This window comes from Leptinotarsa decemlineata, unplaced genomic scaffold (genome assembly GCF_025532065.1).
Source record: "Leptinotarsa decemlineata unplaced genomic scaffold, Ldec_3_MD MMD2_tig00026363_RagTag_RagTag, whole genome shotgun sequence".
NCBI lineage: Eukaryota > Metazoa > Arthropoda > Insecta > Coleoptera > Chrysomelidae > Leptinotarsa > Leptinotarsa decemlineata.
The window spans coordinates 773802-1350517 of record NW_027412706.1 but is presented as its reverse complement, the minus strand read 5'-3'; the positions used below and the strand labels follow the sequence as shown (position 1 = coordinate 1350517).

General features: G+C 34.3%; 15 protein-coding genes, 1 long non-coding RNA gene and 1 other non-coding gene across 34 annotated transcripts; 11 read left to right on the top strand and 6 right to left on the bottom strand.

Moving 5' to 3' along the window:
• Window positions 1–7920: 7920 nt before the first annotated feature.
• LOC111511348 (uncharacterized) lies at window positions 7921–15265 on the top strand. Its single transcript, XR_002722900.2, has 2 exons — window positions 7921–8212; window positions 14656–15265. It is a non-coding gene; the product is annotated as an uncharacterized lncRNA (long non-coding RNA).
• A 2690-nt stretch (window positions 15266–17955) lies between these two features.
• On the top strand, window positions 17956–30246 carry LOC111511347 (uncharacterized). The gene is made up of 2 exons (XM_023167363.2): window positions 17956–18132; window positions 29638–30246. Exons 1-2 carry the CDS (start codon window positions 18012–18014, stop codon window positions 30039–30041), a joined length of 525 nt encoding a protein of 174 aa, XP_023023131.1. The 5' UTR covers window positions 17956–18011; the 3' UTR covers window positions 30042–30246.
• A 10010-nt stretch (window positions 30247–40256) lies between these two features.
• On the top strand, window positions 40257–72873 carry LOC111507524 (antichymotrypsin-2). Of its 3 annotated transcripts, XM_074185187.1 has the most exons (5): window positions 40257–40408; window positions 40492–40609; window positions 49855–50634; window positions 52280–52421; window positions 72690–72873. In XM_074185187.1, exons 2-5 carry the CDS (start codon window positions 40499–40501, stop codon window positions 72818–72820), a joined length of 1164 nt encoding a protein of 387 aa, XP_074041288.1. In that variant the 5' UTR covers window positions 40257–40408; window positions 40492–40498; the 3' UTR covers window positions 72821–72873. The 3 variants fall into 3 exon arrangements, with proteins under 3 accessions (XP_074041288.1, XP_074041287.1, XP_074041289.1); XM_074185186.1 differs by lacking the exon at window positions 40257–40408 and having other exon boundaries at window positions 40415–40609; XM_074185188.1 differs by lacking the exons at window positions 40257–40408; window positions 72690–72873 and adding an exon at window positions 52702–52927 and having other exon boundaries at window positions 40415–40609.
• A 13656-nt stretch (window positions 72874–86529) lies between these two features.
• Window positions 86530–124436, top strand: LOC111507523 (uncharacterized). The gene is made up of 9 exons (XM_023162842.2): window positions 86530–86615; window positions 90470–90596; window positions 103153–103932; window positions 105999–106158; window positions 111657–111782; window positions 114693–114880; window positions 115682–116467; window positions 119858–119999; window positions 124114–124436. The coding sequence occupies exons 1-9, from the start codon at window positions 86599–86601 to the stop codon at window positions 124245–124247; spliced, it is 2460 nt and encodes an 819-aa protein (XP_023018610.2). The 5' UTR covers window positions 86530–86598; the 3' UTR covers window positions 124248–124436.
• Window positions 124437–134264: 9828 nt separating this feature from the next.
• Window positions 134265–141719, top strand: LOC111507521 (serine protease inhibitor 3/4). The gene is made up of 4 exons (XM_074185179.1): window positions 134265–134407; window positions 135130–135915; window positions 139168–139318; window positions 141515–141719. The coding sequence occupies exons 1-4, from the start codon at window positions 134321–134323 to the stop codon at window positions 141649–141651; spliced, it is 1161 nt and encodes a 386-aa protein (XP_074041280.1). The 5' UTR covers window positions 134265–134320; the 3' UTR covers window positions 141652–141719.
• Window positions 141720–180856: 39137 nt separating this feature from the next.
• On the top strand, window positions 180857–181365 carry LOC111507518 (transcription factor HES-2). The gene has a single exon (XM_023162833.2). The coding sequence runs from the start codon at window positions 180907–180909 to the stop codon at window positions 181363–181365; it is 459 nt and encodes a 152-aa protein (XP_023018601.1). The 5' UTR covers window positions 180857–180906.
• A 2981-nt stretch (window positions 181366–184346) lies between these two features.
• On the top strand, window positions 184347–232276 carry LOC111507520 (uncharacterized). 3 transcript variants are annotated; one of them, XM_023162837.2, is made up of 21 exons: window positions 184347–184505; window positions 184570–184637; window positions 186428–186527; window positions 186582–186648; window positions 190759–190951; window positions 194683–194764; window positions 198322–198471; window positions 198575–198699; window positions 198756–198857; window positions 201809–201929; window positions 201992–202121; window positions 202989–203220; window positions 211401–211610; window positions 212128–212434; window positions 218170–218205; window positions 218618–218895; window positions 222663–222925; window positions 224403–224589; window positions 225516–225713; window positions 229304–229611; window positions 231902–232276. In XM_023162837.2, the coding sequence occupies exons 1-21, from the start codon at window positions 184476–184478 to the stop codon at window positions 231991–231993; spliced, it is 3279 nt and encodes a 1092-aa protein (XP_023018605.2). In that variant the 5' UTR covers window positions 184347–184475; the 3' UTR covers window positions 231994–232276. The 3 variants fall into 3 exon arrangements, 2 of the variants coding, with proteins under 2 accessions (XP_023018605.2, XP_023018606.2); XR_012467987.1 differs by lacking the exon at window positions 231902–232276 and having other exon boundaries at window positions 225638–225713; window positions 229304–229444; XM_023162838.2 differs by lacking the exon at window positions 218170–218205.
• A 3923-nt stretch (window positions 232277–236199) lies between these two features.
• Window positions 236200–256791, top strand: LOC111514115 (armadillo segment polarity protein). 8 transcript variants are annotated; one of them, XM_074185173.1, is made up of 12 exons: window positions 236200–236325; window positions 236660–236705; window positions 238913–239197; window positions 240885–241603; window positions 245073–245258; window positions 245355–245609; window positions 245727–245903; window positions 246037–246349; window positions 249514–249665; window positions 250011–250104; window positions 250954–250996; window positions 256292–256429. In XM_074185173.1, exons 2-11 carry the CDS (start codon window positions 236678–236680, stop codon window positions 250962–250964), a joined length of 2220 nt encoding a protein of 739 aa, XP_074041274.1. In that variant the 5' UTR covers window positions 236200–236325; window positions 236660–236677; the 3' UTR covers window positions 250965–250996; window positions 256292–256429. The 8 variants fall into 8 exon arrangements, with proteins under 8 accessions (XP_074041274.1, XP_074041272.1, XP_074041268.1 ...); XM_074185171.1 differs by lacking the exon at window positions 250954–250996 and having other exon boundaries at window positions 238913–239188; window positions 256292–256791; XM_074185167.1 differs by lacking the exon at window positions 250954–250996 and having other exon boundaries at window positions 256292–256791.
• A 10494-nt stretch (window positions 256792–267285) lies between these two features.
• On the bottom strand, window positions 267286–319061 carry LOC111514116 (uncharacterized). The gene is made up of 3 exons (XM_074185159.1): window positions 318929–319061; window positions 269299–269557; window positions 267286–268299 (listed from the first exon to the last, which is right to left on the bottom strand). Exons 2-3 carry the CDS (start codon window positions 269517–269519, stop codon window positions 267732–267734), a joined length of 789 nt encoding a protein of 262 aa, XP_074041260.1. The 5' UTR covers window positions 269520–269557; window positions 318929–319061; the 3' UTR covers window positions 267286–267731.
• LOC111507750 (uncharacterized) lies at window positions 280328–321521 on the top strand. The gene is made up of 5 exons (XM_074185154.1): window positions 280328–280657; window positions 295894–296195; window positions 309714–310192; window positions 311133–312002; window positions 320500–321521. Exons 1-5 carry the CDS (start codon window positions 280437–280439, stop codon window positions 320986–320988), a joined length of 2361 nt encoding a protein of 786 aa, XP_074041255.1. The 5' UTR covers window positions 280328–280436; the 3' UTR covers window positions 320989–321521.
• Window positions 321522–323273: 1752 nt separating this feature from the next.
• Window positions 323274–464270, bottom strand: LOC111507749 (atrial natriuretic peptide-converting enzyme). 3 transcript variants are annotated; one of them, XM_074185155.1, is made up of 12 exons: window positions 464022–464270; window positions 400406–400720; window positions 370029–370215; window positions 365586–365799; window positions 364362–364740; window positions 362578–362803; window positions 341300–341506; window positions 334915–335128; window positions 332995–333140; window positions 332704–332926; window positions 327337–327652; window positions 323274–323815 (listed from the first exon to the last, which is right to left on the bottom strand). In XM_074185155.1, the coding sequence occupies exons 2-12, from the start codon at window positions 400457–400459 to the stop codon at window positions 323630–323632; spliced, it is 2352 nt and encodes a 783-aa protein (XP_074041256.1). In that variant the 5' UTR covers window positions 400460–400720; window positions 464022–464270; the 3' UTR covers window positions 323274–323629. The 3 variants fall into 3 exon arrangements, with proteins under 3 accessions (XP_074041256.1, XP_074041257.1, XP_074041258.1); XM_074185156.1 differs by lacking the exons at window positions 400406–400720; window positions 464022–464270 and adding an exon at window positions 378988–379136; XM_074185157.1 differs by lacking the exons at window positions 400406–400720; window positions 464022–464270 and adding an exon at window positions 376837–376992.
• Window positions 464271–465318: 1048 nt separating this feature from the next.
• LOC111516162 (pyridoxine/pyridoxamine 5'-phosphate oxidase) lies at window positions 465319–470049 on the top strand. 3 transcript variants are annotated; one of them, XM_074185162.1, is made up of 6 exons: window positions 465319–465463; window positions 467977–468132; window positions 468321–468420; window positions 468480–468551; window positions 469432–469634; window positions 469724–470049. In XM_074185162.1, the coding sequence occupies exons 2-6, from the start codon at window positions 467996–467998 to the stop codon at window positions 469845–469847; spliced, it is 636 nt and encodes a 211-aa protein (XP_074041263.1). In that variant the 5' UTR covers window positions 465319–465463; window positions 467977–467995; the 3' UTR covers window positions 469848–470049. The 3 variants fall into 3 exon arrangements, with proteins under 3 accessions (XP_074041263.1, XP_074041262.1, XP_074041261.1); XM_074185161.1 differs by lacking the exon at window positions 465319–465463 and adding an exon at window positions 467758–467916; XM_074185160.1 differs by lacking the exon at window positions 465319–465463 and having other exon boundaries at window positions 467792–468132.
• Window positions 468152–468223, bottom strand: TRNAE-UUC (transfer RNA glutamic acid (anticodon UUC)). The gene has a single exon. It is a non-coding gene; the product is annotated as a tRNA-Glu (tRNA).
• A 5169-nt stretch (window positions 470050–475218) lies between the features above and the next one.
• rudimentary (carbamoyl-phosphate synthetase 2, aspartate transcarbamylase, and dihydroorotase rudimentary) lies at window positions 475219–527030 on the top strand. 2 transcript variants are annotated; one of them, XM_074185152.1, is made up of 15 exons: window positions 475219–475635; window positions 491690–491828; window positions 492457–492730; window positions 495056–495369; window positions 495429–498576; window positions 498630–498734; window positions 503204–503446; window positions 510188–510479; window positions 513938–514308; window positions 515467–515823; window positions 516238–516778; window positions 521717–521928; window positions 523164–523372; window positions 524835–525009; window positions 526676–527030. In XM_074185152.1, exons 1-15 carry the CDS (start codon window positions 475530–475532, stop codon window positions 526871–526873), a joined length of 6684 nt encoding a protein of 2227 aa, XP_074041253.1. In that variant the 5' UTR covers window positions 475219–475529; the 3' UTR covers window positions 526874–527030. The 2 variants fall into 2 exon arrangements, with proteins under 2 accessions (XP_074041253.1, XP_074041254.1); XM_074185153.1 differs by lacking the exon at window positions 475219–475635 and adding an exon at window positions 483111–483314.
• A 7099-nt stretch (window positions 527031–534129) lies between these two features.
• LOC111505020 (uncharacterized) lies at window positions 534130–576195 on the bottom strand. 2 transcript variants are annotated; one of them, XM_074185164.1, is made up of 4 exons: window positions 575903–576195; window positions 559648–559723; window positions 536144–536291; window positions 534130–534599 (listed from the first exon to the last, which is right to left on the bottom strand). In XM_074185164.1, the coding sequence occupies exons 1-4, from the start codon at window positions 575918–575920 to the stop codon at window positions 534443–534445; spliced, it is 399 nt and encodes a 132-aa protein (XP_074041265.1). In that variant the 5' UTR covers window positions 575921–576195; the 3' UTR covers window positions 534130–534442. The 2 variants fall into 2 exon arrangements, with proteins under 2 accessions (XP_074041265.1, XP_074041266.1); XM_074185165.1 differs by lacking the exon at window positions 559648–559723 and having other exon boundaries at window positions 575903–576189.
• Window positions 537764–539412, bottom strand: PIG-F (Phosphatidylinositol glycan anchor biosynthesis class F). Its single transcript, XM_074185163.1, has one exon. The coding sequence runs from the start codon at window positions 539271–539273 to the stop codon at window positions 538617–538619; it is 657 nt and encodes a 218-aa protein (XP_074041264.1). The 5' UTR covers window positions 539274–539412; the 3' UTR covers window positions 537764–538616.
• LOC141486704 (uncharacterized) lies at window positions 544227–546990 on the bottom strand. Its single transcript, XM_074185177.1, has 3 exons — window positions 545685–546990; window positions 545404–545625; window positions 544227–545344 (listed from the first exon to the last, which is right to left on the bottom strand). Exons 1-3 carry the CDS (start codon window positions 545853–545855, stop codon window positions 544649–544651), a joined length of 1089 nt encoding a protein of 362 aa, XP_074041278.1. The 5' UTR covers window positions 545856–546990; the 3' UTR covers window positions 544227–544648.
• Window positions 576196–576716: the final 521 nt, after the last annotated feature.

Genomic DNA, 576716 nt, shown 5'->3' with positions numbered 1-576716 from the left:
CATTATCGAATAAAATACTTTTCGATACATTTTATATATATGAACTTATTTCTATTTTTTATTGACTATATATTTCTGTATTTTTATTGACACAGTTTTGTTACACAATGAATCAAACTGTCATTTTCATGTTCTTGTGACAGATTGGAAAATCAATGCTACTGCAGAAAAACTGTTCCATCAGTATTAACGAAGTTTGGGTACCTTCTGATGCATCACTGGTAAATAAAAAAAGCTTCTGGAAACTACTAAATCCAATATGGCAAAATTGATGTTAATGGCTCAAAATAAATATGAAAGAACCATCATATAGTGGAAAAGAAGTCGATGTGAATGTGCAATTTGTTTTAGAATATTTTCTCTAATGAAGCTGGGAAAAAAATGAAGTTATATCCAAAAATTCTGGATTTTCTCTTTTATCGGAATTTTTCAATCACCCCAATTCAATCAATACCCGATATACTGATCCAATAAAACAACTTCAACTTTGAGAATTTTCAGGAAAATTCATAAAAATTAAGAAATATGAAACATTTTCATTAAGTTTATTGAGCTACCTATCTGCACTTTTCACGTGATCAAGTCACGAATAATCACTTATTACAAAATATGAGACGTATTTCTGTCAAGAATGTTCCTGAGATTCGAAAATGCCTCATCAACTCTGATCTGAACTGATCTGCTTCCAGGTAGGTAGGTAGGTAGGTCTAAAGTGAGTGGGTATATTCGACCCTACACTGCAACCCATAAGAGTTTATTGTGGCTCACACCTATTCACACTTGGCCAAATAAACCCAGCTTCTTAACGAAGCCGATTAGTTTGTATGGTGAGTGGTCTTTCAGGTCAGATGGTGAGAGAACGGATCTGCCGAACTCAAAGAACCTGATTTGGTCCCCAGCGGGGCAGGCACAAAGTATATGCTCTGCAGTTTCATAATTTTCCAGACAGAGGCGACACACACTGTCTTCCGACAGTCCGAGTCTCTGCATGTGATGATTCAAATGACAGTGGCCTGTAAGAAGGCCTCTTAGACATCGTAGTTCATCCCTACTGTAGTCCAACAACTGATTGGAATCAAGCTTCGAAGGGTGAATGAACGCCTTGGAGTCAGCCAATTCTGGAAGATTCTGTGTTAGGTGTTTGTTTGGCAAAGCCCGAAGCGATGCCAATGACAGGTTCTGGTCCAATGAAGCCGCTTGCAGCACCCTCCTTTGCAAGAGAGTCAGCAGCTTCATTGCCTTCCAGGCCAGTATGGCCAGTATGCTTCCAGGTACTACTGTCGAAATGTCCAGTGAACGCAGAAGGATGATCTCCCATCTGTGATTCGACTAGAAGATGAAATCTTCTACTAGCCTCAAAGTCAGTCCAACAAATCTTATTGAAGACCAGTTCCTCATCAGTAGAACATTTCAGTTTTCAAATTTTTCAGTGGGCATTTGCTAGACAGCGTGCTTAGCTAGCTTCCTCACCGTGCTTAGAAGCTGATTAACCAAGTAATTATGGAGGAAACTGAAGATTCAAGGAGTTGTTGATAATGCTTCAGTGAAACCGTTTTGGCAGTTCGGGATAGCAGGATATCAGCTTCAAAATTGGATCATAAAACACCAACACAATCTCTCGTACCTTGCTTCTACAGGTAGGTCTAATTTCAACTCATTGAACATTTTCAGAGTCAACTTCAGAACTGCACGTGATCCATCATAAGACGGCTGTCACAGGCAAATGACTAGACTACTAAATTTTAAAATACAGTTACTGAATTCATTTGTGAGTTACTTTTTGATTATCTGAATTCCAGGAATATTATTTTATCAAAAATCACAATAACAGTTAAAGGATTAACTATCAAATGGCCCCAAGACTATCAATATTCGTTTTACAATAATACTGAGCATCTGCTGATGACATTGAAATATTGTACAATATATTGAGTCAATCAAAAGCAGTTTGATTTTTTACACGCTTTATATTAGCTTCACCTGTATGTATGTTTGTTTGCTTGTAACTCTTAAACTCGGGATCGGTATTGACAGAACTATCGGCATTATTGATTGATCCATTCACGGGCAGATGGTGCTGTACGTAACCTCCTTGATATTTCTTGATCTATTCGCGGGCAGATGGCGCTGTACGTAACTATCAACATTGTCTAAGGATTTATAATCGGTCAACCACAATGTAAAATGCATTGGATGGAGGTTGCCAGAGCCATCTAAACTGTTTTTACTAGAAATTCTGAAATTGTATCCCGTAATGTAGCGCCTTCATCGGAAGGAAAGGAAAACTTTCATTGATAAAAGTGCAACAAAAAATTATGAATTAAATAATGTTGACCTTGAATTAATGTCGAGATATAGTTTGCATTCGGATGTTTGAAATATCAGATTTACTGAAATAATAACCAAGTATAGATATTGAGGTATACCGTTTCGAGGTAATTCCACTTATCCAATTTTCTTGAAATTTGGCAGAGATACATAATTCGAGTGACAATGCTTCAACGACATTTACAATAGAAGAAACAGAGGTTGAGTTTGGTGAATTGAAAGATTTTTATCAACATTCATGATAGATGAAGAGTTTTGTAATTTAATTCCGATTCTATTAAATATTGGTATTTTGAAGTCGAAGATTAGATATTTCTACAAGATTCAAGATGGCGGATAAGCTAGGTGATTTATGGTCTGATTCCATTTGAAATTGGCATACAGGTGCTTTTTGGGCCATGATTTTTATTACGTTTTTATTGACTCGCTTTCTTGTTTGTTTGTTCTGTTCAAATCCTATGAGGTGAAATTTGTTCAACTACTCGTTGAAATTTGGCAGATGTTCATAATTTCCGTGACAATGCATTAAGAAATTTTTGTTACAGACAAATAAAACAAAATGGACGTGATATATGATTATGGTCTGATTTTGGTTTGTGGGGGTTTTTGGAGCCAGATATTATGAATTAATAGTCAAGATTACTAAAATCAAGATGGCGGCTCCAAGGTGGCTACAAGGTTACTGATTTTGATCCGATTCGATTGAAAACTGATATGTGGGGGTTCTCAATTCTCAAATTCAAGATGGCGGACGAGTTTTGTGATTATGGTTAGATTCGATTCAAAATTGGTATGTGGGGAATAGAGGTCGGAGATTATGAATCTTTTATAGAAATAGAATTAAATAGGAATTCAATGATATTCAATGACAGAATGGCATCTCACTATACACAGACCTCCATTATATTTTTGTCTATCAAAATGAAAATAAATCTTTACTTTTAGACTTTTCCAAATTTTTTATGATATCTATTCCTGAATGTTTATTATTCAATATAAATGCCCTCCAAAAGAAGTATTCACAATTAAATTTAAAAGATTATTGCGGAATTAGAAATTTTTCATCATAGAGTTTTTATAATTGAAAAAATACTGTATGGTCTGTGTGTGTGCCTGTGTCAAAACAAAAAAAAGATGACAGAATCATTGAAACCATATGAAAATTTTATTCTGTTTATTTGTATGAAAACGAAATAATAATAATATAATTCTTATAAGATATTTATTCACCTTCAAAAAAGTTTTACAGAAAACATATGTTATATTGTAACATATGTTTTCTGTAAAACACACAACAGTTTTTTTGTTAAGGTACGTCACAATATTGTAGAGAGTATTCTCAAACTAAAAAATATGTGAGAATGAAAAAAAAATTGTTAATGTATCAAAAATTAGATATTTACATATATAAAACCAGTTACGCATATACATATATAAACAGTTTTATCTTTAGAGGCACACAGATGGAAAACACAGAAACATTATTCACAAAATATGTAGTCCACACTCTTAACAAGCAAAAAATAAGTATTAAGACCCATGAATTGGGAAAAATTTCATTTATTCGTATAGTGGATTCAGTAGCAATGATTGTTTTAGTTGGTATTTGATTACTATAACTAATTATGTTTTTAAATACCAAGTTTGTCATTTTCTATCCCTGCCCTTGTTTTTATGCTACTTGAAATATCTTTACAGTATTTGAAAACTTGTGTGCGTACATTTTTCTTGTGCCACAAACCATTCAGGAAGATACTTAAAAAGTTGTTTATTTGCTTTGTCTCTAATATTGCTGATTAAGTTTTTGGCACAGTATTTTTTGATATACTATTTGTCTTATGTGAATTGCCTCATACAAATTGAAGGCGTTTTCAAACCACTTGAGTTTTTAATATTGTAATTTTTGTAATGAGTCAATAACTCATCATCGTCTGCCAAATCTTCCTCGTTTTGTAAAATAACTCTACATTCACGACATTTAAATCGGTCTAAACATTTTTTTACTAAGTAACCAGCAAGGTATACTACTGCGCAGGATTCCACTGTTGCGGAAAAATCATTTATTGGATCTGCAGGTGCATTTGATGTTTCTGATGCTTTACTTGAATTTGCAGACTCCTCCTCCTAGGTGGTCTCTAGGGAACTGTCCTCTACTGTATTAAAAATGTTTTTGTCCTCATCCAATGATCTTGGTAACCATTTGTGTTTAAGAAATCGTGGTTCGAAATATCTGCTGCACAAAAATTTTCCACTTAGTGATTTTGGACTTAGACCAGGCAAAGTGATGTTGCCTAAAAAAGAAAAAATACTAACTGGTAACTCAATAAAACAACTTGTTGAAGTTTTTATTTTTACAAGGTTTTTTTTAGTTTCACCTATATCGGTATCTGACTGTGTGTCTGTAATCAAATCTTGCAAGTTAAATTTGACACACTTTTAATCATCCGATTGATTTGAAATTTGGTAAATGTAGATAATTCCGATTGAAATGCATTATGAAATTTTTGTTAGAAAAAAACAAAACAAAATGGCGGCTCCATTATGGCGGACAAGTTTTGTGATTATGGTCTAATTCTATTCAAAATTGGTATCTGGGGGGTTTACAGGGTTGGAGATTTTTTATTTAGTTTTACCTGTTTCGCTGTCTGACTGTGTCCACATACTCCACCTTGTGTGACTTTCATAATAAATATCCATCATTTCGTGTTTTATTTTTAATAAATTTAAGAGTAGTAAAAAGTTATTTTCAAAATTCGATTGGAAATGATGTGCTATATCAGTTTTGTTGATAATTTCAATCAGGATGAAAAGATGGAATAATACAAAAGGTGTTCTATTGAAGAAAAAGAAACTTTATTTCTTCAAGACTTTTTGACTTATCCTGTTTACCTAATTTTTATTTAGTGTGGTAGATTTGGAAAAACCCTAAAACTTCTGTATTTTAATATTTTTGGCTAGCTATCTTACTTTAAGGGATAATCGACCATTTCCATACATATCAGCGACCCTTGCAACCATAGGCGTGATTGAAGAACTTGAGTAAGCCAATCAAATTACCCTAAAGCTTTGCGATCTAATCAAAACTGTGCCTTACATGAAATACTTTTGAAAAAATTAGGGATTACAGGTATTTCGATTGATTAAATAAGAACATATCTGACAAACTGCCAACAACTAGTAGGTAATGTTCATGGTACTCTGTCAAACTTCCAAACTGTCAAAAACAGCGTCCCAAAAGGGTCTGTTTTGGTGGTCCAATTAGATAACGGTGACAAGAAGAACCATATATCGTTATTCGTTTGTAAAACTTTCATTTATTGCCACACATCTGGAAATGAAGATAAAATTGTAAAAGAAACAAAAGGCTAATAACTCAATTAGGTAAATTTACTGATGAAAATAATCTTATTATTCATAAAATGTTCACTAGTTAGTGCACATTCATCACATATTTTGAAACATAAAAGTATTTGAATTTCACTAGTTCGGACTTCCATTGTCTATTATATAAAATGATTTGAAATCCCTGAAACAAGGGTACTAGCCAAGGCCAAAGACTGAAGGAATTGAAATGGCAAATTTTAATGCATAATTTTTCCCATTAGGTATGTGAAGAGGGTGCACCAGAAGGTGAAAGGTTAAATGTCCCAAGATTATTTGGCCAAACAATGGCCATTTAATTTCATTTTGGTGACTGCATAATTTATTCAGGTCGTGAATAAATACCTATTATCCAAAGTTGCTGCAACATAACCTAGTTATGTTGTTGAATAATTCATTTTGGAAATACATTTGAAGGGATCTAATAACATGAAATTTCAAATATAATTATTGAATATATTTTCACCTTTTTTTCGATGTTCTGTCACAACTCACTCACTCACTGTCTTATGAAAGTACAAATAACACAAACTAATAACTACCAAAAGCACAAATAACACAAACTGATTACGAAGAAAACAATGAAACCAGATCAAAATCACAAAATTTCACTACTAATAACAACCTCCTGTATGCCTATAAATTGCAACACAAATGGCTGGCTGAGCACACAAAGACAAAGCTCGTCACAAACATAAAAATAATCATTTTTAGGACTATGACACTTTCCATCTCAATCTTTCATCTCTTTTTTGGAGACCACGGTATTGGCGATCATTTACATCTTTTTACTACGACACTTTCCATCTCAATCTTTTATCTCTTTTTTGGAGACCACGGTATTGGCGCCATCTACTCTTCGTTTCCATCGTCCTCCAATGATAACTCCATAAGGTTGACTGACTATAAATCTATAGACAATGCTATCAATTATTGCTTGATCTATTCGCGGGCAGATGGCGCTGCACGTAACCTCCTTGATATTTCTTGATCTATTCGCGGGCAGTTGGCGCTGTACGTAACTTCCTTGATATTTCTTGATATATTCGCGTGCAGATGGCGCATCCTTGATAGGTTGTTCAAAAAAAAGCAAAATAAAAAACATATTTTAATAATTATTAGTGTTAGAGAAATTTTGTATTACAGATGAAATATTTGGATATTTAAATATTTTCAATTACCAGTGATTTAGTACAGAAAAAAATTTTGAACGAAACGGAAGATGAATTTCAAAATCTAATTCGATAATTTGAAAGCAAACCAGAATATGGATTTCAACAATGAAAACTTTATTGTAAATTGTACACCTAAAAAATTCAGTTAATTAAATATTTCAAAAAATCGAAAAATTTGAATCAAGGTGCTTGACATTCATATCAAATCGAAAGATTGATTTGAAAAATAAAATTATTTACTGAAAAAATATTTTTAGTCAATCAATATTTTGAGTTAAACTTCAAATCAAACCACCTAGACTGAATTGTTTTTTGAAATTATCACTGCAAATTTTCTCTTTACTTCAAAACAAATTTTACAACTATCCACCCTCTGTTGGAAACTAACTGCATCCCAGTATTACTATAGAATTTAAGACCTTAAACTTTATTATGTTGTTTGAGAGGAATTTTACCTTCGTGCAGCGTCTGTTAAAGATTTATAATACTAGTGATTAGAACTTGAAAAAAAATTGTATTTTTGACAATAAATCGGACTAAAAAGTGAAAAATAAATATAGTTAAAAAGAAAACACAGCATATGAAACTAAAAGGTTAAAGAGAAATATAGTTTTAAAAAACTAAAAAACACGCTTTTGAAAAACATCGAACTAAAAAGTTGAAAATACTTTTTTTTAAAATAAGTTCAAAACAATAACGAACGAAAAATACTAGTATTATTGTGAAAAAAGCGTAGGCGCTTTGTGCCATATTTTTTGTATACCAAGCGCCCGTCACTTCTTTCACAATAATACAAGTATTTTTTGTTCCTTATTGTTTAAGTTTATTTTGTAAAATTATTTTCAACTGTTTAGTTCGATGCTAACCTGCTCTAAGCGTTATCAAAAGTAACGATAACAACAACAGAATTCAAAAAAATGAACAGGACTAACGGTTGCTTCGTCAATATAGAGAATACTATCCGGATGCTGTTAGGTCGCAGATAGTTAAAAAATTTGTTTCGTCGAGCTGTAACTTGATCTTGTCACTGACGTGACAATTGCCTTATCGCCCGCACTCTTCTCAGAAAAGTCAATCGGTATTCAATAAAAATTCATCAACGCAGCAGCATCCAGTGAAACAAAACAATAGAAGGTCAAACATAACATGAAAATAACTAGTAATGGGTGTTAACTACTGTTGTATTCACAATTTAATTCAAAGAATATTATTAGATCATTTTTGAACTCCAAGCAGTTAGTGTGCATTAAAAATATCGATGATCATGGTGAAATTTACATTTGCTGTTTCCCTAGGTTTTTGTGCTATAGTTTGTGCACTCAGTCGAGGTTAGTAAAAATATATAGTAGAAAAAAATTAATCACTAGTATTACCACATGAAGTCCATTTTTTGGCTCTTGTACGAATACAGTGTTTTTTTGGAAATCTTTTTATCTAAAATTTCTAATTGAGAATTATAGAATATTCGAGATTAAAATAGCTGATTCGTTGAACAACCAATTATAGAAAACAACTTCCTTGACATGATTTTCGAAATATGACGCAAAATATGAAGTGTTGAATTTTTCAATTTTTTCTCAAAATATCTTGGTTGAAATCGTTTTATTTCATTTTGAAGTTATAACACGTACTCACAGCCAACAGCCCAGATTTTAAATTCTCTGATGTTCTCATATAATTAATGATTCATTATCTACTTGAATTCACTGCACCAAAAAGCAATGATAATTTTTGTTGTGTCATATAATCAACAGAACAATTTTCAATTCTCAGAAATCTTTATTATAAAACTTCTTGATGAATACAAAACATGAAATAGTAATGAAAACAATTCACATTATTTAAAAACCAGAAAGCGGAAAAAAACTCCAATTCTATGATAAAATCCGAGAGGGCGAAAGATTTCCAATGAAAATATATTATGTTTGAGAGTGATTAACATTGTTTCATGGTGAATTTCACTAGTCTGCACTCCCATCGTCTGATATGATTGTAATTTGATTCAAATCTATGAAATTAAAAAAAAAATCAAATCAAGTTACTTCATTTACTTTTTTTTGCTTATTTTCATTCTACTGTAATTCCATTTCACGTTTTATTGCTTGATATAGTTGATGTTTTTAGCTATTCATTTTAATTTTATTTGTTCTTTCAGAGATTTAAAATCAAATAATAATCATATTAGACAATGGAAGTACGAACTAGTAACATTCAAAATGAAACCTGGGCTGAAAAGTTCAGGGCCTAAGAAATAAAAACCTTTTTTTTTTTCAAAATTGGCTTTATCCCTCAACGTGATCTCCATCAAGAGCCACACAATCATATCAAAGCCGCTCTAACATTTCAATGCCACTTTTGTAGCCTGTGGCTTGGACTACCCATCGAGCGCGTCCCCAGGTGGCGGATAGAGGAACGGCCAGGGGACTGGAGGCCCTGTCCGGAAAGCCAATGTGGCCTTACGGACGGGGTCGCCGGACTCCTGGTCAGTGTCAGAAATAAGTAGGGTGAGGGGAACTAAAACCCCCCAAAAGCCTTTGCAAAACATGCCACCTTGGACCAGCCTACCCAAGCTAAGGTTTAAGGAATCATGCCGACAGCTGAATGTCCGCAGGGTGATATGCGATCACGAACGATCCCCTTGGGGAACTGGGCGAAACCTCATTGTAATCAGCCTACCTCTGGTATTGCGGGGCTCTGCCAGAGGTGACTAACTCTTCCCTTGCTACTCGTGGGAACACACATGAATGAAACAACAAAAACCAATCCCGAGGCTGGACAGAAGTGCTCACCTCAATCTAAGGTGGTGGCTGGGGATGAACAGAAATGTCCACCCCAATCTACCGCTTGGAATTAGGCTGGACATAGCAGATCACATCCAACAGCAAGGGCACTTTCTGCGGTGGGCGCCAAGGGCTCTGCCTTGAATGAAGGCAAGGAACCGGCTGCCCCTGCAGGAAAGCTCCCTCACTTATGCACCTCCACGGAGGGAACCCCAAGAAGGTTGAAAAAGCCGCGCATCGACGGTAATATTGCTGCACCTTCTGAAACCTTTGCGGAGGCCACCGTGAGACACCTCAAGGTTGCCAATATTGAGGAGATGTCTTCTAGTGACCTGTCCACCTTCCTGGAAAGGACAGGATGGACGATGATCCGGGAGGACAACTCCTCTGGAGGATGTATAATGGGTCACATGTGGCCTAAGTGCTGTGACTGTACACTCACCCTCCCTACTCTATAGATACAGAGATACAGATACCACTTTTGTAGAACGACTTATATTTTGCCTCAGAATAGGTCTCAGTTTCAGCAATAATCTCTTCATTCGAGCGAAATTTCTTACTGATGAAATTTTTTTTGAGGTCTGCGAACAGCCAGTTGTCGCATGCAATTTTGCAATCTTTTTCATTCATTTGTAACACTTTGCATTGTCTTGATGAAGCAGCACTTTCTTTTTTTCAAATGGATCATTTTTCCGGAATTTCGACCGTCAAACGCTACAATAACGTTATGTTATTGTTGATGGCATTTTCCTTCTCAAAATAGTCGATGAATATTGCACTTCGCACATCTCAAAATACCGAGGCCATAACCTTCCTAGCCGATTGTTGTGCTTTCCATCGCTTTGGACGAGATTCACCAATTGCTCTTCACTCAGATAACGATCTTATTGATTCTGCAGTGATGATGCATCCATTGTCACATATCGAAGCAGAATTTCTGGTTTGTTATGTTCAAACATGAATATTACCGGAGTTTTTTCCCAACACCAAACCGTTATTTTAACACCTCGACACGTGTTTCGATCACCCAGTGATCATCTTCAATAGAAAAATCAATAAGTTTGATCTTCCTCTAGTAATATTCATTACTACACCAAAGGTTCCAAACAGTGCATCACATGTTTAAACATGTCCAAAGATTGCTCGGAATCATCAAGACGTTCTTGTTTTTGATCCCGCGCGGCACCCACTTTGAACAGAGTTTTCTCATAGTCAAATGCTTATGCAATATAAAGCCAACACGTTTTTTTTAAATATCCTAACTATCTCAGCTAACTCACGCAATGCCACTTCTAGATAATTGAAAATGATTTTGTGGATTTTTTTGTGTTTTCTGGTGTTACTGCCTCATTTGGACGTCCACTGCGTTCTGCATCATTGGTGTCTCTACGACCACGTTGGAAGTCAGCAAATCAATGTTTATTTGTTGTTTCTGATGGAGCGGAGGCCTTATAACACTTTTCAAGCCATTGTTTCGCTTGAACGGTATTTTTTTCCCATCAAGAAGCACTGTAAAATCAAAACACGAAATTGTTTTTTATCCATTGTTTTGAAAATAACAAAAGCGGTGGCACTCTTAGCATAATAACTCACAAACTTATTAATATAATGTTATGAAATTTCAACAACTTTCTTTTGAAGGTTAGTACTAACTGAAAATGCGGTAAATGCAATAATACTATCGCCATATATGTGTCAGGCCCGAAACTTTTCAGCCCATGTAACAGTGTAACAGTTATCACAAACGAGTCCATAAAGGATCAGAGTGCTGTAAAAAATTGCTGAAGCATGCATAAAATGTGTAGGCAAAAGCTTCAATAATAAAATCAATCGATGAATACAAGGAATAAAATCCGACAGATTTTTACTGGAGACGAAACTCAATCAAACGTTTGATAAACATCAATATCAATAAAAATAACAAATCACAAAATGTGAGATGGGAATACCCTCTTTCACAATTACTCGGTTGATGAAATAATTTGTGTTTGTGGTTTATGGAAAAAGGTCTGAATGTGATATTTTTATGTACTGATCCCAACATTTTTGAATGAGAAAGGCAAACTGAAAAATCTCACTTCGACACTTTCTGTCGACGCGCGTTTTTCTAACCAAGTTTGCATTATTAGTAGATAATAAAGACTATGACTGTCGTTATGGAGACTGAATCAGTAAGAGATGTTTTATATTTTGCCATTTTTATAGACGACGAATCCAGATGGGTGAAAATACATATTTTTTATTCAAAAGATGAAGTCAAAGAAACATTTTTTAAAATTCATATCCAATGGAACTGAGTTGACAAAATTTTTGGAAAAAAACATATTCAACATGAATTAGATTTCACTCTCTCATTTGGTATTCTATTTTCTTTGCCACTTTTCTGAATGATTATATTTGTGAGATTGTACTTTCGATTTCCCAAGTGATGGTGTTTAACTCTAGGTCACCAAAATCTGTCACTTTATTATTTTAACCTCAATACTTTCTGCGGAATGACTTTTTGTTCCTTCCTTTCATGTTCGCTTCGAACAAGGTTTATATCAATAATTGGGAGACTACAGAATGCACTGGATTTACTCAATATTTATATAACATGTTAGAACATTCGATTTTGAAACCCATTTTCAGAACTTCCATTCAAACATTAAATGATCAGATCCATAACTTTAAACCACTAGGATCTTCCAAAATAGTGAGGTGTGACGCATAGACATCGGACCATTGAGAAAACACATTATTAAAATTAGGCATTGAACGTACCTGGATGAGTGCATATCCAGATAATAATATACAGGATGTTTCAAATTCGATCCTCAGCATTAGGATCTTGGAAACTATGAGAGATACGAAGATGGTTAAATCGGGGCAAAGTTGCGCATTTACCTGACTAATCCGAGTGTATACGGGGATATCCGAAAAAAATCAGACATTTCTAAAAATGGTTTTTACTTTATCTGGCTCAATTTTTCAAAGGATTCAGAAATAAATTGCACTTTCATGTTGCCACTTTTTCCCTGCTACATAATGATGTTTTCAAATTTGCTATCCGACGTTTCGTCTTCCGGCCACCATCACCAACTTTATTTTTCCTTATGGGCACTACATTGGATTCTTTCTGTTTTGAATAGAAACAGATTATACCTTTTTTTGATGTATCATAAGTTATCATTTTTTTTTCGAAAAATCGGAGATATTGAAAAAAATTAATTCTTATCATAATAGGCTTTGACTTTAATTTTTTCAAATTCCACTTTCAAATTGTTACATTCAATGACATTTTGTTATTGTACAAGTCATTGAATTTTCAGCGAAAAATGACTTTCACGAATGAAGAAAAAAGAGATATGATACAAATTTATTACAAATATGATAGAAACAGTGTTAGGACATCAGAAATATATCTAAACTTGTATTTCGAAAGGCGACAACCACATCGAACTATGTTCAAGTTATTGGATCAAAATCCCACCGAATTTGGTTCGTTTGGAAAGCCAAAAGCCAAAAAGCCAAAAGCCAAAAAATACGGAGACAGAATCAACAATCAAAATTTGTTAAATGATGTGTGTATGAGGTAAGACATTGCGTCCTTTAAACTTTGAACAAATAACAATAATAAACTAAAACGTAAAGGCAAAAGTAAATCATAGCAAATGCTCAAAATGCTGGCCTTGTTCATGATAACACAACTGTACCCTTCTTTGAATATTATTCACCGCACGATTAACTTCCTTTCTCCTCGATCTTCCGAACTCTTATAATGCTGTGTTGAAGGTCCCCAATATTTTGATATTCCCTTTGACCATACACTCTATATTTCATATGGATATATCCATAACACTTAAGCCTGGAGACCTTGCTGGCCACCTCACCGGCCCATTATTCCCTATTCATTTATTTATCACCATCATGTTGAAACCATGAAATCAAAGCTAGCCAAAGGTAGATCATCCAAATAGTCTTCGAAAATCGACATTAAAAACTGGTGATGGGTTTCTCCATTCAGAATTCCGTCAAATAAATGAGGACCCAAAATTCTATCTTTGTAAATTCCTGCTCACACGTTAATACTAATTCGCACTTGAGGTCGAATTTCTCGGAACTGCCTGGGGTTATTTATGCTCCAAATATGTTCGTTATTTCGGTTGAATATCCCACACTTCGTCCAAATTACATTTTCCAGGAAAACAGGAAAATCAGGTCTCCTTATTAGCCAATTACAAAATTCTTATCGCCTTTCGGGATCACCTGGATACAATTTTTGAGATATGTGTATTTTGTAATATTTTAAACCGCTTTTTTTGAAATGTCTCCAAGCACTTGTATGACAGATATTCATTTCGGAGGAAATTTGAGGTGTAGATTACCACGGGTTCATGTTTATCTGCAAATTATTAATTTTTATTGAAAAGGACAAAATGTCTAACTTACCTTATACATATCTCATTTATTGAATTTTCTTTAGTTTCCTGGTCCATTCTGTCTTCGTATTTCTGTCTCAGCTTTTCAAATGAACCAAACTCGGTGAGATTTTGATCGAATAACTTGAAAATAGTTCGATGTGGTTGTCGTCATTAGGGATGCATGTTTAAATACATTTCCGATGTCCTAACACTGTATATAACTACTAACGGCATATTGTTAGTCAGGTGAATGCGCAACTTTGCCCCAAATTAACCATCTTTGAATCTCTCATAGTTTCCGAGATCCCAATGATGATGATCGAATTTGAAACACCCTATATTAAATGAACTGAGTATCATCAGTTCCAATTTTCAAGTTTTATGTTCTCATATTCAATGATATATGCAAAATCTATAATATAATGAGGGGAACTATTATTTATTGTGTAATTTGATTCATTAAGATTCAAATACTCGGGTTGGATTAATTTTCTGATAATTTGAACAAACATTGGAAACATTTTTTTTTAAATTCCATCCGAATCGCAAATCAATATGAAGTACTTATCCACATTTTTTTGGTTTCAGAACTCCACCCTATTGAACCACTTTCAGGAAAATGTTTCGACAGCTACATAGATGAACAACCTATTGACCTAAGCAACCTAGCGAAAGCTTGTGTTGAGAGGCTACCAACAAAAAAATTATGCTATGGTCTGCAGTTAATCACGAATGAAATTATAATAGTGCATTGTGAAAACGATGGTCAACAATTAGAAAAAGGGTGCTACCGTTTCTTCAACAAGGATTTGAATCAAAGTATTGTTTGTCAGAAATACGTTCAGAGGAATATGTGTGAGATATTAAAAACTCCTGGGAATTTGGCTATTGAGGTATATTGCGACCGGAGTGAACCAGGAATTATTATGGTTAAAAAACTAATGATACGTGATTGAAGATTTTTATATATATTCAATCATTCAACTAAAATATTGCAAGACAAATATTTTTTGGAAGAAAGAACTTCAACGAACTATATGTTTTACAAAAAAGTATGAGAGATCATTCAAGAGTTATATTGAATTTGAAAGTGTAGGTCTATATCTGTATTTCAAATTTTATCGATTACTGAATTTTCTCACATTCATATTCAAATTTCATATAAATGCTTAATGAAAATATATTTATTATATCATGATTTGCACTTATTTCTGTTATATTCCTGTTATTTTCTGTCATACTCATTTATTTTTTTAATTTTTTGGATTAGTTTATTGTGTCAGATAATTCTATGTGTTTATAGACATTTCATCAAAAGATTTCTAGTGAATACTTCATTTTTTCCAAAAACCCGCCTAGAGGTTCTCTCCTCGTTTTCGTTATAGATATCATTTTTCTATATATGCTTTAATCGTAAACTTTCATACCCATGCTCAATGAAATAATTCGTTTTGCATTATTTTCATTTCCGCAGATCTCATAGTCTTCATCATCTACGATTTACGATGTTAGTTTGTCTATTCTTTCATTTTTCCATGATTTCATCTCTTCGTCTCATCCTTCTATTTATGAATTCCACAGAGTTCTCAGAAATAATGTCTCCATAATATTAACATTTCTTCTGTTCATATTTCTCCATTTTTACCTTTTATATATTCAATGTTATTAGTTTATTCATTTTGAAATGTTTTTGAAGTTCTATGAAATAATTTTTGGTTTTCTTTACTATCTTTACTCCAAATCCAATTGAGTTATGCTTTTCGGTTGTCGTTAGTAACTCTAATATTTTTGCCTTCCTTTCTATGCAGTTTGTAGGTTTCTGGTATTTTTTTATTTATCGTCCAATGCTTCTTGTTTTGAAGACAAAGGAAAGAGTTATTATCGTACAAATACATTTTTTCTATATTGTCACAATATTCTTCGAGGAAATGGGAAATTCACACTATTAAGAATTTTTTCTTCCAAGTAATGAACACTGAAGAAAACCTGACTGCCATTCTTCTTTTGACGATTGTCAAAATATTCGGGAAAGAAAAGTTTTGGCACTCTTCATACAAAAAGGTATCAAAATCTTCCAAAGGAAGAAACGAAGCAATCAATATCAAAGAAGTTAACTTTATAGAAAGATGTGTAGTTCATGCAAAAATTAACTTTCAGACAAAAACTGGAAAAAAACGTCTTTTCCAACAGCTACTTTCTTATAAACATACTTTCATATGAATAGTGAATTATACAAAAAATACTTTTCTCTATTCAGTTTGTATTCCAAAATGTATGTAATTGAATGTTTATATGAAAGTAACTGTTTTAGGAGGGCTTTTTCTTTCAGTTTGTGTTTGAAAGTTATTTCTTTGCATGGTCTAGGGGTTACAAACAGATTAACAAATCCAATATAGAGAACCCATTAACTGCAACATTTTATATACAGAAAATAAAGGGCATAAATTGAACATGCTGGAGTCTCTGAAAATCAATAAGGGTGAAAATTCGAATTCTCAATCGAACAATCAACAAGAGGTTGACCGCTCACCATTGTTGAACCTTTTTTCATAATGCCAAGAGTTATTCATATTCGAAATTTACCTGGTGTCCAAGACCTGAGATTGAAATTCTTTTTTAGATTTCGTCTGTTATCTTATTAATCATTAACCAATTAAATGGGGTAACTAGGGGAGATTGGGTATGATTGTCTCAAGGGTTGCTTGTCACAGCGGCCATATTGGAAAATTGAACGAACGAAAGAGTTTATCGAACAAAATAGAAGGATCGCGAGAGCAATATCTCCATCTTAACGTCACTTCAGTTCACTCTTATACTGTGTGAGGGACATATGTACATTTGTTTTTTTCGGACGGCAAAAAAATTTTTGCATTTGTGTCGCGTTTCATAAGTATACTAGAATTTTCCGTAGATATACATCATTTCATGTATTTTTGATGTTATATATGTGGTTCATGATATCACTATCCGTTTTTATGAATAAATATCGATTCAGAGTTATTTTAGGGGGTTATATTTGGAAATATTCCTCGCCCGATCACACTTCGTAAGCACTTTCGTCACCAGCCTATTCCCCAAGTCAAGCTCTCTCTCTCTCATTCAATTTTCACTAACTCATACCTCCCTCATAATTTCCATTTACCTCGCCCGATCACTCTTCGTAAGCACTCTCGTTACCATCTTACTCTCCAAGTCAAGCGCTCGCTCGGCCCGATCACACTTTTTGTAATGCTCTCGTTAAGCATTCAGCAGCCTACTACTCAAATCAAGCGCGTATAAGGAAGCTTCACTTCAAAAATGATTTTTTAAATTTGCTTGATTATCATCATAGATAGTGTTATTAACTTTCATCAATTAACGTGTCAGTGTATTCATAATTGTTATATAATTGCACACACAAACATTTTGACAAAAAACCAACAGATAACAAGTAATGCTACATATAGGGTACGATATTATTTTAAACACGTTAAACTGTACCTATCTCCGAGGCGCACTTGCCAAATGCGCCTGACTAAAGAAGCAAGGAGCACAAATAAGAGAAGAAGTTACTGTAACGTAACGTGCCTTCACACTGTGAATATTTTTGGGGTTCTGTGAACCCATAGCCTTTTCCTCAATTCGATATTGCTTCACTTTCACAGAGAAAGGATCAATATCGTTAGAATCCTGTACATTACATAATTATCAAATGAGACAATCATATCTTTGACAAAGAACTTGTAATCAGTCGGCAACACTATGTCTATAATGATGACAGTGACCCCATTACAAGCAACAATTTTTCTACCTCGTGTTCAAATTGATATTTAAATGGCAATCGGCAATTAAACTTTTTTTCAAACCATAAATCCTTATAAGTTGTTCTGCTTGCTGAAGGTCAGTCTCAAGTAGTGCAATGTAGGGAGAGAAACATAACTAATTCCGGATACTCACAATCAGTTATGAATGCATTTGTCAATAGATTTATAAGTTCACCTTTCAGTTTCAAGAAAAGCAATATGGACAATGTGATAGTGCTGGTTCTTTTGTGTTTTCTGATTTTTGGTTATACAAAATGTCAAGGTAGGATATCAATATGGATTTGAACATTCATTCAATGAATATTTTTCCGCAATTACGAAAAGAAGTTCAATTAGACTCGGATGACCCTCACTCCACCAAAACATCCTTAAAAATAATACAAAAATCATGATGAATATTTGTAACATTGTCCCAGTTGGGAAAAATCGATTGATTTTGTATAGATGTGTTGGGTACATAAGGAAACATGTGGAGACCTGATGAATATTTGTTCATAACTTGTGCATAACAAAACAAATGTTCATCCGTTTTTATAGTAACTGCTGTTGTTAACTCATCAATATGAATTTTCTGTAGTGTCATCTCATCCAGATCTATTTCATAAACATAAATAGATCGTCAATCAATATCTTCGTGAATGTGTCTCGTTCCATAAAAATGTTGAGAACAATCCTAAAAAATTATGCGTCCACTCCCTTTTCGATTATTTCTCCCACATCATGGATGAAAATACTTTATAGAGCTCTCTCATATGAATTTTCAACAAAAGAAAAATAAAAAAGTTCAGAGAAACGACTCAACGTAAATTATCTGTCTTATAGATAACTTCTAAACAAAACATATATCGCACCAGAAAATCACCATTATACATACTCCAGGACTATCAATGCAATACATATAAATAAGTGAAACTGAAATGTATCAGAGCGACAAGAATCAAGACTATAATGTCATCCCAAAAGTTATTAAAAAGGTACATGTTTACACCGGCGAAAAATAATCGAATATGTTGGTTTGTAAGGAAATATCGGCAAATAAATAGTTATTGAGATGTGGAGCTACAAAGACTCATGACATTGAAATGGACAACACTTTTGAAACAACCGTATTAGGAATCACACGTTGAAAGGTAAGACCTCGTTAGTATTTAGCTCGTACAAGTTTCGACTTCTGAGGGTTTTCGTTCGTAGGGGTGCGAGAGCTGGTTACCGGAAAAACAGATTTTTTTAAACCCAATATTTCTCTTTTGTTTGAAGGTGATTGACAATGTTTTATGATGAATTTCATTGGTTCGGACTTCCATTGTCTGATATTATATAAAATGATTTGAAATCTTTGAAAGAACCAATAAAGAAAGAAAAATTTAAAATGAATAGCTGAAAATAACAATTATATTGAGAAAAAAATCTGAAATGAAATAATAGTGAAGTGAAATACAAGTAAAAATAGAACAGTTGATGAAAAAATAAAAAAAAAGGATTCCAAGGCAAGATACTTCACGACGTTTCGATTGTTAGTATCCTCAATCGTCTTCGGGTGATGAGTGAGAGAGATGACTATTTATGGGCCATTCGAGTACTTTCACTTATCTTCGCTTTCTTTTTTCCACTTCACCGGTTTAGTGGGAGATGACTGTTTGGCGGGAGTTGGCCATTTTTCGCTTGATTATGGGTTTCCATCATATATGTGGCGTATCTCTACGCTAGCTTGGCTGAATACATTGTTGGACATCACCCGAAGATGATTGTGTATACTGATAATCGAAACGTCGTGAAGTAACTCAACTCTTATTTTTTTTATTTTTTTTTTATTTTTTACTTTTTGATCAATTGTGACTTGTATTTTATTTCACTATCATTTCATTTCAGGTTTTTTCACTTAATATAATTGTTATTTTCAGCTATCCATTTTATATAATATCAGACAATAGAAGTCCAAACTAATGAAATTCACCAATAGTTCTCATCACAACAATTTGTCTATAGTATTTTTAAATTCATTAGTGCAACCAATGGCAGTATAGTTTGGAAAAATGTTTATTGATTAGTCCTCAGTGAATCTTCGAAAAATACTATTTTTTTTCAGTTTTGATAGGAAATTGGAACATTTCACTGTTCTATCTTCTCGCTGATAGTTCATTTTTTGAATTTAATTTTTTGAGGGTTTCTTGACGTCATGATCAAAATGTGCGTCAGTTTTCTATGCATTTATATTTTACGCATTTGTATCGGATTTTTGTAATCAACATCACGCAAAACAATTTTCATTGGTTCGGACTTCCTCTGTCTAATATCATATAATATCATATTTCGAAATCTCTGAAAGGATCAATGAAACTAAAAAAAGAGAAGCTGAAAATAACAATGATATTATGCAAAAAAACCCTGAACTGAAATTACATTAAAATAAAATACAAGCAACAATTAAAAATTGAACACTCAAAAAGAAATGATAACTGAATCATTTCAAGCCAAATTACTTCACGACGTTTCGATTGTTGGTATCCACAATCGTCTTCGGGTGATGAAAGTCATCACTTTTTAATTGTTCAATTTTTAATTGTCGCTTGTATTTCAGTTCAGGGTTTTTTCTTTGCCTACTACAATTGTTATTTTCAGATCTTTTTCAAAATGTTATTGATTGTCTCAGGGATTTCCAATCATTTTATATCATATTAGACAATGGTCGGTCGGTAACCAAGCGGTTCGGCGTGGGTGCTTTGTTCACTAACTCGAATTGGCTGCCGTGTTGGTCGGTGGTTCAAGCCCTAGTTTGAACGATCGATCTTCACTTGCTACCGTCCAACCCGTATTAGAAATCATACGTTAAAAGGTAAGACCTCGTTAATCCTTGATTCGCACAAGTTTCGACTTCTGAGGGTTGTCGTTCATAGGGATGCGACAGCTGGTTAACGGAAAAACAGATTTTAAACAGATTTCAAACAGAATGGAAGTCCGAACTAATGAAATTAATTATGAATCATTGTCAACCACCTACAAACAAACGTTAAAACAAGTTTATTGGCGTCTGGCCCTGATGCGGTGCCCGTCATCGTACTTGAAAAGTGTGCAAATGAATTTGCACCAGTATTTTGCAGACTTTTCAACCTGTCTTACAAGAAAGGGGTTTTGCTTCTTGTTGGAAGATTGCTCGCGTTCAGCCTATTCCCAAAAAGAGCAAGAATAATCTTCCAAATAACTGTAGACCAGTTGCTTTTCTATCTGTGATATCAAAAATCATGGAGAAAATCGTAAACCACCACACCCTCAAATTTTTGAAAGGCATCAACATCTTGAGCTATGATCAATATAGGTTTCGGAAACAAAGATCAACAGGCGACCTGCTATCATATGTCACTCATATTTGGAATAACGCAATCGAGAAATATGAATAATCAAGAGCTGTTGCGCTTGATTTTCCAAGGCCTTCGACCGTGTGTGGCATGAAGGTTTGCTGCCAAATTTCGGTGATATGGCTTGTCGGATCATTTCTGTGTATGGCTCTTCAGCTTCCTGAAGGGACGTTTTCTGCAAGTGGCAGTCGATGAATAACTCTCGAATACTTTCATCATTCTGGTGTATTCCAGGTATATAGTCTCTAACCCTCTTCTTTTGTATATCAACGACTCATTGGAAAAAAACAAGAATCCCATATATTGCTCTGTTGACGACATCACACTTGTCTCATTCCATTTGGATTCCAGGACATCGGCTACAGAAGCACATCTTCACCGGCAATAGGAGGTTGCATATCTTAATGAGGATCTAGAAGTTATTTCGAATTGAACCAGGTTCAATTCAATGCCACACAAACCCAGGCATCGATTTTCTCCAAGAAGATAAATGTCTGCGAACCGGATATAATAATGTCAGGTCAGACAATTCCGCTTTCTGCTTCGATGAATTTATTGGGAGGGACACCAATATACACAATCATGTAGCAGGAAATGCGAAGGCTGCTTCTCAAAAGCTCGGAACACTGTTCCGAACCAGAAAACTATACACACTTCAGCAACTTCTGATGCTTTGTAAAGCTCAGATCAGACCTTCTTTGGAGTATTGCTATCATGTATGGAGCTCTGCCCCCAAACATACCCTGAAGTTGCTGGATTCTATCCAGAAAAAAGTCATTCGCCTGATTGGAGACGCAAACATCACGTGAAACCTTGATAGCTTGGAACATCGAAGAAAGTTTGGAGATTTGTCTCACTTCCATAGATTCTTAAACGGGATATATTCAAGTGACTTGGCACATTTGATTCCACCAAGAGCGGTACATATCAGAAATACGATACGGGCTGTGGCTGCTCATCGTTTTGAGGTTCAACTCAGTACACTACGAACTTCACTGTTCAAGAACTCTTCCATCTGGAGAACTGCGATTATGTGGAGTAAACTTCCTGGAAACGTTTTTACAAATGGATTTAATCTCCAGTGATTCAAATCCAATGTGAATCGCTACTTTCACACAGGCACCGCTCTGAAGGCGCCTTAAGGATTTTCTTGTAGTGCTTGTGTTTTGTCCTAGAAAAGTTGGGTTGGCAATACTGGTCGTCTTTCATCGGAGCCTACTGATTGACATGAGAGCCCTGATCAATAGTTGTTTTCACAAGTAATAAAATGTGGACATTTCATGTTTCGGAGTGAATAAATACATTCCTATTGGCCTACAGTAGCTATTGGGAGAAGTGTTCTCGATCTCCGCTTGAATAAGTTAAGTTTATAGTGGTAAAAAGTGATCAATAATTAGTGAAATTTGGTCAACAACAAGATAGATGGACCATAGTAAAAATGGCAGCAAATGATAGATCGTTTGCTTAGAAATACCAGTCATCTATAGTTTGACTTGAATTTAATTCTAATTATTTCTCATTGCCGGTTTTTTCTTTCTATTTTTCAACTTGTATCGCCTTCTCAGTTTAACTTTTTGGACCCAGTGACTTTTAACTGGATATTGAAATGAACAGGTCCGGTTTAACAATTTTAAAGAATTAATTACCATAAATGCAAAACAGTGGAGACCAAGGAAGACCCATTATGTATATGTGATAAATGCAAATGTAAACTGTGTCAAATATGTGCGAAATTGTTAACTACCGAATACAGAGCAGCTACCTTGAAGTCAACCAGAAGGCTGATATATTTGGTATAGACTGTCAATCAACATATTATATCCTAACTCAAAAAACTACATTCATTGAAATTCAAAAAAAGATAAAAAACTCTCAAATAAACTTGAGGAAGCATTGAATATTTTTCTTAAAATGGGTCACTGTTGAAGACATTAATGATAAATTTACTAAACCTCTTCTGAGTGACATAAAAGATGTTCATAATAAACTTCAATGCATAAAAGCAGCTATGAAACAGGACATACCAGATGAAGTTGTCAAACCATTACAAGCAGATATTCTAGGTTTGAAAATTACATTACAAGATGGCATCCAAAACACGAAACAAGAAGTCATAAACTTGAAAGAACAAAACTTGTGGGGTCTAATGTTGGAGGGAAAAATCCAGCTGAAACTGTATTTGATGGTCGAGACGTTACTAACTCAGGTAAAAACAGAAATAATAGAAAAATTTGGATATTTGTATCAAGGGCTCAAGAACATGTGACGGAAAAAATGGTAAAGAAATACATACATGGAATAACAAAATGTGATATGACTGAAATTGAAGTTGAATTATTAAAAACATTTTACACAAGAAAGGATAATAACTGTTCCCTAGTTGGTGTAGAACCCCGATTCAAGGATGTTATAAATGAACAATCATTTTGGCCAGATGGTGTAACATTTGAACGGTTTGATTTTAAAAACGGTCAACATTTCCTAGATAATGCTCGTCAAAAAAATGTTGGTGTAGTGAACAGCTCCTTCAGTAGTGTACAATCGGTTTTTTCCAATCCTTAGATGGATACCCAATTACAAACACTTGTTAACAACTCGACTTTACATATTGAATGCCAGTCAGCAAAAGTTGTATCTGATGGTCTGGGGTTATGTGAACCTACTATATTTTCAATCATACATGCAAACGTGCAAGATATTTCAAATAAAATTTTGGTATTGAAGCATCTCTTACTGTTATACCCCAAAATAAAAATACTCTCTTTTACTGAACATTGGTTACGGGAAGATGAATTGGAATCGGTGAGTTTTGAAAACTCTATTTGTATCAGCTATTATTCAAGAAATAATATCAGGAGACGTGGATCCATTGTATTTGTCCATAAGAGCCTACTTAAAAAATAATAAAAACCTTCAAAATGTTGTTAAGATGTCTGAAGAACAACTATGTGAAATATCTGCTTGTCATATAAAACAATTGAATTCAGTAGTTCTTTCTGTCTATAGATCCACCAAGCATAAAAATTCTGATAGTTTCATACATATAATATCTGTTTAAAATCTGTTTTTCCGTTAATCAGCTGTCGCCCCCATACGAACGACAACTCTCAGAAGTTGAGAAACTTGTGCGAGCTAAGGACTAACAATGTCTTACCTTTTAACGTGCGATTCCTAACACTAGGGTACTTCATTTTATTGATAACCCAAATCATTGCATCAGAGTGGTGATTGCAGTGGAGTTCAATGTTCATTTCAACAACACTGAAGATAAAAATTCACTGATCTATGTGAGTCTCTTGGTTAACGACCACATAAAAAATAGCAGAAGGCTGTACTCCCAATACAGGGTCTTTCACGACGAACGTTCGTTAGGACTATATAGAGAATAATTCAAAATAAAAACTTGAAATTTTGTGGTAGTAGGTTTTACAAAACGGCCTTCTCAACTAGAATTTTGTCAACTTCCGAACTCTTTCCATTATACCGGAAGTTGGGGGCAACTTCCTCATTTCGAATGGAACACCCTGTATTTTATTACATTTTTTATTTTCCCAGCATATTTTAGGTCCACTTTGTATAACAATGCCTATACCCAAATTTATTAGTTTTCGAGATATTAATGTTTTTCTGAAAAATTTGACAGTTACAGCACCACTCCGAAAAAATCATATCTCATAGACAGAAACAGTTAAAAATTTGAAATTTCACAGAATCACACTTTAAGTATCAAGTCATGAACAGGTCCATTGAATTTTCGAAAATAATTTACAGGGTGGTCGAAATTTCCACCCAAAACATAACTGATGAAACACGATTTTTTCAAGTGGAAACCATACACTATTCTATTATTTTTGGATACTACGAAAAAAAAGATATCAAATTCATGAAGATTGTCCTTTACATAAAATACACCCCTGGCAAGATATATCCGATTTTGGGAAATATCTGAAAAGTATATCATTGGAAGCAATACCAAACCAAGAACGCTTTGAAAACAAATGAAGTTACTACAAATATGTCAAAATTTGATGCGATATAATTGACGTGTATTTCGTAGTTTTCTATTTGTGTGCAAAATGTCTCGTTTGGTGTATTCTAATGAAGATTTCCTGAATTCAATAATGATTTATGGTGAATGCAATGAGATAATGAACAGAAAGATTTTCAAATCTACACAGACCCAATGAAAATATTCTGAGAAGACTTCTAAGAAACTGTCGTGATTTGGGATCTTTTTCGTCTGTCATCAACAAAAAAAAATCACTCGTAAACAATGAGGACATCGAAATTGTAGTTTTGGCCTACTTCACAGCCTATCCAGAAAATTCGTTGAAAGACGCAGAATAGTCACTTAGAATGTTCGTCAATAAACCGGATTTTAATCAAACATAAGTGACGTCTCTTTAAATATTACCAGGTTCAAAATCTGAAACTTCACGACTTACCTGCACGAGTGGAATTCTGCGAATGGTTTCATATCAAGATACAAGAGGACCCTGAGTTAATGAAGACATGACATGGCTAGATAAAGCCAAATTTGCCAAGAATGGTATGTACAAACGCCATAATATTCATTTTTGTGCAGCTGAAAATCAAAAGCTCGTTCGCCAGCGCAACTTCCAGGATTCATGAAGTTTCAATGTTTTTTGCGCTATAAAGGAATACCGAATTTTATGTTTATATCTTTATGAAGAGAATTTGAATAGCGATAGATATTTGCATATAATTAAGAATGTAGTTGGTGAATCCATAAGGCATTTTTCTGAACAATACCATTTCAAGTTATGGTATCAGATGGATGGAGCCCCTGCACATAGTACTGATACCGCTGCTGGGTTTTTGAATGGGATGTTCGAAAATCAGTGGCTTTGCTACAATGTTCCATTCAAATTTCCTCCTCGCTCTCCAGATCTGATGCCACTGGACTTCTTCATCTGGGGATATATCAAAGAAAATGTTTATGCGGATCCTGTGAGTGATAAATTAAATATGAAACGAAGGTTTCTGGGAGCTTTCAATAATTTGATTCCTGACTCCATACAGAAAGCTACAAATAGTGGTATGCAAAAAATAATATATTCTTGTTTAGAACAAAATGGCAATGTTTTTGAACATCTGTTGAAATGAACCGCAATATTATTTGAATTTAAAGAAATTAAGTTAAATTCTAAAATTAAAGTAAAATCTAACCTTGAAAAATATAAACAAAATAAAATTACTGTATTCGATATCAATAAAACAAACATATAATTCATCTCTCTGATAGTATTTTATTTCAATCCATCCATTTTCATGTTGAGTTACCTTTTACCAACGGCAGAGTTAAAATTAGTTCATTTGTTTTCAAAGCTTTCTTGGTTTGGTATTGCTTCGAATGATTTACATTTCAAATATTTTCCACAATCGGATATATCTTGCCAGGGGTGTATTTTATGTATAGGACAGTCTTCATGAATTTGATATATTATTTTCGTAGTATCCAAAAATAATAGAATAGTGTATAGTTTCCATTTGAAAAAATCGTGTTTCATCAATTTGCTCGATGTTATGTTTTAGGTGGAAATTTCGACCACTCTGTAAATTATTTTCGAAAATTCGATGGACTTGTTCATGACTTGATGCTTAAGGTGTGATTCTGTGAAATTTCACATTTTCAACTGTTACTGTCTATGAGTTATGATTTTTTTGGAGTGTTGCTGTAACTGTCAAATTTTTCAGAAAAAAATTAATATCTCGAAAACTAACAAATTTGGGTATAGGCATTGTTATATAAAGTGGGCCTAAAATGTGCTGAGAAATTGAAAAATGTAATAAAATATAGGATGTTTCATTTGAAATAAGGAAGTTGCCCTCAACTTCCGGTATAACGGAAAGAGACCGGAAGTTGGAAATATTTTAGTTGGGAAGGCCATTTTGTAAAACCCACTACCACAAAATTTCAAGTTTTTATTTTGTATTGTTCTCCATATATTCCTAGCGAACGCTCGTCGTGAAAGACCCTGTATAATATTGAACAATTAAATGGATTTTTGGAACTTGAGAAATGGCGTAGTGTGTTTATTGAAGAAACTGCTGATACAAAATATAATAATTTCCATGAGACTTTCTTTTACCATTTTAACAAATCCATTCCTTTAACTTTGATAGGGCAATACAAAACTAACAATACAAACTGGGTAACACTGGAAGTTTTTAGAGCTAGAGAGCAAGTACATACTGTTTATATATGACTTTTATAAAAACCACCCGACCGAAAATAACAAAGGTGTATATAGACTTGGTAAAAATCTATATACTAAAATGTTAACGTACTCAAGTAAAACTTTTAATGAAAGTAAGGTTAAACATTCTGGAAATGTCAGTAAAACTATTGGGAACATCATAAAAACTAAAACAGGGAAAAAATACACAAAGGGTGTATCCAAAAAACATAAGTTTAAATAATTTGAACTTGTCATTTATCGCTCATGCTGAAAATATAGTAAACAGTTTACCAAACAGTTCAAAAAATATAGAAGAATATTTAGGCAAAACCAATAATACTGGATATCCAATGTTTTTTAGAGCCATTGATAGATATGATATTCCAGCCGTGATACAGACGTTAAAAAATAAGAAGACTGAGGATATATATGGAATAAGTGTCTATGTTGTTAAAAAGTGTGGTCATTTATTGTTGGACGTTCTTGAAAATATCATTAATACCTCTCTGAATGAGGGATGTTTCCCCTCAATGCTTAATTTGGCAAGAATCCCCCTAATCTATAAAAAAGGATCCCCAGAACTTCAAAACTTCAGGCAAATATCAATCTTGGCTTGCTTTTCAAAAATATTTGAAACTATTCTTTATAATCAACTAGTCAATTACTTCGATAAGAACAAAATCCTGAGTCTCCAGCAGTATGATTTTAGGAAAAATATGTCCACTTTGGATGCTATCAAGTCATTAACTTGTGCCATAAAAACAGTTTTGAAAGAAACAAACAATTTTTGGGAATCGTCACAGACCTAACTGCAGCTTTTGATTGTGTTGATCATGACATACTACTAAGGAAAATGGAGTACTACGGAATAAGATGAGTGACACTCAAACTGATCAAATCCTACTTATCTGATCGATTTCAAGTAGTTTGTATTGAGAATCAGGAGAAGCACTCCTCAGACATTAAGTAGAGGAGTCCCTCAGGATTCAATATTGGGCCTCCTTCTCTTTAGTATTTATATTAACGATTTGCCAAATATATTCACCTCAAATATCTAGACAATTATGTATGCTGATGACACCACATTTGGCATCAGTATCAATAAAGGGGAGTGTCCGGCTACAATCCTTGGAGAAGTTATGGAACAAGCAAAAACCTGATTCTTGACAAACAAGCTCATACTGAATGAAAAAAATTCCAAAAGTCTCATTTTCGAATCCAGAATATCCTACAATGTAGAAAATGATCTAGACATGCTGCACATTGAATTTCTGGGTGTAGATGTCAGGCTACTAAGGAAAACATACATGTACATACAATTTGCAATAGACTAAATTTGCTATAAGAAAAGTTAAACAACTCATTAATCAATCCGCTGCAATAACCAATCATTGAAACTTTGTTAATAGTAACTGTAAAGTTACTATATGTCAAACAAAACATCAATAGTTACTCTGTTGTGTCCGATATACACGGTCACAATACTAGAAATAAAGATAATTTGATTATACCTCAATTCCGGTTACAAAGAATGGACGATACTATTGATATTAAAAAGTACAATACTCTACCTGTCACAGTACGTTCTCTGAACTTTACTAAACTCAAAAAATATTTAAAGACATTACTTACGGAAAATCCCCTATATGGTATTAATGACTTTTTCCATTCATTCCCTGGACCATAGTGCAAAGATGCCTTGCACGATTGTATGTATGTACTGTATTATTATTTTTATTGCACAGTTAAGTATATTCTGAAGATTTTACTTTTTGGGCATATGTTAATTTTATCGTATTTTGTGACATGTTCTGAAGCTGTAGCTTTGTTATGAGGGAAATAAAAATTTAAAATTTGAAATTCTAATCTCAAATTAGAAAAGGTTTTGTCTAATATTTCGCATACTGGAAAATGAAAATTGCTAGATATCGGATTGGAAAACTGGAATATATATATATATATATATATATATATATATATATATATATATATATATATATATATATAATATAATATTTTTACAGACTGATTGAGGAGGTAAAGAGTTGAATGGTATGAAATTGAGGAGGATTACTTTTAAGTTAATTTCGAAATTGAAAATAATTCGAATCAAAATGTTAGAATTTTCAGTGTTGTAGCCAAGTTGGCGTCTTCAGAAGATGAAGAAATTATCGAAATTATTGTCTATAACTAGTCATTTTTTTTTCGCAGATCTACACCTAATCGAAAATAAACCAGGCCTTTGCTTCAAAATTCACACCCCGAGTCAACCCCGTTTATTTCCCAATCCCCGCAGAGTGGAATATCCCGATCTGTTTCAATCATGTACGGAATGGCTGAAAGAAGACAGAAACTGTCTTGGTCTTCGAACTCAGAACAATGAAGTCTTGGTCCTTTATTGCAAAGGTGTCAGAAACAGAAGCAGACCCGGATGTTACAAGATAATTAACAAAGACAAAAGAGAAGAAATAGTGTGTCAGAAGATCAATAAGAAGGAGGGGTGTGAAACTATTACAACTCGAACCAACCTCACGATTGTTGTTTCGTGTTCTCTTAGGACTTATACAAGAGACGTCAAAATAAGAAAAAGTCTTCGTCAACAAAAAGGAGAATGAATTTGTAATTGCAGATGGAACAGAAGTTTTCAGAATTTTATTTGAAGTTATCACATTTATAAAATTTGAAAAGTTTTGATAGATGGAAATTTTCGTTTCATACATCTTGACAATAAAAATCGAAAAATATAAAATAAGCATCAAAAATGTATAACCAAAAACGAAACCATTGTACTTCGATGTAAATATAATACCTATATTCAGCTTTCTATTCACTTTTTGTATCGATAGTCAAAGTAGTAATGCAATCTGAATGAACATTGTTCTTTATATATTGAATTGAATAATTTGTTCAAAGTGCTTTTGAAAATCTGTCAAAGAGAGACTCAAAAAAGTTATCTTCAATTGACTGATATACTGACAATTAGAATTTCCCACCAGGATTGTCGAAGCTCCACATTTCTCTAACTGAAAAAACATTCTTCAATTCACCTACTATTGAAATTAGGTGATTCTTCAGAATATGCACAAGTCAATAATACGGTAAAGAACAGTCAAATATAATGAAATTCTTATTTCAATCATTATAAATATTTTTAAAGAAATTGCAAAACACTTGATTGTGAGTTTTTTAAAATTACATTTTGTTGCGTAAACATTATTTTCTGAATCTATGTTGTTTTGGTGTATTATTTTTACCATTGGTTCGGATAGACTACATATTTTGGACTGTACTCACTGTATTCCATTTTTAAAGTTCCTAAATATTCCAAGTGAATTGTTGACTGTGGCTTCGTATGGATACTGCATTTGCTTTTGTATGTGAGTCACTGCAGAAACATTGTCTTCAAAGAGTTACATTATTGTTATGGTCGCTAGTTGTCAGTAACCTGATAACAAAATACCATTAGCATGAATTTAAGTCACAAAGTTTTGCCGCTCACATAAGACCGAATGCATAAGATCGTAAGGAGTCAACACAACACAGTCATTGACCTCAAAAACGACCTTGAGTTAATCAAAATTCATCTAGATTAAACAGGGTTAAATATCAATTCTAGCAGATCAGTGTTGCTTTTGTTCACAAAAGTCGAAAATGTATACTCAAGGTTTGAACTTGAAATGGAACTGAGTTGGCAGTGATGAAGGTCCTAGAAAGGTCTTGGCACAAAAATTGAAGTAGCAGAGTTTTATCTACCAACGTGTGTTTGAAACGAACAATGACCTACTAATCACACTAAACGGCTATCGAACTCATTTGAAATCGCTTGAACTTTAGAACTACCAACAGAGTAAATGAGGTTTCGAAATTCCTGACAACCCACTGGAAATTTGAAAGGGTCACATTGCTACTGAAGAGGTTCCACTAAATCTTCTTCCGTTGAACATCTACTAAAATTTGATAGATTATTTCTTTCATTTTGATCATGTCTTATCAAAATTAATGGTTATTATATTTAGTAGGTCAATGCTCAACAATCTTTTGTTCAAATATATTTGGTCCCACAATATGACTTTCAATTCATGAATCTTTTTTTTCTCACTCAATATTATTCAATTCAACCAACATCGCCTGATCAGTTGGAAATTTTTGTTGATTTTATTGTATACATAGAATGATTTCATCAAATTTCCATACGATTCGTAGCCATCAGACTTCACCAGATTATTTACATTTTGATAAAGGTAGCCCTGATTTTTATACATGATGAATTATTCAAAGGACTTATTCTGGAGTATCATTAAATATGTATATTCATAATGAAATACGATGATACTGAATCTTTACACCGTTGGTTGGTTTCAAAGCATACGATGAAGAATAACCTATCAACTATTCATGAGCATATAGAATAACACTGGTAATCCCAGTGCAATTCATATTACCTGTGATGTAAAGAATTGTTTTTGTTCTTCACCTAACTTCGTGGGTGGATTGGAAATAAACTCGTACTCAAAATCAAACCATTTCGTATTTCATGTTCACTCTCAAAGTATGAAAAGCACGCCGTGATTGATATGACAAAGTATTTTTTACACCATACAGTGTTGATTGACAATGTTTCATGATGAATTTATTTAGTTCGGACTTCCATTGTATAAAATGATTTGAAATCCCTGAAAGAACTGAAAAATAAAAATTAAAAATTAAAGAAGAAGAATAAAAATGATTAGCTGAATAAACAATTATATTAATAAAAAATTCCTGAAATGAAATAATAGTGAAATAAAATATAAGTGAAAATGGAACAAATTGAGCAAAACATAAAATTAAAATTAAAAAAGTTAAGAGATTCCAAGCCATGTTACTTCATGACTTTTCGATTGTTAATATCCACAATCGTCTTCTAGTGCTGACTGGACTGATTCTTTTCTTCAAAACTTTGATATTGGAGTAATTTGGTTTATGTCCTGTTTCTATAGAGTGTTGTGTTTTACATACAGAAAAAAATATTTCCAAGCGCCTTTTTCTTGAAATGGTTGAAATTAATAAGTCTTCTGATTGCATGAATAAGAAAACTGACATTGGTAATCTCAGTAGTATATACCGTAACTTACTGGAACTACGTCAAAAACATAATAATATTGAAAATTGTATCAATGAATAACTCTTTCTTTAGAGTCAAAAATTATGAAATCATCATACCCATCAAAAAATGACATTTGTCAAACCCACAAAAATCCTATACATGTATAACTTTCTCGTCAATTTATATGTTCAATTTATTGTTTTTCGCTCATTTTTACTGTAAGTATGATTTGCTTGCTGGGGGAAGCGGGGGAAGGAAGAATGACTGAGGTGCATGTGGACGCGGCGATAAGGTTAGATGAAAGTAAAATAGGAATAGGATGGGCATGGGAGAGAGAGGAGGGTGAATGGGTCACAGGGAATGAAAGAGTCAACGAACAGAGCAGTGCGAATGAGGCGGAGATGATTGCGATCGAGAAGGTGATGGATATATGGAGTATGGAAGAGAACGTCATGATAGTCAGTGACTCCGCAGTGGCTGTGGAAGGGATGAAAAGGGGGAGAACGAAGAATAAGAGGGTAGTGATGATTCAGAGAAAGATTGAGGAGAGGAGTGAAAGGGGAGCACGGACAGGACTTATATGGAGAAAAGGACACTCAGCCAACAACATAGGCAATCGGAAAGCGCACGAGGAAGCCACAAAGGGGTTAGAAAGAGATAATGTGACATGGGAGGTGAGAAGGATAGGCAGTAAGAATGAAGAACGAAAGAGAATAAAGGAACGCATCAAGGGTGATTGGCAAAGGGAATGGGAGAGCGGAATGACTGGGAGACTGTTCTACAAGTTTTGTAAAACAGTTGGGCATGAACCGCTGGATCTGTCAAGGAAGGCCGTGCAGTTGTTGACAGGGCACGGAAACTTCCCAGGATACCTAGCTAGGTTCAACCTGGGACCGGAAGTGCCATGCTCTTGTGGATACGGAGAACCGGAAACGGCAGATCATGTGATTGAGAGATGTATGGATGGGGACAGGATTGGATGACGCGAATGGAAAGAAAGAATGGAAAGGGAAAAAGGTGAGATTACACTCAGGGAAGGGAATGGAAAGAGGGACGATTGGATAAGATTCGTGAATGAATGGGCGGAGAATATTGTCAGTAACGAATGAAAGAATAAAAGAAGATAGCTGCATCGTACAGCGGAGGCAGGAACTGGGGAAAGAAAAGGATGAGTGCCCTGTCAGGTCGACAAGGCAGGCTGGGCGATGGGACAACAAAAGTAGGGGTAGATAGGCTACTAGGATTACTAGTATTGTTTAGTTGAGTCTTGGGACCAGATAGCTAAATTAGTTATGTTATATGTTATATTGATAAATAAAGAAAAAAGGGTCTTCTACCCCGCTGGTTCGTCCTCCCGCATTGTCGTCGCTCTGTGACGGGGATGCGAGAGGGGGTGAGTCAGGAGGAGTAGGGGTTCCCTTGGTAGTGGTAGCGGTAGATAGAGGGAAGATGCTCAAATGAAAGGCTGTCGGCCAGGACAAGGAGCAAAGGCAAATTCATGTAAGTATGATTTGTAATGTTATTCAGTGGCGAAAATATTCACAACTCATTAAATTATAGGCCCTGAAGAAGCTTCCCATTAGAAGCGAAAGCTTGGCAAAGTAAAGCAGAGTATATATATATATATATATATATATATATATATATATATATATATATATATATATATATATATATATATATGTAATATATATGAAATACCAGAATTTCTAAATCTTATCTGATCTGAGATTTCATGGTGAACATTTTTACTGTTGACTGTATTGTGCAACTGCAGACACCTATTGAGTTTTCTTGTTCGAAGAATATAGTCATCTTGGATAAATAGGCTATTTACACTCAATGATCGACTGAGATGAAACAATGTTAGAAAGTGTGAAATTTTTCGACGATGATATTTTTTTTTAAATCAATTCGCTGAAAAACCAGTTCTTTGAAAAACTTGCCACGTGTAATTCGTAAACATTGTCACAATCGTAGTTGTTTTGAATTCGCAAAGTGAAGTGGAGCAAAAGAAAAAATACTTGTTTAATCAAAACATTTTCAACTTCGATAACGATACAAAAACGAATTATTCAAAAAAAATGACTTTGATATTCAAATCATATACATATTAAAATGTAGTATCATGAATGTGGGGATTCGAAAGACGTCGAAAACCTGTTTCAAAAAACTCTCAATATATACAATTGAGATAAAGTAGTAAATCCGAAGTCAAAATAATTCAGTCAGAAACCATTTTCGATATATTCTTGAAGTTCAAAAAATTACTTCCAAACATACACTCTAACTCACGATTGACAAATTATAGACGAGTAATGATGGAACAAGTACCTATTAGTGAAGTTTTCTCCCAACACCAAACCGTTATTTTAACACCTCGATACGTGTTTCGATCACCAAATGATCATCTTCAAGAGGAAGATTAAACAGTTTGATCTTTCTCTTGAAGATGATCACTTGGTAATTGAAACACTGAAACACGTGTCCCATATCTCACCGTCGAGGCCAAGAAGGATCACAGATTGATATAAAAACTACTTGGAGGAGAAGAAGAAGCTACTTCAAGAAGTTGGGGCGTTTCCCGTCGAAGCCGAACAAGCTCAAAAATCTGTTGAATAATACCTACCGCGATGTTGGTTTGGTTCTGATAAATAATTTTTCTAAAAAAAAAGAGTTTGATCTTTCTCTTGAAGATGATCACTTGGTGATCGAAACACGTGTTGAGATGTTAAAATAACGGTTTGGTGTTGGGAAAACCTCCAGTAATGTTCATTACTACACCAAAGGTTCCAAACAGTGCATCACAACACAAGTAACATAAGAAAGAAGGACTGGAACTTCTGACGCATAACGAGTCCATCACTTCCGCACACACCAGAACTGCACTTATCAAGTTAGCATAATTAAAAAATTGACTGTATATATCAAGTATAGTTCATCTCCTACGAAGTATATTTCAAACGGTGTTACATAGGTATCTCCGTTTCTGTACTGTTTTGAACGAGATCGTTGAAGGTGAGCCATTCAATAATTGTACTGAGAGTTTTTTTTTTCAAGGTCTTTAGAGTTCGAGCTCAAATTGTAGAAAATGTACGCAGTGCAATACACTGAGGTAGTCTATGATAAATCAAGTTATTGATAACAACTATGAGCGGTCTCAGTACTGATCCTTGCGCCACTCCTGCTTAAATTGGTTTTGAAATTCTTGATATTTCAGGAAACTTGCATTGTTTTTCTAGCCTATGCACAGAGTGGGCCAAATTGAACACTTTTGAAGGAAAACTAGTTAGATGAAAACTGAGGGTCCAATTTTATGGAAAACGCAATGGTGAAAAACCGCATATCAATATTATTCATCGTTTCTGAGTTACAGCATGTCGGTAGCCGGTCGGTCGGTATCCGGGCGTTTCGAAGTGGGTGCTTCATTCACTCAGTCAATCCGCCGATGTGTGAGTCAATGGTTCATGCCCCAGGCTGAACGCTGGATATTCATACTATCGTACAACCCGTGTTAGGAATCACACGTTAAAAAGTAAGACCTCGTCAGTCCCTAGCTCGCACAAGTTTCGACTTCTGCGGGTTGTCGTTCGTAGGGGTGCGATAGCTGGTTAACGGAAAAAACATATTTTAAACATAACATCATATTTTCGAAAATGTGCATTTTGAAAAAGTTGCTGTGAATTTTTTTTTTGTCAAACATTTTTCATTTCTATGGAAACATTTCCAAATCACGTTTTTACATAGAATTCAATCTTGTAAAAAACTTTTTTTTCAAATGAGATATCAATAGTTATTGATGGAAAACTGTTTTTAATGAGACAACCTATATATTTCTGAATATTTCAATAGAGTTTAAAATATCATTTCAAAAATGTAGCACCCTTGATGTTTTGCTAGACTCATCTTTGAAATACAGAGCTTTCAGGTTTTTTCATGTAGACTTTGAAACGCACACTTTGATCAAGTAGGATTTGGACGACGTGGCGATATAACAAAGAAATTGTACAATAGTTGCTATCAAATGATAAGAAAGCTTTTCACACCAATAATTAAAAGGTATAGTTTCAATAAAACTGAAAACATTTGATATTATATTTACTAATATATACTGATAAATGAAACCCCAACAATAATAAGAATAATGATAAAGAACAAACAATGAAATATGTTTCTTCAGAGAAGGTGTTCAAAATATCTACCAGCTTCTCCAACATACAGGCGACACATTTTCTGAATGCTTGGCCGACCAACGGTTGGGTCCTCGGTTACCAAAATTTGTAGCCAAAAAATTGATGAGTTTCTTCAGTGGCATTTCATCAGCAAAGGGTTCTATATTTTGTCTTGGAATTCACAAATACCTTTCAGATGTGAGAATGCCATTATAAATGGATGGGCCGATAATTTCACTCCTGAAAACATCCGTCCACACACTAAATCCAAGTCTTTCTTGACTTCTTTTCTCCACAATAGAATGAGGATTTTGTTGTGCCCAAGTATAAGAATTATAGCGGTTGAAAATGCCGGCAATGCTCACATAAGCTTCGTCTGTCCAAAAACAACTTATTCAACTTTCCAGGAACCACTGGCAAAAAGCCATGCGGCTCTCAAAATTTTCCGATCTGAGTTGATGAACTCTTCTGGTCCTATATGGCTTGAACTTGTGTTCTTTCCAAATCTTCCTAACATTAGTTCTTCGTAAGTCTGTTGATCTCAAACTTAGCATTGATGTTTTGGGATAATTTTCAACAGCTCCTAAAACAACTATTTCTTCCAAATCCTCATCCCCTTTTCTTTTGAAATTGAACACCATCAATTAGGTTGTCTCGCAATCTTGCAAAAATATCTTTAATAGGTTGTTTCTCTCTGGATACTTTTCGTGATACAAATTTTCCTCTGCTTGTATAAAATAGACTATTATATCCCATTTTTCATAATTCTCATCCTTAATTGTGAATGTGTTTGAAAATTGAACAAAAGTCACTAATTGAAGAGCGTCTTTAGTGCGTGAATAAAAATTTAACAGCTACCAGTAAAGATTTGCATTCTGTTTTATCGCCGCACCGTCCAAAGCCTAATTGATCAAAGTGTGCTACAATCTACATGAAAAAACCTAAAAGCTCTTTATTTCAATGATGACTCCAGCAAAACATCAAGTGTGCTATTGAAATATGCAGGAATATGGAGGTTGTTTTATTAAAAAAATAGCTTTCAATCAATAAATTTTGATATCTCATTAAAAAAAATAAGTTCTTGACACCATTTAATTCTACATAAAAAAGTGTCTTGGAAATGTGTTCATTGAAACAAGAAATTTTTGACAGGAAAGAAGTTACAGCCACTTTTTGAAAATGTACTTTGAAAATGAACGTTTTTGGAAAACATGCTGTAACTCACAAACCATGATAGATATCGATATGCGATTCCCACCATTAAATTTGTCATAAAATTCGACCTTCAAATACAGCCATCAGTTTTCATCTATCCAATTTGAAAACAGGAGTTTCCCTTTAAAAATTTCCCATTTTGCCCACCGTGTACAGTTTACTGCAAGCTTGCATGATTTATTTGTCGCCTTCTATAAGTTAAGATTACGAAGGATCACCCTTGGGAAGCTGGCGCCGAAGAAATATCTGGCGATGACCAGGAAAAATCTACGCTTAACAGTAGGATTTATGACTGGCCACTGTCAACTAAGGAAACACCTCCATAATATGCGGCTAGTGAACACACCTCTATGCAGGAACAGGAAGGTGAAACTGTCAAGCATGCCCTATGCGCGTGTCTGGAGTTATCGTCAATAAGGCATGACACTCACGTACAGGTTTAACTGTGCAGTTAAAACTGACAGTTGAAACTGTACGTGTGTGGCTATTTTGGTCACATTTCAACATCAATTTTTCAACTGTACAGTTTAACTGAAAGAAATAAAATTTTTCATATTTTTTACTGAAATGACAATCTGAACTGAGTGTGTGTGACGGTTTCAACTGACACTGTCCATACTTGATAGTCTAATGGCACTTCCCTCAATTCTTTCAATAAATTTATGTGGGAAGATGCATTTCGTTTTTGTAGCCACTTCTCACACCACTGTTTACGCTTTTTTTTATTAACATTGCAAAGATTAAACTGAGCGCGGTCATATCGTCGTCCCCGTTCGAATCTATGGAAAAACTGAAGGAATGAACAACTGAACTGCACTTTTGTGTACATTTCAGTTCACAGTTAAAACTGTAGGTTTCAACTGTACAGTTAAAACTGTACGTGAGTGGCAAGCCTGAGAGAGAGTGTGTTCGGCGAGTCTTGACCTACACCTGCCGATATAAAGGAGATGTCTCCCAGTGATCTGTCCACCTTCCTGGAAAGGACAGGATTGACGATGACCTAGGAGGACAATTTGGCCTAGGTGGGATACACTCACCCTCCCTACTCTACACATATAGAGATACGAAGAAGTAATCTGAAATGAAAATTAAAGTAATCTAGAATTCAGCAAAGCATTCAAAGATAGTCCATGTGGTCAAAAAGTCCAAAGAGTTAAACTAAGAGGTCACAATACCAAATTTTGCATTTTATGCAAAAAATGCAAAATTTGGTATTGTGACCTCTTGCAGATAAATCGAAAGAAGCCGCTTCTCCTCATTACCCTACCAGAACAGACTAACATTATAGTTTATAACCTCAAAATCAAAGATAACCTCTTTTATTACAATAATTTCAAAGGTGAGCATTTGAAGATAGCACTGCTTCTTCACACCGACACAAACTTCATGATCAAAGTCACAAATCGTGAAGATGGATGATGAACAGTTATCTTAAGAATATGCTCAGTATATTTAACTCGTAAATTAGAAATGGGACAAAAGCAGAAATATAATTGGCAACGAGACAGCCAGACCTTTCCAAGGTCGTCGCTGAAACCCAGAATGACATCAAAACTGGTCTGGGAATCCTGCGGAAGACTGAAAAACTGTAAGTAGGACAGGAACAGTCTAACAGTACATAGCTGTTAAGTGTGGGGTGGGGTTACTAAAATTCGATGATATGGAATCAGATTGGGAAAAAGATCAATGGGAAATGTAAAGGATGCTTGAAAAATATATACACGGGAAAATTTTCACAAAAGAATTCATCTTTTGTGAACCTGTAAGAAAAAAGAACAGAAAATATCTCCATCAGAATAGCAGGGTTAAGCTCAGAATAATAACAAGGTTGCACACTATTCATTTACAGATGACTTGAATAAAGAAAGAGTCACATAATGATGATATCAGATGCAACGTATCCGAATCATGTGATAATGCGAATTTGAGGCATTATATCTAGGAGGTTACCTATTTAAGGATAGCCACAACTAAATCCGAAAGAATGTGCCTTCCATCCAACAGAGGACTTTTATTAACTACTAACAAGATTGTTAGAATGGATGGCCTGTAAATATGAATGAAAAAAATAAACACGGCTTCAAAGTACAATTAAAAATTTATATAACAGATTATTTTTGGTGATCGACAGTTAGTTAGTGATATCTGTTATTACTGAAATACTTTTGGCTAGTTCACAGCGAGATTTGATCGAACTTGACTAAAGCAATACTGATTTTAAATAAAGGAAAATCTATTGATTATCTTTTTATGGTCAAATTTGAATAATGACGAACTTGGTTATGACTATATTTCGAATAAATATTCACAATGTGCCCAGCTCATGTCGAAATGAATTATTCATCATATGAATCATTACTTTTGACTACTTCTTTAACATATCAATTTTTAAATCGCTCACAAACGAGCTATTAGTTGGGAAAATCCACAATGGCCGCACAATAACACGTTAAATGTATAAAAGTATGCCTCATTAAAGCTTCAACACAAGTGGTTCGTTCAGAGGAAGGTGAGTAACACAAGTGACGATAAGCATGTGATTTTGCTCTACTTTTGAACGCGTCCGATAATTTGTTACTGATTTTGTTGTAGACTAAGAATGAGTCGAGTGGCACTGATTTTATTGGCGGTGATTGTGGTATCTGCAGCTGATGAAGCACTGCTGAATTTCGGCAAAGGAAACATCGATTTCACAGCCAAATCTTACCAGGTAAATATCTCACCATAATATATCAAAATAAAATAATGATGTCAATAATGAGTGAGGTCATTGTAGTTATAGAGTGATCGATTATTTTCAAGTTTCGATTGAGTTGTATCGGATATATTTTCATTTCATGCTTCATCTCTTTTTAGAGAGACCTAAAATTGCGGTTTTCTTCTATTCATCTCTCTGGAGGTGAAATAGCTCTTGTTAGTAGAATAACGGAAACAAATTGTATATCAAAGATTTAGAAAAAAATCAATGACATTTGTTTCGTCTCTTATTCACAGACATTTGGATTGTCTCCTCCTGATCATTATTTTAACGATCTGAAGATGAAGGTGAGGTGATCTTGAAAGTACCATCTATGATAGTGGAGGCACAGATAGTATTTTGAGTCAGATTACACACCATTCATTGTAGATTCAACTACCGAGGTTAAAAAAATATTGAAGCAGTACATCCACTCTAGCATATTACAGATATTTTTTGCGAGGCTAATTACACCGCTCCGATATGTTTTTACCATCTGATTAGCTTTATGTATGGGAATTAATTGAACAAATTTCCTCTTTACCTTTGAAATGCGAGTAGCAACGAAAATGAACTTTACTTTGGGTAGACCTTTCAATAAAGGCCAATTTTCTGGATAGTGTAGATTTAAAAACTCATTAAGGCATTTTTTTATCTGCCTGCCGATATATTTCCAATATGAAGTTATTGTTACATGTATAGTCATTCAAGAGATCATTTCAAAATTATTGCATGTTTTAACAGCTCATAAATATTCAACAAATAATTGTACACATGAAATAATAGCTCGTATCCACTTCATTGGCTGTAAAGTAATGATATCGCGATAAGTAAAAAAATAGGCCATAGTGTTCATAATAATATTATCTGGAAAATCTATTTTGCAAACCATTAGCACGTCTGAGTAAAAGTAATATACATGTTTGGAGCATGTTAAAAACTGTTCAGTAATCGTGAGTTGAAATATATGAATAATTTATTGACCACCACAAAACATGGATGCATTTGATAAATAACTCTAGAAAAAAAAACTCGAAAAAAAATTGAATGAACGAAGTTAGACAGTATTCAACGTTTTTCAGGTCATTTTAACTTTCAAAACTTTCGAGTAATCTCAAAACCATCCCTTCGTTATTCGTAGTTTACGAGTATTAGAGTTATTATCAAAAATTGAAAACATTTTTCCTACCATTATTTTAATGGTGAAAGAGAAGTATCTATGAATCTAGATTGTGCTATATCTTTCCATTTATAGCGGTTAGATCGCAGGCAGCATTTGAATACAGTTTTTTTTCCAATTATCCGTATTGTTGAATCGAAGTGTCATTCGAAATATTGTTTTGCTATCTATATTTATTTATCAAAGATTCCACATGATGCCGAGAAGTTAATATGAAATGCTTTCGAAAGCTCAGAAATCCTCAGCAAAGCAATTCAAGAAGCAATCATGAATCTTCTGAATGAGAATTGAGGCATGGAAATTTTATAATTAGAAATAAAATTTGATTTGATATCGAGAATGTTGAAATAATAAGTGCGAATAATGGACCTACTAGTACATATATAGTTCCATGATAATTAAAACTTTCCTCAAAACAATATTTGTATGAAACTGAGTAATGGAAATCTACCGAAAAAAAATCGAGCTATATCGACTGCTCGATTCGTAACATATTATGATGCAAATTATAGTTTCGGGCCACGGGAACCACTTTTTAAAAATACTTTATTTGGATTTACGGACTTTATTGTACAGAAATTACTCTAACAATCGTACTAACAGAACTGACTCTTCCTTCAAGATTGGTAGCTTTTAAAAGTTTATTATAACTTAGTCAGCATTTGATAAATAAGCATAAAGGAGAGTTTTATATACATAACTCCTCCATCCCTAAGATGAAAATATTACATTAATATTATTTTTATCAACCTTTTCTAATTTAATATTTTCTTGGTTATTTTTTCTTTTAAAACATTTAAGTTTGTTCTTATATTTGGAATATAAAATAAAATATGTAAGAAGTATAATAATTATAAATATACAAATATACATTGAAGTATAAGAAGTGCTGTCTTCTTCTAAGGCTTCTAGTCGGTGTAATTGGGTTTTTTCAACGAGGTCCTGAAGTCGGGTTAGTTCGTCGAGGTTCACTCTTTCAGGAACTTTCATGGGGTTATTTTCAGGATGTAGCTGAATAGTGTCTATTTCGGGTAACTGTAGAGGGTTTCCTTGAACGGAAGTGGCGTCGTTGGAATAAACTTCGCCTCTAACAGTGAGGTTACATTTACATGGGATATGGATCAACTGTGGCTGTCTGATCTCTTCGTATCCATGCTCCTTACAAGTTTTCTCAATCATGATATTATCAATGGGGATGATGATAATGTAGGCATAGTTGACAGATTCTATTATATCCTGATCTAACTGAATTTGAATCGTCTGGCATTAGTGGTCGGTTTTACCAATTAATAATTTTGGTGAACACTCTTCCTTTGAAATTTGGTTGTCAACATGGTATACGCAGGTATTTTCAATTCTCGTACAGTTGGATTTACGGACTTTGTCGTATAGAAGTTTCTCTAACAATCGTACTAACAGGACTGACTCTTCCTTCAAGATAGGTAGCTTTTATAAGTTCATTATAACTTAGTCAGCATTTGATAAATGAGCGTAAAGAAGGGTTTTATATACATAACTTGCAGGGCAATCAATTGATTAGAGTGTTTTTCGAAATGAAATATTATACATATTTAGTAAATACATCAATCAATCGGAAGGTTGCTAGCCGGGAGGTTCGACGTGGGTGCTTTGCTCACTCAGTCAATCGGCCGATGTGTGAGTCGACGGTTCAAGCCTTAGGCTGAACGCTCGATTTTCATTTGCTAAGATTAGGCTTGCTGATTAGGAATCACGATAAAAGGTAAGACCTCGTTAGTCCTTAACTCGCACAAGTTTCGACTTCTGAGTGTTGTCGTTCGTAGGGGTGCGATAGCTGGTTGACGGAAAAAACATATTTCAAACATATATTTTTTATCCAGAATAAAAATACTCTCTCTACGCGCATTTCGCTAATCAAGTTAAAAATCGTCAGGAGATATTTAACTTGATTGAATCAAGCCCATTGAAATGAATTACTTAATACGTCTTCATCTTTTGCAAGTCGAAACTAAATTAGCCAGTCCTAGCACACACACACACAGAATAATTGTCTTTCATGAATGAAATTTTGATACTTTTGGTTGCATTGTAGTGTTTTTCAAAAATATTTTTTTCAATAAAATATAATTACTTGCCGATATTGTAGTGAAAGTATTTTTGGAACTAGTTTTTTGAGTTTATTTGTGCATTTGTCTTACAGACGAATTCGTAGCTGTTAATGTTGTTGGAGAACAGTTATGTCTAAGAAAAACAATTTAGATATAAATTTTCATATTCCAGTCAATTGAGTGACGTCCAGATATTTTTATTAAAGTAATTATTTTCTAGAAAAATCGTCCTGGCAGAAAACAATCGAAAGAAAAACTTATATAATATTTCAGAAAAATGTGTAAATTTCTAGATTTTGTTTCAGATACAAAATTGCCCTTAAGGACTTCGTTTCTCAACACTAAATATCTAATATCAATCATCAATAATAACTATTCGAAACAACTGAAATTTTTGAACAAATAAAACAGTATTTGAGATTTGTTGAGCGGATTTTTTACTACTTCAGTTAGCATTTTCCCGTGACGGACTGTTGCTGCTCATCGTTTTGAGGTTCAACTCAGTACACCACGAAGTTTACTGTTTAAGAACTCTCTCATGTGTAGATCTGCGTTTATGTGTAACAAACTTCCTGGGAACGTTTTTCCAAATGGATTCAATCTTCAGCGATTCGAATCCAATGTGAATCGCTACTTTCGCACAGGCACCGCTCTAAGAGCGCCTTAAGAATTTTTCTGTATTGCGCTCCAATAATAATTTTCTTTCGTGAATAATATAATAAAAGCATTTTAGTTAACTAAAGGCAAAAAACGAGTTGATTCCGCAGAATTATGATTCTCCAAATGATTTTCAATAGAAAATGTTAATGACAAAAACGAGGAAGTTGAATAAAATGGCATTTGAAACTTTTCAAATTCCTTCATACCTGAACAGCAGTACTTCTAACAAACTATGAATGAAAGTGATTCAGGATTATTCCTAATTTAGGATCCAGGATTTCAGTTGATCAAGAGAAACTCAAATTCATCACTGAAACAACGGATGAGAGTATTTTTCAACTGATTAAGTGAATTATTTGAACGTCGGTATGAAATTACGAATAACAATAATATATTTATAATATATTTTGATCATCATTCTCGTATTCTTCATAACAAATTCGAACTGATAGTGCAAATATCAAATATGATTGATAGAAACCGAGTTTGATGTTTAACAATTTCTAAAAATAGTAATGAATTCATGAAAAAATTTGAGCTGAACAGTAAAGGAAATTTGTTCGATGAAACTGTCAGAAAACATGTATTATAAGCTTCGAATTATTTATTTTCTCCTAGCATATAAATGAAAAATAACTTCTCATTTCAACTTCATCCCAATTTCAATCCATAGAAAACATCTCAGTAACTTCTCTTGTTTAAAAGTAAATTTGAAAAGACATTGTTATGCCAAGATGTACTTCCACATGTGGGTCGAACGATTTTCATCAGCTTCAATCAAGTTTCACATAATGTACAAGAATAAACATAAAGAGCGAATTATCTTTACATTCACTAGGTATACGGTTAAGGTCAAGAAGCCAGTTCCGAACCTGACCTTCACAATTGTTTATTCCCAGCATGACTACATTTCTGCATTCAGTCAATAAACATTCGATGTTTATCTCCATGAGTACTTAGTGGCTTTGGAAAACATGAGCTGAATCATATGAGAAGATTATGAATGCAGGAACCGATTATGGTTATTTTTCATTATTGAGATGGAAGAATATGCAATTAGGTATTTACTGCAATGTATCCATGCACTCTCATCATGCACATATACACAAATCCTTCATTGCAATAACAATCTTGATGTATTAAAACAATTAAATGAAAACGTTACCTTTATGTTTGAAAAAACCAAAAGAGAATTCTCATATTAGTTCTGAAAGGGTGAACCTCGCACATAAAACAATATTTGATTTGGAAAAATTGTTGCAATAGATTCCGCTTAGTACTTTCTAAATTATTCGTGAAAACACTTACGAATTCAATTAAAAGAGGATATATTTTCAAGAGAGACTAATTTTTGGGAAAGAAAGATTTTGGCATTCGACTCTTCCTCAAGAAGATATGTCATTGTTGAAAAATTATTGAAATATACAATTACTCCATTCATATGCTGATATTTACATATGATTTTGAATTTCACTGATACGTGTAAAACATTTTTACTATATACCATGCCATCTGAGACGTTTTTGTCTACACAGGGGCATAGCACTTTATTTTTATATCACACTGCTCAACTTCTAGTATTGAAATTTTTCTGAAAGTTTCATCTAAGAAATCACTTCTACTGCATACCTACAAATTTAGACTTTCAAACGACATTACTTTTTCAAATGATTTTTATCCTAAAAGAATAATAAATATACCTCCTTGCCAAATAGGACGAATTTTCGTTCTAAGAATTCATACCTGAATGAAAAAAAAATTAAGTTTCCTTTTCAACTCATTCAAAAAGCCCCCTGGAAAACGCCTGGTTATTTTCTTGCAACGTTTGTGTAAATTCAATAATCAAATACCTCAAAACTTTTCTGCATACTATAACAAAAAAGTAAACGATGCAAATGGCTTTACACACCACTGCTGTTTTGATCGTCCTCCCTATCAAGTTTAAGAAGTGGAAAAATTGTCTAACTGTCAATTCAAAAGTTGACTACCCGGGAAACTGCAGCTATTTCCACAGTGGCGGCGCAGTACCAAATTTTACGGTGGGCACGGTAAATTACGCCAGGCCCTCTGATGGCGCCACAAGAAGGGTTTATAAAATTGAAAAACACTTTATTCACTGAGAAACACAAAAATGTTCAATTATTTACTCTTCAAGAACATTGAACAACAAAATAAAAACTAAAAAAACCCGGCGGCTATTTACCCTTTTTGAGGAAACCCCCCTTCCTTTCTATCTCTCTCAGTGCTTAAGCCTGACATGATTGATACTCGTAAATTATGAAAAGGCACCAATATTGTATACGTAACCTGTAAAAAAAATAATAATAACATTTGTAGGAACTCATTTCTTTCTTTAGGTATAATTAACTTGTAAGAAGTGGACTAATTCGTTTGAATGAAAATTGAATGAATACAATACATAATAATCTTACTTTGTATATTTCCTTCTTTAGTATTTCACTAGCGTAATATATGTTTAATATAATATGCATAATGAAAAAAAAAGGTGGATTCTGGCACAACAAATCGAAGGTATGAAACAATTGATAGACATAATTTTTGATCATTACTGTTTGGTGAAGAAAACTATAAAAATATGAAGTTTAATTATTACTTCTTACCTCACTAAAAAACACGCTTTTGAAGAACATCAAAATGAAAAGTTGAAAATATTTTTTTTAAATAACCCTTAAACAATAACGAACGAAAAAAAACTAGTATTATTGTGAAAAAAGCGACGGGCGCTTGATATACAAAAAATATGGCACAAAGCGCCTACGCTTTTTTTACAAGAATACTAGTATTTTTCGTTCGTTTTGGTTTTAAGCTTATTTAAAAAAAATATTCTTAACTTTTTAGTTCGATGAAAAGCGTGTTTTTTAAATTATATTTATTTTTCATTTTTTAGTTTCGTATGCTATAAAAGTGCGTTTTTTGGTCTTCTTAAACTATATTTATTTTATTTAAACTTTGGGCCATAAATGCCATATGTTGTTTAGAAAAATGACCATTTATATTTTCTGATTTCGGAGAGGGAGCCTGAAAATCAGCTACCAAGCCCAAGGCAGCAGGCGCGCAAAGGAGTGTTGCAAATTAGGCAGCAGGCGCGCGTGTTATTAAAAAATACCTTTTTCAAGTGAAGAAATACATGTAAAGCGAGTTCGAATTATATCAAGGAAGTTACGTACAGCGCCATCTGCCCGCGAATATATCAAGCAATAATGTCGGTAATTCTGTCAAATACAGATCCCGAACTTCATTGTATAAGTTTGAAAATGTCCGTATAGGACGAAACTGCAAAAACATTAGTTTCGAATAAAAGTGGTATAAAACATAGAAAGTTTCATTTCTCTTTTTTTCAAACTATATATCACTTATCAGTTATTCTCACATCGAATACTTTTAGAAATTATTGTATAGGAATATGAAGCGAAACTACGTCTACATGTGACACTTTGATGGGCTTTCTATTAGCTCCCTTTCACACGTGATGCTTCACGTCCCTGGCTCCCGAGAGAGAGGAAGGCTCTTAACGCCGAAATGCAACGAGTCCAATAGAGCTTTCAGAAGAAGAGCAGGAGCGTACATGTCTCGAAAGACGAGAGCTCTTACGTCTCCTGCACTTCGAGCTGGAGAGTCACGTCTTTTCCTCAAAATGCACAAGGATGGGTGGGGGCTTCCACACGAGGAGTGAAAACTGCTCTCCTATTTATTACGGCGAATTACGATGTGAAGCTGTTAATTAATGCTCTCTGCAACCGACCCGCTCTTTGGAATAAAAGTCTCGGCATTTATAAGAACCAAAATGAAGTCGTAAAAAGTTGGTTGGAACTCTGCAAGGTGCTCAACGTAGTTTTCGCAAATTTATCCATCCCATTTTTGATCGTTGACCTTTCTGTCGTCGAGGTTTGTGTCGACGGTAGAGAAGGTATATGGCCAAAATCCATGGCCATGTTTCTAATCAGTGGAGAAGTGAAAGAGTAACAGTTTAGAGTTATTATATAATTTGTTCATCATAATGATTCTTCAAATTTACATATTAACATGTACTTTTTGGACCTGTTTTCAATCATTTTTATCTATTAATATTTTTTATTTCATATATAACTTGTAATCGTTTCCTAGGAAAAATAAGTTATTCCTTTCGTTTCTGTACATGTACAATAAGGGAAAGCCATAAAGGTACTTGACTTCTATCTAGATTTTTGTTTCTCAAAAAAGTATTATATTCTCAGAGTACTTATTAAAAATTCATTTTTTTATTTTGAATCATCTACATCATCCATTGAAATGATTTTTAAGGACGATACTATTGAAAAAAACTGACCGATACAAGTGAAAAAACTGTATTACTACTAACTGATGAAATTAAGTCTAAAATTTTCACTACGAGGGTTTTACAATAACGTTTTGCGTTTCTCGTAAAACCTTCACAGCAAAATTGTATCACCGAAAATTGTATCACGAGTTCCAGTTTATCCAATGAATCATATATAGTTTCAACCCCCTAGTGCGTAGATGTATTTAGCCAGCAATGCTGGCTAAATACATCTACGCTGGTGTTGAATCACGAATGCTTTCTCTCCTAGAGAGAAAGCATTCGTGATTCAACACCAGACAGCACTGTATCGATCCATCAGTGTTGCCATAATTATATTGATAAACTGTTCCTGAAGGAAAAACATGAGTAAGAAAATGCGATGACATTTTTCCTTACCAATATGTCATCTGTAAGATCGACAGAAGACTCGATCCACGAATGTCAAAGACACACGGAACTCCCCAAGAAGGTTGAATGGAGTCTTCTAACGATCCCACAGATGACATTTAATTAAGGCAAGATGTAATTGCTTCTACTTACAACTCAGGCTTGTCCTTCAAGGACAATTGACTACAGTATTGCATTCGTGGTTCAGTATAGCACTACTGATCAGATCTATGGCGGGTCAAAACAGCGCTGCCTGATATTGAATCGTAAAAGCCATATGGGCTATGGTTTCATCTATATAGTTTCCTTGCACTGAAAGTCCAAGTGAAAGTGGAAGACAGAGTATGGATTTCGATCGGCTGTTGATGTCGAAGCTTATCTTTGCAACGGACCAGCTTGTGAACCCCCGTTATCTTTGTTATACGTGAATTGCATCTTCTGTCGATCTCGTAGGTTGATAACATTTTCTTAATGAAACGCGAACCTAAGCACAAATCAAGGTTTAAACTAACTAGGCGATGAAATAGTTAAGTAATAAGTAATTGCTAATATACCTGTGGTAAAAAATTGTTTTCCTTTACAGAAAGAAGCGCAAAAACAAAAGGGTAATCTATTAGTATGCGGAATATCGGCAGAAATCGTCCTTTCCCTCTTAGCCCAAGGAGCTAAGCACAGAACGAAAACAGAACTCCACCAAGCCCTCTCTGAAGATGACACCTCTCTAACCGCGTATAGACAGCTGACTCCAAGACTGAATCAAAACAAAGACGACTTCAAACTCTTATCCGCAAATAAACTGTACGCAGCCGAAGGCTTTGAAATCGAAGACGACTTCAAGCGAGTTGCCGAAGACCCCTACAAAGCTCAAATACAGACTGTCAACTTCGCAGAAAACCTCAAAACTACTGGTTTGATCAACAATTGGGTGGCTGATAACACAAATCAAAAAATAACGGATCTGATAAGTCCAGATCAGTTGTCAGCTAACACAAGACTGGTACTTGTCAATGCCCTGTATTTGAATGGTCTTTGGGAAATTCCTTTCGAAAAACTTCTCACTAAAAAACAGGCTTTCCACCCTTCTGAACAGGAGTCTAAAGAAATTGATATGATGACCGTTGAAGGAAATTTCAGATATAGACATTGTGGATTTTATAAAGCTCAGTTTTTGGAAATGGGTCTCAGACATGCTAATCTCAGCTTTGTAATCGTATTACCCGATGCTCACGATGGACTGGCTGATTTAGAATCGAAATTAGACGGACTACTGGAAGTGCGCAATTTAAATGTCTCGAGGTTGGCGGTTACCATTCCCAAATTCACCATCAGATCAAAGATCGATTACCGCGATATTTTGGAGAAGGTGAGTAGGTGTTGTTAAGAATATATGAATTGTAAATTGAGATTTGTAAACAGCTGATTCGAGAGGCTAGATTTGGGTTCGATTGGTAACCTATACATAAAGTAAACTAAGAAACTATAATAAATAATTTTCTCAGATACCAATAGTAGAGTATAGTGACCAAATGAATCAATAGTCAGTTTCTTTAAAAAATTATGAAAGTAAAATAGTGAATCCTTTTACAAAAAACCTATAGCAAGAAGATGAATATTGGAAACATTTCCATCATTTCGTAGTTTCCTTTTGAGAAAAGTCAAAGGTAGTTCAAAGCTGAATCGTTTGATATGTAATACAAAAACCTTAAAAACTTCGTTAACAAAACAACAACATGGATGAAAGATATAACTTCGAATAATGTGATTAAAATCAGGTTAATGAAAGTATATGCTGATATGTGCCTACAAGAAATGGATTTAACATGAAATCCAAAGTATATAAACGAAATTCAGCAACTAAATTTCGTCAATCCAACAAACAAAGTAACCCAAACAATAATAGTTACGTGATCAAAGCAGGTTCATCATGCACATTTGCATCTATTGGGTAGAATAAACAAGTCTCCCTACCAATCCTGGCCAATCAGATTCAACTGCAATCGGCTGGCGGAATTTATTTAGGTATATCGCTAGAAAGTCGGAGTGGTGAGTTACATTTCAACGCCTGTGGGGTGTACATATACGGTATTTTGAAGTTTATCAAGTTCTCATGCGACTGAAGAAACTGTTAATTTGAGTCCCTTCACACTACCTGAATTAAAATTCCTAAAACCGACCGCATATTATAAAAAAAATTTGGTCGTTCCTTAGTGCGACTTTGTACAAGCAGCCTTCCCTGGGAGATCAGGTGTACTATGCCGTCTTTTGCTTAGATAAACAGAGTATAGTATGCAATTTGTTACCAATACTTAGTAAAACCGACTGCCAAATTGGAAAAATTTCGAAAAGTGGGCATCAGAAAATAATAGAAAATATGAAATAGATTTTATTTCGAGCACAGGATACTTTACGATGCAGGACAATAATATGTTGAATTCAACATTACAAAATGTACTGCAAAATTTTCACTTCCAATCCTTTTGAATTCAATGTCAGATCAAAACGCTTTCTGATTGCTTAACATTATAGGTTTACTTATGGTGTACACTTTCCCGAACGCCCAGTAAAGTTTTATCCAGGGGATTGGGTAACAACAAATAATCACGTGAATATTACTGCAGTTTTATCCCAACACCAAACCGTTATTTTAACACATCGACACGTGTTTCGATCACCAAGTGATTCTCTTCAAGAGGAAGATTAAAGTTTAATCTTCCTCTTGAAGGTGATCACTTGATGATCGAAACACGTGTCAAGGTGTTAAAATAACGGCTTGATGTTGGGATGAAACACCAAAGCTTCCAAACAGGGCATCACAAGTAACTAATAACGTATTAAAAAAGAATTCCTTCTTTAGGCAGAACATATAATCAGTAAACAGTTCTGAAACGAATCTGATGACTTTATCTCATTTCAAACTTTGAGTTTCCATATTGGAAAAATGATAATGTTAACTTACGTGCTAAATTCATTTTAGTATTCATCAATTTCAATTTGGAATATTATTTCAGCTAGGAGTCTTTAGTGTTTTCCAAGATGATGCTAACTTGTCAGGTATTTCTCGTAAAGAGGGACTTCGAGTGGACTTCGTGGTTCAGCAAACATATATTAACGTGACTGAAGGTGGAATTGAAGCTGCAGCAGCAACAGCAGGTAATGTACTATAGAACGAATGTAGGGTTTCTAACGGTTCCACGTTTTTTTGTGCATGATAACTAATTGAAATACGGCAAATCTTAGTGTAACTCTGGTTTCCCCTTTCCCACTAAACAATTCTATACTTTATCATTTGAAACCTATTGGTACGTGGAACACGGTAAAGGGATCAACAAGAACGTTGAAAACTCTTGAAGTAGTTTGAATTTAACAGCATGTTCCCACATGAAATTTGCAAGAATGTTCATTGTTGACTCATGAAATGAATCTATTCCAGTTGGAGTATCTTTAACATCTCTACAGCCTTTCAAAGTTTTCTTAGCAGATCGGCCATTCTTATTCCACATCAGAGACGATGACTCCGGTTTAATCCTCTTCGCTGGAAAATTCCAAGGTTGAATATAACATGATATACATTTCCGATATTGCTATTTGACATTGCATTCTACATGTGTATTGAGTTCAACAAATATTTTGAAGCTGAAATTAAACATTCTCAACTACGAAGTTTATTATTGCATCACCAAATGCATCACCAAATAAGTACGTCAATAATTTTACGATATATGTGGTATAACTCGATCTCGTAAGTTTTTGTTCTACTTAGAACGTTTCTTCAAATTGTAATACGACTCTGAAAGTGCTATTATGAAAACTAACAATTCTCAAGAGCTGAAAGATTTTATGTTGAAGAAAATAGTTGGACGTGAATTGATGAATTATTTGAATAAAACAGATAGGTGGGTCAGGTGTTGACTGACAATTTTATTAAAATGTGTGTGTGGGTAGCAATGAATATACATTTTCCTTTCGAATGTATCGATCATTATAAATATTTTATTATCATTTACCTGTTCCACATTATGTATAAAAAATATCATGTGCACACCAAATGTTTGTCTTTAATTCAGTTTTTAATATATTATAACTGTCAGAATATGACTTCAACCTATTTGAAAGTAGGGTTTATTTCGCATGTGTTTGTGAACCAGAGCAGTATGGACTTTATAATATGTTAAAATATATTTTTCCGTTAACCAGCTGTAGCCCCCATACGAACAACAACTCTCAGAAGTCGAAACTTGTGCGAGCTCAGGATTAACGGGGTATCACCTGTTAGCATGTGAATCCAAACTTGTGATTCCCAATACTATAGGGTCTCCCAACAAATTGATGATTGAGGTTATTAGAAAACATTTGAATTGACTACAAGGATACGTTACACAACAAAATAGACATGATCTACTGTATTTTCTTGTTTTCAACTCTTCATATATACGATAGGTGGTACAGTGGTCTCCTCAAAATGCGTTCTGATTTAACCAAGTGTGCGAGACTATTTTGGACTGTTTGAGATTTTTTGCTTGTACGCATCATGTCTTGCGCAGTGTCCAAATTGTTTCGGATGTTAGAACCAGAACAAACCTACTGTTTTGGAAAATCATTACCAAATCATTGTTTTATCAAAATGGATGTTCAGTTCGGGCAGTGAGCGGCGCGATTTGCCATAATCGTCCTATACCGAAGACTATTCGCAATGTGGGGGATTTTGAGATCACTGGTTCAGTAAACGATCGACCAACACCCGTATTTCTTTGAGAACAATGTTGGCCAGGATAACAAAGTCAACGGCGAGCGCTATAGGTCGAAGATTACCAACTTTTTTAGCCTGAATTGAATGATCTGGATACCAACGACATATGGTTTCAACAGGACGGTGCTACATGCCACACAGCTAATGCTACATTGTATATTCAGCACGAGCGCATGGTAATCTCACGTGGAGGTGATGTGAACTGGTCACCGAGATCGTGCAATTTGACCCGGTAGACTTTTTCTTATGCAGTTTTCTTTAAATAAATATCACTGGAGTTTTTTCCCAACACCAAATCGTTATGTTTACACCTCGACACGTGTTTTGATCACCAAGTGATCATCTGCAAGAGGAAGATGATCACTTGGTGTTTTATCTTCCTCTTGAAGATGATCACTCGGTGATCGAAACACGTGTCGAGATGTAAAAATAACGATTTGGTGTTGGGAAAAAACTCCAGTAATATTCATTACTACACCAAAGGTTCCAAACAGTACTTCATAAGTACAGTTTTCTTTATTCGGAGGTGTATGCTAATACGCCACAAACCACAGTGGTCTTCAAAGCCAACCTAACCTATAGTCAAATTAAGCTTAATTTATGCGCCAGAGTCATGGAAAATTGGACGTTTCGGATGCGCTCCACCCAGAACATTTGAACGATGTTATATTCCACGCATAATGGGATCAATAGACGTTTCAAACGAATACAAAATTTTGATGATATCTCACACACACTTTGTTTTATTTAAATTCGAAGATAGGAAGATGGCAATGTATTTTTAATCACTTGCTCATACTCTGTTCAATCGTGGCGAGTGAGTTCATGGACGCCCCCAGAGTAGTCGATGACATTTTCACAGCTGCCGATAGAGGTTAATGTACAGTTCTGCTACTTCTTGACTACAGAACAGTTTTTGACACTATTTTCATGAGATACCAATAATAAATTCGTTTCTTTTCTGAAGGCACAGTACACTTCAGGAGGTCTGTGGGGTTTTTGAAAACTTTACTTTTTTCATACACGAGGGCTAATCGACGAATGATAAATCTTTGTATAACTGTATTTCAGTTTTTGAGTTCCAAATTGAATTATTTTGTTCAACTTTATTCAAAAACATTCATTACGAAAGAATTAAAACCTATCGATTCGACTCGGTCAAAGCTCAGTGTTGACAACAAGTTGCTTATTCACAAACTAGTAATAAGACCAGCTATGTTGTACGCCTGTTCTCCATTCTGCAGCCTCAAGAAAAGTTTTTTACGGAGACTTGAGAGATACAGAATGAGGGGTTCCGTATTTGCACGAATAGTGACAGATACATTTCACTGGTTGATCTGTTAGATCTGGCTGAAGTTGGGACGGTCACTCAACATATCAGGAGGCTGTCTCAGAAATTATTCATGTTCTTTTTGCCAAAAAGCCCGTTGACAAGGGACGTCATGGCGCTTAGGAGTTATCATGGTCAGCTCCTTTAAAACGGATTGATCTATGACTCATTGGATATCTTTCATGCAGCGCCGGATTTAGACTTCGGCGGCCCATAGGCAGAGCATGTGGTGGAGGCCCTCAAATCGTTTGTGGTTAACTGTTGAAAGTTTCTATTAAGGTCAAGTTAAATAAGGGAGCAACTGAATGAATTGGCTAACATAAAATTTGTTCGAAATTAAACTGCAGGTACCTACAAGCTGAATTATTTTTCGTCTGATTTTCACATTAATAAATGTATCGATAATATCGTCGAAGTCTGTTTCCCTCAAAACATTACTCTCTAACTGAGGAGAGCCAATGTATTTAATCTGTCCTCGGTCATGGAACTTCGGAGTTTTTATAACTTTCAGTTTCGAAAAGGATCTTTCAGTCGTACAATTTGTCACCATCAGTGACACCAACATTGTTTTTACACAACAATTCATACATCCATCTCTCATAGCTGAACTCTCCTCTTCTCTTTTGTTCAAATTCTTCATAGTGAGCTATAAATAGTTTGAAATATATGAATTCATTGCCAAGAGTATCATCTACGTCGTCGCGATAGGTTTTACCAAGTTTTGGCTGGCAGACAAAATTTTTTGATCACACATAGTTGTTAAATTTTTGAAAAATGTAAATCGTGTATTTATAAGTGGGTACGCGTCCATTCTCTTCTGAAGAGCGGTCATGAGCTGGTCGACAACTGGGAGGTAGCTTCGAGTTCTAAATTTGTCCGAAGGTGACAACTGAACTTCCGAAGCTTGCGGACAATCTAAAGTGGACAACCGGACGTTTCTTTTTGTTTTGCTCCTTTTTTCTTCTTCGTAGTTTCGGCAATCAACTAGCTCGAAAGCTTTTACTTCATATTCATTAAAACTGTCTCTTTTATTTTCAATGGTTGATTTGAATGAAGTAAGTAGTGCTGCAGCAGTGTTCAAATCCAACTTAGGATTTTGTAGGCTTTTGTTGACTTTGTTTATATGTCCCCAAATATTATCCCAAAAAACTGTATATATAGCTGTTTCTAACTTTGCCATACCATCATGCTGTTGCTTTTTATTTAGCTGTGCCATCTTCGTCCTCAATAATTTTTTTGAGGGCATTTATAAAACCTTTATAGCTTCGCAAGAGTACTTTAGTGGCTTCAACTTGACATGACCAGCGAGTTGTCGTTCTTTTCGGCACAATAATAAGTTGGTCGGTTTTGCTTCTCTTAAACAACGACTAACTGTATTGTACCTGTTAGTTGAAGCAGTAAAATATACATACATTTTTCTAAAAAATCAAAGAAACTCATTGCTCTGAGACAACAACTGTTGCCTTTTTTCAATAGATAGAGTTAGCGAGACGCCATTTTTCGCTGTTGCTATTGGTCTAGCGCGGCGTGGAAAAAAGCGCGAAAGGCGCCATTTGTGTTCATATTGGGTGCTGCTTGATCTCGAACTTTTTCATTATTAACTTTTCCCGCTCATAGAAAAAAATAAGTTTTTCATCTAACTATTTGTAACAAAACTCAGTATTTTTTGTTTCTACTGAGCTTTTATCGATTTAATTTTTTTGTGGTGTGGTGGCGGTCCCCTTGTGGTAGCGTCCCATAGGCAACTGTCTATGTTGCCTATGCTTAAATCCGGCAGTGCTTCCATGAGCGGCGCGAATGTGATCGCATTCAGTTCATGGAAAAATTGGATAAGATAATTCACGTCATGGCGTGATCACCGAATTACTCTCACCCGGTTCTTTCATGAACTTCTCACAGGAGGTTCCGGATAACTTAGACATTAGCTTACATAAATTCAAATGAGATAAGGCTATTGAATTCGCAACTCAAGGAGAACTCTCGCGTGAGCTTCGGCAGGAAACGAGACGTCATAGACGGAGGCTGAAGTGAAACTTGAACCTCTGCAGGGGCGCCACCCACTGTCGAATCGTGAGACTGTGTGGTGACCTTTCTTCTGTTGTCTCCTTGGGCTCAACAGTATAGTCCTCCTTCTGCCAATCCCCCCATATCATACCTTCCCTCCTTCTTTCCCCTCTCCTAAGGAGAGTAATATGTACATATGTAAATAGATTTTCACTAAATTCATACCCAGAATGGAAAATTAGAGGTTTTGATTTTGCTTCGACTCGGTCCTTATATTCTATCTTCATCTCCAAAGCTGATTTTAACAGTATAATAATTTTTAGTGGTATACTGCAAATCATCTTCTTTTCTAAGATTTCTCAAGGACATTATTCATTCACTCATTAAATCTGTTCTAGCTGGAGTAGCTTTTTCTGCATCGCCCAAAACAATTTTCTTAGCTAATCGGTCATTCTTATTCCACATCAGAGACGACAACTCCGGTTTGATTCTTTCCACTGGAAAATTCCAAGGTTGAATGTACCGACATTGTTTCATTTCTTGAGACTAAATGGAGTTTTAAATTAAAATTTTGAAGCCGAAATGAAATTTTCCAAAATTAAAGATTATTATTCTGTAACCAAAATTATTGTGAGATACAATATGATATTTGGTAGTGAACTAGATTTAGAATATGCCAATGTTTTCATTTTATATTCGGTACTTTCTGTTGCCTGTGTGAACTATAAATGTAAACAACCAAAATTTCAACCAAATCAACTCAACAGTATTTTTATAGTTATTGAGATAACTTTTTGATTTCGGAACTGATCAATATGAATCAAACAATGTTTGTTGTTGAACTACACTCCAATATGATAGTGAAAACCGTGACCGAATCGGTTGAGCCGCGTAGACAAACAGACAAAATTTCTGAAAATCATCATTTTGGGGTCTATTTCGTTGACAAAGACCCTCATCACCAATTTTTCCCAAATATATTTCATGCACAGCAGATATCACTGATATGTGTTGACTGTGACATCCTAAGTACTAATGCAGCAAATAAAATGAAATGAAGTCACAAATCATGGGTTCTGGTTATTAACTTGAACCAACTAGATAGTTTTGATGATTTTGAGCATCTTCTTGGTACTAACAAAATTACAGATCGAGTATACTGAAAATTAATTTTGTCTGTTAAAATCTATTTTTTCGTTAACCAGATTTTCTATACCACTTTTATATGCTTTCTACTGCAGAACATTAGACTAGCTAATCTGCGTTAAAATGATCGTCAGTAAGTTTATGAGTTGAGAGTTGAACTACTTTTATTATTTTCAAAACAATGGATCAAAAACAATTTCGTGTTTAAATTTTACACTGCTCCTTGATGTGAAAAATACCGTTCAAGCGAAGTAATGTCTTGAAAAGTGTTATAAGGACTCCGTTCCATCTGAAATGAATATTACTGGAGTTTTTTCCCAACACCAAATCGTTATTTTCAACACCTCGACACGTGTTTCGATCACCAAGTGATCATCTTCAAAGAGGGAGATCAAAACTAGAAACTAACGCAAAGCTAACCCTACTTATGCTATATAGATATCCCACACAGGTAAACCATCCAGGTGTACCACCCATTCAGGTATACCAACCTAAATTAATTTTACAATTTTTCCTCATCTATTATTTTACAACATATTGTGAAATTAATTTCACAATATTGCCTATCCGCATTTATTTTTGCAATATGTCCTTATGTAGTAACCAGTAAACCCAACAATATTATTTTAATAAGCTATATAGTATGCTCTTTGGTATAGGTCCGTCATCGTTATTCATAATATTATTGTGTTTACTTATTTCTACACTCTCATAGGCATATAGTTGCCTGTTGTTGTTAACTTGTCTAACTAATCCTAATGAACTGAAGTATATGGAATGGTTTTGTTGCAAAATATGATGGGCGACTGCTGATTTTTCAGGTCTTCCGTATTTTAAATGTGCTATGTGTTCCTTATATCTCACTTCAATAGATCTTTTTGTCTGTCCATAATATTTTGCATTGCAGTCCTTACATTCAATTTCGTAAATTCCAGACTTTTCCGAATTCTCGACTTCGTCTTTTGGACTTCCCAAAAGGCTCTGTAGTGTATGACTTGTTTCAAAAACCACCTTCATACCTAGTTCCTTGAGAATCTTTCCAAAGTTCCTCGTATATTGGTGATATGGAACTGAGATGTATTTATCTTGGTTTTTGTCCTTTCTGAAAGTCGAGATTTCGTTCATTCTTAACCTAAACTTCTCCTTCCTCATTATGTCATCTACAATACCCCTCGAGAAACCGTTAGTGGCTACTTTTTCCTGTATTGTACGCCTTTTTTTTTCAAACTTATCATGTGTTAGAGGGAAAGTCAAAAGATGATGCACTAAAAAATTCAACCCAGCACGTTTGTGCTGTCCACAGTGATGTGAACTGTCAAGAATATACCTCTACGTGCTTGTTTCTTTTCTAAATATATCGTATTCTTACCCTCCATATTAACTCCCCATTACCAAAACGTCAAGAAATGGTAGTTGTTCCTTATTTTCTAACTTATACGTGAATTTTATTATTTGAAATGGAAACAAAGTCCTCAATATTCGATTTTTTGGTATCGAATACCGCGAAAATATCATCCACATACCTTAGCCAAATCCTAGGAAAATACTTCGACTTTTCTTTGGTTTCCATTTCGAATCTGCTCATCAACAGGTCTGCCAGGTAGAGGGACAAGGAGTTTCCCATGGCCGTTCCTTCCTGTTGTTCATAAAAGCAACCTTCTACCTGGAACCGATTTTGTTTCATACACAAATTAATAAGAGACACGAATTCATCGATTTCGTTATTAGTGAAATTATTTTTCTCTAGTAATTCCCTGAGGTATTGCCAGGTCTGTGGAATTGGGACGATAGGAAATAAGGAGCTAACATCAAAAGAAACCAAAATCTCACCTTCTTGCAGGACAATGTTTTTTGTTCGTTGTATGAACTCTAGAGAATTTTTTATACTGAAACCTGGTTCCGCAATAAACAAGATTTCAAATTCCTTAGTGAGCCACTTTGCTATTTGGTAGGAAGGAGCTCCAATAGCTGACACGATGGGGCGTATGGATTTTCCCGGTTTGTGGATTTTTGGAAGGCAATATAGTTTCGACACCGTTGGGTTGGAAACTTGTAACCTCCGTTTCTGTTGAGGGGTAAGTATGTTGTCGCATGTCTTGAGGACGTCTTTCACTTCGGCAATCATCTTTGGTAACGGGTTCCTGGACAATTCCACATACGGTCCGTTAGTAATGAGAGTATTGACCCTTTCGTAGTAGTCCGAATTATCCGAATTGTTACCTTTGTCGGCTTTCAAATAAAAAACGTCCTCGTCTCTCAATCATTTGATAAGTTTCTTTTGGTTTTTATTGGTGTTTATTGAATGCTTCCGTTTATCTGTTTTCTTGTTCTTGGATATTTGATTCCTGAACTTTTCTCGAACTAGTCCCTTCGAGGAATCAGGCATATATTGAATCGAACGTTCAACACTAGCAACGATATCCTCAAGAACTTTCTCGGAAGGCAGGATGCCAAATTTCAAACCGTTGTTCAAAATCTGAAATAACAATTAAACGTTGGTTTGCTGACTTCAAACGTGGTCGTAGTCCAAATGAGGCAGTAACACCAGGAAATATGAAAAAATTTACAAAATCGTTTTGAATGTGAGAAGTGAAGTTGCGTGAATTAGCTAACATTGTAAAAATATTGAAAGAACGTGTTGGTTCCATATTTGATTTTTTGACTATGAGAAAACTTTGTTCAAAGTGGGTGCCGCGCGAGCGAAGTGTTGACCAAAAACAAGAGCAGTGTTTGGCAATGTTTTAACATAACAAACCAGAATTTATGCGTCGATATGTAACAATGGATGGAACATGGATCCATAACTTCACTCCCGAATCTAAACGATCGTTATCTGAGTGGAGAGCAACTGATGAACCTCGTCCAAAGCGCCCGAAAGCACAACAATCGGCTGGAAAGATTATGGCCTCGGTATTTTGAGATGTGCGTGGTGTAATATTCACCAACTATCTTGAAAACGAAAATACCCTCAACAGTGAATATTTTATAGCGTTATTGGATTGTTTGAAAGCCGACATTGCGGAAAAACGATTCTATTTGAAGAAAGAGAAAGTGCTGCTTCATCAAGACAATGCACAGTGTCACAAATCAATGAAAACTATGGCATGCATGATATCATTTTTGGCAGATTTGGCACCAGTAAGAAATTCGTTGATGAATAAAGCGAATTTCTAACAAAAAAAACGCTTTTTTTTTCTTTAGCTCGCGACCTTTCAGTCCAGGTGTTACAAACTCGTATTGAGAGAAAGCCTTTCACAGTTTAGGAGTCGAGGAAGTTGAAAACATTGGAACAATGGTTCATTTTTGAAATCTAACCTGTATCATCATCATTATCTCAATTACATCTTTCATAGCCTATTTTGAATGTGTGAATTGTTGCGAAATTTTTAAATAATATCCAAATGGGCGAAGTATTTCAATAAATTAAAATGAATAGTTTTATTCTGATACAACTTTCTGGAAAAATGAAAATGAAATCATGCACTTCCGAAATTCAAATGAGAAAATAAACTGTTCATAAATGATTTACCCAATAGTTAGAAATATTTTGTATAGCTGTTGACTGCGACTTCCATCGCGTGGATTTCAGTTTTTGGGCTTTTCCACATTTTCTAACAGCCAAAAGCATTTGCCTATTTTTGATTCATCAGAATATCGTCCCACAATTTATTAGTATAGTCAACTAAAGTTTCGGCATAAACATCTGAACAGTATTTTTAAAACAAAAGAAATTAACGTCTTTGACATATGAATGAAGAACTGTATTGAAAATTTGTGACCCGATCTAGATTCGAATTCAGCTCACCTTTTCTCTAGACAGGCATACAAACCAATTACGCTATCGGAGCCACCAAGCAAAATGACGTCCGATTCACATCTTCAACTTAGTCTCTCGAAGTGTCAGTGCGATTTAGTGTTAGTTTTGACAACTTATGTACAATGAGCTTTTCACATTACGTCTTCAGTGAATTTTATACCGTAAAAATTTTAATCTCAAGTTGGCAATGCCTCTGCCTGGAGTATGAGGTATGTTTAAAAAACAAGGTGAATGTTCAAATTTCGTGGGCTACGTATATTTGATTAGCGAGTTTCCAATTCTTGTATATTGGTACACAGTCTCAAAGATACAGTTTCAGCTGTTCAGCATGTTCAGTTTGTTGGTGAGAGGCATGAAAGTGTTTTGTCTGTTCGGCAATTTTCTGCTATCAAAAAAAATTGATTGAAGAATGATATGACTGACTGTAGTAAATCCAAAACGGTTTTACAATTATAATTATATATATATATATATATATATATATATATATATATATATATATATATATATATATATATATATATATATAACAGAATAATTAGTGACTGGATTAACTATAAATCGGTTTGATTCGTGAGGTTGCAGTCAATAGCTGGGCTGTTACAAAAAAAACTCTTTGTTATATGTCAAGCTTTCGGTATATTTCACACCTTCGTCAGGACAACTACAATAATAAGATTATATATCTTGTAAAAAATATATAAATATGGAGAACTTACTAACGTAAGAATAAAATATAAAATGGTTCAAAAACAGATAGAAAAACATTAAATAATGACAGTTGATAAAAATTTTGGCTGACAATGTCAAGTGGGAAAATTCTGAATGATACTCGAATTACTAGATCTTTTATATTCTTTATCATATTTCAGTAGGTACGTGTAAATTTTGCTAAGACTATCAACAGTAACAGTAACACCTGACTGTGCATCTTTTCAAAACACGCCGATGAATAGTGTTTATATAAACACTCTCCATCTGACCATGGTTTAACATTGTATGAGAGATATATCCGGCGTTTAAAAAATTCTAAATTGAAGCAATACGTCTCTTCCCGAAGTTAGAATGTATATTACCATACATAGCTTTCGCTAGGTATTACATGACAACGCTCACCCTGGACGTCCTAGCAACCGATGAAAATGTTGAAAAAGTGAAGAAAATTGTTATGGAGAATTGTGGAATCACTAGTATAAAAATTGTTGAGGATTTTGCATACCGGTTGGCTCATGCCTTGTAATTTTTTCGGATATTTTGGGCATGCAGCGTGTGGCAGCAAAGTTTATTCCGCAATTGCTGAATTCGTACCAAAACACCGTCGCATGAGCATGGCTCAGGAATTGTTGAATGCCGTCAAAGGCCATCCAGATTTGCTCGAAAGGGTCATAACTGGTGACGAATTATGGGTATATGGTTATGACATCGAAACCAAAGTCCAATCGTCCCAATGAAAGAGTCCAGGAAAGCCAAGACCAAGAGAAGCACGCCAAGCTTGTTCAAATGTCAAACTTTTGCTCACTGTTTCCTTAGATTATCGTGGCGTAATAGATCAGGAGTTCTTGCCACATGGTCGTATGGTCAATGATTTTTGGATCACGATAATGAAGCTGCTCACTCGTCATTGTTTGTTCTTATTTTTTCGGCCAGAAACAACAGCGTTATCATGCCTCAACCACCACTCACATAATTTGCCCCAAGGCGACTTTTTCCTGTTCCCAAGATTGAAGGAAGCATTTTGCGATGATTGGAGAGATAAAAACCAAATAGCTGTGCGAGCTCAAGGAAAATAAAAAATGCATATCAGAACTGCTCCAAGGATTGTAAAAAACACTGGCACGAGTGTATTATATCTGACGGGGGCTACTCTGGAGGGGACAAAATAGAGGTTGATGATATATATATATATATATATATATATATATATATATATATATATATATATATATATATATATATATATATATATATGAATCGGTTTAATTCGTGAGTTTGCAGTCAATAGCTGGGCTGTTACAAAGAAAACTCTTTGTTATATGTCAAGCTTTCGGCATACTTCACACCTTCGTCAGGACAACTACAATAATAAGATTATATACCCAAACTTGGCAAGTTGACTTGGGTGTCACACCAATAGGTGGTTCTACTTATGTTTCGCTTGCGTTTACGCAGCTATTTTCATCAAGTACTTTCTTGGTTTTTTCTCATTTTGTCTTCAATCGAGGACCGCCTGCCCGGTACTGACGATGCCCAATAGGCTGAAACAGCTGTATACCGGTGGCTCTTAAATTGGAATTAATATGGGAATGATCAAAGAGTACTTATCTATTTATTTTTTGATTTTCATGGAATTATTTTCCAGCAGCTTGACTGCATTAACCTTTCTAGATTTTATATATATATATATATATATATATATATATATATATATATATATATATATATATATATATATATACATACAACTACAATAATAAGATTATATATCTTGTAATAAATATATAAATATGGAGAACTTACTAACGTGAGAATAAAATATAAAAAGGTTCAAAAACAGATAGACAAATATTAAATAATGACAGTTGATAAAATTTTTTGGCTGACAATGTCAAGTGGGAAAATTCTGAATGATAGTCGAATTACTAGATCTTTTATTTTCTTTATCATATTTCAGTAGGTGTAAATTTTGCTGATACTGTCAATATCAGTTCGTTTATTCATTGAATGTTCTTCGTTATTAATATGTACCATTTCCAAAAATATTCTTTTAGTTGTATTGGTTTCTCTATCTAAAATATTTGGTTTTTCAAAATTAATTTCATGATCCTCCGAATTAACATGTTCTGTTAATGCACAATAATTAACATTTCGTCTACAGTCGCTCTTATGGGAAATGATGCGACTACTTAGAGGTCTAGATGTTTGTCCTATATATGTTTTAGAACAATCCATACAAGAAACTTTGTATACTAAATTGGATTTTTGTTTATTTGAAATTGGAACTTTTAGTTTACTGTATAATTCAGATATAGTAGTGACATTTGTTTTAGATATTTTGAGGTTATTATTTCGGAATATATTAATTAATTTTGGTGTCAATTCTTGAATATATGGGAGCGATTTATATATGAATGAAGGTATAACGTTGTTATGTTCAACTTCTTCAATATTATTTTGAAAGTTTGTTCTTTCACAAAATAAAATTCTGTTTACTAAAGATTTAGGATAAGAATTTTGGATCAGAATTTTACTGAAATTAGATAAAATTTGGTTTCGTGAATCGGGATGGGTAATTTTGATGATTCTGTTTTTTAATGATTTTATTAAATTGATTTTCATTTTATTTGAATGATAGGAATGGTAATTAATAAATCTATCACTTGATGTTGGTTTTCTTTTTCTGTACCATTCAGTGATGATAATATTTTGTTCTGATCTCAATAACTTCACAACGAGGAAAAGAATAGAGTTGTTTATTTCCTCTTCAATAGTGAATTGGATATTGAAATCATATGAATGAAATACGTTCAAAATTTCTTCTTTTCGATCTGCAGGTATGGTCAGGATCAAATCATCTACAAAACGTTTTATGAATGGAATACGGAAAAATATTTTTTGAATACATCCATCAATAAGCTGATCTAAAACAAAACTAGATAAAATTGATGAAATGGTGGAACCCATAGGTGTGCCCAATATTTGTTTATAAAATTTGTCTTCAAATATAAAATATGTTGAATCAAATAAATCATGAATCAGTAAATTTTCGGGGTGAACTTTCAGTTTGCTCTTTTATCGCAGTTGAGCAGATTTTCTGTTGAATCATATTCATTTATTATGTGGAAGGTAAGAAAACCAAAGAATAACGTTTAATTTCGTATTCCATATTCGTATTCCGTATTCCGTATATACATATATATATATATATATATATATATATATATATATATATATATATATATATATATATATATATATAAATATATATATATATATATATATATATATATATATATATATATATATATATATATATATATATACAGGCAGATTCACGGTGGATGGCACATTAGACGTTTCTGGTGAACCAGACAACGGATCACTTTGAAAATTTAATGGAGGGCATATTCGGACATTCTCTAGCCAACTAAAATATTTTCGACAATGCGGTGTTGCCGCTTCTATTAGAAAGCAGTAGCAACTTTGATTTTTCAAATGGAACACTCTGTATATAATATTATTTTTGGAATCTCCAACAATTGCCCGACAACTTTTCTTGATATTTTCCTATACCTATCTGTTACCGTTTTCGAAATAAAAATTAATTTCAATTTTTTTCTTAGAAAATCATGACTTCTAAAATTGCCGATATCTTTTAGTTAAGAAGTACTATGATATCGAAATTTGGTTTGGAGTTAGGTGATACTTGGACACTTCCCACACGTCAGCCTAATCTCCGTTACTTCAATACAGGGTGGTAAAAAATACAGTTTTTTCGTTTGCTTGAAAAAGTTGCTGAAATTTGATTATTTTAAATGGAACACCCTGTATATTATTGAAAATTCGAAAAGCTGCTGAAATTTGCTTTCTTTCTATGTATATCATACCTATACCTAACTAGTCAAGTTTCGGACTTATGAACATTTATTTGTGAAAATGTCCCTTCAGAATGGTATTTCCATTCGGTATTTGGTAAGCAGGCCATGATTACTATTTGACAGTAGCGTTGTGACATTCTCCTAATAATATCGACATTTTCGTCACTTCAGAAGTTGCAAATACCTTCAAAACGATGGAACAAAACTATTCAAACGAAGTTCTTATGAATTTGTTTATTATTTTTGGAATGTGTGACAAAATTATCAGCAGAACATGTAGAAAGTTCAATGAAATGTATCCGAATCTACCGCCAATGAACCTCAAGAAATTTATACGAATTCAGATAGTCAAATAGTAATCATGGCCTGCTTACCAAATACCGAATGGAAATACCATTCTGAAGGGACATTTTCACAAATAAATGTTCATAAGTCCGAAACTTGACTAGTTAGGTATAGGTATGATATACATAGAAAGAAAGCAAATTTTAGCAGCTTTCCGAATTTCCAATGATATACAGGGTGTTCCATTTAAAATAATCAAATTTCAGCAACTTTTTCAAGCAAACGAAAAAACTGTATTTTTTTACCACCCTGTATTGAAGTAACGGAGATTAGGCTGACGTGTGGGAAGTGTCCAAGTATCACCTAACTCCAAACCAAATTTCGTAGAAGTCATGATTTTCGAAGAAAAAAATTGAAATTAATTTTTATTTCGAAAACGGTAACAGATAGGTATAGGAAAATATCAAGAAAAGTTGTCGGGCAATTGTTGGAGATTCCAAAAATAATGTTATATACAGAGTGTTCCATTTGAAAAATCAAAGTTGCTACTGCTTTCTGATAGAAGCGGCAACACCGCATTGTCGAAAATATTTTAGTTGGCTAGAGAATGTCCGAATATGCCCTCCATTAAATTTTCAAAGTGATCCGTTGTCTGGTTCACCAGAAACGTCTAATGTGCCATCCACCGTGAATCTGCCTGTATATATATATATATATATATATATATATATATATATATATATATATATATATATATATATATATATATATATATATATATATATATGTATATACGGAATACGGAATACGAATATGGAATACGGAATTAAATGTTATTCTTTGGTTTTCTTACCTTCCACATAATAAATGAATATGATTCAACAGAAAATCTGCTCAACTGCGATAAAAGAGCAAACTGAAAGTTCACCCCGAAAATTTACTGCGCTGTATAAAAGTTTGAGAAGTTCAATCTGTTAGTAACTTGTGCTACCTGATTTGAAAATTTCGCTCAGAAATTTTTGATACTCACGTCCTTTGATACGGCTGACGTTTCGGATAAAAATTCCTTTTCCGTTTTCAAAACCTTCAAAATACAATTTTGTTTGTGTATTTTTTGTCCCGAAACATAAAAATGTAGAGATTCACTATTGCGGGAAGTGAATCGAGTACATTTTTGTGTCAAAATGTTTTTGTAGTTAGCAACAGGTATGTGTATTTTTCCTATGCTGATTTTTGTCAGACGTTCAATTTGTGAAGATTAACTTATGATAGAACTGATCGGTACTATCCGATGAAAATCCATTATAACGTATCCAAAAAACACACTTCATTGGGAAATTTTCAGTTGAAAGCAAAAACATATTGATCAAAAAAACAAATCTCTCCTTATAAACCCCTTCTCAAGTTATATGACATTCCTATGGTTGGGATTGAATTAACTAACAACTTGGATGTATATGAATTGATCCCGCGTTCAGAATATCGTTTGATTCGATGAGTGGAACTAAACGTTTGTTTGAAGGTGATTGACAATGTTTCATGATGAATTTCACTAGTTCGGACTTCTATTGTCTACTATATAAAATGATTTGAAATCCCTGAAACAACTGAAAAAAAAAGAATTGAAAATGAATAGCTGAAAATAACAATTATATTAACCAAAATAAACCTGAAATGAAATATTAGTGAAATAAAATACAAGTAAAAATAGAACAATCGAATAAGTAAAAAAAAAGAAATGAAAAAAGGAAAATAAAAATAAAAAATGGAGAGATTCCAAGTCACGTTAGTTCACGATGTTTCGATTGTATCTACAATCGTCTTCGGGTGATGATTTATTTTCCTTTTTTCATTTCTTCATTTTTATTTATTCAATTGTTCTATTTTTACTTGTATTTTATTTCACTATTATTTCATTTCAGGTTTATTTTGGTTAATATAATTGTTATTTTCAGCTATTCATTTTCAATTCTTCTTTTTTAGTTGTTTCAGGGATTTCAAATCATTTTATATAGTAGCCAATGGAAGTCCGAACTAGTGAAATTCAGTGGAACTAACGTTAACCAGCTGGTTAGCGTTCGCATTTTTACGTTCCCTACACCGTGAACACTACTTGTTGCGCTAACGAACTAGGAAATGTACTGAGTGCCAAACACTCTGTTCCGTAGACAGTGGGTGCAACGCCACGTGCCTTATTATTTCGCGCGTTTTTTTGCACGCTGCAATTCACATACCATATTCATTTATTTGCTAAGAAGTTTGCAAATAATGTACCAAATTAACTGCTACTAAAGTAAACGACTTTGAATATACTGTTAAGTCATCATTAGACGAACATATGTTTGAACACTGTACACATTCAAACAGAACAATCTGATTGTCCATATGGAGCAGGGGGCAAATTTTGTAAACATTTGTGCGCAGTTTACAACAATGGTGTGAATCTGTTACACACCCCTGATTTGAATTTTCAAGACAGAGTTGAGTTAGCAACAGTAGCTTTAGATACTGGAGTCGATATTTCTTTTTTTATAGGGATTTAGGAAAATGTTGCACAAGCATTTGTAATTTTAAAAGAACGAGAAAGATAAAAGTCCAACCTACTTCTATTGCACGCCGGCAAATAGAAGTTTACATGCTGGCACTAGAGCAATACGGCTAGGTAGACCTTCAAGGTTGGAAGTTTTAAGAAACAAAAAGAAAAGATCAAAGAAGATGAGATCATTAAGAAAAAATATTGAGCTCAATCAACCAAATGCTAGCGGTCATGGAAGTAAACTTAAAATGTGCTACCTGTATACATATTTCTGTATTTATTCATATTTACTAAATAGGTGTTTATTAAGTACCTATTACACAATGTTACCTACTATCAGATTGTATGTATATGACACATTAAATTGATATTATACATTACAAATTAGTACCTAGCTTGTTTTTATTACTGTTAGAAAAAACCTACTGCCTACTACTACCACTATGACCCACTGTGTCAGGCATTTTGAGTATCAATCACGCATTGTTGCGCCCACTGTCTAGGAAACGGAGAGCTTGGCGCGCAGTACATTTCCTAGCTCGTCAACGCAACCAGTAGCGTTCACGGTGTAGGAAACGTAAAAATGCTTACCGTTTGACATGAATTGATATTTATTGTGTGTTGTTAATGGAAACTGAAATACTAGCCGAAATTCCAAATTTGGTACCCAATTACCAGATATAAGTGGTCTGTTCAAAAAATAAGATGAATGTTAAAATTTCCCGAGCTACGTATATTCGGTTAGCGATTTTTGCGAGTTTGACGATTTTCTGCTATCGAAAAGAATGTATTGAAGACATTATGTAAAAAATGGAATAAGGCTCTTGGTGGAATCAAATGTGCCAAGTCACTTGAACACTTCCCGTGAAAGTATCTATAGAAGAGAGCAAATCTTTAACCCTTCTTCGATGTTCCAGGCTATCAAGGTGGCACGTGATGTTCGCGTCTCCAATCAGGCGGGTGGCACTTTTCTGGATGGAATTCAGCAACTTCAGGGTAGGTTTGGAGGCAGAGCTCCATACATGAGAACAATTCTCCAAAGTAGGTCTGATCTGAACTTCATAAAGCATCAAAATTTCCTGGTTCGGAACAGTGTTCTCTGCAATTCCATCGACATGATTGTGCCAAGACATATAGGTGTCCATTTTAACCCCCAACAAACTCATCGAAACAGAAAGCGAAATTGTCATTATTATATTCGGTTTGGAGACATTTTTCTTCTTGGAGAAAACCGATGCCTGGGTTTTTGTTGCATTGAATTGAACCTGTTTACTTCCACCCCAATTCGAAATCACTTCTAGATCCTCATTAGGATATCCAACCTACTGCCGGTGGAGATGTGCCTCCGTAGCCGATATCCTGGAATCCAAATGGAATGACGAGACAAGTGTGCTGTCATCAGCAAAGCAAAATAAGTCGTTTCCGAAAGCCATATTGATGGAAGATTTTTCTTGCGTTTTTTGGGAATAGGCTGAACGCGAGTAAACTTCCAACAAGCAGGAAAAACTCCTGTCTTATAAGACAGGTTGAAAAGTCTGCAAAATACTGGTACGAGTTCATTTGCGCATGACGTACGTACGTACGTACGATGACGAGCATTTCATCAGGACCAGACACCTTGCAGATATTGAGCTGTTTCAGAATTCGCCTGACTAAGACGTTGCTCAAAAACATTCAAAATGTTGACGGTGGCAAACGGTGATTATACTCTGAGTAATAAAAATGTTTACAAGTGCTACAATGAGTAATAAAAATGTTTACAAGTGCTACAAACTTTTTAAAGAAAATCGAGAAAATGTGAATGACGTCGCTCGCCCTGGACGTACAAGCACATCAACCACCGATGAAAATGTTGAGAAAGTGAAGAAAGTTGTTATGGGGAATGGTCGATCTCACTATTAGAGAAGTTGCTGAGGATGTCGGCATATAGATTGGCTCATGCCATTAATTTTTTTAGTAAATTTTTGACATCGTGTGACAGCAAAGTTTGTTCCAGAATTGCTGAATTTTGACATCTCTCAGGAATTGTTGAATGATTTCAACGGCGATACAGATTTGCTTAAAGGAGTCATAACTGGTGAACAATCATATGTATATAGTTATGACATCAAAACCAAAGTCTAATCGCTCCAATGGAAGAGCCCAGAAGAGCCAAGACAAAAAAAAGCATGCCGCAGCGTAGTGCATCAGGTGTTCTTGCCACATGTTCGTATGGTACATAAGGAGTAATAACTTTGAGTTATGCGCCGCTTGCGAGAAGCAATACGAAGAAGACTTCCGGTATTGGGGAAAAATGATGATGCACCTGCTCACTCGTCATTGTTTTTTTTTTATTTAAAAACAAAACTGTAATCATGACGCATCCACCGTATTCACCAGATTTGACCCCCTACGACTTTCTTCTGTTCCCAAATTTTGTTGCCCATGTGATTCCGTTGTTATTAAGAAATGTGAAATGAAAATGTAACTTTTGTTACATACCTACCTGTGATATAGCCATACGTTACCTGTTTCCAAGATTGAGGAGATAAAAATCAAATGGCTGATAGAGCTTAAGGACATACCAAAAAGTGCATAACAGAACGGCTTCGAGGATTGGAAAAAACGCCAGCACAAGTGTATTGCATCTGACGGGGAGTACTTTGAAAGGGACAAAATAGAAATTGATGGAAGAATAAAAATGTTTTGGGAAAAATGAAAAATCGCCTTTTTTTATTTAACAGAGTGGTATATTGTTTGAGAATTGCATGGTCTTTTTGATGTCTGATTTGAAAATATTCAAATCAGAGTTTCACATACAAGCAAACAAGGTATTGTCCGGTCGCCATCTTTGTCGCCATCTTGAAACTCTGTTTTTTTTTTAATTTCAACATGGCCAACTTGCATTATTATCATGCAGAGATTTTGTTAAGCTGTCCCAGTCTTAAATATGTTTTTAATGAAACCTTTATTTTTCAGTTGGCACGGTTCGCACGACTTCGTTATATCCGTCATCGGCGATGATTTTCAGAGCTGATCGTCCGTTTATATTTTTCATCAGAGAAAATCAATCTGGAACAATTCTCTTTGTAGGGAAGTTCACAGAGTAGACGAAATGTGGCATTGTTATAGTTTATTCATGAATTAGATTTTGTTTTCTTTGGATTTTGTTTCAATAAAATTAGAAAATATACCAGGTGAATGTGATAAGTTCTTTGTTCATTTTTCATGTGAAAATAATTTAAAGATTCATCTAGTTTGCAGTGAATGTTGAGATTACCAGTGTCAAAGTCGGTTTTTACAAGAAGGCTTGAACGAACTGCTTATGAGTTCATCCATTATGAACATTTGCATCACAAATTTTTCTATGTGCATGCGTTAGCACCAGCAATGTTTTTCGTACTTTTTTTGTGAACAAATGTGTTTTCATATGAATAATGAACAATAAAAAATATTAAATATATTACATTCTTATGATGCACTGTTTGGAACCTTTGGTGTAGTAATGAATATTACTGGAGTTTTTTTCCAACACCAAATCGTTATTTTTAACACCTCGACACGTGTTTCGATCACCAAGTGATCATCCTCAAGAGGAAGATTAAACTGGAAACTTCGCGAAGCTAACGCTATTTATGCTATACAGATATATCATACAGGTAAACCATACAGGTATACCACACATACAGGTATACCACACCTAAATTTATTTTACAATTTGCCTTATCTATTGTTTTACAATATGTCTTAATGTAATGTTTAAATGTCATAGCTATATATAAAACATTTTTCAGCCATATAAAAAATTAATTTCACAATATTGCCTAATTTTGTTTTTACAATGTTTCGTAATGTAGTAATCAGTAAATCCAATAATATTATTTCAACAAGCTATATAGTATGCTATTTGGTATTGGTCCGTCATCGTTATTCATAATATCATTATGTTTACTTATTTCTACACTCTCATAATCATCTATTTGCATGTTGTTGTTAACTTGTCTAACTAATCTCAATGAACTGAATTCTATGGAATGGTTTTGTTGCAAAATATGATGGGCGACTGCTGATTTTTCAGGTCTTCCATATTTTAAGTGTGCTATGTGTTCCTTATATCTTACTTTAATAGATCTTTTTGTTTGACCATAATATTTTGCATTGCAGTCCCATTCAATTTCGTAAATTCTAGACTTTTCCGAATTCTCGACTTTGTCTTTTGGACTTCCCAAAAGGCACTGTAGTGTATGACTTGTTTTAAAAACCACCTTCATACCTAGTTCCTTGAAAATCTTTTCAAAATTCTTCGTATATTGGTGGTATTGAAAGTCGAGATTTCGTTCATTCTCAACCTAAACTTCTTCTTCTACGTTTTTCTTTTGTGAACCTATCATGTGTTGGAGGGAACGAAACCTCTACAAATTTCATTGAGTATTTCCTATGGCTAGGTTCAATACCTTTTTTCGAAAAAGGTCGTTCTTCCTATTTCTACGCCATAAACTCGATGAATGACTTTATTCTAAGCGAAATCCATTTGACGACTGATAAGAATGTACGAAAGATATCTTGTTTCAATTTTGTACATTATAGCGTGTCCTATAGTTTTTCTTATTTTTTTTCTTTTTCCTAAAAATGACAACTCTCTATTGTATCGCCGTAATATCAATGATATTTTTACTGTGAAATCCATATGTGATGGCGTGATCGAGATATATGTAATGTTTATAACACATTTACTGTAAATAGAACACCGTGCAATTTCTTCATTTGATGCATAGTTTTTGTCCAAGCCTTTCCTTAAAATATCGCCCCATGCCTAAAATTACCTGTTGCTAGATAAACAAGTTTTGAATTACACCACAAAATGTACGTTCTTGAATAATTACAATAATCTCAAAAATCTCGAAATTTGTGACATATTTTTTCGGTCTAAAACAACCTTCAGCGAATAAAATAAAATTAAAAGATTTGTTGAAACTGGATATATCAATTATTCTAAACATGAGCGCATCAAGCCAGTTACTAATGAAGATAATGAATTGCAAGTTCTTCTTGCTGTTGAAGAAGATCCTAGTAGGAGTCAACGATAAATTGGTGAAATAGTGGATATTTGTGAGAGATCAGTGCAACGAGTTTTGAAGAAACATCGCTTTCATCTATCTCATACTACTGTATGCCGATTTTGAGAAAAGAGTGAGATTTTAGTGAGATTTTGCAATTGGGCCATGCAGGGAAAAATTCGTTGAAACGAATATTTTTTCAATAACATTTCATGGTCGGATGAATCGACATTCCATAAAAATGGATTTGTGAATCGACATAATTACCATTATTATTCGACAGAAAATCCCCACTTATTGAGACAGGTGGACTATCAATATAGGTGGTCGATAAATGTCTGGAGAATGTCTCATTGGAGAATATGTAATTGGTCCATACTTTTTTCAGAGATATATGAATGGAACAATGTATGTGCGCCTGCTCACTATTCGGCAGAAGTGAGAGATCATTTAAATGAAGTATTTCCCAATAAATATGAAGGACGTAATGGGCCTGTACGGTGGCCTGCTAGATCACCAGGATTAACTGGATTCTTTCTTATGGGGATACATAAAAAATATGGTTTACGTCCAGCCACCGAGTCACCAGCTTCTTCCGAAAATATGCGACTTAGAATAACGAATGCTTTTGGCAGCATTACACCAGCTGTATTGCGCAGGATAGAACAGTCTTTCAAACATAGACTTCAGCTCTGCATTCAAGAAAATGTAAGACATGTCGAACATATTTTATGAAAGTTTCATTATCAACCTTCATTAAACTCTTCCTTTTCTAGTTTTGTAGTTTGTCAGTTGACAAATTCAAATACCTAGAAATTGAGCCCTGAATTCATGAATATACACCATAACATGAAAAAAAAATCAGTAATATTCACAATGTTTTTTCATTTAATCTCGTTTGGTTTGATATTGCATGATTTATGTGTAAAATTCTGCATCTAATGAAAAAAATCATTTTCCATTTAGAAAAATGTGATAGGTACATACATTTATTTCGTAAAAAAACATTTGTTTGGACACGCTATAATGTACAAAATTGAAACAAGATATCTTTCGTAGATTCTTATCAGTCGTCAAATGAATTTCGCTTTGAAAAAAGTCTTTCATCGAGTTTATGGCGTAGAAATAGGAAAAACGACCATTTTACGAAAAAAATGCTTTTTAAAAAAAAACCATTGAACATAGGGAATACTCAATGACATTTGAAGAGGTTTCGTTGGCGCTCCTTATGAATCAATAATATACAGGGTGTTCCATTTGAAACAAGGAAGATTCTGCAAATTCTTATTTACAATATGCGGCAAACGATTTTTCATACCCTGTATATCACAGGTCGACTGAGAGAGTTACCAATGTAGAATATTTGACCAAAAAAAAAATACAATTGGACTTGGCTCAACTTTATAATTTCAAATATTCTGAGTGACGAATATTGGAAAAAAAACCTGTCATGCTAGATATCTCGAAAACCGTCAATATTTTCGAAGTAAAGATAAGCATAAAGTGCCTTTTATTTTCTATGTATAAACCGAAAAAGCAATAAAAAATATAGGTTGCTATTTAAAAAAACACAGTTGGGATCCGCCCAGAAAAAATTGAACACCCTGTGTGACCGCCAATATTTTTATTTTGTCGAACTCATGCAATGAGGTAATATTATAGAAATTAAGATTCCTATCTGTTTCCTAAATTGAGATATGGAACACCGCGCCACTGTTGCAGGACCCTGTATATTACATTTTGTTAAAAATCTGTTATCGGTATCAGTTTATTGAGATTGCAATCGAAGAACTGTATTGGCGATTGTTTCAATATTTGCTTTTCGAAAGAAAATGTTTCCAAACAAGATTTCATTAAGAATGATGAGGTTGGCCATAGAATTATCAGCAATTGCATCACATTATTTATTACAAAATGATTTCACCGAAAAATCAACTGTATATTAGGCGACTAGTTCAGCAATGCAAAGTTTGAAGGTGCAATTGTTAATTTGATGGATTTTTTTTAACGATACTAGCCATCAACCTGGTTAAGTTGCTGATGTTCTAGGTCACTTAGTCAAAGTTATGTCTGATTGGAAAGAAAAGTAGTGGTGATTATTTCGAAGGGTTACCATGCTAGCTAGTTATATTTCAGTGAGTAGGTAGTAAACGGAGGTTATTAGTTTTTTCAGATGTTTTACTTGATTATTGTTCGATTCGACTCCTCTGATGTTGCAGAAATCTATTTGAAATTTGCTTCTAAGTAAATCAGCAACTATTGTTATCCATCTTTATAAAAACTCTGATGTATTACTGGATAATGTTTTCTGATCTGAAATAAACTATATTGTTATGTGCTCGCTATTGGTTGACAATTTATTGCTAATTGTAAAGTATGAGGTTGTTCTATTCAATTAAGTAGTTTTTAGTTCAACGGATCAGAAAGTAACTGCGTGCCTCTTCAGCTAGTACTTTGTAGAGTTCGAATCTCCACCAAGAATGCTGAAAGTGTAATGATTTTTGAATTATTAATAAATCTTTACAGCCTACAAGGTGAAGAATCTAGAAGAATACCGAATAATTTTTTTCAATGAAACATGACAATCTCGAATTTTTTTCCTGGAGGCAGGTAATAATGGCATTACGTAGTGATTTGCAATAATGATTGGAAGTAGATTGGTCGATTAGTTATTCAGAGTTATTTTCAATATTTATTTTCTGAATATTCAATTTAGGAATTTCGAAATATTTATCTTCAAAAGTTGATATTTTCAACTTTTTATATTATTTTGGAGTGGGTTTCAGAATCCACTAGCTAATTTATAAGAGGCATGATGATGTCTTCTTCGATGAAACCTTCACATTCAATTTTTTTATTAAGAATGGTATTCGTGAAGGTTAAATTGTTGATTATTACGATGACCCCCTTAGTCGTTCTCAAAGTTTCGCTAAGTTCACATATTATTCAGTTATTTCTCCTTTTCTATTCTCCTTTCATTATAGACATCTTGAGCCATAAATTACCTGTTGAAATCCATATTATTGTGAATTTTTCTGCAAGAACAATTCGTTCAGGCCAGTCTTGATGATCTTTCTCTCTTACCAGATCGCCCCACAAAAATGATATACAAAATCAGACTTTCCACTTGTACACTATACATGTATTAACCTGTCGACTGACACTATTATTTCATCAGAAGATTTATGGAACCCCTTATCAGATTACGTTTATCCAAATCCTATAACTTCCAGAAGTTTAGCAGGAATTCGAACTTGTCTAGATGTGGAAGGACGGCGTTTTGCGGTTATTGAAGAAATAAAAATCAAATGGCTGATAGAGCTTGAGGACATACCAAAAAGTGCATATCAGAACGGCTTTGAGGATTGGAAAAAACGCTGGCACAAGTGTAGATAGATAGATAGACAGTTAATTTGACTATATCATACGCATACCTATTCATAGCAAGTCATTTAGTCTCAAAAAATATCAAGTAAATTATTCAGTAATACACTAATACACTTTCAAAAGTAATTACAAAATATCACATCACATCAACATACAAAAATATAAGAAAAATATAAAAAACAGTTAAACAAGCAGTACATAAACGGTAAGTATGTTCTGAGAGGCTAAAGGTCACACCTTGAATATCTTCCAAGTACTCATTGATTGAGTAAATACTGTTTTTTAGCAAATACGATTTGATGGTTCGTTTAAACTTATTCACACTCATCGTTTTGATTTGATGAGGCAGTTCATTGTAGAGACTAAAATCTGAAGAATTTTTTTGTGAAATAGAAAGCTTATATCTAGGAAGTCTGATAGGTATACAGAGACTAGCTTGAACGTTTAAAGTTCATTTCCTTAGATTTGTTTATTGCCAGTCTTCAAGCATAGCCCACTGACTAATAAGAAAGAGTTTCTACTGTTATGATGGTGAATGTCAGCATGTGTAGTGAGGTTGGACGATGTTTTGTGTATTTCAAGGAGTGAATTGTAAATGTATAGGGACGAAAGAGTCATGATTCTGAGTTTGATGAATAAAGGTCTACACGTTTTTCTATACCCTAGATTACCTAATATGCTCATTGTCTTTTTTTGTTGAATGAAAATAACATTAACCCATAACCCATATGAGACTGAAACAGTAATAAATAAACTGTTCTCAAAGTTTCGTAGTTTGAAATATGCCTGAGCTGTCGCAGAAGAAATAATATGCTCAACCGTTTATTTTATTTGATCTATATGAGCATTCCACTTCAGTTTAGAGTCTATAGTAATACCAAGTAGCTTCACATTCTGGTCTAGTTGTTCACACTGACGGGTCGTTACGAGTAGCCTCTGAGACTTATTTAGTTTCAGATTGTGGGCTCTAAACCACGTTCCAACTTTTTCTTCAATTTCTTTAGATCGATCTAATAAAACGTGGTTATCTGGACTTGAACATATAAATGACGTATCATCGGCAAAAAGTACACATTTGAAGGGAGTTATGACATTACTTATCTCATTAACATAAATAATAAATAAAAGTGGCCCCAGGACAGATCCTTGGGGTACGCCATGATTGATTTCCTTAAATTCCGATGTACTATTATTGAAACGAACTGCCTGAAATCGATTATTCAGGTAGGATTCGAAAAGTAATAATGCAACTCCTCTTATTCCATAAAAATATAATTTTTTCAGTAGGATGTTGTTGAATTAGATTTCATTAAGTGATTATGTTTTGTCCTTGTTTATTTATGTTCTATTGATTAAAAAAAAATGATGTATAGTTGCTATAAATAAAGTTAATGTTTTTGCTCTAGTTGAAGTTCGCCCACAACTTTATCTTTCATATAAAAAATACACTGTGTTGAATTAGTTTCTACAACAGATGTCATGATCGACACAGTCGAAGGCTTTCGAGAGGTCGCACAACGTGATAGCTGTATGATTCCGTTGTTCAATGCTCTCGACTATGCCACTGATTATATCCATTACCGCTGCTGTGGTTGAGCCACCAGCTCTAAAACCAAACTGCGAGTCACTGAAATATCTGTTAATTTCGAAATAATTTGCTAATCTTTGTTTCGGAAGTTTTTCAATGATCTTGGAAAAAATGCAAATGATGGAAATCGGACGATAGTTTTCAATCAGTGAAGCATCTCCTTTTTTGTATGAGGGAATAACCTTCGAAAGTTTGAAAATATCTGGAAAAATTCTTGTGATGAATATACGATTAATAAGGTCGGTTAACGGTATCGGAATTATATCTGATGTTTTTTTAATGATGCTACTATTCAAGTCGTGAACGTCAACGCATGAAGAATTTTTCAACGATTTTATGGTATCCTCAACTTCAGAGTGGGTAACTGGAAGTAGAAAGAAAGAAGATGAAGGTGCTGGAAGGTACTTTAAGAAATGTAGTAATTCCTTTTCAGGAATACCAGGTAGAGATTTTATGATAGATTCAGCTACTTGGGCAAAATAATCATTAAAATCGTTAGAGGTAATATTTATATTAATGATGGGAGTTGATTTAGCCTTGTTCCTTTCAAAATTGATAACTTGCCAGCTAGCTTTGGACTAGTTTTACGCGGAACGAATGTAATCATCATATGCATATTTTTTGCAGTTTTTATTTTTTTACATATGCCTTCTTCACCAGTTTATAAACTCTTATGTCACCGGGGTTTTTACTCACATCCGAAATTAGTTTAATATTTGACAAGAGTGATCTTTGGGCCTTCAGCTCATCATCAAACCAATTTATCAACTGCTTTTTGTGTAAAGATTTTTTCTTCAATGGAAATATTTTTTCAACTGAATCATGAAACGTATTCACTAAAAAATTTGCAAGATAATTTACGCTTAATTCATCATTTTTAAAAATCTCCCAGACCACATTATACAGGGCATTTTTCATTTTCTGTAAGCCTGAAATTGTGATAACTCTTTCATAGGATGATATATTTGCAGACTGTTCAAGTTTTTTGTTTATGATTGCATATTGCCCAAAATTATCGGATATGCATGGTTCTAGAATGCCAATTCTTAACAAACTTGCTTTCAAAGTTAGATAATATATTATCGATACAGCTAGATTTTCTTGTGTTATCATAAATATTTATGGAAAGGCCAAAAGAATTCAGCAAACATAATAGTCCATTCAGCATAGGATCATTTATGATTTCAAAATGAATGTTAAAATCACCCAAAATTATGACTCTTCCGTCCGTTATAGAAAAGTGTTCCAATAGGCGTTCTAGGTTTTCCATAAATATCCTGAAATCTCCAGAAGGGGATCTGTAAAAAGTAAACACATATGTTTTCAGGTCCTAAATCAGAATGCCACAGAATTCAGAATGAATTTTCATACTGAATGAATTCAAATTGAGTGATTTGAATGATATATTTTTTTGTCTTAAATAAATAGCTACTCCTCCCATTTCATGGCTTTTCTTACAAAAAAAATTCACAAGTCTATACCCGGGGATATTAATCGTAAGTAAGTTAGTTTCATTCTGCCAGTGCTCGGTTAAACAGAACACATCAAATTGAGAAAACACGCTATATGTTCTATTTTATTTGACACGCATTGTGTATTTATATGGAACATACTCACCGAACCGGTACAATTTATGTCAACTGTAAGGTTACTTTCTGATAAATATGCTGTGTTCCCATTTAAAATATCTAGGTGTGTACTGTGTGTATGTCTGATTGGAAATGAAAGAAGTGATGAGTATTCAGGAAGCTAACCATGTTAGCAACTTATACAGCGTGACTCACGGTCGATGGTAGGTTAGACGTTTCTGGAAAACGCAAAGCATGATTTTTCTGAAAATTTCACCTCTCACATTTCCTTACCTGTTCTATAGATCTAAAATATTTTCAGCATTGCGGTGTTGCCACTTCTATAAAAAAGTCCTAGCAATTTTTGTTAATAATATCCTATACCTATCTCTATCTGTTTTCGAGATAAAAAATAAATTGTGCTAGAAATCGACTCCATATTATACAGGGCGTGCTGAAATTACTATTATTTCCATTGTGCATAAAAGTAGTCGAAAGTTCATTTTTTCAAATGAAACCCCCTGTATATTACTCGATAAATTGAAAGATGTCCCTATAGCTGAATCGTCAAGTTTTCTTAATGAAGCCGTTTTTGTGGAAAAATAGTTATTCACGTTTTACCTACAAGTGTTGAAAGTGGCATTTTATTTTGTGAGTGGGGATTATTGCAAAACGAGCGTCAGCAAGTGGAGTAAACTCACGAGCAAAATAAAATTACTTTCAACAAATGTATCATACAATTTTTTTTGTATTTCGTTACTGCTGATAATGAAAAAAATTATAGGGTCCATGGGATTTGAACACACGATCTTTGGATTACAAGGCATATGTTACAACTACATACGCCAACTCACGTTATTTTAAGGAGGATTATTGGTTAGTCATGAAGAACTTTCTACAGTTGGACTGAATACTACTTCGTCATCGTCAGTAACTTCACAGGGATTTAATATTACCAATAGCACGAACTGCATGTGTGAACTTTTCTGAATGATTTTTTGGTAGGTGTTCTGATTGAAGTGTTTCTATCAAAGAGATTTTCAATAACAGTTGTACAAAAAATAATTTTTAAAGAATTTGATTTCTAGGTAGCCGTGGAAATATCAAGCTTATGACAGTTTGGTGACTTTTATAAGTAATTGATGAATGGTTATTGACGGTGTTTCAAAAAATCGCCAAAAATGAATGCAAATATTGATTATTCAAACGAAGTTCTTATGAAATTATTTATTATACACGGACAGTGTGATAAAATCATTGCCAGAACTTGTAGAAAATTCAACCAAATGTATCCTAAATTAACACCAATGAACGAGAGGAAGTTTATAAGGTTACAAAATAATTTCCTTAACTATGGCTCCATGTTAAAAGCGCCTTCAACATTACCAAAACCTGTTACTTCAAATGAGGACAATACTGTTAACGTTTTGGCATATTTTTATGCATATCCAAAAGCTTCCATTCGCAGTGCAGAAAAAGATTTAGGTGTATCACCTGCTTCAGTACAACGAATTTTGAAAAATCACGGAATGCATCCGTATAAATTTACCAAAGTTCAAGCTCTAAAAGCAGAATACTTCGAACGTAGAATGCATTTTTGTGAATCCCTTTCGATTCATACACAGGAAGATCGGGAATTTATGTCAAAAATAATTTTGAGCGACGAATCAAAATTTACGAGGGATGGTATTTTCAATAGAAGGAATAAACATTTTTGGGCTGATCATAATTCTCATGTTACAAAAGAAATGGGTTTTCAAGCAAAATTTGACCTGAATGTTTTCTGTATTCTGAAGAACAATAAAATTAGCTTTTCTATTTATAAAGACACACTGAACGCAGAGAGATATCTCCATATATTAAGGACGACTGTAACCGATTTTTTTGAGAATTTGTCTTTAGAGGAATATAGGAATTCGTGGTTTCAACTGGACGGAGCTCATTTCACCCAGGAAGTTTCCAGGAAACTTGACGAACTCTTCGACGATCGTTGGTTTAGGCGTTTAGAGCCGTGGGATTGGCCACCGAGATCACCCGATCTCACGCCACTTGACTTTTTTTATGGGGTGTTTTAAAAGGAAGGGTATACAGTACTCCAGTGCCTACGAAAGAAGAATTGCGACGGCGAATAGTGCGGAGTATTGAAGATCTGGATCCCCAGGAAATTGAAAAAGCAACCACAAGTCTCGTACAAAAAAACATTTTAAAGTGTTTAGAATGTAATGGATAACATTTTCAGCATTCATTGTGAAAATGTGATATTTTCTTTACAATTTTGTTATTTTGAATCATCCTATTCTGTTATTGTCTGTACTTTCACATGTTTTAGCCCACAAAATCTTACTTTTCACCTAGAAATGACTGATTTTTGGTACAGTTGTTCCCTGGAAACTTTGAGCCATAATTAAGGAAATTATTTTGTAACCTTACAAACTTCCTGTCGTTCATTGGTGTTAATTCAGGATACATTTGGGTGAATTTTTTTCACGTTCTGACAATGATTTGATCACTTTGTTCATGTGTATAATAAATAATTTCATAAGAACTTCGTTTGAATAATCGATATTTGCATTCATTTTGGAAGATGATTCGAAACACCGACGATAACTCTTTGTGAATTACTTATAAAAGTAACCGAACTGCTGTAAGCTTGATAATTCCACTGCTACCTAAATCCAAACTCTTAAAAAAAATGTTTCTAGAAGAAGCGACTTTGTTGAGAAAACTTGACGATTTAGGTATAGGGACATGATATATCATCTTGAAGCATTTTTCACCATCTTTCAATTTACCGAGTAATAAATAGGGGGTTTCATTTGAAAAAATGATCTTTTGACTACTTTTATGCACAATGGAAATAATAGTAATTTTAGCACGCCCTGTATGATATGGAGTCGATTTCTTGGTGTTATTCAAATATTTCGATTTTGTTCAAACTATCATCAAAGTATTAATTTTTCATGAATTGAGAGTACTGATGTACTTAATTTCAATTAAGGCTATGTTTTGGACCATATTTAGCACAATTTATATTTTATATCGAAAACAGATAGAGATAGGTATAGGACATTATTAACAAAAAAGTATTAAAATATCAGAGCAATTCGAAAAATGTATTAATATATGGAGTGTTCCATTTAAAAAAATAAAGTTGCTAGGACTTTTTGATGGAAGTGGCGACCCCGCAATGCTGAAAATATTTCAGATCGATAGAACGGGTAAGGAAATGTGAGAGGTGAAATTTTCAGAAAAATCATGCTTTGCGTTTTCCAGAAACGTCTACCATCGACCGTGAGTCACGCTTTATTTCAGTGAGGTACTGAGGTTTTTAGTTCTTACAGATGTTTCACTTGATTGTTATTTGATTCTACTCCTCTGATGTTGCAGAAATCGATTTAAAATTCGCTTCTAAGTAAATTAGCAACTATAGTTATTTCACTTTATGAAAAGTTACTGAAAAACTATAATGTAGTATCTTGCAAGTATTTGTTTCTACTCTAGAAACCGAGAATAATACCGTAGATTAGATTGATAATGCTTTTGCCTGAAGATCTGAAATAACTATATTTGTATGTGCTAGCTGTTGGTTGATAACAACCTCATAATTGGCTTATTGCCAATTATGAGGTTGTTCTATTTTATTAGTTTTTTGTTCAATGGATCAGAAAGTAACTGCTGCCTCTTCAGCTGTTACTTTAATATATTGTAGAGTTGAACTCTCCAGCCAGAATGCTGAAAGTGTAATGGATTTTGAAATGATAATAAATCTTAGCAGCCTACAAGGTGAAGGATTTAGAAAAATACCGTACTATTTTTTTCAATAAAACGTAATAATCTCGAACTTTCTTCCTGGTGGCAGGTGAGAATGGCATTTCGTAGTAATTTGCAATAATGATTGGAAGATGATTGGTCAATATATTGTTTATGTTTTCAAATCTATTTGTCTTTCAAGAAATGATAATTATATCGTATATTTTATTAGAATAATTACAAAATCTGGTTGCTTCAGGTTCAATTGGTTTTAATAGTTATTCTCAACAAATGCACGTTCTGAAGATCCAAGTTAGGAATTCGAACCATTTATCTTCGAAAGTTAATATTTTCAACTTTTCATATTACTTTGGAGTGGGATTCAGAATCCATTAGCTCATTTATAAGAGGCATGATGATGTATTCTTCGAAGAAACCTTCACATACAATTTTTTCATCAAAAATGGTATTCGTAAAGGTTTAACTGTTGATTACAACGTTAAGTGCCTTGGTGGTTCTAAGTTCACATGTTATTCAGTTATTTCTCCTTTTCCATTCTTATTTCATTAAAGACATTTTGAGCCATATATTACTTGTTGAAATCTATATTATTGTGAAATTATCTGAAAGAACAATTCGTTCCGGCCATTCTCAACTTGCCCCATAGACTGACAGACACCTATCAGAAAACAACTAGAGATGTCGGTGCAGGATTCTTCACTAAAGTTATTCTTGCATTTGCTGTTGGCGATACAACTTCTGGAATCGATTTTTAATTATTGGAAAATACTTGCAGACCGGTTTTGGGCTGTTTGACCTCCTTTTCCATACCAGAAAATTCTGATAATAAGTGAAACACACTTTGAAGTTTCTCGACTCCGTTTGAGTAATTTATTTCATATTAGATCTTTAATTAGATTAGGTTAGATTGAATTACATCCAAAGTGAGTGAATCAATTAGGCTCTTCACTGAAACCCTAAAGGGTTTATTGTAGCTCACATTTGGTTCAAATTCGACCAGAGATGCATGGAAGCCAACTGCAGAGTTGATGATCTTACTGTTCTACCAGATCGCCCCACAAAAAAGATATGCAAGAGGGTCAGACTTTATACACACTTTATATGCATAAACCTGTCGACTGACAGTATAGTTTCATCAGTTTCATCAGACGATTTATGGAACTCCTTGCCAGATGAAGTTTCTCCAAATCCTATAACTTCTAGAAGTTTAGCAGGAATTTGAATACTTATCTCTATTTCTATTTCGGTTCTTGTGGTATTCAGATGACGCTAGAGGATAATACTTTTCAGGAGAATCGATCAGAAAAACTGGAATATATAAAAATTGGTTGTCTTCAACACTTGGGGGAATTTTTTGTCAAAAATGATGAAGTTAAGTTTTTCATAGACGCCAATGCTTTCTAGAAACTGAAATATTCAAGTAGGAATAATGAATAAGGAAAACTGTTGATAGCACATTCCATTTCAAACTATGGATATAAAAGAAACGCTTTTCACAGAACAGTACATAGTTGAACATGAATATAGAGAAAGGGTAAGTCAATAATATATAACTGATAACGTTCAAACATTTTTGATAACGATTGAAATTGACATAAAACAAAGGAATCTGAATAATTCAACTGCATAGATAATTTTTTATCGAATGGTAGTCATTTCTTCGGTGTGACATATAGAAATACATATGAAAGTGGATAAATTGAACACTGATCTGAATAAAAATCGAATAATTCAAATCAAAATGTAATGAATAATATCAATCATTAAAACTTTAATTTTTTCGAAGATCGTTTAGACTTTGATAATTAGTAGTCTAGTAATTTGTTGGTTTTGAATATGCGATTTGTTGAAAATTGTAAGTTTTCAAATGAAATATTCGTTATTCAGTCAACTCATCAATCAACCCATTTTTATTCTCTGGGTCACAATACTGCACGTCCTTGTATAGAATTAATTTTTGAAATAAATTACTTCCTTCCTTTCTTTGGAAGATTCTCACATGTTTTGTATCAAGATGGAAAAATAGAAAGCCACTTTCTTTCCCAGTAATGTAAAATATTATTTTATTCATAAATTTATCGAAAATATGATTTTCCAAATAAATCAATTTATAATTTTTAAAAATCGAAAATAATTTTATATTGAAATGTGGGTCTGAATGAAAAAACATACATCATGTTCGAAAAACCAGAAAATATCTATTTGAAATGTAAAAATCCTGGATTAAGTTAGAATTATTGTATACCAATTCGGTTGCCTGTGCATAAAAAGTGAAAAATATACTTTCAAAATCAGTTATACAAATGAGCTACGTGCAACTGGACATTCCTGGACCAAGCTGAACTGAACGCAAGGCCATATAGGAGGAAGTGACCAAAATATAATTGTAATCTCAGAGAGCTAGTTACATGATGGAGTGAGCAACGGAGAATTATTAGTAGATGTGAACATTATATTATTCAAAGCAGAAATATATGAACTCACTTTGCCTATTGACACAATTGATTTTCTCTGTGTCAAAGTATCAACGGAAAATATGAAACCAATATATATTGCTGCAGTTTATATTCCTCCAAAAACAACAATTGAAGATTACAATGAATTCTTTGGACTCGTGGAAAACTGTTTCGAAGAGAACAAATTCTTTATTATTGGTGATTTTAATCTCTCTGAGCTACAAGAATTCTACGACAACGGTTACCAAACGAATCTAATTCGGCGATTTGTTGATTTTTTGGTAGGCTATTGAATTCAGTGATATGTTCAACCGAATCTGTATGTGTCGTGCAACATAATGAAGATCCATTAGTACCGATTGATCCCCATCACCCAGGACTTCCGGTAAAGCTGTCCAACGATGCTGTAAGCTATAAAAAATTTCAATCAACTGTTATACAGTATAACATGAAAAGAGTCGATGCACAAAAGTCTTCTCGGTTACTGTGTGAAATTAATTGGACTCAACTTTTATCCAATCATAACGATGTAGACTATGTGTGAAACTTTCCATGACATTGTTCAAAAGATAATTTCTGAATGTACTCCGCTTGCAAAATCTAGATCAAATTCGTACCCAATTTGGTATTGATTTAATTAGACAGATAAAATAAAAAAATCACTACCTTTTTGAAAATGCATTTATTTAGGGCGCATGAAAAATGTAAGAAAAATTATCAAATCCAGAATAACAACTGATTGAAAGTTGGAATTACATAAATTCAAAAAAAATAAGCCTCGCAATGACGTCAACTATGATACGTACCTGCCAAGTCTTTATCTGACTTGGCAGATAAAGGCCGTACTTAAATTTAACAACAATTAGAATTCAACAAATTATTGAAACTACTAAGAAACTAAGAAATAAGTTATCATGTGGTCCTGATGGAGTTCCAGCAAAGACAGTTTAATCATCAATAAGTAGCATTTCGTTGCCGCTAGACATTATATAACTCCATTATAAAAAATCGCCATTTCCCTAAAATATGGAAATTGTCAAAGGTTTGCCCTGTATTCAAATCTGGAAAGATAACAAATGTTGAAAATTACAAGCCAATTACATTACTATCAGTTTTTTTCCAAAATACTGAAAATTTTACTATCAGACATGATTTATAACCATGTCCGTTCCTCGCTATCAGTTTTTCAACATGGCTTTTTCAAGGCTCGTAGAACTGAAACTAATCTCTATATTTTCACTCGATTTGTCTCTGATGTACTTGATGATAAGCGTCAAGTTGACGTCATCTATACGGACTCCAGCAAGGCGTTTGATCGAGTGTCACATCAACAGCTGCTAAAGAAACTGTCAAATTTTGGCATATCATTCAATATTCAGTTGCTCCTGAAATCATATTTATCCGACCTACGTAGTTATGTTGAATGTGATGGTATAAAATCCTCCTGCTTTGTAGCGAGTTCGGGTGTCCCACAAGGGTCTAATCTTGGACCCTTGTGGGACACCCCTATGTAGTATTCATACTATTTATAAATGACATTGCCCATGATATCACTTCTCATAAATTGCTATTTGCAGATGACATGAAAATATATCGTGGAATCCTAGATGAAGCAGACTGTTTAACTTTGCAGGAGGACATAAATTCTTTGACTAATTGGTGTATTCGTAATAAATTGTACTTAAACACAAATAAATGTGAACTAATGGCATTCACATGTAAAATATTACCGGTAACATTCAACTATGTACTAGATGGTGAAAGTTTAACGCGAATCACGGAATCAAACGATCTGGGGGTTTTGTTTGATCAAAAACTCACGTTTTCCAATCATTTTCAGAATGTAATATCAACTTCAATGAGAAATCTGGGTTTCTTTGAAAACAGTTTACTTTACACTGATCAGGAGTAATTTAGAGTACTGCAGTGTCGTTTGGAATCCATCCCACATGAAACATATATCTAGTTTAGAAAATGTTCAAAAAATGTTTTTGAAGTATGCATATTTTAAACAATATGGTGCTTATCCCGAGAGGGTTTATAGTTATGACTCATTCTTGGATGAGTTCCAAATGATATCTCTAAAAAATGCAGGCACAGTCGAGATATGTGTTTTGCATATAAAATAATACATGGACAGATAGATTGCTCGCCTCTATTATCTCAAATGCTATTCAGTGTACCTAGTATTTCATCCAGATTCTGTAGCACATTTCATATTCCAGTTTTCAATACACTGCATCATTTTCATTCTCCCATAACTACTATATCTAGAAGTGTTAATAATGTTCCTAGTGTAGATATATTATTTCTATCGTTCAAACAATTCAAAAAAGAAATTCTTCGTTTATTCAAAATTAATCTTACTATATGTATACTTATTATATTTCTAATTGTATACACCTGTAAATGGGCTGTTTGGCCTGCTGGATGTTTTGAATAAATAAATAAATAAATGAAATGAATAAATTTGCGAAACATAAAGTAGACACCAACAATTAGGGAGCTCCATAATCCTGAACATATTCTTTTATGCATGCAGGTAATGAGGTAATATTGGTAATGCATGCAGGTAATGAGGGTGTTTTGCGCCCAGATTACCACCACTTGAAATCCTCTCACAGCAAACTACGCATCGAAATACAGCACTCTCCACATATGTTAGACTACCTGGTTTACTTACTCGAGTACGAGATATTTGTTAGAACAAAGCAAAAGCCCAGTATAACTATACCATTTTATATTAAAATTTTAGATAATGAACTCAAGTTTATTGTGAATTTCGGGACAAATGAAGCTTATAATTTTTGTATTTCAATAATCAATAATAATTATTAATTAATGATATTTTTTCAGGACAATCAATTTCAGTTTCAACTCAAATTTGTTATTTATCTAACAAAAACTAATTGAAATCTTTTATTCCATACAGAGTGAGCATGATTCGAATTCCGTTGACCCTTTTAACCATCACGTTCGTTGTTGTATCTGCAGCTGATAACGAGGCTCTCAAAAAGTTGGTCGCTGGTAATCTCGAATTCACTTCGAATGTGTATAAGGTAAATATTTTTTCAAATATTTTTCAGATATCTACTGGGCCTCTGTCCAATTGTGTTACCCATTTTGTTGCATTATTTGTCAAGTTTCTTGTTATTCTTTCACTCCAGGAATATTAGTCAAATGAGGCCAAGTATCTGGAAATCAGAAATAGTGGGCTATAAAGTTGTATAAACTTTCATTTTGGCACCCTGGAACGTGTCTCAAAACCTAGGATGTCCGTGACTACGTATATTCCAAGGGCAAATGTCAAAAAACCGATTTTTATATATTTATTGCAAATATCTCGTTTCCTATGGCTTTTACGCTATTTGTATTCATTATAAATATTGAAGAGGATTGAATTCTCTACAACTTTTATTCGACCTTTTTTTATACCTTAAAGTATTTTCGAGATAGAGTATCATTCGGGGTAAATCTGTTGTCCCGATTAAAAACACGCCATATAAAGTTTCAAAATTATTGATGAATATATAATTCTAAGTAATTTGCATTTTTATTACCTATTTTATTAACAGAGTTTATTATCAAGTTTAGACTTGCTTAAGGCATGATTTAGATAATGCCTGATGAATTCCTGGAACTTGTTGTGACAATGAATCCAATATTATTATACAATATTAATACAATATCAATACAATATTCTGCAACTGCACGAATGGTTGTGATTTGCAATATGGATGCAGGAAAGAAGAGTTGCAGTGCTATTCAGCCAGTGGCCAATGTAATGGGCAAGCTTGTTTGAATGTTTTAAGTCAGAGTGATACCTATGAAGACGGTACTTCCTCGTCTTCAACGATAGATGAATTTGAAATTTTACAGAGACTGGAAGACGATGACGAAGAAGAAAATATTGAAATTGGGACTTGTAGTTCTTATTATTATTCAATTTTTTTAATTTCAACGTTCATAAATGCATGAAATAGTATTTATCAATGAAAACGATAATTGAAAAATTGATTCTCTTCTTTTTATTCAGTTAAAAAATAATTAGTACAAATAAGATTAGAATTAAAAAATGGGATCCAATAATTTTATTGGACCTCACAGGACATATTTCGGTGTATCCTTTCCGAAGCTCTGGTCTATCAGATATATTCCTCTCAGTCGTAGGGAGCTGTGGAGAATCATTCTTTGGAGTCGTAGGGGTCTGTAGAGAATCATTCCTCAGAGCTGTAAGGGGCTGTGTGGCATGGTTAAGTTGATAGATACTCAAGTTTCTAAATGCACAAAATGGGTTCCTTCAATAACTTTATAATTACATGAGTAGGTAACTGTTATTAAATTAATACATACTGAATTATTGAGAAGAATTATTAATTATAATGTAATATTTGATGAAAAATGCAAATTATTCAAAATTAAATATTTATCAATAGTTTTATACGGCGTGTTTTTATTCGGAACTACAGGTTGACCTCGAATGATACTCTGAATCAGTGATTCCCAAAGTGGTCCAGATGGACCTCCAGAGAGTCTCGACGGGGATCTACGTTGTCGTGACCAAAAATAGGGATTCACAATTCGTGAGCGGGGGTCCATGAAAATTTATCTGATTTCTATAGTGAGGAAGTAAAATGTTAGCTTGACTTCACCTATGAATGTAGACAGATGATATTTTGAGAAGCTCAGCGACGTAGTGAAAACTTGCAAATTCCATGTTCAGACAAACGTGCCGAGAATATAATATTACAAGAGTAGCTACTCAAACTTAGAACTAATAAGGAGCTTGAAAGGTGAAATCTTGTCAAAAAACGTTTCAGTGTTACAAACCTTTTAATAAATACATATACTAAAAAACACGTTTTTGGCTTTCTACTACTCCATCTTGATACAAAAAAAAGGATGAGGGAATTTTCCAAAGGAAGGAAGAAAGTAATCAATTTGAAAATAAGTAACTCTATACATGGATGTGTAGATCATGCAAAGAAGTAACTTTCAGACACAAACTGAAAGAAAGTCCTCCTGAAACAGCTACTTTCATATACACATTGAATTACACGAAATAAAAAAATGCTTTCGAAACAAATACTTCTATATGAACACTGAATTATACAGAAGATACTTTTCTCTACTCAGTTTGTATTTCGAACATTCGTTCTGGAATAAAAATCAGATATTATTCACATGAGTTCTACTTCAAATGAATGGTAACAAATTGCACTTACATGGAACACTGTCATCCTCACTGGTATACATCGATGTTTCGCCTTAAGACACTTGCCCTAAGGCTCTTCAGTACCACATTGAATAACATTATGGAAAATACACACAATTCATTCATGAATTACGATTTTTAAAGTCACAGAATAAGCTTGATCTGCTTATGTCATCGATGACATCGTAATGACAATCATTCACCTATTCACCTTAAAATATAATCCCTTCAATTCAAATAAGATTCCTCTTGACTGGGATTAAATCAAATAGGTGAATGAATATTCACCTATATATATTCACCTATATATATATATATATATATATATATATATATATATATATATATATATATATATATATATATATATATATATAGATTTTTTATTTTCTTTATCATATTTCAGTAGGTACGTGTAAATTTTGCTGAGACTATCAATATCAGTTCGTTTATTCATTGAATGTTCTTCGTTATTAATATGTATCATTTCCAAAAATATTCTTTTCGTTGTATTGGTTTCTCTATCTAAAATATTTGGATTTTCAAAATTCATTTTATGATCCTCCGAATTAACATGTTCTGTGAATGCACAAGAATTAACATTTCGTTAATTAATTAATTAATGTATTCCGAAATAATAACCTCAAAATATCTAAAACAAATGTCACTTCTATATCTAAATTATACAGTAAAGTAAAAGCTCCAATTTCAAATAAACAAAAATCCAATTTAGTATACAAAATTTCTTGTATGGATTGTTCTAAAACATATATAGGACAAACCTCTAGACCTCTAAGTAGTCGCATCACTTCCCATAAGAGCGACTGTAGACGAAATGTTAATTCTTGTGCATTAACAGAACATGTTAATTCGGAGGATCATAAAATGAATTTTGAAAATCCAAATATTTTAGATAGAGAAACCAATACAACGAAAAGAATATTTTTGGAAATGATACATATTAATAACGAAGAACATTCAATGAATAAACGAACTGATATTGATAGTCTCAGCAAAATTTACACGTACCTACTGAAATATGATAGAGAAAATAAAAAATCTAGTAATTCGAGTATCATTCAGAATTTTCCCACTTGACATTGTCAGCCAAAATTTTTATTAACTGTCATTTATTAATGTTTTTCTATCTGATATTTTATTCTCACGTTAGTAAGTTCTTCATATTTATATATTTTTTACAAGATATATAATCTTATTATTGTAGTTGTCCTGACGAAGGTGTGAAATATACCGAAAGCTTGACATATAACAAAGAGTTTTCTTTGTAACAGCCCAGCTATTGACTGCAACTTCACGAATTAAATCGATTTATAGTTAATCCAGTCACTAATTATTCTGTTATATATATATATATATATATATATATATATATATATATATATATGGTTTTTAGTATTTTCAAACTATATTTGTTTTTCATTTCTCAGTTTCGTATGCTATAAAAGCGTGTTTTTTAGTCTTTTTAAATTATATTTATTTTATCTAAACTTTGGGATCAATTAGCCGTATATTGTTTAGAAAAATGACCATCGATATTTTTCGATCCCGGGGAGGGAGCCTGAAAATCAGCTACCAAGCCCAAGGAATGCAGCAGGCGCGCTAAGGAGGGTTAAAAATAAGGCAGCAGGCACACGTATTGATGAAAAAATACTTTTTTCAAATGAAGAAATACCTGTAAAGTGGGTTCGAATTATATCGAGAACGTTACGTACAGCGCCATCTGCCCGCGAATAGATCAATCAGTATTCAAACGGAATCAGTATTCAAACGGAAATAAATATGAAATGAAAAGGAGAGTTACAAACAAACAAACAAACATTCATACATACATACAGGTGAGCTAATAAAAGCGTGTTAAGAAAGAGGCAGAATAAGATGTCACGTACATCCTTCCCAATAAAATTATAACTATTTTGTGATTGTCAATGTAGTGTACAAGTTATTGATGTTTGATTTTGATTACATTACGACTGAGTAATAGTGTAATAATTATATATTTGAATGAACAACACAAGAAAATATACAATTTTTTTTTTTATTTAAATGAAATAAGTGAGAATTGATTGGTGTTATATGCTGTGAGTAGATGTCAAAAAAGTAAAGTTTGATTGACTAACTTCACTTTTTTGACATCCACTCACAGCACAATCAGTTAATTATTTAATCAATCAATTCTCACAAAAAATGTTAATTCGTGGTTGGAATTTCCATAGTTAGATCTAGTCTTCACATTTTTGCCGACTTTTGGGAATATGGTAGAAATGTAGCTGCAGGGGGTCCACCGGAACCAACAAAATTTTGAAATTGATCTATGACAAAAAAAGTTTGGGAACTTCTGTTCTAAATAGTTAAACTCTGATTCATGATATAGAAAATGTTGTTACAAAAGTTGTACAAAATTTAATATTCATAATGAATACACATAGCGTAAAATCCGTAGTAAACGAGATATTTGCAGTGGATGTGTTAAAACTAATTTTTTTTACTTTTGACCTTGGAATATTTGTAGTCGCGAACACCTAAAGGAAAGTAGGTTTTCAGTTAAGTTTAGGGTGTCAAAATGAAGTTCATAACTATCTCTCTTTCCGAGGTGAAACCCCTAGTACTCCTGGTGTGTTTTGTTTGATACCAAACCGAATCCCGGTGACATGGAACCAAATATTTATTCCTAGCCACAAAGCCACAAAGTAAGTGAAGAATGATTTATTCAGGCTGATATATGACAGCAGGCTTTTAGACGCCTTTGAAAGTGATGAAATAAAAAAATGTGAAATGAAATCTACGAATAATGATAAAGATTCCATTCCAAACAACCCGTTATTAACGTCGTTGAATTTGGCTATCATGATAGAATTAATAGGTGAAAAGAATATTTCTTATAACAGAATATGAAAGAACCCGTTGTCTAAGATGGTTTTAGAAATAAAAACTACACTCAAGAAATGTAAAAATTTGAGCACCATGACTTTGGTAAGGAGTTTGCAAGTATCTTACCTGACATTACTGCCAAAAACTCATAACTTACCTACACATTTAAAATGAATAGTTGAAAATAACAACTATATTGAGCAAAAAACCTGAAATGGAATGAAATAAAACACAAGGAAAAATAGAACAATTGGACAAAAAAATGAAAGTAAAGAGATTCCAAGCCAAATTACTTGACGACGTTTCGATTGTTAGTATCCACAATCATCTTCAAAGACTGTTGCTCACTCTCTTACGAAATTATTACCAGGTAAATATAACTAAAGTTAGTGTTCTAGCATTAGTCTTTATTATTAGAATGAAGAATTTTTGTTTTATTATTTGGCAACATTGCTTCTCAGTGAAGTTTAACTGCGAATGAAAATTCGACAAGAGAGAGTAGCAAGAAAAGAAAACTGTCGGAAGTCGGTCGGTCCGGTGTATATTGTTTATATTGTTTAAAGAATTTTCGGTAATTCGGTATAGTTTTATGGTCATAAGTAGAAGTCAGTATAGCGTGCTTTCGATCCGTTATTCATTGGGTTAAGAGTGGTGTTTTCCTAATTCCTCCTTTCCTTCCCAAAGCCATTTCCAGCACCATCAGAAATCGAGAAGACAAATTACGGACCAGTGAAGGTAAGAACTTTCTTTCTATTTCTCACAGAACATTATCGGGATGTTCTAGAAATAAACAGAACATTTTTTTTGGTCCTTCGAGCCGGATTGTGTGAAATTTCAAATAGTTCGTAGTTTGTTTCAATCGGTTTCACTGAATTTTGTAAGTTTCGGTTACCTACAATATTGTGATTCGTAAACCTACATTCAAACGGCGTTCTACGGACAAAATAAAATAAAATTATTGTTTATTCATTTTACCTCATTTTCAATAATCTTTCTAGGGAGTTTTTTTATTCCACAGGCAGTGTGTCGGTTTTTTTTACAGTAACAGTTTTTTTTGCTGCTAGTCCGCACCTTTACGGGTTTAGGGAGGCGGTGTTGCCAAAGTACTGAAAAGTAATAGAAGCTCTTCAAAACCTATTTCATAACTTGAACCTTGTGAAATTGTTTCTCAGATAAAAACAATAATTTAAAAGATTGTTTTAATATTCGGAATGGGAGTTACTGCAGCGGAAAGACAGTTGAAAATGCTCACGGCTAAAAAAGAGTCATTATTTTCAATATTGCAAAACCTTTTGGATTTATCCAAATCAATGAAAAATGAAGCGGAAAAATCTAGGTTTTCAACCCTATATAAGTCGATGGATTCGACAAAAGCGGATTTGATCAAGGTTATTGACCATATCATGGAGGTTAGTTTTGATGTTGATGATGCATTCACACCAAATTATGCAATTATTCAAACAATTGATGAAATGTGTTGTTATATTCATATTGCGGCTGCAAAATTAGAGAGAGAAGAACAGCAGACGAATGCTTCACAAAGCAGTGCGGCGGCGTCAACTTCACACCATTCTAGTGCTTCTCAGGGTGATTCGGGTCTTCTGGGAAACACCAGTTTTGCGAGAAATCTTCCTTCACTTCCAAAAATTGAACTTCCTGAATTTTCTGGTCATATTCGAGAGTGGGAAACGTTTTACTCAATTTTCAAAAGTTTAATACACGATAATGAATTGCTGACGAATGTTGATAAAGTCAATTATTTAGTGGGCCGTTTGAAGGGCTCTGCGTTGAGTGTTTGCACGGGATTGGCTCCTACTGGGGACAATTATGATATTATTTGGAAATCTCTTGTTGACAAATATCAAGATGAACGTTCATTAGCGACTAGTTACTTGGATCAGATTTTGGGATTCAAGCATATACAGGGGGAATCAGCAAAAAATCTTGAATCATTTTTGGAAAAATTCGATTGTGCGGTACAAGCCTTGAAAAACCTTAAGATGAAGGATTTGGCAGATTTTATTTTGGTGCATCAGGCACTTGCAAAACTGGATTCGGAAACGGTTAAATCTTTCGAAATGTCTGTTCGTGGTAAGGGTATACCAGCTTATGAAGATGTAATAAAATTTGTTAAACAGCAAGTTAAAATACTCAATTTGAACCGAAATGCTACAACTGGTAGGGGGAATTGTGTTGATACGAGATCGCGTTCAACAAATAAATCTTTCTGTGTCACTCAAGACAACAGATCGGATAATAAAGAAAAGACAAACACTTGTATGTTTTGTCATAAGGGTAGGCATTTTTTGAGTAGATGTGAAAAATTCAAGCGGTTGACTCCATGTAAACGTTATACATTGGTTCGAGATAATAATTGGTGTTACAATTGCTTGTCTCCAAATCATGGTGTAAGATCTTGTCCGACTGATCGGGTTTGTTCGGAATGTACCAAGAAACATCATTATTTATTGCATTTAGGGAGACCTTTGGCCGGTGTACAACATGACCAAGGGGTACACGGGGCTGTACCAAGTGAAGTTAATGCTAGTAGTGACGCCTCGAATACGAATACTACATCGGAAAATTTTTGTGGAACGGCGATAAAGAATCGTAATAATACAGTATTGTTATCAACGGTGGTAGTAAACGTTCTGAACGTTTCAGGTCAAGGTCAAACGGCTAGATTTTTATTGGATAGCGGCAGTCAGGTTCATCTCATCACTCAGAAATGTTCAAAAAAATTGGGATTGAAAATATCTCGTTGTTCTGTTTCGGTACAAGGAATTGGTTCTAATACATATTCGGTAAGAGGCATCACAGACCTCATCGTGGCGTCTCGTTATGATTCATCGAAGAAATATTTCATGCAGGCGCTTTTAGTTGATAAAATTTCTGATAGACTTCCAAGAGTAAAAATTGAACGGAGTTTTTTGGGTAGTTTTGGAGATATTCAACTAGCTGATAATAAATTTGATGAGCCGACAGAAATTGACGGTATCATAGGTGCGGAACTCTTTGCAACAGTGATAGGGAACAAGAGTTATGCTCCTTCAGCGGGGTCACCAGTGGCGGTACAGACTGTTTTTGGGTATGTTATAATGGGAAAAGTTCCGATATTAAACTTGGTCTCAGACTCGAGGGTATTTTTCAATTTGAAAGAAGAATCATCTCTGAATGAACTTATGACAAAATTTTGGGAAATTGAACAAGTTCCAAAAAACACTTTACCGGATGCTGAGGAATTAGAATGCGATAAAATGTACACTAGTACTTTCAACAGAGATTCAGAAGGGAGATTTACGGTAGCTCTTCCATTTAAGAATTCACCTAGTACACTGGGTGATTCTAAAACTGGCGCTATGACACGATTGTATTCCTTAGAAAGAAGATTGACAAAATTTCCGGAATTGCGTTCAGGTTACAATGATATTATGAGAGAATCCATTGAACAAGGTCATGTGCATTGGGTTAAGGATGAATATTTGAAAGCAGCCGATACAACGTACTACATTCCTCATCATGCTATTTTCAAACCTGATAGTTCCAGCACTCCAATTCGAATAGTGCTGGATGCTAGTGCATCCTCCGATAGTGATATTTCTTTGAATGATATTCTATATGGAGGCCCAAAATTGCAGACGGATATTTTTTCTTTGTTGTTGAATTTTAGACTTTTTAGGATTGCTGTCACTGCAGACATTCGTAGAATATACCACCAGATCAAACTAGTGAACTATCATTGGCGATTTCAGAGACTTCTTTGGCGTTTCAGTCCAGATGAACCAGTTCAAGTGTACGAGTTCAATAGGTTGGCATTTGGGGTCAAGACAAGTCCTTATTTGGCTCTGCGTACAGTCAAACAGTTGATAAAAGAGGAAGGTTATAAATATCCATTAGCAGCAGAAGTGGTATCGACGGATCTATACATGGACGATTTGGTGTGTAGTGTATCTTCGGAAGAGGAAGCTCAGCGGTTATATTCAGAATCGGTAGCAATGTTTGCAGAAGGAAAGTTCGATTTGACAAAGTGGTCTTCGAGTTCGTTGGAATTGTTGGAGAAAATTCCCTTTGAAAAGAGGTTATCGCAGCCTGTGCTTTTTAAGACAGAAACAAAAATATTAGGAATGTTCTGGAATCCTGAAATGGATAGTTTTAGGTTTAAGTTTCCAGTTCCAGGATCTAGCTGTACTAAACGTTTAATCTTGTCCACAGTGGCGCGATGTTATGATCCAGTAGGATTGGTGGCACCATTCGTTTTGTATTTGAAACTTCTGATAAAGGAGCTATGGAAACTCAAAATAGGTTGGGATGACATAGTCCCCTATGAAGTTTCCCAGAAGTGGTTGAATCTGAAAGATGAATGGTCGGTACTTGGGGAGATTCAGTTTTCGCGTTACATGGGAACCTTGAGAACATCTCCAGTAATGTTAGTAGCTTTTGCGGATGCCAGCATGGATGGATATGGAGCTGTGGTATATGTGCGAATAGTAACAGAAAACGGAGAAATTGTTGTTAATTTGTTATGTGCGAAATCCAAGGTTTCCCCCTTCAAGATTGTTACAATTCCTAGACTAGAGTTAGTGGCAGCTCTTCTTTTATCGCGGTTGGTCAAGCATGTTTTGAAAATTTTCAATAATAAAGTTTGTATTTCAAAAATATTTGCATTTTCAGATTCTACGACAGTTCTTCAATGGATAAATTCTACCCTGTTGAAAGATATATTTGTCGCCAACAGGGTTGCACAAATAAAAGAAAATATGTCAAATGCTGAATGGTGTCATATATCAGGGCTAACGAATCCTGCGGATATTTTATCTAGGGGTGCAACTCCTTCCCAATTGATGGAAAACTACTTGTGGATTTCGGGTCCAACTTGGATGAAGTTGCCGGTTAAAGATTGGCCTATTAGTGAGAAAAGTTGTTTTGAGAATTGTGGGCAGGACATCGATTCCATAAAATGTCTCGTTTCAATGGAGGACACGGAAACGCATCCATTGTACGAGATGATTATGACGTCATCATCATACATTACAATTTTGCGGATAACGGTGAGAGTGCTTCGTTTTGTGAAGCTCCTTCCGGTGAAAGAAATAATCACAGCAAGTGATATGAATAGAGCGGAACTGGTCTTGGTGAGAATCGTGCAAGGCAAATATTTTGCATCCGATATCCAACATTTGAATTTGGGAAAGAGAATTTCGAATAGATTGCGCAAATTGAACCCCTTTCTTCAAAACGGAGTTCTAATGGTGGGGGGTAGGTTAGAGAATGCTCCCATATCTTTCGCGGCTCGGCATCCTATCATACTGCCTGGTAAGGATCCTTTCACGGAAAAATTAATAGATTATTATCATAAAATACATCTTCATACCGGTCCATATTTGATGGAAGCCATTTTGAGGCAAAAATTTTGGATATTGGGAGGTAGAAACGTCATTCGACAACGAGTTCATGCATGTAATAAGTGTTTCAGATTAAAACCCAAGACGATACATCCTCTGATGGCGGATTTGCCGACATCCAGATTACATCAAGCTAAAGTTTTCTCCCATACGGGTATTGACTATTTCGGCCCATTCAGTATAACCCTTGGAAGACGGAGAGGGGCTCAAGTATACAAAGGCTATGTCTGTCTGTTCGTGTGTATGAGTGTAAAGGCAATTCATTTAGAACTTGTTAGCTCATTATCAACAGATAGTTTTTTGCAGGCTTTGAAACGATTTTTATCTCGGAGAGGACCTTGCAGTGTTATTTATTCTGATCAGGGTACAAATTTCGTGGGCGCGAAGACTGTTCTTCGAGAAATTAATGAGTTCGTCAATTCCGCGCGGTACAAAAAAGCGTTTCAAACAGAATTAGCTATAAACGGTATTGAGTGGAAGCTCAATACTCCGGCGGCTCCACACATGGGTGGATTGTGGGAAAGCCATGTTAAATGTGCGAAAACTCATATCTTCAGAGTGATAGGCACGCAACTTTTAACCTTTGAGGAATTCAACACTTTGTTGATACAAGTTGAAGCATTATTAAATTCTCGTCCTCTTTGTAGTTTATCAGCGGACCCATCAGCACCTGAGGCATTGACTCCTTCGCATTTTTTGACAATAATTCCATTGAAAGGTTTACCTGCAGATAATTTGATAGATATTAATATAAATAGAATTGATCGGTTCCAGCTAATAGATAGGATGGTTCAAGATTATTGGAAGCGTTGGCATTTGGAGTATCTCACTACTTTACAAGTGAGAGAAAAATGGAATACAAAATGTCCCAATATAAAGGTCGGGACAACCGTTATTTTGAAAAATGATAATTTGCCACCGCTTCATTGGCCATTAGCTATTATTACTGATGTTCATCCAGGAAAGGATGGAATTATTCGTAATGTAACAGTAAGGACTAATAAAGGCACCTACTCTAGACCGGTGGTTAAGGTGTGTCCTTTACCTACTCAATAAAAAAAATAGTTTTTCTTATATCTTTATTTCACATATTGTTTTATTTACTTTATTGAATTGAAATTCTTCATGCAATTGTTATTTTGGGAATTTACGTTTGGTATTACTATAATGGGTTAGATATTTATTGTTGTACCGGTTCAGTATCTCCCACCTGTTTGTTCATGGTGATAACAAGTTGGCTGAAAAACAATTTTTCAGGGTGGGGGGTATGTTCTAGCATTAGTCTTTATTATTAGAATGAAGAATTTTTGTTTTATTATTTGGCAACATTGCTTCTCAGTGAAGTTTAACTGCGAATGAAAATTCGACAAGAGAGAGTAGCAAGAAAAGAAAACTGTCGGAAGTCGGTCGGTCCGGTGTATATTGTTTATATTGTTTAAAGAATTTTCGGTAATTCGGTATAGTTTTATGGTCATAAGTAGAAGTCAGTATAGCGTGCTTTCGATCCGTTATTCATTGGGTTAAGAGTGGTGTTTTCCTAATTCCTCCTTTCCTTCCCAAAGCCATTTCCAGCACCATCAGAAATCGAGAAGACAAATTACGGACCAGTGAAGGTAAGAACTTTCTTTCTATTTCTCACAGAACATTATCGGGATGTTCTAGAAATAAACAAAACAGTTAGTAAAGAACATATAAATTGAAAATTATGATATTACTATAAATTATAAATGTATTCAGTGAAACTCATTTGAGGTGATGATATATAAATAGGTGTAAAATTTTGTTTTTATCATGTACTGATGATGCTAATTCAGTTAGCGACATTGTTTTTGTTCTGGCGTGGAAACAGTGTTCTCTTTAGATTCATTTTATGCCAGAGGTTTCAGTTCTGCCTATCAAACTTCTATTACCTATAATATGTTTTCTTGGTATGAGTAGAAAGTATGGTATGGTATGAGTAGAAAAGGTTGACTGAAAAAAATTCATATTCCACACCCCTACTCCAACAAACAAATCGACAGTAACTATGAGAAATTGAAGTTTTTCAATTTTCATAGTTCCTTCTTCTTTCTCTTCTCATCAATCTTTTATATTCTTTTTTTTTTTCAGAAACAAGCAGAAAGTGTGAAAGAAAATCTCCTCATCAGTGGTATATCGGCAAAGATCATATTGTCCCTTCTAGGTCATGGTGCAAAAGGAGAAACCAAAACCGAACTTCAGCACGGCATATCAGAAACAGATGATTCGATAAACGCATACAAGGATCTGATATCAAAACTTGATCAGAGCAACGAGCATCTAACTTTGAGAACTGCCAACAGAATCTACGCAGCGGAGGGATTCAAAATTCTCGATAGTTTCAGAAAGATTAGTGAAGATCCATACGAAGCAGGCACTGAAAATGTTGACTTCGGTGATAACACAGGAACTGCTCGTAATATCAATAATTGGGTTGCCAATCAGACTAACAATAAAATAACTAATTTAATAAGTCCCAATCAGCTCAACGATGGTACAAAACTTGTTCTAGTGAACACCTTGTATTTCAAAGATAAATGGCTACACCGTTTTGAAGAACATCGCACTAAGAAAGGTATATTTTATACATCATCAACAAAATCGAAGGAAATAGATTTGATGCACACCGATGGAACCTTCAATTACAGACGTTGCAACTACTACAAAGCCCAATTCTTAGAAATTCCTTTCAAGCAAAGCAATATCAGCATTCATTTAGTGTTATCAAATGATAAGGACGGTCTGACATCTCTTGAACCACATATCAAGGATATTCTTGTTCCACATAGTTATCATCCCAGAAAAGTTGCGGTTATTATACCAAAATTTACTACCAGATCACAAATTGATTTTATTCCTATCCTGAAAAACGTGAGTATTGATTCAGGCTATGAATACACTGACATGTTAGTTGATGAAAATTGATAAAACTATCCATTTTCTATGGTTTTAAAGAATCATCAAAGTGCTGGAATAATGAGATTAATAAATTTTTGTTGGAAATAGGTTTTAAACGTTCTGATCATGAATTCCAACAGAATATATTTTTTGCTTCATATAGATGATATAATACTAATGATCTATATGAAATTGTTCATAAATTGATGAATGAAATAAAAAACACGGGTGAACTGAGACATTTTCTAGATACAATGTTCATACTTTATCAATTCACAATTCGGTCGGTAGCCGGGCGGTTCGACGTGGGTGCTATGTTCACTCAGTCAATCGGCCGATGTGTGAGTCGATGGTTAAAGCCGCAGGCTGAACGTTAGATTTTCACTTGCTATCGTCCAACCCGTGTTAGGAATCACACGTTAAAAGGTAAGACCTCATTAGTCCTTAGCTAGCACAAGTTACGACTTCTGAGGGTTGTCGTTAGTAGGGTTGCGATAGCTCGATACCGGTACAAAAAATCCTTGAGGCGCTCTAAGAGCGGTGCCTGTGCGGAAGTAGCGATTCATATTGGATTTGAATCGCTGGAGATTAAATCCAATTGGAAAAATGTTCTCAGGAAGTTCATTTCATATGGAAGAGTTCTTAAACGTGAAGTTCAAGGTGTACTGAGTGAAATCTCAAAACGATGAACAGTCACAGTCCGTCGCGTATTTCTGATATGTATAGCTCTTGGTGGAATAAAACGTGCCAAGTCACTTGAACACTTCCCGTGAAAGTATCTATAAAAGACAGACAAATCTCCAACCTTTCTTCAATATTCTGGGTGGAACCCAGCAACTTCATGGTATACTTAGGAGCGGAGCTCCATACATGGGAAGCTCCATACAAAGAAGGTCCGATCTGAGCTTTATAAAGCATGAAGAGTTGCTGAGGTGTGTACAGTTTTCCGGTTCGGAACAGTGTTCCGAGCTTTTGAGAAGCAGCCTTCGTAATTCCAGTGACATGATTGTGTCAAGATGTATTGGTGTCCTATTTAACCTTCAACAAACTCATCGAAGCAGAAAACGTATTCGAATCACGACCTAGAGAACCTGAGTTATACTTCCAAATCAAAGTTATCCTCTCAAGAAACACTTATTTCCAAAAAACTTTTACTAGGTTTCATTGTCGGAGTTGTTGCTTCTCTTGTAGTGGCATAAGGTTCTAGTAAATAAATTCACTCAGACCTTGAGGCTAATGACGGCAATTATCAATATACTTGATAAAAATATAGTCACTCCTGATCCGCATTCAAAAACTACATTTTTTCTATATGGCCCATTTTTGTCTATCCCGTTATTGATTTTCTTTGAAAGTGCTTGGTGAATGTCATAAGTTCGGTCTTTCATTGTCGAAACATATGTTAACAGATTTGAAATCTATGGAAGAACGAATAAAACAAAAATGAAAAAACTAAAAATAATGGAACCGAAATATTCGGTTGTGTTTAATAAAACCTGGTAATTGCTGGCCAATTCTTGATAATTTGCCATATTCACTTTCACCTCTCCCTTTTCTTCTATCGCTTTCTAGTTCATTGCAACACATATTGGTTTCCCTCTTGACTAGAGATTTCCATATGTTGCGTGTCTCCAGACAAGCCAGGCTAGAAGCGTCTTTGATCAAGATGTAGCAGCAACATATCAGCTTCTTCAGATTCGAACCACTTGATGTAATGTTGAATCCAAACATGCACGCTATTCTCGGTTTGCTGGTTTCGAAGCTGAGATCATCCACAGGAAATCAGATAGTTTCTTTATTAAAAACTATTCAATCATCAGGAGTACCAAAAAAATGCTGGATCTTTAGATGAGATCTATCTTCACAATTCTGACACCATATGGTACACTTTCTGATGAAAGAAGTGACGAATTCATTGATATTATTTATTTTCTGATATTGATTTTAAAACATGTTTCCACTCTCTACATTCTTTACAGTTTTTCCCAAAAATGATGATAAAACTGTTTTGAACGTACAAGTTATTTTTCTTCTTTCAGTTGGGAGTTGAGAAAGTATTCGATGGTCAACAATCAGATTTGACAGGTATTTCAGATTCAAACAGTGTATCACAAGGAAGATTAGCTGTAGATTTCGTCACTCAGCAAACCTTCATAAACGTAACTGAAGCTGGAGTGGAAGCTGCAGCAGCGACAGCAGGTGAGGTTGTGTTATTTAATGAGTAATTTTAAACATTTTTCATCTCCACAGGACTTTTGAATTGATTTTGAAAACCAGGTACTCATTACATTGTCGTATTCATACTGGATTCAGCTTAGATTTTCAACATATCCACCAATTAATTTTTCGAATGTGAACCAACTGCGTTTCAATCCTACTAAATAGGCAATTTTTTTATTTCTTTCATCCTACTCTACTTTCATTTCACTCTTCTATCAATTGTCTTCATACTCAAATAAGCAGTAATATTAGAGAAGATTAGATTTAGCCATTTTATTCATTCTTACTTCATCCAATATCCAAAACAAGCACTATTTACAAACACTAAGACTGCAACATCCTTCTTCTTTCACCAACTAAGTTGGCGTCTTCAGGAGATGCACTTAAACTAATTCCCTCTAGCTGCGCTAATTTATATTTCATAGAGAACACTTCCACTACCACTTTCAGTGGTGGTTTACGCAGACAACAAAACTGATATTTTCAATCTAATTGATTGGTCCACATTTAGTTGGCATCACTTACATTCAAATCATATTACATAAATCTTCTATAAATTTTTCAAAGTTAGTTATGAAAGTGAGTGCCCAGATGCACTCCAGATGGGGTGACTACATATCACAAGCAGGACTTCCCTTCTCTTCCAGGTCCCAAATGATACCATATTAGCAACAGTATTATCGTCAAGTTGTCCGCTGTAAAATGAAACAGCTTAAAAGAGCTAAGTTGCTTTACTTATTTCAAAGATATTATAAATAGCATTAAGGGATTTCAGAGCAAGCTCTAGTATTAGATAGATGCTGTTTTAGAGGTATTACACGGCAGCTGAACCAATTTATGACAATTATGATTAACCTTAGAAACAAAAATTTCATGCTCGAAACAGAAATAGAGAAACAGAATGATTTCTTAGACCTGACCATCACACATAATCATAATGAATTTAAGTTCAATGTATTCAGAAAACCGAGCTCTAAAGACATTACAATCCCAATTGATTCTTTCCATTCCGACAGTCATAACTTAGCAGCCTACAATTCTATGTTACACAGAGCATTCTCCTTACCTTTTGTCTGCTAACAATCTAGATAGGAAAATATAAATAATTATTCAGATAAGACATAATGAAGGTTTCAACACAGACACCATCTATAAGTTAGTCAGAAAACGAAGTCTTAAATTTACGTACAGATTGATATACCCCCAGATCAAAAAATCAGAAATCAAGAAATTTGTAACTGTAAGAGTTCCAATAGTACTACAGGGCACCGTTTGGGAATAAGGTGTCAATGGTTTTTGAGTAAAATGACGAAGAAACAGGAAAGATCACTGTGAAAAGTTGCTCTACACAGAGTTCGGATGGTTGAAAAACATGAATTATTGCTGCTTCACAGAAAATGTTTTCAAAGAAAATATGTTTTCCATTTGTATCGCTTCAGGAGCCTTTTTATAGGTAGCTACTAGAAATTATTTCTCTGCAGTGTGAGTCTACGATATGGTATTTCTTGTCAATTCCGTGTCTGCTATCGTCATTGTAGTTGATACTGAAAATATGCATGATATTTATTCAGAATTTCATATGTATCAGTTGATTTGAAATATATAAATAAAGTAATGTTAATGCAGGCAAATGTATAACGATGCGTTTTGCATAGAGATATCATAATTTTCAACTCAAAAGTAAGTTTTCATTGGCTTTATTCAGTAATTGTGAACTGATTTGAACACTTTGGACTACAGAAAAGTAGAATTGGAACCTCTGGTGTGGAACAAATCCAAAACAAACACTGTTTTGAAACACCAGAACTATACTACACTCTTCTCTGAAGACGCCTACTTGTTTGACAAAACGCACGTCAAGAAGAGTGTTACAGTTTTGATGTTTCGGAGTAGTGTTTTTTTGAACATGGAACTACTTTGAAAGAATATTACTGTAGTAATATTACTCCAGTAATATTCATTACTACACCAAAGGTTCCGTGGAGTGGAGTGCATGCACTCCATGAAAGGAGTTTGATTCAATATAATTATGTAGTATTACCAAAACTATCTAAATAAAATTCAGTTATATTCATTTGACTTTTACAGAAAACAAAACAATATATCAATCATTTGTTACCACTAATCATCAAGAAATTTGAATGAAATTTTTCTTCTCATTTCCATTTTTCATCTACATTTTCGACATTGACTACATACTGATATTTTTTTTCAGCTGGTGTATCAGCCACCGCTATTCTAGTAACGGAACCTCCAGCAATTGTATTTAAAGCCGATCATCCATTCCTGTACTACATTAGGGACAATGAGTCCGGCTTGATTCTTTTCGTTGGAAAATTCACCAACTGAATGAATTGTTACCAATATTGACGAAATAAAAATCTACACCGAATATCAAAATCTTTGAAAGTAATTTCAATTTATTCTATGTTAATCCCTTTTAAAACTGTTCACGGTTATGAAAGAGAAACCATTTCATTTCCTTTTATTATATCAAACTGTTAATACTTACAAAAAGAGATGACTTCAGTCTTCCAAAGTGGCTGCTCGATTACGATTGTAACTGAATATTTTAATAAAAGCAAGGTTTACACTAGAAATTATAACTTTCAGTTCGTGAATTGCGGTCATAATAACACAAATATATTTCTCATTTCAAGCTTTTGAAAAACTATCCAGTCAACATGCATTTTATAATAAGGTGTGATCAGAAGGTGTGATGATACTTTGGAAATCTACTACCATATGAAAGGCTTTCTGATATGGGGAAAGAAAATGAAGTTTTTTTGGAATTGTTCATTTCTTGATTCTAAGCAGACACAGATTTTTCGAACAAATTGTTTATACAAAACTTTTTTGAAATCTGGAGAAATTTTTAATGCCTAAACAGCGCGGTTTCGTAGCAAATAAATCAATAAATAGTAATTTGTTTATTTTCAGTTCAGAATATAAAATACAACTTGATACGATTTTCACCGAATTTCGTAAAGCGTTGGACAAGGTAGATCATGATACTCTTTTACAAAAATTGAATGAATATGCATTAAAGAGACATTTATTGGATTTGATTAAGAGTTATTTGTAAAATAGATTTCGCACAGTGAGATATGATGGTGAAATTCTTGCTAGTTCAGGACTGCCACAAGGCTGTAATCTAGGAACTCTTTTATTTATATTCATTAATGATCTGTGTCTGTGTTGAAGTTTTCGAAATGTTCACTTTTTGCAGTGATAAGATATTCAAACTGGTACAAATTAGAGATTGTATGTTATTGCAGAAAGAAATGAACAAAATTCATGAATAAACACAAATAAACTCTACTTCAGTTCAGAGAAGTGCTGCATCATCATCATCTTTATTTTTTCTTAGAGGCGCTACATTGGATTTTTTCTGTTTTAAATAGAACCAAATTTTACCTTCTCAATGATGTATCATAAGTTATCATTCTTTTTCGAAAAATCGGATATATTTAAAAAAATTAATTCTTATCATAATATGCTTTGACTTTGATATTTCTAAATTTGACTTTCAATTTGTTAAACTTGTTATTGTATGAGTCATTGAATTTTTGGCGAAAAATGGCTTTCACGAATGAAGGAAAAAGAGATATACGAATTTATTACAAATATACAATTATAACAGAAACAGTGTTAGGACATCGAAAATGAATTTAAACTTGTTTCCCGAAAGACGACAACCACATCAAACTATGTTCAAATTATTGTATCTCACTGAGTTTGGTTCATTTGAAAAGCCGAGGAAAAAATACGGAGACAGAATGGGCCAGGAAACTAAAGAAAATTTGATAAATGAGGTATATATGAGGTGAGTTAGACATTGTGTGCTTTTCAATAAAAATTAATACGAAATGATGATAACTTGTGATACAAGCAAATCTGAAAACACCATTATGTAGCAGGGAAAAAGTGGCAATGTGGAAGTGGATTTTCGAATCCTTCGAAAAATAAAGCCAGAAAAAATTAAAGTCCATTTTCCGAAATATCTGTTTTTTCCGGATATCTCTGAATATACTCAGAATTTCAGAACTTTCTCAACGGCATATTGTTAGTAAGGTGAATGCACACCTTTGACCCAATTTAACCATCTTCGTATCTGTCATAGTTTCCGAGATCCCAATGGTGAGGATCGAATTTGAAACACCCTGTATATAAGCTGAAACTGTATTTAATGCATGTTATAATAATATTGATATCATTACGTTGTGTTACGTTGAATATTGTATATAGTTTATCCATGTAATTAGACCTGATTGACCTGTTTGGATACAACATATTGTATAAATAAATAAATAAGCATTGAAGTGTATATACAGACACTACGCAATATCAAACACAAATTTACGTGTGTACTTGTAATACAAGTATGTAGCGAACACTCCGAATGTCCAGTACTTCATACTTTTTCCACAAGGATGATTGTTCTTGGAAAATCATGTCGAGACATTTTTTGAAGAGTTTATCAAAATTGAGAATGATGTTAAATTACCAAATCTATTCATAATGAATTTACAGATAATGCTTTTGAAACTGGCTAAAATCGCTGGTTATAATAACTGGTTCTTCTATCTGTATGACTCCTAATAGTTTCACAGGGTACGGTCTGGGAATATGGTCTGATTGTTTGTCGGGTAAAATAAAGGACAAACTGGAAAGATCACTATGAACAGTTACTCCCCACAGAGTACGGATGCTTAGAGAAAAACATCATAACACATAGATGCTCCACGGAAAATATTTATTAAATAAAATAATATGATTATATTTATTTCTATTTGTGTCGATTCAGGAGCTTTTTTACAGTGAGCTACTTGCAAACTAAGAATTATTTCTCAGCAGTATGAGTCTACGCTATGGCATTTCTAATTAATTCTATGTCTGCTATCGTCAATGTAGTTGATATTGAAAATATCCATGATGTTTATCTAGAATTTCATGTGTCAGTTGCTTTGAAATGAATGAAAAGAGTAATGTTAATATAGGCGAACTTATAACGATGCGTTTTGAATAAAAATTTTATAATTTTTGAAACTATGTTTCTGACACCTATTTATCTAAAACTCAAAACTAAGTTTCCATTGGCTATGATCAATAAAGTAATGGTAAATTATATAAAATAAAATGTAAACTGGTTTGAACACATTAGACTACAGAATTGTAGAATTGGAACATCTGGCGCAGAATAAATTCAAAACAAACACTGTTCTCAAATAGCCGAACTACTACACTCTTCTCTGAAGATGCCAACAGTGGAAGATATTTATAGGTTGAAATAATGGCGTTTAATTTGAAATAATGATATAGTATTACCAATAATATCTGAATAAAAGTCTGTTATATTTATTTGCCTTTCACAGAAAACAAAACAATATATCAATCACTGCATAAAATTGTCCTTCTCATTTCCATTTTTCATCTACATTTTCGATAACTTTGACTATATATTGATCTCTTTTCAGTTGGTGGGTCAATCACTGCTATAACGGAACCTCCAGCAATTGTATTTAAAGCAGATCATCCATTCCTGTACTACATTAGGGACAATGAATCTGGCTTGATTCTTTTCGTCGGAAAATTCACCAACTGAATGAGTTATTATCAATATTGGGGAAATAAAAATGTGCAGCGAATATTAATATATTTGAAAGTAATTTCCATTCTTTTTATTTTAATCCCTTCTCAAACTGTTCACTGTTATAAAACAGAAATCATTTAGTTTTTTATATGATGAAATGTACTTAGAATAGGAGATGGCTTCAGTCTTCTGAAGTGGTTACTCAATGACGATTGTTACTAAATATTTCAATGAAAGCAAGGTATAAACTACGAATCCTTTGACAAACATATACACGTTTAATGAAACTCTAAAATAAATTAATGAAAACATAATTTTTTAAGTGAAGTTTTCAAATTTCCCAAATATGAAAATATGTTTGTATACATTTCCCAATATATAAAAAAAAATTGTACATGACTACTTTTATATGCTTCCGAATACATTTTTAATATGTTCAATATTATTTATAGATAACAGCATTTTCCATTCCTTATTATTATTTTTACCGATGCAAAAAATTCTAAAGAAATATAAATCACTGTTTTGGTACAAATTGGTTCATAATTTCATCATCAAGAATCAGAAGACGTACGCGGGTAGGTTATCATTTCGTGAAAGGCCAAGAGATCGTCTCAGAGAATCGATAACTTTGTTGAAGATATTTAATGTGTGACTGGAAGGAAAAATTCCAAAACAGATTGTTTAACCATCATACAAGTCCATAATTGAGCTTTATGAAATCCCCTCTTATCTTTGTTTGAAGGTGGTTGACAATGGTTCATGGTAAATTTCATTAGTTCTGACTTTCATTATCTATCTTATTAGTCAGTGGGATATGCTTGGATGCTGGCAGTAAACAACATTATCTAATATGATATAAAATGAATCCCTGAAAGAATCAAATTTATAGGTAATTCTAGTGCTTTCACCGATCCTCTTTTGCTTCTCTCCGCTTCACCGGTTTGATAGGAGCTGACCGTTTGGCCTTTTTTCGCTTGATTATGGGTTTCCATATGTTCCGTATATCTACGCTAGCTTGGCTGAATGCATTGTTGGAAACATATATGCGGTTTTTTTGAAATTCCTCCTAAACCAGTGCTCCTCCCTGCGGATGATCTCAGCTTGGGACCACTTAATTTTATGTTGATGAGTCTAAACATGCTCTGCTATTCCCAATTTGCTAGTGTTTAATCGCGCTATGTGTGTTTTTTTGTGTTCGGCAATGTAGACTCTCAATGACCTCTTAGTTTCACCGATATGGGGTATCCGCAGGGTATCCGGTAAATGCAATTCTTGAAATCGCAGTTCGCATTTGGTGTCCTGGTTTTCGTGAGACTGCTAGTGTTTCCAGATCTGAAGCAGGTTCCGATGTTGTACTTGAACCCAATTCTTCATATCCTTCCCGACAATCCTCTAATGTAGGGAAGTGCAAGTACTGGTTGTGACGACTTCTCCTCCTTGCGAGCCTCTTGATATCTTTCAGCCAAAGTCTGTTTCAACATCATTTTGGAGTAACCGTTCCGTTGAAGATAATTTTTGATGATGTCCAGTTTCTTCTAGAAACTTTCCTTTGCACGGTCTACTAGAGCCTTGATGATTCTTTTTTTAACTGATTGATGATGGTTAGATTCGTGGTTCAGATACTGTCCCGTGTGAATGCGTTTTCGGTATACAGATGTTTTCCACTCAGTGTCGGTCTTCTTCACCAATACGTCTAAAATTGGTAATTCATTGAGGACTCCCTTCTCCATTGTGAAAGTGATGGAAAATCTTGCGCTATTGATGTATTTCGGGAAGGTGTCTAGTTCTGTTTTTCCAGGGTTCCATATTATGGAGGTTTCTCAACCAGACTCGGGGCTTCTTCAATGGCCAGAATTGGAAACTACTCCATATATTTGTTGGCTATGACTGGTGGAATTGACGATCCCATTGACATTCCTCATTTTGCGTAAATAATTCTTCCTTCAGTTGGAAATAGCAGTTTCGTACACAGCATCCTTGTAATTGAAGTGCTTCTTCGACAGGAACGTTGGTGTAAAGCCTTTCCACGTCGAAACTGATTGGTTGGTTTCTTCTGTGACTTCGATTGCCCCTAGTGTTGAGATGCAACATTGATAATAATAATAATATTTATTCACCACACGTTGTACAAACTCATACATAACGATGTAGAATTTATATTCAGAAACTTAGAAGTCCGCATAAATTTCAATAGAATGGTTTATATATTGAGTATTTATGACTGGCATACGGAAATTTGTTCTGGAATGTTATATGTACATTATTATTATGCTTCATACATCTTATATGAGAGCATGTTCTGTGAGTAAAAACAATGGTCATTTCATTTTCATAATAGTAATATAAATTGAACAAATACTACTATAATTTAAGTCCATATTGGAAACCAACATTTGAAGAAATTAGAAAAATCAATTGTCAATAACTCGCCAAGTCACATTTCTTATTTAATTTTACTATATAATATTTCATGCTGTGGACAATCTTGTAGTTTGAGTATATGCCTTTCCCGGTGTCCATAAGGCCAGAGTTTTTTTGCATTTACCTGTTATCAGTGTTTTAGATCATTAAGCCTTTACTTTTCAATGTGTAGGTTGCAATGAAGTATATTTTTCAGATGATGTCCATTTCGAAGCTTATGTATAATATACGAGTAAATATAGTAAAAAGTGGTGACGTACGTAACATGGTGTAGACGTGAATTTTTTTCATTTTTTATTCCATATTTTTTATTCAAAATATTCGGATAGTACCTAATCAGTTCTGATTCAGTCAACTGTGTAATCTAGGTTGATTATATGGGTTTCACTAAGCTTACCAACAATACGTTTATGGTAATAAATATGTAAATTTTTCAAAATGAACTTTTTATCTATATGAAAGAAAATATTTAAAGTAAAGTAGCTGTTACTATGAAATAGATATATCATATATTCTCTGATGAGAATGACATTGACATTGTCGGTCTTACAAAAAAGTGATAAAATGATATGGTTTTATCTGTTTGTCTTTTTCTTCACATCCAAAGCGAGATCATTTACAATACATCAGGCTCTTCAAGAATTTTCTCTGGGAAATCACGAGTTCTCCGGTGACATTTACGAGGTATAGTATTTTCACCATTTGAGTAAGAAAAAATACAGCACAGTAGTTGGAAAAAGTATTGCACTAATCCACAAGAATTTTTTGTTTATATAGCTCAGTACTTTTTCCATTGAAAGTAAATGGGAAAGATTTTATTCATTTTATATCACTATTTCCAAATATTTCAATCGTTTATCTGAAAACAATGGGATTTATTAGAGAATATAATTAATGAATAATGGAGGAATAGCGGTAACTTAGGGAAATTCAGTTTTAAATTTCATATTTATCAATATGTATTTGTCTTCAGTAGTGATCAGACTTTATTTTTGTTGAGTCTCAGTGTGTTCAATCAAATAGTTTAGAGGTATTCTTTCAATCCAATTATTACACGATTTCACATCAACTCCCTGAGCAAAGGCGGGTACCCCAGTTGATAACTAATAATAATTATCTACAATAAAATCCACTCAAACGAAAGTGTGTTCACAACAATTTTTTTGGTGTCTGGTATCTGATCGAGGTTAGGATCGAACTCACGACCGGAAGGTCGTGAGTCGGGCCCACTACCATTCTCAACTAATAACTTTAACTTTCCAGGTCATTGTAGAACGTTCCAGAACAATAAATATAAAGATGGGGGAGTAGAAAGTTAAAACCTGCTTTCCAAAAAAATGAATATCACATTATTGAATTTTCTATACTATTCCATTTTACACCATTTCAAACATGTAGAGTTTTTGAAATAATGATATTGATTCGGTTATTCAACGAGAGCTTAATCCATTCCGATCTTTACTTATAGGACTTTACTGATTGCAGGTGTTGATAAAATCCATTGACAACCTAGTATTTAGCCCTCTCTCGGCCGAAATAATATTAGGGTTGACATCAGAAGGGGCAAAGGGAAACACTGAGAAGGAGCTGGTCAGAGCTTTATACCTTCCTGGAAAAAAAATAACAGAAGCCGCTGTTAGTCAATTGCGACTGAATGTTTCTTCAGAATCACTGACATTATTATCAGCAAACAGAATTTTCATTGGAGAACACTTCAAAATCGAAACATCTTTCAAAAATTTAGCAGAAGATGTCTACAAATCAGATGTTGTGAATGTTGATTTTTCTAATAGTCAATATGCTACAGACTTAATAAACAACTGGGTTGCAGAGTCTACCAATAATCGAATACAAAATTTGATCGATCCTAAATCCATTTCTTCGAGCACTAGAATAGTACTGGTGAATGCACTCTACCTCAGTGCCAAATGGACCCATCCGTTCAGTTCGAGGAACACACGTAAAGAAACATTCCATATTACATCAAATTCAAGTAAAATAGTTGATATGATGCACTCAAGCTCCTCTGGCACGCAATGCAAATTTTTGCACTCAGTGCTGCTCAGAGCAAAATTTTTGGAAATGAGTTATCGCGATAGCAACATCACAATGACATTCATTTTACCAGATGCAATAGATGGCTTAGCAGAAATTGAGAGGAATCCAAAAGATTATCTGAGGCAACAGGATTTGATTTCGGAAAAGGTGGATATTGCTTTACCCAAATTCACAATCACTACAAGTATTGATTTCAAAAAGTTGCTGATCGAGGTAATTATAGCGTTTGAATAATTTTATTCGTTCAAGTATGATTTTTTATTTTGATTAGAAATCCACATGAAACACGTTTGAAATATTTTCATTTTGGATATTCTTTTTTAGTATTCACTCACTAGTATTTGATAACTTGAACGTTATTTGATTTTATTGACTATTCATTAATGTTTGATTTTCTTACATTCTAGATGCAGTAATTTTATGACACTAAATGCAAACTGATTTTTCACCAGATCATTAATTTCCAGCAGGATCTGATCTAAAAACTCACTTAAATATATGTTTTACTAGCTTTTACCCGCGGCTTCGCTCACATTTATGTCATTAAAATAAGTGTCAGTACAATAGAAATGAATCAATATCAGAACTATATTTTAATGCTTGACTGGGATTATCAATTTGTAAAAATTATTACATACGATGGACTTTCGAAAATTTAAAATATGCTTTATTGAATTGCAACAACAAATGTTGAAATATATTTCACTGTAACAAAAATAAATAATTTTCAATTCTTACAATTTGAAAAGATAAAATGAAGATTATTGATTTAGGATATTTTTGTAGACTATGTTATGATTTTTTCTTACCTAACCTAACCTAACCTAACCTGAAGCGGCGTTTCAGCTGCTGTCACAACAGTTTGAAGGTGTGCTTACTGTTGTCTTCTCAGCTCAGCTTCTAAGCTAACCTAACCTAAGCTAACTTAACCTAACCTGAAAATGACAGAAAAAATAACAATAAATATAGAAAAATTCCAAACAGCTGAAACTATAGTCAATTGGATGGATTGGATTGAATTGGATATTGTCGTGACTGTGAATAATACAGTGCGACGGTATTACGGTACTAAAGGTTGAAACTTCATTACTGGAATGCTATATGACGTTAAAGTAGGTAGATTTTGAGATTTTTTTGACAAACAATTTTTTTATCTTACATAAAAAATATTTTTTTAATAACAAGTAACAAACTTACATTCGCATCTATAATATTAGTAGGGATATAATATTAGCAGGAATAGTACCTATCCATACCCAAAGTGACATAGATCAATGTCAATGCTATTCGAAATTGATCAGATGAACACTATGACTAGTCATTGGGTACTGTCTTTAAAAACTTCTTTTTCATTTTTTCTCTAAATTTATTGGAATATGTCTGATTAATTTTTTCAATCACAATTTTCCACTAATATTTTCTCCCACTTGAGTTCGATTTCCTATAACATTCCACATCAGATTCAATAAGGAATCTGGCTTCGCTACCATTCTGTCATAACTATTTGCTCTAAATTGAAAGGGGTATATTTTTAGTACAAGCAATTAATTTCAAAGTAAACTCTTTAAATAGATGTGTAGATAATGCAAAGAAATAACTTTCAGACAAAATTGGAAGAAAACAAAGTCCTCTCGAAACAACTACTTTCATATAATCATTGGATTACACGAAAGAAAAAATACTTTTGAAACAACTACCCTCATATGAACACTGAATTATACCAAAAAATGTTTTTCCTATCCAGTTTCTACTGCAGATATTCGTAATGGAAATGAATCAGGTATCATTCACAGAATTGCTATACAATAAAGTATATGAAAGAGGTTGAACTTCACTTCCATGGATGTCATCATCAGTGGCGGACATCGATGTCTCGGAATAAGACACTTGCCACATTGCCACTTCAGCAAGAATCTGAATAGCATTACAAGATCACGCACTCAATTCATTCATGAATTGAAGAACTGATGAAGCACACAATTCACGAAAGAATTGAATGCTTCCTTTTGTAATATTATTAAGATTGGTGTAGAAGAGGCAATAAGGTGATTGTCTTATTGCGAAACATCGAATATCCACCATTGGTGATGACAGTGTTTCATGTAAGTGGAATCATCAAGACTATTAGACCGTGCTTTCAAGCTCTGTAATACGAAGGAAGGTCTCTCGAAAGAACTAGACATCATCAAAATTGATCTTCAACAGAATGGCTACTCCAAAGCGATGATAGAACAGACTTTGGCTAAAAGGTAGCAAGGAAGAGGAGCCGTCACAACCAATGCTTGCACTTCCCTACATTGAAGGACTATCGAAAAGGATAAGAAGAATTGATTTCAAGTTCAACATCACAACCTGCTTTAGATCCGGAAACACTATCCGTAGCAGCCTCACAAAAAACAGGCCACCACCGGATACCCTGTGAGTGCGAAAAATCCTATATCGATAAAACTAAGAGGCCATTGAATGTTCGCATTGCCGAGTACAAGAAACACACACAGCGAGGAGAAACCCGCAAATCAGGAATAGCAGAGCATGTTTGGACCCATCAACATAACATCGAGTGGTGCCAAGCTGAGATCATTCACAGAGAGGAACATTGGTTTAGGAGAAAATTCAAAGGAGCCGAATACATGTTATCCAACAACGTATTCAGCTAAGCTAGCTTAGAGATACGCAACATATGGAAACCCATCATCAAGCGAAAAATGGCCAACTCCCGCCAAACAGTTATCTCCCACTAATCCAGTGAAGTGGAAAAAGGAAAGCTGAGAAAGTGAAAGAACTCGAATGACCTATAAGTAGTCATCTCTCGGACGAATCAGTCCAGTCATCACCCGAAGACGATTGTGGATACCAACAATCAAAACGTCGTGAAGTAACTTGGCTTGGAATCTCCTAATTTTTTTATTTTATTTTTTTTTTGTTTATTCAATTGTTCTATATTTACTTGTATTTTATTTCACTATTATTTCATTTCAGGTTTTTTTTCTTAATATAATTGTTATTTTCAGCTATTCATTTTGAATTCTTCTTTTGTAGTTCTTTCAGGGATTTCAAATCATTTTATATAATATCAGACAATGGAAGTCCGAACTAATAAAATGAATCATGAAACATTGTCAATCACCTTCAAACAAACATACAATATTGAGTAACAATCCTGTGAATGATATCTGATTCGATTCCAAAACAAATATTCATACATACTGAATAGTGGAAGTGTTTTTTGTATAATGTATAATTCAATATTCATCAAGGAGTAGTGGTTTCGGAGGTATTTTTTATTTCATGTTATTTAATGCTTATATGAACGTTGTTGTTTCTAGAAGGCTTTTTCTTCCATTTTGTGTCTTAAAGCGACTTTTTCGCTTTCGTAAAGAGCTTATTTTCAAAATAATTGCTTTCTTCCATTCTTTGAAAGATTTCCACTTTTTTTGTATAGAAATGGAGAAGTAGAAAACCAAAACTTTTTTTCACTTAAATAGTTACTCTAGTCTTCATCATACACTATTCAATTCAATATTTTTCAGAAATGAAGTGTTGCTTTATTTCGCCTACCGCCCTATTGCCTGATTATGTATGGCTAAAGTAATTAATTTTCAGTTGGGTGTTCATGACCTTTTCGAAAGTACAGCAAACCTGTCAGGCATCTCCAAAGGGGAAAGATTGCGTGTTGACACCATAGTTCAGAAAGCGTACATAAATGTTACTGAGAGTGGTACAGAAGCAGCAGCCGCCACTGCAGGTAAGTCATATTTTTTTATGAAGATGCACAAGCATCTCAAAATGACATGCAAGCGGAGCCTGTGCGCAATCATTGTGAGATTTGAATAGCTATAGCTAAGAATTTTTTTGGAAAAATGGTGTCTGGGCTCTTATTCCACAAGGACACCTTTCTCCAAATGAAAGAATCCTTGAAAAGTATAGTTCGAGGTATGTTAAGTTGGACATCGAAGTTCTGGCAGCTGTTTTATGCCAAGTACATCTGACGTATATCTCTCTGGGTGGAATCATGCGGGATGAGGCAATTGAACACTTCTTTTGGAAACTTTTTCTAAAGAGACAATTTTCAATTGACATCACAGGCAACCTTGACAATTTTGTCAAGGTTGCCTTTGATGTTTAAGAATTTCAGGAAGTTCCTAAAATGTGGTGAATCATTGGTAAACTAAGTGAACTGGGTTTCCATGGCAAATTTCTTTCGTGACTGGCTTCATATCTTGAGGTCAGAAAAATTATTGTACGAATTGACAATCAGAGATCTCTCCCACATGATGTGGTGGCTGGTGTACCTCAAGAATCGATTCTTGGTCCGTTAATGTCTCTACTATATTTAAATGATCTTCCCAGATACGTCAGCACTAAAAACCTGATTCTATATGCTGATGATACCACTTTAGCAATGGAAACAGAAACGTCTGAAGAGCTCATTGCAAAAATGAATATACTGGCAAAAGAATTCACCACGTGGTGTGGAAGAAATTCTCTGATAGTAAATTCTGCTAAAACAGTTTGTATGCACTTTTTCACCAGAAATGAAATACCTGAGAACAAGAGAATCTCAGTAAATGATAGTGAAGTCCCTTTTGCGAAATCCACCAAATTTCTTGGAGTATTTGTGGACAATAATATGAGATGGAATAGCAATGTCAATCACATTTGCAAGAAATTGAATAGTATTTACTTTGCTATATTGCAACCGAAAAATATTTTTGTGACGAGTCAGTTGATCAGCATTTACTATGCTGTTGTTTATTCCCACATTTCTTATAATATTATTCTATGAGGTGGTACAGTGGGAGCATCCAGAGTCTTCATCTCTCAAAAGAGGATTATACGATTAATGTTCGGCCTAGACTATTGAGAAACATGTCGCAATCATTTCAAAGAACATGGAATTCTTACATTTTACTCTATTTACATCTTCAAATGCATTCTATATGCAAAAAGTTATTATCATAACATTTCTCTCAACTCTGATTATCACGACTACCCAATTCGATCCTCGAAACTTATTATGCCTCCTAAACATGAAACTGTATGAGAGAAGGCCAATACACAGAGGAATTCAATTTCTAAATCATCTGCATGCCTGTATAAGATTGGAAGATAACGTCAATGTTTTCAAAAGAAAACTAAAACCTTTCTATGTAATGAATGTTACTATGACATATCAGAATTCATAAGCAAAAAGATAACGTGAGTTATGACACCCGGATGCCCTGGTTATTATTATAACCTTCAAAACTTCCAATATTGTCATTCCATCTGATTTTATGTATACATTAAGTCTGTGACTATTCCAATATCATGTAAATATGATCTGACTAGAATAATTTTTATTCCACCGTAGTGTGCGCTGGTCAGGCCCTATCCCCCGAAGCCCCGATACATTCGGGAGGGCGCGCCAGCATTATCAACCAATGAACACTCCCCCACACAGTGGGGTAAGTGATCATTGGGTCCAAGAATCATGTGCCCTGAGCAAGCGCAGTGAGCCAAGAATGAGAGCCTTCTACATCTGTGCGGCTAAGATTTCTGCCTTAGTGCGGCAAGCCGGTGTGATTTTAAGATTCGAGAGTAGAGTAGAGAGGACATCATTCCACCAAGGACTCAAATAATCGGAACAACCATCTTGACAGAGTGATTTGGATAGAGTCTGCGGAGTTCGAAGAGAAAATCTCGATATTTTATCCGTTTTTCCTCCTCTTTTCTGACGATATTCGTCTCGCCAGGAGCTGAAAACTCCACGACAAATATCGTTTTGCTCTGGTGGTCGAGAATGACTACACCAGGCTTATTAGCTTGTATGAGCCTGAGCGTGGGGAACGAATAGTTCCAATAAATTCGGCAATTCTCGTTCCCCAGAACGGATTCAATATCCCCCGGAGCGTAGGGCAACACCGGTGTCTCGTCAATACCATAAAAGTGCCGTAGACGGTAATATAGCACTCTTAGGGCCGCGTTGGACATAGGCCGAGACCGCATATGCTGGACATGCTGATAGCAAGTGCATTAGGATATCGAGCGCCTCGCTGCAGGCCCTGCACCTTGTGTCAGGAACCTCTATACCCATCACGGGACTGCGGTAGACTAAGGTGTTGAAGACACTATCCTGGCAAGCCATGATGAACCCGTCAGTTTCCGACTTCAGCCCACTCGACCTGAGAGAAGCGAACGTCAGGCGCTTTGATAAGCCAAGGTCTCCAATGTTATTGAAGAAGACCCCATGCATTGGCTTATTCTTGTGTTTACTCAGAAGTAAAGTGATCTCTGCGGCTTTCATCTGAGCTTTTGTAGGATGTAGGATTCTTCCATCTACGAGCTGCACATCCTCTCCGTAGTCCCCGCATCGTCCTCTTTTGAGATGGACCATTGCACATTTGTCTATCCCGAATTTCATACCGATAGCATGCGTGTACTCTTCCACCACCCTCAAGGACTGATGGAGATCCTTCTCTCCAGAGGCATAAAGTTTAAGATCATCCATATAGAACAAATGGGTGACCTTGTGCCTCCGGTTTCGGGGGTGCCAGAGTTATACCCTCGAGTGTTTCTGAGCGCAACGGATAATGGCAATAGTGAGATGCAGAAGAGAAGGGGACTGAAATACACCCCTTCTGAAAGTGACCCACCCTGTTTGGACTCTTGCTTGACCAGATGTGAAGCGAATTTGCAAAGTGGTATCAGTTGTTCAATGCATCTAACAATTTTGTCGGGTACCGCAAGGCATTTGAGCAAATACAAGATGAGCTCATGCGAAATTGAATTAAATGCCATACGGTAATCGATCCAGGCCATAGAGAGGTTACGCTTATATTGTATCAAGTCCTTCGTAACACATCTATCGATGAGCAGGTCCTTTTTACATCCAGAGACTCCTCTCTTCGACCCTCTCTGCTCATATATCAGTTCGAACACTCGGTCAACTGCGGTGAGTTTTCGTGAGTATGAGATCCTTGTAAACAATTTATAACACGAATTCAGGCACGTTATCGATCTGTAATTCTTAAGAATCGACAAATCTTCGCTTTTGGGGATAAGAACGGTCCGCCCCTCGACAAACCAATTCGGAATCGGCTGCTCTCCGTCCACCTATGAGTTGAAAACTCTGGCCAGATGGCGGTGGGTGCTTGGTAGTTTTTTCCACCAATAAGTGTTCAGCCCATCTGGGCCTGGAGCAGCAAAGTTCTTGGAACCCACAAGGGCTTTTCAAACGTCATTCGGGGTTATCGGGTTCATTGAGCTCAGGCTGTCGAAGATCTCTGTTGAAAGCTTCGAACTGCGCTAGGGCTGGAGTGGCTAAGTTGAATGGCTGCGGGTGTTCATAGATATCCTTCCAGAAGTATTCCCCCTGATCAGCGGTCGGCGGGTTATTCACAACACGTTAAGGCTGAACAAGAAGGTTTCTCGCGGAGCCTAATGGTTTCCGCGATACTTCTCGCTCGCATCACTAGTGACTTCTTAGCAGACACTAGCATTCGTATCCTATCCAGGCAGTATCGAGGCTGTATCCGGCACCATTCTGTCAATGTGTAACATTTTCTGCCATGTCATGCCATGTCATGAATATAATTCAGGTAAGCCTCTACTTACAACGTTACTGAAATTCTCATTACAAATTTTGAAACATCAATAGAATTCCTTGATAGTGAGTATCATGTTAACAATTATTAAATTTATGAGTACAAAATAAAAAATTAATTACCTCTTCATTCATCTTCATTTGAGGTTATCACTTATTTTGCCCCCTGTTTATAGTTCACAATATTCATTAATATTCAATTTGAAAATTTAATTATTTTTCAGCAATAATAAATTTGGGTATGTATAATATTTCTGATACTATTTTTTTTCAGTTATTGGAGGACTAACAGCAGTTTTCAATCCATCACGGCCGATATTTACTTTTAAAGCAGATCACCCATTTATGTACTACATCCGAGAAACTGATTCTGGAGTAATTTTATTCGCAGGAAGATTTACTAATTGATAAATGTAAAAATGAAATTATGTCACATCTTTCAAACTAATTAACCAAAATCTTTCTCTGATAAAAAAAATCACAGAATTATAGTTATTAATTTTGAAGGCGGAACAATATTTCCCACGAGTCATTATGAATCGCTAACTTTTACATTCACGTAAAAGAATGTACAATAAATAAAGGAAGCAACTGATATTTTAGTGTTGTAACTAAACACCATAATTTCACTCACTCCACGGTCCACTAAAAATCTTGATTTTTAAGATAAAAATCAAGATTTTCAGTGTAGGGTGATGACTATCATCACCCTACACGAAGACGATTGTAGATACCAACGAAACGTCGTGAAGTAACTTGGCATGAAATCTTTTAATTTTTATTTCTTTTTTTGATTGTTCAATTTTCAATTTTTGCTTGTATTTTATTTTATTGTGATTTCATTTTAGGTTTTTTTTGCTTGATATAATTGTTATTTTCAGCTATTCATTTTAATTTTATGGATTCTTTTATGGATTTCAAATCATTTAATATCATATTAGACAATAAAAGTCCGAACTAATGAAATTCACTATGAAACATTGTCAACCACCTTCAAAAGATAAAGAAAAATCTCATAATATACACAGTATTCCATGTTCATCTTGCAATTTTTTTTATATAGGTAATCTTCTATCACGAGTTATCCCACACAATAGAATTAGGGATGGGTGGGGTAATTGTGTACACCTTATCTTTAAGTTATCAACAGGGATATAATTTTAAATGAACATGTTATAATAAAAAAGAAAACGTCTGGTGTTCGAGATTACCCCACACTGTAGGGGGTAATGGCGGATACCGAGTGGGGTAACCACAGACACATTAATCACATAAGTATCCCTTGGAGATGCTTTCTCCACTGATGTACTTCTCATGGGCCCATAATTTACATTTGAAATACATTATCCAAGCTCAGGTCCTTGGTTCCTCATATTTTTCATCACAAATCAGATAGTAAAACTCTTCTTGAGTTTTCTTATTTTTTTCATTTACATAAAATTTCAGATTCTTGACGCCTTCTTTATTCGTATTAACATTTTCATCAAATTCAATCTGTTGTTTCTTCTTTCTTTTCTGTTCTTTTTCCTCTAAAGCATCTTTCATAGGAGTGCTCGTTATAATAATTGAATGCCTGTTCCTAGAAGTTTGCCTTGTTTTGGGTTGTGATATTTGAGGAACATTAACAATTTTCGTGAGTAGAATTGATTTTTTCAAATTAGCTATTTGAGCCTTAGGTGTTATGGTTTCTTTCTCCTGAGCTTCCTGAGCATCTATTGTTCGAACATTGGACGAGGGTACTGTTTAAGTATCAGACAATATCGGCATCGCAGCTCCTTTCCCCTTTGATGTTTGTGCTGCTCGAGCCGCTTGAGTGGGTTGATTATTGAAGGGTATTGATTGAATGTCAGACGATGTCGCTTCCAGGAACTGTTCATCAAATTTTGTTACATCTAATGGCCAATTACCAGCCGCTCGGAATCCATTTGCTGCTTTCCCAATATTGCTTATTCGATCGAACGCTTTAGTAAAAAGTAAGATAACTTCGGTGTGAGTGATTCTATGGCCGACGTGGGAAGCCATATATGAATCACATTCTCGATTATACAATGCATTTCTTTAATGCCCCCCCTTCAATTTTTTGAACGGGTCAACTCAAAAAATTGAAATTTGAGATAATAAGATTAATGCATGAATATTTTATTTTGAAGAGATATTACCAGATGAAACTTTCAAGATGCGGACTGGGCGCCATCTGGGAAAAAAATTAATTGGAAAGGGGGGTCATGTTTCACATTATTTTGCAGCTCCTGACGAATACTTCACAACTCTAGAATATCTTAATCTACTACAAAATGGCGGAACATTTAATAATTTCCTGAAGACAAACACATTATTATCGATATTTCTAGAAATATTCTTTTTTATCTGCCATATGGCAATTCCAACAACCCGATAAGGTTTGCTAAGTTATTTTTTGTTTATATAAACGACAAAAAATGTCAGTACGACAATGAACATCATTGTTCAGTTAGATTATTCTCATTTAGTTTTCGGTTTTACTAGTAGAAAGGTACCACGTCAACAATCTCTAAAATGGTCAATTCTCGTTCATTGGAAGAAAAAATTGAAGCGATTTTTATTTACGATGCCACGCGTAACTTTCACGAGACCGAAAGGATTTTCAATGAACGTTTTTTGAATCGTCCCATCTGTAGAAAATATTTGAGGGAACTTGTATCCAAATTCACAACTACCGGTAGTGTACATAACAAAAAGCCGCCAGGTCATCCCTCCATTCCGTAAAAACAGCAAGTGCAAATAATTGGTGAGATGGTAGTAAATCCTGAACAGTCTACTTATTCCGTCGCGAATGTTTGTGAGGTGTCTCCTTCTACTGTGTGGAGACTTTTGAAGAGGAATAGGTGTCATCCATACAAAATTAAAATGGTACACCAATCAACTGAAGATGAACCTGATCGAAGAACAGAATTCTGTGAAATCATGACAAAAACCATTGCAAGGCATCCTACCTATCTCCACAATATTTGTTTGAGTGACTAATGCACATTTTTTTGAACGGCAATATTCACAGACAAAATTGCCCCCCGTCACTGAACACAATTTTCGTGGATGTCGATCTTCCTCCAACTTTGCGGGACGTGGGAGGTCGTGTGGCTTCAATTCTTGCAACAGCTGTATGAGGTTTTACACCCATATCCTTTCGCAAAATTTCTTGTGGGGTAACAGAGGCCCAATTGCTGCGAACAGCGGCGAATCGACATTTCACGGTCATCACGAACACTGGTGGATACAGTCGCAATATTTTCTTCGGTCCTCACTCTACGTATGCATGTTGGTGGTTCAATGTCCAATAATATAAACTGGGTTCGAAATTTAGTCACAAGCTTCCGAGTAGCTCACTCAGTAAGCCGACGAAACTGCCAAAAAATTGGAAGAAGTGCACGATGCATTGTCAAAAATAGTGTTGCCACTCATTACAAGCGAATATTTCAAGGTAATAGCATTCTTAAAGCGGAAAAATGAAAGATATAGGCCCATAAAATCAAAAACTCTTACGTTCGAACAAGTCCAGAGGTTTATAAATGAGGCGTCAGATGAAAAATTTTTGATGATGAAAGTTGATACTATTTTCGAAATATATGGAACCTGTCGGCGTGAAGAACTGTGTTATTTATTAATAGAAGACATTAAATTAATGGATAAATTATTGATTGTTCAAATTCCAAATATAAAAATGGAAATGAATCGTTCTAAAATCATACAAACATAAAAGTGAATTGACAGTTAAGTATAAAATCACAATTGTAAAATACGCGTACTAGTAATAATATACATATAAAAACATGTTGATGAAAATGGATTTGATATATATTTACAAAACGATAGTGCCCATATATACATACATATCTGAGCACATATGAATTACAGTATTGTAAGTGGACAATATAGAATTCGGTTGTAGAGTTTAGACGGAAAGTAAGTAAATGATCTTTGTGTAACGACCCTGACAATTAGGGGTGTAGTATACTGATCTCTTTGGCGGGTGTGATACTGATGTGAAGGAAGCGATGCCGTATGTCTATTTGTATGATATTGATTGCTGGAGCATAAAAAATACAACTGTCGTATGTCTAACAGACGAGTTTCGATGTATAATTTATCAGAGGGATACCTACCATTTTTAGAAAATATTAATTTGAGAAAACTCCTTTGCATAATTTCAATGCATAGTAATGCATAGCGGATATGACTTTCCACAAGCGAGTAGTATAAAGTTTTGAGATATTTTAGAGTTAGGAGTCCTTTAAGTTTCCTAAATTTGAATAGAATGGTCCTCAATTTATTGACGGTAGGTATATTTAATATGGAGGTCCCATTTCAAATTGGTGTCTAGAATTATTCCTAGGTATTTTATTTTCTTTTCAGGAAAGATGTGGAAAGGAGTATCAGTTTTTATTGTTAATTGGTCGAACGACACAAGATCTGGTTGAATTTGTTCAAATTTTGCGTGCTATGTATCTTTGATTAGCGATTTTTTAATTTTTTTATGTTGGCACATTTGTCTCGAACATATGTTCACAGTTTCAGCTGTTTGGCATTTTCAGTTTGTTGGTGAGAGGTATAAAAGTTGGAAGTATTTTGCGTGTTCGGCGGTTTTCTGGTATCGACAAAAATGAATCAATGAATTTGCATACAATTTTGTGAAACACTTGAAATGTTGACAGTGGTTTACGGTGATTGTACTCTGAATAGAAAAAATGTTTACAAGCTTTTCACAGAAGGTCGAGTTGGATGCCCCAGCACATTAACAACCGATGAAAATGTTGAGAAATCTAAATAAATTGTTACAGAGAGTCATCGAATCACTATTACTGGAGTTGCTGAGGATGTCAACATATCGGTTGGCTCATGCCACGCAATTTTATCAGAAAGTTTGGGTATGAAGCGAAGTTCGTTCCAAAATAGCTAATTTTTGACCAAAAAACCGTCGCATGAGCATCGCTCAGGAATTGTTGATTGACGTCAACGGAGATTCCGATTTGCTTATCATAACTGGTGACGAATCATGGATACATGGTTATGACATCGAAACCAAAGTCCTATCGTCCAAATGGAAGAGCCCAGGAGAGCCAAGACCAAAAATAGTACGCCAAGGTTGATCAGATGTCGAGATTTGCTCACTGTTTTCTTCGATTATCGAGGCGTAGTGCATCAGGAGTTTTTGCCATATGGTCGTACGTTTAATGCACCTGCTCAGTTGTCATTGTTTGTTCGTAATTTTAAGGCTGAAAACAACACCGTAATCATGCATCAGCCACTGTATTCACCAGATTTGGCACCCTACGACTTTTTTCTTTCCCCAAGATTGAAGACACCAATGGAAAGACGGCGTTTTGCGACGATTGAGAAAGCTCAAGGACATCCCAAAACTGTTTCGAGGATTGGTGAAAACGCTAGTATAAGTGTATTATATCTGAGGGAGACTACTTTGAAGGTGACAAATCAGAGATTGATGAATAAATGAATATTTTTCGAGGAAAATTAAAATTCACCTAATTTTTTCTCCAGTTGAACTGCAAAATTTTATCTGAAGAGATTTTCATTGGTTCACGTTAGTCCTATCGTTCCGTAGAGTGTGTTTTCTTCACCACCATTACTTTCAGACTAAATTTTCAGCAAAGTAATTTCCTGGTTACCTTCCGATGTTTCCTACATGGCTGGAAAGATTGGGTCGAAACATTTTTCTCATTTCCGGTCTATGGAAAAAAAAATTCAAAACATACTAATGTTCAAGTATGCATCATTTTTATCAATGGATAATTTTGCTTTACTCACCCTGATTTGAAATTATTGGGTAAATACTAAATAGGAGGTACTTGCTACTTTTTATTGATTCGAAATGGTTAGGCCTGAAATTCAAAAAATTTCACCTTGATCTTGGCCGTACAAATTCAAACCATATCAGTACTAATTCCTGTGAGGTTTATTTCAGTTAAAAATTCAACATATCTACAACTAATGGATAAACCATACAGAAATGTTGATATTTTGTTGTTTTTTCTGGTTTTTACTCCGTTCTAAGTATTACATATTATCGAGTGCAGAGGTATTTGAATATCCAATATAACTAAACTTGTCGGAATAAAGCTATTTCATGATAGTAATGAAATGTTTTCAAATGTAGGCACGCCAAAAAGATAAAAATTGTAAATAAATAGCTATGGAAAACGCAATTATCACCATTCTTTTGAAGACATTATCAGGTAAGTACAGTAATATTTGGAAGTATGAACTTGTACATTTTCTGCTTTATATTCATCGTCAAATTTCATTCATTTTGGAAGTGATAATGATGATGAGAATATGAAAATTACCACAAAAAATCAATCAGACCATTTAAATAGTATTTGAATGAATCTTTGGGAAATTGAAACTATATAGTTGGATGTCTTCCACATCTTCACGAAAAAAAAATCTGGGAAATTCCAAGTGAGTGAAATTCAATATCGTTGTTATAAAAATTTGTAAAACAGCACATAACCGGTGAAGAATGCGTATCGAAAAGAATACAAAAGGAAATAAACTGTTTATAAATACTCTTAATAACTTTTCGGAAATGCAGAAAATCTCAAAAAGATTGAATCTGATAATTCTTATTTTAAAATCTGACAAATCATTTCATTTATTTTTCATCAATTAAAACACAAAACAGCCAACACTGGGTGCTCCAAACTCCGAAAGTTCATGAAGCCTCAACGATTTTCAATACACTCCCACCTTTTGAGTAAAAATGGATCAAGACTCGAAACTGGAATTTGAAAATATCAATAGGTCAGTCTGTTGGGAGGATGAACTATTTTATCAGAAGTTGTTTGGGTTTCTGTAGGTTCAACTTCCCTCTGAACTTTCTTTTCTCTATCCCCTTCTTTTCTGTCACTTCTGAATTTAAGCTCATCTTCTTGAATATCCAACTCCAAAGGATACAATCGTTGAATTGGTCGCATCAAGTGTCCATTCGAAATTCTCAATCTTACTAGTCTAATCTTGTCGATTCCCTACTAATAACTCTTCAATAATACCCAAAGGCCAATTGAGTCCCTTTAAATCATTGTTTTCAATGAGAACTAAATCCCCTACTTTCACTTCTTGAATTTGTTTCTTGATTTCCTGCACGAATATCGACAGTGTTAATGGCACCAGATCATCATTATTCTCTGAAAGGTAAGTCAAAAGTCTTGCGTTTATCACTGATTCACACTCGCATACAACTGAAAAAGTTTTTCATAAGTCAAATTTGCCTTTACCAATTGTCTTAATAACTCCTTCGCAATTCTAATGAGGGGCTCATACCAATCGCCCACTATGCTGCCGCTAGTGGATTGAATTTCCATTCAATTCTCTGTACGGCACTAATTTCTGATATCTCATTTCAATCCAATTTTTCCAAATAATTTTCAGTGCCTACAAAATTTCTGCCATTATCGGTATAAATGGTAGATGGTCGCCCCCTTCATACTTCGTACTGTTTTTTCTGAATCGCAGGTTTCTTCAGAAAAAACAATGTGGAAGTAGCATTCAGATCACATGCCAGGTTATCTCATTTCCTTTTCAATGCCAAAGATAAGGTCGACAAGTTGGAAAAATCTGGAGTTTATAAGCTTAAGTGTCCGGAGTGTAACAGTGTTTATGTGGGACAATCTGTTAAAAAAAAAATCTGTTTTTTCGTTAACCAGCTGTCGCACCCCTACGAACGACAACCCTCAGAAGTCGAAACTTGTACGAGCTAAGGATCAACGAGGTCTTACCTTTTAACGTGTGATTCCTAACACGGGAATGCGGACGAAATTTCCAAAAACGGTATGCTGAACATGAAAGGTCCTTCAGACTAGAAAAAATTTATTCGACCTTTTCAAATCATTCCTTGGCATGCAACCACAAGTTTCCGAATCTAAACAATACGGAAATTCTGCACTATGCAAGGAAGGGTTGCAAACTCAATTATTCAGAATCCTTGGAAATTCACAAGCATAAATATTGCGGGAGCAACCTGTTAAATGATCAAGTCGATTTAATTTACTCTCCGGTTTTTAAATTGGCACATCCGCATTGTAAACTGTAAATTCAGGTACTCAATCAAGCACCTGAATGGTATATATTGGCGAATGTAATGAATCATTGTTAGTTTATTGTATAAGTTTGAGAATGTCCATATAGGACGAAACTGCAGTAACGTTAGTTACAAATATAAGTGGTAAAAACATAGAAATTTTCATTTCTTTTTTCATTATGATCTCATACCACGCAATAACGGCTACATCCATCAAGTTATTATAATTTTTATTTAATTTAGCACTAATAGGTGCACAATATTTTTGGTTAACCTGTCTTTAGCTAACACAAATAGATTCGACGGTTTCCCAACACGTGAACATGCAACACATAGTTGCCCATGAGAAAAACCTGGATTTTCCAAATCTAAACCACAAATGGACATTGTTTGGCCTTGAGACTTATTTATAGACATGGCAACAGCTAAACGAGTTGGAAACTGTAGCCTTCTGAAGGGTATGGTAGGATCTGACGGTATCAGGACCACAACAGTATCGATTGATTTAAAAGACATCAAATCGTCTGGTAACAACTGTTGTATTTCGAAGTTAATTTCGTCAACATCAACATTTTTGGCTGCCAAAATCGCACGATGACTGAGTCAGTTATGATTCAAGTAATTACTGTGTATATCCGGAAAAATACTCTGAATCAATTCATTTTTTTCCTGAAGAACAGTGCAGAAATTGTCTGTCAGTTTGATGCATTGCGTATTTGGTTGCAGTTCTATTTTACCGTTCCCGATATCTAGTAATTGTTGAAAAGTAAAAACATTTGAATTTTACGCTATTTTGTTTACTACAAAACTAATATAACTCATACTTTAGCCTCAACAACACGTGGTGGTTATGCTATTGAATTGTAGCTTGTATGACACGTTTGTAGGTTCAACATAGCAGCGCCATCTATTGATTACTTACTCAACAGATAATTGTGAATGTCAAATAATTTGCAATAAAATAATATCGCGACTATAAATCGAAATGTTAGCTATATTATCTTTCAAGTTGAATCAAACTGCATACGGTGTGCAAATTTAATTGAAATTGGTCAAGTAGTTTAGGAGTTCATCGCGGACAAACAACGTGACACGTGATTTATATATATTAGAAATGTGTAGCGTTTCTATCAATGATATCTGATTCGATCCCATAACGAATGTTTGGTGTATGAAATGAATAGGAAAAAGTGATTTTCATAAAATGGAATGTTCATATGGGAGCAGTTGTTTCGATAGTACATGTAATTCGATGTTCATATGAAAGTTATTGTTTCGGGATGGCTTTTTCTTTCAGTTTGTATCTGAAAGTAACTTCTTCACATGATCTACACATTTTCGTGAAAAGTTCATATTGAACACAATTGCTTCCTTTCATACATTGAAAGTTCCCCATAGTTTTTCATATAAAGATGTGGAAGTAGAAATCCAAAAAGGTTTCTCCCAAAAAACTTATCTCTTTTTGAAATATATCCATTCAAATTTATATAAAGAGAGGACAATACACAATACTATCTCACAGGGTGGATTCCTATCCACAAAAAACTAAAATCTCCCTGCATTTACAGTTCAATGTGTTTCACGAAGCCGATTGTGAGAATTGTTCTGAATGAGATGTGGATCAGGAGGACAGAAAACCAAATGTTATCAGTTCAATAACCCTTATTAAAAATGCAAAAGAAAATCATTATGGAATTGATTTTTATAATCCTGAAATTTTAGATATTCAACATTTTTTGTTTGAAATGCTCCTGAGAAAATTATTCACACTTCCAAACAGAAAAGATATCAAAGAAAGAAAACAGCTTATTTCGAATTATGCCAAAGAAATGTATATAATATTAGGTTGCTGCCGGCAGTGATCAAGTGCCAGTTTAATCCCGTCTTGAAGATGATCACTTGGTGATTGAAACACGTGTCGAAGTGTTGAAAATAACGGTTTGAAGTTGAAATAAAACTCCAGTAATATCATTACTACGCCAAAGGTTCCAAACAGTGCATCAAAAGTATATACGAATATATTAGTTTGCTGTCTGCTTATTGTGAATACTTTTTCAACATATATAATCTGATGTTTTTGTAAGTGATTGAACTTATATGAATGGAAATATTTATATTATGAATGAAGTCAGAATGGGATGTATAACCTAAATTTCAGACATTTTTCCTCTCTGAGCCCCATCCTCTCATAAACTTGTTCCTTAATATATGAAGAAGTGTTTTTTTTTTCTGAAAAAAATTAAGTAGTTTCCTGATATGAAATATGAAGGAGTTGATATTATCTTCGAGTATCACTGAAAGTTGAGATTGAGATAAAATAATTGAGATCGATAGAGATAGGGCACGTTTGTCCTGAATTCTCAATTTCTATCTTGAAATTTTCATTCAGCAATAGTTATTCTATTTCAGAATGATACCTGCAGGTATTCTGCTGTTGTTGTCAGCATTGGCCCAGTTAGCGACTGGCAATCACATGTTTACTTCCCATATATACAAGGTGAGTGGAACTTAACTGAAAATTAATTTTGTGAACTTGTCTTCCATCTTCCTTAAATTTGTTTTGACAACATTCGACTTTGAATTTCATAACTTGATGACCTTGAGAAACATATCACATTTTGCCGAACAATTATGTTCACCAATAATTGTTCGGTAATTCACTTGACAATTTACAAAACCGGGACACAATACTATTGTGACGCTTGAAGATGCTTAGTATACACAACTTCGGCTAGTTCATTTTTATTTTCAATTTTTTTTATCCTTATTGTTTGCATATAATTGACATTTCACTTACTGTTCAACCCATTTTTTGATTCATTTTAATTTCAGTTCACAATGATTTGTTTAATTCACAAATTAGCTACACTCAAACAGCAAGAAGTCATTTTAAATCAGCATTAATGACTTTTGACTAGTTGTATATTTTTCTTCAAATTTTAGCTTTTTGAGATTTTCATGTTAATTTTTATTTGTGTGAATTAAAATTTCAAATTCGTAATGATTCACACAATGATACATCAAAAAATGTGCGAAAGTACTTTCAAAGTTTATAAAATCAAAAATTTCAAGAAAATTAATTCCAGCTCCATATGGTTATTGCGGTTTGTGCGAAAATCTCACTATGTAGTCTTTTATTAATGGACTTAACTGTCCAAGATAATAAAAATTCCTTCATGACGTTCTCATACATTTTTTAACCGTCAAATACCATTTCAGAATTTCAGAAAAGATGTTAAAGGAAGCTTGGTTTTCAGTCCCTTGGCAGCAGAAACCGTACTGGGAGCTGTCGCTTTGGAAGGAGCTTCAGGACAAACAAAAAAACAGATCATTGACATCTTAGAAAACCCAGATACGGAGGAAGCGTTCGAAGAAATAACTCAATTTCTGTATCAATCAACACCTGGCAGTTTTTTAACACCAGCTTACAAAGTTTACGTAGCAGATGATTATAAAATAAATAGAACATTCACCAAAAAATCAAAGGATATATTCAACGTTGAAACGCAGAATGTGAATTTTGAAGATAGACTCAATACAGCAAATTTGATAAACTCTTATGTGGATGAACGTTCTAACGATCGTCTGCAAAATCTCGTCGAACCCATTGAATTGGGACCTCGAAACAAGATTATTCTAGTAAACACATTGTATCAAAGTGCTATTTGGAAACACCCTCTGATATCTGTAGAAAAAGATAACTTTTTCACTTCACCCAATGATCCTGACAAAATCGAATATTTGTCAGCAATTGCAGATTTCAGGGTATTCCATTGTGGACATTTGAAAGCGAAATACGTAGAGCTACCTTTCGAACATTTCAATAAGTCCTTCGTAATCATTTTCCCAGATCCAGACAACAATTTGACTAACATTGAAGAGCATATTTTCGACTACTTGGCTCCTCACACACATGACTACTTAGAACATGTTGGGCCCGTCTCTGTTAAAATTCCTAAGTTCAGCACGACGATCAAGCTGGATTTCAAGAAATATTTACAAGCGGTAAGTGTTAATTGATGAATTTATTGAAATTCTATTTTAATGTTTTGGGTCAGTTGTTATTACACTACTCGTCACCTACTATTTCTTTATTCCTACATTCTTATATAAACATTTTCAAATGTCTAATCTGCCATTCTTTGAAAAAACATGTTCAATGTAAACGCATTATTTTATGCTCATAATTTTATTCATACTTACATTTGAGGTATGAAATTGTATTGCTTAACTAACCGAAATGAATAATGTGTTTTGATCCTGAAACTGTTTAACATCAACAAGAAATCTGCTTTCTGTGTTTTATAGACTCTTAACCTCTTATTTTACTAAAAATGGGTTTCTCTCTTCATTAGAGTATCGCATGAGCTCAATCTGCACCAAAAAAGCAAGAAAAATGTTCCGAGTAGCAAAAGATCAGTTCATTTGATATCAGTGATATTGAAAATAGTAAGAAAAGCTATACATCAACTCATCAAATTTTTGAAATGCTTCAAAATCTTCAACAACCATTAACATAGTTTCATCAAGTGAAGATAAACAAAACATTAATTTGTCTGGCTTGAAGGTTTTACTAACGGAACTATTTCAGCTTGATAGGTCATTTTAATTCACTTCTCATCTTTCTTAAAGATTTCTTTTCAGAGCTATATTTTCTTCTGTTTGGTTCTTGCATATTGAAACTCCAAAATATCACATTTCTGGCGACTTCGGTATTCAATTGAGATTAATACTTGGAAAATCCAGTTAGCAGATTGTATAGTAAAACCAATAATGATTGAGAGTAAAGCGCGTTGTCATATCTAAATTTTACGTTGCCAGTTTATAGCAGAATCAAAATATAGTAAGCAGTAGAGTTGTAGGTTGTGGCAAATTATAGATAATACACAATACTAGTACGATTAAAAGTTATTATTTATGACAAAAATCAGTAATGAGCTTGTAATGAGTAATACTTATACATTTCCTGATTACTGATCAGTTAAAATTCATTATTTTCTGTATAGTGTTAGATATTTAATACAACTAGTGGCAACGCTGGACGCAACGATATTTCTGTCACTTTTACCGTAACTTCCATCTCATCGTTGCAGTCCTCACTAATGTACTTGCAGCCATGAGCGTATCATTGGTTTGTGAATTATACAGCGTGAATTGTACGTTTTACAGTTAAGTTAGTCAGCAATCGACGTGTTGTGATAACAATTGGTGAAAATAATAGTGCTAATAAGTGTTTAAGCGTTACATAATTATATTTCTACACCGTTCTTAAACTACTCAAAAAATGGGAGACATGGTCGGGCCTTCCTCGTCGAAAAAGGTAAAACGGTCGGAGTCTCGGTCAGTAAGAGAAAAACAAATTGTACTCAAAAAAAATTGTATTTCATGGACGAGACATGGGTTAACCAAGGACATACGGTCAAAAAAGTATGGCAGGATGGTAATATAACAAGTGCACGACAAGCCTTTATTGAAGGTTTGTCAGTTGGGTTAAAACAGCCATCTGGAAAAGGTAGTCGTCTGATAGTTACGCATATAGGAAGCGACAGTGGATTTTTACCAAATGGTGAATTAATATTTAAATCTAAGAAAACAGGCAACTATCATGAAGAGATGAATGCGGAGGTGTTTGAAAAATGGTTTGAAGGCATCATTCAACTTGTGGAACCTGGGTCTGTCATCGTCATAGACAATGCCCCATACCATAGTCGACATTTAGAACCATTACCGAAACAATCATAGAAAAAAGCAGCAATTCAAGAATGGTTAATTAATAAGAACATCCAATATAACAAAGATAGTTTAAAGGCAGAACTACTTCAGCTAACAAAATTACACACAGACAAATATAAAAAATCGCAGTGGATGAAATGGCGTTAAGTCGTGGAATTACAGTTTTAAGGTTACCACCATACCACTGCGAATTAAACCCAATAGAATTAATCTGGGCGCAAGTAAAAGGATATGTGGCACGAGAAAACAGAACATTTAAATTAGTGGACGTGCAACATCACCTGCAAGAAGCTATTCGAACTGTTTCTGCAGAAGACTGGAAGAAATGCATGCAGCGTGTTTTAAAAGAAGAGCAAAAAATGTGGGACGTAGACAACCGTATTGAACACGATATTGAACCAATCATAATTCACTTTGATGATAGCGGTAGCAACAGTGACGAATCTGAGGCTGAAGATTAGACGAAAATTTGTACATTTACATTTATATTATATTCTATTATCAAAAATTTGTAATTTGTATTTTCTAGTACCCCTGACGATGAGTTTAAGTTACTCGAAAGCTTGAGAATAGTTATAAAGAGTTCACTTATCAATTGCGGCAACCCAATAGTGGTTGGTACCTACTATAATTACCACGATTATTACTCCGTTTTCATAAGGCCCACCTGATGACTACAACGATTAGGTAAATTACGATATTGCAAAGTTTTAATGAAATAAATAAAAAAAGTGTATGAATATTTTAACTAATTGTACTAAGAATTTTTCTTTCATTCTTAACCTTCTCAAAAATTAATAGGCACGCCCCCGATTTGTTGTCAACTGGGCTTACTTCTACTCTCAATCATTATTGGTTTTAGTATAGATGTGCTTAAAGTATTATATATTTTTGCTAGCTGTTTTAATACTATCACATTGCTACATGTTTGAGTACAATCAAGTTGTTGGAGTGAACATAAATAGCTCTTTAGAAACAGGGCATTTCAAAATTGGCGTTGCCTAAATCTCAGCACCTTATACTTTTTTCTTAAATTCAAATGCACATTTGATGAAAGGTAAGCAACTTAAATGTTTTCTATAGATATTTATAGATATCACTCAAACTCATCTTGAAGAAATATGAGGCTTCCTAAAGTATTATAGATGAATTTCTAGCAAAACTTCATTAATCAAGAAGCGGACTGACTAGAATTTCTGACCGTCTGCAATTTTCCTTCAACTCATGTGCCAATCGAGAGATTTTTCAGAATTTGAGCCTCACCATTGCCAAATTTGGCCGGTTTTCGACTGGTAGTCTACAGATTTTTTTTGTTAGTTTTGAGGTCCTAAGACCGAAACAGCCATCTTCCACTTGGAATATGAATGAAAAGAAAACTGCAGATTATAAGAAATTTAATATATCTGAAGCATGTGGGTTTATTGTACATCTAGACTTTTCCTTTCAGATATTCTGAGAGCTGAATCCATCAAAAGCATTATCACAATAACTGAACATATATGAAGTGAATTTTTGTTTTCACAGATAAATGTTAAGAAACTCTTCAATCCTGGAGAAGCCGAGTTGCCTGGAATTTCGGATAAGAAAGGACTATATGTCAACTCGATTCCTCAAAAAGCATTCATAAACATCACAGAAAGAGGAAATGACCCACCAGATAATGGTGGATGTTTACGTGAGTATTTAATATTATTGGAAAAACAGATTTTGAGCAGACAGATTGTTTTTATAAAATTAATATTTATTTAAACAAGTCTTATTTTGAAATACTGATTACTAACGAAATATTATCATGATACACCTTCTCCTGCCTATCACTGCAGTATGTCAGGCTTTTGTAAACTAGCAAACTAGTACGTAGAACTCAAGTTACCACTGATAATATGACTAACGTTTATCTTATTTAATACAGGGTGTAACTGAATAACAGTAAAACATTTGAGGAGGTGATTCCTCATCGAAAAAAAGATAGGATCTTTCATATAAAGAAACTTCATTGGAGCATCCCTTGTTAAGATACAGCCCCTTAAAGGGGGTACTTGAAATTTGTATAACAATTTTTTTCACAAGCACTGAAAAAGTTACAATTTTGAAATCAACCTGACGTTTCGTACTACCAAAAAGACACTTAGCCAGTAATTTATTTGGTTCACCCCATGATTGTAAGGGGTAGAAAACGCAACCCCTAAAATTTATTCCCAAAGTAAATTTTTGTCATATTATTTATTTACCATTTAAAAATTCATTTCCGATAGCCTGTTTCATTCTAAACAAATAATGTCTCATGGGTTTTTTGCCCAAAATTAAACAGTTCGCAGCAAAAAATTATTCAACGAACAACTACAGAGATACATCGTCATAAATGCGAACTGGATTTATTGTTATTTTGTAGTTAGTACCTGCATTGAACGATTAGAAGGTAATAAACAAAACTTATGTATCAATAACAAAACACACAACATGTAGAAATCATAGTAAATGTTCAATATGTCTACCTTCAGACCATTACGCATGCGTCTAGACGTCGGTGCATTGAGCCACGTATTCGCTCAAATATTCCTGGAGTCTCTGTGATTATCATGCACGCAAAAATGATGCGGTTTCTCAAGTCCTCTACATCGCGAACAGGAGTAAGATAAACCAAATACTGTAAATGGCCCCAAATAGAGAAATCATCCCCAATAACTCCGAGCCACACGTTAAGAGAAAACTGTTCTTGATGGTTAGTTTCGACAATGGCGTGAGGGTTTTCATCAGCACATATGTGGTAATTATGAAAATTAATAATCTTGTCCCGAGAAAAACTACATTCGTCTGTGAATTCTATCGTCTTCAGAAAGTCACAATTTCTTCTAATCATTTCCAGCATCGAATTGCAAAATTCAAGACGGTTCGAAAAGTCTCGCTGTAACAGTGCCTGTACTCGTTGCAGATGGTAAGGGTATAAGAGTTGTTCCTTTAAAATTCGAAATACCGTCATATGATCAACATTTAGCTGGAAAGCAATATTTCTAGCACAGACCGTATACGTAATGTATATTAGCCATTTCCTCATTTGTGTATGCCATTTTAATAACAAATGTATTATTGTAGTAACAAATTAGGAACAGAACAACAACACACACTTAGTATTATTTCAATTTCGAAAATTCACAAACTGACAGCCACATACCAATTTAATTGTCACTATCGCTAATAGCGACCTACTAGATAGATTAGTTTCGTATTTTCGCATTTATGACGATGTATCTCCGTAGTTGTTCGTAAAATAATTTTTTGCTGCGTTCTGGTTTATTTTGGGAAAAAACACAGGAGACATATTTTGTTTAAAATTAAGCAGGCTATCGGAAAAAAATTTTTAAATGGTAAACAAATGATAAGACAAAAAGTTACATTGGAAATAAATTTTAGTGGTTGCGTTTTCCACCCCTCACAACCATGGGGTAAACCAAATAAATTTCTGGCTGAATGTCTTTTTGGTAGTATAAAACGTCAGGTTGACTTCAATATTGTAACTTTTTTAGTGCTTGTGAAAAAAATTGTTAAACAAATTTTATGTACCCCCTTCAAGGGGCTGTATCTTAACGAGGAGATGTATCTTTTTTTCGATGAAGAATCACCTCCTTGAATGTTTTACACTTATTTAGCTACACCCTGTATTTATCCCAATAACATTTTGTATTTATCTCGACGCTTCTCTGAAATATTCTGCATTCCGAAGTAATATAATATGTCTCTGCAGGATCCTTCGCATATGCGATATTCAGGATTATTTCTCACCTTTACAAAAACTTTTGAATTGGATTTTTAAGCCTTTTTGAGAATTGAACTAAGATATAAATTACTAATTCAATTTTTTTTCCAAATATAGGTCCACATATTCCTCTTGGTCCGGGTCCAGTGATATTTCCAAAATTCACACTGAACGCCAACCGCCCATTCTTTTACTACATCAGAGACAACAAATCCACTCTTCTACTCTTCGTAGGAAGATTCAATAATAAATGATTCAGATCGTTATCTTTATCTCATACATATATATCTTAACATATATGCAATAAATTATATGTCTATCATTGCGATTCTTTTATTTTTGGAAACTAATTAATCTGAAGATTCAATAAAAAAATGAACCTTATGTTACTAGAGTTAGCTAAGATGATGTGATGTCTATCTTTGGCATTCAAGTAAAATATATGAATATCCAGTTTGGTGTTCAATAGAGTTTTATAATCGACACACACTTCGCTATATGGTGTGAGGTCTGGTATTTAAGTGGCCGAGTAAGTGAACCTCTATGAGCCACACACTCTCCGTGGAACTTCTCAAAACCGTTCCAATGAAATGGATGGGTGCTTCATTCAACTAAAATAATATCATATATCTGCCAAAAGTTCATGAAAACTCTCCTACGAGTAGAGATTTTGACTTCAATTCTCTGAAAAAGTATTTTATCAGGTTCCAAGTCTGAAAGAAGATGAATTGAAAAATCACCAGGGCTGAATTATTTGAAGAAAGGGAGAAATTTCAAAAAATTAACAATAATGAGAATGAAATATGAAAATAAACGGACGCTCATTTATAAAAATAACAAATTATTTTGGCCTGAAAAAGAAATGAATTGGTGAATTCAAATGAAAAAAAAACGCAAAAAAGTATATTGTTTTCATTGAAGCACTGAAGCACATATTTGAAGTATACTTCTATAGACGGCATTGTCTGATTCAATATTTCATGCCATTATAATATCACTCGGCTCTTCTTTTCAAACCGTTGGTAGGTAAATTTATTTTGTGATTATTTTTCAACACTTGGGCTGAAAAGTCCCGGGCCTAAGAAAATAACGCGTTTTTTATTGAAACTTGACATCATTCATCAACGTTATCTCCATCAAGAGCCACACAATCATTCCAGCGCCGCTCTATTTCAATACCACTTTTGTAGAACGATTTATCTTTTGCCTCAAAATAGGCCTCAGTTTCAGCAATAACCTCTTCATTCGAGCGAAATTTCCTACCGGTGAGCATTTTTGAGGTCTGCGAACAGCCAGTAGTCGCTTAGACCCGAATCTGGCGAATACGGTGGAAGTGGGAGCAATTCTAAGTTCAATTCATGTACTTTTGCCATTGTTTTGATTGACTTGTGACACAGTGCGTTGTCTTGATGAAATAATTTTTTTCTTCGCCATATGCGGTCATCTCTTAGCAATTTCGGCCTTCAAACGCCCCAATAACTCTTAATAATATAAACTGTTGATGGTATTTCCCTTCAAAAGATATTCGATGAATATTTCATCACGCACATCCCAAAATACCTAAGCCATACCCGACCAGCAAAATTGTTTTATAATTTCATGGTACTGCAACAGTTTTATTTTGTTGATATTTTATAATTACTTTCAAAATGCTAATTGATCATATTAGACTATAATAGAGTTCTAAACAATAAAAGTGTTTTATAAATTTGTCGTAGAAACGTTTATAAAATAAGATTATAAATCTAATATATGAAAATGGATGTTTGTTTGTTGGTTGGTTGGTTGGTAAGTGACTTCTACATCGCTCAACCGATCGTGATGAAACTTGACATGTATAAGTAATTTTTCATAGAGAAGGTTTTTAGGCTATCAATTTTCCTGTAACTCGTCACCAGATGGCGCTGTAGAACAATTTTTGAAAGCTCTGTTCTATAACGCTGCGCACGCCTATGTTCGTTGATTCTGATTCTGCCAAAACATTGGAACAGCAACGATCCAGCAACATAGTCTGAGTACGTTATAAAATAGTCACGAAATTATAACGGGAAAGTTTTTACAACTAACTTATAAAACATATTTTTCTATAAAAATTTGTTTGCTCTTCATAAAACTATTTCAAGATTATTTTATAACTGCTTCCTGTAGCTTTGATGAAATTATTTTATTGGAATGCTTTCAAACATAATTTTGTTTTAATCAATATATTGTCACTTAAATGATAATTTCCCAACTATTTCATAGTATGGCATATTTACTACAAATCCAAAACAATAGAATAACTGTTATAAAATCAAACTGTTTCCGCTGATATATATTTGCTGTCGCCAAGAATAAGATGTACCACTCAAGAAGAACCAGCGGACATTGATTTTAGAGATCGTGTAATGAAGTATAATTTGTTAAGTTTAATTTGACTAGCGTCCCACTAACTATATACCTAATAACGTTGTGTAATATTGGTCATTGGAAAAAAATAGGAAAAGTGGTTCGTTTTAGACGAAGACCCACGTAACCTAGTGCTTCAAATTTGTTCTTGGTAAAAACAGGATTATTATTGATTAAAATCCTTCGATTCAAGTGGAGCATCATGTTTATTTACACTCAAATCACCAGCTCAAAACTACTTCGAAATTCAGCCTTTATAATCGATGGAAGAAGTTTCTTAGCCAAAACATCCCGGCAGATAATATTTATCCAAACAATACATGAGAAATCGAGTCTTTATTTTTATAGAAATCTATAGCTTCCAAAGTAGTTCGACTTTGCCGCAATACCATCACTCCTAGAACTAAGTATTTCTTAACAGTTTTATAGGGGCAACAAAGAAGCTAAAATATATTCAAACTCACACTATTGATACCAAATTATTTTATAGATCGACGCCATTTTAAAATGATAGCAATTCAGAATACTGACATTAGATGAGTTGAAAATATGAAATACTGTACATATAGTATAATTTGCAGATGAAAAGTACATGAATATTATAAGATTATATTATTTAGGATAAAACACTCTCGATCAGATGTGAATTATCATCGGAGGCGAGTGCACGCGGTTTCAGAGCTCCTCGAATATGAGCTTCAAATGTTGCAAAACTAAACCCTTTCTACACTACGTGTGTACGAAATGTTTCAGTGTATTTCATAAAAGTTGTTTATTAACGAATTTTAAGAAAAAAGTGACTATGGTGGAAGATAACAAGATCATCTGTTGTAAAAACATTAATGAGGGTACCGCCGAATATGATGATAAAACTACCCTGCTCGAAAAAACCATCAATGAATTAGTTGATGAAAGTGACCTGAAAAGTAATCATATTGTGAAGTTGAAGAAAGAAAACGAAGCAATTGTTCAGCAGGCAATAGATATGGAATCTGAAATGAACACTTTAGTAGAAAACCACAAAAAAACAATAGAAGAATTGGAAATTAAAATCAGGATTCTGCAAAAAGAGAATACTAAAAAATTAAAACAAACAAAAACAGCAAGTTCACAAACAAACAATTCAATGAGTCATAAATCTACCACAACTGATATACAAGCAAGGGACCAGTCCAGTGGCGGAGTCAAACTAATTAAAATGGGTAAAACTGACAATGAAGTAGTAAAAACTTCTATAATATCGGAAACTAAAATGATCAGACCTGACAGAAATGAGACAATATTGAATCTTGCTAGTTCAAATAAAAAAATAATTTTTTGTTCAAACTATTATGGTAGAAATATGGCAGGCTATCTCCAAAATCTAACATCTCACTTCACAGTGGAATCTTACATAAAATCTAATGCTGATCAAGACACAATTTTGAAAACTTCGGTAGCATGTGCAGAAAAGCTGACCAAAGATGACGTGTTAATTATATGGTCGAAAGAAGAAATAAATACTGGAAAATTACTATCATTTATCGAAAGTACAAGTCACACAAATTCCGTCATAATTACAAAGCCGTACACCTACAACAGATGGAGCAAAAATGACGTTATTTATGAAAATAACCTTATGTTATCCAAGAAGCTACGTAATCTTACTAGTTCAGTAAAATTTTTTGAATGCAACAGCTATCTGAAATGGTTTCATTTTCATAGATATAGTGAGATGTTGAAAAACTCAGGAATAGTGTTGGTAAGCAAAGCTCTAATGACATTCATAAATGAGAAAATAATGCCAGCTGCAGAAGATAAGATTTCAGAGAATTTTGAAACCTTTGCACAAGAACCCAAATTAACAAATAACAACGGAACTCAAGATGATCACTTATCTCAGTCTGAGTTTATTCCTCATGAATCAAGAACAGAAAATATAGATAAGTCACTTTTTACAGAGATGAATGAAACAATAAATCATTCTGATTTTTTAGAACTGAAATGGACGTAGAATCTATAAAAGTATTGAAAATATTACATATTAATGTACAATCCATGGCATCAAAAATACATCAAATTGAAAGTTTATTAATTCAGACAAATATTGACTTCCTGTGCTTAAGTGAACACTGGATGAATGATTTGAACATTAACATGGCAGTTATTCCTAATTATACGTTGATGACATCTTTTTGTAGAAAGTCAAGAATTCATGGAGGAACGGCTATCTACATGAAAAATAATACAGGAATAAATTATAGGCCAATGACAAACAAATTTTCTGAGGAGATGGAACTTGAGTACTGTATGCTAGAAATAACTGCGAATGTAAAAATATGCTTGATTTGCATATACAGACCCCCAAATGGCTGTGTTAAGAACTTTATTGACAAATTGTCTCTCATTATCAATGAAGTATTATCTACTCATAAAATCATAATTTGTGGTGATTTAAACATTGATTTTGTAGACAAGAAAAACGACAACTTTAAATTATTAAAGGATCTGATGGATTCATATGAATGCCACAATTTAGTTTCGACACCTACAAGAATTTGCACTAATAAAAACAATCAAACTTCAATTAGTGGAATTGACTACATTATAACTAACTTGGATCTTAATAAATGTACTCAAACAACATTCAATCCCCACCTCTCAGATCATTTAGCAACTTCTATGCATTATAACTACAGCACTCCTGAACCTGAAATAGATATTATCCCTACTGGCTTCCACAGAAACATATCATTTAAGAATATCCGTCAGTTGAAAACAATGTTAGATACAAAGGAATGGGATATATCCTACGATAAATCATTATCAGTCAATTTCCAGAATTTCTGTGATCAATTCAAAATGCTTTACGATGAATCATGTCAACCGATACCCAATTCGAAGACCTCACGAAAAAAAAAATAAAACAAATTGGTTTAATCTGGAGTTAAAACTGGCAAGGGATGATCTAGACAATGCCTACGTTATGAGTAAACAATCAGAAAATGCATTGTTGGAAAGATTGTATAAAACAAAAAGGAAAAATTATAGAAAACTTATAAGCGATGCTAAACGGGCTAGCATTAACGAAAACATTGTTAAAGCCAGTAACAAATCAAAACAAATTTGGAAGGAAGTCAACACAAAATTAGGCAGAAGTCCAAAAAATAATAGCGGTATAACACTTACAATAAATGATACCACATTTACTGATCCCGTCTCAGTAGCTAATTGTTTTGGCGAACATTTCTCCACTAATATAAAAAACAAAATTGACGAATATTTTGGAGTTGACGTGTCTCAAAGCTGCACCACTGGTGAAATGCAACAAAATACCTTTTTCTTCGAACCCGCCACAACCGAAGAGGTCAAATCAACAATATTCAACCTCAAAAGTAAAACGGCATCAGGACCTGATAATGTATTTCCCAATGTTTTGAAACTAGTTTCCATTAGTGTGGTGCAACCCCTAACTGACCTGATCAATATGTCTATTGAAACAGGTGAATTTCCAGATGTGCTGAAATTGAGTAAAGTGATCGCCATACATAAAAGTGGTAATAGATCAGAAATTGATAATTATAGACCAATTAGTCTTCTCAGTATTTTTTCAAAAATTTTAGAAAGACTAATGTACAATAGACTAATGAATTTTTTAATAAGTCATAAAATTTTATCTGATTCTCAACATGGATTTCGCATGGGCAGGTCAACTGAATCTGCTACTACCCTTTTTGTTGATTTCATATCTAGGAATATGGACGATAGGAAGCACGTGGCAGGAATTCTCTTTGACTTGTCTAAAGCTTTCGACTGTATTGATAAAGTGTTTATGGCTTCCAAACTGTATAATATTGGCATTAGGGGAAATATTCTTGACTGGATCATTTCATTCCTATCAAATAGAAAATTCTTTGTAGAAATAGATAGTGTTGAGTCAGAAAGATATTCAGTTGATGTTGGAGTAGCGCAAGGTTCAATTCTGGGACCATTGCTTTTCTTACTATTTCTCAATGACCTCCAAATTAATGTCGATAGGCGCTTTTATCTAATCAATTTTGCTGATGACACAACATTTGCTGTAGCTGAGTCATCTATGGAGGATATGATTTTATCGGTCGAACTCTGTATTAGTGAAATGACAAAATATTGTCATTCCAATAAACTGATGCTAAATGCACAGAAAACGAAAATTATATATTTCAATAAGAACAATTTGATCGATAGTAAAGTCCTACAGACACATAACTCCACTAAGTTTCTGGGTGTAATGATTGATAAATCACTCTCATGGTCTGAGCATATTGAAGGTTTATCTAAAAAACTATCCAAGTCATACTTCGCAATTCTGCAATTGAGGTATGAACTTCATGAGAATATACTTATCCAAGTTTATTATGCATTAGTATATTCTGCACTATCTTTTCACATCACGTTATGGGGAAATGCTACAGAAATAAATAGGATATTTGTTACACAAAAAAGAATTGTTAGAATGATGTTCAACATGAAGCCACGTGATTCTTGCAGGGAAATTTTTAAGAGTAAAAAGATTATGACAGTTTGCTGCATTTATATTTATAAAAGTTGCTTACACATTAAAAAGCATGAAAATGAGCTAATAAAAAACAATTACCACCATCAATATTGCACTAGAAATGCTTCAAATTTATTAACAATGACTCACAGAACATCCGCATTTGAAAAATCGCCAACTTATGCTGGGGTAAAAATATATAATAAACTCCCTAATCTAATGAAGGCCTGTAATACTATGGAATTAAAAAAATCACTGAAAGATTTCTTATTGGCTAAATCTTATTATACATTACAAGAGTATTTCGCTGATTGAATTTTTGTGGATCTCTGTGTGTAAATAATCTTATTCTTTTATGTTTTAATCTTACATTTTTACACTTGTACATCTATACGTTTTTACATTTTTATTTATACATATATGTATATATATCTGTATTTTATGGTCCTGTGTTTATATGTATTGAATGTATATTTACATGTTTGTTTGTTTACATATTTATAAGTATAAGTTGACATGTTCGATACCATGTAGTTGGTCCATGAATGAATAAATTTCTTTCTTTCTTTCTTCTTCTTCTTTCTTCTTCAAAGATTCTCTGGATTCGCAACTACCTCACGATTTTTCAGAGTTTCCGGTGTTCCAATTTTCAGAACAAGTATCGGAGGCAATTAAATCTTTTCATTCTGGTTCTGCTGGTGGTTTGGATTCTTTCCGCCCTGGTCATATGCAAGACCTCATCAGTCACAGCTCTGGAAATTCAGGACAGAAACTTCTTTCTTCTGTTACAAAATTATGTAATTTCATTTTTACTGGTAGGGTTACTCCAGAAATGTGTCCTATACTTTTTGGCGCTTCACTGTGTGCTCTTCGGAAAAAGGATGGAGAAGTAAGACCGATTGCCGTCGGTACCTTTTATCGTCGATTGGTAGCTAAACTTGGTTGTATGAGGATTAAAGACGAACTAGGATCGATGTTACGTCCACTACAGTTTGGTTTCGATACTGCAGGTGGATGTGAAGCTGTTGCTCATGCTGCTCGTAGATATATCAATCTTTATCCAAATCCCGATTCAAAAATTTTCCTGAAAATAGACTTCAAAAATGCCTTCAACATGTCTGATAGAAACATCATGCTTCGTAAGGTTAAATATTTGTTTCCAGGATTATATCCCTTCTTAAGTCAGTGTTATAAATCAGCGTCCTATTTGAGTTTTGGTGAACATCTGATTCTGTGTGAGAGAGGTGTTCAACAAGGTGATCCCTTAGGACCTGCTATTTTTTGTCTGACCATCAACGAACTCACTAGAAGCTTATCATCCGAATTTAATTGTTGGTATTTCAAAGGATTTAGAAAAAATCATTGATTATTCGAAACATATTGGACTTGAACTAAATTTTGAAAAATTCGAGTTGATTACTCTTTCAACTCCGAATAATATTTCCGAATCCATTTTAAAATTGGCTCCTGGCATAAGAATTTTGGAAAAGTCTAAATGGAGTCTTCTGGGTGCTCCTCTCACTGAAGATTCACTTTCAGAACATCTTCGAGAAAAACGGGAATCACTCAAATTGCTGACCACCCGATTGAATGAACTTCCAAAACACGTTGCATTTTCTCTTTTGAAAAATTGTTGGCTATTCCAAAACTCATATACGCCCTCAGATGTTCTCCCACTTGGTCAAGTCAGTTAGAGCTTGACGAATTTGATAATTTACTCCGCAACACGACGGAATATGATACAAACAATCACTTCAATAATGATTCATGGCTCCAAGCAACGCTTTCTGTAAACCTTGGCGGACAAGGGCTACGTTCGGCTTCTTCCTTAGCTTTACCAGCTTTTCTGTCATCAGTCAATAGTGTTTCCGATCTTATCGATTCCATCCTTCCTTCCATATTTATCAATATCAAAGACGTTTCTCATTCTGAAGGTGAATCACTTTGGCATGCCGCAACTAATATTGCTCCTCCTACAGATAAAAAGAAAATACAAAGTTTATGGGACCGACCTCTTCTGAACATTATAACTGATAAACTTTTGAAATCTACAAGTGCATACGATAAGGCTCGTCTGAAAGCAGCAATGATCAAGGAATCGGGTGCTTGGCTGAATGCTTTACCTGTTGCATCTATTTGTGTGCCTCATACTTGTGTTTGCGGTAGTATAGTTGATGAGAAAGGTACACATGGTTTGAGTTGCAGGAGTTGTCAGCGGATGTTCCTGCAATTCTGTAACCCTTAGGTACCAGTCGAGATGATGATAAACGATCAAATGGTATGTCTCTTATACCATGGAAATACGGTAAACCTGTGGTATGGGACTTTACTTGCGTCGACACGGTCGCGGCTTCCCACCTAGCTGAAAGATCGAAGTCTGCTGGAACTGCAATTTTGTCTGGCGAGAAATTGAAAAGAAAAAAACACAAAAATATTGGTAACAACTATCTGTTCCATCCAGTAGCGGTTGAAACTTTTGGTGTATATGGCCCGAAGTCTCTGTTATTCGTTCATGAACTCGGAAGAATAATAGGCCAAGCAACAAAAGATCACCATTCTACCTCTTTTTTGATAGAAAGAATTAGTATTGCTACTCAACGTGGCAATGCTGCTTCAGTCCTTGGAACTATTCCTCCTTCACATAATTTTGATGAGATCATACATTGCCCTAATTTCCGTAGTACGGAACTGAAACCTATTCGAAACAAGTCGAGATATGTGGATATTCATCAGTATCCTATCAAGGTTAATTCACAAGTGATTGATCCACCTTCTTCTTTTTCAGTGCGGTCAGTGGACTCAGGTCATTCTTGCCCCCCAAATATGAGTTGCAGTCCTCGTAGTTCTAGTTTCCTTTCAGTGGAAAAGCTTCATGAAGCAAGAGCCGAATCGATCCCTCTATGAAACCCTTCTTCACTGGGAAGGATCGATCGCAGCTTGAGAAATGGTTCTTATGGAGATTCCGTGAAACGTGTTCTTCCTTACGGATCAGTAGACAGTTGTCCTGAAAATCTAGAGAAGAAAATCAAATTGGATAATTTAGGAAACACTTGCTACATGAATAGCATTTTACAAGTGTTGTTCATGACGAAGAATTTCAAGAACGAAGTTTTAATGATGAACGAGAACGGGAATATTTCCTACTTATTCATCAAACTCAAACACCTGTTCATGCAGTTGCAGTTTCGTAAGAAGGTATCATCTTTCCCTCCAACCGATTTCCTGGAGTCTTTGAAGTCCACTAGATACTCGTTAGGACAACAAGAGGATTGTTCCGAATTCTTGGGGTTCTTGTTGAATACTCTTCGTGAGCAAAACGATAGCAAAATCAATACTCCTGACCGCTCTGGATCGAATGATTCCGTACAGCCCATCTGGTCTTGTGTTTGTGAATCTCTTGCTGGGAAAATCCTCACTTGTTTACTTTGTAGTAATTGTTCAAGAAGTAGCGAAAACTTATGTGAATTTCTGGAACTTCATCTAGCTTTTCCTAATATGACTAATAACCAGTCCGTGCAAAGCTTATTGTTAAATCATCTGAAAATGGAATTTTCAACAGGTGATGATCGACTGTATTGCCAAACATGCGCCAATCTAACTGATTGTACCTGAGGTACCAGTCAATATAATAATAACACTGATGATCTTCAAACAAGACTCAACCTCTAACGGAAACAAGAAACTCTTTGGAAGTTTTGAAATAGATGAACATTTCAATCTAGCAAACCCCTATTATAATATTCATGCAGTCATTGTTCACTGCGGTTCTGGCGTTGAATTTGGTCATTATTACGCCACGGTCAAAGACGAAACGGACTGGTTTAAGTTTGACGATAGTCGTGTCACGAAGTGTTCTGACGATGCATCGAATTTATTGGAGCCTCTGGAGACACCCTACATTTTGTTTTATAAGAGAGAGGACATTGTTATATCAATATCTTCAGATGATGTGATGCTGCAGGTTTTTCCGGGTTTTCCTGCAGCTGAAAAAGCAAATGCGCTACTAGAATCAACGAAGTCGCCCCGGAACGCCAATTAATTTTTATCGTTGTTTCAATTTAGAACAAACTGAGTTGATTTGCTAGAAAATTAATACGTCGACAGAGTGAATTTTTGAATAATTAATAATTTTTTCCAAAAATTTCAATAAAAGAGTGGCGCGCTTAAATTTTACTAATAATAGGCTATATATTTGTCAATGAAATTTCATTCGCAGTTAAAATATCAATATTTGAAGCACAAACAATGTCTTTACCGGTTTTATACGTACAGAAGTGAAATTATTGAAATGGCCCCAACCTTTTTATTTGTTAGTTTTCAGTTGGTGACATATCTATTATATTTTCCTAGTATCCAATACAATACGCCTTTAAGAAAAAATTTTGAACACTTTTTTTATTTCATCATTATCGCTTTAGGCTGCATTATATTCTATAACGCTTACTTGATGTTACTAAAAAACTTTTCTATTTTCTTCCATTTTTTTTATAAAATTCTTTACGAAACTACTTTTCAAGAGTGTTAGAAAAATTTTTATTGTAACTGCCGAAATGTTTATAGTACTGTTTTGTAGTGTTTCCAAAAGGCGTTACAAAATATCATTAAAGACTATAATGTTTTATAAAACGGTGCCAATTTCCTATTTATAGCTGCTTTATAAACACATTGAAAACATTTCTGGGAGAAATACAGTAGATGTATACAAATAAGATAAGTCACATATACACACATACATTATTACCCAAGAATGAATATTATACTGTTTCGCCGTTTATTTGTGTTTCTGTGGATAAGACAGCTATATACTCGTCAGTAGAATAAACACAATTTGAAATCAATAGATATTTCAGATACTTTTTGAACAAGTATTGATTTAACTTTTTGGCATGGGGAGTTAGAATATTGTATAAGTTGACATCAATAGAGTTTCTGCTTGACTTTTTCAGTCTGAATCTACTGGCCCTCAACAAATCACAGCCTCTAGTCTCATAATCGTGGAAATCACAATTTCTGTTTAATGTTGATTAAATTTTATAAATATCTATCAAAAGTTGATCCAGATAAATACAAGGTACTATCATTATTTACATCGAAAGGAATTGAGGTCTACTCTAAGAAACCAGCCCCAGATAATATCCTTACGGCCTTTTTTTGCAACATAAATATCCTATTTGCGTTAGTACTATTTCCCCAGAGAATTGTTCCATATGAGATGTGAGAATGAAAAAAGCGTAGTAAGCGTAAATAGCTCCTGTTGAGAGATTATATCTCTCAATTTCCAAAGAAAAAATGTATATTTCGGTGTATCCAGGTTTCATCCATTGTCACATATCGACGAAAAAATTCCAGTTTGTTATGTTTGAACATGGCCAAACACTGCTCAGAATCATCAAGATGTTCTTGTTTTTGGTCAACAGTGGGCTCGCGCGGCACCAACTTTGAACAGAGTCGAATGCTCATGCACCATAAAGCCAACACGTTCTTTTGATATCTTTTATTAAGTCAGCTAATCCACGCAACTTTACTTTCCAAACGATTTTGTGTATTTGTTTTCTGACGTTACTGCCTCATTTGGACATCCACTGCGTTCTGCATCATCGGTGTCACTACGACCACGTTTGAAGCCAGCAAACCAACGTTTAATTGTTGTTTTTGATGGAGCGGATTCCTTATAACACTTTTCAAGGCACTGCTTCGCTTCAACGGTATTTTTTCCCATCAAGAAGTGAAGTGTTAAATTGAAACACGAAATTGTTTTTGATCCATTGTTTTGATAATAACGAAAGTAGTGATACTCTCAGCACAATAACTCACAAACTTATGAGTGAAATATCATGAAATTTCAACAGTTCTCTTTTGAAGGTTAGTAATAACTGCAAGTGCGTTGAATGCAATGAGACTAGCGCTATATATGTGTTAGGCCCATGTAGTATTAGTAAGTTACATTATGATTCACTTTTCATGTGTTGTTTTCACTTTAATATCTGCGTAAATAGTAAAAACAGGTAGGTTTACTTTCTGGATTAGATTTATTCGTTTTGTTATTTAGTATCAGCTTCTACATGTAAATTTGTCTGCATGGATCTCAGAAATGGATCCAGAAGATGGAATAAAATTAAGCAGTAGTTTTGCGATTGAGTGATTTGGTATGGTAGAATTGCTAAATTTATATGGTTTTTGTATACTTCTATGGTATAATTTCTCTCAAGACCAAATTCTGAAGTCCAAGCAGACGAAGTCGTGAAAGAAGCAGGTAGGTAAGTATAAATAGTAATAGCAAGTCTTAATAATAACACTTTACAGATCCTGCTTGGGAAATGCTGAAATTTTTTTGGTAAACCTGGAAAATTTATTAAATAAATACGTAAGAGGTAAAAATAAAATCATAATACTGGGTGATTTTAACATTAATTTCAAGTCGAATTCGAATGTCTTATCTGAATTGAAATGTTTACTAAATTCGTTTGGCCTCACTATAATAATATCTGAATTCACCAGGATAACAGCATATTCATCCAGCTGCATTGATAATGTATTGACAAATAAAGAGAAACAGAACATGACTTCAGGTGTATTGGATCCATGTCTGTCTGACTGTAATGTAAACACGACATAATTATGAAAAGATATTTATCTTACTCCTCAATGGAAAAATTCAGAGAATCCCTCAAGAGTATTGATTGGGGTATTTTTGAAAATACAAATTCAGGTATCAACTTTCTAGCAAATTTTCTGGTTGATACTTATGCTGATTATGTGGGAGTACACTTTCCATATAAAAAGTATAAAATTGGAGAAAAACCGCCAGTTATATGGTACAATAATTCTTTGAAGGAGAAGAGGGACACACTTCCAATAGTAAAATGTATCTATGATACAAAGAAAAATCCTACTAATAAGGTGGCATACAATTTACTTAAGAAAAGCTACAGGAATGAATTGAAAGAAGCAAAAAGAAATTCATATGGACATTATATCAGTACATCAGAAAACAAATCAAAAGCTAGTTGGCAAATTATAAACTATGAGTTAAATAGGAAAACTAAAAGTAACCCTGAAACTCCAATATGTGAAACCTCTTTCAACGCTCACTTCACAAGTGTTGCTGAAAATATAATATACCAGTTACCCAATATACCAGACGACTTGATCCAATACAAACATTTTCCTGTGCCATGCAATTCTTTTTTCCTAATGGGAGTCACAAGCTATAAGGTTCTTGATGCAATTAATGCATTAAAAAATTCGCCATTAACATCAATGATCAATTTGATTTTCAGGGAAGGCATTTTTCCAGATAGTTTCAACTTTACCAGAGTTATTCCTATTCATAAAAAGGGAAATATTACAGAAATTGACAATTATAGACCAATATCCATTATTTCCATATTTGCTAAAATCATCGAAATAATTCTGAAAAATAGACTAGTGAAATATTTTGAAAAAAAACAATTTTTGAATAATGCACAGTATGGGTTTCGACAAAATCGCTCTACAACTCTTGCAATTCTTAATATATTGGAAGGCATAGTTGAGGGTCTGGAACAAGGTGTACTCACACTCTGTGACTTGTCGAAGGCCTTTGACTGTGTCTCTCATGAGATACTCATTTTGCAACTCAAATATTACGGTATTAGAGGGGTGGCATTGAAGTTATTCAGTTCATATTTAGAAAATAGAAAACAATGTGTTACTGTTAACCAAAGAAACTCGGACTTTCTACCTATAAAACATGGTGTCCCACAGGGGTCAGTGCTTGGGCCATTCTTATTTGTAATTTATATAAATGACCTATGCAACTTCCTATTACCCAATAAAAGAGTTCTATTCGCCGAAGACACTACTTTGATGAGTACCGGTAAAAACCTTATGAAACTCACTTCTTCTTCTTATAACATTGAAAAACGTGCTGAAAATTGGTTTACTGCAAACAAACTCAAGTTGAACGCAAGCAAATCCCAAAAAATAACCTTCTCCTCCAATATGAACTTACAAATGGGAATACTGTCAAGCTACTCGGAATTGTTATTGATGACAAACTCACATGGTCGAATCACATAGAATAGCTCTGTAACAAATGAGCAAGTACTCTATTTCTCTTGAGGCAGTTAAAACAAGCAATTCAACCTGATACTCTGAGAATGACATATTTCTCTCTGTTTCATTCACAGATAAACTATGGAATAATTATATGGGGAAATGCCACTCGTGCAATAACCATACTTCGACAACAAAAAAAAGCAGTAAGAATTTTAGTTGGAGTTGAATATAGAGAACATTGTCACCCACACTTTATAAAGTTTGGCATCATGCCTTTACCTTCATTATATATCTACAATGCCTTATTAGAAATACACAGAAATATCAACCAGTTACAAACCCAGTCAGATATACATGATCATAATACTAGGTATGCTAAGTTATTAAAAACTCCAAGGTATAAATTATCCAAATCTCAACATAATTCTCTGAATATCAATCTATATAACTGCTTGCCGGAGAGAATCAAATCACTATGTTTTGATCAGTTCAACAAAAATATATTCTTGAACACTGCTTTTATTCCACAGACGAGTTTCTCGTCACAACAAAGCAACTGAGTCATGCACTTCTCTGATATATTCCATTCTGTTTACGCTATTTATTTATGCCTCACTTGATTATGTTTGTAACACTTTCAAAATATCATATGTTTTATTGTAAGTTAAGAGTTGGTTTTCGAAAAATAAGTTTTTAAAAAGTTTATTTTATTCAAAAACACGTGTTACAATAAGGATGTATCAAGTCAGACTGAATATAAAAATGAAAATTCTCATAGGAATAAAAATGCAAGTTCATCTTCGTCAGCGGTGTCGAGTATCGCTGACCCATCATGAACCTTGTCGATTCTCCGTGGATTCAGATTGTAACTTCTCCATCCCCTGAAGAAGTTTTATGAGGGTGGAATAAAACTTGAGTCCTGGTAGCTGGTACTGGTGGTGTTTCAGAGATCCTCTGGCATCGTAGGGTGTGACGGAATTTGAATACCAAAATTCCAATTACCGCTGTAGCAATTATGAATACAGGGGTAGTCCAAAAGTGTGTACTATCGACTGGAATATCCTCAAAACCTAGGGGTTGCAATAGGCTTTGTTCGTGAATTTTGTGAAGTTCATCTAAGGGGATTTTTTCTAGCTGGATAGGTAGCATCTTCTTCTCATGTGGTATTGAAATTGTTCGGACCTTTGGCAAGGCTAGGGGCTGCTCGTATGTGAAGCCCTTGGAATTGATGTAGTTGGCTTCAGGTGTCTCAAATCCGCATCCTGGAGGCACTTCTATAAGGTAGGTGCCGTGCAATTCCTGCATTCCGGGAGTGGAACATTCAGTAGATATTTTTGTTGGCTTTGGGAATATACCAACATAGTGAGCTGGTGTGATTTCCTCTATCAGGGTACCCTTTATTGAAACCGGAACTTGTTGGCATCTGGCTTCATCTTCAGAGATGTGTAAAATTTGGGAAATGCAATCTCGTGGCTGAATGTCGCCTCGAATGATTGGAATTTGGCAAAGGAATCCAGGGTTGATCTTCTTGCATGGTCTCTGCGAATAGTGGTGTAGTCCAGTATTCAATGTCAGATACGGAGCTGGAGGGATGATTGTGGTAAAGTTACTAGTAGGGATTGAATATAAATGGAAATGTGTAAATTTTTCCGGGTGGAGGAGAGGAAAGTGCAGAACAAACACGATTATTGCATTGGAATAATAAGCATCGACAGTGATCAAATCGTAATATTTCCTGAAGTCTTCTGTTTTAGTATAGAATAGTTGGCTAGTTGTATGGTGTCGAGCCATCGTCTGAATTATCGTGTTCATTTCGGTTGGCTGTATGATGTTATTATACAAGGTATTAGTTTTTGCAAACACAATTGCATTTTCCAGGTCCGTCAGCAGCTGTAAGGTTATTTGCAATGACAAATTTAGTTGGTCTAAAACATTCCTGATCTCCATAAAGTGATTGAAATCGAATGTTATTGTATCGATTTCTTTATTAATTCTATCAATTTTCTTGGAGATTATATCGTCGTTATGCCTGATAAGTGACACGGTTTTATTGAAATTCTCTATGAGTGAGGTGGTGAGAGATATGTGCTGGTTCAATCTTTGTAGAATGTTATATCTACCCTTCTGTAGTGATGCTATTGCTTGGTCATACCGCTGAGCATCTTCTTGATCTAAATTTCCGGATATTGATTTTATGATGCTGCCAAGTCCGTTGATTAGACCTCTTTTGGTTCTGTGGGATGGGTTGATGCTGTGAAATTTTTGATATACAATTTTCAGTTGATATTTCAGTGCTTGATTGAAATTGATGAGTCCTTCTAGGTAGGGGTAACTCGGGCCGTTTGTGAGGGTTTCAGTGATGTCATCGAATTGCTTTTGTATTAGATCGATTTCCTCGGCAATCGGCGTCAAGTTATAGTAGTGCAGGAAGTCGTGAATGCTAGTCTGGATCCTGGCTTCTCCCAGCTTTAGGGGAAGAATTCCCGGGTTGTCTTTGAGATCTTGAATTCGAATTTCTAGACCCAATGCGAGGGTGCACCTGTAAAACCATTTTCTTGTTATGTTTTGGGATGTGTTTTATATTCTTTTTATGAACAGTAGTATAGGGTGTAGCTACTGTTACTTTTTTGTTAGATTCAACTACACGTGTTACAAATCTAGGTAAAAGCTTATTTCGAACACCTGTTGTTTTGGTATAAATTTTTGTGCTAGGTGAGTAGGCTACAGGATGGTGTCTGCTCTCATTTCGTTTATTTATAGTCCTTTCTTTCAGTTTGACAGCTTTTTCATTGATTTTTTGGTAGACAGCTTTTGTTTTATCTCGATGTTGTTGCATGTAGTTGTTCAGTAGAATCCTTTCTATGTCTATATCAAAGGGGTCCTTACTGTCGAAGTGTCCATTGAGAACATCGATGGGCTTTTGTCCTGTTACTGAATGGATTGTGTTGTTATAGCCTAATAGTGCATAAAGCATTTGTTCCTTGATGTTCAGCTGTTTCTTATTTTGCAATAATAATCGTAAATGTTCTATAATGGTCGAGTGAAAACGTTCAATCATTCCATTTGATTGTGGACTCTCCGGGGTTGTGTGGTGGATCAAAATTTTATGTGTATCCACAAATTCTTGTACAAGGCCGTTTTTGAATTCGGTGCCACTGTCTGAGACAATGATCTGTGGTAAACCATGGTGAGTAACGAATATCAGCAATGCTTTCAATATGTTAATGGCATTGGCTCCTTCTAATGGATAGGCTTGTCCATATTTTGAAAAAGCGTCCACAATTGTTAAAAATTTCTGTCCATCTGCCTGAAAGGTGTCTAGGTGAATAATTTCGAGAGGTTTACTTGGTGTAGGAGTTATCATAAATTTGGGTTTTGGTGGGTTTCTGTCATACTTATTCATTTGACATGTTTCGCACATATTGATGTATCCTTCAATGTCTTTTTTCAAAGTTGGCCAGTAATATTTTCTTCGTACTCGCAATTCAGTTTCATTTATTCCACGATGGTTTGACTTCCCTTCGTGGTAGTTTCGAATTATTATTTGTTGTTGATCTTCGTTGTTAACATCTTCCAAGATTTCGTTGCATTTTACCAAATCGAAGGCAGTGTTTCTGAAAATTTTCTGAAGAATATTGCAGGTTGACTTATATTGGGTATCTGAGTCGAAATATACAGCATGTTTGACTTTTGGTGGAATATAGTCTTTGAAGAATTTCACAATATTTTCTTCTTTTGCATTCATACCAATTTGAACATGAATTCGTTTTTTATTTGCGAACGCTTGTTCTATACAGATTGGTCCTGGGTTATAATGGACAAATGTCATTTTTATCTGGTTATTGTAATAATTGAGAGGCTTTTCTGATATTGGAATTGTGAATGCCGGTTCTTCTTGAGTTGTGTGTATGGTTCTGTTACTTCCTTCGTTTTCAGGTTGGTTAAGGTCATTTATAACTTCGTCAGCTGTGTCAGTTGATGATGTCCTTTTTGGGTGGTCGAGGTCGGAGTTTTCGTCAGCTGTATCGGTTGATGATGTTCTTTTCTGTTGAAGACGGTCGGGATTTTCGTCTGCAGTGTCAGTAGCGGAGGTGTCTTCGCTGATTCTTCTTTGAGATTGGTCGGTAACGGTATTTTCAGATGGTGCATTGTTGTATAACGAAGCATTTTCTTCAAGTTCTTTGTTGAAATTTTCTATGTATTCTTTCAAACTGAAGGCTTCTTTGGTGTGTACTTCTATTCTTGAAAGGGCATCAGCGTTCGTATTGCTTTTTCCTTTCTTGTAAACGACTTCATAGTCGAATTCTTCTAACTTCAATCTCCATCTCACAAGTTTTGAATTTGGATCTTTCAAAGAGAAAAGCCATTGTAGAGGGCGGTGATCGGATAAGATTTTGAATTTTTGGCCAAATAGGTACGGTCTAAAGTACTTAGTCGCCCACACCATAGCAAGCATTTCCTTTTCTATGGTTGTGTAATTTTGTTCGCTTTCGTTCAACGTACGAGAGGCATATGCAATTGGTTTGTCCTTTCCAACAGGTCCTTGCGATAGGATAGCACCTATAGCAAAATTGCTGGCATCCGTCGTGAGATTGAATGGTTTTGTGAAGTCGGGATATTGTAGAAGCGGTTCGTTTACTAGAAGATTTTTGCATGTTTCGAAACATTCTATGAATTTCGGTGTATGCTCAATTTTCTGGTTTTTCTTAAGACAGGAGGTGAGTGGTTTGGTTATTTTTGCGAAGTCCTTGATGAATTTTCTATAGTATCCCAGGAGTCCTAGGAATCCTTTAATTTCTTTGGTTGTTCGGGGTATAGGATACTTTAAGATTGCCTCAATTTTTTGGGGATTTGGTCGAATTCCTTCTGAAGTGATGATGTGTCCCAAAAATGCTACTTCCCTTTGCAAAAACTCTGATTTGTCTAGTTGAACCTTGAGATTTGTTTCCCTGAACCTTTCGAAGACTTTGGAGAGGTTGATCATATGCTCCTGCAATGAAGTTGAGTACACAATTATGTCGTCCATATATGTAAGACATATTTTTCCTTGTAGACCCTTCAAAACGTTATCTATAACACGTTGAAAGGTAGCTGGAGCTGATTTCAATCCAAACGGCATCCTGGTGTATTCGTAGTGCCCATGCTCCACTGTGAAGGCTGTTTTTGGAATATCCTCTTCTGCCATCTCAATCTGGTGGAAGCCACTCGCTAGGTCCAAAGTAGTGAAGTATTGGCACCTTCCTAGCTTGTCCAATATGTCATTGATGTTGGGGACTGGATATTTATCGTCGATAGTTTTCTCGTTCACCTTCCTATAATCTACGACGATCCTCCATTTGATTTGTCCAGAAGCGTCTGCTTTCTTTGGGACGACCCATATAGGTGAAGACCAGGGTGATTGGCTTGGCCTTATGATTCCCTGATCCAACATTGAGTTTACCTGTTTTTCCACTTCAGGCTTATGCACATGTGGGTATCTGTATGATTTGGTAAAAACAGGAATTTCGTCTCTTGTCCTGATCCGGTGTTTCACTTGATTTGTGAACGTTAGTGGTGTGTCTGGCACATAAAAAATATCGGAATATTTTTTGCATAGCCGTAGTACATGTCTTCTCTCTTCCTCGTTCAAATGTTCTGTTCTGATTGATTTTTCTATATCCAAATGGTGCGACGATTTTGTTGAAATATCTGCCGTAAATAAATAAAATTCACCTATGTCAAATTTTCTTGATTTTATTGAGTCGGTCAGTGCTATATTGAGTTCAAAATCCGTATCATTGATAAGTTCTGCCCACGCAAGATTATTACATGCGATTGTTAATGTTTCTCGTAATTTTGCTCCTTGAATATTTTGTTGTGGTAATATGATAGTACCTTCGCACTGTGCTACTGGTAACCTGAGACGTGTAATTGTATGAGGCTCGAGTTGAGCGGAATAAGACTGATTATTGTTCGTTTCGTGGTAAAAAATGGGTAACGTTGCGAATGCAGAAATAAGATTCGAGTTAATGAAATCTAATTGGGCTTGCATTAATTTTAAATTATCTAAACCAATTAGTCCATCAAAAACTTTGTGAAATTTGAATAGATAAAATTTCAAATTGGAGCTACTATTAAATTCTGAAAAACTAGGAATTTCGGCACAATAATCTTGAGAATAATTTTGAAAAATTGAAGTTACTACAAATGGCTCGTGTTTAATGCAATTTTTGAAAAATTTAAAAGCCACTTCAGGGTTGAGAAATGATTTTGTGGAGCCTGTATCAATCAAAAGTTTCAAAGGTGGATTGCTTATAATTATGTAGGGCAGTTCTTTCTTATCGGTGAAGCTGTGTAATTCTACTACGTTTCTGGCATTTTGTTGTCGTCCTCGAGAAAATTTTCTTCTTCGTGCTTCAACATTTCTTCAGGCATGAAATCTTCAGCACATGCTTCTTGATATTCTTCGTTGTAGTATCCACCGTATTCTTCGGGTATTTCGCAATTATAAACTTGTTCTTGATGTTCAACATTGAAAAGTTCTTCGGACGTGAAAGTTGGGCGAGAAGTTTGAGGCCTAAAATGATTTTGTTGGTGAGTATTTCGTGTTGAAATACTCATTGGTACTGGATCTTGTCTGTACGATGGTTTTTGATTATTTTTCGGGTCCCAAACGTTTTGTGGTTTTCCAAAGACTTGCTGATTGGTCGGAAAACGTCGTGGTGGTAAATTGACTCGAGGTGGTAGGTTAATCGGTCCAGTTGGAAATTGGGGTCTGGTATAGGCTGACTGGGAAGGCCATACTGGGCGTTGAAATTGTTGAAATTGAGACGGGGGTTCCATTCGTTGCTGTGTGTATCTTTGGGGTGGTAATGGTCTTCTAACGGATGATGAAACTTCTGGAGCGTGACTTTTTTGTAGATAACGAATGTTATTTTCTTCCTGAATGTATTGCATCGCTGTGGCCAAAGAATTTGGACGCATTGCTCTTATCGTCGATCCTAAAGGTTCCTTCAATCCGGCCAAGAAGGTAGTTAAGGCTTGTTGTCTGAAGAATTCTTTTTTATTCGTTTTCACTACATCGTTGTCATTATGAATGTCGATATAATTGCAGATCACACTCAGTAAGCCCATGCACTTTTCGTAAAATCGTAAAGGTGTTTCATTTGATTGCCTTAAGTTCACTAGGTCCCGTGTTAATGCATTTTCGTCTCTTTGGTCTCCAAAATGTTGAATGAGGACATTTTTGATTTCATCCCAAGTGTTACATCCATATACAGAAACGACTTCTTTTGCTTTTCCTGTCAACTTTCCGAGAATACCATACATGAGCAGTTTATTCTGGATGCAGTTGATATTGGCAGGTGTTGGATCAAAATAGTGGTTGAGAAGGGTTGCTGATATGTTTAAAAATTCGTGAAGGCTGTTGGGGTTCCCATCGAACTCCGGAACTACGCACAAATTTTTGATGTCAAAGTTTGGTCGTGCCATTATTACTAAATTACTATTATTGATATTCAAAGGTATATTTGATTCACTGTGGTTCTGATTCGATGAATTTTCAATAGATAAATTCGCAATAAGATCACTTAAGTCTAGCTCTGCACTAGGGTCAATAAATGGACTAGGAACAGAGGAATCTGACATTAATACTCACAGAAGAATGGTGATGGCTTGATGCATTCCCAAAGATCTGCTTTCTCCTTTTGGTCCTTGGAGGGTAGTCGTGATGCTGCCGTCAAGGGATGGTTTGTTTCGGATCGCGAATAAACGTTTAAAAACGACGAGGAACTTTCACAGACTCTTTCGCGTATCCTACCGACTGCGCCAGTTAAGAGTTGGTTTTCGAAAAATAAGTTTTTAAAAAGTTTATTTTATTCAAAAACACGTGTTACAATAAGGATGTATCAAGTCAGACTGAATATAAAAATGAAAATTCTCATAGGAATAAAAATGCAAGTTCATCTTCGTCAGCGGTGTCGAGTATCGCTGACCCATCATGAACCTTGTCGATTCTCCGTGGATTCAGATTGTAACTTGTATAATTTTATTCATTGTGTACTTTATATTGTATCTATTAATATATTGACATGCCATAAATGTATTTATATATGTAATGTGGTGAAAATATATCTATCTATGGAAAATATTTACATACATGTATCAGAAAATGTCCTACCTATTTCTCTATTTTTTCCTAATTTAGAGTTCACCCCAGAGCCAGCTCGGGGCTATAGTCCCCTTGGATGAGTTCATTAAAATAATCAAGTTATCTCTTTATTTTCAAAGTAAATTTGGTAAAGATACACGAAACTGTTCAACTGAGAAAAAAATCATGTTATATTCATTAATTTGTCTTTGGAATGTTGTACCAAATTAGGAAATCTCAGTTATAATTTATCCTACAAAGTACCAAAGTGCCCCAGTCCCAACGAGCCGACAATGTGTCATACCACGCGTTCTCGTCTCAATATTATCCTTCATGGTTGCGTGAACAAATGACAAAAAGGGCAGCGGTAAAGCAACTCATTGAATACTACGAATGGTCCTCGAAGAAATCATGAATGAACTCAATAGACTCGGAACAATTAGTTAGAGATTTTTCATCATTTCAAGATAGAAGTGATATATGACAGCGGCCAGATGTTTTCTGGTGGCCACTTCGAAACTACAAAGTGACAGGTAAAGACCGAGCGCCGAAGAAAGATTGAACTCTATACTAGGCTCATGTAAGATAAACTTTCGCCAGTTCGAAAAACATAACAACGGTGCCGTTCTGTGTATTGGAAAAATATCGAATATGGTTCTCGAATCAATTGCCTTTAATATGGTCAAATTGCTTTAAAATATGGTCCTTTACAGAAATTAATAGTCTCTCAAGACGTGCCGTTTCAACTTTTGAAATATATCAGTTGGAATAAATGACATGAATAGGCCAAGTTATGGGTTTTCTATTGAGGTAAATATACCTTTTTGAGTTATATTAAGTGGGGTATAATGGAACGACATATTATTTTTGATGATATGGAATTTTCGGTAAAATGTTCGCATTGGAAGAATTCCTTTGAATTTGCACGGATGAATGACGGACTCCAGTATTTTGCAGAAAATAAAAAGAAATGATTCCAGATACAGTAATTGTTTACTCGTATTTGTTAAAAGCATTCTCCTCGTCACAGAAGATGCTTTAACATTTTATAAATACTTCCAATTAAGGTGTTTTCTGTTTACTGCAACGTTATATTTATTGTACCAAACTTTAATTTTCAATGATATAATGATTAAAACAATGTCTACGTTATGTTCAATTGATAAGCAAATAATTGAATCTAGATCAGCAGTATTTATTTATGTAATAATTTATTCAACGGCGAAGCCAATTTATAAAAACATATTTAAAAAAGTGTGAAGAACTACAAAGTATTTTTGAATGCTCTTGTCTGATGTCTACATTACAATTTACAATTTTACAAAACATTTAACTTCAAGTGACTATATTACTAAAAGATTAAACAATTCTGGTACTCACAAAGAAAATGGTAAGGTAAAGAAAAGTTTTAAAAACGCTATAGACTTTTCAATTGATTTTTAAAGACCTGCAGTGGTACATTAGACAGATCTAAGTTATTATGATATTGATTTCCCAGCTTCAGAATACGAGAAATCCGACTGTTCAAAGCATATTTGGTATGAAAAAAATTCATATGAAAAATGTCAGAATTTTTCGTATCTATTTGTTTGATATGAAAAGTTATTAGTTGATTATTAGATATTTATTAATTTGAAGAGGAAACTCGTTGAATACCAAAATAAAAAGCACAATGCCTTAAAAATTTCTTTTGAAAATTCTCAATCTAATCGATATTTACATTATAGTATGGGTCCCATATAACCGAACAATATTCAAGACAGGATCTTACGAAAGCACAATATAAAATATTTTTTGTTTTAATTGAAAAATCAGTAGAAATTCTCAACACAAAACCTGGCATTTTGAAACATTTTGTCACAAGTTCTGATACTTGAAGATTAAAAATAATTTCGCTCTCAAATTTAACTCCTAGATCGCGAATAAATGTTTCTATTTTAAGAGCTATATTATTCATTCTAAGGCAGAAATTTTAGCCGGACAGATGCAGAAAGCTGTCATTCTTGGCTCATTACGCTTGCTCAGGGCACATGATTCTCGGACTCAATGATCACTTACCACGAGGTGTGGAGAGTGGTCGTTGATTGATAATGCTGGCGTGTCCTCCCGAATGTATCGGGGCTTCGGGGGATACCGCCTGACTAGCGCATACTACGATAAGTAAGTTTATTGACACAAATGTCACTTGATGCAGTAATGAATAGGCACAAGTTTGTCAATAGAATACAAGATTGGTTATAACTCCTTCATTCTTCCGCACCTTAGTGAAGGTAGCTGTTTCGGATGATATTTCTTTTTGGTTTATATCTAGAAGAAACGTCTATGCATGATATATCCTTGCTTATTGATCTATTCGAATACTTTCTTCTTTTTTTTCGAAAATATGACGATGAAGAAGTATAAAGCCAAAACGTTTTTTCTAGGCAATTACTTTTGTGTTGTAACAAGAGAAAAATAAATATTCTCTCAGAAGGTGTATAGTGCTGCATTTTATGAGGTCCAGTGATGCTAACAACGATTATTAAATTTATAATTATACTACTTCTTCCATTATTGTCATGAAATATACCGACAACTGATGATAACCAATAACAATGTATCGGAATAGTTTCACTGAAATGTTCAAAAACCTTGTTTTTGCAGTAAAGAATATACAGTGTGGCCAACGAAGTCCAATTCATATGAAATTTCAATTATTAATGATTTTTTTCAAAATTTTACTATTTCGTCAATATCTTTTTCGAACGTAATGAGAAATAACCGGAAAATTGTAGTTCCGTGATGGACTAACTGTTGAATTTCCAAAAAATTCCAGAAATAGAGTTATTTCACAACTATAGGAAAAACATTTACCAGCTTATGTGTGCATGGACTATATCTCATGAGATATTTCTAATTTTGTTTATGAATCAGAAATAGAGTTTTTTCTTTATATATAATTTTCAGAAGTCTTCGGAAACATTGTTTTCGCTAATCATGAGTCATGCAATAGACTTCTAACTATTACCACGTGTGGAAAATGCAAAATAAATATGAACCTACTTTGTGAATATTTGATGATTCCAAAAAGAACGTTTCTCAAATGGTCAACAGTATATAATTCTTTATTTTTACTCCTAAAATATCTCCCCTTTCAATTTATAATAAAAATGATGTAAATGATCCAATAAATTGCATAATAATGAATTAGCTTATCCAATTCTATATGAAAGAGGAAATCAAAGCAGTACTGTGCTAGCTTTAAACCACATCAATTTTCTTTTAAATGATGGAATCACCTTATCTCTATTTCAAGAACCCTGTAAATAGGACTAATTACTTATAATGATTCTAACCTTAACCCTTTCAAAAAAATCATTTCATGAGATTTAATCCAATCTTGGAAACAACTATGTTTTCGTAAATAGAACGCCCATGTCTTTATGACAGGACAGGAAGGGGTTCAAATTTCAATCGCGCCGCCTCACTTTCCGTTTCGAATCCTTCTATTTTATGGTCGTCAATAAATGTATTGCTTTCCAATCCTTTCTGCAAAGAGTTAAAGTTTCGCAAAATGTCATAAAATGTTATTAGGGGTTGAAATCACTCCCTGAGGAAATAATTCGCAAGAGTTGTAATATGAGTACCCTTTTATGAAGGGTTGAAAACGACTGGACTAAGAATTTGGTAATTCAGAGAAACATAAAACTTAATAGAAATTGAATTTCATTTTCTAATATCAAACACAATTTGGGGTAATGAGATCAAAATGAGTCTCTTTTGGCAAAAAATCTTCTTGACTTTCACTTTCCAGTGTGTACGATTTCAAACCGCAACACCCTGTTATTTTGGAACCCATGAACCAATTTCGAAAAATAAAAATTTCATATTATAGTACTCGACGAGCTCTATTCAGAGATATTGACTGATATCGCGTAGGGCCATTATGCATTTTTTATCGAAAAATTGGATAGCCCATTCGATTAGGGCAAATTTTGAACCCCTATGTACCAAGTTGTAGCCCAATATCTCATACATTGCGTTAGTTATATGATGATAAATTCACAAATTCATGATTTTTTTGACTGTACACAAACTGTACACTTCAAAGGAACGGTGAAGTAGCTATTGAAATGAGACACATGAAATATCAAATACACATTTTATCATTGTAACAGGTACAGATGCCCCAAGTTCAACCAAAAATCAAAAGTTGAAAATGTTTTATCCATATCGATTGATTTTTTGGTATAATAAATAGTCAATCAACGATTGTAAAAATACCCCTTTATATGCTTTTTTTACCATTTGTCTCAACTCGATGACAGATTTTGGCAAAATTATCATTTCATTCCATAGCAGGCTTTGAAATTAAGTTGTCTTAGGTTAGGTTTTGCGAGTTTTCAAAATGGTAAATCTTAACTGAGTCGAGAGAATTGAGATTGTGCGTTCAGTTGGAAAAATTCAACAGAAAACATCCAGATCGTGAACCAAATCACCATACAACCGTCTCCAGGATCAATACGTTATTCAATAGAACCGGGAAAGAGAATGAAACACATGTAACTACTGCGACAAAGAGGTATTAAAGTTATTTGTTTCAAACCGAAAATCATGCACACGTTAAAAAGAGGCGATGGGGAACGAAGGTTGAAATTCTATTTATTCTGACTAGGTGAATATTTGAATAATAATAACTTTCTGGGTAATATTCACTTCACCGATTAGGCGACATTCACCACCAACGATACAGTTTTCACTCAGAATTCCAGGTACTGGGCAAGGACGAATCCACACTGGATGATAAAAGACAATATTCACAAAAAATCAATGTCTGGGTAGGAATATTCAAAAACCATATAATAGGTCCAGTGTTTTTAGAAAACATACTAAACGGTGGAGGATTTTATAATTTTTTGACAAATAAATTCAAGGATTTTATGGAAGAACTAAGCATTGAAGAACGCGAAAATGTTATTTTCAGCTAGACGATGCCTCCATACACAATGTGATTGCTGTTCGGCAATATCTTCATGAAAAATGTCCTTTTGTTTGTTGGACCCCTCGATCACCAGACCTGACTTCATTAGATTTTCTTCTGTGGGTATATTTGAAATAAAGTGTTTATAGAAAGATACCATGAAATTTCAACGAATTGAAGGAGAAGATGAAGCAAAAATGTGGTGAAATGACCCCAGGCCAATTGGGGAAGACCCGTCACAGTTTGAAACGACGTTATGAAAAATGTATAGAGCTTGAAGAAGGATATATTTAAACTCCAATATTTGAAAAAACTGTTCTCTTTATCATTTTATTTGTTTCTGATGTTGGTAATTTTTCTAAAATTAGAAGCACGTTTTCAACTCCTGATTTGTTGATTTTAATTAAACTAGCGACAAGTCCATGAAACGATTACAACATATGTAGCTTCGTAGCTCTGTATGCAAAGTATTATTTCGTTGAATGTTTACTTCATCTTTTCTATAAAGTTCATAAACTTTTACACAGGATCAGTCAAAAAATCATGGATTTGGAAATTTGTCATCATATAACTAACACCCTGTATGAGATATTGGCCTGAAACATTGAATCTAGGTGTTTGAAATATGCCCAAATCGAATGAGGTATCCACTTTTCCGATAAAAAATGCCTAATGGTCCTTCTCGAAATTTTGACCCATTTTGCAACTCATAGTAAGCTTTGAAAATGAGAAGAAGTTATATCTGTCAACATATTTAGATACAGTTCGTCGAATACCGTAATTTGAAATTGTCATTTCTCAAAATCGGTTCATGGGCTCCAAAATAACAGGGTGTTGCGGTTTGAAATGGCACACACTGTATATACAAAAGCTTTGGGAAAAATAGTTTTCGACAAAAACTAATATCTCCTAGAATATACCTCTTTGAATTTGTGTGTCTTTTGGTTGATCTAAGCCCCGCCATAGAAATCTGGTTCAAATTGGAAGGGATATATTTTTAGGAGAGAATACATTTTGGGAAAGGAAAGTTGGCTTTCTTCGGAAGATTCCCGGTTTTTTGCATAAAGATAGGGAAGCCAAAATCTTTCTTTCCTATAAATGTTACATATTAATGACACCAGAGTAAATTCGTGCACAACTGATTGATTTTGTGTTATGCTCTTCCTCGGTAACTGAAAACAAAAAAACCTCATTATTTTCATTCATTTGTTTTGTCACACTCCAGTGACTAGATACTGAGAACCACGCGCCTACTTCAGTCGTACAGGATCTGCCTTCCTAACCTGTGACAACTTTTGATCTTCATTCCTTTTTTCTACATCCGGTTCATTTAATCCCGTGTAACTGCCGTCTTTTTTTCTATAAAATACGACAAAAGTCCGTATCTCTCACGAGAAAGAACCGAGAAAGGACCTTACACAGACCCGCGTTCACTTGTCCGCGTCTCAACTTTCAAGGATTGCACCTCCTCCTTCCTGTGCTTTGTCGCGTTCTCAATGGATTCCTTTTGGCCCAAGAAGTACGTTAGTCTTTTCTTTGAATAATCGGGACGACGGTGTATGGTAATGTAGAGGTTTTAACGAATTTTGCGCCTTTTTATCCAAACGTCGAGATAGAAGAGTTGGATTGGGTATAGTTTGGCGCCAACGTTAGCAAAGATGATCGTTAACAAGATGCAACTCGATATAAACCGAAATAGAGCCCGAGGGAAAAATTGTCTGTTTACTTATGTATGGTGAATTAACGAGACAGTCGAAAACCAATTTTGAGGAGTCATCGTTGGTGGCTACGGTATAATTAGTTTTTGTGAAAACTATAATACTGGTATATATTAAGAAATCAATATTTCAAATATTACAACCAAATCTTGAATGAGAAGCTATGAATATTGGCAATCAGACAATTGGAAATTTACATACCCGAAAATAGAGCAATATGTTTCCGAACTGGAATACATTTGACATATTGAGTCGTTCTGTTCTATCAATGATAGAAAATGGAAATTTGAAATTCAAGACGTCTGAAAATGAAAAGTTTCCTCTGGTAATGACTATTGATTTGTGTGTCATTTATATTGAAAACAATATGGCATAATTTATTATGTTTATTCTTATTTTTAGGACATACTACGATACTTTCTCGTAGTCTAAAATAGAAAATTTTTATCTGTACCTACCTCAGATAGCTATGAATCATTTTTTATAAAAACTCACTCGTTAATAACAAATTATGACTTAAAATTTGAAGAAAACTCACTTATTTTCTGGTAATGACTTTTCCTCTAGTATTGAATGTTGATTTGTGTCTCATTTAGATTGGAAACAATAGGGATAATTTTCTATGTTTATTCTTATTTATAGGACATACTACGATATTTTTTCTTAGTCGAAAATAGAAAATTTTTATCTGTGCCCATCTCCAGATAGCTATGAATCATTTTTCATAAAAACTCATTTAATAATAACAAAGTACACAGAAGTCACAGAAGAACAACCAGTATCAACAGATAGTCATAGATATTTTTCATTTAATCGTAATAATGAACCACCATTATATGAACAAAGTGGTTGTAATGCATAAACATTCAGGGAAACTTACGAAATAACATTCAACTAACACTAACAGTCAACAAATGTCAATTTCATTCACCATGAAAATGATGTTACTGTTAACGCTCGTAATAGATTTCATTTTTTCGAGATTTTTACTTTCAAACACCGAAGAATTGTATATGCATGTACAGACATTTAGTCACCAGCAACTACTGAATCATTCGGTTTTATTTATAGCCAATTGTATCTTAAGTTGCATGTAAATCGATTTGATTCGTGTTAATTTAATTCAACCAGTAGTGGTTTGTTTTGAAGTGATTGACAATGTTTCATGGTGCATTTTACTAGTTCGGACTTAGTCATCACCTGAAGATAATTGTGGATACAATCGAAACGCCGTGAAAAAACTTTATTTGAAATATTTTTATAGTTTCTATTTATTTTTTTATCTTTCATTTTTTATTGTGTTTCTTCTTCATTTTATTAAAATTTTTTGCTCATTTTCATTTTTTATTTTTCTCATTTATTTTTACTCTATGGTGATTTTCATCTTGATTATTTTATTTCATTCGTTTTATTGTATTTTCATAACACGTTCTACTGCTTATATATAATTGATACTTCAGCTATTTTTTTTAATTTTATTTCTTCTTTCATAGATTTCGAATCGTATTAAAATCATATTGAACAATGGAAGTCCGAACTAGTGAAATTCAGTAGTGGTTTATTGTTCCAATTAATTAGAAACAAATAGTTTTCTTAGCTCTCTATTGATATTTTTGATTATTGACTATTTTCATTATTGATGAATATATTTTTATAAAATTTTAACACAACTTTTTTAGGTACTCTGAATCAAGTGATGAAATAGTGCTTCTAATAAAACTCATTGATACAGTTTCTGTTTAAAAAATCTGTTTCTGTTAAAAAAAAAATCAAAAACCGCGACACTTATTTCGCTATACAATAGCTTTCTCTAGCGTTAATAATAAGTTACTTCTCAATTACAACTATTTTATGCTCCAACATATTACCTACTTGTTTGCCTACTTTCTAATGAATGATTCTATCTGAAAGGGTCAGGTATAAATTCATTAACTATATGAATAAATTAAATTACCGAAAATATCGTGATTATACTTAACTTTTCTTACCTGGAAATAAGCAGATTCAATATTGGCGATTTATTCGCTACAGTTTGATCTTTCATAGGATATTGAGAGTTATTGAATTTGTTTATTTTCATACTCTCCAACAGGGTAAGTTTCAAACCTTTTTTCTGGAAATGGAGGGGCTTGAATTCATGATTGAACTCATATACCTTTGTGATTGAATGAGTGGCATATGGGAAGTTTATTTTTCCATTCTGGAAACTATTTCTGTGTTCGTTTATGCGGGCATTGAACGTTCTCCCAGTTTGACCTATATAAAACATCGGACATGACACACATGCTAATTTATGCACTCCCGAGTTTTCTGAAACTGAACTTTCATGCATGCATATTAAGAATAATAACGATGAAAGTTCAGTTTCAGTAAAATCGGAATCATGTCCGATGTTTTATATAGGTCAAAATGGAAGAACGTTCAAAGCCTGCATAAAGGAACACAGGAACACTCATTTAATCACATAGATGAGTTCATTCATGAATTCAAGCCTCTCCATTTTCAGAAGAAAGGTTCAAAACTTAACCTGTTGGAGAGTATGGAAATAAATTAATTCAAAAACTCCTATGATACCAATATCCTATGAACGATCGAACTGAACTGACTAATTCGCCATTATTAAATGTGTTCATTTCTAGGTGAGAAAAGCTAATTATAATAACGATATTTTTGAAAATTTAATTTATTCATATAGTTAATGAAATTATACCTAACCTTTTCAGGTAGATTCATTCATTAGAAAATAGGCAAACCAGTAGTTAGAGTATAAAATAGTTGTAATTTTGAATTAACTTATTATTAACATTTGAGAAAGCTATTGTATAGCGAAACACGTGTCATGGTTTTTGTAAAACCCTTTATAGTGAAAATCAAACATTAAACTCTATTGTTGGAGATTGGAGTTGGAGATTTCTAAAGAACTTTCCAACAATGATCATTGTTTGAATACTCAAGTAAACTTAAACAGAGATTTCCTTCCCCTTCATAAGAGGATTATGAATTATTAATTAATCACAGTTTATTAATATAATTTATTCAATATTTTCCTCTACATATTCAATCAAATCCATAATGGATCACTCCTCAAGTTGGTACCATTATTTTAACATGACACTTGACACATTCTGTCTCAAGTTGTCCTTCTTCATATGATACTTTGACCGAACCACATGGCCTCAATCCAAAAATGTATTTTCTTGGCTATAAGCCTATTTTGTTTTATATAATTCAAATATTACAAATGTACAATTCACTTATTTTGATACTTCCTGTTGCCTGACAAGTAAGTAATCTCAAACAATTTTTCCAAATTTCGTAACCTTAAAAAATTTTACAACTTCAATTATCACTAAATTCCCTTTTCAACTAGATAACTTACTTTCAGGTGAGCACTGATGATGACGAAAGTCGAAAGCGCTTTGCAAGAATTTTAAAATATTATACACTTCAATACAAAACCTCTTCGATTCATTTATTCAAATAAGTGTATTCAGCTTTTCCAAATCCTTCTATTGATGAGTTTAAATGTGGATTTTCATCAAATATCGGCCAGTTCTATTTTCCATATCCGACCAGGAAACATCATACTGTATGTTCTGGAATAATGTGCCCTGTGGATATAATATCATTCACAGACACTTTATTGTGAAATTTTCTCCGGACAGTTTACACAACACGTGTTTTGCTATGCAATATACAGGCTGATTCACGGTGGATGGCACATTAGACGTTTCTGGTGAACCAGACAACGGATCACTTTGAAAATTTAATGGAGGACATATTCGGACATTCTCTAGTCAACTAAAATATTTTCGACAATGCGGTGTTGCCGCTTCTATTAGAAAGCAGTAGCAACTTTGATTTTTCAAATAGAACACTCTATATATAATATTATTTTTGGAATCTCCAACAATTGGCCGACAACTTTTTTTGATATTTTCCTATACCTATCTGTTACCGTTTTCGAAATAAAAATTAATTTCAATTTTTTTCTTCGAAAATCATGACTTCTAAAAATGCCGATATCTTTTAGTTAAGAAGTACTATGATATCGAAATTTGGTTTGGAGTTAAGTGATACTTGGACACTTCCCACACGTCAGTCTAATCTCTGTTACTTCAATACAGGGTGGTAAAAAAATACAGTTTTTTCGTTTGCTTGAAAAAGTTGCTGAAATTTGATTATTTTAAATGGAACACCCTGTATATTATTGAAAATTCAGAAAGCTGCTGAAATTTGCTTTCTTTCTATGTATATCATACCTATACCTAACTAGTCAGGTTTCGGACTTATGAACATTTATTTGTGAGAATGTCCCTTCAGAATGGTATTTCCATTCGGTATTTGGTAAGCAGGCCATGATTACTATTTGACAGTAGCGTTGTGACATTCTCCTAATAATATCGACATTTTCGTCACTTCAGAAGTTGCAAATACCTTCAAAACGATGGAACAAAACTATTCAAACGAAGTTCTTATGAATTTGTTTATTATTTTTGGACAGTGTGACAAAATTATCAGCAGAACATGTAGAAAGTTCAATGAAATGTATCCGAATCTACAGCCAATGAACCTCAAGAAATTTATACGAATTGAGGACAATTTCAATATGTTTGGATAAACTTTAAAAAAGCACCAAGAAACTTGAAATTGGAAATATTGATATGAATAATTATAAAAAAGTAAAACAATCATGTGAAATATTTCAAAATATGTTCGAATCGCTGACCGTTCACTTCCAAGCACTTTAAAATGCGGGTGTTGACTGCTTTCGTGGTGGCAGATCTGATTTCATTGGGATCCAAATCTTCAAATGTTTGGGCAATCCTTTCTAACAATTCATCTCTCGAACGCACGGGTATTTTGTAAACTTTTTCTTTAAACATTCCCCACAAATAAAAATCTAATGGATTAAGATCGGGTGATCTCGCTGGCCAATTCCATGGTCCCAAGCGCTTCATCCACCGATCGTCAAATAGTCTATCCAGTTCTGCGCTCACTTCTCTTGTGTAATGTGCAGGAGCTCCGTCTAGTTGGTACCAACAGTTTTGATAATCTTCGAGTGGCAGATTATCCATGAAACTGTCTACAGTATTCTCCAAAATATTCAGGTAGCTTCTGGATGTTAATGACTCCTCGTATATCACGTACCTCAATTTGTTGTCGATCAACATGCAGAAGACATTAAAACTAAATTTTTCTTGAAATCCGGCTTCTTTTGTGACGTGAGGATTTTCACTGGACCAATAATGACGATTTTTTCTATTGAAAATCCCTTCTCTCGAAAATTTCGATTCATCAGTCCAAATAATTTTATTTAAAAAAAGTGGATCTTCTTGAATGCGTGTCAACAACATTTCACAAAATTCTACTCTCTGTTGAGGATCTTGAGGCTTCATTGCTTGAATTTTGGTGAATTTATAATCATGCATTTTATGTCTTCGCAAGATTCTTTGAACCGATGAATATTTTATACCCAAATCTTCTTCAGCACTTCTTATCGATGACTCGGGAAATGCGTGAAAATATGCTAAGACATTAATCTGGTTGTCTTCGAAAGTTACGGGTCGAGGCAAGTTTCTTGGTGTTTTTAAAGTTGATCCAAATGCATTGAAATTGTTCTGAATTCGTATAAATTTCTTGAGGTTCATTGGCGGTAGATTCGGATACATTTCATTGAACTTTCTACATGTTCTGCTGATAATTTTGTCACACTGTCCAAAAATAATAAACAAATTCATAAGAACTTCGTTTGAATAGTTTTGTTCCATCGTTTTGAACGTATTTGCAACTTCTGAAGTGACGAAAATGTCGATATTATTAGGAGAATGTCACAACGCTACTGTCAAATAGTAATCATGGCCTGCTTACCAAATACCGAATAGAAATACCATTCTGAAGGGACATTTTCACAAATAAATGTTCATAAGTCCGAAACTTGACTAGTTAGGTATAGGTATGATATACATAGAAAGAAAGCAAATTTCAGCAGCTTTCCGAATTTTCAATAATATATAGGGTGTTCCATTTAAAATAATCAAATTTCAGCAACTTTTTCAATCAAACGAAAAAACTGAATTTTTTACCACCCTGTATTGAAGTAACGGAGATTAGACTGACGTGTGGGAAGTGTCCAAGTATCACCTAACTCCAAACCAAATTTCGATATCATAGTACTTCTTAACTAAAAGATATCGGCATTTTTAGAAGTCATGATTTTCGAAGAAAAAAATTGAAATTAATTTTTATTTCGAAAACGGTAACAGATAGGTATAGGGAAATAGCAAGAAAAGTTGTCGGGCAATTGTTGGAGATTCCAAAAATAATATTATATATAGAGTGTTCTATTTGAAAAATCAAAGTTGCTACTGCTTTCTAATAGAAGCGGCAACACCGCATTGCCGAAAATATTTTAGTTGGCTAGAGAATATCCGAATAGGCCCTCCATTAAATTTTCAAAGTGATCCGTTGTCTGGTTCACCAGAAACGTCTAATGTGCCATCCACCGTGAATCAGCCTGTATGATAAAACACTTGATTTAGTCATCTTGTACAATACATTTTTATCAATATAGATGATTCACATATTTATGTATAATAGAATTCACATCGGACAATAGAATATAATTTTAATTATTCCTATAAAATTATCATTTGAGCTATAGAATTATGGTAGATACAATGTTGAGACTTGACGGAATTGAGGGTAGGGTGCTCTTGATGGTAGAAAATATTTAAATTTTCTGCAATAAGAGTCTCACACTGAAAGGTGGGATGAGGTAACTCTTTTGCTCGCACAAGTTTTGACTTCTGAGGTTAGTTTTTCTGAGTGAACTTCTGAAGATCTCTCCTCAATTGATAGAACCAATTCACACACCATATTACACACTGTAGTCCTGATTGAAATACACTGATGGATTTTTACGTTTGAGGGGAATTGAAGCAAACAATTTATGCAACCCCTGTTAGAACTAGAAAAGAATGCAAGAAGTTTTCCTCAATATGCAGCAAATTGGGAAAGCTCAAATCGAAAATTTTTGAAACAGTAATAAACAAAATAACGATCAATTCTTGAAATGAATTTGCAAAATATTCACGTGATATTCATTATAATTTCAGTATTTGGTTAAAATTTCTGCATTTCGAATGAATAGATATTTCTTTAAGAAGAAAGTTATACAAATCATGAAATTATGAAACAGCAAAAATTAATTGCGCTCGGGGCGATTTCATTGATTTCAGCTTTTTCAGCTGCAGGAAAACCCGGGATGAAAGAATTGTTATTCAGGTTCAATGATGAATTCTCGTATACAGTAATATCGAGAGAGAGAACACGTATATTATTTTTCATTTTAGTCATATTGAATAATGACCATTATTATTGAGAACAGAAAAAAAGTAACAAAATAATGATTTCCATCCTATTCAAGACGTAAAAACACGATATTGTAGTTCATTGAAATACATTGTTTTATTCATAACATGCCATGTTTTGTTCAACAAAGGCTATATTTCAATTAAATTTTTCACTTTTTTGGACTAACTAATATTTTGAAGAAAATTAACTGCATAACAAAATCTCAAATACCTTGATAACGGTTTAATATTAGCGATTTGGACAAGTTTTCATAGTTTACCCAAAATCAGCTTGAAATTCAAAAATATTAAAATTTCAGCGATCCCTCTGGAAAGGCGAAGACAATTGAAGTCTTCCTCAAAAAGAAGAAAATGGTACATGAAGGAATTTTTCTGGATTTTTTTAGAAACAATTCCTACTTTGAATAATTAATGCCAAAAAACTATTTTTGTTTTTCATATTCAACACCTCAATTATTGAGAGGAATTTTCAGTTCTAACTTAATGATTTTATTACAGTATATACAATAAAAATGACCTTCCCAACATTAAATACTGTTTTAAAAAATCTGTTCAAAATCTGTTTTTCCGTTAATCAGCTATCGCCCCCATACGAACGATGACTTTCAGAAGTTGAGAAACTTGTGCGAGCTAAGGACTAACGAGGTTTTACCTTTAAACGTGTGATTCCTAACACGATAGAAATATAATTTAAAAATAATCAAAATATGAAATCTACTCTGTTTTTTATCTATCCTCTTCTAGCAGTGAATTGTGAAATAAGGCATAACAATTTTGTAGTTTCTACCATTGAAAAAATGTCTCTGTATATTTCATTGAAAAGGGGTGGCAATGCGTAAAACGCCCTAACTAGCTACCTGCTTCAAATTTGGGGTTAACTGAGTAAATCCAATGAAATTATCGTCCAGCATGGGAAACAAACTCATTGTTAACCTCTTTTTGAGATATGTGAAATCCGATAGGTCTGAAATTCCGAACTACAATTTTTTTATTCATTAAAGGAAACCTGAGTCAAAATTGAAGAGATTATCGATGAATTTGAAAAGAACAGGTGTTGCTGCAAATACTACGGGATTGGTTCACTTTTTATAATTGAATTTGAGTTAGTTTCTCTGCAGTGAATTGAACAAAATTATTATGCATTTATGAACTTTAGAGAAACCTAGCTGGGTACTTATTCAATTTGACTTTCCTCAACTGAAAGGATTATGGGGAAGATAACTTCAATATATTTCTTCAGTGTTGAAATTCTCAAATTGAAAATACACTCCGTTTCTGATTTTATTGTAAGGTCATCGGAGTTCATTCAAAGGTTTCATATTACAAAAAGACAAATTACTACAAATTTTGCAGTCGGTATTTATAATTTTCGAATACTACTACTAGTTGTTTTTCATACGGGATATATGCCCACCCCTGTAACTCATATCAAAAATTACAAACAAAATGTCAATTTTGTTTCGATAGGGGTCCGATTTCGGTATAAAATTCATACCCGAAACATCACCTGCTTGATATTAGCAAAGAAGTTTGGATACATGTAACTGATGCACACCCTCATATTTCAATATTGTTCTTATTTTATGAGAAACAGGGAATTAATAGTGAACGCAGATTGCTGATATCGGACAACTTTATTATTGTAAAGGAAGGCTTAGAAAATCAGCTGAATTTTCGTATCACTACCATTGAGATTTACCCCACTTTTAAACCAAGTTCGGAAATGAATAAATGAATATATGACATAACTATTCAATGACCACTACTGAATCAAATATATCTTCCACAAAATTCCATATATAAAGTTTTTGTTTCGTAATACGAAATGCTTTTTATTTTCGAAACCAACCATCATATCGATATTAAAAACAAATTGGCAATGTTGCACGCACAGTCAGAACAACAAGAATACAGGAAGATGAATAAAATTGAATTTTGCAATATGAATAAGTTTCAATATCAAATGTTAGTGACGTCACGACCAACGGTTTTACTCGATTTTGGAAAATCTACTAACAGAAAAATTGTAAAAAATATAGAGCGAGGTACTTTTATACATATTATATATTATAGAATTATCCCAAAATAATATCAGTGTAAACGTCCTTTGTTTCTCATCAAACGACCGACCTATTCGGTTATAGTTTTTATAACTCACCCCACTCGAAAGGAATCATCCCTTTCGACATGCCACTGCCTCTGAATAACTATACGTTACGCCTGACATAAGATCACCATTCAACAGGTACAGAATAATAGCACCACGTGAAATGGAGGTGGGGGCAGGACTATCATTTTAAAGCACGTGGAACCTTCCAGGGTTCATCATTCTTGTCTAAGTACGCATTGACGCAACAGTTGATAGTATCGTGAAGTGCCGAAAATGAAAACCGAGGTGAGGAAAGTGCAAGTAGTGTCCGAGACCCGGAAAATCAGGAAACCCCTCATGGAAAAGAAAAGGCGAGCTAGAATCAACGACAGCCTTGAAACTCTGAAACAGATTTTGCTGAATTCCAAAACTACGTTGAAAGATTGTTCGAAAAGTGGACAGAGAACCGCAAAGTTGGAAAAAGCGGATATTCTAGAAATGACCGTGAGATACCTCCAACAGTTACACGGAAAAATTGGGGAAAATACTCCGAGTGCGAATAAAAAGGAAACTATTGCGATTAGGCCAGCTGACAGTTCCTGTGAAAATGTTCGTATGGGATTCACTTTATTACCAACGAAACTGCAGAGCGGGGAAGTTGTCTACTTCATTCCAAAAAATATCCCAGTAGTTAGTAGTAGTGTTGGTGATAATTGCGAAAAAAATAGGGAAAACGTTTGGAGGCCTTGGTGACAAAGACTGTTATTAAAAATTTGTAAATATGTATAAGATATAAGACTGTTTTTGCAAGAATGGCTGTGATAAGTTATGTTTTGAATGTTATATTATTAAAAGTACTTTATTGAAAGAAGCTTTTTTACCAGTAGATCTCTTACATCAAATGAAAGTTAGGTATTAATAGAAAATAAAATTGAAAAATTTTTAATATATCTTGAATGGGTAGAGAGTTATATAGTCAGGGTTCGGTCAGTTATTTCAGAATTTGAATATTTTTAGTAAAATTAATCGAAAAGTATAACATAAAGATTACGTGAGAAAAATAAATTACTGAAATGAAGTGAAAATCATTGAAGAATTTTCCTCAGAAATATTTTAAACAATATAACTAGAAGTAAAATTAGAAAATGAACACCTAATTTTCTGTATGGTCCACACCAAGAAAGAAAATAACATTCCTAGTCCTGATGGGTATTCAAATATACACCGTGTATGTTATTTGACTTTTTATAATTTTCGATTTATGATTTTTTTTGTTTTCGGAAGATTTTTCTTCTAGGTTCTTCAGGACTATGGCAGAGTTAAATTTTCACCTATATATCGAAAATGAATAAAATATCCTACAATTACTAGATTATTTAAAAATTTTGTAAAACCCTAAGCTTTGATTTTCAAACAGTTATTAGATGTTACAAATAAGTTTGATTTTTTTATATATAATTTACAATTTCTCTACAAATTTGATAAATTTTCATCCATAGTTGATTTAACTATAATATAATAATAATTCAATTTCGTGGGAGTAAATGAAACCTAACAATAAAAATCTCCCCATAATATAGACCATACTTACTATCACTTTGAAAAATCACAACCAATAGAAAATTATCAATGATAATTATTATAGAATTGTCACATACATTTTTTAAGACGCTTTTCGCTACAGGGTATTCTCATCAAGTAACGGGTCAGTATATTCATAATCGACAATTAATTTATTGTGGAAACATAAATTAAAAAAAAAAAAATTTCAAAGGATTTGCGAAAAAATAAAATGTTTCAATAAACAACTTGAGTATTTGCAAAAAGGACCAATAATTAAAAAAAAAAATATATGATAAACTTCAATAAATTCCAAATCTTTATTATCGAACCAGTTTTTTCTTAATAATTATTATCTTAATTGATATCTTATTATTATGACGGTGCCAAACCTTTTTTTCGAAGAAAAAACTGAAACACCACATTCACAAAATTGATTAAATTGAAAAAATGAATATGAATCAACTGATTGGTTAGTTTCATCTATATATTGCAGATATTTTTTATTGATTGAGAAGGCATTCAAGGTCGAGTATGGAAAATTTGTTGAAACTTCTGATAGCGATTCAAATTATATGTAGTCATTTCCGTTTCATCAACTTTCAGGTAGTTCTGAAAGTCATGTGATGAACTCTCACTACATACATTTATTTTCCTGTTGTAAATGTTGAAACCTTAATTAAACAATAAAAATGATTTTAACCAAAAACATTTTTGTTCCCTAGGGAATTATCAACAGTTGAGTGAAAAATACCATGTGAAACTGAAACTTTTTTATCAGTGATGAAATATTTTAAAGAAAAAAGTAATATGAATCATGAAATTATGAAACTTAAAAAAATATATGAGTTCGAATAGCTCGAGAGGCTCAAGAACTGACTCTTCATTTTATTCGATGAAAAAAGATAATGGTGATAACGATAATGAATTATTGTTTACCATAACATGAAATATTATTCAATACATCGCATAATAAGGTAACGAAATGAATTATGCTAGGTCTTAAAACCAATTCTTTCACATAAACCACAAAAAAAAATTAATAAACATGCTAGCTATAGTTACACCAGGATATAAATAGAATTCAAATACAATTTAGGAATATTCTAAGAAAAATCATCTTTCACTACTTTTCAAACAAATGTGTTTTGGCATTTTTTTTCAAAAGTGTCAAATGATGAAGAAAACTCGTGAACATCCAGCAGATTGCCTTGAAGAGAAATGTTCATATAAATATTTTCAGTGTCTTCCTAACTACTGAACAATTAACAATTAAAAAAATGGTAACAATAAACCCATTAACGTAATGGCAAATTTCAAAATTTGATTCTAAATCATTAAGTGAAACCCACAAAAAGTTTGACGACTGATGACTAAATTAATTTTGGAAATACTGCTTTTGAAGAGTTTGAGTTTCATAATCCTCAAGCCTTTTTGGGAATATTATCAGTGGTTGTTATTAAATCGGTACACTCTACAATGATTTCAGCTTTGTTTCTCAGGAAATCTAATACCAGTATTAACTCAACTCAGGTCGTAGATTGAATTCGTAAGAAAAATTAATTGAATAGAACTGCATCATCTCACAGTCTTTATCGTGAACAGTGGAACATTTAAATAAGGTTAGAATGCCATTAATGAATATATTCCTATTGTAATATCATATAAAAAGGTGCTGATGAGGTAATACGACAAGTGCCTAATTCCGAAACTCCGAAGTACTCATTGAGAATTATAGTGTTCGATGTGAGTGAAATTTTATTGATGATATCTGTTTTAATTCCAGACCGAATGTCGTAGTACAAACTAAAAAGAAAAAGGGATTTAAGTATTATTCAATATTCATATGAAAGTAGTTGTTCGGGAGGGCTTTCTCTCGCAGCTTGTTTATTCAAGTAACCTCTATGCATGATTCACACAACTCTTTGAAGAGTTAATTTCTAACTAATTTGCGTTCTTTCTTTCTTTGAAAGTATCCCACAATATTCGTGTTTATAGAAGAAGAAGTAGAAAGCCAAAAAAGTTTGTTTTCCAAATATTCTCTCCTGAAAAATAAACCTCTTTCAATTAAAATCTTCTTTCTTCAACCTATGAAATTGGTTTTGAATTATCACACCATCGTTGCATTTCAGCTGATTCACTCTGTAACGACGGTATATATTTGACTTTTCTCGCGAATATTTGACATGTTTATGACAACTTAATTCTGTTGTTTCGAGATTACATTTTTGGAAGATCCACAGCAAAATATTGTGTTTACAGGCTAGAAGTAATAAAAATTCACAGTGAATCGTCAACATATAATGGTAAGAAGTTTTCCCAAGGCGCATGAGGTGAGAATAGCCATTTGTGAATTCTTTTCCAACACGAAACAAACCGTTTAATTTTGACATTTAGAGCAATATTAAGGATACAGAAGACAGTGACAAATTTTGTTTGGGAAATCTTGATTCGTTAAATTTGAGGTAAGTGTATAAGTGAAAATTCAATTGTGATATTTTGATGAAATGTTCAATGCCATAAGTTGAATGCATTGTCAATTTTGTGATTTTTTTATAGAAATTACATTTTGAGTGTTAGAAAGTGTCTACGCGATACTAATAAAATCTTAGAAGGTGGAAAAATATTCAGACGACTAAAAGCAGCATATATAGTGGCTGTTAACGTTAATAAAAAATAGTAGAGTTGAAAATCGGCTGATTTTTAAATTTTTGTAGTTTATTGAATGGTAATGAAATTGAGGCTTGATTTGGCGACATTGAGCAACTTCTGTCAGAACTCTTTGATACTTGCATAATCGTTTTAATCTCTCATGTTTCATGAGAAATTCAGCAAATTTAAATGATTTCTAAGTACTAATTAATCATTATGTTGGTTTATCATCGTGTGTTGATTCATGATCGTCATGTTTCCTTATGTATTCAAAAAACACTTTATTGTGAGACTTTCACTAAACAATTTTACAAAAACACAACACGTGTTTCGCCATACAATTCCTTTCACGGGCGTGTCTTTACTAACTATATTCTACATATTCAATGCCTAATTTACCTGATTTTACAATTTGAGGCATCTAAATTTTAGGTACCTGAGTTTTACCTAAGTTTGTAATAAATTAAATTATCTGAGCTTATGTCCGAGTGTCCATATTTGAAAAAAATATTTAGTAAAGGGGAGTTAGTTAATTCTAATTGATCATTCTAGAAGATTCTCTTCTAATTGTAACACGTAGTATTCATGATTGAACTCATGTATTTCTGATAAAAGGTGGTTTGCGAATGTGGAATTGGTCTTTCAATTTACAAAACTACTTCTATATTCTTTAATTCTTTGGGAAAATATTCTCCCTGTTTGGCCAATATACAGTTATAGACAAGGGCCACAAGTCAGCTTATATACTTTCTCTTTATGACACAAGTCTACACAAGCACTGCAGAAAAATTCCTGAAGCGCTCTGGAAAGAACGTTTGGTACATATCGCTGTAGATTATATCAAATTGAAAAATCCTCTCACAAAGTTCATTTCATAAGGCCACTATTCTCCTAATGGAAATGTTCTTGAAAAGTGTAAATTGAGGTGAGTTAAGTTGAACTTCGATGGGAAGTGATGGGCCGAATACTATTGACATATACTGACTACTCTGAGTAGAATCAAGCAAGTTAGGTAACTTCCCGGGGAAGAGTATATTTTACCATGTATATTTTACATAGAATGGGAAATGTATGGAGTTTCAATTTCTTGTTCACTCAAATTGCAATTGTTCGCCTCCTAATCATGCTACAGCCTTGGGAGATGTGTTATTTTTATGTCTTCAATGCCCTTGCAGATTCTATAAAACGTAGATGGTTTAAATTGTTTTTTTGCAACTTTTACCATAACGACAAGCAGTATGCAAAGTTTTATGGGAAGCGATGGGTTCTCCTTTGAAACTATTCAAAAATCATTGACAAAATGACAAAAACATTTATATTTTGTTGTCTTCGTAGAGTAGCGTAAAGTTCAACAATTTTCATTGAATTGTTGATTTAGATTTAAAACGATATTTCCTGAATGTTGAAAGATGATGTATACATCAGTATCTCTCAACATTTTCTACCGCATGTAACTTGGTTGAATATTCTGTTGAAGCTCACTACAGTTATTTCATTGCATTTAAATCTATAAATTTAGTCTCAAAGATGAAATTTCCGAAAAAAGGTGTATCTCACTTTTCGAAACATTGAGAAGCGATTCAGATCATGCTTGTATTTTCAGACTTGAATATCCTCCTGTAGCTTTTAGAGGAAGTGCCATACAGAGCCCCAACACAAGAGAATTCGAAAAAGGGTCGGGAGATAGTTTACAAACATCTAGGGTGAGAACAGTCAGACGTGTAAATGAAATAATAATAATTAATCAAATTTTGCAGCATCGACATCCATTGGAAAGAACACAGACCAGATCACTAGTTCCTAATATTACCAAATTACCAAAAGGTTAGTAATGTATAAATTCAAAGAATGTAAACTTTCACGGCCAAAAAAGATAACTGTGTGAAAGCTATTTTCCGTTTTTTGCCGTGGTATGCAGGTTTTCAGGCATGACATTTCGTCAACTACTGTGGTAGACATGATCAAAGGCGATGTGGGAACGGTCGCAGAGACCAAGTTGTTGCTCCCATTTTATGAATGCATTTACCACGGCCAAAAAAACATAAAATAGCTTTCACACAATGTATAAATTATTGTGCATATGAATCATCAATACCAAAAAGTATCTTTGGGAAAAGGCTTATATAACACTTAAAAAAATGTATTGTATTTCTTAAAATGCAATACGACAATACATGGTGTATCTTTAACGATGTCATTGATTTCAGGAGGTGAAATCATATTAACGTGTGTCCCAACTTCCTTCGTAACGGAAACTCACAATTATTTTCACCGATTTTGATTAAATTGCGTGTGTTGCTGTCGCTGAGGGTTACTTTATTGATATTTAGGTTGAAAATCTTTGTACGCTACTGTTTTCGCTATTTGATTCCATTCGAAATAGCTGAACTTAATCGAATCGAAGTCAGTCAAAAATGTTTTTTATCCACCTTTTTTGGGTTCAACTGAAAATTTCAATAAAGAAATGTCAATAATAAAATTTGTTCTGAAAGATAACGCTCATCCAGATTTGTATATAAATTCAACGATAAAAGCAATAGAAAATAAAGAGTCGATTAAAAACCAAGCGACCCTACAAACAGCTTCACAAAATCAATAACATTCAATTCAACAACAACCGACTCAACATTCACCGAGACCTTTCACAATTAACATTATACCTTACATTCCAGGACTATCTGAAAAGAATTGGAGATAGGTATATTGTTAGAACTTCTTTCAAAACAAAAAATACACTGATATCTATACTCACAGATACAAAACCCAACAACACTACAGAAAAAACACAAAATTGCATTTATGAGATAACTTGTTCTTGTGGTAAAAGTTATATTGGTGAAACTTCGAGACCATTGAAAGTGCGTGAGAATGAACATCGAGATTACATAAAAAAAGACAATTGACTATCTAAATCTAAATTGTCAGAACACATTTCAAAATCAAACGGTAAACATCAAGTTGAATGGAACAAGACGAGAATGCACCTCACTCTAAGAGACGTGAACTAAAAGAATCAGCATTTATATTCTTATATCTGGACATAATTGTATTTCCAACAACTCCTTATAAATAAAAGAAAAATTTGGATAATGGCGAAATAGTAACATACTATTTCACATTACTTTGTATTACATCGAATGTTTCAGTAGTCAATCAACAACATTGACTCCTTTGACATCTTTCGAAGAAGTTGAGAAATAAATAACTAGGAAAGGAATAACTGCAAATATATTTGAATTTTTTGTCCATTTCTACTGAAGAAGCAATTTCCTTGATTGGCAAAACTGTTAAATACGACAATTTACTGATAGGTAGCACTTTTTTTTTGTGAAAAATACTTTAATTTTACGCAGTAACTTATCGGAGTAAAATACCCAAAGAAGGTCGATAAAAAACTGATTGTCCTCCACAAAAAATTACTTTCGTTTCAAAAATGTGTTTTGATATTCGTCTCCATAAAAAAAATGAAATTAGAATCTGTTTGCATAGTAGATGGAAGACGTATTCAAACTGCTGTTTAATTTGCCTTTCATTCGGAGGACTGGTATCGCATAAACACTGGTGAGCAAAAGTATCAGTAAGATATTCACGAGCATTTACACTTAAATGAGTAGATGCCCGGTCGTACATGAACCATATATTTCGTCTCACTAGCAAAGGTATATCCTCTAACAATTCTGGCAATGTGTCTCCTAGAAATTGTCTATAGGTCACACCATTGAGTCGAAGAGGAAGAAAATGCGACTTTATGAGATGATCACTAAAAACTCCAAATTGCAATTTATTTCCATTCATTTAATATAAAATTCCTTTGATTGATATCTGATTTTATTCCAAATGAATGGAATACAAACTGAGTAGAGAAAAGTGTCTTCTGTATAATTCAGTGTTCACATAAAAGTATTTGTTTCGAAAGAATTTTTTTTCGTGTAATTCAATCTTTATAGGAAAGTAGCTGTTTCGGGGGGCTTTTTCTTCCAATTTGTGTCTGAAAGTTACTTTTTGCATGACCTACATATCCATGTATAGAGTTACTTATTTTAAAATTGATTACTTCCTTCCTTTCTTTGGAAGATTTCCACATTTTTTGTATAAAGATGGAGTAGTAGAAAGCCAAAAACTTTCTTTCCCAATAATGTATCCTGTTGAATGTTCTGAATGATATTCATTTCTAACTTAACAGTTTTGAAGTCTTCTTTCAACAATCCCAAAAACTTTTGAATGTAGTCGTCTACAGGCAGCTGTTATTATTCTCTTCAAATCTTTCAAATCTCCAGGATGTGTTTCACAAACAGTCAATTTTTAATTTCCCATATAAAATAATCTAGAGGCGATAAGTCGGGTGATCGTGGTGGCCATTTTTGCACTTCTTCGACCAACCCATCTTTTACGAAATCTATCATTTAGCCACTGTCTCACTAGAGAAAAAAAATATGGTGGAGCTGTTATCATTGTTATTAAGGGGTATATTCTTTCATCAACCAGATAATAGTAGAGCTCATCTGTTCTCAATGAATAAATATCCAATAGTAGTATTTCCAATTCACTTTCTGTGGATACTTTGTATGACTTTTTCTTAAACGTCGCAGATTTTCATCCCTTTCGATTGTTGACAAACCCATTGTGAAAAAAAGTACACTCATCAGGAAAGCAAATATGTTCCAGATATTTTGGTTTTTATTTATAAAATCTGTCATTGTGTTACAAAATTCAATTATTTTGTCGAATGCGACGTCATAAAGCTATTGAAGAAGTTTCGCTCCATATAGGTGAAATTATTTAACCTTGATTATTTATTTTCTGTTTTGTGAGTCATTCATACTTGACCTGCCACAATGCGAAATGGTGTGATGGGTTCTGCAATAAAGATACCTGAACCTCCATGTACGCTGCTTCGTCCGAAAAATGATGATCATTTCTTTTTCGAGCAATATACCCGGTTTTACTAAAACTAATTTAATAAGCGCATAACCTCTAACTGATAAAACCAATTTTACAATAACTTGATTTGACAACCAGAAATAGTCTCGGGATTTTTTCTACGGTATGTGGGTTATTCAATTTGTGAATGTTACAAAATCAGCTGCCGCCCCCATACGAACGACAACTCTCAGAAGTTGAGGAACTTGTGCGAGCTAAGGACTAACGATATCTTACCTTTTAACGTGTGATTCCTAACACGGTTGCAGAATCATTCCAGCTTCAACCAGATGAATTCTCTCGAGAAAAATATCTGGTTGAGGCGGGAATCGAACACACGACCTTCCGATCGTGAGTCGGACGCACTACCACCGCGGCCAAATTCCATAACAACTAGATTAGGTGAAATACATTATATCTAATAATAATTTTCTTCTATATTATTTTGTTGTACATAGAAAGTAAACATATTTTGAATACTTATCGTTATGTAATAGGATCATTGGAATGATGTTACAAATTGTTTTTGATACCTAAACTTGTTTACATTATTCACCAAATTCCTCGCATACTGCGAAAGTCAAATATGTAGTATTTTTGAAAAGGTAGCTTAACGATCTTCAAAATGAGGGATCACTCAACTCCAATTACGTTTGAGATCATAGGGGTTGAATCCGCCCTGCTAGAGTTCGGTGGGAAACTAGCCTACAGAATGTGCCCCTTAAAAATAGGTTCGACCTGTTTTTGCATATTTTTAGATTTTATATAGAGGCAGAATAGTAAGTTTTCACACTGTACGTATTCATTTAGTCAATAATGCCTATAAAATCTATTCCATTCAAAAAATGTACACTAAAATCTCTCAGGATCGTAAGAAGTTGACTAATTGATTTACATTCCTGAGGCTCTACTGCATAATCCTGATTGATTTTCAAAAATATTTTCTTCGTGAGTTTTTTAAAGGATATTAACTTTGGTGGAAAGTATTCCAGGAATCTCGATATTTGTTTACAGGTTATGGTAACACCCACCCCAAACCATCTCCAATTTCTTCAGATAATCTCGTCCTGCTATATTCGAAGGACCGCAACCCCGAATACATTTCTACAGAACCAATAAGTCGCAAGGATTTTCTTTTTCCCTCAAAGAAGAAAACCCACGCGAAAATCATTGACGTTGTATCCGAGGATAGAATGTCAAAATACAAGTAAGTTGTAAAACCCAACCAATGGTGCAGACTATCTTCATCTCATCAGAAGAATATACAACATCAAGCATTGTAGCAGAATGGAGTATGAAACCGCTTGGGGAAGCTATTATATAACGAAACAGGTATTGCGGTTTTGTAAACTGAATAGTGAAAATCTCACAACATAGTGTTACTTCAAAAAGTTATTGATTTTCATCAAGTATCGGCCAATTCCATCACACATAATATTATACACACCATTTTTTTAGTTGATCCCACTGTAACTATCAGGAAAATGATGTGACTCACAAAGATTATTAAATGAAACAAAATTTATCTATTCAGGGGGTTAAGTTAGGTTACGTCCAAAGTGAGTGGGTCTATTCGACCCTCCACCGCAACCCGCAAGGGTTTATTATGGCTCACACCTATTCACACTTGGCCAAATAAACCCAGCTTTTTAACGAAGCCCATTAGTATGTATGGTGAGTGGTCTTTCAGGTCAGATGGTAAGAGTACGTCTCTGCCGAACTCTAAAGACCTGATTCGGTCCCCAGCGGCGCAAGCACAAAGTATATTCTCTATTGATGAGGTAGTCGGATAGATCAAGTTGCAAGATCCTCACCTTGATATACCCACAACCTTCCCATATGAGGGTTTTTGCACGTCAACTACACCTGACGATGCCTTACATTCAGCCGTGCAGGGCTTTTTCGCCTCTGGTTTTGGTGAATCATCACTTGAGCGCAAACGTTTGCTAACCTGCTCATAGGACGTTTGTTCTCCCACCTGAGACAGATTCTGCGTACACCACTCAAGAATTTGGTGCAAGGTACCAATAAGGTACCCCGCTCTTGAGGAGACGACTCAATCGTTTCCTGACTGCACCACCAAACCTTTTGTTTAAGATTCAGTTGTTGGATCAGGAGTTGGGAGGTCAGTTGGAGTCGTAAACTCGACATCCATCTCCTCTGTAGACTCGCTCCTGATCTAAATTTACAAGTTCAGTTGGAGTCGTAAACTCGGAATCCATCTCCTCTATAGACTCAGCGTGAAGCGTAAGAAAGATTTTTTAAGTTTACTCTGTCCATAAAATTCCTACGAGTAGCTAGGGAATGAAAGTCAATCACGGCAGAGCCCCGCATTACCGTGACAAGACGATGCTACGACGAGAGGACGCCCGGTATCTCGAAGGTTCCGTAGAGACAGCTGGTAGGCTCAGTGTCATTCATCCTCTCGGCACGGATACACACACCTTAGGATTAAACCATCGTTGGGATGCCATTCAGTTAGGGAATAACAGAACCACACGTGATTCTGTCATTCCCGTATCCAGCGGGGCTACGTGGAAGCAGGCATCCGATGGCCGGTTTGCTCAACCCGCACATCCCAAGCCAATGTACTCGCCGAAAACAGCATGCACAGTGGTTCAGGCAGTGAAAGATGAACAAGGACAGCCAACACGCCTCTATTCAGGGGGACAAGAATAATCTTTTTCAAATCGCGATTATAAATTATTATTTTAGAAATATCGTGAAGATTGTTATTGCCGGATTTCGATTGTGGGTTCCACCACCTGCATTTCAAATATGAAAAATGAGACAGCCCCTTTTTCGATTATTCTATGTTTTTGTTATCCAATATGAACCAATTTCTGCGAAGTTTTGTACATTGAATTCTTTCATCTCCATTTTTTGTTTGAACATCTACTTTTTCCACCAACTTCAGTAGCCAATATCAGTTTTTTTTTATTACCTTGGGAGCTGTCTGACTTGTTCATTTAATCCAAGTCTCCAGGAAACACTGCAGCCTCTTGGGCTTATTGCGTTTGTTCTTCCATCTTCTCATGACACCCATTCCATCAGTCTCGTTCCCTGTACTAGTTTGTATAGGTTCCGTGTTGGATGTTTGTCATATTCTTCTGGACGTAATTTCATACGTCCATATATTGCCTGCCGCCTGTGATTCAGTGCCTCACATTCGTATAAGATGTGTAGAGCTGTTTCTATCCTTTCGTTACATAATCTGCAGCTGAAGTCTCCATTGTACAGCCCCATTTTATTCTCTGAGCGGGCAATGACCGGTTAGTAACCCTGTAATTATTCTGAGCCGATCCCTACTATATTGAAGTAGTTCTTCGGTTCTTTTCTCGGACGGTTCCCCAATGAAGGTTCTACTGTGTTTGTTGCCAGGTACTTTTGTCCAGTACTCTGTGTGCTTCTTATTGGTCCATGTCCTAATCTGGTTTCGTACCAGTGATTTTGATACCCCCAGAGCTGGTTAAGGACCTATATATGAAGTTGATGATCCGCGTCTAGCGCATTCATCAGCTTTATCATTACCTGTGATTCCTGAATGCCCTGGCACCCAGTACAAAGTTAATTTGTAAGTTCATTCAGTTCTTCATGGCATTCCCAGATCAGTTTTTATGTCACCTTCGGATTTGTCAGAGCCCCTAGTGCGCTCTTGCTGTCTGTAAAAATATTGATTCGCTCATTTCTTTGAGGTCTCAATTCATTAAGCCTTGCACACTGCAAGATAGCATACACTTCCGCCTCAAATACGGATGTGTATAGTCCTAGCGAATAGCTGTAGTTTAGATTTCTATCCGCTCGGTATATTCCAGCTCCCGTTCCATGTTTGGTCTTCGATCCATCTGTATACCAGGTGTTTTTTCCAAACATGTTTTCGGGATGACTAATGGTCTTCCACTCTTCACGGCTTATGATTTTGGCCGTGAAGTTTGTGTTAAAGGTGTACTTCGGTGTCATGTGGTCCGTGCACATATTCAATATGTGCTCCTCCACTTGTTCCGAAATTTCTGTTCGGTCCGATCTTCTGTAATTCGGTGAGTTTTCCAGTCTGAATTGGCCCATCCTGGCCTCCCCCATTATCACAAAGTGTAAAGGAGGTAGATTCAGGAGTGTCTCTAATGCAGCTGTTGGGGTAGTTCTCATTGCTCCCGTCATTCCCAAACATGCAAGTCTTTGCACCTTGCCTAGTTTGTTGATGGCGGTCGCCTGCTTCACCTTTGGCCACCAGACCAGAGATGCGTATGTTATCATAGGTTTAACCACCATCGTGTATAGCCAATATACCATGTATCGTTTTAGTCTCCATGTTTTTCCATGGGTGCATCAGATAATGCAATTTCCCGTCAGGGATGACTGAAGAAAGTAGAAACCAATATTCTTCGTACACCTTCAGCTGATAGATGGTATTGATTTCCTCAAGATTTAATGAAAATGTACAAGTATTGTTTCTGTATCTGTAGAGTAGGGAGGGTGAGTGTAGGCCCTCAGCACTCATGCCACATGTGACCCTCCCGAGGAGTTGTCTTCCTAGGTCATCGTCCATCCTGTCCTTTCCAGGACGGTGGACAGGTCACTAGGAGACATCTCCTTCATATCGGCAGGTGTAGGCCAAGACTCGCCGAACACACACTCTCTTATTGACGATAACTCCGGACACTCGCATAGGACATGCCTGACAATTTCATCTTCCTGTTCACACATCCTGCATAGAGGTGTGTCCACTAGCCCCACTAGCCCCCAACATCACATGTTTCGTTATAAAATAGCTTCCTCAAGCGTTCACAAAATTCTAGTTGTTTGCTCAATAGAAATTTCAACAGCATAGAAAAAAACATTCATTATAAATATTCATCACGAGATGAAGAAAGTTTCAATTCATTCTTCAAAATTGTTTGAAAAGTCACAAAATTTTTTGAAACACAGAAATTAATCTAGCTCACGGATCAACAAAGTAAATAGTGGTAGCTTCCCCTTCAAATTTACTCCCAGTGGAAATCTCAAAGTCGAGACATCTCAGGTGAGTATTATACTTTTTTGGTTGTATTGTGTAACATTCATCAAATCAGTTCCGAAAATGTCATAATCTGTAAACAATATTTCGAATAAATTCTTTCAAATTATATTTACCAAAAATGTGAAAAGGGATAATTAGTTCTGAACATTTTTGAAAACTGTAAAATCATGTGATGCATCGCTATGATACATATTTATCATCTATCAAGTATATTTGGTGTGAATCAACTGAAAATAGCTATTTATGGTAAGAGTGTAAAAAGTAATGTTTTATTTTGTGAGTGTAAAAGTTTGCGAAACGAGCGTAGTGAGTTTAGGAATTTCACGAACAAAATAAAACTTACTTTCAACTTTTGTTCAACTATCCTGTTTTCATAATAAAATAAATGAATTCAATATTTCTATAAAAACATATTTTGACATCTCTTGATGTCACCAAAAAATCGGTTCAGCAGTACGACATCGGATATTCTAACTTTCTCAGCTGATGAAGACTTAAAAACGCCGAAGGAAATTTCAGCAAAACCGTCTTCTTAGTCTATCTAGAAGAGAAATCAAAAATATGGAACTCGTCAAGTTGTTGGAACCAGTTTTCAATGATAAAGTGGAGTGCGCTCGTTAAAAATGGCGCTAATACAAGCAAATATTTCAAGGTAATAGCATTCTTAAAGCGAAAAATGAAAGTTTTATGCTAAAAAATCAAAAACTCTTACGTTTGAACAAGTCCAGAGGTTTATAAATGAGGTGCCAAATGAAAAATATTTGATGATAAAAATTGCTACTATTTTCGGAGTATATGGAGCCTGCCGGCGTGAAGAGCTGTGCCATTTATCAACAGAAGACATTAAATTAACGGATGAATCATTGACTGTTCAAATTCCATTGTTGGAAAAAATATTGTTGGAAAAATCATTGACTATTTTAATAAATACGTTGAATTACGCCCTTCTGTTATCAATCAACAACGTTTTTTTCTGAAATACACAAATTAAAAATGCAGTGCCTACCCAGTTGATATAAACACGTTTGGAAAAATGCCCTCTACCATTGCTGAGTTTCTGAACCTCCCGGAACCAAAGGAATATACAGGTCACTGTTTCAGAAGGTCTTCTGCTTATTTACTAGCACAATCAGAAGCAAATGTAACGGATATTAAGAAGTAGGAAGGATGGAAGTCTACAACAGTAGATGAAGATCACATCGATCAATCTATTTCTTATAAAAAAGCTATTGCTAAAAGAATAATCCAAACTGCTAGCTCCAGCGTTACAGCATCGCCCTCTTCACTTCAAGAATTAAATGTTAATGCACATGAAATTGTCGACTCAGATAATTCAAATATATCAAAAGATTCTTCAACATCGCAAGTTTCTGATTTCTCTTCTAGATAGGCTAAGAAGATGGTTTCGCTGAAATCTCCTTCGACGAAGTCTACACCAGCTGAGAAAATTAAAATATGCGATGTCGTACTGCTGAGCCGATTTTTTTGGTAACAATTCAATTGAAGCTCTGTTTGCAGCCTCTTGCTACGTTGGCAATAGTGTACTGGTTTACGTGTATTTCAATCAATGGGAATATGTATTTACAGATATTACAGTTTGAATTTGACTCATAAAAACGAACGAAACTTTTGAAGTAACCGAATACTTTCTATATTTCATAAATATTGGCGGGGGGTAAATGTAATGCTACGGCTTTAAAATATATTTCAGAGATAATTTTCAATTCAATAATAGTGTGCAGGTAAATAACTTCAACCAGTCGAAGTCAAATAATTATCTCTTACGATAGAAAATATGTTATATTATAGTGTCCACATGTAATTTTAAGGTTTGTACTGAAATGCCATCTTATATTTTGGCGAAGGAATCGGTTATACAAAAATAAATTTATATTTTGCGTTTCAGTAATAATATCGATTATGTCCTGAGAGCAAATAGAGTAGAATATCAATGCAAGTATTCCCAAACAGGTTTGAGAACTTTTCGAATGATACAAATTTTTTATAGCAATGACCCTTAAGTTTCGAATTTTCATCAGTTCTCACTTAAAAATGATAATTACAAATGTCACTAAAATCTGTGCAAAATGAATAAGCTGTGTATACATACTATATTTGCCATATTGACGAAAACTGAGATTACAATAATAATAACCACATAAAACAATTATAATAATAACTGTCATATTTCGAAGGCATAGCATACTAAAAAAATACAACCTGTGTTCTCTTAATATTTTATTAGGGAAAAATATCCACTGCTACACATATACTCAACTACTCTTCAACAAACCTTACTGAATGAAGAATATCATGTGATTATAAAATATACTATAAATTACGTTTTTCATAGTATTTATCGTAAATAAAATTTATTCGGACCTACATCTATTGACATAGTTTAGGCCTGTAAAATAAGTTTTTCTACCAGTAAGTAGAAGTAAAATGTGGATATGATTTTCGAAACTCTGATTTATAATTATGAATTTATGTGTGAAAAATCATTCAAGAAAATTTTTTGTCTCACGCTTTTCCTAAATTCAATTTACTAATTCTCCATCAAAACTATCCGTTTTCCAATTTTTGTAAATAATCTCTTTTTTCTTTGTTCATTCACTTTCAGTCTAAAGACTTTCGACCTGTTTAACATGTCACCTGCTATTTTTGTCTATGGTTACATCTGGTTTCCGCCTCACTATCGATAAAGTGATGATGTCACGCATTTCACTATTATAATAATAGTGAAATGATATCAGGTCTTCATTCTCAAGTGAAGGGTAGCATGTTCGTTTAGACTACATACTTTGCTTTTTTCATAAACTACACCTCGAAATTTGATCTCCACAAACTTTATTTGAAAAATATATCATGGCATGTTCCGCTAACACGGTAGCTTTATCAACAGTGATTTGAGACTACCTCCAACAAATTACCTAATCCTCTAGCTGAAGTAGCTCTTCAATTATGATCACCTGAAGCATATTACCTCACTTCTACATCGATAATCATTTTTTCTCCGTTTTTCTAAGAAAAAAAGTTTCAATAATGGTGATGTATTAAAATCCAGTTAGTCATTTATTAGAATATTTGAGTTTTTAAGTTTATTAATTTCTATTGCTTCCAAATGATTCAGTTTCAGACCTTCATTTCCTATGTGTAAAATTTCAATCAGAAAAAAAAATACTTTGCATTGAAACAGTCTCAAAAAATGGAAAAGCAAGACATCATTTGATTATGATATGAAAGAACATCACTCTATTCTTTCGCCTACCAATGAAACGAAGTTTCTGATAATAGGAATGAAATCCTTGCACCCAATGAAAAGAAATATCTCTTTTTTGAGATCACATGAAGCATCTGAGACAAGAAATATTACTTAGGTATTTCACACATGATTTTCTCTTCAAAATAATCATTTGGAAAAAGGCTTCATGGAAAGGTTTTCTCGAAAAGGTACTTCCCTAAAAATTATCCTGACAATATTTATAAAATGATTTTGAATTCCTGCATGAACATTTTTTCATACATGATTTTTTTCAAGCCTTAATATATCATTTCAGGTTGTTTTTTCTTCGAATAAATTGAGCGTTCTTGTAGCTGATCCAGAAAATACAAAAGTTAGCATCCACCCTGAAACAAATCATAGTAAAATGGCACATGAAGCGACAGACGTCTCCAAGACTTCTGCAATGGACACGATCATGAGCCAGGTACCCCAAAATACTTTTCAGTGAAAAAAAACTAGTATACCAAATATGGAACTCATTCAAAACCAAGCTCTTATTCATTACATTAAAATTATTTTTTTCGCAGGCAGGCTTTTCGAGTTTGGGCACCCTTATAGGAAATACTCCCATACGTAGTGGTAACAAGGAGGCATCGGAGTACGAAAGTAAACAAACTTCGGAAATATTAGATCCAGAGTTGAATCTTGGAAGGTGAAAAATAATAGAAAGTTTAGGAAACTGATGAGTGCATTACAATAAATTTATAGGTTAGGTTATAACGGTGCCGATGACATTTCATGGCAGAAAGTTCTGTTACCCGAGAAGAAAAATTTATATCTAGAATTGTATTCACGAATCACAAATTATACGTAAGTATCAATATAATCAGGAAGTGAGAACGGAGTAATACAATAAGCGAGATTTCGGAGTGGTGATTACTCACGTTACCTCTAATAATTTGACTTCTAACTTCACAATAATTTTTCAACCAATTCAGAGACATGTTATGTCATCACATAACTTCGGTTTGCATATGGCATGACGCGACGTAACGTTTGCTTTTTTGGTACATTAGGGGAAAAAAGTCTTTGTTATTATTAATTATAAATACGGTAAATCATATCACACTACAGCAGAGAAACTGAATGTATAGATTTTCAATAGCTTAGTCGCATTTATACACACTGTAACAAAAAGTTAGGTCATAAATTGAACCACATATTTTCATTATAAAATGTTGAACAGTTCATAGAATATGTATCTGATATGTACTGACTTGTCCAATTGCTTCTTTTAGGATCATTCTGATGGATCAATAAAATATTATTCTTTTTTCACCGAAGTATGCGCTGGTCAGGCCTATCCCCCGAAGCACCGATATGTTATCCGTTTTTCCTCCTCTTTTCTGACGAAATTTGTCCCGCCAGGAGCTGAAAACTCCACGACAAATATCGTTTTGCTCTGGTGGTCGAGAAGGACTACATCAGGCTTATTAGCTTGTGCCTGAAGGTGGGGAACGAGTAGTTCCAATAAATTCCGCACTTATCGTTCCCTACAACGGATTCAATATCCCCCGGAGCGTAGGGCAACACAGGTGTCTTGTCAATACCGTAAGAGTGCCGTAGATGGTAATATAGCAGTCTTAGGGCCGCATTATGTCGATGCATATAGGCCAAGACCGCATATGCTAGACATGCTGATAGCAAGTGCATTAGGGTCTCGGGCGCCTCGCGGCAGGCCCTACACCTTATATCGGGAACCTCTATACCCATTACGCGACTGCAGTAGACTAAGGTGTTCAAGACACCATCCCGGCAAGCCATAATAAAGCCTTCAGTTTCCGATTTCAGCCCACTCGACCTGAGAAAAGCGAACGTCAGACGCTTTGATAAGCCAAGGTCTCCAATGTTATTGAAGAAGACCCCATGTATTGGCTTATTTTTGTGTTTTCGCAGAAGTAAGGTGATCTCTGCGTCTTTTATCTGAGCTTTTTGCTGAGCGAGTTCCAACTCGGTGACAGAGTTGAGGTCACCTCGTTCAGTGTCGAAAACTAAACCGAGTTCATCAGCTGCTCGGGCAGCTGCCCTAAGAAGAAATACTCCAATTCCTGCTCTCTCGTGGTCACGGACCATGCAGAGAAGGGGATCCGAATTCCTGACGACTTTACAGGCTGTATCCAGTACCATTCTGTCATGTAGACACTCCGAACTCAAAAGTCCACGGCCTCCCCTGGACTTATTATTATTATTAGTACTGGAAAAAAATCTATTTTAATTTTGTATATTCTAAGGACTGTAACTTTTTTCGTGTGCACATTTGCATGAAGGTAAGTTATATCCAACCGAGTTACTTTTGAACCCAGAATATGTGGTCCAATCAAGTTATTCTCGTAGTCATACAAAGGTGTGTGGAGTGAGCTAACAAAAAAACTGAATGGAACTCTTTAAGGACTAAAAAATCGTTTCTGAATATTAGAATGTCAAATTTAACAAGAAGAGGCTGGTTTTCATATTCCTCTCAAATGATACAGCAAACCAACCTACAATAGATGTACAAAAGGTGGTACTGTTTCACATTCACATCTATTCACACATTAATTATTTGAAAATTTTCTCAATGCTGATTCAAAATTGGACACGAACATACTTCGAAAAAAAAAAAGGATCGGCAATAGAAGTTTCATTAAATGGGAACATTTGATCAGTACCAGAAAATGTATTCATAAGAATTTATACTGAAAAGGATATATTTTTAAGAGGAACTAATTTTTGGGAATGAAATGTTTTGGATCTCCTTCATGTTCATACAAAATGTGGGAAACTTCCAAAGTGAGGAGGAAAGCAAAAAATTTCACTGAGAAGTGTAGATCATGCATAGAAGCTACTTTCAGACAGTAACTTTTTTGAGAAAAATCCCTCTCGAAACAACTACTTTTATGTAAACATTGAATTACACGACAGAAATAGTACTTCTTAAGCAACAACTTTCTTATTAACATTTGATTATACAAAAAACAGTTTTTTTATTCAGTTTGTACTCCAAACAAACATTTGTTATGGACTTGACTCAGATATTATTCACAGGATTGCTACACAATATCGTATATCGAAGAGGTAAAATTTCACTCACATGGAACACTATCATCCTCAATGGCGAACATCAATGTTTCGGAATAAGACACTTGTCTCATTGCCTCTTCAACATCAATCTAAACATTTTACCCAATTCATTCATAACATTACGGATGAGTTAAATCTTCTCATGTCACGATGACAATACTTTAATGACATTCATTCGCATAGTTACTCTAATCCCAGCCACAGAAATCTTGTATGAATTGAAAGGAATATATTTTTAGAAAAGATCCAAGTTTCTCCCATTTTTGTATTAAGACGGAGAAGTAGAAAGCCAAAACCTTTCTTTTCTATAAACTAATCTTTCCAAAAATGTTATTTCACAAACAGCATATGCACGAATAACTTCATTGAAGAATCCTGCACTGACACCTGTCAGATTTAATCCAACGCCCTTCGTGGTATTAGCCAGGGGAGAAGTTGTTTTGTGTCGGTCCATTTCGTAAATTAACTTCACAAAAACGAACAAGTGACTATTTCCATTTCTACTCTTTACTTCAATCTCTCTCTCTCTTTCTCTCTCTCTCTCTTTCTCTCTCGTATGACCACTAGAGTCAGTGAGAGAATTCAATTGTGATATTTTGTAATAGACATTGTTCAAGAATACCTTATTCCGAACTACTAGGATAGTGAAACATTAACAAACTTACAACGGGAACATCAATTGATTCGTTCAATATTTTCAGGAATGCTGACTGCAAAGTATATATCGATAACGAAGAATTTAACTGTCATCTTATTGTGCTGCAGTGCTATTCGGAATTGTTTGATGCCTATATAGCGGTCAAAAAAGTTGAATTGCCATCAGTGAGATTGAATCAGGATAATATGCTATTGGTATATTTGGTTTATTTATTGTTTTGTTATAGGACAAATGTAGTGCTAGCGCTTTCGCTTTCATTTACGAATGGATGATCACCGGTGAACCTTCATATAAGGAATTAAACAGAGAGAACGTATTGGATATTTTTAATTCTGCGAAATATCTAAAAATCAAAGGTAATGCTGGCTTTTTATTTCATAATCAGGTTTATACAAATTTTACTTTTCCAAATAGATATTCTATGTCTGTATCAGATTTCATATATTATTTGAATGAAATTTGCACTATTCTTTTTGAACTCAGAGGGTATATTTTATGAATGATAAGTGTAATATGTGGTGTTCCACAAGATTCGATTTTGGTACCCGTTTCAGTCCTCATTTACGAATATCATTGTCCAATTTCGACTTTTCACGTTTAATCTGGAATTAATAAAAAATCAGAATATTCTAGATTATTTGAATATCTTGATAAATCAAAATTATTATTCAGATTATTATTATATCATTCAGAATTATTATTATACAGATTCTTGTATATTTTCAACATTCATGTTTATCCATATTACAGATCATTCCGATTTCAGATTCCATAACATTTATTTTTTTCCATTTATTCCATGAACTTATCCGAATATTTCAGTAGTAGTTTAATTTTTCAATAATTCATTTCCGATTGGATTTCCAAAGTTAACACATTTTTTTGTTGGCACAAATTTGAACTTTTAACATTTAGGATTATAAAGTGAAGACGTTTATTTAAAGCTTGGGATAATTTCACTTTCAACTGTATGCTTCAAATCATTTTTTATCTGTATTCTCATGTTCACTATTAATTCACTTCTTGTTCACTATTATTCCACATTATTTTGTCAAATTTTCATTTCCAAAATGTAATCCCTGTTCATAAACACTTAATATTTGTTGGGCTAATAAATACTATACGATATCAATAAATAACTGAAATCAAATGTTTCCATTCAAATGAAAAAATACATGCACTCTCTTTCTTTTAGTCTTTCCTTCTTTTTTTACTTTCTCCAGATCTGGTCGAGCAATGTTGGGCATTCATTGACCACGCCGATGTTTTCACTGAAGACACAGCATTCCTTTTGTACATGGACGCCAAAGACAAGAACCTACCTGAAGTCAGGGAACTCATGCTTCCTCGAATACAAGGTTTCTTCCTGATGCTTGTCAGTTCTCAAAATTGGCTAGAATTGGAACTTGAAGACATCAAAAACTTCCTAAAATCTAATTACGTTTGTGTTAATTGGTAATGTATACGCAATCTTTTGTTGAATTAACGCTCTACTGCAAGTAGTGATAGTAGTTATCCTCTCATTCTTCCTCCTAAAAAGATTGGTTTTATTATTGTTTACCAAGCAGTGCGGATGTTGCTCATCGTATATTCCATTAGTAAATTGCAATCAAATAACTTTGAAACTCATGGGCTCTTTGATGAAAGAGCAATATCTGCCTTGATTTAATATGTGCAGATGTTGATTCTGCCATTTTTTAAGTTAGGTAAGTGTCTCGTGTACTGAGTAACCTTTTAATGGAAGTATTTATTATTGTTGATATTTCTTGAGACTGCTGATTTCTTTCCAAAAAAAACCTTCCGCCTGATGGGTGTCCCGAATATCACCTTGATAGTTTGAAACATCGTCGAAAGGTTGGAGATTAATCTCCAACCACACTTGATTTCACCTATAACGATAATACCACTCTCTATATAATGCTGCACTTCGCATTATTCTAGGAGCCTATCTCACGACCCCTATAGAAAGTATCCATTGTGAAGGCAATAAGCCGTCGCTGGAACGCAGAAGAATACTCCTCACACTAACTTACGCCGCAAAAGTACAGCCACTCTGACAACATCCTTTCTACGAAACCGCTTTTCCTACCTTTTCCTACCTAACCAAGCGCTAGATTAGCGACACCCCTACATGATTTGAATAAAAATGGTTCTAGGGATCTCTACGTAACTTTTCCTGACATATTTTCTATCCAACAGACTACTTTTCCTCCATAGACCATAAGCCAACCTGAATGACACACAGGTATTTCCATCTTCGACAAACACTGTACCTACTAATTCTTCAGTCAAAAAACCACCTTCAAATTCTATTATAACAATACCAAAACCATATTCAACTGTATACTGACGCTTCAAAAACGGATGAGCGAATGGAAGCAGCGATCATTGGTTCTAACATCTTCATTAAAATGAGACTTCCCTGTTTCTAAAGGGGAACTATATGCCATATTCCGCGCCACTCTATTCATCAACGCATCCACTCACAAAAACTATATTATTCTAACAACAAGCCAAGCTAGCGTAGAGATACGAAACATATGGAAACCCATAAACAAGCGATAAAAGGCCTGATTGTGGATACTAACAATCGAAACGTCGTGAAATAACTTGGCTTCGATTTTTCTTAATTTTTTTTCATTTTTGATTTTCATTTCTTGTTAATGATTTTTTATTTTCATTTCTTTTTATGGGTCAATTTTTAATTGTTGCTTGTATTTTTTTTTCATTGTAGTTTCAGTTTTCTTGCTCAATATAATTGTTATTTTCTAGCTAATCTTTTTAATTTTTTTATAGATTCTTTCAGGAATTTCAAATCAATTTATATGATATTAGACATTGTAAGTCCAAACTAATGAAATACACCACGAAACATTGTCAACCACCTTCAAACAACTTCTATGTTTGTTAGGAAATATGTTATTATTATTATTATTATGATTTGTTGTCGAGATCATCAACTGCAAATTATCTCGAGAATAATATCTGGTCGAGATGGGGATCGAACCCACGACCTATCGATCGTGAGTCGGGCGCATTACCGCCACGCCAATTCATCGCTTATTATTGTTGTTATCATTCCCATTTTTTGAATAATTTCAAAATCAATACACGTGGATCCTGAATTATTAAACGATTTCAAAGCAGTATTGCTTCAGAAAAATATAAATTCTGAATTCAAAATGGCATGTTGAATGGTCATAAATAGAAAATAAATCAGTAGTTTCGATTGAAAACACTCGAAGAAAAAATGTTCATAATGTTGCAGTTTTTATTAATTAACGAAAATGTAAACCTACGAACCATATATCAAAACAGCAGTCTTTCTCAAAGTGGACGAAAACGCCCGCTTGTGGACGCTGGAGGCCTTAAGGGGGGCAGTAAAGGGCACAGAGAAAATTGGGGCGTTGAAGCAGTTTAGGGGGGCGATGGCTAATTTAAAAATGTTTTTTTTGCTTTTAACACAAAGTTTACCGTTCCTTTACGCTTAACGCGCGTTTCCTCGTGTAACGCCATCTAGGGGACATGACAGTAACTATTTCCTGTCCGATAGTTGTATCATAGATGGCGATAAGCTTCAATGCGAAGCGAGTTTTTAGTCTCCGTTCTCGAAAATACTATGCCCACCCGCTGCCTAATATAAAAGCGCGCGCGCCATCCAGCCAGTAATGAACCAGTCCAAAGGGTAGGGGAGCAAGGCTCCAGCCTGAAAGAGATCAAGATGACGACCCAGTAATGGTCAATTCAGTCGAGGAATCGGCGAGTTTTTAAAAGCGCGGAAACTCACGAAAATCCGTTAGTTAAGGAAGCTATAGATTATGCTGTAGACGACCCCTCCCGATATAGAAGGCCCCGACACTCTGTCAAATGAGGCCCTCATGTCCCCCGTTAACGGATGAACAGATTTTTTATCCATCCCACCCTAGCCAGTAGGGGTACCCCGTGAAGGGCGGTACTGATGTCTGAGGACTTCATGCCGCCAACATCCATTCAGTCATGAACCCATTTGTCCTTCTTCGACAAAAATCAGCTAAAAAGGAAAGGGAGCTGAGCTCCAACCTGAACGAAATGAAGACGCTTGGTTGAACCAGTAATGTCATTCCACAATATTACGAAAACAAGTGCATTTAGTTAGCGACTAGCTAGGTAAAGTGTTGTACGTGCGGTGTGAATACTGTGAGTGGTGTCATTAGCAAGTTTTTAATACTCGATTCTTTACTTTGGCATTTTTGAAGACAAAATTATGTCGGAAGCAAAAAAGAAGAAACAGCAGTATAGCGCGGAATATATAAAATATGAATTTATAGAAAATCCCACTAATCCATCTTCGCCTATGTGCCTTCTTTGTCAAAACACATTTTCGAATGAAGCTATGAAACCCTCAAGGCTACAAGATCATTTGAATAAAATGCATTCAGATAAAAAAAGACGAAAATGTGAATAATTTTCAAGAACTGGGAAAGAAACACTCAGCTCAGCCAACTGTGACAAAACTATTTTCAGCGGCTTCTAAGCAAGACAACGACGGACTCCAAGCTTCCTACAATATCTCCTTGCAAATTGCTCAAACTGGTAAACCTCACACTATTGGAGAGGATTTAATTTTACTGGCAATAAAAGAAGTAATAACCATTGTGCTCCATAAACCAGCGGCAGATATCCGAAAAATTCCTTTGAGCAATAGTTCCGTGCAAAGACGAATTGATGAGATGGCTGAAAACATTGTGCAATCATCTGAAAACTGATAAACTCTCGAATCAGTCAGATGAGTCCACTTTACCAACCATTGAAGCATTGTTGTTGTCATACGTGAGGTTTATTAAAAATGAGAAAATATATCAAGAATTACTATTTGCCAGAAATTTAGAGACGTATACAAAAGGAGAAACCATATATAATACACTGGAAACATTTTGTGATGAGAAAGAAATTCCACTGAAGAATATAATATCAGCTGCTACGGATGGCGCTCCAGCTATGACAGGACGTCACAAAGGCTTCATGGCGTAGATACTTGAGAAATAAAATTCCAGATGTGCCCGTTATACTTTGCGTCATTCATAGGAAACATTTGGTTGCGAAAAATTTGAGTGAGCGCCTCTCTCAATCACTGCAATATATCATCAAAGCAGTCAATAAAATCCGAAACAGCTCGTTAAATGACAGATCATTAAATCAGATTTGTGTTGCTAATGATGAAGATTTCAACCGATTGCTATTTCACACAGAAGTGTTTGGTTATCAAGAGGTAACTGTCTGACTCGATTTTACAATCTATATGACTCTATAATAGAGTTCTTGGAAAACAAAGACAAATAATTGCAAAACAACCTTATCATTTCAAAGAATAATATTTCCTACTTGACAGACCTGTATAAATTATTTAATGATGTCAATCTCCACCTTCAAGGTGACGACTTGAATTTGATTAAAACTAAAAATGTCATTGCTGCTTCTTAGCCAAATTGCTCTTATACAAGAATAATATCGGCAGACGTGAGTTTCGCAATTGCCCTAATTTGTCAGTAGTATCCTTCGACTTGCTTGTTTACTGCCAACATTTGGAGAACCTCCACAGTGATCTCGCAGAACGATTCTAGGACATTTAAAAATTGGAAATACTGGACTGGATGTTGGATCCTTTTTCAAATGTCAACACAGCAGGATCACCCCAGCTGGAAGAAGAACTCATAGAACTGATAACGAACGAAGAAGCCAATCTCGCAATGGGGAATGTTTCTCAATTTGGGTTATTACAGCAAATGCAAGTTTTACCAAAATAAATTTTGTGTTTATTCATGAGTCTCTCAAATTCACTTCGAAAAGTATTCAAATTGATGTTTCAAATGTTGGGTTTTAATTTTTAAAGGGATTTGTTTCTAATTCACGTATTGGCAACAGTGCCTATATCAAGTTGAAATAATGTATACTTACCTAGATATTCTACTTTAAAAAAGGAAAATTATCTTTATAAATCAACAATTAAGGCAAACTATAAATTATAGTCCAATACCATCTCCAAAAGCCACATAAACAACAGTTGTTTTGTTATTTATTTATGTAGAGATATATAGATATGTCATCTTTGTAACAGATTCATTGTCCTTTATTAGCTATAACCGATGTTGCCAAATGGTGAAATAGAAACGAATCCCTTTAAATGTTGAATGCATTATTTCATTCCTCTTTTTCAAGCATTTAAATAATTTTTCAAAGAAAAAGGTTGAAATGATAAGTTTAAAATGCGTTGTTTTAGAGCTCTTTTATGAAAACTACTTGATTTTCGTCAGGAAGAACATTCCTCATTGTACTTTGGATTGTGGTCCATCGTTCAACGATTTTTGATAGCATTTCCATCATCGTATTTGTGTGAACGTAAATTTAGTGCTGTGGCAACGTTGCTAACTAAAAAGAGACATCGGTTGCAGATTACCGAACGCGATGACTTACGGCTGTTTTTGAGTAAATTCGGACTTGATATTAACAAACTTTTGAAAATCATCAAACTCATCCTTCACATTAGATAAGTTTTAAAATTCAAATTGAAATGTTTGTTTTGATAACATGAATAAAAGTTTTCCTAATATTACAAAATGGTGTTTTACATCACCTTCATCAGGAAGTCTTATTTTCACATGACATACATAATTTAATTATAAAAATGAAGACTGCGATTGTGATTCTTAAGACGTGTAGTAAAGTAAAAAAATTTGGGGGTTGCTAGAAAATAATTAATTCTCGAAGTGGGCGGTAGACAAAATACGTTTGAGAACCTCTGCTCTACAGCCTTTGATTGTGTATCAAACCTAATTCCAAGATACTAAAGTGTATCTGCTAGAATAGTAATTGACTCAAATAACGCTAAAATTAATGCACATATACGCTGTCTATTCAAAAAATGAGATGAATTTTCATTTTTCTCAAAAAATATTCATTTATTTATCAATTTCTATGGAACGCCGTTTTACTTTTTATTGTCACAAATATTCATTCCTCAATTTATTCAACTAACAATTTATTTGTTTGAATTTAATTGATTCATGCATTTGTTCGACACATTAAAAACGATTGTTCGCAAAATTTGTTCTATTTTAAATAATACTTGATTTGAAATGTTACATGAATTAATTTGTTTGATGAAAAGTTGCGAACAGTTATAATATAGATTCATTGTTTGAAATTTTTGGAAGTAAATGTTTGTCATATATACTTTTTTTGTAACTATCGAATAATTTACTACAATTTTTGTGAAACATGAATAAAATTGTTTGTTGATAATTATAGTTACATGATTTAAAACGATTGTTGATAATTTCAATTCGGCGCTAGCGTCGAACGGATTCTTGCAGAAGCTGAATTTTTAAATCTGGCAACATGATAGTCTAGTGATAGTAACACAATATTCCGTCCGACCGCAGCGCCGAATAAAAATTATCAACAATCAATTCAATTCATGCATCACTGAAGTGCAACAAACAAATCAATTAAATTCTTTCCAAAGGAATAATAATAAAAAGTAAAACTGCGTGGCACGCAGTTTTACTTTTTATTATTATCATGTTTTGTTGAATTTCAGTGATACATGAATTAAATTGATTGTTGATAATTTTTATTCGGCGCTGACGTCGGGCGTATTTTTATGGAACTACTCAACTGCATATATGTATGGCGTTGGTCATAGTACGGTAATAATCCGTTCGACCGCAGCGACGAATAAAAATGATCAATCAATTCAATTCATGTATCACCTAAATGCAACAGTCAAAACAATTCATTTTTACAAAATACCAATAGAAAGTAAAAGGGCGTGCCACGCCGTTTTACTTTTTATTCATATTCCTTTGAAATGATCTGAATTATTTTGTTTGTTGAATTTCAGAGATATATGAATTAAATTGATTGTTGACAATTTTTATTCGGCGCCACGGTTGAACGGCATTTTGTCGTACTATAAATGAACTAGCATGTTGCCATTTATAACACTTTAGGTTCTTGATAAATCCGCTCGATACCGGCGCCGAATTAAAAGTATCAACAATCTTTTAAATGTATCTTTCAAATACAACAAACATTTTAAATCATCAAAATATTTAATTCTTTGTCAGAAATTAGCTTTTTTAAAAAGATTGATGAAATAAAGTGATACTTGCTTGAGAATGTTTTGCACAAAAGTTGTAACCAAATTTTAAATTGAATGCATTAAAGTGAATGTTGGAAATATTCAACACTTTCAATAAAATTGAAATATAACAATCTTTATCATTCATAGAAAAATATTTAGTATGGAAAGTTAATTTTCTATATTTTCAGACAAACGAAAGTCTATTTTTATTACCAACAATATTTCATGGGAAATCTTTGACAGTCATTCAAATATATTCATTGAAATTTTATTCCCAAACTTACTTTTAGGAAGTGAATTTTTAGTTTCATTATAATTCAACAGTCATATAAATAACTAACATTTTATTCAAAGGTCAAAATTATATGCGGAATTGAAACGTTTGTTAAATTTACTCGAATAATACATTCCATTGATTGTTGAATAAAAATGTTTGTTCATTGCTGAATTGAACTATATGTATATAGATTATTTTTCAGCATAATATATAGTAAATTAGCGTTCCATTTTCCAATACTCTGAAACAATATTTTTCTTCGAAATCAATAAAAGCTTCAAGTAATTTCATTAGTCTTTTTTATTCAAATAACAATTTTATTCATGTAACATTTTAAATCAAGTGTCATTCAAAATAGAACACATTTTGCGAACAATCATTTTTAATGTGTCGAACAAATGCATGAATCAATTAAATTCAAACAAATAAATTGTTAGTTGAGTAAATTGAGGAATGAATATTTGTGACAATAAAAACTAAAACGGCGTTCCATAAATTTCTATTTTATTCCCTTCAAAGTGGTCTCCCTCAGATATAATGCACTTGTACCAGCGTTATTCTACCAATTCGAGAAAAAGTTTGATATACACTTTTTTGGTACGTTCTTAACCTCTCTCAGCGATTCGGTTTGTATCTCCTCAATCGTCTCAAAACGTCGTCCAACCATGGGTCTCTTCAATCTTGGGAATAGGAAAAAGTCGCAGGGGGCAAATCTGGTGAATACGGTGGCGCTCTATGCCACTGTCAACATTTCAAGTATTTTTGAGCACTTAATTTCATTTTTTACACAAAATTTCGTCGAACACGCAAAATACTTCTAACTGTTACACCTCTCACCAACAAACTAAACATGTTGAAATTAAAAAATCGATAATCGAATGTACGTATGTACAGTAAACGTATAAGTTCAGCTGATAAGTAAGCAATTATGTTTAATAATACATGCATTCAACATTGCCATTATACATTTGATAAAAATATGGAACTTGACTCTATTCTCTCAGTTGGTTTTCTTCCGACGTAAAAAAATTCGTCGCACAAAAATAGTACAACATCCACCAACCTCGTGGATATTTTACAGGTTTCAGAAAAATTGGATATTTCTTTGCTATCGTAGTTCACTCTCGAAACATTGTCTTCAACTGAAAGTCAATCCTCAAATCGCTTTTCATGGCTGATCTATTACTTGTTATAAAATACATGACGGTATTATCAGCATACAATTTCTGTTTTCAGTGAAATGGAAATATTCATGTCGGCTGTTAGATGGCTAAAACATGACTGGATTAATAGAGACGTATATAAATACGAAATCCTGGAATGTGTGAGATTTGGTAACATAGCTCCTTGGCAATTAGTCGATATCAAAAGGAATCCAGAAAACCCAGACTTCATGGAATTAGCTAAAGATCCGAGAATTTGCAAAATGATCGATGATGGATTAGCGTACGTTATTTCATGTTACTAAAATATCTATTTTATACTTGATCGTTAAAAAATTAAATTTTTTCACTCATTCAAACTTATTTGTCAAATGTTCAGTTCAGAAAAATCTTTCTCCAAAATGAAAAACATGCCTGTGACATCAACATTTGTATTTATTTCTTTAAAAAAACACCCTTCTTACGTAGTTGAACTTCTCCATTTTGAAAGCAGTTGTTACTGAACAGCACTATAAGTGAAACGGAATTACAAATTTTATACAAATCGTTCAATCGCCTTCCGGCGTTAAGAACTGAAATCCTCCATTCGAAAAAATCAACTGAAACCATACACCATTAAAGTATTGAACTGCGAGGATTGGAAATATTCTTTGAAATCGTTCTCTCGATGATTTTGATATGTCGTTTCTATGTTGAATATTATTTCCTTCGAGGAAACTATCATATGTGGAAAATTTTCAAACTGATACTTCATTTAACCTGGAGCTAAAATTTGACCTAACATTATTTCATTACTTTAGATACGTTATCATCAAATATTGGTATGGCCAAGAAAACGACGACTTTCAACATTGGAATGCTGTACTAGGCCTCCAAGAACCGCCTCCACGCAATTGGAGCGGATCCGATAAAACTTACTTCACATACAGGGAGTTTCTCATCTATCTAGACCAGTACAGAAGGAATCAGTTGATAGAGAAGAACAAGCCAAAAATAGTTACCAACGAAAAACCAGAATATAGGGAACCACCAAGAAGAAATCCTCTGCCTGTAGAGAAAAGCTCGCCAAGAGTGCCGACAATGGAAGAATTCTTATCTAAAAAAAAGGTAAGTATGCCTTACGGACATAAAAAGGACGATAAATCAAACCCATAGTGTTTGCTAAATTATAGTTACCTGTTCAAAATAGGATTTCAATTTGAAATGTATTTTTTGTATGACATAAAAATACTTTCAACTATCGAAAGTTTCAATGATCATCACAATCATATAAGGCAATGTCTTTCAAAATGATGGCACATAACTCATCTTCAGAATCTTCGAAGAATCACGAACGATGTTTTTTTAAACTGTGTAATTTTGATCTCTTTCTTTATTTTCGATCAATCAAGAATTCAATTTCCATTTTTATGATTGAATGTTCATACTAGAACATTTCTGTTCAGATATCAAAATCACAAGAAGCGATGTGTATCTAACTTATCTAACCCATCCAATCTAGTTTCATATAGAAAAAACTTAGTCTGAATTATCCTAGAGCACAAAATGGAAAGTGATAGAAATCAATTTTTCAACTGACATTGAAAAGAGGGAATAATTTCCTTTGCAATATGGAAACATTACTTCTTTTTTTTATTTTTTTACTCCACTTTTATTTTTTCATAAAACACTTTTCTTCAAATGGAGAAATTGGAAAGAGAAAGGCTAGTTGAAATGAAAACTAGTGGCCAGAAAATAACTGGGACCTGTAATAATTTTTCTTTGTTTTTACTGTCAAAAAATTGTAGCAGCTCAAAAACTAGATTCATTGAAACTGGATAAGGCAACAAAATACTTTAAAAAAAATAAATGAACGTCATAGATTTTGTAAAAGCAGAAGCTTCATAAACTCTCCACTAATTAGTAACCAAATCTGATTGATAGAGTTGGTGAGAAACTATTTAAATTTGTAGTCGGATATTTTGAAAGCTCCTTCATGTATGTTTTTCTCTTTTCATTGTTTTTCAATTTAAATACGTATTTACCTATTCACACTCAAATCACCGTATAGAAACAAACTTGACAGATTTTAAATTATATATTATTGATTTTGTCTATTTGCATGTATTGAATTTTTGTTCAATAAACAGGGTTCATTCAAAAAAAAAACAAAAAATGTATCAATTAAAAATATTAAATTGAAATAAAATGAGAAAATAAAAATGAATGCCTAAATTCCGGTAAAGAAATTTAGTAGAAGGAGAAAACATCTACTGACATAAAAATTTCAGTAGTATCTTGTAAATTAGTATTTCTCAGAATGAAAATAAAATTTAAAGCCTGGATGGATGGTATTATATTATTTATACATAATTCATCTCGAGTTTCAGTGTCATTTTCAGTCTGATATTCTGTTTGAATTCATCATACATATACATAAATAATACCAGGTGTTCGAAAAGTCCTAGTACGAGCTAATACCTCCGAAGTCGGTGAAGATAGAAAACAAAATTTTGTCAAGTACATGTGAAGAATAAATCTACTTTTCTACGCATTTGTAACTTTTTCGCTCTTGCAGGGGGGACATCAGGAACCAAAATCCTAAATGAATCCCTAAATCGATATGTAGCTCATTTTGAAGGCCTTTTGTCACCTTTTGCGAATTTTATTTCTAGCCGTACCTGTTGATTCAGTTTTATTTGACATTGACATTAGAAAGGCATTGGTAAATTTTCTGATTTTAATCATTTCGATATGGCTCGCTCAAACAATTTTATTTTATGGGCAAGCTAACCGAAGTTATCGCAAGATTGTTTGATGTTTAATGTTTAATGAAGTTATCCCAGATAGAAGTTTCTCCTAGTTACGAATGTTTGGCGTAACAGACGCTCCAAGATCTGTTCGCCAAGGAGCTGCAAATTCAAGTTTTGGGTTCCATTGCTGTTCAACCCAAGCGATCAGTTCGCACAATATCTGCCGCTCTAAGTACGGACTTGAAATTTCAAAGCAGCATAAATTTCATTTCTTCAAAATAAATCTTCCACAGAAACTAAATGAATATGATTCAGATCGGAGGTTTCACTATTGTAAAACAATGGAACGTTTGATTTCCACACAATCCAACTACCTCTATCGAATATGTTTCACTAATGGTTCTATTTTATTGAACACAACTGCCAAAACTGAAGGCATCGAATGGATTGAAAAACACCATAAATAATATCCTGAGAAAATAAACGTATGGAAAGGAATTATAGGTGATACGGTAATTGGTAATTTTTTATCGACATGTACTTTACCAGACGCTAAAACTTGCAATTTTTTATCAAGCTGAAATTCACTCACGACTTCCAGCATCAGCAGCTCAGAAATTGTTTGTACTGTAGAAAAAATGCATTAGAACATATTCAAATAAAAGTCGGAGAGAATCATGTAGATCATTATTTGCCAATCTGAAAATATTTTTTCTCTTGCCTGTATATTCTAGGAATATCTTGTTACATATTTAAAAATAAAAAAAGCATAAGCATTCATAGTAATGATCACACAGAATCAACGAGATTTACCCACCATATAAAAACACATCGAAAGAATTTTAATGTAATTCTAAGGGAGTGAGGACTTACAATAAGCTCCCGGAATCAAGTAAAAAGAAAACTACTGACTTCTAATTCAAAAAATATCTCAAAACTTTTCTGTTGTCGAATATATTTTTTAGTATCTAAAGATTTTATACCAGCTAATTAGATACTTTCATTCAATAATATATTTTAAATTTTCTTAAAATACACTATTTTCAAATTGTCAATTCCAAATGTGAATTGACTATATGTAGCCCATATATATATATATATATATATATATATATATATATATATATGGTATATATAACCAATAAATAAGAAAAAATGAAAAAAAAACTTTCAGAAAAAGCTATCACACCGGTATTGTAGCTGCTGTAACTGTAAATAGTGCTTTCGTCCAAGATTCAATTTTTTAGCAGGATGATTTCATGTTCCTGTATGGGAATTCGTAGATGAGAAATTTACTGGTCGTTGAGTTGGGTGTAGTAGGCATATTAAATGGCCACCAAGGTCTCCTGACCTCGCTTCCATTGGCTTCCTGTGGAGTTATTGGAAGGAGCGGGTATTTTCAAACAGACCAGTAAACTCGCAAGAACTACGATAACGAATCAGATATGTGCACTACTATAACATCTGAAATTCTGACGAATGAAGGGTGGAATTTGGAAGTAGAGTATTTTATTGTCAAGAAGTTAGTAGTAATCATTCTGCACTCTTATGAAATGAAATAAAACTCTTTTCCCCGCCTTATATTTATTATTAATCTTCCCTAATGATAAAAAACGGATTACTGTAGAAAACTCTAGTTTGGGCGTAAATGTCCGTTAAACCGAGCTACATAACAATAGGGTTTCACTCGAGACCCCCTGTGCCTCCCCTACAAGTTTGAATACGTAAAAAAGTAGATTTTTTTGTACATATCTGCCTGTCAAAATTTCGTTTTTGCACTGTCACTAACTTCGAAGATATTTGCCCCTACTCAAACTTTTCAGACACCCGGTACAAGAACATAAGCATATGTATTTTTGGGTCATAAATTAGTTATTATTTCGACAACAATCATCCAAAATTGGTCACGAACTAATAACTTCATAAATAGTATACCTAGTCATAAACTTGTAAATCGTGAAGCTGTCTAATTTTCTGCCTTTACTTATGCCTTTACTCACCCTCCCTACTCTACAGAGTAGGGAGGGTGAGTGTAGGCCCACAGCACTTAGGCCACATGTGACCCAATGTATATCCTTCCGAGGAGTTGTCCTCCTAGGTCATCGTCCATCCTATCCTTTCCAGGAAGGTGGACAGGTTACTAGGAGACATCTCCTTTATATCGGCAGGTGTAGGCCAAGACTCGCCGAACACATACTCTTATTGACGATAACTTCGGACAGGATCATCTTGGGCGCCAGCTTCCCATGGTCGCCCAAGATAATCCTGGCAAGACTGCATCATTTGCTTCCATCCCATCTCTTTGGAGATTGAGCATGGGTGTGGCGTTTGATTAGTTCCACAATTGTCGAAGTCATCAGGCCGTAGGTGTCGCTAGGTCCTAAAATTTTTAGACCAGCCGCTTCCTTAGCTGAAGAGTCGGCAATACGATTACCTTTACCCCTGTCGTTATCATTCAAGGCTTTGGCTAACTCTTGGTGGAATTATGTTACCAGCCCTGAGGTAACATCTTGTCTGTTCAAGGCTAATAGGGCTTGTCTATAATCAGTGCAGATTGTTATATTTTTGCCAGAAATTCCTTTCATGGTTATTTATTTTGTGGCGATTGAGATACCTGCCACTTCTGTTTGAACCACGCTAGTATTTTTTCCCATTCCCCACTTAATCCTTAGGCTTAATAATCCGGAGTAAACTCCTTATCCTGAGCCTCCTTTGGTTTTTGAGCCGTCTGTATATCTGCGTATTGCATTTGTAGCATCTGACTCTGTGTTCTGTTTTATTTGTATTTTGTAGGGTTTATTAAACACAAACATGGGTTCAATTACATCACTGGCTACCTGTAGCAGAACTTACGCAGTAAGCGCTTCTCGCCATAGGCTCAGCCTCAATTGACCCATTCCTACTTTGAGGTTTACACCAGCCGTGCGTAATCGTAGCATGACCAATAACGCAACCTCCTTAACGTACAGGTCCAGAGGGGTCAGACCAGTAATAATTCCATTGCCGCGGTTGGTGTTATTCTCATGCCTCCTGTGATATTTAAACAAGCCAATCGATGTATTTGATGTAATTTGTGGATGGCCGTTGCTTGTAGAACTTTTGGTCTCCATGCAATGGCTCCGTACGTTAACATAGGTCTTATTATTGCAGTGTAGATCCAGGTGACCACACAGCGACCTCCGACATTGCTCATAAGCCACATATGCTCTTTTTGCTCTACGCTGTAGGTGAGAGTTCCATGTTAGCTTCCTGTCGAGGGTAGTACCACGGCATTCCACCTCTTCAGAGAAGTTTGGTTTGCCAGATTTCGTAAGCCCGATAAACTCCTTTTCGTGGTGAAAAATACCATCTCCGTTTTCTTGTGATTGATAGACAGTGACTGTTCCTTAGACCATGGTTCTATTAATTTGAGCCCATCCTACGCTCTATAGCACAGTGTGTTCACTAATTTGCCGGTCTGTAAAATAACTGTCATCTGCATATGTAATTGTGTACAATCCATTATTGTTGAGGTGATTAGTCAGGATATCCAGAACTACCTTATAAAGAAGGGGTGTTAAGACCCCTTCCGGTGGGCATCGCTTCATGACCAATCCTTTCACTGTGATGTCTTCTACATTGACACTTATTGCTCTACTAGACAACATCTTGAGTATCCATTCTTCTGCTATCAAAGGTAGATTCCTTGGATTTATTTGCTGGGTAATTGTTGGAAAGATTGTTTTATCGAAAGCTCCCTTAATATCCATGAATATACCCAGGGTAGGTTCTTTGTTGTTCAATGATCTTTTGATTCTGCCAACCACATAGTGAAGGGCCGAATTGTATGTAACAATTTGTATAAATTATCCCGAGTGTTCCTCTGAACTCGGTTTACCTTTTCTTGAATGTCATACTAATATTGTCAAGAATCAAGTTGTAAGTGGCCATACATTCCAATTTGATTGTCTAATGATTGAATTCTCAAAATTATATACGAGTATTTGAAGAAGTATGTAGTTGTATGGCCACTCATCAGTTTCGAATAAATCCAAAGATGAACGACATAGAGGAAAAGGTGAGTCAAGATACCTCAGAAGTACACTAATATTAATTCAATTATTTTACTAGGTAGGTGAATTGCTTCAAAGACAGCTTCAACAATCGGTAAGGATCGCACGTAAGTGCATCAACAAATAAAGCAGCAAAAGGTAAAACAATGCATTGTTTACTGAAAACATTAATTCCGTCAATTTAAATATCAGGGAAGATTTTCCTCTTATCCCACTTCTGATGTTAAATTATTAGCATCATTTCCATCGACTGCTGTCATCAATAAATCTTTGATTACTAATATAAATTGAGATGCCCTTACAGTGCAGAAAACTTACCTTTTGTTGACTTTTTTGAACACATTTGTGGAAAGTGGTGCCTCAGAAAAACATTAATGAATAGTTGCATGATTGTTATGAACTCCAGATTCCTTTCTGAAAATATTTATACATCAATTTCTTCGGTCTCCTATTCTCTTCTACTTATATTCTGCTTGAAAGTTGTCTTTGAAACAATAATTTCATAGGAATCTGGAGACACTACTTCGACTTCGCAAGATCAGTGCTGCCAGAAAACACAATATTTTCCTACTTATCAGAGAAAACCAAAGAAGTGGATGACACGACCAGAGGCTGCGACAGTAATACAAAAAGCTTACAGAAGATTCAGGCAAAGACAGATTTCAAAACTACTAACTTCGGAAGCTCACAAGAAAATGAAGAAAAATGATTGTGACAAAAAATCCAAAAGAGAAAAAGTACTGGGTATGTTCTCCAAGAACAGAATAGTTCAACCACAAATAATGTGAGTTTATTTTTCAAGAAATTAGTTTGCACCATTTTCTTGAATGCCTTAACTGTTCAAATCATTTCCATATAGAAAATTTAATAGAATATACAGTGGGTCTATTAAATTCATTGTTTCCTGAATAAACAATATTAGTAAAAATTCTCAAAATAACGACTTTTTACTAACAGTTTTTTCAAATAATAATTCAATATACAGTGTGACCTACTTGCAAGTAAAGACTTCATCAGTGGGTTTTGTGAATGAAACATCCTATTTGTTTTTTAATTTCAAACAGCGACAACAGGACAAATAGTATTTTAAACACTTAAAGAGAAGGTTATCTATACTTTACTATAATTTTAAGGAAAGAATACATAGAGAATAGACCAAACAAAAATAATCAAATGGAATAACGTATTTATTCAGCTACTAGGTAGGTGTTGTTATTCAATATTGTTAGTAGACTGTGAATTATATACACACTTCAGAAATTGACGAAATCTACCAGACAATGCTTTATCAGTACTAGTTGACATAATAAATATCTCATATGAAGGAGTTTTTCCAAATTTTCTCAAAATGTCTATTGTTATTCCTCTCCATAAAGGTGGAGATATTGGCATCTCTTCTAACTTCCGACCTATCTCTTTCATAACAACACTTGCAAAGATTATAGAAAAATCAGTCAAGAGAAGACTACTTGATTTTCTCGAGAGAAACCAGATATTAAACAAATGTCAGTTTGGATTCCAGAGTAGAAAAACACTCATGATGCCATTTTTTCATTATTGTACAGTCTATATAACAAATTAAATGATGGAGAGATTGCAGCTGCTGTATTCTGCGACATATCGAAAGCGTTTGACTGTGTTAGTCATGGTACACTGCTTCGGAAATTACAACAGTATGGTGTAAGAGGTGTAAGTCTCAATTGGTTTGAATCTTATTTATCTGAGCGTAGTCAAATTGTTAAAACGACTAATTATTCTGAGGAAGGAAAAATAAACTGTGGAGTTCCACAAGGCTCAGTCCTAGGTCCACTATTATTTCTTTTGAATATAAATGATCTGACATCTATTGATATTAAAGGAGAGTTCACACTATTCGCTGACGACACTACAATTTTATGGCATGATCAAAATTCCGCTGAACTTCAAACAGTAATGTATTGTAATGAATCTGAAGCCGGCCCTGACCGACGCATGACGCATGACGGAATACCGCGAAAGAGCGGGAAGGATGCGGATGAGTCCCGAAAACCGCAGAGGGATCCGGAACGTTCGTTGACAATATAAAAACGTCGCTAATCGTCCCGAAGAGTAGTCTGTACCAAGAAAGCGAATCGAGCGGTTAACAAACGGTGAAGATAAATTAAGCGTTAGTTACTGAGTGGTGTAAATAAATTAGTTGTGATAGTGAAGTATTGTTAAAATAAATTTGTTTAAGACAGTTAATTCTTCAATTCGTTACAGTATCATGATATTAGCAATATAAAAAGATGGTGTGACGCAAATCTTCTCAGTTTTAATATCTCTAAAATTAACGTAATTCAAATGTTCAAATGTTCCATCAGCAATTTACAAATTGATAATATGTTTGTTGAGAATAAACCATCAACCAAATTTCTGGGACTATCTGTTCAAAAAAATCTGTTCAAAATCTGTTTTTCCGTTAATCAGCTGTCGCCCCCATACGAACGACAACTCTCAAAAGTTGAGAACTTGTGCGAGCTAAGGACTAACGAGGTCTTACCTTTTAACGTGTGATTCCTAACACGGTTGCAGAATCATTCCAGCTTCAACCAGATAAATTCTCTCGAGAAAAATATCTGGTCGAGGCGGGAATCGAACCCACGATCTTCCGATCGTGAGTCGGGCGCACTACCAACGCGGCCAATTCCACAACAATTCAACAATTCCACACATCTATTGACAGTGATTTGTAATTTGAAGACCATATCAAGAGTCACAAATCAAAGTTATCCTCAGGGTCTTATACTGTGAGGCTGACATCTTATGAATTGGGATTTGCTGCTGCCAAAGTATATAACATATCACTCTCTCATAGAATCTCATCTACGATATGGAATTCCTTTCTGGGGTGCAATTTTCCAAATAAACTCTTATTGGCTATATTCGTGCAAGTGATGTATTGTGCTATGTAAATACTATTTTTTTTTTGTTATTTTTTTGTTCTTTGTACATATGTTCAATAACTACCTGAAATTTCATTCAACAACTACCTGCCAATGTATATTATTTTATAGTGTATAGTTTTCGAGAACATTACTCGAATAATTATAACTTGACAAGTATAGCGATAGCTACAATGTGTGAATTTATTTCTCGAATTATTTTAACCAAGTTTTGTAAATAAGATGTTAATCTTCAGACAATAAAGCATATTTTGACTTTGACTTTGATATAACCTCATGAACATTCTTATGGTTTTAGATCAAGTAGCGACTCATTCCACTGTTTTTCTTCTTCTTATCCACAGATCTGAAAAAGTACTGTTTTCAAACTTCCTCACAATAATTCGGGCTGGTAAGCCGTGATCGAATGGAACTTGTAGTACCCAACGTTTGTTCTACTGCTGCGAGAGACATCATCAGTGGTATATGCGTTGATTGCAAGGGCGAAGGTTATATCCTCCCACTGAAGATGTCTGTCGCAGTAGCAGACACAACTTTTGGTACTACAAATTCTATTCGGCCTGGATTTTGTTCTCTCTAATAGTGACACCAGCTGTGAAAGCCTATGCTCACAGTTGTAACGAAATTGAGCGGTGCACACTTAATTTGATTTTTTTTCTTTTTCGAGATGGAACTCGGAAATTATAACTACTATCTCAAATTTCTTATTCTGCATTCTAAAATTCCGATTTAAAACTCAGACTTTCAACTCAAAAATTCTGAAATTAAACTTGAAATGAAGACGTTATCTCATATAACACAACCTAATCACCTAACCTTATCACCTACTCAATATGATGCAGTTCATATTGATCTCACATTTCCTATTCCAAGTCAAAAGTCGGAATTTCCGAGATGAATTTCGGAGAAATGTTATTCCGTCCTAATACTCGCAATTTTCGCTGTAAAAATCGGAATTCTCGAATATAATCAGGAACTGTAGGTCTACTTCTTCATGTGGTGCATTCCTCCGGAGTCCAAATTTTCTGATAACCAATAACAGACGACCACATAAATAGGACCTCGTTTGAGAAACTCATATTGGTATTGATGCCACGATACATAAAAATGCACTCACCCTTATAGGGGGAAGACCTCCCCATCGAAATATTTCGATGGAACTTCACACTTTCATCTTTCCCTTCAAGATATCATTCTTACCAATGAGAAAAGTTGAATCCACCTCTTTCTAAGAGTACTTTATTATTAGACTGGCTTTGGCTTTCTAGTCGAAATATTTTAATAGAACTCTTGATATGCTATCATTTTATCACCAATGAAAAAAGTGGAATCTACTTTTTTCGGGAATAAAGTTAGGTTATGTTAGGTTGGGAACAGTGCTTGTTTTGGGTTTTTTATTTGCCAAAGGTATCAGTTTCACCTTTCTTCAGATACAATGTTATCAAGCCTGTTTCTGGATTTCTTCAAACAATATTGATCGTTTATAATACCTCTTATTTTGGTGTGCAAATTTTCAAGCTACTACAATGGTAATGATTATACAAAAGTTGGATAAATAATTTCTTTCTGTCTTTTTTTGTATCAAATAGATCTTGCATCCACCCGTGTTTTCATTTGTTACTTACAGGACTGTACTCAATGAAAATACTCGTACATTGCGGACAGTACAGAGCATTCTGGTGAAGCATTCTCTTTTTCAAAAGAATCGTGAAACGGTCTTGGTAATCGGTGGAATCGATCCCCATAGCGATTATGGAGCTGGAAGGAATACGGGAAAAGATATTTTTCAATACGTTTACAGCGATAACACATGGGAATTTGTAGGAGAACTACCGGAACCTAGACATCATCATTGTGCTGCGTTCTACAAAGGAAGAGTATTCATTGTTGGTAAGATCGCTGAAATTTTCAAATTTGAAGTCGCCAACGCAATGATAAGTAATAATATCGCTACGCCAATACACAATTATTTTTTTGGTTCACTATGCTTACTATCGCTGCCCTTTCTTGTATCCAACTAAAAGTCTTCTCGAAGTTCTCCGTTTACATTTCTGTTTCTACAATCTTGTTTGGGATGATTTTCACTGAGATAGATTTTTCGAATAGTTCTATAGCAACAGTTCATTTTATTTCTTATTGTTATGTTAGTTATGTTATGCATACATAGTAAAAGAAGGTTTTTGTTTTGTAGCATTTGAGATTTATTTTGATTCACATTCATTTATTTTTTCTCTCAACAAAAACTTGAATGAGGTAATTTCTCATCAACCACAGGATATCTCTCAATATAATTGTTTTAGGTATAAAGAAATTGTAACTTGGGCGAACCCGAAAGATTAAGACGATCTGAGTAACATTAGAGACCCTGTAAAAGTAAATAATATTTGTGGAATCTGGCAATTATGAAGATGTATCTACTTACATATTTTTTCAGCTCCTCCAAGACCACTAATGCTTTGTTTATTGTTGGTTGAAAAATAGCGACTGTCAAATTCAACAAAGAGTTGTATTAGAAATGAGAGTCCCACTCTCGAGAGTACACTTTCGAAAAGAAAGCCTGCATTGTGATAACTTCGAAACTGAGTTTGTTGTTGGTGGTTAATAGTTTTTTCCTTCAATTCACAAACGCTCTCTGTGTAGAAAGTATAAGATTTCAACTCCGTTTTATATACATTGTGCGGAACCGAAATTAAATAGAAATAGAAAGACCCATCCATTAAAATAATTCAAAAACAAATCAATCTTTATTTCGAGAGGGACATATCATAACCTCAACTGTCATACCTCTTCTTTCGTCATTTGTTGACCATCAGTCCCAGAATTTGAATGAGGATAGTACTAAGAGTACTAATTTTCACTATCCTAGCTTCAGCATTATTTTCTAGATTCGACCTTGAGTTGTCTTTGGCTGTAATTGCAATGTCATCACCATATAATTTTGCTAACTTGGGTTCCATAGTTTCAAGTTCCAGAATAGTAGCGATATAGCGGATCCTTGTGGCACCCTTTTGTTGATGTTTTGTTAATGTTTGCATTCGTAAATAACATTTCTGTCTTGGAAATAATAAATAAATTGATTAGTTTCTTCGAGAATTATTGTTACATTGGTAATCTTCCAGTCCCAGCCAATACATCGAGTCAGTCAAATGATCCACTTATATCGACGAATATTACTAAACAATTCAACTTTCATACTTTCAATACGTTCTACGTGTTTCCTGAAACCAAAAAACTGTTCTCTTGATGATGTATTAGTGTCTATAATTTCAAACATTTTCTATATGACTAGTCTTTCAAACATTTTTTTTTCTACCCCCTTTTTTAGTTCACTTCTAGAAATCTGCTAAATATTTTCGTCATATTTCAGGAGGTGGGGATCCTCGCCAAAATGAAAGTTCAAAAAAATCGGAAGCAGTTGCCTCGGTATGGAGTTTTGACCCAGTAAGGAGAATTTGGTTCAAAGAAACATCTTTATGGGAGGCAAGGAAAAATTTTGGAATGTCATGCTGCAGTCTAGGCTTGTATGCCATTGGTGGACAAGGAAAACAGTGTCAGTAAGTGTGTAACATACTTTCATGATTTCTTCACACACAACGAGTATTTATATCTATTGGAACTCAGAATATTTCCAGATCAAAACTCAGATAATTGTCTACCTCGAAGTCTACTCAATTTCTTCTTAGCCGATTCGCGGTGCACGATAGCACAGTTCCATCTGGAGACAAACTCTGAATAAAATCACTACAAAACTTGATTTTCAGAGGCAGATAGATGTTAAGATGCGGAATTAAAGATCAGAGAAACTACATGATTGGGATCCAACTGGGATAGCCTCTGGCCTTTTTTGCAGAGTATCCTTGAGGAAATATACCTAAGTCTCCGTTTCAACACCAAATATTGAACATGAACCACGTGAATAAGAAAGGGAGATAACAACTACTCTTTTGAAGGATCCATATATGGGCTTGACAGAAAATTCAAATCACGACTATCCAAACTGAGCGAGGATGGTTTCACTATCAAGCAATAAGATGACACCAGACTCAAAGCATTGCACCCATGATTCGAAACTATAGGCGCAATCGCTCAGGCTTGTTCTTGTTGAGGACACAAGCGTTCAATTATTGCATCTATGACCCGACATAGTCAGAAAGTGACAGAATGTGATTTCTCATTGGGTAATCGATATCGTAGCTTGGTTTTGAAACGGCCGATCTTGAAAACACTTTCCTTGATGCGAGAAATCATTATCGCCATTTCTTAAATGATTCTGATTCGATAAAAGGCGGATAGAGCATCAACATCAGTGACAAAGTTTCTATACAAAAGAAGTAACCTTTACTACTTGTCGGTTCATCGTAACGAGAGGTGACTTTTTCTGTTACCAGAAAATAATTTGTATGATCTATCTGCTGATCGTCGATTTCTTTGCTTGACACATGAATTGATACTTCTAGTAATGTAATACACAATTTTTCAGAGCTCTCAGAACTGTGGAAAGGTATAGATTTGAAAGCAGAAACTGGGAAAATATGGCCCCCCTCATCAAAGCCAGAACTGGTTTTGCTTGTATCAAGTATAGAAATCATATATGGGTTGCAGGTGGACTGTCGTCGGGAAATAATGAAAGCATTGATATCCTTGATTCAGTCGAAACCTACGATATCAAAGCCAATCAGTAAGTCATTTTCTTTATTTCCAACACCTAATATTCAATCACCGTTACAATTCAATGCAATGAAATCGAGATATTTACCTAATATAAACAAGTTTAACATATCCAAGTTACACTCGATTGTGAAATTGTCGCTGGACAGTTTCCAAAACCGCAACACGTGTTTCGAGATACAAAAGCTTCCTCAAACTCCCCCATACATATATAAAAAGGCTTGAGGAAGCTACTGTATAGAGAAACACGTGTTGGGATTCTTAAACTGTACTACAGTTTGATACTACAGACATATACAGTTTGAAATCAACATTTGATGAATATTCATACAAAATCCTAGAGTTTTGTTTATTTTCAATACTTACTTAAATAACCTTAAATAACGTTAGAAAAAGAATTAGAAAGGAATTGGCTAATTGCTATTATTTTCGAATATATCTGGAACTAATCGGAAGTACCTACCTAAATACTTCAGACCGTTCTCAATGAGAGTTGACCTACCCCTTTTTGGCGACCACAAGATAGATTGAAAAAATGTAACTTTTGGAGACTCATAGAACTTTTATTTATAGTCCTGAAGCAAAGCTTTGTGCAATTTTTTTCGAATTTATTGAAAGATCGAACTCAATTTAATTCGAGGATATTATTTAGAGGTTTTCAGGTTTATTAGCCGTGATGTTCTGGTTTTTGGATCTGATGTTTCGTCTGCAACTGTAGTAAAACTGTAACCATTGGCGCACTAGGAAAATAATTATGGGGGGGGCTGACCGGGGGTCCCTGGGCCAACCAACGGAAAACTTTTTAAAAATTCCTCAGAATAACCGGTATTTGAGGCATTATTTTAAGTTTATTTCAGCTCTTTTAATGCAAGTTTCGAGGACTATAGGAATGAATGATAAAACCCAGCAGATAAAATAAGATTTTAGGTTTTATTTTGACAGAATATTTTTATATCAGCTGTCTTACAAAAAAAATTGAGTATTTTTGGTCTTTGTGTTAGCTGGAATTTCCCTGTGGATATTAAGATAGTTTAAGCCATTTAGCCTACTCTCAGACATCGTATTTCTTAGGTAAGTCTTGATTCCCCGAAGAGTGGAAGAAGAGCGCTCTGCTGTGCTGGTCAATACAGGTATAGTGAAGAAAATCTTAAGTAGGATATTGATGTTTGGTAAGATTGTATCATCACAAATATTCAGAAAATCAATTTCATTGACGTGATGTGCCTTGTTTGGTTGGAGAAAATCTTGCCAAACTTCCATTTCTGCCATCAATACGTTTAATTTTTTATTTTCCAAATCTTCTTCATAAACCTCAATCAACTTAAAAAACGCCTCTTTCATCTCTTTAATTTCTTCACTATTCTCTGGATAAGCAAGCAGTGAAATCCTTTCAAAATGTCCTTGTGCTTTAAGAGACGTTCTTCGATGCAGGAAATAAAACTTTCAATCCAGGGGATAAATACGTTAATTCTATAAAAGTGTTCTATGCTTTCGGCTGAGACATCACTTCTGTGTCTCTGCCCCCCAACAATCCTTGAAACACTAATTGTAGTTTCATTCAATTCGGCCATTTTTTGTGTCTCTTGAAACAAGACTGAAAACTCTTCATCAAATGTTTCCCTTATTGACTTCAGACTCAGTACGTAGTCAGCATAGTTCAGAGCAGCCCTGAGATCCGCATCACTTGACTGTAGCTTTTGACACAATATCAAAGTGTAGCTGAGTAGCTTTTCAGCTGATACTAAAGCTACAATATACTCTGACTGACATATAGCTGGCAAGAGGACATCGGCCCCTGTAGATGTGTCCTTATCATCCCAACACTTGATTTCTTCTAAGGATGAAATGATAGGGTTGTACAGCTCCTCCATGACGAGGACAGCATCATGCATTTGAACCCATCTGGTTGGGAATAGCTCTTTGAGTTTTTGTTTCTTAGTTTTTGGTGCTAGGGTTTCAATTTCTCCCTGGAGAACATTTTGCCTCTCTCATATCCATGTCCTCTCAGATCTTTTATTTCAAGATTGCACTCTTCAAGCCCTTTCAACGGTGTTTCTCCAAGTACCTCGCCAGTAGTTGACTCTAGAGGCACAAACTGCAAAAACTTTTCAGTAATCTCATAACCATCCTATGTGTTATAAGAGACATACCTCACAGGCAATGAAACATGTTCTTGAGTCGACACATCTGTAGTCTCATCAGCTAACACAATAAAAAAAGTAGCATCTTCAACATTTTTGTCTATGTGACTTTTCATTACTTTGTCACAAGCATCAATTATTGGTTCTGGATGTTCCAGCTTATATAAGTGGCATTTTTACCAAATGACTTGAAATGGTCTCTTAATTTTTCATCACCTGCTTCAATACGCATCCGCAATAAGGCTCTGAAATTCCCCTCATTACCATCTGGCATTGCATCTTAGTTGAAGTTTCTATAGTCTCTGTGGCCTCGAAGAGCTATTCCCTGTCGTCCACAAAAAAATACCGTTTCCATTATGGGTTTTAACCTCTCCACATTTTCTTTCGCCTGATTGGCTTTGCCTACATCTAAAGATCTGTCTATGGGATTCATCTTCCCTTCCATTGCTGTTTTCAAATTGTTGAGAACGATCATAGCATGTTTGTGGTATTGTAATTGAGAATGTGACACAAATTTTTCTGTAGCTTTTTCCAATTTTTGAATCCTTCTTGGACAAGCTGGCCTGTTTTCTGGGATGATCTCATACCCACTTCAGTTGGAGCAAAGAGTACGCAATAAGTGCAGTAAGCCCGGTTTTCTATCTGAGAGTATGACAACTACTTATACTTTTGCAACCAGGAATACAAAAACTTCCTCTCCTGCTTTCCATGACTCGTCGCTGGAAACTTGTAGTTGGAAGATGGAGCCCACAAGTTTTCCAAAACATGTAATTTCTCTGTTCCTGATAGCCGCTTATTTTTGTAAAAAGAAATGTTCATTTTACTGCTGCAGTCTATGTTGACATTGTCTAGTGTACGGCTATCGCTTGAGGCTGAGATACCAGGTTCATCAAGAGCAGGACTAGCCAATTTCTTCCGATCACTCTCCAATCTAAAAAAATTATTAATCGTCATTAATATGAGGGTTTGTGTCAAGTGAATATAAATATAACATATACACTTAACTTTGCGCCGCTGGTAACACTCTCATTTTTGCCAAAATAGTCCGTTAAAAGCCGTTTCATAGTAAAACATTAGAGTTGACACTAAACACTTGCCCTTGTAACCTCTGTCGCTAATAAAAACTCATACAAATTACTTTACGCTAACGCGAGCAAAGAACATGAGCCAAAGACTGGAAGGGAAAACCCGGTTTTCTCCCACTCGCCACCACAAACAAACAAAGCAAGCGCGCGCGAGAAATGTTCCTTTGCGGAGTTTGGAATATATGAAATACGTTTCATTTATTTTTTAGTGCATTGCTTAGGAATAGGAATGCAGTAATGCAGATATTATGTCTGGGGCAGCTTGCATACCAAACGCCAGGTTCAAAAATCAGAAAACCACTAGGCTAGTAATCCCGGAAACATCAAACAACAAACCATTTAATGACGTTTCACATAAATTATATATATTTCAGATGGACAGAGATGAATTTCCCTTTGCGTTTTCCGAGATGTTTTTCGTGTATGTTCGCCATGTACGACAAGTTATACATCATCGGCGGAGCGGGAAAAATAACGGAAAATAACACGTGCACGACGAGCATCGGCAATATAGATTATTGGAACGACAAGAAACTGGAATGGAAAACTGTCACTGAGCTTAGTATTCCTAGACACGGGCACGCCGTTTCGAGTCTCGGTACTCAGATTCTGATCGTCGGGGGAGTGACGACAATATATGGAAGAGCGCTTAGCAATACCGAGTGTTTCTGCAGTCAAAGAGGTGAGAAGTTTTATTTTTTAGAAACTATTTTGTGCATAAGATGTTTCAATCCCCTTGATAGGTCCTACCGGTCGGATCAACCTCTACAAGTGGTACAGTTATACTTGTATGGAAGCTATTTAAAATTTCGATTCAGCAATTCATTTTTTTTACATTTGTTTATGCTTCAAAATGTAAATTTCAATACAGATTTTTCTAGTTTGAAATATTTTTCAATACAGTTTTTGTGAAATTGGTTCAACTGAATCTAATGAGAACACTACTCCCTCGCCAGAACAAAAATACTGTCCCTCGACGCGCGTTTCGCTAACCAAGTTAGCAGCATCAGGAGATTGACACTAATTCTGACGATTACGTACTTGTGATGCACTGTTTGGAACCTTTGGTGTAGTAATGAATATTACTGGAGTTTTTCCCAACACCAAACCGTCATTTTAACACCTCGACAAGTGTTTCGATCACCAAGTGATCATCTTCAAGAGGAAGATCAAACATTTTCCTCTTGAAAATGATCACTTGGTTATCAAAACACGTGTCGAGGTGTTAAAATAACGTTTGGTGTTGGTAAAAAACTCCAGTAGTATAATTCTGACGACTTTATAAATGTTTTTATATGCATTTAGACGCATGATTACTCCACATAATGGGAGTCATCAAATAGTTTCCGGGTATGTTGTTGATGTTCCTAATCATATTTGCTACTAGACTGATATCTGATCTCCACCTATTTCCTTCCTGTAATTACATGAGAGTGCGAACAAATAGATTTTAGGAATGGGACCTTTATTACCGTTCATAGATATCATTCCAAATTTTTCAATTTCTAAACTTTTGAAACAAGTACCGGCTTCAATAATTTTAAACATTCCCCACTTAATCTGTGGCCGTTCTCTATGAAATGTTGAGCAATACAGGACTCCTCTAGTCTATGAAACCGAATATTTGAAGCATGTTCCTCGTAGCGAGCTGTTTAGTCCGTTTAGTTTTACCAATATACTTTTTATCGCAATCCTCACAGCTTATTTCGTAAATTCCCGACTTTTTCCCGTCATCTTGTCTTTTGGATTGCCCAACATGTGTTGAAGTGTTCGAGCAGTTTTGAAAGCCTTTCATATTCAATTTTTGTTGTTGTTTTGTTGAATTGTAATCCAGTAAGTTGGTGTATTTTGGTTCGTATTGAAGGACTATAAATTTTGAGTTTTCGTCTGTCTCAGAAATCTAGAATTCACGAAAACACATACGTGAACTTTTTATTTGAGGATTTGTTGTTGAGGCAAGACACAACATCGTTTTACATTACTGCTAATCGTGTCATAGATGGCATCCACGTACTGGGTCCATGTTCGTGGAAAGTAATCTAACTCTTGTTTTCCTTCCATTTCAATTGTCTCATGAACACATTCGTCATGAAAGCAGACAACGGGTTTTCAATTGCCGTAGGTACCACCCTTATAATGCTCGTGAAAACAGCGAACTGGAAGCAATCTTGTCTCATACAAATTTGTGTGAGCTGGATCTACTTTTCGACTACTTCACCTCATAGTTCATTCGTTTCTAAAAAATTCTTCAGATGTTCGATAGTTTATGATATGCGAACACAATAATGAAGATAATTCAAAATATACTCAAATCTCATTATATCTCAACTTCACAAATTTGATTTTCCAACCGTTAGAATTAGTTTTACATCTTCCTACTCAGCCAAACGAGAGTTGAGATACAGTATTTCGATTCTGGTAAGGGAAAGAAAAGTGTTTTCAGAAAAAGTGAATTCTCAAAAGTCTTAGACTATATTCCAGAACGTAATAGAAGTACAATCGCTATACCTTCCTAAACACTTGATGTTTTGATCATACATGTAGGTATTCTTTTAATCTACCTATATAGTATTCCTTATTATTTTTTATTGATTTCTTGAACGTCATCAATTGTTAATGATCCTTCAATCCTTACAATTAGTGTAATTGACATAACTTCATTTCAACTATCCCAAAAACATCAGCTCTGTATAACAGGAAAATTCAAACTCAAAATGTTTCTCTGAATTTATAAAGATGATTGATTAATGAGTGCTACACACTTGTTCAAATTTAACAACTTTAATAATTAAATATTACAACCTGACATTATCCTTCAATTGTATTATCGTTTGAACTACACGCTAATTCGCGTTCTGAATCTATGTCTGATCTCCTAATATCGTTACTTGATATGATAAGCCTACTTTAACAGACAAATGACTCACACATACTTCATTTACCACATAATACAAAAACTTTTCTAATTTCAGAAACATGGGTACGAGGACTTGCTTGTCTACCAACACCTTTGTCTGGCCATTCTGTAGTGACGCTTCCTCCAGCATCACTTTTATCGTTTTGAATTTGAAATTTTCAATTTCGAATCTGAAAAACACCGAGCACATCGAGTATTGAAAAACAGAGAAGATTCTAAGAAAACTACTATTAATGATGAAACTAGACTGGAACCATTATATTCATATATAATATACATATATGATTGAGTTGGACCTCTATCCAACAAATTAATGACACTAGGTTACAAAGTATTCAAGGTATCATTTTCACTCAAACCTTATTTTTTCATTTATCATTTATGTTATACATATTTTCTTTGGAGAAGAATAAATATATATCAAGATTCAGTTGCATTTGTCCCACCTTTTCTTGAAAATCAAATAGTAGATACTATTACTCAATATCAAGAAAAAACTCCAAGTGAACCATGGTTCTTATTGAAGGTGAAACATTGACGAGAACAATAATTAGTATAAGTTAACAACACAATCATTTACATCGAAAACAATAAACGAAAGATTTAGCAGATGCAGTATATTCTTTTGAGCTCGTGGAGACGTTGTTAGAATAGCCAAGGAATCCCATACCTGTTTCATGTGGACCAATAACTATGCTTGTTCACGAAGAATTTTTTATTTCTAAAACTGAAAATAAATAAATCTAGATCAGTAGAGATTCTACTGAGTGTGATAAATGGAAAACCGATACCTTGAAATGTTACTTCCTAACGTAAATCTTTAAAGATCTTCATCAGTAACTTTCCGTATTCATGAATTCTACCAATAACATCAGATTTCAAGTATACGTCAGAATATTCACCTATTTACGATATTTGAACACAGTCCATAGCTGTTTCACTTTACCGTGCTGCTTCTTATTTGGTTTAACATAAAATGTCACCAACGATGGTATAGGTACTTGAAAATTCAATTCATCTGAAGAATAAAAAAAGCTGTACGGAAAAACAAATACTTTTCATCCAAATTACTCACTATTCTTGAAGAAATGCAGCTATAAATTTGAAACTATCGATGGATCTCCTAATTCCAAAAACATTTTTTCATTCGTCCATTTTGATCCAATTTGTTTATATGTTTCATGAAAGAAAGATAAATCTCTTCATTTTGAGTGATGACATCGACTTAATCTATGTTAGTACATTAGTCCTTCACGAACAAGTTACAATCATATCCACTGATATTGTGTAGAATTATATTTGAATTGAAGGGGTTATATTTTTAGGAGTGATTAATTTTTGGGAAAGAAAATTTTTGGCTTTATACTACTCCATCTTGATACAAAAAAGATGTGGGAATATTCCAAAGAAAGGAAGTAATCAATTTTAAAATAAGTAACTCTATACATGGATGTGTAGATCATGCAAAGGAGTAACTTTCAGACACAAACTGGAAGAAAGTCCTGAAACAACTACTTTCATATAAACATTAAATTACACGAAAGAAAAAAAATCTTTCGAAACAAATATATGAAAGTAGCTGTTTCAGAAGGACTTTTTTCAGTTTGTGTCTGAAAGTTACTTCTTTGCATGATCTACACATCCATGTATAGAGTTGTGTGTGTGTGTAGGAGGATTGGTATTGGAGTTATCCTTTTGCCACAGAGTGCATGTATAGAGTTACTTATTTTCAAATTGATTACTTCCTTCCTTTCTTTGGAAGATTCCCACATCTCTTTTTGTATAAAGATGGAGTAGTAGAAAGCCAAAAACTTTCTTTCCTAAAAAAGTAGAATTATAGTAATGAAATTGGACAATTTGAAGTTCAGGTTACAAATACAATGTGTGTATGTGAGGTTGAGGGATTCAACCTCCGCCTCTTCGATGGTCCTTCATTATTCGATGGCATATAGGAATTCCGCTGATGAGAACGCAGGTTGTCACTCCGAGACATTTTTTTCCGCATTCACTGCTAGTGTACATCTTCTAATATATAAAAAAACTCGAGTCACGATGATTCACGAAATGCTTCAACCGAGTTTCATAGATTGTTTGTGCATATATTTGGTAGGTATGTAAAGTATATTTTTTACTTCTAGGTGATTGGGGTGTCCATATCCAGAACATATTTTTTAGTGATTCTTTTTCATTTGGCATCAAATTTGATCCGTTATAGAAATAATGCAAATGACAGAACAACGTTTGCCGGAGCAGCTAATATTGTATATAATTATTCACATCGCGATTATAAGGATAATTTCAAATGGTTGAAACGTTCGCAACACACTTTCTTTAAAAAAACACCCCACCATTCTAACCTCAGACAAACTTGCAAGGTTCCATTCAAGGTAAACATGCAAGTACATATGAAGGAGCATAAGCTCAACGTCATGTATAATAAAGGACAGAGTCAACCGCCAAGGTCGAACTCCAAATCCAAGGTCATATGACGTTATGCAAGGTCAACTGGGGGAGACTTTGAACCAGCATTGGCATCCTACTAGCACGTACTTCTGGAAGTGGAAATTAACAAAATCTGCGAAAGGACACTGAATAAAATCAAAGTGTACACTGTAACAACTTTCTCAATTTTTGGACAAAAAACCTTTTGAATTTCTACTTCTCCACCATTGAACCAAAAATGTGGGGAACCTCCGGGGAAAGGAAGAAATAAAATAATTAAAACAAAAACCCTTTATAAAAGTATGTAATTCAATGTTGTTGTAGTTGTTTTGAAAGGATTTTTGTTCCAGTTTGTATCTGAAAGAAACTTCTGTGCAAGATCTACATATTTCAATGTAGTTTTTTGTAGAGGTTATTGGTTTTATTACCATCTATGACCTTGAAAATAGCTGCACGTTGCTTCTACCGTAAGAAGCACAAAATTATTCAAGTGAAAACTGAAAACATTGACTCAACTATTCGTTTGATAGAACTGCAATAGTCCAGACAAAGTTCACAATGACCTAGTTGAAGGCTGGTTTAGGAGAAATTATTATTATTATTATCCACTCTAACTGGTATTTTCAACATTCAAAATAAATCTAAAACAAGCAATGTTCTCAATCAACAGAATTGCAGTTCACTCCGACGCGCGTTTCATCAATCAAGTTGGTGTCTTCAGGAGATGAAGACGCCAACTCAGTGGGTATACCTCCTGAAGATGCCAACTTGGTTGGTGAAACGCGCGTAATTGGGAAAACCGCATAAATCCATCTTCAATGATTGTCAATGAATTAGTTCCTAGTATAAGTTACTGTGTTCAAATTTATTATTGTATCCTAATTCATATGTTAATGACTACTTGTTATAATATATAATATATTCCTGGCTTGCATTTGTGATTATTACGTGAGAGGGTAAATAACTGGCTCTTTGGAATGGGACCTTTATCGTTATTCATTGATCTCATTCCACATTTTTCGATTTTCAATTATCAAAGTTATCTAAAAGCATTTGGTCAGGAACCGATCTCAATAATTTCTTTATTTATTTTGTGACCATGCTCTAAAGCATGTTGAGTGACACTAGACTACTCTAATCGTTGAAACTAGTTATCATCAATACTGTTTAATTCGTACATCTACATAATTTTATCGTTTATAATTTCTTTCCAAGATATGTCTCATTTATTACTACCATTATATGATACAAAATTTTAAAAAAACCGTTGATTTTATCGTTTTTCAATTATTAATGTTTCCTTTAATTTGTTTTTTTATTTACTCTCTTCAGGTGTTTCTAGTTGATGAATCAGTATTGTATTCATATATATGTATGTATGTGTATAGGCAGATATAAAACTGTAACATGCTTGTTAATGATATTAATATGTCTTATTTTATTCCTGTATCACCCTCGCGTAAAATTACTTTATCAAATGGGTCGGCAACACTGTTTCCGTGTTTTGGAGAGGGGTTTAATTAAAATTGTTTAATTATTTTCATGAATATTGTTATTAATTTTCATCAAGTAACGATTCAATCCGTTCATAATTTGGAGGGGGAAGTTTCGACAACTAATAACTGTGTCACAGTATTCCATCAACAATTTGGTTACCGAATACTGTGGCGATTGTGCCTGTGTTCTCATATAGAACCTTGGTGATATTATTCATGAATCTGCTTCATGCACCTCATTTTGTGTTTACAATAAGGCAAATAAGCTTATTAAGGTTAGGTTCAGTCAGGTAAATTGATGCCTCAATTTTGAATTCAAAATTATGATATCCAAATTACATTAAAAAAAATGAGATTAATATTTTCCCCTTTCAACTTCCAAAAGATGGGAGCCATGTTCCAACTGTCACGAGATGTCTGTCGAAAATAATGATCCTTATGGCAACATGGCAACGCTGTTTGTAATTTTTTCTTGTTTGCTGTGTTCAAGGGTGCGGTGATATAAAAAAATAATTGGTGGCTACTAATAAAAAAAACGAAGGTAATTTTGCATCCAATTATTTTCATTAAATTGTTTTATGCTGAGCAAGTATTCGTTTTTGTGGCGTTAATTCGTTGAACCTTCCCAAGTTGCAAATTTGAATTATATACAACATGGAGGATTTCTAATCTCTCTTTGTGTGGGTGCGGGTGCATTATTTCAAATGTAGGAAATGGTATCAATAAACACTTGTTCCTTATTTTATTCAATCATCTGCAAATTTTCGCTGATTGAGTACTCATAGAGCTTTTTGAAATAATGTGATTCTTGGTGAAATGTGTATGCTAATTTTAGTGAGTAATATTTCTAGGTAATATGTGCAATTTTCTTCTAGGTGTGACTTCCACCAAAAATGAGTTACATCCAGGGTAACAGGCCAAGTAAGTAATGATTATTTTCGTTTATTTGGGGGTTTTTCTATCAGAGAGTGATACTATTTTTAATCATTTTTCTATAATAGATAATATAACAACTATGATCAGTTTTAGGATGTTTATTATTCATTCCTAATGGTGAATCTGTTTGAGTTATGTGAAAGTAATGTACTGCCAAAAGTCATTTGGCTGTATGTATTACTCTTAAACTATTTATTGTTCTCTCTTATGGAGAACAAGTTGTGTTAATTTATTTCAAGTCAATACTATTTTGTTGAAATTTGATGTTGTGTTAAAATCGGTTTCTAAGCAAGTTTTTCAAATAACTTATTTCTGTATCATCAACCCGAAGCAACCTATTGAGAATTTACCCTTTTCACAGGAATGCAGTAGGCTGGGTTTAAGGCTACCGCTCGGGCTAAGTATTGCGAATAGTGTGTCCCAAGAAAGTCTATGCCTACTAAAAATCAAATATCTGCATTCAAAAATGACTAAAATACAGGAGTGTCTTCATCTTGAGTGTGTCACACTGTACATATAACACTGTGTTAGGTCCGCTGATCTTTCTATTGTTTGTAAATGATCTACCTACTTATTTCACCAGTAATGAACATGCTCTCACTCTTTTCGCAGATGACACGTCTTTAGCTGTATCAGCAGAGAGTCAGGAGGAATTAAAATCAAAAACAGAGGAATTAATATCACTGTTCTTAAATTGGTGTGAAAGGAACAATCTGATTGTAAACTTGACCAAAACAAAATATATCTATTTTAATTTAAAAAACGATCCGAAAAAGCAATCGCTTGCCTTACTAATCAATGGAATGACACTGGCATGCACAAGTTGTACAAAATTCCTTGGCGTTCATGTAGACAACTGTTTGAAGTGGTCTGACCATATCACAGTTGTTTGTAAAAAAATCAATCAAGGGTATTATGCAATCTCAAGAATTAAGAATTGTATGCCTTTACGCGCCATTTTAGATGTATATTACAGTCTGGTCTATAGCCATCTAAGTTATAATGTGATCCTATGGGGAAACAGTGTTGACAAAGATAGAGTTTTCATTGCTCAAAAAAAAGTCGTTAGGAAATTACTAGGCATCCCTTGGAGGGAATCATGCAAGACATTTTTCATTAGTCATCAAATTTTAACCTTTCCCTGCATCTACATCTTTAAAATACTTTTATATGTTCGCGAATGTATAACAGACTGTACTAAGAACTCATCCTATCATAGCTACCCAACTCGATATGCAGAGGAGTTGAGCATTCCTAAACATAAAACTATAAAATTCGAACATTCTCCCAAATATATGGGAATAAAATTATTCAATCGGTTACCAGACCATTTCAAACAGATGAACACTGTAGCATTTAAAAAAGCAGTTAAAACATTGCTTCTTTCTAAGGCCTACTATAGTATTGGCGAATTTCTCTCGGACCATCTCGACTGAATGGGTTCATGCGGCTTTGGCATGACGTATTCAATTTTTATAACTACAATTGTTTTAATTTTTGTTATTCTGACTTATTTGTATAAATTTTTATTGTATTATTTTTATCTACTGATCTACAATTTTATCGTTTGATGTGATTTTTATCTGCTTAATACTGACCTATCCTATACGTTTGTCAACGTCTTTGAGGATGAATAAATATTATTATTATTATTATTATTATCATATACATTTTTTTATGACAAAAGACTACACTTGAAGTTAAAATCCTAGTATCCCTTTAGAGAATAAAAGCCATATTTGTTAGACATGAAAATGTTTTTACATCTTTAAGGAGCTTATTAATTATGAGTCCGATCACAACCTCGATCAGATATTTTTCTCGAGAGAATTTATCTAGATGAAATTGGGATGATTTTGCAACGTTACATGGCTGACGTACTGCGAATAGCCATGATGCTCTCTAGGTGGCTCGGGGAGTTATTAACATTGCCTACCCAGAACATGAGACTAATGACCAATGTAGTCAATACCAATGACGTAAAAAAATATATGAGGATTTCTATGTATCGTGTTCTCTTTTTCATAAAATGCACGTAAGTTTGTTGGGAACATCAAACCATTAAAAATCGGAGTAAAATATTTGAGTGAAATTATTTGATGGAAAAGTGTTGAAGTTTGATTTTACATATACCAATAGATCTATAATATATGTCAAGGTCTCTATGGTTGTGTACATTTTATCTTTTTCAGTCTACCAGGGCTCTGGAGACTTACCAATGCCTTCGTCAAAGGAACAAACCCTGATGTGGCAACAAAATTCATATATGGATGACTCTGGAATCCATTCTGCAGGTGCTACTGCAGTTCCCTCACTGACAGGTAAGGAGGAAGAGGATATGGATCTCTTCATGGATCAAGGATACCAGGGTTTTACCCAAGACCAGGTTGACGAAATGAACAATCAGCTTAATCAAACAAGATCACAAAGGGTGAGAGCAGCCATGTTTCCAGAAACTCTGGAGGAAGGTCAGTTGAGTAAGAACATCATTTTTGTTTTTTTTTATTAGGTTGTTTATTAAGGAATGTATTTCTGGATGGGGCTTTCTCAATTTTTGTTCAGTTTTTTGTTGTGTTTCAAAAATTGAATTTCAACCCATTTTTTTTGCTAGAAATATGTTTCTCGAGTTTCATCTATTTGTGTATTTTTTGTCAACATTAAGTTGAATTGGTCTCTTTCAGTAATATTGTCTATTACATGAATTGATGAAATAACAAGTAGTGTTGGTTGAGGTATTTTTAGTTTTGACTTACTTTAAATTTCTTTCGATTTATTACTTTTACTTGTGTATGTGTGTGTGGATGTGTGAAAATATCTGACTGTGGGAGTTGGAAGGCAAGATTTAGTTCACTGACTTACTTGCCAATCTAATTTTTGTTTTTCCAAAATCAGTAAAAGTGATTTGTTTTGTGTAAATTGTTTAAAAACCTGACAACTTTCCAAATCCACTTTGAACTTCAAAATAACTCAATCGTTGATATTAAGAGAAAACTAAATCCGTCATGTTGTGTAAAGTCGAAATAACAAACACAGAAATAAGTTGAGTCTTATTCAAGAAAGTATCTTCGAACTAAATACAATAAATGAGAAAACCCTTTTTTGGAAAGAAAACAGAAAATCAAAATTATCGATGCAGACTTATTTAAGCCACAAAAAAAATTGCACCTGAACATTGTGTTGAACAAAGTTTTACTCTTTCCTTGGTCTAGTTCAAAGAAAAGTCATAGGTTTGAAGATAAAAATGTTTTTTTATGAAAAATTAAATCGGAACTTATATTAGTGTTTTGAAACTTTCAACAGTCTCCACAAATAAGAAATGCACCTTCTGGTTTTTGATAAAAAAAAAATAATTAAGTTAAGAAAATGGGATAGAACAAATGCTAAAAACTAGCTGAAGCCTTCAAACAAAATATAGATCTTCTACATATCTACTTTACTAGTAACTGATATAAAGAACTTGGTGCCATCTATATATATAACTGGAAACAGATGCATAAAAGTAAATACCTAACTTGATATTTTTTTCACTATTTCGTGATAACAACTATTTGATATTACATCTGCTGTTTAAAAAAAAACTGTTCAAACTCTGTTTTTTCGTTAACCAGCTGTCGCACCCCTACGAACGACAACCCTCAGAAGTCGAAACTTGTGCGAGCTAAGGATTAACGAGGTCTTACCTTTTAACGTGTGATTCCTAACATGGGTTGGACGATAGCAAGTGAAAATTGATCTTTCAGACTAGGGCTTGAACCACCGACCAACACGGCAGTCAATTCGAGTGAGTGAACAAAGCACCCACGTCAAACCGCCTGGCTACCGACCGACATCATCATTTATAAATTTCCTATTGCTCACATTTTGAAACGAGAAATTTGATTATGAACTGGAAGTTCGTTTATTGAATTTTTGGAGTAGACAATTCTGCCTGATTCACAGAATGCCTATTGTTTTCAACCATCATAAGTACTAGACTTTTTTTTCAAATGTTCAAAGAATAAAATGGCAAGTAAAGAATAGCAATAACATCTCAGATGTATAATAAATATTTACCGTACAATATATCTTCAATTTGAGCGATTGTAAATGAAATACTTTACAGTATTCGTAAAAGTCTTCAACATCATTATTGAAATTCGTAGTAGTAAATTAATATTTATTTAGGAATTGAGATACCATCAACTCAGTTCGACCCTGGTCATCAGACTGCTGTACAGCGACTTGCAGAGCCCAGCCAGATGCTCAAACATGCCGTGGTGAACTTGATAAATTATCAAGATGATGCAGATTTAGCCACAAGGGCCATTCCTGAATTGATCAAGCTTCTCAATGACGAGGATCAGGTCATTGTTTCACAGGCAGCTATGATGGTACATCAGCTGTCAAAGAAAGAAGCTTCTCGCCATGCCATTATGAATAGTCCCCAGATGGTTGCTGCTCTGGTTCGGGCTATTTCTAATTCAAATGATCTGGAAACAACCAAAGGAGCAGTTGGAACACTGCACAAATTATCACACCATCGCCAAGGTCTTTTGGCCATCTTCAAGAGTGGAGGCATTCCAGCTTTGGTTAAGTTGCTGAGTTCTCCAGTGGAAAGCGTGCTTTTTTATGCTATCACCACTCTGCATAACCTGTTGCTGCATCAAGATGGTTCCAAGATGGCAGTGAGACTGGCAGGAGGGTTACAAAAAATGGTGGCATTACTGCAAAGGAACAATGTAAAGTTCTTAACAATCGTTACAGACTGCTTACAAATTCTGGCCTACGGAAATCAAGAAAGTAAGCTTATTATTTTGGCTTCGCAAGGACCCATCGAATTGGTAAGGATTATGAGATCCTATGATTATGAGAAGCTTTTGTGGACCACTTCAAGAGTCTTAAAGGTATGTATTGTTCATTTGATTATATTTAACAAGTATAAATAACATTATTCCCAAAAACAGATAATGTTGAAATTAAGAATATGAATTTATAATGTGGTGTTAACACAATGAACGAAATTAATTATATTTTCATTATTAAGAAGAACATTAAATAGGTAACTGAAATTAAATTTATGAATTGACATGAAAATATTTGAAATTTATGTTGCAATCAAAAATTTTTCATTTCATTGATTGTATACATTGGGCAATATCCATGGCTGCACTAGAATTCAGATAAAAAAGTGCATTTTGTTATTTTTGACAAAAACTAGATTCTAAAGACGAAGCTTTTAAAACTTTCACTTTTTCTATGACATAGAAAAAGAAATGCCATAGTGTTTTTGACATTTTTCATAGTACTTTTATGTTAAGAGTTTTAAAAATCACTCCCTTTCAAACACACTGACTTTCTCCACTAATAAATACTCAGTTATCTATGTCAAGTGTCGCTGACATTAGAAATGCTGTAGTATCATTCAAACTTATAATGACAGTTATACTTATGCGGGAGCTTATATATCTGGACTATTGAAAAAATAAGGTAATTGTTCAAATTTCGTAGGCTACTCACATTCGATTAGATACTTTTTTTGTTGGTACACTCTCTCGAGTATATGTTCACAGTTTCAGCTGTTTAGCATGTTTACTTTTTTGGTGAGAGGAAAAGTTTTAGAATCAAATTTTGTTTGAAAAATGAAATAAAGTGCTCAAAAACACTTGAATATTGACAGTGGCATACGTTGGTTGTACTCTGAGTCAGAAAATGTTTACGACAAGTGTTGCAAGCTTTTCAAAGAAGGTTGAGAAGACATGAATGACGATGCTCGCCGTGGACGCCCCAGCACATCAATAACCGAATAAAATGCTAAGGAAGTAAAGAGAATTGTTATGGATAATTGTCTAATCACTATTGGAGAAGTTGCTGAGGATGTCGGCAAACTGGTTGGCGATCCAGATTTGCTTAAAATGTACATAACTGGTGACTCTTCATGGGTATATGGTTACGACATCGAAACCAAAGTCCAATCGTTCCAATGAAAGAGTCCAGATGAGCCAAGACCAAAAAAAGCATGCCTTGGTGTAGTGCACCAGGACTTCTTGCCACATAATCGTACGGTCAATAAGGAGTATTATCTTTGAGTTATGCGCCGCCTACGAGAAGCAATATGAAGAAGACGTTCAGTATTGTGTAAAACCAATTCATGGTTTTTGCATCACGATAATGCAACTGCTCACTCCTCATTGCTTGTTCGTAATTTTTTGGCTAAAAAAATCACCATTTTCATGCCTCAGCCACCGTATTTACCAGATTTGGCCACCTACGACTTTTTCCTGTTCCAAAGATTGAAGAGACCCATGAAAGGAAGGCGATTTGCGATGATTGAAGATATAAAAATCAAATTGAGATAAACCAAATCGCTGAGAGGGCTCAAGCACATACCAAAAAGCGCATATCAGAACTGCTTCGAGAATTGAAAAAAACGCTGGCACAGGTGTATTACACCTGACGGGGACTACTTTGAAGGGGAGGAAAATGAAAATTCACCATATTTTTTGAACAGACGGCATACTTACATCACTGGTTCAGAAATAGAAAATTATTAACAGACCAAAAATAATGTTGAATGGGCTTGTTTCATGATTTTTGGTTTATAGTTCACTTGATAGGAATTTTAAATTGAAAAACAGTGCACTTTGTTTCATCTCTCTAAATACCGTAGTTTTCCCATAATTGATTATTAAAAATCGAATGTGGTAGGCTGGTGGCGTCACGACCCTATTACCGCTTCTTGTTCGATTGACCAATAGAAACAATAGAAATAATCAACATTGCCAAATCGTAAAATTTACGGAGCCTATAATTATCAATTTAATTATGGAAGTGTATATGAACCCGTTAACGTTTCAATTAATGAAAAATTATCCACATGGAATAAAATGTACATGATAAATCATGTTTGGAAATGAGTTCTATATCTAAAATCAGTACACAAAGTCGATAGATCACAAAATATTTACCTAAACTAATGAGTTTATGCATTATTTAATAATATACAGTTATGAAAATGAAATAATATAGCAAACTGGATTGAAGAATCATTTCAAATATTCAATTTATTCTACAATACTCAATCTGTACAACTGCAATTTATTACAAAAAAAAAAAGATTCCTACATACATACCTCTTTCTGATATAGCTACTAAATTCAAGCGTTATAGGCTCAGTTGGATTATCTGTTGAATCTTCCAAAACTTGAGAGGAAGGTTGAATGAGGTCAAGTATAGACAGAATTGATTGTACTCGAACTGATCCAACAAAAGCGTCTGAGATAATACCATTAATCATATGAATGTTGAGCCTAGTTTTATTAAAGCTGACTCCCGACAACTTACCAAGAGTCGATTTTGAAATGATTGATGAATTTTTCTTGAAAAATTTGCATTTGGTACCAAAATGAAAAATGAAAAATTGAAACGGCAGGCAGGTATATTTAGTAGGTCCCTTTTATTTATATGACATTCATTTCAGACTTTGTCTTTTATCGAAGGATGGAAAGTTTTGATTTAATTTTCATTTTATCTCTGCCAAGGAGCAGTATGGTGACTGAAAAGAGAAGCAAAAACATGTACAGTGAAATGTAGAATTACTCCAGAACAAATCAATCCAAAAATAACCTGAAAAAATATTTTTCGGAATGTAAACTAATGACACGGAATATGCAGCAAAATAGGCACACGCCAAGACCTACCTTTTACAAAAAAACGTTATTTAATCAGATAATTGTTACAGTTGTATTCAACCGAGTTGACAACAATAACAACAAAAATGGCATCTGTCAAATTGGATCATCAGATCTGTGATTGGATATTAAAAACCAATACACTTTGCAACTCCGCTCTAGACATGATCAATTTTATTGGTCAACAGACACGCGGCCAATTTAAATTCTTGCTTTTCGAATTATTCTTTTTTCTGCAAATATAAAGAGATTTTGGGACTGATTAGGCTTGATAAGTATAATATACCCCTAACTCGATCAGTCTATAAGCAAACCAGTATCATTTTCCATAGCATGAAACAAGCCCATTGTATTTTTACATTGATGATATTGGTTTTAGATGTACCGAAAGATAAGAAGAAGCAATCTTTGAATTTTCACACTATGAATGTGTCACGGTTGTATCAGTTAGATAATTTATATAAAAGGAAAACACCAATGGGTAGAGAACAGACTCCTGTGAAACATAAAATTTTTGTCGTTTTATTATGGTAAAAACTATTGATATTTATCTTCTACACTTGACTTGAAGAGTAGGATTTGAATCATAACATGCTACTCTGAATTCTATAAACATCAGTCTTTTGCTACAGTACATTTTTTTTTTAAATTGAATGCTTTTGTTAACATTTTGATGTTTTCCCAGGTTTTGTCAGTTTGTTCCAGTAACAAACCTGCTGTGGTTGAGGCAGGTGGCATGCAGGCTTTGGCCATGCACTTAACTAATTCCAGCTCAAGGTTGGTGCAGAATTGTCTTTGGACACTCCGGAATTTGTCAGATGCAGCTACAAAAGTTGATGGTTTGGAGAGTTTACTCCAGTCTTTGGTCCAAGTGAGTTATTTGTCTACAAAAAACCTTTTTATTCTTCTTCGTCTATTGAAATTTATATAGGAATATTTCCCTCATTTTGATGTTTTCAATTTTTAGGTACTTGCTTCTTCAGATGTGAATGTTGTGACGTGTGCAGCTGGAATTCTTTCTAATCTCACATGCAACAATCAACGTAATAAAGTGACAGTCTGTCAGGTTGGTGGGGTAGATGCCCTGGTTCGCACCATAGTGAGTGCTGGGGATCGTGAAGAAATCACCGAACCAGCTGTCTGTGCTTTGCGCCACTTGACTTCAAGGCATGTTGAGTCAGAAATGGCCCAGAATGCTGTTAGACTAAACTATGGAGTTCAGGTACATGTTAAATATTAGAGATATATTGTGTTGAAATGCTCTTTCAGTTTTTCTACTGACAAAAAATTTTTTAAAACAATTCGATTTATTTAGATATTTCTTGTACATCGTCAATAGTTACAGGTCATTGTAAAACTATTGAACCCACCATCTCGTTGGCCATTGGTTAAGGCTGTAATTGGTTTGATAAGAAACCTCGCTCTATGTCCAGCAAATCATGCTCCTCTGAGAGAACATGGAGCTATACACCATCTGGTACAGTTATTGATGAGGGCATTCCAAGATACACAGAGGGTAAGATTTTTTATTATAATTATGGACATATTCTTAACATATCTCGAAATTCCTAAAAATAGTTTTTTTATATTCCCCTAAATAATAATTTAGTGAATGCTTTGGCAGTAAAAAAATTTTATCGTCTCTCTAGAGAGCAAGCGTAGCCAGCGGAGGCAGCCAGCAACCAGGAAATTATCCTGATGGAGTGCGTATGGAAGAAATTGTCGAGGGCACAGTTGGCGCACTCCACATTTTGGCGAGGGAATCGCATAATAGAGCGATAATAAGGGGTCAAATGGTCATCCCCATATTTGTTCAGCTACTCTTCAATGATATTGAAAATATTCAGCGTGTTGCTGCAGGAGTTTTGTGTGAATTGGCGGCTGACAAGGAAGGAGCTGAAATAATCGAACAAGAAGGGGCTACTGCCCCCTTAACTGAGCTCCTGCATTCGAGGAATGAAGGTGAGTTCAAAATTTCAATCTGAAATATATACTTCATATGCTTGAATATTCAAAATGTTTTCTTCAACCGGTACGGTATTATATTTATTTATAATACTAATAAACCAAAAGGAATGAGATTCGCAGTTCAGTCAAGTACAGCAAAATTATGCCGAAAAATAAAACACATCTAGTACATGTTTTTACCTAAACATCTACCGGTTTATTCCAGAATAATATTCTTAGTTGACATAGGTACTATTTATAATTTTCTGATATTTGATTTTTATCCAAAGAGAGAACAGAGTACTAAAACTTCTTGAAAACTTTTCAGACCAATTTTCCTTTATATGATGGCTATTTCGTTAAGATTATAATTAAACTCTATTTAATTCATTTTTCAACATAACTAAATGAATTTGATAGTAAATTTTACTACGTGAAATGGCAGTGTCTAAGTAGCATTCATCTTGCATCGTTACTTGGTGAAACACATATCATCACAATAAACGTTCACTATATTGTAACCTAATTTAAATGACAAGTACCAGACTTTTCATGCAAAATTCCCTTTAGCTCTATCTTAATACTGATAACTATTGATGACAATAATTTTCACTCACCCAATCAGTTTTTTATTGTCCTCAAAAATATTTGAGATATCCATGTGCACTCTTCTCAGCTTCTCCTACACACACACACACACGTTTCTGATCATTCCCATATTAATTTCAATTCAAGAGCCACTGGTAGACAGCTGTTTCAGCCTATTGAGCATCGTCAGTACTGGGCAGGCGGTCCTCGATTGAAGACAAAATGTGAAAAAACCAAGAAAAATACTTAATAAAAATAACTGCGTAAACGCAAGTGAGACATGAGTGGAACCAATTTGATTTTTCACATTTTGTCTTCAATCGAGGACCGCCTGCCCGGTACTGACGATGGCCAATAGGCTGAAACAGCTGTCTACCGGTGGCTCTTAAATTGAAATCAATATGGGAATGATCAGAATGGTACTTATTTATTCATCTTTTGATTTTCATGGAATTATTTTCCAGCAGCTTGACTGCTGTATGTATATATATATATATATATATATATATATATATATATATATATATATATATATATATATATATATATATATATATATATACAAATATGAAAGTTATTGAGTGTCTTGATATAGAAACAGAAGTTAATATCGGACATAGCACTCATGAAAGTGGCAAACCATAGACACGTGTTTCGGGCTTTTGGCCCATCATCAGTATGGTGCAGCCAAGTGTAAGGATGGGCAACACTTGGTTACCAAAAGATAGAAATACAAATGCACGGAGCCACCAACAGGAGCCAACCGCACATTTGTGGTTTCAGTTGATAGATCTCGTGTTCACAAGAAAACTATCAAAATCACCACGGAGGCAGCTATAGCTACCTGCGTGACATCCGGGTCCAGGAAATTATACAAATATGAAAGTTATTGAGTGTCTTGATATAGAAACAGAAGTTAATATCGGACATAGCACTCATGAAAGTGGCAAACCATAGACACGTGTTTCGGGCTTTTGGCCCATCATCAGTATGTGAACACGAGATCTATCAACTGAAACCACAAATGTGCGGTTGGCTCCTGTTGGTGGCTCCGTGCATTTATATTTCTATCTTTTGGTAACCAAGTGTTGCCCATCCTTACACTTGGCTGCACCATACTGATGATGGGCCAAAAGCCCGAAACACGTGTCTATGGTTTGCCACTTTCATGAGTGCTATGTCCGATATTAACTTCTGTTTCTATATCAAGACACTCAATAACTTCCATATTTGTATAATTTCCTGGACCCGGATGTCACGCAGGTAGCTATAGCTGCCTCCGTGGTGATTTTGATAGTTTTCTTGTGAACACGAGATCTATCAACTGAAACCACAAATGTGCGGTTGGCTCCTGTTGGTGGCTCCGTGCATTTGTATTTCTATCTTTTGGTAACCAAGTGTTGCCCATCCTTACACTTGGCTGCACCATACTGATGATGGGCCAAAAGCCCGAAACACGTGTCTATGGTTTGCCACTTTCATGAGTGCTATGTCCGATATTAACTTCTGTTTCTATATATATATATATATATATATATATATATATATATATATATATATATATATATATATATATATATATATATATATATTAATATTAAATTTCACAAAAAGGATTTGAAGCTTTATATCTTCAATTAATTATCTGCGAGCGCTTTCGGCAGCTGGTCGTACTGTCATCTTCTAGGCACTCCTCAAACTGAAGATATCATCCTGTCGTCTGCCTCTTTATACGGTCCGAACGTCTCAACTCACAAAGAATAGTACCTGATGCAGTACAAATACAGGCAAATTTACCTAGAGTACCTGAAATTTATAGTAGCTGAAAGGTAGTAGGCAGAAATTAGACAAAATATGTTTTCTCTATCCTACATTCTGATAGCCTGCTAGAAAAACTGCAAAGGTATGTCATAAGAGGGCAGCTCTTAATTCCATTCGGTCTTTTTCATCAAATCGCCAATGAAGAACGGGCATAAATAGAAATGGGAACAGTATTTCTGATTGTATTAATTTTTTTGAAGTAGTGATTTTTCATGAATTCATTATGGATGTTCCATTGCAAGGTATGATAACCTAAAAGATTCTCATTGGTAACAGGATTTTAATAAGATGCGCTTGGTGAATAAAAACCTCCTTAAACTCTTCTAGTGATTTTGGTAGTTTCATTTATTCAGATTATTAACATGGTAGACCCAGTGCCTACCGTTAATTCCTGTGATATTAACATGGTTATCCATGGTTATGGATAATTTACCATTTCTGTACTGTAGATATCCGTTCTGTTGAATGTCTGTTGAATATTGATGACATATTTGAGTGCCGGGATTAACTCATCATTCTGTAGAAAAAATGTAAGGGTATCAAAACTCTACAAGTAATTGTGAAAATCGAATTTGAAACTTATTGTTTTTGAAAATAATTATAGAAATAACATTGTTATACTGTACATTTTGGAATCTAGTTATTTAAAATAGTGAATCCAATGTAAAATATAATTTTACAAAATCAATCTGAACTGAAATTAAGTTTTTTTTATTTTTCATATTTCTGTATTCTGCAAATAATGCAAATCTAATCTTCATAATTTTCAGGGGTTGCTACCTATGCAGCAGCAGTTCTCTTCCGAATGAGTGAGGACAAACCTCAAGATTACAAGAAAAGACTTTCAATGGAATTAACTAATTCCCTGTTTCGCGAAGAAAACCTGTGGAACCCGGATCTCGGCATGGGGCCCGATCTACAGGTATGAAATGATTTTGGATAGATTTAAGATACGACTATTAACTGGTTACAAATTATTCAAATTGAAATATGATTGTAAAAGTAGTTGAGACTTTCTTTTTGTTATCCATTTCTTATGAGGGACCAAATGAGTCATTTTAAATTTCAAAACTATTTTTATGGTAAAGGTATGTATCAAATTAATTTCAGTTGTTTTTGGCTAGATATGTTTCATTATATGGCTGATTATTTTTTGAAAGTTAGTAGAAGTTTGATGTTAATTTTTAATTATTAATTTTGTGCACTTTTGAAGCCTTTTATGTTAATTTCCCTTTTTGTTTTTGCATCTTTTCGTTGATTATTCTAGGATATTTTGAGCCCAGATCAAGCTTACGATATGTATGGGCAAGGACCTCCTTCAGTGCACAGTAGTCATGGTGGTAGGCCATACCAACAACAAGGTAAGTTTTCAGATTTCATAAATAGTAATTATCTTTTTAACAACTAATTTCATGATGAAGACCAAGAACCAGAAAATTTTAATTTTTGAAACTTTATTAAGGCTAAATATATTATACTTTTCTTTCATAATTTTTCTGAAATAATATCTCCTAAAGATCAATCATTTAAAGCACTATTCGAAAGCTCTTGGTGCTTTGAATCTGAATCGGACCCTATATTTTTTTTTCATTTGTATAACTGATGATTTTTTTGAAAATGGGTAAAATATACTAACTCTCTGTACACAGCTGTAATTTTATATTAATTAATATTACTTTGTAGCGTAACACAAGTGTTAAGTCACTTAGATGCTATTTTATACACAATTTTTACTTTATGTACTGCAATTGCTATCTTTATATATTGTCTCTTTGTCAGTGTTTTATTCTTATTTTCTGTATTTTTTTAATCAATTAAATGAATAAAAAAATTAAATACCATTTTTAACATAATCAAAACTAACTATATTTCTTGTATGCTCCAATAAAAAACAAAACAGAAATCAATTTGGCCACCAATTTATTAACATGTCCTTGCTAAGTAAATTTTTATGGTCCATTGTATCTCCTAAAAATTTTATTGATTTAATTTGCTGAATTATTTGTTGATTCATTTTTATAGTTGAACTAGGAAAGTTAATGTGATGAAGTAATTTTAAAGTCGAATTCAAATTCAGTGTACGAAAAGCTTTCAGGAAGTTATTAGACTTTTCCAAATGTTGGCCTGTGCGATCTAGCAATGACAATCTATTTTATTTTTTTGTATCAGTTTTTACTATGAAATGTTTACAATATTTTTTTAATCCGTAGATGGATTTTGAGGAGTAAACCATTCTAATATCTAACATTTAAGGTGAATGTATATAGATGGCATGTGAGTGAATTTTGTAGAATGTAGGATGCTTTCTGTGTTTTTCAATTGCATGATTTGAGTAGTAACATTTGTTTTCAATTAATCCGATTCTGTCTCGACTACAGTTGATTTTAAACATTTTTGTCTGCGTAATGTCGCTTATTCATAATACCAATTAATTGAAACAGACTAAATTTAAGCAAATCACATCAGCATTTTCGAAGATATATTTTCAGAGTTCCGTTCTGCTTGTCAAAATCTCAACCTACTAAACAAAGTTCATCTAGTATATATTGAAAACACTTTTCCTATGACATAAGAAAAATACCGTCTCCAGGCACGTCAATAGGAAATGACAATCTTGGTCCAGAAATTCGAATTCCACCTATCAATTTCATCTAGGTGTTTATTCATTAGTATAGAAATTGTCAGGTACAAGTATAATGAATAATAGAAGTAGTACAAAAGTAAATATATAAATTCAAATATGTTCAAGATATTCTACTAATAATAATAATAATAACGCTTCTTTTCCATAAGTACAATATAAAGTTGTATGGGAAACTGACAATACTAGGGAGTTAAATATAAAAATTAAATGAGGTGATAGTAAAATAAGTACAGACCTAAGAATTATTAAAAAAATCTGCTAGTGTATTATAACAAATTTCTAACAGATATGCTTTCAGTGTTTTTTTTTTAAATTATACAGTTGCTTTGAAGCCTTCACATATTTAGGAAGATTACTGTAAATTTTTGAACCAATGTATTCTGACCCATAATAAGTCACTTTTAATTTTGCAATTGGCACACATTATTCAATGTAGAATTTGACTTACTTTTAAAAACATATACACACATTTCAATCGTATACACTGTTGCAAGAGTTAAAATATATGTTTTAAAATACTATCTGCAAGAATCTTTTTTGGGAAATATTTGCTACGCATCGTACAATGCGCTTCTGTGCATCGAATACATTTTGTACCGAACTGCCCCTCCCCAGAAACAAACATCTTACCTAATTCTAGAGTCTACTTGAGCATAGTAGATACTAAATAACTGAGCTCTAGTCAGTACCGAACTTATATATACCGATCCAGATAAATACCTAAAAGCTTGACACTACTACCATCACTTTTTAAAGATATGTTTTTTACATTAAACTGGCGGTTATCAATTTTTTTCTGATGAATGTGAATACACAAATATCTAAAATGGTAGTATCAGGTGCAGAGACAATTCATGAAATATCGTCAGCATAGGCTGTGTAACTACTGTTTTCAATTATAGAATCAATGCTATGCATAGTGCTTAATTTTCTCGCAAGAACATTGATGTGTTTCTCCAATGTCATCTTATGGTCCATAATAATTCCAAGAAATTTGGTAGAATTCACTTGTTCAATGCTTTTATTAGTGATTTTTATCAGATAACTAACATCATTGTTCATATTTTGCGTTATAAATGTCATAAAAAAAGTTTTAGATACATTTACTAGTAGCCCATTATAAAGACACCATTTATGAAATTCATTTACGGTGATATTTCCCCTCGCTACTGCATCCCGTGTGTTAGTTTCTGAGACCAGTATATTTTTATGATCATCATATATGAATATTTTTTTTGCATTAGGACAGGAGTGAGCCATGTCATTCATAAAGATGATAAATAAAACGGGACCTAAGATAGATCCTTGTGGTACACCGATATTGATTGCTCTCGGTTGTGACTTACTTTGATTCATGACTACTACTTGTTTCCTATCTTTCAAGTATGAAGCAATCTAATTATTTGCCACATCTCTAACTCCAATACGGTACAATTTATCAAGTAATGCCCTACTGAGATCAAAGTATATATAGGGCGTTCTTTCCCATTTAATGCAGCGTAGATATTTGTACACAAGTCTGCAATTGCTGTAGTTGTGGATTTATGACTTCTAAAACCATTTTGATAACTTGATAGGAGCTTCTGGCTTTCTAAAAATGAATTCAACTGAATATTAAATGAGGCATCAAAAATTTGTGCGAAATGTGTCTGAAGACATACATTTCGATAATTAGTTAAGTCCTTCCTGCATCCTTTATTTTTGTAAATCGGGATTGACTTTTGATGTTTTTAACATTTCTGGGTAGATTCCTGCCTTGAAAGATTAATTTATAATATGTGACAATGGTGTACTTATTATTTCTTTGACATATTTTATAGTTTTCCCGGAAATTCCATCTATGCCTTGAGCTTCTTTACGTGTGGTTTTCATAATATAGTCTTCAATGTCTTTGGATGTCGTTGGTCCGAGAAAGAATGTGAAATTATGGTTGGGAGATAATCTAACTTCAGAAAGATCAATACGGCTAGAATTTCTACCTGTGATACGTGTTGCTTGATTAACATGATTTTCCATTCCAAACACACTGAACAAGTTTATAAGTTCGTTCACTTGGCCATTTAATGAAATATATTGATATTGAAATCACCACATGGTCAAAATAGCTGATATGAAAGAAATCTATCCAGAAAGGCATAATCAAATAAATTAGAAATACCATATGGGACTGAAATAGGATGATAATTTTCTATCATAGTCGTGCCCAGTTTTTTAAATATCTATAGGAATTTCTTTTCCAGTTTTTAATTGCTTAGGAAAAACTCCTGATGAGAACATCGATCAAATGTGTTAATGGTTGTTTTAATAAAGGAAGAACTTTTTAGTATAAACATCGGAATGTCATCTGGACCTGACGATTTTTTTTTCAAGTTGAATCTAGATATATGTCATAAAAAAATACAAATTACTGTATACATGAAAAAACCAACTAAAACTAAACTAGTTACTAGTTGATGACCACAGCACTGTTTTGATTTGCTATTGATCTGAACTGTGGTTCGGGATCATCTAGTTGCCTGCTTAAAATTAAAGCTGCAGGGTTTTTTTGCAACTTTGCAATTGACTGCCATGGGAACTCTTGTTTACCTTTGAAATTATTGAGTTGAGTTGTCTGACAATTCCATAAATGGCGTTTTCGGAAGATGAGTCGTCATCGCCACTTATTAATAAATACTGTTGTGACAACTGCTCTGAACAACATAACCTGTTTGTGAAAAAATAATTCTATTTGTGAAATCCACAAAAAAATTAACACATTTAAATGATTTTGAGTCATTTGGACAGATCCATTTTCAACTGTGTGTGTAGGATGAAAGAGCAACGATAGAAAGTTGTCATCAGTTGATCCTAAAATCTCAGAAATTGCCGTCGGCTCATGTTTGTACATATTTCTTCGATATACTGAGTGAAAGCTATTATCTAACAAGATATCTTGATTGAAAGCAAACGTTACATGTTCTGACTTTTTTTCCAATTGTCAAAGAAAAGTATATGTTCAATTGCATATTTTACTGATAATGTATGAGTATTCTTTTGTTGTCCCAACGAGAAGTTTCAGTGTCATATAAGATTTCAGGTAAAAAAGTTATTTTATTTCAAATTCACAGCAGCTCTGGTCTCTTCAAAAAAAATATTGAACATTTTTAGGTTTTAAGATGAAGATTTTTGTTACTGTTTACATGAAGGAATGAATGTGGAAAATCTTCGTTTCGTATTATAAATGTTTTCCGTTATTCATTCATATAAACAATAAATAACACTGGTTCCAATACTTAGCTTTGGTGATGTCTAAGTTTCAGTGAGAAAAAATAGCAATTGTGATAGCTAAATTACATGAATTATGGGTGCAATCAAAAAAATATATTTTTTAGATACTCGTACAAATTCTAATTTATAATGCTCATATTCTCTCTTGAGTGAGATATCTCATTACAATTTGATCATCCTGCACCAGAAGGCAAAAAAATATGATTTATCATTCAATGAATAATGAATAGTGTGGACGAATTCTACCAAGGCTTCTATGGAGTAATTGGCACATAGCTTTGTGTAAACAGGTTATTGAAATCAACACGACATGGCTATCAATGTTCATTACATAGCATTATATATTTACATTTACTCAATATTCATATATTCAGGTACTTTTATTTGTATTTGTTTAGCTGGGCTCAATATTGTTCTGTCCATTTAAGCTGCTCTTGTCTCTAAGCATTATTTTTTACCTTGCATTTGTTAATTTAATGTCCCATATACACGTTTTACTTTACTTGATTTTGCCAATAAGATGTTAAAATCTTAGGTAATAAAGCATATTTTGATTTGATTGATGAGATACTCCATCTTTAGAAGTATACAAAATGACTTTGAATCATAAAATACTCTTTTTAAAAGCTAAATTCGTATGTAAATTGTGTTTAAACCCCCTGAAAGATAATATTTGATTATTAAAAACTTCTAAATTGCATGATCATAAAACAAAAAGTTCGAATGGTTTCCATCTTGATGTAATACATACTACCAAAGGAAAGAAAAATACCAAAGAAATTTCTTTGGTTTAATGATGATCATCAAATTTTAATGATTTGAATGTTATTATCAAAAGTTGTTAAGTAGTTTTGGTGTTTATCCATTACAACAAATAACAATCTTTTTCACTTATTAGTTCAGATTGGCATAATGAAAGTGTTGACGAATTTTATGAAATTTAATTATCGGATAATGGCGTTACACTTTACTGGTGAATATTATAAATAAAAACAATTCTTCTTTTCAAGGTGAATTAAAAAAAAAAAAATTTATTAGAGATTAGTTTTTTGGGAAAAAGTTTTTTGGCTTCCTACTTATCCATCATTAAACACAAGATGTGGGAATCTTCCAAAGACGGGAAGAGGAAAAATAATAACAATAAAATACGCCTTACAGAGATGTGTGTCTCAAGCACAGGAATGTGATACAAACTGGAAGGAAATACCCGTACTAAATAACTACTTTCACATGTACCTTGAGTTTCACGAGAATTATTCATTCCCATTCAGTTTGTATTCAAAACTTCTGTCTGCAGCATATTGAAAAGCTAAGTTTTAACATCGACGATCGAATGAGAAATTACTTTCTGTCTCTCTATAGATCCCTACTGCTGGAAGTTTTCAAGTAGATGATAATTGAACACTTTCAATTTGCTATAACCATCTGAATATTCATGCTTATGGTGCTTGTTTCTGCATCCCTGATAACTTGAAACTCATGTCTCCAGAATTTATATATACAGTATATTTTGCTGACAGTCTGTCACTTGAGGTTTTCTAATATGAAGTGACTCATCTTTATTTTTACACGTAAATAACTTATCTATTCAACTATATTATTGACATTGTGTTATTATTTCACTTCTGCTTTTTTAGGGTATGACCAGATACCCTTAGATATGCAAGGGCTCGAGATCGGGTCACACGCTGGAGGTTCCAACTACAGCACCCTTGACGCTATGGATGTCGCTGACGCAGATGCTGACCTCAATTTCGATCAACTCCCCACCCCCCCTCAAGATAACAACCAGGTTGCAGCATGGTACGACACCGATTTGTAAAAACTAATTTATTTAATTTATTTGCCATTTCAAATTAGTTATAATGTTATTGCCCTGAAAATATTTCTGATAGGTGAGGTCTGCGAACACAAAAATTTTCCATTCAACCTCAAGGGATTGTAAAATATATATAATTTAATATCATTTAATAAAAACTATATTTTACATGTTTCAATATCTGTTTGATGAAAATATTTTTCCTGACAATTGATGGTTCAAAAGTCAATTTTAGTGAATTGACAAATTTTTTTGCACAGTGATTGTGAGAGTAGAATATTTTTAATGGGAAATATGTCTATTTTTCCTTCTTTTGTTTATAAAAATGTTTATACAATCGAATTTTCAAATTATTCGATAGGAAAACTCGAGATATCCGAAATATTTCCAGATGGCTACTGGAAATTTACTGAAATGTGTGTCAGGCAGTTTTTGGCAGGTGGTAACATTTGTACCATCATCTAAATTGAGGTTAGATGTTTGAGTACAAATGATTATTCATCATATATGACTCGATTTACAGATTATTTCTCTTTATTATACTTATCAAAAAATTTGTTTTGAACTTTGGGTATTGGGAAGGAGCTTCAAAATTTTGCTTCATAGTTTTACAAACATTGTCTACTGCAATCTGTGCAATACAGCAGTCATAGTACCATCACCATTATAGAATATCTGTTACTTCCCAAACCTCTTTATACATGTGAATGTTTGATGCTTTATTTTGTTTTGACTTGATTATTTTATATGTTTATTGCATTTAATTTTCCATATATATAATTTTTTTATTGATTTTTAACTAGTTACTTAAAAAAGTAAATAAGAAAGCAGTATTCATAGTGTAATAGTTATATATATATATCATCTAGTGCTAGTAATTACTTTGTTATTTCTAATGAAAATTTGATATGTGTTAAAGACCTTTTTTATCTATATATTTCTAATTTCTGTTCTCGCACAATAAACTTTTATTGTGTATTTATTTTGAATGTTTTCCGTATACAGGGTAGACAATTATTGAAGCACTGCCTTCATTCAAACATACATGTAATTTATAGGAAACTATTACATCTCTGATTGTATCCTTTGTTTTATTCTAAGAATCTAAACCTTATCCAATCCACTTTCTATTTTTCTCCACTGTAAAAAAACCTTGAGGTTACATTTTTATAAATTCTATAGGGAATTGACTAAAAATACTTGAACTATGTTGACAGTGGCAGTCACTTCTTTCATTTTGTTAAATTTCTCCATCTGTTGGCCTTCTCTACTGTTGATCGATAATAAACTCCAGTGGACAGAGCATAACAACAAAGTGATAACAAAAATTGTTTCAATGACAGGAGCATTAAAACGCTGTTCAAAATATATAAACCACAATGTCAAAAAAACAATATATTACAGCTATATTGAATCACATTAAGGTATCTCATACCATGTTGGGGCAATGCATCACAAGACAAGAATTAATTAACCAACTAGGAAGAGCGCAAAACAAATCAATGAAAACTCTGTATAACTTGTGTCGACCAACTTCCACAAACATTGTTTATGAAATAACAGAATTCCTAAAAATAGAAAAAATCATTACACTCGAACAAGTTAACCCTTTGAAGCACGACTTAAGTAAATCGAGTTTTTATTAAAACTTTCAGTGACTTACTGTTTATTGGAGTCAACTGGACATGAAAATACAAGAGTCGAGTGAAGAAAAAATGGTTTTTGAAAAATAACACATGGTTTCGTAGTGAAACCACTTTGCATTTCGAGTTCGAAAACAATAAACAAAAATAATTTATTGAAAAAATTTAACAATACATAGTCGGTAATTATGACATTTCAAACTTTATGAAATTCGACAAAACAATTTTTATTGGCTGACTTGCACAAAGCCACTTTGCACACACTACAGCTCCATCTGGTGCGATGCGGTTCCTTAGCACTACTACAATGTGCACAACGCCTTGATGTTCCATACTCGGGCATGTGCTTGGATTGATCACTTCTAAGTTCCTTGGATACATGAACTTTGAATCTGCTCTGGGCAGGCGTATCTGATGGCCTTCCTAAGTTTTCTTTCAATGAATTGGCTCCAACCAAACCAGATACAACTTCGAGACGGAATTCCTTAAGTTTCATTTTATTTCCAGTTTTCTCTCTGAACAATATATAAGAGTTTACAATGGATGTGTCCAAGAAATGCCAGAATAATCGGTGCCACCACTTCCGACTTTTCCTATCTATAGCATAGTAGGATTTCAGCATATCAGCTTTGTCAACGCATCCCATACAACGCCTATAGTCTTTTATAGCAATATGGCAAGCTATTTCCGTGATTGTGCCATCTTTTTTTCTTTTTCCAACAGATGCATTGTTTGTAGGAGAATGTATAGTAGAGAGAAGCGTAACTACTCTCTTGTCCTTCCACTTTATGCATGAAATCATATCTCTCCAACTAAACCAGTCCGAATGGCCACGAGATAAACTTTTATAACTTTGGAAGTGAATGGGCAAATTTTTCCTATTCACTCTAACAGTACCACATCAGAATATATTTCTAACTGTAACTAGGGGAATGTTTTATTCCCATCAAAATGTTGATAGCGAGAAATATCTTCATCTCGGTAAGATTAGTATTCTCAAATCTCTTACACGACTGGGTATAGTAAAGGTTAGTTTGATACACTAGGTCATTCAAGAGATTATCGTCAAAAAAACATTGAAAAAATTCTATTGGATTATTTTTATCAGCAACCAATATTGTAGGTCCCACGTCTTCAGCGAATGGAAGTAATTTTGGAGTAAAATCCCTTTTATTCCATAGGATCGTTGCTAGAGGTAAATTATCTTCAGATGAGTCACTGCTATAGTCTCGAATATCTTCATTGTTGTTGAACTCTTTGTCTGAAAACTCTTCAATCATAGTTTCTTCGATAATTTCTTCAATATCTCCAGCAATTTGAGAGGTCATATCAAGTTCCTCTTATGGCATATCGCCAGCTTCGGATCCGTCATCCGACGGTATATTATCGAATAAGTCATATGTCTCATCTGAGGTAAGGTTTTCAAGATTGTAAAATTTATTCATTCTGAAAAAAATGAAACAGGTGTTGCAAAGTGGTTTCAGATTGTGACCGGTCGTTATTCGAATATTGAACGCACAAATTCAATAACAATCGATATATAATATATTTTTCATGATTAATACATCATAAAGAACAATTATAATGAAAATATACCTGACCAAAACACCTTATCACAACAAAAACTTCAAAGCACAATCAGAAGTACCTACTCACGTCGAAAATCCACGAAGAAACTTCTATTGTTTCGAATATTTCAAAATCACTCGGTCCTGAATAATAGTTTTGCTATTAGCGAATAGATGGCGCCTTCCACATGACATGAAACTATACGGTTCCATTATATTACCACTATGCAAGTAGAAAACGATTTTTGAATGTATGGTTCCATTACGAAACCACCTCCCTTCAAAGGGTTAAACTCGTACATGGATCCTTGAATAAACACATCTTATGTAATACCACCATGGAAACGGTAGGAGATACACACATTCACAATACAAGAAATGCTGTAAGACCGAAACAAATATATATGAGAACAAAGAAAAATCAGGATACACCCATCTATAGAGGAATCCAGCAATACAATAAACTTCCTGTAGACTTCACAAACATTGCTTCAGGACTAAATTCAAAAAAGCTTTTGAAAAATTGTATTCGAACATACAGATAACTGTTTAGAAAGTAGGCTGATTGAGTATAATTTTACCATGTTGAAGCTATCAAACAATAATTACACAACAACATGTAGTTATGGAACTTTTTTTTACCTTTAAAGTCGATCTTTATCATTTTAAATTTTTGTCTTTGTATACATACTTTTTGTTTTTATTATTTTGGTATTGTTGAAGATAACTTCAAGATTATATTAACCAAAGAATACTTTGTAGGCCATAACACCAGATCTATTCTGATTACTGGCCAATTATATGTTTATAAATAAATTATACAAATCAAGAATTTGCTGATTCAGTTATCAGGAAAAGAAGCTATCCAACCTGAAATTCTAATTATGGCTATGGTTTAGTAGATAATTTTCGATTTGAAATACATGTAACTTTTTGAAGCTATCAAACAATATTTACATGACAACATGTAGTTATGAAACTTTATTTTATTTTATTTTTCACCTTTAAAGTCCATCTTTATATTTTTAAATTTTTGTTTTTGTATACATACTTTTTGTTTTTATTGTTTTGTTATTTTGGTGGGAAAGAAAGTTTTTGGCTTTCTACTACTCGATACAAAAGAAGATGAGGGAATCTTCCAAAGAAAGGAAGGAAGTAATCAATTCGAAAATAAGTAACTCTATACACGGATGTGTAGATCATGCAAAGAAGTAACTGTCAGACACAAACTGAAAGAAAGTCCTCCTGAAACAGCTACTTTCATATATTAATAATAATAATAATAGCGACTTCATTTTCCATTTTACATAATAAATAATTATTTCCATCTTGAAATGCTAATTGTTGGCATAATAGGCGGAGTTCAGCTTAAAAAAAATTATATGAGAATATTATTTGACTATTTAATTTAATTATACTATGATATAAGCTTGCAGAGTGAAGCAACAACCGATTATCCATATTCAACCAGTTTGTATATTTCAAAGTATGGGTAATGCTTTCGTATTTACAAATACCGATAATCAATCTCAAGCAAGAATTTTGTATTTTCTTCTTATAAAAAACTGTGAGATTTGGACCATATAGACAATCTGCGAAATTAAAATTGGACAAAACCAAGTTTTGCAAAGTATTGATTTGATTTTTCTTGATAAATATTGTCTACTACTGTATATCAATTTCAAATGTCCATATGCTCTGCGAATTAGTTCATTCACATGTTTTTCAAAACGAAGATTCTCATCTATAATGACTCCTAGGTTTTTAGCACAATCAACCACTTCGAGTATATTTTGTCCAATTTTAATTTCCACAAGATTTTTTTACAATATTTCTATTTTTTTTTGGGCCAAAGACTAAAATATTTGACTTACTAGCATTAATTTGTAGACCGTGGTTTGGAGATGAAGCTACAAATGCATTGATATCAATATTGATGCGTTCACATGCATCAGCAATGTCATTAGGATCAAATGAATGTTAAATTTGAGTATCGTCTGCATAAAGGTGAATTCGACAATATTCCAAATGTTTGATAATTTGACTTGTATATAGCGAAAAGAGAACAGGCCCAAGGATAGATCCTTGGGATACACCTGATTTCAATAATAGGTTATCAGAATACTTTAAGTCAATACGTACCATTTGCCGTCTTTCTGTCAAATATGATCGAAGAAGTGATACTGTGCTTTCAGTCATACCGAGATGAATCAGAACTGATAATGAGATATCATTATTGATTGTATCAAATGCACGGCTAAAATCGAGCATAACTAAGATAGTGCATTTATCCGTGTCTGTAGCTTCCATAATATCATCCACTACATGGAGAAGTGCCAAAGCGCAACTGTGGCCTTTTCTGAAACCAGACTGAATAATAGGAAGAAGTCTGTGATTGTCAAGATATGCTTTAATTTGCTTTTCCATTACTTTTTCAATTATTTTGGACATCGTAGGTAGTATTTTGATTCCACGTAGATCTTTGAAATTTTCTGGATTTGATTTTTTTGGTAACACTGTGACTATGGCACATCTCCATGCAGATGGAAACACATTACTGGAAAAACAAAGATTGATTATATTTTCAACATTGAAATACACGAAACAAAAAAATTCTTTCGAAACAAATACTTCTATATGAATACTGAATTATACAGGAGATACTTTTCTTTACTCAGTTTGTATTTCAAACATTCGTTGTGGAATAAAATCAGATATCATTCACATGAGTTCTACTTTAAATGAATGGTAACAAATTGCACTTACATGGAATACTGTCATCCTCACTGGTATACATTGATGCCAAGAGGAATCTTATTTGAATTGAAGGGGTTATATTTTTAGGAGTGATACATACATGATAGATAACTACAAGATTATATTAACCAAAGAATATTTTGTAGGCCAAAACACCAGATCTATTCTGATTACTGGCCAATTATATGTTTATAAATAAATTATACAAATCAAGAATTTGCTGATCCAGTTATCAGGAAAAAAGCAATCCAACCTGAAATTCAAATTATGGCTATGGTATAGTAGATAATTTTCAATTTAATAAAATACATGTAACTTTTTGAAAAATATTTGCAGTCTTATTTCATAAACCTTTGATGAAATGAGAGGCATTTTTAGAGAGACTCAAACGATAATATTCGTTTCCTACTAAATTTACTCTACTCGCACTGTCTAGTAAGATGTGTGTGAGTCGATAATCATTTTAATGATCCAGAACAAACGCTTTTTGTACAGTAACCAGAAAAGCCAAATTTTTTCTTGCACTTGAGATTCAAAAGAACTGTTGACTGAGTTTACGCATTGCATTTTTCTGGATTGTGATTCATAGTATGGAGAGTATTATAAATATTACTATGTGTATTGCCAGATGTAGGAGAGAGAATCAGTTTTATTTTGATGTAATAAAGTGTGATGTAACTTGGAGCATTGCGCACAGCGAGGTCGTGATAATTATTCACTTGTATATTTCACACCAAAATGATTGATGCACCAAAATTATGACCTTGAAAAATTATCAGGTTGTATAAAAAGTTTTATCTGTTTTTATGAGTCTACTTTGAATTGTAATAAATAATTCAGTGAATACTTATTTAATTCAATCGAATGAAGTCGACGAGAACCATTTTTGCCTGGTCCTGATTGGCGACGGTTCTACCGGTGAGAAAGCTATCGAAGTGCTCGAAAAGATAGTAGTCGATTGACGAGAGGTCTGGTGGGTGAGGCAGAACTTCGACGCCCAATTCGTTTTCGGACGGTGATTTATGAAACGTGCGGGCGGGCGTTCTCGTGGAAGAGGGTCGGACTCTTTCTGTTAAGCAGTGCCGGCTGCTGCTGACCCAATTTTCGGTACATTTCGTCGTTTTCCTCACAATAACACTATGCTGTGATGGTTTGACCTCGGCAGCGCTTTGGTTCAGTTTGAATTTGTAGAAAAAAATTGGCAGAAAATCGTTTAACAACATCATATAGGTAGTAATGGGCTGAAAAGGGACAAAAAAATTGAAATTGGAAAAAAATTAACAGCATCAATGTGTAGAGTACAAAATTTTCTCTCGACATACCACGACACAGTATAATAAATATTCATTGAGATATAGAGCTACAACACATGACATTCAGACAGACAAAACTTTCGAAACAACTCCATATCTGTTTTCTATATTTTCTCTGAAAATTCAGGACAACTATAAACTTGAACATTTTTAGTACAAACTCCAAATCTCACAATGGCAATTCTTTGCCATTATTTTCCTTTTCAGAAACTTTGGAAAGAGTAGAATAAGAAACAGTATTGAGTGCTGCATTCTGTTTTTTTTTTCAATTTCGATATCTCGAAATGTTCATTTAAATTTCCACACTCTCTCAAAGAGTTTTTTATACAACTGTCATTAAAAGTGACATTTTCAATGGTTGTCAAGAGTATTAAAAAATGATGTTTACAAAGTAACGTGTTAAAAATATTTTCAACGTTGTTAAAAGTATTTTTAATACGATTTTTTTTTTTGACCAAATAGCAATGAACAAAACATAATTATTCAGTTTTCAAGGAAGTTTCATTATGAACAATAGATATAGATATAATTAAATTCTGTTACAAATGTTTATACCAACTGGGTAGGCACTGCATTTTTAATTTGTGTATTAAAAAAAACGTTGATGATTGATAACAGAAGGGCGTATTGCAACGTATTTATTAAAATAGTCAATGGTTTTTCCAACAATGCAAAAAAACGAGCTATTTTAGTTTTTGTTTTTGGAATTTGCACAATCAATGATTTATCCATTAATTTAATGTCTTGTGTTGATAAATGGCACAGCTCTTCACGCCGGCAGGCTCCATATATTCCGAAAAGAGTAGCAACTTCTATCATGAAATATTTTTCATTTGGCGCCTCATTTATAAACCTCTGGACTTGTTCAAACGTAAGAGTTTTTGATTTTTTGGGCCTATAACTTTCATTTTTCTGCTTTAAGAATGCTATTACCTTGAAATATTTGCTTGTATTAACAGCATTTTTAACGAACGCACTCGACTTTATCATTGAAAACTTGCTCCACAAAGTTGACGATTTCTCTTCTAGATAGGCTAAGAAGATGGTTTCGCTGAAATTTCCTTCGACGTTTTTAAATCTACACCAGCTAAGAAAATTAGAATATGCGATGTCGTACTGCTGAGCCGATTTTTTTGGTAACCATTCAATTGAAGCTCTTTTGGAGCATCCTCAATATCGTCAGAATACACAATTCCTCACTATTGTTCTTCATTATGCAAGACATTGAAAACCAGTAATGACATCAAATGTGACTTGAAATAAAACGAGTGAGCTATAAACAATACTGTTTGTTGGTAACCAGGTGATTCGGCGTCACCTGACACGGCCACCTCACAGCAAATGCGATAACATGAAAATAGTTAACTGACAAGAGATGTCAAAATGGGTTTTTATAGAAATGTTAAATTTGTCTATTTTATTATCAAAACATGACAGTTGTACAAAAAACTTTGTATGATATTTGTGTTGAAAGTAGGTTTCATTTTGTTCGTGAAATTGCTCAACTCGCTAGTTTTTCACTCACAAAATAAAACCTTACTTTTAACACTCATATCATAGATAGCTATTCCAGTTGCTGTTTTTTTATTCAAGTGGTCAAATAACATGTCCTTCACGATCCTAATTACTATAAAGTTCCCTAGTCTTGTCGTACGTAAATTGAACAAGAATGTATCTATCGATAATTTAATGCATTTTATGAAGTAAGATAAGATAAGATAATCTTGAAATGTGAACTTTCCACCATTCCTTAAATTTTTGTTATAAATAATTGAATTTGAGGAATTTTCACTATTTTTAGCAGTTTCACAATTTCCAATTCGAACCATACTTAATTAGGTTCTAATTTGGTGAAATATGAGTTTGAGTGGAATTCTTGATGTTTATATCGTATTTTGAAATGTTTGTAAAATTTGTTATCTGTCAAAGCTTGATGAATAATACCTCTTCCTTGAGTCACAAAACCTTTGAATTTTTTATCGACTGACATCAGATAAATTCAAATGGGAGTGGTAGTGAACCTATAATTGATATCTACAATACATTAATTATTTGTTTTTTATCCTTTGGGAACGATAGTTTGAATTCTTACTGGGAATTTTGAAAGAGTTGTCGATAAAGGATTAAAACAGTGAACAGATGGAAAATACTCTTTAAAATGAATAAAGAGAGGGGCATTTACAGATGTTTGATGAAGTTTTAGATGTAACTTTCGAGAGAAATATGTAGTTCAATGAATGTATATCCACCAGTTACGCTACTACTATAGGTAAAGTGAATCATTCATTCTCACACTTGCATAAACAATAACAAGCTATCTCTGTCCGTTGGTTGCATTTTCCTGCAGCTTAGGTGTCCGTTATTCAGTCCTATTTTGTTCAGGTGCCCTCTGAATGGATAATGCCTACTGAGTAGCCTAGTAAATATTCTGAGCTGATCTCTGCTCTACTAAAGCAGCTCTTTATTTTTCTTTTCAGAAGGACATTTTATAAAGATTTTTCATTTTCCCAGGTAAACTTTATTTGTACTCTTTGCTTTTTATTGATTCCTTTTTTGATCTGACCCATACTATGGATTTTAGTACCACAGGATGACCCGTATCCACCCTGCTTTTTTGTTGCCTGCGATTCTTGGGTGTCCAAGCACCCAGTATAGAGTCCGCTGGTAGGTTATTGTATTCATCAATACCCCGATTGCAACCTTACTGTCTGTGAGAGTATCGATTTTTCTCATTTTGTTGAAGCTACAAATTAACATTCCTTGCACACTGAAAATTGCATATACTTCTGCCTGAAAGACGAATGTTTTTAAATGAGCGGGTATCTGAAATGAAAAGGTTTTTCGTCACAGTATATTTCGGCTTTCGTCCAATTTTTGGTTCTTGACACGTTTGTAAACCAGGTGTTTTTGCCAAGCATGTTCTCGGGATGAAAATTCATCATCCACTGTTTACGGTTTGTGACATTGACCGTGGAGTTTGTGTCGAAAGTGTACTTCGGTGTCATGTGTTACGATGCAAAAGCTACTGTATATAAACAAACTCTGTAATTACTATAGTTGGATTTAAAAGCGGACCCAACCTCTAAAGGTACGCGTCCATAGGTACGCATCGAACGTATCGTACGGATCGTATGAAACGGATTTTAGAAATATTAGTATAGTAAGTTATACATATGCGTCCACTGACCGGCAGCGGACGGATCGCACGTATCGGTCCATCGGTAATGCCGATGAAATTGATCGAAGGGGCAACTTTTCCGAATGGTGCGGATGATGTCATGCGGATTGCCGATAAGTGGACGCATGTCACAACAGGTAGTCACTGGTCGCCTCACAGATCATTTGAATTTTGTTACATTTCGACACTAAGTACACACACGTGCTTTAATTATAATTGTTATTACGCATATCATGGACATTGCAAAACTAATCACAATTGTACAAGAGTACGAAGAGTTGTACAATTTAAAACACCCTCATTATTCGAATCAACAAAGGCGAGATAATATTTGGGAAGAAATTTGAAAAAGATTAAATCAAACTGGTAAGTTTATTCATATTTCAATATATGTAGTTAGTAAAATAGAGCCATTTAGGTACAAAATATTCAGTTAACTGTATCATAGAGTCACGTGAACCTCCTTCCAGCTCAAACTCTCCTTAATTGCCATTCTACTGACCCTTCTGCTGAATTGAAATTATTTTTGAAACCACCCCTAACTGCTGAAGCATCTGTTTTCGAATGTCTACCTATATTTCTTGAGTCTTGCAGTCCTCTCATGTTGGAAATAGAAATATTCAAATCATTTTCTGTCCAGTGACAAGTGTCATTCCTAAGAAAGTTGTGCAAACAGCATGTAGCCATTACAACACTCACGATGTGTTCTTGAGACAACCTACGTTCGAAAATTCTAAATTTCCTTGCCAATATTCCAAACTTATTTTCCACAGTATTTCTAGCACGACTCAACCGATAGTTAAACACTTTTTTTTTCTTCGTTTCTTTGTGCATCGTCGCGTGAGTATGGTCGCATCAAATTCGTGCATAATGGGAAAGCTTCATCACCAATTATGACGTGAGGTAATACGTCATTGCCCCCTGGTAGTATTTTTGGTGAAGGTATATTTAGTGTTCCATTCTGTAAGCCTTTACCCAAATTAGAATTTCGCAAAATGCTAGCATCAGAATTTTTGCCAAAAGCCCCAATATCTACGACTATGAATTTATAATTTGCATCCACTAAGACTAATAGCACCGTACTAAAGTGTTTTTTATAACAAAAATAATTTGATCCACTGTGCGGTGGTGCCTGAATCAACACGTGTTTTCCATCAATGGGAGCAATCGCGTTAGGAAAATTCCATTTTTCACGAAAACCTTCGTCAGATTCTCTCCATACTTCTTCAGGTGGTTTAGGCATTACTAGGGGCTGTAGAAACTGGGATATGGCTTCGCATGTTGAGTAAACGATTCTTCGTACTGTGCGTTCTCCTAGCCTAAAGGAAAATGAAATTGAACGAAAAGAGTTCCCAGTGGCCAAAAACCTGAAACAAAAGTAATACATTCATCACTCCGTTCAGAATATAAAACAAACACACGTCTTAAAATCAAGACATCGTTAATCGCTTCGATCATAATAAAAAAATATTGATTCATTGTAATGTATTACAGGTAATGCATGCAAGGAGCGATGGACTAGAATTAGAGACAACCATAGGAAGGCCTAAATAATTCAGATAGTGATACAGTAAATGAATCAAGTGATACACAAGAGTCACAACCAATATCGTCCATGTTATCATCACAAAATGTTGGTAGGAAATCGAAATTTGTAACACCACAACAACCAACTGCAGCTAACGTCCTTCAGGGATATTTATCAAGAAAAGAACAACTCAACAGCATTCAGAGTGATCCTATGGTTGAATTTTTCATAAATATGACAAAAACAGTCAAGACTTTTCCTATTCGGGATCAAATTCACATTAAGGCGCAATTGTTTCAAATGGTTAACAATGTAGAGATGAGACTCGCGTTAACTTCACCAACTTCTGTTTCCAACGTAACGATGCCTCCGCCACCATGAAATTATTGAATGTTTTCTGCACCGTCTACTTCAAAACAAACTTCGAATAAAACAATGTCTTTTTCACCTACCATGAACGAAACTCTGCATATTCATTGCCCTTCACCAGTAACAATGTCTCCTTCGCCTGCTTCGAATGCCATTATATGTCTCCTTTGCCTAATTCAAATGCCATTATGACCCTTCACCTTCCACAAACGAATTTTCTTATACGCAGGATCAAGATAATCAATATCTAAGTCAATTAATTTCCTTATAATAATATAAATAATGTATCGGAACTGTTTTGTACCACATTGTAAAAAATTGACTCAACTAAAATAAAAAACTAATTGGTTTAAAAATGTAATCCTGTTGTTTTTCGCATTGCGTTTGAAAGATGTACCTACTTGAAATTCAATACCTACTAAATAATTATAGTTTTTAATATTTGAAACTAATTGTTGTTAATACATACCTTAAACACACAGCAAGTTTTTGTTCTGGTTCTATGGCCTCTCTGTATGTTGTATTCTGTCTTGATATATGGGGACCTAAGATGTCAAGAAGATTTGTGAATTTGGCATGAGACATACGAAAATACTGGAAGAATTTTACGTCGTCGTTGAGCAAATCAGTGAACAGTGTATGATATTCTCCAAATTGTGATCTTTTTTTGAATATGTCATGTATCCACATTCTATGTCTTATCTTATTTCCTCTCCTTTCTTCTTCATCTAATAACAAAGCAATAATGACAAGTTTGAATTGAAGGGGTTATATTTTTAGGTGTAGAAAGCCAGAAACTTTCTTTCCCAAAAATGACAAGTTCTTCATCACTTTCCATGATCGGAAACATTACACACTGTTATGTTTCCGATCGTCCACTCACAACGAAAATGAGAATGTTACTTAAAAGCCGACCATCGCATCGGCAATCCGATCGCTACGGATACAGTGGACCACAAATCGATCCGGTTTATACGATCCGTACGATGCATACCTATGGATGCATACCTTAAATCACACCCGTGCCAATCCGCTTGCTAAAGTTATAGTCAATTCAAATGGCATAAAAACTGAATCGTTACCGAATGTCGGCAGTTTCGTTGTGTGGCATAGGCGGCGCGGTATAATTAAAGAAGTCTATTCATTATTTTTATGTAGGAGGTTTTATATAGTATTAACTAGTGAATTTATCAGACCCGGCACATTAGTCTTTTATTTAGCTGTTCGTATTGATTTTGATCTATTCAACGATAATTTTATCAATAATTCAAACTCATTTTATATAGTGGGATACTCTGTCAATGAGCGACTGCTTTATATAATCAATATCTGCAACTCCATCAGTGAACTTTTTTTTAGATGAGAGACAAATCCAGAACCTTTCTTCGATGTTCCAGACTATTGAGGTTGCAAGTGATGTCCTCGTCTCCAATCAGGCGAATGGCTCGTTTCTGCATGGAATCCTGTTGGTAATTGAAAATGCAACACACCCTGTATTGTACATCAATCATTTATTTTCAATTATTGTTTGACATTTTGTATATATATGAATGACTGTCAGATACAAGTTCATTATAATATATATAAATTATTGATATGTTCAATATAACGTTTAGAAGTAACTCAGGCTTATTGTAATTACACTTTTGCACTACCCTCATTGCATTTCCAACAAATCCAGCAGCTTCAGGGTATGCTTAAGGGCGAAACTCCATACATGAGAACAATACTCCAAAGAAGGTCTGATCCAAACTTTATAAAGCATAAAAAGTTGCTGAGGTATGTACAGTTTTCTGGTTCAGAATAGTGTTCCAAGCTTTCGAGAAGCAACCTTTGCAATTCCAGCGACATGATTGTGCCAAGACATATTGGTGTTCATTTTAACCCCCAACAAACATATCGAAGCAGAAATTGTCTATCCTGACATTATATCCGGTTCGGAGATATTAATATTTTTGGAAAAAAAACCGATGCCTAGGTTTTCATGGCATTGTTTTTATCAGATTGACCACCTCAAAGTATGGCGAGAATTGGTATCCAATGTTGAATAAGGTAATAATAGAAAAAATAAAGAAATGAGTGGTTCCCCAAATTTCATCACACCATAACTTTCAAACTAGTCAAAGGGGATCGATTTTCGTTGATTCTCAGCATGCAGATTAGAGAGGAAAACATTTTGTTTCCAAACAAATTGTTGTTCATCAACTGACTGACGTATGATGTATGTCAGTTTTCGTAAAAATCAAATATGAAGTTGAACAAGTTTTCTCTGAAAATAATCGTGTGTGTATTTGTTGTGACATTCATTGTGCTTTGTGCGCTGAGTCTAACGCTTACTATTAACATATTGGCGTCAACCAAAATCCCTCGACCATTGGAAGTTAACTTGGGTTTTCAACTGATATTTCTTATATCATGTCTTCCTATGTTTATGGGAATCATTTTCGAAGCTGAACAGATAATGGCACCTTTTATAATTGCATCCACATATTCCTTTCTACTGAATTTGATTTGGTTTATATTGATTCTAACAGAAATAGTGAATATTAACCCTTATAAAATGGGCACTTCGATATATTTGACATTCAGAATTATTATAGACGGTTGTTGCACATATTTTGGCATTCAACTGATGCGGATGATCATGAAAATTGAAAAGAAATACAAAAGCGATTTTTCGAACGACTACGCTTTTCGTAGATTCGGAAATTTATAAGAGTTTATTGGTTGTTGAGATAAACTAATTTTCAATTATCGAGGTTTTATTAGACAATAGAACAATATTGAAAACCGCTCTGACTTTCATTTCTTATAGAAGCACGAATCATTTGAAATTGGTTGAAACACTTAGCCGTAGTGGATTTATTCTGAGTGGAAAAGAGTCCATGTAGTCCGAGAGCCGGCGACACAAATTTCTGTAATATCTTATTCACCGGGAACGCCTATATAGTCGATAGAGTACATCTTTCTGATGAAGAAAAGTAATTTCTTACACCTGGAGGGTGGGACAACCCCCGCGGGGGAGTGAAATTAAAAAGCGGGTGGTGTGTCGAATGTTATTCACCTCGAAACTTATTTTGCAGGTAGTGTTTTATGAATAATTAATAATAACATGTTTCTTACCGCCTGGCAAGCGGGACAAAATTGTTCTTACAGGTAGTCAATCATGTAATATTTCACGAGGGTGGTGACAAATCTTATTCACTCTGAAATTTATATGAGACTCAAGTTTAGACTATAAATAAGAAGAAAAAAAATTCTTACGGCTTGAACGTGGACCAAACCAGTTCTTACATCGACCCGAAACTAAAAATTGAGAGCGCGCGCAATGCACTTTTGCCGCGGTGCGCACAAGGTGATTTTTCTTTGACGTTTTTATTTTTATGTTTAGCATATTTATGTTTAGCGCTACCTGATTTCCATGCTCAAACTGGCTGTGATTTTAACCCTTCTTTTTTCCGAAAAGGAAAAAACCGACCGTTCAAACAGCTAGAAAAAAATAAAAAATTCATTGACACATTTTGTAACATAGCTGACTTGAATATTGAAACGTCAATCGCAGTGTTTGAAGAATTTGTATGTAAAATGTATGGATTTTGTAAGATTCATTGCATAAATGAGGCGAGAGTTGCGGCTTTTTGCAAGACAAGTTTAATGAAGACAAGAATTTCAAAATCGCATCAAAGAATTTCGACGGATCAGTCCTACCTCCAAGCAAAGCGGCGTTAAAGCAACATATTTTTCGAACGATGTATATTGCGAACATTTGGCGGAATGCTCAAAAACAGGAAATAACCGATCTGATGATGGTTTGAAGGAGATCAAATGCCGATAAGTATCGATGACATCGTTGTGGAGAACGAAGAAAATGAAGGTCTGTATTGTTATTGAAAGTTATTCCTCTCCAACTCTTACTAAATATTGATCAATTGTGTGATTTCATATCAACCAGAGGAACTTGATGATGAAATCGGTCATCTTATGGATGACTTGGAGTTAGACACCGACTTCAACTCCTCATCAGAAGATTCTGATAGTGAAGGAGAAATTGAAACAATTTAATTCAATAATTACATATTCTTTCAATAAAAATTATCAGCTTTTTACAATATAAAATGATTATACTGCTTATTGTCTATTTTTTCTATATTCATCTGAGACATATTCATTTTGAAAACAATATCAAAGAAAATTCACCTTGTGCGCACCGCGGCCATTTTGAGTTTCAGACCAAAGCAGTTCTGCTTTGGTCTGCGTTCAAGCCATAAGATTTTTTTTCTTCTTATTTATAGTCTAAACTTGAGTCTCATATAAATTTCAGAGTGAATAAGATTTGTCACCACCCTCGTGAAATATTACATGATTGACTACCTGTAAGATCAATTTTGTCCCGCTTGCCAGGTGTAAGAAACAATTTATCATTAATTATTCATGAAAAACTACCTGCAGAATAAGTTTCCAGGTGAATAATATTTGACAAGTGCAGTAGATAAAGTTACATGTTTATTATCATCTTCTGAATCTATGTCCCGCTGACCGACCTTGCCACTATCATGTACCTTTCTTACTCGATGAAAACAGCCAAATCTATCAATACGGCGGTGAATAAGATTTGACAGTGATTTTGTCGCCGGCTCCCGGACTAATAGACATCAATATTATTCTAATGAATGCAAAAACCACTTTTCAGAATTCTGAACGCTGAGGGCTACAGTCTGGTAATTACCTATTTCTGGTATAATCTCGATGTTCATTCTCACGCACTTTTAATGGTTTTGAAGTTTCAGCAATATAACTTATACCTACCACAAGAACAACGTCTCTTACGAATGTATTTTTTTTCTTCTGTGTAGTTGGATTTTGACTGTCTATATTTGTTGTTTGGCTGTTCATTTTCTTTTGTATTCATTGTTGAATCTACGAACGAATCTAGGTGTAAGAATTCTCTTTGAAATTTTACCAATGTATTTCTTTTGATAGGGATAATTCTGAAAATGGAGGTAGATTTTAGCTTCCGAAACGTCAATATAATTTATCTTTTCTGATTGGCAACATTATTGAATACGACAAGTTACTGATAAATAAAATCTTTTGTTTCGTGAAAATACTTAGAATTTACCCTTATCAGGGCGAACTATTAAGTTTTCCCTTTCTACACTTGCATACATTTCTCCATCTCAATTTTAATATTTTTCAGATTGTGGTGAAAAAACCCCAAAAAGATCGAAACAACTCGTTCAATAAGTGTATAGTTTGGACTTTTTGTAAATATTTTTATTGATGATATTTTCTCTGCCTTATTTTCACAAAATTGTATGTATTATGTTTATTTTTAATACGCTATGCCTGATTATAGTTTTTTGGCCGATAGCTTTATGTAGAGTAGCAATTCTATTCATATATGGACATCATAGATGAATAAATACTACTTATAATTATTCCAAATAAAAAAGGCGGGCGATTTGAAAATCACGAGAAAAGCTACCTCTAGTTTGAAGGTGGTTGACAATGTTTCATGGTGTATTTCATCAGTTCGGACTTCCATTGTCTAATATAATATGAATTGATTTGATAACCCTGAAAAAATAAAAAAAGATTAACCGAAAATAACAATTTTATTAAACAAAAACCTGAAATTATAAAGGAATAACATACAACAACAACCAAACAAATAAAAATTGAAATATTAATAAAAGCTGAAAAAATTGAAAAATTAAAAATATTAACAAAAAATTAAAAAATAAAAATTAAAAGATTTCAAACCAAGTTATGTCACTTCTTGATTTTTTCAGGGTTATCAAATCAATTTATATTATATTAGACAATGGAAGTCCGAACTGATGAAATAAAGTTACCTCTAGTTCGAGTATACACAGGTATACTGAGACTCGTAATCACGTGTACGTGGACTATTCAAAAATGAGAAGAATGTTCAAATTTCGCGGCTACGTTCATCCGATTAGCGATTTTTTTAATTTTTCTATGTTGGCACTTTCGTTTCGAACACATGTTCACAGTTTCAGCTGTTCAGCATGTTTAGTTTATTGGTAGAGGCATAAAAGTTAGAAGTGTTTTGTGTGTTCTTGTCGATTTTGTGCTATCGAAAAAAACGCATCAACGAATTTGCATTAAATTTTGTGTGAAAAATGGAATTGACTACTCAAAAAAAAAACACTTGACATATTGACAGTGGCATACGGTGATTGTACTATTAGTCACAAAAATGTTTACAAGTGGTACAAGCTTTTCACAGAAAGTCAAGAAAATGTGGATGACGACGCTCGGCCTGGACGCACAACCGATGAAAATGTTGAGAAGGTGAAGAAAAGTGTTATGGAGAAACGTCGAATCACTATTAGAGAAGTTGTTAAGGGTGTCGGCATATCGGTTGGCTCATGCCATGAAATTTTGGGCATGAAGCATGTGTCAGCGAAGTTCGTTCTGAATTTTGAGCAAACACCCGTAGCATGTGCATCGCTCAGTCATTATTGAATGATGTCAATGGCGATCCAGTTTTGCTTAAGTGGGTCATAACTGGTGATGAATCATGGGTATATGCATGTTCATAATTTGTTGGCCAAAAATAACACCGTAATCGTGCCTAAGCCACCGTATTCACCAGGTTTGCCCCCCGCTGCGACTTTTTCCTGTTCCCAAGAATGAGGAGACCCATGAAAGGACGGCGTTTTGCGATGATTGAGAAAATAAAATCGAATCGCTGAGAATTACACCAACATGTAGTTGTGAAACTTCATTTTATTTTTTCATTTTTTTAAACCCTTTATAGTCCAGCTTATATTTTTAAATTTTTGTCTTTATAAACATACTTTTGGTTTTTATTATATTGTTATTTTGGAATCAATGAAGTCGCCCCGGAGCGCCAATTAATTTTTGTTGTTGTTTTATAATTTCATGATTTGTATTTTGGAGTTATTTTGGTATTGTTAAAAATAGTGGCGAAAATAGTGCCCTATAATGTGTGTCGCTTGAAAATCAATAGACGACAGTTATGAATCTGGTGATTTAATATGATGTTAAATCCCTGCCATATATTCAATGTCGATACACACAGTTTTATTAAGTGAGCCTGAACATTTCTGTATGAACTAAATATTGAAATACGACCATTTGTTATCGAATTCATCACAAGGTTTGTCAAAAATACGTATTTTGATGATATCGAAAATGGTATCGAATAAAGTTATCAGATTAAAAATTCGTTTTCAATTGTGCATTAATTTACAATAAAAATCTGTTATTTTCAAACGAAATTTCTTATTGAAAGCCCGTTGAATATTATATTGTTCGTCCATATTTGAATCATCAGCAGTTGTCAAAAGATTCAGAATACAGGAACGCATATGTTTATATCGTATTTTAAAATGTTTGTAAAATTTGTTATCTGTCAAAGCTTGATGAATAATACCTCCTCGTTGACTCATGAAACCTTTGAATTTCTTATCAATTGACATCAGATAAATTAAAATGGGAGTGGTAGTGAACCCATAATTGACTACTACAATAGAGTAATTATTTTTTTCTGATTGATTCGGCCGTTACTTGATGAAGATCCATAGTAATTTCATAAACTACACCTCACGATTTGATCTCCACAAACTTTATTTGACAAATATATCACGCTAACACAGTAGCTTTAATACTCAAGTTGCTTGTTACCCTAATTTTTATATACTTCAGGTAACCATAATTGAGACTACCTCCCACAAATTACATAAACCTCTACCTGAGTTACCTCTTCAATTATGATCACCTGAAGCATAATACCTCACTTCTACATCAATAATACTAATTCTTTCTCGGTTTTTCTAAGAAAACAAATTCAATAATGTGATCTATTTACATCCAGTTGGTCATTCATTAGAATGTATGAATTTTTAAGTTTATTAATTTCCATTGCTTCTAAATGATTCAGTTCCAAATCTTTATTTTTTATGTGTAAAATTTCGAACTCTTCGTTAAAGATATGATTTTCTTCTGGAAGAAGAAAAAAAAAAGAATTGAATCAATTTGCTGGGTAAACTATGTTTTTGACAAATTGTCTAGTTTGTTCAAGAATCTATTTTTTAATGCGTTTCTTCATCAGACCAATATTATCAAGTGTTTCAACTGAGACAGAAACATGATTTAGAAGTTTACCTCCAATATAGGTGAAGCATCTTTGATAAATTGTTTTATTTGCTCTTGGTATGTGCACTGCTGCAGAGTTTTGAGCTCGTGTTATTCGATTCCAAAATATATTTCTGTATTTTTTCTAGTAGGATCGAGTGCAGTTGCATTTATACCACCCCAACCAATTATACCGTATTGTAGAAGAGATTCTACAAATGCTTGGTATACTATTTTCAATTTGTTGAGGGTTTGTATATTTCGGAGCTAACGAAACCTGTATAGAAGAAGTTCACTCAATTTATTTTTCAAGTTATGTAGGACTTCAATATTCCATCTGAGAAAGCTATCTATGTGAATACCCAAGTACTTTGCTGATTTAATTAACTTGATATTTTTGGAGTTGATGTTTATATTTATATTCTGGTAAATATTACTCGTACGAAGTGAATGGATATACTGTAGTTTTTAATCATGTTGATTGTGAGTAAATTTGCTTTAAACCACTTAGTTAATGATTCCAGATCGCGTTCAGCAATATTTCTAACATCTTCCCATCCATTCGCGGTATATAGCATTGGTATTGTATATATATTATGAATATATGGTATAAAGTATTGCGTTGTGGAATTGACCGCGGTGGTAGTGCGCCCGACTCACGATCGGAAGACCGTGGGTTCGATTCCTGCCTCGACCAGATATTTTTCTCGAGACAATTTATCTGGTTGAAGCTGGGATGATTCTGCAACCGTGTTAGGAATCATACGTTAAAAGGTAAGACCTCATTAGTCCTTGGCTCGCAAAAGTTTCTCAACTTCTGGAAGGTGTCGTTCGTATGGGGGTGACAGCTGATTAATGTAAAAACAGATTTAAAACAGACAGATAGTGTCATCAGCAAATGATATTATCTTCTCACAAGATTGTTGAGAAAATAATGAATTCAGATATACAAGGAATGAGATAGGACCTAAGACGGTTCCCTGAGACACACCACAAGATACATTTCTTTTTTCACTCAGTTTGCCATTGATCTGGACTCTTTGGATACGATCTTCAACGAAACTACGGAAAAGGTTATTAACATTACCCCTCACACCCAAATTTTCCAGCTTCCTAAACAAAAGTGCATGGCTCACGGTGTCAAAAGCCTTTGCCAAATCAAGTAATACATCTAGTAGAGCTTTTTTTCATCTGTAGCCTTATATATTGTGGATATTACATCTGCTATATCATCCTCGGTTGATCGATGTTCTTGAAAAAATATTTTTTCTATTCAAATATGGAATCAATCGTTTATTTTATTATCTTTTCAAATATTTTCGAAATAAAGGATAGGATTGACAAGGGCCGATAATTTGAAACATTTGTTTTGTTCCCTGTTTTGTAAAATTAAACCAATGAACAGATGGAAACTACTCTTTAGAATTTATAACAATATACATGAATATGACGACTAATTGTACAAATGTTTGATAAAGTTTTTTGAGAGAAATTATTGAGAGAAATATGGAGTTCAACGATTGTGTATCCACCTGTTACGCTACTAATATATATCCAGAGATGACTCCGTGAGAATCATTTTTAAAAGTTATGTAAAAACAAGCTAGTCTTATCTATCTATAGTGATATAAATGTGAAAATTTGTGAGGCTGCAAGTATGTATGTATGTTTGTGGCTCTTTCACGCCTAAACGACTGAACGAATTTATATTAAACTTTACATAAATATAAAATAACATGTAGGCTACAATTTACAAAGGTTTTATGTAATTCTGGTCATCGAAGTAGGAATGGGTCAATTGAGGATGAGCCTATGGCGAGAAGCGCTTATTGTGCAAACTCTGCTGCAGGCAGCCAGTGATGCAAGTAAACCCAGGTTTGTGTTTAATTAACCCTACAAAATACAAATTAAACAGAACACAGAGTCAGATGCTACAAATGCAATACGCATATATATACAGACGTCTCAAAAACTAAAGAAGGCTCAGGATGTGGAGTTTACTCCAGATCACTAAGCCTAAGGATTAAGTGGGAATGGGAAAAAACCAGCGTGGTTCAAATATAACTGGCTGGTATATTAATTGCTACAAAAGAAATAACCAGGAAAGGAATTTCTGGCAAGAACATAACAATTTGCACTGATAGTAGACAAGCCCTATTAGCCTTGAACAGACAACGTGTTATCTCAGGGCTAGTACTAGAGTGCCACCAAGATTTAGTAGATAATAACATTATCCTGAGGTAGGTTTAATGACACAACAGGAGTGAAGGTATTCGCATTGCCGACTCTTTAGCCAAGGAAGCGGCTGGACCAAGAAATTTAGGATCCAGTGACATCTACGGCCTGATGTCTTCGACAATTGTGGAACTAGTCAAACGTCACACACATGCTCAATCTCTAAATGGGATGGAATCAAAGAATGCAGTCTTGCCAAGATCACCCTGGGTGACCCTGTGAAGCTGGTGCTGAAGAAATATCTGGCAATGACCAGGAAAAACCTACGCTTAACAGTACGATTTCTGACTGGACACTGTGAACTAAGAAGACACCTCATAATATGGGGCTAGTGGACACACCTCTATGTAGCATGTGAGAACAGGAAGATGAAACTGTCAGGCATGTACTATGCGAGTATCCGTAGTTATCGTCAATAAGAAAGTGTATGTTCGGCGAGACTTGGCCCACACCTGCCGATATGAAGGAGATATCTCCTAGTGACCTGTCCACCGTCCTGGAAAGGACAGGATGGGCAATGACCTAGGGGGACAACTCCTCGGGAGGATGTACAATGGGTTACATGTGGCCGAAGTGCTATGGGCCTACAGATACATAATATAACGATAAGAATTAAATAAGTCGGAAAAATTCTTGTTCCCTAAGAGCTATCTTGGCGTGCGCTATCTATACCGTTAGAGTTACAGCTACCGTGATCTTGTGATTTAATATGATGTTGAATCCCTGCCATAATTCAATTTCGATACATCCCGTTTATATTGCAGTGAGCCTGAACATTTCTGCATGACCAATGGTCATCGAATTCGTCATAAGGTTTTGTCAAAAATACGAAGTTATCCAAGAGTATTTTCTGTAGAATAAATCCGAAACAAATACTTTTCCAATCGCTAGAACTGCAATACCCTTATCGACGTTTTCTTTATCTCCTGAAGACGGCAATTCGATTGGTGAAATACGTGTCAAGAAGAGTATTTCAGTTCTTGCGATTGGTAAAAGTGCTCAGATCCGACCCTGGTCTATCTCTGAATTATTCGAAAGTATATGTTCACTTATTTCCAGATGATTTCAAGATAATGAAAATGGTTTCAAGGAACTTGAGATAACCCACACCTTAGATAAGTAACTATCCGTAATCAATAGCGATTGAATTGCTCCTCAAAATGTCGCTGAATTACCCATCACTGAGTCAGTTTCATACTTTTTCTCGGGCGACATCATGACGGTTGAGTTCTGAAGTTTTCAATAATGGGGTTGTCTTGCACGAAAATTGAAAACCCCGAAGTCGGTCGTGGAGTAACCATTGGTGGAACTAATGAAAATGAAGAAGTTGACATAATAGTGGACACAGAAGTGAAATATCATGCTGAAACCATTGAAGAAATCAAGAAGGATTTGAAATTTTCCCCGCAGATATTTCTCTTGAACAATATGCTAATGAGTGTGCAGTTCTTTGAAAATTATACAAAGTAAGTTCCAGAAATTGATGTTCCAACTGCCTTGATGATTATTAAAGGAAGATTAATTGAAGATAATTGTCATTTCAAAAAGACGATATTAATTCCAAGTATACCCAATAGGAATGTTTTGAGAACAATATATTTGTATGTTTGTTTATTCTCGTGGAATGTTTCTATCGTGGCTCTAAAAATAATGATAATAATATTCTTTCCTTATAACTCTGAGGGGATATCCCGTGGAAAATTTTGTGTTGAGTGTATATTGGGTTATTTGGTGTAGCGTCGTCCATGGTCTCCCAAATATAAGCAATGCAATCTGAAATATGTTACAATTTATAAGAAATGTCGTTGAAGAAGTTAGCAGGGAACCGTCATTTGCATTTTTTATCATTTGTTCATCATTTTGATTGGCCATTGCATACTTGAAGATGTACTTCAGAATGTTGTTTCCTTCAAAATCATTTTTACCGCTCAGCTGTCCCTATAAGAGCAATCTTCAAAACTTTTGCGAACTAAGGAAAGGCGAGAATTGTAGGTACATTTCACTATGGGATTTCGAACGCGGTGATTGGTTCATTCGTAGCCCACACAGATTTTCGTGAAATAAACCGGTGATTTTTGCTCATTCTTATGGTGCCTTAAACACTGGTTCGAATGAAAACATCTAAATCAGGTGTCTAGTTTATTCACATTGTCACGCCATTGTCACAAGATGGCGGTGCATTCCTCAACATAAACAAAGAATTATCAAAGTGACCTTTTCTATTGAAATTTCTACGGAATATTGAATTCAATTTGAATTGAAAAATTAATATTTTTAGGAGGGACTGATTTTATGGGAAAACACTTTTTGACTTTCTACTTCTCTATCATTGAACAGAAAAATGAGGAAAACTTCCGAAGAGTATTTTGCATTACTGTTGAGAAATATTACAATTAATATATCTGGCATTGAATACTTGAATGTTTCTGACACCGCTTCTTTTCTTCCTCTTAGAGAGTTTTGATTTGTACTTTTTCCATAGGCCTCCCATAGGCCGTTTTAGCATGTAAGCAGGTCGGAAATATGAAATTAAATCTATGCCATCTTAATATAAGATAATTGGTCGCTCATTATAATGATTTCGTAAATTTTATTTTGTCAAATGATTTTAATATCATCACTCTGAGTGAAACTTGGCTGAACAATAATTGTTGTACTATACATATTTGTTCACCTGGTTACAATGTCGTGCGGGATAGGGATAGGAGCGGAGGGACCAGGGGAGGAGGGTTGGCTATTCATTTGAAAAATACTCTCAAATTTTCTAAACTTCCCAACAATGATAACATTGAAGATTTGTGGGTGAGTGTGAGGTTGCAAAACATAAGTTTTGCGGTAGGTTATATTTATAAGCCGCCTAAATTGAACCTGACAAATTTTTTCAATGAATTTGAAAACAGTTGGATATCAGTTGTACCTCAATTTGATGAAATCATCTGTATGGGCGATTCCGATGTGGATTTAGCCAATAGTTTTTCTGTTCGGAAGTTGAATGAATTATTTATGAGTACTGGGTTGAAGCAGATAGTTAACTTTCCTACAAAAATATCTCAGAACACCTCTTCTATTTTAGACCTGATAATTGTTTCAGATCAATGCAAAGTTACAAAGTGTAGTTCTCTTCATGTTCCAAACATATCTGACCATGATTTGGTTTATTTTGCCCTCAACCTGATTGGCGAAAGTGAAAGCAACAAAATTATCAAGTACAGAAACTTTAAAAATATTGATGAAGATCAATTATATACTGATTTACATTCTATTCCGTAGCACCATATTTATGGCTTGGATACCATTGACAAAAAAGTAACTTTTTTCAATGAGAACATGAACACCTTACTGGAATTACATGCGCCCTTAAAAACAGCTTTCATTAAGAAAAAACATAAACCGTGGATTACCGGAAATATCAAAATTATGAGAACGCGATAAAAAAATTAAAAAATTCAAACGAACCAAGAACATTCGCTATTTTGAAGAATACAAACACCTTAGAAATTTTACTAACAAATCAGTAGAGAGGGAGAAAAAAGCCTGTTTGAATTTTCACATAAGCAGGCATACTAATAATGCATGGGACACTTTAAAAAAACTCAACATATATCTAAGAAAAAGACAAACGATATTCCAGATCATCTTTCAGATGTGAATGACATAAATGATTTTTTCCTGATCTCAGTTCCCACTGCCGGTGCAGGCTCGGACTTTGAACAGTACCACAGTGGTCGACTTGCTGGTCCCGATGTAAGTTGGAGTTTTAGCAGAATCGAGAATAACGACATTTTCAAGTATTTACTGGCAGTAAAAACAACGGCTGCAGGTGCTGACGGTCTCAACATAAGATTGATCATATTATGTTGTCCATTCATAATTGATTATATTTCTCACCTCTTGAACTTCTGCATTGAATATTCAGTATATCCAACTCAGTGGAAATTGGCTAATGTAATCCCATTACCGAAATGTGAGGTGGTCAGTGAGTTCAAAGACCTGAGACCAATCAGCATTTTACCCGTTGTCTCAAAATTATTAGAAAGAAGTATAGAAGATCAACTTGTGGAATTTTTGAAAACATATAATATTTTGCCGGATAGTCAATCTGGATTCAGAAAAGGACATAGCTGCGCGACAGCCCTTCTGAATGTGACAGATCGTATCCTCCAGGCAACCGACTCAGGAATGATTACTGTTCTAGTTCTTAGACTATTCGAAAGCTTTCGATACCCTAAATCATTCTGCGCTAAAACATATTCTACGATATATTTGACTCTCAGAAGAATCTGTTATGTTTTTGATAGCTATTTAAGTGGTCGAAAGCAACGAGTTGTACTCAATACTAGGGTTTCTCAAACAAGAGATCTGACATGTAGGGTTCCACAGGGATCCATTTTGGGACCAATTCCCTATGTGATTTGCGCAGCGTTTTTCAAAAATGTTGTCTCGCATTGTTATCTACAAATGTATGCGGATGCTACTCAGGTGATGTATTCCTTCCACCCTTCAGACATAGTGAATAGTTGTCAGAAAATTAACGAAGACTTTGATAGAATTTTCAAAATATCCAAAGATCATTCTCTCTCATTGAATCCAAACAAATCTAAGGCAATGCTGTTCGGGAGGCGAAATGACAGACTTCTTCACCAAAAAAATGTTTTTGTTACTATCAATAACATTCCTGTACAGTTTTGTGATGTGGTGAAGAATCTTGGGCTCTGGATAGATTAATCCTTATGATTTGAAAAGCATGTATCGGAATGCATTCGTAAAATTATGTGGAAACTGAAAATTTTGTTTGGATCTCGAGCAACTTTGAATTTGAATCTTAAAAAAATACTTTGCAAGTCTCTAGTTCTTTCTATTTTTACTTATTGCGATACGGTCTGTAGCTCTTGTCTTACGGCAACATCTACGCAAAAAATTCAGAAAATCCAAAACTATTGTCTCCGCTTCATCTATGGTATTCGTAGGCGTCAATCTATCAGTCATAAAAGCCGGGTGGCTAAATATGAAATCTCGCCGAAAACTTCACTGTTCCATTTTATATCATAAAATAATTACTATCCAAACTCCCTTCTACCTTTATAGAAAGATTGTGTTCCGCACTGACGTTCACAATCTTAATATAAGATCGAATAAGATCGACCAATTCACAAATCATCATTGTTTGAGAGGAGTTTTTCCTATAATATATCGACCACTTACAATGCTATTCCAAATGATTTTAAGAATATGAAACTCTCCTCTTTTCGAAAACATTTGTTTGAATTTATGAAATCCTGTAATATCTAGAAAGCGGTTATTTGAATCAGCACATATATCTATAGTTTTACTCAATTTTCATTAGTTGTCTGTGATCTTTTGTTCTGTTTGTCCAAAGGTTGAGTGGAAAACCATCTTTGTCTCAAGATGAACTCCGCCTTTTCAGTTTGCATAGGAAATGTTATAGCGTATTTGATAGGTTTAATTTTTTTTTTTTTGTAATCCTGTGTTCTACTGAATAAAGAATATTATTATTATTATTAGTATTATACGTTTTGCAAATTCTCTTTAGCATGGCTTGTACGATGATAATTTTTGACATCTGTCATTGTCACGCTCTTTTCTGGAAGTTTCTTACTCTTTTCGCGCAACAAAAGGACAACTTCTCATTCACAACAAATTTCGGTTTTCTTCAAAATCAATATTCACGAATTGTTCCACATTTTTCGATGAAGTGACTTTGTGACATGTAACAAATTTATATTTTCATATTTTATTGAACTTTTCTTTGGAAGATTTGTTTATAGTTTGTATATAGCTCGCATATTTCGATTTTTCCCATATCCAGTCACTGAAGTCCTTCAGATTATGAGGAATTTTACTCAATATTTTCTCCTCCAAAACATCTGCATATAATTTTTCCAGCAAATGATGACTGTCAAGATAATACTTCATATCAATATATTTAATGTAGCAAACAAGATTAGCTACTAGTCTGCATCATTCATCATATATTTCACTATAAGTCATCCCGGACCGAGTTTTTCAATATTTCCAATATTTTATCTGAAGGTGGTGCAGAAAAAATAAGTTTAATGCATCTTTGGCATCACCAGTGCGACATTTTCTCAATCACCACTGAGAACGACTAAATAACATCAAAGCTACATCAATAAACTGACAATAAACGAAGTCATAAATAAATAAATGTGATATATGGATTCTTATTGCTTCCATAAAATTTTCTTTTCATTGATTTGGAAAGGCAAACCGCCATCAAAAATTGTTCATGCTAGTAAAGATTTATTGACTGATAATTTCGATGTGATACAACTGACATCCACGAGGGATATTTTCCTTTAGGCTCTGCTAGCAGCAAAACCTGCAGACATAAACAGAAAGAGATTTCCCATTCGATGGTTGAAACCCAAAGACTGGCCGCCGTTCAGCCCCTATTTTTTGATATTTTCGGTTTGAGTTTTCTATCGATCGTTATTAACACTCCCCACTAAGGGTTATTTTATTAATGATAATAATAAATCGGCTTTATTGAAAAAAATTGAAAAACAATGTTCATCGTGGTATTAGCCCTGGAGGTAGTGTTATGTCAGGTATTTTGAAAGATCCCAAAGAATAAGAAAGTTGAAACAAATGAATGTTTCGAATTTCACGTCGAAGTTTTTATTTTTTTCCCTTAGATTTCCCTTAGATGTCCCTTAGATTTTCCTTAGAGAATTACAGAATATCCAGAGATGAGGGGAAGTAACTATCAACACAAATAATTTGAGACCTGCCCAGTGACTACGATCAAATGATAAATAAGGCAGCACTATCAAAACCAAAGTTTTCAAGTTTCATACAAATCAATATATTAATAATGTAATCGAATGTTTCCAAAAAATTAGATAAACTCACTACTTTATTTCGTTATCAAGCACTTCAACAATATCTTTCTTAACAGTGGCTGATGAATTGAAACGGTTCCGGTTAGGATAGTTCAATTGCATTGGAGACTCAATCTGGTACCACTGATGAAGTCTATGTCAAATCGAAATAGTGTTGTCTGATTGCTTCATGGGCTTTTGGGCGTTGATATTATCTGGTTGAAACACTATTATTTAAATTTGTAGAGCAGTAGCTCATCAGTATTCTCACATACTCGAGTTTATCAGAAAATTATAGTTATCTGTTGAAGATGGATCAACTTCGCTTATATATAATAAATCTGAAGTCAGACTCACTATAAATAAATAATCCATTAAATACATTTTGTAACAGAAATCTATTTACTTTTTGATGCCACTCCTTATCATAACAGTTAGCTTTGGAAATTAAGTCGATAATGACAATTACTTTTGACTGTTCAACATTATAAACCAATTAAGGAAATTTTAATAATCGTTTACCAGTCTTGTTTTTAAAGCAAATATTCCCTTCACTTGAAACTATGCACATTTGGTGAAGTCAATATTTGATTGTACTTTCAATTTCACTCGAAATAATAAAAATAACTTAATTTCCATGAAACAACTAAATCATGAAGACATATGTTACATTTCATACTGTTAGATGAGAATTCTAATTCCTGTAAACTACGAATACATACAGGCTGATTCACGGTAGATAGCGCGTTAGACATTTCTGGTCAGACGCCGGATCACTACTCAACTAAAATATTTTCGAAAATGCAATGGTGCCACTTCCATTAGAAAGAAGTAGCAACTTTGATTTTCCAAATAGAACACCTTATATAAAATATTATTTTTGGAATCTACAATTACCAGAAACTTTTCTTGATATTTTCCTATACCTATCTGTTACAGTTTCCGGAATATAAATTAATTTCAATGTTTTTCTTCAGAAATCATGATCTCTAAAAATGCTGGTATCTTTGAGTTAAGGAGTACTATGGTACAGAAATTTGGTTAGGAGTTTGGTGATACTTGGAGGCTTCCCACACTTCAACGTAATTTCATTTACTTCAATACAGGGTGATCAAAAATATAGTTTTTTAGTTTGCTTGAAATAGTGATTGAAAGTTGATTATTTCAAAAGGAACACCCCGTGTATTATTACAAATTCAGAAAGCTCTTGAAAAATTTGCTTTCTTTCTATGTATATCATATGTATACCCAACTAGCCAAGTTTTGGACTTAGGAGTATTTATTTGTGAAAATGTTCCTTCGGAAAGGTATTTCCATTCGGTATTTTGTAAGCACGCCATGATTACTATTTGACAGTACCGTTGTGACATTCTCCTAATAATATTGACATTTTCGTCACTTCAGAAGTTTCAAATACCTTCAAAATGACGGAACAAAACTATTCAAACGAAGGTCTTATGAATTTGTTCACTATTTTTGGACAGTGTGATGAAATTATCAGCGGAACATGTAGAAAGTTCAACGAAAGGTATCCGAATCTACCGCAAATGAACCTCAAGAAATTTACGCGAGTTTAAAACAATCTCAATTTGGGTAAATTAAAAAAAAAACACGGAAAAACTTGAAAGTGAACATAGTGATATGAGTATTTATGAAAAAGTAAAACAACGTTACTATTAAGTAGAAATCATGGCCTGCTTACAAAATACCGAATGGGAATACCATTCTGAAGGGACATTTTCACAAATAAATGCTCATAAGTCCAAAACTTGACTAGTTAGGTTAGATTAGTTAGGTATATATATTATATAAATAGAAGGAAAGTTAATTTTTACAGCTTTTTGAATTTGTGATAATACGCAGGGTGTTTTATTTGAAATAATCAAATTTCAAGTCACTTTTTCGAACAAACGAAAAAAGATGACGCTGAAGTGTGGGAAGCCTCCAAATATCACCTAACTCCAAACTAAATTTCTGTACCATAGTATTCTTCGACTCAATGATATCAGCATTTTTAGAGGTCATAATTCCCGAAGAAAAACACTGAAATTAATTCATATTTCGAAAACGAAAACAGATAGGTATATGAAAATATCAAGAAAAGTTGTCAATGAATTGTTGTAGATTCCAAAAGTAATGTAGATTCCAAAAATATTGTTTCGTTGGAATGCTTTCACACCACTTTATGCTAGTCGTTTACACCTTGGCTAATTTTTCCATACGTAATTTTGCCAGGTTGGGTTGGAAAATGACCTGAAGATTTATTCATTTCTCTTTGACATTGAAGGCTTTACCAAGCACGGTGTTTATTGGCCTGTGCTTTGTATTCGGACATACATGATCCCAAAGCACACGTTTTTCTACTAACCGATTATGTTGAAAATAGTAACATTTGATAGCAAATTTTGCAACTTTTTGATGAGTCGCACATAGTTCTAAGCATCTCTTAAAAAGTGATAGTTTACGTATTAGAGACGTGAAAAAATTGTCTTCAATCGTCGGTTTCGATACCTCAACTCTTAGTTATGATAAGTCAATTGTCAGGTTTGATGCGTTGTCAGTTCTTGTGCATGAACTTTCAGTTGAAACTTTTTCAAAATGTAAAAAAATGGGTAAAAGCGTAAGTAGGTAACATTTTGTTTGAAAGTAGTTGACAATGTTTCATGGTGAATTTTACTAGTTCGGACTTATATTGTCTAATGATTCTGATACGATTTGAAATATCTGAAAGAACCAAAAAAATTAATAGCTAAAAATATCAATTATATTGAATAATAAAACGCGAAGTAAAATTATAACAAAATTAAAATAAGCAGAAAATAAAAATTGAACAATTTTAAATCGAATTAAAAAATTAAATGAGATTTCAAATCAAATTACCTAATTCACGACGTTTGGTTTGTTGATATCCAGGATCGTATTCGGGTGATAATTATTTATAGGTCATTCGAACGCTTCCACCTTCCCCCTCTTTCCTCTCTCCGCTTCACCAGTTCAGCGGGAGCTGGCCGTTTTTGGGTATTAGTACAGGTTTCTACATTTTGCGTATCTCTACGCTAGCTTGGCTGAATGCGTCGTTGGACAAAATATATGCAGCTCCTTTGAACTTCCTCTTGAACCAGTGTTCCTTCCTGTGGATGATCTCAGCTTGGGACCACTTGATGTCATGTTGATGAGTCCAAATATGCTCTGCTATTCCCAATTTGCTGGTTTTTCCTCGCTGTATGTGTTTCTTGTGCTCAGCATGCGAACTTCCAAAGGCCTCTTAGTTTCACCGATGTATGATTCTCCGTATTCGGTAAATGCAATTCTTGGAATCGCAGTCCGCGTTTGGTGGCCTGGTTTTCGTGAGGCTGCTACGGATAGTATTCCCAGATTTGAAGCAGGTTCCGATCTTATACTTGGATCTAATTCTTCTTATCCTTTCCCACGATCCTCTGATGTAGGGAAGTACAAGTAGTGGTTGTGGCGGCTTCTCTTCCTTGTGAGGCTCTTGCTGTCTTCTAGCTAACGTCTGTTCCGCCATCACTTTGGAGTAACCATTCCGTTGTAGGTCATTTTTGAAGATTCCTAGTTCCTTTTCGAACACGAAAGCACGGTCCACTAGAGTCTTGATAATTCCTGGCTTAGTCGACTGATGGTGATGGGATTTCTGGTTCAGATACTGTTTCGTGTGAGTGGATTTTCGATATACAGATGTTTCCCATTTAGTGTCGGTCCTCGTCACCAAAACATCTAAGAATGGCAATTCGTTGTGGATTTCCTTCCCCGTTGTGAAAGTGATGGAAGGTGTCTAGTTACGCATTCCCATGGTTCCATATTATGAGGGTATCGTCTATGTATCTCAACTAGACTCGGGGCTTCTTGTGGGCTTCTTCAATGGCCAGAGTTTCAAACCGCTCCATATAGATGTTGGCTATAACCGGTGAAAGTAGCAATCCCATTGGCAGTGCCAATTTGGCAGTCCCTCATCAGGTATTTCAAATCAATTTATATCATTTTATACAATGGAAGTCCGAAATAATAAAATGCACCACGAAACATTGTCAATCACCTCAAACAAATACTATTGCAGTTTATCTCAACACCAAACCGTTATTTTTAATACCTCGACACGTGTTTCTATCACCAAGTGATCATCTGAAAGAGGAAGATTAGTCTTCCTCTTCAAGAGGTGTTGGAAATAACGGTTTGGTGTTGGGATAAAACTTCAGTAATATTCTTTGAGAATTGATATTTTGTCCTCATCTACATCGATGAATTCAGCTCAGAATATTTCAGGAAATGGTCTTTACGAATACCACTCGAACTAAAAACTTTCTCAGATTGAAGTCCAATTTTTTCTAACTCAAACTTCGTTATTTTTGAGCAATAACATTGTAACAACCAACAATAGATAAAACCACACGTTCTATGGACTCGTTATTTTATCATGTTGTTTGTTCTCAGGGAAATCTTGATCGAATGTAAAAATGCATAAATAAACATTTGTTCGAATGGACAAATTATCGAAAGAACATTTGTTGAAATAAATATTCGATCGATATTAATAGAGGATATTAGGTAGACTTTGTGTCGATGGTAGGTGAATTGTTGATAATACAAGATAAGAATAAATAGATAAACCAGAGAGACCAATTCACGAATTGATCTGATATAAAACAAATAAACATACAATGATACAGATACGATAATATAAAGTGGTATTTGCCACTAAATCACCTAATTGGCCTAAGACACCTTAATCAAAAAAATTACCAATGAAAATAGTACTTGAAAAAGAAATTGTCCTTTTCAAACGGTTTTATTTATGAACTTCATAAATTTCATAAAAATTCCAATCCCGATAATGATTTCGGAGAAGAATTTGACCCTGGAACCAAAGAAGTTCCATTTCATATCCATTTATCTAATTTGAGAAGAAATATACATATTATTAAACTTATTCCGAAGGCTGCAAGGTTATCTCTGCAATTACCCTCATAAAATTAATCAACGAATGTATATCCAGGAATTCCTTCACTGCTTGGAAAAATTTGCTCATGTTTGCTTATAAAAGTTTTAGTATTCAGAGAACTGTCAAAATTTCGAATAAACATACAAATTATAATGACATCCTCAAAAAACAAGTACTCTCGAAAGTCTCTGACGGTGATATAACAGTAGATGTTAGATTTCTCTGTTCTTCTGATAGTCCTGCTGAATTTGATGCTGCAACATTGGAAGAATTACGAAGTAAACATCCTGCTTCTAAAAGTTCATACAATTCTGGACAATATACAACTTCTCATAGTCCTCTGGAAGTTACAAGCGTAGATGTTCTCAGAGCAGTGAGATCTTTTCGCACCGGTTCTTGTGGAGGTCTTGATTCATTGCGACCGTCCCATATTCAAGATATGCTAAGCTATAGTACCGGTACTTGTGGCGAACATCTTTTGAATTCTTTAACGAACCTTTGCAATATGCTTCTTTCTGGAAAGGTCAATCAAGACATACGTCCTATTTTATGTGGTGCTTCTTTATGTGTGTTAAAGAAAAAGACTGGCGGTCTACGTCCTATAGCTGTTGGAACTTTTTATCGACGTTTAGTAGCGGAACTTGCTTGTTTCAATTTACGAGAAAGTCATGGAAATCTATTTCGTCCCCAACAATTTGGATTCGGAACAAATGGTGGTTGCGAGGCAGTAGCCCATGCTGCACGATGTTATATTAATCAAAACCCTAACCCAGTTGAAAAAGTTTTTCTGAAACTTGATTTTAAGAATGCATTCAATACTATAGACAGGAATTTCATGTTACATTCGGTGGGTAACGCCATACCAGACATATATCCTTTTATTGAACAATGTTACAGTCAACCTTCTTTCTTAATATTTCGTAACGAAATTATAATGTCCGAACAAGGAGTACAGCAGGGAGATCCACTTGGACCACTATTGTTCTGTCTTTCTATTCATCATATTATAACTAAAATATCCACTGAATTCAACGGCTGGTATCTGGATGATGGTTCAATTGGTGACAAAGCAAATGTGGTATTAGAAAATTTTCGTTACAAAATAAGTCATTCGAAAGACCTGGGACTTAAACTAAATTTCGAGAAATGTGAACTCATTTTTCTGGATAAACAGGACCCTAACATCATCGATCAATTTAACCTAATAGCTCCTGGTATACGAGTAATTGAAAAACCCAATTGGTTTCTTCTTGGTGCCCCATTATCCGATGATGCCTTAAAATTTTGTTTGGAAGAAAAATTACAATCACTTCGTGTCATGTCAGGACGTTTATCTATTTTACCAACACATGTCGCATTCCATTTATTGAAGAATTCATTAGCCATTCCAAAATTATGGTATATTTTGAGGTGCAGCCCTACTTGGCATGACGAACAGGGATTACAAAATATCGATGACGAATTAAGAAGGATGCTGGAACTCATTACTAATAACCGTATCGAAGACGAAACTTTGTTACAGGCATCACTTCCAGTTTCTAGAGGAGGATTAGGAATTCGTTCAGCCACTTCACTCGCTTTGCCATCATTTCTGTCCTCATTTTGCAGTGTTTCCAATCTGATAGAAATTATCTTACAATACCCAAAGCCAATATCTGATTATATCTGATTGTGTTTTTGATCGGGGAAAATCTCTTTGGGAATCTAGAACTGGCCAAACAATGAAAATTGGAGACATGAAAAACCAGAGGGAATGGGATGAACCATTACTAGATCAAGCAAATAGTATTTTACTAAAGGCAGCTTCTGACACTTAAAAAATAAGGCTCGTCTTCTCGCAGTAACTGTGAAAGAATCTGGTGCTTGGTTAAATGCTGTTCCAGTAGCATCACTTGGGACTCTATTGGATGACGACTCTTTCAGACTTGCCATCGGATTTCGACTTGGTACACCACTGTGTGTTCAACACTTTTGTAAATGTGGTGCATTTGTGGATGAATCAGGTACTCATGGGTTGAGCTGCCGTTTTAGCGTTGGTCGTTTATCTCGCCAATATGCAATTAATTATCTAATCAAAAGGGCTTTAACTTCAGCAAAAATTCCTGCGATTTTAGAACTCATAGGCCCAAGTCGAGACAACGGAAAACGGCCGGATGGTATGACACTTGTTCCATGGAAAAATGGTAAATCTCTTGTTTGGGACTTTACTTGTGTAGATACATTAGCAACTTGCCATCTTCCTGCTACTTCTGCGAAAGCCGGTGCTGCTGCTTCTTTAGGAGAAAGTTCCAAACTACGAAAATATCAGAATTTAGGAAATAATTATATCTTTCGCCCAATAGCTATTGAAACGTTTGGTGTTTTCGGTACTGAAGCCTTATCTTTCATCAATGAAATTGGAAAAAAGGTAACCGATGAAACCCACGAATCAAGAGCCATATCTTTTCTCATTCAGAAAATTAGTATAGCCATCCAAAGAGGAAATGCAGCTACGTTTTTCGGTACTCTCCCTGATGCCAAAAAACTTGATGAAATTTACTTGTTTCCTGAAAACCAATTTCATAAAGAAAAGAGAGGTAATAAGGAACCACTTTATGAAATTAAAATAAAAGCAAATGGAAAAAATACTTTATCTCAGCCAAATTTTCAAATGGGTTTCAAAGATATTTTGGATTGTTCAGTGATAAATTCTTCAGTCAAAACCTTTGGGTTAAATGGTTTAAAAAATATTGGTAACACCTGTTTCATGAACAGCGTAATTCAATGTTTGTCAAATACGAGATGGTTATTGGAATATTTGAAAAAGGATGAATTCATGAAAGATATCAATACTAGTATTTCTAATATGAAGGGTGCTTTAATCAAATCGTTTGCAGAAGTCATCAAGGAGTTGTGGTCAGAAGATTCATTTGATAAATTAGTAAATACAGCCTCCTTAAAAAATCAGATTCAAAGTTTTGCTCCTCGATTCATGGGTAATTCTCATCAAGACGCCCAGAAGTTTCTTCGTTATCTTTCAGAAGGATTACATGAAGAGGTTAATATAATTAATGAGAAACCTAAACCAATCTTAACGGAGATTGACGAAAAATTGAGCGACAGCGGAAATGCACAAGAGTCATGGCTCACATATTTGAGGATGCATAACTCTAAGATTGTAGATAATTTCGTTGGTCAATTGAAATCCACGATTAAACGCACACACTGTGGATATTCTTCAGTAACATTTGTGGCAATGCTTGAATTCTTTTACAAGAGAAGAAACTTTGGATGGAAATGAAAAACCGGCGTGTTCGAAATGCAACGAAAGGAGAAAATGCACAATGTCCTTATCAATCTACAAGTTTCCCTATATTTTAGTATACATTTAAAAAGATTCTCTCCAACGGAAAGTAGAGGCAAATTGAATGATGTCATCGAATTTCCTCTAGAAGGATTGGATATGGACAATTTTACAGCAGAAAATGTGGCTACTTGTTATAATCTATATGCACTTTCAAATCACAGTGGGACTACTAACAGAGGACATTATACAGCATACTGCAGACACCCGTATACTGGCGCGTGGCACAAATACAACGATTCACACGTGTCACCAATTTCACCAAAGTCGCTTGTGAGTGGAGAAGCATACGTCCTCTTTTATGTAAAGGATGGAAGAAAATCGCACCTTTAAGATTACCGAGGGAAAGATTCTTTGTGCAATTATTATTTATTTTTTGTTAATTTCAAATAAGTATTTTATTGATTTGATTCAATTATAATTTTAAATATATGTAACTTGTTAATAAAAAATGAATTTCACTAGTTCGGACTTCCATTGTCTAATATATAAAATGATTTGAAATCCCTGGAACAAATATAAAAAGAAGAATTTTAGTTGTTCCAGGGATTTCAAATCATTTTATATATTAGACAATGGAAGTCCAACTAGTGAAATTCGTCATGAAACATTGTCAATCACCTTAAAACAAACATTTAGTTTTGAAGACAATACAATTTATTGAATTTTATATTATTGTAAATCCAAGAAGGCCCCAGCTACGAAATGGCAGATTAGAGATTGTTTCATAACTACCTCAATATAGATATCAGATGATAGGGCTCGACTAGTAAAATGATAGTTCACTTTGAAAAAAAATGCATTTTCAAAAAGACTACAATTTGAGACTAGAGAAACTTTTGTACTTCCAATAGCTGTTGAAATTCCAAAAATTATTGATTTTTTCCAAAAAAACTTGATCAGATCTTGATCCAAAAATCGGGAAAAATGCTCATTTCACGAGTGAAGTCATGAAGTGAGATGCTGTAGCAAATCAGGTGTTAAACGACCTTATAAGTCGAAACTAATTTATGATTAGCTCTGATTATCTTGGTATAATTCCGTGTCTTCGAATATTGTATAAGTGCTGTATTCAGAATATTGAAAAGTTTGGGACAAAAGTCCTCGAATTTTCAACATTCGAAATTGATGGGGATCATCCCAAAAGTTTTGTAGCTGATGAAAAGGTATAAGAATGATCAGAAATTCACATTTCAAGTTCGATGAGGAACGTTATCTACTTGACTTCATATATAAATTCATACATTCTTCCATCGAATCCAGTAAGCCTTGACAACTGCACTGTTCATTCTTGGAGGATTCCTGCCAATCCAATCATGAACTCCTAGCTTTGAACTAGCTTCAGATTCAGGGTGTGGTCCTGTATGTCATCAATTCTTCACGTAGGAGGTAGTTTTGAACCCATGAAGTGAGTTTGAACTGAATAATTCTTATCACCGATTTCGGATATCAGTAACTCCTGTAAAAATATTTAATTTACTATATACATAACCTAAAAAGTGGCTTGTGCATTAATAAATTCCCTCAATTATTTTACAGAGAAATGCTACAACTGTTTCACGCAAATGGAAATAGAATGGAAAAAGAACTCAACCGAACCCTCTTCCAAAATGAGGTCATGGAATGCACTTGCCCGGATGTTATCTTTGACAGAGTGAACAAAAACATTCGGTATAGGCCGTTGCATGGTCCCAAAAAACATTCTTTCGGTCTGCTGACTGCCAGAAGAATATTTGTAATAAACGACAAAATCGAAGTAGTCAAAGGGGAAGACATTCCCCAGTATACGTCTATAGACAAACCGTTTTATCAATTCAAGATCGAAAAGTCTTCGAGAAGAGGTAAGGTAAAATTTTTAATATATTTTTATCCGATTTCGAAATATCCCATAGATTCAAACTCGTAGCTGAAATAAGTAGAATTTGGAACCTCTGGTGTGAAATGAATCCATGGAAAACACTTTTCTTAGTTATCTCCTGATTATGCTAACGCGAAAAGCGCGTCGAGAAACAGTATTTTTGTTCTGGTGAGGAAAATTTGTTTTCAATAGATTGAGTACTCAACACTTAATTACAATTTTCTCAACCTTGTTCAATCTAGTACATACCCAGTGAGAACTAAATCAATGTACATGACGCCATTCAGTTGTTTTTGGAAAAATAAATTGGGAATTCATAACGGTAGTATACTTCATTGAAGCCGATAGTAAACGGAAATGAGAAGAATAATTTCAAATGTTACCCTGTTACCCTGACTTTGAAACTTTAATTATTTTCGTGGCACAGAAAAATGAACCTCATGGTATCTTTGACATTTTTTTGTAGAACAAGAGGTATATATTTCAATGTTGAGCTATAAATAAAATCAATTAATGGAGTCAAAATGGCATTTGAAAGAATTGATGAAAAGTAAGTGAATTACTAGAAAATTTATGTTCTTGGATTTTAATCTAGAAACTGGCAACTATCGTCTTTTGTCTCTCACAATATGAGGAGATAAGTATATAACAGGCTCAAAAAACATTTTTAAAAACTTTTTTTTTGAACAATACTTTTCGAGTCTAAACTTTTAATATTGTCAAAGAAGGACTGATGATCTAAGTCAATGATTTGTTATAACATCTTCTTTATCTTTTAATTCAGAACAAAATGAGTCTTTTGATTTCTGAAGGCTAGTTTCACATTACCAAATTGGTTGAGAAAGAGTGTCTGGATAAGGTAATGAAAGATAAAAACTAAGTTGTGGTATCAGATGATTATTATTATTATTGCTCAAATTATTGATTTTGTTTTGAGAATGTGCAAGAAAACTATAAATATCATAATGTCGAGAAAACAAAACTCACTTTAGTTAATTTCAATTAATATTCAAAATGTTCATCATTCACTTCCCAACAATGATTGAGTCTATTTATATATTTTTCCTACATTATGAAATTTACTGGAGTAATTTCGTTGCAAGTACCTCTTTTTCTATTCGCGAGTTATGAAAATGAGCTACTGTTGTGTACAGTACAATTTAAATGTCACGTATGCTTTCAAAAACATCTAGATGCCTCATATCAGGTGATCTAGTGACTTCTTCTAAATGATCAAATTTGCCCGAATGAGTTTTTGGAAACAAGATGAGGTTCCTCTTTATCACGACGAAAGAAGCTAGTTGACAATTATCCAAACCGGTTGGTAGGTTTGGGTAATGGGCTTATTTAATGATTTTTGGTTTATAGTTCACTTGATAGAAATTTCAAATTGAAAAACAGTGCACTTTGTTTCAGCTCTCTAAGTACCATAGTTTTCCCGTAATTGATTATTAAAAATCGAATGTGGTAGGCTGGTGACATTGCGACCCTATTCCCGCTACCTGTTCCATTGACCAATAGGAACAATATAAATAATCAACATTGTCAAATCGTAAAATTTACGAAGCCTATAATTATCAATTCAATTATGGAAGTGTATATGAACCCGTTAACGTTTCAATTAATGAAAAATTTTCCACATAGAATAAAATGTACATGAAAAATCATGTTTGGAAATAAGTTATATATCTAAAATCGGTACAAAAAGTCGAAAGACCACAAAATATTTACCTAAACTATGATTTTATGCATTATTTTATAATATACACTTATGAAAATCAAAAAATATAGCAAACTGGATTGAAGAATCATTTCAACTATTCAATTTATTCTACAATCCCCAATCTGTACAAGTGCCATTTATTATAAAAAAATCGATTCCTACATACATATCTCTTTCTAATATAGCTACTAAATTCAAGCGTTATAGGCTCGCTTGGGTAATCTGTTAAATCTTCCAAAACTTGAGAGGAAGGTTGAGTGAGGTCAAGTATAGACATAATTGATTGTACTCGAACTGATCCAACAAAAGCCTCTGAAGTAATACCATTATTCATATGATAAAATTTAATGAAGTAAAATGAAAAGCATTTGATTTTTTTCCAAAAATATTAATTCATTTTGTTTCATACTTTCAGCAACAGTATTAACTCCAGATAATACTTTCTGTGGAGAATACTTGAAGTTGAAATAAAAAACTGTGTCATCATATTCAATATTTTCGTTCTCCTTTCATTTATAGTCACTTTTTAAATGATTTCTATAAAGTCTTGGAAGAGTAGAAGGATTGTAGTTCTTTCTTTTCGAAACTTTCACCCATTTTTTTCTCATCATTTTATCGTTTGGGAACCTAAACTCATTATATGAAATAACTCACCTATAAACCAATGCGCTTTCTGTTTTCTTGTGCCTTTCCGCACAATTAAAATCAGCACAAGAATGCACCATATTAATATTCAAATATATCTCTAGAACACTTTTAAAATACACACAAACTAAACTCGATGAAAAAACTAATTGTTCCTACGCGAGCTGTCATCTAAGAAAAAGTTGAAACTCAATGTTGAAAAATTTAAATTTTCTGTAATTATTTATTAATTTTTTTAAGAATAAAGCCAGCAAACAAATAAATATACAATAATAAGATCGCTCGAATCCACGAATTAAGCATAAAAATGGACAATAATATTTGCCTTGATAACTGATATAGTACTAGTTATATCTAAATATGCTTCTAAATAGAATGTAACGAACTGTATTTTCGAATGGTTTTCGAATGCTCATGAACCCTAATGAAATAAATAAATTATGATTATTCATGCAACACATCAAAAATAAGAAATTCAATATTACTGGTATTTTAGCCATATTGTCAGCCAGCGCCCTCTGTAGTGTATGCGACAATGTGCTCTTCCTAATGTCAATGGTTTCCACACATAACTTCATATTTTTGTTAAAATAATTTCAAAATGAATGTTGAACCTAGTTTTGTTAAAGCTGACTCCGACAACTTACCAAGAGTCGATTTTGAAATGATCGATGAATTTTACTTAAAAAATTTGCAATACTTTGGTCTTTGGTACCGAAATGAAGTAGGTGGTATATTTAGTAGGTCTCTTTTATTTATATCACATTCATTTCAGACTTTGTCTTTTATCAAAGGAAGGAAAGTTTTAATTTAATTTTTATTTTAGCTCGGCCAAGTGAAGAAAACCATAGATCTCTTAGAGTTTCGTGTTTTGGAACACTGAAAAACTTTTTGTCTGGTATGGATGATCTGTTTTTACAACTAGGTATAAAATATATTTTAACCTTTTTGGTGGTAGTAATGATGAAATTCAATCCAAAAATAACCTAAAAGAATATTTTTCGGAATGTAAACTAAAGACATGGAATATGCAGCAAAATAGGCTCCCGCCAAGACATATCTTTTACAAAAAAAAAGTTCTTTTATTAGATAATTATAAAAGTTGTATGCGTACAAAAATGGCGTCTGTCAAATTGGATCATCAGATCTGTGATTGTATATTAAAAACCAACAAACTTGGCAACTCCGCTCGAGTCACGTTCAATTTTATTGGTCAACAGACACGCGGCCAATTTGAATTCTTGCTTTTCGAATTGTTCTTTTTTCTGCAGATATAAAGAGATCTTGGGACCGATTAGGCTTAACAAGTATAATATAACCTTTTTGGGAAAGAAAGTTTTTGGCTTTCTACTACTCCATCTGATACAAAAAAAAAGGATGAGTGTAATTCAATGTTTATATGAAAGTAGCTGTTTCAGGAGGACTTTCTTTCAGTTTGTGTCTGAAAGTTACTTCTTTGCATGATCTACACATCCATGTATAGAGTTACTCATTTTCAAATTGATTCCTTCCTTCCTTTCTTTGGAAGATTCTCTCATCCTTTTTTTTGTATCAGATGGAGTAGTAGAAAGCCAAAAACTTTCTTTTCTAAAAATTAATCTCTCCTGAAAATATAACCCCTTCAATTCATATAATATACCCCTAATTCGATCAGTCTATAAGCAAACCAGTATCATTTTCTATAGCATGAAACGCCCATTCCATAACATATGTTTGGAGTACAAACTGAACAGAAAAAAGAGTTGTAATATTCATTGGTCATATAGAAGTAGTTTTTTGGAAAGTACTTTCACTTTCATGTAATTCAATGGTCTCTTAAAATGGTAAAATCTATAGTTTACATTACATAACCGCAGTCTACTCCAGAGCTCATAGCTAGAATGAGATATTACTTCAGAAACATCCCATAAGGAATTTGTAAATAAACTTCACAACTCAAGCGAATTTAAGACACATTTTCTAATTATCTTTTGTTCGAAAATCCTTGAAAGTAATATGAAACTGCTAAATACCTACTCAGCAAAGGCTGATACGATTTTCAAAAATAATGAAATGCATAGAGAATTGAAATCTATATCAAATAATTCATCACAAAAGTTCCTTTCTATTTGAAAGAAAAGTTGGTTGCGCCCTCTCTGCGACGTGTGACGCAACACTATTGTCTTTTTTATCAAAAAGTACTAGAAATGACTATTTTCACGAAAGGTTTGTCTGGCTTTGATATCTTGTTGAGTTAAGTTAAGAGGAGGCGCTTATGTCCACACTATATTTGTTATATCATGCAAACGAACCATTTCAACAATATAATTGATGATGATACCTACAACAAATGATCCATTGGTATTGTGAACTTTTTACTAACTGCACATAAAATATAATTTCATAGATACTTGCAGCTATTCACTGGAATAAAAGGCGGTTTTCTGTGACCAAAGTAAATTTCTACTATAGATCTTCTGATTCATTTTCGAAACAATCTAATACAAAATGTTGTGAATGGCTCGACTTAATTTTTTCCAGGAATTAATTCTCAGAAGCTTTAACGTTATCCTACTAGTGAGTGTTTTTAGATTTTTCGTCAGATTGATATCATCTTATCGTTTTTAATACTCTTGATCCTTTGTTAATGGATCAGTACATATTTACTTAATCATTTCGAAGTGAATATCTTGGAAAATATAAAAAGTCTCTCATTTTCATTCAATCTTATTTCTTTTCTATCAACTATTAACTGTCAGATAACAATTACTTACTAATAATTAATTTAAAATTCAAGTATTTGTGTGACAATGTTTTTGAAGACAAATTTACACGAAGGCGGGCAAATATCTGGAAAATGTAAGTGAATATCCATATTTCGTGAAAGCAGATGATTTTGATGTCAAGAGGTCCTCTTATTTACGTAGAGATCCAGCACTAGGCGTCATCCGTTAGGGTGTCGCGACACCGATGCCAAGTTTTTTTAAATGGTTACGTAGATTTTTCAATTTGTTTTTGGATTCTGCATCAAATTCTGAATTCAGTCATATAGCACACTTGTAGTTTCCCTTGAATACTGATGAGAAAAAGGCAATTTTATTGCGTATTATAAAGAGGGTCACGAATAAGTCAAAATAAATGCAATAACGTATTTATCGATCTGTCAGAAAACCTGTCAGGTTTGACCAAAGTGTATTCAATTATGATATGTATTTATGGCGAAGCAAGAAGGAATTCAAAAGAAGCAGTGAGATTGGAACTTCTACTTTGAAAAATGTGAGTGATTCTCAAGGCAAGTAACGGAATGGGATACATACCAAAAACATGGTATGTATCCAATTCCGAAACCTGTGAAAATCGGACAGGATTCAGCAAAGGCCTTAAGACCAGTCAGTTTCATGCCTTTTGCACTGAAGACTTTGGAAATACTACTTGTCACTCATATTAGAGACTTAATACACTGACTACCACTGCATCGAGACGTATATGCGCATAGATCAAATGTCAATAAAAACGGCTTAATGTTGGATTATTGGACCATGGAAAAATTAGAATATGCTTTGGAGCATGAAAAACTGCTTTTATATGCTTTTTTGGATGTGGAGGGTGCATTACCTCAGCCAGGCGTCAAGTAGAAGAGATTGATGACGCAAGCTGTATATGGATAGAGTTATGCTTCGAGGAAGATTGATATACAGGGTGTAACATAAGTACGTTAAAATATTCAAGTGACGTATTCCTGAGACACTTTTAAGAAAAAAGTCTATATGAACTTGTGTCCGAAAATGCTTCGTTTCGGAGATACGGGGTGTTGAAATTGAATCAAAATTTCACTATCAAAAAAGCATACGCTTTTTTGATAGTGAAATTTTGGTACTTTTCATGAAAAAACCTAATTCTCACACCTCTTCCAAGTAAAAAAGGCATACTTCCTCAACAACGCTGGAGGTGATCGTTTTCGAGATATTTACAATTTTCTATATCGATGCATATTACTTTATAGCCAAATTTGATTTCAATAATTTTTGTCACTCTCCGCTTGCAAATTAAGTTAATTAAATCGAGTAGGCTATGAAAGTTTGTTTATAAAAATACGAGTTCGCTGTCACATTTTTAACTATTAATTGACAAATTCACCGTTCGGAGTTTATAAAGTGATTTTTTGGTACCATGCCCGACTTTACGAATGCTGAAATGGCTGATATGGTTTTAGCATAACGGCTTGGCTGACGGAAATTCAAGCGAGGCCAAACTCATCTATCAGAAAAAGTATCCCCAACGCGTGACTTCTTGAGCAGCGACATTTGCGAATCTTTTCCAGCGACTTTCCGAATCTGGAAGCTTTGAAACAAATTCTGCAGTAGGACGGCCACGCACTACAAGAACTGTAGAACTGGAGAAGGGGTTCTCGAAGAAATTAGTGAACATCCAGAGACAAGTACAAGAAAAATTAGTCAAACTTTAAATGTGAGTCACATGACAGTTTACAGAATTTTAAAGGAACAGCAATTATATCCTTATCATATTCAGCGTGCCCAGGCACTTACGCTACGTGATTCCCAACCACGTATCGAATTTGCTCAATGGCTTCAAGTCGAACAACATTCGCAAATTTTATCGAAAATCCCCTTCACAGATGAGGCTAATTTGTCAAGAAATGGTATCATGAACTTCCATACAAACCACATCTGGGCGGAAGATAACCCACATGCGATAACGCAAACTCATCTCAAAGACAGATTATCTTTTAATGTATGGGTAGGCATAATTGGGGATTATTTAATTGAGCCCTATTTTCTCCTCTTACGTTTGAATGGAGATGCTTACCTACATTTTTTGGAACAAAAGCTTTCCCAACTTATGGAAGATGTTCTCATTGGTCTCCGAAATCACTCTTGGTTTATGCACGATGGAGCTCCTGCTCATTTTAGGGTGCTAGCAAGAAATTTTTTAGATGTAGCATATCCCCAACGATGGATAGGAAGAGGAGGCACTGAGATTGGCCCCCGAGGTCACCGGACCTCAATCCCGTCGATTTTTTCTTTTGGGGATACCTAAAATCACAGGTTTATGCTAGCCCCATTGAAAACGAAGAAATGTTGAGAGATCGCATCATAGCTTGCTGCGAAACGATAAGAAACACTCCGGGAATTTTTCAACTGGTGTGGAATTCTTTGATGAGGAGAGCAGAAGCTTGTATTACTGTTGGGGGTCGTCACTTTGAACGACTGTTGTAACAGTTGTTTTGTTCAATTTTTATATCTTTATTTTCCTAATAAATAACGTAATACTTCTCCGAATTGTTTTTTCTACAAACTCCGAAATGTAGTTCTAATTGAATGATTGAACCTGACAAATTTTTTTGAATTGGATTGAATAAGCAGTTCGATAATGCTCGGTTTAGAAGAAGTCTGTACGGGTATACTGCCTATAAAGTTTGATGAAAATAACTAAAATTGCAAAAAAGTTATGACAAAAACCTACTATGTTTTGAAAAATTTCAACAATCTGTATTTCGAAAACGAATCATTCTTCGTTAAACATTTTATAGGAAAAAGTTGTTTATTTTGACGAGATCCAACACATACTTAGTTTTTGTAATGTTCTCAGCAACTTCACTTAGCTTAGGATCGATATAGAAAATTGTAAATATCTCGAAAACGATCACCTCCAGCGTTGCTGAGAAAGTGTACTTTTTTACTCGAAAAAGGAGTAGGAATTAGGTTTTTTCATGAAAAGTACAAAAAGTTCACTGTCAAAAAAATTAGGGCAATTTGAAATAAATAATGACAGCGTACGCAGCGCCCCCTAGATGTTACATGAAAATTAATACGAAATTATGATTTCCCACGTCAAAAAAATCCCGGGTACCGAATTTCGTGCAAATAACTTATTTTTTGCAAGAGTTATTTTCAAAAAGCGAACAAAAAATTCAATTTCAACACCCCGTATCTCCGAAAAGAAGCATTTTCGAAAACAAGTTCATATGGACTTTTTTTCTTAAAATCGTCTCAGAAATACCTCACTTGAATATTTTAACGCACTTATGTTAACGTAACGTAACGTAATGTATAACGGGACTACCAAACAATTCATAACATCAATCTTGATGAAGCTACATCTGTTTATTCAATGTGTTTTGCAAATCACCATGAACGGATATAGCGTTCAACAACACGTGCAAATAGTAAAATTGTTTTATCAAAATGGGTGTTCTGTTCGGGCATTGTACCTCGCGCCACGCCCATATTACAGTCGCTATCATGAGGACTATTTCTAATATGGTGGATGAATTTAGGTCCACTGGTTCAGTAAACGCTTGACCAACTCCCGTACGTCGACGAAACGCAAGATCTGCCGAAAATATCGCCGCTGTTTCTTGGAGTATGCAGGATAATTCGAGGTAGTCGCAAACCACAACTTTGGGCGAATTTTGCGCCGTGACTTCGGCGTCGTGACCCGTACAAAATTCAACTGATCCACGAACTGATTGTAAACGATCATAGACAACGACGTATGTTCGCTAAATGTTCTCTGGAGTAGCTGGCAACTGACCCTAATTTTCATCCAATAATTATCTTCAGCAATGAGGCCCATTTCTGGATGAATAGGTACGTAAACAAACAAAATTGTCGAATTTGGGACGATACTAATCCACATGAGATCCAAGAGCGTACAATGTATCTCGAAAGTGTCAGTGTTCGGTGTGGATTTTGGGATGGCGGCATCGATCCATATTTCTTTGAGAAGGACATCGGTCAGGCCATCACTCTCAACGGCGAGCACTATAGGTCGATAATTACCAACTTATCTTGGCCTGAATTGAATTATCTTGACACCAGAATGGCGCTACGTGTCACACAACTCATGCCGTATTAGATAATCTACACAAGCGATTCGAGGGCATGGTCATCTCACGTGGAGGTGAACTGGCCACAAAGATCGTGCGATTTGACCCCGCAGTGGTCCTCAAATCTAAGCCTGATTTATATGCCAGAGTCTTGGAAAATTGGACGATGATATGTCACACACACTTTGTTTAATTTGAATTCAAAGATAGAAAGCGTTTAATGAAAGACCTATACAACCATAATGTGAGTGATAGTAGTAGTCCGGAAATATATAAAAACCGCAAGCAGCAGGCCCTGAAATGGATGGGTGGTGGCAAAAAAGTAGATTTGGAGGAAATCAAATGGGTCGCAAACTCATTCCAGGTTCTTGGAATGGATAACAAATATATTTCTAGGGATTCTAAGAAATGATTGATCTCATAAACGGAGAAACTTTACAACCGCCAAATTATCCTTAAGGAAAAGAAGAAAATCTTGACTGGCAGCTTTTTTGACATAAAATCGTTGAAATTTCGAGAATGAATGGCAAATAAAAAAATCTAGAGACCTTCAACTGGATGCATGTGAGTGAGCTGTACTCTGAAAAAGGAGTTGCAAGACTTTGCTACCAAAATATCGGCATTATTCATCAACATCATCCATTTCGACATCCTGTATCTTTTCATGTAGAACGATTAACTATATTTCCGTTTAAATAATGTCACTAATATAATAATAATCTCGACGACTTCAAGTGTTTTCATCACTCCTATCTCTTGATAATTCGCTAATATTAGTCTTTGTTCATGTGACTGATATCCATTCGTGAATATTATAGTAATTCGAAAAAGTACATTTGAAATCTCATCTGGAATATTATATGACGTATTATTATTCTCATGAACTCAAATATCACTGTGATATGACAGTTGAATCAAAAACCTATATGTTCAATTATCTAATAAAATTTGAAAGAGATCATGTATGATTTAAACGTAATCTTTTCAAGTTATGAAAAAATTTTATGATAATAATAATTTAATTTTATTGACAAAATGTACTACAAGATGTAGTAGGTATACAGACAATTCTTGAATGATATCTATTTAAAAAAAATCTGTTAAAAATCTGTTTTTCCGTTAACTAGCTGTCGCATCCCTACGAACGACAACTCTCCAAAGTCAAAACTTGTGCGAGCTAAGGACTAACGGGGTCCTACCTTTTAACGTGTGATTCCTAACACGGGTTGGACGATAGCAAGTGATAATCGATCGTTCAGCCTGATGCTTGAACCAGCGACCGACACGGTGGTCGATTTGAGTGAGTGAACAAAGCACCCACGTGGAACCGACCGGCTACCATCCTTCATTTTTGTCAAGAAGCAGAATTCAGGTCCTGATCTTGTCATTTGAGTAACGTAATCAGAACTTGCTCTTCTACATCTTCATAACAATAATTATACATTAACTTTAATTATCATCAAATCATGCTATCACCTACTCTTAGTTCGTTCAATGAAGGACAATGAAAGAATAATAAATAAACGGAGACATTTTGGCTGATCATTTTACCATCAGAAACAAATATGGTTACCGAAATTCGATAAAATACTCCCAAAAACCAAAATGTAATTGAAAACATAATGTGTACAGTGTATATGTACACATACACATATAAATATATACACACATATAAGTGAATCATTAATCACAACTAGACATAAATTTTGTAGAAGAAATTCATTTGAAAGTAAATCCTCCTTCAGCTCCTTTCTGAATTTTGCAAGCTACAGTGACTTTAATGAATCATGAAGTCGATTATACAGTCGAGATATATTACATGCTGGCTATATTATTTCAATGATAATATTTTGAAAGATATCAATATTGTGAAATATTTTACACAATGATTCATGAGTTAAAAATCTGAATGATTATTTGTAAATTTAGGGTTTGACCCAGTCTTTATTCACAAGTTTCTGAAAGTAAAGTCTTTCCGTCTCTGAAAACTAGAAACATAATTATATCACAGATGTCGTTCAAAATCAACTCAAATTCATCGGATTCGTTTAAGGATAAGTTTCAATTATATCTAGTACTAGCGAACCGCTCTGGCTCCGTACGGGTGCAATGCTGATACTAAATATACATATAAACGCGTGCGATCGCTGCTAATCATAGCGGCCTTCGGCGTGCTATTTATAGGCACGCGCCGTCGGCCACGCGACCAGTACCGCCGCAACCGCTATGTCCCTGCATTTCAAATCTGTAATATCTTCGAAACTATTCATTCGAATTACAAGCCGCAAAGGGCCACATTGATCCATATTAAGGTACCTACTTATTTGGATGAAAATTAATGCTGTATTGCTTAAAATCGCTTCGCAAATGAGCAATTATTTATCGAGGATAGATATGGTTATTGTGGGTTACCCCGAAGAGACATATATCACTGCGGACTTTTTTGTAGATCTTTCTAATGTGTGGTACATTGTTTTATTTGTCTCGTAGGGCTCCGCCAGCGTTTACAATGTAAGCGCAAAAATATTTGTTGTTTTACGTTATCACATTAGAAACCTCCAAAATTATCAGGGTTTCTCTACTATATTATGCATGTTAAATACATATAAGCCTTCCTCTTGAATCACTCTATCTATTTAAAAAACCGCATCAGAATATGTTGCGTACTTTTGAAGATCTGAGCATACATAGGGACAGACAGCGGGAAATGACTTTGTATTATACATATATATCTGTTTAAATATATATATATATATATATATATATATATATATATATATATATATATATATATATATATATATATATATATATATATATATATATATATATATATATGCCCTGTAGAATGTGCATTTTTCAATCAATCTCAATTTTTTTTTATTGAAATATTAAGCATGAAAAACTGTATCTTGACACTAACTTTCACAATTTTAGTTTCATTTCCAAGGCACTCTATGGTTTTTTTTGTTTGTCAAAAACGGCAAAAGTTTATTAGGCAATTTTTGTTTTCAAATTTGACTACACCACTGGATTCGTAGTCGTTATAAATAAAAACTGTCAAATTTTCATTAAAAAATATTTGTTAACAACGAAGTTACAACAACTTCAATTTTGGAAACAAAGTATTTGTTTGTAATTTTTATTCAGATTATAGACATATTTGAGATCTGACAACATTGTCATCACCAAGTAGAACACCAGTGAATTTGTACAGTGAAAATCCGAAGTCAACAGCTCAATGCGTTCTACAGTTATAACTCCTGAAAATATGGTAATGTGAGAGATTTGTGGTGCAAGCGTTTTGTAATAAAAATCTGACTACGCCACTGGATTTGTGGATAATATTCCCTTAAAATCATTCATTTGAGTGTAGGTTAAAAAACAGAGAAAGTTTCATTTCTCTTTTCTTCATTAGTTAATCAATTGATTATAAAAATTTTAATATTTTTTCAGCATTTTTTTCATATTATTTTTTTATAAATACAAGTATTCTACTCAAAAAGCATACACTTATTTATTTGCATGCTATTTCCTAAGCTTTTCAATTAATTAAGTTAAATGATTGAAAAAAAATTAAAAAAATATTATTTTGTCAGATTATGCGAATCCCTCTAAATAATCGTCAGATTATGAGACAGCACGTCTCAAACATAAAGATGAACCATATATATCTTAATCTGACGCGCTTGAGTATTTCAGAATGACGATTTTTTTGCACATTATAATAATGGTCGCGAGTTTGCGTCAGATCGAAATCGTCATATTATTGAATGAGATCTTTTTTTGGTGCACTTAACACCTCCTTAGAAAATCTGACGCACTCGATTAAATTTTTTTTTCTTTTCATTTTTAACCGTCACGTACAACCACCCACATCATGCAAACGATCAGATTAACATACCAATATTATTAAAAATACGTAGGACATTGATGGTATCAATATCTGACGCGCTCGAATATGTTCATACAAGAGTTTTTTTTTTACATATTTAATAATCTATAGCCCCACCGATGAAAAGGTATATATTATATAACATTTTTTTCTTCTTATCATCTAAACTTAGCATCCTAATAGGTCTCTATGACACTCGAGTAAATCCCCATTTTGCATCGTGGGGTCCCCTGCTATAAATATTTCTTCAATTCGTCGTTTTTCAGTACTAAAAGAGCTCCAGAAAAAATTGTTCCTAACTGAAAAATATCATTTCAATCATTGGTTTCAACAAAAAAAGACAATCCTCAAGAATAATTATCATTACTGTGGACTACTCTAACTGAGGTGACTCTTTCATCATTTGTAGGTTTTATTCGACTCAGATACATAGATGCCAGCAAAGTGTCAAAAGTCCCTGATGATACGGATGTTACATACGAACCGATCCCTGGAACTTCCAACAGTTCCGATTCAGACATGTACGAGTACAGAACAATCACAGATCTGAGAACTCCAAAACGTATACAAATTGAAAGATTACCAGAAAGAAGAGATACTCTACCGAACACCTGTTTTACTACCAGAAAAATAAGAAAGGCCGACACTGACCTTCTAGAAACTAATGAAAATGGGGAAAACATGGTTCTGAAGGAGGAGGACCTGGTAGATACTGTGACTTACATAGATGCAGAGGGATTTATGAATCACTTCAAGAACGTACTATTTCCTAATTCTGTGGGAAGGGCTTTAGGTTTTGATGCGACGGAAATAAGTTTGACTGATTCCATTCCAGGAAAAGTTTTCTGCAATTTGAGTGATGAGGAAGATAATCCACTTCCGTGCGAGGTGAGTACAGGATATCTGAAAAATATCTATAAAATATCAATATAAAATTTTTTCTCTGATTCATTGGAACTTTTTAGGCTGATATTGAGCCTTTAAGTTTTTTTGTCTTCCAGAACAAAATGGGGAAGCGGAAAAGCAACACATTTTTCATTTTTCAGTTCACTTTTTAGTTGTAATTCAACGTAGAATAGTTTGGATCGATATACTTTTTCGATTTTTAAAATTCACTAAACTACCATCTGGACTTCTTCAGATTGCTGTCACAAATCAGAAGTTGCCCTAGGAAATTCACAGCATTCATAAAATTATCACAACAGGAAATCTATATATCGTAACACCAATTCACAGAAATGTTTCAATTGAGAACCTGCAGCAACAGTAGCATTAGCGTCAACTGTCGGTCCATCGGTTCTGTTCTGGTATTTATGTCCCTGGAAGAGTGGGGTGCGGGGCCGGTAGTGGGGAAGATGGTGGTATTGGTAATGAAAACATCAGACGCAATCTTCACTTCACCAACTCATCCTAATATCAATGTTAAGGATGGTTATCAAACTCAAATATTCATCCTTTCATTTGGGATATTTTTCTCAGGATGAATAATGAAAAAGCCAAACACATCAGTAACACCAAGATCAACACTCAGAGAAGAAAAAGCTCTAGCGTCACTGATCATTTATAAAGAACCCCAGTCAGTCACATCCGATTCCCCAGTCCTAGTATACAACGTCTCCAATACTCGAAAGGCTTCAACTTCTCTTTAGCACCCAAATCAATTTCCATCGAAACCATATTCACTCAAACCGAATCAGTAATTTCCCATCTTCCTGAAAACCTGGCCGAAGAAGTTTGGATGCGAATGAAAAATTAATTCCATTATAGGATAAAAGTCATTCTTGAAAAAATGTTTTTTCGATTTGTAATATAGGCACTTTTTTTTCAGGTTATACCATGTGTAAAGATACCATGGCCTGCAGAACAAGCATTTGAGTTCAAACTCAGAGAAGATAGGCCAACTATAACGGACTTGAGAACGGGTATTCGGTTTAAGTGGCCAACAGATGATATGATCAAAGAAATCACTTCAATGAACTGTGTAGCTGTTCCAAAGGGTTATTGGATGAAAAAAGGAGAAAACCCCGATGCGAGCATCGAATGGGAAATTGCCTTCCCAAAAGCCGAGAGATTCTTAGAAGCCAGGATGTCAAGCGAGCAAATGCGATGTTTCCTATTCTTGTTGGTCTTGCATAAGACCTACATCGAACCTTACACAAAACATAACGGTCTTCTAGTGGAACACATCAGGTGCCACATGTACTGGGAATGCGAAGCCAACTACAGAGACTGGCCTCAGCACCGTCTGGGTTTAAGGTTGCTCAAAGTTATTAGCAATTTAGCAGATCGCCTGGCACAAAACGACATGCCGGATTTCTTCATCAGAAATAATAATCTTTTTCGAAATATCCCGAACATGTACTTACAATTCGCTCAAAAAGTTTTGCATGATGTTCTCCAGGCCCCCACTATGTATTTTCTCAGGGCATTGAGAAATATCCAATACGCCAGCGGAGATTTTTATACACCTCTGGATTTCAAAGATCTCTACAAAACAATCGATCCGGTGCCTCATATCAACATTTTCAGACCGAATCTTGCCATCTTGAACATGAGGCAGAAGAAATATCAAGATACCGAAACGCAATTGAGGCACTTGAGAGAATTAGAGAATAGAAGAAAGTGGACAGAGCGCAAAATGAATCTCATAATGAAAGAAAATGAAAGAAGAGAATCAGTTGATTCAATCAACCTGGATGTAAGTTTCTTTCTTATAACAAATTCATACAATGCGAATGTAAAAAGTATCAACTTTCGAACAGAACTAGATATCAAGGTCCAACAAAATTCACAAATTATGCATCATTTTTATGTTTTTTTTATGCTAAAATAAAAGTTTCGTGATAAATTGTGATCAGGTTCACATTATTTTCAAGAATTCACAAACAAACGATCAGTATCATAGTTTCAATAAAAATATAGGATATTCCAACAGGATCTTCCGAACTCTGACAATTGATAACGGCCATCTTGTTGAAGCTACATCTTTCAAATTAGTTATCATTTATTCAGTATGTTTCGCCAAATCACCATGTACGGATATAGCTTTCAACAACACATGCAAATCATAAAATTGTTTTATCAAAATGTCTGTTCTGTAAGGGCAACGTACCGCGCGCTTTACGGTCGTCTTAATCGCAATGTGGTGGATGACTTTGAGTCCACTAGTTCAGTAAATGATCGACCAACACCCGTACGTCGACGAAACGCAAGATTTGCTGAAGACATCAGTGCAGGAAAATCCGATTGGCAGTCGATTTTGCGACGCTCACCAAAACTCGGCCTTTCTCAGACCACAACTTGGCGAATTTCGCGTCGTGACTTGGGATTGCACCCGTACAAAATTCAAGTGACCCAGAAACTGAAGATAACGACCATAGACAAAGACGTGTATTTGCTGAATAGGCTCCGAAGCAGTTGGCAACTGATCCTAATTTTCATAGAAAAATCATCTTCAGCGATGAGACCCATTTCTGTATGAATGGGTACGTGAACAAACAAAAATGTCAAATTTGGGACGATACTAATCCACATGAGAATCAAAATCGTCCAATGCATCCCGAAAAAATCACTGTTTGGTGTGAATTTTGGGCTGGCGGCGTCATCAGCCCATACTTCGATAACGACATTGGCCAGCCAGGCCATCACTGTCAACAGCACTATAGGTCGATGATTACCAACTTCTTTTGGCCTGAATTGGATGATTTGGATATCAACGACATGTGGTTTCAACAGGACGGCACTACATGCTACACAGCTCGTGCCACATTGGATATTCTGCACGAGCGATTTGAGGGCATGATCATCTCACGCGGAGATATTGTGAACTGCCAACGATATCGTGCGATTCGACCCCGTTAGATTGTTTCTTGTAGGGTATTCCAAGTTGCTGGTATATGTGAATAAACCACAAACCACAGCGGTCCTCAAAGCCAACATAACTCATCTCGTCGGTCAAACTCAACTTGATTTATGCGCTAGAGTCATGGAAAATCGGGCGTTTCCGATGTGTTCCATTCAGAGAAGCCGTGGCGGATATTTGAACGAACATAATGGCATCAAAAGATCCTTCAAACCAATAAAATATCACACACAAACCTTGTTTTATTCAAGTTTGAATATAGAAAGCGCTCAATGAAACACCCTATTTATTTAAAACTCTAATTTATTATAATAGATGTTCAAAATGGTAACATTTAATTTTCCGACAGTCATTAAGTGCGTTCATGTATTCTATTCATACATTTTTTAATATTATTCGTTATACTATACGATGGATAAAATTGCAAAATCTACGTTGAGCACCTTGCAGACTTCCATCCAACTTTTAACGACTTCATTTCGGTCCATATAAATGCCGTTTTCACTCCTCGTGTGGAAGCCCCCACTCATTCTTTTGCATTTTGAGGAGGAGACTTGGCGCCCTGGCTCGAGGTGCAAAAGACGTGGGAGCTCTCGTCTCTTGAGACGTGGCGGCTCCCGCTCTTCGTCTGAAAGCTCCATTGGACTCGTTGCATTTTGGCGCTAAGAGTTTGAAATGGCTCACTAAATCATCGGATATGACACCCTTAAATTTCATTGGAAAGATTTGTGTGTTCTAAGGTATGGATTACACAACCGCAGTTTATTCTAGGTTTCTTGGTAGTTGCAACGAATCACCACAGAAACATTTCATAATGTAGAAAATGAACAAGTGAAGAGACTTCATTAACTTGTGATCCAACCCCAGACAGCGCTTTTTTGACCCGTTAGGTCTCATCAGTCGTGCTAGGCCGAATCACTGAATCGTCCTAAAAAGAACACGCCTTCAATTGCAGATATTCCATGTACTGTATAAAAAACCAATAATCTGGTTGATTTATTAATTGATTGTGTTGTGAACGGATGTCAAAAAATGAAGTTGATCAATCAAAAAAGTAAATCCATAATACTTTACTTTTCAGACATCTACTCACAGTACAAAAAACCAATCAATTCTCACTAATTTCATTTAGAAAACTCCCCATTTTGTGTGGTAAAAATAAAAATCAAAAATTTCTTGTGTTATCAATTCAAATATGAAATGATTAGTACACTATTTCTCAGTCGTATTGTAATTAAAATAAAATAGTTATTTTAATGGGAGGGATATACTTGTTGATGGATTGACATCAAATTATTAATATTTGGCTTCAATAGTATGTGCCTATGTGGAGTCAAACCACATTTTGTTTCTTCACTATCGAAACTAGATACATTTTCATGGACCCCCGCTCACGAATTATGAATCCCCATTTTCTGGTTACGTCAACGTAGATCCCCGTTGAATCTCTCGTGGAGCCCTGGGAGTCCATCTCAACCATCTAAATCACTGATCTAGACTATCAAGTGGTCAGCACTTCCTAGGAGCTCGTAACTATCGTTTTTCATTACGCCGATTAATTTACTTGAAAGCAGTTTGACTTTTTCTCTTTGTCAACACTCTTTTCTGACACTTTTCAGATCATATCCTTCAGTTCTAAATTTCAAAAAATACAAATCTATTTGAGACAAGTCAAATTGTTTGCTCCTTACAAATCTGCACAATGTAGGGATAACGGTAACAAATATATGAAAATGGTTCCCTAATTTCGTAATTGAGTCTACCACCTTTACATAGAACGTTTTTTTATGGTCTCCCCCCAACTTTCGTACTTTATTACAATGGTCCCAGCAATTATCAAGAAGGAAAGTACACTTCCTTCTGTTCTATCGATATCTTGCTTGAAATCCTAAATTGTCTTTACAATCCCGCTGTAATGAAAATATTGAAGTTGAATTACCCACTCCATTTTCGAACTTCTTCCATAATCTAGATCCATTATTTTCATTATTTGCCTTTGAGACTTTTCTTCTCCTGGCCAAATTTTCATGGAGCACATAAATACAAACAAAAAAGAGAAGAAACACGAATGCAATCAGAGAGAGAGAGAGAGATGAATTCGTACACCAATTCAAATACTACATGGACAACGTTTATTATGTTTTTATGTAACGAACCGGCAACCCCAGAGGGCTTTTAGCGATACTGATGGTTTACGAGATCCATTGTAACTGCGAATCGGTCTACGTTAAAACCACGAAGAGAAGTGCAAGTACCCGCGGCTCTCTGAATAAAAAAAATGTGTCGAAAATATCGACAAATCAGCAGTAAATTCAGAAGCGAAGAAATTAATTCAACCGGAAGGAAGCGGGGGTCAACAATAATTAAATTTGGCTACCTGCACTCAATTGCTGTCGTATCAGGTCATTTACCTAAACCAATACGAACAAAGCCACGTCCAACACCGATGGAAACATATTCTTGAGTATCTGCTTTGAAACGTCAGCCGCAGTCGCAGACGAAATGTCATCCATAAAAGCCGGCAGGCAATGACCAACAAACCCGAAAAGTAGGTTCGACAGAGTTATCTCTGTCCGTGAAAGTGTATAATTTTTGAACGTGCAATAGTTCGCAATCAATTCAAATGTTTTCAAATTATACTTTTCATCTGCACATTTCATTAATCTATGATAATTAGATTAGAAATTTTGTGCTTATGCTCATAACAGTGTTTGACATTTGTCACATATGGATTAATATTTTCCAACACATGCTGAAACTCAAATCCCATCTAGTTTATCGAATTTTCAATCTTTGGATGGTGACGATGATAAGATAGAGAAATAAACAAGCACTTCGTAGAAGTTGAAAAGCTTGGAAGTACCAAAGTATGTGATTTTTTACATAAAAATACTCGAACTAAACGTGAACCGAACTGACTAGTAGCGGTTTTAATTTTATAACTCAAAATATTGTGTTTATGTAAATACTCATACTACGAACGAACATTACATTTCATCAGATTCAATTATTGGATACCAATAATGTGAATACTATGATTACGTTCCCATTCGAGAGAACATGTGGTTTTTCCAAATTTCCACACAGACTATAGAAGTTACAATGGAAATGTATCAAAGAGGTTTGTTCCTATTTCCCACTTATGGATATTTGCAATACCCTTAACAAAAATTGAGATTTTTCCAATTTCGAGCAACATTTTCAGAAAAATGAATATTGTTTTGTTACCCAGCTTAGGACGAACAATAGGTAAAATATTTTTTCTATATTTTCAGTTTTTATTCCAACTTGTCACCCGTTAACGAATCATTCAAGTCCACTAATGAGTTTTAAGCAGTTAATTCCTAACAGAAACAGATCGTAATAGTGCGCATACTACTTTGTTGAACAACATGTCAGAGTTTTTTGGCTTATTGCAAAATAATTTTGTTTTCAATGCACAGTGAGATGCACAGACTTTTAGACTAGGTGTTCGGCAATCACTTCTGTCTCGTTGAAAAATTCCTAGATCAATTAGTAAAAGAGCTCATGTATGAGCTGATCCTCAATCTCGATTGGACGTATCTAAAAGCGTTTCGCAATGCAGATGACGCCTGTCTTCACTTTTATGAAAAATTATACGGTGTATTTGATCGCTGCGTGCCAAAATTCTTGATAAAATCTAAAAATAATTATCCAGCCTTCCTCGATGGTGCATTGATAAAGAAAATTCGAACTAAAACAAAACTTTGGTGTAAATACAAAAGAAACGGCAACATTCACGCTTTTAAAAAATTCATTCAGAAAACTGAGAGCGAGATTTTCCATAACCCCGATAAGTTTTGGTCTTTCATTAACAAGTCAAAATATATGAATGAAATCGGAGATAAAATGTTACATGAAGGCAAGCTACTCGATAATCCCTCAGATATTATTGATGGTTTTGCAGATTTCTTCAGTGGTTCTTATATAGTGTCAACATCAAGTGACCATGCGAACAACAGTAGTGATATTCCCAGCTTGGTAATTAAAAACTTTAGTATTGAAGATGTTTATCATACCCTAATAAAATTAAAGCCTAAATTTACTGCGGAACCTGATCATATTCCAGCATTCATCAATAAAGATTATCCCTCAGCTCTGGTTAAACCACTAACAACTCTAAATAATATATGCGTGAAAACATCAACTGTACCATCAATATGGAAAATGTCGAAAGTCTGCCCAATTTTCAATTTTCATTATCAGCCCCAATCAACACGGTTTCATGAAAAAACGTTCATCCACCACAAATCTTGTAACAATCACCCAATGTATTGCAGACGGTATTGATTGTCAGTCTCAAACTGATGTCATCTACACTGATTTTTCTAAAGCGTTTGACAGACTTGACCATAGTATCCTGCTGAACAAGTTTTCGACTTTTGGGTTATCCAATGAATTAATTACCCTTTTCAAATCGTAATTTTACAACCGTAAACAATAAGTCCAACTCAATGGCCTCAAGTCTCAAGTCAAGTGGTGTACCACAAGGCTCAACTCTAGGACCCCTACTGTTCAATATGTTCATTAATGATATCGGAGCTGCGATTGATGTAAATTTCCTTTTATACGCAGATGACTTGAAACTCTATCATAATATAACATGTTCTAATGAGTACCAACGTCTCGCCTTGAATTTAAATCGCGTTGCTACATTGTGTCGGAAGAATAGTCTATCTTTCAACATATCCGAATGTAATGTTTTACTCACTGAAAACGAACTTGAATTTACACAACTATATCATAAACAATTAAGTTCTGGAGCGTCCTGACACACTCACTGATCTAGGTGTTACCTACTTTTGTTTCATCCCTCTCTTTCAATAAACATATTGACACTACTCTAACAGCAGCTTATCGCATGTATGGATTCTTAGAAATACAAAAGACTTCCAAAAAGCTTCAACATTGAAATTACTTTATTTCACTTTTGTTCCATCTAAGCTGGAATATGCATCTGTCGTGTGAAGTCTCTACTATCAGGTTTATGTAAATCAACTAGAAGCCCTACAGAGGCGCTTCCTCAAATAGATGTCTTTCAAACTTGAAGACACGTATCCTACTGTAGGAATACCCTATTATGAATTGCTTGTAACTCACAATTTTTGTAGTCTCGAGGTGAAGCGTAAATATTATTCATTCCTTTTTTTATTCAAGTTCATAAACAATATCAGCACCTGCTCTCAACTGTTACATATGTTGAATTTTTGGGTTCCTAGATGGTCATCTAGGAATAGTGTCATATTTTCTCTCAACACTCCGCATACAAATATAATGAAAAAATCTCCAATTTATACAATGTGCGATACCTCTAATTCTGTTAGTCGTATCCTAGATATTATCAACGGCCAGATTATACACATCAAAAGACATTTCTTAGCTAACTGACAGTTACTTCTACTGCTACTGCTATTGCGGCAGACATCATCGGTGATGTGACGTTGATTGCGACTGTCAAACTCTGCGTTGACTCGCACATAGAGCAACCCAGTAAAAGAGCGGACCAGTCAGGAGTTAGCACTCACATGGACATCCCACCTCTATCGCCATCTACAATTTTAAATACGAGTGAACGCGGAGTTCGCCAGTCAATCGTTGCTAAGACTTCGAGATTTAACCTTCGTCCTCGCAATCGAACACGGCATACCAGCCATGATTTTGTTCTTAGGAATGTAGGATTTCCGATTTTTGACCAATACTTCGTGAACTATAGCGACTAACAAAACAGGTTATGAAGTTACCAATATTTTCAGTTTCATCGAAATCCTCAGTTTGTCAAAGAATGCCACAGGTGTCTCAGTTATGAAAAAAATTCAAGTATTTTTCATTGAAATCTTCAAGACAACCAAATCACAGGCACCTTGTGGTTGTGGATCTATGCTACCTACCTACGACTAAATGATGCTGATTATTTTCTCCAAACCACTTGTGGTTTGGACCTGCTCCGATGACCGCAGTACTCCTATACTCCTCCTATAGATCGTGATGTAATAAATCTGAACTTGTGCTGGTAAACAAATGTATAGTACCGTACTAGGTAAAATTTTGTTCGGTATTGAGAAGTTAACTAGATAATACCAAATAAATAAAGTAATACATCAATGATCAAGCCAGTACCACTGATGAAAGCTGTGGTAGATCGAAACAGCACTGTCTAGTATTAAATTATGAATGCAATTCTTTTGGGCTCTGGAATCATATGTCACCTGCTTTGGCAGAAGCTGCAAAGAAATGATGTCGACGTTATTGATCTTCATATTCTTAGTTTCGGTCTTCTGCCGAACCTATATGAGTAGATGGGTTCTCCATAAGGGGAGATGTCATCGCCACTTCATGATTGATTAGGTTTTAGAGTTTCGATTTCATCCACTCGATATTAGGAAGGTGAACTTCTCACAGGGTTATACCCGATTGCAAGTGATTATATTTATGGTTGATTCGATTTATAAAGGAATAACATTTTGTAGGAGAATTGTTAATCGATCCTCTGCTCCTTGACGTGTCAATTGACACGTCAAGAACAGGTGTCCGACCACGTCAATGAAGATGACTGCCGCAATTGCAGTTGAAACGTTTGGAGATTATAACCAAAGGAGACTACGGCAAACTCCGGAACCCAACCAAAATATTGACGCCAGCCGTGAGGCCTACATTCCTATATTATTTATTCATTCAGTGCAATGTGAACTTGGTTGGGTTCAGGGACGGATCCAGAACTTTGCTCTAGGTGCACACCAAAAGCGTTAAAACCGTATGAATCTGTGACCAAAGCCCTTCACGACGAACGCATCGGCTTGCAGTTTTTCCCGCTATATAAAATAGAGAATATTTGCAGATTTGTACAAATGAAAACAAAATCATCCTCAGATAACGTTTGTAATAAATTCTTCAACATCCAATTTTGTACAATCTTAATCATTAAATTTCAAAAATCTTGTGAAATTGAAAATACTATCTAAATTGTTTCAATTGAATTACTTCTGATTCAAAAATCTTAATATAACAGTAGTGTTGCCTAGTACCTATATATTGCCATATGAATTTGGATCGTTTCAAATACATTCCAAAAAGACAAAAATTACAATCACAAAAAATTGGTGTAGCACTTCATATGTACCATTTCTACATATCAAATTTCCCAACTCATTTAAGTACTTATTTTTCAATTAAGGTTGAAAAAAGTATTTTTATTCAGATCCACATATTTATCAAAATTTCTCTTCACAACTATGAAAAAAGGATAGTTTTATGATAGATATGGACCTAGCAATACTTCAGTGTTAGAACATTTGTTAATTAATTTATTTTTCAGTGGGTATGCGAAAAAGAATTCGACATTCACAAGAGGAGGAACATCTTAACGCAATTCGTCGATATCTTCATAGAAATAGCCAAAGACAGTGCGAAAATCGGATCTCAAACTCAGACTAGATTCTTTCTGAAGCAGGCTTATTACTTGACACGCATCATCGAGAATACTTCAGCAGAATTCATCAGCGATGCGCGAGATACCTTGGAACTTATCGCGTCCTTAGAAAAAGATTGCAACAAAAGAATAGCGACTGACGACAATGTACCGCCAATGACGCCAGCAAGGAATTCTGTCCAGATTGATTCAAGTATCAGTCATCAACTTAGAAATAACACGATCAATTTGAATAATCTGAATATGTCTTATAACATGACTGGAACTCCTCTTAAAGAAAGTCAGTCTTTTCATATGAAGAAAAAACCTCCGCATATAAACAGAGTGAAATCTGTGGACCCTTCTACAACTAGAAAAAGTGTTTCATTTGTTTAACCGTGAACAAGTGACAGACTGTGATATTCAATTCAGAGCTGCCATGACGTACTCTATTTGGTGCTGAAAATGTTAGTGCTTAGTAACTTGACAAAACTCTGTACGTTTTAAAAACAGACATACGATTGTATTTCAAAGGTATGACTTCCAAACGGACTAAAATGTTTGTATATACGGGTTATACACGGCTAAACGAGTATACACTCGTCAAGGTGGACTTGGGACATATTTTGCGCTTATAGACAAATCCAATTAATTTTCTGAAATTTCAAATGAGTGCGGCCATTGAATATTTACCTTGATAATCAGTTCAGTAACCATTCAAAAGTTGAGTTTTGAGTCGAAAGAGCCATTGAATCAAGAAACGCCAGATTGCTTTTTGCTCCTATAACTTCTTATCTATACATTTCTAAATTTATTCCGATTTTTTTCAACCCTTATTTCATTTGGAAATGTTATTTTATTCAGCTAAAATTTATTGATTGAATATTACCACCAATCAGCATTACACTGTCTAGATAAAAAAAAGAAAATCATATACAAAAATAAAAAGGGAATACTTATCATAAATATTATTCAAGGCCATATCTTTCATTATAGCGATATTTTTATTTAGTAGGTAGTTTTTTATGAACCTTTCAGATTTATTTTAAATCAATCACATTGTGGAAGGATCAATTCAAATGGAAAATGAATCTCTTTCGAATTGGATGGAATTTTGATAAGTTGTAGTTCATAACATTTCGATCAAAATACTTCATTTTCTTAGATATCGAAGGTCAAAGGTGCTATATCACAGCTGTTTAAAATGCGATTGCGACAGTCGCTTCACTTCGCAAATGAAAAATATTCGATTGGCATTGGCGTTCTAGTTTAAGGGGGGGTGAATGGGACCATTCGTAAAAAACATTTTTTTGTGAAATATTTAAAAAAATGTGTGAAAAGAAGTTTTTCCATTTTCTATGCAATGATATAAAAGTACCTATAAAGTCGATTTTTTTTATAACATTTAGAATTCTCATGTTTTAATATTAATGTCACAGTATGAAATACTTGTCACAAGACAAAAATAATGAATGAAAATGAAACTACATAAAGTTATTTACCACTATATATGTAGCAAATTTGTATTGAAAAGACTAAATCGTTATCTTTTTGATAAGCTATTTTATGCAGAGACTAGAGAATTACTCTCCCTCACACTGTAGGTACCCCTTCAATTTCTCCAACAGCTCACCGTAGCTGATAATAATCTATCTCGTCACTAAATCTAAAAAAAATATTCCTATACACGATTTTTCGTTGTTGAAATTGTCATGGAAAGGGAAAAAAATTCTAGAATTTTATTTATTTATACATACTAGTTTTCACAACTCCACTTGAATGGGGGTTTATACCACTTTGACATTTCTTGATTTTATTGTTATTCAAAGAATGGGTTTATTGTAATTATATTTCAATTCTATCCTTCGAAAAGACAAAAAGTGTCGAAAGTTTTGCAGAGTAGAAAAGATTTTTACTTATAACCGCCCGACTGAATAAGCACTATTTCACTGAAAAGATTCAATTATAATCGAAAATTCCACTATACATATAAAACCAGTTTCTTTCTTCAAACTCAGTTTAAAATAAAATACGAATAATAAGCGCAAAATATTGTTCTCATCAATAGAAGTGGTAGGGTCTGATTTTAGTTTTCATTTCTCTCGGAACAATCGATAGTTTTCTGTTCCCACTTTTGTTATTTCGAAAAGGGTGGAAGTATTGTTTTCTACATGGGAATAAATTGCTGGATTTCGTTTGTTAGCTAAACAGCCTCTTAATAATATGAAAATACTACAAACAAATTTTTTTTCTCTTTCATATTTGATCCAGAATGAACCAATTTTCAATGTTGACCAATGGACCAATGAACGAAACATTTCATGGAAAATTGATTCATACCAGGTCATTACAAACATAAATAGCACAAAATGTTAATTTGCAAAACTTGTTAGTTGGACAATTAACCGTAAATTACTTGATTTAGAAGCAATTAGATTGATTATAATTTTCATTTCATTGAATAATTAAAAGTTGAATAATAATTGAAAAATAAAAAAAACATTCTTCTACGTCGAACATTTTCAAGTCAATTAGAAGCCCATCTATAAATATTTCACTTCTTGTAGTTTCCATTGGCATATTTCTAGGTAAGATAATTTGTATTCATCCTGTTAAAACATTCATATATCGTTGACTACTTATTTTGTGTGAGATTGGTGAATAGAAGAAAACATCATAAGTACTAAAATGTACAAATTTTATTGTATAAAAATTTAAATATTGAAATTACATTCAAGAATCATCTATACATATTCACATTTATTATTTAAGGTACTATTAATAAGTACGAATTATTTATTGAAACATCATTTATATGTGTCCAAATTAATTCTGTAAATATAAAATAACTACTCGAACATTTGTCTTTTTCCTCAACATCTCACAGTATAAATAAAAAATCGTTCATCTGCCTTCTACACAAACAGTATATATACATCAACCTATGAAAATTCTATAAAACTTTTTGTCAGTCTGAAAAAAATCAGTTTGGCAATTCTCGTTATTGTATTTTGGCACTTATATCTCCAACAGTTTTTCAAGTATCGATAGAAGATATACTTTCTCTGATCCAGTTGACGTTTGAGGAAATTTTATCATACATTCTGGGCCTTTCCAGTCCATTTTTCGCACAAGCTATCCTCCAGTTTGTTATTCCAACCAATGTCCATTTTTCATTTTCTCCATTCTGGCACATCATTGGACTCCCTGCAAATTCTTCTTCCTGGAATACAATCAACTTTCAATTTTAATAACGTACAACTCAGAACAATACTATTTTATTTTACATTTCAAAGTTCTAACTACCAACTCCACACTTCCACCGTTTTGGAAATGCTCAAAGGAAACAAAATGAAACTTCATAACCCCATCCAATTGAATTTGTTATGAAAAACAACTACGAATGTGGACATAGACATAGACATACTTTATTTGACTACGTTCATGTAATTTCCATTTGTAGCAAGTCAAAAATTGTATTTGAAAATAAATTCATTTGTATTTCCAGACAGAATATACAGCATAAACAATCAAACTCAACAAAACAATAATAACTTAAATACGATTAAAGATATTAAAAAACTAAATATATGAACATTCTCATGCGAATGGGGGGGTGTCTAAATATTCTGCAATAGTGTAGAAACTTGAGCTGATGAGGAACTGTTTCACCTTTTGATTGAAACAATTGGGGGACAAAGATTTAACTTCCCTAGGCAAGTAATTATGAAGAATTATATTGGGAGAGTTAATAGCTTTATTCAGGTCTAATTTGATCTGCATGTCGAGTGTGGTAGTCATGGAAATTTGAATTTAGTGAGTAATTGTTTTCATTTTTATGGATTTCTAATAGCTGTTGATATATATATATATATATATATATATATATATATATATATATATATATATATATATATATATATATATATATATTGGAGTTTGAAGACTTTTATTGAATTGGTGGAACTGTCCCACAATATTGTACCATATTCTATATGGGAGTGAAAGAGTGCGTAATAAGTAGTTAACAAAACATCTTCACTCACCACTTTCCTCAGTTGTTTTAAAATAAAGACCACACTAGACAATTTGGAGCAAATTGGTTCAATATGTTTCGACCATTTAAGGGTATCATCGAGGTTAACACACAGTAGTATGTGCGCACATACATTCGAAACATATTTTAAATTGATTTTTGTAAAGGAAATTGTACATAAGTAGGTAAGTAACTAATTAATGTTCAGACATAATTAGAACTGACCACGTTTACACAGATTACTAACAACCGATGTTACTAAAATCAACGGTGATGCCTGTTCAAACACCATTTTCGTCTAATGTAATCAAACCAGTTTAATAACGCTTCACTTTTAGAAAACAGATTGACTTCAATGATAAAACTTCAGGGACATGAAATTGTGTCTGAAAGTGAATTTTATTTTGAAATTATGGTTGAAAGAAACATGCTGAGACGTTGCTACTTCTAATTTGCCAAACACATTCAAAAACGTTTCAGAACAATAAAATATAAGTTCCCAATCGATATAGAAATTTTTGTTGCATTTTAGTTACTGAACTGACTCGACTGAATCAAAATCTTAACTGGAACTGTTCTATAGTCACCTGCTGGCGATTGCGACACAAGTGAAGGACCTACCAATCTTCCCAATCTGTATTATCCTATACCGCTCATAGAATTTCCACTTCCATAGAATTTCCACTTCTAAATAATGAACCTTCCTGATTCTATAAAAACGCAATAAACCTCCTTCATCTTTCTGTCTACTTAACTGATAAATGCATATTTTAGGAAAAAAAATCCGTTTCTTGTCTTATCACATAAGCAGACATAAAAAAAAACTGCCACCGAATTTTATCTACCAGTATGTTGTAGATAACACCAACACATTCCACTTTCGCAATGTCTCATTGACTTACTGTTTGTATGATACTTCAAATTTATCCTTATCCTCATCAGGTCCAGAAAAATTTCCATTAATTTTTTTAATTACCTACTTAACATTTACTGCAACACCATTTTTGTTAGATTCAATAACTCGCAATATTTCTCGTTACTGCCTATCACATATACCTATGTTCAGGAATGTGCATATAAATTATCTCTTTTTCCGCTTATTACATCACTTTCCTACATGGAAGAATTTCAAACTAGTGTTAACGTAATCGATCTTGAATCTAGATGCTTCCATTAACTCGACAAAGTTTGCGACCTTACGGATAAAAATGTCTACATAAACTAATATAAATAGATTTGTTTTCAATTCTGAAGACTCAGGCTGATTTTAGTTTTGGCAACGTTAAGATAAGTATCTGTATTATTTCATAGCTCTTTTTTGATACGCAAAATCATTGTATATGACGAGATTCTGATGAATAGAACATTGTGAAAAATACTTTGAAATCACCTAGTAACTTATCGGGGTGAACTAAAAAGTTTGCACTTTCTACACATAAGTATATAAATTTCTCCATTACGATTTCCATTTTTCAGATTGTAGAAGGTGAAAATACATATCATATCTTCATTATGATTTCATACCACGTAGTAACCCCTACATCCATCAATTTACATATCATATCATTTTTAATTTCAACCAAATATTCACGAAGCATCCAGAATAATTTTACAACACAAACACTGCCATTCTCTTGCTGCATTTGTGAAGTTCCATAAGTTCCAATTCACAAACAGATACCGAAGTTGACAAGTGACAGGATGCTTTTATTGTTAAACAAAAAAACATTTTCTTGCATATTTGTTTGTCACAAATACTAACCAGATTCACCACTACTCACAAATATAAATAACGAACCTTTGGTCATTCGGTTAATCAGGAACTTTCCAGAAAAACGAAGAGAGTAGTGATCCGCTCTATAGATAAAATGAAAAGCAGAATACTTTCAAATATTGAACAGAACGGCCACCATTTCTAATATCTGCAGTGAACTGATGTGAATGTATGTATTTTAAATACAAAGTCACGTTAGTTGGATATTTCCATCAAATCTTTGAAGTTTTCTCTCGATTGGAAAACCAATAGCAACAATTCAATAACATGATACTTTTTCATGATAAAACATCAAATCTGGCAACCAACAAATTCAGATCATTTTTTTCAAACCTACTTGAATTTTTGGTGGTACCAAAAAATAACAAATACCAACAACAACAACAAAGTTGATGATAAACCAATATCGTTTCGAACATTCATTATCTAATCTATCAAATGGCGATAGATTCGTCTTTTGATAAGTTTAACGGAAACTTTTTCTTGTTGATGGAAAAATCAAGTGGGTCCAACAAATTATAATTATTATAATTGAACATTTCTCGGAATACTTATCTCTTGAATACCACTGAATACGTCATGATCTAATCAAAATAATTGAAAATTTTGACAGGTATTTAATGTCGTCATCAAATCCGACACTGAAAGTGTAAATAATGTAATCGAAAATATAGAATTGTATTCAAAAATCCAAAGTTTGGGTGGCCCAAAGAATACAGAATCCTGCAAAACATTTTGATTAGTTTAGTTTCAGAGCTCATTAAAAGTTGCATTAAAATAATGCAGTTTTTGAAAGATTGTTAAAAAAAAACAAATATAAAACCGTCAAAATTAAACCTGAACCCTACACCTAAATATCTGCACATGAATATTTTTTTATCAAGCAACTAGAATCGAATATCTATCACTATTCTGAAAATATTTTTAAACTTACATTGCAATCATTTTGGCCAATCGCTGTTTCAGTGCAAATGCTATTCACATTCGAAATGCTGACATTTTCACATTTTTCCATGTCAGTCACCTTAACTTGCACCCTCTGCATTTGTTCCCTATTTCTAGTCCATCCCAAGGTATTGCAATGAGCTTTATTCAATATTAAGCCGGTGTTTTCATCGTGAAGGCAAATTGGCCTCACAAAATCGTTCATGATCACTGGTTCGTTGAGTCTGATCAAAGCTATGGTGCTGCCCTCTACCGGTGACTTTATCATTCCGATTATCATTCTCTCTTGCTCCCAAGGCGTTGAACTAAAACAAAAATGTTTTTGCAATAATATGAACAATTGGTTCAACAATAACAAAATATACAAATAAATGTACTGAAAATAAAAGTTTTTCCTATGGATATTCTCATTAGATAACTCTGTTACAAAATTAACTCAGTTGGTCGTTGGTCGGTCGTTTTTGTGAGGTTTGAATGGCTCTTTCTTCAAATTTTCCCATGTAGAAATTCTCCACAACTGGGCTGAGTAGACTGCCCATAGCGACACCATCAACTTGTTCATAAAAGGTTTGAAAATAAGTTGTTGTTAGTGAGTGTCGAAATGAGTTGATATCTTGTGAAAAGATCTCCTCGAGTGGTACATTTGTGAATAAGGATACTATATCGAAGCTAAACTAGATTATAGTTTGGCTCTAAAGTGATGCCTTTCAAATGTTTGATAAAGTCACTGGAGTCTCGGACGTACGTCTTAGTCTTGCCAACATGTTCCTGCAGCATATCCGACAAATGTTTGTCGAGGTTGTAGGTTGGTGATCCTATAGCACTCGATATCGGTCTCAGTGGTACATCCTCTTTGTGAATTTTCGGTAATCCATAGAGCCTCGGTGGTAATGCTTCTGATCTGCAAAGTTTCTCTTTCACCTCTGGTGGTAATGAAGATTCTCATCAGTTGATTAGTCATTCTTATGATTTTCTCTGTTGGGTCTTTAAGTGTTTAAGTGTTTAATACCACTGTTGCGTTTCCTTTGTCAGCAGGCAGAGTGTTGATATTTTCATCAGCAATGAGACTTCTTATGGCGACCTTTTCACCTTGAGAAATTTTGAAGAAAAAGCCATTCAAATCACAGAAAAACGACCGAAGCACTGGTTCAGGTATGTAGATGGCACGTTCGTTGTTTGGAGTCATGGAAAAGAAGAACTTCAGAACTTTCTAAATCATCTCAATAGCTTCCATCCAAAAATCCAGTTCACAATGGAATTATGAGAAAACCTTCAAATCCCTTTCCTTGATGTTTTAGTCATCAAGGAAGGTATCAACTAGGCTATGAGGTGTACAAGAAGAAAACACACACAGATCGATACCAATATAATGGATTCAAGTATCATCCAGAATAGAAACGAACCGTCATCAGCACCCTAGTGAACAGAGCTTTGAGAATATGTGAAGAAAGGTAGGTCGACGACGAAGTAAAATACCTAACAACTGTATTACAAGCCAACGGTTACGACAAAAAAGCCATAATCCGCGCTACACGTCCAAAGGAAAAGAAAAGAAACATCAGTGAAGACCAACCCCAAAGCAAGGTCTAAATGCCATACATAGAAGGTGTCACCAACCGAATCGGGAAAATTCTAAGGAAGGAGAAAATCAGCACCGTCTTCAAACCAACTAAAGAAATATCTAAGTATCTGAAATCTATATCTGTCAGACGAAAAAACACGTTGGTACCTGCCTAGTCGAGCACAAGCGGAGTTGCTGATTGGGACAAACCGAGAAGTCTGCAGTCGCAGCACATGTACTGTCCGACGGGGAACACAAGATCCTGTTCGAAAATACCGAGAGGCTAGCAACTTCGAATCATTATTTAACAAGAATGTATTTAGGAGCCATAGAAATACACAAACATCAAGAGAACTTCAACAGAAAGGAAGAGAGAACATATCTAGCAAAGATCTGGCACACAGCTTTGAAAAGCACCAAAACGAAGCCAAGTCAACCAAATCGCGCGGGAACTACTCGCGAATCCGCCATTACAGAAAGTGCGCGAAAAATCAGCACTATAAATGACATGGCAGAAATGGGAGCTTCAGTTTCAGTTGACACGTCAAGAATAGTACTTCGGCCACGCCACTGAAGATGACTTCGACTTGCAGTCAAAACGTTTGGAAATCATGGCCAAAGAAGACCATGGCAAAACCTAAAAACCAATCAAAACATTGACGCCAGCCGCGAAAGCCTACATTCCTATTTTTTCCATTTTTCATTTCATTTCTATTTCCTAATATGCACCAATACTTTTTATTTTTTCAAAACTATCGGATAAAGAAAACTGTATATAGTTCATTTTCAAGTTTTTTGTAAGTATATTTTGTTGCCAAAAACAGCGGGACACTTTTAAGTTTATATCAAGAAGGCTACATTTTGGTATACAGTGTGTCTTCTTGACTTTGTCCCCATACAATCCAGAACCACCTTATATTTTCATAATCAGAAGAGGGAGTGATTCTCAGAAAGATATTTTCATTCTCTATAAGACGTTGTTTTCTTATTTTTTAATACGTTTTTGATAAATACGGATGGGCAATGAAACTTGATTTTGCTATAAACATTCATTTTGTTTAGCAGTTTCCACATGTTCTGTTTGATGAACAGAATGAACAAAAATTTACATTCTTCTCTTGACGAAGACTCCATCAGTTGAATGAAATGGGTGAACAATATTTAAATACTATATATAGGGTCAATACATCGGTACGATTGTTGATGTAAGAAGTGCGTACTAGCAATGGTTTACACATTGTAAGACAATATTGACTTGGTAGATTTTCATGATTAAAACAATAATTGTGTATCATATCTGATAAAAAAGTTTTTGCAGACAAGATCAGTAGTGAAAAAAATTGAAATTCAGCTAGCAATGAGGAGTGAAATGGTATAAATAGCTATCTGCGTATTGATTCTGGATACTGGGGATACTGGAGCAACACTCATCATCATGTGTTACGGGAATCACGTACACAACAACCTCTAAATAATCAATGTGTGGACTGGTTATCTTGCGAAATCATATTATCGGTCTAACTGATTCAGTTATTTACAACTTTGGAACGATGAAATCAACTCCAGGATAATCGAAACACAAAAACAAGATGACAATCTCACAAAAAACGAATTTATGTTACATTAACAAGAATTGACTGTGAATTGACAAGGGATGTGTATCTATCTCAAACCATTAGACCTTTTTCAACACTGAAAACCGTTAAAAGTAATCAATAGCAATAATAAACGTTGGATGATGGAGATCAGGTTTTGAAATAAAATAGAAAGTTTTCAAATAAAAATATCTCGTCAATTCTTATTTCTCTATAGTGTATTCATAAAAATGGAAAACGAAAACAAGGTCGTATAGTAAACAAAAACACCTCACAATCAAAGTATCCACCAGTGTTCCTATTTGAAAAAATATCAGGTGGCCTATATTTATATACAGTTTTTCAGTATTTATTAGTTTGTTAGAGATAGGAAGCATAGGTGCACATTCAGAAAATGTAGTGAAATACATATTTTTTCCAGTCATGTGTTCATAAATTCAAATCCTAAATTACCACTCAAACCTCGAAAATTTTTCAAAATTACACAAGTTTGACTTTGAACTCGATATCAAAGTTGTAATTTCGAGTCTGAAGTGAAAATTCCGCAAATAAACTCGAAATTAATTTTAAAATTTGGAATTCAAAGTCGAAATGTCAAAATTGAAATCGAAATTTCAACTTTCAATGTCGGAAATAATAAAATAGTGGCTTTTTTGCGCTTCCATATATACATATTTGTTCTATTATAAATAACTCGAAATTCCGACTTTGAACTCAAAATTTCAACTTTAATTCGAAATTACGACAATAAACCCGGGATTTAAAGTGTAATTTCAATTTCAAAGTCGAAATTTGGTATAATCTGTTCAAAATCTGTTTTTCCGTTAACCAACTGTCGCACCCCTACGAACGACAACCTCAGATGTTGAAACTTGTGCGAGCTAAGGATTTTGAATATGTTGACAAACGTACCTCAGGGATCAGTACTGGGGCCTCTGCTATTTATTTGTTTTATAAATGACCTTCCGACTTACTGTTCTGCTGCTTCTCTATCGATTATCTATACCGATGATGTTGTCTTGTTATATCAGCTCCGATTGGTGTGATTTCAAGGGACTAGTTCTCAATACAACCAAAACTCCAATGAGTAATTTTGTAACAAAAAACTCTTCAATAGACAGCAGCTACTTAGTGAAATTGAACAACACGTCAATTCGATAAGTCTCTGACATAAGATTCCTAGGAATCAATATGGATTCTGAACTCACCTGGAGCAACTATATTGAATATATAAAAATCAAGCTTAGTAAACAAATATTTCTACATATTTGAAAAACACACTCTCTCTTGGTATATTTTAATCTTATTCAGTCAGTCATCTGCTATGAAATAATTCATTGGGGCACAAAAAATATTCGCCATTCAAAAAAAAACAGTGAGGTTAATGATGGCGGTACACCTGAGTGAACACTGCAAACCACTCTTTGTTAAAATTCGTATAATGACTCTATCATGTTTGTTTATATACCACTACATTGTCTATGTGAAGAAATATATTACTAATATTCCTACTTGTGGACACTCTCATGACTATCGTACTAGAAATAAATATAAACTACAACAAGCATTCACTAGATTATTAGTGTCACAAAATCATCCAGGATCGATGGGTGTCAGGTTCTATAATGCTCTTGATGATAATATCAAATGTGCCCCTAGCTTACATTCCTTTAATGCTAAGCTGAAAAATCATCTCGTGCTAAAAGCACACTACTTCGTTGACGAATTTCTACAGAAATTGATTTCTTCTCACCGATTGTTTGAAAAAACAGCTGCTTTTAACATGTTTTTAGGTACCTATATTTGTGCTAGTAATTGTAATTTGTGAATGCTCTTCTGTTTACAAGTACTATTCTTCTGTTTACAAATATTCCTTGACTCTGATGGTCATTTTAATTTTAATTTTAATGTTAAGTTGATTGGTGTCTGTCTTTGATAAGCATATCTGACATGTTACCTAAGTTAGTATATTACAATGTAGGTATTATAATTGAACACTTCTTTGACTAATAAATTGATTAATTGATTGAAGTCAAAATTTCCAGTTTAAAATTGAAATTTCGAGATTGCAGCTGAAATTTCAGCTCTTGTAGTCAGAAGTTCAAGGAGCAAATTTTCGATATATACATATTTTGTTCAGTTATAAACAAAAATAGAATCCATTTTTGTCCCCACGAAATCATTGTCATGTTCAACAAACCTTGACAAACGAGTAACTCCGAATCTGGCAGTCCATTCAGCTTTTGGTTGACCTTGAAAACAAGACGTAGACGTTGCTATCCAATTCGGAGATACCAAAGTTCCATCACATATATGAACATCTTCTTTAAAAAGTGCAGCATGCCATGGCCAATCACCGTGAGAAGCCATCTTAGTCAGTACCTTAATTCCGGTTGGTCCATGCGTACTTTGAATTCCACACTCTAAAAATGCGCTAAATGTAGTGTTGCCTTGGAATTGCCTTGAATATTAATATTAATGAGACACTCACGTAATTCTGAACAAGAAACTTTGAGTACTTGTTTCGATGGGCATTCAGATCTAATGAAACTGATTTCTGGAGCTGTGGGATTTTTCATTCTCACATATGAGATGCCATTTTCGAAGTCCACCTCCACATTCACCGATAACACGTTCCTGAAAAAGGCGTAATGGAAGTATTAGGAAATAAAATTGTTTGATAATCCTCATAACAGAAAGAATTGGCGAGAGTCATCAGCTTCCTTATTTCCAGAATCGGAAAATAGAATAAAAATGATAAATAAAACTGTTTCGAAGGATATTTCCAAACAATTACAAATACAAGTGGTGAAACACAGTAAACAATAACAAAAGTTAACAACAAACATGATTTTTCAATTTATAATAAACCAGCACATACATATATTATCATTAAAATTCGTCCAACCACCCGTATCTGCACAAAGTAGTAGCATTCAACAGTATGATCCACAGACTGATGAGTGTGCCCTTGTTAGAGACAAATTTCAATCAAGAACTGAACATAATAAAACAAATAATCGTCAACAATGATTGCGATTGTAGTCTAATACATTCTTTACTATCTAAAAGGTTATACAGCCAAGCTTTGAAGGAAGTTTACCCAATTCGAAGAGAAGAGGATACAAGTTATAGAACCTTAACTTACTAAGGCCAACCCACTACAAGTATATTGTGTAGAAAAGATTTTCTACATAACAAAGGTGTAAATATTGTTTTCAAAATCAACAACAACATAGGTATGCACATTAAGAATAACTGAGATGAAAGTTCAGTTTCAGAAAAATCGGGAGTGTAAAAATTGTCATGTGGGTCATGTCCGATGTTATAGGTCAAACTTGACGAACGTTCAAAGCCCGCATAATGGAACACAAAAATAGTTTCCTGAATGGAAAAATAAATTCCACACATGCCACTCATTTAATCACAGAGCTACATGAGTTCGACCATGAATTCAAGCCCCTCCATTTCTAGAAGAAACCTGTTGGTGAGTATGGTAATGAACAAATTCAAAAACTTTCAATATCTTATGAACGATCAAACTGAACTGAATAATTCGCCGTTATTGAATCTGTTTATTTTCAAGTAAGAATAGTTAAGTATATTTATGGTACTTTCGAAACATTTATTCATATAGTTGATAAATGCATACCTGACCTTTTCAGGTAGATTCATTCATTAGGAAGTAGGCATACAAGTAGGTTGTGTGTTACAGTATAAAATAGTTGTAATTTAGAAGTAACTTTGAGTTTACGCTTGAGGAAGCTATTGTATAGCGAAACACGTGTCGCGGTTTTTGTAAAACCCTCTATATAATAAACGGTATTAATTCGTTTTAGAAAGTTTCATTTCTCATTTTTCATAATGATCTCCTACCACGTAGCACCGGCTTCATCCGTCAATTTATTGAAAATGGAATATTTTGAAAACTTCTGTTCAAACAGATCAATTTCAGTTTGATATACCATCTCTATGAATTCAATTTGTCAATATTATTCTGAAGACGGGTTTGAAAAGAAAATTGTCCACTTTCCCAGCACAAAGAAATTATTACTTCCAAATATTTTGGAAAAAATAACTGATCTTATGCCATCGTAAGTGGTGATCAACAGTAACTCCAAGATAGTAAATAATAGATTTAAAATTAAATCGAAAACTGTGATGAACCTCATATAGTCATAAATCTTGAAAACACAAACAGAAATAGAAAAAAAATACCTAACTCATAGTGTAAACAACTTCGCTCCGAAACTTCATTTATGATATGTAATATGTGATATCTGATCACATGTGACTCCCAGAGGTTACTATCAGATAAATAAAAACATTTTACTATCAGATTTCAGTGACAAAAAAATACTTCACCGACAATCGTAATATAGGATTTTTGGTATGTAGTTGAAAAACTTACTCGTAAGTCAAAGTTTTACAAAGCGAAGATGCAACTGCGTGAAGAACCGCGAACGTCTGATTGGCTGGCAAACTTCTGTTGATATTTTCTGTGCACAATTTTCCGACTTCTCCTTTTTCATTGAAAATAATGAATCCCTCTGAATTGTACCGTGAAAGGTGTGGTGTCACGACTTCAGCTTTCTGTATGATGTCCACGCTTGGGGCTAGGCTCACTATTCAAACAAAAAATATTTATATCAGAGTTGGTTTCTGATGATTTTGATGGTTTATGAAATTCATTCACCACCTACCGGCTTGTTCGATTAAAATCGATTAGCTGTATTTTATTAAAGAATAAATCCATTGTCTTGATTTCAAGAAAGGAATCTTCTAAAAGTTTGAAGTACAATGAAGAAATGTTATGATAAATAATAAAAATTTTTTTTCTATTTAGACATTTGAGAATGTAATCGAAGCAGACGAACAAAATATTAAAATTCCTCGTAAGGATAATTTAAAGCTGAAGGAAATTTAGATAGTAATTTTAAAACCTCTCTAATAAATCGGCTTGTTGAAGTGACTTTCAGTGAAACCTGAGTACATGTTAAATAACAACATATTCAGTCTATCAATTATACTGGTGATCAAAAAAACCGCACAGGAATCCTTGCAACTTTCGTACGATACTTTATTCTTCATTACAATTTCATTCAGATTCTTGTAACTCAGATTGATAACTAATTAGGATTTCAACATCTTATTAAATTGGTTTGTTTTTGAATTTAATTTTTTCATATATTTTTAAAAGTCTTTATGTCTTTTTACTTAAGCTTCACACCCATTAATTCGATAACTTTGTTTCCACAATTTTCCACATATAAGTTTTTTTATTTTCTGTTTTGTTTCAAAATTATTATTCGTTTGATAAAAATGGATTGGGGCCTTTACCAATCAACAAACATTTTAAAATCACAAATGAACAAGAAGTGACGACTTACAATATAGTCATTTAAAATTAACGAATGATTGAGCTAATTAAATAAAAAATGCACATAACTAAGCAATCATGAATTACATTTATTAACACTAAAATCCAGTTAGAACTGAAATATACTTACAGTGTTTGAACAATGTTTGTGTATATTACTGGAGTTTTTTTCCAACACTATACCGTTATTTCAACACCTCGACGCGTGTTTCGATAACCACGTGATCATCTTTCTCTTGAAGATGATCATTTGGTGATCAAAACACGTGTCAAGGTGTTGAAATAACGGTTTGGTATTAGTAAAAAACTCCAGTAATATTCATTACTACACCAAAAATTGCAAACAGTGCATCATAAATGTGTGTGTACATAAATAATTATCAAATGCAGTTTTCTAACTATTGTACTCCTTTTTTCATCTAAAGGAAACCTTTTGAAGTATCTTATCTTTATTGTATTGTATTGTTTTTATTACCTCAAGAAACATTAAACATTTATAAACAGGAATTGACAACTAAAGATTCAAAATGTATTGAATTATAAATGAACAAGTACGATCCTGGCAAATCGTGTGCACGATGTTTAAGAGCAGAAAATAAGATTTAATGGTTGATATAGCATTATAATACCATAAATGCGGAATAATCCACCGAATCTTCGGAAATATCAATAGTAACATTGAAGTTTCAGTGAAATAACTCTACAGTTTGCTATTCATAAGTTACTTTCTCAATTTACTGTAATGTTTTTATCACACAGCGGTCAATGTTGACCAGACTTTATTTAGTTGAGAAACTGATTCATTTACAACAGTAAATACATTATCACATTATAAATAAAATTAAATTAACATGAAAAAATACAGTCCGATCAAAAATACATATGTATAAATAAAAAGTTACAGTTAACATGTTGAATGTGGTCATTATTACGCCTTGGTCAAAGAAGAAACGGACTGGTTTAAGTTTGACGATAGTCGTGTCACGAAGTGTTCTGGCGATGCATTGAATTTATTGGAGCCTCTGGAGACACCCTACATTTTGTTTTATGAAAGAGAGAACATTAGCAGATCAAGATCTTCAGATGATGTGGTGCTGCAGGTTTTTCCGGGTTTTCCTGCAGCTGAAAAAGCAAATGCGCCACTGGAATCAATGAAGTCGCCCCGGAGCGCCAATTAATTTTTATTGTTGTATTTATTTTATTTTTATCGTTGTTTTAACACATTGTAATAATTTTCACACTTATACAATCAAAGTTACATAAAAAAGTCATACATAGGAATATACTATATTTTTTATTCAGTAATCCTTCAATCGTCGTTTGAATATTTTCATTGAACCACTATCTTCAATTTCTTGTGGAAGGTCATTAAAACAATCTACTCCTTTATAAAATGAAGAATTATGTATACTATTTTTTTTGTATTTTGTATATATTGTATATTGTGCCTGTTTCTTGTATTGTACTCATGTATTTCAGCCACACAAGTTAATTTATTCTGTAGATATATAGGTGAATATCCAATTCTGATTTTGAAAATAAAAATTAGTGTTTAGTACTGGAAGAGTTTCTTCACAGGTAGACATTGAAGGTTTTGCAACATATTTGCTATAGGTGTTATCCTCGAATGTTGTAAGATCATTCGCATAGCACGATTCCATTTTCATTGAGAAAAAACAGAGTGGTAGAACAATAATTTAAATGTGAAAGGATTATGGAGATGTATATCTATCTATTCATACCTTAAAAGGTACCTCAAGCATCACAATTATCAATATGAAATTGTAGATAGCTCCACATGTATCGGTAATTATAATGTAATTATGTACACCTACTCTGCACGTTAATTTATTCTGTCATCTCAAGTTTGTGTTTATTTTTTTAAATTTTCACATGATGTCAAACATTAATTGGTCGTCTTTCCTCGTAAACCCTCAGGAACACCTCCAATTTTGATGATATTTTTTTAATTTTATTGGAAAACAAAAATCTTCTGACGCGGATACAGAATATTCATATTGTTTCACCAATATGTATTTTGTGGATATATTAATGATGAAATTGGGATCGAATAGACCCACTCACTTTGGACTTACGATTTCATTCAGGCGCTTCAGTTTCATCATTATTATATCCAAATTTTATAAATATCTATTTTAATAATAAACGAAGGATTAAAAAAGTGAAGAAATACATTGCACTCCTCATATGAATATCATGCATATTGTTTGCCTGCTTGGCCCTGCTTGGAAATGTTTCTGATTTTAAGTGATATAAAAGAGAACATTTCATTAAAATCGGAGCTGTTTGAGGCTCCTGAAGATTCCCTTTTTACCTATTTCTTGATAGGACTATAAGTAGATATCGCTCCGAACATTTGATTAAATAATGTTCTACCCCGAAAAAACATGAAATTGCCTGTTTTTATTTTCAATTTGTTTTTTTCGTATTATATGATTTAATTTGATCTTCCGATTGAACAAAATTTTCCCTAATTTCCCAAAATCTTATTGAACATTTTATATTTTCCGTTATCTTCTATATACTATTATGTTTCATTTCGATCTGAATGCTGCGCAATTTCCGTTACTTCCCATGAATTTTTTTAATGAGAATCACCTTTGAAACCTCAAATTTTCCTATCTGTGATTGAATATTTAGACAATGATTCATCAAACTTTACTTATCATATACTGTAATCTTGTTTATCCCTAATACGGTTTTTTATCGAAGTATTCTAGTGACTCCGTTTACTTATCTGTGAACTGTGTTTATTCACAATTAATCAGTTGTTCAGAAATACCACTTTTGTTCCTAGATCAGTCAGTACAACACTCTTGAAAAAAATATACAAAAGATGGAATTTTTTTAAGTACAAATATGAAATGGAATAGAGTATACGAGAATTGTTTATAGCCTGACTTGAATCTCTAATAAAACCCCATGAAAAGTTTATACTTTTATCACGAAACAGTATCATCATTAATAAACATGGTGTTTTGAAACTATGGGATATACCAATAAAAGGATACATTAGGGTAAAAGAACCTATGACCAAATATGTCTCTCTGGAGACGGCCATGGACTAAAAGTATGCTTTATCAAGAGTCTATTTGATTTTTCTGTACGTTCCGACACATGAATCATTGTGTCTGCAGGTTTTTACTCCCGACATTTTAATCTACTATTGCGGAAGACATCATCAAATTTGATAGTTGATAAAAGATGATTTTTGAATCAACCAGAGACGTCGTCTATCTGTGAATAATAATAATGATATTTCGAATGATTATTTCCAATCACCATTTGTCGGTTTTTAGCCGACAATTGATGCTTCCAAATTGAAATTCGAAAAATCCATTCAAAATGAAATTTCTATTCTTATTCTTCGAAAATGTTCGAAGTGGTCATTGATCAATATGGTTGAGAATCGATCCTATTTTGGATTAATTTTTTTTACATTCGTTACTATGGAAAATATGTATCCACGTTTTACTATTACTGACCATCACTGAAATCACTCAAAAAATACCGTACCTGGATTCAACTTAATCAAATAATCTCACCTCTCAATTCAGCTTTAATCTGATTAAACAAAATTGAAAATCCGCTAAGAACAAAACAATGAGTATATTGTTAGTATTGTTCGATTCATGGATTCTACGTAAGATAAAGGGATAACATTCATTGAAAAAACAGGAAATGAGCTCATTAGACTTGATAATATGAATGAAAGGATAATATATTTTTGAACTGACGAAATGAAAATAAAAGTGTGGCAGTGAACTGAAACGACAAGGTAAATCGTTGTTTATAGAATAAGAAATGAGAAGTGCAAAACCATGGTATTTTCTTGGAGCTGTCTGACTTATTCATTTCTTCCGAATCTTCAAAAAACACTGCAGTATCAAGGACTCATTGCGTTTTCCACCCATCCTTCTCATAACACCCATTCCAACAATCCTGTTCCCTGTACTAGTTTATACAGGTATCTTGCTGGTCGTATGTTATATTATTCTGGACACAATTTGGTTTGTCCTCAAATGTTTTGCCTCTGGTTATCCATAGTGATGATCTGTCCCTGTCCCTTTGTTGCATTACCTTTAGTTGAGGTCTCCGATATACAATCCTATTTTGTTCAGGTGTCCTCTCAAAGGATATTGTCCAGTGAGTAGCCCTGTAACTGTTCTGAGCCGATTCCTGCTTTGTTGGAGGAGTCCTTCGGTTTCCTTCTCAGACGGTCCCTTCATAAGTTTTCCCGTATGTTTTCCCAATACTCTTTGTTTCTTAAAGTATAGTTCTTATATATAGAATTGAGGATCCGTCTCTATTACACTCGTCAGCTTTTTCATCTTCCATAATTCCTGAGTGCCTTAGTACCCAGTATATAGACAATCTATTCCTATTTGCCAATTTCCTCAGTTCTTCACGGTATTTCCAGACCAGCTTTGAAGTCATATTAGGTTCTTCAAGGTAACTCGTGCAGTCTGGCTGTTTGTGAAAATATTGACTCGCCTATTTTATTGAGGCCTCGAATTGATTTTTCTTGCGCATTGCAAGATTGCACACACTTCAGCCTGGAAGACCGATGTGTACTGGCCGAGTGGGTAACTATTTCTCTCCGCACAGTATTATTCAGCACTCGTCTCATGTTTGGTTTTCAAACCATTTCTATATCAGATGTTTCTGTCGAGCATATTTTCGGGATTACTGTTCATTCTCCACATTTCGCGGACAAAGACCTTAACCAGCTAGTTTGTGTCGAATATGTTGGTGTCATATGATCCGAGAACATGTTAGATGTTCGTTCCTCCACATATTTCGAGATTTATGTAGGCTGATGAATTTTCCAGTCTGTATTGGCCCACTCTTGCTTGCTTTTCCAATCATTACGAGATGTAAAGAAGAGAGATTCAAGAGTGTCTCCACTGGAGACAGCGTTCGTTTGTTTTACATTTCCTTGTTATTGTGGGTTTAACCACCATAATGTAGAGCCAATATATCACTTCTGGTTTCAGCCCCCATGTCTTTCCAGGGGTGCATCTGACCTTTTTTTTCATTATAAATGTTGGTTCCAGAATAACAAAATTAGTTAGCTCGCTAACTATAATATTAAAGGGGAACTGTTGGAAGATGGGTTGCACTGGATCATTTACTAACAATACCTTCGCTTGCTTGGCTTATTAGCTTCGGCAGGGCCGAAACAATAAATTTCAAAAATTGTTTTATGGTTTTCAAGATTTTCACTTCGTCTGAGCATTGATAAGATTTTGCGTAATCACCAATGAAAAATTGTTCTAAAATAGAAGTCTTCTAATGCTGTTCAGATCAGAAATGTACAGATTATTGAACAATATTCATCTTTAGAAACTCAGATATTTCCGAGGGGATCCTGTAGGATTGAATAAATACTCACAGCATCCTCTTTCATCACTTCCATCTGGACAGTCAACGTGACCGTCGCATCTTCTTGATCTGTGAATACACGCTCTTCCTATGCCACAATGGAGGTGGTTTTTAGGGCAGTAGCTGCAACTTTTTTCATCAGAGACATCTTGACAATCTATGACGCCATCACAAATTCGTGGGGACAGAGCTCTAGATTGAAGTTCATCGACACATCCTGTAAGAAAAAAATACCATTATTTTCAACTTCAAAAAATTGTCTGACTGTGTTAGTGATTCAGCTTTCAAATGAAAATCTTTAAAATGACAAATATAAAATTCATTATACCAAATATATTTCTTCCGATTAGATGGATCACCCTGTGTATTAGATATTTTATATATCTGAGTTCACCTGAAGATTGATTGATTGATTGATAATATGTTTATTGTTTGAAAATAAAATTCTTGTTACATACAAACACAATGTCATAAATAAATATTAATATAAACATGACTATAAAATGTGAAGTATAAATGTATAAAATGTAAATGATCAAAAATATATACTATATATACATACATATGCAAAAGTTACATGACAAGAACTAGGACAACGAAAAAAAATATGTTTTTCACACAGTATAACCGCAATTTCCACACATTCTAAATTACAGGGCATCGTCAAAATATTCTTGTAGGTCATAATAGGCTTTATCCTTTATGACATTCCTTTTTGGAGAGAAATGACAACCGAGATTTTGAGAATTGAAGGAAATGTTCCTTGCTCGAAGGAGTTAATCAGTTCAACAAGTATATTGAGCGCAGTCTCAGGAAGACTTTCGAGAATTTTAATAGGAATTTCATCAAAGCCAGATGCTTTCTTATTTTTTATGTTTCAAATCACTTCTTTCAATTCATTTACACTGAAGTAGTGTAATGAAAAGGTACTGAGGTATAATGTTTCGACTGAGTTTTTTGCGACGGAGCAGAAATAGCTGTTTAGAAATTCCGGACTCAAGGATGTATCTATTCTGATTGATATATATATATATATATATATATATATATATATATATATATATATATATATATATATATATATATATATATATATATATATATATTTCAATATTAAATTTTACAAAGAGGATTTGAAGCCTTATATCTTCTATTAATTATCTGCGAGCGCTTTCGACAGTTAGTAGTACTGTCATCTTCTAGGCACACCTCAAACTGAACTGGTCATCCCGTCGTCTGCCTCTTTATACGGTCAGAAAGTCTCAACTCAGGTATTTCAGGTACTTTAGGTAAATTTGCCTGTATTTGTACTGCATCAAGTACTCTTCTTTGTGTTAGATCTTCTCTAGGAATGTGTATGGTTTTGTTTAATATATTGAATGTGAGGTCTTGTTGTGTTTTGATTTGTACTTGTTCCTCGATAAGTGATTTATGACTGTTAAATTTATGGATGTTCAAGTTTTCACAAATGTCCATGCGGTTTCCCTTGTTGACTTGTTTAATGAGTTTTATGTTTTCTGGTGGGGAGAAATTATGTTTGTTTTGTATGGCGTGTGTTGCGAGGTTTGATTTATATACTATTGGATTCATGTATGCCTTTTTGTGCTCATTGTACCTTTGGATTAGTTTTTTCTTGATTTGGCCGATATAGAATTTGTTGCAGTCCCAGCATTGTATACTCTATATCCCGTTTTGGTCTTTGTCATCTTCTTTTTCATAGTTGTTTATTTTTTGTGTTATCTTCGTGTTCGGCTTGTATGTGATGTTGATGTTCAGTGGTTTGAAGATGTTTGTAAGTTTTTTGGTTTGGTGTCCTACGTACGTAAATGCGGTCCATCGTTGTGTTGTTTTGTCTGTTGGGGTGGCTTGATCCTTGTTTTGTATTTTTTTGTTGATTTTTTTATTTGATTCTGTTTTCTAGTTTATCTATTGTCTTTTGGGTGTATCCGTTCTTTGTTTCGGGCTTCATTGCTGAGTGGTATCCTTAACATTCTATATATGAATGCGTTATAGGCAGCCATTTTGTGTGATGGTGGATGGTTTGAACTTGCGGGTATGGTGGAGCTTGTTTGTGTAGGTTTCCTGTATACTGCCATTTGAAATTGTGTTTTGTTGTGGTTATATCCTATGGTTATGTCCAAGTAGTTAAGTTTTGAGTTGTGTTCTTCCTCAATGCTGAAACGTAGTTTTTGATTTATTTCGTTAATTTCTTCTTTTATTTGTTTTATTCTTATTCCATTGTTTTGTGATATGTACAGTCCATCGTCAACGTATCTGAACCATTCTCCTTTTTCATCATGTATTTTTATTATTGTTAAGATTTTCTCATCTATGGTTTGCAGGTATATTTCGGATATAATGCTAGATAGTGGAGATCCCATCGCTAGTCCATCTGTTTGTTTATAAATTTTCCCTTCAGATTCGAAATAATTTTGATTAAGTATTGTATTTAGACTATGTTCCATTTGGTGAATGTAGGTTTTGTCTATGTTATGGTGTTTTAGTTTCTCAGATATGATGTTTATACTTTCGTTTACTGGTATCTTGGAGTACATGTTTTTTTATGTCGAATGAGAACAGTTTAGTGTTCGGGCTGATATTTGTCGTAGAGATTCTGTTTGTGAGTTCCATTGAATTTTTGATGCTGTGGTTGTTGTTCCTGTTGATTTTGTTTTTCAGTTCGTCGGCTATGATTTTTGAAATTTTGCATGAAGGTGCTTTGGTGAAATTGATAACCGGTCTTATAGGTTTATTTTTCTTATGTATCTTTATCTGTGCTTTTGGGTTGCTGACTGTGTATCTGTTCAATGCTTTGTTATTAAAGATCTGTTTGTTGGATTTTATTAGGCTATTAATTTGTCTTTCATATTTTGTGGTTGGATCGTGATTCATCGTGCTAAAATCGTTTTCCGTTATATATTCGTTCACTTTCATACTTAATTCCTGTTTTTCAATAATAACTGTGGCGTCACTTTGGTCGGCTTTAACTGCTGTGAGGTTGTTGGAGATCAACTTCTCAATCAAAGAGCAAACCTCACAGCAGTTTCTTTGGTTAATTTTTTGTTTGGGAAACGCGGTCTCAAAATATTCAACAAGTATTCTATATAATACCTTAAACAATGTCTCTACTAACAACACACTATTCCAATCAGTACATGAACATAAGTGATGAAACCTATTATAATTTTTTGTAGAGTAGATTATACCAAAGTTAGGTTTTTTCGATCTGTGCAATTTGAGTTTTATTTTACTAAATACAGCCACATGGTCAGATAAATTGGAGGTAATGATTAAAGACTTCAATCTTTCAAAGCAAAATGGAAATGTATAATCAAACACTTTTTGATTGGTTATATTCATCTTTCAAGAATGACCTTCTTTATAATTAAAAGAGCATCAGTTGAATTTTGAAATATTCAAATTGAATTTTAAAATCCTTCAAATGACATTTTGTTAACAACACGAATGCATACATTGGTCTCAATTCGTATCTACTGTACTTTCCAAAATCCCAATGCTGAATCGGTGTATTCATTCTTGTCATTTCTATTGTTTCGAATTCTTTTGTAGAATATTTTGTGACACTGACAGGTCTCAGTTGTATAATGGGTTGTACAACTGATTTGGATTTGGAAAATACATAGAGTTAATATCTTTTTCCCTCGTAAACCCTCTCTTTTACTGTTCTTTTATTATGTTACTTCTTGCAATATTAGCTGTTTTTTTCTTTACATATTCACCTTATTTTACGTTATTTGATATTTTATTTTACTGATATTACTTTGTCAAATGTTTTTCGTTATTTCTCAGCTGTTGTTTGGTATAAATATCAAGTTGATACAAAATAAATTTACCTACATTTTTCCTCTCACTGAAATTCTTTGTCGGTGTTCGATTTCAATCATCAATAATTTTTTCAAAATCTTTCATAATATCTTTTAATTTTTTTATATGACCTGCTTTTTATTATTTTACTTTTTGATCAAATCAGCAACAGTTAAAAAAAAACAGAACAGCTGGACAATTGTAACAATTCAAGAATTAACTATCTTAAACAAATTTATTCTCAATAATATTTCACTAATCACAAACTCATTTATTTACAACACTTAGCAACTAACGCTTAATTTATTTCGACAATTTGAATTCCTTGTTTAACCGCTCGATTCACTTTCTGAATTCCCTCTTGGGTCAGTAAGCCGGGCTTATAAAGGTAGCGGTATTTTCTAGAAATCTGTAGTTGGTTCGATACTCAACTAGAATTTTACCGGCGGTTGCCGACTGCATCCTTTCGCGGTGATGTCATGTGTTTGTTCGTTGGTCCGCATATCGGTCAAGGTCGGCTTCAAATTCGTTACAATATTTTCTGATCCTGCGTCCTAACTTATTGCGGTACTGTGTCGAAATAGATATTATTTATCTCATCTACATGATCGTTTTAGTTATAAATGTCGATAACCATACATGTTTCTTACCGTCATCAAAATTCAGTGCCTTTTTTGGTATGTATGCCCCGTTTTTCCTGGAAATATTCGACATTTATCTTTTTTCTAACTGAAAGTGTTTCATACGATAATTTGGAATATTCACCAGTAGGAAAATAGCCGAATTTCAGTCTGAAACCTCAGAAGCTTCTATAGTTTCAGTTTATTTTAAATTCAATTGCTTTCTTCCTGTCTTTGGAAAAGTTCCCCACATTTTTTTGTATGAAGATGGAGAAGTGTCTCATAGAGTATTATTGCTAAGGACCTCCAGAACTTTGAGATGAAGAGATACATCTGTTGGGTGAAGTCAAATACTGTGAGTGACAATACAGGTTGACCTGGAATCAACATCTAGAAAGAGTGAAAAAAAAGGCGGCGTTAGCACGGATGCTGTCCGAATGCTAAAACCAGACATGATGTATTATCTCTATATCATGATGCTATAAACCTTGATAATCATGCATCTATGGTCTGGTGGACAAAGATCAAATAAACGCTATTGGCAGATTAAGCAGGGTGCACAGATTGGTATGTTTGGGAAAAACGGGAGCAATGAAAAGTACACCAAAAGCTGCATTGGGGACATTATTTAATCTTCCCCCTGTATTTTGTATTACTGAGGAAAGCAAGAGTGGGCCAATTCCGGCTGGAAAATTCAACAAGAGTTTTAAGGGATCGGACAAAATAAAAATTTTGGAATTTGCGGAGGAACATGGGATAAGTTACCACTTTCAGTTACGGTAGGTAGAAATCAGTATTTCAGTCTGAAATCTACGCAATGTACAATGTGCAAAAAACATTAATTTGAAGCCTAAACAAAATGACGGATTAATATTTTCACAGAGATAGCTCATTATATTTTATAGGAATGTGAGGCCTCATAAGAGGCAATCAATTTATGGACATTCCAAATAATGTCCAGAGGAAATAATGTATATCCAACATGAGACTTGTACAAACTAGTGCGGGAAACAAAATTGTTGCAATGATTGTCACGAAAAAATGGGGAAAACGCAATAAGTTTCATGAGGCTGCAGGATTCTAAGGTGACTTGGAAAGCAGACGGTTCCCAATTATTAGAAAGAAAATTTTATTATTATTAGTATAGACAAAAATGAAGAAATCCCTCAGACACATTGAAAAACTGAAAAGCAACAAGCAACGTGATATACAGTTTTCATAAAATCTAAGCAATCTCGAATAGAAATAAAAAGTTCAAAGTAATATTTTTTTTCTAATTTAATTTTTTTTATTCCAATTTTATGATTCAAAACCTTATAATTCGAATTGCGCATATAGATCTTTCACAGTTTGTGACATCGAAATTCTAGAACGACTCTTTACACTATTTGTAATGAATGAAATTACAATTGATAACAAACATTTTATATGAATTACACAGGGGGTTCCAACAAAAAATTGACCACTTCTGAAGTCAGAAACGGACGTGTGATCGAAAATTTCAAAGAACGTGTCAATTTTTATTTCTAGGGGACATTATTTAATCTTCCCCCTGTATTTTGTATTACTGAGGAAAGCAAGAGTGGGCCAATTCCGGCTGGAAAATTCAACAAGAGTTTTAAGGGATCGGACAAAATAAAAATTTTGGAATTTGCGGAGGAACATGGGATAAGTTACCACTTTCAGTTACGGTAGGTAGAAATCAGTATTTCAGTCTGAAATCTACGCAATGTACAATGTGCAAAAAACATTAATTTGAAGCCTAAACAAAATGACGGATTAATATTTTCACAGAGATAGCTCATTATATTTTATAGGAATGTGAGGCCTCATAAGAGGCAATCAATTTATGGACATTCCAAATAATGTCCAGAGGAAATAATGTATATCCAACATGAGACTTGTACAAACTAGTGCGGGAAACAAAATTGTTGCAATGATTGTCACGAAAAAATGGGGAAAACGCAATAAGTTTCATGAGGCTGCAGGATTCTAAGGTGACTTGGAAAGCAGACGGTTCCCAATTATTAGAAAGAAAATTTTATTATTATTAGTATAGACAAAAATGAAGAAATCCCTCAGACACATTGAAAAACTGAAAAGCAACAAGCAACGTGATATACAGTTTTCATAAAATCTAAGCAATCTCGAATAGAAATAAAAAGTTCAAAGTAATATTTTTTTTCTAATTTAATTTTTTTTATTCCAATTTTATGATTCAAAACCTTATAATTCGAATTGCGCATATAGATCTTTCACAGTTTGTGACATCGAAATTCTAGAACGACTCTTTACACTATTTGTAATGAATGAAATTACAATTGATAACAAACATTTTATATGAATTACACAGGGGGTTCCAACAAAAAATTGACCACTTCTGAAGTCAGAAACGGACGTGTGATCGAAAATTTCAAAGAACGTGTCAATTTTTATTTCTAGGGGGACTTATTCTGATATGGAAATTATACCCGAAACTTTACCCCCCTGAGGTCAGTAACTAATTTCCCAATTTTTTTCAATAGCATCGGGGGGTCGAGTGATACATCATTTGAAAAGACTATAATTTCTGTATTTTTTTCGAAATTGGTTCATTCGTTATTGAGAAATTAAATGTTGTGCGTTTTATTTAAGAAAAAACAGAACATTCGCTGTCGTTCATTTTATTGACTAATTCAAAAAAAATAATATTAATGGCAACACAATCAATGGATGAAGTGTTCAAATTGACCTCCATCTAGTTCCATACAATAATACAGTCTACTTTCGAAAGTGTTCCTTACATTATTGAAGATGTCCGTAGTCAGAAATCGGCAATCCACAACAATTCTATGTCGCAGGTCTTCTAGATTTGTAGAATTTATTTAATTAGTATTAAACGTTTTGAAATGGACGACACTGTTAGTTTTTTCTGCACTGGTAGTTTTTGTTAAATCTAGTTGTCGCAGAATACTTCTTCACGAATTATTATCATCCTTGTTAACTGTGTTCTAACATGGTTTATTCTTCTGAAGAAAGAATAGAAATTGTTGCAGCCTATTATCAAAATGATGAATGTGTTAAAGCTGCTCCAAGAATTCATAATACGAATCATCCAGACCACAAAGTTTTGAACTTCAGGTTTTATTCACAACAGAAAACATGAAATATCCCGTCCTGTCAGAAATGACGAAGTTGAAGTTGTAGTTTTAAGACATGTACAAATGGATAATCGAAAATCTATTCGACAAGTAGCTAGAGCGTCTGGATATCAGCTGCTAGTGTTTTTCGGATTTTGAAAGCCTACAAAGTCCATCCTTTTAGAATAAGGATAGTTCAGGAATTAAACGAAGATAATCCTGATCGTCGACTTCAGTTTTGTGAGTTGTTCAACGGGAAATTGACCAATAACCTAAACCTATTATACAATACATGTTTTTCAGACGAAAGTTCTTTCATGTTGAATGGTGAAGTGAATAAACATGATTGTTGTTACTGGAGCGTTGTGAATCCTTATTTATATAGTAATGGAAACACGTTCACAAACTCCACGAAAACTGCAAGTCTGGGCCAGCATTCTTAGTAATCATATTGTTGGACCATTCTTCATTGAAGAAAATCTCGATGGAGACACATACTTAAATCTATTACAAGACTGTATAGATCCTATGATTACACAAATTTTAGAAAATGATAACAATTAAGTAGAAAATAAAATTACATTCCAGCAGAATGGTGCACCCCCACATTTTAATATTCGGTTGAGACAGTTTTTGGAGGAACGTTTTCCAAAGCGCTGGATCGGCAGAAGGGGTCTAGTGGACTGGCCAGCTAGATCACCTGATCTCACCCTACTAAGCCTACAAATCTAGAACACCTACGACAGAATTATTCGGGAATGCTGATTGCTGACTCCGGACATCTTGAATAATGTACGGAAAGCTTTTGAGAGAAAACTGTATTATTGAATGGAACTAGGTGGAGCTCATTTGAACCATTTATCCGTTGATTTTGTTTCCACTGATATTATTTGTTGTTGATTTCTTCATTAAAATGAACGACAGCGAATTTTCTGTTTTTTCTTAAATAACACGTTCAACATTTAATATCTCAATAACGAATGAACCGATTTCGAAAAAAAATTACAGAGGTGATAGAGGGACAAAAGAACTTTAAAGTGATGTATCACTCGACCCTCCATGCCATTGAAAACAATTGGAGGTAGTTGCTGACCGCGGGGGTGAAGTTTCGAGTATGATTTTCATATTCGGAATATATTATATTTGTCACGCTCAATATATTGCCAGCATTTGAAGGGTCCAATTGGAAAACGATGAGGTTACATATTATGTCGGAATTGAGATTTCACTGGCATCGTTTACTAGTGGCATGGACTAAAAATATCGTTGAAGAATATAATGTTCTGCAGCTGAAGAGATATGAGACTCCTAAGCGCCCTATAAGGTTCCAGCTTCTTTCTCTAGTCTTTCAGCACGTCAAGTTACCTCCCATTCACTGCTTTCTGTGATTGTTCTCATCAGCTTCAAGTGTGCTTTTGTTCATTTCAAGAAAGAATTTGAACACTGATCTGCGTACACAAATATTTCCGTAGACTCTTCTCTTCGGTTACAAATTCAACAATAAAATAACGTGATCACTTGGTATATTTTGAAAGTAGGATAATCGTACATATTTAATAAATTATTCTCTGATCGTCACACGTGACACAACGGTAGCAACCTGATGAAAAAGTTGTCGACTTTGAGTAATTGCGTCAGAATTGGTTATTGAGTTCCGATTAAATATGATCGTAGATTGTTATTCGAGAACAGGTGATTGTGAGAGTAGTAATTACCAATTCAGTTATCGGATACTTATCAGAATGGAATTGAGGTGTTTGTAAAATTTGATGGAGCAAATTTAATTCACAGTTGTATTTATTGTATTTGAATACATTTCAAATCAAAACTTATTATATTTGTACGAATACAATGTAAACAACCAGCGATCTGGCCCGGCTCCGCAGGAGTGCAATGCTGATACTGAATATACATATAAACGCTCAGATCGCTGCTAATCATGGCTACATATACATATTCCGGGATCTAGACCTGAACATACACTACGTCAGAGACAACCAACTTGTCTCTGACTACGTGGACGCATACATGAGGAAACACGCAGAGGATATGTTCGACAGAATTCGAGCACACGACAACCCAGCGCTACTCGACCTACATAACGCTCTCAATAGGGATGACCCCAAATTCCGAGAGAGGGACAAGCACAGGAGGCCAACGAAGCAGAACCAAAGACCACCCCTGAGAATGGCTGTCAGGCGGCTCCGGTAAGCAGAGGCGGCCTTAGGGGGTGATGAACGGGGCAATCGCCCGGGGCCTCGCTCTTGGAGGGGCCTCACGCAGCAACCCAAGTAAATTTGAAAAAATAAAGATTAAAATAAAGTTAGTTAACTAATTCATTCATTCAAAACATAATTCTAAAATTCATTATGTGGTAATATAAACTAATATTTATACAGTGTGACTCATTTTTAATGGAAACACACCCCTTTAATTTGAAGTTGTAAATCGATTTTAATAATTTTTTTTTGAAATGTCAAGTACTAAAAGTTCTACCTTGGGACAAAATTGAAATTTATTAAAGTTTCAGGGCATACTACGATATTTTTTCTTGGTCAAAAATCGGGATTTTTTATTAGCGATTTTTTTATTGAAAAAATCACTACACCACTGGATTGAGAGTGCCTCTAAACAGGTGTAACCAAAATTTCATGAAAAAATATTCATTATTGACAAAGTTATGACAACTCAAAAATTCGAAAACTCACACCGCTAACAATCACAAAAAACACCCTATATCAACAGATATAGCCATGAGAATATTTTTTTTATGGTTTCAACAATAAAGTGCCGCCAGATGAAAAAAAAAACAAATAGCGTAAATATTTTTAATGAAAATATCGGAATTACATTCAAGTTTTCACGCAAATTAACTAAAACTAAGACCTAAAACTTCAATTTAAATCTTAGTTGCCATGGAAATGATACTACAGTTTGACACTTGTTAAAGATTTAAGTGTTTTTTTTTTTGGGAAAGAAAGTTTTTGGCTTTCTACTACTCCATCTGATACAAAAATAAGGGATGAGAGAATCTTCCAAAGAAAGGAAGGAAGTAATCAATTTGAAACTTTATACATGAATGTGTAGATCATGCAAAAAAAAGGGATGAGAGAATCTTCCAAAGAAAGGAAGTATCAGATGGAGTAGTAGAAAGCCAAAAACTTTCTTTCCCAAAAAATTAATCACTCCTAAAAATATAACCCCTTCAATTCAAATAAGATTCCTCTTGGCTGGGATTAAATCAAATAGGTGAATGAATGTCATTACGATGTCATCGATGACATAAGCAGATCAAGCTTATTCCGTGACATTCAAAATCGTAATTCATGAATGAAGTGTGTATTTTCTATAATGTTATCCAATTGGTACTGAAGAGCCTTAGGGCAAGTGTCTTAAGGCGAAACATCGGTATATACCAGTGAGGGTGACATGTGAGTACAATTTATTACCATTCATTTAAAGTAGAACTCATGTGAATGATATCTGATTCTTATTCCACAACAAATGTTTGAAATACAAACTGAGTAGAGAAAAGTATCTTCTGTACAATTCAGTGTTCATATAGAAGTATTTGTTTCGAAAGAATTATTTTCTTTGGTGTAATTCAATGTTTATATGAAAGTAGCTGTTTCAGGAGGACTTTCTTTCAGTTTGTGTCTGAAAGTTACTTCTTTGCATGATCTACACATTCATGTATAGAGTTTCAAATTGATTACTTCCTTCCTTTCTTTGGAAGATTATCTCATCCCTTTTTTTGTATCAGATGGAGTAGTAGATAGCCAAAAACTTTCTTTCCCAAAAAATTAAACACTCCTAAAAATATAACCCCTTCAATTCAAATTTAAGTGTACTATTGTCAACAATATTCACCTTACAGTTCTTCGAATTATTTTGTGTCATGGCTGCAAGATTGAGCGTAAGAGAGAAAATTGAAATTGTACGCCTTTCGAGAGATGACGTTAAAAATGCTAGAGAGGTTTGTAGAGTATTTATTGAGAGACATCTAGATCGTCCTCGTATTAGTTGCGGTACGGTAAATAAAATAAATAAAATATTCAATGAAACTGGTGCAGTATCAAAAATGATGTTAAAAAGTAATCCTGTACAAAGCCGAAACAGGAATGACAGGAATGATCAAATCATTTTAGATTATTCCTAATGCCAGTATAAGGAATGCCACTTTAGATTTTAATATTCCACGAGAAACTATTCGGAGATGTCTCAAGGCGAAGAATATTAAACCTTTCAAGCCAAAATTTTTACACACACTTCAAGAAGGCGACGAAGCAAGACGCCTGGAATATTGTTTATGGGCCCAAGGGGAATATTTAAACAATAGAAGTTTCCTAAAAAATATTTTACATACCGACGAAGCCACTTTCACTACAAATGGAGTAGTGTCATTACAGAATTGTCGCTATTGGGCAGCGGATAATCCTAACTGGGTAATAAACTGTAAAAGCCAGTATTCCCAAAAAATCAACGTCTGGTGTGGGATATTGAACGAACGAATTATTGGTCCTTTCTTTTTTGAGGAAAACATTAATGCGCAGAGGTTTCTAGAATTTTTAAACACAGAGTTTTGGGATGCTATTCACGAGCTGCCAATCAATGAACGATGAAATTTAATTGTCCAGTTAGATGGGTGTTCAGTTCATTATGCCAGAGCTGTGAGGCAATGGCTTAACGAACATTGTCCAAACCGATGGATAGGCCGTGGTAATCTGTTTATAGAGTGGCCACCCAGATCTCCAGACCTCACAGTTTTGGACTTTTTTCTCTAGGGACTTCTCACACAAAAGGTTTACAAAAACCGCTCAAGAGTTAGAAAGGAACTTTGTGCAAGAATTCGACAGGTATGTGCAGAGATTAGCCCTCAAGAACTAAGGAACGTAATCAGAAACATTCGTAAGCGCTACGACACATGTATCGAAATACGTGGTGAATTAGTAGAAGCTACTAGAATACGAGTTAGAATCAATTGTTGCACTGAATTGAAACATTTCAATAATTAGTTATTAGTTACATTTATTAAAATTTTTTGCTTCATTGTTAGTTGAATTGTGTGAGTGTAATTCCGTTATTTTCATTAAAAATATTTACGCTATTTGTTTCTTTTTTATCTGGCGGCAATTTATTGTTGAAATCATAAAAAAATGATATATTTCGAATTTTTGAGTTGTCATAACTTTGTTAATAATACATATTTTTTCATGAAATTTTGGTCACACCTATTTAAAGCCACTCTGAATCCAGTGGCGTAGTGATTTTTTCAATAAAAAAATCGCTAATAAAAAATCCCGATTTTCGACTAAGAAAAAATATCGTAGTATGCCCTAAAACTTTAATAAACATTTCAAATTTTGTCCCAAGGTAGACCTTTTAGTACCTGACATTTAAAAAAATTATTAAAATCGATTTACAACTTCAAATTTTAGGGGGGTGTTTCCATTAAAAATGGGTCACACTGTATGAGTTTCACAATAGAAATATTTCCCAGAACTAATTTTATCTAGGCCCCTAAATTACCAATTTCAATACCTGCCATAGTTTACCTGTAACAGTTTGGTAGGAAACAAATTTAGTTGTTATAATATCCTCCTGTTATTTAGTTCAAGTAATCGAGTTCCTTAGTTTGTTACAACTTGTTAATTATTCAAAAATACATTTATAGTTAGAAACGAGTGTTTTACGAAATGAGCTCGCGTGATCTTGATGCCAGTGGAAAATTTGAGTCAGGAAACGAGCTATGAAAAGAAAGCAGGTACAATGTGCGCGCAAGCTGTCATCCTAGGTTTGAGGCACTTAAACATCATGAGAGTATATTTGGTTTCATGTATAATACAAAAAGATTAAAGGAAATTAGTGATAGTGGACTTTTGAAGAAATGCAACGACTTGCAAATATCTATGACAGTAGGGGAATCATGTGATATTGATGGACATGAATTGTACGAAGAACTAAGTATGTTTATTCACGTATATAAAGAAAACGACGACATTATCTCGGTACTGAAATACATAATAGAAAAAAAATTAACCGAAGTTTACCCGACTATCGAAATAGTCCTGAGAATTATTGCAACCACACCTGTAACAGTTGCGTCTGCTGAAAGGAGTTTTTCGAGGCTTAAAATTATCAAAACATATTTGAGGAATTCGATGACACAAGAACGGCTTTCAGCCCTTGCTATTCTTTCAATCGAAAATGACGTAGCTCATTCGTTAGATTATTGTGCTTTAATTGAAGATTTCAGTCTTCGGAAAAGCCGCAAACATCAATTTTAATTTCTTATTAATTATATTGGAAATCTTTCAAAATGAAATATTTTAAAACTCAAATTTTATTTATTTGTATATCTATAGCATTTCTCGTCATTTCCTTAGACATGACAAATACCTAAACCAAACAACCAGACGGTCTGGTTCAAATCTACTTTCGCATTACATACTTTTCACGAGAGGCAAAGGGCCTCATAAAGACCTGCCGTCCGGAGCCTCGCAATGGGTAAGGCCGCCGCTGCCGGTAAGTATTAAAAATTCCTCAACCAGATTTCATATTAATCTCATTTTCAGATTCACTGAGAACCAACACTCGCTTGCGACTAAAAAGACACTCGTCTCCGATTAGTTTCTGGTGACCCCAAGCGATAATTTACTGAGCAAAGTCATGACGAAACAATTCAATAGATTCAGAAAGTAAAAGCACCTAGAGGCTGACTTTCGACCAAAGAAGGTCAGATGTCAATCTTGGTGGAGTGCCTATCAGTAAGGAGGAGCGGGAGTGGATGGAGGAGATGGGATGTTCTGCACACATTAACCTTGAGGGAAAGATTTCAACTCAGGGCATGGAAGTCTAATCATGAAGTGCTAAAGGGCGACGCGCTATTTATAGGAACGCGCCGCAGGCTGGTACCGCCGCAACCGCTATGTCCCTGCATTTTCAATCTGTATCATCTTCGAAAATATTCATTTGAATTACATGATGTGAAGGGCCACATAGGTCTTCATCAAATGCCCAATGTATTTAAAGTACTCAATTGGATAAGGATTGAATGCTATATTGCTAAAAATTGCTTCGTAAATAAGCCATTATTTCTCGAGGATAAAAAATGGTTATTGTGTGTTTTCCCTAAGAGATAGATATATGCCATCGCGGATTTTCATGTAGAGTTTTTCAAGGTGTATGATACTGTAGTACATTTTTTGAACTATATCTTTAGGGTTCAACCAGCGTTTGCAATGTAAGTGGAAAAAAGTGTTTGTTTACCACATCACATTGGAAACCTCTGAAATGATCAGTGTTTCTCTACTCAATTATGCATGTTATGTACATATAAACCTCCCTCTTGTATCACTCCATCTATTAAAAATACCCGCATCGAAATCCGTTGCATAGTTTTACAGATCTGAGCATATCAAATCAAATTAAAATGTACTTTATTTCACTGACGAAGTGTTACTATTCTGAGAAATATAAGATATACAAATTAAAAGATATTTTCGAAGATAAAATCTCATTGAAAGTGTTACTATTTTAAGAAATATAAGATATACAAATCAAAAGTTGTAATTAATCATTTGGTGATTTCAGAATTTTGGAGTGAAAAAGTAGTCAGAAAGTAAAAATATATATGCTACATATTGAAATAAATAATAATGAATATTCTCATGCAACACATAAATCTATGTATAAAAATATAAAACCTATAAAGATGAAAATATAAAAAGTCAATGCATAGAAAATGAAAGTAAGTATCTACTTTGTTAACATTTTCAAACTATACAGTTCAGATCCATCAAACAAAAAGTTGAAAAAGTCACACAGTTTAAATACAAATATAGGTACTAAAAGACAATAATAAAAATTATTTGTTTATATTTGAATTTCCGTCTGAATAGAACTCGTCTAAAGAATAATAGGCCTTTGAAATTAGAAGCCTTTTTACGGACTTTCTAAATTTAGTGGAACATGTTATGCCTTTGCTCTGAATTGGCAAATGGATAAACATTTTTTTACCATTATATATGAAAGACTTCTCAGTTTTTGATGACATCGGAATCGGTAAACTTATATTGAGCTTATTTCTCGTATTTTGTCGAGATGAACTGAAAATTTCCCTACTATATTTTTTTGCATCAGACATACCATTTCCAAGATAAGTATGGAAGGCAAGGTCAAGATTTTATGCCTTGTGAACAAAGGTCGATAGGAATACCTGAATCCTACTCTACACATATTTCTAACTCTTTTTTTGTAGTACAAACATCCTATCAAACATGTATTGGCAACACGTTCCCCAATAACTGATACTGTATCGCAGATGGGAATCAATGAGAGCAGAGTACACATTTTTTTCCGCAACAGTGCCCAGTTCATTTGCTGATACTCTGACTGCAAAGCATCCTGTTGAATTTTTTTTACAAAGGTTATATATGTGACCTTCAAAATCCAAATTTTTATCTATTAGTGATCCCAAAAAATTTGCTAACAATCTGTTTAATATTAATTGAGTACCCAGGTAAATATCCAGTGTAGAGCACTTGACGGTGATGATGCTAGTTTTTGAGAAACACCAGTGAAGATCGACTTCGAGCCACTGTCTGTCAGATAGACAGTGTTCTGGGGTTTGGAGAGAAACACCAGTGAATATCAATCCCAAGGCACTGTTTGTTTGCCATACATAGAAGGTGTCACCAACCGAATCGAGAAAATTCTACAGAAGGAGAAGATTAACACCGTCTTCAAACCAACGAAGAAAATATCGAAGTATCTGAGATCAGCAAAAGACAGCATAAACCTACACAAATCAGCGGGAGTTTACAGGATTCCATGTAACTGTGGTAAAGTCTATATCGGTCAGACGAAAAGAAGCATTGGTACCCACCTAGTCGAGCACAGGCGGAGTTGCCGATTGGGACAGACCGAGAAGTCTGCAGTCGCTGAACATACTGTCCGATGGGAAACACAAGATCCTGTTCGAAAATACCGAGAGGCTAGCAACGTCAAATCATTATTCAACAAGAACATATTTAGAAGCCATAGAAATAATAGGTACACAAATACTAAGAGAACTTCAACAGAAAGGAAGAGAGAACATGCCTACCAAAGATCTGGCACACAGCATTGAAAAGCGCTAAAAAGAAGCCAAGCCATCCAAATCGCGCGGAAAGTACCTATGCGCGAACCCCACATTAGTGAAAGTGCGCGGAAAATCAGCACTTTAAATGAGACGGCAGAAATAAGAGCTTCAGTTTCAGTTGACACGTCAAGAAGAGTACTTCGGCCACGCCACTGAAGATGACTGCCGCAGTTGCAGTTTAAACGTTTGGAGATTATAACCGAAGAAGACCACGGCAAAACACGGAAGCCAATCAAAACATTGACGCCAGCTGTGAAAGCCTATATTTCTATATTAGCATTATATATATTAATTCCATCATAAGACCAACAATCAATAATATTGTTATGCCTATGATGTAGACGCCCATGTTGTAAACGAACCACCACAGGCAAAAGTCCAACAACTTATGTTGATTTTACATCGACACGAACGTAAGCGCCAAACATACAATAATGTTCGCGCACTGTTCTGATGCATCAGAAAGGATAAAATTTTCCCTTAGTAGAGATACTTTGATATCTCGTAATGATGCTTTACTATTCACGGTAACGATCCAATCTTTGTAACAGGTAAGTATTCAATTCTTGTAACAGTGACTGACAGGGGAGGCATCTACACTCAACTCAGGATTCAAGTTGAGAAACTGGCTGATTGAACATGTGCTTCTAATCAGTGATAATGTTTCCTGTTATCCGTATGTGTTGGTTCTTTGATAAATGAATAATTTGCTTACTCATATTCAACAACTTTATTCGATATTGAAAGTTACAACTGAACACTACACTTCACCAGCGTTTAATAATCATTGCACCTAGTGACGATAGGTGCAATGTTAACTCGTCACTTGCTTTCGAACTATCCGTCTTCTATACAAATCCTCGAACTATTCTGAGGCTATTTTTACAGTTGGAAGTCCTCGAATATACAGGGCGGGGCACCGAAAACGAAACAGATCGAATACCTTCACAACACATGTGTTCTGAAAAAATGCATAAACACATCGAACTGTTATACCTCAACTGTCCCCTTTGGATTTAAAATCCAAAAAAATTGAAAAACAATTCATAATGTCCGACCCTGAAAACCACCACTTATCAATATTGAATCAAATCGGACCATAATTGCAAATATTGTTCGCCATTGTGAAGCTGCCATCTTGTTTTTTCCCCTAGAAAAACTCCATAATGCATTGTCACCGAATTTATGTCAAATTAGCTTGCGAATGAAGTATCATAATTTGGAATACGGAACAGTTTTTTTTTCCCGCAACAAGGCGCCAAAATCGAAAGTTAGGTAGCTAAAATTGACATGGCTGAATTCCTTATGAAATTACTTCTTTACCGATGTATCACACTTACTACTTTCCCTATTCAAATTGTTTGGGCGATAGTCACCGAGGGGTGGGGGAAGAGGTATGACAGTTGAGGTTATGATAGGAAGATGTCCCCCTTGGATTACAACCGTGTTTTTGCATTTTTTCAGAACACATGTGTTGTGAAAATATTCGATCTGTTCCGTTTTCGGTGCCCCACCCTGTATATCACATTCAAACAATCTTCTCTCTAAGAGAATTTGAGAATTCTTGTCAGGTCCGGTCGTCATATCGAGAGGTAGTATATTGATGGGGGGATAGCAAGAAAAAAATGCGATGGGTTTATCTTAACTAGATAATATCGAGAACTACAGTCAAAGATTTTACATGAAATTAAAAAGAAAATATATCAACCATAGTCACTATAGCGAGGATGCTGGAATACGGTAAAATAATTTCATCGTCTGAATCTTATGAAAAATTCATCATTCTCTCTAGATTAAATATGAAATCGTACATTTCATTGAAGAAATTGTTTATTTTTCTCTGGTTATTGCGTAATAATTACCGTACAAGATAACGAGTTTTCAATTTTGAACTGAGTCTAATTAATTACAATGTCGTATACCGTAATTATTACATTCACAAGACCCATTGAACACGTTTTCTCCAATGAGGCTTGATAAAATTTATAAATAATAACAGTAATAAATGTTTAATGCATGTTTCAATTAATGACTAGCTGCGGGAGATCTCTACGAAATAGGAAAATATGTTTCAGTAATACTGTTATTAAGTACTCCAATAGATCAGCGTGTTTAACAGTCGACTATTATCAATATTTACACTTGTATATTATTTATAGGAGAACACCGAAAAAGTCGAATCATGCTGTGATGCACCCCTAACACGGTTCAGTTTGATATCTTCGTCAACTTCTTCAAGCAATAACGAAGTAAACTTATAGTAGGATTCCTTCTGCAAGAACAATTGGACTGTTATAAAAGTTTTGTCCTTTTTATGTGTCTACTTTGAACTGCAATATCTCAGTAAATAGTTAATCAATTTGATCGATTTAAGCGCGACTTGAATCAGTTCACCTTTTCCAACGCAGCACAAGTCGATTGATTGCATCAGCGTAAAAATTGTTTGCTCGTGATTCAATGAAGTCGACGAAAGCCGTTATTGCCTGATCCTGATTGGCGAAGGTTAGAAAGTTATCCAAAATATGATAGTCGGTTGGCGATAGGTCTGGGGAGTATGGTGGTTGAGGTAGAATTCGACACTGAACTCGTTCAATTTTCGGATGGTGATTTGTGAAACGTGCAGACGAGTCTTGTCTGGGGGCAGGATCGGACCTCTTCTGTTGACCGGCTGTTGCTGACTCAATTTTCGGTACATTTCATCGATTTCCTCAAAATAGGACTCTGCTGTGATGGTTTGGCCCGGTTGTAGAAAATTATAGTGAATCACATCAGCCGCTGGCCACCATACAGTGACCATGTTTTTTCTGGTGGGTTTTCGCTTTCGGGAAGTGCTAGTGTGGATCATGGATGTCCAAACACTGTCCTGAACGTCTCCTGTTATCGTAGAGAATCCAATTTTCATCACACGTGACGATCCGATCCAAAAAGAGTCGTTTGGTTGCGCAAAAGCAATGAAGGGCAGACGTCGAAACGTGACAATTTCTGTCTGTCGTTCAAATCGTGGGGCACCCACTTTTTGAGTTTTTCAACCTTTCCAGTACGTTTCAAACCATCATAAACCATATGAGAGCTGACACCCAGTTCTTCCGCCATTGGACGCACCATTCGTGATAGGTCAGTCTCCACCAGGGTCCTCAAATCTTCGTCCTGTATTACTGAAGGTCGACTCTTTCAGGGCTAATCGTCGAGGCTAAAATCTCCGGAACGAAATTTCGCAAACCAACGTTGAACAGTGCGTTCGTTAACACTATCAATGCCAAATGCATGGTTAATCTTTTGGACTGTTTCGGCAGCGCTTTGATTTGAGTTTGTGGAAAAAAATTGGCCTAGAATCGCTTAAAGAAATCATCTAGTAATAAGTTGAAATCTACATTCATATATAAAAAAGTGATATTGTTTCGATTGAATTTATCACTGAACAAATTGCCTTTTCAAAAAGAACCACCAACCCATTATGGGCACCACTGTCAATTGAAATATATTGGAGTTTTCTTCAGGCAAGACATTCAATAAAAGAAAGTTTATTTTTTTTGCAAGAGTATTTTGTCAACGATCTCACTGCATTGTACTGGATCAGTTCAATTGTTCTTCATGAGTGCCTGTGTTATTTGCTTCAAATACCTTTTATCATTATACCCAGAATACAGTGTAATTGGAACATTTGTAATTCTTAGTGGTTATGAATGGTCACTGTTTGGGCCTATTGAATGGGTCAACTTATTACTTAGATACATTAGGAATTATGTTCACTTTTTCTGGTAGAATAATCACATTCACATTTACTTCCTTTTTTCTTCTAGGTGCAGGTTTTTTCGTCTATTCAACCTATTTCAGTATCCTGGTTGCTCTGTTAGGCACTGAAATTTCGACTATTTCGAAGAGAGATACATTCATTTTAATATAAAAATTTGAATATCATTTCGAGCGTTTCTACACAGGATATGGAGAATGGCTGACACAAAAATACTTCCCGGACAACATCACAACACCACAATAAACATCAACATCAAACACAATCGATCACCTACAGACCAGTTTCAGAGTATTACTTCTCGTTAGTGCAGGACAAATTCAACCAAAACGTCAGTGTATCTGGGATTCGACTAACTTCACCATTACCACAGTGCATGAACGAAATTTTCTCTGAAAGAGGATATACAGTTCTGTCTCATGAACAAATCTCCAAATGGGGAATATCACTACTTCATGGAATTTAAAACAGTCGAAGTTTTCGTATATACGACAGAGCAACATGAAATCAGTCGGTTTGATCTGCCCTGCACTGATAAGGAATAATAATCTGAAACCGGTCTGTAGGTATTCATTCGACTGAGTTTGACGATTTCCTGCTGCTGGACGAATGAGAAACATTTGCAAGAATTTTCTCTAACAGGAAAATGACACAAATCCATCATGCTATTAGCCAGAGAAATAGTTATTCTCCGGCATACATCTGTCCCATCCCACAGAGTATTGAAGTTGATAAAGGTGAATATATAGAATTTCATTTGAAAATATTGATTTTTCTGGTTGGCTCTATGAGGGATTTAACTGACTAAAATATACTGGAAAGCTTCCTCACCTGGCTTCGTGAAGCAATTCCCGTCTTTACCAAATTCTGGAAATCTACTGCAGTCCAGAGATTCCTTAATCTTCCCTTGCAGTCGGCTTCCGCATCCAGCCATGAAATCCCTGCAGAAACTTCTACAAGGTAAAATCATTTCGTCTTCGTCGGTTCCTTTTTTACAAGCTGGTTGTAAAAGTTGGCATAAAAATTCATAGGCATGTCTGTAACATTCAACGTCAACCTGAAAATAAAATTCTTTTTCACAGAGTGATCTTACGATCCGAATTAAGGAATTTGTGTTTATACGTTAAATTCACTATGGACTAAGGTAGGTATCAAAGTATTATAATATAATAATATGTATAATATAATATTGTATTGCATATTACAATATGAATGAAATATGGAGATTTTGCAATGAAAATTTACAAGCACTAAAGTAATGAAATCATGCACAAATACTAACTAGAACCAGACCGGATTTTGTAACAAAATCATGTACCTGAGATCCAAAGCAATTCGTATCAAGAATGAATAACTATTCAACATAGAAATCAAGATTTCAATTCCTTAATAACATAACAAAGTAATCACTCATGAGTGTGATACCATTTTTTATTAAAAAAACCTTGCATGTAATATTTTTTGATAATATTTCAATTATGAAAGCATGCAAGATGACAATGAAGCAGTTATGAGGAGTGAAAAGACGAAATAAACATCATCAGGAGACCCGGAAGGCTATTGCATACATTCTTATCGATTTGTCATTGAAACAATGTCACCCGAAACTGCAGTTATGAGCAGATGCTGCTCCAATCTGCTGGAAATGTGAATTGGGTCTACCTTGGAAGTCAAAAATTGTTCAGAAAGACTATTGTAACTTCAATACTGAAGTTGAAAATTGTGTGCACTCAAATTTGAATCAGCCTGTATTATACTGATACATGTAATTGTAGACGTGTCTACACCGTTGAAAAAATGATTTCGATGTTCGAATTGAAAAAGAAATTATTGAATATAATATCGTTGATGTCCTTTGTAGAAATTTTTTATTTACTCGTTTTTAAAATATTTACTTTTTATTCAAATCACGAAATTTTTATTCTTGTTGCCATTGTTATATGTATTTCGACCTGATTGTTTGCAGGTGGGTTTATTTTAAATTCATTGTGAGTAAATTTCATGGTAGCTGCAGATTATTCTGTTGGGTATTTACATCGAGTTTGCCGGTATTTGAATTCCGATGAACTCATATTCCAAACACACCTAACAAATCTTTACTCTAAATTTACTGGGTTCTATGAGTCGTTTCCCTATAATTTTTGAGTTAGTAACAAGTGAAAAAATCGGAATGTACTTGAATAAATAGTACCTAAATACATAGTTATTTATTAATCGGAAACGAATTCGCGTAGAAACCTCTATTTTGTGCAGACATGTTTGTTTCTTCAAGGCCTTCATAATGAGCTACATATCGATATAGGGTTCCATAAACGGTTTTGGAGTGCAGCCCCCTAGAATCAACCCTGCATGGGTGTATACGCTGTAAATGCGCGAAGAAGTATATTTCAATTGTACATATGTAAGTGACCGAATTTCGTTTTTCCAGCTTCACTAACTTTGGAGACATTAGTCCGTACTAAGACTTTTTGGAATAACGAATATATGGTGTGAAAATTGAATAAGAAAAAAGTGGTTTCCGTGTAATTCAATATTCATAATATAGTTAAACTAGAACAAATTTCTGTAAAGAGTTTCTCAACAGAACATATTATTTCATAATGCCTTCAACTCACCAGTTCTCTAAATGATATAACGTCATTTTTTACTTCCCTAATATCCCTGTGGGTGAAAATATTGGGATATGTAGTAACGTTGTGGCTAAGCTTCTTGCAGTACTCGAGTTCCAATGGAAAGCATCTCCTGGGAGGGTCGGGTGCCTTCGTCACAGCCTGAGACAGTGTTGTTGGGTTGGTAGTTGTTCCAGTTCTAGGAAGAACATCACTAGGAATAACCTCCAGACTCGTAGAGTCGATTGTGAGATTCTTGAAGAAAAGAGATTCTTCCACAGAAATTTCATTGGCTAAGATGGCTTCTAAGTCCTTGGCCTTTATGTTTACGTAGTAAGGGTCGATGTGAATGTTGAAGTGGACTATGAGATCTTTGTCTTCCGTTCTAGGAGAGACGAATTTATTATTGCAAACAATATTAACCTACAATGTTTTTCTATAATAGCGTTTCAAAAATTAAGATACAAAATAACCATTATATGTTTGCCGAATAAGCTTGAAAATTATAAATCTCGCACACTCCTAAAATACAATAAATCACTTCGATTCATGGTTCCAGAAATTCATTAATTGGTTTCAGAAACACTTCAATCCACAATTCATGTTCAAATGATTCAGTAGTTGCCAAAATCTTCAAGAAAAGGAAAAGAGAAGCTATTAGACCTTGTAAATAAAACAAATTTACGTCTTTGGTGAAATGCTGCTCCGACAGGAAGCACCAAATCTCTTTAAAATAAATACGGTGACAACTACTCTTCTTTCCACATCTGTGGCGGAATACATGGCAGCAAGTGAATTGATTGATTAGAGAAATGTCCTTCATATGATTCAATATGATATTGATATCAAACACCATTTCATTCGTGAGTGAAACATGTGCATCTGTAAAAAAAGTATCCATCGAAACAACTAAGTTTCATATAATTACTGCTCAATACTTTCAGAAATAAAGCAAATTCGATGGTCATTTATTGATCAACACTTCATTAGAAACATGTTATTAGACACAGATCATAAACAATCACTACAACGACTAATAGCATTCACGATCACCTACTGCCATAAGTTAGAATAAATAAAATAAAAATAGTATTATGGAGTACATTTTGATTATGCGGATTATGTGAATTCAAATTTTTTGTAGAAACATGTTGAACATTCTTCTGATATAAAGTTCTGTTATAATGTTTCTTAGAACTATGGTAATGTTATGATTTTTATAATATTTACCCATCCAACGCAAGCACCTCAGTACCCATATAACCATGCTTTACTGAGCTCCTCCTGAACAGCAGATTCAGCCTTTCTCTATAATCACGTGACCTATTCTTAAACTTATTTGTACTAGGATCTGCCAGATCGGAAGAGAAGGTATCACCCTCTATCACCCTAAAAGTTGCTCTGAAAATCTGTTCGTCTGGATTTTGAGGGAGAAAAAATGTATCTGAAACAAAAAAACACTTGTTCAATGATGATAGTTCCGCAATCCAGGGTGATTTATATTCCAAATCACAGGGACCAACTGTCATGAATGTATGTTGGTGATTAGTCAGTACAGAATAGATTATATCAACACATCAATGTGTTCTGGACCCGAATGATTTCGTCATAGGTCGACCGCTTGTAGCTACGTTTGATACTGAGACAAACTATGTTATCAAGTAGCAGCTCCATCTGGTGAATAAAAACTATGCTTCTACTCTAATGAACCCGATGAAGAGCTATACTGCATGGCAAAATAACAGATTCTGGTTTATGAAAAGTTGTATAAAATATTTCTCTTGAAAGCAACGGGCCTTTCGTTACAGACCTCAAAATCCATTAACAAAAAAAATATGTAGAGGAACAAAACTGATGTGTTTGAGATTAAAAAAAATGAGAAAAGAACCCAAAATCGGATTTACGGTCATCAAATTTTCGAACGGAACAATGTGGACTTTAAAAGGTAGAATCGGAATCTCTAGTTAAAATAAATCCTAAACAGCATTGTTTCCAACCACCAAAACCGCAACACTATTCTCGTCTACTTCATCTTCTCAAGAGTCCAAACTAATACCAAAAACTAACTGAATCATCCTCGATTTGGAGGAATGATTGGCTAATCAACATTGTCGTCGAACATATTCACATGGCGTTGCAATAGATGGTACTCCGCGTGGTCATGCAAAACTGTTCCATCGATTACTCTTAACGAGACCAATAGAAGCAACCACTTGTGTAGTTCAGTGCTACTGAAATGCGGAGTTATTTTTTATCATGCAAATCTGTTCATCTAAAAGTGCACGATTCATTATTATTTTGCAAGTAGTAACTATTAGCAATACTCATGAGATGAGTAGGTATGCAAAAAAACATCGCCGAAACCGCATCTTGAAAACTCGGCTTTCTTTTTCTCCAGTAGCTTCTGACTCTATAAATCCCAAATTTGAACCACATTCGAATATTGCTTATGTAGGAAAGTACAAAAATATCTTAGAAAGACGCCATCAGTGAAATTACTAGAAGACTCGGTCGGTAGCCAAGTGGTTCAACCTGGGTGCTTTGTTCACTTGCTATAGTCCAACCTCGTTAATCCTTAGCTCGCACAAGTTTCGACTTTTGAGGGTTGTCGTTCGTAGGGGGGCGACAGCTGACTAACGAAAAAACAGATTTTAAACAGATTTTTAAACAGAATTATCGATGAAAGGGGTTTCCAAAGGTGGTTCGTTGCAGAGCTTAGTTTTGCAACGACAACGATCAGCAATCGAGATTCGCCTTGTGCTTTTTTGTACGACTTCCACTGCAAGCAGTCAAGCAGTTCATACGAGAGCTCAAAAGCCTTGAAATTCATCCATCACTTTTCTATTCTACCTCCAGTGATCTGCCGTATAGCCGAATCATGAACTTTTCTGTTCCTGACAAGTGTAGCGAAGCTTGGATTTGCAACGAACTGTCTTGGAAACCTTTTTATCAATTATATTCGTGGGTTGAGTCTTCTGGCGATCTCATGACCTCTTCGCAAGGGTAAAAGTAATCGCCATTTCCTACTCAGTTATTCTTGTTGATGACGTAAGAGTTCAAGTGTCGTATGCATGTCCCAGCTTGCATCACTGATGAGATCTATGATAGATAGCAATAGCACTAGATGATGATATGCGAGACACAGCATACCGGTATACTCTGAAACATCTGGACTTCATACAAAGTAGATCAATTTGTTTGATGACTTTAGAACATTGCAGGAAAATTGGTGATTTCTTCCTTCTCTACAGATTTTCTTCTTTCTTCCACCACCAACTCTTCCAAAATGTATAACTGAGCCAGAATATTTTATTCAAAGTGTAATTGTATCAGTTGATTGAGAAAACGCCTTTTCAAAGAAAAAATTCGAACTTCAATTTTTCGTCTTACCCAAATTTTGGTTTTCGAGAATTTCAATGAAAACTATAACGTCTTACTGGAATCAAGCAGTGAAGACGGAAAGTATATCCCATACTATTTTCCATCGTGTGACTGAACATTCATATTTGTATTTATTCATTTTTATATATTTTATTCACAAGTTAAAAATGTTATTTCACGGAATGCAATTTTGAACAAAATCCAATAAAACGTGACCAAGGTATTAGCTGAACCGGAGAATCACACTGTAACGTGGTATTTCAAATCGTGACTTATACTGTTCTTCTTACAGGAATAGAAAGCAAAGGAGTGTCAAAGCAAGGGCATTCGAAAACAATGAAAACTAATGTATTCAGAGGAAATATCATATTTGGAATAACTCGTTTAATGGCGGTAACAAGTGCATTGTTATTATTAGATACCGTGAAAGGTACTTAACTATTCATCTTAGAGATTCAATTACAGTTGGTGTATGTTAACTAGAGCTTCGAAAATTTGATTCGGTGCTAACCGAATGTTTATTGTTTTCATTTTCCATGACGAAATTTCACGAGAGAAAAAATGAAAAAACTGGAATGTTTCTCGGCGGATTGTCATTAACAGTAATTATTTTTTATCGAACGTAAAAGTGCGTGCAGTTTTTATCGAACGTAAAGTGCATCTAAAGTCATATACTCAATATAAAATATATCTTCCCAAGTAGAAAGTGCAACAAATATAGAAATTTCAAAATCACTCAGCTTTCAGTAGATATAGAAACACCATTAAGTCAACTGATTCGATGCAAATACATGAAATATTCATTAGGGGAAATCATTTTTGATCTGTATATGATTATACATTGTTTCAGACCCGATTTTGGTAAATTATTCGAATTTGGAATTTTTACATAAATCTTGATATTTATCGACTTTTTTCACTAATGATTGAAAGCTCTATTTCTTTATAGCAATAAAAATGATTTCAAATGAATCAAGAAATTACATTCGATACGAACATGTGGTGAAATGATATGTAACAATTCCCAGCTATGGAGAAAAATTTAAATCGTTATTTATTTCATCTATGTGGAATAACTTCAACCATAAAATACTAAATTGTAATGAAGCATTTTTTATATAGATTTCTTTTGGAAAATAATAATTATAACACTTTATATTGTTTTTCTGGAACTGCCAATGTATAAATGAAATGTATTATTGAATTAGAACAGATTTCATACAAACGAAGGCTGCATAACGTAATATATGAATGGGTATTGATATAAAATTCTGTCATTCTTAAGGTGCACTTCTCAAAGTGTCAGGCCGAAAATACTTGTGGTGTATGTTGTTTATTGACCTTCTCTATTCATACTCAAGTTGACATAGATAAACAAGATCAATGTCAATACTGACTTATGGTGAATCAACATCCAGCAATACGCAGTTTCTAAATTAAAATAAAAATGACCTTCATTTTCTTCGTTTCAATTTCAGACTATGTAATCATTTATTTTCTTATAAATACATACTGCGTGGCGAAATGAATGAGTTATAGTTGCAATACAGTCCTGTTCAAGTTACGTTTAATCTCCAATTATATTTTGTATTCTGTAACTCAATGAAACACAGTTTCCTTGTTCCAAAATAAATATTTTTAAAAACTTATATTTCCAAATTGAGATATACCACTTGCATTCAACTCCTTCTCAGCACCTTTCTGTACTTTGGATAACGAACGATAATGCAAAAGATTGCACTATTCTGCCCTTATCACAAAAACATAAAAATAGTATTGAGGTTATCAGATACAATACTATCCATAGGAATCTCATTCAAATTGAAAACGGGGCATTTTTAGAGGAGGTCAAATAATTAGAATTGAATAATTATTGATAACCAAATGAATGTTTTACATAGTGTCATCGTGACAGGAGCAGAATTCTTAGTTTCGATCCTTGACCCTATGATTCAGCTATTGACTTGTCATAACACTGATGAGACACTAGTATGAAAACATATCAGAATTACAAATGATTTTGAAACTACCAAATTCCGAGTTTGATCACGATTACAAAAACCATGACACGTGTTTCGCTGTTCAATAGCTTCCTCGTTCTCACTTGAGAAAAATATCACGATTTTGAAAACCCTATAATACTGAATATCTGAAAGTAAATTATATCAGTTAGTAACTCAGCCTCTTTATGGAATAAGGTTGATCTTTCGGCTACATTTTGTAAAGTGAGAGAAATCGATATAATGATGTAATAATTTGTAATGAATTGCACAATTTGCAATTGATACTTACATCCTAAGTATACAGCTGTGGCTGCTAAGAGCAGAAAGAGAAGAAATGTGGCAATAATGCAGCATCCGCATTTGTACTGAGATGTCAGCTTTTTTCTCGTGAACCTTATGTCCGAGTCAGAAGAGATAATTGAACTAGGAGATTTTCTAAATCGTCTTGTACCTGAACTCACTGTACTGATTGACATCTGAAACAAAATCATGAGAACATATAAGTCAGTTTAATGACGAGAAAAATAATGTGGCCTAAATATATCAATCACGATTCTCTATGAGTGGTTTAGATCTATATTCATGATTATGAAAAATCATATTATATATTACTGCCACTGTGTGAAGAAGCGTTACGAGCCGTAACGTAACCGTGAACATGTTACGTTACAGTTAGTGGAAACTGGATACTGTTGAATGTCATCCATAATTTCTTCGATACGCGTAACCGTTACAAACTGAACTATAATTTGCCGTAACATCAACGGATTGTAATGTTACGCACTCTACACGTTAGGGCGAGTATATAGATATCCCATGTAATGCTTTCGGTTACGTAAAACACAATAAATGACACGGTCATATTGAAAATGCTTCTGTAAACTAACCGTGTAATCTATCAACAAGCCGAACATGTTTAGTGTTACGTTACATTGTCTCATATGGATACGCGCCTCAAAACGACTGACAGTTTGAAACTTAAAACAAAAGTGTCTACTGCAATGTTCCAATGAAAGTAGCATATAGCAAGCAATGTACTAACTCAAAAAATATATTTATAATTCATTCATATTTTGAATAATGTTAGTACGAATGCCATAATTGATATAAATTGACAATTATTCAACCATAACAGTTTGAACTGTTATTTTGGAAAAATTATTAGATTTGATTTCATGTTTCATGTCGATGTTACTATTTATTTCGACAATGTTATTCACTGCCAGGTGTATGCTTGACTGTTTAAGATATAGAATAGATATGGAAAGAGTTTAAGTTTGATTTCATCATTTTGTCAACTTTTTGGAAATCTGGACAGGTTACAAAACCGTAAAAACCGCAACATGTGTGTTTCATTATACAATAGCTTTCTCAAGCATTTTCATACTCGTTTCCATCCATAGACATTGTATGTTTTCATACATACTTATTGTATGTTTCCATACATACTCATTGTATTATTTCCATAGTTGAAATTGATCAATATTATTCGAAATGTTGGTTCGAAATGAATTTTCATTTTTTTTAAAGCATATTTATTTATTCATCAATTTCTATTTTGTCCCCTTCAAAGTAGTCCCCCTTAGATATAACGAGTGATATTTTAAGAGGTAAAGGAATTGATTTTCAAAACAACACAACACATTTGAAAAAATTGAAGAATTCTTTATTGGAATATAGAACGATCAATATCCGCTTTAGATGGCTCATGCGCAAAGTCCAATTTTGGCACACTCTCTCTAACATATCGACCGGTATTTTACGTATAAATGCTTCAATATTGGCTTCCAGAGTGTCAGTCGTTGCTGGTTTATCCCTGTAGACATGAACCTTAGCGTGACCCCACAAAAATAATCCAAAGGCGTCAAATCACACGATCTAGACGGCCAATTGACTGGCCCCAAACGTGAGATAATCTGTTCACCGAAAACGGCTCTTAATTGGGCCATTGTTTCGCGTGCCTTGTGGCATGTGTTACTTTCTTGTTGAAACCACATGTCAGGCATGTCCAATTCTTCCATTTTGGGCAACAAAAAGTCGTCAATCATCACACGGTAGCGCTCGCCATTCACAGTAACGTTCCGGCCATTGTCATCTTTAAAGAAGTACGGCCCGATGATGCCACCGACCCATAATTCAAATCAAACAGTGACTTTTTCGGGATGTATCGGTAGCTCTTGCAATGCTTCTGGCTGGTCTTCACTTCAGATGCGGCAATTTTGCTTGTTAACATATCTATTCAACCAAAAATGAGCCTTTATAAAAATGTGGATCTTCCTCCAACTTTGCCAGCGCCCATTCACCAAATGTTAGACGTTGTGGGAGGTCGTGTGTCTTCAATTCTTGCACCAGCTGTATCTGGTGCAAGCTGCAATATTTTCTTCGGTCCTCACTCTACGTATGCGTGTTGGTGGTTTAATGTCCAATAATGTAAACTGGGTTCGGAATTCAGTCACAAGCTTCCGAATAGCTCCCTCAGTAGGCCGACGAAACTGCCCATAAATTGGAAGAAGTGCACGATGCATTTTCTTCACCGAGCATGATTTTAATGATAAAATTGAGTAATTTGCAAGCGTCAATTCATGGTTAAATTACAGACAAACTAAACAAGTTTGACAATGGCACAAGACACGATTCACGCGTGATCTGTCAAAAACAGTGTTGCCAGAAAAAATCAGCAAAATAATCACTCATTAATACACTTATGTCAGCGTTTTTTCCAATCTTCGAAATAATTCTGATATGCACTTTTTTGGTATGTCCTTGAGCTCTCTCAGCGATTCGGTTTTTATCTTCTCAAGCATCGCAAAACGCCGTCCTGTCATGGACCTCTTCAATTTTGGAAACAGAAAAGAGTCGCAGGAGGGGCAAATCTGGAGAATACTATCTTCAGGAGTAGACTGGGGACAATTGATTTGGCGCAGTGACGCCTCCCATAACTCTATCACGGCAGTTGTCTTAACAATTGGCGCCGTGTGAACGTGGTAGGGCACTAGATATCTCATTTTGGGCCAGTGTCACTTCTAATTTTAACTTTGGAGGCAGTGCTTTTCTCATTATTGTGTCTTGTTTTGGAATATAAACAAGCTTTATATTCTGATGGATCCCCCATTCGTAACTCTTTTATCAATTGGAGTGAAGCTCCGTAACTGTCTCTTTTGGAAAGCCATTTCCTTGACCACAACCTCTCCTTATTTAACTCTTCTTGTTATTTTCACTACAAATCACGAATAGTAACGCTATACAACTTCATACAAAGTGTATTAGGCACGCTGTAAACCTGTGTAACATTATTCAAAATATCAAAAAGTTCTTCTACTGTAAGTTCTACTAACCGTAACCTCTGAAGAGCAACTCTCAGAAGTATTCACGAGCTGGAGAAAGACGAGTGTCTTATCTTTCAACGTGCGATCCCAAGGACGATATAGAAATTTACATCGAAGTGTCCCATTATAATGATTTATTCAGATAACGACCGAGTCATACTGATCGAATTTTTTCGAAAAATAACAAATTATTTATCATTATGTACCAATTACAATCAGTTACAGCGTTTTTCTGTCTGTTAGCCATCTGCTTCATTACTACTAAACAACTATTTTCTTACTGTAACCACCTAGTGCCCGAAAAAAGTTTTTGTTTTTGATCAACTACGAAATAAAAAACATGGAAAAACTGAAAAAGTAGTCTTAATAAATAATTCATCTAGGTACCTGATAACCTTCGATAACCTATTGGTGATTTCCAAATATTTGGTTTTCAGTGATATCATCTGCATTGACAAAATCATTTGCACTCTTATTTCCCAGTATGACATAGATTTTCAGTATTCACTCATGTATTGACAGGAAATATTCTTTAAGAAACCTAGTTGAGTGACACAAAAACAAAGATCAAAGATCGGTAGCAGTGAACTTCATTTCCTTCAAATTAACCTCTTGCTCATTGAACCGAATAACCTTGAAAAACCAAAGTTCACTAATTTGCATCAAAAAGTAATTGAGAATTCTTGAAGGTGTATAATATGAAATTTCGCTATTCATGTACCAGATCATAACTACTTTGTATTTATTATTACGTGGGCAACTGTGTACATCGATAAGCTCGGGTTCATTTAGCTCAATAACCATTTGATTGAAGTTGATAAATGTCACGTATGCCATAATGAGTCAATTAGTGAGTACTGTAAGGTGTTTCGTTCAACCTTAGACTTTTCAAGTGTCTAGTTTATCAGATACCCCCATTATAAAACAACTTCGTGAAATTTTTGGTTTTCTTCACTATTTCATTTTTAGATAGTTAGGTTAGGTTAGTTTAAGTCTAAGTTTAGGTTAGTTCGGCTCTGCCGAACTCTAAAATCCTGATTCGGTCCCCAGCGGGGCAGGCACAAAGTACGTGCTCTGTACTGTATTCCGACAGTTCGAGTCACTGCATATGATGATTCAAATGACGGTGACCTGCAAGAAGGCCTGTTAAACATCGTAGTTCATCCCTACTGTAGTCCAACAACTGTTTCGTATCAAGCTTCGAAGGGTGAATAAACGCCTTGGAGTGAGCCAATTCTGGAAGATTCTGCCAGAAATCCATAAATCGCCTTGCAATCCGGGTGGTCAATCTTTGTTTGGCAAAGCTTCAAGCAATGCCAATGACGGGTTCTGGTCCGATGAAGCTGCTTGCAACACCCTCCTTTGCAAGTGAGTCAGCAGCATAATTGCCTTCCAGGCCAGCATGGCCGGGAATCCAAACCAGAGACAATTTAAGTCTTCCTATCGAGGAGAGTCGTTTTTGGCAATTTGCTACCAATTTAGGCGTTGCTCGGTAGGAGCCAAGAGCTTCCAACGCTGCTTGACTGTCCGAGAATATTTTTATTGACTTATGTATGAGATTGGATTATTCCAATCTCTCCACACACAAGTCAATAGCGTAAATTTCCGCTTGAAATACAATCGCATAGGTTCCTAGGCAGGTTGATATCTCTAACCTGGGTCTGCGACTGAAAACACCTGAACCAGGAAGGTGTTTTTGATCCATCTGTAAAACCAACATGGTAGATGGATGGTACAAAACTCACAAAAAATGAGAAAAAAGAAGTTGAAGATATATTCAAAGAGCTGAAGTACGCAGATAGAAGATCTCGAGAAACAAAATAAAAGATTCAGAACTAAAAGAGGTAAAATTAAGCATAGCAACTCACAAATTATCAATTTCAATTAATACATAATATAGAAGACATACAGAGGAACAACACACAAAACCTATAGATTGAACCCGTTAAAGTAACAGCAATAAAAAATCATAAATAACTCAACTGGTTTGGTAATGGGTAATTTGGAAATATAAGATATTGAGAGCAATAATAAATAGACAGATGACATTTTCAGAACTACGAGACAAAACAAAAGAGGGAGAACACTGGAAAAGAATGTAACTCGAACAGCCTCAATCCTAATTTTTTCTTACAATTAGGTAAATTGATATTAGTAATATTTTTTAATACAGTTACAATTGTAATTCAGTTACATTAATGTTTCTTTACAGATTGAGTGCACCTCATCTCAGAATGAGATCGTTTTTACCAAAAAGGTACTAATTAACTAATAGCGTTCGGACATTTGGTAGATAATATATTATAAGCCTGAATAATATAATAAAGAAAAAATCTTAATATATCAGAAGCTGAGAGACTATACTAATAGAAATTAAGGAACTGAGAGAATAGCACAAAATAATATTATTGTATGGCATTCATTGTATGTACTTCAAGAGCTCTAGAGTTCATGAAAATGAAGGATATCAGCTTTTTGCAGATTAATTTGTGAATATAAATATTTTTTATGGATTCTGTAATGTAATTAGGACGGGGAATATTTGAATTTTTGAGATATTTTGTAACGGCTACATCCATCATTTTAATATTTAACCATTTTGATGGTTTTTGCTGATATGTTGTCTATTCCTGAAGCATTAGTTTTAAGGTTGTCAATTATTCTTAATATTTTTAGACAAGCTTGGGACTAAATGTAGAAAAACTTTTACTTTCAGCAAATTTCACATAATTTTGTAGTGATGAATTATTTTATGACACAACAAGTGAAATTAATGTACAAATCAAAGCTGCAAAATCATTAATTACAACATGCATTACTCAAGAACGGCTAGACCGATTTTCATGTTTATTGATTTGTTGGATTTGTTTCTGTCCGGGATAGCAGAATAACCAATAAAACATTTGAAAAATGAAAGATCAAACAAATAAATGACGTTTCGTATGTTAAGACCATCGACATGTTAAGACAGTTAACAGTTGTCATGGTGCAAGCAGACAAATGAGAGTATGACATTTCTGATTGTGCATGTAAAAGATGTATAAAAACCTTTTGTTTTGTCAAAATCTCTCGACGCGAGAAATGAGATTGACCCAACTTTGAACACATGTTGATAGGTACCGCAAGAATCGTTTCCAAACATTGATGTGCCTTCAGCGCCTCTGTGAATGGAATGCCGAGGTACGTTGGAACTTTTTATTTAATGATACAAAGAGTGCCGAAGTTTGAGTGTTTTTCTCAAAATATTTTACGTAGGAAAAGGTCCATGTGTTTACACCATGGTATTTCTATGCATTTTGTGCATATATGAATAAACGGTATGACATAATAGAGGCAAAGTCAGAAATATACATCACATTGTTATTTACAATTCTGTGAGCCAGACGATTGATCTTTCACAAAGGATCCAGAATGCAAATCAGACTGCGGAATATTGTGAATAAATCCACTGCAGGTGAAAAAGAGGTCGCACGAAAGGAGCGCAGTGTTCAATGTTGTCTGGTGTACTATTCGTGTAGTAGATATCCTGCTTTATCTATCGAGTTACTGTCACACTGTTTGAGAGTTAAATTTTACTGATGACTCAGTTTACACTCTATAATTACTGTGGTGTATTACCATGTATCAATAAAATATATTTTCCATCTACTACTGGTTTTCTGATATAAAATCTAGTGCTAAGCATCAAAATAACTTGGCAACAATGGCCGTGTTGATATGGCCCGAATTCATACTTGACAAACACAATATAGAAACATTATAATAACTCACCTGATAACTTGAAACAATTCATCAATTCTAAATCGGTAGATAGTACAAATCATAAAAGTCATAAAAAGCCTGAACATGAAACATGTTTAGGACATATCATGTACACTGTTCATAAATAATTCTCTGTATTTTTCACATTACACGTTACAATTTTCTTTCACACAAGTCATTTCACCATCAATATTCTACCATATACTCGAACCTACATGAAACCCACATTTGTTGCATTATATGCAAATTTGTTTCTGTTGGTAAATCACGTCTTTATGAAATTGAAATGCAGCAGATGAGCAATTGTTCTATTATGCTAAGGTAAGTAGGCCGGTTGAAAAATGGTTTCTCTGTCAGATATGTCAAATATTCCAAGGATTAAAATGTGAACTTGATACAATTTAATTTTCTTAGATGAGACATTAACGAGCTATTAGAATACTAAATGAGAGAATAAAACAAATAGACAAAAACTGAAGAACACTTATAGATGACTGAAAATATACCACTTCTAAACTGAAACAGTAAAGCTTAGTAAAATGAAAACGGCTTGAAGACAGATGGTAAATACGCATTTCAAAAGCCTTATGAGTTTTTATGATGCAACACTTAAACAAAGAAGTTATAGATTGAAGAACTTATGCAAGATGTAGATATTAAATTGTATTCACAATCGATGTAAACGTTAATTTTTTTCATGGCTTTCCTTGATTTGAAGCATAATACACCATAGTACACTTGTGTATATGGATATGTGGAAAAAAATGAAGAGGTTATGTAGGTCAGCGGATGTAACATCAATTGGTAGTTCTTTTTCTACATATATTTCAAAATAAAAATGTATTTTATTCAACCTAATCTATAAACAATTCAAAGAACAAGAAAACCTTCCACATATAGTTTAGAATTGGAAAGCAAGTTGTACTCCCTTTCAATTGTTCATAAACCCAATTTTTGCAACGAAGTATTGCAAAAAATTGTTTTCCAATTTATTCTCTAATTAATTCAAACTGAAAATTCATAGTTCAATATATACTCAAATCAGTGAATTCGAATAAATTATTGGAGGATACTGAAGATACTTCTTCAACAAGTTCAAAGGTTATCTTATACTTTGTTATTGAATTTTTATACTGTTTTTTGGGTTTATAATCTTCCACAATCTGAAAAAATAAAAAGTAAATACACTCTAGCAGACTCTCTATTGATTTATCTTTTACTTTTTCAGAATGTGGAAGGTTATAAACCCAAGAAAACAATATAAACAATCGAGTCCTCCACAAAAAAAGTCGTTTAAAAAATATTTGTTATTGACATAAACTGAAAGGGGTATATTTTTGGAGAGATTGATTTTTGGAAAAAAAAGGTTTTGGCTTTCTACTTCACCATCATTATACAAAAAATTTAAAAATCTTCCTAAAAAAGAAAGAAAGCAATTGATTTCAATATATATGCATTCAATGTCGCAAATCATTCAAACGAATAGCAAGTAGAGTACTATACTTCGTCTATGACTTATATCGAGAATAATTCAAAAAAGATCAATTTGAGAGGAATATCCCGAGGCGTGATATCATTATGTTTCATGAAAAATCAACTATAACATAACTCAAAAACACTTCTATTCTTTATTATTTTAATAAATTTCAAATAGTTTGAGAATTGAAATGAATAAAGTCTGTCGCTAGAAAAATTTGCACCCGGCACTTCATGGAGTCCCATGTTCAACCAACCGCGCGATAATTTCTTGAGAAACTACGTACCAATACCAAACGAACTATCAGTTTTGAAAAATTAAGCTCATCTGTGATTGGTTGTGTGAATCTGGTCAAATGTGATATGTTCAACGGTGTGAGTTATAAAATCATTGCCTACTTACCCAACAAAAACATAATCGATGGTTACATAATTAATGATTTTTTCAATAGTCATATTGTTATTCCACAATTGCTCTACAGAGTCGATATTTAGAAATCCTGTTTTTGAATTTTGACTGTAAATACTGTTCAGGACATATTCTTATTTGCAATAAGGAAACACGATGATAATAATAAACACAGTATGTTAGTGTGTTATTTTCTAAACAATATGCCTAGTTCATTCTATTTTATTAGTATAGTTTATGTGGAACCGCTTCGAATTGAATTTGAACAAACTCACCGCCATACTACCGAACGAGTCATCTGGTCAGTACATTAGCTCCAGGTGCACGTTACCAATGAGCAGACCAGTGCATCCTTTTAAGATTTTATTATGAAATTTCTGGTGGGTGAAGGAAGACACAGAAACAATAAATAATTAGTATATTCTTTAATGAATGACATCCTACTACACTTGATGAACCTTATTGAGCAAATGCTCATTGACTGCATCCAACGTAATTCTATAAATATTTTATACCGGATACAGGCGTTTTTTACCTACTTCTCTGTGAGAATATTCAACAGTAATTTCTGTAAATTTTCTAAGACAAATGAAAATACTGTTTCTTATAGGTGACATTTACAATCGGCTTGCTTCAAAGGATGATAGTACAGTCGTCAACATTTTTCAAATTATCGCTTATATTGTTCTATATGTATTAGATGAGTTTGTTTTTCTTGCATAAAGAACCGATAAATATGTAGTTGATTACAGCAAAAATATTTTTTTAAACCTTAAAAATGCGAACGAATATTATATTTGAATTTTCTATATATAGAGTTGCCCAAACGCTACTGAAAAATCCTTGAAACGTTCTAAGACACTAGCTTTGTATAGTCTATATACAATGACACTAGCATTTCACGTTAGATTCAAATCACTGTAAATAATATTCCGAATAATAATTTTCGAAATGCTGTTTGATCCAAGTTTTTGAGAAGCTGATATTCCAGTGAACTGAAATATAGGGTGAAAATGGAAAATAATACTTTCTATGTTTTTTAACCACTTTTATTCGTAACTAATGTTGTTACTGCAGTTTCGTCCGATAACGACATTTTCTAGCAGTTACAATAAACCGAAAATAAATCATCACATTGTCACAGATAAACAAATTTCAGGTACTCAATTAAGTTAAGGACCCCCATTATTTTTCATTTTTCATTATGATCTCCTACCATGTAGTAACGGCTACAACGACACTTTTGTCGAATTTAATAACGAATAGGATCAGTTGCCAACTATTCCATAGCCAATTCAGCGAACACACGTCGTTGGTAGTTTATCTTCAGTTCCTGGGTCAGTTGAATTTTGTACGGGTACAGGCCGAAGTCACGACGCAAAATTCCCCAATTTGTAATATGTGAAAGGTCGAGTTCTTGTAAGCGACGCAAAATCGATTGCCTCGGATTCTCCTGCACACTCTCAGAGATAGCGGCAATGTTTTCGACAGATTTTGGGTTTTGACGACATACTGGTGTTGGTCGATCATTAACTGAACCAGTGGATTCAAATTCATGCACCACATTGCGAATAGACCTCTCTGTAGGACGATCATGGTGACTGTAAAATGTGCGAAACGCACGGTACGTTGCCTGAACAGAACACCCATTTTGATAAAACAATAAAAAAGATGTAGCTTCAACAGGACGGCTATACTAATTGCTAATCAGTTTCACACCCAATAAATGTTGAAATTGTATACGATTGTACCATGTTTACCTTCTCAGAGGAAAGTGTATTTTGTTACATAACTTCTGAAATATCATGTATTTTCTCTCGATATATTATTTTCTGAAGAATGCAATTAAAAAAAATAGGTTTAATGGATGAATGATATTGGATCATAAATACGTTGTGTTTGAGCTCTGTTTTCAAATAGTTGTCTTGCAGTGAAAGACAGAGGATGAATCTAGCGGTCGCTCGATGTCAAAGATTGGCTTTGCAACTGACCGCCTTGGGAAGCTTCGTTTATCTTTGATATTCCAGGAATGGGTTCTTTGTCGATTCCATAGATGGCGACGATACGCTTGTGAAGAACCCCAGCCTCAGAAACGTGATCAACATCCTCAAAAACCCTAACGCCTCCCAAGAAACAGTAATCGCCGCAGGAGAACGTTTTCTATACGGTTACACAGGGAAAACCACACCCACACTCAACCACCTGAGGTTTATCTCCTTCAGCAAGGCAGCATTTTCGCTCAGCTCAAACGCAGCAGCTTTACCACCTAGTGCTGCTGCAGCGAGGGAGCACTCCTAGGTTCAACACTGGCTTGGTGTGGAAAAAGACCCTGAGGAGTGGGGTTGGAAAAAAGCGATCTCAGGCTTAGAGCCAGTGATCACGCTTGCTCCCCCCGCGCTTCTAAAGCTGATTTCGTGCAAGTGCAACGCAAATTGCCAGTGAAATTATGGGTGCAGAAAGGTAAGCCTAAACTGCTCCTCCTTATTCGTGAATTGTGAGGGCACCTGGTCGGTCGGTAGCCAAGCGGGTCGGCGTGGGTGCTTTGTTCACTCACTCGAATTGACTGGCGTGTTGGCCGGTGGTTCAAGCCCTAGTCTGAACGATCGATCTTCACTTGCTATCGTCCAACCCGTGATAGGAATCACATGTTAAAAGGTAAGACCTCGTTAATCCTTAGCTCGCCTTTAGTTTCGACTTCTGAGGGTTTTCGTTCGAAGGGGTGCGACAGCTGGTTAACGGAAAAATAGATTTTTTAAGAGGAGGAGCAGGACGAGGAGGAAGACGAGGTTGATATGGACGATTTGTTGCTGTTGGACATTCCACAAGGAGAAAACTCAAAAGGTAAATGCTTGCAATATCTTAATACTACTCAATCCGTATTTGAAATTTAACTCTCTCTACTGATTCTATGCTTTTATTCATTTCTTTCACAGATGAAGATGATCCGGATCCTAGCGAACGGCCCTCGAACAGGTTGAGGACGTAAGGAAAATCGAAGGTACAATCATTTGAGGATTGCAGAGAAACAGTATTTTGACAGTCACAACTTTCTAAACAGTTCTCACAGTCCTCACTAACCCGTTCGAAGAACAAAGAATGAAGATGATGACAATTTCAACGTTCATATTACTACAAATTTCATTTCGTACATATAAACGATTCCATGTTTTTATAAAATCAATATATTATTTGAAACTGAATTGAACTTTTTTGTTAATACTCACTTTTTCATTCTTTTTTAAAATACTTTTACATATACTTATGTATGGCTATAATTTACAGAAGTACACATAGGTACGAGTGTGTTTCAACGTCAAATAATTACGTTGGCTGTATAGGGATGACGACTCCTGCGTCAAACCACCGGAATTCCGATTTTTGCAGTTTTCTGTTTTTCACCCTCTCTGTTTTAAATATTATGGGTTCCTACATGTATATATATATATATATATATATATATATATATATATATATATATATATATATATATATATATATATATAATATATGGTCCTAATGACTTTGAGGATAGCAAAGACATTTCCCGCGTCAAATCGCCAAAAATCCCGATTTTAGGAATTTTGGGGTTCTTCCCCCACTTTTAGCATTCTTCCGTGGCTCAACGGTTGACCGTAGAAAAAACTTCATGAACATAAAATATATAAAATGTTATTCTCTATCTTTTTGTGTAGGCGACCTTTCTACACCAGTCGCGTAATTTTCGAGTTATTCGCAAAAAACCAAAACTAAGTTGAATGTTTTCACAATTTTTGCAAAACTCTTGCAAAACTTTCCGCTAAAAAACACGAGCTTCCTAGACTAACAAGGAACGTTGAGTCCAGTGATTTATTCGAGTTTCAACTCAGCACCATTGAAATTTTCTGAAATTAAATCATGAACGTTCCCTCTATCTCAAATAGTTCCAAGATTATTTCGGAAATAATGAGAAATTATTTTCATTTTCTAGATACTTCCCCTAGTATTACAGCTATCCGAAAAAACATTCGAACTTTTTCATAAAACCCACTGCCGTCTGCTGCTGGTTAATAGAAAAATAGGTGTTAAACATATTTCTATATCTCCATTAGGTTCGTAACATTTTTCAGAATAACGTTGAGAAAATAGGTTTCGTGACATTAATTTTTATGGAAAATTGTTTTTACCTTGATTGTTTCGGAAGATGGAAAACGAAAACTTTTCGGCAGCTATTGAGTCTGAACAAATTCGAAATCAGACTTGATTTAATTTTATGTCGTTTGCTAAGTGAAGAATATCTAGAAAAATTACCAGTCTGTAATTATCAAAACTTTAAAATGTTGAATAAAAAACAAAATCATAGGATTACTCGCCTCAGTACAACATTCATGTAAATAATTTATGTAATATTGAATATTGACATATTTTCTAAAACATTTATCATTTTATTTTTAGATTTCATTCGTAGCAGTGAATAATTGACCTTTAAATTTTCTATAATTCGAAACATTTCGAAAATATCTCCTAATGTGGTAATAATGCAATATTGTCATTTTAATATTAGTAACTGTAGTGACGACGCCTAAATCATTTGACAAAATCTATTTGGATTATTCAGTAATTAATGGTTGAATTTTCGTAGTTTTATAAAATATGAAAAAAAGTATACGACACTTTCATGTTAACCTAAAATGTAAAATGTAACTGCCATGCTTCAGTAAATGTGTATTAAACGGTATCCACGAGACACCGGTGTGGCCCTACGCTCTGGGGAATATAGAATGAGAAGTGCCAAATTTATTGGAACTGTTCATTCTTCACCCTCATGCTCATACAAGCTGATGAGCCTGATGTAGTTCTTCTCGATCATCAAAGCAAGACGATATTTGTCGTGCAGTTTTCAGCTCTCGACTAGACGAATATCGTCTGAAAAGAGAAGGAAAAATGGATGAAATATCGATATTTTCTCTTAAAACTCCAAAGGCTCTATTCAGACAACTCAGTCAAGATGGCTGTTTTGATTATGGAAGTCCTTAGTGGTACAATTTCCACAACCATCGGTTGAAAATATAATAATAATCATTTTCTCCTGCACAAAATAATGAAAAATGCAATACAAATAAATATTGAACTACCCACAGAAGCAACAAATGTTACAGAAAAAGGAGTCAAATATTTTCTATACGCCTGTTTGTTGTGAATAAAATTTGTAATTAGCAAATTATGTCGAAAATAACATGAAATTATAGGGAAAGAGAAGTTTATGGTTTCGTTTTCCAAAAGTTAGTGTCTTCCAAAAATATACCCCTTTCAAATTTGGAAATCATTCTTATCATTTCTAATCCAGCCAATTAATAGACAACATTGTATAGTCGAAGTAAACGATTATGTGCATATTTGAAGTTGGCGGCACTCTCAAAGACCAAAAAAACCAATACATAGAAATGAACCGGCTGCGAACTAGTCCACGTGGACTCACTAACCGAGTTTTATGATAGGCTGAAGAGTCATAAAATTTCATTCAAAGTCATATTACGGTGACGAATAGAAATCGGTTAATGCGGAGATGGTTATCGCCGTCGTGTTCAGTTCAGGAACTGATCGCGATTTGAGAACGGAAATTCGATATTGGTGCAGTTATAATTACTTAAAATTTTTGTTATCTGTTTAAATTGTGGCGTCCTTGTACTAATACTAATAACGAGTTTGACAACAACGCAGACTCTTTCCAGTGTAGTGATTCCAATAGCGATTTTGAACAGTGTCAAAAAAGATAACAGTGAATAAGATTCGGATGCATTTGAATATATGAGAGTATGTTTCAAGGTATATAAGAATCTACATCTCAAATTTGGTTTCGAGGGAAACAAACTATTACAAGCAACATCAGATTTGACCGAAACTAAACGTAAAATAGTCAAAAACAAACCTTATGAACGCATGACGCGATGTGATACGGGATTACCAAAACCTTTAGATGTTCGTCTAATAAAATCATTGGAAAAAACAATATACGACAAAAGCAATGAAATTCCTACAACTGAAATCATAATGAAGAAATTGAATACTTCCGGCCATAACGTGAGCTGCTGTGAGAAAACTCTTCAGAATTGGATAAAGAAATTAGCATTGAGATTTAAAATAATAAACAAACGTCAAGCAGTTATGGAAAGCAGAAGAATAGTGGAATTGCGTAACAAATACTTAGAACAAATAACTAAATATAGATAAGAACAACGGCAAATTTTCTATTTGGACGAAACTTGGTATGACACTCACGACACAGTTACGAACGGGTGGACTGATGGTTCGAGAATGTGTACGCCTAACATGCCTGCAAACAAAGGATCGCGACTAATCATTGTGCATTGCGGAGGAAGTAAAGGATAGGTTCCGAATTTTTTTAAATTATGTAAAAAAAATTTAAGGACTGCAATTTTGACTATCATAAGAACGTAGAAGCTAATATTTTCAAGGAATGATTTGAAAACACATTGGTCCCAAATTTGGATGCGAATAGTGTAATAGTTCTTGACAACTCTTCCTATCATTCGCGACAGCTCATCAAAGTACCGAATAGAAGGAAAGATGAAATACAAATTTTATTGATGGATAACAATTTGTATTTTGAAGATTACTATACCAAAAACCAACTACTTGAAGTTTTACAGACAAAAACATTTGAAAAAGTGTATGCCCTTGAAAGTATTGCTGAAAAGTATGGGCACACCATATTGAGACTTGAACTATACGAAGTTTATTCACTCTGTAAGAAAAACAGTATTGGTCGCTCCAAATACCATTGTCATTTCATTGTGTACATTTTGACTCATCATGGATATCCTTGAGGTCAGAGAAGTAGGTCAATATCAACCACACGACCATAAGTTAACTGACCTGAGATATTTGCATACTGCGTCGATGCCTACAAATATACTATATTAATAGTGTTTCAAGAAGTACCTACTTATTTCAATTTCAGGTCGCCGTGTACTAGAGAGGTTTCACTCTTTAGCAAGTACCGTTATACGATTTCCGTAGCATCGTTTACATGGTAATAGTAAGAGTTAAATTAGGATTTCAGGAATGTGAAAAATGATTGGAATGGAAAAATTCAATTTTATTATTCGGTTTCGTTATGAAATGTCTAGCGCTCGTGAAGTTGAGTTGAGAACGAAATAATGGTAATTTATATGTATACGAAATAGGAAAGTTGTTCCAGTAGGCAAAAAGCAAATTTATCCATGAATACTTACCATAAGTTCCCGTAAATAACAAAGGAGGGCAGTGCCAAAGTGCTTGACTGCATTCTTGATGTGGAAGCATTATCAAAGTATGCAGTGAAACTTCTAATTTCATTGCGAAAGGTTTCAAACGCAATAAGAAATTCTCATGAATCGGTGAGAAAACTTTTGAAGCATAACATGAACATTTTGAACGATATAGGTGATGTGATGATAGAAGCTTGAATTTTGGAATCTGTTTACTGTTTATAAAAGCCAACAGGTGAGTAGGGAATGTTTTCAGATGATATGCTCAATGAATCTTATAATTATACATTTATCTTATGAGGAAATTCAATGTCGATTTCAATGATGTCAGCAAACATTTGACCGACTTGCAATGGATAGTGAATGTTCTATCCAAATATAACTATTGATGGCCCACATGAATTACAATTACCACAACTTTTGTAATTGATAACATTCTTATGGAGACTGACCTCAACTACAATAGCTATGCCGAATATTTGTAAATTTCTCATCAATGTAAAACGTTATAATGCAGTCCGCTGATCATTCGTCATTTTTAGGGCCAACTATTTTTATTTTTCAAGGCCCAACATAAAAAAAATTAGCAATATTTTTACAAAAAATCTGATTACACCACTGGATTCGTAACGTTTTCAACTGATCTATGTCAAGGTTACGAAGAAATACATTCTCTTAATAAAAAATGTATAAGTGAATGAAATTAGAAAAATATGCTGTTTAATCAACCCACCACTTCAAATTCAGAAGTGTCATCTAAGTTCTGACTACAACACTGGATTAAGAAGATCTCGAGATATGACTGTTGAAAATTTCAACAAAATCTGTTCATCAATGAAATAATTATAAGGAAGTCAAATTTGAAAAAATGTGTCGTTCAAGGGAATTCTGGCAAATTTCTGACAACACCACTGCTAGTTATTGTAATTATATGCCAGTGACGCGAATACGCAAACTGTGTACTTACCCCAAATTGTTTTACTTCATGATGAATTCATTTCACAAAATATGCTGTTGTAATATTGGCTCTTAATGGATTAATGAAATGAGCAAGTAGGTTGCGTTTAAAGGAATTCTAGCAAAGTTCTGACAACACCACTGCTCCCATTCCACGTTTACTTTTTTGTTCATCTGGCACCCCCCAAAAAAGTAGTTATTGTAAGTGATGTCCATACGCAACATGCTGTTGCATATTTCGTGAATGCGCAATATTGGATCTAAATGGGTTAATGGAATGACCAAGTAGGCCGCGACTAGTTTATCATCTATTTGTTCAGGAATTGTCATTTCGTGATTCACCTTCATCAATTTGTAATTTGTGATTCAAAATAAAACTAGATAATGGCCCAACTGTCAATTCAAGAAATATTCGACATTATACGTATTTCTGGAGATAATTACCGAAGTGAAAGAGAATTAACTAAAATATTCAATGAAAGACACCCAAATCGTCCAGCCATACTGGAGCAGTATCCACGTATATTTTGAAGAACAATATACGAAGAAGGAATGGAAATAATCAGACTATATTAGATTATTTCAGAAATAATCCAAATAATAGTTTGAAGGTGGCCAGCTTAGATTTGAACTTACCAAGACAGAATATTAGGCGATACTGCGAAAAAACAAATTGAAAGCATTCAACCCAAAATGTTTGCATACTCTAGAACCTAGTGATCAAGAAAAACGTTTAAAGTTTCGCTTATGGTCCCAGAGCGAGTACCTTAACGACAGACATTTTTTAAAGAATATTTTATTCAGTGATGAAGGCAGTTTCACAACAAATGACGTAGTTTAATCACAAAATATTCGATATTCGACTCAAAAAAAGTAAATGTTTGATGTGGAATACTGAATGAGAAAATAATTGGACCATTCTTTTTTGACAGCAACATCAATGCCGCAAATTTCACAATTTTTAAGTAATGAAATATCGGGCGCAATAGATGAACTTCCCCTTGGAGAAACAAGAAATTTATATCTTCAGTTAAATGGATGTTCTATTCATAATGCGGGAATTGTGAAGAGTTTGCTGAATCAAAACTACCCTAATCTTTGGATAGTAGATTAATCGAATGGCCACCTAGATCACCTGGCCTTACTATACTGGATTTTTTCTTATGGGACTATGTCACACACAATATCTACAAATCACGACCAAGGCATCGAGCGGAACTGTGCACAAGAATTCAGCAAGAGTGTGCTGCAATTACTCCGCAACAATTACGGAATACCTCAAAAAAATTCGCAAGCGGTATGATAAATGCAATATCTTGAATGGAGGTTTGGTGGAGGCTACAAAAATTTTAATTGCACCCATTTTAGTTTCAACTTGTTATCATCTCCGATCCTATTAAGGTGCGTATTCATTTGCAACAAAACAGGCCGAACGAAGAAAGCGCGCAGCGCGCGCAGAACAAATTCCCCTAGTGAGTACGTCGCGCCGAACGCGCCAAACATTTTCCGGGATTTGTCGGTAAATGCGATTTGCACAAAGGAAATTTATTCGTTCGCCGGTCTTCAGTTAGTACGAGAGTAAGGAGCATTACGCGCGTTTGTGGTTTTTTCGTGAGTTTTTGGTGGTTATATTATTTTATTAATTTGATACAAATGATATTTTGAAATAAATTGATATGGATTGGAGTAAAGAAAAATGTTTGGAATTGATGAATGAGTATGAAAGACAACTCGTGTTATGGGACCCAAAAAATATTTGTTATTATAATAAAATAAAAAAGCATGATGCTTGGGTGGCAATTTCAAATAAATTTTTTTTAAATTCAAATTTTTATTTTTTTTTTATTTTAATTTTTTATGTAGGTAATTTTTGGTCTTTCAACTTCTTTTGACGAGTTCAACAAGCCATTAAAATGAATGACTCAACTTTGAAAACATCCTGTATCGACTAAAGTATAAATCAGACGAATGGTCTTAACAATATATTATGTTTCAGGAAAATGATAATGCACCACCTTCTGAAAGTGATGAAGGAGATGTATCCACAGAAACCACCAACTCACAGGAAACCGAAATACAAACTGAAAATGCGCCGGTATCTCCAAAACCTCGTACATCTGCCATTCCTGTGAAACGTAAAAGATCAATTGAACCATCGCCATCGGTAGGAACTTCAAAAGTTGACCAAGCTCTAGGCTTTCTTAAAAATGCAGCAGCTAATAATGACCTTAGAGACGAATGTGGAGTATTTGGTCAACATGTGGCTCATAAGCTAAGGAGCTATAATAAAATAACCAAAGCTATTGTGCAGCACCACATAAATAATATTATATTTAGTGCTGATATGGGACATTATGACACTCAATATTCCAATCAATCATACAAATTTCTGTGTCAAACACTTCATACTCTCAAACTTATTCTCATCAATTATCCTCTAACCTAACTTCTTTACCTAGTCCTTCCCCACAATCACAATCCAATTATTCAGACCAGCCCTCCCTGTATTTAATTTCTACTCAAAACTCAGTGCCACACTCACAACTTTCCTTCTTCAACCTACCCCCTACTTCTCAAAGCCATTTAAACGAAAATGAGGAAAATATTTTTTAATAGTATATTGTTTTCTAAATAATGTTTAAAATTAATTTAATAAATATAAAAATGTATTTACGTACCTTTATTTTATCCTTAAGTTCTTGAATGAGTGCTTCGCAGGTTTCAATGATTATAACGCCAATTAATTGTTTTGAAATTCTAAATAAGTATTGTAGGCTACTGTACGAGTCCCCTGTTGCTAAAAAGCGAAGTGTAACTGCCAGACGATCTTGCACCGGAATTGTTTTTCGAAAAGTTGTGTCTTTTTTAGCTATTTTAGGACCTACTAAACATATTGGATTTTCAAAATCTTCTGCACCCATCATGCATATATGCATATGCATATAATCTAGATCATTAAGTAATGCCATATTTTGACGACGCAAAAAAGGCGCCTCGCCCAAATTCTTCGTTGTTTTCTTTTTCTTAATTTTTTTTTAGCCTCCGTTAATGCCTCTATAATTAAGAAAGCACCAGCGGCTACTGCAATATCGTTTGCATCCATCCTAAACACCAGGAGACTGAGTACACAGAAATTACAAGTATAATCGCAGCAAACAACTCAGGCGGAACGCTCCGCGCAAAAATGTTTGTTGCAGGTTGTTCGGCGCGAGCTGGAAAAAATGTTGTTGCAGAGGGCGCGCGCGCTTTGTTCGTTCGGACTGTTTTGTTGCAAATGAATACGCACCTTTAGATGTTAAAATTTTAGGAATAAGAGTATGTGCAGACTTCAATGAGAAAAATGGAGATTTATTTTACACAATATGCACGTACTCTTGGACACCAATTACACACGGAGTTTGTGCTCTCTAAAGCGTGGTATTTGGCACAAGTTTTACCAGTTTCTCAGCATCACATACAGAAAATGAAACTTCTAACCGGTAATTACATATGGAGTGGTCATCTATATAGAATTAGCAGGGACCAACTTTATCTACCGTATAAACAGAGGGGGCTAAATCTTATTGATTTTTAATTGAAAGCAAAAGCTCTATTCGTCAAAACCCTTCAAAATTCCTTGGCTACCTGTGAACGAAAAATATCTTACAAAACATCTTTGAACTCTATATGCTAAATAATAACTTGAATAACCCGTTACACAACTCTCTTGAAAATACAAAGAAATATTTCGGGAGGCGGTTGTACAATTTGATCAAGATATGATGCTGAAAACAAAATTAGTATAACAAACTTTTATAAAAAAAACAAACATTAAACCGCCCATAGAGTTGAAGTTTCCGAACATTAAATGGAATATAGTATGGAAAGTAATCGGAAATTTTGAAATTCCGTCAAAGTGGGGATCTGCTGTTTACGAAGCGATAAATGGAATATACCCGGTAGGTTCTAAAACTTTTCGTCATGGCCTTAGCGACTCCAATTTGTATTTGAGATGTGACGATACTGACAACATATCGCACCGTATTAAAAATTATCCAATCTCGAAGGTCTCATGGAAATGGTGCTGTGAGCATATAAAAAAAAGTTTCGCCTGTATAATGATAGTGGTGATCCGAGAAAGATATTTGAAACTACCTTCAAAAGGAAAAAAGATACAAATGTTTGGCTTTGGATATACAGTGCTTTACTCTATAACAATTTAGAAAGTTTCAAAAATTTGACTGGTTTTATAGATACATTTCGAAGAAGTATGTGGAATATGATACAGACTGGTAATATTGTTGATTTTTCTCATAAAATGTATTTCTTTCAATAAATTCTCACACTGTGATAAAGTTAAGTTCTACTACTATTATTGTACTACTTTTATGAAATAAATAAAGTGTTTTAAAAAAATGTGCATTGCTTGTGAATAAGAGATTGTTTTCCACTAGTTTGTAGCAATTCGAAATAAATGCAGGTGTTTTTTGATTTGAAATTATTGACATTGAAGGTTGTTTCATAATCGGATTCATTCATATATATTTTTCAAGAATACAAGGATCTGAATTATATTTTGCTGAATATCATTTCGAATCCAGTGGTGAAGTCAAAATTCCATTGAACGACAAATTTTTCAAATTTTACTCCCTTTTAATTTTTTCATTGAACAGATTTTCTTGAAATTTTTAGCAGTGATATCTCGAAACCTCCTCTATTCGGTGTTGTAGTAAGAGATGAAACTTTTGAAATTGAAGTGGTGGGTTGATTAAACAACATACTTTTCAAATTTCATTCACATATAACTTTCCATTATTGGATGCATTCCTTCGTAACTTTGACATAGACTATTTGAAAACAGTGATGTATTCAGATTCTTCATAAAAAAATTCGCTAATTATTTTTTTAAATTTTTGGCCTTGAAAAATAAGAATAGTTGGCCCTGAAAATTACGAGTAATTCATGAAATTTGATATCCTAGTAGACTTTTTGAATGTCATGGATGGAAATATAGATTTTATAAGGATGTTTTCATCTGAAATGGGTCACACTGTATATGCAAATTCAAGGACAAAAACAACAAGAATTTTGCACATTTAGTAAACAACATTGATTGAAGTAATCTCTATGAAACCGTTCAAATAAATGCCGGTTTTAAATGCTTTCACTCGCAATTTTATTTTGTAGACACGAGGCTTCTGTTGCAGCATGAACAACTCGCGTCACCCCGATATACTAAAAAGGTTAGATTAGGCTAGGTTAGGTCAGATTAGGTTAGGCAAAATATCCATGGGAAAAATATTAAATTAGTCTAAAGAGAAAACTTTGACTTATATGGACCGTTTTCATAGCTGGTCCCAGTATTGCTATTTTGCATATAGAACATATAGAACCGCTGCCGGATTTTTAGGAGGTTATTTGATATCTCGTTGAATGTATGATTTTCATAGTCTTGAAGTAGAAAACAAGGCTCGGCCGTAGGCCGTGAGTTCTTGGAAAAGTGAAAACAATTACCAAATTTGACCAAAGTTTTTGTACGGCTTTCATTAATTTAGATACTAATTACAACTGCAAATTTTCCTAACCAAACTCCGAACAAAAAATAGGAAAGACATTCATTTCTTTATGCAAATGTGATAAACTCCTGTACGGCTTTCGTGAAATTAGATTTTTGAAAAGGATAATTTATTTGGTCATACCGTTGATTTATGGGACGGAAAGATCTTAATCGTAATTAATATCTAAATTTATCCATACAAAAACGTATGGCAAATTACTCTCCACTTGGGTTACTGGTTTCACTTTTCAAAGATTTTTCCTCAAGACTGTGGAAATCATATACCATAGTATACAGTGGGACACATTTTGACATATTCACATTTAATGTTACTTTCCCTATCGCACCCTCAGACCATGTCACCAATTTTTTTTTAAATGGATCACCCTATATTGTTTTGCATTATCAGATGGTTCATGATGAGCAGATTTAAACAAAGCATGAAACATGTGGTCTGAAGCTTATGGGAGCTACAAATTATTTGAGTTAAAAACGAACCACCCTGAATAACTTTTGGAACAATTATTTCCAGGAAAAATAAAAAAACACCTTAACAGTAGTACACAGGGGGACACATTTTGACATATTCACATCTAACTTTCCCTATTGCACCCCTAGAACATGTCACGATTTTTTTAAATGGATCAATTGTTTTGCTTTATCAGATGTTCCATGATGAAAAGATTTCAACAAAGTAGATTACATTATGCTCTGAAGCTCATAGTTTGGAAGCTAAAAATTATTTGAGTAGAAAACTAGCCACCCTGAATGAACTTCTGTACAATCTGTTACCTACGTTTCATAGGTGTTTTTGTGAAGTATGCTTCAGAAAAGTCTTATTTTGCCTAGTTAAGTTAGAATTCGATATTCTCTTCATTTTGTATTTATCTCATTCTACAATAATGATTACCTACCAGGTGAAGTTACAATTGATGTTTCTGTTTTTGTGAATTCTTGAGAAGCAACGGTTTACACGCTTCGAGAACGGATTGAAATAGTGAGTTTGTACTACCAGAATGAAAATAGTGCTAGAGCTACTGCCCGTATGTTCAATGATAATCATCCAGAATTATTGAACAAATTTATGGAAACTGGATCTGTTAACAATAAAAAGCATAACCGTTCAGGGGTTGTCAAGTACAAATTTCATCCATATAAGATTAGACTAGTTCATGAATTGAACGAAGATGACTTCGATATACGTATCGAGTTTTCTGAAAGTCTCACTGAACGGATCAACTTGCATCAGAATTTCTTGTATGAAATTTGTTTTTCGGATGAATGTACGTTTAGTTCGAATGGAGAGGTGAATCGGCAAAATTGTCGATATTAAAGTGATACGAATCCTCATTTATACCGTCAAGTTCATACCCAACGACCTCAAAAACTGAATGTTTGGGCAGAAATTTTAGGTGACCACATCATAGGACCTTCTTTTATCGATGATAATTTAACTAACATATTTGGATATGTTGGAGAATCGAATAATACCGTGCATCAATAGGGCAATTGCGGAGGATATCAATTTATTCGAAAACGAATAAGTTTTTCAGCAGGATGGTGCACCTCCTCATTATGCAGCTCCAGTGTGCCAATTTTTGGATGATCATTTTCCTGGTCGCTGAATTGACAGAAGAGGTCCTACAGAATGGCCATCATAGTCTCCGGGTTTCACTCCTGTATATTTCTTTTTATGGGGTCATTTGAAGTCTAAAGTGTATAAGATAGAATCAACAACATTAGAAGATTCAAGAAAGAATATCATGAGGCATTGCAAAGAAATAACTCCAGAGATTCTCAACCATGTAAGGGCGGCAATGGAAACTCGTTTGTACCATTGTATGAAAGTTGGTGGAAACGTTTTTGAAACATTTTTTTCTTCTCATTGTCCAGTCATCAGATTTTGAATCAAGAATTAATAAAAAATCCCTTTTTTGATTTATTGCTTCCATATTTGTCTCTAGAACGAATATTCCAAAATATGGCCTCCTGTTTTTCAATTTTTCCTGCAAATCATTTATTAAATCAGTTATTCAGGGTGGCTCGTTTTCTACTCAAATAATGTGTAGCTTCAGACCATATGTTTTATACTGTTGAAATCTGCTCATCATAAAGCATATAATAATGCGAAACAATATAATGTGATCCATTAAAAAAATTGGGGATATGCTCTGGGAGTGCGATAGGAAAAGTAACATCAAATGTGAATATGTCAAAATGTGTCCCCCTGTATACTATTGTTGACGTTTTTTTTTATTTTTCCTGTAAATCATTGTACCAAAAGTTATTTAGGGTTGCTCGTTTTAAATGGAATACACTGTATTTTTGATATCGTTTTTGATAAGTATCATATAATTTCTAAACATTTAGAATGAGCTTCCGTCTATTGTGAGGTTGGTTAAATTGGGCAAAAGTTGCGTATTTGGGAGACAATGAAAATCTTCTTTCAGATCGTGCTTATTAGTAAGAAATATTGACAAAGAACCAAAATCGCCTGATTTCGTTTGTTACATTTTGAATAATATGCAAATGGTGCAGAGAAACTTTTTATGTTGTTTCATGTTGGGATTGGGATAACCTGGTGTGTAGTGTGTATTCAATTTAACGATTTGTACATTTCCATATTTTAATTTTGCCATACTTTAGGCTGATAAAATCTGTTAAAATGTATTTTTCAGGTTTCATATTGATAAACTATCGCTCCCCTACACCAACAATTCTCAGAAATCGAACCTTGTGCGAGCCAAGGATTAAAGAGGTGTTACTTTTCAGGCTGTGATCCCTAACACGAATCGAACGAACCGTGGTGAAAATCCTAAATCCTACAGTTGGATTCTAACCAATCCCCACATAATTGTTGATCAAATGAGTAGAACAAACCAATCACGCTCACCAACCGGCAGTGACCAACCAAACTGATAATAATTGTAGTAATATTTTCTGCTGAATATTTCGGTACAACAAACACATTAGCATATTCGTGTCGGAATTGAATAAATGTTCAAAAAGCTTTTCCCGAAGTACTGAAAATAAATAATATCTAAAGTAATGATTATTATAGTCAAATAAAGTCTCATATTTTCGATGCTTCAGGCAAGACAATCAATTCTTGCAGTTTCTCGCAAATTGCATACTCCGTCATATGGTCTGAAATCCGACGAAGTTAAATCGTTGATATAAAGTTTCGAGGAATGTTTACTTTCCAATATCGTGAAATGAAACCCATACTTGTGGTAAGACCAACCCGTTTCTTAAATGTCAATAGTAACAGCTAACTGAAGAGAGGAAGTTTATTTAGAACACGTCTCTGATATATAAATGAATTCTGAATTGTGATTTCATGGTACAATAAATATTCATTGATATAAGTTGTGACATTTTTATTGCAAAATACTGTTGGATTAATATCTGCAGGTTGAAAAAGTGTACACGTGAGATATTTCTTGTATTAGTACTGTTATTACTTATAATGATTATTACGTAAAATCAATTGGAAGTTTTTAACAATTTCATAGATTATTGAACTCGGCAAAATGACACCAAAAAAGAAAAATCGAAATACAATGAAAACCAGAAAAGTATGTGTCTGAAAGTTACTTCTTTGCATGATCAACACATCTTTGTAAAAAGTTTATTTTGAAATTAATTGCTTGATTACTTCCTTTCTTTGGAAGAATCCCATATATTTTTGTATGGGTTCGGTTGTTTTATTGGTTCAGAAGTTATGAGGAGATCAATATCAATATCAATCAATATCAATTGATTCTCAATTTTGATTTTAGATCATTTGGACGTAGATGTCAAGAAAATGCTATTTGATTCATAAGTTTTATCTCATTTCAACCACTGTGTTTAAAGAAGAACGGCAGGTGTCGCATACAAAAAGTACTCTTGCATCAGAAGAAGGTCCAGAATTTCACACAAATTAGCAGATTTGAAGTGGTTCAATATTTTAATCGTAGACGTTTTCAGACAACATGCATATTCTTTAAAATAATCAAATATAGGAATCCTCTCAACTTATACGAACATTTTCTTAGAGAACAAATGTCGATAACCTGAATTTGCGTAAAAAGACAGTGTTAAACATTCCTGTACATAAAAAGGAAATAATTAAAAGATCTTTTTCCTATAATGTCTCCTCCACAATAAATTATCTCCATAAATGGGAAAACAATTGTTTCAACATGACAGAAACTATTTTTGAAAGTGTGTTTAAACAGCATCTGTTCAGCATTCAGAATAACTAGGTTCAGGCGAGAATTCTGAAAAAGGTTTTAGCTACTCATATATCTCTATAGCTATATATTACCTTCTCTTTTTTTTTCTCTTCAAGCCCTAATAGAATATTTTATTCTTATACATTTTCGGCATTGGTGAAAGAGTAGATGCGAATGCAAATTCGCTATCTGAACCAATCGCCATTTGCACATCAAATACAAAATGTTTTTATTTTTCTCTCTCTCTTATATTTTTCTCTCTCTCTCTCTTGTATTTTTTTTGATATTATTATCATTGATTGATTAGACTTTGTTAATTTTTTTGTTTATTGTTTATTTTTCAGATTGTGTATGGATGAGAAATATTAAGTCCTCCACAAAAAAATGTCCTTCAAAGAAGAGGTGAACTGTTCTGATTACAACGAGCTATTCGTAATATAAAAATCTAGGAAAATATAGAGAAATTTCAGTGACAGAAAACTCAAACCTAAAACCTATCTGACACTAATAAGGTGTAACAAAATAATAACAACATATCCATCGACGAAATCGATTTTCGTCGATTTCTGCTTTCTATTGAGAACACTTTTGCAACACCAGAACAAAAATTACGGTCTCTCGACGCACGTTTCGCTAACCAAGTTAGCGTCCTCAGAAGGTCGTGATGAGCCGTAATGATCTTCTGTTCTCTTAATAGATTCATTTTACGCCAGAGGTTCCAGCTTTGCAAAATTTATCGGAATGATATCCTTAAATGATAGAAGAAATCAAATCCTGCACTTAAGCTGGAAACATAGGAGTCATCTAAGAAATCGTGATTTGAAATTGAATGAGCATGTCAGTCAAATCTTGCAAAAAAACAATTTTGCAAAGAATACCTACTGTTTCTCAAAATGTCACAGTTTATTTCAAACACCTTCAATGAAGATGAAAAATAGTGAGCGGAGATATGCAATGTTCATACTGGTGTAGAGACGGATATGAAAAAAAGAATTCGACGAAATTTGAACTGAGATTTAAAAAATGCTTCTCCCAAGGTATTCCACCGTGAAATACCTGTTGAACTTGAATGTTTTTATGTTGATATTTATAAAAAGAAGTGATTGGGATTGGAATTGGAAACAAATACGTAAGTTAGTCTCAATCTTCGACAATGTGAAATAGCAAGATCGTTCTTGTGTTGTACTTATAGATGAGAATTATACAGTGTGTTTTGAGTATACAACATAAATTGGATTTTTTTTCTTTTATATGTTGCACAATCGGAATTTGAATACCAACAAAAGTTAGTACATTTCGAATAATCATTGCACTTGAAGTAGCTTCAACATAAAATTAGACAGTGCAGGTCAAATTTATTGAATTTATTCAAAGATAAAATACTTTCATTCAAGAATAAAACACTTTCATTCCGGTTATTTCGGTTGATAGCTGGTTAACAGAAAAACTCATTTTAATCAATCGATGATATAATATGTTTTGGGTATCTAGAGGTACATTCAACAGAATTCATAAATTTATGATTTTATCAACAAGGCAAATATTTCACCAATAATAATTGCTGTTTTCAATCATTTAACAACAAAATAAAATACGAATAGCTAAGGAAAAATCTTTAAGCAGTTAAAAAATCGGTAGTTTGATAGTTCTGCTTTCTAAATTTCATTTGTTGAATTCTTCCAGTCATTGGACACACAACTAGCAAAAATTATAATGAACTGCCATACAATCTGTTCATAGCATTAGTTGAAAAGAACAAGATCGGAAGGTATTCGAATATAGAGAATTGAAAATGTGACCTTGAATGATGAACCAACAGATGCAAAGGTACATTATATTTACGTGTCAAAAAAGCATAGGTATTTAGAATAATCAACTATTATGCCTGTCTATTACCTACCTGGTGGTTTTATCATTCAATACCAAATTGCTATTTTGCATATCTCTGAAAAAAACTATTCAACACAGTTCGTTACCTCCGTCAAATTATGTGGCAAAATATCATTAAAAATTCTCCTTTCAGTCCAAAAATAGAAAAATAATGATCTAATACCTTCTGTATATCTAATGTACCTTCGTTATATCAACTACTAGGGGTTTTTCCAGATTTTCTGAGAGCAAAAAATGTGCCTATCTGTGATTTATAAGAAAATCGTTTCACAAACTGTAAATATAGCCAATCAAAGTTTCATCCTGATCAACTGAGCAATATTTTTATATTACTAAAAATAAATCTTTGACGTAATTCTCCAAATTGACATTACTTTTCCATTTCTGAACCGATTTGAATGAATCGAACACTAAATGTTCAATGAATCTTGCAACATTAGTGAAAACCGTTACCGAAACGGTAAAGCCGTTTTTGTGATTAGACGCACAAACGCACGGACAAACAAAAAATCTGAAAACTGTTATATTGGGTCACTATAACAACCTTCAGTAATGGGTTTTTTCAGTTACCTTCCATGTATAGACAGTATACTTTCATTGATATTGATCATACGATTTTTTTTTAATGAAAAGCCACACAAAACTGCATTTCTGATATGAATATCATGCAACAATATAAATAACCCTGCCCCAGCTTCAAAAGGATTCTGATTTGAAATAATATAAAAAACAAGAATTTGAAAAAAAATCGAATGTGTCTCTGAGGACTTATGAAGATTGCCGATTTAACATATTTCAAGACTTAACTAAAAATGGTTATGGAACAAATGATAACCTTCGGCGAAGGTCAAAGTTTTGTTATGCAAAATTTACAATACTAGCGATCCGCCCCGGCTCCACACGGGTGTAATGCTGATACTAAATATACATATAAACGAATGTGATCACTGCTAATTATAAAGTGCCATAGGGCGAAGCGCGGCCTCCGACGAGCTATTGATAGGCACGCGCCGCCAGCTCCCCGGCCGGTCCCGCCGCAACCCCTATGTCCCTGCATTTCAAATCTGTAGTATATTCGAAAGTATTCATTTGAATTACATGCTCTATAGGGCCATATCAATCTATATTAAATACACAATGTATTCAAGGTACCAAATTGGATAAAGATTAATGCTATAGTGCTTCAAATCGCTTCGTAAATAAGTATAGGATAAAAAATGGTTATTGTGGGTTATCCCTAAGAGATAGACATATACCATCGCAGGCTTTTTTGTGGAGCTGTTTAAGATGTACAATACTATAGTACATTATTTTGATCTATATCTTTAGGGTTCAGCCGGCGTTTGCAATGTAAACATGTGTTCATTCACGACATCACATTAGAAACCTCTGAAATTATCAGTGTTTCTCTACTATATTATATATGTTATTTAGATATAAACCTTCCTCTTGAATCACTCTATCTATTACAAAACCTGCATCAAAATCCGTTCGTTGGATAGTTTTAAAGATCTAAGCATAACATAGGGACAGACAGCGGGAAGCGACTTTGTTTGTCATTCCTATTTGCAGCACTGTTTTCACAATAAAGATTCTTTGATGTTGAAAGACAATATTATGTTTCGGTACTTCAACTGATTTCAAGATAAAGAAGACGTGATAATTTTAATGGCAATTACACTTAATATTATTATTCTAACTATAAAGGTGTATACTATATCAGTGGTTTTGGTTTCATGACATTCATTATAGCATTGCGGAAATATATTAAAAAATTCATAGATTCATTCATTCTCTGGGTAGTTAAAAAAAATATACCTTTTTCGTTAAAACTAATTCTTACCTTGGAATCCCACGAGTTTTTCCTGTGCCCTTTCCTCTCCATAGACACCGTCATTGTTCTCGAACCTCAAGTGTCTTACATTTGTTTCAAAACCGGACAATTACCCGATACACTAAACACAGAATTTCATTAAAATTCGCTCACGTTCGATGTAGTCTAACAGTATATAAAAAGCACGTACAGAGGTCACAGTTATTTCGTCATTGGAACTACTTCTTGGGACTTGATTGAAGAATTAAATGATCATTGCAGTGATGCTGAGTTCTCTCACGGCGTTTTCACTTTGGTGTCAGATACATCGGAAGCCACTTTCTCCTGCAAGAGATTATATGTTGAGTGTTTTTGAAGATGTCGGTAGTAGTTATTGGTTGGATGTCCACATCTAAACTTCTGTGAAATTATTTAATTGCAATTCGATATACTTCAAGAATTCATTTAACTTTTCATTGTGTGAAACAATTCCATTCCCAAGCAATATAAAGTATTCAGTTTTAAAAATTGATTGCTAACTGAAATTGAATGCATTCATCTGATGTCTTCCTTATTGCCATCTTTCAGATCTGGAGTTATAACCAGAGATGAAGGAAATTATTTGAGGTCAAAGCTATTATTTATTTTCCCCAGTGACTCATCCAATATCGTCAATCGAATCAATTCAATTCTAGCAACGGATTCACAAAAATAACGATTTTAGAAATGTTTTTCCACTGATGATTTGAACATGATCGATTTTGTAAACTACTTCAGTTTCTTACTATTTTATGGAAAGTAATAACACAAGATCTCAAAATGATATCGATAAATACCCATTTCAATAAATTGATGGATGTAGCACCCGCAATGTTTATGCTTGTGAATTTCCAAGGATTCCAAATAATTGAATTTGCAACCCTTCCTTGCATAGTGCAAAATTTCCGTATCGTTTAGATTCGGAAACTTGTGGTTGCGTGCCAAGGAATGGTTTGAAAACGTCGAATCATTTTTACCTAATCTGAAGGACCTTTCATGTTCAGCATACTGTTTTTGGAAATTTAGACCACATTGTCCTACATAAACACTATTACACTCCGGACACTTGAGCTTATAAACTCCAGATTTCTCCAACTTGTCCACTTTATCTTTTGCATTGAAAAGGAAATCAGATAACCTGGCATGTGATCTGAATGCCACTTCCACATTGATTTTTATTGAAGAAACCCTCTCAGAAAAACCAATGTGAAAGTGGCATTCAAACCACATGCCAGGTTATCTGATTTCCTTTTCAAAGCCAAAGATGAAGTGGACAAATTGAAGCAATCTGGAGTTTATAAGCTTAAGTGTCCGGAGTGTAATAGTGTTTATGTAGGACAATGTGGTCTAAGTTTCCAAAAACAGTATGCTGAACATGAAAGGTCCTTGAGACTGGGTAAAAAAAGATTCGACGTTTTCAAACAATTCCTTGGCATGCAACCACAAGTTCTCGAATCTAAACATACGGAAATTTTGCAAGGAAGGGTTGCAAACTCAATTATTTGGAATCCTTGGAAATTCACAAGCATAAACATTGCTGGTACAACCTGTTAAATTCAGATATTCAATCAAGCTGAGTACCTCTATTATCACCTACAGTGGTGTTATATAAGGGCTAATGTAATCGATCATTGTTAGTTTAATGTATAAGTTTGAAAATGTCCTTATAGGACGAAACTGCAGTAACGTTAGTTACAAATAAAAGTGGTAAAAAACATAGAAAGTTTCAACTATCTTTTCTTCAAAATGTCCATTTTTTTAATGATAACCTTGTTATTCAGCAATACTATGAAAACAACTAGCATGATAGCATGAGTAAATATATAAATACTGCGCCCAACGATTCTATTATTTTTTTATCTGATCAATACCGTAGATTGCTGAGGAGAGTGGTGTCGTGAAAGCTACCTAGGACCTTCCGAATTTTTGTTTGTTTTCAGTACATTATCTATATCAGTATCACGATTTTTGACATAAAATTATTTTGTTTTCAAGTTTTTAGTTTCAAATTTTGTAATTCAATTCTTCTCATTCTGTTTAATTGTAGATGCGGCATCTTGAATTTGCATCTTTTTCAAAGTATACCATTATTCTACTAGTCGAGCCCTGTATTGAGATAGTTGTGAAACAATATGTATTCCGCCATTTTGTAGCTGCAGCCATCTTCAATTCTCATCTTTTTCAAAGTGTACTGCTATTCTACTATTCGAGCCCTGTCATTCGATACCCATATTGAGGCAGTTGTGAAATAATATGTAATCCGACATTCTATCTTGGATTTACAATGATACAGAATGTATTAAATTGTATTGTCATCAATATGTATCAAATATCAGATCACCATTTCAACAAGAAGGGGGTCAAACTTCAAATACTAAAATTGACCCAAACAAACAAACAGGGCAAGCTAAATAAAAGAAACCGTTTATTAACAAGAAATTTCAACAACACCATTCGTTTGAAAGTTTGTTCGAATATATTAAAGAATACGTTAATGACTAACCTCAGATTTTCAAACAATAGGATTTCTTTGTTAAAATATATCGTACCTTGACATGAGATCGCAGATCCGGCAACTGAGTCACCTGACTTACTTGACTAAATACATCAACTGTAGGTACGTCGCATATTCTTTTCGAGTTCTATGAAATTGCTAGTATTCAGAATAATGTTTTCAGTATGAAAACACAGTGAATCATATTATTTCAGGAAAATTATCTCAAGGAGTTCATTTCACAAAAAATCTGTTCTCTAAAAAATAGAATTCTTTGAAAGTGTAACTCGGAACGTACTGAACAAAATCTGAAAGCAAAAAGGATGTCAAGTTGTGAAAATTTGGTGTACCCACCGAGTTATCATCAAGTTCCCGTATTTGAGGAATATGAAGAGATATATTTCCAACAAAATAGTCACATAGGAAGTGAAAATACAAATTGAAATTGTAAATGAACATATACAATGAAATTTGAAAAGTAAGACTATAAGAATAAAATCAGAAGATTCAACATACCTACTCTTTGATTATGCTGAAACGAATTTTGTAGTAGTTTCGAATGTACGTGAGAAATAATTAGATATTTCATTGCTCTTACTCCCTTTCAAATATGTTGGACCTCAATGGATCATAAAATTGTCTAGGCTATTCTACTATAATATGTTAAATATGATGGTATTTAAAATTCATGGTGTCAGGCTAAGGGGTGATTTGTTATTCAACTCATTCTGGTTTTAAAATGAAAATACTGTATGTACTTAACCTGCCACTGTCACATTAGTCAGAGAAGGGTTGAGTTATGTAAAGGTTTTGGGTTTCTACTTCTCCATCTTTATACATAATGTGTGAATTTTTCAAAGACAGCAAGAAACCAATTGATTTCAAAAGGAACTCTTTAAGGATGTGTAGATCATGCAAAGAAGTAACTTTCAGATAGAAACTGAGAGAAAAAGTCCTTTCGAACTACTTTTACATGAACATTGAGTTATACAAAAAACACTTTTTCATTTAGTTATTGAAGTTAATGAAGTAAGAACTTGAAGAATTGTAACATTAAGAAAATATTAATTTCACTAGTTCGGACTTCCATTGTCTACTATATAAAATGATTTGAAATCCCTGAAACAACTAAAAAAGAAGAATTGAAAATGAGTAGCTGAAAATAACAATTATATTAACCAAAATAAACCTGAAATGAAATAATAGTGAAATAAAATACAAGTAAAAATAGAACAATTGAATAAATTGAACCTGCTTCAGATCCGGTAACACTATCCGTAGCAGCCTCACGAAAACCAGGCCACCAAACGCAGACTGCGATTCCAAGAATTGCATTTACCGGATACCCTGTGAGTGGGAAAAATCCTATATTGGTGAAACTAAGAGGCCATTGAATGTTCGCATTGCCGAGCACGAGAAACACACACTGCGAGGGGAAACCAGCAAATCAGGAATAGCAGACCATGTTTGGACCCATCAACACAACATCGAGTGGTCCCAAGCTGAGATCTAGCACAGAGAGGAACATTGGTTTAAGAGAAAATTCAAGGAAGCCGCATACATGTTGTCCAACAACGTATTCAGCCAAGCCAGCGTAGAAATACGCAACATATGGAAACCCATCATCAAGCGAAAAATGGCTGACTCCCGCCAAAACGGTCATCTCCCACGGAACCAGTGAAGCGGAAAATGGAAAGCGGGGATAAGTGAAAGTACTCGAACGACCTATAAATAGTCATCTCTCGGAGGAATCAGTCCAGTCATCACCCGAAGACGATTGTAGATACTAACAACCGAAACATCGTGAACTAACGTGACTTGGAATCTATCCACTTTTTTATTTTTATTTTATTTTTATTTTATTTTTCTTTATTTTTATTCATTCAATTGTTCTATTTTTACTTGTATTTTATTTCACTATTATTTCATTTCAGGTTAATTTTGGTTAATATAATTGTTATTTTCAGCTACTCATTTTCAATTCTTCTTTTTTAGTTGTTTCAGGGATTTCAAATCATTTTATATAGTAGACAATGGAAGTCCGAACTAGTGAAATTCATCATGAAACATTGTCAATCACCTTCAAGCAAACGAAGAAAATATTAGTGTTGATTCTCTATCAATTTAAAGTTGTTCTTTGATAAACATATTTAAAAAAAAACAAATTACCATTACATTCCTTGTTAAGTCTTTTAAACATCTCAAAGTTGGTAATCATTATCAGTTGAGACTAATATTCGTTTTTATAGACTACACTTTCAATTTTTAGAAATAATCTGTTTTCTTTGCTGGTTTCAGAAGTTGCCATCGATCAAGATTTACACATAATAGTCAGTTGGAATAACTGCTTCAATCTAAAATGAAATACTTTTCCAGTTTTGTGTTTTGGGTAGTGGGTCACAAATATATTTATGATTTGAAAGTTCACACACAGATACATACATTTTCTTTGAATTGTACAACCACTGTCACATACTACATAGATGAATAGAATTAGCACATATATATGAACATTATTTAATATGCACTCCATGTAATCATTCACTTTATTTGGTAAACAGAACAGATTCGAAAAACAGCGTGGGAGTTGCTCCAAACAGGTGTACTACAAATAATGTTGTAAAACGTTCTAATCTATTCAATTCATTGATGTACTGGAATTAATCAAAAGATGAATCAGAACAAGAATACGGATTTCAATCTCCAAATGGTTATGTGCTTAAAAATGTTTTTATATGAATCTGTTTGAAATCTGTTTTTCCGTTAATCAGCTGTCGCCCCCATAGGAACGACAACTCTCAGAAGTTGAGAAACTTGTGCGAGCTAAGGACTAACGAGGTTTTACCTTTTAACGTGTGATTCCTAACACGGTTGCAGGATCATCCCCGCTTCAACCAGATAAATTATCTCGAAAAAAATATCTGGTCGAGGCGGGAGTCGAACCCACGATCTTCCGATCGTGAGTCGGGCGCACTACCACCGCGGCCAATTCCACAATGGAAGCTACGTTAGCTTTTAAGGTGTTTAATTAATAATAGGGAAAAATCTGTAATGAACATAGTGGCCCACTTTTTTAATGGAATTTCAATTGAATCTCATAGATAAAATATTGAATGTTTGAAGGTTATTTCGGACTTCCATTGTCTAATATGATATAAATTGATTTGAAATACCTGAAAGAATCTGTAAAAAATTGAAAAGGTTGGCTGAAAAATAGCAATTATACTAAGTAAAAAAAATAAAATTACAATCAAATAAAATACAAGCAACAACCGAAAAATCAAAAAAATTGAACTATTAACACGAGATAAAAATCAAAAAATGAAAATTAAAAATTAAAAGATTCCAAACCATGTTACTTCACGACGTTCCGATTGTTAGTATCCATAATCGTCTTCGGATGATATTGTAGTTACAGGGACGGCCAAATGAAGTGAATGTTTCATATTAAGGGGCACTATGTTTCGATGAGAATAATATAATCACATCTGGTTCTGGAGAAAAAAAAAAGGTAGAAACTGTCGATTCCTTTCGACATTTCTGTTCTTCACTACCTTCTTTTCCATCTTTATACAAAAAAAAATATGAGATACTTTCGAAGAAAGGAAAAAAAACATTTTTTTGTATGAAGGTGGGGTAGTAGAAAGCCAAAAACTGTTTTTTCAAAAACCAATTTGAAAGTTATCATCAAGCTACTTCTTTCATTTTTCAAATCAATGTTCAGTGAGGAATTAATCTAGAATATATTGTAAAAAGTTTTTTTGAGTTCACAAGGATGGAAATTCAAATAAGATTCCTCTTGGCTGAGATTAAATCAAATAGGTGAATGAATGTCATTACGATGTCATCGATGACATAAGCAGATCAAGCTTATTCCGTGACATTAAAAAATCGTAATTCATGAATGAATTGTGTGTATGTTCTATAATGTTATCCAATTTGGTACTGAAGAGCATTAGGGCAAGTGTCTTAAGGCGAAACATCGATGTATACCAGTAAGGGTGACAGTGTTCCATGTAAGTGCAATTTGTTACCATTCATTTAGAGTAGAACTCATGTGAATGATATCTGATTTTTATTCCACAACGAATGTTTGAAATACAAACTGAGTATAGAAAAGTATCTTCTGTATAATTCAGTGTTCATATAGAAGTATTTGTTTCGAAAGAATTTTTTTCTTTCGTGTAATTCAATGTTTATATGAAAGTAGCTATTTCAGGAGGACTTTCTTTCAGTTTGTGTCTGAAAGTTACTTCTTTGCATGATCTACACATCCATGTATAGAGTTACTTATTTTCAAATTGATTACTTTCTTCCTCTCTTTGGAAGATTCTCTCATCCTTTCTTTGTATCAAGATATAGTAGTAGAAAGCCAAAAACTGTCTTTCCCAAAAATTAATCACTCCTAAAAATATAACCCCTTCAATTTAGAAATATATACTTATCCTCACTGTATATGAGGAATTTTCTAGTTTCCCGACTATTTCAGCAATATACTGTGTATTACATTGAAAAACAATTTCTAGAATTTTTTCTGAAGAAGGGATGAACACAAAAAAATTAAATATGAACATATTTCATTTCTGCGAATAGAGTTGAATAGGAAAGGCATCATAACTACCTGGTATTCTGTTGTTGAATTGAAGAATTGAGTAATTTACAAGATGTTCCATTGGAAAATTGCGTTTATTATTTGATATAAATTGAAAGGGATATAATTTTAGGAGAAATCAATACACAAGAATTCTCGAATTTGATGTTACTTGGGAAACCATAGGTACTGTTCGTTATAAAACGTGTTTGGAGATAAAATATATTCGAAATATTCGAAGTTACATCGTCAGTTGAAACACGATCAGCGTTACTTGATCTCTTCCAAATTTTTAAATCTAACAGTCATCACTTTCTAACGTCGTAGTTATCATTGAAATCATACTGAAAGTAAAAATAATCCATATTGTGTTCTGCGTTTTACTATTATCATAATATAACCAATTGCAACGGTTTGATGGTGTCAACTTTAAACGAGTCCTATTGAAGATTTGTGTGATTCAAAGAATCTACTCTCTACGAGATTTTTTTTAACACAAGTAACGGAGAGAAGAGTGTTACATCCTCACTGAAATTAGAAAAATCATTTATAACGGAACCGAATATTTGATGAAAAATTATTAGACGTGAAACGACTTCATAACTGAATCTGTAACTTCATAATGGACTGAGAGTACAAAAATGATTAAAAAACCCGTTTACTGCACTTCATAATTAGTGTTAGCTCCTCAACAATATTGACTGACTTGGAATGTGTGTGTGTAGGTCACTAGGATCTGCAGACATGCGTTTTTATATCTAAGAGACTGTTGGAGACAAAGCTCGATGAAGAATATATGGTGTTCTCTAAAGGTCTTCATTCCAGGTCGGAGTAATTCGTTTTCATGAGGTAATGTTGGAAAAATATAACAATTCAATTTGTGTGATTGTAATAGATTTCTACAAGTTATTGTCAAACATTCTCTTCATTTATCAGCTATGAGACATGCCTATTATTTCAATAATTCTATCGATTTTTTTGCAACACGTATTGCTTTCTGACACGTTAAAAATTCAATGAATAGTCTTATAGTGAGATAGTGAGACTTCAACTGCTTTTGCAATAGTCTTTGTACAGTATCTTAGTAAAATTCAAACATGACGCCACTGCTGGTTCCAGGTTCGAATCCTGCCCATTTTCCACCTCGAGGGGTGACTTGTATGGCCAGTTCGTACCAACTAATTGCTTGGTAATCTTACGAAATTTAAAATCATAGCTGATTGGCAGTTGAAACGATTTTGACTTTTTTTGACAGCGAGTGTATAAAATACCCCAACTAACATTTTTAGTCAGAAACAGGGCCAGAACCCGCTGTTTCCCCAGAATCATCGTTCGATTAGTCGGCTTTGCTCAACGGCTAAGTAGGCTGAACGTGTTGTGCTGCAAAGTCTAACCGAAGAAGTTGAAGACCGAAATGTTCTACCTGATGAACAATTCGGCTTCAGGAGGGCACACTCCACCGAGCTGCAGGCCCTGAGACTGGTCGAAAACTCCATCTCAGAGCTAAACAATGGGAAGACAGTCCATCTCGTCCTCCTGGACATTTCGAAAGCCTTCGACCGAGTATGGTATGAAGACTTACTACACAAAATGCTCGATTTCGACCTGCCATGGGGCCTGATCCGGTAGATTAGGTCCTTTCTGAAAGGCAGAACACTTCAGGTCCGAGTTGAAGGAACCCTGTCTCCCGTCAGGGAAATTCAAGCTGGAGTTCCTTAAGGAGCTGTGCTGTCTCCACTACTGTACAGCCTTTACGTGAGCGACCTTCCGAGGTTGGATCACGTGAAGGTTTCTCTCTACGCCGCGCCGATGATACGACTCTCCTCGCTTCTTCCATGTGTCGAGCGTTGGCGGTCGTCTACATGCAACGCGCATTGGACGACCTCGAACGCTGGTACCTGGAATGGAAGATTCGGGTGAATCAAGAAAAAACTCGGATACATTTGGGGAGACGTAACACATCAAGAGCAAAATACAAATGAGGACAGCCAAACTCTATCCTCTGATCAACAGAAAGTCCAAGCTCAGTCTTAAAAATAAGATTTTATTATACAATACGATGTTCAAGCCTGTCATTATGTATGCTTCAGGCGCTTGGGGAAAAACCGCTCCGTCAAACCTCTCCATTTTGGAAAGGTTGCAAAATAAACTAATCAGGATGCTGATGAATGATCCATGATTCGTGCGGAATGAAGTCATCCGCAGAGATTTGAAGCAGTTAACTATACGGCAGTCCATCCAGTCGAGGAATCAGAGAGTTTTCGAGTCAACGAAAACTCATGATAACCCATTAGTTAGAGAAGCTTACACTGCAGACGACCCCACTCGATTCAGAAGGCCCCGTCGCTCGGTTGAGTGAAGGCTCCACGACGTCTGTTAAAATGAACAGCTTGTTCATCAAATACCCCAGTCAGGAAGGGGTACACAAGGCCAGAGCGGCATAGATGTCATTGACCTTTATGTCGCGAACCACTCATCTTCCTGACGAAAGACAGTCGAAAGGGTAAGGGAGAAGTTTCCAACCTGATTAAGATGAAGATGACTATTGTGTGTTTTAGTCAGAATTACGTTACTTTCACCTTCGATTAGTTCGATTACCACTATGTTTGTTCACATAATATATCCAATGTAGGGAAAAAAATCGAAGTAAATTAGGCGTCGACAATTGGGATAGTAGGACATTTCTACCAGTAGATTGAAGGTACAAATTAGGATTGCTTCCTTGATAATGATCTGCAATCATGGTATGTAATCATTATATTCAATCACAAGAGAGATAAACTAACAGGTTTCATTATATGATTTCTTCAAAATGAACAAAGTGATACACATTAGCTGTACCTATACCTGTAAGCATTCCATTTCCATTTACCTCTGACATTTTAATATCAATTCTCTACCAGAAATAAATCGACAAAATTTCAAGTTACCTGTGATTCAATTTTCAATACAAATAAGTTATAAAGGATATTACTTTAGGTAATACAGACAGACTGTCTTGTGGACATTTTGTCAGATAAATCAAATACTTTCGTAATAATGCCTATATGCTATTTCAGAAGGTATTTATTAGATGAATAAAAATATTCAAATGAATCCGTATTATCAATTGGTGTGCAAATAAGGCTATCTTTCCAACAACTTTCTCATTCCTTCACCATGAAATTTTATACATAATCAGGAATAGGTAAATATTCACCTCTAGATAATAACATGAATAATTGGGCTTTGATAACCTTTCCCTGATTACGTGAATTCAAATCATTTTCTTCCTTAAGGCTATCAAGGCATACTCGAAGTGAAGAATAGCTATTTTTTGAGAGAGAAGTTTTTAGAATTTGAAATAAAGTTATTGGTGATAATCGTCCTAATTTCTGCCGACGATACCACTTATTAGTTAGCTTATTGTTTTTTTGGGTATTTAACCTTCCACATTCCGTAATCATGAATTTTGCCAATAAAATGAAAAATCAATTCTCAAGTGGCCGATGTATCGATGTAAAACACTTTTTTTCCGTTCTCAAAACCCAACATTCACTTGAAAACTTTCGCCTTAATACGTCAAAAAAATGAAATGTCCGGATGTCATATGCGATAGTCTTCATGAATACATATACAGGATGTTTTTTCAAAATCTCAGTTTTGGAAGACAAAATTTTAAGATAAACATGAAATAATTGCTCTTTCTCAAATAATCGTTTCAGAAAACAGTTGGAATAGGTATACTCAGATTCCACGATCAACGGACGTGATGATCAAAAATTCACAATAAATTCATAAAAAAGAATTCATTTAATGGCGGCCACCTTTTTTTTATACCGTACCTAATCACCTAGTAGTATTTTAGTGGATAGATAGATATTACTCGAAGTATTCTAAAACTCTTAGCTCATTACTATATAATGTCACTACGTGATTTTTGGCCCCTTTTTCTCTACGAATTCAAAATCAACCAAGGCGCTACCGAAGCAGCCCTACCAGGCATTTGACAATGATAGTGTTAATAAACTTTTAATAATAAATGTTTAAACTGTTAATAGGTATACTCAGATTCCACGATCAACGGACGTGATGATCAAAAATTCACAATAAATTCATAAAAAAGAATTCATTTAATGGCGGCCACCTTTTTTTTTATACCGTACCTAATCACCTAGTAGTATTTTAGTGGATAGATAGATATTACTCGAAGTATTCTAAAACTCTTAGCTCATTACTATATAATGTCACTACGTGATTTTTGGCCCCTTTTTCTCTACGAATTCAAAATCAACCAAGGCGCTACCGAAGCAGCCCTACCAGGCATTTGACAATGATAGTGTTAATAAACGCACTGTTCGACGTTGCTTTACCATATTTCATTCTGGAAATTTCAGCCTCGGAGATGAGCATCGTCATAGTCAACCTACACCTAATCCAGGACGAGGATTTCATTACCCTGGTGAAGACTGACCCATCCCACGCATCGTGGGATGGCGGAAAAACTGGTCGTCAGCTCCCATGTGGGTTTCGATGAATTAAAACGTATTGTAAAAGTCAAGAAGGTCAGAAAGTGGGTACCCCACGATTTGAAAGATCGATAGAAATTGTCACGTTTCGAGGTCTGTTTTTCTTTGCTTTTGCGCAACCAACACAATATTTTTTGGATCGGATCGTCACGTGTGATGAAAAATGGATCCTCTACGATAACAGGAGGTATTGTTCGGGACAGTAACTGGACACCGATGAGCCACCCAGGCACTTCCCAAAGGAGAAAACCTACCAACAAAGACCATGGCTACTGTACGGTGGCCAGCGGCTGGTGTGATTCATTATAACTTCCTGTAACCGGACCAAACAGCAGAGTCCTATTGTGAGGAAATCGACTGAATGTACCGAAAATAGTTTCAATAGCAACCGGAACTAGTCAACAGAAAATGTCCGGCCCTGCTCTACGACAACGCCAGTCCTCACGTTTCAGAAATCACCAATCAGGACCAGGCAAAAACGGACTTCGACAATTTCATAGAATCCCGAACTCACAATTTTATGCTGACGGAATTTGTCTATTGAATTAAATAAGTATTCACTTTCGACTGCGTCAATCATAATGTCAAAGTTACACTCATACGGCATTCGTGGCGTAGTACATTCCTGGATTTCATCATTTTTAGAAAATAGGCAACAATATGTTACAATTAGTAACCACAGTACGAGTACTTATGATAAATGTAATTTAACTTTGTTAAATATTTCAATTGGTGTTCCGCAAGGATCGGTATTAGGGCCTATATTGTTCCTTTTATATACAAATGATTTGAAATCACATATTAAGAATACTTCTTTAACAATGTATGCCGGCGATTTGACATGGATGAAAACTCACTTTTAGACAAATGTAAATATACTTTGCAATCTGTTATGAACTGGTGCGGAGCTAATTCTCTCAATGCTCTCAATCGGTTAGATTTCACAATCGACAAAAACATTGCGTGCCAATTCAATTTCAAATTGAGAACATGCCAATTGTGGGAAAAGAAAAGACAAATTTTTTAGGAACTACCATTGATGCATGTTTGACATGGAAACAACACTGTTCGAATTTAACGAGTAAAATCAACCCATTAGGTTATCTCTCTAGAAACCTAATAGATATCTTGACAGATCATCAACTTTTGGCACATACCATGCTCAAGTAGCTTCTAGACTGAGACATGGCATATGTATGTGGGGTAACTCGACTTCAATATCAAATGTATTCGTTGCGCAGAAGTATATTTTGAGAATAATAGCCAAAGCCTTAAAAAAGGCCTCTTGAAGAAGTTTATTTAGACAATTTAACATTTTTAATCTGTTTTTCCGTTAATCAGCTGTCGCCCCATACGAACGACAACTCCCAGAAGTTGAGAAGCTTGTGCGAGCTAAGGACTAACGAGGTCTTACCTTTTAGCGTGTGATTCCTAACACGGCATGTATATATTCGAATTGTCAATTTTTGTCTTTAAAAACGAACATAAATTTATCACCAATGAAATCTTACATAGTAGGAATACTCGTCAAAAGTATAACTTCCACATACAGTATTGTAAATATAAGGTTACTTCTAATTCACTTTATGTGATGGGCTCAAATATCTTCAATAAGTTACCGAAAGACATTAAGGAGTTCAATAAAATTAAAGAATTTACCCGAAATCTGAAAAATTTAATTGATAGTTGTTTTTATAACCTAGACGAATTTTTTATATCATAAAATAGTTTTCTTTTGTATTGTATTTTATATTATGTGTTGAGTTTAGAGTGTTTTTATATTGATACGGACACTGCGTTTTCATGTGTTCTTCATTGCTGGACATATCCTATACATACTTATATGTCAAACGGATAATCAATAAATAAATAAAAATGAATAAATTTATAACAGTTTAAAACAAAACTTTTTTGAAACAACCCAATAGTTGACATCGTGAATTTCTATAAGACTTCGCCTTACCATAATATCGTCATGTATCACAATTGAATTATTTCCATTTCTTTCCTTATTATATGATTCTCTCAACAATGGGCAAACCTTGGTTCAATAAGAATTGCGAGCAAGCTGTCACCTTCAAAAATCTCACCTGCTGGCAGTGGCACAAAAAACTGGCAGTGAAAGCAAAGAACTTCACAAGCAGAGAATTAGGGATAAACTACTTGCCAATCCCAACGGGTCTAGATCCTTCTGGACGTAGCTGAAGTTCTTGATCAAAACTTTACAAAATACACAATTCCACCACTAACAGAACCGGATGGTTAATTTGCAGCAACACCTGTAGATACTTTATCGGGAAGTGTTCAAGTAACTTGTCACATTTGATTCCATCAAGAGCTGTACATATCAGAAATACGCGACGAAGGTGGCTGCTCATCGTTTGAAGTTCAACTCAGTACACCTCGAACTTCACTTTTCAAAAACTCTTTCATTTGGAGAACTGCGTTCATGTGGAATAAACTTCCTGAGAACATTTTTCCAAATGGATTCAATCTGCAGCGATTCAAATCCGTGCTACTTTCGCATAGGCACCGCTATTAGAGCGCCTTGAGGATTTTCCTGTAGTGTTTGTGTTTTGTCCTTGAAAAAAAATCCTGAGCAAACTTTCAATGCGTGTTAACACCTCCAACTTTTAAAGACTGACGAATTGCCATCCACTTCAAAAAAATATTCCCATAGTTCGATGAGGAGAGTGAGTAAATCATTTTTGGAGGAATGTTAAGGCTTCCGCTTATATTACGAAATCTTCATTACGGCCTGTACTGAAGACCGCACGAGACATGACCCATTAATTTCCTCTAACGGTAAAAATATTGTTTGTTCCACTTCTGCGGTTCGTTACAGTCTTGGCGCTGAAAATATGAGTGAAATTATACATTACACGATATGCTACTCTTCAATTGTCATCATCAGCTTGATAGACCATGTTATAGATTTGATGCTCTGGTTACCCCCCAATTACCGATGTCTTATTTCACGACTGATTCGGTTTCAGAAAACTCGGCTAAAATTGTTCCGCAACTTTTTTCTTATTTTTTCTATCATTATTGTATAACAGAATGTACACTATTATTTTCGATTGCAAAACTTCATAGGTTATGAAACATTAAGAGCTAGAATAAGAAATGTTTACATAAAATATCAAATAGTACCTAAACATTCGATTTTTTCATAAGATTTGTTGGCATTTGACTTTAAAAAATCAACGGTTTCATTCAGCTTGCCCTGTTTGTTTGTTCATTTGTTTGGGTCCTGTTGGACAGATTGATCTGAAATTTGGTACACACATTTAATTTTGATGACAATACAATTTAATAAATTCTGAATCATTGTGAATCCAAGATGGCCGCACAAAATGCCGGAATATACAGCGAGCACCATCATATGTAACGGATAAATTCATTTTCTACGTTATTATGTTTTTGTAATGCAAAAGGGGGTTAAGTGATAGCTCATTTTGAAGGGTATTCAATTGTCTGTACAGCCATATCTTTATTTTTCAATTTCGTGCATGCGTCACAATGAAACCAAAAATTCAAAGTGTTGAAAGGTATCACGTGGGTATTCCATTGAATCCGTCCGCTGTACAATATGCCATGCACCTTAAATTTTTTTATTTGCTTTTACCAACCGTTGTTTGTCAGCCGTTAGTTGAGTAAAAAAGAGTATGTTTTCTGTGAACTTGCTGAAGAGAAACAGTTTTGCAGTTCTTGGTTGTGTTTCTTGTTCAGTGTTACTTTCAGACAATAGGCTAAAAGTTCTAGCAATGTCTCATTTGACTGAACGTCAAAGAGTAGAAGTGTTAATACTACTAGGATGTGGGGACAAAACTAGAATCCAGAAGAATGTAACTGAAATGTTCAATAATAAATATCCTGATCATCACATTTCTCAATCTACCGTTGGTAGAATGGGAACGAAATTCCGTGAATTTAGGACTGTCAAAGATATTTCAAAACCAGGCAGGAGTGTATTGATTGACGATGGGAAGAAATTTGGATATTTTGGTAGACATCGAGGAGAATCCACATAAACCTACCCGACAACTTGCCGCCGATTACGACATAAGTCAAAGTTCGATATTGCGTGTTTTCAAAAGTGAAAAGTATCATCCTTATAAAGTACAATTGGTACATAAACTCAACGAAGACGATCCAGATCGCAGAACTGAGTTTTGCGAAATAATGAAAGTTAGGTGTCTGCATGATCCTTCGTTTAAAAAAAAATATATTGTTTTCCGACGAGTCAAATTTTTTTTTCAATGTAACCGTCAACAGACAGAACTGTCGATATTGGAGCCGAGAAAATCCCCATTGGATGAGGCCCACACTCAATATCCCAGAAAATTAAATGTTTGGGAAGGGATTATAGATAAATCGCATAATTGGACCATATTGTTTCAACAAAACATTAACCGGTGAAGGTTACTTGGAGTTTTTGACTAATTTTTCAGTTCTAACGCTGAAAAGACCTATTCCAGATAATCCGAATCAAATTGATAGGAGTATCTGGTATCAGCAAGATGGTGATCCACCTCACTTTGCAGCAAGAGATGGATTGGTAGACGAGGTGCCATAGAGTGGCCAGCCCGTTCTCCTGACATGACACCCCTAACTACTTTTTGTGGGGTTACCTAAAATTCAAAGTATACGTCAATAGATCAAACAATATTGAAAGTTTGCAAATCAGAATTAGAAAAGAAATAGAACATATCACTCCCAAAACCATTCGAAATGTTGTTGATAACTTTCAGATTATTGTCAAGAAACAAATGGCTTTCAGTTTGAACATTCGATCTGAAGACTTACATTAGTTGCACATTGATTGCTACCGCTTTAATAAATGATTGACCCCCTTTTGCATTTAAAAAAATTTGGAGGGTGGCTGTCACGTTGAGGGGAGTGAAGGAGGGGGAATTTTTTTATGACACAGAGTGTCTTTTTGAATACATAATCGACGTGTTTATTAGCCATTTTCAAGGAAAACCCTGAAACACGTAGAAAATGAATTTATCCGTTACATATGGTGCTGACTTTATATTGTTTGACAACTACCCCAATATGGGTACCAAATGATATTAGAATAGTAGTACACTTTGAAAAAGATGCAAATTCAAGATGGCCACAGCTACAAAATGGCGGATTACATATAACCTTGTAATACTGAGGCACTAAATGAACTAAACAGAATGAGAAGAATTGAGTAAAAAATTAGAAACTAAAAACTTCAAAATAAAATAAGTAAAAGAAAATTATGTTAAACGGTTTTAAAGAAAAAAAAAGATAAAAATGATGTAGAAAATGTACTTAAAACTAAAAAATAATTCGGAAGGTTCTAGGTAGCAGTCATCACACCTCTCTCCTCAGCAATCTACGGTTATTATCAGACAATAAAACCGTTCAACATAAAAAAATGTTTTAACTTATTTTATAACGAATTATCTTTATTTGGTTAGAAATTTACGTACCAGATTTTTTTCCGAAGTTGTTTAATTGCAATTGAGGATTTATTCACAGGTGAGAATGGCACATTAACCTTTGGGTAATTTCAAATTTGTGTTAATTGGATGTAAATTGTAACTTCAGAGGAATTTGCCTGTTTTTGAAAAATGGTATCTATTACATACCAATCAATTGATAATTTACTGTCACACATTCCTTCGCGTCTCTGAATCACAATCCAAAAAAGGAATTGGAAATCAAGTATATTTCAGAATGCTTAGAATGTTAAGGAAATATCTGGAATACGTTTTGATAGTAACTGATGTAAATAAAGGACAATCTTAAAAATGTAAACTATTCAAGTTGTTCTGGAAGAGTTTTAGTTTTCAACAATAATATCTGAATTGCTTATATATTTAGTAGTAAATTCAAATCAAATGAAAATAGTAAAATGATGTTCGTTCTTACGTATCAAGCAGGGAAGAATTTAGGGGCCCCGGGTCCCTGTGGAGGCCTTGGGCTACTACCCGGGACCTCCACAGCAGAAGGGCCCCCACAATAAAGATTAAAAAAATATCCAAATTTTGACGGGTCAGCAACTTTTACATTTATAACAAACATAATAATATTATTATCAATATATTAGAAAACCCTGATTGCAAGTTTTCATTTACTATCAGTTTTTCATTTGATGGAGCATTTCGTTGGAAATTCTTTTTTCTATGTGTAATTTGTAATTTGTACCCATGAGTTAAAGAAAAATAAAATAAATAAAAAAATCCGAAAAACGGTTGACCCTCATAACTTCTCGCTTCTTCGAGCTTGAAATTTTAAAAATTATTTGACGAAATTATTCGAATTGAAATTTTTAAAGGACACGACTTCCACACAAGAAAACCGATCATTATTTCACACACCTTAAAAAAGTTTCACCCCCAAAAACAACTTCGAACAATCTATTTCTGCAAAACAGAATTGAAAAATATTTGAATAACTTCTTCAAGGAATGTCTTGAAAAAATATATTCTTCTGTGTATCACGTATAATCCGAAATGTTTCCGAATATCCTCTTGAATATTGTAAAATCTAAACTAACGTTTAGTACACAGGGTGTACTGTCAACACTGACTTTCAAAAGGGGAAACTGTTATATTATATTATAATGTAAAATATATTTTGTCATTCTAATAAAGTCAGAAATAATGAATTCGGCACACTTCGTTTTTTGGCATATGAAAGTTGGCTGAATTTTTTCTCTAAGTTAACAATCTTCACTTCCGAGATCACATGATAGACATTATTTTCGACACACTGTATAAAAACATGATTCATATACAGTAATATTTATTGGACTGTACTGTATGAATGGCGATGAATTATAAAATCATTTTGCTCCTTAAGTAATTGTAAGGAATTTACACTGAAATTATTTAAGTTGATAGAACTGTTATAGTTAGCTGAATTTTAACACGTCCTTCCAATAATTGATCATGACTTATACCTTTTTCCTCAATTGTTTCAATTTTGTTATAAAATATGTTTTCCATATTCAATTAGACTAAAAATTCAGACCCAAAAGCAGTTTACAATAAAGCCAATCTTCGTAATGTTTTCCGCAAACGGGAAATTAGATAAAACTATAGTATAGAAAATCAAATTTTGCACACAGCTGATTTCTACTGATGTGATCTCAGTAAAAGAAAACAGCGTACTTAATATTGTGTTGGAACACGAATTCAACAATTCTTTTTATCTATACTTCCATCTGGATTTCTTTGTTCTGGATTCCTTTAAAAATAACAATCTAAATTTCGAGAGAAATAAATGGTGTAATTAATTCAACAACCACGAGTAAATTTACAACAACAAAAATTGTTTGATGAAGACCATACATTTAAATAACATTCAGTGTAGAGAAGGTCCCAGTGAAAATGTGAACACGTTTTCTTTGCTTCAATTTCATCTACTGAAATCAAAAGTAACACTCGACGCGCGTTCTGTTAACCAAGTTAGCATCATCAGATGACTAAGGTCTTAGTCATCTCCTATGATGCTAACATAAACAGTATTTTTTGGCGTGGCAAAAGTGTCTTCCACAGATTCGTTTTACGCCAGAGTTTCCAAATTCTCTTCACTTACCCATTTTATTCTCAATATCTAGTATATGATTTACCTACCTTTGTACCAGAATAGTATTGGGACACCGGGTAGAAGCATATGAGTATACATTAATCATGATGATGTATTCAAAAATGGAACCTTGACTTTCCATGAGTATCATTCTTGAATCAAAACTATTATTTTGTATTGTTTTATATATTCATATTTTTTCTTATTCATTCATATTTATAATCATATAGAGAAAGTCCCAATGCTCAATCCCACTATACAATTCCATTATTACTCTTGGCTATAATACAGCTGTTCTGTTATACTTTCGATAGTTTTTTCATGAACCTAATTATATTGCCAGCTTCAATGATTTATTGCATACCACTTTAAACTTTCACTAGTTTTGTTTTGTCTTGTTTCCTTAGTAACTCATTACATTGTCATATTTATCTGAGTGAATCGAAGTAAAAGCGATTAAATCCGGATCTACTGATCTCGGATATTCAATCGCTGTAGGCGTAAAATCGCCTGAAAAGATAAATGCTTCATCTATCTCGAATAATTATATAGGAAAGAATTATTTTGCACGAAGCAGTCCTCAGTTTCGAATGTATTCAATATTACACAGGCGGGGGGATCAAAACCATACCGTCAGGAAAAGAACTTTTCACAAAAATTCAAAAACTCGTCAAATTTGTTCATAAAGAGAACCATTGCAAAACCTTCAGTATTCAAGCATAGGTGTAATCCCCAATTTTTCAATTGAAGTGTAAGTCTAGCGACATCTCATAAAAATGGACTTTCAATTTCCTATTCAATGCTGGTGTGCTTCTGAAAATCAGGCCATCACATCAGAAAACATGGGGCTTTGAAATTCCAACAGTATTTTTCCGAAAAATGCAATAATTAAATGAAAAATTCACCTTATCAATTCAATAAATGTAAAATATGTCCGCCAACCTCCTTACAATATTATAAGTTATTTTCAAATCGTTGTTGACTGATAATACTGTACTGAAATTGACGTTTGTATCCTACCAAACTGAAATCATCACCAGGATGACGTCACGGATGGTCCATCTCTACGCTTGCTACGCAATGTAGAGTGAGAAAGGGAGAGAGAAAATAGTCAAATCAAACCAAAATATATCTTGTTTTTTCGACAAAGCATTGGTAACTAAAACTAAACATAAAATATATTTTCCAATTGGTTTGTAAGGTAGTCCCTCATAATTCCTTAGCTATACAGAAACATTTCGCCAAATGCCGTTTAATATATAATAATAATAATAGAAAGCAGGCATGGCCACCTGAAACCTTTGGCGAGTTGCGCCGCCACTGGTGAAATTAGTGCAAAACAAGACCGGCAGCTGAGGCGCTACCACCGGGTCTACCACCCGGTAGACCCAAAACTCGGTTCCTGATAATCGAAGATGGGGCCCCCACAACCGACCCGCTCGATGGGGTCAGAGGCAATGTGGTGGGGCCAATATCGATGATTTGCCTACCGATGACAACCCTGGCAATTAGTGGACGCTAGGAAAGTGTACATGGCGAGAATGCATGTTCTGTGGTGTGAAACACATCCGGAGCATGCCGCCATTTCCGCCCAAAACCTTAGGGATTGCGTACTTTATCTTCGGCGACAGGGTTATATGGCTCCTCCCCAGCCTGCTAACGAAGTGGTGAAAGTAGTAGTTCTACCACCCGTTGGTACAGCTAAAGAGGAAACTCGCATCGTGCCACCAATGTAAATGATCAGAACACACAAAGCGCTCCACAGAATTAGGTCTTTGAAGCCACAAGCAGTGGCGTGTTTGGATGCGGAGGTTAATAGTGTGTTTACAGAAGAGGCTGACCTCTTGGAAATCAACACCACTGTGTACGGGACGTCCAATTACTTTCCAGATCAGAAGGACGAAATCCCGGGCTTGCGGTCTGAATTTCACCCTTCGAACACCCTCATCCACTCAACTTACACACTCCATCCCTAGCGCTGCTCAAAGCTTTCAGCAGAGAGCTTCGAGAGCTCGAGTTCAATGAACTGCGCAACCCGAAAACCACGAATAACGTTCGAAGAGCCCTTGTGGATTCCAAGAACTTTGCTGCTCTGCTCCGAGCCCAGATGGGCTGAACACTTATTGGTGGAAAAAACTAACAAGCACCCACCGCCATCTGGCCAGAGTTTTCAACTCATGGCTGAACGGAGAGTAGCCAATTCCGGATTTGTTTGTTGTGGGGCGGACCGTTCTCATTTCCGAAAGCGGAGATTTGTTGATTTCTAAGAATTACAGACCGATAACATGGTTAAATCCGTGTTATGATTTGATAACGAGCATCTTAACACGAAAAAATGTTTGAGCAGAAGGAGTCGAAAAGTGGAGTCACTGAAGGTAAAGAGAACCTGCTCATCGATAGATGTGTAATGCAGGACTTGATTCAGTATAAGCGTAACCGCTTTATGTTCTGGATCGATTACAACGTCGCATGATCTCATGTAGCTCAGATGCCTTGCGGTACCCGCAAGGCATCTGTGAGATGCCTTGAACTGACTCCACTCTGGCGAACTCGCTACTCCATAACATCTGGTCAGGCTAGAGTTCAAACAGAGTGGGTCACTTCCAGAAGAGGTGTATTTCAGGGCGATTCTTTCAGTCCCCCTTTTTTCTGATTTTGTCTATTGCCATTATATGTTGCACTTAGAAATACTCAAGGATATAACTGTGGCACCCCCGGTAACGGAAGGCATAAGGTCACCCATGGCCCACGACCATGAAAAAGCAGGAATTGGAGCTTTTCTTTAGGCAGACCTCAGGTCGAGTGGGCTGAAGTCCTACCAGAATGGTGTTTATAATACCTTGGTCAACCTGCACCTTGTGCAGGACCGACTCGACAATAACGTGTTTACTCCAGATTCAATTCTGCAGAAACTGAAAGTCACGTAAAATTATTTATGGATTACCCACATCTCTATTTATTCATTTTTAATGCAAATTTTTGAGTTACGAATTTCATGCTAAAAAAAATAAATAATTCGAAATGATGTTGTGAGAGATGACTGTTTCGAGATTCCAAAATATTTATATCTTTCCTCGATACAGTCTTCAGATTCATTTTGCTCGAGAAAATATGTCTTGTCGATCAATCCAAACATGAAGACTGAATTATAACTTCAATAAATTTATATTAGACGACATATTACTGCCAAGTACGAAAAAGTTTAAACAGTACGGTAATAACATGCTCATATTGACTGTTGTAATAAGATATCTACATTGTATTTTTCAACAGTCGAAAGCAAGTTGTTGTTATTAAAAATTGACTCTGTTTAACGGTTGACCAAGGTTTCAATAAGGTATTGAAAAATTTTGTCTCACTTATCTTTCTACTTTGAAAATTCTATTACTGTAAAGGTTAAATTAATATTCATTCAACTGAGAGACAATGTCACAGACCTCGTTATATCGAACAAAAAATAAAGAGAAAGGAGCGAACGAAGCTTATTTTCATAAGGAAAGCATTTGTGCATAGGGGAATATCTTCATAAAATCGATGCGAGCATAGTGAATGAACCATCGTAGAAATCCTATTCAAGTTTTCATATTTTCAAATACACCACATCGGCAAGGTGAAGTTTAATTTTTGGTTTGGTAGAGAGGTCAGACTGTTTGGGATAAAACAAACAAATCAATACCTCCTGGTAAGAAGTAACAGTAGTTTGATTTTCTTCTTTACGTAATGACTAGAAAATTGAAGCCAGAATGTCGAATAATCATGGAAATTAATAAATATTCTAATGTTTGCACCATGATAAAGCCCCATCTCACACAGCTATTATTGTAAGGGAATTTCTGGCTGAAAACTCAACAAATCCCATCGAACATCCATCATATTCACCTGATATAGCTCCGGTCGATTTTCTCCTTTTCCCAAAACTCAAATTTCTACTTCGAAGCCATTTACAACTTTTATGTCGTCTATCGACCAACAGTTTCCAGAAAACTCGCGACAATGTATATATGAAGTAAATAAATTGAAGAAATCCAAATCGTAAAAAATCATGACTTTGAATTCATCAGAGGTTTGAAACTTCACTTACCATACAAGTTATATTCAGAAAATTACAAAAAATTTGGTTTTTTGAAAAAAAAAGTGTTTATTCGTCTACATTAATGTTATCGCCTTCAAAATAGTCCCTATTAGCTCTGATACACTTGTGCTGTAAAATCAGTGTGCTGTAATCCAGCCCTTCATACTCTTCTCAAAATCGATTTTTTGGAAGCCTTCTGTTTTTACTGTGAAGCGTCTTCAGATATGCTTGTGGCGGCCTTTAAGGTTTTCTTTATTTTCATAAATAGGAAAAGTCACACCGAGCCATGTCTGGTGAATATGGAGGCTGATGCATCGTTACAGTATTGTTTTCGGCCAAAAATTCACGAGCGAACAATAAAGTACGTAAAAGCATTATGGTGATGCAAAAGCCATGAATTGTTTTTCAACAAGTTCGGGTGTTTTTTTTCGTTATTTCATGCAAGCGGCGTTGAACTTGTAGGTAGTACTCATTAATGACCGTTTGACCTCGTGGCAAAAATTCATGACGCACTATGCCGTTAAAATCGAAGGACACAGTGTTGATGTGCTGGGGCCATCTTGGAAAATTCTAGTTTTACTCATAGGAGACTCATCATTGGCCTTTGGTGATATTTCACACACTTTGTCACACTTTATTTCATTTATTACGCAAATTTTGATTCAACTTCGTTGATCCGTTTGTTTTAACAATCGGCTGCCAGAGACAAAGTGAACAATGAACAGCTGAAGATGTTATCGTACTTCAGGGGCATGTATACAAACAAAAAAAATTGACATTCCACCCGTAAAATTCGAAAATTTCTGTTATTTTCTGAACATACCTCGTATATATGATTGAGAGAAACAATCTAATTTCTCACCAATTTCTTCAAACAACCCTTCGAATTGTTGAAAGTTCAAAGACTACATAATACCTAAGTGTTTCATCATTAACATCAGTACAAAATTTCAAATTTCACTGAAACTGGGTAGAATTAATAAAATTACTGCATGCAATAGTTTATTGAATCAGCGATTAAAATAATTGTTGATCATCTTGATTCCGCCTTGGAAAACGTTATCTATGTCTATTATTATTCAGATAATCATTATGAGTTACGAATAAAGTGTTACCAAATAATTTAGTTTATTCAATAAATTGTTCTCATTTTGAAGTAAACCTTAGTTGTTCTGATTTCATGTATTGCTACTCACAATACGTTAATTTAGTGTAAAATTAGAACTTCCTCACTTCAATTTACCGAACGTACCAAAGATAGAATTCTAGTTCCAACAATCATTAATATACTGAAAATTGTAAAAAATCATTTCGAGTGTTTGTGAAAATGAAACCACTGTCAAAAATTTAATTATGAACGAAAAATTACTGCAAATCAATGGAAGCAGAAGTAAAACTCTCCGAAAAAAACCTGCCCCTACATACCAAAACCGCAGCACTCTTCTCAGCTCACGTGTGTGGAAGTATGGAATAGGTTATTTTCTGGAGTAACACACTATACTTTCTCTACCATCAAATATATTTAGTCAACTTTGAACCACGTATTTCAAACCTGGTACAAAAATTCATATTGACGGTACCGCAGTTTACAATATTGATTGCAAGATAATGATCTTGAATTTTCAATGACTTTTCTTATTTTCTTATAAATTTGTAGTTATTCGACTACACTGCAAAAAATGTGAGTAAAATTTCGTGATGCATTCTGTAAATTTCACGGTATATATTAAGGAATCATTATTTTTCGTGATGTTTAACGCATAAATTTTAAAGCCCAGTATTATTTCTATTTTGATATGGTAAGTTTACATATGCTATGTACTTTTCACAAATTATTCTTCAATTTTGCATGTTCTATTTGGTAAAAATATTGATTCGATATTTATCCTGGAAAAAGTCATAGTACTTTACTAAGTTTCCGTTTATAATAGTGTATTATGTTAACACACTTTATTAGTTCTGTAGTACTACATTGTAAATAACCAGTAAATATTTTGTAATTATTTATTTCCAACATCAATACAGGAATTTTCAACGCTTGAATTCTTCAACGTAAAAATATAAATCTTAATAAAAGTCATTACTAATCGTGTAATATTGAAGAATTTGTTGTGGAGAATTCCATAATAAACTCGGAAAAAAGTCGTTATTGTAGTGCGCGCGCATCCCCCATTTGCCAGGCCACACTCGATTTTTGATTATAATGGTCAGCAGTTACGTTGCAGTTGTTGCGTATAGGTTAGAATTTAAGAATTTATCATAAAGTTTGTTGCTAGTTATTGATTTCATCGAATGTCTCAGTAAGTACATATATTTTGTTTATATGAAAACAACAAAGATGTTCAAATGTAATTTGTGTACATTCCATTATCACACTATCAGAAAATATGATATTCACTATTATGTTCATAGAAATTGGCCAAGTGTTGAATTTATTTGTCGCCGAAATGGCTGTGGCGTCATTTTAAAATCGTATACAGGTTACAGGCAACATGTATTCAGATCACATAATTATAAGAAAAGTAGTAGTGTTGGAATTCGAGAGGGAAATTCACACAATAATAATAATTGTAATGTTGCTGGTTGTAATTTTGCTACATTGAACAAAAAACATTTATTTCTCCTAAACAGTCATTTCAAAGAACCTAATAATAGAGTAAGCTGTCCTCTTTCTGTAATATGTAATATAAATACGATTTTTTCTAATATCAAAAGCTTCAGATCACATGTTTTCCGTAATCATAGGAATCGAAACAGAACCGTTTTCAGCATTGATTCACAAATTGAAAGAAGTGATATAAATCAGACTGATATACAAGAAGTGCCGGCACCTACTAATAACTCAGAAGACTTAAATTGCTCCAGAGTTGAAATTGAAAAATTAGGAGTGCAGTTGCTGGCGAACATGTATGTCATATTACAGAGTAAATTTTTTTTATGTGATAAATCATTACAAACATTAATTGATGGATTTTCTGATATAGATCAGCTAAATACAAATTATATGATACATAATTTCAATGAAATGAAAAATACTTCCCTTTCCATACACACACTGTACATTCATACTCTTCAACTACTCAATCATCAGCCCTTATAAAATCCTAAAAATAGTTCTCGACATTACTCTTTGAGAAAATAAAGTTTTATTTCAGTACATACATATCATTATTCATATAATTATTCATGAGAAACCTATTTATTTTTTCATTTAAGGTGATGCACAAGAAAATGAAATCTTCTTTGTTTTTGTGGAAAGAGAGAACATTGATTTGCAAGGATATGGAACATTTATGGAAGCTCTAAAAGTTGCGTTTTCATTATATTTCATTCTTAATTTGAAATATCCTCCAAAACTCCAAGCAACCTTCGAGCTCCTACAGAGGATGTATCTCAAAATTCATCCTGATGCTGGTTCCAAGAGTAGAGGAAAGGTTACTCAGACAAAGAAAAAAGTTTTAAATTATATGTTGAAATTTAATAATCATTCATTGCAAATAAAATGAAGATCTAGAAACTATGTCCACTTACTGAAAAGCAATTAATTGTAAAATTATCATCTTTATGTACCAAGTGAATGAAAAAAATAATAATAATTTGAGGAATTCGAACTTAGGATCAAAATTTATAGCCAATTCAAAATGTAATATGAACTTTCGATAATATATGGTTGTTAGTATTTGAATTTATACAAGAATAAATTTATCTTTTAGTATTTTTCAAGCAACATTAATAAATGGAATTGAAATCTTCCTTGTGATACATAAAAATGATAATTGAATGGCTATTTGCTATTAACACTAGAATCGTATCATCTTTTGTTGACAATCTTGAAAATTAATTTTTATAATTAAGCCCATTTACTAGTACGGTAGTTACAATTTTTAGTTTCGAATTCTTATTAGATATGTCAACAAATTAAATAACTGGTTCTTCCCTTGAATACATTTTCAGTTCCCCTTTTTATAGCATTTAATATTTGTAACATTATTGTGTTAGTTTTTATCGTTCCTTACATTATTCAGTTTAAAAATGAGTACCTATTTATTTTAATTCGTTTATTTGAAATATTTATTTTATGTTAATTCTTTGTTTTAATAAATATTTTTGTAATGGTTTTGGATTTTAATATGTAATGACCATGAAATACCTTGTAGTTTTACAACAAAAACGTAATAATACCTTGTAATTCTACATTCTAATATTACCATGTATTTTTACATATATGCCTACCCTATGTATAATGGAAATTTACAAAGGAATTCGAAATTTCGCATGGTAAAGATACAGTTCCCATATTGTATTATTACTCATGTTCAGAAAAAAATCCAATTCGAGTAATGTACAATTATATGAAGGGTACAGTAAGATTACAGATTTGATGGTAAAACCATGCCATTATTACTGAAAATTTCCACAATATATCGTTTATAATAACCTTATTTGTGGTGTAATTTCAAATTGCAAATCTTTTTTACTGTGAAATTTTACTAAATAAATTGTGTGACTTTTACATTTTCTATACTGAAAAAAAAATACGTAATTAGTATCGTTATATGATTACATAATAGATTGTGGTAATAAATTGCCAACGATAAATTGTGTAATTATTTTTATCAGTGTAGTAGAGGCTATTTCGTTTTCAACAGATTGCAAGATTTTATTTACTAATTCACTTGACTGTCCTCGATATGTCGCAAGTAAGCTAAACTGCTTAGAAAGTTGGATATATTGGATATATTTCCAATATTGGTCGATTTCCACCAGGTGTCGCTTGGGTGTTGTTATATTTTCGTTAAAGTATGTCTCTATCGTGGCGGATGAACGTCGAAAACTGTGATTTGTATGGTTTTTAGTGTGTGGCAACTTCAAAAATTGAGCAATGTGCTGTGCCATTTTACTAAATTTATTGCATATCGTTGTATACATTTCCCCTGTTAGTTTGTAAAAAAGAAGGCATGAGTCTAGTAGGTGCGGGCTCCTGCGGGAGGAGGAAATATTAAGAGCAGATAGTTGTTGGTTCACAGATGGATCAAAAACACCTCTCGGTTCAGGTGCAGGTGTTTTCAATCGCAGACCCAGGACAAAGTTATCTAACTTCCCAGGAACGCATGAAATACAATCCCAGGCGATTGTATTTCATGCGCAAATTTACGCTATTGAATTGTGTGCCGAGAGATTGGATAAATCCAACCTCACTCATAAGTCAATAAAAATATTTCGGACAGTCAAGCGGCATTGGAAGCTCTTGGCTCTCACCGAGCAACGTCTAAATTGGTAGCAAACTGCCAAAACAGACTCTCCTCGATACGAAGACTAAACAGATTGTCTCTGGTCTGGATTCCTGGCCATACTGGCCTGGAAGGCAATGAAGCTGCTGACTCTCTTGCAAAGGAGGGTGCTGCAAGCGGCTTCATTGGACCAGAACCTGTCATTGGCATCGCTATGGGCTTTGCCAAACAAACACCCGGATGGCAAGAAGAGTTATGGACTTCTGGCAGATTCTTCTGGATTGGCTCACTCCAAGGCGTTTATTCACCCTTCGAAGCTTGATTCCAAACAGTTGTTGGACTACAGTAGGGATGAACTACGATGTCTTACAGGCCTTCTTACAGGTCACTGTCATTTAAATCATCACATGCAGAGACTGTCGGAAGACAGTGTGTGTCGCCTCTGTCTGAAAACTGCAGAGCATATACTTTGTGCCTGCCCCGCTGGGAACCGAATCAGGTTCTTTGAGTTCAGCAGATCCGTACTCTCACCATCTGACCTGAAAGACCACTCACCATACAAAACTGATCGGCTTCGTTGAGAAGCTGGATTTATTTGGCCGAGTGTGAATAGGTGTGAGCCACAATAAACCCTTATGGGTTGCGGTGGAGGGTCGAATAGACCCACTCGCTTTAGACCTACCCACCATACCTACCTACCTAGTAGGTGCAATTTATCATATTTTTTATTATTTCGTAAAGATTGTGTAATTTTTTTAGGAACTTTCGTTTTCCTTATATTTACTAAAACAACCAAGCCGATGTTCTGAATGTCACACATTTAAAAAAAAATCATCTCATGAATACACTGACCCGTTACTTTATAATAATATAAATATAATATACTTGCAATAATTATAAAATTTTCACAATTAATTTCAGTTAAAAGGCGTTTTGCCATCATTTGGACTGATGAAGCTATATATATATTATATATATATATATATATATATATATATATATATATATATATATATATATATATATATATATATATATATATAATAAAAATGTTTTCCATTTGTTGCAGACTTAGTGGACCACACAAATGAGAAACATTTTTATTATCGATTTCTCAGAAAATTTTATTCTTGACAAAAGTTGACAAATGTTCCAAAACTATACCATTGCATACAGCCAAGAAATGGCTTCATGCCAAACACCATACAGGATAGGTAAAAAAATATAAAGTTCGTTCAAGGATAAAGAACCCTTATTTCAAAAATATAGAAATATGTTGAAGCGAAAAGTTGCTTAGAATCAAAAGTTATGTTCAGATACGAAGTCATGGCAGTAGGGTGCTAATGCCGACTGAACGCCTCCCCCCACCCCTTTTGACCTTGAGACGTCACACGACCTTGAATGACGTCGCCTAACCTTGAACGTCGTACACGTAGTATGAGCTTGAATGCGGTGTTTGACCTTGAGTGTGGGGGGTGACCTTGACGTTCGACACTTCGACTACCTTGAACTTGCTCCATGGCATTGAATGTTGACCTTGAATGAAATCGTGACGTGTACAAAATATAACCTTGAACAGTGGGCGTTCGGCGTTGTCCCCTCCCTTGTTGGTAATTCCTATATAAGTACAGAATATCGTATGATGTCACCTAACCTTGAACGTCGTACACATAGTATGAGATTGAATGCGGTGTTTGACCTTGAGTGTGGGGTTTGACCTTGACGTTCGACACTTCGACTACCTTGAGCTTGCTCTGTGGCATTGCATGTTGACCTTGAATGAAATCGTGACGTACACAGAATATAACCTTGAACAGTGGGGTTCGGCGTTGCCCCCTCCCTTGTTGGTAATTCCTATATAAGTTCAGAATATCATGCTTCCACATTCAGTTTAGACACTCTAAAATACCCAAATAGGTAAACAGAAGTATTTGTCGAATTCCAAAGTGAAGACAACGAGTATCAACCCATCCGAGAGGGCGTTTTCGTCAGTGAGGTGAATATATATTTTATTTTAATTAACCGTAATTTCACTATATTTATGAATATGGATAATTTGAAATTTGACATTGAAAAAATTAATTTTTCTATAACTCAACAAAGTGAAGCTTTAGAGCAGAAACCTATAAACGCTCTGGTTATTGATAAAGAATATAAAATTGAAAAAATGTCAATGTATTCCACACGATATGGTAAATCAATTCAAGTAGTTTTATTGGATGAGGAAAGTGATACTCCTTTTAAAGCATGGCTTCCAAAACGTGTCACAGAGCAATTACCAGAAGACTTCATTCGTGAAGTGAATTCATCCAAAGCCAAATTCACACTTACTTATATGGGTCAAAGTTCGCAGGATTATCCTGGTGCTAAAACCCGATCATTGATGAAATTCAATGTTTTAGATTGAACATTTTGAAATTATGAATTTTTTTTGTAAATAGTGAAAATATGGTAGATTAATATAAAATATGTATCAACTTGGTCACTTCATAGACATAGTCAGATTTCAAGTGAGTATTTTTTTTATATTATTTGCAAACTAATGAATGCCATTTATGAATTTTCAGAACTCACCATTCTATAAATATGTGGATGCAATATTCAGCCCAAGAGTGGCCGGAAGCAGTGGATTTGGATTCCGCCATAAGAAAAATGGCTTGGGAGATGGCTGATCTGAGTTTTGATGCTCTACATTCATCAAATTATGATTTGAGTGTATGTTACGATGCTGAAGAGGTGCGAAAACTTTTGGAGCTTAGTGAGAAGTATGAACTCGGTGTGGCATTGTGTCATAAATATTCATATGGGAGTAGAAATTTGGATGAGTTCTGTGAGTTAATAATTGAAGCAGACTTGAAACATTTTCTTCAAGACATATGCACCTACCTACCGCAAAATATCATAGAGAAATATCAATTGGAACCACAGAGTCCCAACCCGCAACTGGAAGAAGCGATAAATGATGGTGTTGTAAATATTTGAAATCTGTTGTATATGTTTGTGAATAAAATAATGTTTCAATCCATATTTGTTTGTATCTAATTGTTTGGTGAATAAAAGATATAACATAATTATTGAGTGTTTTATTATTCATCAATATCGAATATTTCATAGCATATTACATGTCAATATTATTACAATCCAGTTTGAACAGAGCCATTAAGAGCATTATATGACAGAACAGCATCGTGGAGGATGAGTGCATATACTTTGGTGTTTGCTGGAAACTTCACCTTGCGTGTTTCGAATTCTATTTTGATGTCGACAGTGGATGACTTCATAGCTTCGGGTTGATGGGAGCAGTCGATAATGAATAGTGGGTTGTTGCGAAAGCTACCAATATCCATCATCGGTTCACTCATAGTTTTATAATAGTAGCTACGTTGGAAGTTTTCATATGCATAGTAAGCTGATGAGTCTAACTTCTTGTCGAAATCCAGATTCCAACGCTCATATGGGTATACTTCAGAGTTCAGAGATAGTCGAATATTATTGATATTCACATGTGTGAATTTCGTTACGTCTTTTGACATATTTTCGGATTGGTCGGTGTTTTGAAAGCCGATGATGATATATCGTGGTCTTTCGAGGCTGCTGGTTGTCTTCACCGCCCATATATCCGAGGATGTATCACGAAGTGTGGGTAATTCATAAAGGTCCCACATACGATAAGCCACCTTCACTTTAGCATTATTACCATTTTTATTTATGCGATTCAATAGTTTCAGTTTCTGTCGATCTTCCGGCACAATGAGATACTTCAAGGGTAATTTACCACTAAATACATTGCTAACGGAATCGAATATATCTTGTTTATTCACATCGAGTCCCCATCCTATCGGTAGTAGCGAATTTGCATGCGTTTTTCCGAATGATATCATCGTTTTCATTGTGGTAGTTATGCCAGGTTTTCGAACAACAACCACTTGCTCACCACCCATTTCATAGCGAATTTCGTCGAAGAGAAAGGCGAGAGCATTATTGGATAGGTAGCACCGCTTTGTGGCATCAGATGGTGTGAACTTCCCCTCGATATAAATGTAACTATCTGCAATATCGAGTATGAGATCTTGATAATTGATTGGAATTCGTATTTCATCTGAATTTTTGTAATATGGTGAACCATACGGCTTATATGTATGCTCATGAAGGCTGATGAGGGAATGGTCGAACATGGGCTCCTCGAACACTTCCAATTTATCACTTGTGGTGATTGTCGCCATGTTATTACTATTTTTTATATCGCACCTTCAAGCCAATAGATTTGAGAAAGTTCAGGCTACTAGCACTTATTCTATATCTTGACCGTTTGGCAGATATACGTGGAATGAATCGACTGCTGGATTTTCGCTTCTTTAAATGCACATGATCATAGCCTCCACCAAATACATTATGCTGACTCAACTGCTGCCGCTGCGGCAATCGCTGACTATTGAAGCACAACCCCATTTTTAGAAACGATAATCGCAGAATTTATAGTTCCATCAATGAATATCACCTGCTCAGCGTTAGGAAGTAACAAATACTGAGTAACAATTTGATCAACTTCAGCTTTATATTGACTTTTTTCACAGATAATCATCGCTCACCATCGTTTTTGCTCGATCGTTTGAATGCTTATCGAGGGTTGTTTTTTCAAATCAGATTGCAGCGATTTGATATCCTTATCCATATGCTCATACTTTTTTACAAATTCTACTAATTTCAGTCCAAGCGTAATGAGATCTTCCCTCACTGATACGGAATATTTTTCTACTCCATCTAATTTCAAATTAATTTTGTCAATATCAGTATCTAATTCTCCTCTCATCTTTGAGATGTAAAAACCGACATATCCTCGATTAACACAATCCGTACTCTCTTCAGGCTCTGCTATATTTTTCAAACGTTTATTTTCTATATCAAAGTTTCCATCGGTTGTTAATTTGAAACCAACTCCAGGCTGCCCACGCAAAACAGTATTTGAAACTGCCTTACTTCTGCGACCAAACTTATCGATGCTTCCTTTACTCATTTTCTTTATGATACACTAATGACAGTCATCGATGTTCTGAATCAACGTATGAGAAACGATGATTGTTACTAATGACTGTCGTCGATGTTGTGAATAAATATATGAGAAATGATGATTATTATAGCTTTATCAATTCCAATTTGACTATTATTTTTTCACCATTGAAATTGATCAGATTACCATTATCATCCAATATGCGAAGAGTGATATTGTCGAGGTACTGACGACCACCAGGTCGGATTGGCATATAAATAATATTTTGTGGCTCCTTGGTGAGTTTGTAACCGGGCTCTACATCAATATCAAATTCAAAGATGCTATGGATTTCATCGCCATTCGAATATGCTCCAGCTGTGACATTACAATCCACACGAATAATCCTCACCTTATTGATATTCACGGGCAATGTTGATTCATGTATTTCACCACAATTGAAAACATTGTCATCGAACCCTAGAAGTTCAGCAATGCTGTTTTCATGTTTGAGATGAATGTAATATTTCGATCGCATTTCACATTTCAGAGTGTTGTTGTTTGCACGTAGGAGAAATACTTCGTCGATATTTTCTTCAATTCCATTTTCTAGTTGCACTTCTTTGGATTTCATGAATCTTTGAATCACCTTATTAATTTCATCAATTTCATATGCCCCAGGTGGAATTTTTATAATAGTGGGGGGTGAGATAATTGTCTTCGAATAGCCGATAACATTATTCTTAGCATCTACATTGAATATGGAATTGTAGGAGTAGAAACCATGTAATCCCAGACCATAATTACTATTGGTATCCAATTCGATGGGTGGGTAGAAGTTGGCACTCAACTCGCTAGAGTATCCCGACAATGAAAACGTGCGTGACATGACTGACGAATTTTCGATGATTCATGTCTTTTTATTGCTGACAGCAGAAATTGTGGACCAATCGTCGCTTTTTCGGTGGTCTATCCATATCATTATGTGTGACTACATTCACATCATTCACTTTACAATAACAACAAAAAATTTTTCTTGTAGGTGGACCATCATTCATATCGGAATTACTACTGCTACCGCTAGAATCATTGTAATGCTCTTGACAGTACTGATACTTCAAGACATCAATATCATTTTGTAGGTTTTGTGGTAACTTATCCCATACAGATGCAATTTCATGTGATGCACACCCAATCAACACCTCTTTCGGCATATCAGCGAGTTGTTCTTTACTCATTTTTTGTAAAGTGCGTACTCTGGAATATGCGATCAATGAATGACTCATCCTCTTGATACTCTCCCTATCCTGTACTGGTGTTAACTCCATGTCTTGTTCTGAAGAAACTTCAAACACAAATGGCCACACCATACTGTGTTGAATCGTTGTTCACGCTTATAGTTATATGTGATAGTATTGATAGGATTCGAACCCATATAAAAATAGTGAATCAGTTCTTTGGGAGGGGGTAAATCACCAAAACTATCAAAATATTTTATCGAAGTTCCCCTTTTTCTATATGCTACCCAATGTGTCCCTTGACCATGTCGACTATCCAAATTTACTATGGCAGATTCATATCGGAGTGGTCCTGATTTTGGTAAATCGTCATGCATATATACCCCCCGAAAATATGGAATCGTCATTTTCTTAGCGTAATAGTTGAGGTCGATATTGGAGAGAGCTCTTTCAGGTAGCAAATTTATGAGTTTTTTGAATTTTGAGGTTTCAAATAGACTCCTAATCCTTTGCGGTAAGGCTTCAAGTAGATACCACTTCCTTGTTTACCTTTAGCAATTGCCTCCATGTGTTTATTATGGCGATTTGTCTCACTCAACTGCTCCCTACTCGCTTTTGCTGCTTGAACTGCTTTCGTTATACCAGCAGTAGCACCGGCTAAACTACCTAGTGCTGATAAACCAGCAAAAATTGGAATGAGTGGTAGTATTCCACCAATTTCAGGAATCGGTATGATTCGCGGTGTGCGAATTTTCTTTTTCCCACCTGCAGCGTGCTGCTTTGAGTGCAATTTCAGCTGCTCTTTTAGAATTTTTGACAACAAATTCACTTCCACCCGCTTTGTGTAGAACATCACGCACTTTCTGAACAATCCCAGAACCAAAAGCTATCACCTTAGAAGCTTTCAATATTTTTTTAACTTTTTTTTTCTTAATAGAACGCTTTTTCTGCGGAATGTGTGACTGCTTGGGAGATGAATCACAACCCATACCAAATCGGCGTTTCCCTTTCATTATATTCGTAACTAGCCAAGCAGCTCCTTTTTCTCCAATAGTAGCGTCTTTTGCTTTGACACGATTCCAAGCACTTTCTGCAAGCTCCTTATCCGCTATGTGTCTAGCTGCAAGATTATCGGGGTTCTGTGAATATGCAATATCGTGTTTTTTGCATGCAAAATCCAGCTGATTGACACCCGAATCACCTCTCAACAATCTTTTCTGCAATTTGGTGCCCGGACCGCAATACTGATAGCCAGGTAAGTGTAATTCAAATGGTAGATTATTGATGAGGGAATTGATCAATCCTCTACCAGTTTTATTTGAATGCAATTCAGTAGATCTGCATCGACTCATAACCCCTATTTAAATAAAGGAATCGATGTGGAACCCTGCTTATATAGTCTCCAACTGTCATACAATGCGCATATTGAAGCAGAAGCAGCAATTTTCCATCGATAATTTCGATGAAAAAGTGGGTGGTGGATCGGGAAGCGGTGTCAAACAACGTCACGGATCTTTACTTCCACTTTCTATTCGCGGCCTGATTATTGGACCTTCTAACTGTGGCAAGACAAATGTTATGATTTCTTTGCTAACGCATCCTCTAGGATTACGATTCGCAAATGTTTATCTTTATTCAAAGTCTCTTTATCAACCTAAATACGAGTATTTACGTGAAGTATTGTCTCCAATCGAAGGGTTGGGTTTTTACACTTTTGCCAATAATGCAGGTGAAATAGTAGAGCCTTCAGACGCCAAACCTGATTCGATATTCATTTTTGATGATGTTATGTGCGAGAAACAGGATGTTATACGATCATATTTCAGTATGGGTCGTCATAAAAATGTGGATTGTTTCTATTTAGCCCAAACATATTCACGAGTTCCGAAACAATTGATACGAGATAATGCAAATTTTATCGTAATGTTCAAACAAGATGATATGAATCTCAATCATATTTTTTCCGACCATGTATCACCAGATGTAACATATAAGCAATTTCAAGATATGTGTGCGAGATGTTGGGAAGATAAATATGGATTTTTAGTAATTGATAAGGATCGAGAAGTGGTAAATGGACGTTATCGAAAAGGATTCGACGCTTTCATATATCCTTGACGTTCTTGAAGAATTGAATCACTTGAGTGCTAGATAGTGGAGATAACACTTCATTATACAAATTCTTGGAGTGAATTATGGAGGGAAAAAATGATGATGAAATATGTTTAAAAAGAAAGTTAATTGAAGCAACGGACGCCGTTCGGAAGAAATTCAATTATATCAAAAGTAGTCGTCTAGGTGATCAATCAGCACTCGAGAGGATCTATGAGCCAATAATAACACCTTTGAAAGTAATATCTGCCAATACTGAAGGAGCATCTCAAATGAATCAAGTGATGCAGAAAACAAAGCCTGCTACACCATTAACAGCCAAAACTATAATTGAAAGTGAGTGGAAACCGAAATTTGAAGGGGCTTCCTCGAAGGATCTTCAAACCTCTCAATTGACAACTTTAGATTCACAATCACCTAATGTATTCGATGATGGTGATGAAGTACAAAAGCATATAAAAAAGTTACTATCAGGAAATCCCTCTTACGATACAGTCTTTGGAGTACACATGAACACTGAAACGGGAAATTTACAAATGGGAGTAGCTGATGTGGAATTTATCGATGAGAAAATTGTGTTTATGAAAAATGGTAAAACTATTGGCTCTTATCAGGGCACTCCAAAACTATATAACTTGATATTCATGAAAGTACCATCGAGAAATATCCCCTCTTCCGATATGACCACATATGGTGATATACTCAAATTAACAAAGGCTGCATATAAATACAATGAGAGAAAACAAGGTCTTCTATCGAATAATTGGAAGAAATATAGAGAAATAATCCTACCATTATTATCCAATGGAAACCCTAGTAGAGAAGGTGCTGGCATGATCAAAATACCCACCCAGAAAAAATATATCAGAAATAAGCATACAGATTATGTTTATTGGAATGAACTCGAAGAATTGATTGATCGCCTTCGACTACTTTGGAGTTCACGACTGGCTGGACATACCGGACATGATAATGAAATATTAGCCATAATTGAGGAATTACGTGAAGAAGGATTAGTCTATTGACCGCAATATCATGAACATGATGTGTGAAACTGGCTCAGTCGATCACAAACGATCTAACTATGCATACCACAATTGATAAATTTGGTCGTAGAAGAGGTGGTGTTAGTAAACCAATAGTTGGAAGATCTGGTGTTGGATTCATTCTCACACCAAATGGTGATTATGATATTCAGAATAAGCGGTTTCAAAATGTTGGTGAACCTGTAGACAGTAAAGATTCTGTTACTAAAGGATATGTTGACGATCACATTAGAAAAGTCAATGAGACAACTCTGAAGTATTTCCAAGAATTCATTGCATCAACGCTACGTAACATCGGAAAACATATTGATTCAAAACATAATGAGGTGCAAATAATCATTGACAAAAATGCACTCATCACTTCTGCATTAGCTGATCAATTGAGTAATGTGGAAAAGCGAACTGACGTAATAGCTAAGTTGGTTGATACTTTTACTGAGCGAGTCATTGAAGTTTAATAGTCAATCGTTACACTTGCACCTGAACAGTAGAAAAGTGATTCCTCAATTTTATCATCTTGAAGAAGTCTTAGAGCAGTAATATGAGTAATGCAAAATGGCAGGTTGTGAAAGAAATACACAAGCCGGCGCGTCGAAATTTCCCCCGTCGGAAGACAATAATAAAGGGTTTTTCTGACTTGTGGCAGATGGATTTGATGGAAATGCAACCATATTCTAAAGAAAATGAGGGATGTAGGTACATCCTTATAGTTATCAACTGTTATTCAAAGTTTGTATGGTCAAGGCCGTTGAAGAATAAAACTGGTGATTCAGTTACTGCAGCTATGGCAAGCGTGTTGAAAGATGCTAAATATACTCCAAAAAATTTACAATCTGATCATGGTACTGAGTTCTATAATTCGAAATTCTCATCGTTAATGAAGAAACACAGCATCAATCATTACTCAACATTCAGCACAAAAAAAGCTGCAATTGCAGAACGAGTAATCAGAACATTGAAGAGTTGGCTTTATAAGGAGTTTTCACTTCAAGGTCATTACAAGTGGTTGAACATTCTTCCTAGAATTACTCGTCAGTATAACAACAAAGTTCATCGTACGATTGGTATGAAACCTGCAGATGTGAAACAGTCTACTAAATTGTCAATGTATGCCGAATCTAAGAGTCCACATGTGAAACGTAAAAAAATACGTTTAAGATTGGGGATAGTGTTCGAATCAGCAAATATAAAAATGCATTCGATAAAGGTTATACAGCAAATTTTACAGCTGAAATATTCAAAGTTGTGAAAGTTAATAATACAGAACCTATAACTTATGCATTAGAAGATGTGAATGGGCAACCAATCAAAGGCTGTTTTTATGGGCTGGAGTTGAATAAAACGAAAGATCCCAATACGTATTTGGTGGAGCGAGTTTTAAAAAGAAAAGGACATCGCCTCTATGTAAAGTGGCTGGGGTTCTCTGAAGATCACAACTCATGGATCGATGAAAATTCTTTAGTGTAATGACATTATCATGATTGTACTCAATATTAGATAAAAAATAAAAAAATAGTGTATTAAAATTGTTTTATTTATTAAAAACTAAATAGAATAATAACCTTAGAAATGATGCAAGTAATATGTAAACTATTGGTTTTATTTTTCATAAATTCAACATATTGAAATCACTTCAAGATGTGTATGTTAGCATAAGATTTCCATGAATCCTCCGTCTCTCTATCCGCTCTTCATGGGTTAGACACCAGCACTCTCGAAAGTGGACATCTCTGTTGGGGTGAAATTGGCCGACATTCTCACACAATTGCCAATCATTTCTACAAGCACTGCATAAATTGTTCCAACAATCCACACTATATTCACCACATTGTAGACATCGCTGGACTAATGTATCGCAAGTCGCTACACAATTTATGCATATATTCCTTGAAATGCCCATATTATTACACATAATCTCTTTCGAACATTCTCTGCACTGCTGGCGGTAGTCACTTACTTCTAGAGTTGAACCATTTATCCTCTTCCGAAGTGGGTCTGGATTCCTTGCCACAACACATCTACGACACAGGCCGGTACATGGGTTGATATATGTTTCAGGCCAATACCCATGGCAGTTGTAACACACTATATGTTTGCCAATTTTGATTGGAAAGCCGCGTATTGTCGGTTTTGTATCCCACTCTTTAGGGAAAGACATATTCACTGATAGATGTACAAATATTCAATCGATGAATTTAACTACACTCTCACGCTCCCATGTTTCCCTCTTATAAACAGGTACCGTGAAGAGTGGGGTAGAGTGGAGGGAGCTACCACCACCACTGTCAAAAATCATATAAAAATCGGTGAGTGATTGTAAACTTCAGTCAGTATTCAAGTATCACCACAAGAATACATTAATATGTCTGCCCAGAGAGCTGCTGTGTTAGCATTATTATCTCAGAGAGATATTAATAACCATGAGCTGGTGGAAGAGTTTGAAGACGTTGGACAGATAGTGGGTGTTGACGAAGAAAATGATGGTGGAGATATGCAGTATGAGGTGAATGAGCAAGGTGCAGAAGGTGGCTTAAATATCGAAGACGATGAGGCAATTGAGCAAGGTGTTGGGGATTTAGACATTGATGATGATGAAGAAGGTCTTGTTGAAGAAGAAGATGAAAGTATCGCAACAGATTCGACTCACGAGACTGACGACAGCGGAGTAGTTATTGGCAATGTTGAGTGGTTGAATATCACTGAGACATTGGATGATCCGTTAGATTTGTATTGTGTAACGGATAGCCATGTCAGGATCAAAACGATTGACGGTGAAATAGAGAAGTTGTGTTGGTGTTGCTTCCGCTTTTATTCTGTGCGGAATAACAATGGAGGGTATTATGAGCACGTCGACATTCATTACACCGCCCGCTTCATGGAGATGGGGCAAACATGGTGTAAAGCATGTGATAGGCCTTTGACCAACTTTAGGAGAATAGCCGTCTGTATCATATGTAACAACACCCCACCTCTGGAGATGTAACCGTGGACCTTCGGGTCAACAAAAAAAAACAGCCCTTTTCAGGGCTACATTATTTAAACAAAGAGTAGATATCTCATAATGAGATTGCAACAACACCCCATCTGCGGAGCAGTTACCGTGGACTTTCGGGTCAACAAAAATACAGCTCTTTTCAGAGCTACAAACAAAGTGTAAATATCTAATAATAAGATTGATCACTCAGTCAAAGAAATAGAATATTTTGAGTGTCACATAATCATACGAAGAGTAGTTTGTAATATATGGATATACCTCTAAAATGTACATCCATATACATATGAGGTATGCACAAATGTGTTATAGAATATGTAAGTTCTCTGAATATCTTATCTTTGTAAAATAAATCACATTGAAAAATGATTGTTTAAGCGTCCGAGTGGATTTGAATCTGTTTGATAACATACTAGCTCTCTCTTATCTGAACAATTGCAGAATTCATGTCAAGATTTGGAAATATAATTTTCATAAGACAATATTTCAAATTCGAGGGGTGTTTATTCAGAGTAGTCAATAAGAGTAATTGGTATTGTAATTCAGAATATTTATTTCAAAGGTGGAAAGGAGAGAGGGAGGTAGACACTGCCCCAACCACGCAGTGTCTCGTGTACACCAACCAAACAAAATGTGTACTCCGAGGAAGGATAAAGGATGGGTGAAATAGGGAAAAAAATAGGGAAAAAAAAGGAAAGGATTACAAGTCGTCGTCGTCGTCGCTGTCATCGGGTCGGGGGAAGTACTGCCACATCACCGAACCCTCAGAAAACGCCATTTCCTCCGCAAATGCGTCGTCGTCCCAGAGATCGTCATCATCATCATCCGAGCTGCAAGAGTCTTCGGAGTGGTCTTCGGTACTGGTCACATGCAGTACCTGGACCGAAGATGTGGAAGGGTGATGAGGCGTGGTGGTTGAATCGGCCTCCATATCTGGATTCTCCATATCGGAATCCTCCAACTGAAGATCCGGGAGTGGCGCTGTAGGTTCTTCCGCCTGGGGTCCGGTCGTGGAATCGGCTTCCTGGTATGTTGACATGCTGACGATAGCTACTCAACTGAAGATTACATTGAGGAACTCCTACATTTATACTCTTGCACAGGAGGGGGTATAGTGGGAGGCGGAGTGGGGGGGAGGTGGGGGTCGCAAAAAACGCGCCCCGGATGCAAGTGGCGGATGTTGAGCGCCCCAGGCCACGAAGCAGCCTGCTGAGCGATCGCTTCACGATCGCGAAGCGATCGCTTCGCGATCGCCTATACAACCTTTCCCTTCGTTACTTATCCGAATATACATTGCTTGAAATTTCTTTATGATACGAATTTTTATCAACATTATTGAAATAATGTTCCAAAGATATTCAAAGATAATGATTAACTGTTTCCATTTTCTAATTAGTTCATTTTATAGCGAAACAACTAACGTTTCACCGCAAGGGTGTACCGATATAGCCCTATTTTTTTCACTACTACCAAATAGAGTGGTTAGGTTGAATGCTGCCCCATCCACGCAGCATTCCGTGTGCACCAACCAGGTACTATGTGCACTCCGAGGAAAACCTAACCTAACCTACCTGATCATCATCATCATCTATAATGATGATGTCAGGTTCGGGAGAATCAACCACCACGATGATATTTGGTGGAGCGATTTGATGATCTTCGAGCCACAGTTGATCCACAAGTTCTGGGCTGGCAAATTCATCATGTTCAAATTCATCTTCGTCTGAGGTTACATCTTGTTCTTCATTCAGCTCTATTGTTGTATCTGAATACCCATCGAATTCATCATCGGGAGATGTTGAATCAATTACAGCAACTTGAATGTCACCATAGGACCAATTCTCTGGTGGGGCAAAATGAGGTTCACTGGTGGAATCAGCTTCCCGAATAATTGGTGTTGCTTGATTCATGATGAACGAACAAGTTGAAGAATATTGAGAATACAATCTTATTTATATGATTTGAAGAAAGTGGGGTAGAGTAAGGGAGGGGGAATATGTGAAAAATAAAGACCCACTAGGTTATTTATTCAAGTATTGATGTGAGAATTGGGGAATAAATCCAATATAATATTCATTAGATTCATGATTTCATTTTTACACATTCACATAAATGAAATTTGTTTGAATAATGTTGAGAGAAGTAATGATGAGAGAAGTGTCAAAAGTTTTGGAATTATACTCAGAGCATTACTAGAATCACTTTTATTTATTCTCTAGAAAAAATAACTATTTTACAATTCACACACTTTCAAATGATGGAAATTCTATACAATTATTCTATTTAACTAATTTTATTCTATATACTACATGTGACTAGAAAATGACTAGAATGAAGGAATAAATACTGCCCCAACCACGCAGTATTTTGTGTGCAACAACCAAAATAGATATGCACTCCAATATTCCTTATTTTATTTTTTCATTCATAACATTCATAACCTTAAAATTAACATGCAAGTTTTCATTATATTCCTAAAATTACAATTTTTTTATTCTAAACATACATCTAACTTAAACTAAACAAAAATATATTTACAAAAGGGGTTAGGTATTAAGGAACCCCTGGCACATGGCATCCCATTCCTGAACAAGAGGTCCATATTTTTGGATGTAAGCCAAACTCTTTCCTTGTTGCGAATCTTCTTCTTGAAGTTTCGCCCTAAGCATAGAGAGTCGCTTCTCTAATTCCAGTTTCTGGGCCTCGATGGTGGAAATATCCGCCATCAAGGCCCTTTTTCTGGAATCAGAACCATCCACAACCTTCTTTTCCCTCAAATATCTCTTTTTCACAGACTGTGCATAGGTAATAGACTCTTTGAGTTTATTACCCTCTACCACAGTCTGTGAAAGGACATTTTCCGGGCCAACCTCTTGTTCGGAATGCTCAACACGTACCTGGGGGGTGACTGGAGGGGGTGACGCATTCCGATGGACCTGGGGGGTGACTGGAGGGGGTGACGCATCCCGATGGACCTGGGCGACGACTTCCACCAAGTTCTGCACCTCCATCACTGGAAGGGGTGCTGTAGGCCAACCACCGTAAGGTGAGTTCTTTTCACACTTTTTGCGAAAAGCACTCAACTTACCACCCCTCCCACCTTTGGCTTTGGATGCCTTCACAGGTGCGGACTTCTTCACAGGTGCGGACTTCTTCACAGGTGCGGACTTCTTCACAGGTGCGGACTTCTTCACAGGTGCGGACTTCTTCATCTTCTTGGCCCTCTTCACCGGTTTCTCGAACTCATCCCCTGAATCGATGGGGGATAATGGTTCGATGGGCGATAAGAAGCTTTGAAGATGCGATAAATCCGCCAGAGACTCGTCCAGGTCCGGGTTGTAGACATTCAGTAAATCTTCAATTTGGGGTGCTGACGAAGAAGTTGGTCCACTGAATGTCGACAAAGTTGGTGGGGGGTCAATCTCCTCCTCCTCGGGGGTTGGTTTGAAGTCCTCGAAAAAGAACTTCAAGTCAGGAGCCGCCACTTCCTGGGTGGAAGTCATCCCCGGTGGTGGAATGGGAGCCGCCACTTCCTGGGTGGAAGTCATCCCCGGTGGTGGAATGGGAGCTGCAGCTGGTGTTGCAGCTGGTGGTTGTACCATGATGTCCTGTAGGACAACCACCCTCCTCCGCTCTACATCCTCCAACTGTCTCTCACTGAGAGTGGTAATCGGGGTCATCAGAGCATTCCTCAGAAAAGACATGATTCTAGAAAGAGAAAATGAAAATATTAGACAATATAATATAAATAGTATGGAAGTGTGTACTTACATCAAGCTGCTTGGAATTTTCAACTAAGTTGGCTGGCAGGTATCTCAGGTTGGCTGCTTCTTTCGAAGGAAGACTGCAATCGAATGATGAACTGTGGCCTCCTCCTCATGTTTTATAGCCGTATGCTCCCTACCACTTCGGGTGGGAATGGGAGTGGGGGTGGAAGTGGGGTAGGATAATTCGTTTGAAATATTCGACAAGTATGAATTTTACAATTTGTTGAACAAACCAGGTAATGAGTGAAAAAATTCAATTACTCGATTGCTCTTCCAATAAGGCAATGAGTAAATTTAATTTCTTGTCACTTATACTGTTTTCATCTTTCAGTACATTCAAAAGAATTCTTAAATTTTGTTCGGAACTTGTCTGATAGAATTCAATATCGTTGTGGCCCCAAGGTAATGTCTTGGTGGTATTAGGAATGATGAATCGCTTATCATCATTATGTGATAGCGCGACTTTATTGCACATCAACGTGTAAATATCATGTAAATCACTCCTGAATACATTCATCTTTCTAAATATTATACCGCCTGTTTCAACAATCCTAATGTAATCTTCAATTGAAATTTGATTTTTTATAACGGATTTTTTAATACCTTTTGCTTTCTTTATTTCATCAGACACACTTTGTACATGATATGCTTTCGCACCGGTGCCATGGAAACTGATGATGGGATCACTCGGAAGTTCATCCTTCATATTTCCAATCACCGATTTGCTAACTGGCACATTGAATTTATTACCCAACCTATAGTTAGAAGTGTCAAATTTGTCAACATTTGCAATCATAAAATTATAAAAATTATCCGTCATTATTTTCAGTATCAAAGAATCCGTATCGGTATAGAGAAGAGAAGCTTGTGGTCCGTAATGTTTTTTGATGACATCATAGAAAAAATCATAAATGACTGTTTTCGACATATCCAATATACTGAACCCCAAATACAATGGTTTATTATAACAAACCTTAACTTTATCCATATGTATGACGACAAAGTCTTCCGAAAATATGGATAATGTTTTGAAATTGGGACGAGCTATCAAAGCATTGGCACCCATACCTCTTCTTATGGATTCCCAATGTGTGACAATTCGAATGTCTCTTCTATTGTTTACATTTTCCATCGTTTTGCCAAATATGGAATTTATATTCAATTTGAAGTAACCCTTCTCAAACTTATTGGTAGCCTTATTTCTCAAATTTGTATTTAAATCGATATATTTTTTCAGCCACGGTGACTGATTGAATCTGAGAATTCTATGAGTTTTCATCACCATCAAACCATTACGGACCGCTTGTTTCAAATTCCTATAATGAACGATATATTTCTTTTTATCATTCAAATTAGGAATAAGTTTGGGTATTTTGGACTTTGAACCAGGCGGTATAATACTTTCAACCAAAAATGGTAAATCCGAATGTAGATCGTGTAACTCGACAGGATAATGCACATCTACTTCAAGTATGTATCCTTGGGGGCTATCATCTGGAATACTATTGATATCCAACTGACATATTTCACTGGCGGTCAACCAAGTGAACCCACCAAAAGGTAATGATTGAGACATGCTATGACCATACAGATTTGTTGCATCCAAATACATTATGAAAGATGAAGGTTCTTCGGGATTATAATTTGGAAGAAACTGATTGTTTGCAATATGCTTTCTCTCCGAACACTGGCTTACACCACCACGTATACCGTTTTGGAGAAAATGCACCATATCGATATCAGTTAATAATTCCAAGTTGACACCCGTATACTTCAACATAGCATCCCAAGAAAGACCTGGAGAAGTGAAATAGTGAGCAGGATCCAATTTATATGTATCTAAACTCATATTTCTAAAATTTTCAAAAATATCGCACAACAGTAGAACATCAGATTTTAGGTATATGTCAGAATATTCACCCAAATCTTGACAATTGAATGTGTTCCATACCTGCTTTACTCTATCATAATCCTCATCAGAAACATGTTTTTCATTTAATTTATCATAAAAGTCCACCTTTGATGGTATACTAGAATAATTTAATTTATCTAAAGAATCGATAAAACTGTACGGAAAAACACCTTTCTGCCTCATAAGTTTGAATTTATCCTGTTCCGGAAAATATTTTCTTGTTTCCACAAAATGTTTTTCATCTAAATTGTCACCTAACTCTTGAAGGGAAGCAGCCATAAATTTAAAACTATCGATGAACCTTAATTTCAAAAACTTATTTTTCGTCACTCCATTGTGATCTACTATTCTCTCCATAATTATATGTTTCGTGAAGGAAACATACTTTTCTTTAGTTTGAGCAATGACATCAACTTTTGTTTTGTTTGTGCATAACTCTTTTATGAACAAATGACAGTCATACCCACTGAGATTATGAAAAATTATGGGTATAAAGTTGGGCAATTTGAAATTGAGGTTACAAATACTATGTGCAGCTCCATTTCTTTTTTTCCCCGTTAGATGGCAGTGGTCACGCACCTTAATATCACCATCACCAAATGGTTCTCCACATATACCACATGTGGCGGCAATATTGAAATCATGCTCTTCCTCATCAGTCAATGGACTCATTGGAATGACTTTCTTCAAATATTTGTGATAAATATTGGTGACATCAGCCTCCAAGTTTGACACAAACACTTTAGCTGCATCAGCACCTCTATATAGTACAAATTTAGATATAGAATCATCAAAAGAGCACTTTATGAGGTAAGAAAAAGCATATGGTTCATAAAGATATGTTCGATTTGTATAAGAGTTAGCAGGATTTGGCTCATTAGTATGCACTGGTTTCAGAATAGATTCGAAATCAGCATATACAACGAATGGAACCCTCAACTGTTTCTCGATATTTTCAAATTTCAAAATATTCTCAGGTACCCTTTTACCAAATTTATCAACCCTGAAATTTGTGGATGGTGTCGTTGTCGATATGTGATTACAATCATTCAACTGATGTCGCAATAAAGTTCGTTCATTATCAAAGTACAATAAACAACCATCACAAAAATACTTTTTATGACCACGGGCAGATATTTGTGATGATACTAGTCTCGATAAATCCTTAATCCAACAATAATGACTATTACCAGAATCATCTGTAATAATCAACAGATTAACATGACTATTTAATCTACGTTTAGAATAGTGTAACGGACCCACAACTTCATATTCAATTCTACCATTTTTAAAAACATTTTCCAACCCATAAACATTGATAGAGCAATCGTTCATAACCTCAAACTTAGGAATATCTTTCAACTTAACTGGAAATTCCATACCTGCTACATTCAAGACGGTTGAGAAGTGGGGATATGATGAAATTTCATTAAGTTTCTGACTGGCAGGGTATAAAGCTGAAGTCACAGCCCACGCAAAGCAGCACTGATCTTGATTAAGAACATTCACCACACTTTTCTTCAATTCGATGAACCTTGGCAATTTGATGTATGAAGACCCTCCGAAGGGGCTATACTTGTTGATATTCACCTCCAAGTACAAAATTTTCTCAATGGTCCAACCTGAAAATATAGGTTTTCTCTATAAGTCCATCATCATCAACATTTTGACTAGATCACATACCTGAATCCCGATCTTGAAATTCCGCTGCTTTAACAGTTAAACTATCTGCAAAACTGCTATAAACCACATCCAAATCATTCGATTGATCAATTACTTCATTGGGACTATTAAATGATTTGATGTCTGAAAGATCCTTAGTTTGCAGACTGTACCGCCCAAACACTTCCATGTTCACTTTCATGCATTTATGGATATCCAACACTTCTTCGAGTAGTTTCACTACTTTCTGCTTAATTTCATTGAAGAATGTTGGGTAATCCATGTGGTGGTTTTCACTGTCCACTCGGTAGCTCACAATTCGACACTTGAAAGCTGTATTGACAATTTTCACACCTTCCCCATATTGAACACATGCATTTGTTCTGTGCTGCAACGTCCTCCGATGTACATTCATCTGATCGCTTGCAATAGTCAAATTGCAGCAAACGCATGTTTGCAGTGTTGGAAGTGCTGGGGGTGTCAACCGTTGCCTCTTCGATGTTGGAGGTCCATCACCATTTGCGGGTGTGCAGGAATCCCGCTGATGACGACGTAGGTTGTCACTACGAGTGAAACTTTTTTTACAATCAACGCACGAATACATCTTGTATATAGAAATATATACCGTACGATAAGGAGAATTTGAAATGAGTGAAACGTTCACACCACACTCCTTATAAAAGCCCAACTCCTCCCCCCCACCATAACCCAAATGAGAGCTACAAGGTCAACATTCAATGCCACAGAGCAAGCTCAAGGTAGTCGAAGTGACGAACGTCAATGTCAAACCCCACACTCAAGGTCAAACACCGCAACGCCTAATCCCACTGTATATTCTGTACACGTCACGATTTCATTCAAGGTCAACATTCAATGCCATGGAGCAAGCTCAAGGTAGTCGAAGTGTCGAACGTCAAGGTCAAACCCCACGCTCAAGGTCAAACACCGCATTCAATCTCATACTATGTGTACGACGTTCAAGGTTAGGTGACGTCATACGATATTCTGAACTTATATAGGAATTACCAACAAGGGAGTGGACAACGCCGAACGCCCACTGTTCAAGGTTATATTCTGTACACGTCACGATTTCATTCAAGGTCAACATTCAATGCCATGGAGCAAGCTCAAGGTAGTCGAAGTGTCGAACGTCAAGGTCAAACCCCACACTCAAGGTCAAACACCGCATTCAAGCTCATACTACGTGTACGACGTTCAAGGTTAGGTGACGTCATTCAAGGTCGTGTGACGTCTCAAGGTCAAAAGGGGTGGGGGGAGGCGTTCAGTCGGCATTAGCACCCTACTCATGGCCTGCTATTCGAATTTTCTTTTCTTTTGGAAAATTTTGAATTACCCCCGTATGATACATATTTTTACTATTTTGATTTAATGTATTTCTGAAGTAGCCACAATAAAATCAGTTTGGAGTATTTTTTATCAAATTAAAGTGTATTTGTATAATGCACTTGGATTTTTTTTGTTAGGTGACCGTCAACTTCATGTTTGTTGCAACGATATTTAACAGAACTCTAGAATAAAACATATACTCTTTTTAACGAGGCAAACATTATACTAACTAAATGTTCATATGAATAAACTGTCAATAAAAGTATTAAATTTCTTAGTGTTACACACTTGCATTTGTTGCACACTTAGTGGACCACACTGTATACAAGGTGAGGTTGGGTGGTGTAGTGGACTGTGTATCGCCCTATTGATTAAACGGTCCCGGCTTCGGGCCAAGTCAAACATTTTTATTATCTGTAGTTTGACATAATAATGCGGTAATGGCCGTTTGAAATAAAAAACAGTTTAGTGCATGTGTACGGAATTTAAATCTTTCTTGTTTAAAAAGTGATATAGAATACAACATTTTCTGTGTTCATCGTAGAAAACTATATTCCATTTCTGACTTTCAAATAAGTCACTACTTAGAAAAACTTTAAAAATTATGTCAAAAACGAGATATCAATAATTTTGAGTTTCTCCATGTCCGCTTTTATCCTTGAATCTACTGAGGTTATTGAAAAGTGACACGTTATTATTTTTTAACTTGATCTGCAACCGGACACACCTTGTCCAAAACAGAGATATTATCTGCGAGTTCTAAAGACTTCCTGTAAACCAATCAATTCACTGCTAAGTCGTTTCAAAACTGATCCTGCAATTGTTATCTTTAATGATAGTCGAAATTTTTCAACCTAATAACTGAGGTCTAGTGTGGCTAATTCATTTTTTCCGAATTTTCTGGTCTCATCTTGGCACTGGTCAAATTTCAACATTTACGAATACATTTCAAATCGCTTTTTGAGTGTGTTACGCGAAGATTTTTTGCAACAAAATTTGAAAAACACCTTTTTATTTGAGCTTCTGACAATCTGATGAATTCAGTATTTATACTTGTTCATTGGGAAAAAAAGCTTTTGGCTTTCTATTCCTTCATTATTGAACAAAAAATGTGGAAAATTTTCGTGGATCGAAGTGATTTCACTTCTGCTTTCATAATAGGCGATCTAGTGTACCCGTTTAAGGGTCCACGTCTACCTATCTACCGATTTGGATAATTGAGGAAACCAAATGAGTGATCAACTGATTTCACGTTTCGGTAAGGTGAAATGTCAAATCAATAAGACAAGCTGGTCGGAAAGGTAAGATGGCGATTACCAAACCGGTGAATAGGCAAACCTGGTTCCTTAGAATGACCCGCTAGATTACTTGATATAACGCCCTTAGATTTTCGTGAGACTTTGTGAAATCTGGGGTATAACTTACACAACCGCAGTCTTTCCAGAGCTCACGAATAGAATAAGAGGGACTCTTAACGAAATTATCCATTCTATAATATAAGAAATGATTTTCTAAACAAACTTCATTATTGTACGGAAGAGTATTGTGAACATTTTGAGCATTTACTGGGGTAGAAAAGAACTTATTTGAGAAATGTGCCACACAAGACTGACCGTTAAACACTTGCTGGTTGAGTGTCTAAAATATGTGCTGAAAAGACTGAATAACATGACTATGAAATTGAAATATAAGTTAGGAAACAAACATAATATATTATTACCTATTTTTCTTGGAAATATCAATCTTTCACATAAGTTATAAAATATTTTAATACAACTATTGTACTATCTAATGATCCTCGTGGTTGATGCGATTGTTTGTGAATATGTAAATAAAAAAACTCCTCAGACATGTAGCTCATACACAAAAATATTTTTCAGTTACAAACTGAACAAAAAAACCGGTTTGAAACGACTATTTTCACATGAACATTGAGTTACACGAATGAAATATATCTTTTAGAAACATTTACTGTCATGCGAATATTGAATTACATGGAAATCACTTTTTTCCATTCAGTTTCTACTGAAAATATTCGTCAGCGAATTGAAGCATATATAATTCATGAGAACGGTACAAAATGTGATATATAAAAAAGTATCGATTTATTCAAGTAACACTTTATTGTGACATTTTCATTGGACAGTTTACAATACCGCAATATGTGTTTCGCTATTCAAAAGCTTCCTCAACAACTTCATATGGTGAAAATCTCACCCATTAAGTGTTACTTGAATACATCATGGATGTTCATCAAGTACCGATCAACTCCATCACATAATATTGATTTTAAAATCGCTCAATTGAAAAACTATCATCTTCAATGGTGTACTTCGAAGTTTCGCGACAAGGCACTTGTCTCATCTACTTATCAGCACCGCTTTGAATAACACAAGACGAACCACTCCTTTCTTACATAACATCACGACTTCATGATACTGGAACAGACAAATCTGATCTTGTTCGATGACAGTACGAATGTATATTCATGCGGTTAATTTATCCCAGCAAAAGAAGTTACATATTTGATTTGAAAAGGAAAGATATTATTTTTTTGGGAAAAAAGATTTTGTTTTTTTTTACTTCTAAGGTGCTGCTGGGGTGGTAAGACAACTGTCTTGTCTCGAGACATTGAAGTACACTATATTTGATGATACCATATATCACGTTGTGTAGCGTTTCTATGAATGATATATGTTTCAATACCATGATGAACGCTTATGGTACAAACTGAAAGACTATCCTTTCGTATTATTCAATGTTCATATGTGAGTAATTGTTTCGAATGGATCTTTTCTTCCATTTTGTATCTGAAAGGAACTTTTGTGTATGCTCTACAATAAGCGTATGAATGTCTTCAGTAACACGGGTAGATTTGTCTCATCCGTGACATAAACTCTAAATGAATGAAATGAGTGCTCATTTCAGTCATCGTGTGATATTATCCAAAACGATGCTGAGGAGGTTATTAGATACTACATCAAAGTTTTGAAGTTCTAGCGTTTCCTCTAGTTAACAAGAGAGGTCACTTGATGAAGGGAAAAATTCCATAGTTATGTGTAAATCGGGAAGAGAAGTCGTATCATGGGTGTAGAAAATTATCGGGACTTGTTTTAGCACTGATTTTGCTTTCGGTGCCAGAATATGATGACTATTTGCTTGAAGTTGCAGTTGTGTACTGATGGTAGGACGACGGTGACGACAGTCAGAAAAATGCTTTTCAAATAACCTACATAAGAGGATACCCTCGAGTCACTCGGAGATCCGTTTCGGTGGCTATTTTTTGCAGGGTTTCAACCCTAGCAGCTCCATCATGCAAAAACTAAGAGTTTTGATAACATTATATCAACTTATTGCATTTCCCGACTAAATGCCTTCTTCATATATTTCTGAGTGTTTTTGTATTCACTGCACTCACTATCGGTTAGGTTTTTCAATATTTCTTGCAATAAATGGTATATTCAATCTAGGCTAGGTGAGGTACCAGGTTATATTTGGTTTGTTTTAGTAAAAACTCGCGACCCGCCCACGGAAACATAATATATATAAAATATAAATTCAAATGTTCCAACTGCGGCTGGCGTCCCAGTTGGAACATTTGAAAAGTCTTTCTTATTGCACATCTACAATACAGAACGAGCCTACATACAAAATTTCAGCCTCCGAAAATGTACCGGTATGGAGAAACAGTGAAAGGTAAGTTAGGTTAGGTTAGGTCCAAAGTGAATGGGTCTATTCGACCTTCCACCGCAACCCACATGGGTTTATTGTGGCTTGCACCTATTCTCACTCAACTAAATAAACCCAGCTTCTTAATGAAACCGATTAGTTTGTTTGGTGAGTCGTCTTTCAGGTCAGATGGTAAGAGTATGGCTCTGCCGAGGCGACATACACTGTCTTCCGACAGTCCGAGTCTCTGCATATGATGATTCAAATGACAGTAACCTGTAAGAAAACTTGTTACATATCGTAGTTCATTTTTACTGTAGTCCAACAACTTTTTGATCAACCTCTATAGGGTGAATAAACGCCATGGAGAGCGCTAATCCTGGAAGATTCTGCTAGAAGTCCATAAATCTTCTTGCCATCCAGGTGTTCAATCTCTGTTTGGCAAAGCCTAAAGACAGGTTCTGGTCCGATAAAGCTGCTTGCAGCACCCTCCTTTGTAAGGGAGTCAGCAGCCTCATTGCCTTTCAGGCCAGTATAGCCAGGAATCCAGACCAGAGACAATCTGTTAAGTCTTCCTATCGAGGAGAGTCGTTTTTGACAATTTGCTATCAATTTAGACGTTTCTCGGTAGGAGCCAAGAGCTTCCAACGTCACTTGACTGTCCGAGAATATTTTTATTGACTTGTGTATGAGATTGAATTCTTCCAATATCTCCGCATACAATTCAATAGCGTAAATTTTCGCTTGAAATACAGTCGCATAGGTTCCTAGGCAGGTTGATATCTTTGTCCTGGGTCTGCGACATAACACACCTGCACCAGAACCGGAAGTTGTTTTTGATCCATCTGTGAACCAACACCTATCTGCTCTTAATATTTCGTTTTCCCGGAGGATCCAGTCCTCTCTACTCCGAAACAGTACTTTATAAGGCAGTTCGTAGTTGACAGTTGGAGGCATAAAGTCAGAGGTCATTTCAGAATGCTGTGATTTCCCAGTGTGAACCAACAGTATGTTGCACTCTGCACTTGGCAATGTGCACAAATCTATATGCAGTCCATCTAGTCTCTCTCTCCAGAAACAGGAGGTAGATTTAGATCTAGGATCTCCATAGCCGCTGACGGTGTGGTACTGATAAAAAGGTAACTTTGTTTTATGAACGCCCTTTTTTCCCCCCGCGGCTTGGGCTCCAGTTGGAATATTTAAAAATATTTTCTTATTGCACATCTACAACATAAAACGAACCTACATACAAAATTTCAGCCTTCAAAAATATGGCGGTACGAAGAAACAGTGATAAAAAAATAATTTTCTTATGTGAACGCGCCCCTTCCATCCCCAGGGGTGCCCCAAATGGAATATTCAAAAATCTTTATTGCACATCTACAACATAAAATGAAGTTACATAAAAAATTTCAGCCTCCGAATATATTGTGGTACGGAGAAACGGTAATGAAAAGGTTTTTTATATCTAAACGCGTCCCTTTTACCCCCACAGGGGCGCCCTAAATTGGAATATTTGACAATCATTTCTTAGTGAGCATCTAAGACCTAGGATCCACCTATATAAAGTTTTAGCTTCCTAGGACTTACCAGTACGGAGAAACAGAGATGAATGAGTGGTAAGTGATATTCGCATTTATATCAGTATAGATTCTACTACAGGTGATACCTTTCAATTGGTAATTTTTTTCGACAATATTCGAGGGATGAAATCCTGTGATCTTGGAATAAGGTGAATCTAAATGATCACACAAGACAATTATGGTCTGCAGACATAAGTGTCATGTACTGTCTAATATAATATAAATTGATTTGATAACCCTGAAAAAATCAAAAAGATTAACCGAAAATAACAATTTTATTAAACAAAAAACTGAAATTACAAAGAAATAACATACAACAACAACCAAACAAATAAAAATTGAAATATTAATAAAAGCTGAAAACATTGAAAACAATCAAAACGTTGTGACATAACTTGGTTTGAAATCGTTTAATTTTTATTATTTTTTCATTTTTTGTTAATAATATTTTTAATTTTTCAATTTTTTCAGCTTTTATTAATATTTCAATTTTTATTTGTTTGGTTGTTCTTGTATGTTATTTCTTTGTAATTTCAGTTTTTTGTTTAATAAAATTGTTATTTTCGGTTAATCGTTTTTGATTTTTTAAGGGTTATCAAATCAATTTATATTATATTCGACAATGAAGTCCGAACTGATGAAATACACCACGAAACATTGTCAACCACCTTCAAACAAATGTCATGTACTTATTTCCCTGTCTATAAAAAGAAACGATTCTTGTAGTTCCGCTTTCGTTTTGGACAGTATTCAGTGTATCATAACACGTTTTTCCACAAATAGTGTTCTTTCAAACGTGCATTGTGCATGATACATTGTAGTTGCACAAAAAAAAAATCATGAAAAAAACGTGTATTGTTCCTGTGATTAGTGACGAAAAAACAGACATTATCAATTGCATCTCTTTTGATCAGTTCTCTGATGAGCATAGATTATATCTCTTGCACTCTCTCGTGAAACTCACTTCATAAAAATTATAATTTTTTTTAATGAATCACGTTGATGATATTTTTATGAGACAAGTGAATCAAACAATGTAGTGAATATTTGAAAAAAAGATTTGGTTTGTTATAACGTTTACTATTTTGTACCAGAAATGTAACTGAAAAAAACTTTTTGAAGAGATACCAGGTGAATTACGCAGTTTGAAGATTCCATTTGTCTACTTTCATGTTTCTACCACTCCTTGATGATCTTCCGCTTTTTATAATTTGACTACTACCAAACATTCAAACGATAAAATACGAATATTTAATTTCAATTGACCTCTATGATGTTATTAGTAATGTTATTATATAAACGTTTCAAAAGATAGTGGCCTCCATATAAAATATTACCAAAGTTTGAACCGAACACCTACAAGGTGGTTTTATATTTACTTAGATATTCTGAGAATTTCAATCTAAGATTAATTGAACAATATACAAGTCATACAAAAATTTCAGAATTGACTTTAAATTATAGCAGTTATTTTATAATATTTGCTGTCACTCTGTCAGATTTTTTATTGATCTGGATTTTCATTCATTTTTGAAATTTTGAAATGGTAACATCTCAAAAAAAGTTAAGGGTCCTAGGCTCTTTAAAAATGAATGTCTCATATATTTTCAAATAACAACCGTTTGAGACAATATGCTTTTCCCTAAAACATTAAATGAGTTTTTGAAAAACCCTTTGGAGATTGTTGCAAATCAGATCCCTAGTTGCCTTGCAGAGTACGAAATTTATCGTCGGTCGATTTAGAAGCTAGTCTTCGCAACTAACCGCCTTAGGGATCCTTGTTCATCTTTGATGTTCGCCGATTGAGTTCTCTGTCTATTCCATACTTGGCGTCTTCGTAAGGGGAGAAGATTGATTATGAAAAAATACTTGTAAACAAAGCAGGAGATTCTAATTGGGTGCATGTGGATAGTTACCATTGCTTTAAAATCCTCCTATCCATTATTCACTTCAAATTTTTGTAATGCTGCAACTGAAATGTGAACCATGGCGATAATTACATCTACCCTATACTTTTTCATTTGAGTGCATTTCTGAATTCACGGCTCAGTGAATTATTTCCATTTTAGGCCCGGTAATAATAGTCTAGAGTAGCTTCGAACTGAATACAAAAAGATGCGTTTTCTATCTTCTGATGTTGCTCAATTCTTTCCCATTTTAAGAGTTGTTTTACCAAATTGACTATGACTGATTCAAAAATATCAGAAATTAATCAAGTCGTGACGAAAAAAACTTGATAGGTATTACGTGCACGACTTTTACATAATCAGCAAAACTGGTGTCGTGATTGTAATTTTGATTTTTGGCAATTATGTACAGATTGGAACCTGTTATTTACTTGGTTTTGAAGAGATTTCCTCATCAATAATTGTAAACCACAATACATCATTCAATTTCATACTGTTATTTGCCAACATTTTATATTGTGTGATGTTTCGAAAACATTGGAGCATTTTTCTTAGTATTTTTGACTCAAATCATGATCTGTTTCTGCACCAAAGATGTTGGTACTCCACAGCTCGTTCAAAGCCCACAAACTGAATTGATGGTCCTTACTGGTAGGTCCAAAATGATTGGTTCTACTCAATCCACAACTGCAACCCGTGAAGGTTTACATCTATTCAAACACGACCAAATAAATCCAGATTCTAAACAAAGCTGATTGATTAATTTGGCGCGTGATCTTTCAGGTCAACTGGCAAGAGTGGGACTCTGCCAAATGCTGAAGACCTGATCCGGTCCTGGTAAAGCATAATCCACTCCGAGGATGACAGATCATGGTTAATTTTCCTCAAGCTAGTGAAGAGCTGTAAGACTGTGACAAGCTTCGTCAGGTAGGTAAGCAACATAAATGTGACCTTTAATAGATTCTATTTGAAGTACATCCATCTCAGCCAGTACCACCATTCAGAGATACTGAAGAGGTTCCAGTTGACTGATCGATATTGTCGGATTTTCAAGGTGCATGAGTTTTTCTTTATTGACCGCATTAACCTTTCCATATTAGGGTGTTTATAAGACAGCTGTACCTAACGCTTTCTGAACTGCTCAGGAGGAGTTGTTTCCACTCCTGATGCAGATTTTCTACTACTCGAAAATTTTATTCGAGGCATCATTATAAGATATTCTGCTTTTGGGAACGCAATAAGTATCTTTCTCGCTGCACCACCTAGCTCGATACATTTGTTAACAGGATTAAAAGTTGGAGAACAGAGAGATTCTAACTCTCGATCCGATATTACAGGAAGGACAGTTGGTGTCGTTTAGTCGACCTCCATCTCCTCTGTGAACTCAGAATAAAATTCTTTGATTACTTCAAAATCCATAAAAAGACCCACGAATAGCAAGGGAAACAAGATATGTAACGGCAGAGTCTTTTATTACCCTGAAAAGGCTTTCTACGACGAGAGGGCGTCCAGCGACTCTAAGTGGGCTCAGAGTCTCACATCATTTCGACACGGATACATACACCTTAGAATAAATCGTCATTTAGTAGGACGGGTGACCACTCACTCGGAAGGGTTATTTTATTGCCTCCTAAATGCATTTTCAGATCAGTCCCGATGACACTCTTGGGTTCATGAAGACCCCGAATTCAGCCTGTCTATTGAAATTTTAATCTGTTTCTGCCAGAACTAAAATTAATATTCCTTGCGCATTGCAAGATTGTATAGACTCCATCCCGTAAGTCGGATATGAATTTCTGCACAGTTATCTTACTCCTTACTATGTTTCAACAAATGTTTCTGCCAAGCATAGGATTAGCACCTCTGAAACAAAGACGTATTCAATCCTTAGCTCACACTAGTTTCGACTTCTGAGAGTCGAAAGGGTCGTAAAGGGGCGACAGCTGGTTAGTGGAAAAATACATTTTAACGCACATAACAAATTACATATGTTCGGGATGACTATATTATTTATTCTTCACGGTTTTTGACTTTAATCGTGATGTTTGTGTCGAAAGTGTATTTTGGTGATATTTGGTTTGTAATCATGTTTCATTCCTCCACATAGTATGACGTTCAATTTCTGCCAGATTTTCAGGTTTATTATTAGCGGTCGCTTGGTTTATCTTTTACCTCCAAACCAATCAGAAATGCATATGTTATCATATCTGGGTTCAACCCCCTTGGCCTTTCCTAGGTATTTCTGTCACCATCAGCCTACTTCCATCTTGTCTGATTGTTAGTACCAGGTCAGTTCCACACCTCTAGATATTCAACCTGCCACCAGAAATTTTATTTTTTCAGCTTTTAGTGATCACTTTGAATGGGCTTATATTAAGGTATTCTTCAGTCTCTCATTATGATGTTTATGGATTCGTGCATGAGTCTCCTAACTATATTATTATTATTTGCCTGTATTGCTATCCATTATAGTCCAGAAAAAGTAGTAATTCGTTCATTATTTGAATTGAAGGAGTTATATCTTTAGGAGTGATTAATTTTTGGGAAAGAAAGTTTTTGGCTATCTACTACTCCATTTTGATAAAAAAATATATAATAGTTCATTTAAGATGTTTTTTTTTTTAATTTGAAGGTTACTTTGACATTCAGAAATTAGTAAGCATTTTCATGATAGGCAAAAGCAATTTGTATTTGAATTGAAGGGGTTATATTTTTAGGAGTGATTAATTTTTGGGAAATAAAGTTTTTGTCTTTCTACTGCTCCACCTTGATACAAAAAAAGGATGAGGGAATTTTCCAAAGAAAGGAAGGAAGTAATCAATTTATAACTTTGTAAGTAACTCTAAACATGGATGTTTGATCATGCAAATAAGTAACTTTCAGGCACAAACTGAAAGAAAGTCCTCCTGAAACAGCTACTTTCATATAAACATTGAATTATGCGAAAGAAAAAATTCTTTCGAAACAAATACTTCTATATGAACACTGAATTATACAGAAGATACTTTTCTCTACTCAGTTTGTATTTCAAACATTCGTTGTGGAATTAAAATCAGATATCATTCACATGAGTTCTACTTTAAATGAATGGTAACAAATTGCACTTACATAGAACACTGTCATCCTCACTGGTATACACCGATGTTTCGCCTTAAGACACTTGCCCTAAGGCTCTTCAGTACCAAATTGAATAACATTATAGAAAATACACACACTTCATTCATGAATTACGATTTTGAATGTCACGGAATAAGCTTGATCTGCTTATGTCATCGTAATGGCATTCATTCACCTATTTGATTTAATCCCAGCCAAGAGGAATCTTATTTGAATTGAAGGGGTTATATTTTCAAGAGTGATTGATTTTTGGGAATGAAAGTTTTCGGCTTTCTACTACTCCATCTTGATACAAAAAAAAAGATGGAGTTGTAGAAAGCCAAAAACTTCATTTTGTTCATTATATTATAACAGTTGATATAAGTCTCCTTCTGAATATCCTCCTTTCCTCTAAGCAAGCAGTTTATCCAACTTTGGCTTGTATCATCAACACATTGAATCATGAACTATTTTCTGCTATTTTGCGATACTTGTATTATTTGAAAATGCATGTAAGTTAATAAAAAATTGCCTTGAAATCCATCATGCGATGCAGGAAGAATGCTCTACATCCACATAATACACCGAAACAAATGTCAACTGCCACAGGGGATGCGACTATTGGACGACTCGAATACCATATTTTTCACTTCGGGGTTCGAAGCTCAGATTTTCAATAATATTTAAGGAACATGGTATCGAAAATTATTGAAAAAATATTCACTTCAAAAAAAAAGCCTCTTAAGTGATTCCGGATCAACTGAATCCAAATATTTCTTCAACTCAACTGTCCACAAGCGAAAGGAATTTTTAGGGAGGCATTTTCATTAAAGTTAAGCAATGTTGTAATAGATAAGTTAGTACACTTTAAAATCTATTTAAAATCTGACTATAATTCTATAATTATTCTAGTGAGGAAACACGCATATAACAAGATCGACCAAAAAAGAGAGGCTACTCATCAGAACTCATTCAGAACCTCTAAAAATTCAAGATGAAGGGATACAATTACTGGTTAGATGAGATTTCAGTCCTCCACTGGATCAGAGGAGGAGGACTTGTACAAACTACACGTAGATTCAAAGGTTTTGCATCAACCTGTTAGGGAATATTTCAACAACAGTAATTTTTTGTAGGAGTGTTTGTCGGTGTCCATAATTGTAAACGATTCCAAAATTATTGCAAAAAACTAATTTTCATTTTTTGAGAAGGGGGAAGATCACGAATTTGTGTTGAGATTATTTTAATAGTCAAGACAGACGAATTGTACGATTTTGAATGAAACATGACTCAAGTCATAAGTGAGGCAAGCATAGTGGCACTCATTGAAGACTGGTTGCTGATACTGTTGGTGTTTGGCAAAGTTATGTGTCTCGCATATAGAACCGATATGTTTTTCTTGATAATAGACCTGGGAGCAGTAGAAGGTGTGATACTAATCAGAAGCACAACCGCTTATTATGCAAAGAAACCCGACCATAGCAATACCAGCACTACAATGATATATCAGACATACCATGGGAATTCACGTATCGATCTCTACATAACGAAAGCGAATAATTGTGACAGGTTTGAGATACCATCGACCGAAAAGAGAACCCTGGTGTTTTTCGGACGAGACAAGAATTTGTTTGGTATAGGATAGTCACCTAATATGTGTGGAGGGATTCGACAAGGGCGGCTCGCCCACGCCCGTCCCGTGCTGCCTTACGCTGGAGGAAGTTTTATGGTTTGGGCTGGTTTTATGGCGAATGATAGTACAGAATGAATCTATGTTGAGGAACCAATGACTGGTGAGAATACCTTAGGTACATTCTACATGCTCACGTGAGATTGTGGCGAGCAGCTGTTGGAAAGCCTTTCGTTTTTATGGACAATCACGCCTGACCTCATCGTACCAGAGCTGTAAATGAGTTTCTCGAACCTGAAGGGATCAATTGGACCGGCAAGCAGTATTTGCCAAACATACCTGGAGGGGCAGTGGTAGCTTGCAAAAATCCACCCAGGAGTGTACATGAGCGTGTTCTCGCCGTTCAGGAAGAAAGGCGCAATATCCCTCAACAACATATTGCCAATCTTGTGAATAATCTTCATTAAAGTATCACTGTCTTTTTTCTAAAAATGTTTAAACATTCTACATTGAAAAAGAACAATCATGAAATACAAATCAATTCACATAATTAAGTTTAAATAAAATAAAATTAGCTTCAAGGTGCTGCTTCGCTCCCTCCTGTACATATAAAAGGATATATGCCTCATCACTCACAAGCGATTTTGGTGAAATTGGGAACACGTGTGAATCGTTGTATTCATGCCACGTGCCACTACACGAGTTTCTGCAATATGATGTGTAATGCCCGTTGTAAGTAGTCCCACTGTGATTAGAAAGTACATATAGATTATAACGACAAGGAGCCACATTGTCTGCTACATAATTGCTCATATATATTCCATCTGAAGAAAAGTCAATGGAAACATTCAATATGCCTCTGAACCTTTCCGTTGGACACAATATTTTTAAATGAATTACCAAAATACGGGGAAACTTATAGATTGATAGGGACTTTGTACATTTTCTTCTTTCCTTGCACCTCGAACACGATTTTTCATTTCAATCCGGAGTTTCCTCTCTTGTGAAGAAATCCAAGCAATGTGATACTCAATTGGCCAGTTCTTTGTGGTATGGGGAGAGACAAATCCCAGAAAGGATCGAAGATTACTGATGAGTGTCCACAATGTGTACACTCCATAGTGAATTATAATTGACCAACGAAATTATCCACAATCTTAGAGATGTTCACATTCAAATATCTCAGTCAGGACTCTTGTGCTTTTCCAAGTCCTCATGTAAACCTTCTGAAAGATATCGAAGAAATTCCTGGGCCTCTGGGCCCAATTTGTAAATTCTTTATGTATTTCAATTAAATGTTTTTAAAACATGTTTCATAATGGATTATGAAAAAAATTTAATATTTCTAGTTGATTTATTGTTTGAAGAAAATCAGCTAATTGGATTGTATTACATTTTTGAAGCCAATTTTTTTGCAAATTCAGTGTGATGCAAAACTTTTGAATTCATGTGTAGTAACGGGAACAAGATTATTGGAATGGTTGTAATGAGAAGATGTGAGTAAAAATGCAATAAATATATGAAGCTGAAGTACTTTTCGCACATTTTCGGAAATGGAAAAATCATTCTTCCTCAAGCAGTAAAAAATGTATTTACACATTTTTGAATTATTTTCGACTCGCACAAATAAAATACCCTTCAAAATATTAACTTAGCACAGAATTTTTATTATATTTTTCTCGGTTTTTAGATACTGATATTCAAGAGAGATTCCTAATTAAAATCATTTTGAATATTTCAAAAATTGAATAAAATCAAACTGGGTCGGCTGAAATTTTAATAAGTTTCCAAAATTTATTTTGAGTCAAAAATGTTTTTTTTTCAAAACTGCTATAGTAACTGTTTTGTAACGAACCATTAATATAATATGAACTTTTAGATGTATAATCTTTCGTTTAAAAAGTCTAAGAAAAAATCATTTCATAATTCCTGATAATATTTTTAAATGCTAGTTTTAGTAAAATAAAATTTTTTTCCAGGCATGTGCCAATCTGTGGACTTCTTTATAATAAAAATAAAAAATTCGTAAATTATTGAAAATATTGTTTTCTGTACGACTTTACATGGAAAGTGGAAAACAATACAGTTGATGATTTGATCAAATCAACAATATGCACAATTGTCAATAGTACCTATTTCTCTGAGTACATCGATTTGCTGTCAGGATAATAAAAACATTTTCCTACGTTACCTCTAAATGTCAGTTCCTCAAATTCTTTAAACAACTTTCCAAAATATCTCACAACGACACCAAGCGTGTCCAGTCTATTTTTAAACTCGTTCAAAAAATAAACAAATCGCACACAAGGTACCACCGGTACCAAACTGAAGAACTCGATCTTCACAGCCGTTAGCTCGCGTGGTACTACGCGGTCTCCCAGAACGGTCCGCAGTACGACTTTTCGATTCTCATCAACAGCTGGTGAATGTCTGGTTTGATGAAAAATGTCTTCGCGACACCATTCTCCAGAGGCGATTGTTCGCCCCACTCATTAGGATGGCTTTGTTGTTTCATTCGTACATTTTAAAGGAAAAATTTAAGTGTAGAGAGAAAGGCACTCCTGAAATATTTTTTCTGAATGAAGAACATTTAACCAACTTCTACAAACATCAGAACTGTAACAAGCTTCTTTATATCCGTTTCTAAAACCAAATTAGCATCAACAGGAGTCTTTCGAAAGCATTCAGCGGTTAATGTCAGTCTCAACAATTTCAGACAATATTCGGTAATTCTATAGTAGTTCATCAAGTCGTGTTGGGTAAACGATTCTTCGCTATTCAAGTAACACTTTTTAATGAAATTTTCACAGGAGAGTTTACAAACCCATATTACGTGCTTCATTATACAATAGCTTTCTCAGGCGTGTCCATAGCTTCCTCAGGCGATTATGAACACGCCTACAGTCGTCTTAATCATCTTCTGATGATGTTAATTTGGTTACCGAAACGTGCGTCGAGAGACATAATTCTTGTTCTGGTGAGGAAAAGGTGTTATCAATAAAAATCAGATCAGCTGTTATAGTTTGCGGCTGTCGGCCAGTTTTCATTTCAAATGACGCAAATCAATCTTTTATTCAATCCCCACTTCCAAGGAATACATCTTGAATACGTCACCATTGCTTCTTCTTGTTCCTGTGTTACCTGGATCAAACCAGAGTTTTTGACAATTGTCATATTCTATAAATGTCAATGTAAATCAGTGTTGTGGTGATAAATATATCATACTCGCGGAGTACCTACACCAGAAAATATCTGACATTTGAATAACAGAAATTCGAATATTGGATCCCAAACAACAGAAAAATCAGTTTTAAAAATTATAGGTCCTTTATTCTTCATTTCTATGGCCTCTTTTACGATACTTTTGCATATTACCAGGCAAATACTGATGGAGCAAATGATGTGATATTTGCAGGTAATCAAGAAAATTATTATGATAACGAATTAATTATTAAATGAACTTTTTTCGTCCATGGGTTTGTTAATAGATTAATGGAATTCGATTAAACAATTATTCTAAAAGGTTCAAGTGGCGAATAGTGAAACACCAAGCAAAATGTAATACTGGTGACAGTACGTGTTTTGACAATCTCAAACAGCTGTGTCCGAGCATCACTTATAATTTAGAACATCGTGAGTAATTTTGCCTAGTTAAGTTTTCTTGTCTTAGAAAAGAAGTAGTTTGTGGTGAGTACTTATATTTTTTATTCAATCTTCAATTAATTGGTGTTTGAAAAATCCCTAAACTTTATTAGATTTATCATATTGGTAACCTATACAATCAAAAGGGCTGAATTATACTTTATGGGATACTCGTTCCTTTTAGAATGCGGAGGTCAGGTTCAGGGCCGTAGCGAAAAGAAAAACCGGGGGGGGAATCCAAATTTTCCCAACCCCACCAGCGAAATTTCCCAACTTTCGAAATAATGGAAGCCAAGGGATTAGTTACTACTATAATATATTAATTTTCTTACTTAGCTATCCAAAGATTGGCTGAATGCTTATATGCCCGTTAGGATATGCACAAACAAAAATAAATTTTGGTTGTATAGGAATATTCAATACAAATGAAAGGAAACAACACTTGAATAATATTGTGCTTATTGTTTTGTACTATTATTTTTTCTATCTTCACAGCCCGAAACTTCCCAACTTTTCCAAGTCGAAAAAACAGATTACGAGAATGTCGAGAAATCAGATTACTATCGAGTAATTTCTAAGTATAATTTCAAAAAAAAATCAGTTTCTTCATTCCTAATCTTTGGTTAGAGACAACTGATGCTTCCAATGCATCAACAGTGGTACTAAGCTGAACCACGAATGCAGTAGGTTAGGTCCAAAGTGAGTGCGTTTAAATAGTAATAAGGAGATAAAATATTTTTTTTTGTTTCTGTATTTTTATACCACTTGTAACTAACGTTACTGTAGTTTCGTCCTATGACATTTTCAAACGAATAGAATAGACTGGAATAATTGACAATGTTAACCCTTATCATGTCAATACTCCATTTTAGGCCTTAACTTAACTGAGTACATGAATTTTGTTTACCTGTGACAATGTGATTACGCTAATCTGAAATATGGGGAGTAGACCAGGTCGATTTGGTCATTTATACTCTGACCATCTAATCAACAGAGTGCTCCAAAACGACCGATTTTTTTTATAATATGCGGTTGGGTATAGGACATTTTTTAGGTGGAGTGTAGCCAGCCGATTGCAGTTAAATCCTATAATCCAGCATACGGAGGCATGATCACCACACAAATGTGCGTGATGATCATGCTTTGATCACGCATCTATCATTGTTTGGGTTACTTTGTTTGTTCGATGGACAAAGTTTGGTAGGTTACATCCGCAATGCTCATGCTCATGAATTTTTAAGGATTCAAAATAATTGAGTTTCCAATCTTTGCTTGCATAGTGCAAAATTTCCGTATCGTTTAGATTCGGGAACTTTTGGTTGCATTCCAAGGAAGCTGTCCATAAATATGTCTGTTAAAAGTATTATTGATCTGTAAGTGAATCTGATTTGGACATACATCGAAAGCTGTCGAAATATCAAAAGAAGTGATATGGTCTACTATAGCTTGATCTAATATACATATTTAAAATGAGAGACTTACATTCGTTGTACGGTATGTTGCAGAACATACTCTTTACATCAAATTAAACTAAAAATAAATTATGTGGCGTGGTTTGGTTACTTATTTTTTCTATTGAAGTGAGATAATTTTTAATGTAATGCTGTGACATGGGACTGTTTATATAATACGAAACTACAGATCTTATGTGTTTTTATTAGGTCTAATAGTTTAGGGCAGAAAGGGTTCATGTCAGTAATTTTTCATTTCTCTAATTCAGTGATAATAAGTTTAGTATATAAAAGGAAATATGATCTCCTACCACGTAGTATAACGGCTACATCCGTCAACTTTTCCTTTCACTTTGACCCTTCTGAATGCAATAAAATTGTAATAAAGCACACATCATTCAGCCTCACAATCAAATCTATAAAACTCATTTCCAATCTCTCATGAAGACAGAAAAATTTATTGGTTTACAATTTGGCAGAAATACAATGATAGAAAAATATATTTAGTAAATCAAAAAAAAGAATATACAATTTGATATGTGTATGACAAAAAAAACAATAGAAAAAATGTTATGTTTTCTAGTTTCAATATAAAGGTCATCAAATTTTCAAAAAGATGAAGCAGAACTTTGTGAAATAAGCTTTTCAAATTTGAAACCACGATCTTTAAAAAAACTATTAAAATCCCCCTTACATTTATTCGAGTCCGCCTATGTTCAGAAAGGTGTTTTTCTGCCTCTTGTGGCAAATCTTGGAATGTCGAATGCGTAATCGAAGTGATCTTTTATTTCACTCTCACACAAGTTCTTCTAATCACTCCATTTCATTCTATTACTTGTTGATGTTTGGAAATGAGAAGGTAAAAACAAATTGCAAACGAGTGCAAAACCATTCCAATTTCTCTTATCAACAAGCGCTTACCTAATAAATTATTTTCAATATTAAAATTCAGAATTGGTCTACATTATGTGGTGATTGACAAAACTATTTCTGGTAGTAATGTGTGATGTGCTTCTATTTAATAAGAAACCTCAAACCGTTTTTGTTATACAGGCGCATAATTTTGCCAAATATGGACTGTTCAACATTAGCTTACATTGACGTCACTGCAGGTTGTGCTCCATTTGAACTATTTGAAGATTGGCTAGGAGAAGCTAAATCATGTGGAGGATTTAAAAATAGTCTTTTCAGTCTAGCAACTTCCAGTCTGTAAGTAAAAACAAAAAATTTCCGGTACCGGGAATCGAACCCGAGCCTCCTGGGTGAAAGCCAGGTATCCTAGCCACTAGACCATACCGGATTATATGTTACTTTATAAGGAATCAGCTATAGTAACAAATATTATATTTTGAATTTTGTTATAAATTTATTATATTTAATAATTTCATAATTTACAGCTCTGGCAGAGTTTCAAACAGAACGGTAGTTTTGAGAGATTTCAAGAATAACAATTTGATATTTATCTCAAACAAGGATAATAAAAAAAGTCATCAAATTGTAAGTAGGTACCATTTCCAAGAACTTCTCATGTGGTTATGACTATTTTATAATTTCAGGCTGAAAATCCCAATGTCGCTGCGTGTTTTCTATGGCTTTATAAAAAAGATGAAAACTTCATAAATCGTCAAGTGAGTTTGAAAAGTCTGCTGAACCACAGCAGCAACCAATTGAGTACTATTGGTTGTCTACCTATTAGTTATGTATTTGCTACTTTTGCATTTACCTTTGTTGTAGTAATGAATATTTCTGGAGTTTTATCCCTACACCAAACCGTTATTTTTAAGACCTCGACACGCGTTTCGATCATCAAGTGGCCATCTTAAAAAGGAAGATTAAACTCATCACCCAGTGTTCATCCTCCTCTTGAAGATAACCACTTGGTGGTTAGAACACGTGTCGAGGTGTTGAAAATAACGGTTTGGTGTTGGGATAAAACTCCAGTAATACTTTTGCTGGTGCTTTGGCAGGTTATTCATCAATAATTATCGATGTATAGGTTGGTTTCTTTTTTTAATCAAAGATGTAAAGCAGTTTTCGTATAAATCAGAAATGGAAAACAGTTTACACATGATAATAAACTCTTGCAAACCCAAACTTGTTTAAATTTCTAGATAAAAATTTAATATTTAAAGTTAGGTTTCGTAATATTTCAGTTTTTTCTTTTTGCTTTATAGATGTAATTTGACCTTCTCTATGAAAAAGATTTGAAAAAGATTTTCCTCAAAGTGTAGTGCTTCTTTTTCTTTAAAAACTCCTAATGTTATTGAATGTATGAAGTCCGAAGTACTAAGCCCCATTATCAAGAAAAGAAATGGGTTAGTTCACTTTATGGAGACGTGTTTTACTCAATTATTTCTGTTTTCATCATTTTTTGGTGAGGGTTGTATTTTAATTTTCATTGTGATTATCCAGGTGTCCCCTAATCAACTTCTTATGGAAAAAATATCTTACCGGCTCTTTCTAATGAAATCTCTTTTTGGAAAAATATTTTCACTTGTTTGATTCCAGGTGAGAGTGGAAGGTACTGCTAAAGAGATTTCCAGAGAGGATTGTAGAAAATATTTCGAAAATGAATCACTATTGGCTCAGGTTCGAGCACACCTTGGTAAGCAAGGACAGAAAGTAAACTGGGATGAGCTGAAAACAAAATATGATGAAATTCTCAAAGAGGTTAACGAAAACGGCATGAAAATCAATCTTCCGCAACATGTGTAAGATCAACGAAAGCGTTTTTTGAAGATGTTCTCTTAAGCAACGACGAAAGTCTTATAACTTATTATTAATTTACTTTTTTTTTCAGAGCTGCCTACAAAATCACTCCGAACTATTTTGACTTCTATTATTCTTTCAATGAAGCTATTGCTGACAGAATTATTTTTGAAGAAGATGAAAATGAGTGGACTTTTGAAAGAGTGGGCACATAATTCTTTTCCAAATGTAATGAGGAAATCAAAGAACTATCTATCTATATATATATATATATATATATATATATATATATATATATATATATATATATATATATATATATATATATATATATATATATATATATTCATTATATAATTATAAATTATTAATGTAATCGAACTTCTTGATGATTATAAAAAAAATGAATTAACAGTTTTTTTTTTGTTTTCAATCATCATACCTTTCTATTTTAAATTTCAGCTCAGGACTAGTGGGAGATGAATTATTTGACTTCTAGTTATACACGATGCAGAAACGTTCCTTACTTATCTAACGAAAATACTTCTTTCATACCCCAGAACAATACTCCCAGTTGAAATAATATCTGATGATGCCTGTTTGATTGGCAAATACATCGTTCGGAAAAGTGTCGTGACAATTCTGGTATGTAAGATTTATTCGCAGACAGAAATCATCTATGATATTCGAGGATTGAGTCTTCTGTCGATCCTATAGATGGCGTCCTGGAAGATGCCATCGCCTTCACATACTCAGAATCGCCCTTCAAGGACGAACATACTTTTCATCCATCTCACCCCAGCCTGGTAGGGGTACACCGTGAAGGGTGGCACTGATATCTGAGGACATTTATGTCGCCATCCCACCATCAGTTATGGCCCATTTGTTCCTTTGACATACATCAGTTGAAAGGGTAAGGGAGCCAGGCTCCAACCTGTTTAAACCAAGATGGCTATCGGTAATAAAAATTTGAGTCGGCTGCAAGGGTAAGGGAACTAGTTCCAACCTGATTGAACTGAGGATGGGCTTGGTCAATACAAATTTGAAGAATACCAATCTTCTCTTCTTCATCCATGTGAGAGGTACAAATAGATTCTGTAAGAAGTTTAAGTCTATCGAGATTACATCAAGGTTAACTAATATGGAGGATATCGTTGGAAAAGAAAGGTTTTGGCTTTCCTACTTCTCTATCTTTATACGAAAAAATGTGGAAATCTTCCAAAGAAAGAAAGCAATTATTTTCAAAGAATTAACTCTATATGGAAGATTCCCACATTTTTTTTAATAAAGATGAAGAAGTAGAAAGCCGAAACCTCTCTCTTCCAAAAATGAATCGCTTCTGAAAATATACCCTTTTTTAATTGATAATACCTTTGATTAAAGGTATAAAATCTCTGCCAAGAACCCAAGATCATTACATTATATAAGAAAATTTATAGATTCTAACCAAACTTCATTTATCAATTACTTTAATAAATATAGGTCAATTTACAGAGTTACTTTGAAGCATGCTAAGCAGACCTACTACAAGCATAGACTAAATATAGCAGGAAATAAATCTAAGGAAAGCTGGTCCATAATCAACGATCTCAGAGGAGAGTCCAATAAACATTCATCCGAAGTAGGCTTGGATCCCAATTTATTAAATAACTTCTATTCCACCATAGCGGACAAACTCACCGAAAATATATCATCAACTGTTAATCCCTCAAATTTTCTTTCCAATATTGACATATCAGAAAGTTTCTCCCTCTATGAAACAAATCCCGAGGAAATAATAGCAGTTATCAAAAATATCAAAAACAAGAATAGCAAAGGTATAGACGATATTTCTGTTGAAATTTTTGAAAATCTACCTTATTCATCCTTAGTGATTTTATCACAACTAATAAATCAGTCTTTTGAATCTGGCGAGTTCCAATCGTTTCTGAAGACATCTCTGATAATCCCTTTGTATAAGGGTGGACCCAATGATGACCCTTCCAACTTCCGGCCTATAGCACTTATTCCTACCCTTGCTAAACTCATAGAAAAACTAGTGAAAAGCAGAATTTTATGTTTTTGCAATGATAATAACATCCTTACTTCTCGTCAATTTGGATTCCAAGCAAATAAGGGTACTAATGATGCTATGTTCTCTCTGTTAGAAACGATATACTCCGAATATAACGCTAAAGAAGCAGTCGCTGCTATTTTCTGTGATCTATCGAAAGCTTTCGACTGTGTCAACCATGAGATCCTTCTTAATAAGTTGCAACAGTATGGCTTCAGAGGCAACACTCTCCATTGGTTTCATTCGTACTTATCAGGTCGCAAACAGGTAGTTAAAACAACCGAGTGTTCCTCTGCTCAAACTATCAAATGTGGTGTACCACAAGGATCGATCCTTGGCCCAATTTTGTTTCTTATCTACATAAATGACTTAGCTTTTATAGATATAACGGCCACAATTACTCTGCTGATGACACCACTTTATTATGGCACAAGGACATTCCTACCCTTCAAGATGCCGTCTCAGCTGATATCAACAAAATCAAAGAATGGTGCAACTGCAATAAGTTATCATTTAATATCAATAAAACTAGCATACTTACTTTCCACTGCAACTTACCTGAGATATGCCTTGGTGACAAAATCTTAGACAGGGTACATAATTATAAATTTCTAGGGTTGAACATTGATGATAAACTGAAATTTAAAAATCATACAATAAATTTAAGCAAGAAGCTTGCCTCAGGTTGCTATGCACTAAGAGTGATTGCTAGAGAACTAGGCTACTCCCATTCAAGAACAGCTTATTTCGCTCTAATAGATCCCCATATTAAATATGGAATTGCCTTCTGGGGAGTCTGTTCTAGAGATTTATTTCAAATGATTTTTGTGCTCCAAAAAAAGGCTGTCCGATATATGTGTAAAGCAGCTCACAGGGATCCATGCAAGCCTCTTCATAGCTCCCGGTATTTTAACAGTAGCTGCCCTGTTTATCTTGGAATCAATTTGCTTGATAAAAAAAAAATTATTCTTGTGCATCTATCCCTTCCTCATATAATACTCGTAGCCACAATAGTAACATAGATCTGCCTATTCCTGCGAGCTCCCTTGTTAGGGATTCAATTATATTCAACGGGATCAAACTGTTTAACCACTTACCAGCCCGAATTAAAGAATTTATAGTGCTTAACAAATTCAAAAAAGCATTTAAAATGCTACTTGTTGATAAGGCATATTATTCAGTTCAGGAGTATCTTGACGATTCACTTGAATTTTAACTTTCATTTCTATGTCTTGTTATTTCCAGCTGAATATCTCAGTGTATTTCACATTTTTAGCTTATGTTTATAGTATTTTGTTTAAATTGTGTATGTTTTTTATGTAGATTTTTGTATTTTACATATTATTTATGACTTTGTCTACAAGATGTAGTTCTTCAGACAATAAAGTATATTTGATTGATTGATTGATTGATTAATTCGTGTTTCAGAATGTTACATAACAATAACCATTATTACGTTCAGTTAGACAATTACCAACATATACTCCACTTTCAATTTCAGATGATGAATGAAGTGAGTCTGAAACTTGATCGGTGTATCTGTATCTATAGAGTAGGGAGGGTGAGTGTAGACCCACAGCACTTAGGCCACATGTGACCCATTGTACATCCTCCCGAGGAGTTGTCCTCCTAGGTCGTCGCCCATCCTGTCCTTTTCAGGAAGGTGGACAGGTCACTGGGAGGCATCTTCTTTATATCAGCAGGTGTTCGAGCTTTCAATGGTTGTCGCTGCACCGTCTCCTTCATAGGCGATGCAGGCATCATTAAGATCATTTAGTAAATTATGTTGCCAAAATTTCTGACTGGTTCACCCAAACTGGGTGATACTTAGTATTTCAAGAAATTGTTCTCGTAATTTTTTTTAATCTACCCAAGAATCGTATGACTTATGTTTGACAACTTGATAAGCTAAGCCTGATAATTCAAATTTTTTTATATTCACTAGCGCGGAAGCATCTGAAAAGGTTGAGAGATCGCAGTATGTACAAAATCGCAACAAGAAGTGAATTTATGGAATTCTGACCTATCACGTTTGAATTCTGGATTTTTTTTCAAAACAGTATCAATATTCAATTTTGGCATATTTTCAGGATTGACTTCTGACTGTGACATCAGGTAATGTACATACAAAAAATTGCAAATATAAAATTATTGAAAGCAGTTCAAGATTGAGAAAATCGAGGAACGAAAAATTGTTTCGAAATGGGCCAAAAATTAGGACTAAACTACACTTTTGTATGGAAACGCAAAGAAGCCACATATTTTTTTTGGAAATTACGACTTTGAAATTCAGTCATGATTTTACACTGTTATTGTTTAGGTTCGAATTGAAAACAAGGGGCGAAGTTCAATTGTCGTATTGAAACATCAAGGGAATTTTTGGGAAAGAATGTTTTCGGCTTTCCACCTCTCCATCTTGATACAAAAAAAATGTGCGAATCTTCCAAAAAAATTAAGGAAGCAATCAATTTCAAAAAAAGTAACTCTATACAAAAATGTGTAGATCATGCAAAGAAGTAGGTAATTTTCAGGCACAAACAGGAAGAAAAAGTTCTCCTGAAACAGCTATTTTCATATAGACATTAAATTATAGGAAAGAAAAATTCTTTCGAAACAAATACTTGTATGAACACTGAATTATACAAAAAACACTTTTGTGTTCCAAACATTCGTTATGGAATTGAATCAGATATCATTCACAGGATTCCTCTGTTGAAGAAGTTCTTCAGTTCAGTTCATTTCTCAGACAATTCCTTTATATTTTTTGTGTGTGCATTTTTCCACTAGGTATTGTTTACTTAATGACGGTATAGTTTTGAAGTATTTGTCATTTCGAAAATTCAATTACTACATAAAAGAATGAAGTACCTGATCGTGATCGATTTTTTATATTGGTAAAATTTCCATCATTGTACCGATTCAGTTCAGTTATAATCCTACAGAAGCGTAAAAGTATCACATATCTTTTCATTTTATGTTTGTTCAAAATTCGATCTGATCTCGCAATTCAGAATTTAAAACTTGAAATTTTGACTTCAAATTTTAAATATTGACTAGTTGAAATTGTCGCCCTTCTGCGTTTTCATATAGTCCGACCCTGGCAGGTAACTTTTATATAACGATACGAAATGCTGTTAACATGAAATAGGTTCGCGGTATTCGTTATTCATTATAATATATCAAAAACTACATACCTAGTAGGTATTTTGTAATTGCAGTGTAGTATTTGTCAGAAATTGGTCCGACTCTGTATATTGATTTTTGATAAATATGTTTTGAAGTTAGATTTTTGCTTCATTGTACTGTCAGATTTTGATTTATTGTAACTAGAAACGACAGTTTCGTTAAAAATAATATTTCTTCAATATCCTCAATTTCAGTTAGAAGGGCAATCTCTGTATTTTCCTGTTCTTTGTATACGTTGTATACGTAGTACGTATACAACGGTTAGTTGTGTTTTTACGTTATAGTATTTGTTTCTGTTACACCTCTTTTCAAGGTCCAAAAATACAGAGAATCTTTATTATCTTTATTGGGTAAAGTAGGTACTAATCTGAATGAACACAACCAATGGGCCGAAGTTAGGTTTACCAAAACTTTCCGTTTTAGATTCAAGTTCTCATTTAGTAAACTCCTCAATCCCCAACCGGTCTTCTCAAATCCTAACCTAACTTACTGTACACGAGATTATCTGGTATACATTTACGGCACAATAACAAAGCAAGCAATCGTTTGAATCGTTCAGTCACCATTCAACAAGAGTAGTGACTGCACAGCCCGGCGACGTTAACACAGTTATCGCTTTTCTTGTGCCTCTATACGACTTTCTACACTTATTGCTGAAATGGGCGACGGCGTCGACAGTGTCCCTTGTTTTTTAGTGCTCGAAGATGGAACCTCGCTTTCGGGTCGTTCCTTTGGGGCCATAAAACCGATAGACGGAGAAGTAGGTAAGTTATCGACACGTGGTTTGTAGCATGCTTTCATGTTTGTACGACGCCTCTCCGAGTGCGAGCCTCTCTGTACTCTGTAGTCTCAATCGGTAAATAGGCGCATTATCGGTAATCGCTTATTTACGGATTCCCTGTTTAATGGATATCGGTAAATAGTCAGAAAACGTGGCTGTGGAGAAATGTTCTTGAGATGCTTTCAATGCATTTAAGGTGGATTTATGCGAAATCAACTTTCATTTCCGTTTTAACTTTAAATATGAAATGTTCACAATAAACACTTCACTTCAAGCAGGATTTTTGTTTCCTAAATGACGCTTGACGCTTGCCTGCTTGGCATAACCTATAATACACTGTTGCCAACCCCATCTTCGAGTGAAACTGTATAATTGCTTCAAAAAACTGTAGAAAACTGTATATTTCAAAAAAACGTATTTTACAAATTTAAACTGCATGATTTTTATGATCAAATTTTATTTTCATTATCAGCCTTCATTACATGTTGGATATTACCTATCCCTACTATTTTATTTCCAATTTTCAGTCCTCGATTGTCTGTTTTGTCTGTTTTTGAAACCATACAAATGTTTATTGAATGTTTATAATATAGTTGTCGCGTCGAAGTGGGGGCAATGTTTAACTTCTGATTCTGTTTGCAAAACACATTTTATTGTGGTGGTAGAAAGTTTATTACTACATTTTCATATCATTAATGCTCTGTGTGATGAAAATTCATAACGTATTCCAGATATTGTACATCGAAACACGTGTTGCGTTTTTGTAAAACTGTTTAAGTATAAATCTTTCAATAGTGTTTCTTTAATAAATTCATGAGGTGCAACTGTTTTGCAGGTCGGCAGATCAGCAAGTTGTTCTCAGTAAATATTGCTCACGTAATATTGTAGAAAGGCAAAAATTCGACCAGGTTATTATTTTCGACAAAAAAAATCCAACTCCCACCCAAAAAGTTTACAATTTTCCAAAAATTGAAAATACATTTTGCGAGTCGGCAGAAATTCTTGCAGGTCGGATCTCCCAGACATGAATCTCGACCAGGTAAATTATTTTCGACAGAAAATTTTTCCAACCCCTACCCAAAAAGTTTACAATTTTCAAAATATTCAAAATAAATGTTACAGGTCGGCATAAATTCTTGCAGGTCCCGACATGAATCTCGACCATGTTAATCATCTTCGACAGAAACATTTTCCAACCCCCACCCAAAAATTTCACTATTTTCAAAAAATTGAACATACATTTTGCAAGCCGGCAAAAATTCTTGCACGTCGACAAAAATTCTTGCAGGTCAGATCTCCCAGACATGAATCTCGACCAGGGTAATCGTTTTTGAAGAAAAATTTCCAACTCCCACCCCAAAAGTTTTGCAATTTTCAAAAAATTGAAAATACATTTTCCAGGTCGGTATAAATTCTTGCAGGTCGAGTCTCCCAGACATGAATCAATCTCGACCAGGGTGATCATTTTCGGCAGAAAAATTTTCCAACCCCAACCCAAAAATTTCACTATTTTCAAAAAATTGAACATACATTTTGCAAGCCGACAAAAATTCTTACATGTCGACAAAAATTCTTGCATGTCGACAGAAATTCTTGCAGTTCGGGTCTCTTAGATATGAATCTCGACCAGGTTAATCAATTTCTACAGAGAAATTTACCAACCCTCATCCTGAAATTTCACATTTGAGAAATTTAAGGGTGGGGTTTGAAAAATTTTTTTGTCGAAAATTATTAACCTGGTTAAGATTCATGTTTGGGAGACCGGACCTGCAAAATATACAGTGTGTAACTGAATAAGTGTAAAACATTTAAGGAGGTGATTCCTCATCGAAAAAAAGGTAGGATCTTTCATATGAAGAAACTTCATTGGAGTATCCCTTGTTAAGATACAGCCCCTTAAAAGGGGTACATAAAATTTGTATAATAATTTTATTCACAAGCACTAAAAAAGTTACAATATTGAAATTAACCTGACATTTTGTACTACCGAAAAGACACTTGGCCAGTAATTTATTTGGTTTACCCCTTGGTTGTAAGGGGTGGAAAACGCAACCCCTAAAATTTATTTCCAATGTCTTATTATTTGTTCACCATTTAAAAATTTATTTCCGATAGCCTGTTTCATTTTAAACAAAAAATGTCCTCTTGGGTGTTTTGCCCAAAATAAACCAGTTCGCAGCAAAAAATTATTTTACGAACAACTACAGAGATACATTGTCATAAATGCGAACTGGATTTATTGTTATTTTGTAATTAGTACCTGCATTCAACGATTAAAGGGTAATAAACAAAATTAATTTATTAATAACAAAACACACAACATGTAGAAAGCATAGTAAATGTTCAATATGTCTACCTTCAGACATTACGCATGCGTCTAGACGTCGGCGCATTGATCCACGTATTCGCTCAAATATTACTGAAGTCTCTCTGATTACCCTGCACGCATCGATGATGCGGTTTCTTAAGTCCTCTACATCGCGAACAGGAGTACGATAAACCAAATGCTGTAAATGGTTCCAAATAGAGAAATCGAGAGGATTGAGATCCGGGGATCGAGCGGGCCAGTTCTGTGGTCCTCCTCGACCTATCCACTGATTTGCATATGTTTCAGTTAAATGCTGACGTGCTACTTGACTAAAATGGGAGGGAGCCCCATCATGCATAAAAAACATATCCCTTCTGACTCCCAAAGGAACTTCCTTCAGCAGTATTGGATGCACTTCTCTTAAAAATTGAACGTATGCCTCGCCATTTAATCGAGGAGGTAGAAAATGAGGCCCAATTAAATCGTTCCCAATAACTCCGAGCCACACATCAAGAGAAAACTGTTCTTGATGGTTAGTTTCGACAATAACGTGAGGGTTTTCATTATCCCATATGTAGTAGTTATGAAAATTAATAATCTTGTCCCGAGAAAAACTACATTCGTCTGTGAATTCTATCGTCTTCAGAAAGTCACAATTTCTTCTAATCATTTCCAGCATCCAATTGCAAAATTCAAGACGGTTCGGAAAGTCTCGCGGTAACAGTGCCTGTACTTGTTACAGATGGTAAGGGTATAAGAGTTGTTCCTTTAAAATTCGAAATACCGTTGTTATATGATCAACATTTAGCTGGAAAGCGATCTTTCTAGTACTGGTAATAGGTTGTTCTTCAATCGAATTAAGTACTGCTTCCTCAAGCTGTGGTGTTCGTAACTACTTCTCGATGGCGACCACAATCATGCGTTCCTTTGTCGAATGAACCATATTCTCGTAATCGTTGATGAAGTCGAGCAAATATTCTATATGAAAGATGCTGCCGTTGAGGATACATTTCAGCATATCTTCTAGAAGCTTCTAACCCATTCCCCTGCGACAGACCGTAAACGTAATGCATATCAGCCATTTCCTCATTTGTGTATGCCATTTTAATAACAAGTGAATTATTAAAGTAACAAATTAAGAACAGAACAACAACACATAATTAGTATTAATTCAATTAACATTCACAAACTGACAGCGGCATACCAATTTAATTGTCACTATCGCTAATAGCGACCTACTAGATAGATTAGTTTCGTATTTTCGCATTTATGACGATGTATCTCTGTAGATGTTCCTAAAATAATTTTTTGCTGCGAACTGGTTTATTTTGGGCAAAAAACCCAGGAGACATTTTTTGTTTAGAATGAAACAGGCTATCGGAAATAAATTTTTATATGGTAAACAAATAATAAGACAAAAAGTTACATTGGAAATAAATTTTAGGGGTTGCGTTTTCCACCCTTTACAACCATGGGGTAAACCAAATAAATTTCTGGCTGTCTTTTTGGTGGTACAAAACGTCAGGTTAATTTCAATATTGTAACTTTTTTAGTGCTTGTGAATAAAATTATTATACAAATTTTATGTACCCCCTTTAAGGTGCTGTATCTTAACAAGGGATGCTCCAATGAAATTTCTTTATATGAAAGATCCTATCTTTTTTTCAATGAGGAATCACCTCCTCAAATGTTTTACACTTATTTAGTTACACCCTGTATATGTGTGTGTTCGGATAGATTTCCGCGGTCAGTCATTTGACATACTATTGTCCGGGTTGAACCGCGTCTGTAATTTTCATCGTTTCGACGTTTCGGCTCCTGCTTTGGAGCCATTTTCAAGAATCACTTAGATTTGTACTTACATGACTCGAGGACGAGGTCGTAATCTCCCTTATCCCCAAGTCTCGTTACTGGTTTGCTGTTTCAGGTATCTTGCGTGACAGTAATGTCCTCCATGTTTGTGGTAGTCTCTGCGAATCATCTCGCTTGCTTATTGTGTGGCCTGTTTCCTGGTGGTTTTTGAAGAGAGATGATGCTGGCACTGATTTGCGAACAGCTAGTTCATGTTCATAGGCTCTGTTGGAAATTCTTCTATTGGTCTGGCCGATGCAAGTTCTGGGGCAGTTTGAATATATACGAAATACGATGTCATAATTTTACACTGTTATTGTTTAGGTTCGTATTGAAAACAAAGGACCAAAGTTCAATTCTCGTATTGAAACATCAAGAGAATTATTTTCTTCACTTCATTTCTCAGACAATAGGTACCGTTATAATTTTTTTTTCCCAGACTATGTTTCTATGATTGTTTACTTCATTTCTTTATAGTTTCGTCATTTCGAAAATTCAATTGATGCATACTAAAATAAAAATATTTTAATCGTGATCGATTTTTTATATTGGGTGAAATTTCCGACATTGTACCGATCCAGTTCAGTTATAATCCTACGGAAGCGTAAAAGTATTACATATATTTTTATTTTTTGTTCGTTCCAAATTCGACTTTAATCTCCTAATTTCGAATTTATAACTCGAAAATTGACTTCAAACTTGAAATATTGACTAATTGAAATAGTCGCCTTTCTGCGTTTCCATATAATCCAACCTGCCAGGTATATGTACTTTTCTTTTTGATATCGCTCCGAAATGCTGTTATCTATATAACTCTATATACAAGATGTTTCAAATTCGATCCTCACCATCGGGATCTCGGAAACTATGAGACATACGAAGATGGTTAAATTGGGGCAAAGTTGCACATTTACCTGACAACCAATATGCCGTTGAGAAAGTTTTGATTGGTTTTCATTTTTTTCTGGCTGTATTTCAAAAAGGACTCGAACATAAATTGCGCTTTCACATTGCCACTTTTTCCCTGCTACATAATGGTGTTTTCAGATTTGATATCCGACGTTTCGTCTTTCGGCCTCCATCAACTTCATTTTTTCTTATCGGCGCTACATTGGATTCTTTCTGTTTTGAATAGAACCAGATTTTATCTTTTCAATTATGTATCATAAGTTATCATTCTTTTTCGAAAAATTGGAGATATTAAAAAAATATTTCTTATCATAATAAGCTTTGACTTTAATGTTTTTAGATTTGACTTTCAATTTGTTACACTCAATGACATTTTGTTAATGTACACATATCTCAAAAATTGCATCCAGGTGATCCCGAAAGGCGATTAGAATTTTGTAATTGGCTAATAAGAAGACCCGATTATCCTGTTTTACTGGAAAATGTAATTTGGACAGATGAAAGCACTTTTACGAATTGTGGGATATTCAACCGAAATAACGAACACATTTGGATGGTGCTCCAGCACCGCACACTACCAGACGAGTATCTAATTACCCGACTGAAAGGTTTGGTGATAAATGAATAGGGAATAATGAGTCGGTGAGGTGGCCAGCAAGGTCTGCAGACTTAAGTGTTGTGGATACATTCTTATGAGGTACACTGAAAAGTAGAGTTTATGGTCAGAGGGAATATCAAAATATTGAGGATCTTCAACACAGCATTGTTAGAGAGTTCGGAGTTAGTTAATTAATGTTATTTGTTCAAAGTTCTATTTTCATTGAAAAGGGCACAATGTCTAATTTTCCTCATACACATCCCATTTATCAAATTTTGATTATTGATTCTATCTCCGTATTTTTTTCATTGGCTTGCTCAAATCTCATTGGCTTGATCCAACAACTTGAATATAGTTCGATGTGGTTGTTGTCTTTCGGGATACAAGTTTAAATATGTTTCCGATGTCCTAACACTGTTTCTTTCGTATTTGTAATAAATTTGTATCATATCTCGTTTTTCTTCATTCGTGAAAGCCATTTTTCGACAAAAATTTAATGACTTGTACAATAACAAAATGTCATTGTAACAAATCGAAAGTCCAATTTAGAAACATCAAAGTCAAAGCCTATTATGATGAGAATTCATTTTTTTCAATATCTCCACTTTTTCGAAAAAGAATAATAACTTATGATACATCATTGAAAAGGTAAAATCTGATTCTATTCAAAACAAAGAATCCAATGTAGCGTCCATAAGAAAAAAAAAGTTCATAATGGTGGCCGGAAAACGACGAAACGTCGGATATCAAATCTGAAAACACCATTATGTAGCAGGAAAAAAGTGGCAATGTGGAAGTGCAATTTATTTTCGAATTCTTGGAAAAATAAAGCCAGAAAAATAAAAACCATTTTCCGAAATTTGTTTTTTCCGGATATACTTGGAATTTCAGAACTTTCTCAACGGCATATTGTTAGTCAGGTAAATGCGCAACTTTCCCCCAATTCAACCATCTTCGTATCTCTTATAGTTTCCGAGATCCCAAGGATCCAATTTGAAACACACTGTATTCTATATAAAAAACTACATACAGTGAAGACACGCCCGAAGAAGCCATTGTATGGCGAAACACGTATTGCGTAAAACTGGTTGGTGAAAATCTCAATAAAGTGTTTTTTTGAGTACGCTACATACCTAATATAAATTGAAAGGGTATATTCTTAAGAGAGATTAATTTTTAGGAAAGGAAATTTTTGGCCTTCTACTTCTCCATCTTTGCACAAAAAATATGGGAATCGTCCAAAGTAAAAAAGGAAGCAATCAATTTTAAAAATTAACTTTATACAAAGATGTGTAGATCGTGCAAAGAAGTAACCTTCAGACACAAAGTGGAAGAAAAAGTCCTTTCAAAACAGCAATTTTCATATAAACATTGAATTACACGAAAAAAAAATTCCTAGTATTTTGCAATTAGCAATGTAGTGAATAAAATGCCCTTTGTTAATCATGAAATGAAATTCATTTCATTTCTGCTACACCTCTTTTCAAAATCAGAAAGTAAGTACAGAACATCTTTAGAATCTTCATTGGGTAAAGTAGGTAATGACCAGAACAATGGCACCTTATCATTCAGGTACTACACCTCGTTTGAAAATCAGAAAAAAAGAACATTTATAAATAGAATAGAATAGAATCTTCATTGGGTAAAATAGGTAAAGACCAGAACAATGGCACCTTATCATTCAGGTACCAAACCTTTCCGTTTCCCATTTAGACATCGAGATTATCTAGTATATGTTCATGGCCTAATAATAAAGCAAGCAATCGTTTGAATCGTTCAGTCACCATTCAACAAGATTGCAAACTGCACAGTGCACATCCCGGCGACGTTAACACAGTTATCGCTTTTCTTGTATCTATCTCTATACGCCTTTCTACACTTTTTGCTAAAATGGGCGACGACCTTGACAGTGTTCCTTGTTTTTTGGTGCTCGAAGATGGAACCTCGTTTCCCGGTCGTTCCTTTGGTGCCATAAAACCCATAGACGGAGAAGTAGGTAAGTTATCGACACGTGGTTTGTAGCAGGCTTTCATGTTTGTAGGACCTACCTCCTAGTGCGAGCCTCTCTGTAGTCTCAGTAGGTAAATAGGCGCATTATCGGTAATCGCTGAAATACGGTTTCTCGGTTTCCATTAACTAGATATCGGGAGTGTGGAAAGATGTTCTCGAGAGGCTTTCAATTTAAGGTTGATTTATTCGGCATAAACCTTCAGTTTTAACTTTAAATATGAAATATTCACAAAAGACATTTTATGCAGGATTTTTGTTTTCTAAAGAACACATGAGCATAGTCTATGTATATAGGAATAGTCTATATACAAAGGCATAGCCCATCATACACTGTTGCCAACCCCATCTTTGAGAAAAACTGTATACATGCTTCAATAAAACTGTAGAACACTGTAAATTTCAAATATACAACTTTTACAGACTTAATATTATATGCTTTTCATTATCAAATTTTATTTTCATTATCAGCGTTTATAATAGTAGGGGCTTTGTATACAGCGTGACTCACGATCGATGGTAGGTTAGACGTTTCTGGAAAACGCAAAGCATGATTTTTCTGAAAATTTCACCTCTCACATTTCCTTACCTGTTCTATCGATCTAAAATATTTTCAGCATTGCGGCGTTGCCATTTCCATCAAAAAGTCCTAGCAACTTTATTTTTTTTAATGGAACACCCCGTATATTATTAAATTTTTGGAATCGCTCTGGTATTTCAATACCCTTTTGTTGATAATGTCCTATACCTATCTCTATCTGTTTTCGAGATAAAAAATAAATTGTGCTAAATATGGTCCAAAACATAGCCTTAATTGAAATTAAGTACATCAGTACTCTCAATTCATGAAAAGTTGATATTTTGATGATAGTTTGGACGAACTCGAAATATTCAAATAACACCAAGAAATCGACTCCATATCATACAGGGCGTGCTAAAATTACTATTATTTCCATTGTGCATAAAAGTAGTTAAAAGTTAATTTTTTCAAATGAAACCCCCTGTATATTACTCGGTAAATTGAAAGATGGGGAAAAAATGCTTCAAGATGGTATATCATGATATATCAAGATGAAATACCCTATACCTAAATCGTCAAGTTTTCTCAATAAAGTCACTTCTTCTAGAAACATTACTTTTTTTTAGAATTTGGATTTAGGTAGCAGTGGAATTATCAAGCTTATAGCAGTTCGGTTACTTTTATAAGTAATTTACAAAGAGTTATCGACGGTTCTTCGAATCATCTTCCAAAATGAATGCAAATATCGATTATTCAAACGAAGTTCTCATGAAATTATTTATTATACACATGAACAAAGTGATCAATTCATTGTCAGAACGTGTAAAAATTTCAACCAAATGTATCCTGAATTAACACCAATGAACGAGAGGAAGTTTGTAAGGTTACAAAATAATTTCCTTAACTATGGCTCATAGTTTCCAGGGGAAAACTGTACCTTGACATTCACAGCTCCAAATTTGGTTCTATCTTCGTCTCGAAGATGATTACTTTGTGATCGAAACACATGTTGAGGTGTTAAAAATAACTGTTTGGTGTTGGGAAAAAACTCCAGTAATATTCATTACTACACCAAAGGTTCCAAACAGTGCATCACAAGTCTATCTTCAAAATTCAAAAACAACTATAGCAGCAGTTTTCTTGTCGGAAGTTGTTTCATTTTTGAAATTTCTTCGACAGATATCAAGAAAATTTGAACGGTTCATATAAATATATAAAGCAAATTTCCATTTTTCAAATTCATTCGACAGATGCCAATATTCAAAATTTTCTTTGACATATGTTGAAGAAATTTGTACAAATAAAGGAACTTTTTCAAAAAACAAAACTGAGATATGTTCCAAATCACCACTACTTGTCCTACTGAAAAAAACAAAGTTAGATATGCAACAAGGTTTCCTGAAAACTGGCGAACCAAACGTCAAAATACTAACTGATGAATTTGTTGTGGTGAAAGTGACAATTGACAGATGACCAGTTTTGATTTGGAATATTGATTGTCAAAAAGTACTTCGGCCACTTTTATGCTGTTTTGAGGAAAACACAAAAAACTTTCTGAACCAAATAGTTTTTGTAATTGAGGAGTATAAAATTATTTTATTCATTACATACCTAAAGCTAAGTAGAATCATATGATTTTCATAGCATTTCATTTTCTAAAGAAATTATAACAACAGTTTCGGTTATCAACTGTAATGGATAAACAATTGAACAACCTAGGTTGAAACAGGTTAATTTGAACATTATCATGAAAGCCATATGAAAACCTAGTAAACATAGCATAAACCAGTTTACTAAATTCAAATTTTTCATCCCCATATTTGAAGTTTCAGTTTCGTGTGAAAATGGGCCCAATACCTTCTTCAAAACATAAAAAATACACTCAATCAATGGGGCTGAACATCTGAGATTACTTTTGACGTCAAAAGTCAAGATTTGCATCTATCCTTATCGGAGAACACAAAACTGAACTCAACTCATAATCTCAAAAAAACGACTCTGGTCATCATTCCTTTCTACAATCGCCCATTCATTTGTTTTACTGAGTGCGGATGATAAGACTGCCAAAGAATAGTAAAGATATTTTTATTGCCAGCTCATGAAATTTTTCAGTGGTATGTAAGTTATCTGAGTAAATTATATCATTTAATAAAAGCTTTCGTTTTGATTTATTTTGTCTATCTTGTATTTTCAAACGATATAAAACAATAATCTTGGTCTATGTACTTTTTTGTATCTCTTTCAATGGCACGTGTGATATGCCGTACATAAAAACAAATTACGCTTGGTGTTGCAGTATTTTACCATCTACAGTGAGCACCATATGTAACGGATAAATTCATTTTCTACGTTCTTAGCCATTTTCAAGAAAAACCAACACATCTAATTATGTATTCGAAAAGACATTCTGTGACCTCTGTTACATAAAAAAAATCCCCCCCTCAACATGACAACCCCCCCCCCCAATTTTTTTAAATGCAAAAGGGGGTCAAGTGATACCTCATCGAAAATAATTTAGCAATTGACTTATCAATGACACAACGTTCCTGTTTCAAAAGTAACCAAAAATAATATGTTTTTTAGGTAACCGCGTGGTTATGATTGGAACATAATTTCAAATTCTAACGATGGAACCAGTTGTAGGTCTCACTTATAGCGACTCATGAAATACGATAAATTACTGATGAAAAGAACATTTTTTTGAAAAAAAAAAATTGATTTTACGCAGTAACTTTATGGAAATGGGGCTAGGCGCAGGACTTTCGATTCCCCATTACTGCAGCGCTACACATCAGCTGTCAGCGAGTCACGAAAACAAATCAAAGGATAAAAAAGTTGAAAAACAAAATTAAATGTTACATAAAACGTCAGTGGCGTACAGTTGAAGGTGATCACTTGGTGATCGAAACAGGTGTCGAGGTATTAAAAATAACGGTTTGGTGTTGGAATTAAACTCCAGTAATATTAATTACTAATTCAAAGATTCCAAATGGTGCATCACAAGAATTTATTTCCTGACCATTCTTTATTGTGATCCTTTTTACAGCTTCGTGTTTTTTTTATTAGTTAGATTAATGGTTTTCCACTTTCATGTATATTTTCTCATCAGAGTAATACAATTTCATCAACAAACTCAAAATTTCCATTCAATTAATGATAAATTATTTTATATTCTTCCTCTACGTCAATGACATCAAATTATGAGAATGTTTCATCTATTTTTTGGTTATTTTACACAATTTTCTTCAAGATGATTCGTTATTTTTCAGGTAAACAGTAATTTTCTACCATACATTGATTGTAACAAAAAGTGTTGTCTAGATTTCCCAGATCTGAATTCACCAAGTAACTAGTCCAGTATGAAATACGTTAAAAACCCGATTTTTTAGATATCATCCATATCTAAGTAGAAAGTCATATGATCCAAATTTCACTTTTCCAACAATCTCATATGGACATTGTTATACATAATTCCTCAACACATCATTATCAACAAAATGAAGAACCGTTCAATTGTATACCGTTCAATAGTATGCTTCACATACTATTGAATATTCCACTACCAGAAAGTAATTTTCAGAAAGAACTTGATTTTATCAAACAAATCGCTGTCAACATCGGTTACAAGGTAGATATTATCGACTCCATTCTTTCCAAAAAACTGCGAAAAGAAGTAATTTACCAGGTCTATCCCACTTCAAGAAACAATAATACCTATACGTCATAGGACATTGACATAATTTGGTGAATCCACGAATTACATCGCACTTTCTTTAAAAAGATTAGACTTGTACGTTGAAAATAATGAAAACAGAACTTCAGTATCCGATGAATCAGGAGGATATAAGTTGACTTGTGGTTCTTGCCAAAAACTTTATATTGGTCAAACAAAAATTTACTTATCACAAAGAATGAAAGAACATAGGTGAAGACTAATGCCACAGTTGTAAACCGTCTTTTGACAGAGGAGCATGAAGCATGAATAGGAAGTATTACTCAATTTTTTTGTAATGCTTAGAAATTAATGGATTTGAAAATTCTGAAAATTTACCGAATTAACGAACAGAAATAAATTCTTTACCTGTTCTTAATCTGTTTTCTAATGTGATGTTACAATTTTCAATTAGTTGGCGATGCATTGAATTTATTGAGGAGACACCCTACATTTTGTTTTATAAAAGAGAGGACATTGTTAGATCAAGATCTTCAGATGATGTGGTGCTGCAGGTTTTTCCGGGTTTTCCTGCAGCTGAAAAAGCAAATGCGCCACTGGAATCAATGAAGTCGCCCAGGAGAGCCAATTAATTTTTATTGTTGTTTTTATTTTGTTTTTACCTATACTCAGAGTAAAGTCATTACTTAAGTAGAAGATCATATGATCCAAATTGATATTATATAAAGCACAAATTAGATAGCATTTAGTCAGTTAAAAATGCTTAAGAAATCTATTGCATAGCGAAACACGTGTTACGGGTAATGTAATTCGAATACGGTATTATATCATCAAGTATCAGCCAATTTCATCATATAAATCATTTATTGTTTTCCCAAAAAATTTAGATGGAAATTTGGTGCGCTAATAATACTTATTTATAAATATATATAATAATAAATATTATTGGCAAAAAACATATGAGGCAGTTCTAATCATCCCTGTTCTATATTCGTAGATATTTCTACATTCTGTATCTGTATCTGTAGAGTAGGGAGGGTGAGAGTAAGCCCACGCACTTAGGCCACATGTGACCCATTGTACATCCTCCCGAGGAGTTGTCCTCCTAGGTCGTCGTCCATCCTGTCCTTTCCAGGAAGGTGGACAGGTCGCTGGGAGACATCTCCTTTATATCGGCAGGTGTAGGCCAAGACTCGCCGAACACACACTCTCTTATTGACGATAACTCCGGGCACTCGCACAGGACATGCCTGACAGTCTCATCTTCCTGTTCACACATCCTGCATAGAGGTGTGTCCACTAGCCCCATATTATGTAGGTGTTTCCTTAGCTGACAGTGGCCAGTCAGAAATCCTACTGTAAGGCGTAGATTTTTCCTGGTCATCGCCAGATATTTCTTCGGCGCCAGCTTCCCAGGGTCGCCCAAGGTGATCCTGGCAAGATTACATCCTTTGATTTCATCCCATCTCTTTAGAGATTGAGCATGGGTGTAACTTTTGACTAGTTCCGCAATTGTCGAAGTCATCAGGCCGTGGGTGCCACTTGGTCCTAAAATTCTTAGTCCAGCCGCTTCCTTGGCTAAAGAGTCGGCAATGCGATTACCTTTACTCCTGTTGTGCCCTTTAACCCACCTCAGGATAATGTTATTATCTATCGAGGCTTTGGCTAAATCTTCGTGGCACTCTAGTGCTAGCCCTGAAGTAACACGGTGTCTGTTCAAGGCTAATAGTGCTTGTCTGCTATCAGTGCAGATTGTAATGTTTTTGCCAGAAATTCTTTTCTTGGTTATTTCTTTTGTGGCGATTGAGATACCAGCCAGTTCTGTTTGGACCACGCTGGTATTTCTTCCCATTCCCCACTTAATCCTTAGGCTTAGTGATCTGGAGTACACTCCACATCCTGAGCCTTCTTTGGTTTTTGAGCCATCTGTATAAATCCGTATTGCATTTGTAACATCTGACTCTGTGTTCTGCTTGATTTGTATTTTGTAGGGTTTATTAAACACAAACCTGGGTTCAATTGCATCACTTGTTGCCTGCAGCAGAGGTTGCGCAGTAAGCGCTTTCTGCCACAGGCCCAACCTCAATCGACCCATTCCTACTTCTAGGTTTACACCAGCCGTGTGCAATCGTACCATGGCCATTAACGCAACCTCCTTTACGTACAGGTCCAGAGGGGTCAGACCCGTGATTAATTCCATTGCCGCGGTTGGTGTTGTTCTCATGGCTCCTGTGATGTTTAAACAAGCCAGTCGCTGTATTTGGTATAATTTTTGGATGGCCGTTGCTTGTAGAACTTTAGGTCCCCATGCAATGGCTCCATACGTTAACATAGGTCTTATTATTGCAGTGTAGATCCAGGCGACTACACGGGGTGAAAGACCCCATGCGCGTCCCACTGTCCTCCGACATTGCTCATAAGCCACGTATGCTCTTTTTGCTCTACTCTGTAGATGAGAGTTCCATGTTAGCTTCTTGTCGAGGATAATACCAAGGTATTTCACCTCTTCAGAGAAGTTTAGTTGGCTTTTGAAGATTTCAGGAGGTTTTAAGCTCGTTAAACTTCTTTTCCTGGTGAAAAGGACCATCTCAGTCTTCTTGGGATTGATCGACAGTGAGTGTTCCTTACACCATGTTTCTATCAATTTGAGCCCATCCTGCGCTCTATCGCACAGTGTGTTTACAAATTTGCCGGTCTGCAAGATAACTATGTCATCTGCGTATGCAATTGTGTAGAATCCATTTTTGTTAAGGTGATTAATTAGGGTATCCAATTTTTCGTTGCTCCTTTTAAACGTCACTCACTCTCTTTTGTTGTAAGTTACGAGAGATGGGGAACCTTTTCCGCTGAGGGGTAATTTTTGAACTAAACGGACGCATTTTGAAACTTTGCCGAAAGTTAAAAATAATAATTTTACTTATTATTTGGGGAAATTCATATACATATTTTGCTTCTTTGTCTAATTTAATGGAAAAAGGAGGGTAAAAGATAGTTTTTTCTTTTTTCGGTACAGAGTGGATCTCTGTGTTACAATATTTAATCGCTCTTACATATCTAATAGTTAGAAATAGGGATAAATTGGTCATGCTTCTACATTTTTTCCGTTATGTGCATTCTTCCTAGCTCACGTTAAGAGGTGATAGGTAGGTACCTCATTAATGCTAAGCACGCACAAGTTTTGACTTCTGAGGGTTGTCGTTACTACTATACTAGGTTTTCTACTGGGATTCTACTACTTCTACTAGGGTTAATGACGGTTGTCACTACTACTAGGGGAGCGACAACTAGTTGAAGGAAAAACAGATTTCATCAGATTGTCATTACACAGTTACCCTCTATACTCCAATAACATAAACATTATAGTAGTACAATCGATTTGACATATTTGTACTCGTTTGTCGGTATTTCATAAGTTAGCGAGGTTCAGTTCTATCGAAACACAAAGGGAAACAAATGAGGAATATATCTATTGAAGTGGGTCTTGGGTCCAACTGGTTTCAACCAGTATAGATTACAGGAACTTCCATTTTGGTTGATTCAGCCACAACTGCTGTTTGGTATTAATGTTTATATATAGAAATGAAATATGTTTTCTTTTTCTCTGATCGAAATAACTATTCTCATTTTGAAGTATTTTTTTTTCACAATAAATATACTCAGACAAGTACTGGTCTAGAGATTGAATACTTTGAAACACATTTCAAAAGAGCAAATGTAGATAAAATCATTGAAAGGTGTTAGTGGTTTCATAGTAATAGTAACCCAAGTGTGCAACCCAAAAAGCAAAATGAGTTAACAGCAGGATTTAAATCATTACAAATAGAGTGTTGAAATAGTTTCGATTTAAAACACTGGGAACATTGTTAAATATTGAAAACATAAGAAAACCGTTTTTTTGGCTTTCTTCTCCTTCATCTTTATACAAAAAATGTGGGAAACTTCTGAAGGGAGGAAGAGAGCAATAAATTTCAAAATAAACCCTTCACAAAAATATGTAGATCGATCACAATGCTGAATTGTGTTTTTTATCTATCGATCACCAAAAAAAAATTAAAAATTATTGGGAGTATTGATTAGATTTTGCATTGCATACTGCAAGCAAATGTTTTAGTAAATAAATACATATTTCACATTTTTGACGGTTTATTTGTAATAATTTTTCTTTTTCTAGTGTTTCAAACTGGTATGGTGGGATATCCAGAATCTCTAACAGACCCAAGCTACCACAAACAAATTCTCGTTTTAACATACCCTATAGTTGGAAATTATGGTGTACCTGATTCAACAAAAGACGAGAATGGTATTCCCTAGTAAGTATCAAATGTTTTTCTTATATAGCCCCTTCTTATCTGAATGAAATTTTTCCCCTTTTAAATCATAATATTCATCAATTTAAGAAAGAAATGAAATCACAGTTGCTTATTACTGCTCAGTACTAATTTAAAATTCAATGTATGGTAGTGCAATGAAATTGTTAAATTGACCAAAGTAATATTAAGAATATTAAGAGTTATTAGCAACTATACGATCTATTATTGTTTTCTCTTCTCTAGCATTGTTATGATAGTAAATAAGTATTTTTATAGTTATTTTCTTACCCTCACTGTATAATTTTTGGGAGGGGTGAGAGATAGCCTTTGGCAAATCCTTTTCCTTTTACGTATGAATGTATTTTTTATGCATAATAAACAATATTATTATTTAAAAAAATCATTGAATACGGGACTTGTGACACGTTTTCATAATATATTTTGATGTATTCTCATAAAAAATGAAAAATGTTATTTTGTCCACTTTGAAAACTGAAAATTTGTACCTCAATATTCACACTATGCAAGAAGATATAAAAACAATTTACTTTCTAAAGTTATCACTTTGGAAAACTTGAAACTTCATATTCATGTATCTGAAAAATATCAAAATTGAATATTTCCGTAGCTTTTTCGAATCATATCGAATCTGGGCTTCAGCCCTTGTTGTCGGCGAACACTGTGACTTTCCGAGTAGTTGGCGTAACAATCAAACTCTTTCTGCTTGGATGAGGAAGGAGAATGTAGCAGGCATTCAAGGAATAGACACTAGGCAGCTAACAAAACAGATCAGAGAAAAGGGAACCATTTTAGGAAAAATTGTATATTCACTGCCAATATCCGAAAACGTGAAAATCGCTGATCCCAACGAAGAAAATTTGGTAGCTGAAGTATCGATCAAGGTAAATTTTAAAACATTTCAGATTTGTTTAATTATTTCAGGAGTCACATCTGTAGGTATATCTTAAGTAATATCTTCCTCAAATGAGAATAGAGAAACACATAAAGAGTGCTTCGGAAAAAATGAATTATACATGATGTTCGATATAGGCCGACCTGATGATTTTTTTTCTTAATATGTCTATTCTTTTATGAACAAAGTTCTTACCCTTCCTGTTGTGTTTTAAATTTAAATCTTTTATGTCTCAATATCTAGATTTGTCCTATCAACGTCTGTTATTTCTGTTTTTTTTTAACTTTTAGAAAGATGTTCTCTAAAGTAATGTTTTGTTTAGTTTTATTTTCCGACGTCTATTGCATCCGGACTATGGTTGATGTCTGTTGTGGTTGGTTGATAGGTATTCTTTGAACTCCAACCATCTATGTCAAGTTTATTCACACTTTCTAATTTGAAAATACAACAATATAAGAGTCACACTCCGCTCTCTGTATTTTGATCGATGAATAATTTTGGACATGTGTGTTCTTAAAACGGTGCTTGAAATAATATCAATATTTTTTGCAGAATTTGAATATATAATAAAATGTAGGGTATCGGGTATGCCTACTTGAAACACCTGCTGGGTCACCTTTTTCATGATACCCTCAGATTTGAAAGCCATATAGAGAACTTCTCGCAAATTTGGCAAATGCATTTTTAGATATCCTCATCTGATTTATGAGAGACTCAAAAATTTTAAAAAACGTCTCTCATGTGCTATTCTTCATAATTTGACTGAATTTTATGGAAACATTAAAGAATGAGTAGTAGATAGTTGAAACGTTACAAGTAGTATTGTATCACTAGATTATATAAGTCCTAATTTTTAAGAAACCCATGTATTTCATCTCTCTGAAATCGTCTACCCTTCATGAGCACCCCAATTATTATTATTATTTGTTATTATTTTAATCTTCATAAATATCTATTTTAGACTGTATGTTTAATCTTATAGAGCATTCAAATCATATTATATATTTCAGTGTACCAATATTTGTAGTTTATGAATGTTTTGTAACGTATGTGACAGATTGTGACTATGTCAATATCTCTTGAAGATTTGATGACGTTATGAAATCCTTTACAGATGTTCAGGTTATTTAACAAAATAGTCATAAACCATAATTGATATCACAAAATCACCTCATTTCAAGTAAATGATATTATCCTGTCCCAAACTCATTTAAATGAGGGACATGTTAAGGTCGTTTATTCATAAAATATTTTTCCAAGCTCTCATTTTCATTCATAAAACCACCAGACAAGAAATAATTTTTTATACAGATGGTTACAGGAAAAGCACCCCAAAATTCAGGTTCCGTCAAAGGCCTGAATACGTGAAACAAATTTCCCAGTATCACAAATACTTCAGAAAGTCTAAATATATTTAGGACCAGCAATAACATACTTAGTCATCATAACATACTCTTACCTTAATTAATTCTGCATTTTCATTGGAGATAATGATAATAATAATTTATTATCCATTTATGATAATAATAAACAACTTTATTACTTCAATATATAGAATGAAAAAATTACATATATAATGTGAATTTGGCCCAAAGCAAAAACATTCAATTTGCTGGGTGTAACGCAATCAGAAATGATCCTGGTGTTTTTGAAAGAGTTCGGGAGTCGTTGAGGAGAAGATTGGATTCTTGCATCCGGTAGTCATTTTCAACAGTTCTTTTAGATTGAGAAACATTACATGTAATTTCTGGTAATAAATAGTTATTGTCGAAATTCTTTTTCACTCCATATCTTCGAAACAAAGTGCTCTATCAAAAATCATCAAAGTACAAAATATCCTTAGAATAGTCCCTTAAATTTTTGCCGCATGTTTAAAAAACACTCTGTAAAAAGTAAATACACACAAATACACAATAAGAAATTGAAAATGTATACATATATAAAAATATAAATAAATATAGGTATTACCCTAAGAAATCTCTGTGATAAATAAACGATTAATATATATGATGACGTAATAATGAAATTATCTATAATGGAATGATATTAATGAACAGTTATTTTTTATTTTCCCACATGTGTGAAGGAGAAAAATCTGGGAAATGTTTCCACCTGGGTTAGTCATTACTTACTGATGGGACTTGTAAGTTGGATATTTTCTCAAAATGTATATGCATACAGAATACGATGTTTGATAGCTTTTTCATATGTTTAAACAAAATTTTTACTACACGTGACTCCAAAAATAAGTAGGACATACAGTACATTCAAGTTTATGCAATCAAATGACAAGTATTTGTGGTTCTCTTTTTAGGAACCCATCACATACAACCCAAATGGTACGCCTAGGATCTGTGCAGTCGACTGTGGTTTGAAATACAATCAAATTAGGTGTTTGATAAATAGAGGTGCAAGAGTCGACGTTGTTCCATGGAATCACAAACTGAATATTGATGAGTACGATGGGCTCTTCCTCAGTAATGGTCCAGGTAATCCGGAGATGTGCAAAGAGACCATTACAAACATCAAAGCGGTTCTTAGCAATAATAAGGTCAAACCAATATTCGGCATCTGTCTAGGACATCAACTTCTGTCTATGGCCATAGGCTGTTCCAGTTATAAAATGAAGTAGGTCATATACTCAACAGTCACTGAACAATTTTATTCACAATGTTTATATCTTTTAGATATGGTAATCGAGGTCACAATCAACCATGCATTCATCATGATACAGGAAGGTGTTACATGACTTCTCAAAATCACGGTTTTGCTATCGATGTCAAAACTTTGCCTGGTGATTGGGAGCCTCTCTTTTCAAATGCCAACGACGCAACAAATGAAGGTATAGTCCATAGTCAGCTTCCTTATTTTAGCGTACAATTCCACCCTGAACACACAGCTGGCCCGCAAGACTTGGAAGTGTTGTTTGATGTATTTTTGGAAGTTGTAAAGAATTACGCAGATCAGCAGAGCAATGTCAGGCAATTATTAACGGATAAGTTAAAATACAACAAACCACAGCCTGCACTCACACATATACCCAAAAAAGTGTTGATAATTGGTTCAGGAGGATTGTCTATTGGGCAAGCGGGAGAGTTCGATTACTCAGGTTCCCAAGCAATAAAAGCTCTCAGGGAAGAAAACATCCAAACAGTGCTGATCAATCCCAACATAGCCACAGTTCAAACATCAAAAGGGCTGGCGGACAAAATTTACTTCCTGCCACTGGTTCCGGAATATGTAGAGCAGGTAATTCGTTCAGAAAGACCAGGGGGAGTACTGTTAACTTTTGGTGGACAAACAGGATTGAATTGTGGTGTCGAATTGGAGAGGTTAGGAGTCTTCAAAAAGTATAATTGCCAAATTTTGGGTACACCTATTCAGGCAATCATCGACACGGAAGATCGCAAAGTATTTAGTGAGAGAATATCCGAAATAGGGGAGAAGGTTGCTCCGAGTATGGCGGCTCATTCTGTTCAAGAGGCGTTAGAAGCTGCCGATCAGTTGGGTTACCCTGTTATGGCCAGAGCAGCGTTTTCTCTAGGTGGATTAGGTTCAGGATTCGCCAATTGTAAAGAAGAATTGAAAGCTTTAGCGTTACAAGCTCTCGCTCATTCTAGTCAGCTGATCATTGACAAATCCTTGAGGGGATGGAAGGAAGTTGAATATGAAGTTGTGAGAGATGCTTTTGATAATTGCATAACGGTTTGTAACATGGAAAATGTAGATCCACTTGGTATACATACTGGAGAATCCATAGTAGTAGCTCCAAGTCAGACACTCACAAATAGTGAATATAATATGCTTCGAACAACAGCAATCAATGTAATCAGGCATTTTGGTGTTGTAGGTGAGTGTAACATACAATATGCACTGAATCCCCATTCTGAAGAATATTACATCATCGAGGTAAATGCGAGACTTTCCAGAAGCTCTGCCTTGGCTAGCAAAGCTACAGGATATCCCTTAGCCTATGTAGCAGCCAAATTGGCTTTGGGTATACCATTACCTGAGATCAAAAATTCAGTTACCGGCGTCACTACTGCTTGTTTTGAACCCAGCCTCGATTACTGTGTAGTGAAAATACCAAGGTGGGATCTACATAAGTTTTCCAGGGTCAGCACGAAGATTGGTAGTTCTATGAAGAGTGTGGGGGAAGTGATGGCTATAGGAAGAAATTTCGAAGAAGCATTTCAAAAAGCTTTAAGGATGGTTGATGAGAATGTGACAGGCTTTGATCCCTACTTGAAGCCTGTGAATGATGATGAATTAAAAGAGCCTACCGATAAAAGGATGTTTGTACTTGCAGCAGCTTTGAAAAGTGGCTACTCTATAGATAAGTTGTATGACCTTACTAAAATCGATAAGTGGTTCCTTCAAAAAATGAAAAATATCATAGAGTATAATAATCTGCTTGAAACGATTGACCAAAATGGTTTGAGGCATGGTCTTCTGCTGAAAGCTAAGCAAATTGGATTTTCAGATAAACAGATTGCCTCGGCCGTTAAAAGTACAGAACTTGCTGTACGAATGCAGAGAGAAGAGCTCAATATAAAACCTTTTGTGAAACAAATCGACACCGTAGCAGCGGAGTGGCCTGCCACGACTAATTATCTCTACCTAACATACAATGCATTTTCTCACGACTTAGATTTCAATGAAGAACACACGATGGTGATCGGTTCTGGTGTTTATCGAATCGGGAGCTCTGTTGAATTCGACTGGTGTGCTGTCGGGTGTCTGAGAGAGCTGAGACGTCTCAATCGCAAGACAATAATGGTAAACTATAACCCCGAGACTGTTAGTACAGATTACGACATGTCTGACAGGTTATACTTTGAAGAAATATCTTTCGAAGTCGTTATGGACATATACAACATAGAAAATCCATGTGGGATAATTTTGTCAATGGGTGGTCAACTTCCAAATAATATAGCCATAGACTTGCACAGACAGCAGGCAAGGATTTTGGGCACCTCTCCAGAGAGTATTGACGGTGCTGAAAATAGATTCAAGTTCTCACGAATGCTCGATAGAATTGGAATAATGCAACCGAGATGGAAAGAGTTAACTAATTTAAAATCGGCGACAGAGTTCTGTAACGAAGTAGGGTACCCTTGTCTTGTCAGGCCTTCGTATGTACTCAGCGGTGCAGCAATGAATGTAGCTCACTCAGATCAAGATCTGGAAACTTACCTGAATGCAGCTAGTGACGTCAGTAAGGAACATCCTGTAGTGATATCAAAGTTCTTGCTGGAGAGTAAAGAAATAGACGTTGATGCAGTGGCTTACGAAGGAGTCATCCTGTGTATGGCAGTATCTGAACACGTTGAGAATGCTGGAGTACATTCTGGAGATGCTACGCTCGTAACACCTCCTCAGGATATCAACACTGAGACCTTGGCAAAAATCAAACACATTGTCAGGTCAATAGCTGCTTCATTAGAGGTTACTGGTCCTTTCAACATGCAGCTCATAGCTAAAGATAACGACCTCAAGGTAATAGAGTGTAACGTGAGAGTTTCAAGATCGTTTCCTTTTGTGTCAAAAACTTTGAATCACGATTTCGTTGCGATGGCCACAAGGGTTATAGTAGGAGAGGAAGTTGAGCCGGTTGATGTGTTGCATGGATGTGGCAAAGTAGGAGTGAAAGTTCCTCAGTTTTCTTTCTCCAGATTGGCTGGTGCCGATTTCATGTTGGGCGTTGAAATGGCTTCTACAGGAGAAGTAGCGGGTTTCGGTGATAATAGACACGAGGCATACTTGAAAGCCATGATGAGCACTGGATTCAGTATCCCTAAAAAATCTATCTTGCTCTCCATAGGAAGTTTTAAGGTAATTTTTTTTAATCCGAAGGCTAGGCCGAAAGTAAAATATTTGTTTTTTAGCACAAAATGGAGTTGTTGCCTAGTATGAGGTCATTGCAGAAGATGGGCTATAAGCTGTATGCCAGTTTAGGAACTGCAGATTTTTATAACGAGCATGGAGTTGACGTGAGTATTTTTTCTGATTAATCAATCCTGAACAATCTACCTTGAATGTTTGTGAGGAATTGCGTTACATCTTCAATCCAAATTATGTGTGCTGTGAAAGTTGGAAGATTGTATCCTTATGAGCAGAATCTGTATTATAGTTTTTCAAAAAATAAGATTTTTCTTGACTTACCAGAAGAAGCTAAGCTTCGCATTTTTTTCAAGAATAATTTTTATTAAGGATTAGTTATCGGTAAAATTCAAGAATGAATAATTATAATAATTTCTAACAGGTAGTGAATCAATATTTATTATAAATCAGGATAAATTGTCTTGAAATGTGATATACAAGTTATGCTAACCTGAGACACTGACTTACAAAGACAGGCTTGTCAGTGGTGCCATCAGTACCACACCGTCAGCAGCCATGTAGATCCTTCTAGATCTACCTCCTCTCCACATTCTTCTGGAGAGAGAGGCAGGATGGACTTCATACAGACTTTTGCACATTGCTAGTTGCACAAATCAATTTAATGAAGAGTGCAACAGACTGTTGGTTGACACTGGAAGTCACAGCATTCTAGAGAAGACCTCTGACTTTATGCCTCCCACTGTCAACTACGAACTGCCTTATAAAGTACTATTCCCGAGTAGAGAGGACTTGATCCTCCGGGAGAAGGAAATATTAAGAGCAGATAGTTGTTGGTTCACAGATGGATCAAAAACACCTTCCGGTTCTGGTGCAGGTGTTTTAAGTTGCAGACCCAGGACAGAGATATCTACCTGTCTAGGAACTTATGCGACTGTATTTCAAGCGGAAATTTATGCTATTGAATTGCGTGTGAAGAGATAAAAGACGAATTCTCAAATTCATCGGTGAGTCCATGGATTAATCCAATGGATTCATCTATTTGACCATTCGAAACAGCGCGTTTTTAGTCAAGAAGTTGCCCAAAATTGAGTATTACAGATAATTTTCCTCAAAATTGCGTTCTAAGAATATAGTTAAAGAAGTCACATAAAATTTTCTGAACTCCTTTTTAAATTTTCATATATATACTAATTTTTTGAACGAACGGTAAAATTACATTGAAGAATTTTGGACCAAAGTTATTATTACCAGCTCAACTATATCAAATTCTGTAATGTGTAAAGTGTATGTTTGAATTACATGTAGAGTAACTTTGGATTTTTCCAATTGGAAACATTTTTTGTTTCAATTGCAAAAACTTTTTTTCAATTAAACGTTTTGAATTATATGTTTTACCTATTCTGTTCAAAACGGTAATATTTGATAGATGAATTAAGGATTCTATTTTTTTCATTAACAAGACTGATTTTGCACTTCTTTCAAAACGGGAAACTGACAATGTTGTAGGGTCCTGTACAAAAAAATATTTTTTTTAATATTTCCTTTCTTGTCAGGTTTGTAAGTCAATAACAGAACGACTGTTCTGTAGGTATGACAACTTTGAAGTTTTTTGGAGTTTACACAGAAAAAATTGTTAAAAAAACTGTGTGAAAGCTATTTTCCGGTTTTTTTAGCCGTGGTCTGCAGAACTTTATGCTTGGTGTTTCGTCTACTACTGCGGTAGACATTATCAAAGGCGATGGTGGCAAGGGTCATAGTGCATGAGTTGATGCTCGAGTTGTTCCCGTTGTTCTGAATACAGTAACTACGATGCTGGTATTTGACTCTGGTTTTATATTATTATTAGTGAGAGTGGCTTGGTTTCTCTCATTTGGGTTACCTGACCTTGTTTGTGTACCTCTAAGGATAGGAAGAGAGATTTTATTTATGTGCATTGTCTCTTCTTTTACTATTGTTCCGAAACCCAAAATTCCTCATACTTTTAAAGCTGAAGAATTCAGATCAATCAACACTTTACCTCCGATTGAGAAGGTACTAGAAACAGCAATTTATAATCGACTAATTGAATATGTTGAAAAAAACGACACTTCAATCAACAAACAATCGGGATTTCGCCAAATGCACTCGTGTGAGTCATCAGTGCAACTATCTCTAAGTAAATTTAAAACTGAACTGGATAATAATAAGTTTGTTATGGCAGTGTTCTTCGACCTCAAAAGAGCATTTGAGACCAATGATAGATCTATACTACTAGCTAAATTGAATATATATATATATATATATATATATATATATATATATATATATATATATATATATATATATATATATAATTGATATAGGTCAAACAAAAAACAATTTGAAAACCCGCATAGCTCTTCATAAAAGTAATTGTAAAAATTTAAAACGAAATTCTTGTGCACTCACACAACATGTTCTAGATAATGATCATTCAGCCAATTATACTAACACCAAAATTCTCCATTTCGAACCAGATTCAAATAAAAGGCAATTTCTGGAAATGGCTGAGATCAAAATTAAAGAAAACAATATCAACAAAAAGACAGATATCGACAACCTCAGCAAAATTTATTCATTTTTATTAACAAAAAATATAAATCTGAATACATCCTGTAATAGTAACACAGTATAAATCCCCATAATGAACGATAATAAAAATTTGAAAAAGTATTTCACATTATTCAATGTCAAAAAGTTGTCATTTTGATGTTGAAGACTTCTTTCAAAATTGAAATTTTCAAATTGAATATTCTCAAATAGCACAGGTATTCTGTTTTATCCGTTATTATGTTTTATATATATATATATATATATATATATATATATATATATATAAATTTATCATGTCCTTTTTATATTACAGCCCTCGATAAAGCTAATAAACATTAGCGAAAGCTCGGGCAGCTAAAAAGAGTAAATATTTATTCTAATCAGACCGAATCCCCAAAAAACTACTATTCTATATATATATATATATATATATATATATATATATATATATATATATATATATATATATATATATATATATATATATATATATATATATATATAGAGGGAACAGTGTACAATTGGTTATCTAATTATTTGACCAACAGAAAACAACGGATAAGAGTAAAAGACATATTCTCGTGTGAAATTGATAATGATGTGGGGGTTCCTTCTATTTATACTATATTTAAATGGCATGCCATTATTTGTTGATTGGGAATTTATGAACTATTTTGCTGATGATATTCTATTGGCATGTACCGATGTGAACCTCGAAATGGCTATACAGAAAATGAAAAATACTCTAGAAAGTGTCAGCAATTATTTGAAAATGAATAAACTAAAGCTGAATGTATTGAAAACAAAAGCAATAATAATCACCACCAAATTTAAATACAGCCAAATAGACTCAAAAATTCTTAACCTCAGCATAAATGAAAGAATTGAATTAGTGAATTCAACTAAATATCTGGGATTCCTGATGGACAACACTCTATCATTTAATGAACATTTTGAGTATATTCATAAAAAAATAATTATTTTTCTCTAGAATTGCTAGTAATCTTTCAACCTAGTAAAGTACCACAGTTTACAAGTCAATTGTTCAGCCACATTTTGACTACTGTTCCTCTATCTTATATGTATTCAATCGGAATAAATTGTCTCAACTCCAAAAACTTCAGAATCGTGGTATGAGGATCATTTTGAAGTTCCGTAGAGATACCCTTATTACTACTGTGCTTAATGTTTTAAATTGGCAATTCATTACCCAAAAAGACTATTATATTTCACAATGATTTTTGTATACAAAATATTGAACAATTTAGGACCATCTTATTTCGAACAGTACCTACATTGTCTTTCATCATGATATTCACCACCACTTCACTGGAAATAATAATAATTTATATGTAAACAGAACAAAAAACAAAAAGAAGGATTTTGATTGGTTCAACAAATTACCAAATGCAATTAAAAATAGCCCATCTCTGTATTATGCGTTTGTTACCTATATATACAATTTTCTTTCTTTAAATATCATCATGCATATCTTATTAATCAACTTTAGAATGTATTCATCTAATGATTGTCATATATTTTTTAAATAATTCCAATATGTAACAAATTTGTAACAGAAATATAAGAAATGTATGTAAATTAGGATTTTCCTATTTCAAATAAAGATTATTATTGTTATTCTTTTCCACTTAAATTATCCCCGTGTTTTTTAATTTCTATTGCCTCTCTATATACTCTTGGATAGTAATTTTCTGTTTTATCTAGCATCACTGTTTTTTTGAATGAGATAATATGAGTGCCGTCTTTGTTGAAAGCATGTCCAAGTCGACAATTTCTATTGTGTTCAGAGAGACGGGTACCTAAACTTCTTTTAGTGGTTCCATATAGACCAACCCGCAGCTAAAGGTTATCTGGGGTCCTTACCTGACCTTAGACTTTATCTAAAGTCAAAGTTTAAGGTCACCTTTGGGCCCCAGAGAACATTTGGTAACACCAGAGGTATACCAAATCAAGTGCTAAATATATTAATAATAACCTCTCATCAATTTGTTTTATTGAGATTTTAGAGAATAACATGTTGTTTCAGGTTGAATCTGTTCAATGGACCTTTGACAGCATCGACGACATAACCAGTCAGGGCGAGCTGAGACCGTTGGCAGAATTTCTGTCAAAAAAACAGTTCGATTTGGTTATCAACTTGCCAATGAGGAATGGAGGAGCTAGAAGAGTGTCTTCCTTCATGACACATGGCTACAGAACCAGAAGGTTGGCAATAGACTACTCTATACCTTTGGTTACAGATGTAAAATGTGCCAAATTGTTGGTTGAGGTGAGTATGTTCAAAATTTTCCAACTAGTATAGTTTTTTATTCAGGAAATGTTTCAAAGATTCTGAGTAAAAGTTAGTTCATTTTTCAACGAATTTAGGTTATTGCTCAGTTCTCTTAATCACCACAAACAAATAATTGAGCTTGGTTATTTGCTTCTGAGACCAAAACGTTCCTGAGATGTTTTTGTACAAGTATTTTTGAGTATAGAAGTATCAATGAAAGAAATTTTGCTAAACCCAATACTGGAATACCTCAAAGTCAATTTTGAATTCGTTTCTAAAGTATTGAAATCTATTTTTTTTCAAAATGTATGCGCATTGGTTATGTATTAGAGAGATATAAGTCAAATGATTTGTATATGTATGAATAAGATCTAACTTCTATGAATTTTTTTTTCGTAAGTTGTTTTATTTGATTCAAGTATGACCCGCATAATTGTTTGTCAATGCTGCCAGAAGCTTGATCTCACATCTGTGATGGAATTTTATTCTGAGTTCAATAAAACCTAGCAATGTTTTTGTTTACATTAGCGAATATTCATTTTCTCCTCTTGAATTTTTCTTAGTAATCAACAAATCATTTGTTGCGCTCACTTAAAAATAAACTTATTCATGACCCAACAAAGTCTTTAAATAGAATAACTAGGTTCAACGTCCAAAAATAAAACATTGCTTTTTCACAACTCTAATTTCTGATAAGTAATTAAGCTATTCATTTATTGAGAAACTGAAACTCTATAGTGGTAGGATACAACTGAAATCAAGCATAGAGCTTCCACACACATTGGATTTTTTCATCAAATTATAGTAAGATATGTTTGAACTGTATTAACACCGAACTGATTTTACACATTGATCTTGAGTAATCCGGAATCAACTCTAATTTGATTTCCATTCCTCAAAGCAATTCAGTCGCAAGAACAAAACTTTTTTGTTTACTTTTTGACAAAAATTAGAATGAAACTATTTTGAATAAAAGGGATGTGGAATAAAATATAAATATTGATGGTGAGAATAAAACAAATACTGGTGGTAAAAATAAAAACAAACAGGAAACGGCTGGTGATATAGATAAATCTAGGACAAACAAAATATTCGAGGTTATTTTGAGGTTATACCTATTATTTAAAAATAGTATTCCTTCAACTATTAACTAAAAATACATAAGAAAATTATTCAACTTGAACTTGTCTTGGAGACTGCATCAGGTAAGTGTAAGAACTCAGTTGGTATCTTAGTGAAGAAACATTCGCACTTGAACGTTTGAAAACAATTTTTTTCATTTTATCAAAAGTTTATTTTTTTCTAACTTTGAACATACTCTTCAAGAGTATTCCACTTTGTAGAAAAATATTGGGACTTCCTTTCAGAAATATCAAAACAAAATTCACCCAGAATTATTAAAAGCTATTTATTTTGGTCGAATTACAAAAACTACTTCAAAATATCCTCAGCTGAATAGATTCTTCAACTGAGTTTTTGAAAATAGGGACTGTTAAGTAGGCAAACTTTTGACATTAATAACTTCTGAAATATAGGTTAAGTATATACTATTCTAGTATTCTTTTTAAAGTACCTCTCTGAAGGAACCTAAATATGGAAAGCAGTATATGACGTAACTAACTAGATACGCCACGCTTCTACTCGATGACCAGTACTATTTACGATAAAAATATTTGATAATTTTTCTCCAATATGTATATTTCTGTATGAAACACGACATTAATTATAAATCAAAAATTACAAATTCTACTTTGAATTCATCAAGAAAAGTGACTCCCACAAATGTTCTAGTGTCAATTACAAAATTGTTATGTTTTCCAAAAACATGTTACCAAAGTCAATTCGAGTAATTGATCATTTCTAAATCTATGCCTTAAACATTTTAGAAGGTTTTTGAAGATTCCTCATTTAATTTCATTGTGAATCGGTAACCAGAAATTACCTTCTATAACACAAAAGTATACTTCAATAATAAATTTAGCAAACCATACTTCCCGAGATAATCATTTATTTGTTGACTGGTTTCATTCTATGCATTTCCATTGAATGAAGTGAAGTTTTGTAAGAAAAAAATGTCTCTTAATAATGGGTTGTAGTTTTTATAGAGTAGATTCATTCAAATTAAGATCAGTGATCACACATGATTAGCCGTCATCATATTTTTATATTTCAAGATTATTTCAGATAATCAGGATCTAGAATTTTTCTGGGATTGTTCAAGTTATTTTTTATTAACTTTATTCATACTTATCATAAGCATAAAAATATTGACCTAGTTTATTGGACCCGTTTTTCACGTTTGAAATAGAGTTTCTGATTAAACGTTACTCGTTCAGGGAAATTAAAAAAAATGAAATCTTTCACAAGTTCACTTTAACATCAGTCATTCGATAAATCTTCATTTAAATTTCAAACGTATGTATGTGTTTAATAAGTGAAATCACTGTAAATATTATTTACGTAAATTAGTAAATAAAAATCGAAATTTCGATTTTTATCTCGAAATTTCGAGACTCAAGTCGGATTTTCGAGATTAAAGTCGAAATTTCGAGTTTAAAGTCGTAGTTTCGAGTTTAAAGTCGTAGTGTCGAGTTTAAAGTCGTAGTTTCGAGTTTAAATTCGTAATTTCCAAGAAACAAATAATAAAAATATGTGGTCCTTCTGCGCTTCCGTAAAGATGTTATCACCAATAAAATAAAAGATTTCTAATCAAAATGGGCGCCAAGTGATTTGGCCGGCTTTTATTACAAAAATCACCAAGATTCAATCATAAACTAATATCCAGGGTGTGACCTAATATATGGACATGATAAATCACGGTAAAGAAAAACTTAAAGGTCATTGATTCTTAATGTTCTACTTAACGATGTAATGAGCCGATTCTTGCAAGAATTTCGGTTGGAAGAATTGAATGTGAACAGGCAACACATCAATCATTCAATAATTCTTCTTAACTATGAATAAGGTTCCTAGTATAACGTAAAATATAGGCATCGGTTTGTCCTTAATTAATTCACTTCACCCCAAAAATGCTCTTTGAATTCATATGTTTATTGCTTCCGTAACGATTGTTTCAAAAGAAAAGAAAATCCTCTACGAGGTACTATTCAAGTCCGTTGCATATAAAGGTGAAGCAATACCAAACTCTAAGTAGTCGCAATACTTCAGGAAGTAAAACAGGCTGAAACTTCCCATGGATACACAACGAGTGTAGTTTATGTTTCTAAAAGAAAATGTCAAAGGCTTACCTCATTGTATCGAAATCCCCAGCACAACAGGAGACATTTCGAAATCAATTTATTATCTTAATCCAAACTCGATTGAATCAAGGGTTGAATTCGCTTCCAAATAACCCAAAAATGCACCAAACATTCAACCCCTAACAGCATTTGAAATGTAAATCTGCCCTTTTGCGAAAATCAATCAATGATAGTTAAAAAAACATTTACTAGGCAGATATCTTCACGATTTTCTCCAGGAATCGCTACCTAATTTACGTCGTTTCGAATCAGTACCGAGCACAAGAGTTTTTGTCGCACAGAAAAGAAATGTATGAAGAAGTGACTACTTTTATTTATAGGGTGTTCGTGATACAGGAAATATATTCAATTGAAGTTGATTCTATACAAGGAATTAATATAAAAAAAAATATTGTATCAATGCCTTCTCGACTATGATAGGAATATTATGGATTTACCTAATAGATTGTTTTGTTTATTTACCCATTATTATGAAGTTCTTTCACCTCCTTCATAACCGATAGGTAATACTACTGCTGCATCTTAGTTTGGTCAGAAAATATGTTGATTCCAGGAGCCATTATTTGGCTTTTATTCCTCGCATCTGGCGAGAATAACTTTGATGGGGTGATTTTTATTACCAATGTATTTTCCCAATCTGAAGACTCTTGATAGTTACTTGCTGTGAAAGAGTTATCACTAAATTATTGATATTGTCAGTGTCTTCTTTCACTCTGGCTTGTTGGTTTCTTTCATTCGACTCCTGTATATTTGATATCATAATACCTATTTGCAGCTTTATTTTGCCTCTCATTGATTTCTTGGATCATTATACTCAGACTAACTCCATCAGAGCCCCATTTATGATTAGATATATTTTTTTGTAGTTTTATGTTTTCCTCAATTAAGTCATTGTTGATTTTAAAAACCTCGTTGAGTTAAACACTAATTGCTGGAACCTGTTTCCAAGGTTCTTTATAATAATTTTTGTTTGAGAAAAACGAATTTGCCATTGAAATTGAATAAATTATTTTGAATTTCTTCTTCAAGCTTGTAGATTCTTTGAGATTATTTTAGTAAGAGTAAAAGGCAAAACTCTTGTAGCAACAACTATTGCTTTCACTACAGTAGCAGATAGGTCAGGTCCAAAGTGACCACAACCCGCAAGTGTTTATTATGGCTCATACCTATTCACACTCGACCAAATAAACCCAGCTTCTTAACGAAGCCGATTAGTTTGTATGGTGAGTAGTCTTTCAGGTCAGATGGTAAGAGTACGGCTCTGCCGAACTCTAAAAACCTGATTTCGTCCCCAGAGGGGCTGGCACAAAGTATAGGCTCTGCTGTTTCATCGTTAATGAGGCAGTCGGATAGTCAGGGTGCATGATTCCCACCTTGATACCCGCGACAACCTTCCCATATGAGGGTTCTATTCAACCGTTCATGGCTTTTTCACCTCTGGTTTTGGTGAGTAATCACTTTAGCGCAAAAGTTTGCTAACCTGCTCATGGGGGGTTTGTTCCTCCACCTGGGACAGATTCTGCGTGTAAGACGGTTTCATAAGGTACCCCGCTCTTGAGGAGACGACTCAATCATTTCTTGGCTGCACCACCAAACTTTTTTTTTAGTTTGATTTATTGGATCACGAGTTGAGGAGTTGAGAAGCTCTCACTCCTGATCTAAATTTACAGGGAGGTCAGTTGGAGTCGTAAACTCAACATCCATCTCCTCTGTAGACTCGCTCCTCGCTCCTGATCTAAATTTACAGGGAGGTCAGTTGGAGTCATGAGCTCCACATCCATCTCTTCTGTTGACTCAGCGTCAGAAAGAATTTTTAAGTTAACTCTTTCCATAAAAGTCCCACGAGTAGCTAGGGAAAGAAGGTCAATCACGGCAGAGCCCCGCATTACCGTGACAAGGCAATTCTACGACGAGAGGGCGTCCGGTATCTCGAAGGTTCCGTAGAGACAGCTGGTAGGCTCAATATCATTCATCCTCTCAGCATCGTTGGGGAATAACAGAACCACGAGTGATTCTGTCATTCCCGTATCCAGCGGGGCTACGTGGAAGCAGGCATCCGATGGCCGGTTTGCTCAACCCCCACATCCCAAGCCAATGCACTCTCCAAAAACAGCATGCACAGTGGTTCAGGCAGGGCCGTAGCGGAAAGAAAAACCAGGGGGGGAGAGAATCCAAATTTTCCCAACCCCACCAGCAAAATTTACCACCAATATTAATTTTCTTACTTAGCTATCCAAAGATTGGCTGAATGCTTATGCCCGTTAGGGTATGCACAAACAAAAATAAATTTTGGTGATTATGAAAATAATAATGGGAATTATTCTACTTTGGACCAAGCTCCTTGGTCTTCCACCATATCCACCATGTATAGGAATATTCAATACAAATGAAAGGAAACAACACTTAAAATAATATTGTGCTTATTGTTTTCTGATACCTATTATTTTTTCTACCTTCACGGCCCAAAATTTCCCAACGTTTCCATGTCGAAAACCCAGCGAAAAGTTGAGAATTTTGTAAAAGTGTCACTTCAAAATTTGTGGACTGTTTTGGACTGTGTTCTTACTTGGGAGAAATTAAACTTTTTTAAAGATTTTAAACAACTCAGAATTCTCTTCAAGTAATGCATATTGGGAAATCCCAACCTTCTCCTGGTTCTTTCCCTTTTCTTATTACCTCTCCTTTTCATTTCTCTCATTTTTATTCTTTATTCATTTTTTTACTATTATTTTTATCTATCTTCATGGCCCAAAATTTCCCAACTTTTTCCCAAGTCCAAAAAGCAGGGGGGAGGCTCCCCCATCCCCCCATGGTGACGGCCATGGGTTCAGGCAGTGAAATATGAACAAGGACAGCCAACTTGCCTCAGTAGCAGATAACAGGTTTTGCATGTTTTCAGTTTTGTGATGAACAATCTCAAAAATAATCAAAATAACTTCTTTCTCAAGTAAAAACTGATATACATTCTCTCTTTTAACTGTCGGAAAATCTAAAGTAACTTCTCTAGATAACTCTAAATACAGAGTCTTATAAAATTACTCAAAACATACACGTATGAGGCAATAACAATCGGACAATATGACTTTTTTATACTGATCAAAAGGTTATCAAAAATATTCTTTCTTATTATGCTTTAAAACAACACAATCAGCATCGTACTTGAAGGATTTCCAGACATTTTTGAGATTGTGATGATACACCACTGGAAATACTATTTCTTATCAGCGATCGGTTCTAGTTTTTTGTGGCTTCAGTTTTTCCACCCCAAAAAATTGCAGATACACCTGAAAATTAAATAGTTTCTGAGGATAACCCTCAACGTTGAAGATTTTTCACTCCATGTAGTCAACCTACGAACTTACCGACATGAATGAGTTTTTATACAATTATTTACTGAATTTTCAAAAAATATTTCCATAAGCAATATTAGAAGTATTTCTCTTCAAATAAACATATTACATGACTTTTCGTATTTCAGGCAATTCGCATAATTGGTAAAGCTCCTCCAATGAAGACCCACACGGACTGCATCAGCTCTAGAAACATCATTAAATTACCGGGTTTCATCGATACTCATGTGCACGTGAGAGAACCTGGAGCAACCCACAAAGAAGATTACTCCACATGTACGGCTGCGGCACTGGCAGGAGGGGTAACTCTCATCTGCGCGATGCCCAACACCAACCCTGCCATAGTAGATGAAGAATCGTTTTCGCTTGTGAAAGAACTGGCCCAAAAAGGAGCGAGATGTGACTATGCGTTGTTTGTAGGTAAGATAGCAGACAAGGCACGCAGTTTTAGGAATGAATGTTTTTGAAATAGTTTTTCGCGAGCATTGTTAGCCCTAAAACTCCCGCAATGCGATTTCTATCATGGATTAGTCGATACCCATTTTTTATATAAGAAGGTGCATACAAGTTACCCATCAAGGCTCAAACTGCAGATTTTCAACATCTCAATTCTATATACAGAATATTTCGGCAGAAATATTCTGTATATAGATAAATCAAAAAATAAAAATAGGATGACTGTTGGAATATACTATTCAGGTACAATCTTACAGTATGCATACGTCTTCCACGAGAAATTATATGCAATCTTGCAATGTGCAAGAGAAATCAATTTGACGCCTCAGTGAAATGAGCGAATCAATTTTCCTTTGATAAATCCAGCAATGCAAGATATTTCACAGGGGTTAATCTTGCAGCTGTTTCGCGTTCATCCAGTAGCATGGCCATGCTGAAAGTATTCAAGTAGATCACCTGCGGACCGTGGTTTCGACGTATTACCTCTCGTCAGTACAGGAAAGATCCTACCCAGACAGCAAAGTGTCTGGGACTCGATTAATTTCAACACGGCTCCGCTACATATATGAAAACTTTGTCTGAGAGAAAGATTGTTAAGTAGTAACAACTCTATCTCGTGAACAAAGCCCCAAGCAGGAAAGAAATATTCCATGTACCAAAACTCTTAACAACTGTGGAAAAAACCTTTATACAGTGCATTTCTTTAATGTCTCCCCCCTTTTATTTTTTGAATGGGTCAACTCAAAAAATTGAAATTTGCGAAAATGAAATTAATGCATGAATACTTTATTTTGAAGTGAAATTGACAGTTGAAACTTTCAAGATGGCGACTGGGCGCCATCTGGGAAAAAAATTAAATCATTTGTCAGGAGCTTTTTGAAGCTCCTGACAAATGCTTCACAACCCTAAAATATAATGTCAATATCTTCAACTACTACAAAATGGCGGAACTTTCAATAATTGCCTGAATACATTGACATTTAACTACATAATATTAGGTAATAAGCTTGAGGTCAGTTCAGAAGATGCTCGAAATGGTTGCATTGAACCCCTTGACATATGAACAGCCTCTCCGATATTTCACGCCGAACATTTTCGAACACAGTAACGTTAATATATCTACAAATATTTATTATTCTCTGAAGCATATATAGTATTGAAGCAGGTTCAGTTTCGTACACCTTTTGCTTCAAATAGCCCCATAAAAAAGTCCAAAGGTGTCAAATCTGGCGAGCGGGCTGGCCATTCCGTAGGACCTCGATGGTCAATCCAACAACCGGGAAAAGGAGTATCCAAATAGTTTCTTTCTTATCTGGAGTAATGTGGTGGTGCTCCATCTTGTGGAATACAATATCCATATCGAATTCATTATGATTCGCTTCGACGATTTCAGTGATGAGAGTGTCAACAGTAGTTTCCAGCATATTCAAATACAGTTCCCCTGTTGAATTTTGATCAATAAATAGAGGTCCTACAATATGGTTTCCCAATATTCCTGCCCAAACGTTAATTTTTTCTGGATATTGGGTATGTGTTTCCCGGAAAACGTGAGAATTGGTGTCACTCCAATAGCGGCAATGTTGTCTGTGAGCATTGCTGTTTAAATAAAATGTACATTCGTCACTAAAACAAATATTGTAGAGATAGGTAGGATGCCTTGTAATGGTTTCCGTCATGATTTTGCAGAATTCTGTTCTTCGATCAGGGTCATCTTCAGTTAATTGGTGTACCATTTTGATTTTGTATGGGTGGTACCTATTCCTCTTAAAAAGTCTTCACACAGTAGCGGGAGACACCTCACAAACATTCGCGACGGAATAAGTAAACTGTTAAACTGTTTAGGATTCACTACCATCCCTCCAATTATTTGCACTTGCTGATCTTCCGGAATGGACGGCTGACCTGGGGCCTTTTTGATATGTATACTCTCGGTAGTTGTGAATTTGGATACAAGTTCCCTTAAATATTTTCTACAGATAGGACGATTTGGAAAACGTTCATTACAAATACTTTCAGTCTCGTGAAAGTTACGCGTCGCACCGTAAATAAAATTCGCTTCAATAATTGAATAGAACTGGCCAATACTTGATGAAAATCCATATTAAAAAACTAATCAATACGGTTTATTGTATGATTTTGATAGTGTATGATATTTATAGTGAAAATCATACAATAAACTGTATCGATTAATTTTTTTCACTGCTTCAGTTTTTTCTTTCAATGGACGAGAATTGACCATTTTAGAGATTGTTGACGTGGTATCTTTCTATTAGTAAAACCGAAAACTAAATGAGAATATTCAAACTGAACAATGATGTTCATTGTCGTACTGACATTTTTTGTCGTTTTTATAAACAAAAAACAACTTAGCAAACCTTATCGGGTTGTTAGAATTGCCATATGGCAGATAAAAAGGAATATTTTTAGAAATATTAATGTGTTTGTCTTCAGGAAAGTATTAAATGTTCCGCCATTTTGTAGTAGGCGAAGATATTGACTTCATATTCTAGGGTTAAGAAGTATTCGTCAGGAGCTTGAAAATGATGTTCCACACGACCCTTTTTCTATTTAATTTTTTTCCCCAGATGGTGCCCAGTCGCCATCTTGAAAGTTTCATCTGTCAATTCCACTTCAAAATAAAGTATTCATGTATTAATCACATTATACCAAATTTCATAATTTTTAAACATTAAAGAAATGCACTGTATAGAAAACGTATGCGAAAACAACTGAAGAACTGCTTCAGGAATCGAATAAGTACAGGGTTCTCAATGAAAACTATATATTTAGAGGATACAAAATAGACAAGCTGAATATGGCTCCAAGAAAAGAGCTGTACGTACATATGATTACAGGGAACAATAAGTGGAGAAAACTCCTATCAAGCCCATGAGGTTGCTGTATTTCAACGAGAATGTTGGAGATTGAGACTTCCAGTGTCTCAACAGGTGTTGACAGATTTGAAGTATAAGAAAAGAAGCAAAATAAATGATTATTAAAAATGGCGGGATCGAAATATTTGGATGAGTTAGTCAGAAAATGTGTTCTTTTTTAGTATTCTATTACTTGAAGAGGATGTTGGTGAATTAAAAAAATGTTTGAATTAGCTCTATTGGTACACGATTTTGAAATAACCTGAATATTATTTACTGAAATGAATAAATTTGTTAATATAGCTGTAGTAAAAAAAATACTTTTATTCTCCATTATTTTTGTTTTATGCAGCTTCAAAAATTAATTTGTAATGTAGCGAAGCACTCTACCTGGTAGAAGTACTACACCCTTGACAACTGTTTAAACTTTTGTAAAGTAGGCTCGAATATATCTATGGAAGTTGAATTTCTGTAGTTCAATTACTCAATTCAAATACGATAACAAATAATATAAGGAAAACGCATTACTTTGACCCTATTTCGTTTTAGGAGCCTCTTCTGATAATACTTCCACAATCTCTGAATTGGCTTCTAAAGCTGCTGGACTGAAAATGTACTTGAACGAAACATTCACAACTCTTCGCTTAAACGATCTTGATGTATGGGCCAAGCATTTGTCAAACTGGCCGAAGCGTGCTCCTCTGTGTGTTCATGCCGAAAGAGAGACCACCGCTGCCATTATCCTTTTAGCCCATCTACATAACCGACCAATTCATATCTGCCACGTTGCCAGGAAAGAAGAAATCATGCTCATTAAAGCTGCTAAAGAGAAGGGTATAAAAATTACTTGTGAAGTTTGCCCACACCATCTGTTTTTGTCAACGAAAGATGTGGAGAAATTAGGAGACAAAAAGAGTCAGGTAGGATCAGGATTTCTTTATGTAATGTTAACTAGCTTTTAGAAGGGGCACTTCTTATATTCCGATGCTATTGAAAATACGGTCATTTGCCATTGAAAATGGCGTTTCTCAAAATATTCTTCAGTATGTAATAACAATATAGAAGACAAAAGAGTATGACTATATGTTCCTCAAAAAAGTATTCCATATCAATGCTGGAAATCAATTATTGCGTAGTAGGCAGTTTTTGCAATACTGAAATCCAGCTACTTAGAAACTCCTCTCATCGTCAGACATCTCAAGATGTCTGACGTCAATAAATACACCCAGAAATTATGTGTTCAATTTATTCTGCAACATGTCATTGAGAAGATCACCAAGTAAGCATTTATATGATTAGTTTTTGTGGTGTTCTGAGATAGCAAATTTACGTCAAACCACTTTTTATTTTTCTTAAGTTGGATATATTCTATGCAGTTCAATTTAGTTTTTCTGTTTTCATAATATGGTAGTATTATACGCAAAAAACATGAATCTGTCATATATGTCAATTTTTGTCAAATCATTCACATTCAATAAAAAACTGTCCCAATACGGAACCCTGTGGCACACTGGTTTCAGTTGCCTTCCTCTCTGCGTTTTCCGTTGTTTCGACCATTTGATTGCCACCTGAGAGTTTGCTGCTTTGCTCTTATGCAGGTAGATTTTTCTAAGCAGTATACCATGATTAATACAGTCAAATCCTTAGAAAGATTGATGAAAGTTACTGCTGTCACATCGTGAGCATTCATTTTTGAATAAAGTCTGTACTGGAATGAAATTTCATCATACGTACGTTTTTCATACTGAGATCCAAATGGTATAGTACATACTGTGCAAATTCAAGAATTCAGTCTTTCATTTCTTGACCAATTTCTTGATGATTTTTGCAATGGCTGGAATTGGAAAAATGGAGCGAAGATTATCCAAATCCCCTTTTTTATGTAGAGAGATACCTATGGAAGTTTTCAGGAAAGTTTTGACCAACAAAATTCCACAGAAAATAATTTAAAAATGATATGATAGTGATAAAATGTGTAAAGAGCGTTTCATTTATTTTCGAGTGGAAATGTTTCAAGGTTTATTGCCGTTGAATTTATACCTTTTTATGAACCACTTTCTATCATTTTCATATTTAAGGTTCGACCAATTTTGGTTTCGCCTGAAGATCAACAAGCTTTGTGGGATAACATGAACGTGATAGATTGCTTTGCAACCGATCATGCTCCACACACCATTGAAGAAAAGCTCAGTGAAAAAGCACCTCCAGGTTTTCCTGGATTAGAAACCATACTTCCTCTTCTTCTGAATGCTGTAAATGAAGGCAGATTAACAATAGATGATCTGATTAATAAGTTCCACAAGAATCCCAAGAAAATTTTCAATCTTCCTGATCAGCCTAACACTTATGTGGAAGTGGACATGGAGGAAGAATGGATAATACCTGAATTCACTTCGTATAGTAAAGCCAAGTGGACTCCATTTGCAGGAAAAAAGGTAAGAAATTTTGATCAGTTTTAGTTGTTGTATTTACCTTGTATTTTACATCAGTACCTTGATTGAATAAGGCTCAAAAACTCATCTGCTCTCTTTAACAATTTTAACAATAAATGAAGTTAAGTTCTACTGAAATGAATGATGCCACAAAATCAATATACTGTAGAATTCAAATTGTCAAGATCAATTTGCACCAACCCTATTATCGGAATCAAAAATAAAATTTCTTATTTTGAAGGAAAAGTGACTGAATGAACAAAACGAATCTATTTGAAACATTATTGTATTATTATGAACATTAATTGCAGTGTAGTTCATTTTTTATGGGATTATGTTCTCTTACTCTGACTATACATTCTATATACAAATAATTTGTGGAAAATACTAAAGAAGAATACTAATATTATTCTTTAGGTAAAAGGCTCAGTTCATCGGGTGGTACTTCGGGGAGAAGTGGCGTATGTAGAAGGTCAAATCTTGGTCCCCCCTGGTTTTGGACAAAACGTCAGAGAATCAGAAAAAGGATTTTACAGTAACCCCGTTGACATGAGTAGACCACCTTCAATACTTGCCCTAGACAGGCCAACCTCTCCATATCCAGTGAATGGTATTGTGGACTACGATAATGATGGACAGACAAATGAGATCTTTTCAAAATTACTATCGACGGATAGCAAAGTACACTTCGCACAAGACACGCCCCCTGTCGACAACAGATTGCTTTCTCCCGTTCCTCCAAGGGTAAGAACAGATAGTTTTTCCAATGCAGAGCGTAAAGCAAAGACTGAAAGCCAACTAGATCTGACCCATACGCACCACATACATGGATTAGCAAATAAGCATATCTTAAGTGTCGGTATGTTCACGAAAGACCAGCTGAATGATATTTTTAATTTGGCTCAAACCTTCCGTGTTTACGTGGCCAAGGATAGACCATTGGATCATATTTTGAAAGGTAAGAAATACTCACTTTGTTAAGAGTTCATTTTTTTGATGAGTACTCAAAAGCTAATGAAAATATATTTGAAATCTAGTTGTAACTTTTTTTGATAAAGGGGGTTTATTCAATGTGAACCAATTTGGTTTCTGCAAATGATTAAAAGTTAAATAATTACACAGTTCCTCAACAACTTGTACAGGGAGTTGGATGCAGGTAAAAAGACACTAGTCACTTTCATATACTTGAGTAAAGCCTTACACTTAGTGGTTTATGAAATTCTGCTTAAGAAGCTTGAAGAGAATGATATCAGGGAAGAAACGCAAAAATGATTTGAAAGTTATCAGATCAGAATTCAATAATTTTTTTCGTTGTCGGGGATTTTCAATGTTCTACTCGTATATTGGGTCCACTCTCAGACCTCAAAATATGTGAATGATTTCTAGTGTGATCAGTTTGTTATGTTCGTCAAGATTAAAGATATGAAATCAGACTATCATGATATATGTTCTGAAGTTCCTCAATGCTCTGTGTTAGGTCCGCTGATCTTTCTGTTGTTTGTAAATGATCTGCCTACTTATTTCACCTGTAATGAATATGCTCTCACTATTTTCGCAGATGACACGTCTTTAGCTGTATCAGCAGAGTGTCAGGAGGAATTAAAATCAAAAACAGAGGAATTAATATCACTGTTCTTAAATTGGTGTGAAATGAACAATCTGATTGTAAACTTGATCAAAACAAAATATATCTATTTTAATTTAAAAAACGATCTGAAAAAGCAATCGCTTGCCTTACTAATCAATGGAATGGCACTGGCATGCACAAGCTGTACAAAATTCTTTGGCGTTCATGTAGACAAGTGTTTGAAGTGGTCTGACCATATTACAGTTGTATGTAAAAAAACCAATCAAGGGTTTTATGCAATCTCAAGAATTAAGAATTGTATGCCTTTACACGTCATTTTAGATGTATATTACAGTCTGGTCTATAGCCATCTAAGTTATAATGTGATCCTATGGGGTTGACAGTGTTGACAAAGATAGGGTTTTCATTGCTCAAAAAAAAAGTTATTAGGAAATTACTAGGCATCCCTTGGAGGGAATCATGCAAGACATTTTTCATTAGTCATCAAATTTTAACCTTTCCTTGCATCTACATCTTTAAAATACTTTTATATTTTCGCGAATGTATAACAGACTGTACTAAAAACTCATTCTATCATAGCTACCCAACTCGATATGCAGAGGAGTTGAGCATTCCTAAACATAAAACTATAAAATTCGAACATTCTCCCAAATATATGGGAATAAAATTATTTAATCGGTTACCAGACCATTTCAAACAGATGAACACTGTAGCATTTAAAAAAGCAGTTAAAACATTGCTCCTTTCTAAGGCCTACTATAGTATTGGTGAATTTCTCTCGGACCATCTCGACTGAATGGGTTCATGCGGCTTTGGCATGACATATTCAATTTTTATAACTACAATTGTTTTAATTTTTGTAATTCTGACTTTTATTGTATAAATTTTAATTGTATTATTTTTATCTGCGGATCTACAATTTTATCGTTTGATGTGATTTTTATGTGCTTAATAATGACCTATCCTATACGTTTGTCAACGTCTTTAAGGATGAATAAATATTATTATTATTTATGCTGATGACACATCGGTATTGATAACTTAGGAAAATTGCAATCGATACATTGTCTTGATGAAATAAATAGAGCTCTAAAGTATTTTTTCAGATTATTGGCTCGTGTTAAATGAGAAAATATGCTTTTACGTGTTAATAATTCAAGAACCACTCCAGATCACAGTTTACTAATAATGTGTGTCATAAAATAAATCTACGATGTGCGCTAGCCAAAAGACAGTGTTTTTGTTCTGGTGCCAAAAAAGTGGTTTCTTCAGGATCAATTAATGGATCATTTCAACATTAAGGGATATATAATTTTTGGCTTTGAAATTACTATAAGTCTCAAAAGAAACAAGCATGTAGAAATGAACTGTAAAAAATTAGCCCCAATATCTCATTGTCTTCAACAGGTATGCTAGAGTATAAACAAATCACATAATAATAAACCCAACAATAATAATGAATATTTTTATTTTTTTTACAAAGCACATAATAAAAAAAAGCGAGATTATTTGTCAAATGTAAAAACAGAGTGAATTGTATAAACAAATATGTATACAAAATAATTAACAATAGATGAAGTAAAAAAAAATTTAATAATCAGTCAAAATGAATGAAAATTCAGGAAGGAACTTTTGAAACATTCAAAATGTTTTGTTATAAAGTTCTGCAAACTATATTAGAATGTATTACTTGATGTAATTCTCGTAAATGTTCTGAAATGTTTCATATTTGGTAAATGATCATGTATTTTAATGACATTATAACAAATAGAATATGTAACGAGGGAAAATGATTTCTGGTACTATGTCGAGTGATACAAAACGAAAAGGAAGCCTCTAATTTCAATATATGTTTTCAATCAGGCGTACAGTCTCTAAAACGAACAAAACTACTACGGAAATTATTTTCAAATCTATGAACAATTGCCTGCAAGAGTCACCTGATAGAACTTTACTCATGTATGTGATGTTACTTTTCTGAGGAACCAGAACAGATAATAATGAATATCAAGACAAAATATGCATGCCAATTTTGAAGATATCGGATCCAGAATTAACCCTTGTGGAATTCCATGAATTATTGCAGCAGCAGAATTATTGCAATATTTCGCAAGTTCTCACTTTCTGTTTACAATCTGTCAGATATGATTGAAACCACTGAAGTGTCACGCTTTTGGAGCCATATCGGTGAAGCTTGTACTCCATGGTCGACTCGGTCAAGAGCCTCTTCCCATCTAGCAAAACACTGCTGCGGTTATTTCACCAACATTAATATCGAAATACAACTAAGATAAAAAAGAGAAAATTGCATCACTAGTGTTTCTGTTTGTTGGGAACCCAAATTTTATATTCAATAGAAGAAGCCTTATTTTAACCAACTTTGGTTATTTTCGCTATTGTCGGAATGAGTAAAACAGGTTTAAAGTTGGAGGGATCTTTTCCCTTTCCACCCTATGCACAAGAATCACCGTAGACTTTGTTAGGTGCAAGTTCAAATAGATGCTGATGAGACATTAGAGACAAGTTTTTTCGATCCAAAACTCCGAACAGTATGATTTCTCAAAGTAATTTTTACTTGACTCATTGCTTTAGACACATTCTCAAATCCAATAATCACTTGTCCTGAGTAAGTGATTATTCGGTTTGCAAATCTTGTGCCCTGAGAAGACGTAATAAACAAAGAATGACAGCCTTCTGCTGCAATATTGTTTTCCAGAAAAGGGTTTTCTAGACAGGTCATCCTCATTCCGAAACTATGACATATATGAAGAGTGCACTAGACTCATTAAGGAATCTAATAACCACGCGGTGGTGGGGTCAGTGAAAATTGGGTTCGTGGATCAGCTGCGCTGAGTAAATGTTATTATTAATATTATATATCATTGATTTAATTGGTACATATTCCAAATGATATTTCCTGGGAGGATAATTTCAGAAAAATTTATAAATTTAAATCAGTATTATCAAATGAAATGAACATATATTGCTGGCCACCAATCAATGATCATATTTCACATAATTGAATTTACATAAATCTTTCAGCCTTCAAAATCCGTCACACTCTTCAGCTTTTTGTCTCGACAAGCATTCTTGTCGGGAATTTCATTTTTAACTGATTCTTTCACTTTTATTCTCATGTTCATCATTACTTAAAAAAAAATCTTGGAAAAGGGAATATAATAACCCAAATGAGGACGAGGGGTAATTTCCCAAAAGTTCTTGTATGGCTTTCATAAATTTTTATACTGAGTACAATTGGAATATTTTCTAATCAAAATTATTATCAATGGAAAAGTGACCTCTCTATTCACAGGTGATAAATTCCAGTAGGGCTTTCGTGAAATTAGTTGTTTATATGAAAAATATGAAACCATCTCGTGGTTTCATTTTGATTGTAAATTTGAACAACAAACTTTTTTCGTTCAGAAACACTGAACTCATAGAGATCAAAGTTGAGGTGTATCAACATTGCCAAGATCACTGCATATAATATAACCTTGTTTCCAGATGTTTATATTTGGGCAAATTGTTTACGTTTTTGCGTGAAAAATTAGGTTTCAACTGAATTTGTCACAATACGGATATACATGGTAGAGACACCCGTCATGGGAAACTGTTAAGAACCCCCTCACACAAAACGGCTCACTTTAGATGCTCCTCACTAATTAATACAACAAACTGTTATAATAACTTGCCGGCATCTATTAGGAAAATCGAGTCAGATAAACTTTTTAAAATTGAGGTGAAGAAATTTCTCTTACAGAAGTGTTACTACAGTCTTGAGGAATTCTTGCACGACACTTTTTCATGACATTTTGAGAGTATTTGCTAGAGCTTCTCCGATTTTTTATATAATACTTCTATGTTGTGAAAGTTTGTGGACGTGAACCATATTTATTGTTTTTGTATTGTTCAACTTCTGTAGTTTTATTTTTGTTTTTTTAATTATGACTTAGCACATGTACTCAATGTACCAAAGTGTCAAATAAATAAATAAATAAATAAACATGTATACACTACTATACTCTAAACGAAAAGTCAAAACAATAGTATTTCGAAGGCAAACCAAATAATTTGAAAAGAAAGGCGAAGACAATGTGAAGACAACGCTTTAGAGCCCCAAAACCTTCATAGTCCAATACAAGACAGCACTGTTTCAATTTGCCATAAATGTTATCAGATGCCGCCTATGCGAAAGTCAGACAATTGAAACTTCGTTTATGGAATCTTCATGACCATTTTACTCAAAATTATTGTTGTTTCTATTTAATGTGGATAAAAATATCGAAATTTTCACCATCTTTCCAGGTAAAGTAATGGCTTCCATCTTCTACGAGGTCAGCACACGAACCAGTTGCAGTTTTTCGGCAGCCATGCAGAGACTAGGTGGTAGAGTCATTTATATGGACGAGACGAGTTCTTCAGTTAAAAAAGGAGAAACTCTGGAAGACTCCGTTGCTGTAATGGCAGGATATGCAGACGTGCTGGTTCTGAGACATCCTGCTCCTGGATCAGTTCTGGTAATTATAATTATCTTCGTAATTGGGGTTATTGAAGAAATAATAAAAGAGAATACTTCCTAAAAAACAATAAGTATTCAGCAAAATTGTTGTTTTTGATATATATGAAAGACTGAAACAGTTGCCTTCTTCAAGTGTCAACATTAATGTTCTTTATGAATTTGGCAGATTATTATAAATCATTCTTTCAGAGAAGTACAATGAATTTTTTTGCATCCTGCAACAAGGGTTCCTGCTAGGTGAGGTGTCACCGTTGAGGTTAACAGACCTCCTAAATGATGCCTTTTCCTAAGGTGGGTGTATCCATGCCGTAAGAGTGCATGACTCTGAGGCCACTCAGTATCATTAACAGAATCGTCGAGATACCTGGCACCTTCTCTTCATAATAAGTCTTGTCAAAGTAATGCGAGACTCTTCCTTGGTGGACCCCCTCTTCCTCATGGAACCCTTTATGAACTGTGGAGTAATGAAGGAATCTGAGTCTACACAGGAGATGGAGGTCAATTAAATGACCCCAACTGTCCTCCTCTAACTCTGAATTCTGATAATGAATCTACTAGGGTAGCTGGTGCAATCAAGACTCGACTTAATGCTTCCTCAAGAGCGGAATATCTTATGAATTTTGCACCAAATTCTTGAGCAGCAGGAGCAGACTCTGCATCAGGAGTGGAAACAAACTCCTTCTGAGCAGGTTAGCAACTGCTTATGCTTAAACGATGATGCTGAATCTAAGGTATGGTTAGATGTAGCACTTACTAATACCCTCATATGGGAAGGTTGATAAGGTCCCTAGCCCTAGAGGATATTCCAGAAGATGATCCACAGGTTTCATTCCAGATTCTGGTCTAGATTGTTGAAAGTTACCTGAGAGTATGCTGTCTGTTGGGTACAGTTAGTACCCTACAGCTTCGTGCCTCCTATTCAGTTAGTATCCTAACTGTATTACGTCTTGTAATATGTCACAGAAGACCTACTTCCCAAACCACAAATTTGTGTTGTTTATCTATCTGATGAAGGTATTCGCAGACTGATCGCCAATCAGGAACTCACTAGTTGGAGGAAAATGAGTCATGGGCTGTTAACCTTGGAGTCGATTGTTCTTCACAAGGAACTCCAGTCCTTGGAAGTAAAGCACATGCTCTGTGCCTACGCTGCCACGAACCGGAACATGTTTTCGGCATTTGGCAAAAAACCCCGTCTGAAAATTGAATTTAAATCCTTTTTTTTTTTTTTAGAAAGCTTCACAACATTGCCGGAAACCACTGATAAATGCAGGAGATGGTGTAGGAGAACACCCCAGCCAGGCCCTTTTGGATATATTCACAATTCGTGAAGAAATCGGTACCGTCAATGGATTAACGATAACTTTAGTTGGTGACCTGAAGAATGGTAGAACTGTACATTCATTGGCCAGGCTACTAACTTTGTATAATGTCCAACTTAGGTGAGTTGAACGCTAGTATATTTTTCAACGGTAATTACTTGTGAGAATGAAGTTTATAGACTCTCGCTTTTGACTCATTAGTGTAAATAATGTATATTTCTCGCGAGTAGAATACAATACTTTTTCTATTACTTATAACAGGATTATTTTAAAATTCATTGATGAAGAATATCCCGGTTGGGGCCGTTCAAGTATTACGTAAGCATATTTACTACAATTATTTACCCCAATCCCCCTCGTCAGCAAAAGTAAGCAAAGCTTTCACCTCCCCCTTCCATGCTTACGTAAACATTGTTATAGGCATTTTTCATTTTTCAAACATAGACAATGTGTGAGTTGCCATATGTGTAAAAAAGTAAATAACTGCTGCATCATCTAGACCTCCCACCCTATGTCATCAAAAATAAGCAAATCAAAACCCCCGCACCCCTATAGTGCTTACGTAATACTTGAACGGCCCCAATGAGAGTATTGTTCATCTGTGATTGTTATTGAATATAGTAAGACATGTATTTGGTTAACTGTAGTTGATTCAAAGATATGAGTTATGGATTATCTATTTACGTTGTAAGAAATGGTCACATACTTGACTCTCATTACAATAGTCATAGAAAAATTGTTTTTTAATAGGCTTATCATGGATTTTTTATAATACTATTCTTAATGCCTTTTATTATCTTATATTATCTTCCAACAAATTTTTCGAAACATGATGAAACAAATATTTCTAAGTGATTCAGAAGTGAAATAATTCCAATTTAAAAAAAAATGTTTTGCCCATATACTAAATGCCAAAAGAAATTATTTAGACAAATACTGACCAACTTCTGAATGTTTGCAATAATCCTAGAGAAATGGATATATTCAATGCTTTTCAATTATCTGGAAAATACTAACCTTCTATATAAAGGTCAATACAGATTTTATGATACAGAGACACAGGCGATGGATATAGTACCAAAAATTCAAAAGGAAACTGAAAAAAATTTGAAATTTGGTATATTGACCCACAATATATTGTTGAAAAAATTATTCAGTATAGGAATCACGGGTGATTGTCGTGAATAGTTTCAAAATTATTTAAATTTAATGATTGTAATCTGATAGGAATAGCATATTAGGAGGCAATTAAATTTAAAAAGTGTTAGGAATCACACGTTAAAAGGTAAGACCTCGTTAGTCCTTAGCTCGCAGAAGTTTCTCAACTTCTGAGAGTTGTCGTTCCTATGGGGGTGACAGCCGATTAACGGAAAAACAGATTTTAAAAAACAGAACAAATTTATTTTTAAAAGTCTTTTTTAATCTTTGCTTGGACAAGTTTCGACTTTGGAGGGTTGTTATTCTTAGGGGTTAAAGGAAAACAGATTTCAATAGACAGATAAAATAGAAGGTGTAGGAAAAGTGTTTTTAGTAGTTTCATTTTACGCCTATCCAGTTATACTTAGTAATCTTTTAATTCTAGGTATGTAAGTCCACCAACTTTGAAAATGCCTAGTCATGTGACAAAATTTGTCCACTCAAGAGGAATTTCTCAAGAAGAGTACAGTTCATTAGAACAAGTATTACCAGACACAGATGTTTTATACATGACAAGGATACAAAGAGAACGCTTTGATAGTCAAGAAGAATACAATGAGGTATGTATAAATTGAAATCTGTAAGTGCTACTTATAATAATAATCACCTTTATTGTTTCCCAGCTGTAGCTACCTACAAATATTTAGATAAATTACAGAGCTAGTTGCTGATATAACAAAAGGCGAAGTTCAACTCAGTTAGCACAAGTGCTAACTGAGATTATCGTAATATAAAATAGGAATTAGGTTGAAAAGCACTCATTTGGTTTATTCAATAAACAGATTGGTGAAACGAGCGTTGAAAAGAGTATTGCATTTCTGGTGTTTGGGAACAGTGCTGGTTTACAGTATAATCAATGAAGTGTTGACGATTGTTATGAAAACGAACCAAAATCGTAACATGGAGTAACTTTTCAGTGAATTTCAAAAATAAAAGTAATCATTCATTCAAACGTTAGATTGTTCGGAACAGTAGCATGCCATTTAGTTTTTATTACTTTCTCGATTTATTTAGAATGAACAAATTGATGACGCATGTGTAAAGATCTGTTGACCCCAACTGATTAGAAAAAGTTTTTATGTAACGTTAAATTCAAAAGAATTAGATTCAATTTCAAGTAAAAACTTCAAATGTTTTTTCTGAGAGAAATAAAGAATAGGTTGTTGTACTGACAAGTAGAAGATTGTTATTTCCATTTGTGCAAAAATAATGAGACATGCGATCATAAAAAATAATTTACTTTGAAAGAAAAGAATTATTGATTTTTTTTGACCACTTCATGATAACTGATAATGAACAGGATACACGAATATCCTTAATTGATTTGTAAATTATATGAGTGACTGACAACCAATACGTTTGCATAGAAAATCAAAAAAATTACATGAGAAAAATACATTTTGGGTTACTTTAAAGATCTACTCTTGATCCATTCCTTTTTTTTATATACATTTATTCATTAACAAATTCACCTCTGAAGGAATTAGTTAAATTATTTGCTGATGATACAACAATTATATAACTCTACGGATAACTTCGACAAAATTCATGATGATATAAAAATAGACATGAAAACAATTTCAGGTTGGCTTCAAGAGAATGAAAAAACCCTCAATTTCCATAAATCTTCCTGTATGAATATTTCCAAAAGATTCAGTTGTATCAATACTCTAATTATAATTCAATAAGTTATACCAATTCCTAGGATTATATATTGATGAAAGTTCATCGCGGACAAAACATATTGAAATTATTCGAAAATAGCACCCCTCATTCAAAATAAGGGAGGAAGTATTACATTTGAAAACATTATACAAACAAAAACTCTGTCGTTTCATTCATTCAATAACAAATAAATCCAAAATTTCAAACATGAATTTCATATAAATCAATAATATTCATAGTCATAACACTAGACGAACAAAATTATTATCACTTAGTATCAGTATCAGTTAGTTACAATTACAACTGGTATAAAAACAGGAATTTTTATTTCTCATTTTTCAACTATTAACAAATTTAATGTTCACTGCTCATAATAGGTAAATAATTACTTGTGTTTACTTGTTCAATATTTTATTATTTTCTTAAATTTGCATCTTCAGGTAATTCAGTTAATCCCTATTAATAAACATTCAATATTTCTTGGGATAATAAAGATGATTTAAAATTTGCAGAAAATAAAATCCGCTGTTTTTCAAAATAATAAATTTCAATTTTTTCCAGGCCTGTGGACATTTTATTGTAACTCCAAAATTGATGACAAGAGCTAAAAGGAAAATGGTAGTACTCCACCCACTTCCACGAGTTGGAGAAATCCATGTTGATTTTGACACTGACCCGAGAGCTGCATATTTCCGACAGGCTGAAGGTGGCATGTATGTAAGAATGGCCCTCCTTGCCATGGTTTTAGGCAGATGCTGAAAATAGTTGATAAAATAGGCAACAGGAATTATTAATGAGCTAAATGCTCAGTCATTCTGAAATAAATTGTTTCGAAAAAAAATAAACAGTACATATATTACTATATGGAATATGTACAGATGTAAAACTTCTTAGGAATAAAAAGGCTTGAACAATGTTGAGTAAAAATCAAATGTTAGTGATAAAACTTGTTTATGATCAATGAAAATTTATTTTCACTTCACTTTTCTGCTAGTCTTTGTAACTCATGTGATAATTATTTATCATACAGGTTTTAGTGCAATATGGCGGCCGACAAAAGTGTTGGTTTAGATGGGTCGAAAAAATGTTGCAATTATTGTAAAAAATACATCAATTCGGGGTTATGCTGTATCACCTGTGATTCTACCTACCATAACAGTTGTGCAAAACGAGTTAAAGTATGTTGTGATGTGTTTCCTAACATAATATACCAGGCAGCAGATCAAAATACAGAGGTTCTATCTGAAGTGGATTACTTGAAAGAGGAGAACAAGCTCCTAAGGCAGATACTTTTGGACAAGGACACAATTATCAGTGATAAAGAAACTCTCATAACACTTCTCAAAGAAAAAATAACTTTGTTAGAAAGCAATTCACTTCGTTTATTGGTAAATCCATTATCTGACAAGGCATCTCTTGAAATTAACTCATTTAATTCCACTGGTGCGACAAAAAAAGCTGAAAATAAAAACTTATCTCAGCAAACAAACAAAAGTAGCAAAAAGACATCAAAAGAAAACAAATGGGCGGACACAGTTGTCTCTATGGAAATACAGGATGTCCCAAGCAAGACAGAAAACAAAGAATTTCAGCTGTTGCAAGAAAAAACATTAGTGAAGTGCAGTGAAATTATTCACTTGAATGACGATCTTGAAGCTAGCCATGACAGCAACCCCAATGATAACAATTGGAAATCAGTCTCTTACAAGAAACACATAAATAAAAAAATTGATGGGTCACCATTTCCTCCTAAATCGTATGGCACAGGGCAACCGAACAACCTACTCCCAGTTGCACCAAAAAGAAATTGGATTTGGATTGGTGGTCTTGATCAGTGCACCACCCTTGAAAATGTTAAACGATATTTGAGGGAAGCGTTTCCAGATAAAAGCATTGACTGTTTTGACCTGAAATCTAAATACAAAAAGAAGTGCTTCAAAATAGGAAGTTTCGATTTATCTTTGGACGAACTTCTGGATCCTGATAACTGGCCCTCTAATTTATCTATACGTCCCTTTCACGATCAGTGATCAACAATATGCTACATATACCTCATCCGAAATCTCTGCTGATGGTAACTCAGGGTTTTTATCCGAGGAAAAACAAAGTAATAACTATTCATTAAAAATACTTCAATTGAATGCACAGTCAGTGACTAATAAAATTAACAAATTGGAAGTTCTCGCATCAGTAGAGAAACCGGACATTATTAGTATTGTTGAACACTGGTGTGATATTGAAAATATTGAGTTCATGTCTATACCTGGTTATGAAATTGTATCCAAATTTTGTCGCACAACTCATATACATGGGGGAACGGCAATTTATGTTAAATCATCCAATGCATCGCGGAGCCTAAATTTTGGGAGATGGTCCGAAGAAATCCATTGCGAATGCAGTGGGATAAAATTAGTTATAGAGGACAGAAAGATTTGTATACTTACTATTTATAGATCTCCAATCGGTAACTTTGATACGTTTTTGAATAAATTATTTTGCATATTAGAGAACAGTGTAGGCTATGCTGATGATATCTTTGTTTGTGGCGACTTGAATGTCAATTACCTAGAAAATACTACTGAAAAGATCAAATTAGATGAACTACTACTCAATTTCAATTTACAAGTGACATCTTTGACTCCTACTAGAGTTTTTACCAACCAGTCAGGGAAAACTTCATCTACTAAAGTCGATTACATACTAACAAATGTTGAGAACATGTTTTGCAAATCCAATGTTTATGAAGGTAGTTTCAGTGATCACAAAGTATTCACAGTTACTTATAATATGCCATTAGAAAAATCTAAACTTATTGAACAATCTTATGTTATTTATAGAGATGTATCAGAGCATAACATGAAACAACTCTCCTCGACATTGTCCAAAACCAGTTTTGATGTAATATATAACAAAACTGATATAGATGAGAGCTTTCTGGCCTTCATGAATATTATAAGTGATGCTATCGATAAATGTTGTCCGACCAAAAAATACAAATCGTCCGCTAGTAACAAACATAACTGGATAACTCCTGAAGTGAAACAGGCCAGTCTTGATTTAAAAAGTATGCATTGGTTATGTAAAAATATAGGCAACGAAGATTCTCGTGCTGCATACAAAAAAGCGAAGAAAGACTATGAATCATTAATAAAAGCTTCAAAGTTGAATTTTCACGAAAATGTAATTAAGAATTCTAACAATAAAAATAGAACAGTTTGGAACCTAGTTAACAAAGAAACGAACAGAAAACAAATCCAAAGAGATATTACTCTCAACTATAATAATAAAGTAATCTCAGACAGAGATCATGTTGCGAACATATTTGGGGACTATTTCTCTTCAGTAGTAGAAAATAGCTTAGCAGACCATTTTGGCGACAATAGATCATCCGTATGCACGGTTTCTGAAATTGAATCGAATACTTTTTTCTTTATGCCCGTTAACGAATGTGAAATTGACGCAGTAATTAACAATCTAAAAAATAAAAAAAGTACAGGAATTGATAATATATCAGTGAGAATTTTAAAAGAAATTAAGTTACACATTTCAAAACATTTAGCTTATTTGTTGAATCTATCAGTCACAAGTGGCAAATTCCCTTCAATTCTAAAAACAGCCATGATCATACCAGTTCATAAGAAGAACGATACATCGGATATTACAAACTATCGCCCCGTGGCCCTGCTTAGCATTTTCTCAAAAATTTTTGAAAAGGTTGTGAATGAGAGAATATTGAGATTTTTATCAAGGTTCAAGATCCTGTCCGATTCTCAACATGGTTTTTGCAAAGGCAAGTCCACTCAATCAGCTACTTGGAGATTCTTAGAAATCATATACGCTTCTTTAGATAGGGGTAAGCATGTTGCAGGAGTATTCTTCGATCTGTCACGTGCGTTCGATTGTTTAAATTTTAAATTCATCGAGAGCAAATTATATAATCTAGGATTTAGAGGGGACTTCCTAGAATGGATCATTGACTTTCTTACAGATCGTAGGATGTTCGTCAAGATTAAAGATATGAAATCAGACTATCACGATATATGTTCTGGAGTTCCTCAAGGCTCTGTGTTAGGTCCGCTGATCTTTCTATTGTTTGTTAATGATCTACCTACTTATTTCACCAGTAATGAACATGCTCTCACTCTTTTCGCAGATGACACGTCTTTAGCTGTATCAGCAGAGAGTCAGGAGGAATTAAAATCAAAAACAGAGGAATTAATATCACTGTTCTTAAATTGGTGTGAAAGGAACAATCTGATTGTAAACTTGACCAAAACAAAATATATCTATTTTAATTTAAAAAACGATCCGAAAAAGCAATCGCTTGCCTTACTAATCAATGGAATGACACTGGCATGCACAAGTTGTACAAAATTCCTTGGCGTTCATGTAGACAACTGTTTGAAGTGGTCTGACCATATCACAGTTGTTTGAAAAAAAATCAATCAAGGGTATTATGCAATCTCAAGAATTAAGAATTGTATGCCTTTACGCGCCATTTTAGATGTATATTACAGTCTGGTCTATAGCCATCTAAGTTATAATGTGATCCTATGGGGAAACAGTGTTGACAAAGATAGAGTTTTCATTGCTCAAAAAAAAGTCGTTAGGAAATTACTAGGCATCCCTTGGAGGGAATCATGCAAGACATTTTTCATTAGTCATCAAATTTTAACCTTTCCCTGCATCTACATCTTTAAAATACTTTTATATGTTCGCGAATGTATAACAGACTGTACTAAGAACTCATTCTATCATAGCTACCCAACTCGATATGCAGAGGAGTTGAGCATTCCTAAACATAAAACTATAAAATTCGAACATTCTCCCAAATATATGGGAATAAAATTATTCAATCGGTTACCAGACCATTTCAAACAGATGAAGACTGTAGCATTTAAAAAAGCAGTTAAAACATTGCTTCTTTCTAAGGCCTACTATAGTATTGGCGAATTTCTCTCGGACCATCTCGACTGAATGGGTTCATGCGGCTTTGGCATGACGTATTCAATTTTTATAACTACAATTGTTTTAATTTTTGTTATTCTGACTTATTTGTATACATTTTTATTGTATTATTTTTATCTACTGATCTACAATTTTATCGTTTGATGTGATTTTTATCTGCTTAATACTGACCTATCCTATACGTTTGTCAACGTCTTTGAGGATGAATAAATATTATTATTATTATTATTACAATAAAGAGACTTGATTCCAAGAGATAAGAGGAATCTGAAGAACGTGATACTGGCTCAAAATTATTCATAGTGCTAGCAGCCTGAAAGCTTGTGACAAAAATGTGAAAGAATTTGTTAATGGCTCACATTTAATTTGATATTAGCAAAGAAAATAGGTACATATTTATTGCATTATAACCTTTAAAATTCAAATATGTTTGAATTGAAAGAGGTATATTTTTTGGAGAGATTTCTTTTTGGGAAAGAAAGGTTTTAGCTTTTTACCTCTCCATCTTTATACAAAAGGCGGGATTTCATCATTTCTCAATAAAGTCAATAATAGAGTTACTTGGCTTTATTGAGTACCTGAATTTTTGTTTACTATGCGGATATGCTAATTTGAAAACCGGTGAGTAAACTAAATCGATTCGATCATTTAACAGGTTGCACCTGCAATGTTTATGATTGTGAATTTCCAAGGATTCTAAATAATTGAGTTTGCAACCCTTCCTTGCATAGTGCAAAATTTCAGTATCGTTTAGATTCGGGAACTTGTGGTTGCATGCCAAGGAATGATTTGAAAACGTTAAATCATTTTTTCTCAGTCTGAAGGACCTTTCATGTTCAGCATACCTTTTTGGAAATTTCGACCACATTGTCCCACATAAACACTATTACACTCCAGATTTCTCCAACTTGTCCTCCTTATCTTTGGCATTGAAAAGTAAATCAGATAACTTGGCATGTGGTCTGAATGCCACTTCCATAGTGTTTTTTTCTGAATAAACCTGCAGTTATCTCTGTTATGTTAGAGTTGGCCAGAAAATCTAGCTATACAGACATTACCATCCCAAGCGATTCTTTCCATCCAGACAGTCATAAATTAGCAGCCTACAATTCAATGTTGCACTGCCTTTGTCAACTAGGAAAATTGATATAATTACACAGATAGGTCATAATAATGGTTTCAAGACAGATACTATCCAGAAGTTAGTTAGAAAACAAAGCCATAAATTCACTTACAGATTAATATACCCTCAGGTCAAACAACCAGAAATCAAGAAATGGGTAACTCTAACATATTTTGGATTTCTTCAGAAAGGACAATGTGGAAGTGGCATTAAGACCACATGCCAGGTTATCTGATTTCCTTTTCAATGTCAAAGATAAGGTGGACAAGTTGGAGAAATCTTGGATTTTATAAGCTCAAGTATCCGGAGTGTAATAGTGTTTATGTGAGACAATGTGGTCGAAATTTCCCAAAACGGTATGCTGAACATGAAAGGTCCTTCAGACTGAGCAAAAATGATTCGACGTTTTCAAACAATTCCTTGGCATGCAACCATAGGATTCCGAATCTAAACGATACGGAAATTTTGCACTATGCAAGAAAGGGTTGCAAACTCAATTATTTAGAATCCTTGGAAATTCACAAGCATCAACATTGCGGGTGCAACCTGTTGAATGATCAAATCGATTTAGTTTACTCACCGGTTTTCAAATTAGCATATCCGCATTACAACTAGTAAACAAAATTCAGGTACTCAATCAAGCCAAGTACCTCTATTATTACCTACAGGGGTGCTATATAAGGGCTTATGTAATCAACCATTGTTAGTTTGAAAATGTCCTTATAGGACGAAACTGCAGTAATGTTAGTTACAAATAAAAGTGGTAAAAACATAGAAAGTTTAAATTCTCTTTCCTTCATTATGATCTCCTACCACGTAGTAACGGCTAGATACATCAATTTATTGAAAGGATATTTCTCAATTCATGCAGCATGGTTGTAACTTTCAAATTATTGGCATCCAATCATAGTTTTAACAATATTTTCATATTAAAATTGAGTTGAAACTGTGGTCTACATTTGGTCATTTTGTTAAAGTTATTGTTAACTTATTGATAATTTTAAATTTTTCACATGAGTTATGTTCTCTGAAAATTTTTACCTACGTCAGATGTATGTTTGCAGTTTTTTTGAGCTTGGATGTCATGCAATGTACTGAAACTATATTTTCACGATGACTTTAAAATGTATGGAATCGAGGATGAATTTGATGCTTTGGAGGGGAGAATTCACATCTATGACTGATTATCACACAAAAAAATTCCTGAGAATATATGTATTTTAACCACGTTGCTATGTTGAATTGAGGAATAATAATTATAAAAAAGATTCATTGTGTCATAAAATACTAAGTTATACAAGTAAATTTAAAATGATATGTTACAAACTGACAGGATTAGAATTTGCTAAAATTTATTATGTTTAGCTGCTTATTATGGAAAGCCACTGAGATTTTTTTCAACAGTGGTTTGATTGGATATATCTACCATTTATTGAATTGAAATGTGAACCATTACAACTCTTGCAATTTTTCATCATGAGCTCTCAAACTATATCAGTGACCACGTTTACGCAGCATCTTGTAGGAGGACTTTTAACAACCCATGTTGATAAAACTTAACGTTTATACTTGTATAAAATACCATTTTATCAAACGGGTTAAATAATTCTAAACCTTTTGGAGATGAATTTAGTGTTTCAAAACCGGATTTATTAATTGAATACATGACATGAAAATTCCCACAAAGTGCATTTTATTGTCATTTGGCGACTATTTTAGTGGCATGCCTGAGATAAAGATGAGACCACCTCTTGCTCGAATTGATAAGAAAAAGGCAAGTGATGGATAAAATTAAATTGAAAAATTAGACTGTTCAAATATTTTTTCATTCGCCGACATGCTTCAGAACATTTAAATGAATATTCACAATCGACATAGAAATTATTGGTTTTATTTGAGGAAAAGTGAAATAAGAATTTCTTGGGCAACTGCAATTTCATTTATTTTTCTCCTGAATATATTGCATCACTAATAAAGACGTCAAAATAGGGCAGTTCTGGAAAGTATTCCTGCCATGACACAAGGTATTTTCTCAGTTTTCCATTTCTTAGAAAAAACCTCATATTTCTGACAGTAATATGCCAAATTTACAAACAGTTATTCACGAGTTTTATAAAAGTAGGTGTGTAGTTCCACTTGATCTGTTTCTCATGTAAACATGGTCATAAACACTATGCTCAAAATTTCAATTCTCGTTTCAAGTAAATCAGATTTCTCAAAATAAATACAGTCATTGATTAAACTATCACATGTGAAGAAGAAGGTTCGGCATATTCTATTCTGTCCACTATCGAATTTTCATCTTCTCTGACTGGTAGGCCAATTCTGGGTAAAGGAAGTCGAAGCTTGGGAATTTTTCTTTTTATAGGTTTCGCCTGGAGTTTTTCTAATTTTCTGAAAAAAAAAAATAATAATAGAGAAAAGTTAAATTTTCAAGTTTCTTAGTTTCAAAAAATACATGTTATATAAATTGAATTTTTTCAACATTGTTCAAAGCTGAGACAGATTCATTAATATTTTATTTATATTTATCTATCTCCCATAAAAATTGGGTTCTTCAATATTTATTACATAAACTTGTTTAAAAGTCAATTTGGCCATGTTAGAAATTATTTCACATCACGGTTTATAAAACTTGATTTTCATTCATAATTCATTACCTACTTCTTCTTCTTGAACATTTATATATGAATTTTACTAAGAATAAGTACAAAAACCAAAATTTCATTAACCTTCCAATAGACACACCAAACTTCATGATACTGGGAGTAGTGCTGGTCTATCACGCCAGGGTATAATAATTCATTAATTTTTTTTTAATGGTCTCTTAAGATTTGGTCACTATTTCCGATTCTATAATCAGCTATATACCTATTATGGCAGTATTGCCACAAAACCCAAACCTTTATATTCTTTAAAATTTTGGAACCTAAATTTTCAGTTACAAAAAAATACAATATTTAGAATGTAACTCATCACATTTTAATTTGTTATTACTTTCCTAGAGAAAACTGATATAATCAGTTCTTTCTTGACGCTAATTGTACTTGTTTATCATTTGAGGGCAGCACAGTTTTGATTTTCTATTCTTCAACATTGAGATGCTTATTTTATGCTTTTTTCCTAATACTGTCTTTGTATCCCACCAGCCATGGCTCAGTCCGGTAGCTGTACTTTAATTCTTAAATTAATTGGTTTTTAAATGTTTTACAAGCTGAAAAACAAATAAATTTTGATTGTGAAAGATTAAAACCTGAAAAAAATGTAACAAATAAAAATTTATTCATCGACTTGCTGAAAATTTGGCGTCTATAATTTTGAAAACTTTGAAATGAATTCACTAATGAATGATTATAAAAACCTGATTCATTCATACAATAGTAAGTATTACTAAAATAATTGTGGACCAAAACATTACTGGTTTTGGTTTATTATATGAAACTTTAAGGCATAATAGTGTTATTTACATGTGTAAAAAAATTGAACTTGACAAATTTTTATGAAATTTATAGATTTTATTGTCTTTATAGAATAGATTCAATTTCTACTTTTTTGAATTGTATTGATAATTTATTTTATGTAATGAAATAAATATTCCAATAGATCTATTTGTGTATTTTTTTATAAACAGCTTTCTTTCATTAAAAATGCTCCACAAAACATCAAAACAATCACATTCAAAAAAGGTACCAGAAAAAACACCAGTATACTACATTGATTTTCAAAAATTGTAAAATATTTCTCTTGTGTAGACCACAAAATCATTAATATGTACAAAAGTGTGATATGCTTTTCTATTTACTTCATAAAATAATATTTTCAATTAGATTTTTTGTGAATCAGTCTTGTGCTGAATAAAAATTAAAAATTGATCATTATGAGTGAAATGGTTTTTTAAACAGATACTCCAACTATTAGGTAAATACTAAGATACTTACTCTTGTCTACAATCAATGAAAACAGCTGCTATAAATAGTAAAGTTATTGCTAGGACAGCTGATATTACAAAAACTACAACTGTGGCTATTTGTTTTGATTCCTCATCTATAATTTCTGGAATCGTTGTAGACTGTGTTGAAAGTTCATCTGAAAACAAAGTAAAAATAGCAATAAATAGTTTGATGGAAGAAATATTATGGCGATATGAAGAACCAGTACTTTTTTTATTGATAAAATATTTGCAGTAGGCCTTGCAAAAGGTGAGTAATTGCGAAAAACTTTGATTTTTGTATTTAATCTACATATGTTTATTTAAACAATAATACAGATTAGAGAGAACAAAATTCGGGTAGCGATAGACATCATCAGTCTCGAAGTCATTGAGATTTCTGTCGCAATAGCAGACGAATTGTTTGGTATTACAATTTCCATTCGGCGACGGCCTACCAGCCCCGATTTTGTTCTCTCTAACATGAAAGCTATGTACTTAATAATACTACAAATAAAATATGCTGAATTTTAAAAAATGGGCATCTAGATGGGTGACACTCTTTAAAACACTTTCAAAGCAATTTGCTCAGCGGTAAGACCCCATTAATTCTCACCACTGAGCTTGTTGAAATGAGTACTCATACAAACTATCTCAACATATCGTTTTAAAACTCTCCATTTGTTTCATAATCGAAAAGACTTCCTTCAACAAAGAAGGTAATCTACCATTAAATTTATCTACAATCATAATTAACATGTCCAAATGTTTAATTGCATTGAGAATGTTTGTCAAATTTCTGACTACTGAATATTTGTTTTTTTCTCATCTCACTAAAAGAAAAACTATCGTTGATTTTTTATTTTTGAAATAATTTCTAATCCATATGGCTGTGATCGTGTTACATCAAGATAAATTAAACATTACAATATCACATTTTCTAAAAAGTAGTTGGATGATAAAATTTATCATATTGAAAATACAAAATAGAATATGAATTCAACACTAAAATTTGAAAAGTATAAAGCGGCATTCATAACTTGAGTTTTCACAAAGTAATGAAATTTTTGTACCAACCAATATACTTGTAAAATTGCTATCTTCCTTAAAGCGAATATCAAAAAATTATACCAAAAAAATGAGAAATTTTACCTATTAGGGATTTTTCCAAATCGATGCCGTATGAGAAACGATGCTAAACGAAGGAATTCCAAAACGCAATTCTGATGAAAAGAGAAAAAAATTATTTGTAATGAAAGAGAACTAGGTTTTGACAACTAATTTCTATTGATATTTACTAACTTTTCCTGCATTTTTTTGAAAATATGTAATTGGTTGATATTATATAGATATTGGTTGGTGACAATGAAAAAAATTAAAGCATCGTTTTATGGTACCCCAAATTACTAAAATAATGAATTCGTAGAAAAAAATATAGTGTATATCCAGTCTGTGAATTTTTCACACTCATGTGATGACTCACACCTAGCTGGTAGACGTTCTCCATCAAATAGATTTTTCAGGCATTTTCGGTACTAACCTGATCTGGTAATAGTGTTTGATTTTGTTTGACGAACTTGTAGAAATTTTCTTTATTGGTTGGAGATTTGGTTAACAATAAAAAACAACGTAATGTATACATTTGTTTACTTCCTATAAAATGGAGGATAAACGAGTCATTTTATGGAAACTAATGTTATTGAACTAATAAGGAATGTTCCTGAATATAAAAAACAAACTAAATTTTTTAGCAATATATTGTAGGAATTCCAAATTATTTGGTACACCGATTTTAAAGCTATCTGTCAAAATACTGATTTTACATTAATAATATATATTTGTGACTTTTCAGGTTCATGAATTTCTGAACATTAGGCCAATACATCGGTTAGAATCTCAGAAATACAAAAGTCTTTGTCTTACGAAGAGGCAAGCCACTTGTGTCAACAAAACATAGTGAAATTCACTCATGTGAATGTGTCTTGGCAATGTGAAGACAATGTTCATAAAAAATCCATAAGAAATATTTTTTTAGGGAAAACAAAACATAAAATTAATCTTAATAATCAACAGTACAACATTTCATAAAAATATGTTATTCAAACATAAATATTACATCATTCATTCACTAACAAAACTGTGAAGAAAAAATGTTTTTCACTTCACACTCATTACATATAATTAGTAAAAGTTCAAATTTAGTTTTTTATGAAGAATAGTTTACTGGCACAAGTTTTCAGGTAAATCGAATGATAACTTCCGCGCAATTAATGTTTAGGATGTGATGAACTGTCTCGGTCATATTGACCAATGCTGTAGTCTGGTTACAAGGAAGTTCCTGGTCGAACTGACTTCTTCGGCTTGAGCAAATACTTTTTTCTCAGTCGAGTAGACCAAAACGGCAGCGGTATCTATTACTTAAGTCATTCATGTAACTCTTATGAAAAAAAATTCTTCCTGCTAGCACTCAAATTATTTGTTCCCTACAAGCCAAATTTTGATCTCTTCTGGGAGATGTGGCCAGCGTTTCCATAGGAAAATGCAGCTGATAAGTTTGCTATAAAGTACCCTGCCAAAGCTCCACAACAACAAGGAATAGGCCAATCTTGATAAGGCTTATTCCAATCCAATGGTATCACGATTGCTCCTAACCAAGCTCCAAAAACGGTCATTCTAATATTTAGCAGGAAGTATTCCTGGAGTTGGGTTCCTTCAAAGTATGTTAGAGAAGAAAACAAGTTGAAGACGCAACCGGGTTCTAAGAACAAGCACACAGGAAGAGCCGTTAATATTGTCATTAGGATGGAAAAAAACAGTGTTTCGTAGTGTTCGGATAAAACAGGGGCTCCGAAAAGAACTGCTCCTACGTAAAATACACCGACTGTCATTAAACAAGTCACAAAAGTCTTGAACACCAACTTCACAGAAATCTTTTTTTTTGAACTCTTCTGAGTGAGGTGGCATCTCAAGAACTTCAATATTTCTGCCATAGCTAAGACATACTCAATGTAAGTAGCTTCCTTGCCAATATTGTATAGATTCCCACTGAAATTTAAAGCACATAGAACGGCTGGTACATATATACATGTTATTAAACTGCTGGTGGCCAGGTTCTTGTAATATTCTGTTGGTATATCCATTTGTTCAAACTGAAAATTTGATTTTTAAATGAAGTACTGTAGTACTGTTAATAAAAGTTGATGTTTCTTTGGGAATTATTGTGTTAATTATAAATAGGTTAGGTTTGCATTCTTATGAAATGACATTCGACAATTTAACAGCACACGACAACGATATGTTCCGTTCAACACATTGGTATTGGTTGACCGCACCGGTTGATGACAGTTATCAATAGCGAACACTCCGATTACATTTAAATCTTACCGACCGCGTTATTTATATATAAGGATTGTTTTGTTGTTTCTATAAATATTAAATATTCAGTTCTGAGCGGTGGACATTTGGGTTTTTCAAGACTCTCGTGACCACTATCTATATTGTTATGAATTTCCAAACAAAACTGGCTAACCAAACTTATCTAGAATTGAATTCATTTTCATTGAAAATGAGTATTACTTTTGAAATCATTCAGGCGCAATTTTTTTCTCACTTTTCCTGTAACGTTATTCATTATTTTTCATGTCTATTCGCAGGAATCAAGTGTACAAAATTGGTTTCAAGCTAAAAAATCGTCAAGATGTGTAAAATGAATATATTTTTTATATTTTTTCTGTGATGAAGTTATTTATGTTTCTTGCACTCTATCGGCCTATTTAATTTATTGATTTATTTTTTGGAATCCTGTTGTCTTTTTGCCCTCAATATTCATCACACCTTTCATAGTGCATTCATTTTTTTTTGTTGAAAATATGAGGAAGTTTCATAAAAGGTACCTACATATATATGTCCAGTATCTAAAGTTCACATCATATGGAATTTTTTTAACTGTAACTTCATTAGAAATTTGATTTTGACATCAATAACCAAAAAAATTATAGTCACGTGAAATTAACATTTTTTTTATGTGAACCATCTATAGCCTCACGTAAAACCGATTGCTGGCGTGGCGACACACCGAGCTTGGATACCTTAAACAGTTTTGTTTACTACAGTTATACATGACCTGTGTTTTATTAAATGAATAATTTCAAATAATAAAATAAGTCTAACAGTGATAATTTAAAACTGAAAGTGAGCAGCTTCCTTCAAATAAATCAAAATCAAACTACGACACACATCAGTAAGTTAATTATATTTTTATATTTATAATGGAAGTGTGCATTTATCTGTGGTATAATAAAATTTACACAATTTTCGTAGCGTATACTATTTTTAAATTAATTATTACCTATATTTCATTCTTATGAAATATAGGTAATATGAAATATTTCATTCTTATGAAATATAGGTATGCACTAAAACACTTGGTTGAAGAATAAATTTCCTAAAGACTGACAAAATTGTATTTCAAACTTAGTAAATAGCGAGTAGCGCAGGAATGTTTTTCTTATTTGTTATCAACAGGAACATAAAATTAATTAATCAATTAATTTTCTGATGATGGTGTGATTTATATTGAAACTTTCTTTATTGATAATTAAAGATCTTTAGTAATATACACCAATAACTAACTGAAAAACATTCGTAATATTTTATTTTTACATTATGCCATATTAGTTCTTGTCGTATTCTGTTCTTTTATTTGTTTGAAGGGGGTTGAAGTTTTTATAACTACATTTTTAGTTCATATGAAAAATTTCAGCTGCATTTTGATTTTGATTTTTTTTTTGTAAATTTCACTATTTCAAATTGAGACACACCACATGGCAATCCACGTAAAACTACTTACTTTCGACATTACTTCATTCCAGACACGTGTTCTCTTTGAAGTAGTACCATACTGAATGTGTGTTTTTACATGATTTTTCAATTAGAACATCTGACTTTTAGAGTTGAAAATAAAAGTATTTTTTGCTTTTTGCAACGTCATATGGCATCTGTATTTCCATGTAACATTGCACTTTTATGTGCATTTTAGTTTTAGTTACTGTATTGTATATTGTATATTAGTATTTTTCGTTCGTTATTGTTTTGAGGTCATTTAAAAAAATATTTTTTACTTTTTAGTTCGATGTTCTTTAAAAGCGTGTTTTTCAGTTTTGTAAACTATATTTATTTTTAATTTTTTAGTTTCGTATACTATAAAAGCGTGTTTTTTAGTCTTTTTAAACTACATTTATGTTATCTAAACTTTGGGATCAATCAGCCGTATATTGGTTAGAAAAATGACCATTGATATTTTCCAATTCCGGAGAGGAAGCCTGAAAAACAGATACCAAGCCTAAGGCAGCAGGCGCGCAAAGGAGGGTTGCAAATAAGGCAGCAGGTGCGCGTGTTAATAAAAAAAATACTTTTTTCAAATGAAGAAATACATGTAAAGTGAGTTCGAATTATATCAAGGAGGTTACGTACAGCGTCATCTGCCCGCGAATAGATCGAGCAATAATGTCGATAATATCAAATACAGATCCCGAGCTTGAGAGTTACAAACAAACAAACATACATACATACATACAAGTGAAGCTAATAAAAGCGTGTTAATTAAAAAGTAAAGTGCCCTGTGAATATAATAAACGAAAGACAGGCGGAAGCAAAACTACGTGCTATAGTTTTTTTTAAGGACAAAACACAAGCACAAGTTATCAACAAGGATCACCACATTTTCACATTTATTCTCACATAAATGTATATATACATTATTGTTGATTTTCATATTGGTGTAGGTATGTTAAGTTGATATTTCGAAATCAAAAGTGAAAACTATCGAAGAGAGATACATACGTATAGGAAAATATAAATTTAGAAATGATATTTCGAACTACCCACACAGTAGGCTCTGCTAAACGTCTGTCGGAAAACAATTACTTCCCCGGCTAGTGCCACGCTGGATATTGAATTATATCCGACAGGCATTAATGTAAAATACCTCACAGAGTTTAGTCTGGCAGACCACGCTGAAATTATTCAAGTAGATAACCTGTATACCTCTCGTCAGTACGAAACCGCGGTCTGTAGGTGATCTACTTGAATAATTTCATCATGGTCCTGCTGCTGGATGAACTGGAAACATCTGCGAGACTAACCTCTGTGGGGTATCTTGCATAAATGTCTGTAGGATATAATTCAATATCCAGCGTGGTATTAGCCGGGAAAGTAGTGGTTTTCCGACAGACGTTTACCAGAGCCTACTGGGTAGGTAGTTGGAAGAGATTAGTATTCAGAAATTTTATTTCGAAGTATTTATTTTGTTATTCATTGATATTTCGATATAGCAAATATGCAATGCAAGATCAAACACAAAACACTTTTTTTCGCGCGCTAGGGGAAAGACTTAATTCGTCCCTTTTTTGTATTTTTATATTATTTCCTCCGAATTTTTGCAATACATTTCTGAATATCTTCCCTTTAATTCAGTTTTCTGCATGTAGATTGAAAGACCGCAAATTCTTCGATATTTAGCGATATACAGCGTTATGATAAATCTGATAATTTTTATTTTTCCAAAAAACTACGAAACATGTCAAGTGTTTCGGAGAATTATTGGATATACGAAGCACCTATCAACATCAGACGGTAAAAAGTATTTGTATTTCCAATATTTTTTATGACAATCACGTCAAAGGTGAGATGTTCATCTATAACTACAATAAAATTCGTTATGCCATTAACAAGAAAAGACCATTTTTGCAAACTTGTATACATATCCGGACCACACTGTATACATATCCGTTCAACTTGCGAAATTCCACTAAACATTTTCGCTGCTCAACCTTGTCCAAGGTGAGTTGATCACTTTGAAAAATATTACAGATGTACATCACGACTTTGAATAAATTATAATCCTACCTCCTACCGTGGTTAATAAATACGTGAGTTTATAATGTATAATGGACTTTACTTTTCTTCAAACCTAATAGAAGATTGTTTCGAAAAAGTAGACGGATGTTATGGATATTTAATGTCAAACACATTTCTATTAGAGATTATTATAATTTATAACAAATTAGTTTTCCGATTTAGATGCCCTTTAATTTTTTTTAATCATAGTAGAATCATATAGTCTGGTTCACATGTACTTTTTTTTTGTGAAATTTTACAGACGGGTCCAAAAATTACGAGCAAGGTGTCATTGGATTCGTATTTTTACCTAGAAAGTTTAAGGAAAGGTCTGAAACGGCGCTGAAAAATTTTTTTTGAATATCTCGAAATTTTTTCAAAATTTCGGAAATTTAAAAAAGATCTGAAATGATCAATAAAATTGCGTAAAAAAAGTCCCGACTCCTGAAACTGTATCTCAATTATTTATAATTTTTACAAAGCCCTGAAAATAGAACCAAAAACGGGTAGTCTGGCTTCCGCGCGCATTCCGCCACTCTGACATAAAAACAAAAAAAATTATTCAAACATATTAAATGCGAATATTAAGGAATGAAAAAATGCATGTAATGTTGGGATACATCAATAAACAATAATCCGCAGTCAAAAAAATTTTATCCCAATTTTAACATTATTTATGCATTTGTTAATTAATAACTTTTTTTGAATTTAAAGTTAATATAAAAACCCCTATAATTATTAAACTAAAACCCTGGTATTTTTTTCCTTGGTGAAGTTATTCTTAATAGGCTTAAAAATAGATTACCGTTGCCAAAATAAAAAAAATAATGTTTTCTAATTTTTTTATTAACAATTGAAAATTATAAATTGAAAAAATACATGACATTTTTTTAAAATATTCATTGTTTCAATGTCTCATGGTTGAAAACTACTTAATAATTTTTTTTTAATTTTTCACTACTATTGTTAATGCATTTATTATGAACATATACATTGTTTATAAGCAATTAGAAAACAATTTTATTGCATCATGTTAATTGAAAAAAATAATGATTTTTAGAAAAAAAATGGTTCCTTTTTAAATCATAAATTCTATTGTTTTAAAAAAATATTCTTTTTTTAATTGTTTATTTAAAAAAATGTTATAAATAAATTAATATATTTTTTTTCAATACTCCATTTTTTAATAAAAGTAGCTAGGTGTTTTTTTAAATTTTTTATAAAACTTTTAATATTGTGATACCTTCATACTTGTCTTTTTCATCCGCTCCTCCGCTTTTATAATTATAATAAGTTTTAAACTATTGCAGATATGACAAATATGCTTCAAGTCTTTTTTGTTAATTATGAATTTATTAAAAATTTAACATTTTACTAAAGTTGTAGCCCTATTATTTATTTAATTATTGATTGTTATTTATAAAAAAATAGTAAGTTTTCAGGAAATTTACAAAATCAAAAACATACTGAAAGTTATTTTGAAATTCATTAAAACATGCTCAGTACAGTTAAAGGTTTTATTTCTGACCGGGATATTATAAGCTTATGTCGTCATAGTTACGCTATCAATAAAGAGGGTCATAACTCCCTTGGGACATTATAGATTTTATAATTCCCTCTACCTTTCACAAGTAAAAATAAATAGAAATGAAAACTGAACCATATTTAACTTATTCACGTCATTACAAATAATAAATGTACAATTTTGAAATGTTCCCTGAAAATTACTTCCGCCACTGGAAACAATTTCTTCTTTTGTATGGCTGGAGCTTCTGTTCACTACAGTCGAGGTACCTGCCTCTTCTGATGACAAAGTAGACAACATAAGCGCCGTTTTATTTCTCAATTCGATGCTATCCTCCAAATACCCCTCCGCCACCGTGGAACTTTTCCAACCTCCGTGTCTTTTTAAGTTAGTCATAGCTGCTCCTGCATTGGCTAGAGCAGTAGCAGAAGTGCGAGGAAGGCAATGTCCCGTATAGGAAGATGAGTTTGGCAATCCTAAATACATTGCGATTTTGCTGGGGATTTTCCCAAACATGTTTTTTCCAATTGGCTGAGATGTACATTTATTTTGTCGGAAGCTCAAAAAAAATCGTTCAATACCTTTAGGACGCAACGACATATAAAGTCTTGATAAAGGCAAAGCGGAGAACTCTTTTTCATCCACAACTGTAAGTTTCTTCGATACACCAGTTTTACTTTCCGGTACGTTCACTACCATAACGGAATTCCGGTCCTCTATATCCGATATCTTCATATTCAAAAGTTCCTGACTTCTGCATCCTCCAAAATAACCCATAATCAAAACAACCTATAACAAAAAAAAAAGGAAATAAATACACACAAAAAGGAAAATAAGAAAAAAATTACCTTATGCAATAAATGAATATCATTAGGAGCGTCCTTTAGGAATCTGATTACATCTTTAGGAGATAAAACAGCAGACTTTTTCGGCTTATAACTCTTACTCTTCCGTTTCAAAAAAGCCTGTAGTTCATTGAACTTGGTGATATCTCGTTTCTCATGTATAGTCACCATCGATTTTAGCATTGACCATTTAGTCCATAAAGAATTCGGACTATACGTTTCTGACTGAAACGAATAAACACAATTACTACCAAATCTACCGAAAAACATAGAAAATTCCTTACCAGTTCTTGAAAATATGCCAGAAATACAGTTTCAGTGACATCTTTTGGCATAACATTTTGCCGTGTCAGCCAGTCCAGATATATCTTGTATTCTTTTTGGTATACGGCTTCACTTTTCGATGGAATTAATGATTCTCTTGCTTGTTCAGCTTTTTTCAAAATATCCTCCATTATATTTGGGGTAGAAAACACGTTTTCACCGCAAACACAGCTTGATAACAAAGTTCTGTTTATAAACAAGTAACATAACAACAACCTAGCAACAAGAAAACTACTATAATCAACGGTACCTGATTCAAATATACCGGGAAGGTAATGAATTGGTACATTTTTCCGTTTCAAAAATGAACAAAATTTTATTGAAATCGGTCAGAAATAAAATTATCTATGGACCACGGGAATTAATGAGCCTTAATAACCTCAGGCAATTGCTGTCCCTCGGGCCAGAGGCCCTCGGGACGCAAACTTTGCCATCGGTAATTAAGGCCCTCCTAATTCCCTTGATACATAAATAATTATTTTAATATTTGTATTATTTTTTTTGTAATCTTTTAGATCTTTTTAGTGGCGGTGGCTATATTTTCTTGTCGTGATGTTTCTTGAACCTCCTCCTCCGACTTCTTCAAGTATCGGATCGCAGTATTCTTGAACTACTACTGGATAATCTTGACAATCATTAAGATCGTCTTCATTTTTATCGATAGCATTTAATCGACCATCATGATCGGTCGATCAGTATCATCATTGTCATCATCAAGTGATGGCCTTGTACTGTTAAAACATGTTTCACCTTTACAATTTTTGCATAAAGATGAGCAAGGAAGCCCAGCTTTTTCACATCCATATCGATTAGTACACTCTTTTATGCAGGCACAATTAACCAGCTTAAGCAAGTCGTCAGGTGCCAGTTTTTCCGTTGTTTTTATCGGCAGGAACATTGTTTCAGATTTGATTCAACCCCAATTTTCCCGATTCAAAAAATAATTACCAATCCAAAGCTGAACTTGGTAAAACGTCCTGAATGAGTGTAAATGTGTTGCTATTGTTGTTGGAGGTAAATTCGCTAAGTTGATCGCAGTCTTTCATTTCGCAATCTTACTTAAAAAAATCGAGAAACACGACACTGGCCTGATGTTGAATTAATATCGAATTGACTGTACAAGGCCATCATAATTCGCTCTCTAGCTACTTCAATATCTTGACGAGATGCATCGGGATTGTAGAAGACTTCCACGTATTGCATCAGCTGAGGATTTTTATCTATAATATCAAGCAATTTTTTTCCCTTTGCCTTATTTGTTTGTAACAATTTTTTTTTAAATAAACAATAAAAAAATTCAAAACCTTTAGTAACAAAAAACAATTATTAATTAACAAATGCATTTTTTATCATGACTTCTTTCAATTAACATAATGCAAAAAAAAAATTTCGAATTGCTTATAAACAATGTACCTATTTGTTTATAATAAATTTATTAACAATAGCCGTAAAAAGTAAAAAAAATAATTAAGTAGTTTTTACCCATTAGACATAGAAACAATAAAAATGAAGAAAAATTTTTTTTATGTTTTTATTTATTTATTATTTTCAATTGTTAATAAAAAAGTAGAAAATAACAATTTTTTTTATTTTGGCAACGGTAATCTATTTTTTAGCCTATTGAGAATAACTTCACCAAAGGAAAAAAATGCCAGGGTTTTAGTTTAATAATTATAGGGGTTTTTGTATTAACTTTCAATTCAAAAAAAGTTATTAATTAACAAATGCATAATCAATGTTAAAATTGAGAAAAAAAAATTTTGACTACGGATTATTGTTTACTGATGTATCCCAACATTTAATGAATTTTTTCATTCCTTAATATTCGCATTTGTTTATGTAATTTTTTTTGTTTTTATGTCAGAGTGGCGAAATGGGCGCGGAAGCCAGACTACCCGTTTTTGGCTCTATTTTCAGGGCTCTGTAAAAATTATAAATAATTGATATACAGTTTCGGGAGTCGGGACTTTTTTTACGCAAATTTATTGATCTTTTCACATCTTTTTTTAAATTTCTGAAATTCTAAAAATTTTTCGAGATATTCAAAAAAGCTAAAGCCCCATTTTTTTTCACTTAATTGTAATTTTGTAATTTTTTTCAGCGCCTTTTCGGAATTTTCCTTGAACTTTCTAGGTAAAAATACGAATCCAATGACACCTTGGTCGTAATTTTTGGACCCGTCTGTAAAATATCACAAAAAAAGTACATATGAACTAGACTAATATTAGAAAATGAAGTGCGAACTAACGAAATTCAATATTTTTGACATTATCTTTTAAAAAAGATAACATTTTTGAATTTTTGATTGGAAAAATCAAAATTTCAGTTTTTTCTTCTTTATTACTCAGCCAGAGTTTTGTGATGAAATTACGAAAATTTTACGAATTATGAATTATCGTGTATTATTAGATTATATTAGGTTCATTTCATGAGTTCGGACCTCCATTGTCTAATATGATATAAAATGATTTGAAATCCCTGAAAGAATCAATGAAGTTCACAAGGTTAGCTGAAAATAACAATTACATTAAGCAAAAAAACTGAAAATACAATGAAATTAAATACAAACAACAACTGAACATTGAACAAGAAATGAAAATTAAAATATTTTAAGCCAAGTTAATTCACGACGTTTCGATTGTTAGTATCCACAATCGTCTTCATGTGATGACTGGACTTATTACTACGAGAGATGATTTATACGTCATTCGAGTGCTTTCACCTATCCCGTCTTCCCTTTCTGCGCTTCACTGGTTTGGCGGAAGCTAACCATTTGGCGGGACCGTTTTTCGCTTGATTATGGGTTTCCATATTGCTATTTCTAGGGTTTGGTGTTACTATGTAATACATAAAATACTTTCCTCAATCGATAATATTATATATATTTCGAAAAGGATGTGAACAACAACTGAAAAATAATGTCCTTTTACAATGCAGGAAACCAACGGACATTATAAAAACCCTTCATAAGAAGTACATAAAAACAAAGCGGTATTTAGTACAGTCAGGGAAGTAGATATTTCGGAAACGAAATAAGCATATCTCTACGCTAGCTTGACTAAATGCGTTGTTGGACAAAATGTAAGCGGCTTTTTTGAATTTTTTGGAATAAATCAAAGAAGCCGCTTATATTTCGTCCAAAAAAGTATTTAGCCAATATAGCGGAATAAGCACCATTTGAATCAGTAAACTTTTGCCAACGTAAGGGCTAGTTCATGTTGGAACGAACATCGCATAAAAAGTGCGATTTAAAATGGCGTCGTGTTTATCATAGAAAAGTTGAAAAAATTGAACTTTTTTGCGATTTCCGCAAAATTTTATACGTCAACATACAATGAGGTTTTATTGATATTTTATTTGACTGTCGTATTTTAAGCCCATACATCGAAATTGCATCCGAAATAAACGAATGTGTCAGGTTGTTCAAATTATATTAACTTTACCGTATATATAAAGCTTCATTGAGAAAAACCCGTCGTTATGGCGTGAGAAATATTTTCAAAAACAGAAGAAAATATGGAGAATATCACAACCTTGTGACTGAAATGAGAATTAGTGATCCAGAGAAATATTTCAACTATTTATGGCTGACTCTCCCATTATTCAATAAACTATTGAATTTGGTTGGCCCTTCATTAAAGAAAACTCTTTTTGCAAAAGAACCCTTCGCTCCTGCACTTGAGTTGGCAGTAACGTTAAGATAAGTGGTTTGAAGACACACTACTATTAAACAAAACTTGGGAAAATTGTTAGTTCTATTTACTGATATGATGGGATCTGGTCTTAAAAGTCTTAATTCCTATGAGTCGTATGCATCGACATAACCATGTCGGTGGTCGTTTGTCAGTATTCAGGTTCATGTAATCAAATTTAAAATTCAACCATAAAATCCCTAGATATTGCCCGCTTCAACATGAACATGATATTTTGACCATTGGGTCAAATTTGCGGAACCGCAAAAATATTAACGCAATCGTTCTAATATGAACTCGCCTTAACACATGACGATTAATTCCGTCATCATGAAAATTGTGTACTCGGGATTCAATTAAGTCGACGAAGGCCGTTAATGCTTGTTCCTGATTGGCGAAGGGTCTAACGGTGAGAAATTTATCGAAGTGCATGAAAAAATGGTAGTCAGTTGGCGAGAAGTCTGGAAAGCATGATGAGTGAGGCAGAAATTCGACGCTCAATTTTTGGGCAGTGATTTTTGAAACGTGCGGACCAGCGTTGTCGTTTAGTAGGGTCGCATCTCTTCTCTTGATCAGTGCCGGCTGCTGCTGAATCAATGTTTGGTACATTTCGTCGATTTCTCACAATAGAACTCTTCTGTGATAATTTGGCCCAGTTGCAGAAAGTTATAGTGAATCACATCAGCCGCTGACCACCGTGGTCTTTTTTGGTGGATTTTCACGTTTGGGAAGTGACTGGGTGATTCATCTGTGTCCAACCACTGTTCTAAACGTAGATGGTCCACTTTTTATCGAACGAGACGATCCGATCCAAAACAGGACCCTTTTGGTTGTGTAGAAGCAAAGAAGAACATACCTCAAAACGTAACAGTTTCTGTTACGTTCAAATCAAATCATTCAAATCGTGAGACACCCACTCTTCGAGCTCTTTACCTTTCCAATACGTTTTATTCCATTAGAAACCGCATGGGAGCTGACTCACTCACTGTTTGGGATGGGTCAGGCTCCACTAGGGTCCTGGTGGAGCCACTCCGGGAGCCACTTCGGGGCTCACCGAGGATAAAATCTCCGGAACTAAATTTCGCAGACCAACATCGAACAATGCGTTCATTAACACCATAATTGCCAAATGCCTGATTAATTTTTCGTTACAATCTTTATGCACTTTCGAATCACAGTGGGACTACTTACAACGGGCATTACCTAGACAGCATATTGCAGACACCCTTATAGTGGCACGTGGCATGAATACAACTATTCACACGTGTCCCCAATTTCACCAAAATCGCTTGTGAGTGAGGAAGCATATTTATGTCCTCTTTTATGAACAAGAAGAAACAAAGCAGCACTTTTGAGGTGTTTTTTCTCCTTCTCTCTTTCAGTAAGCTAAATTCTGTTAATTGATTTGTATTTCATGATTCTTCTGATAAAAAATTGTTGTTAAAAAATCGAATAATTAAATTCATGATATAAGATTTAAAAAAAATTTTGGGATGTTTCGGCGGCGCTTTGGTTCAATTTGAATTCGAAGAGAAACATTAGCCGAAAATCGCTTAACGACATCATATAGTAATAAGCTGTAAATTGGGAAAAAGGAACAGCAAAGTAAAATGAATATTTATTGAGATATGGAACTACAAAAACACATGACATTAAAATGTATAAAACTTTTGAAACAACCAACATTTATAGAACATAATAATTCGCTACTGGCCTAGCATTCAAACCTCGAGCGACCCACTTATTTTTAGTAATCTGCTATGGAACTCCCAACGGAACTGTAAAATTGTAATCTCTAGTTAGTAGTACGTGGTACTCGTAAATCTCTAAATGTTTTATGTGATATTTTGAAACCAGAGTCAATTCATTGCGTTATACTGCAATGATATTTGGGAGTCTTCCTTCTGAATGAAATGGGGCGATATTGAATTTCAAAACCGACAGATACTATCAAGAGGTCCTATAGTTTAATCAGTTAAGTTTTTGAACCCCATAGGCAATTTTATCGGAACTGTAAAGTTTCTAAAAAATGAATCCCCATGTGAGAACATCTTTTGATTTGATGGTTGAATATATAAGTAAATTAGTTTATTAGCAATCGCTGTCAGAACACCAATGGTCCGTATATACGGATCATTGGAGTTATTAAAAAAATGATAAAATATCTAAAAAGTTAAAACCAAAACTAAATATTTGAACAATTTTCACAAACATTTTTTATTTCTATGAATGAGGAATCATTCTGAAAAATAACAAATAAAACTTTCTATGTTCCTTTACCACTTTTATTTGTAACCAATGTTGTTACTGCAGTTTCGTCCTATAAGGACAATATAGTAATTATTGTAATTGTTTGAGAATGTCCTTATAGGTAAAACTGCAGTAACAACATTAGTGGTAAAAAATCATAGAAAGTTTCATTTCTTACTAGTTGTAGCCCGCGGCTTCGCCTGCGGTAGAATTTGGTTTGTCACATTAAGTTTCGTGACAGACAAATAGTTACAATATTTTTTATTAACCCTGAATTTCAGGTTTCCAACTTCAAAACTGACGAAATTCAATACAATCTTTGAACCCCTGTTTTTCCCCTTGAGGGGTGGAAATTCATGATTCCCTTTCTTGATTCCCTTTCTTGAACCTACCTGCATATTTCAAGATTCTAGGTTCAGTAGCTCCGGTTGTACGTTAATATAAGAGCGGGCAACAGGTAGTAATTTATATTTTTACTTTTAAAATACAGTATCTAAAAAATATGACAGTTGCACTAAGTAATGAATATCTTCGAAAATCGAATTATGTAACCTATAAAAAAATTCGCAAAACTAACACAACCGTCAACGACGTCTGCCCTCACGCGTCTGCCCGCGTTTGGGTCACGTTCTCGGCGATGGCGCTTCATGGCTTAGATCGCTCCTCTACCCCCGCGCACCATTCCCCGTCGTCTTACAGTAGACTCGATGCGTAATGGCTTGCTGCGTTGCGTCAAGTTAATCTTATCGTGATATCTTTTAAAGGATTCGTTATATTATAGTTATATTATATTGTACCCTATATGTTATTCTCATGTATAAGCTGCATTTATGTAAAGTTTTTTTCTAAATCCGTTCAGTCGTTTAGGCGTGAAAGAGCCACAAACATACATGCATACATACATCTTTCCTCACAAACTTTCACATTTATATTAGTACAGAAGATAGAAGACTTATATTAGTACATATTTTTCACGATGATATCCTACCACGAGGTAACGACTACATCAATCAAATTATCCAATTCTACTGAGGAAGCTGCGATGTTAGCGAAACGCATGCAGACAAAAAAAATGTTTGTGAAAACTGTTTAATTATTATCACGGATAGTAAAACCAATGAGTTTGAGTTTATCTTTGATAAACAAATGTTCTTCAATGAACCACATTGTATTACAGAAATTACATTCGAAATGTTGTAAAACTATTAAAAAACACCCAATTCATTTCATTATGAAGTACAATTATTTTGCAATTTTACGGTTCGCAAACGTTCTCTCTACGAAGTGTTATGTCATTTTTAATGGAACTACTTATGCAATAAAAAATTGCCTTATTCCACTTGTATGAACGAACACAGCGGAAAGAGGAAAACCTACAATTGATTCGTATCAGGAATCATAATAGTATGTTCTACTAATTAGGAAATCATTAATTTATGAGGTAAATAGTTTTCATCACATATTAATTGAGATTATGTTTCCAGGAGAGAAATATTTAATAATAGAATATCGTTGATACGTACTCTGGAGGAAAGGTATTCTTAAATGACGGGACTTTCAAAATCATTGATAGGTACCTGTTGAAGAAAACTTTAAACTTACTTATTTTGAAAGAGAAATGCCGATCCCCAACTAGTCTTAAAAGAAGTAAGTCTCCAATGATAGGTAGAAAGAAATTGTGGAAAACTTCAAAGGAATTAAATTTTAGCTGGGAAAAACAAAACACAAAATCGCTGTTAATCGAAAATGATGAAATCATTATATTATTTGATGGAGGAGACAATACCTAAGCCAGGTAATGTCTGGACGAAACTCGGCGTACCGTCGGAAACATGAAGCAAAGACAAAAACATATTAAAGATTCACGTTAAGTATTTTCAGAAGGCTGATCCAACAGATTGAAGTCATCTTCTGGAAAAGAAAAGCGACTGATTCACTAGTTCACAGCCAATTTACAACTGTAATGTCGTATGACATTATTGATAGTTAAAATATCCTAACACATAATATTTTTGAGTTATGATTTTTTCACAAAAATTTAATGAACATGACATTCCAAATTCGCTTTTTCCCTAAATTGAGGAACTTGTTAAAATCTGGCAACACAGCGGCTCTGCCCAGTATTCGAATCTGCCTCCGCTGTATATGAGACTTGTAACGCCGCTTCTCGAACTTCCGATACTCGACGTTTCCAGGGTATACCAGAAATACGGAACCGCCATAAAAGTAGCAAGTTGGCAATCGGATCATCAATATTGGTTTAAAGTGAGTAGTGATGAGTTAGTATTAGAGAAGCGAGGTGAGCAAACACGCGAATATTAAGAGTATTATATTAATGTTATCTTTGCGAATAAAATAAGTTGACTCCTGTAAACGCAGTATCACATACTTGAACTTGATGTACGCAAGAGTACAAAAATATTCAGAGTACAGAAACATGAATGCGTTATTCCCGCAGATAGTTTTTGCTATATATGTGGTCAGTTTACTCCTAAATCGGGGTTGGGCTCCTCACATATGTTGCCAAACCTTTGCAGCAATTTTAAGTAACTGGTTAAACGGCAAACGTTTTTCTATGCCTTTTGCAGTTCCAGTGATTTGGCGAGAAACAACAAATCATTACAACGACTTTTACTTATGCATGACAAACGTGTCTGGTTTTTCAAAAAAGAGCAAACATAAAATTGTATATCCGGATATTCTTTCTGCAAGAAGGCCGGTTCTTCATGGAGAAGGTTTCCCAGTTCCAACATCCCTGGCAAATTTGGACGAAGATTTGGAAATGTATGATGACCAGGCAGGTTCCCATGATATGCCAGAAAAAGACGGTCCTTATTTTCCCCAGAGAGTGAAGGAAGAACACCCCATTTAATCGAACAACCTGAATTAAATGATCTAGTTCGAGACCTATACTTGTCCAAAGAGAATGCTGAACTATTAGGGTCTAGATTACAAAAATGGAATTTACTAGACTCTAAAACCAAACACTTGTAGAAGAACTACTTGAAAACTACTGCAGAATGGGATGTCGTATGTCTCTTAAAATCCATTTCTTGCACTCCCATTTGATTTTTCTTCCAGAAAATTTGAGTGCTGTCAGTGACGAACAAGGGAAAAGGTTCCACCCAGACATTCTGACAATGGAGCAACGTTACCAAGGCAGATGAGATGCAGCAATGTTGGGGGATTATTGTTGGTTCCTTATGAGAGAAAACGATGAAACATATAAACGAAAGTCAATATTTGCAAACGGGTTATGCACAAAATAGTTCATTTGATTTTTTTTTTAATGTGTATTGTGTATTTCCCTATAATATGTGAAAATTTTTGTATGAAATGAAAATAACTATAACTCAGCATCTTTAAGTGATGGAAAATTTTTGATATTGAAGTTGCAGTGAGGATGCTTTGAACTCTCATGTATTGCCATTATAGTATTAGTCGCAATTTTTTGTTCTTATTTGTTGGCTAGTGATTACCCGCATTGGAAGTGTTGATGGTTTTATTGAGGACGGTTTATTGATGTTTGGATCAAAGCATTCTGGCGAATAGCGATGTTTTTGAAAAATATTTTGAGCAAATGTTAGATCCCATTCCACATAACTATGTGATTGTGATGGATACTACAAGTAATCATTCCAGAAACATTGAAAGAACACAAACTAATGCATGGAGAAAAGCGGATATCATTGAGTGGTTTCGACAAAAAACATATCATTTGATGAACGTATGCTTTAAAAACCTATTGTCTATAGAATGTTCAAATATAAGGCTAGTTTGACGGAATATAATGTTGACAAGATTGTACAAAAATGAAATATTATCATTCTGCGCCTGCCTCCTTATCACTGCGAACTTGATCTCATTGAAATCGTTTTGGACACAAGTAAATAATTTGGTCGCAAGAAGAAACACAAAATACATAATAAAATATGTCAAAATACTCTTCAGGGGTCCTTAAAAAATGCCGAAATTGTATTGAACATGTTATGAAAGAAGCGGACAACATCTGAAAATTCGACCATTTAGTTGAGGAAAGTGTAATATCTTCGATCATAACATTCTACGAAGAATCATTGGATTTATACATAATTTTTGCTTCTGCCCAATATCTTCTAAAAAGGCATACCTATTAGTTATTAAGTGGACATTTCACATCGAACTGTTAGGACAATATCCATTATAGATGGATAAATGAACATTGTTATTAGTTTTAACAAAGTATTTTTGGTTAAATAACCAAACGCAAGTCACTGCGGGTATAAAACTGATAGAGTTACCCATATAACATATTTTGGTAAAAGAACAGAGATAATTGCGGGTTTCTTCAGAAAAAACAATGTGTAAGTGGCATTCAGACTACATGCCAGGTTATCTGAATGCATGTGTACAAGTTGGAGACGAATTTATAAGCTTAAGTGTCCGGAGTGTAATATTGTTTATATGGGGCAATGTGGTCAAAATTGCTCAAATCGGTATGCTGAACATGAAAGGTCCTTCAGACTAGGTAAAAATGCTTCGACGTTTTCAAACCATTCCTTGACATGCAACCAGAAGTTTCCGAATCTAAACGATACGGAAATTTTGCACTATGCAGAGGAGGGTTGCAAACTCAATTATTTGGAATCCTTGAAAATTCGTAAGCATAAACATTGCGGGTGCAGCCTATTAAATGATCAAATTGATCTAGTTTACTCACCGATTTTCGAATTAGTGTATCCACATTGTCACGGGTAAACAAAATTCGGGCACTCAATTGAATTAAGTACCTCTGTTATTATCTACAATAGTGTTATATAAGAGCTAATGTAATCAATCATTTTTAGTTTAATGTACAAGCTTGAAAATGTCCTTATAGGACAGTAACGTTAGTTACCTACAAATAAAAGTGGTAAGATACATAGAAAGTTGATTTTTCTTGATATTTATTTTCATAACCCTGGAGATGGAAATGTCGAATCAAAGATTCAAAATTACTAGGATATCCAAAAGTATGTACATTGTATGGAAAATGTTTTATTTCTATTTATTCAGCTAGTAGTGTACTGTACTGCCACTGTAAAAATTGAATACGCGCATTCAAAATACATATAAATAAAATGTCATAAGTTGAAACTCGGCTGGGAAAAAATTCAGATTCTGTGATATGGAGTTGGTGCGAAAAATCTCTAGTATTCACAGTCTCATAACTTGAGAATTATCGGTCCTTCAGATATGCAAAAAAACTTTAACACGTAAAATTATTTGAATGTTTGTATTTAATGAAATTAAGGTGAAAACGAAATATTCGTAAACACTGATTTTCGTGTTCTTCTGTAACTACCCAGTTTTAAGAAATATTCCTCTCTGTAAAAAATTATGATAATCTCGTTGAATACTCACTGGTCAATTATCTCTAGTATTTTTACCTATTTTGTTATGAAGTGTTTGGGTTATCCCCAACAGCTGAACTACTTGGAAGTTCAAAAGTATAAAACTGTAGAATGATGAGTGAGAGATAATAATTGATTCAATATACGGTGTTTCTCAATTGCGGTAAAATACAGGGTGAAAAAGTTTTCTTAAAAAATTCTTTTCTGTATAAATACTGTAAATATCTTCGATTTTGGTGAAATTTGGTATGAGGTTTAATTAGTCCTAGTTAGTTATAAATTATCTAGTCTTGTCAAACATTATTTACCAAAAAATGTACGCCAGTGACGTTTCTTGTAACACTTAGTATTGTTCCTTAACGTATTCGTTGCGAAGTAATGAAACTAATACGGTTCCGAAGTTTATAAAAATGAGGAGAATTATAAGGACACAGCAAGCAGAGATAATCTAGCAATATTGAATTGCTCGAGTGATTGGGAGAAGATTGACCGTCTCATATACAACAGTATGGAAGCTGTCAAGTCATCAACAACTGAAAGACACAAAAAAATTTTGCATATTTCCAGAACGATGCAGGTCACCAACATAGAGAAATTTTGGGAAAACCGTAGTCAATCTTTACAATAGGAAACTATCCCAGGAGGATACTAGGATTTTGGCTAAGGGAGAAAATTTCGCACTGACACCACCCACAATTCCAAAACAGAATAATATTGCCAATGTAGAAGCATCCGCGGGTTACCGACCCGTGGTTGAGGAGAAAATCGACATCGAGACAACGAGGATCCTGAAACGAGCAAAATCTCCTAAGCCCAACCGTTGAAGGGTGGTCTTAAAGCTCTGAACAATGATGAAAATATCTTGATCTCACGTGCTGACGAAGGATATGCCACCGATGTGATGAACGAGTACGACTATAGGAAAGATATAGTTGCTTGAGCACATATAATGTGCTCAAGCGAGATAGGACCAACTACGTCTTAAGAAAGACTAACTAGCTAATTCATGCATCATCTATTAACCAGGATGTGAAGAGAGGGTTACAGAGAACAGAGGCATTAACACCTTTTTTATATGGGCTACAAAAAATTTCATAAGCCGAATGTCCCACTAAGGCCAATCGTCAGTGGTATATGGTCTTCGACGTATGAGAACGCCAAGTACTTATCGGGTCTGCTGCAGCCACTAGTAGGACAACACTCATTCGACAGAGACTCAGCTCATTTTATTGAGAAGTTTCGTGATAAACCGAATCCTAAAGACTTGTTGGTGAGTTTTAATGTCGTATCTCTGTTCACAATGGTTCCAGTTAGTGAAACCTTGCAACTCATCGGTGGGTTCTTTCCTCCAGCATCCTCTAACATCAACATACTTCCAATGGGATTGATATTTCTTTGAGCAAAAAGGAGTCCACTAAGTACAATTGTTGCCAACTTGTATATGGAACAATTCGAACGACAAGCTCTAGAACATTCGCCGGTCCAACGCTGGCAACGATATATTGGCGATACCTTCGTGGTTTGGAGTTACGGGAAAGAGGAACTAGTAAGATTTCTGGGATATTTGAATTCTTAGAGCCCAAAACTCCAGTTCACAATGGAGAAAGAAGAGAAAGGGAGAATCGATTTCAGTGAAAAGACGGGAAAGTGGCAGACTGGGGACTCAGAGGACAGCCATGACATTGCCAGTATCAATACCAATTGCCAATAGATAAACATAAAAATAGTTTTTACACTTGAACATCTACAATACATGAAAACCGGCACTTCATAACACAAGGATTCTCCCAATCAGGTACAAGAGCAATTGGTCGTCCGACATCTAGTCCCATTATGAGTAAAAACGCATCAGGACCATTTTCAGTTTGCGCATCGCAGCAATGCCTACCGCAGTAGCAGACAAAGTGTCAGGTCTAAGACCTCGCAGAGCACACCCAGAAACAGGACAATTTGTTAGACACCGGCCTTGAAAGCCTACACACCTTGATTTAATTTTGCATTGGGTATAACATGTAAAACTACAACTTTTTTTTCCCAAAAAATTGAAACGAAAACCGAATAAAAACATGTAGTGTGCTTTGCATTAAAAAAGTAACAATAACTTTTGGGATGTTTGCCATTTGTCACATTACATTTATTGTTGTGTCAACAGATATTTTATATAAAAGAAAAAAGGAATGTTTTAGAAAATGTTAACACCATGTTCGGAAACAAGGTATTAACGAGCCTATATTTGTGTGAACTTTTTTTTAAATTTTCTCCTGAACATACCTTTACATTTTTTAACGCAATCAGGAAACACCCTATATATCATTTCGATAGAATAAATAAAAAAACTAATTAATGATTTTAAAAACAACGTAGATATTTCCACTGGATATATTGGTGTAATATGAGAAGTTTCATTAAAAAAACACCTCCATAAATAACGTTGAAATGGAACTGTTTACCTGATTCAAGCAAGACCTCATTTTGAGATTAGCATGTTTGATAGTCCCATGTATTTAGTTCAGTACCAACATCGTTATCTTATGAGTCATTAATGTCATTTATTTCATACATCTTTACTTTCTACAATTTAGTCACTTATGTTTATGTTTGTTCCATACCTGAGGAATGAAGTCTTGAATAAACAATGGAGAATGGAAGGTCATGCTTTTCGCAATCAAATAATATGACTGTGTACTGAAAACAGAAAAAGTTGATTATGAGAATTCAAACGTTGTCAGTATCTCAATGGTCAGTATTTGCTGGCAAGTTGACTATTGGTTGTTCAATTCCTTGGAAGACTTAGTTGTATTACAGAAAAAAATAATTAACGTTTTGGCACATTTTTCTGGGTAGTCAGAAAATAATTCATTCCAGTACATGGAATGCAGTCTAGCTCATAATATATATTAACACGATTCTATATACGACACTTCTTCAAATTTTCATTTGGAATATTACTGGAGTTTTCTTTCCGAACACCAAACACGTGTTTCGATCACTTCAAGAGCAGTTTGATCTTCATCTTGAAGATGATCACTTGGTGATCGAAACACGTGTCGAGGTGTTGAAATAACGGTTTGGTGTCAGGAAAAACTCCAGTAAAATTAATGAAGAAAAGAGAAATGAAACTTTCTATGTTTTTCACCACTTTTATTTGTAATTAACGTTACTGCTGTTTCGTCCTATACGGACATTTTCAAACTTATACAATAAACAAATATACAAAAAAATTTACAAATAAAAGTGGTAAAAAATATAGAAAGTTTCATTTCTCTTTCCTTCATTATGTTTTCCTACCAAGTAGTAACGGCTACATCCATTAATCCAGTAATATTCAATACTTCACCAAAGGTTCCAAACAGTGCATCATAAATTTTCATTTGTTTATGTGACTTGAAATTGAAATGAATTAAACAATAAGTGAAATCTCAGTTATATAAAAACAATAAAAAAGTTAAACTGTGAAAATCCATGTGAGGAAGATCAGTTTAATCTTCCTCTTGAAGATGATCACTTGGTGATCGAAACACGTATTGAGGTGTTGAAATAACGGTTGGGTGTTGAGAAAAAACTCAAGAAAATACAAGAAAATAAAATAATCAAACTAAGTTACTTCACGTTTCGATTGCTACTATCCACAATCGTCTTCGAGTGATAACTGGACTATTTCTGATAGTGGGGACTATTCATAAGTCACTTGGGTACTTTCAATTCATTCTACTCTTAAAAAAATGAAGACAATTTTCGCAAAATAACAATAATATTTTTTCACCTCAAAATCAATATTTTCAAGACTAAGCAATTCAAAATTATACGTCACAATACAAGTACATAAATGAAGTGAATTTGTATCACATTGTTTGTCGCTGACAAAATAGGGACCAACATTACTGTCGTCAATATTCGCTTAGTTTTTATAGTAGGGACTTTTATAAAAAATAAAAATGAAGCACATCAAAAAAGTTCCACAAGATTCCATTGTTTTTTTATTCTTAAAGAACTTGACGATAAACGAAAAAAGGTATTATCTCATTTTATCTAAGCCTAATTATTATTTTTCGTTGATATATAAAGTCTAGCAGATGTTTAAGGTACCAACCACAAATATGAGTTGGTTTGATTTCTATTAGCCCTGTATTTTGTATTTGAAGGATTCTATGAATCAACCATATAAATTTAAATTAATTTCGAGGTATTTTATTACATATGAATATTCACGGTATTCGAACTATCAGACTTCTTATTGACCACATTAAAATAACAACTTTCTATGATTCTAGGAGGAATGAACTTGTGTCTAATGAATTTAATCACTTCTCAGTCACCAGCATAATCGGTTCGTGGATTCGCAAATCAGGAATCGTCTGAATTCCCAAGTATTATTATTATTGCCCGTGGGCAATTCAAAATAGGCTACCACTTCGTTCTAGAACATTCGAGTCATTTGGTTTGGTACATTTGATGTATTTGAATCGTTTCAATATTTGGTCGATTTCAATGAGTTTATCCATTTGAAAAGGTGCAAGCAAGTAAAGATCTAGAATCCGTTCGATGAAAAAATTATCAAAATCATACATAATAATTAATAATAATATAATTGAGGTATTTATTATGTTTAACTAATAATATACTCTGCTCTGCTTCGTGAGCAATTTGGTAGTGATCATGAAACCGGAGTCTATATGTTAGGTTAGGTTAGGTCCAAAGTGAGTGGGTCTATTCGACCCTTCACCGCAACCCGCAAGGGTTGCGGGTTGCGGTGAAGGGCTTCTTAACGAAGCCGATTAGTTGGTATGGTGAGTGGTCTTTCAGATGGTAAGAGTACGGCTCTGCCGAACTCTAAAAACCTGATTCGGTCCCCAGCGGGACAGGCACAAAGTATATGCTCTACTGTTTCATCATTTTCCAAACATAAGTGACACACACTGTCTTCCGACAGTCCGAGTCTCTGCATATGATGATTCAAATGACAGTGACCCGCAAGAAGGCCTGTTAAACATCGTAGTTCATCCCTACTGTAGTCCAAGAACTGTTTGGTATCAAGCTTGTAAGGGTGAATAAACGCCTTGGAGTGAGCCAATCCTGGAAGATTCTGCCAGAAGTCCATCCAGGTGTTCAATCTTTGATTGGCAAAGCCTAAAGCGATGTCAATTACAGGTTCTGGTCCGATAAAACTGCTTGTAGCACCCTACTTTTCAAGGGAGTCAGCAGCCTCATTGCCTTCCAGGCCAGTATGGCTAGGAATCCAGACCAGAGACAATATAATAAGTCTTCCTATCGAGAAGAGTAGTGTTTGGCAATTTGCTACCCAATTTAGACGTTACTCTGTAGGAGCCAAGAGCTTTTCTGACTTGTTTATGAGATTGGATTCTTCCAATCGCTCCATTGCTGAATTTCCGCTTAAAATACAGTCGCATAAGTTCCAAGGCAGGTTGATATCTCTGTCCTGGGTCTGCGACTGTGTAATAGTAATTGAAAATATCATCTGTACATGAAAAGTAATTGAGAAAAATGATTATTGGAGTTTTTATTATCGCAGTAAAATCTAAAACAGTGACTTTTTGAATTTTTATCTGTTTATCTGCGCGTTTGTGCGGTTTTCACTACTATATAAAGTGATGAACTGGGATAAGTTTGAATGTCAATTCAAATAATCACGTCAAACATTTGCTGAAAGCAAATCTGTAAAAATACTGTTCTTTTGAATTTGCTAAAACTTTGGTAACTATGTAGATAGTATTTGTAAGAATATTTTCTTATATATCAAAGGTGTTGTGGAAAATCCACGGGAACAAGTAGTGTATAATATATTTTCGATTTTTGTTTCATGAAAAATATTAGTGTGAATTGATTTGTAGTAAATTAGTAATAAATTATTTGTGCCGAAACCAAATGGGAGTTTTTCGATCTGTCCTGTTTTGGGCCTGGTATCGTCTAGTTGTAGTCATCACTTACATTGTATTAAACAAATTCGCTTTCCGCTGTCTGTCCCTATATATGCTCAAATCTTCAAAACTACCCAACGGATTTTGATGCGGATTTTTCAATAGAGTTATTCAAGAGGAAGGTTTCTGATGTGATGTAAATAAACACATTTTTTGCGTTTATATTGCAAACGCTGGCTGAACCCTACGAGATAGATCAAAAAATGTACTACAGTATAGTTCACCTTAAAAAAGTCTACATATAGTATAGGGATAACCTTATAAAACCATTTTTATCTTCGAGAAATATTGGCTTTTTTACGAAGCAATTTTAGGCAATACAGCATTAATCCTTATCCAATTAAGTACCTTGAATGCATTGTGCATTTAATATAGATCAATATGGCCGTTTACAGCACGTAATTTAGAAGAATATTTTCGAAGATATCACAGATTTAAAATGCAGGGACATAGTGGTTGCGGCGGTACCAGCTAGGAGCCTGGGGCGCGCCGAAAGCCGTGCTTCGCCCTATAGCACTTTATGATTAGCAGCGATCGCACACGTTTATATGTATATTTAGTATCAGCACACTTTTCCATAATATTGAGGCAGTTCAAATTATTAATCAATAGGATCCACAATATTTATAAAAGTATCAATCCAGTATCAATCCAGAATCATTTCATTCTGATTTGAATAATACAAATTTTCAACCTATTTATAATTCCGATAACATCGACGAAAAAGTTGCCATACTCAACAAGTTAGTTCTTGAACTTTTTGACAAACATTCACCGGTTAAAACTGTCAAAATATCTAGGAAAAAAGCACCTTGGATTACAGATAACCTTAAACTCATGTTCAAACTCAGAGATGACGCTCTTTCTAGATTTAAAAAAACCGAGTCACCTCATCACTGGGTATATTACAAGGAGTTAAGGAATCTCACAAATCGAACGGTAAATCTCGAGAAGAAAGCATATCTTAACTATTGCTTGTCGAAAAGTAAACAATTGTGGAAGGAACTAGCTAAGCTCAATGTTTATAAGAAGAAAGGTCAAAAGACAATTCCTGAACACCTCTCGGATGTTGAAAAAATCAACAGCTTTTTTGGCGATATTGTTAATAGTATCTCCACGCCTGATGATGACACAATAAATCATTTTTTGAGCTCGAAGCTGAATGACCAAGAATTCAAATTTCACGAAACTAACGAGAATGAAATTTACACCATTCTGTTAAGTATTAAATCTAATGCTGTTGGACCTGATAATATCAGCATACAAATGTTATTATACTGTTGTCCAATTATTTTACTTCACATATGCCACTTATTCAATTATTGTATTCAAAAAAATATTTATCCAACAATCTGGAAACATTCGCATATTATTCCGTTAGCCAAAATAGGCAATGCAGAGAGTCTGACTGACCTTCGCCCAATTAGCATTTTGTGTGCCATATCTAAAGCGTTTGAAAAATTTGTAAACTTGCAGATACGTAGCTACTTGAATGATTTCAGTATATTACCTACATGTCAATCAGGGTTCCGGCCAAACCACAGCTGTACAACAGCTCTTTTGAAAGTTGTTGATGATTTACATTGTTCTATCGACAATAATAAACTTTGTCTTCTAGTATTGCTGGACTACTCCAAAGCATTTGATCGTATTAACCACTCTCTACTTCTGGCAATACTGAAGTACCTGGGTTTTGCCTCTAGCGTGGTCACTCTGCTTGGAAATTATCTGACAAACCGTTCTCAGTGTGTCATACTCAATAACAAAAAATCGAATACCCTTAAAATAAATAATGGGGTCCCTCAAGGATCGATTTTAGGTCCACTTCTTTTTGTTTTATATACTTCTCAGTTCTCACACTGCCTTCGTCACACTTCTATGCATTGTTACGCCGACGATACACAGTTGTATTTACAATTCGATGAAAACTCACTCAATATTGCGCTAGAACAAATGAGTCATGATCTGCACTCTCTGATAACTGAATCAAGTAAATATTGTCTCTCTGTAAACCCAACTAAATCTTGTGTCATGCTCTTCGGTAGGCCAAATGCAAAGAATCGTTGCACCGAGTTGATTAACATTTCCATCGATGGGGTTCAATTACCAAAAAGTGACGTCACGAAAAATTTAGGCCTTTATCTCGATAATTCTCTGCGTTTCACGACGCATGTTTCTCAGATTCTTAGGAAGGGTTATATGAATCTAAAATTAGTATACTCGAATAAAAATCTTTTGAACAAAACAAATAAAATATTACTCTGCGACGCACTGGTACTATCTCATGCAAACTATGCTGATACTGTTTATGGTCCAGGACTCTTGAAATCTGACAGGCAGAGACTTCAAAAACTACAGAATTCGTGCATAAGACTCGTCACGGGCGTAAGGAGACGTGAGCATGTGTCTCAATACTTGAAACAACTCGGGTGGCTGAACATGGATGCTAGGCGCACACTACATTCTGCTAGTTTATTCCATAAGGTCATATCCACTGGGAAACCTGCCTACCTATTCACGAAACTGTCCTTTAGAACCGATGTACATAATCTAAATTTGAGATTTAAACATCTCTTGACTGCACCTAAACATAAAACTTCTTTTTTTCGAGGATCTTTTTCTTATAACATTGCACACTTATATAATCGGCTACCCATTGAATTCAAATCCCTATCACCACTTAGTTTCAAGAAAAAATTGAAGAGATTCATGCTACAATCCGGTTCTCTTCTTTTATAACAGTTATCAGTTGACACCTATTCATATGTTTTTACAATAAATATGAAGAAATCATCAAATTTATCATCATATTTGTAACATGATTTTCCACACATAGAACATATAATTTTCATTTATTCGTTTATTGCCTCTCTTTTCTACTTTTCTTCTGCTTCTCTCCCTTTTTTCCTTTTTTTTTTTCTTCTTTCTAGTTTTAATTAAGCAAACAATGTGTATTATTATAAGTTATCTCTTACTGGTTGGATGGAAGAGCAATTTCTGCCTTGATTCGTCATGCGCAGACGTTGAATTCTGCCATTTGTTAGGTTAGATTAGTATCCCTTGTACCTACTGAGTAACCTTTCAATAAAAGCATTTATTATTATTATTATTATTATTATTATCTACACTTTTCTATGATTTCAAAACCCATAAAGTTTAAAAGTCATGTGCCTGCGGAATTTAAATATTACTTGAATGTCTTTGAAGTTAGCAATGAAATTTTATGTTAACTCGTCTACATTTTCTTTTACAAACAATTCAATTGACAGATTGACGCTCGCAACCGGAAGAGACTATAATGTGCAATTTTGAGTGGTTAAACGCTTTATAAACGTTTATTGATCTCAAGCCAACTGTATTGTGATCTCGACGGCTAAAGACATAGTATCAAAACTCATTGTCCATTCATACTTCTCGCTTTATCATGTTGTCGAACTTCAGAATATTATTTTCAAGTCAAAAACAATATATTTTCCACGACAGATTTCAACCATTTTTTAAAATTGTAATGTAAATGGAAAGTATATTGCGGGACAGAATTAAATATATTCATTTCAATTTTCAGACCTATTACGATAAGTACTTTTTCTTTGTCCAAAATGGGAAATTTGTGTTAGCGATTTTTTTATAAAAAATTTACTATGGCACTGGATTCAGATTGCTTTCAAATAACTGTGCCCAAAATTTGATATTTATCAACAACAAAGATATCACAACATAACAATGGAAACCTCACTAAGCTTACAGTCGCAAAAACACCCCTTTACCACCAGATAGTCATGAAATTTTATTTTTCAATTGGTTGTTAAAATAAACTACTACTTTGCGGACAAAATATTTGACGTTACACTCAATTAGGTAATTAGTGATAATACAGTAATTTATTTAAACGTGTAGATGATAATAGTGTATGCTCGGATTTTATTGACAATTAAATTTAGCACAAGTGTCAAACACCAACATTATGTTTGTAGCTAAGATCAAAATTGAAATTATACCTTAATTGTGTGTAAAATTGAATGTATTCCCGTTCCTCAAGTACATTAAATGTTTATGCTCAATTAAACATTTTGTTCGTATAGTTCAATTATAGCTTATAGTCACAACTATTTGAAAAACAAATTTTCATGACAATCTATTGGAACAGGGTGTTCTTTGGGATTGTTGGCTGATTGAGTTTTCTATTTTTGAGTTGTCCTATCTTTGTTGTCGATACATTTATTTTCATAATATTTCGGTAACAATTATTTGAAGGCATTCTCAATCTAGTGGCATTGTAATTTCATTGATAAAAAAATGCTCATACAAATGTTCCATTTTTGACAAAAAAATCGTAGTACACCCTGAAACTTGAAATAAACATTTCAAATGTTGTCTCGTAGTAAACCGTCCTTTACTCAACAATTGAAAACGGTTGAAGTCTTTCAATGAAAAAAATGTTTACAGGGGTGTTTCCAATCTGAATGGGTCACACTGTATGATTACCTAGTTACATATTGATATCATTTGTGTCTCGAATAAAACAGTGAATTTGTCACTGATGATTTATATACTGGTTGATTATTACACAGAGCATTCTAACGAAATCTTGACCCCCCCCTGTAAGTCAGAAACGGACGTTTAATCGAAAATTTCAAAAACACGTCAATTTTTATTTGTAAGGGGACTATAGTCTATTTCAAAAGAGTGTAGAGTAATAAATCATGAAGTGTCATAAAATTTGCCTGAATTTCGTTGTCGTCCATGGGCGTAGGCAAATCTTAGGATTATTAAACTTAATAATTAAAGTAAATTAAAAATTACAGACATAGATAATAATAAAAGGCCATTTTTGGGAAGTAATTTGGTCTAAAACTAAGTACCTACATGTATTTAGGTAAGTAAAATTTCTTAAAAAAAGATTAAGATTAATTTTAGTGGTTCTTGTAAACTTATTTAATATGCAATTTGGGTTCATATACTTGAGCATGATTTCTCAAAAAAGGGTTAACACTTAGTTCCGAGGTGCCATGTCATTATAATAATCCCTTTTTGACCCTGCCCACCAATCATGCAATACCTATTAAACCCAGGTAATTAAGAAAAAGGGTTTAAATATATTGTAATGGTGTCTTAAACATTCGAGTTATAATAGTAATTGTTACTACACCAATTAAACGTACAGTGATATTGTGATATAGAAATAGTGAAAAAGTTATAAAATGGGGACATTTACTCCAAAGAAAAGAAGTGTAAAAAATTCTCCGCTATCTGTTTGCGAAAAAGTTATAATTTTAAATGTATATGATTGCATAAAACACGATCACCCTAGTTTGTCTGTGCAAGAAAGTGTTGAGCGATGTGCCCGAATGACTGGAATTGGACAGTCCACGATTTTTAAATTATTGCGAGAAAGAAAGATATCAGGCCAGGTAAGTCCATGCAAGAGAAAATCAGGAAGACCAATAAAAATCTTAGATGAAGACACCAAATGTGACATTCGAAGAAAAGTTCATTCGTTTTATTTTAAAAAGGAAATACCCACTCTTGAAAAAATATTTATCGAGATAAGCCAAGATAACGATATTCCTTTGATATCCAGAAAACTTTTATGGAAAACTTTAAAAAGTATGAATTTTGCCTGGGAAAAGCACAATCGAAAGGCACTATTACTGGAAAGTGATGAAATTGTTTGCTGGAGACGAAAATATTTGACAACTATAAAGCAGTACCGCAGAGAGCAAAAGAAAATTTTTTATCTTGATGAGACGTGGATAAACGAAGGTTATATAGTCAAAAAAATGTGGCAAGATAAAAATATAACAAGTTCTCGCCAAGCTTTCATAAAAGGCCTTTCGACGGGTATTAAAGTGCCTTCGGGAAAAGGAAAGAGGCTTATAATTGCTCACATTGGAAGCGAAGACGGATTTTTAAAAGAAGGTTTGTTAAGCTTTGAGTCGTGCCGGACGGGAGATTATCATGAGGACATGAATTCGGATGTCTTCGAAGACTACTTCGGGGAAATGTTAAAATTTCTTTCAGCTGATTCGGTCGTGGTTATGGATAATGCAAGCTACCATTCAAGGCGCTTAGAGAAGGTACCAACTTCAGCTTGGAGAAAGCAAGAAATTATTAACTGGCTGTCAAATAAAGGTATTCAGTTTGAGACGAATTCAGTAAAGAAGGAACTACTAGCCATAGTAAAACAACATAAATCTCGCTTCATGAAATATGCCGTAGAAGATGTAGCAGAAAAGTATAAAGTAACTGTGCTGCGCCTACCGCCATATCATTGCGAATTAAATCCTATAGAACTTATATGGGCACAAGTTAAAGGATATGTTGCAAGGCACAATACCACATTTAAAATGAAAGATGTCAAGGTATTGTTTGATCAAGCCATTATGGAAATCACATCAGAAAACTGGCAAAAAGCAATCCAGCATGTTTTAAAAGAGGAAGATAAAATGTGGGAACTGGACAACTTGGTCGATCAGGTGGTTGACCCTATAATTATAACACCAGGAGATGATGACAGTTCTTCGGATGAAGACTATATTGATGTAGAATAATTTAATTGAATTGTAAATATACTGTAGCGGGATAAGCAATCTGGACAGAGACCAGTGTATCAGTGACAGTGACACTTTTGCTTAGGTTAGGGTTTAGAATTAAGGGTAGTCTGAATAATTATTTTCTCGGAAGGTTCTCGAAAATTGTACCTAGTAATCTCTAGAACATTCAATTAGGGTATAAATAGAGTGTTGTTAAACGTTAAGGGAAGTTCACAGTTTTAGTATTGTTCAAGTGTCAAATTGTAATAACGTATCCAGTAAAGTTCTTGTCGTTTTTGTGAATAAATTGATTTAAAGTCCCCACAAGTGTTTCAATACGTAAAGTTCGTTCGTGTGTGTTTGTGAGTATTTCCCGATTTCGGTTCGTATATATTTTATTGTTACATTTTATATTTTTTTAATAACACTGTTCTGCTGTATTAAATTTTTATTTCCTTTAATATAATTTTTATGAATGCATATTCTTTTGGCAATTATCCCACTAGCGCGCCTCTGGCTCAGTATTTATCCGTCGATAACAATGGACAAATCCCTTAAAACAGGGTGATACCTACCTGCTCTTTATGAAACGACATAATTTTGCAATGCGGACTAGGGAAGTGACAGAATTTATTGACGGATCACCCTGTAGCGCTTTTGAATACTTAATGAGATTTTATTACTCTACACTCTTTTGAAATAGACTATAATTCTGATATGGAAATCATACTCGAAACTTCACACCCCGCCGTCAGCAACTACCCCCCAATTTTTTTCAATATCATGGGGGTCGAGTGATACATCATTTGAAAGGACTTTCATTTCTCATTACTTCTGTAGTTTTTTTAAATTGGTTTATTCGTTATTAAGAAAAACAGAAAATTCGCTATCGCTCATTTTATTGAGGAAATCAACAAAAGTAATATTAATGGCAACACAATCAATGGATTGGAGTATTCAAAATACAGCAATAATACAGTCTATTTTCGAACATTATTGAAGATGTCCGGAGTCAGAAATCGGCATTCCCAAACAATTCTCTGTCGCAGGTCTTCTATATTTGTAGAATGTATTTAATTAGTAGTAAACGTTTTGAAATGGACGACACTGTTAGTTTTTTCTGTCCGGGTAGTTTTTGTTTAATCTAGTTGTCGCAGAACAAAACGTAGATAGTTGGCCTCTGTCACTTCCTCACGAATTATTATTCAGTCATCCTTGTTCACTGTGTTCCAACATGGTTCATTCTACTGAAGAAAGATTAGAAATTGTTGCAACCTATTATCGAAATAATGAATGTGCTAAAGCTACTGCAAGAATTTATAATGCAAATCATCCAGACCACAAAAGTGAGCCATCAATACGTAGAACAGTTAATGGATAAATTTCGAACTTCAGGTTCTGTTCACAATAGAAAACATGAAGTATCCCGTCCTGTCAGAAATGACGGAGTTGAAGTTGCAGTTTTAGGACAGGTACAAATGGATAATCGACAATCTATCTGGCAAGTAGCTGTACGAACACTGTTTTTCATGTGTAAAAAATATTGACATTGCTTCCTGGTTGATGTACTAAAAATGTATTTAATGATAATGGGAAAGTAATTGCAGTGCAAAAAGTTAAGAACGGTTAAATACAAGTTTGAAAGATTTTTCTGCATTTTTGAGGTTTCCGTTATTCAGTAGAACGTGCTCTAATGCAAATATAATATGTTTGTTACGTTGAATGCAATATGTTTTGTTTTCCAATCATGTTTCATTTCTATAAACAATAAGTTTATTTAGCGACTGCGAAATTATGTTACCGCAAAATAGACACACAAAGCTGGGGACATATTATTTGCCACACGTTCAGGAAGAAAGTAAGGCCTTGAGTTGATATAATAATCAGTTTTGTTTTAATTCATTTCAAAATATGAATTTTTATTCGTAACACACGATCCCTGAAATGAACATTATCAAAAATATACAGATTATGAAAATAATGACCCGTTACTTGATAAAAATTAATAACACTACCCATGATAATAAATTAAACAATTTTACATTTTTTTAAATTCTAGACGCGGTAGTAATTTATTACTACTAGTAATGTTAGCGAAACGCGTCTAGAAATAAAAAAAAAACTTGGAAAATTGTTTAATCATCATCATGGATAGAAATGTACAGGTCCACAATTCTAACTTGTGGCCTCTGAGCTGTGTATATGAAACACCCCTTACATTGTTAACATCGTATCTAACTATACTCGGTTCAACCAAGCAACAGAGTGCTCCAAAACATTATCATGCATAGTGCACGTAATCTCCCAGACAAGGCTGTTTGTACAGAGTCGCACTAAGAAACGACGGAAATTTTATTTTTTTTAATATTATGCGGCTTGGTACAGAAATATTTTCAAGGTGGAGTGTAGGGAGACAAATCAGCAGTTTCTTCAGCCATATCAGTACTTGACCTTTTAAAAATTTCAAACTTTAAAATACCGTTTATGCACACACCACAGGCGTTAAAACGTAACTGACCACTGCGACACTGTAACAATGAATTCCGCCAGCCGATTGAAGTTAAATCTGATTGGCCAGCGTAAGGAAGCTCGTTTATTTCACCCAATAGATGCATATGTGCGTGGTGATCATGCTTTGATCACGCATCTATTATTGTTTGGGTTTTTTTTGTTGGATGGATATGCATCTCAACATACCGTATACATATTATTTAAAAATATGTTTTGTCACTTGACGTTCAAATACTAATGTAGTATTCAAAGGGGGGTAATTAGGATCTCAATAACCGAAAAGTCAGAGAGACAATTGGATATCTGTTACGTTTTCTTGCAAAAATAGTTTTCTCATTTTTGTTTTAATTTTTTTTTGTTTTTTATGGATATATAGTTTAATTTCGGAATTTTACATTTTTGTTCACTTTAAAAAATATTTTTTTTGTTCATGTACTCTTCATTTCATTCACAACCTTCATGTTTTTGAAAAAAGAAATATTTATTTTCGTTATTTATTCATACTCTTGTTCCAATTTCTTTATTTTTTTTACAAAAGGAGATACTCTAGATGGACACGAAAAACCGAGGTGTTCAATCCATAAGTTTTCTCGAATGTTTGTAATAGATCTCAATAAATTTCCTTCAACAGAAATATTCTGTGGCAAATTGACTTCCCACACGTGACTAATTATTCAGCATATAACTACGGAAGCGCAGAATGGTCACATATTTTTATTATTTCGACAATTTTAAAATTACTAGATTGAAGTCGTAATTTCCATGAAACGAATGATAAAAATATGTGGCCCTTCTGCACTTCCGTAGATAACACAACTCTTGCCATTATAATCTCTATGCCCTGTCGAATCACAGAGGAACCTCTTACAGCGGATATTACACATCATACTGTAGACACAGTATACTATGTACAGTAATCCCACTTCGGGTGATTTTTGGTTTGAATTTTCTACACGCAGACCCAGGAGTTGCAGTCTTAGGTCTGCGCAAACGACGAGTTCAAGTCAGGCACGCAACCCTTCCATTCCGAATTTCTTGGGTTTCCCCAACGTACTGAAAAATGTGTTTGTTGAACACTACACAATTCCTTTTTTATTTCTTCAAGTCCTAAATAGTACTACATAATTCAAAAAAAATAGGCTCTACAGATTCTTAAATCTTGAGTGATGAATTCGATTAGGAGTATTTTTAATAATTGGCTGTTAATATAATCGAATCGGCAAACTCGTCCGCCATCTTGAATTCTCAAATCAATGAATTAATATGCTATATTTGGCCCCAAAAATCACTACAAAGAAATTTCGCATGGATTCGTATCATGGTTCATAAATAACAAAACTCATTCTTCATCTTGTCTTTTTTCTTGTTGAAATGAAAATATATTTTGTCACATCCGAATATGAACATCTGCCGATCCCATGAATGTTTAAAATCTACTTGAAACATAGTTCATCATTGTCCAAATGATCTGGGTTACTTGAATATTACACAAATGCAAAATTGTCATTTGTACAATTTTCTCAGGTTCCCAACATGGTTTTCATTGACTATATTTTTTTGAGCAGTTTATATGAATAGTTGTTATGTTGAGCAGTGTTTAGACGCTTTGGTTGAGATTGTAGTAGGGAGAAATGTCATTAGTGTCAAATACGTCAGCATTATAAAAACTGAAACTCCTGGACACCAACATCAAAGGAACCAACGCTAAGTGGGACTACTGTATATAAGTATACTGTGCTGTAGACATATCCATAAACTGGTATATGGCACGAATATAACGATTCACGTGTGCCACCAATTTCAAATTCAAATTCTTTATTGGTGCTAGGACACAAGAGTGTTTACACAAGTCATTTTGAGTTGTACATGAACAATTACAAAAATAATAGTTACAAAAAAGCTTGGAAAAGGAGATAAAGTCGCACATTAAAAGTCTGACAGTTGACACTCATTAAAATTAGGTCAAAATTTGTATAATTGAGTTGTTTCAACAGAATACCTTGTAAGTTAAGGGGCGAGAGAACAAAATTTAAATTATTGAATTATTGTTATTTAAAAAAATATTCGAAAAGTTCACAATAAAACCATGAATATATACTTTCTACTATAGGTATTTCGATGCAAAATTGCCTGTGGTACTATTTGTGAAGTTGACTCTCATTGTTGATTTGAAAATGAGTTTGATAAATTACTCCTCCAAGCAGAAATCATGGATATACCTCTGTTAATAAATATCAAAAACATGAAAAACCATCTTTCACTGTTAAAGCTTTAACGTAGGTAGGTTTATATGAAATGTAATCCAAAGTTATCATGTTAAAACTGTTTTTGAAAATGCTTTTATCTGAAAGGTGAATGATTGAATTTTGATCATAATTGGTGCGGATTCAAAAATATAGAGAATTAAGACATCCTAGGGATGCAACAAAGTAATGTACATTTACAGTTCCTGATAATATTCAAAAAAAGTAACTGTCTTTAGTTAAAAATTCACAACAAATTCTGCGAGTTTATGAGAGACCAAAATGATAGAAACAACCGTTCCTTTGTTAGAATAATATTTTTAGACGTGGCACTGTTTTCTTAACGGGCCTGTTGATAACATTCGTCTAACGAAAAACCACACCTGATATAAGAATATCATACGAAACGGCCATAAAAATGTACGAGCTGTTATTGAGCAAAATGTAAAATTTCACAACAGCATTATATCTGAATTTTATATAAAATATCCACTGTTTTCCTTGTGTTCAAATAACCAGCACTTGTTCCAACAGAGTGCCGTACAACCACATTTCCTTGAAACTATGCGTGAGTTTGTGAAGACAGCCTTTTCAGATCGATATACAGTAATTAATATAACTGGGGAACGACCTGCTAGATTATCTGATCTAAGCCTGTTAGTTTTTTTATTGTGTGATTTGAAATCCAAAGTCTATACTGACAAACCTGGAAAAATCTATACCATAAAAACTGAATCAGGCAAGACATGCAAAACATGACACCCGCTATGTTACAAAATAGACGGTTCCGTCATTGTCTAGCGGTCAGTGGAGAATATTTCGAAAGTTTACTGTGAATTTTATTTTGTTTGGTTTTGGCGATGCAAAACTACATAATTTTATTTCTGTTCTTCATAAAACACTTTGTAAAAATTAAAGTACTGTTAACTTCCTAGTTGAATTTTCAAAACACATTTTGTACTATTACTCCCCCCTCCCCATATCAATTTGACACAAGTATAATACATTTCTAGAATGAACCCAACAAGATAACTTCAGAAATTGAAAAACAAGTAGGGTGTTCCATTTGAAAAGACCGATGATTAGTATCTATATTATGTATATGTAATTAAATGTATATATATATATATATATATATATATATATATATATATATATATATATATATATATTAAATTATTATTTTGGAGACTGTATAAAAATCAAAAGGTGATGTTTCGGAAATTTCTAATAGATAATATTGTTTATTTAATGAATGTATAACGGTCCATAATGTCTTCCTTTTGGAAATTAAATTGAAATGTTTTTTGTTTAACTGATATACATTCAGGTTGAGTTTTTGAATCAATACACTGTATAAACAAAATTTAGAATAGGGTACTGAACTGAGCATTTTTAATTTTAGTGATGTCACCGACAAGAAATACTATTTAAAAAAAAGGTGTTTTCATACTTTATCGAAATACCTGTTTTAATCTTTTACCCTTGATCTGCGAAAACATATATAAATACTTACGAATTTCATTATTTTGAATGTTACTTAACTGAAATATCACTTATTGATAATAAACTGATTATTTCAACACTAAAAATGTACTGTTTCACAAAACGAATTGTAAACGAAAGTGACTGATAACTTACCCATCCACGGTATAACATTTTCACTCAATTTTTCTTCATTCATTTTAATATCATAAATCCCAAAAACGAACTCAATCGCACCCCTCGAAAACAATCGAATTGTCAAACTTCCAACCGAAAACAACAGATTGCTTCTTTGCTTATCACGATTTCCGCCTTTGTTCAACAAAGTTTCTCTTTTCACTACTAGAAGTCAGTCGACACCAATCGGTACCCGTATTGATGGTACCTACCGATGATATGGTACCGTCGTCCCGTACCTTGTACGGCAAGTAATCTAGTATGCCGAGTATTCGAGAGAGGCAATTTTTTAACGAGCGGGAGTAGGAATTTCATGAGCGTCACTGTGGTTCCAGGGACCGGCAGCGATACATCTCTTGGGATATGTCTACAGGGGGCGTTAATGTACTTGAAGTGATGTATTTAAATGCGTCACACATTTATTTCGCCGAAAAATTAGAAAAAATTTAAAGCACGTCAATTTAATCATAAAGGCCGAGCTATTTTAGGGTAGTATTTCAATAAAATTTCATTATAACAACAACATTATCATTATAACAACAGTGAAGACGATTAATCGATGTGAATTTAGCAGCCAAAATTAGCAGCCAAAATTTCGCAGCCACTTCGGCTGAAACACCCTAATAATCAGAGTTGTCTTTGGCTGCTGAAAATGATTTCTTTTAGATGTGTATATATATAGTGGTATACAGACATATAGAAAGACATATAGATGAAGATAGAAAGTCAGATAGATAGATAGAAAGGCAGACAGACAATAGATAAAGTATATTTCTGGAGTTTTTCACCAACA

Coding starts and splice junctions, on each gene's coding strand:
- LOC111507518 (XM_023162833.2), top strand. CDS start 180,907: ATGAAAACCGAGGTGAGGAAAGTGCAAGTAGTGTCCGAGACCCGGAAA.
- LOC111505020 (XM_074185164.1), bottom strand. Junction 536,292..559,647: donor TTCAAGACTTCATTCCTCAG/GTATGGAACAAA, acceptor CTTTGTTTTCAG/ATGAACTTTCAACACAGTCT. Junction 534,600..536,143: donor TTCATTGATTGTAGACAAGA/GTAAGTATCTTA, acceptor TTTTTTTTTCAG/AAAATTAGAAAAACTCCAGG.
- rudimentary (XM_074185152.1), top strand. CDS start 475,530: ATGGGCGACGGCGTCGACAGTGTCCCTTGTTTTTTAGTGCTCGAAGAT. Junction 492,731..495,055: donor TAGCTGAAGTATCGATCAAG/GTAAATTTTAAA, acceptor TTCTCTTTTTAG/GAACCCATCACATACAACCC. Junction 503,447..510,187: donor GTGCCAAATTGTTGGTTGAG/GTGAGTATGTTC, acceptor TTCGTATTTCAG/GCAATTCGCATAATTGGTAA.
- LOC111511347 (XM_023167363.2), top strand. CDS start 18,012: ATGAATGCATTTGTCAATAGATTTATAAGTTCACCTTTCAGTTTCAAG. Junction 18,133..29,637: donor TGGTTATACAAAATGTCAAG/GTAGGATATCAA, acceptor TTTTTTTCGCAG/ATCTACACCTAATCGAAAAT.
- LOC111516162 (XM_074185160.1), top strand. CDS start 467,930: ATGTGCTTCTATTTAATAAGAAACCTCAAACCGTTTTTGTTATACAGG. Junction 468,133..468,320: donor AGTCTAGCAACTTCCAGTCT/GTAAGTAAAAAC, acceptor CATAATTTACAG/CTCTGGCAGAGTTTCAAACA. Junction 468,552..469,431: donor AAAACTTCATAAATCGTCAA/GTGAGTTTGAAA, acceptor GTTTGATTCCAG/GTGAGAGTGGAAGGTACTGC.
- LOC111507750 (XM_074185154.1), top strand. CDS start 280,437: ATGGGGTTGTCTTGCACGAAAATTGAAAACCCCGAAGTCGGTCGTGGA. Junction 310,193..311,132: donor ATAATCCACTTCCGTGCGAG/GTGAGTACAGGA, acceptor CTTTTTTTTCAG/GTTATACCATGTGTAAAGAT. Junction 312,003..320,499: donor TTGATTCAATCAACCTGGAT/GTAAGTTTCTTT, acceptor TTTATTTTTCAG/TGGGTATGCGAAAAAGAATT.
- LOC111514115 (XM_074185167.1), top strand. CDS start 236,678: ATGAGTTACATCCAGGGTAACAGGCCAA. Junction 241,604..245,072: donor CCACTTCAAGAGTCTTAAAG/GTATGTATTGTT, acceptor ATGTTTTCCCAG/GTTTTGTCAGTTTGTTCCAG. Junction 250,105..256,291: donor TAGGCCATACCAACAACAAG/GTAAGTTTTCAG, acceptor CTGCTTTTTTAG/GGTATGACCAGATACCCTTA.
- LOC141486704 (XM_074185177.1), bottom strand. CDS start 545,855: ATGGAGGATATTTTGAAAAAAGCTGAACAAGCAAGAGAATCATTAATT. Junction 545,626..545,684: donor TGGCATATTTTCAAGAACTG/GTAAGGAATTTT, acceptor TATTCGTTTCAG/TCAGAAACGTATAGTCCGAA. Junction 545,345..545,403: donor ATATTCATTTATTGCATAAG/GTAATTTTTTTC, acceptor TTTTTGTTATAG/GTTGTTTTGATTATGGGTTA.
- LOC111507520 (XM_023162837.2), top strand. CDS start 184,476: ATGGTAAGAAGTTTTCCCAAGGCGCATGAG. Junction 201,930..201,991: donor AAAAAGTTGAATTGCCATCA/GTGAGATTGAAT, acceptor GTTTTGTTATAG/GACAAATGTAGTGCTAGCGC. Junction 218,896..222,662: donor ATAGTTCAACCACAAATAAT/GTGAGTTTATTT, acceptor TGTTACTTACAG/GACTGTACTCAATGAAAATA.
- LOC111507524 (XM_074185187.1), top strand. CDS start 40,499: ATGAGTCGAGTGGCACTGATTTTATTGGCGGTGATTGTGGTATCTGCA. Junction 40,610..49,854: donor TCACAGCCAAATCTTACCAG/GTAAATATCTCA, acceptor TTTCCTTTACAG/AAAGAAGCGCAAAAACAAAA. Junction 52,422..72,689: donor AGCTGCAGCAGCAACAGCAG/GTAATGTACTAT, acceptor TTTATTTTTCAG/TTGGCACGGTTCGCACGACT.
- PIG-F (XM_074185163.1), bottom strand. CDS start 539,273: ATGGATATACCAACAGAATATTACAAGAACCTGGCCACCAGCAGTTTA.
- LOC111507521 (XM_074185179.1), top strand. CDS start 134,321: ATGATACCTGCAGGTATTCTGCTGTTGTTGTCAGCATTGGCCCAGTTA. Junction 134,408..135,129: donor TTACTTCCCATATATACAAG/GTGAGTGGAACT, acceptor ATACCATTTCAG/AATTTCAGAAAAGATGTTAA. Junction 135,916..139,167: donor TCAAGAAATATTTACAAGCG/GTAAGTGTTAAT, acceptor TTGTTTTCACAG/ATAAATGTTAAGAAACTCTT.
- LOC111514116 (XM_074185159.1), bottom strand. CDS start 269,519: ATGTGGATACATGACATATTCAAAAAAAGATCACAATTTGGAGAATAT. Junction 268,300..269,298: donor AAACTTGCTGTGTGTTTAAG/GTATGTATTAAC, acceptor CTTTTGTTTCAG/GTTTTTGGCCACTGGGAACT.
- LOC111507523 (XM_023162842.2), top strand. Junction 90,597..103,152: donor TCACTTCGAATGTGTATAAG/GTAAATATTTTT, acceptor TTTTTTTTTCAG/AAACAAGCAGAAAGTGTGAA. Junction 116,468..119,857: donor TCAAAAAGTTGCTGATCGAG/GTAATTATAGCG, acceptor ATTAATTTTCAG/TTGGGTGTTCATGACCTTTT.
- LOC111507749 (XM_074185155.1), bottom strand. CDS start 400,459: ATGACGGTGTCTATGGAGAGGAAAGGGCACAGGAAAAACTCGTGGGAT. Junction 370,216..400,405: donor AAAACTCGTGGGATTCCAAG/GTAAGAATTAGT, acceptor ATTTTGTTTCAG/ATGTCAATCAGTACAGTGAG. Junction 333,141..334,914: donor TGTAAAACTTTGACTTACGA/GTAAGTTTTTCA, acceptor CGCCTTTTTCAG/GAACGTGTTATCGGTGAATG.